Source organism: Lycorma delicatula, chromosome 6, assembly GCF_047948215.1.
Source record: "Lycorma delicatula isolate Av1 chromosome 6, ASM4794821v1, whole genome shotgun sequence".
In the NCBI taxonomy this organism is placed as follows: domain Eukaryota; kingdom Metazoa; phylum Arthropoda; class Insecta; order Hemiptera; family Fulgoridae; genus Lycorma; species Lycorma delicatula.
The window spans coordinates 162,412,157-162,988,872 of NC_134460.1; the positions used below are offsets into that span (position 1 = coordinate 162,412,157).

The following is a 576,716-nucleotide window of genomic DNA, read 5'->3' on the forward strand; positions in this document are numbered from 1 at the left end:
AATGTGTTGCCATTAATTTGTATATCTAATTTTTGTTTTATTTATTTATTTTGTTTACAATATTTAAGAGAAAGATCAAACATTTTTTATTATTTTAGTTATGAACTGTATTAAATGCATACATGTACAGTAAAACCTCTATCCCATTCAGACTTAAACTTACTTCAATAATGCATAATATTAACATTGCTTATTGGGAAATTTAACATTTTGTTTTTAATATGTTTACAGTTTTTTAATGGTTATTTAAAAATATTTTTGTACGTCCTTTTTAAAAATATTGTACTCGAACATAGAAGGTAAAATTTTTTACCTGACCGTATTCATCCAGTATTCAGTCCGTACCCTATTTTGTTTACCTCTTCAGTTTTGATTATAAGTTCATATAGTCCTTAATTCGAAGCTTACCTGATTTTGCTTTATATATATAAAAGCGATCTATCTGCCTAAAAAAAATAATAGTCCTTTATTAATAAATGAATATATGTAACATTTCCCTTCCTCATACCCATGAAATAATTTTATTTTATTTTCGTCTCTTTTTTTATATCAGAACTTGCGTAGTAAAATCTCAAGAGCCGTTGGAGTTCAGGTTGATGGTAATGATTTTAAAAAAATTAACTTGGAACTTAACTTGGAACAGTGATTTACTATCCTCTTTTTATAAATTTTTATTATGATTTTGTATGAATTTCAAAATTTTTACCGTATCTTAACTTGATACATTGTTTGAATAACTAGGATTGAAATTTTCGCATATAAGTATATGTTTGTGCACAAATGTATTATTTATATAAATTAGCTAAAAATTTAATAGAAAGAATAAGATTACTGTGCTACAGTATTACCACAAAGTTACAAACAGAAATGTATTATTCTCTTATGTATAACAAAACGACTGACTAAATTATTATAGCTTGAAACTATAACTTGTAATTGTTTTAATATTTTTGCTAGTCCATGTATAAGTGAGAATAGGACTGATTGCTAGTCATATACTGTTCAGGTTCTTTCGAATGTTGGATTTAAAGAGTTAACTGATAAAGTTTTTCGAAAGTATAATATATTTCATTTTCTTTTGTAAATTAATAAAATACTTTTTGTTTCAATCAAATAAGTGTTTTGGAAAACCATAAAAATAAAATTTTCTTTCTTTATTGAGTTATCGTTTTACATATGGTATCTTCCATGATCTTTGGCACGGATGAATTTTTTTCCTTTAGGGTTAGTTTTATCATTATAGTTTATATAGGTTTTACTGTATGTAATCTTAGCAAAAAAAGAAGTCTAGTGCTTTATGTGCATTAATTTGTTTTATGTTATAAATGTAAATATTTTGTCAATTGGAAAATGAATTTAACCCTGCAAGTGAAATTATAAAAACTTTTATAATTCGTGCTTTTCGTTCTTTTTATAATTCGTAACTTTTTTTTTTCGTGCAACAGAACAGCTTTATAAAACCTTTGTATGTTGCACAATATTACATAAAAACACATACATTAATTACAATTTCCTTACAACAGTTATAAGTCAACAATTCACATATAAATTAAAAATACAATATTTTAATACATAAATCTTGGAATACAATACTAATAAATTATAAATTCACAATAATAAAAATAATAATTAGAATTTCAAGTCACAATTCACAAAAAATACATAATTCAAGAAACGAACTTGTGGCAAGAAAATCAGACCACCGCCTTTACCTTCTTACAAATTTACATATATATAATAATAAATGCACATTATGAATTTGTGCATAATCATAAAAATAATATTAATAAAATAGTCCAAAACAATTTTAATAATTTATTTATTTTGTTTTATGTGCAACAGAACAGCTTTACAAAGCCTTCATATGTTGCACAGTATTACATAAAAATATATACAATAGTTACAATATCTTTAAAACAGTTATAAGTAACAATTTACATATAAATTGAAAATACAATATTTAAATACATAAATATCAAAATACAATACTAATAATAAATTATAAATTTACAACAATGGAAATAATAATTAAAGTCTAAGTCACTATTCACAAAAAGTTTACAAAAATACATTAATTTCGTTCAAGAAACGAACTTGCGGCAAGAAAATCAGACCATCACCTTTACCATTTTATAAAGAAATAGCAAATTTACATATATATGTTAACAAATGCAAGTTATGAGTCTGTGCATAATCATAAAATAATATTAATAAAATGGTCCAAAACAATTTTAATAATAACTGATATCTATCACATTATCCAGTAATAATAACTGCAATTACAAAGAATAACAATTTAGTATTTTACAGTTAAAAAACACAATTCAGAATTTATAATATACAAAATCAGAACATAATTTTATAATAATATATTTTAAAACAGTAAGAATTACAAAATAATAAAAAAGAATAAAACCAGAGTATTAATTAATTGTGATTATTATTAAGCAGTAAATAATTTCTATAAGCAGAAAAAAAATAATTCTGAATAAAACTATTTTAACTAATATAAAGTTAAAATAATATTATTTCAGAAGGTGAATTAAATGGAAAAGGTTAATAGTTAAGACACTGATATAAGAATGAAAATGGATACAAACATATATATATATATATATACATGCATATACACCATCTAGCATAACCTAGTTAGTGTCACTAACTATAGCTCGATGTATGTTATCAATAGATGGACGAGAAAAAAGATCTAATAGATCAGCGAAACTGTTTGCCAGACCAAAGCATCTAAATACTGGAGAACACTCAGAAACTCTTCTAATGAAGTTGGGCCTAAAGCTCCTGATGTTCTGAAATGGCACTCGCAGTTGTAATTCACGACATTCCGGCAAAGTACCATGGAGGAGATCTGCAGCAAACTTCAAATCGAAAGCAGTTCGCCGATCTTCCAGTTTCTTTAGCTTCAAATGTCCACATTGAGTGAGTAGTGTAGAAAGTGGTATCAAATTGACCAGGAAACCTGCATCTCAACGCCCAAAGCAGTTTCTTCTGGACGCTTTCAATCATATCATTAGTGAAACCACGATCCCTGTTCCAAATGACAGTACAATACTCAACAAGAGGACGAACAAGTTTTTTATACAGCAATAGCCATGTGCTTATCAATATAAAATGACGACAAAGCCATCTCACAACTCCCAAATTTCTTCTTGTCAATGAGGTGATGGCTTCAATATGACGTATAAAGGAAAGCTTTGTGTCAAAAAGAACCCCTAGGCCTTTATCTCCTCAACTCGCTCAATGCGAGAGTTGTCTAAGAAATAAACATGACGAGACCAATTTGTCTTTCTTGTGAAAGTCATCACCTTCGTCTTTTCAAGATTCAAAGGAAAACTATTCTCAACAGACCACAACCAAGCCTCGTTCAATGCTTTCTGCAGTAGCAGATGATCTGCATCCGAAGAAATCCTCCTATAGATCTTGATGTCATCAGCGAACATTAGAACAGAACAACTAATACGCTTCATAATGTCATTGATGAAAATCAAAAAAAGGAGTGGACCAAGGTTCGATCCTTGAGGAACATCAGAACCAATTTGAAATTCATCAGACATGGAGCCACCAAAACACACTCTGAAGCAACGGTCCATAAGGTAAGAATTGGTCCACTTAACCAGCGAAGAGGGAAAACCCATTTTTTCCATTTTATTTGATAGAGGATTATGTGGAACCATATCGAAAGCTTTCTGGAAGTCCAGGTATACTACATCTACCTGTCCCTGGCCTTCTACTGCTGGACCTACGGTATTCAGAAGGGTACAAAGGTTCGAGGTAGTTGACCTACCTAATAAAAATCCATGCTGCTCCACAGCAACATTAGGTTCGATGTATGATCGGAAGACCTCACAGAGTAAAATCTCAAATACCTTCGGCAACACTCCTAACACAGAAATGGGACGAAAGTTCTTGATATTGGAATCATTCTCCTTTTTAGGTATGGAGGTGACCCTAGCTTTTTTCCATGTTCTGGGAAAATACCCAATCCTCAAACTTAAATTGAATAAATCGCCCAGTATGGGAGACAAAATAACAGATAATCCTTTTATAATGAAAGGTGGTATGTTATCGATCCCAGCTGCTGATTTTCCATTAAGACGATTAATGGCTCTGGAGACGTCATCAGCCGAAAAAACAGGAATGGGTGGCTCCATCATATCAACATCTGAGATGACATATTGACCAGCAACAGCAGGTTGACAAACAGACTGGAAGTATTCACCAATCTTTTGAGTGATAAGTTGAGGATCAGTACATAAACGATCATCCACCATCACAGCCGCAACAGAATTCTCCGGTGCCCTATTGTTACAAACGTACTTCCAGAATCTTTTAGGTTGATACCTTAAATAACTTTCAGTCAAAATGCCGTGTCTTTGCCTGTCGTGTTTTAACAACCGTTTCGATTTGGCTCTCAACCTTTTAAATTCGTCATAATACATGGAAAGATCATATTTTTCGTGAGATGCATGAGCCTTTGGTTTCTCACGAAGCGTTGAGATTAAACCTCTAGAGAACCAAGTTGGGTAACCCCTCAACTTCGGTCGCCTTTGTGGAATATTATCTTGAATACACTTCATTGAAGTCTCATTTAGTCCATCAGCAGCATCGTCAATATTGTCGAAATTATCTGTTAAAATTCTCCGAATGGAACTGGTGGTAAAGACCCAAGTAATCCCCTGAAGGAAAATAAAAAACTTAACCTCTTGCCTACAATATGATATACCATCAATAGACAACGAGAATGGAGGGTGAAATCTATCTTTATTTAGTATCTCTAGACAATGTTCATCGAGGATACGGCACTGAAGATTCGTGATGACTAAGTCTAAAGTGTTACCATCACATTGTCGAATTTGCTCCAAATACATCAAATCTAAAAATTCAAATAGAACAGCAGTCTTTAGCTTCCCATAAAATGTGGTGTTGGAGGTGCACCTATCCAGCCAACTAACACCCGCCAAGTTGAAATCGCCAATCATTAAAAAGTTGTTAGATAATGCTTCAACCTTACTCTGAAGTTCCTCCAAGTAGGACCTAAACAAGATAGCAGGAAACTGGGGAGGAAAGTAGTGAATTCCTATTAACAGAGAAGGTCTACCTTTTTGATGTATTTCGACCCAAACACATTCGTTTGTTAATTCAAGGTCATATCTACGTACCACCTGGAAGGTACATTTTACTGCCAGTAACACTCCGCCGCTGCGCTCAACAATGCCAGGAAAATATTTCCTGTCTGCCCTGAAGACAAAGTATTCCTGTGGAAACAGGTCACTGTCCAGATGTGTATCTCCAAGTCAGGTCTCAGAAAAAGCAACGACGTCATAGTAATTATCTGCTACCGCCTCAAAACAATCCTCCATCTCGGTTCTAAGGCCACGAACATTCTGGTAGTATACCTTAAGCCTCATTTTTAATAGATGATGCACCATCCCCGGATGCTTTGTTGGTATCCAATAAGAGGTCATTCGGCGAACCATAGAACGGAGAAATAAGCACTCCATCGGGCCAAGAGTCTGCGGAGTTCACAGTGGCAAAGTCAATTTTATTGACCAGCACATAGAAGGAGTTGTAAGAAGTATGTTTCGTCTTTAGTTGCCTAACCTCAACCAATCTAAGACCAAGTCCTTCAACAATACCATGCACTACATCCAGCGTCACCGAGGTATGGAAGCAGGAAACGAACAATGCCTTCTTCTTTGCCGCAACAAGATCGGGTTTAGCCCCACTTTTGCCAAAGATAACCTTTTTGGCTGACTTCCTAGGCGCTGATGTTTCCGGTTTTATTCCATCGGGCTTGTCTTTATGAACCTTTGATCTTTTCCTGACAACCTTGCTCCAAGTCTCCTCATCGTCAACTTTGGAGGAGGCAACCACCTGTGGGAGAGGAACACTCACAGCCTCAACCAACTGCAAGACCTCAGGAACATTAACAATGTTCTGAGAAAGATTCTCCGTAACCACTGTAGGAACCCTGGGTACAACCGGCTCAGGCCCCTTTCCGCTACCGCCATGTTGTTGGCTACCTTGACGGCATTCACCATGACCAACTTTACTAGCAGAAAATGACAAAGAAACAGCTTAGTCAGGCGCTGTACCTCGTTCTTAGCCAACATTCTCCTCACAAACAGCGATCATCTCAGGGCAGCAACCTCACCAATTGAGTCTACAAAACTAGATAATCTTAATTGAAGGAGCTCATCAAATGCTATCAGCAACCTTGTCTTCTCCATCAAATACTTTATCATCAGAATTCTATGAGTTAATTACCTATGAACCTCTACCAAGAGTATTTTCATTCACAGTAGTTCTTCTTGACAAGCAATCCTGACATGTGTAGGCCTTATTATCCTGATAAAACTTAACATCTTCATTACACAGAGTCTTAGATGTCAATAAACATTTAACATGTTGCCTCTCATTACAATTTCTACACTTCAGATTACTTTGCCTGCCAAAGAATGGCTGATGACAAAAGCGGCAAATATCCTTACTGGATGGCATACTGAAGGGGTAACTAATCGTGTTGTTTTAGTAGTGATGATTATAGAAGAAATAAGTTTTAATTAAATTAATTATTAATAATAATAATAATAACAATACAGTTATCCTCTGATGATATCAAGGAAGAAAATAATTAATATTATTAATAATAATATGTAATGCTATAAAAAAGTAAGTTTATCGATTCACTAACGAGTCACACTAGCTTGCTGTCAAATCTGGCGGACGCACTTTTGTTAACCTGTACAATGTTTATCCACGTGGTAAGTTCCTACCTAAACTGGTGGAAGTTACAAGCCTAGATTAACCTATAATTTTATAACCACTGTATTTCACTATAAATGACTACTAATTAGTAAATAATAATGTCTAATAACTAATATTAAATTGGTTAATATAATGTAATTTGATCTAATAATTAATGATTACCATCATTAATAACATCTTCCAGTAAAGCAGTTTATAATTTACTTCTACCAGATTTTAATGTTGCCATGTGGTCTTCATCACAAACCTTAGTTTTGTTAAAAATGTTATTTTACAAAAGAATTTATTAAAATACTCACAGATATTATTAACATTTTCTTGTAACATACTAACACAAATTCATTGCAGATACATACAGAAAAACCACTTATACATAACTTAACAGTCACAGTTTAAAAATGGCATGACTTCTAGCCATAATAATAATAATAATTATTATTATATTACTACTATTTCTTGGGTTTTTGTTCTATTTTATTAATGTAAGATTAGTTTACTAATACTCTTTATTAATTTGTAGGATATTTTACCATAATTTTCTTTTATAGCAACATATAAACACTTACTGATTTTATAGTCTCAAAATATTCTTTAACATTAGTTCATTTGTATGTGTTTTATTCATCCTTATTTATTTTTATATATTAATTTATTATAATTAATTAATTTGTTATACTGAATCAAACTTGCAGTATTTGTAGTGTATCAAGTTTGTTATAAAATATTGTTGTATTCTATTACACACATAACAGTCCATCTTTATCCAGATCAGGAAGGCCAACATTAATCAGAAAAATCTGAAAAAAGACCTTGTGGATGGAATATTTATTTCACATCAGCAAAAAAAAATATATATATATATATTAAATAAAATGTAAACCATCAAAACACAGTAAATAGATAAGTTAAATTTACCATATTAATTCCAAGAATTGTATTTGTGGGATCCCACATCTTCAGCTGTTATTAAATTTTATAATTATATTAAAATTTATGATTTGTTAATTTGTCAAAAATGTTTTTAAAATTTTGAAATTTATTGTAGATGAATACACAAATTCTGGTGTCCAGTACTAGAATGATATAATATTTAAAACGTTGTATTTTCCTTTGTTCTAATTGTCATTATTGCCGATCATTAGATTGTATTTTTATTATGTTTTTAATTAAATCATCATCTTCAAATATGATTTGGATTATATTTTTGTTTATATCTATAAATCTAATATTTCTCAAGTATATTCATTCATTTTTTTATCGTTATTACAAACATCTAAAATCTCTAAATTATTTTTTAATCAGTAATAATATGTTTTTATTTTAAATATGGTCAGCTACATTAGATTTTACTTTTTTTCTTTTTGTAAGTTGTGTAATATTCTGCAATTTTTTTTAAATTATCTATTAGTTTTACTAATATAAATAATATTACATTCATTGCATTTAATTTTGTGTACTCCACTTTCTGTATTATTTTTATTGTTATTTTTTATATATTTTCTAATACTATTATTTAGTTTATATGCTTTTTTTATATTTATTTTTACCGCATACATCAGTAGCTTTTTTTTTATTATTTTATTTGTGTGACTGTATTTTAGGTAAAAACTATTATTAATCTTTTATTTATTAAATTAATAGGTGGTGTATTATAATATAATTTAACAGTACAGAGAAATAATGTGAATCTTAAAAAGATTAATTTCAATAAAAATAATATGCATCTCATATAAAAATTCAGTTATCGATATCCTATACTGAATTAAAGTAGATTAAATTAAAATAAATTTTACTGGATTAGATTTTTGTAGATTCTTTGTTTGGAATTTATAGAACTTTACAGATGTCATTCGTGTTTATGAAAAGTAGACGGTAAAGATTGCAAGAATCATAATTTAAAAATGACGATGTAGGAAGAGTTGATGGCGTTATGTAAAAAAGTGTATGATCAAGAAGATAAAAATTTTATTGGGAAAAATCCAGGTTAAACGCAGCAGTTTTTTAAAGGAATTTAAGAAAGAAATGAAATTTTAGAATAATTAATGTATGAAATGAATGTTCACATTGAGATTTCTTTTTTTAAATGAATCAACTTAATTTAATGAATTATCAAAGCATGTTCAGTCTGAAGTAATTTTTTAAATCTTCCTGTAATTCTTTTAGTCGGTTAATATGCATACAATTTGCTTGTTTGTTAACCATTTATCTTTCTTGATTTACAAGTCGTTGATGTTCACCATCTAACTGTAACATTTCCATAGCAAATGCTCTTTTATTTTTACCGCTTAATAAACTCATGGTATCACTTAACTTTATATATTACTATACAAAAAAACCTACTGAAGAAAGCTAAATACAGGTAATAAAAATACTGCACACAAAACATTTAATATTTTAAACCAGACAGATTCCTTAGTGTGTACTTGAATGTGTAAAGTGTAATATTTTCGTTTATTAACAAAGGAGCAAGTATTTCCAGTTCCAAGTGTACGAGTTTGGAATGTCTACTTTAAAACTATGTTTGTAGGTCATGATGTACTTAGAACATTACATTTCAAATCCGTGAGAAAGTATGTGGTGTTCCAAGAATGCGTTCCAAATGTCTGTGTTAGTGGCCGCTAATCTCTAATTGCTCATAGAAATTTATAAATAAATCCGAGTGTAAATCATTTTTTGCTTGTTTATTGTTGCTGTTTTTTATAAGGTTTTATATAACATATACTGTACACAGCTATTTACTGTAACAGTATCATTTATTTACAGCAACTGCTTCCTTTACTTAACATATATGAATTTTCTTTATTTACATTACCGTATTTATTTGTGTAATTTATGCACCTTAATTCTTTTATAATTATATAGAAAGTATATTTTAAAGTTTTATAAGGTTAAATATTTTAATATTCCTATGACAATTGAAATTCCAGAATCGGTACAGAACTAGTTTTTCTTAACCAAATATTTCAAGTAGTTGTACAGAATTTCAAGCTATATGTTACATCATTTTTATTATTATCAGCAATTTTGTCTTTTAGGTTATACTTAATAGGTTGTGTTTTCCTATATGATATTTGTAACCCTTTTTTGCAAGCAATTTCTTGTAAGAGTTCCAGTGTTTCTCATCCTTTCTGCCTATTGTTGCTGAGTACAGCCAGGTCAACTGCAAATGCTAGGCATCTGATGATTGTTTTGGTATTTTGTGTTCTTCCCAGAGGTATCTTCTTAACATATTTTTCCCACTGTTTGATAATTTTGTCCAAGACCATTTTGAATAACAGCGGTGAAAGTCCATCTTCTTGTCTGACTCCTGTTTGTATCTTGAATGGTGCTGAGATTTCCTCCGTGAATTTTATCTTGGAGGTGGTGCCCATTAGTGCCTTTGTTTTTCCATCTATTCTGTATTCTTCTAAAGTATCAAAGAGAGCCGCCTGTCCGTCTATGGAGTCATATGTTTTCCTAACATCCACAAAAGTTACCAGTGTTGTTTGTCTGTCTAACTTTCTAGGGTGTTCTCAAGTTCCAGATCTGTTCAACACATGATTTTCCTTTTCTGAAGCCTGCCTGTTATTCTCATAACTGTGAATCTACCTGTGGTTCTAGTCTATTGAGTTATGCCTTGGATAGAATTATTGGGGTCTGCCCTGTCACCCTTCTTCTGTGATCAATGCACACTTCCATTCCTGTGGAATTTCCTCGGTGACCCAAATCCTTGTGAGAAGTTTGTGAATTTTCTTTGTGATGTTTTTGTCTGAGTTTCCAGATTTCGGTGGTCTCTCTCACTGTGGTTGGCTTTGAGTCTGGATTCGATACGGTTTTTGTGACTGTTTCAGTTATATGGGCGCTATTCCAAAATTCTCATCCAATCAGCTGGTAAAAATAAAATTTAAAAAGATTTATTATTCGAATGATAATAAATATATGATATATATTTGTTATCCAGATGCCAGCAGTAGATTTTCATATAATTGCCATCTATGTTCGTGCATTTAAGTTACTACAATACCGACTTTTGCAATCATCAAAGAACTTTGTTGCCAGGACATCGAACTGGTCATTAACTGATTTGGTGATTTGATTTTAAAATTCCGGGTGCTATGTAACATCTTTGTCGCGGTAAAGAGATAAATTCACTTGTTAACTATTCAGCTCAGACTGTTGGGAGGGTGGTAAAAAATCACCCATTTAAACTGCTCAGTTTAAGCTTTGTGTAACCTGTGGAGTAGTCCAAACATTATCATCCAAAATGATACCCTTTGTTAGCATCTGACAGTGTTTAGGATTAACCTCTAATGCTTCATCAGCATTCACGATTAACTTCTAACCTTATTTGGGTTTCAAATAAAAATATACATGTATTTATTTGGGTTTCATGTTTGATGCCCATGATTTGTTAAAGATAAGTTCATTATTGTTATGATTGATTGTTGCCCTTTTTTCTCCTTATACAAATTTTTACACTTAAAATTTCTGAAACCGATCGCTTGTGATCTGTTATTTGTAATGTAATTATTATAAAATTAGCACAAATATGATGACCCTTAGCTGGACTTTATTGTTCTGCCTACAAAATTTTTCTTAATTTTTGGGAACAACCATAGTGAGTTCTGTATCTCATCAAAACCCCCTTTAGCAGCAGTGAACAATTTGGCATTCATTAATGGATGGCAGACTGACAACTGTTGACATACTAATTTGCATTTATTTATTTAATAGAACTATAGATTGATGTGGTAACTAGTTTATTGATAACATCTGGTCAAAAGTATATTATGGAATAGCCGTATCACATTAACATGATAGTTTTATATAGCATCTAAAACATATTTAAATATTGTTACTTCTAAGTTCTTTTCTTATATGCGATCACCTATCTTTTTTTTACGGTTAATTCACACTACATTTCCTCACAGTTTATGTTTAGGAGGTTTATATCATAGAATTTTTTTTAGTTTATGAAAAATAACAAACCTGACCAAGATTTAAACATTAGATCTTCTGGATAAAAGTCGGAGATGCTATTGCTCTGCCATAAAGGTTGACAATGTGATTCTCATTACTTTGTCTTTGGTATTGTACATCAGAATATAAAGTACTTTAAATTCCATCATTCATGTTGTTTGTTGCTTTTATTGTATTATTTGATTTTATAACAAAAAAATAAAATGTCTTTATTTATATCCAACCAAATGGAAACTGTATCCAAAATTGTTTAAATTTGGTGATATATTGGAGTTCATTAAATTTGAACTTGACTGTTCTTATTTGAAATTTTGTTAATTTTTTTTTGTAGCTATATAAGTTTCTTGTGTAGTATAATTGTAAATTTATTTTTTCTAGTGTACATTTTTATTTATTTTTTCCTGTACCGTTTGCATTAGTGGTTGTATATGTGAGTGTGGTTATGTAGAATCTTTATAAGTATAATAAAAGTAAAAAAATTGTTTAAATGAGATTTTAAGTAATTTTCTTAATCTGAGATGTAAGTTGAACTAATTAATTTAAAACCTTTTATCATATGATTTTTTCTGTATAATTATTTATTTTTTTGTTTAACGATCATTTTTTTTAGTGTTAACAAGGTATTTTTAAGTACTGAATTTTATATAATTTGTTCTTGATTTAAAACAAATTTAAGTTAATTCTGAATAGGGCACAAGAGTTAAGTTATTTTAAAAAGTAATCTTAAGTGTTATTATAAAAATACATTTTCATTAATGTTAATAATCAATAAAAAAAAGTTAGCATTACATTTTTGCGCTCTGTGTAAGTTTTCTTTGGATAGTTTTTTATTTATATTAGGTATTTTTAGTGCATTAGAAATCTACAGTCAATCAAAATTGGTAACAGTTTTTTCCTCGACTTCTTGATAGATATTTTTAATATTAATGATTTTTTCCCTGTTGAGTTTCTGAATTTTTAGTTACTGAAACCTTGTTCTTTTTTTTTATTTACCTTAATCGTTATAAAACATTAGTGTAAAAAGTAAATTGTTTCACCATTTCCATACTTGACAACATCGCTAAGTTGTTTGTCAGTAGTCCACAGCAACCAAAAATTTCAGTAGAGCGCTTAAAATGTTATTTTATTCATAGTTATAAAAATTAAGATACAATATATCTACTCGCCATAAGCTCTGAACGATGCGATCTTGTCGCATTGATAAATTAGACCTTTCAATGTTGTTAAAGATCAATTTGTTATTAGCTTATAGAAATTTATTCTGCAGACAAATTTTATTTATATTGTTATGATGTATTCTTACCGAAGTACATTTTTCACGTTTTTGCTACTATCATTATAATATAAAATGAAATGACTCGTGCTTGTAATGGATATGTAAATTAATTAGTAAAAACTAACAAAAGATTAACAGATTAATTATTGGCCTTATAGAAAATTGAATAATAACATTTATTTTTATATTTAGACATCTTTTCTACGGATAAAACAAATACGCGAATGAAAACAAAGTAATTTTAAAAACGTTTATAATGTTAAAGTAACTTATTCATTTTTTTTATTTCCTTAGACTTCCCATTAAACAATTTACTTTTCTTACTTTAGACATTTTCTTTCAATTATAGCAGGCCTAAAATAATAAATCTTATTTTAACAATAATGTTTTAGTAAAGAGTACTGTTAAATGTTGGTAAAAGCATACATTAAACAGATTCTTAAGTTCTATTTACACAAATAACTTTAAAAAAATTTAAGCGCTGTATGATATACTAACAGATACTAATAATAATTACATTTAAGAAATATATTCAACAATATGTTTTAATAAAACGATGAGCAAACATTCAATGTATAATTATACATTCCGTGAAAATAACTGTTACTTCAGCAATGAAATGAAGAAAGTAGGCAGGCCATAAATATTATACAGGTGTGATAGATATAACAAAATAATTGATTCTAAAAATAAACAAATGACTAATGAATCTGTAAGAGAAACGCGAGTAATTATGTTTTCTTTGTGTAATTGGTGTTCAATTAGTAGGGTGACAGGTGAAGAGCAGGGTTCCTTTAATATTGACTAACAGAACTCACGAGCTAATAGAGAATTTATATTGATTCTTAATTACATCTATCGTAAAGTAAATTTGCACTAAATAAATAATATGTTATATTAAGAAACATGCATTACAGCCATATGCATGGGCTTAAATTGTATCTTACCCAATTTTTGTTGTTATATGGTGTTCAAATATAATTTGCTTTTTAAAAATTTGAAATTATTTAATATAATTAAATTAAATATATATTTTATATTTATATTTTATTGAATAACAATTATAATATACTTTATTAGTATTTTACAATTTTTTGAATAACAAATCTAGATTATTTTGATATGTAATTTAAGGTACATTTAATAAAAATGTATATATATGTATATGTACATATATTACATGTTAATAAATTATAATGTGTTATAGAATTTTGTACTTATTTATTTATTATGCCAAGTGTTACACATGTAACCGTACCTAAACAAAAGTATCTGGATCTCAATCAATAAAATATGATTTAACTTGTTTTTTTATATTATTAGCAGGGAAACTAACAGCTGATTTCCATGTTTAATTGTTGACAATACGTTTTACTTCCATAACCACTGAAGTTCTTGTTTCCCCTTTAGTATCCAGTGTGTGACAATGGCTTGAATTGAAATTCACATTTATTTTAGTTGCAAATTTCTGTCGTGGTGGTGAGTACACAGAATATGTGAAGGGGATGTTTCATCAAAGTTTTCCAGATATTGATGTTCCAATGCTGTGCAAAACTTGATCGATAAGTTCCAAGAAACCGGTTCTGGCAAAGATACGCCTGAATCCAGAAGACCATCTATCCTGCTAAAGGAATGGTTGGATGATATTTCGCAGAAAGTCTTATCAGAAAATTGGCACAAGAAGCAGAAACCTCAACGAGTAATATGCATAGAGGACTGACTGAACATTTAAAACTACATCTGTACTAAATTACTGCACAATATAATATACAAAATACTGATTTTCCTAAACATGTTGAGTATTGCCAGTGGTTTTTTGATTTTATAAAAGAAAAAAGAGAAAATATTCTTGATGTAACATTTTTTTTTTCAGACGAATCTGAATTCATTTATTGAGCCGTGTCAACAGTCAGGTATGATCTGTGAATAATCCTCAGGACATGAGAATATGAAGAAAAAATTTGAATTTTGTTTGCTATTCATATATCTTGTTAGCGGATAAACATTCAGTTTTACCAGAACATGGTAACCTCAGAATATTATTGCGATGAAATCATTTACCCTTTTATTGCCCAATTGCATGAAGAAGAATGTTAGAGTGTACTTTCAACAAGATGGAGCGATGGGGCACTCCTCATATATTTCACCAAATTTTCTGTATGACGTTTTCAGGATAAGCTAATTTCAATCTAGTCACAGAGTTCCCTAGATCTTGGCGTACAGATTTTTATTTGTCAGAAGTGATGAAAGGATTTGTTTGCAAGTGCAGTCCTCAATTTCAAGTAAATTTCCCCTATTACTAATGAGAAAACAGTTAATAAAAAAAGTTTTTTTATTTTTACTTGTTTAGTATGCATTAGGTGATGTGTTTGAATGCAGAGTGTTGTCCTTCTGCTCTTAAGCCATGTAGCATTATAGTGGTAGAATTTCACCATGAAATTGTAAATTTATTTCCAATAAAGTCTTGTCCATTTTCGTAAAATCAACTTGTTTTTGATCAACAGATTGAGGTGATTCATATCGGTTGGATTTGTAATTTGGTGATTCCCCAAAATGAAAAATTGCAAGGTATTGAATGTAATAGTTATTTAATCGTTCCTCATCTTCTGATCAAGGTAATCTATTCTCAATATGCTTTGGAAGAGACGGTACCATTTTGCTGCCAAAGGTAGGGATGGTCGATGTCAAGCAAAGGGTTATTTAATAGCTCTGAAATAAATCTCAAGATATGAATCTTCTTCCAGTCACAAAAATAGTTTCCAACACCCTTTTCTTTGTGTTCCTACCCGAACTGATTTCCTTCCAGTTAGATTTAGTTCCTTCTACATAATTACGCAAGGATTTCTCATCACAGCAAAAAATGCAAAATGATATTTTCAGACCATTTAATTCAATTTTAAACTTGCTTATCAGACTGTATCGCTGAGCTAGAGAAATGAGGATCGGCTTCAGAGTAGTAAATTCCTAACAAAATTCCACCCTTCTACCAACAGCACTTCATTTTCATTAATGGTTGAAGTAATCGCCACTACTAACACTTACTTAAAATTTAAAGAAACAAATTCCTTTAGAATTTGGTGGTCATTTCCTCGAATGCTTTTATTATGTTGCCACCTGTATGTGCTCAAAGATTTAAATAATTTTTACACACCCAGTGCTTTATATAATTGAAAGTAAAAATATTGCACATTACATTGTGTAATGTTTTAAAATAAAAAATTAAATTCTCAGAACTCTTCCCCATAGGACATCATTAAGCAACTGATTTGTGTGTGTGGATCTCATCAAATAGGTTTTTTCCAGTCACCATCAGCCAGTCAATCGGTTTGATGCTATTCTCCACTTCCTTCTGTTCTGTGCTAAATTTTTAACTTCAACATATTTATTATTAACATCCTTGATTATATGTTTCCTGTATAACAATCTTTATCTTCCTCTGTAATTACCAAATTAATTAAACCCAGATGAATTAGTATACGACTCACCAACTTAATTGATCTCTACAAGATTGTGTCAAAATTTTCTCTCCTGCCCTACTAATATTTACGACCGCATTTCATTTTTTATCAAATGACCTAACTTTTAAGTCATCTTGTAATATACCACATTTTAAAGGGTCTGTTATTTTCTTTTCTGAATTTCCATAGTCTATATTTCACTACCGTAAAGCATTAAAATGCTGAAATATTTCTTTATAATTCCTAAGTATATATTTGACATTAGCAATTTTGTTTTTGCTTGAAGGTTTACCTTGCTTGAGCCGATCATTTTTGTTTTAAATTCTGCAGTACTTTGTATATCCTTCGTAATCTTACTTATTAGCAAAATTCTCCTGCTTCTGGTATATTATATTCTCTTTCATAGTATTTAATCCCTCATTACCATCCTGTTCCATCACAATTCATTATGTTTGTTCTACTATTACTACTTTCAAACTAAATGTTATTTGGAAAGGTAATTCCTCTTCTAACAAATACAGTACAGTAAGTCCTCAAGTTACACGATTAATTGGTTCCAAAGGTTTTCGCATAAGATGAAAAATCGCGTAAGTCAAGGATAGCACAAAATTTAGCATTTTGGGTAAAAAATATGTTTTAGTCTCAAAGGTCACTGCTTTTGTAACTTTCGCAGATCGTTCAGGATCAAGGGTCTTGAGCTTTGAGACCAGCTAATCCATCCCAGATTATATTTAAATATTCACCCATCTTCACAGTTTCAAACTGCTTGGGTTGTTCAATTAAGTCCTCTTCTTCTAAAAAAAAATGTTCTTTTTCACATGTTCCACAAGCTCCATCAATACATTGTTGCTCACTTCCGCTGAATGACTGTTAATCAAATTAATTAAATCCTCTTCCTCTAGATTTAAATTTAGTTCTTTGGTAATTTCAACAAGATCTTGAATAACTACGTCAACTTCTTCAGTCGGTGTACTATTCTCCTCAACCAATCGGGGGATGAGCTTATTCCGTACGTTACTCATGTTAGATATTGCAACTTCATTCCAGGTATCACCACTATTTTGAACAGCTTTATAAATGTTGTACTCTTTCCAAAATTGGGTTAGGAATTTTAACTGTCCATCAGTAACTCTAACTGCTTGCCTTGATGTATTTTGTAGGTAATACTTTTTAAATGTATGTATTACGCCTTGATCCATCGGTTGAATAATAGAGGTTATATTTGGAGGAAGAAATATTATTTTTATATTTTCATTATCACAAGGCGGATGTCCTGCTGGATTGTCAACTAACAGCAAAATTTTAAATGGTAGATTATTTACAAAGCAATATTTTTTTACGTCTTGAAAAAAATGATGCCCTCAAAAATTTCTCGAGTCACCCATGCTCTTTGGTTAGATTTCCAAATGACAGGTAATGATATTTTAGTAACATTCTTTAGGGCTCTTGGGATTTCACTGTGGTGTATTTGAAGTAATTTGATTTTGCAATCTCCAGAAGCATTTCCACCAAGTAAAAATGTTAACCTATCTTTAGAGACCTTAAACCCCGTCAAATATTTTTCTTGTTGGGATATGTATGACTTATCTGGCCTTTTTTTTCCAATATAGGCCTGTTTCATCCGTATTAAAAATTTGTTGTGGTAAGTAATTCTCACTCTTTATTATTTCTGTTACTCTTGATAATTTTTTTAGCTCCCTCTTTGTCTGCACTGGCAGCTTCACCCATTATTTTGATGTTGTGTAGTTCAGAATGGCCTTTAAACTTTTCAAACCATCTTTAGCTTGCAGTAAATGTATAGTTATCAGCGCTATCACCATTTTTACGCTTTAAATCCTGAAAAAGACTTAAGGCTTTCTCCTGTATGAGGATAAAGCTTATTGGAATTTGTTGTTGCTGCATATTTTCAATTCATATGTAATCAGCATTGTTTTTATTAATGTTCCTCATTTCTTTGTAATTATTGTAGACTGGATTGGTACTGAGTTTTTTACACGATTCATTATTCTAAACTCTGTAAATTATAATTGTTCTAACTGTAGAAACACTAATTTAAAAAAATCGAGCAATATTTGCTACCTTATCACCTTTTTCATAATTGTTTTATAATTTCAACTTTGGTCTCCATAATAATGGTAAGTCTTTATCATTTATTCGGGAATCACATTTACGTTTCTTCGACATGATTTGGGGTTTTATTTTTGTAATAAACACAAAATACAGCGCGAAACTACCAAGAAAGAAATTTTTTTCAGACTAAAGAAGAAAGTGGAATTGTAGCACGAGCAAGCGCACAACCCCCACCAGTATGGTGGTGGGGGGAGTAACTCAGTTGTGCGCATGCGTGGTAGTGTAAACGCCTTGTGTAAACTAAACGACTAAAATTTATTATTTTTCTCTAAAATCGCGTAAGTCGAGGACTGACTGCTTATGTATTTGATATTTCTTCTAATTCATTTCTAGTTTCTGGAAAAAGAATAATTTTATAATCGATCGTAATTTTTATTTTTTTATCTGGAATAGTTACCCTGCTACCAAAATTAGTCATTTTCTTTATATCTTCTACGTAGTTGTTTAAAAGCGGCGAAGGACTAATTACATCTTCGTCTCATCCCTTTCTGAATCGGAGCTTTATCTTATAATCTTGTAACAGCTACTTCTTATTCACAACTTTTCTGTCGCTATATTTAAATTAAAATTTTATTCTGATCTACTTTATCAAATGCTTTCAACAGATATAAAAACGCCACGAAAATGGCTTCAGCTTTTTTAAGCTTGCCTTAAAAAAAATATTTTGAAGACCAGAATGGTCTCTCTTGTACTGATGCTTTTTCTGAAACCAAAATGGTATTATCTTATATACTTTTACCGTATGTGCTATTTAAATGTTCCTAGATTTTTTTTTATTCTGAGTAGATTTATTTTACACCGCTCTTGTAATTCTTAAACCTACTATTCTAAAAACATTTTTTGTTAAAGAATCTATTTTTTTCTAATAAAAAAATTATAACTTATAGCGTTATTGAAATAGAAATTAAATAATATAACAACGTAAACAAATTACCAATTCTTGGTAAAATGTTTCATTTGACGTACCGTTTTGAAAATTCTTTTATTGAATGTAAGATAATATTTTAAAATTGTAATATTATTTTCATATAAAATAACATAAAAATTAATTAAAAAGTTGCAAAACTACCATTAAAATGTTATACATTTTGTGTAAAATTTTTAAGATGCAGGATCTTTGTTTTTTTTTTTTATTCCTTTGACTGTAACCAAAATTAAATAACATCAACGATTCAGAAGTCATTTAAAAAATTGGTTAATCCAGTCTGAATGACATAAAAAATTACGCTTACTATTCCACACTCCTGAATGTAATTGCCCGAATACATAGCCAAAGTTACATACGAACGTTATCGAATCATCTAATTAGTGGAAGAATGCGACTTGTAAGTCAAAAAATAAAAAAATGTTTTTTACCTACATCTCACTATGGGGTTTGATTAAGACGAAACATTAGATAGTATCTCGTCTACGTAAGGGGGTATTAAATTATCTAAAAAACTTACCTACCGTTTGAGTGTAATTGTGAGATGCGAAACCCATGAGATCCGTAGCTTTGTGTCCCTTTCCCGATCGTTATAAAAATTAATTAATTAATTAGTGGGAAAAATTCGTAAAACGTGCATTTAGAAAAGCTTCGTTTTTAAGGTTAAAATAAAGCCTTATTGAAAGTTTTTGACTTTAAGAATGTAATTAAACAGGTGCAATGACTGTTTTTGTAGTAATTTTTTAATTTTTGAGAAAATTATTGTAAAACTACCATATATAAAAATCAACACGTTAAATTTCTTTCAAACCGGTCCGTACAGACTGGAGATATCAACGAAAAAACACGTACATATATCCTTTAGAATTTTTTCAACGTTAAGATTTTTTTTTTTTTTTTAGAGAAAACTCATGAAACGTCAAGATCCTTAGAAATTTTGACTTATAAAATTCGAATGATTAGCGTAGTTTATCTTATATAGCGTATTGTATAACTACTTCGCCTGGAAAATTATTTTTTTTTACGCAAAAAAGTGTGCCTTAAGCCAAAGACTTAAAAAAAGTTCAACCGAGGACAGAACCCGAGCTGTGATTTCAGAGCGTGGGAAAAAAAGTTTTCTTCATGGCGCAGCCTTCTCTTACGATTATATAAAAATACTAAACCCTTGACGATTAAGCAAATCTAATAAATATAGAATTAAAACAACGGTATGTTTAAGACCGTATCAAAGATGCGATCGATTCCCGTGCTCTGTTATAAAAATCTTTAACGTAAATCTTTATTAAGATATTTTATGTATAAATACAATAGAATGCGATCAGACACCGCAGAATATCCTCGGTTTCGCTAGTAAATTGACCGATGAAAATATTTGTACGAGGTAGGTTATATAACCTTTTCGTCGTTAAAATTATGCGTCGAAGTCGTGTAGAAGAAAATAATTTGAAGCCCGATGGCTCAGGTCGGATAGATTACGATTTAGTAAACAACTCCTTTTCTTTTTCCTGTTTAGCCTCCGGTAATTACCGTTCAGAGGATGGTATGTATGAGTGTAAATGAAGTGTAGTCTTGTACATTCTCAGTTCGACCGTTCCTGAAATGTGTGGTTAATTGAAACCCGACCGCCAAAGAACACCGGTATCCACGATGTAGAATTCAAATCCGTGCAAAAATAACTGCACTTACTAGGACTTGAACGCTAGAACTCTCGAATTCCAAATCAGCTGATTTGGGAAGACGCGTTCACCACTAGACCAACCCGGCGGGTTATTAAACAACTCCTAGAATTATCTCCGGGTACTACTTCATTTTCGCGTTCTAATTAACAGTATATCTCGGCACGGACAAAGGTTGCGGCTGCCTGATCGATCCGAATGGACAAAGTTTTACTAGATATCCGGGAACTGCCGGAATATTATACCGATCAATCAATAGTTTCCGACTGTAAATGAGCTATAGAATTTTTTTTAAGACGGTAATTAAAGTTGCGTGTTTTTTTTTTAAATGATGAGCTGTACGTAAATTTTGCCGGATAACAGAGTTAAGAACTGAATTTTTTCATCTCAACTTTGATAGAAAAAGTACTTAATAGAAAGAAGTACTTTGGATTGACGGTAAGAAAATTATGGTTTTTTTTTATTATTTCGTGAACGCTGACCCGTATAATTATTTACGATGATTACAAAATTAATTTATGCGCTAAATTTTTTTTTTAAACCGGAAACTTGAATATTTAAACCGTATAAGTTGCGATTACTTCGCGATCTCTTAAATACGTAATATAATGAATAAACTAAAATATCAATACGTATTTGTTTTTAAGAATAAATCGATCCATTTTAAATTATGCTGTTCGAGAAATATTATATATATACAAAGTATATAACGAAGAAACGGAAAGAATTTTAGGACGTGTTTTTGAAGTGAAAAATTCATAAAACATGGATTTAGAAACGCTTTGTTTGTAAGGTTAAAATAAAGCTTTACTGAAAATTATATTAAGAGATAAATTTGATAGTTTTTGAGTTTAAAATGTAATAAAGCAGGTACAATGACTGTTTCTGTAGTAATTTTTTTAATTTTTGAGAAAATTATTGTAAAACAAAAAATCTTAGTCGACATCACATGACTTCGTTGTACGCCTATTAAATTACATATGCACATTTTTTGCTGCATTTCATTTAAACATATTTCATTTGAAATTTAGATACGATCCTCCAATTCTTTAATAAAGTGGACAGTTACACAATAGTTGAAATTTTAGTTTTTATTAATATCAAATATTAATTCAACAATCTTACCTTAAATATTAGAATAGAGTAAAAGTCCCTTTATTACTCGTATTACTAGATCAGTATTATTCGTATCTTCGTGAGTTGCTGTTAAAAAAAAATTTTGTTAGATTTCTGGTGTGTCGTATAAACAAAAGCTAATAATAATTAAATTATTCCGTTTAGAGAACTCATGTATACCGGTTACAAATGTTAATTTTGACCTTACGGTGTAAAATATTCAGTTTTTATTATGGGATTATTTGGTGAATAATGAAATATGAAAAAGAAACAGTCATATAGGAAAAAGTAAGATACATGATATCTCAAAAAACGACAAGAGTATGAATACGAAGGGGAAGATGTTAAGAACAAGGGAAGAATAAAAAAATTAAAAGATGATAAATATAAAGAGAAAAAAATGTTAAAACCAAAGAAAGAATAAAAACATTAACAGAAGATGATAAATATAAAGAAAAAGAAAACGTTAAGACCAAGGAAAGAATAAAAAGATTAACAGCGGATGATGAACAGAAAGAGAGAGAAAATTTGAAAACTAGAGAACGTGTACACAAATTAAGAACAGAAGAATTATATCAAACCAAAGAGTGATTAAATAATCGGCAACAAAAAACAAATGAAATGATGATCAACTCCGATTTAGAGAGAATATTGTTCGACAATATCAAAGGTGTAATGAACTAAAAGATAAGAATTTTTTGTAATTTATTAAAAATCGGGCATGTACGCCTCAGTGTATATGTTGTTCTTTTGAGGGTTTATTTTTAAATAACTCTGTAGTTAACTTTAATGTAGGACCTTTTTTTTGTTTTCACTCCTACTTGAAAATAATAATAACAAATACAAAAAATTTCATCCTGAAAGTTTCTTTATGACTTTTTTTTTTACTCCTGCAACGGTTATTTGATGAAATGTTTCACGGAAATTATGAAAGCTACATTGCGACGTGAAACATGATTTTGAAGAAAATCGATACCGTGTTTTTATTATAAAATATTTTATAACCGGGTATGTTTTGCCTTGAAGAGGTTAAAATAACCAGACAGGAGACAACCCGCTCCTGAAAATGGTATCGATCGATCATTCTCAAAAATAATAATAACCCGTGTAAGGCGTACTCGGGAAAGAGATAAATAAAGCGGTTTCTTGTGTTAGAAAGAATTTAATAAAACAAGAAATTTTTATAAAAATTTCGGGTAGAAATCTGTACAAATAAAAATGAAAAATTCGTTTGTTTAAAATCTTAAATCTCCGAAAGTTCTTCCCCGATTGCTTTGAAATTTTGACGCAACGTTGAATTCAAATAATCGCGTGTTTATATATAAATACCGACTATTTATATACTTAAGATGTCACACCGGTGACAGGTAAAAACATGATTTTTTTAAAAACAGCGATATCTGTTGGACGTAAAAGCAACAGACGCTATACTAAATATTTTACGGTTCAATTTCAGTGTTTCAGATTCGTGTGTCCGCTATAGACTAAAAAACTACTGGACCGATTTACAAGCGGGGAAAAAGAAAGAAAGGGAAAAATCGGAAAAGGGGAAAATGGGAATAAGAAAAAGGGGGTAAACCGGGAAAAGGAAATGGGGAAAGGAGAAAAAATAAAAGGGGAAAGAGGAAAAGAGAGAGAGAGAGGAAAATAAGGGAAAGAAAGAAAAATGGGGGAAATGGAAAGGGGATATGGTAAAAACGAAAATGGGAAAAGGAAAGGGGAAAGGGGAAAAATTAAATTTTGTCAAGTTCCGTAATGATCATTTTGATATATACTCAAATCTTGCAATACCGAAGCATTATTGGGTCTGCTAGCAACTAATAAATCTTAAAGTGAAATTTTCCATCCGTAGTTTCTTATTTTTCGAGATGAACTATAACGCTAGACTATAAGTTAATTTTAACTGTAATTATTTACCGGTCGACATGTTCATTAAAATTAAAGATTTATGTTTGCGTTGTTTAAAAAAAAATAATATCTACCTCTTATCAAACCAGATAACGGAACTCTAAACAATACTTAGGTTTACTAGAGAGGATCTTATTGCAAATATATTACCCAATCGTTTAGAAAATCTTCCTCCAATCCGTTTAAAATATAATTAAACATTTTTTTAGAAAAAAATATTTAATTTATTTTAAATAATACTAATTAAAAAATTAAAAAAGAACCCTGAATTTTCTGCATCACGTTGAACATGTCATAAATACGTGTTCCAGTATAACTACCTTTTTTATACTTACTACCTCTACGTATATTATTTCATACCTTTATAATTTAAATAATTAATATGGTATTTAATCGTATCTATTTTTTATTTTATAATTAATTGTTAATTTTTTGATGTCGATCCGTCCAGGTTAATCCTGGGCAGTTCCTTTTTTATCGGTGGAATAGGGTTATTCGTTCCTGACTCGATCTGTGCATTATTATTAACAACCAGAATAAATTATTTATATTATCGCTTGAACTTTCAAGTTATATTTTGTCCGATAGTAACTGAAAATATTTTTTTCCTTAAGAAATTATATTTTTCTCTCATATGAAATTAAAACCAAGGTAAGTAAAACCGAGTGAAGAATATTTAATTTGTCGGGGAGGGCGAGTACCGCCGTTTAATTATTTAATTGTAATTTTAAAAGATTAAAGCGATAAAATTAATAGACGAGTCCCTTTAATCGAACGCTATGAAATATATGAAAGACATTTTAGTCGCTCGCTATGTTAGACACTTAATGCTGCTGTATGTTGTAGCGGAGAGAGTGAGGTACGGAGTGACTGACAGTAACCGAAACGGGTCAGCTGATCGCCTGAAATAGACAAGATACATCGACTACCGGCCGATCCCGCACTCATTGCCGCATGCAGTTTAGTTGTGTGCAACGCGTCGCGCGTGTTAATCGTTTTGTTTTTCTTTACGGCGTGTTTATTTTTTACGGTGATCGGGTGAAGGTTCATATTTATACATTTTTTTGTTCGATAAATTTACGTATTCTATAATTAAAGTATTTTATGAATTATATTAATAATTTTTTGTAAATATATACATTAATTTTACGTATGAAAAATTATTTGTTTTGAAGTTTCACGTAGTATTTAATGGAATATGTAATGCGATACTTGGTAAAACATCTGTTCACGTAAAACGAGGTAAACCTGTTATAAATATTATCTAATATTATTCTTGTTGGTATGAATATTATTTTTATATTAGTTTTGGCCTATTTTAAGCTTTCCTTTGGTGTATCGTACTCGTATAAAAAAGCAAAGCGTTTTCTTAAATCGACGTTTAAAAAATACAGTATTTAATTTCAACATTTATTACTTACATTTTTTTCGTAGAAAAGATACCGAATTTTAAAGTAACGGATGATAAGTAGTACATACAGTTTTACGATAGAAAAGAAATATCAGCCGGTCGTGGATCGCATTTATATCAGGTATTGAAATTTACTATTCCTATTTGAATTAAATCGCATCGTTATATATCGCCGGCTTTCATCGGTGTTTTCTGTTCTCTGCTAATTTTTTAATCTCAATATATTTACTACACGCTCAGTTTAATATCTTCATCTTTTTACTTTATCTCTCGATAATTTGAGCGTCTTAACAAGTCTCTATTACTAAATTTGTAAACCTGAACGTGTCAATAAACGGGCTAGCGTTTGCGAGAGACCCACCGGCTTGGTCTAGCGGTAAACGCGTCTTCCCAAATCAGCTTATTTGAAAGTCGAAAGTTACAGCGTTCAAGTCCCAGTAAAGGCAGTTACTTTTGTACGGATTATAATATTAGGTCGAGGATACCGGTGTTTTTTGCCGGTTGGGTTTCAATTAATCACACATCTCAGGAATGGTCGAACTGAGACTGTACAAGACTACACTTCATTTACATTCATACATATCGTCTGAAGTAATACCTAAACTGTAATTCCCGGAAGCTAAACAGGAAAAAGCAAAGCGTTTGCGAGAAGCCTACGTCTTCTTTTCTACTAAACTTAAAATATATTAGTTTCGTACTTCGTCGACCCGTATAATTTTCAATAACCTTTTTTCTAGTCTGTATTCTTTTTTCTTTTCAATTTTTTTCCTTTTTCTATAATTTATTTCCTCTTCTTCCCTCGGATAAATTAAATGGAATAATTTTAAACGGCTGTAACTTATATTTTAGAACGTAAATTCCGATTAAAATACTTTTTTTTCGATAACGATTAACTACGAAAATGTTTTCGTAAATTTTTTGACGATTGTAATAAACTAACGGTATAAAGTGTATTACAGGATTTTCGTAACTTATTTATTTTTTTAAATATGCTGTTCAAGACTTGAACCTAGGACTCCATGAGCGATATATAATTATACCCGTATAAATATTATATTTTTATATATATTTATACTCCACGAGCGATACTGATTAAGTATCGCTCGTGTACTGATTAAGAATAATTATAAACTAGAATGAGTTATAATTTATTTTGAAACACATTTTTAATGTTGTAAATGTCTGTTTTTCGTAGAAAATTTATAAATATATTTCGTTACTTCCCGTTCTTTCCACCGGTAAAACATTTCTGTTTTTATACTCGTAAGAGTACTCTATTTTTCATTATTTTTTATTTTCCCGGATTTACAGTAACTAAAACTATAAGGAAAAGTATAATGATCGCTCAAAAATTTGGGTTTCGGGATTTTTCCAAGTCTCGACGTTTCATGACCTCCTCTAATCGAACATCACAAAATATAGGAAGTATGTATTTATGTACAAACTGTTGTAACGAGCAGTCACGCTCTCCCTCTTGCAGTAAGGCTATGAACTGTTGAGTTATGCTATGAACTGTTAGTAAGGCTATGAATTTCTTCGTATGATTTGGAAGTCGAGAGTTCCAGCGTTCAAGTGCTAGTAAAGTCAGTTATTTTTACACGGATTTGAATACTAGATCGTGGATACCGGTGTTCTTTGGCGGTCGGGTTTCAATTAACCACACATCTCAGGAACGGTCGAACTGAGACTGTACAAGACAATACTTCATTTACACTCATACATATCATCCTCATTCATTCTCTGGAGTATTACCTGAGAGGTAATTACCGGAGGCTAAACGGGAAAAAGAAAGAAGGATAATTTCTTCGTAGACGGCAGCATACACTGTTTTTGCAAAAAACAAGCTTCCTATTATTAGTTACCTTAAAACCTCACACCTATTTTTTGTGGGTGTAGGGGAAATTCAAAGAAAATTAACGGGTTTTTAGTAACCCAGGCCCGGTAGTTCTGACTATTAATATACTCGCCGATCGCTTTACGTCTGAAAAACACTCTTTCTAAAATGCCGATGTTGTCTCTAATGAGGTTCTAGAACCGCTGACAGTAGTGAACCTTTTTAGCACAATTAGCTCATAGGAAACCCGTACTCGATCCGGGTAACATTTCAGCGTTCTCCTCACTGCAGTGTGTGCTGAACTGGTAAAATGTTTTTTCCCTGCTTAGTCTCCGCTAACATTTATTAGGAGATACTGTAAATGTGACATTAGTGTCCTGTACGACGTACATCGTTATCCGATCTCTGTCGGGCGCGTTTCTGCTCTAATGCTGAACCTGTTTCAGAAATTTTTTAACTAACTTCTGAATAGCACTTTTCGCTGGCTTCCTTTTCAAATTTCTCCCTGAACTTTCGCCGATATACAGCTTGAAATTTCGTCTATAATTAAATTTCCATCACGAATACACGTTCTTCAAAAGTTAACCGCATTTTAATAAATAAGAATACGCGGTTACGGAACCTTGTTCAAAGGCCAATCGATTTCAGTCGTTAATTATTATTTTTAATTAAATTAAATTTATTTTTAACATTTTCATAAAATGGATTGTGTCCTTCACGCCCGATTCTGTATATAATTCTGTTTAACAATGAAACTGATAAATTCAGTAATCTGCTATATAATACTGAAATACCGCTGAATGAAAAGATTTACCCCATCAGTTTAGTATAGAAAATAATAAAGTGAAAATTCTTCTTCGGTATTTAACTTTTATAATCGTCTAGTTTACACCTGTTACAGAGACAGCGTTCTTTATGAAAAGTTACATCACTCGTCTGCAATAAAAACAACCGAAGGACCGACCGGATAATACAGGGTCATTCACGGGAACCGGATGCTTTTAAAATAATCATAAAAAATTGAATATTTACTTTAAAAAAGTTTTATCGGTACTGAAACACTTGTTAAATCAAAGCACTTGTTACTTACTCATGAACGAAAAATTATGTCCGGCAAGTGATGTCCATTTTGGGCAATACATTGTTGTAGCCTTTCACGGTAACCGGCCTCGATTCTTTGCAGCATGTCTACATCAATCTGAGTGACGTGATGACGAATTGCGATCTTAGGTCCTCCAATGTACGCGGTTTATTGCCGTACACACGCGATTTCAGAAACCCCCGCAGAAAAAAATCACAACTACTCAAGTCGGGGGACCGAGGGGGCCAAGGAATGTCGATCCGTCCCGGAAACAAGTTACGGAGAACAGCCATCGTTGCCCTCGCTGTGTGCGCTGTAGCTCCATCCTGCTAGAATAACACATTCTGAAAATCGATTCCCCGGTTTCGTAACTCAGGATGAAAAACGTATTCAACATCGCAATGTAACGATCAGCTGTTACAGTTACGGCAGCGTCATTTTCTTCAAAAAAATACGGTCCGATAACACCGACCTTTCCTATTGTACACCAGACAATCACCTTTGGGCTATGAAGTGGTCTCTCGTGAAGCCGATGCGGGTTTCTTTCTGCCCGATACCGGCAATTCTGTTTGTTGACGAAGCCATTCGGATGAAAATAGGCTTCGTCACTCATTAACAATAACAAATTTTCATTTTCTTCAAAAATCGTAAGCATTTGTCGACAAAATTGTAATCGCTGCGTGAAATCTTGCTCGTTTAACTGCTGCACGACGGCTATCTTGTAAGGATGGAAATGCAGGTCTGTATGCAGAATTCGTCTTACCGTACTTGTGCTCATTTGAAGCGCTGCTGAATGCCTCTGAATAGAGCGGCGTGGGCTTCTGACAATGGCTTCCCTTATTCGTTCGATGTTCTCCGGACTGCTAGCAGTTCGTCGGGGACCCGGTGGTTTTTTCTTCAATATTGAACCGCTTGTTCGAAGGTTGTTTACCCGTCGCAATATTGTGCTACAAGAAGGGACGCTTGCATTACGATGGATATTAAACTGACGGCGGAAATCTCGCTGAACAGCAGTTACGGATTTGTAATTTCGCACAAAACTGTCATACGCGTACAGGCGTTGGCCTAGCGTCCACGGCTCCATCTCAACGACTAAAATGTAATTGCTATGAACGAAGTAAACGTCAGACACCAGCCACGTGCCCCTCCCACCAAGAACGTCCGAGTACAACCCACTTCAAAAACATCCGGTTCCCGTGAATGACCCTGTATCAAAGTTCCGCCGATCTGAATTGATAAATAAGTTATTTTTCACATATAGCCACGCGCGCGCAAGTACGCATGTATAATGCTCCGGAAAAATAAACAAGCTTTTGTAAATCAACCGAAAGCAGCTTACTACTCGATCTGAAAACATCAACTATCGAAACATTAGCAATCCTACTTAGAAATAAAATAATAATACTAATCTTAGTAATATAATAACATGTGACGCTCATTTTAATTAATTATTTAAAAAAAAAAAAAACAATTTTATTTTAATTATCACAATTAACATTAAAACTATAATTTTTTTTAAAAAACCGTTGCAAGAGTCATTTTATACTACGTTTTTACTTCCAATATTGCGTAATCGCGCATTGTTGTTTGTTAAAATGCGGTTGATTGTTGAAGAACGTGTATTCGTGATGGAAACTTATTTGGAGACGAAATCTCATGTGTGTGGACCGAAGGTTGAGGGAGAAATTTGAAAGGAAGCACTAGTGAAAAGCGTTGTTTAGAAGTTAGCTAAAAATTATGTGAAACACGTTGGTTAGAGCAGAAAAGTGCCCCACACAGGTCGTGCAGGATAATCAAGCGGCGACAGTGGCGGCTCGCGTATAGGCACTGTGGAACTGCAGCACCCCTTATTTCCACTTGATGTTATCGATAACATTTAATATAATGAGACCTTTTTTCTTTAATTGTTTCTTTTTACTTGTATAATATATAATCCTTAAGCTTAATGCCATTAGCCATTCTCCAGTTTATGAAAAAGATAGGTAAAATATTTGTTAAGAACTGTACGCTTTCCAGTTCCAGCGGCGTGGTGTTTGGCAAATGCGCACATAGGAAGCTGCGCGCGAGGGAGAGAGAGCACTGACCGCAGTGCCCACCCGGGCGTGCTTGTGGAAAGTAGTTTTTCTTCTACTCCGCGTGTCTTGTGCTTACCATATTCTTAAATGTGATAAAGTGTAGATTTAGAATATTATCCTGCTTCCAGCTATTCTATTTGATTCCTTTTTTTCCGTTCTTATTTTACAGAAAACTTTAACCGTGGCCTTGAAAAGGCCCAGAAAAAACTTTTCCCCACTAATTTTAGCTACGAGCCGCCACTGAGCGGCAGTTACAAGATCTCTTCATAAATATTTGTGGAGACTAAACCAGGAAAAGAAGATTTCATTAGATTAGCTCACACTGCAGTGAGGAGAATGTTATCCGTATTGAAAGCAGGTTCTCCATGAGCTAATAAGACTTTACGGTAAAAGTGTTCACTAATGTCGACCGTGAAAGAACCATTACAGGCAACATAGGCATTTTAGATCAAGTTATTTCACAGATAAAACGTAGTTTCACCTTGTTGGGTATGTTAATATTCAGAATTACCGGACCAGAGTACTGAAAACCCGCATATTTTCTTTGAATCTCCTCTACAGTCACAAAATATAGACGTACGGTGTACGGTTTCAAGGCGACGAATAATAGGAGCCTTTTCTTTTGAAAAAACTGTGAATGCTGCTGCCTACAAAGAAATTATCCAACAGTTTATAGTCTTACTGCAAGAATATGAGCGTGATTGCCGCTTGCAACAGGATAGCGCCGCTTGTCATGCCGCTCGTTCTACTACGGAGATGCTAAGGGATTTTTTTCGGTAGAAAAATCATATCTAAAGAATTGTAGTCACCAAGATCCTGTGATCTGACTGGTCCAGACTTCTTTCTGTGGAGTTACTTAAAAGAAATTGTTTATAGGAGCGACACACCCTGCAGGAATTAAAGGCAATTTTACCATCGCCATCCAGGAAATAGACCGGATACATCTGACAAAAGCAGCCAGCAACATGATCAGACGTGTTGACAAGTGTCTAGACGTCGTTTTCAACTTTTTGTAAATTTTTGCCAATAAACTATTATTTATAACTAAGTGATGGGGCCTCTTTTAAGTTGAACGTTCTGTACCTTTTTTTTCTGTTTAGCCTCCGGAACCACCGTAAGGTATTACTTCAGAGGATGATATGTATGAATGTAAATGAAGTGTTTTCGTGTACAATCTCAGGTCGGCCATTCCTGAGATGTGTGGTTAATTGAAACCCAACCACCATAGAACACCGGTATCCACGATGTAGTATTCAAATCCGTATAAAAGTAACTGCCTTTACTAGGCTTTGAACCTTAGAATTCTCGACTTCGAAATCAGCTGATTTGCGATGTCGAGTTCACCGCTAGCGCAGCCCAGTGGGCTAGTTCTCTGTGCCTGCAATAGGTCTTTTATTCGTCGACTATAAAGATAAAATTTAATGTGTTGTGTATGTATGGTGCGCGCGCGCACACGCACTTGTGTGAACGTAGGAGAACAAACCGTGTTTATGAACTCGAATGAATATTTGTAATCTGCAGTGACTGATTTTAATGCATTGTTTTTTTTATAAATAATTATTAAACGAGTTATTTATTAGATTGAAATTATAATTAATGTAGCAGTGTTTATTTTATTAACTGCTAATCATAATATTATTTTATTATCAACCCGAGTACAATGCTCATATACATGCAAGCTTGCAATATTATCGGAATTTGTCATCACCTTATCATTAAATGATGCAAATAATTCTTCCTTTGAAAAAAGACTGGATAATAATTAAACGCTTTATAATAAACTATTTCATTACGCGTATTTTCTTTATGAAATAAAAATATATGTACACTATTAAATTGATAACATAACTATGCATATTCACTTAAGGTTACGAAAGAATTTCTGTAAATTAAAACGATTTATTTAAATTTTTAAATAATTAATTAATTATATCTCTAATTTAATTATAAATATTTAAAGTTAAAACCTTGAGATTTTGCACTTAATTATAAAATTTTATCGAACAATCTTTACAAATTTAGCTACCGATTAAATAGTGTACATACTGTAACTTGTATTTGTTTTCTTAAAAATGTATTTATTACAATATTTTTGTTCTACCAAGCAAATATGAAGCCAGAAATATATTAAGAATGAAATGTTACGTTATTACGTTATGCGAGGCAGTTTTATTGTCTTCGGGATTTCTGCCCGATTTGTGTTCTAGAAATGCTTTACTTGACTTTGGTTGAATCTCGTTTAAGATATGCAACTGAGTGTCAGGGTGGTGCATATTTTAATAAAATCCAACCTAAAGTGATTGGCCAGAAACATCTTATGCGTACAGTATATAGAACACCTGCTAGGACATATTCATTCCCTTTTTTTTTTGTATATCTTGAAACTCGCTCCCTTTGAGGCATTTATTCTTGTTTAAGGTATTTAAACTTTTCTTTCTTAGGACCGACATATGCGAAGAAAAGGTAATTTTGTACTTCCTAGACCTCGGAGGGACTGTTTTCGTAGATTTTTTTCTTATGTGGCACCAAAGGTTTATAATTTTTTGTCAAATTGTGTGAAACATAGTTTAAATTCGTTCAGAATTTCTCTTGATAGCCGGCTTATTCAGTATGAAAACGTTGAGTTATTTTTGATTTAATTATGACTAAAATTAAAAAGTTATCTTAGGGAAGCGTAAAGCTTCCCTAAGCTTATGGCTTTCGTGAATCACCTTTTGACTTCTAATGACTTCTAAAACAAAGAAATAGACGATAACGACAAAAAATAGTTAGACGATATATAACATAAATAGACGATAATAAAAAACGAGGTAATATAAATTTAATGAAAACCGCATAAATAAACATTAAAAAATTAAATATTAATATTTTGACGCATAAGGTTTCCCGATGATGTGATAATTCTAGATGATGGCAAACGCGTGCTTCAGAGATTGTTAACAGCTCTGGAGGAAGGAATAAAAGAGTACGGAATGAAAATAAATATACGAAAAACTAAAGTGAAATGGAAGTGAACAACAAAATGGATTTAGTAGTAAGTACAAGCGAAGGAAAAATATGGAAAGTAAAAAATTACACATACTTGGAGCAGTATGATGGCACAGGACTGGAAGAACGCAACGGAAGTAAAAGGTAAGCTTTCGGTAAAAAAAAGGAAATCGCTGTATAGTAAAAGTCTTGTTTTAGAGTTAAAGAAGAGGTTAGCCAAAAGCTGTACTGAATGTCTTTTATGAAAGAGAAGCGTGGACGACCAGGAAGACCGAGAGAAATCGAATTGAGACCTTTGAGATGCGGATATGGTGAAGACTGGTGAAAATAAGGCGGACACATAAAGCGATGAGGTAATAATGAACAGGATTAAAGAAGAAAGAGCACTTATGCGGCAAGAGTTAAGTACGTAGTTGTTTTGCTTGATGAGAAGTCGCTGTTTAGAAACCATGTTAAACAAGTAGCGGCGGACGCCGTCTCTGTGAAGCATAAGTTTAGGAGGATTATGCTTGGGAAGACTACGGGTTACCGTCAATTGTACATGGTGCACCGTGGTGTCTTCGAAAATATGACCACTTAACGCGGCGCTCATACGGACGCATAGGTTGGATAGACGTAGATCATTTATTCTAAATTTAAGAAGTGCCCAGCGCACAGCTCTGATCGTACGCACTGGTGTTTTTAAAACAACTTCCTACGAGGCTGCTACCGTATTCAGAAAGGCTCTCCCAATCGATTAAGCGGTGAAAGTTCGCGTTAAAGCCCAACAGGGCTAGGAATGCAGGGGGGGGGGGGTTAGTGTGGCGACCGGAACGTCACTAGGCTGGTGAAAGTTCGGACGGCCATGTGGAAGTCGCGAAGGAGATCGGGAGGCCTAGGTATTTGGGATGCGCTTTCGAACCGGCCAGTACCGGAACGGAACGGTGAGCACGATATACCGAATCCAAATTTCGAACAGTTGCCCCTGTCCAGCCTACGAAGAGGCTTCAGAGTCTCGCGATGGAAACGCGGCAGCAAGAACGGGATACCGCGACTAAGGGACGGTCTTTGTATAACTTTATACAAGACTTGGGGAGATGGTACGCCTCAAGTTCATTTTTAAGGGCAACGGTACTCACCAAACGTGTTAGTTTGACGCAATATCTGTACGGGTTCCGCCTGGCAACCGGTGAGCTTTGTGTCTGCGGGAAGGTCCAGTCGAAGGAGCATGTGTATGATGTTCGACTGCCCCGCTCTTGGGGGGGGGGGGGGCAGCCACCCTGAAACTTAGAGGTTAAGGGGAAAATTGGCCGCTTACTAACGGCAAGTCAGTGTGGCGTTAGCCGTATTATCGGACCGTGGGGAAGTTACTGGACGCAATTGCGATGTTCAACCGGCATCAGAAGTTTGTTAAGGAAAAAGAATTAGTGCCGTATGTGTAGCTACCCTTGAGAAACGGTCGGTTATCGGCCAACAGTTCCGAACGTTTATAAATGGTGATTAGGTACTTGCGGCATTCAGCGACCTAGGCGTGACAGCGAATTATTAATTGACGAGATAAATTTTATATTTACGATTGCCATATTGTAGTAAAGACGAGGTGCGCCTACCTAATTTAGTAAATATATACCAAACGAACGGCTGAACACAAAAGCAAATGTCTGTAATATATCTGCGTATTCCGATTACGCTGCTTCTTTACCTCTAGAAGCTATTTAGGAGTCCGGTCGAATAAACTGTTATGAGACTTAGTTGCTCTTCGTGGCACAGACATTCGGTCTTATGCTTTAGGGCGACCGAATGGGGCGGTGGCGGGAGAAATGCCGGTAAACCGACTCGTGCGGCAAGTAATAAAAGTAAAGGAAACCGGTTAGGACATGCGGTTAAAAGAAGCGGAATCCTGACTACGGTATCGGAAGGCTCAATAGAAGGAGTAAAGAAGCGAATATGAAGATAAAACTTAAGATAACAGACGACGTGAAGATCGGAAACAATAACGGGACGAAAGAGAAGGCTTGGATAGGGATGGGTGGATATAGAGCTGGGGTAAGGGACCTGTCGCCAGGCAAAACACCAGATGACGATCCGTGTTGAAGGCATACGGTAATAATAAAATTTTTTATATTTTTTAGTAATAATTATATAAAATAATTACGCTGAATATTTAATAAACGGCTGTTACAGTTCCTTGCAATCGTCCGCATGAAATGTTAACTCCGGTACGGTATACTTTATTCGACACGACATTCTTATAACGATCCCGTTTCCATTTTTAATAAAATAACTGAATGCGTATTTAAATTTCCTTTTTAAAAAACTATTTAAAATTAAATTTAAGGTTTTATATATAAAAACACTAATTTCTCTGTTAATAAGCGTATTAATAATAATACCATCATCCCCGTTAAATCCTATCCGCATTTTTTATTCTTTTGTGATTATTTAATTACTTCATAATTAAATAATTACATTTAATTATGAAGTAAATCATTATGCGTAATGATTGACCTAAAGAGTAGGGTGCAAACACGCGAAAGAAAAAATTGGCAAAAACATTAAATTTTTTATTTGAAGCTATGACTTTCAATCTTACTATCACCATCAAAATTTGTCAAATCCATTCTGAGATACCGTCCTGAAATTATTTTTTACCTTTTATCGCGTTTAATTTAAGAGTGGTGTTTTAAACACTTAAAAAAAATATTTTTTATTTAATCGGGATGTTTTTCTTCGTAAAATAATGAACTACATCCAAAAAGTAGGCACCGGAATGTACCGATCACTAGCGGAAAATCCCGATTCGTTAATATCAATTTCTAGAGTTAGATTTCTAATTTAACTTTCTTTATATAAAATTTCATCATTCAAACAAAATATTTTTACACTAGTGGTAATCAATTTTGGACGCCTAATAATCCTATTCCGAGACGCCACCCGCCCGGACAGCCTAGCTGCGGTGGCGTGCCGCAGGCACGCCCTGCAGCTAGTAATATTGAGAATCATTTTATATTGAAACGGTTTTGTATACTTTATTTGAAAAATGCAAAACATATGGTTAGATTTACTACGCAAATAAGAAACGTAATGTTAGTATATAATATTTTCATAATCCACATTTACACTTCGTATTCGCACGGTTACACTCCGATAAAAGTTATGAATTATTAGAAAGGTAGTCGTAGTTTTTTATTTCTCCCCGTAATATCTAAAACTTCATCAGGATTAACAGTAATATCTCGATGCGCCGACAAAGAAACTAACGAACTTAATCTTCCATACCCTGACTTGTTACGCGCAATCGTTTTGACTCTTCATTGTGGAGAACGAAGTTCATTAGTACATGTTACCGGAAGAGTCGCTAAAACTTGCAGAGATAATGGATATTCGACAGTTGCATCGATCCAATAGTCGCTTCTAGATCGCATTTTAAGTTTAACGACTTTATCTCATCGCACCGAGTAAGATACTCCGCTTGGAGGACAGATTCAGAACATTTATTATCATAATACATCGCTAAGATTTTTAGTTCATCCACTCTTCCAGGACTGCCTGAACCTAGTAAAAGAACTTGAAAACTTTTTTGAAGATTCTTGGAACGCCGTCGGGCTGCCTACGTATGTGTTTGAAATGTGATAAGCAAGTGTTGCATTTCTGGCTTTTGGGAAATCTCCAGTAATCAATTATTTTTATTAGTATTGCGTCAGAGTGAGCGCTCACATGTCGAGTACCGGCGGATTAAGATATATAGGAGGAAATTAATGACTAGGGAGATGATTATGTACCGATTTATCTCAAATTTTGTTTAAATACTTTTGAGATGTAATACATTACGAAAATTTTAAATGCCAAAAATGGATTTTTTGAACACGACTTACTAGATTTAACCCCTGAATGATAAAGTCTAATAATTGTCGGGTGACGGAGACTGCAGCCCCCCATCGTCCGACAATTTTGGCGGAGACCATAGCCCCCTTAGCACTCAACTCGCTACGTACGTATATTTACGTGTTATATTGTCAGTTATAAATTCGTTCTTCAGTCCAGAGTAGTTTTGATCTTTGTAATGAGGTTTTTCTAAAATTGCCTATTTTTTTTTTTTTTCCCCCCTACATTCCTGGGCCGGACATCCACTTAAGTATATACACGACCCAGGAACGTGTCCATGCGACTCTAAGGAGGCCTCCCCACCCACCGGTTTTACACCCGGCACGGCAGGTTGGCCCCCCCGGTTCCGGATCTTTTATTTTCGCCTGCCTCTAATCCCCCACGAGCGAGACGAGGTCCGGCTATGCCGTCCCCCGCCCCCCCGCAGGAAACCGGATCTCGGTCTTTACGCCTGCCTCTAACCAGTAGTGCCAGCCCCAGAAAGCGCCGTAGCGCCCCCGAGAATCGACACCACCGGCCGGGACTCGGTCTTTACGTTTTCCCCTTTCTGAAAAAATTTCCTATTTGATCGAGAAAAAGGTTGCTAAACCGGAAGCGTATTTACGTCCGGGATCCTTGTAAGAAACGCGTCAAATACTCGCGGAAAAATTTCCGAATGCCAGTATCCCGGCAAAGAGTAGGATACACGGTTTCAAACTGGTTTCAAACTGAAAACAAAATAGGAAACCTTCCGTTCCGACTCCAGAGCATTCAAAGAAGGATTTTTGCCGCTGTTCAAAGAATTATTGCGACAGGCTTCTGAAAACCATTTTCGATGAACAGGTAGACCCGATACCGTATTTCGTATATCGGATGAGACACGGTTTTATTTATCTCGTTAATTCGCACGCATCAAGTATCGAACGACTGAAAATTCTCAGCGGTTGTTTGAGCGTCCGCTTCACCGTTAGAAAATCGGAGTATGTTATGCCGTTTCTAGTAATCGTACAGCGGGGTCGATTTTTTTTTCCGATCGGACTGTTAATGAAGAAGTGTACCGTAAAAATTTCAAAGAATTCTATTCTCGGTTAACAGATCGTGAAAATGAGTACGGCTTATTCTGTACCACACATCGAACGAACTTTAGCACACGTTCGTGCGGCTTTTACAGAAGAACGCGTTGTAAGCAGAGAGAAACGGCCTCTAGTTTGTATAGTTGCGATTTTTCCTTTCGGGGCTATTTGAAGGATAGAGTTTACGAATCGAATCCTCATCCTATCGATGAGCTGAAGACGAACATTCAACGAGAAAGCGACGGCATGGACAACAACGTTTTGCGTCGGTATGATCCCTTAAGAATACCGCTTCATTTCTGCGCAGAGCGCTCACTTCGAACATCTTTTGTAAAAATATGATGGTAAATATGTAAAAAAATTTCTAATGTAACTGGTTTAAATGTAAGTTTCTATCGTGTAAGTTTTTTAATATAAGCGGTTTATAATTTAATATAATTTACGTTTTCATATTTTCATTTCATTCATAAATCGTTACATGTCGCAGATGCGCTTAGTCTGTATCGATTAGGATTTAAGTCGCTTTTCTGATGTATTCTTCATTTAAAACGTTTGATTCGCCTCCCCGACGAGGACCCCTGGGCGCTCGGGGTGTTTGGTGATATCATACCGAAAAGTAGATCGTTTTGAGGCAGGAGCATTCGTTAAATTTAATTTTTCTTCGTTTAATCGCCGAACAGTTGTTTTATTAAAATTTTTTGTTCGTAACATATTCGTAATTTAATAATATTGAAAATAATTAAACTATTTAATTTAGATAGTTTTACATTCAACAGATTCTTGTACGATTAAAACAATGTAAAATAATTTTTACTTGTGTCACGGTTTTAATCGTTTGATAATTTAAAAAAGAAAAAAGAAATGTAATGCATTCTTGTAATAAATTGTCTGCTACTTGACTCCGCAATTGACATCGCAAATGAACCACAATGACATTAGACGGAGTCGTATTACGTTCATAGATAAAATCCGTTCGACGACCGCTAACCTCGTTTCATAATTATTATATCTTTCTTACTATTATTATTATAAACTGACCGATCGGGTTAGTGAAAAATATAATCGTCGCATCGTACAGCTGTTCTACGATAGAATAGGATACGTTATCAAATTCTATTAAAAGTTAATTAATTTACATGAATTTGACTTTCCCGTGTTAATTGTTTATTTTTGCGGTCGGATTTGAGTTGGTCTCAGAACTGCTCCGCCTGATATTGACCGTACCGATCGTTTTAATATATTCGACCGCATAAACTGTTCTCCAGACGGTACAGATCGAGAACGAAATATATCTGCGATGTAACTATTAAATTCTAAAGAAAAAATTAATTTTTATATTACGTCTCTATTCGCTTATCCGTACCCCGTTTCTCTCATAAAACAATTATTTATATTATTCATTAAAAATTAATTAATTTCGAATTGTTAACAAAAATAATTAGGATAAAAATATAATCCTAAATAATTAGGATAAAATTTCATTCGTATAATTTATTTCCTAAAAGAATTCTTAACTAAAGTTTCACGGTTTTGAATTTTGATTCCCTCTCGTCGGCCTCGTATCGATGACCGTCTACGACTACTCGAACTTCGCGTACATAAAAACGTAATAAAGAGAAGCGATCGGAGAATTTATTAATAAAAAACCGATATTGGGCTCCGTTCAGCGGCAAAGTAAAAAATATTTAAAAAGGTCATAATATTAATGTTACTGTGACTACATCTAAGAAATTGGCCGCTATGCTGGGAAACACCGAAGACGAGAAACCGAACCCGGGCGTTTAAAAAATAAACAGAATAATAGCAAACGGCGAATCAGATTAAAGTAACATTGATTCGTTATAAATAATATATAAAACCGGGGTAATCTGCGGAAGCCCGAATATCACCGGAAATCCGGTTACAAAATTAGTTTATTGGATAAGATGTTTTTAAAAACCGTTCTGTAATAAACAGGATTGAGATAATCGGGGAACTTACTTTATATAGTATAGCGACACAGAAACTTTACCGTTGAACAAAGATAGGAGACCGATATCCGATAGCTAATTTGAAATTTACATTTTTAAAATCCTTCGGTAAAAGTTTTAAATTATAACATCATTAAGTAGTAAAAAATGTTAATAGGTGGAAGGGAGATATCTCTGTGGAGAAAATTTCTTTCCTAAGATAAGCCTCACCTTTCAATCCTGCGTAATATTCGTACACTAAATTGTGACGAATAGTCTGGAACGAAAGTTTAAACTGTTTATATTTTTACTTCCTCGTACGAAGTAAAGGAAGTATTGTAATTGTGAAAAATTTCGGTTTAGATTTCAACGGAAATATCCATTTTGACCACTCCTGATTCTATTTTAACTAGTTTTGGCGTGACGTCTGTTCGTACTTATGTATCTCGCATTACTCAAAAACGATTAGTCGTAGAATTTTGAAATTTTCGATTTAGAACTGTTGGAACATCTAGTCAAATATTCCCTTTTGATTGCAATCAACTGGACCAAAAGTGTCCAAAAAAGCTCAAAATCCATAAAAATTGGATTTTGGACTTTTCCTTAACTGCAGTAATAACCTTCATTGAGAGCTTTTCAACGATGTATCATAAGTGGTAATATTTTCATCGGTTCCAGAATTATAGTCATATAAAATTTTAATTAATGAAACGTTTGGATGTTACAAGTGGAAGCTACATCGGTTCCGATGAGACTTCATCTCCTTTTTTTAATTTACATATATCGATTTATTAATAATTATTAACCTCTGATTGTAAAAAAAATTACCATAAATAATATTTCAATAACAGCAGTAAAAGAAAAAAAAAGAGAAGTTATTAACGAAATAAAATATTAAGTACTTTTCATTTAAAAGAAGTGTGTATATGTAATTCAATAGGCGTACATGTGGTGTCCACGTCAGATTTTTTTTTTTAGATTATTATTCTTTATTAATTTTACTTTTATATTTTATTTTTTCCTATCTTTTTGGAGATAATATATACTATATATTATAATACATAAATATATTTTATAAGATAATATATAGTAAGATATATATACTTTCTTTTCTTTTTCCTGCTTAGCCTCCGGCAATTACCGTTCAGATAATACTTCAGAGGATGAATGAGGATGATATGTATGAGTGTAAATGAAGTGTAGTCTTGTACATTCTCAGTTCGTCCGTTCCTGAGATGTGTGGTTAATTGAAACCCAACCACCAAAGAACACCGGTATCCACGATCTAGTATTCAAATCCGTGTAAAAGTACTGCGTTTACTACGATTTGAACGCTGCAACTCTCGACTTTCAAATCAGCTGTGGGAAGACGCGTTCACCACTAGACCAACCCGGTGGGTTAATAAATATACATACTACTCCTATATATCAGTTTTTCTGAAGTGTTTACGGATAATGATTACTTAACAGTCGAAATTAGAATCTCGGTTAATGTTTTTGAGAGTAATATTGTTTTCAATTAAAATTATTCAAATTTTTATGGTGAAAGATACATTTTTTATCAAATGCCACAAAGAGATGAACTTAAAAGTATAAATAACACTTGTTATCTTTATTACAGAGGTTATAAAGATATCGAACAATTTTAAGAAGTTGTACAAAATAATAAAAATAAAAAATCGGGTTTTGGAAAAAAATAAAATGGAGTTCAAAAAAGTGAAGTAAAAATTAAAAATATAATACTTTGCAGATTTTGAACGTTAAAAGTCGAAGCCGAATTAAAAACAATCTCCGACAATTCTTAATTCGGCGTAGACTACAAAAGTCGTTAATGTGTACTTTTAGAAAAAGTCTTGTTTACCGACTTCAAATTGTTTATTTTAGTTTACTTAAATTGTTGATAAAGCTTACAAATATGTGTTTGTGTTGCGTTGCAGTTCTGAAAATAACTTTTTTTAAAACACATTTACACTCGATAAAGTAATTCAGAAAGTACCGTCTTATTTTATTTATTTTTTCCACCGTTATTAATCGCTTGCGTTTTCCCATCACAGTAGAAATAAAATTTCATGTTGTAGCAACCGTACTAGTTGAGATTTCTTTACCGAGTTAATTCTGTTTCCAGGAGGCCTACTATAAAACACTCAACATTGTTTATTTTTTTTATAATTCTTTTACTTTTTATTACTTTACAAATAGTTACAGACTCAAGTGAATATTATGCGTCTTTCCATAACTTTTTAATCCGAAATAAACAGGTTTCATCAAATAAAATTTTGCTAAACCGATTTATATAATAAGGTAAATAAAATTGAAATACCTCATTCTTTATCGTATCGTTCTAAACGAACCGACGAAGCTGAATATTTGGTAAAATCCATTTCCATGTCTCATTCATTGTACTCGTGGAAACACTGTAGATCTAATCATTTTGTCGAAAAAATGATTGTAGACGGGGTGTCGTTAAAGCCATTAATGAGAAGGTATCTGCATCCATTTAGATACGCGTTAACCGGTTGACGCTACTCAACAGAATGATAACTTTTACCCTTTCCACTTTCCACAACCAGATGTAATAAGCGTCTTGTTTCTAGGAATTAGTCTCACGATCGCGTAACCCACCGGGTTGGTCTATTGGTAAACGCATCTTCCCAAATCAGCTGATTTGGAAATCGGGAGTTCCAGCGTTCAAGTCCTAGTAAAGTCAGTCATTTTAATGGATTTGAATATTAATTCGTGGATACCGGTGTTCTTTGGTGGTTGGGTTCAATTAACCATACATCACGGTAATGGTCGAACTGAGAATGTACAAAGCTACACTTCATTTACACTCATACATATCATCCTCTGAAGTATTATCTGAAAGGTAATTACCGGAGGCTAAAGAGGAAAAAGAAAGTCTCACGATCGTGAAATATTTTGAAACAAACTTTCCAATTCGTCAACGTCAATGACTCGAGAGTTTTGTGTCCTCGCAACAGTTCGATTCCATTTTGTGTACACAGAATCTCAATATCTTCACGTAACGTCTAATAAATTCACGCACACAACTGTATATGTGAATTCTATTTCCGCGCGCATCAAACGGACGACATTTTGGAACGTGAGAGGTGAATTCCTCATCCAGCAAAGCTATGAAAGTATCGCAACTGAGATGCGAAGCCTCGCGTTTTACGCTGAATACAATAGTAATGAACGGAGTCTGCTCCGTGCTTATTGATTTACAGTTTTCTAAAATTTCTGGTTAAAATTATCAGTTGCCGATAAGTCATAACGTTTCTTTCGCTTCTTTTATTCTAATAGTGAGCTTTAAATTTTCTATTCGTAAGATTTTTTAATCGTGATCACAAACTATTCAGTTGTTATACGATCCAAGCACTCGTTCGATGTTTTACGTGTGCGTACGCAACGGTAATTGTAAAATAAATATTACCGGTATCTCATCAAACCTCTCGACTATTCCGCTTCAAAAAATACTTGTTAAACGGGTGAAAATTGTTCTGTTGAAAAGATTAAACCGACCGGAAAAAGAGAAATGATCCAAGTAGACACATCCAATCCTTAGAACTTCAACTTCACCGACGGCTCGTCCTCCCAATGCCCGTCAGTGATATTGATTTCCCCTACCACTCTTTCCTATGGATATCGCATCCGCTTAATAACCTTCGAAAAAACCTTATATTCCCGCTTCATCACATATCTGATAATATTCAAACGCTGTCTAACGGTTTTGTAGAATCATTTGTCTTAATCATCATTAACAGTATACTTCATGCACTCTCTTATATGAATCTCCTTCTCGTCTTCCGACAGAAGTTTATCGGTCGATTCAGGTGAAATGTATTCCCAATAACATAGCAGGTTTTCAAAGAGAGTTTTAAGTTTTGCCGCCATCTTCAGCAAAGAACAAAATAAGACTATACGTCACTTGAAAATCAATAAATCGGGCTTCGTTTATTACTGCTCCTACTGTTTTCTTAGGTAAATCAGTTGCAGCGTTGTTTGTGAAAACATTTAAGCCTTTCCTCTTTGAACTTTTTTTTTTTTTTTTTTTTTTCTTTCCTACTCTCCCCGACCGGATATCCAATTAAGTATACTCAGTCGGGGAGAGTGTCCTTTTACTCTCAAAGGAGGCGTCCCCCACCCGCCGGCTATACGTCCGGCACGGCAGGTTGGCGTCCCCGGTCTCGGATCTTTTGTTTTACATTGCCTGCCTCTAATCCCCCGCTTTAGAGCCAAGGTCCGGCTATGCCGTCCCCCAGCGCCTCAGCAGGGAACCGGGACTCGGTCTTTACGCCTTTGGCCTCTAATCGACAGCGCCGACCCCACAAAGAGCCTAGGCTCCCGCAGGGACGACCCCGCCGACCGGGACTTGGTCTTTTATTTTAACCCAAACTCAAACTCCCCTGGAGTTTACCCCCCGTCTCAGGTACCCGCACACCAAGGCGTACGGGCCCTCCATGGAGTGACTGTTCGCCCTACCCTACTGTTTATACTCCCATTCTTCTGTCTTCATCCTCTTTGGCCCGCAGGACCTCCCCGGCAAACCTGCGGAACCATTCCCAGTTCTCATTGTTGTACCCCAACCGGTTTATGAGATTTTCTGGTGTAAGACCATTAATTACTATTTGACCTCTGTTAACGGCCCATCTTGGACATATGAACAACGTATGTTCGGCATCGTCGTTCTCTGGACAATAGATGCACTGCGGGGTGGCTCTCTTCCCGATCCTATACAGATACTGACCGAAAGAGCCGTGCCCCGACAGTAACTGTGTCATGTAAAAATTGACATCTCCGAGTCTATTGTTATTCCAGGTTTTAATATTAGGGATTAGGCGTCTGGTCCATTCTCCCACTCTGGACCCTGCCCACTCTTCTTGCCATTCTTGTTCTATAATGTCTGAAGGTTCTGGCTTTTATCTGAAGGTCTATGGGTAGGACCCCGGTCAGTACGCACAGCGCGTAATACGATACCGTACAGTAACTAGCAGCTACACGCAGCAATGCCAGTCTATGGACACTTCTCAACTTCTTTTTATTTTGCTGTATGTTCATTGCCGCTCCCCATATGGGAGCCGCATACAGTACCGCCGAAGTGATAGCCGCGGTTATCAATCTTCGAATAACCATTTTAGGTGTGCCGTGGTTTTGAAATAATCCTCTTAATCCCTTTACAGCAGGAGTAACTCTCCCACAAATCATATCAATATGCTTGCTGAACCTTAAACTTTTGTCCAGAAGTACCCCCAAGTATATTGTTTCTTTTACTTCATCAATTCTCTGTCCTCTGATATTTAGATTCACACTTCTTAATGGTCTTCTACCCGAGAGGAGGGGACCAGGCAACAGGATTTATTAGGAGCTATTTCTAAATTGTTGTCCTCCATCCATTCATCTATTGTTCTAAGCGCCTGGTTTGCCTTGTTCTCCAGTTCATTAATATCTCTGTCTTCTACTAATATTGCGATATCATCCGCGTATCCTACTATCGATACCCCTTCGGGGTAGTTCAGCCTGAAGATTTTATCATAGAAAACATTCCATAAGGTTGGGCCAAGGACAGATCCCTGCGGCACCCCTCCGAATACCTGAAATATGGCTTTCCTTTCTAGGGTTTTGACCTCTATGAACCTATTTTGCAGATATTGATCTATCTGATTTACTAAGTATTTACTTATTTGCATGGCTTGAAGCGCCTCAATGATGGCTGTCCAGGGGACCGTACCAAATGCGTTTCTAACATCAAGCATTATGATCATGGGGATTTTTCTAGTCCTACATGTACCGCTTCTGCAATTTAATGCCCAGTTTTTTACCTTCTCGACTGCGGTCACCGTGGACCGTCCCTTTCTAAATCCGTATTGTTCCGGATGTAGACATTGTTTTTCCTCTATTTCCTCTCTAAGTCTATTTTCTAACAACCTTTCAACTACTTTTCCCATATTATTTATGAGCGTAATCGGTCTATACGCTTTGGGAGGAAGACTGTTCTTGCTTCCTTCCAGCATTCAGGGATTCCTCTTTGAACTGTTACCTTCTTGGTACACGTACGCCATTTTATATATTTATCTTCATCGAAATCAGAACGGATAATGTTAATAATATCATTAATTCGTTTTTTTTATGTTGCGATATTTGTTTTTAGCTTATTACTTAATACACTCGCGAAATTATTTTTCCACTCATTGTAATTTTAAGCGGGGTTTCCCCCGTCAACTGACAGTGTAAATAATACCTCCATCGTACAAGCATTTTGTTCACTTTTAACATTTTCTCTCTCAAAAATGTCACCGTACTTTGTTTTATTTAATTATTTGGCATAAAACATTCCCTTTATAACCTCACCTCTACTGTCTTTTAATCCGTTTGTAATAGATATTGCAGGCTTCAAGGCGTGTACGAAAACACTTCGTTAGTCCAGTTCTGCAAGTACCTTTTGAGAAACACCCTTTGATACTTACTTTTTCTTTACATTTTTCACGACTTAAAATTTTTTTGTATTTCTTCATTTATTCCGTAAAAAAAAGCATTATGTATGTCTTACCTCACCTTCGTTTTTTGTGACTATGATTGGCTTGAAACTATGATATAAGTTGTACGATATGGATTTTTGTACTCTCTGATCGGCTCAGTTAAAATATTAACCCGTCTTCAACCACTCCTTCAGTAAACTTACATCTTGTTCTTCAGTTTTATTAAAGGGTCCTTTAAAGTTTTTCTACGGCTACAAGTGGAATAGGAATTAATATTATAGTCGGTCAAAAGTGATTCAACCCTGAAATTGAACCGCTTCTTTCCATCATCGGTTTGAAAATGTTTCATGTTACTCGTTTTCAAAATTTCCTCAAGAGCTTTGACGATTTCTTTTACTTTTTAACGACTTTTTTTGACGACGTTTTACTTTTTAGCGGTTCGCAAAACTTGGTAAAATGATTTAATACTGTCATATATATGTATACTTATTTCCTTTATTAATATTTGCGTATGGTATCATCTCCTGTATATTGATGACACTGATACAAATCAACAAGCTCTTAGGTTCTAAATTTCGCGTCGGATAATTGCATGTGAAACCCACCGTCTTGATCTAATGATGAACCCGTCTTCTCAAATCAGCTGATTTGGAATTCGAGATTTCCAGCGTTCAAGTCCTAGTAAAGTCGGTTATTTTTACACGGATTTGAATACTAGATCGTGGGTACCGGTGTTCTTTGGTGGCCGGGTTTTAATTAACCACACATCTCAGGAATGGTCGACCTGAGATTGTACAAGACTACACTTTAATTACATTCATACTTGTCATCTTCATTCATCCTCTGAAGTAATACCTAAACGGTAATAACCGGAGGATAAACAGGAAAAAGAAAACCGTTTGCGAGAAGCCTATTTCTTCTTTTCTATTTAACTTAAAATATATTAGTTTCGTACTTCGTCGACCCGTATAATTTCCAATAACCTTTTTTCTAGTCTGTATTCTTTTTTCTTTTCGATTTTTTCCTTTTTCTGTAATTTATTTCCTCTTCTCCCCTCGAGTAAATTAAATGGAGTTATTTTAAACGGTTGTAACTGATATTTTAGAACGTAATTTCCGATTAAATTATTTTTTTTTCGATAAGGATTAACGAACGAAAATGTATTCGTAAATTTCTTGACGATTACAATAAATCATCGGTATAAAGTGGATTACAGAATTTCCGTAACGTATTTATTTTTTTAAATATGCTGTTCAAGACTTGAACCTAGGACTCCACGAGCGATATATATTTGTACTCGTATAAATATTATATTTTTATTTATATTTATACTCCACGAGCGATATATATTTCACTCGTGTACTGATTAAGAATAATTATAAACTAGAATGAGTATAAAACTATAATTTATTTTGAAACGCATTTTTAATATTGTAAATGTCTGTTTTTCGTAGAAAATTTACAAATTTTTCTCGTTACTTCCCTTACCTCCCACCGGTAAAACATTTCTGTTTTTATACTTGTAAGAGTACTGTATTTATTCATCATTTTTTATTTTCCCGGATTTACATGAGCTAAAACTATAAGGAAAAGTATGATGATAGGTCAAAATTTTCCTCAACCGTCCTCTGAAATATTATCTGAAAAGTAATTACCGCAGGCTAAACAGTAAAAAGGAAGAGGTTGCGTGTGAAGCTCACGGACTTTGCCCTTTTGTGTTACGCCCAACAGTTACCGTGGTATTACGTTGTGAAATTTCGTTTTTTAGTAGCGGCGGGCCGGAAACAGGATGGCGGTGGAGGGGGACGGCGTCACGTGACCAAAATATTGCAACGTATCAGTTCGCTTATTGGATTAACCTTGAAGTCACGGAATCAAAGGTCAAGGTTATGCTTGATTCCTCATTTCTACATTACCGCCATGTTTTCAGCTTCTTGTACGACAGTGACGGAGGGGTAGGATGGAAACCGGAATCTACTCCACATCAATCGACACTACACACACATCTTTATTTCATTATATCGGAGGTGAATGAGTAAAGTCTACGTAATAATTAGTAGCGGCAAAATCTACTTGCAGAATAATATTTATTTTTATTTAATTATTCCAAGCGGAGGGGAATATGTTTTTTCTGTACTCGTGTTATTTCAGAACGGCTGTACCGATTTTAACGAAATAGGTATCGATTGATTTTTTTAAAATAAACCGAAGGAGACGGTTTGAACAAAATAAAAATATGTACGTGTAGATAAGAGTTTTCCAAAGCCGAAAGTAAAGTTATTTTATTCCGATCGAGTCGGGTATTAAATAAATCTGCTTGAAAACCGGATAACAAAATTATTGAGAGGATTCCGTAACTGTATTACGCTACAGAAAAAAATTAAAAAAAATTTTTTAAATATAAAGAACCCAGAAGTATAAAAATTGTAAAAGTTTGACTCGCATCCGAGCGGCAGAGTAAAATTACTTTTCATTTACTTATTGGTTATTTTCCCTCTTTTTTCTATATCTGTTTTGAAATAAAACAAGGAAAAAAGATCCTTCGTGAAAATTAAAAAAAGTAGAATCTAAATTTCCATTTTATCACGTCTGAAATTATTGAAATTTTCTTAAAAGCGATTTACATTCGTTACTTTTTTTATCCTATAAATGAGACCGTAAAAATATTATTTGGTTTTGAAATACTTCTGTAGCTATAACAAAATATTTCTAATCTCTTCATAAGAAATCTTATGTTTTACTTTCAAAACAAAAAATAAAATATTTAATCTTTAGAAATATACCTTTATTTTTCTGTTTAGCCTCCGGAGCTACCGTAAGGTATTACTTCTGAGGATGATATGTATGAATCTAAGTGAAGTGTAGTCTTGTACTATCTCAGGTTGACCGTTCCCTGAATCCATTTTAATTAGTTTCGGCGTGACGTCTGTACGCACGTAAGTACGTATGTATCTCGCATAACTCGAAAACGATTAGCCGTAGGATGTTGACATTTTGGATGTACGACTGTTGTAACATCTAGTTGTATACCTCCACTTTTGACTGAATTGGACTGAACAGTCCAAAAAAAGGCCAAAATCCAACCAAAGAAATTTGGTTTCGCGAAAAATTTCGATTTTCAGATTTCAACGGAAATATCCATTTTGACTAGTTTCGGCGTGACGTCTGCATCTACGTATGTATCTCGCATAACTCAAAAACGATTAGCCGGAGCGTGCTGAATTTTTGGATTTAGGACTGTTGTAACATCTAGTTGTGCACCTTCCCTTTTCATTGCAACCGACTTGGCCAAAAAAGTCCAAAATAGCCCAAAATCTGGATTTTTGGACCTTTTCTTAACTGCAGTAATAAGCCTACATTGAGAGCTTTTCAACGATATATCATAAGTGGTACTTATTTTCATCGGTTCCACAGGTATAGCGAAATAAATTTTAATTAATGAAATATTTGAATCTTACAACGGGAAGGCACATCGGTTCGAATCAGATTTCATGTCTTCTTTTTTTTTTAATTAAATATATTGATTTATTAATAATTATTAACTTCTGATTGTAAAAAAAGTTTTACGATAAATAATAATTCAGTAATAACAAAAAAAAATATGAAAAAATATTAGAAGTTATTAATGAGATAAAATTTTCAGTATATTTCATTAAAAAAAAAAAAATGTATCTATGTAATTTAATAGGCGTACAAGGAAGTTATGTGGTGTCCACATCAGATTTTGTAGTTTTTTTTTCTCGTAAATGTTTTTCACTCATAAAGAGTTTAAGGTGTTTTTCATAAAAATTCACAGTTTTAATATAATACATTATTGTATCTTAATAAAAATATCATATTATAATACTTTTTAGTTTTTAACGTATAAATATTATTCTAATTTATTAAAAATAATTTTTATTAGTTTGTGTGTAGGGATTGCTGTATCACTGGAATGGAATTTATTGAGCAGAACTAAATTTAATTTTCATTTTAAGAAATTCATTATCGCTTATATTAAGAATATCTAATTTAAATTTTCCTTTTTAGGAAGTCAATAATTTATCTTAAAATATGAAAATAAATGCAAAGAAAACATAATTATATTGGTTCTTTCTTGAACGTTTTATTTTAAACGTTAAGCTTATTATTTTTTAATTTTAAGGAAAATTATCATTTTTACTTACAGAAAAAAATATAAGATAAAAAATTAATTTTTTAAATTTAATATTATGAAAAAAAACATTAATTGTTTTTACATTAAATAATAATTAAAGAAAAAAAATACATACACAATTTTTGTATAAATAATTGAACGATTAAAAATATAAACTATTTATAATTAGTTTATATAGACGATAAAAAATATTTTTTTAAATTATTATTCATAAAAAAATTTAACGACCGTGACAGGACTCGAACCTGCAATCTTCGGATCCGAAGTCCGACGCCTTGTCCATTAGGCCACACGGTCTACACGAGCGACCGGCAAAACATCTAAACTTAAGGAAAGTTTTATATGTAACCTGCAATAATATTTAATAAAATCTTTCCTATTAATAAATGCGACTATTTTTATTAAATATTATATGATAAGACTGTGTTAAATTATCGTGCAAAGTATAGTATTATTTTTAAAAAAAATCTCTTCTCGGCTACTTTAAAATAATTGTTTTATAAAGTTATAAAATTATGTTCTGTTTTGCAGAAAACATATATTTCGTTTTAAATACTGCTACACAAATTTAGGAAAAAGAACTATATAAAAAAAAAAAAAAATATTGTAAATAAATGTAAAATATCATAATTATGAAATTATTTATTTAATCGTAATTATTGATTTTAGATTTAATTGTATTAAAGATTACTAACGATTCTTTTTTATTATGGAATCGTATCGTCAATCCTGTAATCCGCTTAATGGTTAAATAAATTTAACCGACCGATTAATTAAAGGACTAAAACTCACTAAATGAAAATAATTAAATAAAAATTAATATGCCAAGGTCAAAAAAATATTTTTTTTCCTATCTATATGTTAAATTTTTCAAATGCGATCAATTTTAACTTTTGAACGCTGTGAGATTTTTTTACGTGAATTGTTAAAATTGAATGTTTGCTCTCATTTCGTGAGTATTAAATAATCAATCTCTACACTGAATACAATTTTTTTCCATAAATAAACATATATAAACTGAGAAAAATGTGTACGTAGGCATAAGGGGAGATAATCCTATACCCGGTTATATGTAGCTTAATTTTGGTGTTTTTATGAATGAGAAGATGAATTATTGCATGTGTTCTACTTGTGTGAGGATATAATGATAAAAAAAAATCCTGATGGTGGTATCCGTGTATGCGAGGTGTGTGTGTGTGTGTGTGTGTGTGTGTGTAGATGAGAGGATTGGTGACACTTGCGTGCAGAAAATGTAAAAGAGAAATATTAGACAAATTTTAGAAACATTCCGTAAACTGATAGTACAGAAGAAATGACAAAGCTACTAAATAAATTATTGTTTCAATTTCGATCACAAATATATCATTGTTTTTTTTGACTTGTTTTACTTTTACATGTTAACTTGTTACGTATGTTAAATAACGTAATCTATTGTAGGAAATCTGACGTAAGCACTAATTTTTCTCAAAATTAGCATATATATTTGTAGAAACAAAAGGTCCTTCATGCCAGGCTAGCTCATTTATGAAATTTATGATTCCGTTGTTTTCTTTAACGAATAGATTATACTGTTAAATATTAACATGCTAAGAGCTTAAAGTTACCCCTTCTCACTGCTCATTTAAGCAGTGTCTTTTATTCGTAATTAACATCATTACTTTCAGAGAAATCATATGTGACTTTTATAATTATATCTCAAAGTGTCTTTAATGTATCACAACTATAATAAAACCAGAGAGAGATAGTGAAAAATAAATTAATGTATCCCTTTTTATCGTAACCATTTTTTTTTTTTTTTTTTTTTTTTTGTTTTTTTTTTTTTTTACGCGGAAGCATAATTGGTCTTCTGTATACGTAGTAGGAGGGGGGAATCTTGCACAAATCATCCAGAGGCCATTATTGCCGGACGTATGGAGATTCCTACCCGTAAAACCCATATGTGAGGCTGCAACACAAATGCAGCTTCACATATCACCATCGGGATTTTTTCTTAAAGCTCCACGCAAGTAGCACCTATCTTCTCATCCACATGCTTAGAACCACACACACGCACATCTCACATACACACTTACCACCATCGGGATTTTTTTGTAATTATAGAATCACACAAGTAGAACCCATGTAACTATTCATCTTCTCAACCGTACACTTACCTCCAACTCCAAACCGACATTACCGGAGTCAGTAAATATTTCTTCTCGGAGTAGTTCAAACCTCATCAGCCATGGATGACCCACCAGGGGCCCCATACCTTTCAACATACAGGCTGTCCCAGCTCGCTACCGAAGCTCGCGCTTCCTTCTCTTTTCAGTCGATTCCAGACGGTCCATTACGAAATTCATTTATTGAGCGACAAAACTCCAATTAGCTTGCGACTCAAAAGTGTCGGCAAGCGACACTTTCCTGCCGACGTTTTCCGGTGTGAGTAAACGATCTCCTAGCTAATTCCTGAGAATGGACCGTTCGTCCCGAAATCTAGGACAGAAGAAAAGTACGTGGAACGCATCCTCTTCTTCGCCTGGACACCAGGGACAGCACGGGAAACTGTGAAGTCGATACTTATACAAATACGCTCTAATTTCGCCGTGCCCTGTCGGAAACCGAGCGAAGTAGTTATCAACCTCACCGTGGGTTCCGCTAAGCCGCGGTTCCAATTCCGAGATGATTCTATACATCCATCTGCCGTTTTTTAAAAGAACCTCCTACGAGGCTACCGCTGTGTTGAGAAAGGCTCTTCCAATCGATTTAGCGGTGAAAGTTCGAGCGGCCATGTGGAAATGCGAAGAGGCAGGGAGGCCGATGTATTTGGGATACGGTTTTGAGCCGGGCATGTACCGGAGCGGAACGGTGATCTCAACGCACCGGTTTTAATTTTCGAACGGTTGCCCGTCTCCCGCCTGCGGAGGAGGCTTTATAGCCTCGCGATGGAAGCACGGCAGCAAGAATGGCACGCCACGACTAAGGGAAGGTCCTTGTATAGATTTATACAGGAACTGGGGGAACGGTATGCTTCCTTCGTTTTTAAGGGCGACGGGAGCCCGAGTGCTCTCCAACTGTGTAAATTTAAACCAATCGGTTACATCTGGCAGCCGATGAGCTGTGCGTCTGCGGGAAGTTCCAATCGAACGAACACCTGATGTCAGTAGTTTTCCTAAGGGAAAAGACTTCTACCGCGCTACTGTAAGAAGCTAGCCGAGAGATGTGGCTGGCTACCAGCCAGATTAAGGCTCCAAGCGCTTTAATGGTGGACAGGTACTTTCCGGCATTCAGCGGCCTAGGCGTGGCAGCGAATTGCTGTCTTTGACGAAATAAATTGAATTGTTGATTGTCATGTATGTTTTAGTAGTTGACGGGGTGCGCCTACCCGTTTTAGTGATATATGACAAGTGGGCGGTGGGACACGCAAGCGAGTTGTGTACGGTTCCACGCTTATTCCCCTTACACGTTTAGGTTAGCTCTAGGAGCTAGTTAGGACGCTGGTAGTTAAACCGTTTCGAATCTCAGTAGCCGTTTGTGACACAGATATTTGGTCTTATGCTTTAGAGCGACCGAAGGGTGGTGGCGGGAGAAACGCCAAGCAAACCGATAAACCAATCCATCTGTCGTTCGAAGCCGCATCCCAGCTTTCTTGCCGGACTGCAATACTGGACCTCCTAACTTCGGCTCTTCCAGGAATGTCAACCGCGGGGTTCCTATTTGTCGTAACTGTTGCATTATATATATATATATCGATTTTCATTAAGAAGAGAATCTTTCTAGATTCTCATGTAAAAATTCCTTATTTTAATTAGTTCTTTATAAGTTTGCATGTGAAGATAAAAATGCATGTCAGAGAAAATTAAATAAAACTAAAAAAATAAAATTAATATTAAGCTAAATTTATTATTACAGTAAACACAATGAATTTATATACGGGATTATATATCAAACATTTTTAATAAATTGACTGGAAAAACTAAAGTCGAATTTCAAAATCATTATATAAATTTTTTTTCGGTTTTCCGAAAAGTACACCTTCAATAAACGTGAAAATTAATCAATCATTATCCTTATCGGGGAACTAATTTTTTTGAAATCAAATTTCTTTTAGAATTTTTTATTTACAAGAAAACCCTTTCGGATTTCTAATCTATCTCATCTGTCTGTCATCTGTTGTCGGTCCTATTTTTCATGCAATATAAATAAGCACATGAATTCTTTAAAAGATTTTGTAGAGAATTTCAAATCGAATTTGAATTTCTAAGTTTTTTTTGTACGTAGAGTTTTAAATTAATTTCGGACGATACACAGTATTTTTAAAACTCGAATTTCAGTATCATTTTTTCGTCACATCGGATAGAATAATATTTACGATCAGAATACCTTAAGTAGATAGATAATAGAGCATGAACCGTAAGAAAATTTGAATCGATAGGATTAAACAGAACTGATGGTTTAGAAACAAAAAAAATCATATTTAATTATGTTTATCCGTCATTCGCCCGGTTCAGTGGATTTCTTCATTCTCTCTGATATCCGGGAAAATCTAGGCTTCAAAATACAACCTACGTCATACGTTCTGAATTATATGTCTGTATATCATTATTAACTGTTTTTCCCTACTGCAGTTTTGAAAAAAAATTAATTAATTGACTGTGGAAACTTTTTGTTTCGCTTTAATAAAATACTAAGCTTATCGTCATTACTAAATAATATTTATTGCGATTACGTAAATCGCCGTCTGAAGTGTAATATTTTATCTATTCTCGCAAACAAAATTATTTGGCGCCAGTTCGTTTAAACCGATATTTAGAAATTAAAAATATTAACTTATTCTGTCGTTTATATTTATAAACGTACAATCTTAGCTAGAAAGTCACTTATTTAAAAAAAAATTAAGCATCCATCTCTATAAAACGAAACAACACAATTGTTTTTATGTAACTCAATATAATACTTCAGCTTTCCATAAAGGGCCTTATTAAACTTCAGTTGCCATTTTCAGTTAATTACACAATTGTTTTTTAAAAAAAATTCTCTAACCGATTAGTTTAAAATACAATTAAAAAATTTTCTTTTACAAAAACCAATAAATATTAATCAGGCAATGAATTTTTAAATAATTCTAATAAAGAAAACCCTTAATTTGTTGCATCCCGTTAAGAATGTACATAAATATGTGCTCAACCAATTTCTATTAGTCGCTTCCGCATTATGAATTATTTATTGCATCTATTAACCTGCCGGGTTTTGAGGGATGGAAACGATATTATTAGGGTTCTGACAGAACCCTAATTTTTAGATATTATTAGCGGACGTGCTGCAGAAATAATGTGTTTTTTAGGGTTGATGTTCAGAACTTACATCTATGTGTTGTAAGTTCTTATTTCCAGTATCGGGACCCTACTGAGAGTCATCTTGAGGTCTGGAAGAAAATTCTCCAGTTTTCAGAGTATAGTTCTATTGTTATTGGTACTGATGTTTAATGTTAAATCACTTATGCGGCAATATACCGATGACAATGGTGAAGCGGTGGAAAGATTTGTCGTCCAATGTGACTTAGAGGTTTTTAATGTTTCTGGTGAGCTGCCAACATAAGCTGTATGGTAGACAGTAGAAGTGAATTTCCGGCATCAATATTAAGTCACGGTTTGATGATTCATTCCCGCATGTGTCTGTGTTTAGAAGATCGTCGATGATTGCTCTAGCGACCGTCGAATTATTGTTTTCGAGATGACTGGTGGCCTAAGTGATGGTTATAGGTTTAATTTCCCAGTTCAGCAGGGCGTTTTCTGCACAGGAAAGCCGGTTGGCAAAGGTTTGTCACAGTTCTTTCGGCCAGGCTCCGTCTCTGGGACGAGGTCTGGATGGTCTTGATCTTGAGGACCTGGCAGATCGGTTATCAGCGGCTTTCATCGATGCCGCTGAGCGTTCTATTCCCCGCAGTTCGGGTCGGGAGAGGGTGGCATCTTAGTAGACGCGAAAATTTACTGAGCTGAAGTCATCTGTTCTCCCTTTACGGAGGTCCTCTCAAACTGAGTAAACCCGGCCGGCGAGCAGATTTGGCTTCGAGGTATAGGGAGCTCAGATGTTGTTATTATGCGAGACAAGGTAAGGCAGGCCAAACGTGATTCTTGGCGTTCCTTTGTTCAGAAACAAGGTAAGAAGGACCCGTGGGTTGTTTTTTATTGAGTGCTGGGGCTTAAACGAAAGAAGGTCATTCTTCTGTCCCCTCTCTCGACCAGGCAAGGAGTAATTCGGACAAAATTGAGATCCTACGTACTTTGTTAGATGATATTTTGCCGGACGATGATTTAGCTATAGAAAATGCTTATCATCGTCATGTTCGATACGACGATATTGCTTCTCATCGCGTGGAGTTTTGTCTTTAGAAGTTACTGAGGCGGAGGTGCGTGAGATAATCTGTAGCTTTGGCAGAAGTAAGGCTCCTCGCTTTGATGGAATAACGGTGGAGTTCCTTGTTCATTCACTAAACGTCAGTGTGGGAATGTTCACTAAAGTATTTAACAAAATGTTTTTGCGGGCTGTTTTATAATTTCTTGGAAAAAGGGAATGTTAAATGGTTGTTTAAGGGTGTCGGCAAGGATCCCACTGTTAGTTCCTCATATCGGCCTCCTACATTATTGTCGGTTATTGGTAAGATCTTCAAGAAGATACTATATCTGCGTATTAATGACAGGTTGACATCGTAACGGTTATTAATGGAGGATCAGTATGACTTTAGTACTGGCAAGGGGACGGAAGATGCTATTTTACGAGTTTGAAGCATTGCGAAATAGTAGTTCTGGGTATGTCGTGGGGATTTTCCTTGACATCTCCGGGGAATTTAACAATCTGTGGTAGCCTTCCGCTTTATTTCAATTACAGAGACGTTGGTGTACCAAAAATGAAATGCAAGTAATACATAGCGACTTTGGGCTACGAGACGTTTTACTTTGTGATGGTGGCCACGAAGTGGAGAAAACACTGTCTAAGGGTCGTGTCCTCAAGGCAGTGTGCTGTGTCCCTTATTGTGGGTTGTGGAGTTTGATTTACGGGCTATTTGCTATTATGCGGCTGAGGCTGGCCGACGGCTGTCGCGTTGTCGTTTACGCCGATGACAGGCTGCTGCTGATGAAAGAATGTTCGCGGAATGAAGTTGAACTCCGCACATCTCGGACAAGCATGATGCTTGAGCTGTGGGACCGTCAACATAAGATCGCATTCAGCCCGGACAAAACCAAGATGATGCTGTCGAATTCGATATGTTCAGCTTCAGAAGTACCTCGAGGTGCTCCTTGACAAAAATTTTCGTCTTAAGGAGCATTTACAGTATGTCCAAAGAAAGCCAGTAGTACCTTTTTTAATATTCGACGTATGGTTAATCCGGATTGGGGTCTGATTTTGAATATTCTTTATAAGGGTGTGTGCGAGGCAATTATGTTACATGCCGCACCTGTTTGGACGGATAGGCTAAAATTTAAAACTTCATAGGGGCATTTTGTTGAAGGCCTTGCGCCTTTTGTTGTTAACGGTGACAGGTGATTTACCGTACAATTTCTAGTCAGGCTGTCCCGGTGATTGCTGGAGTAAACCCTATTGACGTTCTTGTGCTTGAACGTCAACAACGCTATTTCGCAAAGAATTAGGATCAGTTAAAATCCAGAATTAGGGAGATTGAGAAGGATGGATTTCAAGTGTGGCCAACTAGGTGGGATGCGACGGCTCACGGGTATTTCTCTCATGGTCTTTTCCCTGATGTGAAGAGGCTGCATTTCGCCTCTTGGGTGTCTCCTAACAAGTATATAACTCAGTTTTTTCGGGCTATGGTGCTTTTAGGGATATGTTGGCTCGTTTCAGCCTAGCTGATTCGGGTCTGTCCGTGATGTGGAGTGTTAGATGATGCCTTTCATCTTTTATATGTTTCTTATCGGTGTGATGAAAGACGATTAGAGGTGGTGTGGCAACTCGGGGATATGAGGTCTATTTTAGATTAAATGATGACTGGAAAATCCGCGCCGAATGGTCAGTTGTGGAGGATTTCATGAAATATTTGGTTCTTCAGCGAGTCACGGAGGAAGAGTAGGATCAGGAGTTTGAGTTACCCGGGTGGTTAGGGACCTCTTGGGCGTTCTTTTGTCGCCAAGAGAGTCGTTGCGAGGTTTGTTCTGTTATTTCGTTGTTAGTGCTATACCGATCGAGGCATTTGCATCGGTAGCATCCAGACGGAGGCCAAGCTATTAACTGAGAGATGTTATTCGGTCGGTAGGTTCAGAAGATGACCTCCGGTAAAGCCCATCAGGGCTTTACCTCTCGTCACATGGCGGTATCTTCCCCTTCAGGGTCAGTTCTAGGCCATTCCATTTAAAACTTTTCAGTTGTTTCCCTATGGTGTCTCGAGAATTTGTTTTTTCAAACCAAAAAATTGACCTATGTATATATATATATATGTATGTATGTAGAGAGAGAGAGTGAGAGGAGAAATTGTTCTTGTACACGGTAAAATAAATCATTTATTGACATAATTTGAAGTAAATCATACAATTTTCAATTATAAATGTAATATAAGATATTTCAAATGCTTAAGTGAAGAAAGGAGAAAGCTTGGTAATAAAAAATGTTAACGGAATGAAATGTATAACAAAAGTTTTTAAAATGTTATTGATTTTTAGTCGAGTCGTATATAATTGTAGTGGTTGAAAGAAGCTTTTTATAGCATCAAGCGATTAATAACTTTCAAGATTCTTATACGATTACCATTTACCATTCATCTTTCGGTTACCGTTTAGTTTTTAGCATTTGGAGGAGTTAACTGATATAAATATTAAACATTTACATTATACATACGGTACGCTATATGTTTAGAAACGATTCAATACACGTCGTTAAATTTACAGGATCGTTAAACATTCGTAGAACATGCATATAAATAATTATTTATCCATTTGAAAGTAGTATAAACAATCCTCGCACGCGAACGCACGCTTAAGCTCCTGCACGTGTTTATGCACGAAAATAAAATTAGTTTTATAAAAGAATTTTTAACTTTCAATTGAAATTTATTTTATACAGTTCAGTAATTGAAAAAAAATGTATATATATATATATATATATATATATATATATATATATATGTGTGTGTGTGTGTGTGTGTGTGTGTGTGTGTGTGTGTGTGTGTGTGTGTGTGTGTGTGTGTGTGTGTGTGTGTGTGTGTGTGTGTGTGTGTGTGTGTGTGTGTGTGTGTGTGTGTGTGTGTGTGTTAGTGTGCATATCAATCAGATCCAGGATTTAATCATATATTTGTATCACACAACTGTTTAAGTACCAGTTTAATATTATGGTCTGTACTATATATATATTAGTTTATATATAATGGTTTTGTAGTGTATAGTTCTTATAATACGTGAAATTCCACCATGCCAGTAACAAAATATATTGTTAATTTGTTTTGAAAGTGGCATGTTTAAACTGAGCCGTGCCAATTCCGTACAATGGAACTCACTGACCAGACAGTGAAAATAAAATTAGTTGCCGACAATATTTTCCGATTTTTCTCTTAATAATCTATGCTGCCAGCCTCCGTGGCTCCACCCACCGGGTTGGTGTATTGGTGAACGCGTCTTCCCAAATCAGTTATTTTTGGAAGTCGGGAGTTCCAATGTTCAATTCCTAGTAAAGGCTTTTATACTAGATCGAGATCAGATTTGAATACTAGATCGTGGATACCGGTGTTCTTTGATGGTTGGGTTTCAATTAACCACACATCACAGGAATAGTTGAACTAATACTGTACAAGACTTCATTTACACACATACATATCATCCTCATTCATTCTCTTAAGTAATATCTGAACGGTAATTCCCGGAGGCTAAACAGGGAAAAGAAAAGCCTCGATGGCGCGATCGGTAGCATGTAGGCTTCTCATCCGGAGATCCCGGGTTCGATTCCTGGTCAGGCATGGCATTCTCACACGCTACCAAAATTGCCATTTTCATTTCATACTCTGAAGCAATACCTAACGGTAGTCCCAGAGGCTAGAAGAAAAAAATCTGATATGGACACTACATGACTTCCTTGAACACCTATTAAATTATATATACATATTTTTGCAGTACTTTTGTAGTACAGGCAGTTTGTCATCAAAATAGGCTGTATTTGAAAATCCTTACCTACCGATTGACCTTTTGTCCATGCGTTAGGGGTGATTAGGGAAGCTTAACTCCAGATTTTTAACATCCCCCTCCCATAGATTTTTGAAAAACTCAAAAAGTTTTTGAAATGCGTTTTTCTCTGAATCTATGCATTTTAGAGAAAGGGTTTTCAAACAAAAAATATAGAGGACATTCTTCTCTACAATTAATATCTTTGAGGTTATGCCGCATAATTTGAAATTGAAATACTAGGTGGCGCTGAAGTTGTAAAAAACGTTGTAAACGAAGGAGTAAAAGACTAGACCGGTTTCGAACACGTGCCCAATTCACAACATTTTCACACTTTCACAAGATACAGCTCCAAAACGGTAAGTCGTACAAGAAAATTGTTTGAATAAAAGTTGTCTGTTTTTTTTTTGCTGAGATTTACAACTTTTCCAAATGCAATACAGACGAAAAACAATTTTTTCCGGTGAAAAACACGTTTTTTGCAACTTCAGCGCCACCTAGTATTTCAATTTCAAATTATGCGGCATAACTTCAAAAACATTAATTGTAGAGGAGAATGTCCTCTACATTTTTTGTTTGAAAACCTTTTCTCTAAAATGCATAGATTCAGAGAAAAACGCATTTCAAAAACTTTTTGAGTTTTTCAAAAATCTATGGGAGGGGGATGTTAAAAATCTTGAGTTAACCTTCCCTTATCACCCCTAACATATGGAAAAAACATCAATCGGTAGGTAAGGATTTTCAAATAAAAATACAAATTGACTGTACTTCATTTAAACTTTCATTTGAAAGTGAGGTTCGATCTGCCAATTTTTTAATAAAAGTGGACAGTTACACAATTCATTAAATATTAGTTTTTATTAACATCTAATATTTATACAATTATTAATTCAGCAATCTTACCTGAAATATTAGGATAGAATAAAAGTCTGTTTATTACTCTTTAAATAAATGTAAGTGTTATAAGTATCTAATCCTAGGTTTTTTAAATTATTATGATGTAACCATCAAAAAATGAAAACAAAAACAAAACAGCAGAAGGCTACTTAATTTTATACAGATATTTATTATCAAGTAGACTGAAACAAATGCATAAATAAAAATAATACGATTCTAAATTGTAATTTTCAATTAATATTAAGTATCACCAAATTTGATGTGGACACCACATGACTTCCTAGTACGCCTATTAAATTACATATTCACATTTTTTAATAACTTCTGATTTTTTCATTTTTTTTTTTTTTTTATTGAATTATTATTTATTATAATTTTTTTTTTACAACAAAGGTTCGTAACGGTTAATAAATCAATATATTTAAATTTAAAAAAAAGTCCGAAATTAAGTCGGATTCGAACCGATGTGCCTTCCCCTTGTAAGACCAAATATTTCATTAATTAGAAATCATTTGGTTATAACTCTCGAACCGACGAAAATAAGTACCACTTATGATATATCGTTGAAAAGTTCTCAATGACGGCTTATTACTGTAGTTAAGAAAAAGTCCAAAATCCAATTTTTTTTTTTTTACTTTAGGCATTTTTGGACACTCTGGTCCAATAGATTGCAATCAAAAGGGGAAGTGCACAACTAGATGTTACAACAGTCCTAAATCCAAATTTTTACATATTTTGGCTAATCGTTTTTGAGTTATGCGAGATATATACATACGTACGCACGTACAGACGTTACGCCGAAACTAGTCAAAATGGATTCAGGGATGGTGAAAATGAATATTTCCATTGAAATGGAAAACCGAAATTTTTCGCGATCAAAATTCTTTCTTTACTTTGTACAAGGAGGTAAAAATTTATGCTAGCGTTTTTAATAAATTTTTTTCATAAAATGTGTACGTTTCTAAATAATATTATATTTTCTAAATTTTTTTATTATTAACGTTTACATTTATTATTTATAATATCTATTTACTACATTCAAAATATATATGATCGATTAATAGATGATTAAAAGTCCTGTAATTTATGTTTTAGGAAATGAAAAATACATGGATGTGAGTTATAAAGAGAAATTTTTTTTTCCGATAAATATTGGTACGATACGTTTGAAGCACCAAACGGTAAGCAAACAGTTTTATAACGATCCTATGGCGAGTTCAAACACCTATCCTGATTCGGGCAATTTTGTTTTAAAAGGTTATTTGAAGAGTACATGTCTTAATTTACATAAAAAAATACCTCGTCCTGTGAAGTGGAAATTTAAAGTTAATTGAGTATTTTATTTGCACTAAAAATTCAGTTTTTTTTGATAAAATTAAGGTAGTATTATATTTTTATGAATAAAATTCCTCATTTATTCTGTTGTGCTTATTGAAAATAATATTAAATAGTATTACCTATAAGAATAATATTTGATGCATTTATTATTGAGGAAACAGGGAGATAATTTTAAACGGTGGTTCAGTAAAAATATCAGTTCCTAAATTACGATTATGTGTATAAGATTCGTGCTCGCACAAACAAATTTAAAATTTCAACTTTGTAATTATGAATCCAATAAAATTACAATGAAATTGTAAACCGTACGGTAAGAGTCTCGCAAATATCATTTCTTCCGCTCAAAAAACAAAAATTTCTGTAATATAAATAAAACCTTTTTAACAAAACGATACTGATATCAAAAAAGGTGAGATACTACATTTCTGTTATAAAAATCTGCTATTAATTTAGAATTTTGTTTAAAAAAGAATACATGTTTAATTATGTAATAGATAATAGATATACGAGGTGCGACAATAAAGTAATGAGACTGATTTTTCTTTGCAAGATGTGGCAACCCTGCAGCTTGCGTAGGCACACCATCTTTGACCTTAGTCTATAAGCTACTTCTAGTCCAAGCGGCACATTGATGCAACTGCTCAGCCGTGAGTTGACGCGACGACAACTTATGGTAATGGTAACCTTCAGAAGGCTTTTGGAGAGGAGGTTATGTCATGGGCTCAAATTTTTTGGTGGCGTAAAATTTTTAGTGAAGGCAGAACGAATGTTGAAGATGAAGACCGCAGTGGACGACCATCAACCTCACGGACAGATGTCGACTTGACCGGGGTGCGTGAAATCTTACGATCTGATCGAAGATTATCCGTGAAAGTAATTGCAGAACAACTCAACATCGATCGAGAAACGGTTCCTCTAATATTAACTGAACTAATATTATCTTGGTATGAGAAAGATTTGTGCAAAAATGGTCCCCAAAAATCTCACAAAACAACAGCAAGAAACACGGAAAAATGTGGCAGCCGATCTGTTAGAGCAAACGGAAATCGATCCAGATTTGTTGAGCCGTGTTATCACAGGTGATGAAGGTCGGTTTTTCAATACGATCCAGAGACAAAACGCCAAAGTTCGCAATGGTGCTCAAAGGGATCATCCAGACCAAAAAAAGCTCGGATGTCAAAGTCAAAAGTGAAATGCATGCCTGTGTGCTTCTTCGATTCCAAGGGAATTGTTCGTAAAGAGTGGGTGCCTCCTGGACAAACAGTTAACCGATATTTCTACAAAGAAATTTTAGGAAGACTTCGAGTTCTTCATGTCCGTGCCAGCATTGTTGAGAATTGGATTCTGCATCACTATAATGCGCCATCCCATACTGCTCTGTCAGTACAGCAATTTTTAACCTCAAAACAAATTTCAGTACTATCACAGCCATCTTATTCACCAGATATCGCTCCGTGCGACTTTTTTCTATTTCCAAGAGTCAAAATGGCGGTCAAGAGACACCATTTTCAAACAACACAAGATCTCCAAAAAGCTGTGATGAGGGTCTTGGAGGATATTATAGAAGATAGGTTCCAGAAATGTTACCATCAATGGCAGAAGCGCTGGAATAAGTGTGTGCAATCAGAGGGGAACTACTTTGAAGGAGACAACACTAAACATGACTAAAACGGTAAGCAAAATTTTTTTCACATCAGTCTCATTACTTTATTGTCGCACCTCGTACAGTAATAGATAATAAACAATGTTTAAGCGTTCCATATAATAAGCAAAAAATAGAAAAATTTATTACAAAACCCTTACCTTTCATTTATTAAACAACGAATAATCATAAGAATTGTATTATTTTTGTAAATGTGATATGTATAGTACATATAAATGAAATCGGACCGGTAAGAGTTTTGTAACAATTTTTTTAATTTTTTTCTTATTGTATGGAACGATTAAACATTGTTTATTATCTATTATTGTATATCTATTTTTTGTTACATATATTTAATATTTCTTTTTAAAGGAAATTCTAAATTAATAACAGATTTTGATAATAGAAATGCAGTGTCTTACATTTTTTTTTTGTATCGGTATCGTTTTGTTAAATACAATTTTATTTATATTACAGAAATGTTTGCATTTTCAACGAAAGAAATGATATCTGCGTGACTCTTACCGCACGGTTTACAATTTCATTGTAATTTTACTGGATATCACAGCGTTTTGTTAGATTATTCTTTAATTTTCTTTTTTTGATTTATTTTTAAAATTGAATTCCTTAGAACAAACAAATTAAATTTTACGGCCAATTTTTTTGTTAATAGTCATACCATATTTTTCACTTCATACCATATTTTTCCCTTTTTAATAAAAGTAGTGTAATGGCCTTTACGAATCGAAAACCCGTGATGCACTTATTACGTTGAAAGTGTAACCCTTGATTTTTATTGTTAAATTCGACTTTACTAGTCGAATTTATTTCTGTTTTCATAAAACCAGTATACTCTCTTGTAAACTAATACTTTTATGTTTTTTTAAGAAGTGATGAGAATTAAAAAAATTGTTTTATCTTCAGTACTTTCATTCACATAACAGCATTTACTATTAAAACAAGCTGTAGTATATTTTCTTTTAAATTTTATTAATTCAAGTACATAACGAAGTTTTTGTACGGTATCTAGTACTACCAACTACTGCTATCTAGCGGCGCGATTCGTAAAGGTATATTAAAAAATGAATAAAATGACTTATGCCGAATCCCTGTGGTTCATCAAATGTAAAAAAAACGTTGTCTAACAAAATTTGAGGTATTTTTTGATAGTATTCATTATTACAAATCTAATGGAACTGAAATATAATGTTTTCACGCTTATTTTATTTTTTCCCCCGTTTTCATTTCACTGTTAAGTTAGGTCATGTTTAGAACTGTAAACGCTCGTTGACTTCGTCGCCTCTTGCCGTTGAACATCTAACGAACTCCGTGATATTCAAAAACATTAATCTCCCTTACCTTAAACAAACGCGGCTACCCGCTGCCTTTAGTGTTATCGCTAATATCCAGTAAGTATTTTTTTTTTTTTTGTTTTTAGATCAGGTTTTTTTTAGTCAGCATTAAGTTGAATGTATAATAAGTAATTTTAAAATATTTGAAAAATTTATCTTCCTCAACAGTAAATTTTACTTTCCCATCTAGCGCTATAGCTAAAAAAGGGAAAGTATTGTAATCGGTCCAATTTGGGCATATGCGGTTTTCACCGGATCTTGACGCGCTGAGGAACCCAAAAAACTCAAAAACCGGATGGAAATTTTCCGGATGTTCGTATGGTGTATGGTGTTCGATTCGCTTTTTAAATCACCTCCTTATGTTTCCAGAACTACTGGACCGATTTTGACCAAATTGGTAGATTATTTCTACGGGTGGGACAGTGACGTCATTAAATTTTCAATTTAAAAGGCCGCGGTGGTGAGGCTGTAGAGAAAAGTCACCCTCAGTATCTCGAGATTTCGTCGAATTAAGGTCTTATTTTTCTTACGCGTATTTGTTAACGACTAAAAAATAATATTTCCAAAAAACCTTTTTAAAAATCACCCGCCTCCCAAAAAATGCTCTAAATAAACTAGCGACTAAAAGTAAAATTAAATGAAAAATAAAAAACGAATTACGGTCACCTCGTGGCGGTGTTCGTCGGGTAACGATAAGAACCGGGGAAAAATACATTTTTACCGTACGAAGTGCGAGCCACCAGTTATATAACTGATATTTTTAAGATGGAGGCTGACTGTTTTGAAACCCATATTCATAGAACACCGACTTTCGTGTTCTGTACTGAACAAAATGTTGCTCTAAAGAAATTACAACGCACTGATTTTTATATAAATCGAACAGTCTTTCATTTTTAGTTATCGTTATTATTCTCACCGGCACGAGTTTAATGAACACAGCGGGTTCCAAGGGCCAGAGCTCTGTGGTTAGACGGGAAGGACGAGAGAAGCGATCCCTAACCTCTTAAATATTCCCTGACCGCGACGGGAAACGCAAATATGAAGCGCTCGTACGATAAATAAGTAATTAGTTATTAAAAAAATATCGCGTGGGAAGCCGCGACAAGAAAACGCTAATAATTAATAAAAATGAAAACCCCATTGATTCGGGAAGAACCAAAATTGTAAAATTTTCGGAACATTTTTTTATAAACGTTTATTATGAAATGAAAATAGGCTTTTAATCGTTCAATTGAAAAAAAAAACTGTGCAAGGTGTTGTATGACTTGACAGCGTAACCGTTAAATCACGGATTACTTTTCCAGGGTTTTTCTTATATTCTGTTATTTTTATTTTTTTTGTCTTTGATCTTAAAATAGTTGATACTTTAACGTTTAAGTCCTAAAATCTTTCTTAAAATTCGTCTTTCTTTTTTAATTATTATTTTTCCAATCTCCAATCAGTCGATTGTCGTCATAGTTTCTGCAGCATATAAGCGTTCCGGTTTGAGGATTGTATTGCAGCGTCTAAATTTTGCGTTAAAAGAAAGGAATTTTTTGTTATACATTTCTTTGTAAATATATTTATAAAGTGTAATTTTATACGGATATCGTATTATGTTTTCAATTTATAAATCCACGATTGTTACGTTTGTAGTCGGTTTGTTGCTTACTTTTTTAATTTTAAATGTAACATTAATAAATAGATAATCCTACTCTACTAAACGGCATTTATATGCGTGTCTGTGTGCGCGTTCCCCTTAGCTTAGCAAATGAATTTGCCGATCACTAGCGGAAAATCCCGATTTGTTAGTATATGACTCGTGGTGGTCAGGTGTATACTTGCTATATTATTATATATCGATATATATGCGAAATATATATCGAAGTTTTTGGAAAATTTAGTACTCCAACCAGATCCGAATTTTCGGACGAAAATCTCAAATATTTCAAAAACGGTTCTAGCGCTCTGAAAATTTTTTCGGCCTCTGAAGGAGTATCTCCACCCACTCCCAGCGGTACTCAACGGAAGATAATATTTTCAAGCGCTCCCGGGGCGCCGTTCGGAAATTGTAGAGGGGGTGTAATGGGGTATTACCGTAATATCTTGTAAACCGCTTGTCCGATTTTCACGCTTCAAACGGAGTATGTATCAGCAGGTCGAGCGCAAACTGTTTAACGCATCGGGTACACTCTTGATCGACCTGATCTTGGTTATCCGGAAATTAAATCGTTCAGCGCTATGTTTTGATTGCACTTTTCCGCCGTAAAACGTAACGATCGCTAAATACGCTTAAACCTGTGCGCTAACGCAGCTAAACTTATGAAGACTAAAAAGTAGAAAATAAAAAATATATAAAAAACGTTTTAAAAACCATTCTTATATTAAATGCACTAAAAAGTAGAAAATAAAAAATAATTAAAAAAATTTTTTCAAACACCACTCTTATTAAATGACCTAAAATTTAAAAAATAGTTTTAGGACTGTATCTCAGAAAGGATGTGACAACAAGCTTTGATGGTGATAGGTAAGATGTGAAAGTCATGGCTTCAAATTAAGAAAGGTGTTTTAAAATATTTTTTATTTACGTGACTTTTTTCTTGATAAAATGATGAACTATAACGCAAAAGTAGGTACCGAAATATACCGATCGCTAACGGAGAATTCCGATTCGTTAGTATCAAGTTTTAGCGTTATATTTCTAATTTAACTTTCGGGTATCGATTTTCATCGTTCAAAATATATACATTTTTACACAAAATGTAATCGATTTTGGACACCTAATAATCACATTCCGAGATGCCACCCGCCCGGAGGGCCTTAGCTACAGAGGCGTGCCATAGGCACAACCTGAAGCTGGTATATTTAGATAGGTTATTTTAGATTCGGTAAATGTCATTTCTCATCGATATACGTTTTTCAAGTATTTATTTGTTTAGAAAAAATATTAATTTATGAAAAACTGAAGTGAAAGACGGCGATGATTTTTGGATCGTTTAATTTTTTGTACGTCAGTCAGCCGGTCCAGTACTAGATCGGTGGGAGAACAAAGTGCGCGCTCCTCAGGCCATAGGTTGCTAAGTTTAGAGCAGATGGTGTGTACGCACGCACGCACGCATAAATATACATACAAGCGCACGCAAACAGAAACAGAAACGAACTTACAAGTAGATGGATATAAACGTAAGCGTTTTTGGTCGTTCTCTATCTTGAATGTTATCCAATTTTATTTCTAAACTAAAACAGTGCATTTACATTTAGACCGCGTAAAACTTGTAGACCAAATATATAGAAAGATGGAACACGTGTAGTTTTTTCGGATATTAACCTCTAGACAGGTACGATTCGTTTAACTTTCAACCTGGAAGTAATAAAAAGCAATTTAAAATTTTTTTTAGATTAAATATAAAAATTAATCCCTGATCTTGATATAAAACTTAACAAAAATTAACCTGATGAAATATATATATTTTTTCGACATTCGTTCGACCGCACCGTTTCATTCTATTTTCTATTAATATCTTAATTTTATGTCATTTATTATGTTTTAAATTATCTTATTCGTTTATTCTAGTTTTTATCCTCCGCTTAACTTTAGATCCTTTTGCCGTTCTATCCGACGTTTAATTGATTGACCCTGAATTATTTAATTTTCCAACCTAGCCGTTTCTATTAATACATCTTACCACCCCTATCTCTTATCCGATTATCGTATTACAAAATACTTTATGTTTTTACAAAAATCAAGCCGTATTGTTTTGCCGTGAAGCGCCTTAATAAAACGCTAAGTTTGTCATCGTTATTTATTTTGTATTCCCATATAAAGTAAAATGCGTCTCTTGTAATCGATTTATTAAATTTTTTATATAGAATCGATTTACAAAATCGTTTCCTATTTATAAAGTATTTCGTTAATTCATTTGAACGATTTTAAGTTAAAATAATAAAGCGATTAATATTTAAAAAATACGCAAATACGCAATGGCGTATTTGAAATAAAAGTGGTGTTTCAAGGGTGAAGCCGGGAAAATTATGCAACCCTTTGCCAGCTTTTTTTTATAAGTAATAATTATGTATTTTCTGAAGGTGCTTTGATTAATGTTTTACTTCAGTGTACATTGATCCATCCAAGTAAAAAGGTCGGTAAAAGAACATCCTATGGTGTTCTTTGGTGGTCGGGTTTCAATTAACCACACATCTCAGAAATGGTCGACCTGAGACTGTACAAGACTACACATCATCCTCTGAAGTAATAACTTACTGTGGTTCCGGAGGCTAAACAGAAAAAAAAGAGAAAGGTAAAAAGGTTAAAACAGTTCTTTTTTTCGGTGGAGTAGCGTATCTATTTCCGAAATGATGTTTAATTATATTCCTATAAAAATAAAAGGTTTATTTAATACTAGCTGACCCGGCAATGCTTCGCTATTGCTAGATTTGAATATATATATATATATATATATATATATATATATATATAGGAGATTAAATGAACACAATTGAAAGTTTGATAAAACATTAAAAACTGAACATCACGGAATTCACAAAATTTAACCTTTCACTTTACCCCTTTTCACCGTTTCTACTTTTCCTATTTCTTTCTCTTTTTATTCTTCCCCTTTTCAAATTTTCCCATTTCTGTTTCTCCCTTTTCCAGTTTTCCCTATTTCCATTTTCCGTATTTCCCATTTTTCTTTTTACCCCTTTCCCCCGCGCGTAAATCGGTTCAGTAGTTTTTTAGTCTATAGCGGACAGACATACGAACATTGCCTTTTGTATATATAAACATAAGCATTATAAAACTGTAGTTCAGCCAGAAGTCACCTACGGAAGCGAGACCCTTTTCAAAATCACTCAGAAAAACCGAATCGATAAAATTCTGAAAACAGAGAGGAGAATTGTCAGTACGTGTATCGATAAAAAACACCAAAAAGAAGGCCTATGGTGGATTGTGCCAAATGAGGTGGTGTATCGAGAAATAGAACCTGTTACTGATACTATGCGGAAAAAAAGAATCTCTTTCTTCGGTCATCTCATAAGGACACCGGAAACACAACTGTCAAGAAATATCGTTGAAAAGCTCTGGTTCCAAAAGCTAGAAATAGGATGGATCAAAGAAATTAGAGAAGATATGAAACAATCGGGAATTTCCTTAACCGACCTACAAAATAAAACTGGAAAAATTACAAAGCTTAAAGATAAAAACATTAGATTTACACAAAAGACAGACAAACGACAAAATACAACGAAGAGGGTGTTTACAGATGAAGAAAAGAAAGCAAGATCTGAACGGATGAAGAAATACTGGGCGGCTCGGAAGAGTAAAATAACACGCTTTTCTCAGAAAAGATCTAACTAAAATTGACTTAAGTGGTCCCATGTTGGCCGTAAAAGCATAATAATAATAAAATAGAAGAAGAAAGTCTGTCTCGTAAATATCTCAACACCGGCACCACTTAACGGGTATAGTTTTTTGCAAAAATCTTTCTTTTCACGTAACTTATATTCTGAATATGAACCAAACGGGTCGATAAATACAATTTTTCTAAATATCTCAACCACAGCGCCACCTAGCGGCTCCAATTTTCGCAAAAATATTTCTTATCGCTTACCTAATATGTATTCTGAATATGAGCCGAATCGGACCGCAATACAATTTTTTGAAATAGCTCGACTCCAGCGTTACCTAGCTTGTCCAAACTAATTCATAAATCGTGCGCACAACTCACCAAAGTTTCATCGCTATCGGATGAATAGGATCGCATATGGGACAAACAAACATTCATTTATACATAGATAAAATGGCTAAAGCAATTTATAATATAATGTTTCATTGTAAATTAAACAGTTTATAAATATAAAATATCTTTACTCCGTTGAAGAATGTTTTGAAGAAGATATCGGGTTAAAAATAAATTAAGAAAAATATTATAGTTTCGATCGACGGTTTACGTATAGATCACGTACAATGAATTTTTCAGAGCAGTAGTAAATTTTTCAAAATTAGTTTTTTTCAAAGTTAGTTATTTTTCAAAGTTTAGTAGTAATCAGCCTAAGAAGATTTTAAATAATTTTTCAAATATCATGATGATATTACAGTGAATTTTATCTTTTTACATCCGATTATACAATATATATATATAAATATAATGCGATAATTTTGATTATTATAATATATCTGTGAAGTGGGTGGCTAGACCACAGATAAATTCCTTTTTGTTCCTATTAACCGATAATTTTAGTGGTTTTAGATTTAGAATTATGTTAAAACAGTTCAACCTTTGAACGTTTTTGCTCACCCTATGTTTCGTATTAAGTCGCTAGGGGACGTTTACAAACAAAAAAGAATTAAAATATATTATCCCCGAGAGGGAACTTAAAAAAACGATTTAAAATGGCGATGAAGGATTATAGAATATTAAAAAAGTAGAATAAGAATAGGCCAATAAACATTCTTGACGGAGAAAACCGAGGGAGCTGGATGTGCCTCATTCAGTTTTATTGCTTTAGTGAAATTGAAACGGCAAAGGTCGGTTATCCGTGTTCCTTCACGCAAATATAATGCAAACAACAGCTGTTTTAGAAATCATCTATTTCCCTGTAGATCCTTGTTTATTCATATATAATTTTGAATAACCGAATTATACTCGTAAATGATAAAAATGATATGCTAAGATTATCAGAAAAATCACAGTTAAGATATTAATTTAAGGTTTTATAGAAAAATTAAGTGTAAAAATTATTATTATTATTATTTTTGAAATAATAATATATTTTAACAGCAAAATTTTAAACCCGACATTATTCGCTTTTACCTTCTCCAGGAAGATTACTCGGGAAACCGTCTGAAGACTGGACTCAATCGGGGTTTTTCACGAGGCAACAAAAGAAACTCGATTTTACTAGTATCGAATTCGAGTACTGAAATTACTTGGAGAAACCGAATTTAATAGACGACCTAAATGCCGTAAACGGTTCAAATCTTTCGTTCCAGGTTGTGTGAGTTTTTCGGATAATTTTTTTTTTTATTCAGGAAAAATGCGGTTCATCTTTCTAAATACATTGATGACGAAAAGCAGTAGACTCTGCGGCTCTAAGAATCATTACTTTTATCACGAAAGACCGTTTCATTTTCCAAAATATTGAAACCGATACGCGATTTCGCAACGAGGATCGGTCGGACGTTTTTATTCATACAAAACATTAGCTTCAGAACGTCATTCAAAATTATTATAAATTTTGCAATCATAAATAAATGTAATTTCTTTTACTCGTGGGTTACGTGATTATTAACATTCTGTAGTATAAGATTCTAGATAAATCCGTATAATAAAGATTACTTTTGGTCGATAGAGAGTAACAAAACGGAGCGAACAGATGTATCAAATCTGAATTACCGAGGTGATCGCGAGAACATTTGTTACAAGTATTACGGCATAAAATAGTGAGTACGTGTGCATCTGGTGTTCAATACCACGCGCGTTATTCTTTTGTTGACCGCATCTGCCTTTTTTGGGCAAACGGGTTTTTAAATTCATCCTATAATATTATATTTCTTTGTGTTTACACCCTTCTTTCATAACAGATATACCCTAGAGATGCGGCGAATGCACCCGGCACCCCCTCTGGTTATAAGGGATCGTACGCTGATGATGTTATTGTCGGCGTATAGATTTCGAGTGTTCGGTTCTCATAACCCCCTAAAATATAATGTAATAAAAGGACTTAAATCCTTTTAACAGTAGACCTAATTTAATATGCGCGATTGCATTTAAAAGTTAATCTTTGTTAAATATCAGATCAGATGGAACAAATAAGGCTCTTCATCAGACGATTGTTCTTCTCTTTTAGTCCTCGCTTAAAAGATTTTTTCTTGTACGTAGAAATTACAAAAATTAAATTCAAGATACCTGTAACTTTCAAAAAATATAATATTCATCGGTTTCAAATAATGACAAAGACAAACCCTTGACCGGTGTATTTATGTCGTACAGTTCCGAAGATAAAATGGTTTTACAAATTGAATAAGAGCTCGTAAACGGCTAAAGGTACAAATATAAAATGTAACGGTTTAGAAGTTAATAGAATGAGCGTCCTTCTTAAAAAAAATCGTGAGCGAAATCTGTTCAGAGTTAGCAAGCGACCAAAATCAAGCTATAAGATAATGAAACTCAAAAATGGAGTTCCAGAGTTCAAGTCCTAGTAAAGGCAGTTACTTTTTTTACACGGATTTGAGTACTAAATCGTGGATACCGGTGTTCTTTGCCGATCGGGTTTCAATTAACCACACTTAGGAATGGTCGAACTGAGACTGTACCGGACTACACTTCATTTACACTTTCATATCATTCTCTGAAGTAATACCTGAACGGTAATTCCCGGAGGCTAAACAGGAAAAAGAAAGGAAAAGGTTTTCAATTTGTCCTGTATTTATATTTTTATTTTTTTCGCTTGTATGATTAAGTCTTATTTTTCACCGTATTGTCCGATTTCTATGGTATTCTTTTTATATGTAAAGAAAATTCTACTAATGGTCCATTCCGCATAAATTTAATACAGGAATTGTTTTTAAAAGAAAATTTACATCTTGTACTACATTAAAGGTTCGAAATTATTTTTATTGTTATCGCTGTTCGTTATTCTATTTTTATTTAATAATATACGAAATATAATAAAATGAAGTATCTGATTATTAATTTTCGGATTCTACAAAATCCAAATTAACTAAAGATCTTCTGTGAAAAAATTATGATTTCCTCTTCATTTTTTTCTATCCGTCGTTTAATGTTTTTTTTGAAAGAAAAAGCCGTGAATGAATCGCAACATTCCCGGCTACACCGGCCAAGTTACGCGATTCACTTTTAAGCTCTGTTTGTATCATTTCTCTCCTTACGATTTGCGATGTTACATCAATCTGAGAAGCACAATGTAACAATTTAATCCATATTTAGTTAGAGAGGTTGTTAGCATCCGGCCAGCAAATTATCTTTTGAACCGGTAAGGTAAAAATTTCCAGTTCTTTTCAATAACTATCGATAGAATTATCTTTTCTTCGAAAAGGGTCACAACATAATTATTGTAAAATATATCTTAGAAATCGTAATACCCCTAGATATATATAGGGTGTCCTTTAACGGTGAAGCCAAACTCTAGGAACTGATTCTACTTTACATACTGAAGAAAAAATGTCCAGTGAACATAAGTTTGAAAACGCATATTTTTCTGTCTGTCCGCTATTTTGTGTTTTTAAGAAAAAAAATTATTCATCAAGATCGGTTGGGAATAACGCAATAAAATTTTGTACTTTATTTTAAACTAACATTTTTTAATAGGAAAAAAATAACGACGATACTCTTCGTCGTTGACAAATTTTAAAATGGCGGTCGTTTCAATTTTTCAATCTCAAATATCTTAGGAATTATTAAATTTATCAAATTATGTTGAATTATAAAAATTATGAAGCATTTTTTGTGAACAAAACGACCTTAGTTTTAAAAATCCGACGACAAACAGTTATTGCAAAAAGTAGGCCTAAACGACTTAGCAGCCATCTTGTTTTTTTACTGTTGCGACTCACTTGATAAGTAAATAAAATTTTCTGATACACATCGTCAGAAACCCACAATAATAAAAAAAAACAAAATGGCTGCCATATCGGTTTAGGTCTACTTTTTGCAATAACTGTGTTGTTTGTCGTCGAATTTTTACCAATAAGGTGTCGTTTTGTTCACAAAAAAATGCTTCATAATTTTTGTAAAACAACATAATTTGATAAATTTAATAATTCCTAAGATATTTGAGATTGAAAGATCGAAACGACCGCCATTTTGAAATTTGTCAACGAAGACTATCGTTGTTTTTTTTCCTATTAAAAAATGTTAGTTTAAAATGAAATACAAAATTTTATTGCGTTATCTCCAACCGTTCTTGAAAAATAATATTTTTCTTAAAATACACAAAATGGCGGACAGAATAAAAATATGCGTTTTTGGACTTATGTTCACTGGACATCTTTTCTTCAGTATGTAAAGTAGAATCAATTCCTAGAGTTTGGCCTCACCTTTAAAAGACGCTCTGTATATACGCTGTGGACTCATCGGTTCTAAGTGTGTACTACAGTTCTGACAGGCACAGAGCTTCGAAGAAAGCAAAAAACCCGTTCTCGGGAAACATTCGGAAATATCAAGTAAAAACGGTAAATCAACTGGAGTCAGGTGTGGCAAAATTAGATGATTTTGTCAAAGTGGAGAATTCTAAGGTTCAAATCTTATTAAAGGCAGTTACTTGTATACGGATTTGAATACTAGATCGTAGATACCGGTGTCCTTTGGCGGTTGGGTTTCAATTAGCCGTACATCTCAGGAACGGTCGACCCGAGAATGTACAAGACTATACTTCGTTTGCAATCATACATATCATCCTCTGAAATATTATCTGAAAGATAATTACTGGAAGCTAAACAGGAAAAAGAAAGTAAAGGTATCTGATGCGGATTAAGGTAGAGAGAGTGTTTTAAACGAGAGTAGGAGTGAAATATATAAAGAGTCCGTTTTAAGACATGTACAGGACGTTATACGCTAGTGCAATACTAGTATTCATCGCATTAACTACTCGACTGTATTTTTATTCTATCTAGAAATGAAAATCGACGGCACAGCCACCACACACGAGCAGAAAATAGATTCATCTGTTGTATTTCTCTCGTTATATATTTTTGTTCGGACGGTGTACTTTAACAACTTCTAATAAAAGATTTACTACCGCATATATACATAAAACTAATTTGTTTTACTTACGTAACGGTAATAATAATATAATTTACAGTTATATAAATTAATTTTTTTTGAGTGAGGGCCGACCTTAATCCTAATTAAATTTTATCATCTACTGTAATACAAAGCCGTGAAATTATTTTTTTTTCACGTAAGCGATAAAATCGGACGATGATTTTTGAATCGACCGAACAAACCTTGACACTAAGAAATTAAATCTTCACTATGAAACCAAGATATTTTTCAATAAAGATATTTTCAATAGTTCCATGTATATCTTTATATATATATTTCTTCTGTTCGTGTGTATGAAACTGAACTCCTCCTAAACGGCTGGACTGTTTTGATGAAATTTTGTGTGTGATTAAGTTGATTCGAGAATGGTTTAGATTCAGAATTTCATCCGATAGAAAATTTTTTTTTTTTTTTAATTAATTTATTTATTTATGTGTTGTTGTTGAACTTGGGATGGTTAAGGTTCACAATTGGATCCGGTAGGTAGCGCTGCGTATTTTAGATTTTTTAAAATTTTTGTCATATCAGTCAGAACCGGTAGTTGGTGCTGCGATCGGATTCTAGAAATTTTTTTCATTTTGTTGCTTTTTCGCATATCAATTACTTGCGTGGAAGCTTAATGTTTTATTACATTAAAATTCGTATTTTTAACGGTTTACTGTGTTTAGAGAATAGTTTGAATTAAATCCGATAGGTAGTGCTGTTGTGACAATTGGATTTATTTACATTCTGACTTTTATAAAGTGAAAGGTTAAATTTTATGAAGTTCCGTAATTTTTTGTAAGTTTCTTAATATTCAGTATTAATTGTAATGATTTTGCAGCCACAACCCTTTTCGTTAAAAAATTATTTTCCACCGAATACTGTGAATACTGAAAGCGGTGTGAATTTTATCCGATAGGTAGTGTTGTTGTTTTGCCATTTGGATTTATTTACATTCTGTGAAGTTCCTAATGTTCAGTTTTATTTAAGGTTTTATGAAACTTTCAATTGTGTTCATTTATTCTGTATGTATACTCAAATCTAGAAATAGCTAAGGATTGCCGAGGTGCTAGAATTGCGCGCTTATTGAGACTATTATATTATTATTTATTGAAATAACGTTTTAAATTAAAATTAAAAAATATACATTGTGCAAATTTGTAAGATACAGTATTGAAGTGAGTATTTTACATGATTTTTCATGAATTTTAATGATGTATACACGTGCATTCAATAACAATCAACTTAACCTACAAATTTAAATTGTCAGTTCTCATTTGATTCTTTGCAACTTATGAAGTATTGAACGGCTCTTTGAAAATAAAAATGTCAGTTTGTAAAATAAATATAGTTTAAAGTATATTTAAAAAATTGAAGTTATAATTTTTGTAGCCGATTAATTTTATAAAAAATTTTCTAAAATGGTTATTAATTTACAATTATCTAAAATTTGGTGAAATAGATGTTTAAAATAAAGAATGATAAAAATTTCTAAAAAATTTTTAACTACGTTGCTTTTTTACAGTGCTTTAATTTTTTGATTAATTGATTAATCAAGCTATCACATGGTTATGAAACTTCAAAATTATTAAATTAAAAAAAAATGCAGGAGGTACTTTTTTAAAATGATCTTAAATGAAAATTAGAAGTAACGTGGATGAAAATTTATTAATTACACTATTTATTAATTTTACGACGTTTCGATTTTTAATTCAATTTTCGTCAGACATTTCAATATTTAGTGAAAATAAATATTAACGTAGTACGGTTAATCAATAAATAAATATTAACATAATTAATCAATAAACCCTTTACAATAATACAACAATCCCAAACTGATAATAGTCATATTAATGAAATTTCGTCCAAATTCCTGCTAATTTTAACTTAAATAAGCTACTTATATTTATGTGTTGTGCATTTATTACAGAACAATGCCACGTCAGGGCAACGTCTATCGGGTCCTCTAGTAATATATATATAAAGTTTGTCTGTTTGTTTGTCGTATCATCACGTGAAAACCGACCGACCGATCGCTTTCATATTTGCAGAATACATTCCTGTTATCCCAGGGAATGTTTTAAGCCGTAGAATGAGGTCCTAGCTCCCTTGAAGGTTAAAATATTAAAAATATTCATTATTTTTTCACCGCAAAGGAGGGTGAAGTTGTGAATTAAAGATATTCATTAAGGAAATAAAGATTTAATCGTTTTACATCATCGCTATATTTCTGCCACCGTGGTAAAGAAATAAGTTATGAATTTTTCGTCGTTAAAGATATGTGGATTTTAGTTACCGTAGTGACTAATATTCTGTTATTTTGTAATTTAGTTTCTTTGTTAGGTTTCTGTAAGCCCAAATAATTGTTATTTATTTATCAGTATTATTATGACAACCATGAGGATAACGAACAGTGCGGGGGTTCAGGGAGCGAAGCTTTCTGGGTAGACGAGAACGGTGACTGTAGCGAATTCTGCGAGTATTCAGGGCGCCGGTCCTTCTGGCATCACGGAAATGGCTAGATTAGCGAGCTCTGCGGCCTTGGGGGGTGCCCTGTGGCCCCGGAAGGCCCCGAGGAGTCTCTGAGTCGGTTCCGGGATTCACTTGGGCCCCGAGGGTTGGTGTTCTGGTTAGACGGACCGGCTAGTTTCTTATTAAAACAGGAATAAGACAAATGAAATCGATTACAACTCTGAGGTCGCCAGAGAAGTAAGTATTATAAAATTGAGAGAACGAAGCCGGGTGGATTTATTTAAGGCGCTTTTGATTATTTAGGAAATATATTTCCCGGGTGGTCCTAAAGGCAACATTTTCACCCTGCTGAGCATCGGTACAGAAGTGGGCGCACATCTATTCCATCTGGATGGTACCTACACGGAGCTAAAGACGACTGATGTGATTCAAGATAGATGTTCGTCCGAGGATGAATAATTAGGAAATTTTGATCGGAGTAGATTAGGACGGATTAACTATCTTTTCCAGGATTATCCTACTACCGCTTCTCGGTTGTAATACGAGGAGGTAACGCTTATTACTCTTGATTAAAGAAAAGAGGGAGTAAAGTAATAAATTAAATTTTATATCGAATATTTTATAGAGCCGTTTGCTAATAGAATTAACGCGTATTTTTTTGTATTTTTCCGTAACGAATAAGATTACTGCCGAATGAGATAGATGAAGAGGAATATAAATTTGTTATTTTATTTTGTTTCTCTTAGTCTTGTTATGGCTGTAATTCATATAAAAAATCCGTCAAAGTTATACAAGAGCCCCACCGGTCGCACGTATAACTTTCTCTTATAATTCTCTAATTATGGACATTATTTTGAATTTATTTAGCGATAGAAATGAAAAAAGGCATACAATTTTAGGCTATTTAATTTTTGCGAGCCCTTAAAAACAGTTTCAGCTACATTTCAACAGTTTGTCAAACCGATCTGAACAACAGAGGTGTCATTTTCTTCACAATAAAAGATTTAACATTTTATTTAATAAAACATAATTCGAAGACAAACTAATATTTTCAAAGGAATATTTTAACGATTAAAAGGTTTAAATGGCCTTCGTTTTGGAATTTTTATAGGTAAAATTTTCAAACTGATTTTTTTTTTAAAGATGTTGTCCGATACATTTACACCGATTAAGATATCTTAATCCGTTTTAATATTTACATTTTTATTGAAAAAAGAAAACTAATTGCTGGATACATGGAAAATAAAAAGGTGAGATAATAGGGCGTCCTCCACATGAACTTTTATTTGTTTATTTTGATATCCTGAATTTGTACCGTAAGTTAGGTCGACACCTCTTGGGACACCACGTTCTCGTCTGATAACAGTTTTTACTTCCTTGTACGAAGTAAAGAAAGTATTGTGATCGCGAAAAATTTCGGTTTTCAGATTTTAACGGAAATATCCATTTTAACCATCCCCGAATCCATTTTGACTAGTTTTGGCGTGACGTATGTACGTACTTATGTACGTATCTCGCATAACTCAAAAACTATTAGTCGTAGGATGTTGAAATTATGGATTTAGGACTGTTGTAACATCTAGTTGTGCACCTCCTCTTTTGGTTGCAATTGACTAAACCAAAAAAGCCCAAAATCCAAAAAAATTGGATTTTGGACGTTTTCTTAACTGCAGTAATAAGCCCTCATTAAGAGTTTTTCGACGATATATCATAAGTGGTACTTATTTTCATCGGTTCCAGAGTTATAGCCACATAAAATTTCAATTAATGAATTTGTATCTTATAAGGGAAGGCACATCGGTTCGAATCAGACTTCATCACTTTTTGATTTTTTTTTTTTTTTTTTTAATATTAGCTCGCGGTTGAAAAAACTTTTTATGTACTTTTAAAAATGTGTATATGTAATTTAATAGGCATTATTACATATGTGTATATGTAACAGATATGGTGAAACATCTGATTATTTAATATTAATTGAAAATTATAATTTAGAATCGTATTATTTTTGGATTTTCTAGTTTAATTTTATTTAACTATTCTGGAATTTCTGTTTAATTTTATCTACATTAAAGTTAACTACAAAGTGCCTGAAAAAATGACCCTCACAAGAACATGTACACTGTGGCACACATGCGTGGTCTTTAATAAATTGTAAAAAATTCTTATCTTTTAGTTCATTATTCCTCTGATATTGTCGGACAATATTCTCTGTTAAGTCGAGGTTTGATCATCATTTCATTTATTTGTTTATTGTTGCCAATCATTTAATCGCTCTATAATTCTTCTGATCTTAATTTGTGTACACGTTTTCTAGTTTTCAAATATTTCTCTCTTTGTATTCATTAACTTCTCTTAATCTTTTATTCTTTGTTTGTTTGCTACAGTTTCTTCCTTTTTATTCATTCTTTGGTTTTGGTTTTAACATTTTCCCCATCTTCATATTCATCTTCTTGTCGTTTTTTTGAGATATATTACTTAATGTTATTTTTCTTCTTCCTGGATGATTGTTTCTTTTTCTTTTTTGATTAGTCACCAAATAATTTAATAATAAAAACTGAATATTTTACACCGTAACGTCAAAATTAACATTTGTAACCGGTATACAGGAGTTCACTAAACGGAATAGTTTAATTATTATTAACTTTTGTTTATACGACACACCAGAAATCTGAAACTTTTGTTAATCAGCTAGTCACAAAACTACAATTAGAACTGATCTAGTAATAAGATAATAAAGGAATGTTTACTCTATCCTAATATTTCATGCAAGATTGTTGAATTAATAATTGTATAAATATTTGATGCTAATAAAAACTAATATTTCAGCAGTTGTGAAACTGTCCACTTTATTAAAGAATTGGAGGATCGTATCTCACTTTAAATGAAATAAATTTAAATGAAGTGCAGCAAAAAATTATGTATATGCAATTTAATAGGCGTACAAAGAAGTCATGTGGTGTCCACATCAGATCTTTTTTCAATGATCCGCTCCTTCTATAGTAGAAAAAAGTGATCTCTTGTGATTAAATTGTATTTGGGGCCGAAATTCATCGAAGACTTTCGGTACGGTACGGTAATAATGTGTTGCCGCTAAGGAGTGTCTAGGAATGGAGTGAAAAATTCAAAAACGGTTGCACAAGTGTTACGCACGACGGAGCCGGATGACCGTTTACCGCCACAAATGAGGAAAACATAGAGCGTGCACGTGAGATGGGAAGAGTAACTATCGATGAAGCGGCACATCGTCTGCAAATTAATCACGGTTCTGCCTACGAAATTGTCCACAACAGACTTGGCTTTCATAAAGTCTGTGCAAGAGGGGTCCCAAAACAACTCACACAGTCGCATAAACGAACGCGTTTGGACATTTGCCAAAAACATTTGGATCGCTACGGTAACGAACGGGACATGTTTTTAGACAGGATCATCACCGGTGACGAAAAACGGATCCATCATTACGAGCCGGAGAGTAAACGGCAGATTATGGAGTGGTAATATCCAAATTTGCCCTGCAAAAAAAAGCTCAAGACCCAACCGTCCGCAGGAAAGCTGACGCTTACGTTTTTTTGGGACTCACAAGGCCCAGTACTGGAACATTATGAGGGAATGGGCGCGACAATAAACAGTGCGCGTACAGTGAGATGCTTACTGCTGAGCTGAAGCCTGCGATTCGAAGCAAACGCCGAGGACTGCTGTGGAAAGGTGTGTTGTTGCACGACAATGCCCGTCCACAAACTGCTGCCCGCACTGCTGAAACGCTCCAGAAACTCAACTTTGAAGTACCGGTTCGTCCTCCGTATAATCCTGATCTTGCCCCTTTTGACTACCACTTGTTTGGTCACTCAAAGAGGCATTAAGGGGGCGTCGCTTTACCTCGGACGAAACGGTGAAAGAAGCGGTGCATTCCTGGCTCGCAGCTCAACCGAAACCCTTATTTTATTAGGGCATCAGGAAGCTTGTTAAATGATGGACCAAGTGCGTTGAAATGCAAGGGGACTATGCTGAAAAATGAAGTAGATGTAAGTTTCCTATTTGTATTGCGATAAAATTTATAACTACATTGCGGATAATAATTGACTTACCCTCGTACGCGAGTCAAAACTTGGTGTGTTTTTGTATAAAATGAAACCTCAACCGAATCTGCAACTTATCTAAATAGATTTTTATAAATCTTTTAATGTGTTAAAGAGCTTTTGAATCACCCGGTATATTAAGTAACAGCAGCGATGTGTAAATAAAATTAATCTTTAATTTAACGAATACACACGCACATATAAGAACGTGATAAAACGTTGCCTGCAACATAATTTTATGATGAAAATACTTAGTACAGTTTCAAAATTAATAATTTTTTATTAGCGGTAAGAATAGCTGATATGATAGTGGTTTATGTGATTAACTGACGGGTAGTATTGATTTTTATTATGAACTAGAACGTTAAAATTTGAATACTTAATTGTCGGACCACCCAGGGACTAATATTTATTTCTTTACCGATTTGGTAAAGACAGCCGTAATGATGCTGAAGTGTATTATTATTGTCGTTAATGTTACTAGTGGTGATAGAATTACGTGGTTTATTATTCGAATATAAACATCTGTTTCACTTTTCGATAGTTACAGCTAATTCATGGGGAATTTTAATAGGAATTTTTGAAAAGTTAATTTCAACGGAAGAGTACTTATTTTCTTCTTTTTGTCTGATAATTAAATAATCACAAAAGTTTGAATCTTTTGTGCGAGAATATGGAATGGAAATTTTTTAGCCTACAAAAAATTCATGGCTGACTTGGATTCGAATCCGGTTTCTGACCTAAGACGTTACCTTTTAATCACGAAGATCTACAAAGAATTAATGTAGATTTTTTTTCATGTTTAGAATGTATAATATATAATGTTATACAGGTGAAAATAAAGAAAAAAATTCATATAAGTATGCATCCGAAACAGCTTTGTTTTCGAGTGGTACGTGCGAAAGATTCCACGCTAATTTCTGCTTTATTGATAAAATAAAGCTGTACTAAAATTTTTGAACTTAAAGGGTAAATATGATGATTTCAGATGGTTTTTCAGCAGAAAAATTTAATAAAACAGGTACATGAACTGTACCCCCCTGCAGTCTATACGTTTTCTACAAATTTTGTTGCAAAATTTGCAGAAAATGTAATTCTGAGAAAATCTGTAATTATCAACTAAGAATAAAGAAAATTTGAAAGATTTGATTTATATTGAACACACTCACACACACACACACACAGACAGAGAGAGAGAGAGAGAGAGATTGCATAATGTTACCGGAGTTACCTGAACTTATTCTACTAGCGAAAATAATGAAAAAATTTCATATAAACACGGATCTGGAAAAACGCTCCGTTAGCGAATTCCTGAGCAGAGTGAAAAAAAACATAAAACCATACTGAAATTCTAGGAACCCAAATTAAGAAGTAAGTTTGATGGTTCTTATGGTTTTTGACCTGATAAATGGAATAAAACAGGTTGCAGAACCATATCTCTTGTATTTTTTATAATCTGACGTAAGAATAGAAAATTGTTGTCTAAAAACACGGTTTTTTTTTACTTTTGTAATGCAAAAAGTTTGTTAAATGATTAATAAATGCGTAAAATTTATTATCAAAACTTGTAGATAATTTAATTCTAAGAAAATTGATATAAAATAGCTAAAAGAAATAGGAGTTAAAAAAATTTTAATTTTTAAAATTAAAAATGAAGTATTAGTATGAACTTATCAGTACTTAAAAGTACTGATATTTTCGTCTAGAAATACTGTTTAAGACAATGCTATAAAATAATAACCAGAATTTGAAGTTTTAACGTTCTGGAAGTCCAGATATATTTATAGAAATAAAATCAAATAATGTACATACATACTTCCGGAATTTTTCATGATGTTTCTCGGTTAGTTTCATCATGAAACGTCGTGATTTGCAAAAAATCTTATACCCAAAATTTCGACTTATCCACCATAATTTCCCTTACAGTTATTGCTGGGAAAGTAAAACTGATGATAAAAAAAAATTATTGACGATTAGGTGATATAAACTCAAAATTAAAAATTATTGCAGAATAGAAAGTAATAAACCGGTGTATAAGATCAGTTACGTGACTGATGTAAAAAAAAGTAATTCAATTTTAATTCCCTAATAAATAGTTACTCTGCACCGATTAAAATTCTTTTAATCAGTCACTTTGTTCTCTCTCCTCGCTCATCCTCTCTTTTTCTCACCGCAAAGTGATTTTACTTCCCATCAGCGATTTTAACTTTAAGGGTTGTGAAAACTATTAATTTTTAAATTTTACGATTAGAAGCAGGTAAAGGTGTTTGTAATTTATATATAAATGATATCGAAGCGGGTGTGTTGTATATGTATATGTCAGCATGCGATTGTGTGTATGTTTTGAAAGAGCACGTGTTCAGGCAGGTATAGCGGTGATGATATTAAACAACAGTGGTGGGGGGTCAATACGGTAGACGTTGTCAGCTATACTACGGGGAGCTGTTTCATCGTTCGGCTCGGCGGTCGTTTCAGTTGTATTGCATCTTTCATGGCGCGTAGTTTGTTCGAAAACGTGTACGCTTGTGTTGTAACATTACCGTTTTATTGTTTTTTTTTTTTTTAATTAACGGTAAAGATAATACTGATAAAGTGTAAATAATACTGCTTAAATTATAGTATATTTTTGTTCATGGGATTATTCCGTATGATCTGGAAACAGTAAAATCATGGGATTATTGGTATGTATATAATAATAATAATTTATTTTTTAAACTAAGAATACACTTTTTAAGATAAACAATACAATAGCATTTACAATATACAAAAGAGTTAGAAATTAGACGTAGATTATGAATTATATAAATACTTCTGTTGACCTGCAGCTGGCTCAGAAAGGTAACTATAGTTTTTGAGTTTAAATCTGTGATGCAGTAATTTACGATGAAATAATAATTTCTGTGATTTAATAATAGTTGGAAAATTAGGTACTCCTTCAGGACAAGAGTCCTGTTTTTGGAGTTACCATCAATTTATAATCAAAACATTGCAGAATATTAAAGATATATAAATTAGAACAGAAGTGGCCGGGTAGATATTTAACGATTACTAAAGATTATAGAAATATTAAAGAGAAGGAAAAATCATTCGCTTTGTGATTAGAAGTCAAAAGGTGATTCACGAAAGCCACAAGCTTTATCCTTCCCTAGAATAACTTGTCAATTTTAGTCGCAATTAAATCAGAAAAGAACTAGGTTTTCATACTGAATAAGCCGGCTCTCAAGAGAAATTCTGAACGAATTTAAACTATTTTTCGCACAATTGGGCGAAAAATTATAAACCTTTTGTGCCATATAAGTGAAAAATCTACGAAAGCACTCCTTCGGGGCCTAGGAAGTATAAAATTACACTTTCTTCGCACATCTGGGTTAGTTAGTCTGTACTTATCTCTACTCCTAAGAAAGAAAAGTTTAAGTACCTTAAACAAATATAAATGGCTCAAAGGGAGCGAGTTCAAGATACAAAAAAAAAACGGGAATGAATATGTCCTAGCAGGAGTTCTTTATGTTATACGTATAAGATGTTTCTGGCCTATCACTATAGGTCGGATTTTATTAAAATACGCACCATTATACCATAGTTGAACCGTATTAAAATATTGTTTTAAAATTTAATTAAAAAAATTTTTATTTTTTTATTTATAGTCACATCAACAATTGAAGCCATTAGCAACTTATCAGTGTAATGCAACTACAGGTACATTTGTAATCTTGAACAAACTTTTCTCTTTTATTATCATTATAAATACAATAACTTTAACAATGCTATCCAAATAACAATAATGTTTTCTATTATTTTTTTTATTGAAACTATAACACACACACACACACACACACACAACTTAATTTAGTTATCTAATTTTTTTATTTAAATATAATATTGTTTGCTTATTTAATTCAATGATTCTAACTAAAGCGCGCGCGAGCATATCGTATTTGATTCGCTTGTGTGTAGGGGTACTAGCGGCCACTTTAAATATTATTAATTTATTTAATTCTACCGCTTACTGTGACGTCACACATAGCAGACGACTACAGCGTTAAACTTGCGCTCCTTGTGGTGAGAAGAGATACTATTGACGCAGTATACCCACTTAGCCGTTAGTTTATTTAGAAAATTTTTGGGGTTGGCGCGCGATTTTGCAAATATTATTTTTTAATCGTTAACAAATGCGCCTAAGAAAAATAGCACCTTAATTAGGTGAAATCTCGAGATACTGAGGGTGATTTCGTCGTAAGCTTTACCACCAAGTTTTTTTAAATTGAAAATTCAAGGGCATCCTATGCCTCATATATAAAAGTAATCTGACCGAATTTGGTTAAGCTAGGTCCTATATTTCTGGAGATATAAGGTGATTTATAGGGCCACATCGAACATACACACGTACATAAGAATTTCTGGAAAATTTCCATCCGGTTTTTTGGTTTCTTAGCTGTAAGATCCGATGAAAACTGCATATGCCCAAATTAGACCGATTATAATACTTTTCCATCTAAAGTTATAGCGCTAGACAAGAAAGTAAAAATAGATGCGATTAAAGCTCATATAAGTTATTATTTAATATACCAAAAATCTGTTATTAATTCAGAATTTTGTTTAAAAAAATACATGTTAATATATGTAATGGACAATAGATATATAATAATAGATAATAAACAATGTTTAAGCGTTCAATGTAATAAGCAGAAAATAGAAAAATTTGTTACAAAACCCTTACCGGCCCGATTTCATTAATTAAACAACGAATAATCATAAGAATTGTATTGTTTCTGTAAATGTGAGATATGTATTACATACAAATGAAATCGGGCCGATAGGAGTTTTGGAACAAATTTTTCTCTTGTTATTTGGAACGCTTAAACATTGTTCATTATTTATTATTGTGTATCTATCGTCTGTTACATATATTTAACATGCATTTTTTTAAACAAAATTCTAAATTAATTTTTTTTTTTTTTTTTGGGCGAAATATCTAAATTAATTATTGATTTTTATAATTGAAATGTAGTGTCTTACCTTTTTTGATATCAGTATCGTTTTGTTAAAAACATTTTTATTTATATTACAGAAATGTTTGTATTTTCAACGGAAGAAATGATATCTGCGAAACTTACCGTACGGTTTATAATTTCATTGTAATTTTGTTGGATATCACTGCGTTATGTTAGATTATTCTTTTATTTTTTTATGAATTACTGATTGTTATCTAATGGATTTATTATTAAAATTAATTTCCTTTCTAGAACAAACAAATGTACAAGCTGTAGTATATTTTCTTCTAAATTTTATTATTTCAACTATATTATAAAGTTTTTGTACGCTCCCTAGTACTATCAAGTACAGAAGTACTTAAATCGCTCAGCTAGATAGCAACCTAGCGGCGCGGTTCGTAAAGTCACCTTTAAAAAGAGAAAAAGTGACATATATGCGAGCCCCACGGTTCATCAAATGGAAAAAAAAGTTGTCTAACAAAGTTCGAGGTATTTTTTGAAAATATTCTTTATTACTAATCTAATTGAACTGAAATATAATGTTTTTACGCTTATTTTTTCCCATTTGCATTTCACTGTTAGGTTAGGTCATGTTTAGAACTGTAACGAAGTTCGTTGACTTCGTCGCCTCTTACCGACGAAGTTCTAACGAACTTCGTGATTACTATGTGAAACAATATTAAGGTCGATACGTGAAGGTACTAAAATGAGAAGTAAGTAAAAAGTAAACAACAGTTCAGAAGGTGTTAATGAAAATTATTTAAGCACATATTTATGTGTACGTGATTAAGAAGAAAATTCAGGGGTTTTTAAAATTACTATTTAAAAATTATCGATAGAGTTATTAATATCGTTTTTAAAATAGAAATATTTTACTGTGTTTTTTAAATAAATCGGTGGAGAATCATTTAAATGGTTCAATAATTTATTAAAAAGAAATCTTTCTGATTTGCTGAAACTTGCCTTATTATTATTCGTAAATGTTCCCCCGCCAGGACTATGGAATTTGTAATATTTTAGGTGCTTTTTATACACAGTATATAAACGATTATTTCACGAAGATTTTTAGTATTTAGTATCGGATATCATATCACTTCTCTTAACTTTTTAGTAGTGTAACACAGATATGAATCTATTAAAAAATCGTTTTCCCCTAAATGAGGATATTTATCCCGATGGAAGTGTTTTTAATCTTTGAAATTCTTCTTTTTTAGGAGGGGTGTAAGAAGGATAATACATTCTAAACTTTAAAAAATTAAAGTTTTACTCAATTTTTAGACGGTTTACCATTTTAAAATATCGACTTCAGTTTTTTCCAATCATAATGTTCATCAGAATCAGCTCGGGGAGGGGAGAAAAAAAACTTCAGTTATTTACGAAAAAATAATTAATACTACGTGGAAATTTTTTGTAAGCGGTTTTGAACTTCTTTTACCAGTTTATTTCCCAAAATCTTTACTATAAATTTTTTTCATGTTGTTGTATACAACAGGGACTAAATAGAATCGATCGAGAAATTACCTGAGATAGAGTAACTTAGAAAAATTAAAATATATACAAGTATATTAATTATTATTTAATTAAGATTTTCAACTGTAATACTGGAGGAAAGGTTAGTTCAACATTTACGCAAATGTTGAAAAATTCAGAAAAACATTGTAACAACGTTTTGTAAATGTAAATTTAAATCAGAAGTTAACACTACGCACGCACTTATATTTAAAACTACGTCGTTATTCTCATAAAACAATATTACAAACCTACGATTGCAATTTTACAAATGTTCAAAGTGGCGCCCAGTTTGAACATAACTGTATCTTTATTTTTACAACGCACCTGTAGACTATAGTTCCTCGGTAAGCGATTGTTTACAAGCATTATACGGCTAGCATTATACAACACATTGTAATTAAGAGGGTATCCTACTGGAAAGATTTAGCCTGTTTTTGTAAAGAAAACCCGGAAAAACTGGAATAGAAGAAAAAATGAATGAACGAAATCGTATACGTTATCATACATATGAGGTCTGTTCAGTAAATTACCAAACATTTTTAATTACGCGCCAACGGAGATATTTAGTCACGTGCGGTTGGCAGAATTGTGTTCCGAATAACCTCCTGCGTAATAATTCGTTCTTGGATTGTTCATATCTCGTTTAGTTTTCGTCTTGTTATTTGAGTGCGACGCGTTTAAGTGTTATTAACGATTTTTGTAACGCGCAATTTTTTGACGATGAACTTTTGTCACGATGTCGTAGCCGTAAGCCCAGCTTTCGTCTACTGTTATGATCCTTTCCGTGAATGTTTCATTATCATCGGTTTGTTCAAGAATTTGTCGACAAATGCCCACTCGATGTTCATTCTGGTCATCAAACGAGGAACAAACTTTGCTGCGACATGATACACGTTCAAGTTTTCAGTCAAAATGTCACGGCATGATCCGATCGAGATGCTAACCTCTTCTGAAAATTCTCTGACATTCGATCGGCGATTTGCACGCACCAGTTCGTTGATTTTCTAAATGCGGGTCTCATCGGTGGAAGTCGAAGGCCTTCCTGGTCTAGGATCGTCTCCGATTGACTGACGATCACTTTTAAATCGTGAAAACCATTCGTAGAATTGTGTACGACCCAGACCATCATCTCCGTAAGCTTGTTTCAAAACTTGAAACGTTCCTGTGAAAATTTTCCCCGGTCTCACGCAAAATTTTACGTTGCATCGTCGCTCCTGAAAATCGCACATTACAAAAATCTATACTAAAACTTCAATCGTTGCCCTCAAATAAAAATAACACGAAATCTAAACGAGATGTCAACAATCCCAAGAATATACCGGTTTACTAGTAAACTTAAAAAACCTTTAGAGTTTGGAGGAGCTATGCGGAAAACAATGCTGCCAACCGCACGTCACTAAATATCTCCGTTGGCGTGTAATTAAAAATGTTTGGTTATTTTCTGAATAGACCTCGTACAAGTTACATCAGTTAACACGAATCATTTATTTTGCCATCTTAAAATCATGAACGCAAAACTTGTTACCTTTTGTTTAGTAATTCTTTTACCGCAAAATTCTTTCTTTTTGCAAAATTCTAATACGATTAGAAATTTTAACATTTAAAAAAAAATGTTCTTTAGCGTTCTGTTTGCTACTTTATTATTATGTTAAACACCAAGTAATAAAGTTCCGTAAACTTATGGTAATTGATCGCGGCCATTTTATACATAATTTATGTATATTATTACTGAACAATAGCTAATTAGTTACTATACAATTTTATTGTGAAGAAGTATTTAAAATAAAAATATTATCTCAACCCCAAACAAACTATCGGCATATACCGTATAGTAAGAAACATAATAAAAGAAAACGAATTAGGACGAAAAAAGTCGGTTCAAAATGGTGCTGAAAAGTCAGATTTTTATAAAGAAGTAAAACCGAATAAGATTAATAATAATAACACCCAGTTTAAAAAAAACAATAACAAAAATTTTAGCGGGAAATCAAGGTTACTCCTCATTGTGGCACCTGGCTTTATACGAGACGTATGTTTAAAGATAATGAATATTTCATTAGGTACCACATGTAAGGATATTACTCTTAAACTATTAATATTACAATTAAAAAATAAAAATGTCAAATTTCTTTTTTTTTAACTATAAAAACAATAAGAGATACAATAACATTATGTTGAACAATTACATAACTTACCTCCGTCGGTTGGAATATCATTAACATTGGCAAAACAATGTATTATTGCATTATAATTTAACGGATACAATTATATCAAGTTACTGTTTAATTGATTATAAAATCTTCAGCCGTATCATTTATTAATGATTTCTGACTCGTATATCATGTTAAATCAAATAATTACGTATAATTTTTATTAGTTTTAAGTATTATTATTGCGCTGGCCTCGAGTTTTGTGTGTGTGTGTGTGAGCGAGCGCGCGCGCTACATTTGGCGGGAAAATTATTAATGTATAGTCGCGTACAAAACGAAATATTTTCTCGATTTAATAAAAATGTCCTTCATACTTATTTTTATTACGACCGCATTACTGGTATCATATTTTTATCCTTTATATAATATTTACATTATTGGTTTGTAGAATATTCTTATGTACGTTTCACTAATGTTTTTAACTATGTTAAATTAATTAATAAATTATTTATCGTACAAACAATGAATTTATTTTAAGTATAAATTTATTTTATTTTTTTAAAGCTTTTAATTACTTTCATGTACGAAGTAAAGAAAGTATTGTGATCGCAAAAAATTTCGGCTTACAAATTTCAACGGAAATATCCATTTTGAGCATTCCTGTATCCATTTTAACTAGTTTCGGTGTGACGGCTGTACGTATGTTTCTCGCATAACTCAAATACGATTAGTCGTAGGATGTTGAAATTTTGGATTTCGGACTGTTGTAATTTCTAGTTGTGTACTTCTTCTTTTGATTGCAATCGTCCGATCCAAAAAAGCCGAAAATAAAAATAAAAAAAATAAATTTTGGATTTTTTCTTAACTGCAGTAATAAAACCTAATTGAGAGCTTTTCAACGATATATCATAAGCGGTATTTATTTTCATCGGTTCTAGAGTTATAGCCAAATGGAATTTTAAGTAATGAAATACTGTATTTGGAACTTATAAGAGGAAGGCACATCGGTTCGAATCAGACTTCATTTTTTTTTTTAATTTAAATATATTGCGCTGGCAATATAATTTTATTTTATTTATTTATTTTTTTTTTGTCTTTAGTCATTTGACTGGTTTGATGCAGCTCTCCAAGATTCCCTATCTAGTGCTAGTCGCTTCATTTCAGTATACCCTCTACATCCTACATCCCTAACAATTTGTTTTACACATTCCAAACGTGGCCTGCCTACACAATTTTTAACTTCTACCTGTCCTTCCAATATTAAAGCGACTATTCCAGGATATAATATTAATATAATATAATATTAATTAATTAATTATTCATTATAATTATTAACTTCTGATTGTAAAAATATTTTTACGATAAAAAATAATTCAATAATAACAATTGAAATATTGAATGTCATCCGACCTTAGTAACCTTAGCAAAATTTCATCAATAGGTAATGTCAGGAAGTATGTTAAATTAAGGATGCAAGATTTGAGGACAAACATTAAAAAAAAACATTGTGAGTTAAAGACAAGCAAGTAGTAATAAGGCTATTTAAGATTTTAACCCACCGGGTTGGTCTAGTGGTGAACGCGTCTTCCCAAATCAGCTGATTTGGAAGCCGAGAGTTCCAGCGTTCAAGTCCTAGTAAAGCCAGTTATTTTTACACGGATTTGAATAATAGATCGTGGATACCGGTGTTCTTTGGTGGTTGGGTTTCAATTAACCACACATCTCAGGAACGGTCGAACTGAGAATGTACAAGACTACACTTCATTTACACTCATACATATCATCCTCATTCATCCTCTGAAGAATTATCTAAACGGTAGTTACCGGAGGCTAAACGGGAAAAAGAAAGGAAAGTAGTAATAAGGCTAACAACGAACTAGTTTGTTGCGGTTGACTCTAGATTAAATTGTATAACGGGTAACGATGATTTTCATGAGAATAAGATTTATTTTCAGAACTCAAAGATGAGCGCGAATTTATAATATTTCTTTGCACGTGTAGCGGTCACTAATCCCTTTCTTTGCCTAGAATAGGTTTTACAGTACCTCTTTTAATTAATTTGCAACCGAGCTCGTTTTTAACTACAATAAATCAACCGGGAGATAAGGATCATCATTAAGATTTCAATGATGTACTAAAACAAAAATCAGAAAAACTTTCCGTTTTTCACTATCTATCTATTGCATTTCCACTTAACGGTACGATCCCGTACGGTTTTATCGTAAGAGGAGGGACAGTAGAAAGAGTATCACTGCGCCGTGGAGGTTGGCGTTGTGGGTATAAAATGCGGTCGCGAATAGATTTTTTCATAAACAATTTTTCTCTCGTAACCGTATTAATAAAAATAAGATAACGCTGTAAGGTGAATCTCTCATTCTAATCCGGTTGCTAACAATTTCATACAAGATACCTTACTCGTGGTTTATATACAATTATGTTATCCGAAGGTTAAATTTAAGTATTTATTGCCCTAACCGATGTCTTAGTGTGACATTGTTTTGAAGGATGGAGAGGGAGAGAGAGAATCGAGTTCTTATACGTCTCAATAATTTGTGTTTCAGGATAGTTTTATTCGTATAAATTATGTAAGTTCAGTTTTATATCGAATGTGAAATTTCTCAACGCATTTTTATCATTTGATTCAACACCAGTAAAAATATTATTTACGATTTTGTAAAAACATTTGAAAAACACAACTTACCGAGTGAAGTAAATAGATCGTTTTTCAAAAGAAGGAATAACATTAATTAATTTTTTTTAGTATTTATTACGGTTGTGGCACGTTTGAAAATACAGGAGGCACCGATCAGAGTAGCTTTCTGTGAGAGTAATGGTGTTCATTATACGACCAGTCCTTACAGTGAACAGAAGGAAATCGTCGATTTTATCTTCTGCGTTTCAGTTGAGTTAATTTACAGCTGTACAAAAAACGTTCGATACTCGCCTGGAAACCGATTAATTCTTAATATGTGTGTTATCGAATATTTTTTTTTCTAAGAAGGATTGTGCCGATTCAAAAGCGACTTGTATTTCATGAGTCGGCTTCACATAAATCATTTGTATTATAGTATCTAATTCACCTACACCCGTCAAGAATTTGTGATAAAAATAACAAATACTTTAATTTAATTAGATTATTTTATTTTTATTTACTTAGATTAAATTTTTAGCAAAAATATTAGTTTGTATTTCATATGATTAGTATTGATTTTTTTTTTTTTGTTTTAATTATCTGATTTTTGCTTTTCCGGCTTTTTAATTATGACATATAAAGGGAAATTACGCTAACCAGATCCAAAGTAACACTTCGGGTTTTTGCAGAGCTTGACGTTTCATGATCTCTTTTTACAAAAAATATATTTTAACTTTGAAAAATTCCGGAAGGATGTATGTAGTTGGCTTGTTTTTTTCTTATTATCTCTAGATTGAATTGCCCGATTTGGATGAAAATTATCGCTATGATTTCTATATATGGATGATTGATGCTTTTTAATTTTGGTCACGATCGGTCAAGCGGGCTTTCTTTTTCTTTTCTTTCTTTTTCCTGTTTAGCCTCCGGCAACTACCGTTTAGATAATTCTTCAGAGGATGAATGAGGATGATATGTATGAGTGTAAATGAAGTGTAGTCTTGTACATTCTCAGTTCGACCATTTCTGAGATGTGTAGTCGGTTGGTTGAAACCCAACCACCAAAGAACACCGGTATCCACGATCTAGAATTCAAATGCGTGTAAAAATAATTGACCTTACTGGGACTTGAACGCTGTCACTCTCGACTTCCAAATCAGCTGATTTGGGAAGACGCGTTAACCACTAGACCAACCCGGTGGGTCCGGTCAAGCGGGCTGGGATATATACATCTTACAGCTTCAGAATCTTTAAATTTTGTTCAAAAGATAATTAAATTTTTTGATCAAATTTAATACTCATTCAATACCCCCCCTCCCTTCCCCTAATAAAGGAATGGGAGAAAATGTTTTTATTTTGATTTTTTTCCAAAGAGCGAGCATCAACAGTTATGGTCGTTAGCCCAGTGGAAATTGGTAGCAAATGAATGAAAAGATGCCATGCCTGACTGGGATTCGAACTCGCGATCAACGCGCACAAAATTTCCGATACATTATTATGTCACTTTGATTATGTTTACTTATTCAAAGGTGGGGTATAATAAGGCTATTATTTTAATACGCTAGTTATGGTTTTAGTTGATTTCTATTTTCAATTCGGATTAATCGATTTTTATGAAATTTTGAACGGTGACTTCTGGAAAACGGTTTGTTGATGCCGTTTAATTTTAGTTACAACCGGTTAACGAGGTGCTTCTTTTATTTTACTCCGCCATCCATCGTAGTTCATAAATCGATCATAAGATCGATACATTTTTGTATTTCTCGATAATTCTTTAACATTTTTAATAATTTGTACGTGTATTGAATTCATAAGTTTTTTTTTAATAAAAAAAATCTGATGTGGACACCACGTGGTTTGCTTGTACGCCTATTAAATATCATATCCACATTTTTAAAAATACATAAAATGTTATTTCACTAACAACTTACGATTTTTTTTTGTTGTTATTATTAAATTATTATTTATTGTAATTTTTTTTTATAATCACAGGTTAATAATTATTAATAAATCAATATATTTAAATTTAAAAAAAATTAAAAAAAAGGAAATGAAGTCGAATTCAAACCGATGTGTCTTCCGCTTGTAAGATCAAAATATTTCATTAATTAACATTTTATTTGGCTATAACACTGGAACCGATGAAAGTAAGTGCCTTTTTTGATATATCGTTGAAAAGCTCTGAATGAAGGCTTATTACTGCAGAATTAAAAAGTTAAATAAAAAGTTGGATTTTGGGCATTTTTGGTCAAGTCGGTTGCAATCAAAAGGAGGGGAGGTGCACAACTAGATGTTACAACAGTCCTAAATCCAAAAATTCAGCACGCTCCGGATAATCGTTTTTGAGTTATGCGAGATACACACGTACATGCAGACGTTACGCCGAAACTAGTCAAAATGGATATTTCCGTTGAAATCTGAAAACCGAAATTTTTCGCGATCGCAATACTTCCTTTAGTTAGTACAACAAAAGTAAAAATTTAAATAAATGAAATAATACATTTTATCACGAGAAAAAGAGTCTAATTTCCACTGTATGCAAATTCGAGAGGAAAGTTCAATCAATCGCCTTTTTTATCATTCAATTAATAGGATAGAAGAGATATTTCCCATGATTAAAATTTACATAATTTTTGTTTTATTATTATTATTATTATTATTTTTTTTTTTTGTATTGCGATATAAAATATAGTAACATATAATTTGTAGCGCTTATGTAATATTACATAATAGTCTATGAAGTTACTAACATAGTCTGTGTATATAATAATTTTAAATAAATATATAAGTTAAGAGTGAATTTGATGGTTGAAAAGTTTTATAATTGCCGTGAATGCGCACAAAATTACACTTTCATAGGATATAGCATATATATCAACACTCGTTCGTAGCAGACTTCCTGAAAGCAAGGTTACCTGAAGGTCATATGTTTATTTCATTGAAATTTTCTATTTTTTCTCACTATTACACGTTCTATCAATACCCTTTACTAATGAAAAGGTTCTCATGGAATTTTTAGATTATTCTATCTCTTAGTCACTGTATGGCTATTTAAAAAAAAATTATGATTATTATTTTGTTATATAATAGGATTTCCCGATAATTTTTAATACGATATACCTTTTTCCCCCTATTTAGCCTCCGGTAATTACCTTTCAGATAATAATTCAGTAGATGATATGTATGAGTGTAAATGAAGTGTAGTCTTGTACAGTTTCAAGTCGACCATTCCTGAGAAGCGTGGTTAATTGAAACCCGACCGCCAAAGAACACCGGTATCCACGATCTAGTATTCAAATCCGTGTAAAAATAACTGACTTTTTATAGGACTTGAATGCTGGAACTTTTGAATTCCAAACCAGCTGATTTGGGAAGACGCGTTCACCACTAGACTAACCCAGTCGGTTAATACGATATACCTAGAATTTTAATAAAAAAATGAAACTTACAGAATTTTCTGTTTCCATTCGGAAAATATATCTGCAATAGCCTTCCACGTGCTTTCAAATATATTACAGGTTTATTTTATTTATTTGTTTTCTAATATTCGTTTTATATAACTATAACATCATTATTATGTTATATTTGTCATATATTCCCGTACAAAGTGTAATGGCATTTCTTGACACTCTCTCAAAAAGTCAAAACGAAGTTTTAAGATATAAAAATGACAATCAAATCGTTGTTTAACTCGCATAAGTAAGTATTGATCATGTTGACCGATATCTAGAAAATTAAAAATGTTAACTTAATCCGTTTATTTATATTTATGAATCTGCGATCTTTGTTTAAAGAAAATTCACTTGTTCTTAAAAAATTACAATTTTCAAATTTTACTATTGCGTACAACGGAACCGTTTTTTGTATAACTTTGCACAATATTTCGAATTTTGAAAAACAGCCTTACGCTTACGTATGGCTTACGCCATTTTCAATAAATTACTAAACCGTCTCAAAAATCTTCCCGTCGATTAATTTAAAATATAATTAAAATATTTTCTTTTATAGAAAAAATATTACTTTGACGATGAATTTTTAAATAATTCTAATTTAAAACGTGAATTTTCTGCATTCCGTCAACGCGTTCGTAAATATATATTCAAAAATTACGTTTGCAACAAAATCAGACCGTACTGATTAACTTTGAAGCCCCTTAATAAAATGCTAAACTTATAGTAAAAAAAAGTTTTTGTGTATTCCATCCGAAGTATATTATCTCTTACTGTTCCGCAAAAGTTCAGAACGATTCAAAAAACGGGTTGTCAGATCACTAGATCACTATTTACTGCAAATAAGTAACGATCTTGTAGAATGTTAAAAATGTTGACTTATCTACGGATGTCTATTAATGAATGCGTGTAACCTTTGTTAAAAAAAATACTAGTTATTAAAAAAATTATATCGGTCTGTATGAAGCCGGTAGACAACAGAAAGGTTTTTGAGTAAATCAACACAATAGTTCGGCTCATGAGAAGGGGCTGTCCTTCTGTTGCCATCTTTAATTAATTACTAAACGATTTGAAAAATCTTCCGACCGGATTATTTTAAATTCAATAAAAATATCTGACGTCTCCGTATAAGATTTTTTATATTTTTCATATATTGTGTTCATCAAAAGATATCTATAGGCTTGCTCTCTCTACCGTTTCTGGTAATAGTTTTATTTGTCCTGTTGTAATTTTGAACTCGTCTTATAAAATAATCGCATGATCTGCGAAGTCGAGACAGTCGATTACCCATGAGCGTCTTTCTACGCCGATTTCGAAGGAAGTACTATTCTGCTCTTCGCGTTTGTTTCCCCGTTCGTGAATAAATTTTCTTATATTGACACGATTGAAGATCCATCGGTTAGCGTCCATAACCCTATCTTTTATTCCTCCTGATTTTATAGGGAAAGGATTAGTAGAATTTTAACTTAAAAATATCAGTTTTGAAGGTGCGTTTGTTGTTAGTTTTTCTCGAATTATATTTCTGTTTTTATCATCCTTGTTCTAAGCTCTTATTTATTTTTTATCATGACATCATCTTTCTTATGAAATAATAATATCTTTTGTTATTGTTATTACTTTTACGATTAAAATGTGTCATAGTAGGTGGTATTTAAAAAAAATAATGAAATAATTGTGAATAGAATACAAAACGTTACGGTACAATATAATAAAACTAGCAATGCAATATTTTAATAGAACGACCGATATAATAGAGAGAGAGACGGATTCACTATTCTAAAAATGTTCCTTGAATCTTTTATTTTATTTTAATTTTTAACAACTTCCCACGTTTAACCGTATGTACTGTATGCATAATTAATTAACAGTGATTTTCTTTTTACTTTGAATTAATTTTTAAATAAAATATTGTATTCTTTTTCAATTTTATTATTTTGATATTACATTGTTACAAAATAATTATTTAATTGAAATGTCACGACAATTGAAGTACAACTTAAAAACATTTTTTATTTACCGTTAATTATCTGTCTTTTTATTCTTTACATAATTCTATTACATCTTTTTGTCTTGTTTTTTTTTTTTAATTTTCACTGAAAATGTTATTTTCCTTTTTCTCTACTGTTAACATTTTTACTTTTCCGGCTATAGTTCTATTGTTTCTGCTGCAGCACAGTTATAAACAGAGTATAGCGATCAGCCAAAATTTTGTGTATCGGTGTTTTTACGATTTCTATGTTTCATGATCCCTTACTCCAAAAAACACAATCAAGTTATAGAAATTTCCGAGTGTTGTATGTACTTACGCGTGTATGACTATATTTTCATTTATATCGCAAGAATTTTATTAAATTTTGGACAAAATTAAAAAAGGGGGAAGGGGTAGTTTTCGCCATTTTTTTATGTTTTACTTTCTGTATAGCGATCGTAGATATTGAGCTTTAACACATGAAAATATTTATTCAGTTATTTTTTAAAAATTCCAGAATTTTAAGTCGGGGTAACTCGTACGTTTAGTATCACGTCTTAAAAATACTTTTACTTCGTATCTTGAAAATCCGTTCACAAAAAAATTGAAATAATGGTTATACGCTCGCTAGCTTCAGTCTTCTTTTCAACCGCTTCGGACAAGAGAACACCGTATTTTTTTTTTAGTAATCTGTAGTTTTTTTAGCCTTCTTGAAATAAATAATTATTTCAATAAATAAACTTTTAAGCACCAGAAATGGGGGCAGAAGGGACCCGTATTTAAAATATCAGTTCCTTTTTTTAACTTTAATTTTCAAGATTGAAAATCCAACTTCATCTAAAGTATTAATGTAGATGACATGGAAAAATTTAAAAAATATATCCCACGGCATCCCACCTAAGAAGAATTTAAAAAATTTTAATTGCTTTTTTTTCAAGTCAGGCTGTTTTTAAAATGTTGTATAAGGAAACTGATTTTTTTGCGATTTTAATCTACACACAATATAATTTTGATGATTAAAAACTTCGTATGATCAAGGAAAGTTCAAATTGGGTCTAAATGTTTTTACTGAAAATTTTACCTCGTTTTAGCAATTATACTCTAAATTTTTCAGTAATTAACCAATTAATGTTTAAAAATGCTGTGGTATATTTGAAATAAAAATTTGTCGAGGCCAAAGTCAGGAATGTGATGCATCGCTTTGCCAGCTTTTTTCTAATATCTTTGGAAATTGAATTTGAAAAAAAGTTAATTATATGCAAAATAATAATCGGTTATGGTAGTCTTACTTCAACAAAATAAATAAGAATTCAAAGAATGTTGTCAAGATAATAAGTTAATAAAGATAAACGATGTTAGAAATACATTAAAATCAAATTAATTCAAGATTTAATGCGTAAAATGAATTTTTCTATTTAGTGTTAAACGTAGATTTAGGGTGTAAAAATAAATTTAAAAAATCTCATGTGATCACCACATGTACGCCTATTAAATTACATACACACATTTTTTTTTTTTAAATGAAAAGTACATAACGTTTTATTTCATTAATAACTTTTTATGGTTATTGAATTATTATTTATTGTAAATTTTTTTTTACAAATCAGAGGTTAATAATTATTAATAAATCAATATATTTAAATTAAAAAAAAGGAAATGAAGTCGAATTCAAACCGATGTGTCTTCCGCTTGTAAGATCAAAATATTTCATTAATTAACATTTTACTTGGCTATAACTTTGGAACCGATGAAAATAAGTACCACTCATGATATATCGTTGAAAAGCTCCCAATGATGGCTTATTATTGCAGTTAAGAAAAAGTCCAATTTTTTTGGATTTTGGAGTGTTTTGGACACTTTACATCCAGTCGATTGCAATCAAAAGGGGAGGTGGACACCTAGATTTTATAACAATCCTAAAACCAAGATTTCAACATCCTACGGCTAATCGTCTTTGAGTTATGCGAGATACATAGGTACGTACAGACATCACGCCGAAACTAGTCGAAATGGATTCAGGGATGGTCAAAATAGACATTTCCACTGAAATTTGAAAACCGAAATTTTTCGCGATCACAATATTTCCTTTACTTCGTACAAAAAAGTAATAAATTGAGACACGTAATTTTTGTGGATGAGTTTTTGTACCCACTTCATCAAAAAAAAAAAAAACTGTCACCTGGGTTTCAGCTGCACAGTGATACCTTTCTGGAACCCCGTCGTCGACATTAAACCGCTTAGTTGCCGTCCAGTTTTCCGTGTAAGGGAACAAATAATAAAAATTGATAATAAATGTGACAAAAACACAAATCAGAATTATAGGTCAAAAGGGTAAATTACTCACCGTGGATAGATGGCAACATCGCATTCAAAAAAAAATTATATATCTCTTGGAGTGGTTTTACGGCCGATGATTGTAATATATTGTAGGCGGAAAATCCCTGCTTATGTCCTCGTACCAATTTCTTTTGAGTTTTCATTCCACTATTAACTTTTACATACGAGTGTGTTTCAATTTGCAACTCTTACAAATGTTCAAGAACTTTATAAAAAAATGACACTTTTGAGTGGAATAATGATTTGAAATACCGATGAAATGTTTCAGCCTCATTTGTCGTTCTCGGCAACGCCTCATCAGGAAGTTCAGTGGCCCGAACATGAGGGGGATAAATTGGAGATGTCAATGCATCTGTCTACAGAGTAATAAGAGAAATCAGTAATGCATTTGTAATTTTGTGGAGCTATTCTAATTAGTTCCGTATAAAAGCATCCGCTAAAGAACGATTTCAATCAGTTACTCGTTTCATTATTGTGATTGTAATAAATATCGCGCAAATTTAAATATACAGTTTTTCTGTACCAAGATTGTCGAAAATGGATACTGCATCCCCAAACTTGGTATGTCGGAAAAAACAGATTTAACGATAAGATGCGCGCTGCACTCCAAATTTAAAATCACTGTGTTAGGTTTTAATTATTATCACAAATATTGTTTGTAAGTGACCAGCTATTTTCATAACTCTCGCGGGCATTAGACGGTAAAAGAACAGATATTACTTGAACATATCTTCCGCTTTTGTAAACGTGCACTGTATGTAATAGATGAATTAATCTTGAATGAACTAAAACGATACCGACGCCTAAAATCACTTGTTGATTGTTACGCGGAAGTTTACGTCAATATTTTATTTTAATCATTGCAATGTTAAATGATTTTAATCGTGTTGTACTTTAAGATAATATATTTTATTAACAGCGCAGCCAAATTTGAAACACTCTTTATCTTCCTTGTTTATCCCTGTTTAAACATGATCAAACGCCCAAATCATTTATGAATTTACCCTTAATGTCACATTACTGACAGAATTTGTGCTTATATCCGTCTCCGAGCCTTTTATTATGAACAAAATGATATATTATTTGTTCAAAGCGGGCGACAAACAGATGAAATATGATTGATATTGTTTAAATGGATCGCAAAAATTATCCATTTGACAAGTGATTACTAATAATAGCAATTATTTTTAATCCAGTTACTAAATGAAGTAAAAACGCACAAAATTTCGTCAGCTCCATAATTTTTATTGGCTCAAAAATAAAAATTAATCTCTAACATTATTCGGGCTGTATTTTATAGTTTTTTAAAATTATTTTTTTAATTTTTTTTTCATTATTGTGTGAAAGAGTTCATTTTCATTTTCGGATCTTTGAGCATATATTAGCGCCTTCATATATTTCCCACAGGAAGAGATTTAAAGAATTCAAATCTCTCACTAGCCGTAATTTGAAAACGGAGCGTTTCCAGACCTATATTTATGTGAGTTTTTTTAATTATTCTTATGAGATGATTACGTTTATTGAACGGGAGAAACTTCTTAAAACACGATATATATACAGGATGTCCCATATAAAACGCAACCCAACCTTATATTGGTAGGTATTGAAATAATAAAAAGGCATGTGTAAAGGTAAATGTAATTTTTATTATTACCATCCATTACATTACATTTAGAGTAAATGTTGGAAGTGGCCGCCATCTTCTTGAATACAAGCTTCAATCCTTTTTACAGCGTTTCTTACAACTTGTTTCAAAGTTTATGGCTGGATATTTAATACAATAAAATATCCTGATATCGTTCAGCATTAACGGTGTACTCGAAAAAAATAGGACTGATTATTTTCTTCCGCGATATCGCGCACCACACGCCCAACTTCTGCGGGTGTAATTCTTTTTCGTGATAAATGGGAATTTTCAGCGCTCCAAATTCTACTGCTTTGGCTGTTTACGTAGCCATCCGAATGAAACCGTGCTTCATCTGTGAAAAATAACGAATCCATAACATTAATTCCCTCACGCAGAAATCGACGGAACCGTTGACAATATTGTAGCCGTTTTTCTTTGTCGGACTCAAGAAGTCGATGAATCGTTTGAACGCGATAAGGCCGTAATTGTAATCGTTCGGTCGCCCGATGAACGGCTGATTTAGGTAAATTAATTTCAGCAGACAAAAGTCTGAACGATTTATTTGACGAGGCGAGTAATCGGTCTTTGATTTCAGTGATTGTATCTGTATTCAACACCGACGCAGATTTTTTGTGTTCCTTGTTATTAACAGAACCGGTCTCTCTAAATTTTGCGACTAACCTTAATACTGATGTTTTGTTAGGAGCTAGTTTATCCGGGTACTTATGGGGAAACAAATCTTGCACTGCAACCGCTGATTTCGTACTGAAGTACGACTCGACAATGAAAACACGTTCATCTAGCGAATAAATCTTGTCTCTAGCAATACACTGAACGTTATGATTGCATTGTTGTTACTATCGGTAGTGTTCTACTGCGTCGCCGCGATGTTCAGATTTTGGACGAGTCCATTTCAGTAACGAGTAGGGGAGTAATCTTGACTTTTGAAATTTCATGGATGAGTGATTGATGGGTTGCGTTTTATATGGGACACCCTGTATATATAGAATGAGAGAGAGAGAGCGAGAGAGGAAGTAAGAGAGATACTAGTGGCGAACAAATTAATCCGAACACAGTATTTTTAACAGAAAATTTTATTTTTAAAAGAAAGAATGTTTAATAGTCACTTACTCAAATTTAATATTTATGTGTCCTTTGTTTTTTATTATCTCATTAATCCTCTTTAGCATTGGTTCCACTAAGGTAGAACAATGATTCTTTATTTCTTCATTTTAAAACCAAATCTCTATCACTGAAGTAATGTCAGTTTCTGTGCTACAGTTCATTTTCTCAAGTCTTCTTTTCAGCACGGACCATAAATTTTCAACGGGATTCTGGTCGGGGGCACCAGGGGAATTCCCTGGCCACGAGAGCACTCGAATGTTTTGGTTTTTGAAGAACTCTTTTGCTTTCTTTGACGTGTGATATGCTGCAAGATCCTACTGGAAAATGAGTTCTGGGTTCTTCTGCATAAGTGGGACTATTTTTCTTCGGCAGATATTAATGTATCGGTCCGATTTCATCATCTCATCCACAGTCATAATTGCATCTGACCCTTCATATGTAAAACATCCCCAAAACATCTTTTTAGCTGGATGTTGGGGAACTTCTTACAGGTGTGCTGGCGTAGTAGTCTTCTCATCCGCTGACTTAACATGTAAGTAAGCAGATGAGTAGCCTACGAAGGTAGGCTACTCTCTCCTCTTGGACAAAGAAATGAGTTTTGTCTGAAAAAAAAAAAACTTGTATTCGCATCTCAATAGTCCATTCTTTGTTCCTTTGCCCACTGAAGTCTTTTTGTCTTCACAAGCTTTACCAGTAACTGCTTCTTTTTAGGTTTCCGAGCAATCCTTCCCGCTGCCAACAATCATCTACGAACTGTCGTATCAGAAACATTAGTCCCGCTAACTATCAAGTCCCTATTAAGATCAATACCCGGCGGTTTTCTTTTTCCATCCACATTTTCGTTTTCTTTTTGGAAATTCGGAACCTGTTTCCCTAAACGTTTTCACGATTTCATTTACAGTACCTAATTCCACACTACACTCGCTGGAAATCTGTCTTTTGAGTCATTTGTGTGTATGTTGGGACAGAGCAAAATCTTTTGACCGCTTTCGTGGAGTTTTATCCATTATATTAACTAGAAACGAATAACAGAAACTCACAAGGTCACCAAAAAATAATTAATAATGAGTTATATAAGCACAAAAACCACTAATTTTGTATCTATATGAACTAACAACATAACCTGAAACACCAGACAGCAAGCATTCTGCCGCAGAATGAAGATTCCATACAAGAGAACAAAAATTCCCTTTGTTCGGATTAATTTTTTCGCTATTATGTATATATATATATATATACACACACACACATAAATTCCTAGCTGGCAGGGGACTCTGCCCTTCGGACCCCCGTTGTGTTCGTTATCTTCATGGTTGTAAGAACAATATTGATAAATAACAGTTTTAGTATTTAGGCTTTATAGAAACATGAAAAAGAAACTAGATTGCAAAAGACAAAATAATTGTAATTAAATACACAGACTTTTGACAAGGAAAAATTCATAACTCCACCCCCAAGGGAGTGAAAAAGATCGGTCGGTTGGTTCTCACTTGATGCTGTTGCAAACGGACGGACAGAAGCCGCCAAAAACTTTCGCATTTATGTATTATATACATCGATCGATTGCTTTCAAATTTTCTGGATTCATACCTATTACTCCAAGGAAGATTTTACGGCGTAGATCGGGGCCCTAGCCCCTTTGAGGGTGAAATTATGAATTTTTTCTCTTCAAATGAATTGATTTTGATGATATTTACCGTATTGTGAGGCCGGTGTAGATATAACTGGACGATATAAAGGAATTCAATGAGGTACAACTTTAAAATAAATTATAAATTGAAAATAAATAAAAATAATAATTTATTGTTACTTCTTCCGTTTGTTAGTCATATATTATCAATTTATTTCATTGTATGTTTGCTTATCTGCTGTGTGATCTATTCTCCCACCTAGTATTTGTCGACGTGGGGCGCCGTACACGTATTGTACAAAATACATCAGGCTAAAGGCAGTGCGGTTAAGGCCTACAATATATATATATATATATATATATATATATATATATATACAGTGTATGGTTGTTTAGTTCAGAAGAATAATACCGGAACTTTAGTTTAACATGTGTTTTAAATTTCATTGTACCAGTCTGCAGGAGGTAGGCAATATCAGCATGTTTTGTTTTGTTTTTTTTTTTTTTGTTATTTAGTCGATTGGTTACATTCATGTCTCACCGTATTCTTCTAATTAAACTAAGCGTATTTTTATTTGATTTTCCTTTCATGTTAATAGCTGCTTATTACCTTGTTTTTAATAATGAATTATGTAATAGCGTGTAAAATTAACCTATTAACACGAAGACATACACTAAAATATTTTCTTATCTTTTCAGTTTAATTTACCTGAGTTATCGGTAAATATTTTGAGAAACGAACAATTTTTATCGTTTAAATTTTTACAATCCACTTAATAACCTAGACGTTCCACGTCTACACTATTAGGATTCAATTTAAATAACAAATATTTTGGTAAAAATAAAATGTACTTCAGTAATTTTTTGTAATAAAATTATTATACATTTTTAAAAATGATTGATTACTTTGAATTTTCCTAATGAAAAGTTCTTAAGCAAGACATTTTTATTTTTTGTGATTCTCTAAATCCAGAATACAAAAATACCGACGGTATAATTTCGTTATTTACGTGACGTGTATGTTGTGTTTTACTTGACTTATGTCTCGACAACCTTTTAACTTATCAGATTTTATTTTGTGGGCGATATATTCTATTACATTTTTACTTCCTTGTATGACGTAAAGGAAATATCCATTTTGACTATTCCTAAATTCATTTTTACTAGTTTCGACATGACGTCTGTATGTACGTACATATGTATCTCGCGTAACTCAAAAACGATTAGCCGTAGAATGTTGAAATTTTGGATTTAGGACTGTTGTAACATCTAATTGTACACCTTCCCGTTTGATTTCAATCGACTGGACCAAAAGTGTCTAAAAAAGCCCAAAATCTAAAAAAATTGGATTTTGGACTTTTTATTAAATGCAGTAATCAGCTCTCATCGAGAGATTTTCAACGATATGTTGAATATATTCTAACATATCATTGGTACTTATTTTCATTGATTCCAGAGTTGTAGCCAAATAAAATTTTAATTAATGAAATATTTTGATTATACAATGGGAAGGCACATCGGTTCCAATCCGACTTCATTTCCTTTTTTTTTTCTTTTTTTAATATATTGATTTATTAAATTATTAAACTCTAATTGTAAAAAAAAATGTGTATATGTAATTTAATAAGCATACAAGGAAGGAAGTCTTGTGGTGTCCACATCGGATTAAAAAAAAAAGAGTGATAAGAGATAATCTTTTTTTTTTTTGTCTTCAGTCATTTGACTGGTTTGATGCAGCTCTCCAAGATTCCCTATCTAGTGCTAGTCGTTTCATTTCAGTATACCCTCTACATCCTACATCCCTAACAATTTGTTTTACATATTCCAAACGTGGTTTGCCTACACAATTATTCCCTTCTACCTGTCCTTCCAATATTAAAGCGACTATTCCAGGATGCCTTAGTATGTGGCCTATAAGTCTGTCTCTTCTTTTAACTGTATTTTTCCAAACGCAGATACTCCGATTGTCCAAGTTTCACTTCCATATAAAGCGACACTCCAAACAAACACTTTCAAAAATCTTTTCCTGACATTTAAATTAATTTTTGATGTAAACAAATTATATTTCTTACTGAAGGCTCGTTTAGCTTGTGCTATTCGGCATTTTATATCGCTCCTGCTTCGTCCATCTTTAGTAATTCTACTTCCCAAATAACAAAATTCTTCTACCTCCGTAATCTTTTCTCCTATTTTCACATTCAGCGGTCAATCTTTGTTATTTCTACTACATTTCATTACTTTGGTTTTGTTCTTGTTTATTTTCATGCGATAGTTCTTGCGTAGGACTTCATCTATGCCGTTCATTGTTTCTTCTAAATCCTTTTTACTCTCGGCTAGAATTACTATATCATCAGCAAATCGTAGCATCTTTATCTTTTCACCTTGTACTGTTACTCCGAATCTAAATTGTTCTTTAACATCATTAACTGCTAGTTCCATGTAAAGATTAAAAAGTAACGGAGATAGGGAACATCCTTGTCGGACTCCCTTTCTTATTACGGCTTCTTTCTTATGTTCTTCAATTGTTACTGTTGCTGTTTGGTTCACATGTTAGCAATTGTTCTTCTATCTCTGTATTTGAACCCTAATTTTTTTTAAATGCTGAGCATTTTATTCCAGTCTACGTTATCGAATGCCTTTTCTAGGTCTATAAACGCCAAGTATGTTGGTTTGTTTTTCTTTAATCTTCCTTCTACTATTAATCTGAGGCCTAAAATTGCTTCCCTTGTCCCTATACTTTTCCTGAAACCAAATTAGTCTTCTCCTAACACTTCTTCCACTCTCCTCTCAATTCTTCTGTATAGAATTCTAGTTAAGATTTTTGATGCGTGACTAGTTAAACTAATTGTTCTGTATTCTTCACATTTATCTGCCCCTGCTTTCTTTGGTATCATGACTATAATACTTTTTTTGAAGTCTGACGGAAATTCCCCTTTTTCATAAATATTACACGCCAGTTTGTATAATCTATCAATCGCTCCTCACCTGCACTGCGCAGTAATTCTACAGGTATTCCGTCTATTCCAGGAGCCTTTCTGCCATTTAAATCTCTTTAAATCTCAGTATTGTTTCTCCCATTTCATCCTCCTCAACTTCCTCTTCTTCCTCTATAACACCATTTTCTAATTCATTTCCTCCGTATAACTCTTCAATATATTCCACCCATCTATCGACTTTACCTTTCGTATTATATATTGGTGTACCATCTTTGTTTAACACATTATTAGATTTTAATTTATGTACCCCAAAATTTTCCTTAACTTTCCTGTATGCTCCGTCTATTTTACCAATGTTCATTTCTCTTTCCACTTCTGAACACTTTTCTTTAATCTACCAGTTCTCTTTATTCCGCCTAAGTTTGCTTCTGCTGATTTAAGAATTTCCTTTTTAACATTCTCCCATTCTTCTTCTATATTTTCTACCTTATCTTTTTTACTCAGACCTCTTGCGATGTCCTCCTCAAAAATCTTCTTTACCTCCTCTTCCTCAAGCTTCTCTAAATTCCACCGATTCATCTGACACCTTTTCTTCAGGTTTTTAAACCCTAATCTACATTTCATTAACACCAAATTATGGTCGCTATCAATGTCTGCTCCAGGGTAAGTTTTGCAGTCAACGAGTTGATTTCTAAATCTTTGCTTAACCATGATATAATCTATCTGATACCTTGCAGTATCGCCTGGCTTTTTCCAAGTGTATATTCTTCTATTATGATTTTTAAATTGGGGCTCTATTTATCGAAATGGATATTGAACGTTTGAGAAATTTATTCGTGTTTTTTTTTTTTTGTTTGAATATGACAAGGAAATAATTTCTTGAAAATACCGTTAATAATAATTCAACTGAACGATTTTCATAAAATATTTCATAAAGACATATCTCATACATAAAAGTTAATATGCTTATAAATTTTCTAATTTTTACTTTATCGGGTATGTAGTTATATTGTACAGCTATGCAGTATTATGACCGCTGTTCAGAAAGTAATTTCTGGAAAGAAAAAACAGCTGTTGGGAAAAATATATATTTATGTATAAATAAAAATAAATAAATAAACTGAATACAATTTGAAAATGCATCCTTAAACTACTTTTCTACGTAATCGTCAAATAAATTGAGACGCTTGTCATATCTGTGGATGAGTTTTTGTACCCATTCATAAAAAAAAAAAACTGTTACCTGGATTTCAGCCGCTCAATAATACCTTCCTGAAACCGCTCGCCGTCATGAAAGCTCTTAGTTGCCGGCCAGTTTTTCATGTAAGGGAACAAATAATAATCGTTCGCTGCTGGATCTGGGCTGTTCGCAGGACGATACAAAAGTGATAGGGGATACCATATGCTGCGGTTTGTTTTGCTCTAAAAGAATTTTTGGAACCTATCGAGAGCAAAAAATATGTAATCCAAATTATTTTCACGTTTAAATAAAAAGAGCTACGTGAAATTTTCGGAAACTGAAATGAAAGCTCCATAATAGTAAGGCGCCGATCTGCTCAACATCGACTTTCGCTATCGGTTCGTCAGTCACAACGCTAAGTCGGCCATATCGTTTTTCATCGTAAACATTTAAGCGGCCATTTTTAAATGCTGTACACCACCGCCTAACTGCATCCTCAATACATCATAAATCTCAATAGGTCTGTAGTGTTTTGGCAAAAAAATCTAATAATCGATCTCACCTCACAACGTCTAGATTTTCTATACCGGCGTACTTATTAAACGCTTGTAAAAAATCAACAAGAAGCGTCGCATTCCCCCTCGCGTAGCGCAGCTCGATGCGTACCGAGTCAGGCTAGCGATCACAACTAACCCGCTGGGTTGGTGTAGCGGTGAACTGGTCATCGCAAATCAGCTGATTTGGAAGTCGAGAGTTCCAGCGTTCAAGTCCTAGTAAAGCCAGTTATTTTTACACGGATTTGAATACTAAATCGTGGATACCGGTGTTCTTTGGCGGTTGAGTTTCAATTAACCACACATCTCAGGTACGGTCGAACTGAGAATGTACTTGTCTACACTTCGTTCATACATATCATCCTCATTCATCCTCTGAAGTAATACCATACGGTGGTTCCGCCGGCTAAACAGAAAAAGAAAGCGATCACCACTAACATGGCGGTACTTCCACTCCTCCAACAACAGCGAAACGTAAACTACGTTTTGGACAACCTTTTAAAAGGAGAGTATGCTAATCGGGTTAAAGTTTGCTCCTAGGGGTGTTTTTTTTGCAAATCTTGATGTTTCATGACCCCGCTGTAATCAAGAAACAAGATTATAACATTGTAAAATTCCGTAACGATATACATATTCATAATTTATAATGGCCTGTTTTTTTTGCTTGATATCTCCAATTGAGATCACTCTCCCTGAAGACTTGGATTGTGGTGGTCTCGGGTCTCGTACCGAAAAATAGATCGTTTTAAATAGATAGATAGATAATAACATTTGCTAAATTTTATTAACTGTAGAAGAATTAGTTTTGGTGTTCTCATACATTATTAACACCTGTGCAAAACCATGAGCGAGCGCGCGTACACAAACACGCACTCACACACATTACTTTTGGGGGAGTAATATAAAAATAATTTTACAGTTTGCTTAAAAAATTGTGCAATTTATTTCAACTTCTCCGGTTTCGCTTAAAATATTCTTCCTTACTCTACAATTAATTTCAATTTTCCTATAAAAAATGTTGTTTTATTTTCTGTTCGGGAACAGTAAGGTACAATTTCAGTATTGACATTTTCAACCGGGATAAAACGAGGAATTTCCAATTTTCATTTATTTAAGTTGACAAAACTATAATAATAAACATAAGCAAATGTTTTATTCTATTTATGTATATTTAGATTAAATAATCATATTATCCATTACTACACAAAGCCTAGGCAGCTCTAAAGGAGCGTCCTCGTGTACACATATTATAATGAACACGATATACTGATAATGATAACCAAGTTCATTTCGGAAAATTCTTTTGAATTTATATTTATGAATGTACAATTCTTTGCTAATAAGATTAATCGCTTTAACTTAAAAAAAAAACCATCTTTATCAAACCGGATAACGAAACTGTTTTCGTTTAAATCAATACGATACTTCGGTTTACGAGAGAAGGCCTTATTATGATTCCGCTGTCTTTTTTTATTAAATTACCGAACGGTTTAAAGATCTTCCCGCAAAGTTATGTAAAATATAATTAAACGATTTTTTTTTTTACAGGATCGATATTTTTCTACCGGCGAAGTTTTAATTTAATATTTCAATATTATTAAAAAAAAATTGAAACCTCTGAAATTTACTGCGTTCCAGCTCAACGTGTACATAAATATGTGCTCAAATAGATTTCTTTAACGACTTCTGAATTATTATTAAGAAGGAGTTCATCTTTTTGGATTTTAAATAATTAAGACAGTCTTTAACCTCACTAAGTTAATTATAAAATAAAAAACTCCGCAGATAGGTCCTGCAGGCGGGTTGCCCTGGTGGGCGGCGTCTCGGAATGGGATTATTAAATGTTCATAATCCATTACTTCTTGTGTAAAAATATTTTTTTTTTAACGATCGAAAATTGATATTACGAAAGTTAAATTAGAAATTTAACTCTAGAAATTGATACTAACGAATCAGGATTTTTCGCTAGTGAGCGGTACATTCCGGTGTCTACTTTTTGATTATAGTTCTTATATTATGAAGAAAAGAATCATAAATAAATAAAAAATATGTAAAAAAGATTTTTAAAGCACCACTCTTAAATTAAACGCATTAAAAGGTAAAAAAAATTTTAGGACGGTATCTCAGAATGGATTTAACAATAAACTTTGATTGGTGATATGTAAGATTATGTGAAAGTCATAGCTTCAAATTAAAAATTTTATGTTTTTGCCAATTTTTTTTTATGCGTGTTTGCACCCAACTCCTTAAGCCATTCATCACGCATAATAAAAAATTGGCAAAAACATCAAGTATTTAATTTGAAGCTATGACTTTTACATAATCTTATATATCAACATCAAATCTATTCTGAGATATGTCCTAAAATTATTTTTTACATTTTAGTGCGTTTAATTTAAGAGTGGTGTCTTAAAACTTTTTTATTATCTATTATTTTTATTTTTTACGTCTTTTTAGTGCATTTAATATAAGAGTAGCTTTTAAAAAGGTTTTTTATGATATATTTTTTATTTTCTACTTTTTAGTTTTCATACGTTTATACTTTACAGCTGCGCTAGCGCATAGATTTGAGCGTATTTAGCGAAATATTGGATCGGTACGTTTTACGGTGGGCGAGTGCAATCAGAATATAGGACTAAACGATTTAATTTCCTGATAACCAAGATTCGGTCGATCAAGAGTGTATCTGATGCGTTAAAACAGTTAGCGTTCGACCTGCTGATACATCCGCCGTTTGAACCGTGAAAATCGGACGAGCGATTGCCGAGATATTACGGTGGCACCCTATCGCACCTTCTCAACAATTTCCGAACGGCGCCCCGGGGGCACTTAAAAACATTATCATCTGTCGGGTACCGCTGGAAGCGGATGGGGACGGGTCAGGGAATCTAAAAAAATTTTCAGAGCGCTAGGACCGACCGTTTTCGAAATATTTGAATTTTCGTCCGAAAATTCGGATCCGGTTAGAGTACTAAATTTTCCAAAAACTTGGATATTTATATATATATATATATACGGAGTATATCGACGTATAATAATATAACAAGTATATACCTGACCACCACGACACATCAAGTAAAGAATCGGGTTTTTACGTTAGAGAACGTACAATCCGGTGCTAAGCTAAGGGGGACGCACATACAAACACCATTTAGTAGGTTAGGATAATGTATTTTTTTTTATGTTACTCTGATCAAGATTTTATCATAGTTTCCCTTGATCCATCCAAGTAGTTATTGAGGCAGTTCCTTTTTTTATCCACGGAATAGCACATCTACTCATTCCTAACATTATATATATATATATATATATATATATATATATATATATATCATAATACATTGTACTTATTAGTAAATAAGATACGTTTATTTGAAGGATATTGAATGTTAATGTTCATTTATAGAAATTTAATTATTTTAAAACAATTCCTAACAAATTAAATAAAAAATTCAACGATCTATGTACTATTTAAAGTTAGACGTTCTAATTCTACTGAATTTTTAAAATTGTAGACGAGCTCGTATAATCTGAAAACCGGTTCGACGAACCGTATACTAAGAATAGAAATTGTAAATACTACTCCTAATTTACCGCTCGGCTTAGTTATGGAATTCAAACAGTACTAAAAGGTTTTAAAATAACCTTGTCAGGCCAATATTTTAGTAATGGTATTTATTTTGAAGGTTGTCATAATTTTAAATACGTTTTTTATTAATCGCTACGGGGAAGATAAACGGTTTATTTTAAAATTGTACGAAATGGATTTCATTTTTTTCAATAATAAAGTTTTATCGCTGGTCATTTATAGTTACCCGGCTGAATGACGGAGAGTTTAACGTAAATTAAATTACTAGTATAAATTGATGTAAATGTGTGAGTATATAAATGCGAAGGTTTGTCTGTTCATTTGCAACAGCATCACGCGAGAAGCGACCGTCCGATCGCTTTCAAATTTTCAAGATACATTCGTGTCATTCAAGGGAAGCTTTTAAGCCGTAGACTTAGACCCTAGTTCCCTTGGGAGTTATGATATTAGTTATTATCGTTATTAGTTATGATATTATTATCTCGTATAACTCAAAAACGATTTGCCATAGGATGTTGAAATTTTGGATTTAGAACTGTTGTAACATGTACTTGCGCACTTCCCCTTTTGATTGCAATCGACTGAACCAAAAAAGCCCAAAATCCTAAAAAAAAATAATTTTGGACTTTTTCTTAACTGCAGTAATAAGCCCTCATTGAGAACTTTTCAACGATATCTCATACGTGATACTTATTTTTGTTGGATCCAGAGTTATAGTCAAATAAAATTTTAATTAATGAATATTTAGACCTTGGGGCAAGGCACATCGGTTAGAATCATTTTTTTTTTAATTTAAATATATTGATTTATAAATTATTAATCTTATTATGTTAATTATATAAACGGTTTTTTAATTTTTTTATTTAGAAATTCGAATTGTCACAGGTCGATTAACAATTTTGTAATCTGTAAGGACTTTACAACATATTCTTGTTTTATATTCTTCGAAAAATTATTATAACTTTTTTACTTCCTAGTACAATGTAAAGGAAGTATTGACATGGCGAAAAATTTCGGTTTTCAGATTTCAATGGAAATATCCATTTTGACCATCCCTGTATCCTTTTTGACTAGTTACGGCGTGACGTCTGTACGTACGTATATATCTCGCATAACTCAAAAACGATTAGCTGTACAATATTGAAATTTGGGATTTTTTCCTAACTACAGTAATAAGCTCTCATTGAGAGATTTTCAATGATATATCATATGTGGTGCTTATTTTCATCGGTTCCAGAGTTAAGCTCAATAAAATTTTAATTAATGAAATATTTGGATCTTACAAGGGGAGGCACATCAATTCAAATCAACTTCTTTCTTTTCACTTTTTTTTTTTAATTTTAATATATTGATTTATTAATAATTATTAACCTGTGATTGTAAAATTTTTTACAGTAAATAATAATTCAATAGTAATAATAAAAATAAAAATCAAAATCAGAAGTTATTAATGAAATAAAATTTTATGTAATTTAATTTTTAAAAAAATGTGTATGTGTTTTAATAGGCGTACAAGGAAGTCATGTAGTGTCCACAACAGATTATTTTAACAATTATATTCCAAATTCAGTATAATTTGATGATACAGACATCACGTGATCAAGGGGTCGACTGGGACGCAGCATATCTTGCTAAAATTTTGATTTTTTGCGTGTTATACTGAATAATTTTTAAGGTAAAAACTTGATTTGATTAAGGGAAACAAATTGTACCCAAACGTTTTTACTAAACATTTTGATTTTTTTTTTGCATTGCACTCTAAATATTTCGTAATAAAGTCAAAGAACCTTCTAACGCATCAGGAATAAAAATATGTAAGCGAAAGTCTGAAAAGTTACGCAACCCTTTCCCCGTTTTTTTTTGTTTTTTTTTATTATTAATCTGATTAATTATTGATGCAATAACAGACATTTAGATAATATCTAGATATATTGATAAGATAATTCATAACTTAAAATTTTTATTTATTCAGTCTTCATTCTTTAGTCGGTTAACGTAAAACGAGTTGTTAAAAAAGAGGAAGAGTTGATTAAAATATGCGAGGAGAGTGGGAAAGATAATGAATTAATGAGCAAAACGAGGTACTACGTATATATAGTATAGCTACTACTGTGGATTAATTAATGTTAGAAGAGAAGCCGTTTGATTCCCGTGAGTGTGCTGCCGTGAGCTTAACATCTTATGTAACTTGCGATGCGCCACAGAATATATATTATACGCTTACTAATCGGTTATATATTAAAGGTGTGGTTTCCTGGACACCGCAGTTTACTCGTGTTTTATGTCCGAACCTATAATTTTTTTATTGTCACGTTTTTAATTAAAGGCCATCCTACGTCGTTTTAACGACATATGTACATTTCCTTTTATACTTAGGACCAAATCAAACTTATAAATAAATTAATCGCTTTGTTCTAATCGGTGTATCTTATTACTCGTACGTTATACAGATCGTGAAAGGAATTGTTAGATGTGATGTCACGGTTAAAAAGAGGAACTGCTCCGATATTTATCTGGATTAATCAAGGAAAACTGCGGTAAATCCTTGATCAGAGCGACAGAAAAAATTTCTTGATTAATTATAAAATTAACAAAATACCGGTTAAATTCTGTAGTTTATAATCAATCGAAAATATTATATTCTTAAATTAATTAAACACCTCCAAACGAACAATAATTCAAAAGGCGTGAATGAAAACTATTTAGCTCATATTTACGACCACGATTAACGGAATTAACAAAATAATACTAAATACTCTTTAAAGATTAAATTATGTGAACGTGTCAAGTGCAATGGTTCTACACGGGGTATTTGAAACGGTGTTTCATTGCTAATGGTACGGTAGAGGAAATAGTGTACCAACATAGAACAGCCGTCGAATCAGCAATCCATCTTCATTCTGCGCGTCAAATGAGCTTTCTAAATTTTGACGAGTAACGCATCTGTTTGTATGCCCTAACTTATTGCGAGTAAATCGATCAACCTAAAAAAATACTCCGTCGTCTAAGTATTTCGGTTCAAGAAGAAAGTGTAAATAAGTTTAATAAGGATGCGAAATCCCGTAATCTCCCTCCGGCACCTAGTAGATTCAAATTTAGAAAAATTGGAATATTATCGCCTTCAAGCCATCCTTTTTCGAAGCGAGTTGATCTTTTAGGTTGAATAAAAAGTCCTTTATCTCTACGGTATGGAATCGAAACCGGCCTCCTCCTCATACTCTCTCGAAGTCGTTAATCGGTTAACAAATTGATGTTAATATATTGATATTATATATTAAAATCGATAAAATGTATTGATATACTGTTTATGTATGTTATTTAAATGGTTTATATTCGTATACGGTATGGAAAGGAATGTTTATACCGTTTACATACCAGAAATTAATAAAATATGCTTGTATAGAAAATCTAACAGATTTTAAAAAATTCAAAAAGCTGATAACACAGTTATAGGACTTTCCCGTCACGCGGAATTTTTTTGATGCACGGCTTACACACACAACTTAATTTAAAATATTTATACATCTGTAAATTAGTAATACACTAGCGCTTCTTGTGGTAGAGAGTATTATTGACACAGAATACCCTCTTAGCCACTAGTTTAGAGTGGCTAAGTCTAGAGTTTTTTTGGGTGAGAGTGCGATTGTGAAAAAACCTTATTTTGCAGATATTATTATTTTTTAATTGTTAATAAATGTGTAAGAAAAATAAGCCCTTAATTAGGCGAAATCTTGGGATCCCGAGTGGGGAGGTAACCTTGCTCTACAGCCTTACCTCCTTGACCATTTAAGTTGAAAATTTAATGGCAACAGTGCCACATATATAGAAGTAATCTGACCAAGTTTAGTCAAAATCGGTCCAATAGTTTTGGAGATGTAAGGTGTTAGACACCGAACACACACACACACACACACACACGTATATACGAACATCCGGAAAATTTCCATTCGGTGTTTTTGATTCCCTACGTATCAAAAGTAAAGATCCGGTGAAAGCCGCAAATATTCAAATTGGACCGATTACAATACTTTCCCTACTACGGCTATAGCTCTGCTTTAGTTCTAAAAGGGAAAGTAAAAAAAATACAATACGTTTATAATTCTTTAAATTTCGAATTCTCGAAGTCAGTGCAGAAGTAACTAAGTAAATTTAATTAATAGCAGACAAATTTAACGAACCCACCGGGTTGGTCTAGTGGTTAACGCGTCTTCCCAAATCAGCTGATTTGGAAGTCGAGAGTTACAGCGTTCAAGTCCTAGTAAAGCCAGTTATTTTTACACGGATTTGAATACTAGATCGTGGATACCGGTGTTCTTTGGTGGTTGAAATCATCTCAGGAATGGTCGAACTGAGAATGTAGAAGACTACACTTCATTTACAATCATACCATCCTCGTTCATCCTCTGAAGAATTATGTAAACGGTAGTTACCGGAGGCTAAACAGGAAAAAGAAAGAAAAGACAAATTTAACGAGTCGAGTTTTAAATAATTATTGAAACAGGAAAATTCTAAACAAAATTGAAATATATTAAGTTTATACTTTATTTACTTCTAATGCAATTCTTTTTAAATGAATTTAATTACGAGAAGTAATTAATAATGTAAAGACCGTTTCATTGCAAAAAAAATATATTTTGAAAACATAATAAATATTTTATGTTTCTGTTAAACTAGATACATTATACTACTTCTCTATATATTCGCCACATGAATTAAGACATTTATCATAGCGATACACCAGCTTCAATATACCCTCGTCGTATTCTTCTGCCGCCAGTATATTTAGCCACTGATTAACAGCACTCAAAAATTCTTTCAATTTCCCAAACAAATGGTAATCAGAAGCAGCTAAGTCCGGACTATATGGTGGGTGATCGTAAATTTCCCATCCAAATGTTCACGGGTCGAACTCGCAACATGTGGACGTGCATTATCGTCCAGCCGCCCACGTCGCATTTTTAATGGCGCTTCGTAACTTACGTAACGTTTTGCAGTACGCTTCTGCATTTATAGTCGTTCCAAGCGGCACGAAATCGATCAGCAGTATGCCAAACCGATTCCTAAAGACTGTGGCCGTCAGTTTACGTCCAAATGGCTGCGGCTTGATCTTTGTCGGTCTGGTTGGTGATTGAGGATGACGCCATTCACTTGACTGCTGTTTTCTCTCTGGCGTGTTATACGAAATCCGTGTTTCAACTCCGGTAACAGTCGAATTAAGAAACTCATCCCTTTTTTCTGTGTAGCGAATCAAAAATTCCAAAGCAGTTCCCTTTCGGATCTGTTTGTGTTGTTCCGTTAAGACGTGCGACACCCAGCGTGCACAAACCTTTCTGAAGTCTAAACGGTCGTGAACAGTGCGACTGATAACAGCTCTTGAAACATCAGAAAGAAAAGCGCCAGGTAGAAAATCGTTGTGCGACGATCTTTTCTGATTTTATCATCGACGTTTTCAACAAGTCCTCGGTAATTATCGAGGGCCTCCTGGAACGTTCTTCATCATGCACACTAATTCTGTTATTTCTAAACCTGTCACACCATTTTCGGACATTTCTTTCATTCATTACATTATCACCTTACATAGCAACCGACTGCTTATGAATTTCAGCCGGCTTAACGTTTTGACGGTTTAAAAGACGTACGACCACATATTTCACATTCGACGGCAACATCGATTTTTCTATTCATTTTATAACGTAATAACTCACACGTAATCAAAGATACTACAGTACGACAACTTACGGACAATAATGCAGTGTGTACATTACTATCGTGGCCATCAACGATATAGATTGGCCAACCTTAAAGAGAGAAATTTCCCAGCGGACTTTAGAGATATTCCTCGTACATATAAAAAAAGTAGCTTTTATATTTATGTGAAATATGGCTGAATCTGCAAAAAACGCTGCCCGTACGAAAAAAAACAGTTGTTTATGCGATGCTGCATCGCAAAGACAACGGAGTGCTTACCATAAGTTTTAAATATAAATTTTTTAAATTTCGTAAATTGATATTTCGTACTTGAATAGCATCGGAGTATGCACGGCAGGTATTAAGGCAATACAGGAAAAAGGCACCCGACGGAGCTAACTCAACAATTTTAAATGGAAGGTTAGGATTGTGAGGAATATAAAAACTAAATCAGTATTGTAAGAAATATATAAACTGAAGGATTTTTTTTAAGAAATATGAATAAGTGTAGTATTTACCACAATTATTCCCCCCAGCAATAAATTTAAAAATAATATAGAATATAAGAAAATTTATTTATGTAATACCATTTGAGCAACAAGATGACGTGGTGTCAACAGTACTCTACAGAGATGCCAAGCCATCTGTTCGAAGTCTGGCATGCAAGTGTATAGGTATCGATAAATGTAATCTTGAACAGGCTCAGGCCGATACTCCTAAAGACCAAAGAACACCGGTATCACCATTCTAACATTCAAATCCAAATAAAAGCAATTAAAATAAAAATGGGATTACCAAATAAAATGTAATTGTAACGCGACGTATATAAGACAAAGAAGGTGAAAATTTAAAACAAAATTTAATGAACATGTAAGATCATATTAAAAAAAGGATTTTAATTATGCGATACGTTTGATAGAAAAAGGTCAACAAAAGAAATGAAATGAAATTCATTTCCAGTAAAATGATAAAATTTATGAAAATATTAAATTATGCAGAAAAAAGAAAACGTGTAGATATTCAAGCTTAAATTAATAGAGCAGGAGATAATTAATGCAAGTAAACACTTGCATCCGATGTAGTTTAAAATCTAAAATTGTTAAAATAAGGAATCAGAAGGATTAATTTCAATAAATTGTATAACCGTAAGAGCGGGAGGGAGGAGTCAAAGTAGAGAGGCCATCGCAGTAAGGGATTGTGAGTGGGAGGAGCTTAAAATCACTATTATTTTTTATTTGACTATCCCAAATTATGAAGACGCAGTGTTAACTATTTTTGAGAAAGGAGGTACTCCGAAACGCGTTAATTACCGATGTTAGACTGACAATACTAGGAAGGACAGAAAATAATACTCAAACCAATTGTGACATCATTTTAAAGAACAAAAATTTTGACGTAAAATTCTTCTGGATACGTGAGTCCTAACCAAAATTAGTTTCACCAAGTTTCAAAAGTAGTCTACAGTATATCTTAAATAACTGTTTAACGGTGAAATACTAAAAAAATTAGATTTAGCAAATTCTACGATCTCAGAAAGATTTATTTTTCGATATAAAACAATTACTTTGAGTGTACTGTAGTAACTTTTGAAACTACCTATGAAAAATAACAAATGCCGCCTCTTGGGTAGTTTTCTGATATTAAAAATATGATGTGGACACCACATGACTTCCTTGTACGCATATTAAATTTCGTATATTTTAAAAAATATTTTGTTATTGAATTATTTTTATTGTAAAAGATTATTACAATCATAAGTTAATATTTATTAATAAATCAATATATCTAAATTTAAAAAAAAAAGTAAAGAAATAAAAGGAAATGAAGTCTGATTCTTGCTGATGTGCCTTCCTCTTATAAGAACCAAATATTTCATTAATTAACCTTTTATTGGGCTATAACTCTGGAACCGATGAAAATAACTTCTACTTGTGAGATATCGTTGAAAAGCTCTCAATGAGGGCCTATTATTGCAGCTAAGATAAAGTCAAAAATCCAGTTTTTTTTTTTTTGATTTTGGGTTTTTTATAGACACTTTTGGTCCAATCAATTGTAATCAAAAGAGAAGGTGCACAATTAGATGTTACAACAATCCTAAATCCAAAATTTCAACATTCTACGGCTAATCGTTTTTGAATTATGCGAGATACGTATGTACAGACGACACGCCGAAACTAGTCAAAATGGATTCAGGGATGGTCAAAATGAATACTTCCATTGAAATCTGAAAATCGACATTTTTCACGATTACGTTACTTCCTTATACTTCGTACAAAGAAATAAAAATTTACCCCAAAAGTTTTGTACTTTTATTTCCTTGTACGAAGTAAAGGAAGTATTGTGATAGCGAAAAATTACGGTTTTCTGATTTCAACAGAAATAACCATTTTGACTACCCCTGAATCTATTTTGATTACTTTCGGCTTGAAGTTTGTACGTACGTACATACATACGTATGTGCGTATGTATCTCGTATAACTCAAAAACGATTAGCCGTAGGATGTTGAAATTTTGCATTTAGGAATGCTGTAATATCTAGTTGGGCACTCCCCTTTTGATTGCAAAGTTTCCAAAAAAAAACCAAAATCCAAAAGATTTGGATTTTAGATTTTTTTTTTTAATTGCCATAATAAGCCCTCTTTGAAAGCTTTTCAACGATATATCATAAGTGGTACTTATTTTCATCGGTTCCAGAGTTATATTCAAATGAAATTTTTGGATCTTACAAGGGGTAGGCACATCGGTTTAAATCCGACTTCGTCTCCTTTTTATAATTTAATTATATTTATTATATTAAAATTAGAAACTAGACCTTTATATTTTTCTCCATATGATTAATTTCGCTTGATATATGAATATTTTATCATATGGAAATCAATTTCCCGAATGTAATTCATTACGGATATTTATTGACGGGCCGTATGGATAGGTATTATCTACTCCACGTATTTTTATATTAGTTGTTTTCCATTCTAATTTGAAATTTTTTTTCACAGAGTTAATCTGTTTTACCGAAAAGTGTTTCAAAATACAATCGATCTACAACATTATTTTAATTACAAAAAGATAAGTAATATATTTTGAGTTTGTCGTACATTTTTTCGGTCAGTTCCCCACATAATTCAGAACGTGAAGCGTTTTTATATATAAAAAAATAATAATGGTAATCATAAATTAAATCCTAAAGTTTGTTTAAGCGGACGTTAAGATTTTTTTTTCTTAAAAGCGTCATGCTGTGTAAAATTTAACGTAAAAATTATAATTTAATAACAAGAATAACGGTCGATTTTATGCGTGAAAAAAGATCTGAAAATTCATCGTCCTGTGGTTCAGCGTACCAATAATATTTGAAGGACTTTCTAATCAATTTTCTGCTCGTTTTGTTTTCAAGGAAAAGGAAGAAAAAACGCTTTCACTTTTCTTACCGTTCGTTATTTAATACTCGTAAATTAGATAACTGTATCTTCCTCGAGTTTTTATTTTTTTTATTCTTTACGGAAGTTTTGTATTTAATTTGGGTGTTCCATCTGTTTTTTTCCTCTATTAATAAATTTCTTTCACAGTTTGTGTGTTTGTGCGCTCGCGTGTACGTATTTTCTGAAAGGATGGTCTATAAAAATTACTATTTACTAAATATAACTAATTTATATAATAAAATCAACTTTCAAACAAATAAAATTAAAAAAAATTTGCATAATTTTTCCTCCGACTACCAAGGCACTCCATGGATTACTTAGGAAATGATTTAAGGAATTAGTATTTTACACGCAAGTAAAGAATTATGTAAAAATTTATTGTATTCATAGAGTAACATTTTGAGATATAGGAACCACCGGGACCGTAATTTCCTGTTCTCTTGACCGATTGTAGCCAAGATTAAATGTCATTAATAAACTTTATTCAGAAGTTATAGAAATTTGTTAACCAGGTCCAGTGGCTAAAATTAGTGAGGGTGCAGCTCCAGAAATTTTTTTTTTTCTGGGCCTTTTCAAGGCCACGGTTAAAGTTTTCTGTAAAATAAAAGAACCGAAAAAAATGAATCGAATAGAACAGCTGGAAGCAGGATAATAATCTAATTCTATACTTTATGACATTCAAGAATACGGTACACGGTATTCAGTTTGACCGAATAAAAAATAAAATGTCAATACAGATAATATTTGTAAGTATTATTAGATAACTTAATAAAATGTCCGCTTAAAAATACTACACTCCAACGGTACTTAATTTAAATTTCTACGTACACAGAAACAAATACATAATTAGTTTTTACTAATTACTTTCTCTTTCGCCTTTCCAGCGTGTTTTTGGACAGATTTAGCGATCAAAGAGCCCTTGCTTTCCGCCAACTTCTGATCGCTACTGAAAAAAAACAACTAAACCGCTTTCATATTCCCCCCCCCCCCCCCCCCGACTAAACTAGAAAAGGGAACGAACAAGGAACGTTCCGTAAATACGCGGAGGAAAAAAACTACTTCCACCAGCACGGTCAGCACTGCGGAAGCGACAGTGCTGTCTCTTACTCGCAGCCTCGCGTGCAGTTTCCTATATATGCATGCACACAACAACCAAACACCACGCCGCTGGAACATACAAAGATTTTTTTATCTTTTTCATAAACCTAGTGGGTGGCTACTGACATTATGCTTAAGGATTATGAATTGTACAAGTATAAAGAAAGAATTAAAGAAAAAAGGAATCATTATATTAAATTTTATCGATAATATGAAGTGGAAATAGGGGGGGGGGGGTTGCTGCAATTCCACAGTGCCTTTACGCGAGCAGCTACTGACCAGATCTAATAATAACAAGCAAAATGATAACCGGCAAAAAAAATGGTTTATTCCCTCATCACCGAATGAAATCACGTAAATACATAATCAATGTGAGATACTAATGTAATCAAATCATCCAATCGATTTTTGAATTGAATCCAGAAACGCCAAAAGAAGAAACAAAAGGTTTTGCCCTTCTTCTTTATGAGAAATTTGAATGTGACCGAACACCATCAGAAAGTATCTTATCTACCTAAGGGCATCATCAATACGATTACGTAACTTGCTGTCTAAAGTAATATTATCATCTCTTTGGATTCCAACAATAAGTCACGAGTTTTCAGTACACAAAAATAGGCTCATTTTTGGGCGTCCATAAATATGAATCGTGTACACCAAATATTTAGAAAATTAAAAACGTTAACTTATAAATGAGCATTCTTTGCTAAAAGTCATTTTTATTCATAAAAAAAAAAAAATATTCACTTCTTACGAAACCAGATATCAGAAATATTTTCGTATAATTCTTATTATCCGTCCAAATTACCAAACCGTTTAAAAAATTTTCCGTTAATTTATTTAAAATACAGTTAAAACAATTATTTTTTTACGGAAACAATATTGGATGTGGATGAATTTTTAAATAATATTTAAAGAATTTAAAAATAAAACACTTAATTTTCTGCATCCCTGTTTATATACAGAGTGTTTCTAAAATGGTGGGCTGCGATACTTTTTTAGATTCTATTTGTAAAACTAAACAAAAAACATCCTTAGGAAAAAGGAAATTTCTCCTTCGTTCTTCCACTGTCCGCCATTTTGTTATTTTTATATACAAATTTATATCTAAAGTTCAGATATAGGGATCACATTAATATTTGATAAGCTTCTTGGTAATAAAGTTGTAAAATCAGGACATAATTACCTACGCAAATTATAAAATGGCGGCCATGTTGTTTTTTTTTCAATCCGTTATATCTCCATAAATACTAGTTTAATAAAAATATATGTTATCGATAAAATATTAAGCCTTTTATTTTGCACAAAATGACATTTTATTTTTTTAAATCGTTCAGCAAATAGTCGAGTTATGGGAGAAAATTGATGTTGTAATTTTGTGTCACAATTATTAGGTCTGTTGCTGTTAGAAAATTATTACTTAATTTTATACTAATTTACGATACTAGAATTAATAATAAATAAAAACAATTAATATTTAATTGAATTTAACGTAAAATGGAGGACATGAAAACAGATACAAAATTACATCAATTTTCTGCCGTAACTCGGTTATATGTTAACATATTTAAAAAAATAAAATTTCATTTTGTTCAAAATAAAAGGATTAGTATTTTAATAAATAACATTAATTTTGATAAAACTAATATTTATATATTATATAACGGATTGAGAAATAAAAATGGCCGCCATTTTGTAATTTGCGAGCGTATTTAAGTTCTGATTTTTTGCTAATTTTTTAAACTTTATTACCGAGAGGCTTACCAAATATTAATGTGATTCGACTCTCCGAACTTCAGATATAAATTATTACATAATAGTAACAAAATGGCGAACGGGAAGAACGAAGAAGAAATTGCTATTTTCCTAAGAATTTTTTTGTTTAGCTTTACAAGTAAAATCCGAAAAATTATAGCTAGCCAACCATTTTAGAAACACTGTATACGTGATAAAATAGTTTTCATAAACAACTTTAAATTGTTTTATTTTACAGTTAATTTTTTATATATTATACTTGGGATAGTCACATCATTCGTTGTTTACCACCCGTAAGTATTAATCGTGTAGAGTTACTTTTACAAAATGTTAAATCTTACTTTATCCGTGCGTTTATGAAGTAAAACCTTTGCCAATAAGAGTGACTTATTCTTAAGGAAAAAAATATCGACTTCTATCTAACCAGACAACAGAACTCTCTTTTCGTGTAAATTAACACAATACCTCGGCCTACGAGAATGAGTTTATTACGCTTCACTTGTCTTTTTCAGTTAATTACAGAATAATTAAAAAAATCTCATCGATCAATTTATAAAATACAGTGGTGTCTAAAAAAATTACTCACTGTTTGGTAGTAGTCCGTATCTCGTGACAAATTTGACTTGACGTGACAATTTTTGGCACTGAGAGAGGCTTATGGTATGTGTTCGAAATGACCACCAGCAGCTTTTATAGAACACCCATGGCGCCGAACTGCACACTGATCTTCGGCTGTTAGTGTATCCGGCAAAATGGCAGCACATCACTCTACGACTTTTTTCACGTTGCTCGACGATTTTTGCTGGTTTTTGTCGATACACGTCACTCTTGACGGTCCTCCAGAGGTGTCAAATCAGAAGACCGAGGTGGGTAGTCAACTGCACTTCTTTGACCCACCCAACATCCGAGTATAGTTTTATCGAGATACAACCTGACATATCGATGGTAGTGAGGCGGGGTCTTGTACGTATAAAACGTTCATCACCATATAAGTTTTGGATGGCAGGCGAAATCCTTGTCTGAAGCATTCCAAGATACGCCTCACCAGTTACGGTACCTTCAAAGAAAAAGGGACCAATCAAACCACGCACTGATAGACCACACACAGCACCCCCGATAAATTCAGTGACCTGTCCACATGAACGTGAGGATTTTCAGGAGCCCAGTAGACACAATTGTGGCGGTTCACAGTACCGTTAAGTTTGAATTGCCCCTCATCAGTCCACACAAACTTCCCTACAAATTCCTCTTCCTCGTCAACCATGTGCTGAAACCGTTCTTCATCCTTCTATCTGGGTCGTCCTCATTCATCGCGTGTAGCATTCTTGGAATGTACACTTTGCACTCTTCAGAATGCGTCTTACACTTGACCGGCTCATCCCACTTTCGCGGTTTTTTGCGGTGATCGGATGAAATGTTGCAACACCGCAACATTGAACGCCGGACGTGTAACTGTTCGTGGTCGGCCGGATCTTTCCTTGTTTGAGATTCTCTCTGCTAATACTTTGTACCTCGTTAAGGTTCTTGTACTTCCAGTACCGCTTCAGCACAGCCTTGCGTTTAACAAACGATAAGCGAACCTCAGCTGTTGTTGCTACTGGACTGTCTTCTGCTGCACTGGCTAACATCACTGGCTCGTTCCACCACCAACCATCCGCGTATGCGCGGCAATAATTCCCAGCTCCGCCTACCACGACAAATTTAATACCTTACATTACACTACGCACTAGATTAGTGAGTGTAAGTCATTTTGTTTAGAATTTTTTAATTACAAACAGGGAGTATATTTTTTGGACCTCTCTGTATATAACGAAAATATTTTCTTTTAAACGTTCAATATTAATCTGTTAATGAATTTTTATATAATACCGATTAAAAAAATGTTTTTAAACGCTGCATTTTCTGCATCTCTTCAATGCGCATAAATACGAGTAAGTGCTGAATAGTTTATAAATGCCTTCTAAATTGTAATTTATTCTGCATTTATTTTTTATATTTAGTAAGTTAATATATTTACCTTAAGATTAATTCAAAAATTTATATTTAAAATAATTAATATGGATTTTAATCACGACTATTTTTTCACTCTCCATAAAAAAAGGATGGTGCGTGAATTTTTTGTTTAATGTGCTCACATATCTAATTGCGCAGGGCGTACCAATGGTGGTGCTGCGCCGGGCGGCTGCGCGCAGCGCACTAACAATTTATTCGTTCGAACGATTTTTAACGTTTTTGACTTTTAACGATTTTTAATAGCAATAATACTTCTTGATACGAAAGATTTACCTAAAATTATATTTGTGTTTTGGGGATAAAAGAGGAAAACATTGGTGTTAGAGGTACGTTAAAAAATCACAACTTAAGAAACAGCTAAAAATGTTCAGGATTTTGAAACTTTTTGTTGTAAAAACATTTGTTGTTGTTAGTTATAATTGGCAGAAACATTAAAGATAATCATGTGTAATGAAATATATACCATGTAACATTTTTGTGGTGGACCGTAGACTCGCCTTTTTTTTAGTATCATATTATAGCATATAAAATGTATTATTACGTACCGATCAGAATAAAAGATTTATTTATTCATAAGTTCTCATTGTAATAGTTGCTTACAAGAGATTTTCGTTTATTAATGTCTTAACTGATTTTTAAAGTACACAAAAATAAATTAATTAAATACAACTTAATCGTTATTTAGTAACATCTGAATTACAGTGTTTTTACCTAACGATAAATGAATCGTTTAAAAGGGTAATCGCTTATTGATAATGTATATTAATTTAATGTACCTTTAAATTTTAAAAACACCTTTATGTAAAACACTGTCAATTTACTCGTGAATATCTGCAACGTCTTTTAATATTATATATTTTTTGCTTTATGGGTTATAGCGTTTAAAAAATGCCTCTACTTTCTCTAGTGTTTAAATTTGTAATAAAGATTAATCTTTTGTCTTGTTGTCTTTTAAGCTTAATTATAATTATTTTTATTGCTATTTATAATTACATTTTATTACCTACCTTAATTTTTAACTGTTAGAAAGTGAAATTACATAATGTATTATATCTATAATATCTTCAATCCTTTTAATATTTAAAAAGTTCATTACTTTCATTGTCATTATAAATGCTATTATTATTTTATTTATTAAAGAGTAAAAGCTGTGATGACATATGTATCCTGTTTTCCAAAATGATATTTCATCGATCAACCTATTTTTACAATCGGTTAATTATAAATAAATAAATGTTCATTCTGATTACAACATGACAACAGAGAAATACGTTATCTGTGTCTAGTTGTGATAAAGGTCTGTATTAATTATATTTAACTGCATACATAATTTTAAATTTATTAATTATAAAACATTACTAAAAAGTAATTCAAAATTAAGAAACCGCTAATGAAAACTATTTGAGCACAAATTTATGTATACGTTGAATGGAATGCAAATAAATCATGTTTTTTTAAAATTAGTATTAATAATTCATGAACAGAATAATTTTTTTCCTAAAAAAAGATCTTTTTAAATAGATTTAAAATAAATCAGGGAGGAGATTTTTCAAATGGTTCAGTAGTTTATTAAAAATGGCAACGGAAACGTAATAACTATACTTCGGCTTTCTCGTAAGCCGAAGTATAGTGTTGAGTTATAAGAAAACATGTATTTACGTGTAAATACTATTTTTATCTGATATGATAAAGATGAATGTAATTGTTATTTTTAAGTAAATAACCACTCTTTTTAGCATAGATTGCACATTCATAAACGTAAGCGAACGGATAAATTAACATATTTAACTTTCTATATATCGTCTATCCAGTTCATACTTGACTGGGGGTCAGATAATCTGACAGCCCATTTTTGTATCTTAAAAAAACTTCTTGAATTTTAGCAGAAATGACATTATACTCTATAGAAGACTATAAATATAACAAATGTTTAATAATAATTTTAAGCTTACAGTTTTATTAAGTCGCTTAAGATCAAAGCAGTACGGCTTTACTTTTGTCATAAACGAAATACATTTGATCATCCCAGAAGAACTTGTCACTTAATATAAAATATTCAAAAATTTCGTTTTACGGGCAACAGAAGTGCTATTTTTATCATTAATGGAAATTCTAACCGCTCGATCGGCAATTTTACGTCTATCTGAGAAGCTCAACGCAACAATTTTATCCGTGTTTTTAATTTTAGATTGTTACAATCCATCCGGTGAATAGTTTTGACGTGAAACGTCCTTAAAATCGCTCCGAAACATGCGGGTAACAGAACAGAAATTTCTAGCGTAACGAAAAGGTCTATATCGTCCTCCCTTAATAACTCCCTAACTATTAGTCTCGTGCGGGGTCATTTTATAAATTACACGGTCAGCTCGCCGATATGACTTTGAGTTTGTGTCGCTGTCGAGCGAGTTGAATGGGAGGGGACACAGCGCAGTCGGCCAAAACTGGCGCTCTCGCTCATTTCCATTCAATGTAGCTCACGACTTAGATGTGATATCGCGGTGATTCGTGTGTTTGTGTTTAGAGTTTGTCGAGATAAATCGATTTAATAAGTGTATTTAGGACAATATTTACGTGTAAAATATTAAAGTAAACGTGTAAAAAAAGATAAAAATTCAGTGTGACAACCTCAGTCCGCGCAAAAGCCTGCCGGAAATATATCGTTAGAAAGGAAAGGTTATGGGTCACGCATAGGTACCCCATTGTCCGGTGCTGAACGAGCGAGACTGTTTCAGGAGCGTCGCAAAGATGGCACGGCGCGCTCAGTGAACGACGTCGACGGCGCGAGCACCTCTACCGCTGCATATTATGCCTTATGTCTCTTACTTCTCATATCACAGACCGATCTTGAACAAAATTGTCGTCGAATACTAGTCGAAATAATTATCATGTACCATTTAGTGTCTGTTTTACGTTAAAATTAAATTTAGTACGCAGTCACTGTCTCGTTTTTATTTCGATCCGATACACTAAAAGTGATTGGTTGACATACAGACCGACCAATTTATCTTAACAGTTGGCCAAACGAAGGAACTAAAATTTTCTATTGGAGACTTTCAGTTTTGTTAAAAAAAAATACGATGGTGGTTCTCCAATTTAACTGTACAGATAAGTTGATCGGTCTGTAGCTCGGAGGAACTTCATCCAAGGGCTGTAACGTTTCAAGTTAAGCCAACGGCCGTCCGCTCCGACAGCCCCACCCGATTTTTTTGAGCTGTTATCGTACAATTTTTCAATTCTTTTTAAATAATTTTCTTCAAATGTTTACAACAAACGGTTCAAGTTTTTGTGACACGTCATCAATAAACAATAAAAAAACTACAACGAACCGAGAACACTTTCCTGAGACACTCCGAGTCTACATCTTGAACTTAGTCAATAATATTTATATTATTAATTAAAACTAATTACAGTATTCATTAATTCATCATTATTAATTAATTGAAATCGCTAATTGATATTAATTAATGACCAAATATTAATCTAAATTTTTCTATTTAAGTAAAATCTCTGTTCGAAAAATGAGATTATTTCGTTAAAAAAATGTTGGCTATAAAAAAAAATAATCTGTTAAATTTCATTTTCAGTTGTTATAACACACGTGCTTACGTATGTTTATACCTATAAATAGATTGCCTGTTTAGCTAGTCTATTTATAGGCATAAAGTTTATTTATATATTTATTTTATATAATTGTATATTTATTCACACACAAACACACACACACACACACACACACACACACACACACACCCCAACTTCGACATATATATATATAGAGCTGGATTTTTTGCCAAATATCAATTTTTCTGTTCAACAGGTTTTCGAGGTATGAAGTAAAAACTATTTAGAAATAATATTGAATATTCACCAACAGTTTTCCGATCGATTTAAAATTTGGGAAGTTAAGTAACTTATTAAAGAATTTCATCATAAAAAAACCGATTTTTCAACAACCGCTTTTTTTTATAATTGAATAATATACTACCTGTAAAAGGAGTGACAAGAATACTGCGTTGAAAAAGTGATAGTTTGCAGTGTCATTCCATAGAAAATAAAACAGTGTACACAAGTGGCTTTTTAGGAAAGTTGTATCTCTATATGTATAATACGCTATCTCTGCATTATTTATAAGACGCCATCAACACAAACCCTCATAAATGCGGTATTACTGGATAGGGAGTTCCCCCCCCCCCCGGATGTGCATCAGACAGATTTAAGACGAAAACGAATGCGCAAAAAGTTAGTTAAAATTCAAATTTGTTTCACTAGCCCATTGGTGTGTCCATTCGCCACCGACGCGCTACCGTCTGTCTGGTAGCTATCATACAAACAGAAGCTGTTTTGTAGCAGCTGTATTTTCATGATTTCTAATGTTCCGTAAATGTTTTAACTGTAGCATTTCGGTTATTCTACTTCCTTTCTTCTGTTTAGAAATAAATTATTACTACAGTTAACTGGATTTTTTTTTTATAAATGTTTAATCCATCTGTTGCATCAAACTCCAAATTACATAACTAGTCGGAAGCAATTTATCAAATTTTCGCGCGGGTCTGCTTTTTTCCATTAATGTACTAATCATAAAATTTCTCAACTCTGTCTTTTCTCTTTTCCGTTTGTCCTTCTTTTAATCTGCAACAATTTAATACATCTTTCATTTATTTTGTGTACTATCAAACATTTAAAAGAACAAATATTAAAGCCGGCACAATTTAGTTTATTAAATTTTAATACTTGTTATTTTTTGTAATATCTTGATTTCAGGGTCCGCCTTTTTTATAGTATAAAATTATTTTATTACTTTTTTTGGTTTATTTAATTCTATTAATCCGGCAGTACGCTTGCGCACCGTAATGCAAGCTGATAATTTTTTGCCTGTGTTTATTCTCTCCACTAACTAATAAAAATTATTAATTATAATAATAAATTAATAAAAACTGTCACCTTACATTGTGGTGCGCAAGTACCACAAGTACTTTCGGGTTAATAATCGGGTATCGTGGATACCGGTGTTCTTTGGTGGTTGGGTTTCAATTAACCACACATCTCAGGATTAGTTGAACTGAGACTACACTTCATTTACACTCATACATATCATCCATCCTCTGAAGTATTATCTGAACGGTAATTACTGGAGGCTAAACAGGAAAAAGAAAGGGTTAATAATCTGCAAAAACTCGATTGTTCGTCAACAGATGTTTACAAATCAGATGTCATTTTGTTTGAAATAAAATGCTTAATAAATTTTGTAACGAGTAATAATTTGATCAAACAAATAATTACAAAAATATTTACGATTAAAAAAATTAAGATGGTTGCCGTTTTGAAATTTTTGATATTGACGTATTAAAATTTTTTTGTTTTGTAGAATAAGACCCTGGTCTTAGATTTGCCAAATTTAATTAACATAACTTTACCCGTTCGTGAAAAATAATTTTTTTGTTGAAAATCACAAAATGGCATCTAGAAGGAAAACAAAGCAAAATAGGGCTTATGTCGATATGAACTTTTTTTGCTCATTTTGGTGTCCTGAATCAAAAGTTTGGGGAATACTTCCCGGAACACTCTGTATAAAATAATTCACCATTCAGTAGGCATTGATGAAAATCTTTTTCAACACATTTATGTGCACGTTGAATGGACTGAGAATAAACAGGTTTACTTAAAAACTTTAATTAGTATTTTGCCCCCCCCCCCCCCATGACGGGGTTGGTAGCGTCTCGGTCTTTCATTTGGAGGTCCCGGGTTTGAATCCCGATCAGGCATGGCATTTTTCACACGCTAAAAAATTTGTCTTCCATCTCATCCTCTGAAGCAATATCTGAACGGTGGTCCCAGAGGTAAAAAAGAACAAAAAAAACAGTATTATTTAAAAATTCATCGACAAAGTAATATTGTTTCTGTCAAAGGAAAATCTTTTAAACCTCATTTTAAGTAAATTGTTGGAAAGATTTTTTTATTATGTGGCGAGATAATTTTTTAAAAATGGCAATGGAAGTACAGGGCGTCCATAAATGTTTTCTATGATTACAAAAAAAAACTATTATAGTTATAGCTGTGCGGTTTGTGGTAAAAGAAAGAACAAATCAAGTTTTTTTTATACTGGTTTGTTGCAGGTAGAGGCAGAGTAGAGGGCACTGTGATCAATAATTTGTTTTTTATTAAATGAGGTCAATCCAGAGGAAAACAAAATGTGTGTTATGGTATCACCTCAAATCACCGATTACTGTGCAGCGAAATTTTAGAAGGGAATACGGGCGACCAGCACCTGATAGAAAGAGTATCGTTGTGTGGTACGCAAAGTTTAAGGAGAGCGGAAGTATAGTCGACCTTCCGCTAACAGGGCAGCCATCCGTTAGTGAAGATAAGGTTGAGGTTGTGCAGCAAACATTTCTACGTAGCCCTTCCAAATCTACCCGTTGTACACCTCCTGAACTACGGATTCCCCGATCAACAATGCATACAACATTACACAAGAAACTAAGATTGCTCGCGTATTAAGTTCAGAATTGCAACATCTACAGCCAGATGACGATCCTCGTTGTGCTGCCTTTGTGACCGGGATTTTGCAACGGATTGATAACGACAATGAGTACCTGCAGCGCAGCGCGTGTGTTTTTCAGATGAGGCTACTGTCCACACCTCAGGGAAAGTAAACAGGCATAATGTGAGAATATGGGGCCAGAAAATCCGTACTTAACCAAGGAAAAAATGAGAGATTCCTATAAAGTGAATGTGTGGTGCGGTTTGATGCACAACAGAATCATCGGTCCCTTCTTTCATTGAGCAATCGGTAACAACTCACATTTATCTGGATATGCTGCAACACTTTGCTATACCTGAACTAAATGTTTTACAACTAGGATGGTTTACCAGCAGGATGGAGCAACACCACATTGGGGATTACTAGTTCGAGATTTTCTGAATTTATCATTTCATGGCAGTTGGATTGGGCGCGACGGTACCATTCCTGACCACCACGATCACCGGACATAACTCCCTTGGATTTTTTCCTCTACGGTTATGTTAAGGAAGAGTCTATGCAACACTCGTACTTGATCTGGACACATTGAGACGGAGAATAACTGAAGCTGTTGCTAGTTTTACCGAAGAAATGTTGACCAACACGTGGCGTGAAATTTATTATCGGTTGGACATCCTAGGAGCGACTAAAGGACCAAAATGTTGAAGTTTATTGACACGGTAAAAAAACTTTATAATTTTTTCTTTCTTTTGCCACAAACCGCACAGCTGTAACTGTAATAGTCGTTTTTGTAATCATGGAAAGACTTTATGAACACTGTACAATAAAGCCTTTTCTCATATGCCGATGTAGTGTGTTTAGTTATATAAAAACGGTTCAGTTACCTGATTTTCATAAGTGGTAAATATTTTATCTTTTACGAATCAAAGTGACTATTAGCAAAGATTGCACATTCTTAAGTTAACATTTTTAATTTTCTCAATATTTGTGAACATGAGTCATACTTCCGGTCGCCAAACAATAAACCTGATAGCCCAGTTTTACGTGTTGAAAATTTTTTGTTAGCGTTTTATTAAGGCGCTTTAAAACAAAACGGGTATCGTTTGATTTTATCGCAAATAAAATCGGTTTAAACATCTCAAGAAAATGTTTCATTTAATAAAACATAAATAAATTTAATTTTACGGGAAACATTCGATCGGTCTAGTACAAAAAATAATTTAACAGGCGCTTATTTAATTTAATTGTTGTCTTTTAAGGAGATCGTGAAAATTATTTTTTTTTTCGTACGATTAAATTTTCGTTATGACTTTTATTACTCTTAAACCTGATCGTTTAGCTGAATAGTTGAAGGTTTCTGAAAGATCTATATACAAATGTTCCTGTTATTTATAGCATTTAAATTAATTAACATTTGTTTAGTAGAAATAAATTGTTTATTTGTTTTAATGTTTTTCATTTTAATTCTCGTTTAACATTTTTTTGTTTATTTACAGGTGAGTTACATCATTTATATTAATGTCAACATTACGATTTGTAAGTATTTTAGTTTTTTATTAATTTATTCTACACGGTTATAAAGAAAATTACTTTTTTTAACAATAAAAAAAATATATATTCTTGTATCAGAGTATATTATTTCTTATCTCAAGGTTGACATTTTAAAATTTGAAAATTTATCAGAAATGAACTGCATTATAATTTTAAACCGATAAAATTGTTTTTTTTTTTCTACGGCTGAGTTTCAATTACGCGGCTGGAACCTGTATTATAATGAGGGTAATTATGATGCGGTTCAACCGATCAAAAGCCTACCTTTCTCAACCACTGATTAACCGATCAGAAGAGGAGGGTATTGTTAAATGTTTAGGCTGTTTTTTTTTTTTAATCGGATTTAGTAGTTAGCAAGCAAAGGTTAATTTGAAAGTACACTGATATGCAAATAAGTATATTTATTTCTCTGTTTATCCTTTTGTTAATTATGTCGGATTCTGAGGAAGAAATGTTTTTAATACCGATTGATATTAAAGAAAAGACAAAACTTATGACAAATAACCTATTGCCACAGAAAAATATTGTTTAATGTATTTTTTTTGGAAAATTTAAAAAATATACCGCAAACAATGTATTCTACAATCGATTTAAATCAGTAATCCCAATAATTTCTCGGCCGTAGGAAAAATACGGTACGCAACTCTCTATAATGCCATTCATGCACTCTTGCAACGTTTACGAGCCAAGGCTCGTTTCGTAACTTACTTTGCACTCGTGCGTTATTGGCTATCATTATAGGCTAGCTGCATGAGGCACTATTATTTAATATTATGAAAAAAGCGGGCCTAGGCCCCGCCGCGAAAATGTTATACGGCTTTATGTTTCATTAAACGTAATTTTGTTAAACGTTTTTGACAATTTTAAATAAATAACGTTCATGAATTTAGTGTACTTACAACAACAAAAACATTTACAAAGAAAAACTTAAAAATCATGAATATTTTTAACTGTTTCTTGAGTTGTGATTTTTTAAAACACCTTTAATCCCAATGTTTTCGTTTTTTATCCCCAAAACACAAATATAATTTTAGAAATATAAATATAAATCGTTCGGTAGAATGATCGTTCGTGCGCTGCGCGCAGACGCCCGGCGCACCACCATTGGTTCGCTCTGCGCCAGTAGCAGCTAAAATAAAAATCTGATGTGGACACCAAATGACTTCCTTGTACGCCTATTAAATTACATATACACATTTAAAAAAATTAAAACTACATAAAATTTTATTTCATTAATAACTTCTGATATTTTTGATATTTTTTATGTTATTATTGAATTATTTATTGTAATTTTTATTTTTAAATGAGAGATTAATAATTATTAATAAATCGATATATTTAAATTAAAAAAAGGAGATGTGATTGAAATCGATGTGCCTTCCCCTTGTAAGATCCAAATATTTTATTAATTAAACTTTTATGTGGCTATAACTCTGGAACCAATGAAATTAAGTACCACTTATAATATATTGTTAAAAAGCTTTCATTGAGGACTTATTACTGCAGTTAACAAAAAGTCTAAAGTCCAAATTTTTTTGGATGGCCCCCTAGTCAAAAAAAAAATTCCGTACGTGCACATACATTGATGCACCTACGTGTGACGGTCTGTAGTTATTATTTCAGGAGTGGCTCAACACAAATTCTTACAACATGGCATAAAAATTTCTATATTTGCCTCATTAATGAAATTAAATTTTGAAAAAATAATAGTTTTCGCCCCATTTTTATAAAGTATTGTAGAAAATTGACCTTTAGTACGATATTAAATACAATGAAATTAATTATTAAAATTTCAGTTTTAATTGGAACGGATGTAGTGTTTGGGGGGATATTCAATAACATTTCTATACATTTTTTCCCTCGTACATCAAAAACTTTACACATCCCAACTTTTGCCTGATTTTTGACTTCATCGGAAGAGGGAAAAAAGAAGCACCACGGTACTCATATTTTTTTTAGAAAATTATAATCTTTTTACTTCCTTGTACGAAGTAAACGAAGTATTGTGATCGCGAAAAATTTCGGTTTTCAGATTTTAACGGAAATATCCATTTGGAACATCCCTGAAGTCCATTTTCACTATTTTCGGCGTGACGTCTGTACGTACGTATGTATCTTGATTTAGGACTGTTGTAACATCTAGTTCTGCACCGCCCTTTTCGGTTGCACTCGACTGAACCAAAATTGTCCAAAAAAGCCCAAAATACAAAAAAAAATTAACTGTAGTAATAAGCCCTCATTGAGAGCTTTTCAACGATATAAGTGGCACTTTTTTTCATTGATTCCAGAGTTATAGCCAAGTTAAATTTTAATTAATGAAATATTTGATTCTTACAAGGGGAAGGCACATCGGTTCGAATTCTACTTCATTTCCTTTTTATTATTACCTTTTTTTTAATTGAATATATTGATTTATTAACGTGTAGTTGTAAAGAAGTTTTACAATAAATAATAATTCAATAATAACAAAAAAAAAGAGAAAATCAGAAGTTATCAGTGAAATAAAAGTTTATTTACTTTTGAAAATGTGTATATGTAATTTAATTGGCGTAAAGGAAGTCATATGGTGTCCACATTAGTTTTTATTTTAAATAGCATTATATTAATTGGGCCAATTTATTAAAATTAATTATTAATTACTGGAATAAGAACTTAGATTTTTTTTACTCATTTATAGTTTTTATATTGCATAATTTTTAAGGTAAAAACATCATTTGAGCAAAGAGATTAAATCAGGCACAAATTTTGATATATTTGGTATTTATGAATCAAATTTTTTTGTTTCCTCTACCCGGTCAGTTAAACCAATAATTTCGCTGATAATAATAAGGCGTATAATTATTTACGATTTATATTTTATAATAATATTAACAATTTTTGTTTTATTTAATAAAATTATTAACTTAATGTACTAAATATTGTGTTGTTGCTTTCCTAAAAGCTGAATAATAATATTTACATTTTTATTTACAATTAAGTAAATTTTTCTTAATAAATTAATTTTTTTACCGTTTCCATTTCAAAATTTTTGATTATATTTATTTTTTGTTTTTATTATGAAAGAGCGGGCATCAACAGCTATGGTCATTATCCCGGTGGAAATTGGTAGCGTATAAAAAAATGCCACGCCTGACCGTGATTCGGACGCGGGACCTCCGCACGAAATGTGTAGACGCTACCTACTCGGCCAAGGTTGTCGGCTAGATTATGTTATGTCGATGATCAATCTGGTCGGTAATATTTTAAAACGTACCGTTTTAATTTACACATTCTTACTGTCGCTAATAAATTTTAAAACCTCAAATCCTTAGTTTATAGATGGAAAAGCAGTTTTATATTGAACCGTTGGTGTTTTTTTTTCATCAAAAATTATATCAATTTGTATAAATTATCGGTTATTTGGTTTCACACGTTTTCTTCAATGTCTTTTTTTACATTAATTAATTATAATAATGAAAATTAAATTTTAATTATACCTTTATTCTCACAAAATCATTTCTTCAGATTAAACAATTATTAATTTTGCGGATCGGAGTTCTAATGTGAGGAATTCATTATTCTTTTGAGAGAGAATCAGGTGTGTGATATGCTTATTACTTTTGGCACTAGTAATTGTATATAGTTAGACACTCTTTCTACCGAGCTGTTTACGAGACCATTGGCTTTCTCTCATACTTAATTCCCGAATGAAATTCATCTCTTGTGAACATTCACAAATCTATTACTATAAATCTGTTAAAATTGTTGTTATTAAAATAATAATTATTATTATCTTTTCCTGCTAAGATCACTATAGTTTTTATGTTTAGTACTGCTAACCTTTCTTAGCTTCATTCTTTTATCGCTTGTTGAGCGTTTCGGAACCACCACATCGTCAAAACTTATTGTACTAGTACTTTTTAATTTTTGTTAATCTTTAAATAGCATTTAATCAACGCTACTCCCTATATTTAACCTCGTGCCTTATCTGGCCTTCTTCTCGTTTATTTGCTATTAACGGTTAAACTTATCGCTTAATTTTATTTATCTCTTAATGTTTTCAATAAATTGAGTTCTTGAAAAGGACATCCGCTGATTGTTGATCTGTTTATTTATATTTTTTTTATTGTTACTTTTTAATTTAAAGATTTCTAGATTTTCTAAAATGTTCATTTTTTTTCTTTTAACACATTTGCGAAGTAATTTCATGGATTCTTACATTTTAATTCGGTTATGTTCTTTTACTAAATGCGTTGCTTAATTAGAAGCTTGTTTTTGATTTTTAAAAGATTCATGCATTCGCTATATCATAATTTTAACTTTCTTCCCGTTTGTCCGATGTATGTTTTATTGCATTTGAATTTTAAATTGAGTATACCATTACTATTGTATATATCTTTTTCTTTTATATTACTTTTAAATATGTTTTTTAGTGTGTTATTTGTATTTATAGCCATTTTTAAATTATATTTACTATAAACAGTTATTTATTAGGGTAATTTCTTTCCCGCTATATGTTAATTTATTCCATTTAAAGGTTTCTTTATAGTTTTTTTCTTTTAATTTGTTTCTATTTTAATTAATTTTTCTGATCATTTGGTTTTTATACCCGTTACTTCCTGCAATTTGAAAAATAGTGTTGAACTCTTTTTTATATGCTGGTTTCGTTAATGATAATTTATGTATTTTGTCATATATTTAAAAGCCGTTAATCGATGCTCCATTGGATGATTCGAATCGTAAGCTAAGATGTTATCTGTATAAATTTGTTTTTTGTATATCTCAAAATCTAGATTATTATTTCTCTTTTTTGTTAGGTTTAAAAATTTAATGGTTTAGTCTTTCTCTCTCTCTCTCTCTCTCTCTCTCTCTATACATATATAAATATATATATATATATATATATATATATATATATATAATATACATATGTTTGTATATACACATTACCACATATTTGTGCGTTTAAGAATTTGTTAATATTCATGAACAGGTGATAAATTACATTCACCTTTCTTTTTGTCTGTTCATGATAATAAATAAATGAGTAAACAGGCATTATTATTTATAAACAATGAATTAAATTCATTTATATTAACGTAAAAAATGAATTTTCACAAATTATAAGATAAATAATTACCGTTGTTAAATCGCACTGACTCTGGCATGTTTTTAATATTAAATCGTATACTAGATTTGTTTTACGAGTAAAAACCGGTTTGCGTAAAAGAAGAATTAGGTTATACGTGATTCACGCATCAGTGGTTGTTTTGCTCAAACCCCTTTCCCTTTGTTATGGTCTCTCTTTCTCCTACCCCGCTCTCTTTCGTTTTATTCACTCTCTTAACTTACTTTTTGCCGCGTTAGTTTTTATTAAAATGTCGTTAGTTAAACTGACCCTGACATTGTGAAACATGATTATAGGCTGTATTGAAAGATCATCATTTTATTTAGGATAATAGAATATTAATAGCGTGCTTTGATGTTCGGTTATTTATATTATAAGATTTTAATATAATACAAAAAGCTGGCGTGCAATGTCGTTTAACTTTCTATGTCTATATAGAACTTAAAATTTAATCCTTTCTCTATTTGTAAACATGAAAGTTATTATACGAACGAATGCCTTATCTTGCTTCTTTTTCTGTTTGTCTGCCATTTTGTGTTTTTAAATGAAGTTTTGTTTACACCTACCAGACATCTTCTACAAAATAAAAATATTTAAAAATTTTATCTCAGGAAATTATAAAATGACGGTTTTTTAAAATGTGTTAATCATTAACAGTTCCGTAAACATTAGTTTTATTGAATTAAATATTAATTATGAACTTCTGTGCTTTTTTTTTTTGCGAACAACAAATTATGAATAATTTGTTGAAATCTATTGACAAATAGTTGAGATATGGCTGAAATTGTTTTAACTGGAGCGCAAAGATTGTGCGTGAAAATAGACACAAAATTTAGACTGCAAAATTTCCAGTTTACATCCCTAGTGACAAGAGGGTAAGGTGTTACCCGATTTCACATTTTATTAATTTACTTCTATTATTAAACCGATTTTGTATTACTGCCCAAAATTTATTTAATCTGTAAATAACTTTTAAGGGAATCATTAACGGGTTATTAATACCTTTTGGATTTTTTTAATTTTTGTTTACTTTATCTGCTTTTCAAGTTGTGGCTGTTATTAACGATGTAGCTGCGAATTAAGGGGTTCAAATGGGATCCTAATCTTTTTTTACTAATTTCTTCCTGATTCGAAGTAAAGGAAGTATTATGATCGCGGTAGATTTCGGTTTTCAGATTTGAAGGGAAACATTCATTTTGCCCCTCCCTGAATCCATTTTAACTATTTTCGGCGTGACGTCTGTACGTACGTATCTCGTATAACTCAAAAATGATCAGCCATAGAATGTTGAAATTTTTGATTTAGGAATTTTGTAACATCTAGTTCTTCACTTCCCCTTTTGATTGCAATCGAGTGGACCAAATGCGTCCAAAACATCTGGATTTTGGACGTTTTCTTAGCTGCAGTAATAAGCCCTCATTGAAAGCTTTTCAACGATATATCGTAAGTGGTACTTATTTTCATTGATTCCAGAGTTATAGCCAAATAAAAATTTAATTAATCAAATATTTCGACCTTACAAACTTTTAAACTTTTTTAAATTTTAAACTTTTTTAAATTTTAAAAAAATAAAAATTAAATAATAAAATAAAATAATAAATTTATATTTAAATATACTGTTTATACGTATAAAATGAAATTCAATTTTACTAACACTTCGACACCGGTTTTTGTGATTTTAACATTTTTACATTCTACATATTTTAATTTTAATGATCTCAAATTGAAGAATAAATTTCCTGAGGATGGTCGAATGACCGAAAGTGCTAGAAAAGAGAACGCGGACGAATCGTTGGTAAGGTTGAATTTCATTTTATTTATATATAAATATTATATACCAATTGTGCCGTGCTTAAAAAACTTAACTTAAATATATAGGTTTATTAGTAATTATTAACCTGTGATTGTAAAGAAAAGTTTTACAATAATTAATAATTCAATAATAACAATAAAAAGAAAATTTAAAAAATATCAGAAGTTATTAATGAAAATAAATTTTATGTATTTTTCATTATAAAAAAATCTGATGTGGACAACACATGACTTCCTTGTACGCCTATTAAATTACATTTACACATTTTCGTAAAGTGAAAAGTACATAAAACTTTATTTCATTAAAAACTTCTGATATTTTTTCTTTTTTAATTATTGATTATTCATCGTAAAACATTTTCACAATGAGAGATTAATAATTTATAAATCAATATATTTAAATTAAAAATAAGTTAAAAAAAAAGGAGATGAAGTCTGATTCTAACCGATGTGCCTTCCCCAAGGTCTAAATATTCATTAATTAAAATTTTATTTGACTATAACTCTGGATCCAACGAAAATAAGTATCACATATGAGATATCGTTGAAAAGTTCTCAATAAAGGCTTATTACTGCAGTTAAGAAAAAGTCCAAAATTCAGATTTCTTTAAATTTTGGGCTTTTCTTAGACACCTTTGGATCAGTCGATTCCAATCAAAAGGGAAGGTGCAAAGCTAGATGTTACAACAGTCCTAAATCCAAAATTTCAATATCCTACGGGTAATCGTTTTCGAGTTATGCGAGATATACACGTACGTACGGGCGTCACGCTGAGACTAGTCAAAATGGATTCAAGGATCGTCAAAATGGATATTTCCGTAGAAATCTTAAACCGAAATTTTTCGCGATAACAATACTTCCTTTACTTCATACAAGGAAGTAAAAATGTGTATATGTAATTTAATAGGCGTACAAGGAAGTCATGTGGTGTCCGCATCAGATTTTTTTTGGCATTATAATATTAATGACCCAATATTTAAGGACCCAATGTTTTTTGCTTAGAGGTTTGTTTTTTCTCAATTATACGTATAATTCTGAATAATGTTTTTTTAGAGAAAAACGTCATTTGATAAAGGAGTTCAAATCGGAACAAAATTTTGTATTGAACATTTTGTTCTTTTTCGCAGTTGTACTTTAAATATAAATTAATTAACTAATTAATATTTAAAAACCCCAATGCCGTATTTGAAATAAAAATCAGTCAAGACAAAACCGGGAAAGTTAATTCTTGTGTTCGGGAGCATTTTGTTTTCTTATTTCATTTATTATATTTGATTTTTTCTTTAGTTAGACAAATTTTTTACCAGTTTTTAAACCTTTTGCCAGCTTTTTTTGATTACTTTTCTTCTTTATTTTTTATTATTTTTGGAAAAATATAAAAATTAAAATAGATGTTTTACCTTGTTGACTTATAAACAGGAAAATTAGTTTAAAAGTAATAACAATAAAAATAACTATGTGATCTACCTACAATATTCTTATCTAAATGGCAATCTATCCTCGGGTATCGTTTTGTTATATAAAGGAAAAATCATATTAAGCCTAGAAATCAGATTGACTTTAAAATCAAAATTAAAGGCTGGACTTCAACTATGTAAACAATCGATTTAAATATGTAAAGAAATAAAAAAATTAAAAATGTTTTAGTCGATAACGTGTTCCTATAAATGTATACATATTTTTTAAACGTATTTGTAGGTAAGGGAATGACTTTGAAATAATTTCATCAATGATGAGCACCAAAGGAATTTTACTCGTATATAATTGTATATAATTTTTAAATGAAAAATTAAGATATATTAATTTGAATTTAATTATTTGTATTAATTTTGGAAAATTAGGGGAAAATATTTCTCGAATAATTAAAAAAAAAAAAATTCTGTCTGAATCCTGTTTATATGAATAATATTTTATACGTGTGAAATTATTCTCGATAAATATTCAAAAAATAAAGAAGATTATAGGTTATGTTTGTATTTATTTTATGTTGTAATGCGGGTAAGGCTGGCGTTCGAAAGTTGAACATTATACAATGATATTCTCCAGAGACATATTGAGGTCACCTGTGTGTACGTTGTATATTTCTTGTTGATTTATCGAAACATAAAACGTGTGTGTTCCGGAAAATGTTTACTTTAAAACAAGCACGAATGATATACACACGCGCATACATACACAGAAGTAGCAGACGATGGGTAATATGAAACACCTTTCCTTTTATGATCGTTCAGTTCAGTTTAACTGTAATTTACTGCCGCATTTTTAAATGTTGTTACAGTTCATAACACTTTTAAGGCATTTGTAAGATTAAATTGCATTAGTAATAATATATATATATATATATATATATATATATATGTATGTTTGTATCGGAGGCTTATAATTACCTTTGTTTCTTCAATTAAGCTCCATTAAGTATTAAAACAAAACAAAACCGTTAAATAAATTTTCAACAGTTAAAACCATACAAAGATTAAATTTTTGCTCGCCTGCTTCTTCCTCAAGCGATCTATTTCATCGGCATGAAACCACCACAACCCAAGCCGTCATGGGGTGAAGCAACTGAAATATTTTAAATGGAAAATGTACACTTGTGATAGATTATTTAAAAGGATATTTAAAAACAAAAATTTTGACTTAAAAAACTTCGAGCCACGAAAACTCTAACCAAAATTGCGGTTGTTTAATATTTTTCACAACTAGTTTTAAAAATAGTATACATATTTCTTAAATAACTGTTCTCCAGCGGAAATTTAATATTAAAAAGTACAGCAAATTTGCCTATCTCCAAAAAAAACTATTTTCGATACGAGACTACACATACACCCCGATGAAATGAAATGCCTAATCGTTTCATATAATTTAAAGTTTCCCTGGCCTGTTTGGCGGAGTGTAGCATCTCCGTCTTTTATCCGGAGGTTCTGGGTTTGAATCCGGTTAGGCGTGGCGTTTTATCACACGCTAAAAAGTTAATTTATCATTATCATCAATTTACAGTTGGTTACAGCGTGGCGATAAAGAGTAAATTAGGCGAGCGGGACGACCCCCAAAAAATCGCTAAGAAACATGAAAAACCGATCAGCATCGTTCTAATCGGTAATTTCTATCTTAATTTATGACAGGCGTCGATAGCCCTGTGAGAAAACCTGTCAAAGCATGAACGGTTTTCCGCGAGGGCCATCTTTATTTTTCTGTTTAACTCCCGGAACCACCGTCAGGATTACTTCAGAGGATGATATGTTTGAGTGTAAATAAAGTGTAGTCTTATACAGTCTCAGGTCGACCATTTCTGAGATGTGTGATTAATTGATACCCGACCACCAAAGAACACCGATATCCACGATCTGGTATTGAAATCCGTAAAAAAGTAACTCCCTTTACTAGAATTTGAACTTTAGAACTCTCGACTTCGAAATCAGTTAATTTGTGATGACGAGTTAATCACTAGACTAGGTGGGTTATTTCCGCGAGGGACTATAAGTTATTAAATGCACGCGCCAGTCGGTTGAAGTTCAAAATTAAAAATTTAATTTCAATAAATGTTCTAAAAGAAAAGTCAAAACAAACTTTAAATAATTTATCGATACCGTTTATCCAAAAAAATACAAGTCCAAAAGCAGCTTCTTCAATTCAAAGTAATTTTCAAATATATCGGTTATATTTAGATATAATAATAATAATAATATATATATATATATATATATGTTGTTATTAAATAGTCTGATTAGGAATGAAAGTACATAAAAATGCACCTTCAAATTTAGTATTTAGTATTGTATATTTTTTGTAATCAGTCAGCACGCGTACGCAAATAACTGGTGCAACAGGCAGCTCGAGTGCCTGCCGCTCGCGCTGCGTATAGTGTAATTTAAATTTCCATAACTTTTTCTGAGGCATAACTTTGTGAAAAACTTCATAATGCCTTAAATTTTAATATTCTGAGTTAAAAGTGAAAATTCAAAAGTTCGTCATCGAATATGTATATATTCATTTTCGTAATTGAATATGTTAACTCGTGAAACTTCACGTATAATTTTCAAAAAAAAAACATAACTGGTGGAAAATGCTTTGGAAAATTCACTCTGGTCTTGTTTTTTTTTATGAATATCTTGAAGGTCATACCGTTAAAATTTCGTAAAGAAAAATTAATATCCGGCTGAGATACAACGGCTTAAAACATTAAAAAATCATGAAAAAATATTTTTCTAATTTTTTCATAAAATGTTAATTTTCACAATTTTCCCCCGATTTCGGGGGAAAATGCTGATATTATAAATACCGGGTATTCTTTGGTGGTTGGGTTTCAATTAACCGCATGTTTCAGGACTAGTCGACCTGAGTCTGTTCCAGACTAGATATTTACAAGTACATTTACACACACTGTAGTTACGTCAGGCCTGGCAAAGCCGGTAGTAGTAATTGCATTTGCCTATAAACACACACAGATCGGGCAGTAGCTGATAAACTGACCGGAAAAATACACGCGCGCGCACATGCTCGCACCTACTATGAATGTTATTTAAGGGTAAGAGAAACTTTAAATAACTTTACAACAGTTAAATATAAAATAATAACATTTAGCATATACGCCTACGTGGAAATTATCTTTTTTTTTGTATGAAACCAACCACACTCCCTCATGTTGAGACATATCAAAATTTTAAACAGAAACCGTTAAGGTGTAAAGTGGTGGCAAATAATTTTAAAGGGCCTTGAAAAATCAAATAAAATGACGTAAATTACTTCGGGACACAATAAATTTAATTAAGTAGTTCCAAAAGTGGTATGCAGTACTCCAAGTAGTTGTCTCATACTGAAGTATTGTTTTAAGTTAAGGGGATAGCTAAATTGTTTCCTGTTTCACTTTTGAGGAGCTACTTAAAAGGTACTGTAGACGATTTTTGAAATTAGATGTGAAAATATAACACGGCTACCATTTTGGTTAGAGTTGTCCAAGTTTGAAGTTTTTTAAACCAAAGATTTTGTTTTTAATTATTTTAAACAATCCGATCTTTTATATTTGATGATATTTTATTCATATTAAATTTTTGAGTTCATCCTCCTCCATAGTAGCTTGGAGGGTTTGGTGATCTTATATAAAGAAACAGATTGTTTTGAAGTAAAAGCATTTGCTAAATTTTATCTATCAGTGTTCAAAGGTTGCAAAATTATTTAAGAATTTTCATACTTGTTAATGTTCTGAATATATATATATATATTAGGTGGCCGGGAAGTCACCGTACCAGTAAAGTTAACGAAAAATTTGAGTTACGATATGTGTTTAGAACATACGGTATTTTCAGTTAGGGTCAGTTGGCAACAGTTTTTTACAACTTCCCACAATCTGAGTTAAAGAGTTGTGCTAAAATGGCTGACACGAGCAGTTACAGTGTCGAGGCGTCGTTAATGACAAGTAACTCGCCGGGTTGGTCTAGTAGTGAATGCGTCTTCACAAATCAGCTGATTTGGAAATCGAGGGTTCCAGCGTTCAAGTCCTACTAAAGTCAGTAATTTTTACACGGATTTGAATATTAGATCGTGGATACCGATGTTCTTTGGTGGTTGGGTTTCAATTAACCACACAACTCAGGAACGGTCGAACTGAGACTGTAAAAGACTATACTTCATTTGCACTCATACATATCGTCCTCTGAAGTATTATATGAACGGTAATTACCGGAGGCTAAACAGGAAAAAGAAAGTTTAGTGACAAGTGTACGGGTTCAGGAACGACAACATACGAATTAAGCATTGAAGCTAATTAGTGATAAGTTTCGGCAACGCTTTAGTAAGCCGCTGCCACTAAAAGCAACAATGTAGACTTGGGAAAAACACGCATTTGAATCAGGCATTGTTAAAGATAGGCCGCGGATGTTGCTCTATCGGATCATGATGGAACGAGTACGTTTGTAGCAGGATGAAGCACCTGTACATGTTGCTCTATCGGTACGCGCGTTTTTGAATAAAAAATTTCTAGGCCGTTGGATCGGTCTTGGTACTCCAGTGTCACTAGCTCCGTTATCATGGCCACCTCGAAGTCCTGATCTCACCGCGCCAGACAATTCATCGTGGAGAATTATCAAGGCACACGTATCTGCACGTCGGTACACCACAAATGAAGAATTGGGTGACGCTGTGAGGGACGCCTTCCGTAACATAACACCAGAAATGTTCCGTCGCATGTCACAGAGGAAGTGACGACGTGTAGAAATGTGTGTGCAATATGAGGGCGAACACACAGACCCACTGAACACTGGACCATTAAAATTAATACTATATATCGAGTGAGTAAATAAAATAAGTCGTCATTATTATATCGCATTTGTCATTTATAACTCATTACAAATTTTTAGTTCTAACTTCAGAGGATACCGTGACTTACCGGTCACTCTCTCTCTCACTCTCTCTCTCTCTCTGTATGTGTGAGAGAGAGAGAGAGCGAGAGAGAGAGAGAGAGAGAGAGAGAGAGAGAGCGTTAATAACTCCAGAACAACTACTTTTACCTCTTTATTTATACGGTGAATCTTATTATAAATTTAGAATTTCGCAGCGTACGTGCATAGTTGGTTGTCTATAATAAACTATTTGAGTTGCAGTTCTAGATATTTACGTATTTTATCAAGTTACATCTGGTTTTGTTTTAATACTTCCTGGCAGTAGCTTGCGGCCTGCTTGTCAGTTTAATTTATACGGTTGACTGCATGTCAACGATTTGCAGTAGCGGTGAGTACACAATAGTTATAGAATGTAATAATGTTAGGTACCGATGAGGCGACGACCCGCATTATTACGTAGTGTTTCTGATCACGAGTGTCGGTCAGCCGATTATCCGGCAGTGCTGTCTTATTATTTTAATTCTTTTTTTTAATATATTTTTTTTTTTTTTACAAAACTTTCACGAAGCAATCTATCGTTTCCCGCTTCTTTTCCTTTTCTTTAAACAATATAATAATTGACGATCGTTAAAAATGTCGACCGTTCCGCGTAGCGCGGACCACATCTTGTCTCTTCGTGATTTCTCTCCCACTTTCCCCAGTGACACCCGTTAATAATAATCGGTATATAAAAATGGTGTCGTTTATAATCTCGTGTTTTCTCCATTTTTTATTTTATCTTTTTCTCTAAGTCGGTAAACGCGTTTTATAAAATAATATTATTTTATAATAATAATAAAAATTCATCGACTTCAAAAACGTCTGTTAATTTTTTTATTTTGAACCAGATTGTTCTAAATATATTTCTTGTCACTGTCATTCTCGATAAGCGAGATGCAGGATGAGATCAAAGGATAGAAGTTGAGCGTAGAGAAAGGAGGTCTCGATGAAACTTCAATGTTTAGTTAGAAGACAACACGCACGCGCGCGGGCTTTATTAAGATAAAAATATTTCTGTGCGGATAACCTGTTTATCAATTGAAACATTAAGGTTCATATCCATCATACAGTTGCTGTCATTATTAATTAATATATACATTAATTTCAGTACAAATTATAACGTACGATCGATTCATAGACTTATTTTTCCTTCCCGTGACGTAACATAATAAGTAATTTATTATAGTCGTTAATATTTATGACCGTTGTAATACATTTCTACTATAAATTAATTTTAAAAAACTTCCATCTATTTTGTTTGTTTATTCTTTAAAAAATTTTAAGCGAGTAATTTATGGAAGCCTAAAATCTGTCTCTTTTAATTTAATGATCCCCTAGGAAGGAAAATGGTTAAAATTTCTCTTGGTTGACTTTATCTTGTTTATAATTTTGAAAAATCTTATTGGTTCAAATTTTCTTTTTATCCCTGTGAAATCCATTATCGCTAAATAAATCACGAAGATTGTTTGTAGCGAATAGAAGTAAAAAAAATCTTTGTTAAAAAAGAAAGGTAATTGTGAACCTTAACGTCCTGAACCTTAATCTTTTTTAAATTGAAGTTTGTTGAAAAATATGTTATATAATTAATAAAAATAAAAATAGCCTAGTTATCTTCCTCAGAATCTGTAATGGCAGTAGCGTTGTTGGAGAACTCTCATCATATAATCAGGATACAATGAACCACCTAAATAGGTAAAATATAAATATAATTCGTATATTTAACGTTAATTAGACGAAGTTAGCGAGCGTAGGTTATGTTTGTTTAGGTTATATTGATATAGTGCGCGATTTGTCATTACACGGAATCAACATAATCTAATCAAACATAACCTACGCTCGCTTTGCTCGCTAACCTCGTCTGAATAACGTTAAAAATAAAAATTATATACAAGTTATACGTACAGGTGATTTTATTTTTACATACGCAGACGATTGGATTTCAGTTGCAGTTAACAACGCTACTGTTATTACAGATTCTGATTAAGAATAATGAGGTAATTTCACCCTTCCGACTTTTAAAACTTGTATTTTTATTAATTATATAATATACTTCAATTTGAACAAGGTTAAGGTTGAGGATATTCAGCCATACAATTACCAAAAGAAATATTAAATACAAAAAATTTCAAAATTAAATTTACGAAATAAATTTTTTGGCAGAAAGGGTAACGTAACCAAATTTAGAATTAAAAAAAAAGTAAACCAAAAGTTATTTTAGGGAATATTTTATGAATTCTAATCTTTCCAAAATTAACATTTTTGTAATATACATCCAATGATACCGTAATTTTGCTCTACATAGTAGAAAATAACCGTATTTCTGGAGGGGTTCTACACAACAGCTTTATTTTAATTATGGCTTTAAATTAATACGGTTTGTTAATTATAAGATATATATAATAATTTAAGATATTTTGACTCTATCCTAACCTTAAGGATATTATATTCTCTTATTAAATGAAAGAACAGTAGCTTTACAAAGACTTTTTAAACCGGTATTATAAATTAACGTAAGCTCAATTTGAAGCTAACGTGGTCTAAATATTGTAGTATAAAGATACGACGACGGTGGTAAAAACACTTCAAAAGATTTTTAAACATTTTTACACAAGTTTTATTTCCAAACAAAGAATTGATAAGTCCTCGTTCATCTTTGGTGTAATGTTACGTCCTCTTCCAGCAGTTGATAGAAAAAGGCTCTGAAGGCGTGAGAATCTTTAAAATAGTTTCCAGTTGAACTCATTATTCCTCAATGATTTTTTGATGAAGTACGGATGGAAAAATTGTATTCGATATTCCTCCTCATTTTCATGTATTTTGACTTCAATCACCACCTCGTCATTGATGGTGATGGTAGTCGTCAGTGATGGTGGTGTATTTAGCCTAACCACCATCGTATATGCAACTGGCTTAATTTTTTACATTTTGGCTTTTACATTTTGGTAAACCTATAAAGCAATCAGAAACACTAACCTCCTTGTGTACCGATACTAAGGTAAATTTTTCTGATTCAGAGGTCGCCCGGACTTTCAGAATACATTTCTGACTTGTTGGAACATAACTGTTAAAGGTTCTTGTTTCTTGGACTGTTGTGATTACCTGATAATGAGAACTGAGGTATTTTTCAATCTCTTGAACATTTTTATTAGAGCAGAAAATAAATGTTACATTTTTAAAATTGTCTTTGGAATAATTGTGCATTTCAGAATGTGTAACAATTTGATTGTTGACTGGCCTTTGAAGGTTTGCTTTAGTCACAGTTCTTTTTACAGTTCCACCAATACCATCACATGGTCCTTTTCCATGGTATGAGGCAAAAAAATTCAGCTGCGATTTCAAAATATTCTTGGTGGTAGCACAAATTTATGATTTTTTTGTTGTTTTTATACTGAACCGAGGAGCCATCAGAAAAATAAAATATTGTTTAACTTGTGGTAACAGTGTTTTTACTTTATTTATGACTTGCTTTTGGAAGCAGAAGATGTAGTATTGTGCTTCAAGTACTCACTAATCACACGGTAACTTTGGCTTTGTAATTTTCCTTCTTTTTTAAAATATATGAGAAATGGATGTACTGTAGCATATGTTTTTGGCCAGTGATATAACTGGATTTTTTCCTGTATCACAAAAGGAAAATTTTGTGAGAAGTCTCCCATTACAATACATTCACCCTCCAACAAGTTTTTCTTTTTAATGTTGAGGAAATTAGCTTGTTTTTTTTGCAACAAAATGATGCCTTGTTAGATTACTTAAGTTTTCAGTAAGGTTATCTAAGTACTCTTGAAATGGAAGAATTTTGAGTAGCTACTTCACAACGGTGAAGAGAAACCCATTGTTTGAAGATAATTTCAGAATCAAAATCATCCCAGCTCTCTTGCAGTAATCTGAGCACTTCATTAGTGCCTGGACATTTTTCACGCTGTGACAGCATGCAGATTTCATATCTACATCACATAGCATGGTTGAAAGGAGAATTTTATAACCAAATTTCTTTTTTAGAGCAGAAAACATGAGTTTTACATTTTGGTGGGTGACACTCACAAATAGAGAGAGCAGCTGACCCACCAGCCTGAACACAAAATTTAGGTCTTAAATCAGCCAATCAAAAAAAATGTTTAAGTGTTTTTCTTTGAAGGCTGTGTTCAATTCTTTTAAGTTACATAAGATGAGCTTTTTAGAATTTTAATTTTCTTCCTGTCGGCTTGTCTTATGAAGACAAAATCCTTCTTGCCTGGCAGCATTCGGCGGTGCTCATCATTCAAGTAAAAATCTTGGACACATTTAATAACATTTTCATGAATTAAGTGACTGGTTTTCTTTTTGGCGATTTGTGGCAAAATTCCACTTGTTTTAACTAATTGTTTGGATTGACGGGCAAACACTGACTAACACTAAACTGATTTTGAATTTTTTGAATGCTCCAGATTTTTGTTAATAAAATTAAAATATTAATTTTTTTCGGAGTTGGTGTAACTGTTTTCATTTTATCTTTTATTTTAATCATTAATTCTTCATATCCCCTACCTAAATCAGCCTTTCTTTTTCCTGTTTAGCCTACGGTAACTATTTAGGGTAGCCTCCGGTTGATTTAGACAAATTAATTTCAGCAGACCAACGTCGGGAGTAAGCTTGACTTTTGAAATTTCATGGATGAGTGATTGATGGGTTGCGTTTTATATGGGACACTCTGTGTCTCTCCCTCGTAGCCTTGCGTGCAACTCCCTATATGCGCATGCGCACAACAGCCAAAGACCGCGCCGTTGGAACTGTGAAGAGCACAGTTCCATACAAAGATTTTTGTATCTTTTTCATAAACCTGGTGGGTGGCTACTGGCATTAAGCTTAAGGATTATATATTGTACAAGTATAAAGAAAAAATGACTCGTATTAAATGTTATCCGTAATATCAAATGGAAATAAGGGGGTGCTGCAGTTCCACAGCGCCTATACGCTTGGCGCCACTGATTAAATATTACACGTCGAAGCTTCTGCGACATGTAACGGCTCGGTTTTAAGTGGTTCAACCTACAGACGAGTACGTGTTTGTACAGATATCGGGGAATATAAAGTAATTTCAAATAATATTTAAAAACTCGAGTTATAGAAATTCGAATTATAAATTTATATTATATTTTAATATTATAATCCACAACGATCATTACTTCCAGTTTGTAGAGGTTTCTCCTTTCAGTTAATTATTTCATGTCAAACAATATGTCTCGCAAACAATTATAATAGCAGTAATACCAAGAAGGGTGCCAAAGTAATAAGAGTGATGCCAATCTTACATTGATTACATAGCGTAGCGCTTCGTAATTAAAGAAAGTTTTATACTGTTATGAGTGTTATGTAACTAGCAACTGACCTCTTCATTTTGCTGCACAATGATGTATATAATTAAACTTATTACTGTTCGTATTTTGAGATTTACTATAACTTTGTTGTCGTAAAACATATTAATATTTATTATTATGTAATTTAACTTTTATTCTACGAAATTCTTTCCAGTTTTGTTTGTTTTTCTAAAGTTACGAAAACAAATTTATTTTGTAATTCGTACTACTTATTATGTTAATTATATAAACAATTTTTTATTTTTTTTATTTTGAAATTTGTATTGTCACAGGTCGATTAACAATTTTGTAATTTGTAAGGACTTTACGACATATTCTTGTTCTATATTCGAAAAATTATTATAACTTTTTTACTTCCTTGTACAAAGTAAAGGAAGTACCGACATGGCGAAAAATTTCGGTTTTCAGATTTCAATGGAAATATTCTTTTTGACCATCCCTGAATCCCTTTTGACTAGTTACGGCGTGACGTCTGTACCTACATATATATCTCGTATAAAAAAAAAAACGATTAGCTGTAGAATATTGAAATTTTGGATTTAGGACTGTTGTAACATGTAGTTGTGCACCTCCCCCTTTGATTGCAATCGACTGGATCAAAAGTGTCCAAAAAAATACCAAAATCCAAAAAAACTGGATTTTGGACTTTTTTTTAACTACAGTAATAACCTTTCATTGAGAGATTTTCAACGATATATCATAAGTGGTGCTTATTTTCTTTGATTCCAGAGTTACAGCTAAATAAAATTTTAATTAATGAAATATTTGGATCTTACAGGGGGAAGGCACATCGGTTCGAATCCGGTTTCATTTCCTTTTTTTCTAAATTTAAATATATTGATTTATTAATAATTATTAACCTCTGATTGTAAAAAAAAATTACAATAAATAACGATTCAATAATTTTAAAAAAAATTAATAAAAAATATATGTAATTTAATAGGCATACAAGGAAGTCATGTGGTGTCTACATTAGATTATTTTTTTTATATCATTTGGTTTAGTAGAGATTTCTTACTATTATAAATCCTACAAGAAAGTTTTTATATTGAAACCAAAATTATTTTAATAACAGTAAACTCTTAAGGTTAATAGATTAGTAGTATAACATGAAGAAATAACAAAAAATATCGCCTTGTTAAATACGCGTATATTGCATATAATAAACTGAGTCTCTGGATTCGTATATCTTTTTACATATTAAACGGTCGTTGATTACGTACGAATCGTAATAATCCTTATCGTAGTTTCAAATTTTTACGGTAGTTTATTAGTTAACTTTCTTTCATACACTAAAGTAGTATTAAAAGTGAAAAAAAAGAAATACCGGTGAACCAGAACGAACGGTTAAATTTATAACAGCAAATATTAAAAACTGTTCCTTCTCGCATATATACGTTGTCGTATTAATGAACAACATTAATATTTCTAAATTTCACCCCGGTTAAATTAAATGAGGCGAATTCAAATCTGATTTCATCTATTTTATAATTGGTGCTCGGTAGTACTTTCACTATTCAAGAATTTTATTGGTTTAATGATAAACTTGAAAAAAAGGAGCGACTGCTGCTTCAGTATTAGACAACATATTAGCAGTAGTATTGATTAAATTTATTGTTTCTCAAATTAAAATTATATTTATTTTCTTTTTTTTGTGTTAATTATATCTTATACATTCGAAGGTGTGAGCGGTTAGATACAAATAAAATTAATGTTCATTTATGCTACATATATGAAAGAAAAAATGTCTGTATTATTAGTAATAATAATGATCTGGTCTACAAAAAAAAAAACTTTTGGCAACATCAATGAAATTATCTACTTGTAATGATTTTACAGCAAGAAATTTAAAAAAAAAAATGTATATTTTTTTGTGAACAATATTATACGACCACATTTCATAAAAATAATAATAATCAAGCATTGAGTTTATTAAGAATCTTTTTAATTTTTCACCACATACTTAGGCGATAATACATAGGCATAATATGTTATGATAAAAAAAGAAGATAATAAGATAGGGTCAAAATACCCTAAATAATCAGATTTTCTTTTTTTCCGTTTGTATGGAGTGAAATCTTTTTCTTTTATCTTTCAGCAGTAGTCGCCCGTCATTTCTGGGTCCCACCGGTCTTTGTATCGGATCTCTATGGTTCTAATGTCCTTCGGAATTCTCTCTCCTTCTTCTTTTTTCCTGTTTAGCCTCCGGTAAACCGTTTAGATAATACTTCAGAGGATGAATGAGGATGATATGTATGAGTGTGAATGAAGTGTAGTCTTGTACATTCTCAGTTCGACCATACCTGAGATGTGTGGTTAATTGAAACCCAACCACCAAAGAACACCGGTATCCACGATCTAGTATTCAAATCCGTACAAAAATAACTGACTTAGGATTAGAACGCTGGAACTCTCGACTTCCAAATCAGCTGATTCGGGAAGACGCGTTTACCACTAGACCGACCCGGTGGGTTGAATTCTCTCTCCTTCTTCATTGCTAACTTCACCAAGATTTTTCGGAAACAAATGATATGCGAATGTAGGATATGTATTTTTAGCGAAATTCGACACCCCATAGGTTGATAGAACATAAAAAACTCTTTTATTATCTTCTTCATTATCGCCTAAAAATTCTTTTCCCACCATCACAAACAATTTCCGTGCTACTAATTCCTTTTTATTTGCGATTTCCTTTGCGAATCGCTTTTTTAATATCAAACCTAAAAAAGGTTTGATTTTTAGCTGGGAAGAGTAGGAAGAATAATCTTCTTCAGGTAAAACAAAAAGGGACTTACAAAACATTTTGATCACGTGGTTTAAAAGAAGTTCTCTTAGGTCAGTATTTTATTACAAAATGTCTTGCTCTGGTATTCCGCAGCTATAAAAACAGCAATATTTTGCGAACTCGATTTTAGGGCACATTAATAGCTATGACTTTAAAATCCCTAAGAATTTGTATATTACACTAATTGCGTTAATCTCCACCGTTATAAAACGGTATAACAGTGGAAACATTCATAATGACAGGTCGTTAAGTCGACACAATTTTAAAAACATGACGACCGCTGTTATATTTTTATATACTGTACATAACAACGAAGTTTTAGTTTTATTAAGAATATAATATACATTTTTAAGTTCTTGATTGTGGAATTCTATTCTGGAAGCGTTTGAACGCATAAAATAATTGTTGGTAACTGGATTTTTAAAAATTATTTTTATATAATCATACCAACGGACCGTTTGATAAAATTATTATACATAATAATCTTGGTTGAAAAGTGGCTCACGTTACACGTTACAAAACAAATATGAGGAACCCAATCTTTATATTAATCCCTAATTATACAACTAAAATTCAGTAATATTACACTTCTTTCTTTGTAAAACTACTTTGTTACTTTAATACAAAACGTCCATAAATATAACAGAATTTATGCAGTGACTTTTTAAAAGATCTGAAATGGAAATTTAACATTTTAAAAGTAAACTGCACTTAAAAAGGTTTGTAAAAGGTTCTGTGAATTTCTTATTTTTCTTTGTTTGATTATTAACGAGCAGATTGTCACGTTTACGCCGTTCGGCACGGATATTGAGAGATTAGCACATTAAAAATTTCTTATAAATACAATTTATTACTCTCAGTTATATAAATTAAAATAAGAAATAATAGTAGTAATAACTATAATAAAAATAAATATATAAACAAAAAAATTGATTTGGGCACCACATGACTTCCTTGTACGTCTATTAAATTACAAATACACTTTTTTTTTTTAATGAAAAGTACATAAAATTTTATTTCATTAATAAACTCTGATATTTTTTCATACTTTTTTAAAAAATTATTATTGAATTATTATTATTTGCGTAAATTTCTTTTTACAGAGGTTAATAATTATTAACAAATCAATACATTTAAATTTAAAAAAAAGGAAATAAATTTGATGCGAACCGATGCACTTTCTCCTTGTAAGATCCAAATATTGAATTAATTAAAATTTCATTTGGCTATAACTCTGGAACCAATGAAAATAAGTACCACTTATATCGTTGAAAAGCTCTCAATGAGGACTGACGTTAAGAAAAAGTTCAAAATCCAATTTTTTTTTTGGATTGTGGGCTTTTTTGGACACTTTTGGTTCAGTCGATTGCAATAAAAAAGGGAGGTGCACGACTAGATGTTACAACAGTCCTAAATCCAAAATTTCAACATTCTACGGCTAATCTTTTTGAGTTATGCGAGATATATACGTACTTACAGACGTCACGCCGAAACTAGTCAAAATGGATATTTCTGTTGAAATCTGAATTTTTTCGCAGTCACACAATACTTCCTTTACCTCTTACATGGAAGTAATAATAATTCAAATGAAAAGACAAGATTGATTTAATGACAGTTTAACTACCAAAATACAGTCCAATTTACTAAAAAGGTTATGATTGATAGAAAAAACTAATATTATATTGACGATAAGATAACAAAAAAAAAAATTATTTCTTACAATTCGCTTTCTGCAAGATCTTTTGTAAACAGTAAAATTAGTAACTTGTACTGTTAACAGAACAACTACCCTACCCTTTATGATTGAATATAATTCTGTCACTTTCACTCCTTCTCCAAACGACTTCCATCAAACTTATTATTTTCAACCACTGTCCAAAATGTAATACTAGTGACCAGTGGCGGCTCGTAGCTAAAATTAGTGGAGGTGCTGCTCCAGAAAATGTTTTTCTGGGCTTTTTCAAGTCCATGGTTAACGATTTCTGTAAAATAAAAGAACCGAACAAAATAAATGAAATAGAATAGGTGCAAGCAGGATAATAATCTAATTCTACGCTTTATCACATTCAAGAATATGGTACACGATTTTTAAGCACATTGTGCTTTCCGTATGGAGTGAAAACGAATAAATTCTAAAATGTCAATACAGATAATATTTTTAAGTATTATTAGATAACTTAAAATGTCCACTTAAAAACACTGTAGTCCAATGCTGTTTAATTTAAATTTCTATGTACACAGAAACAAATACATAATTAGTTTTTACTAATTACCTTCTCTTTCGCCCTTCCAGCGTGTTTTTGGACAGATTTAGCAATCAAACAGCCCTTGTTTTCCACCATCTTTTGATTACTATTGAAAAACAAAAACCGCTTTCATATTCTTTCCACCGACTAAACTAGAAAAGGGACGGAACAAGAAATGTTCCATACACACGCGGAGTAAAATAAAAACTACCTTCCACTAGCACGCCAGGGTCGGCACTGCGAGAGCGATAGTGCTTTCTTTCCCTCGCAGTCTCGCTTGCAGCTTCCTATGTACGCATGCACACAACAGCCAAATACCACGCTGGTGGAACTGTGAAGCGCACAGTTCCTTACAAAGAATTTTGTATATTTTTCATAAACTGGGGAATGACTACTGACATAAGCTGAAGAATTATACATTGTACACGTCTAAAGAAAGAATTAAAAAAAGGACTCATTATATTAAGTGTTATCAATAATATCAAGTGGAAATAGGGATGCTGCAGGTCCATAGTGCCTATACGCGAGCCACCACTGTTCGCGACGCAGTGTTCATTTGTTGTTATCAACGGAACGGAACGCAAGGATAGCGGGAGAGTTTATTATCCCCCTACTAATCGCAGAGCCTGCACGAATTTCCCTTGCTGCTGTGTCTTTCGTTTATCGGGCGGGTCATTATTTATTTAATGGCGGTTATAGAGCTTTGTGTTTTATTTGAGGACGGAATTACCATTTGATTGCTATCAAACACTTACTCATCGCTTTTATCGGCCGCTGCTCCGAACTCGGACTTGCAACACTAATTGACTCTGTCTGCTGGTCCCCGGCCGTATTTATATTTTTTAGCTTTCAAAATCTGTACCCGTCCTGTCCTTTTGACTATTCAAGCGCAATAATTTTTATTGTCCGCATATTCTACGCTTTTCTATAAATCCTTTTTCCGGATCGATAATCTGTCTGGTCGAACAAGAGCTTTTGGAGGTGCCGTTGTCTATATTACAAAGAACAAATTGTTAAACGAACCCTTTATTTCTTCTTTATTCTTAATTTAAACTTCTTTATTCTTAATAAAGAATCCCTTTTAATTCTTCTAGATTCTTCATTTTTATCCCCCCCCCCCCCACTCGCTCACTGTCTGTCTGACTTCTGAATTGGAAGTAACTGGTTACATCGGCCTCGTCACATTATGCTCTTTATTTTTTTAGTCTTGAACGATTCATGCATCTAGTAACATGTTTCGTCTTTATTCTTTTATTTTATTTTATATACACTCTCCTGGAGCCTGACCCGCAATTAAGCATAACTGAACTCCGGGAGGTGTCGTCGCCAACTCAACCTAACCAAGAAGCACCCGCGTCTTGTTTGTAACAGTTGCCTGCCTCTAACCGGGTCCCCCGAGGGGGCCCCAGACGTCTCTCGATCTTAACAGCTCGAGGGCTACGGAGTCTTCGTGTCTCATCATCGTCGTTCATCCCGGCAATGTCCCGACGAACGACGACTCCACAGGAGGCTGTCCATAATCCCTTGGCTACCTCGTCGTCCCTGGCTTTGTGTTGTAGTATCGTTGTTGTATATTCTGACACGGCCCTAAATTTGTCGACTCCAGATAGCATGTTCTGTACAATCGTGTCTAAGTCGAGGGGTCCAGTTATTTGTTCGCAGATGCCCCTCTTTCAACCATCCACTGTCGACACTTGAACACAATATGTTCAGGGGAATCGGTCTCCGCAATATAGGCACTCGGAATTGAGAACCCTCCTCCTCCCGAAAAGATACGACCGGAAGACCCTGTGTCCCGTTAAGAACCGGGTTAGCCAGAAATTGAGTCGGCCAAATTTGCGGTCAATCCACGGCGGGTCCATGGTCTCGTCTTTATTAAGACCTTAAAAGTTAATAGCTAAAGTTTCAAACAATGTATCAAATCTTTACTAGTACGAATTTGTATCGTGCGCGGACTCGAAAATATGAAAATAAATGTTTTTCAATTTAAATAAATTACAGTCTAATCTATAATATTCTGTTCACTTCTTTTCTACACGATTCATCAGCTAAGCTTTAAAATGTATGACAATATTTTATAACGACCATATAGAACAACGACTACCTCTCCGATGGGAATAAACGTAAAGAAATACATTCCATTACCATCACCTCGTACTTGTAGAAATCCCTATTACGAGGTAGTGAAAAAATAAGTAAAACGTTACGGTAGAGGGTGGCAATTAATGATACGGTAAGTTAAAAATGTGATATGCTTAGACACTTTTTAACGGTTCATATTTAAATTATAGGCAAATAAATAACAAAAAATATAATTTGGTACATATTATCAATGTTAATCTAAGTATTGTGACATTTGAAACCTTTTTTTTTACAAATCATGTTCTATTAACAGGGTTGAGAAAAAAAAAATTATGATGAAGGCCGTTCTCGTTCAATTAAAAAAAATCTATACCAGATGAACGAAGTTATTTTCGAAATATGTTTCTTTACCGGAGACTAAACAAAAAAAAGGAAAAAAAAAACGGGTGTCGAAACTATCCAGATACCTTCAATCAACAAACATTTCAAAAACTGTGATGATGTTAATAATAAAAGGTTTTTTAATTTTGGCTATTGTACCTCAAAAATTTCTAAATTTAAACCAATTTAATAGTTTACTCCATAAAATGTGGCCAGTACTTGGCTACAGCAGTTAGCTTCAACAGTTTAAATTATTATTATTAGATGCTAGTAATTGTTATATACAACTTGTATTAATAGAAAAATATTCTAAATTAAAAAAAAAGCTTTTTATTTAAAAGTTCTACTTTTTAGTCCTTTTCCGTTATTATTATTTATTTTAACTTCCGGGTCTACCGTTAGGTATCGCTTCAGAGGATGAGATGAATGATTTGTAGCGTGTATGAAAATGCCATGCCTGACCGGGATTCGAACACGGGATCTCTGGATGAAAAACCGAGACGCTACCACTCGCGCCACGAAGGCCAATTTTTGTTATTGCTTGGTTTTCTTTAACTCGCAATGTTTTTTTTCATCTTTGTCCTCAAATTTTGCATCTTTAATTTAACAAACTTCCTGACATTGCCGACTGATGAAATCTCGCAGTTACGAAGGTCGAGTGACAATACAATATTCCACCATTACGTTCGCAAACATACGGGGGTAAATTATGGGTGCGGATGTAAAAATTGCAAAACGGCTGTGCGGGGTTTTGGAGTCGCAGATGAAAAATCCGATAGCCGTTTGAGAAATCGAATGAGAAATCTTGTATAAAAACGTTTGTCGAAAATTGTCATAGTCGTGAAATAAACACTTTACTATGCAAAAATTTTACTATTTTGTTACTTTGCATAGTAAATGTTTGATATTTTATAAATATATTAGAAATTTCAGTTTACGATGTTTTCTTTTGAAATTCAAATTAGCCTGCTAATTAAACCGTGCAAAGTATGGTAACAATTTGATTAAAATCTGACTAAAAAGTGTAAACCAAGTTTTTAGAAATTTCAAGAATTCTTGTAACATTATTACTTTCGGTTTTGTTTTTATTTTTACAACGGGTAGAAGTGTCACAATACGTATTCCGATTTTTATTGATTGAAAAGCGCTCGTTTTTTGGTAATACGAAATTAATTTGAGTTTTTTTTTAACAGATTCAAATACGATAAATATCTCAACTTATTGTTTAATGAAAAAAAAATCTATACTTATTTTTTTTGTTTTCCTAACGTGTACGTAGCAATCTGTTCAACTAGTGAAAAGTAAGCAATCCTCCCCAGGGTCCAATAAGATGAGAATGTTATGTATGACGTGTTAATAAGGTGTAGGCTTGTACAGACTCAGGCCGATCATTCCTGAGACTTGTGGTTAATTGAACCCCAATCGCCAAAGTGCATCAGTATCCACTGTCCAAGATTTAAATCGGTATAAAAGCGGCTAAGTTTTACTACGATTTGACCTGGCCATTCAAATCAGCTGTTGACTGATTTGCGACGACGAATAACCACTTGACCGGCCCGGTGGGAAAAAAATTAAAGGTACTTTACTGTCAACATAGAAGAATTGCATTTAGTAAATTCTACTCGTTAACGATCTAAATTTCAATATAAGATCATCACAATCCAAGCCCTCGATGGAAGGGACCCAAACATTTTATGACTAGAATTGTGACTGTTTTAAAGAGAATTGAAAAGAAAAAACTTTTTTATAAAAATTCAGTGTACAACCCTAAACAAAATAGCCGCCATTTAATAGTCTTCACAACATGTTTCAAAAGTCACCTACTCTACATGTTAAATAACCGCTCAATAATGAAACATTAAAAAAAATTCTAGCAAATTCTCTTACCCGAAATTATCGATAAAAGTACCACGCTCCCACGAGGGGCCTGGGGTGGGGTCGTTTTAAATTTTTAAACTCAGAAATTTCAAAACGAAAAAGGTACGGTTGTGACACATCTAGTATGTCGCATCTGGTTATTAAGGTATAACAGATTACATTTTATTAAAGTCTACATTGCAGTAGACTTTTTAAAGTTGTAAATTGACTGCTATTTCGTCATACCCTTTTGTTTTAGGTAGATTTCATAAGATTACCATACCTATTGTAATTGGTACTATGATTCGACTTCCGGAAAATTTCGACAGATCTTCGCGTTTCACATCCCCAAGACCCCAAAACCATCTTCAGTTCAAAAGTTAATATAACAACCCAAAATCTCGGTCGAGTTCGTTAATGGGAAAAATCGGTCACGGTGGTGAACAAAATATCGCTATACTTTTCTTATTAAGTAAAATACCGAATTCGTTTAAAGTTCCTACTATTCTTCGGATAAGGTCCTAAAACTTATATAAGTAAATTTTTTTTATATTACCAACCGTTAGCCCAGGGAATTGAAAAAATGGGGTTTCGAAGACAAAAAGTATCGAATCGGTTTAAAATGGTTATTAGTCTTCTAAACGTTACCGAAATATTTATTCTGAAACAATTTTTGATATGACCAACCCTTACGGCAAGAGATGACCAAATCGTTACTGGAATTGTAAGAAGATGTGGCTTGTCGTATGTTAAACATGTGAAACTTTTTTCACATGCAACCGTTGTTGGATTGACTAAATTTGAAGTTTTTCTTAATTTTAAGGTGGAAATCTTTTTTATCCCCTACTTATCACCGGTGAAATCTACCTCCACCTTCCGGCGTGCCGAAAGAGATTTTTTTTCAATTCCCTTTAAAATGTTATAACTTTACTTATTCCATTAAAATTTTTGAGATTCTTCCCACTGGGCCCTCTAAGTCAATAAGCGGGGTTCTTAAGGGAATTAGGTCTAAATTTCGCTGTGTTAAACTTTTAGTGGGAAAGTTTTGCTAAAGTGGTAGTTTAGCTCGGATCTGAGACATTCGATAAATTGGCTCTTTAAAGTTAGTGCTAGGCGCGGGGTCTTCATTCCGCGGTTAGGCTTCTAGCTTAGTTCCTGAGGGCGACGTGGTAGCTGCAGGTGTCCGTCGTCTTCATTCTGAAGGCATAAACACGTAAAACTATCTGGGGGTGAATTTTACCGATGCAGATGTCCCTCGGGGCATCTACATCGGTGGCATCTCTGCGGGGCCTGGACTGAAAGCTGTGGTGCGCAATCAGTTTGAGGGCGAGAAGATGTCCTCCGTTAAAGCCACTATTGGCTAGGAACGGAGTGGTTGGTGTAGCGACCGGACACGCTACGAGGTGGGATCTTCTCCCCTCGGGGGGGAATCGAGATGGGCCCTCTAAGTGCTGGTTTTTACCGTAAAATAATTCTTAATTCGTTTCGAGGTAGGAGTGTTTGCTAAATATAATTTTCCTCTGAAAAAAAATTGAAAAGTTATTTAACACGTTGACTGCCGAAGCCGCTCAGTTATTTTACCACTTTTCAGTTAAAATGATCTTACATTATAAGGGAGGAGCTTTAAAAATGTCATTTTCATTATTTATTTAAAAATTATTAAAATTTATTTAACTCCGATCGTAGTGGTCGGCATCCTTTACCGATTTTTTTTTTTTAATTGGTGCCAAAAACTCCGATCGGAATGTATGAATTTTAGGCAATGAAATAAGAAAATTCATTCTTGTAATGAAATAAAAGTTTAATTAATAAATCGTAAGTTCAAAAAATTAAAAAGAAATCAAGTTAAATTTTTAAAAAAATACAATAATAAAATAATCTGATCTAATCTGATAATGAAAACGTGTCTTGATTATGACATTTTAAGTTTAAAAAGGAAAAAGAATTAAATTGAGTACAATAAAATGAAAATAGATAAAATGAAATAATTACTCATCAATTTTTGCTTAACATTTTGTGATATTCATCAAAACAGTTTATGCATAAACCTGGATTTCCAAAACACATCTTGCACTCGTAAATGATTTTCTTTCTAACGTTTTTCTTTCTGCACAACTTGCATTCCTTTCTGCCGACTCGCTTCGATTCTTTCAATCCTTTTTGTTCTTTAGCCGTTTTTTCGATTTTGCTAATCCGGGGGTACTCTTTTCTGTAAGATTCAGTTTTCTGTTACGTTGTACCGGTATCGATGTACGAGATGACAACAACCCTCTGATTATTTCCAAACGAAACTCGTACAATCGTCCAGGCTTAATATACCGGTTGTGAAGATAATATGCATTTATAACACCTAATTGCAATACATGTATAAAAAGTTTATTGTACCATCATAAGGTTTTACGACTACACGGATAATATGCTATCATTTGGTCCTGCCTATCTATCCCAGACATGAATTTATTATTGCAATTGGCTTCTCAGTTTCTACTCCTCTTTTGTTTGTGATCATTTTCATTTCATTCCCAAATTCAGTAGAAATGTATGTTACATTTCTTTTTTCCTGCCGTTTACCGACATGAACGCCATTACAAAACATGGATTTATTTTCCCCCCCGTTTCACGTTTAAAGTGATGACTTCTTTCGGGTTATTCTTTCTATCTGCTCGAAGGGTTCCGGTACAGTATGTATTGTGTTCTAATAATTTCATAGCCAAACCCACACTATTATAAAAATTATCGGTGTACACTGCATGCCCATTTCGTAACTTCTCATCCATTAAATGCAACACTACTTTGTCTGTGTGACCAGCACCACTATGAACATCAGAGAGACCCTTGATAAACGTGAAATTTAAGAACTAAACCGTTTGGTTCTGTCAGCATATACAATCTAATGCCGTATTTGTGGCGTTTATTTTTTATATATTGGCGAAATTGTAATCTGCCACGCCAGAGAACCATAGCTTCGTGTTGAGACAATTGGTTGCCTGGGTAGTAAATTTCGTTAATTATTTTATTAAAAAAATCAATTACTGATCTAATTTTTCCTAAACGATCATGATCATAATGATTAGACGTAAAATGCAGACATCTTAACATTTAAAAGAAATCTGTTTCGTGACATGTAATTTCGAAAAACGGGAATATCGAAAAGGGGATCGGTCTTCCAATAGTCATTCAGTCGGGACAATGAAATAGTGCATGTGTGAAGCAGCAAACCTAGGAAAACTTCTTCTAATGTTAACTCCTTCCAATCCGTTATACGAGATCTTCCCTTTATCCCTGGTCGGCGAAAAACGTCCACAGCGTTTTAATTTATCTCATGGACAACAGTTTGCAAAAAATTATCGTGAAAGATTAAATCGAAAAAATTTAGGGGTTTGCCGTGGCCTGGAATTGGAACCAATAAATTCTGTTGTTTCGTACATGTAAATTTTTTCAACATACCTGTATCACTCCATACACTATTTGAATTTAAATTGATATCGATCGGTGAAACCATATCGGGTGAGACATCGTGTGTAACCTCATCTTCGTTTTCAGTGCTGGAACTTGATAGATCAATGTCACTATCAGGAAAACTATCGTCGCTTATATCACTGTTTTCCAAATAATGAATTAGTTGATCGTTAGATAACCGATTACGTTTTTTAAAATCTCCAGATATTTTTAAGAACAGTCCTGAAGGTCCTGGTTTATCCGCTTTTTGTATGACGTTGTCAAAAAAAAATGCGGAACCGGTACGCGTACCTTATAAAAATACTGTTTTTAAAGGACGCCAAGACAATAACACACAACTTTCGCTAATGCCGAACTCAAAATGAAGCTGTAAAGTGAACTAATTACTCCCACTCCGATCGGAGTGGGCGGCACTCCCGAAGGAAGCCGAAATACTCCGATCTGAGTGGTCGGCAGTTAACGTGTTACATTATTTTCATACATTATTAACAAACTATATAGTAAAATTTCATGTTCCTGTACATTTCTTTTCTACGTATTTTCTCTTTCTTTATAGTTTTTATCCTTTATACATTCCTTATTACCGAATTAACTAAACAGGAATGTAGTAATATACGACCTACAAATCTGTTTTGTCTTTTTGTTAGATTCTGTTGATAATTTATTTTATCGTTCATCTCAACTTCTTAATTTCAAATTTTATTTATCCAGTTCAAGATATTTTAAAGGCGTTTGTTCTTTAAGAAAAATAACAAAGTTTTTCCTATTTTCTGTGTTTCAGTACCATAAAGCGACCTCACACAACATTCTTTCTCTTACACACGCATACACTTTGTCATCAAAAATATTTTCAAGATCTTTTTATAATTCTTAGATTTATAATCGATATGAGAAAAATCTTTTCCGTGAAGAACCGATGCTAGCGTTTCGCTTTTGTTCTCTAACTTTCTTCGCTCGACTATAATAATGTTATTCCGTAGCAGAATTTAGTAACTACATTCCCCTATATTATTATTTTATTTCTAATTATTGTAATTTTTATTATTACATCCTTTCATTATCTTTTTTTAGTCTTCATTCTTTTTTTAAATTATGTTTCTATTAGTAAATATCCTTTACGTATACGTATATTAAAATACAAATAATATTTGTGACTAAAACCGTTAATTATGTAAATTAAAAAAATTATGTAATTGAAAATAATGAGTAAACCATGTATATAAACTCCGTAATCAAGGTAAGGAATTTTAGTTAACTTTACCGTTAACTACAATTACAATATTTATACACGATTACGATTTACGGAATTTCAAACGGGTATAATTATCACAATAAAATACTTAAATTATCAGTGTAATTAACAGTATACATTAATACGAATAGAATATTTACTGAATTGTACACAAAGTACTTGGGTATAAAAATCATTACACCAACAGCACGTTACACCCTAGATAAGGAATTTTATAACAGTCGAACTCCGCATCATTTTCGGAGATAAATAAATAAATAATAATTTCTCTGACGTTGTAATAATATGAAAATACTATTTAAAAAATGATATTTATATACTAAATTATAAGAATGCAAATAATACATTAAAATTATATTATTTTACTTATAAAATTTACGATTCAAATTTACGTCATACCTTTAAAATTATTGTTTACCTCAAAACATTTCACACGCTGTAGTCACCCGTTTTATGATATTTACATATTTTGTTTTGTAAGAAGTCATTTCGACGCCTGGTTGTAGGATCTTTAGGATTTCAGGTTTAAAAAAAATTTTCTTCAGATAAAGTATAAATATTTTTCTGGTAATAAAGAGTTAATGACCACTGGTAGGCTTGGTGCGCTATTCGCATTGCCCCCGCAGGAGGTAAAACAGGATTAAGCGACTGCGCAATTCGTGAACGCCCATATTTATTTCCTGTCAGAATTCAAAATGTTTAATTTTATATATTTAATTGATCTGATTTAATTCCATTAATTCACAACACACATTTTAGGTAGATTTCATATGAAAGCTACCTATTGTAACGGGTACCATGATTCGACTTCCGGAAAATTTCGACATATCTTCGCGTTTCACACCCCCCCAGACACCAAAACCACCGTCAGTTCAAAAGTTTATTTATACATATATATATATTTCACTTTCTGGTGGACACGATAACTGCCGTAATTTTGCGCCAGTCACTTTCAAATTGATACATAGAATATAATGACTCAAAATCTTTGTCGAGTTCGTTAATGGGTAAAATCGGACCATGGGGGTGGAAAAGGGGAGCGCGTTTTAGAAAAAATAAAATATCGCTGTAACTTTCTTATTAAGTAAAATATCGAATTTGTTTAAATTTTCTACTATTCTTTGGATAAGAGCCTAAAACTTATTTAAGTACAGTTTTTTGGTATCACTAACCGTTGGCCCAGGGGGTGGGAAAAATGGTGTTTCGAAAACAAAAAATCGCACCTCCCTTAATAGGCACAGTATCGAAACGTTTTAAAGTAGTCGTCAGTCCTCTAAATATTATTTAAAAAGTTTATCTGAAACAAGTTTTGATATGACAAACCCTTATGGCAAGGGATGACCAAAATATTGTCGGAATTGTAACAAGATGGGGCTTGTCACATTGAAACAAGATGGGGCATTAAAACATTTTTCCACACGCAACCGTTGTCGTATCGAGTAAATTTGAAGTTTTTCTTAACTTTAAGGTGGAAATCTTTTTTATCTCCCCTACTTAGCACCGGTGAAATCTACCTCCGCCTTCCGGCGTGCCGAAAGGGTTTTTTTGTTTTTAAATTATACTTTGCTATAATTTAAGTAAATACTAATAAATACTGATGGATCTAATGTATGTCACTAAATCGCTACTTTAAAAAAGACGTTGAATACCGCTTGGTTAATTGTGATTCATTGAGCGTAGAAAAATATTTCCTTCGATATTCGTTTTTATTTATTCAACATGTACAGAAATAAATCGAAATAAAACAATTTTTTTTATAATGATGTGATGCGGTAAAGACTGACATACTTTAGCTGTGAATCGAAACAAAAACTATGTAAATCAAAAGTTAAACGGTTTGTTTAAAAGTTATATGATTACATATGTGGTTATGTGGTTACATTCTATTATGCCAAGTCCTTTCGTACCTTAGTAATATATATATATATTAGACACGTGTGCAATATGTGGATAAAAATACACGTATAACGTATAAATTTATCTCTGATGAGGTTTTCGCTGAGTGATGTTTTCTTATAAAAGTTTTTTTTTTTTTAAAGCGGAAAGTAAAATAAGAGTCACGTGTCAAAATTGCCTGTCTGGAATTTAGAGTGGAAAATAATTAAGGATGACTGTTGTCGACAGTAGCAGCTGCCTGTTCTTAACTTCTTCATCTATTCTGCCCTTCCTTTAGTTATTCTTAAAGGTACTCTTTAAAGGATGTGTTTGTAACGAACAACTTATGTGACTGTTATTACTTAGGACCCACCTCAGGTTAAAAGTAAAAAAAAAATCCACTCGCACACTCATGTACAGGTAACAACGAAGAAGAGAAGAAAGAAGCTAACTAAAAATAAATTAGATAAAAAAAAAGCCAGAAGAGGACGACGACGTAGGTTATGTCTGTAGGTGTGTCTTATATATTCCCTTAAGAAAAACTAATTTATTGTACATTGTTATTCTTTTCTAAGAGAATTTCTCTTAGTACGCTAATGAAAGTTAAAACGGAAACAAAAAAAGCTTTTTATTTATTATTCCGTTTACAACTTAAGCTATTGTTTATCTTGTTAGTGTTACAAATAAATAAAAATACACACACACATATTTGTATACGTGTATATAAAATCTAGATAATTATAAATTATTAAAAAAGAAAATAGTTTTTCATTTATTTTTGACAGAATTAATATTAAGCGCCTGTTAAGTGATCAGTAGCTGTACAAAGTGTAAGTACTACTAGAGAGGTGTAATAGGTTTAGATACTTTCCTTGTAATCTTATAGGGATAAACCTTTTTTCTTTTATAAATATCCCAAAAACGTTTCTAGCTCTTAACGGGAAGACTATATTTTACTTTCCCGTCTAGCGCTATAGCTAGCTACAGAACGGAAAGTATTGTAATCGGTCCAATTTGGACGTAAGCGGTTTTCACCGGATCTTGACGTTTTCACACCTAAAACCCAAACAACCGGATGGAAATTTTCCGGATGTTCGTATGTTAAGTGTGTGTGTGTTCGGTGTCTCACACCTTATATCTCCAGAATTACTCGACCGATTTTCACCAAACTTGGTCAGATTATTTTTGTTTATGGGACATTGATACCGTTAAATTTTCAATTTAAAAGGTCAAGAGGGTGAGGCTGTAGAACAAGATCACCCTCAGTATCTCGAGATTTTTCCTTAATAAGATCATATTTTTCTTAGGCACACTTGTTAACGATTAAAATGTATTTGTAAAATTTTTTTTTTTTAAATAACACCTCCTCCCCAAAAAATGTTCTAAACTAGTGGCTAAATAGGTATACTGCGTTAATAGTACCACCTGTCCCTACAAGGAGCACTAGTGTTGCATTGATGTACAGCTGTAAAAAAATATTATATTTAAATAAAATTATACATATTTTAAATTAAGTTTTGTGTGTAAGCCGTGCGTCAGGAAAAAATCCAAGTGACGGGAAAAACCTGCAACTCAGCTGTTCGGGCAGGTCGCCCTGTTGGGCGGTATCTCGGAATGGGATTATTAGGTGGCCAAAATTGATTATCTCTTGTGTAAAGTTTTTTTCTTTGAATGATGAAAATTGTTATAACGAAAGTTAAATTAGAAATTTAACTCTAGAAATTGATGCTAACAATTCGGGATTTTCCGATAGTGATCGGTACATTCCGTTGCCTACTTTTTGGTTTTAGTTCAATATTTTATGAAGAAAAACAATCGCATAAATAAAGAAATATATTATTGATAAATATATATTTCGCATATATATAGATATATAAAAATATAACAAGTATACATCTGACCACCACCAGACATGTACTAACGAATCGGGATTTTCCGTTAGCGATCGCTACATTCCGGTACTAAGCTAAGGGGGGCGGACACACATACAAATGCCCTTCAGTAGGGTAAAGATTATATATTAATATAATATTTCAAGGGCCACCGCTATATCTTATACAAGATTTTTATAATTCATCCTCACCCTTTTTAAACACAATTAACAATTAAAACACGACACTTCTACAAATCTTAGTTATTTTTACTTTCCCGATTATAACGGTGTATGCTGATATAACAGCTGTAGTTATAACGGGAAAGTACATAGAAACTAAAAAAAATTATCTTTTTGTACGTTTTGTGCCTTAAGGTTATGTTTAAAACAATTTATTTTAACACAAAAATAGATTTAAATAAAACGTATAGAAACTTTGAAAAAGGTTTTTTATTTCAACGATCCCAAGTTCAAAAAACCTATTTTTGTCAGACAGATGTTTGTACGGGTATGTTTCATACAAAATAAGTCTGTTATAATTGTTAAAATTTAACCTATAATTTCCTCCTTGTTATGACCACGCCAAAATAATTCGTTTAAATTAATCTTTATTTAAACTTATATAAATGAGACGTGATTATTTTTCAACCTCATCCCCTTCTACTTTTATAAATTTAGTCTATCGTTAAAAGAGATTCTTAATTTCTTTCTTTTAAAAAATATTTCTTTCTATTTCCCTGTTAATCTTGCACCGGTTGACTCCTTCGCAGCTCTTCTTTCATAAGACTAAATTGATAAAAATCGCTTGAAGCCAGGTCAGGTCAGGACGGTAGACTGGTGTTATTCCAAAAAATGGAAAAACAAATCGATAAGATAAACAAATCTATCCGATTGTGAAGGAAAACGATTTTTTTGTTGGACAAATGAAGTATCCTGAAGTAAAATCACATCTTTTGAACGCGATTTTAGCCTGAAAACGGTAAAAAATTTGGTGAATATTTTATATTTTTGAAAAATTTTGTTCCATTTATAACTGTTTGAAACGATATCATTGTTTCACAAATACACTGTATTTTATTTATTTAGTGGCGCGCTATAACGTTTGATTTTATACTAGTTGCTACCTACGGCTTCGCTCGGTTACTTGAAGCGTATCTTCAGCCCTTCGACGCTCATTTTTTTAATCTTCAGTCACAGCAACTTTAGATGCTGCCTGAAGATCAAATTGTGGTTTTTAAAATAGCCTGCATGTTTCTTTGTAAAAAAAGAAACAATTTTTAAAATTTCACCTAATCTGTGCAATAGTACTCGCTGAATAAATAAATTTAGATCTTGTACAAACTGATAATTTTTTTCAATCGCATAATTTCTTAATTTTTTCGAAAACTTAACGCGTGATATCGTTTTTTTTTTGTAGCGTACTTGTTTCTTTAGAAAAAATATTAATCGAAAACATTGCAATAGTTTTTGCTTGATCTAGTAACAAACAGGCAAACTTTCAGATTTAAACGCGTTGATTGCAACATATCTTTAGTTCGCATTTTAATTTCAGTTTTGTAAATATTTTTCTTTTTTTAAAGTACAGCCTTAAAACAAAATTTGATGTAACAGTAAATTAGTTAAAAAGTAATCCTACCCTACTAAAGGGCATTTGTATGTGTATCTGTCTGTGTGGTGCGTCCCCTTAGCAGAGAAAATGCTTACATTATCGAACGTACTGCTCGTCAAAAAATCATAAGAGTTTTTCTTAAATGTTTATAAACAGTAAATAGCAACGGTAATAATAATTATAAAATAAATTAATAAATTTTACTACCGCAATTCATTCGTTCAATACCGTAGCAGATCTTAAAACACAACTATTTTCGATAAAAATAAATCGATACTGAAAATGCCGATTATCTATTTAGAATCCATTGATATTTTGTCGGAAGGTTAGTTTCGTAATTTGCTTCCAGATAAACGAGTGAAAAATATTTTTTGCGTTACTTTGCAAACTTTTGAATAGGTCGGTATTTAATTGAGAAGAGCAGTTTTTGGGCGTAGACAGGTTGTATATTGTGTTATCAAGATTAAAATCATGGAGTGGAGTGAATGTAAAGTTGTCTCCAGAGCATACAGATAAATTAGTGAAAAAATTTACTTTTAGAGAAATTTTTGATGATCTACATTGATAAGTGGAACAGTGATTTTTGTTTATAGAAGAGAACAGTTTAAAACTTCAAGCAGATATTTTGTTTTGAAGTTATTTTGGTTTTAGAAAGCGCGATGATGCTGCTAACCCACTCCAAAAATTATTTCCTAATGAGGAACGGTGCTTAACTGAACGACGACGAACCCTTTTTTCGCTTTTCCTTGATCAATTTTCATAATGAAAAAAAATAAATAAATAAATTAAACTGAAATAAAAAATTTTTAAACTAGAGGTAATAAATTTTGGACACCTAATAATAGCATTCCGAGACGTCGCCCGCCAGAAGGGCCAAGCTGCGGAGGACTGCCGTAGGCACGCTTTGCAACTAGTATAATAATAATAAATAAATATGTATAAGTAATAATAAATTTATTATTTAATTGTATATTTAACGGTAACAAGGTGAAAGATTAAATTTGTTGTGAAAGTGTTAATAAAATTTAGTTGTTATTCCAGTTCGTAGTTGAGATACCTTTAATGTTTTCTATAAATGATATATTCAGGTTATTAATTCGTATTTTTATAGAATATTATTTTTACACTTTCCAACGTTTATCGTCTTTATTTTTTTGTTATAATAATAAAAGTGTAAACAATCTACTTTAATGAGTCCGAGATTTAATGGTCTGTAACAATATTATTACTTCAATATACAATTAAACTAAAATTATCTGATACACAAAAAAAATTGCAACAATTATAGTACGAATAATAATAAAGAAGAAGAAAAAGGTACAACTACGACAACGGGAAGTGAACAGAAATGGAAACGAGAAGAGGAAAACGTTCAGGACGAAAAGGAAAAAGAATGAGAAGGTGATTAAGAGGAGGAAAGGAGAACGAGGTGGAAGTCCGTATAAAAGCAACTGCCTTTACTAGGATTTGAACCTTAGAACTCTCGACTTAGAAATCAGCTGATTTGCGATGACGATTTAACCCACTAGACCGATCCGGTGGGTTAAAATTATCAGACTGCATAATTTTTGCGAACCACTTTAATTTCAGTCGTGTCTCAGCTGTTTGTCAACCGTTTAAACAAATGACGTGTCATTTTTTTTTGGTTAACGTTGGTAACGTTTTAACTAATAACATTTTTAATTCGGTAAAAGTAATATTTACAGAACTATTAATGATTAAAAAATTTAAATCACCGTTATTTTGGAATTTTTAACGGTAAAAGATTTCAAAATTATCTTTTTGTGTGAAAAATGTTGTCGGGTATATATATATATATATACAACCGAAAGTTGGTGTGTTTTGTTTATTCTCGGATTGCGCGTAAACCAACCACCCGCTGATCCCTTTCAAATTTGCAAAGTATATCACATTATCCCAGGGAAGGTTTTAAGCTACAAAACTGAGACCCTAGCCCTCTTGGGAGTGAAGTTTTCAATTAAAAATTTTCATTAAAGAATCACGACTTTTGTATTCATATATTGACACGGTCGTGAGATGAGAACACATACAAATGTCTGGATTAACGTATGCAAAAAGAAAAACAAGAAACCTTACATTAACTCTACCCCGTTCTCGTATATACACGCTCAAACACATTTACAATTATTTGTTATAATTTAGTCGACAGATACGGCTTTTTGTATTTTAATCTTTAGCTTATTACTTCATTGTAATTGTACGATATATCTGTCTAGCCAGATTTTTCTTGGAGCCGAGGGGTGGTTCACAATCGTAGAACCTTAGTCGATTATAAATAGCTTTGGCTTAAACTGAAATATATACGGTAGACTGTATAGTGTATAAGTATAAATTTATACGGGCGAGTTGTAAATGAAACGATTCTAATGTATAGACTTCTTAACAAGTTTAGTGACCTGTCTTTTTCTCTTATAATCCTGTTAACTATCCCGTACTACCACTTCCTTTTTTTTTAAGTTTAAAATTTTTATTTTGGAGACGTACGAGTACATAAATTTATGTCGATGTATGTTAGTATAAAACATAGGCTTCATTAATTCACATTTTCAGAGATCTAAATTCATAAACTCTTAACACATTAACTGCGCTTCGCTGTGGTTATTTAAAACGCTAAGCTTGTCATTATTATTAAATATTTACTATTATTTATAATCCCTCCCGTATAAGTATAATAACATCTCTTGCAGCTTTATCAAAAAGTCAGAACAAGTTTTCAACATACAAAAATTGATTTTATATATATATATATATATATACACGCGCACACACACACCCACACAAACACACACACACACAAACACACACACACACACATACACACACACCCCAACTTCGACATATATATATATATATATATATATATATATATATATATATATATATAGAGCTGGATTTTTTGCCAAATATCAATTATTCTGTTCAGCAGGTTTTCGAGGTATGAAGTAAAAACTATTTAGAAATAATATTGAATATTCACCAACAGTTTTCCGATCGATTTAAAATTTGGGAAGTTAAGTAACTTATTAAGGAATTTCATCATAAAAAAACCGATTTTTCAACAACCGCTATATGAAAAGTGGAACATTTTAAATAAAGAAAAATACCTTCTTATTCCTCTTATTTTGTTCAATATTTAAAGCAATTAATCTTCCATATAAACAATATTTTGAGCAATTTTGAAGAATTTATATCGAGCCAGTTCGGTAATAATAAAAATACTTGCTAACACTCTTCGTACGTACATCTCCGGAAATTTTTTGTAATTTTTTTAGTCTAAGGGAGTTTTAAGACGTCGACATTTGCTAAAACCCCGATAACCAAAATTTTAGACGATCGTTATATTTTACCTTTATAGGTAAAGCTGTTGCATTTTGAGTTCCAGCGTTCAAGTCCTAGTAAAGCCAGTTATTTTTACACGGATTTGAATATTAGATCGTTCATACCGGTGTTCTTTGGTGGTTGGGTTTCAATTAACCGCACATCTCAGGTACGGTCGAACTGAGAATGTACAAGACTACACTTCATTTACATTCATACATATCATCCTTTGAAGTATTATCTGAAAGGTAATTACCGGAGATTAAATAGGAAAAAGAAAAAAAGAAGGTAAGCTGTTGCAGCAGTAGTAGGTATACAGCTGGGAAATTGGTTCTTTTTCATTTCTCTCTCCCCAAAGGTTTGCGACTTTTTCACCTGGAAATAATTCAAAATATCAGGAAATATTGATATTAACAATAACCAGGTTGGATAATAACACCCTAACACCCTAGCATGTTCTTTTATACCGGTCATTTTAAACATTTTACATATTAAAAATACCGTATAAGAATTATTGCTTATAATTATAGATATAAATTACAAATATAATCTTTTTTTTCTTCTGTTAAGCATTCGCAACCGCCGTCAGGATTCAAATCCGTATAAAAGTAACTGCACTTACTAGGACTTGAACGCTCGAACTCTCGACTTCTAAATCAGCTGATTTGGGAAGACGCGTTCACCACTAGACCAACCCGGTGGCTGTATAAATATAATCTAACCAGACTTAACGTACACTCCCTAACCTCGAGTAATTAACAGTAATGTTTTGATCGTTTAAATAATAAATAATTGCAGTTATTAATGAATTTATTATTTAAATACTCAAAACATTACTGTTAATTAGTCGAGGTTAACGAGGGTAGGTTAAGTTTAGTTAGATTATAATTGTAAAATAAATAAATATAAATGGTTTTAAAAACGGTAACCTGGTTATTGTTAATATCAATATTTGGAGTTATTTTCAGGTGAAAAACTTGTAAACTTTTAGAGGGAAAGAAACGAAAAAGTATCGGGAAATGAAATATTTTTATGTTACCGTAATGATAAATTTATTAACTGCGGAACCGAAGCAAAGCTCGCCGGTCAAGCCGTACGTTAGCTTAACGTTTATTTAATCTTATTTGTAATCGTAATCTAAACCGCTGTTGTCATTGTTTGGACTTTTAAAATGTACAGAAGAAAGTAGAGACTTTTTAAGCGACGGAAGATGTTTTTTTTTACGTTGAACAAGCGTCTTAACATTCAAATATATATAGTCGCCTCAGGTATTATGACGTGATGTGTTTATAAACGAAATGGTATCTAACTGCGTTCTAAGAATGAGAACACAATTTCATTCTGTACGCTTTACAGAGAGACAGTAATAGCTTTAGAACTTCATATTACTAAAAATAATTTTAAATGATTTAGAAGATATTTTATTTTCTATTAAAATGTTTAATATTGAAAATAAATTTAATTGAACTCGTACTTAACGAAAGTGTTTTATTTATTTATTTCTAATATAATAGTTACTGGTCTCAATTTTTTTTTACACATCTTGACCGTTTCATGACCCCGTCTCACCAAAATAAAATATAATTTTATTATTGAAATATTTCGAAACGCGTATGTTGGCCGTTTTTTTCTTGATATTTCCAGGTTGATTTTGACAGATTTGGAAGAAATTTGGCATAACGATTTCTGTATACGGGGCAAATGCCTCACAATCGGTGAAGGGAATATGAATATATGGACGTTATGGGACCAGTACAATTGTTGCCTCGTATTTACTTGCTCAGCTAATTCCTTGTTCTATATGGTACCCGTTAATTACAAAAAAAAAGTAAACGAATGTTTAAATATTAAATTCCACTTTATTACAATATTATATTTAATATTGTTTTTTAGTTGTTCTTGATTGTTGTATAATTAGCATTCGAATCGTTTTATATTTATTATAAAACGAAAACAAAATTTGTTATAACATTATAACAACTGTGTTAAGTTCATTTTTAAGTCTACATAATTTTGATTTATAGTTTAACGTTTACTATTTTGTTAAGACAAAACAATTTTATTTCCTAATGTGTACGTTGCTATCCGTTCAACTACTGAAAAATAACTAACCTCCTCTTGGTCCAATGAGGTGAAGGTATGTACGTCTTGTTAATGAGGTGTAGTCTTGTATAGACTCAGGCCGATCGTTCCTGAGACGTGAAGTTAATCGAAATCCAACCACCAAAGTACATCCCAACCCCGTAGGGGAAGACACCCGTCTTGTAAAGTTTCCGGTTGCGGCCACCCCTCCCCCGATTACTAGTCGTGATGAGCTTAACGGGAGTCGTCTTTCGCCCTCTGACGTTTTACATCTCATAGTAATAAGCCAGGCCTCGTTGTGATGCCGCTGGTGTAAATGCCTCGGTAGACATTAGTGATTTATAAACTCGGCTTTTGCCTTCGCTACAGGCATCATCCCACCAAAGTACAGCGGTATGCACTGTCTAGTATTCAATTCCGTGTAAACGTAACTGACTGTTAGTAGGATTTGAACATTGTGACTTCGAACATCAGCTGTTAAATAAGTAATTTACAACGACGTATTAAAACACTAGACCGGTCCGGTGAGCTACAGAACAATATGTTCTTAAATAATTGGCTTCAAGTAGAATAAGCAGTGACGGATTTACCATAAAGCAAAACAAGCAGCTGCTTGAGGCCTCACTTTGACAGGGGCTTCGAAGAAAAAAATTTGCTTCACGAAATGAACTTTGATGATGTCATTCAAGATTTTGCAGCAGAAAAAAGTGTAAATGTACTGTACATAAAACTGTAAATAAAATAAATATTTATTTGAACTTTTTTTATTACAAAAAAAGGAGAGAGAAGACAAAAGGTTTATATAGGGAGGAGGGGGGCCTCAAAAATATCGATTTGCTTGGGGCCTCGTCCAAGATAAATCCGGCTCTGAGAATAAGAAGTGGCTGCGGGTTTTCTAAAACTATTTTTATAAAAAAGAAGTCCATATAATATCGTAATTGAACAGGACCCGTACCACAAAAAGACTTAAAGCATATGTCAATCTTTTCACGTAAATAATGTCTGTTAGGCACCTAAGATACGTTATATCGGTTTACGATCTTATCCGAGCCCTCACGAAATGGTACGGATAAAAAGTACTTTTTATTTGTCAAAGCTCTTTTTACTTGATCGGTTTGTCTGGCATTTCTCCCACCACCACCCCGTTCGGTCGCCCTAAATCCTATGATCGAATGTCCGTACCACAAACGACTACTGTTCCTCAAAACGGTTTAGCGACCGGATTAGCTCCTAGAGCTTACCTAACTGCGCGAGAGGAATAAGCGTGGTGCCCTACACCACTCGCTTGCGTGTCCCAACGCTCACTTGTCATATATTGGGTAACACCATATATTGTCACTAAACATATTATATATATATATTGTCACAATATATTGTCACACTAAAATGGGTACGCGCACCCCGTCCACATATTAAAATATATGACCTGTCAATAAATTAAAATTTATTCTGTCAAGGACAGCAATTTGCTGCCACACCTAGGTCGCTGAATGTCAGCAAGTACCTGTCCACCATATTATAGCGCTTGGAGCTATATTTGACCGATGGCCAGCCATTTCTCGAGGGTAGCTTCCTACGCCTAGCGGTAGGAGTCTTATATCCCTTATCTTTTTACTTGATTCAAAATCACGTTGTAGAATTAATTTTTTCCCCCTAATGTGTACGTTGAAATCTGTTCAACTACTGAACAATAATCAACCCCCCCCGCACGATCCAGGAGATGTGGATGTTCGTCTCAGGACGAACATTCCTGAGACGTGGGGTTAATTGAACTCCAACCACTAAATTTAACCTGTATTCATTGATATTAACGATGTTCAAATCCGTATAAAAGCAACTAACTTTTACTAGGATTTGAACCTCAGAACCTTGGTCTTCGAAAATCAGCCGCTAAACAACTGATTTGCGATGATGAGTTAACCAGTAGATTAACCCGATGGGCTAGTATTATGTATTTGAGTAATTTAACGAAGGAATGGGGATAATAAATCTAATATTTTTGTGTCTGTTATTTCATTTATCGTTTTGCTTGATATCTTCAGATTGTATTAACAGATTTTTATGACTTTTTTACGGTGACTTCTGAATACGGGTCGTTGATTCGTCTTACAACTGGTCAAGGGAATATCAAACTTTTGCTCAGAGTACGATACATTTTTACATAACTCAATATCTTTTTTACTTATTTGGCTTATTCACTTTTGGCTCGTGTTGTGTTCCATAGGAGTCTAAACTGAAAGGGATCATTTCCCCTAAGTAGTAATCTGTCAAGGATGAAGCATCTTCTCTCGCTCTTTCTCTTTTACTTTTTAATTTTTCAAAATATTCGAAAATAATATTACTTTTGCGAAATTGCAAAAAACATGAATATTATCAAAGCGATGTAGCTCCCACTCCCTAACTTTTTTTCAGTCGATAAAAATAAAAATTTTTATTTTTTCAGAAAAAAGTACAAAAGGAAGGAAAATGATCCCCATATCAAAATTTTTAACTTACGAAATCAAAAATACGAGGACTACGATTTCAAAATCATACGTACATTAATGGAGACCGCGTAAAAATTATTCATTCGATTTCAAAATGCTGTAACTCCGCAACCGTTTAGCACTAACGAATGAATCATATACTGTAGTATGTAACAGAGGAGATTCTGGAATTTCACTTGATTGTCAGCAGTTGTCTCCCTTATGACGTCCTCTCTTCAGTCTGGGTCAAGATGCCAACTTCACAACAGAAAGCATTCTGCGTACTCTACTTCAAAAATTGCGACAGACGAAGACGTATCCGACAGAGTTTTATACGTAGTCAAGGAAAGTCCACTTGTCGTGCCAGCAGAGAGTTAGCCGTTTCTCTTATGACTGACCGACTCTCTGGCGTATTTTGCGGCAAGGTTTCTTACTCAAACCGTGAAGGATTCAATCGTTACAAGACCTCCACTGAGGTAATAAGCGGCATTTTTCTTTCACGCTTAGTGTTCAGTGACGAGGCCGCCGTCATCTAAGCGGAAAGGTGCATCGCTTCAGGGTAAGGATGTTGGGATCAGAGTCACCCCTGCTCTCAGAGCCTCTCATGCTCGTTCCTTGCACGTGAAACAGTCGAGCGTGAGAGAGGTCTGCCCGATCTGATTATCTGTGTTTTTTGTATGGATTTTTGAAAGACATCGCTTATGAGCTCCTCCAATCAGTGTGATCGAACTGCGAAACCGCATAACAACAGCAGTGGCTGCAGAAAGCCGCACACATGATCGCTCGAATATGGGACTTTTTGGACCGGGGTTGTGTAAGGACAGGCAGCCTTGCTCGGGAAAACGTCTTGCTAACGCTCACCTGGTCTCGGGTTAGGTGATAGATGGCATCGTAGTACCTGGCGGTGCAGTCACACCTACCCTCTCGTGAAAAGGTGGGCCTACACAAAAATCCTGTGAAAGACTGCATAAAACCGTGTGGGGAAAACGGTAGTTGGAACCGTGCAGAGCAAGCACGGGGCTGGCGGACGAAACAAGTTCGAAGGGCGCCCCTTTGCGAAGTCGGGATTGACTGAGAATAGCGGTGCAGTGGTCGGTTCTGAACCGGAGGTTTCCGGGGTGAAGCCGTCTTTAGGGAAATCTAGCTTCGGGTCTGAAGGTTCGGGGCGGATAGAGGAAATGAGAACCGCTTGGGCTAAAATCTTCTCAAAAACGGAGTCGCGGATTTCGGTCGAGTTCCGACAACCGGTGAACTCGTACCTTTCTGATGTAGTTTGTCGGTCGCGGATCTGGCGTTAAAATGTGAGAGCCTCCAGGGCGCAAAACCAAGCCCTTGATTCAGTCGTAGCACGACTATCGAGTAAGGTGGACCAAATTGAGGAAGGAGTCAAGGACTTCAAACCGGCAACGGGAAGAGTTCTTGGTGAGATCCACACCTCTTTAAAAAGAATGTAGGAGAAGGTGAAGCCAGCCGCAAAAACCTTTGAAATCTGATGAATCTTTTTGAAACACGTTGAATATTGTGTCCGGCGGATGGGATTTATTTGGCTTTGCATCTGAGGAACGCTTTATGAGAATAGACTGCTTAATAATGATGATAATAATAACAATAACAACCAAATATCGCACGATGGTAGCTTCAAGCCGTATGATCTTACTCTAGCAAATTTTAAAGATGAAGTGAAGTTTAATATATATTTTTTTAATATTAACTCAGTTATACTGATGAATATATAATTATTATCCGATGAAGATTAAATGAAAATTTGTTGAAAGTAATATTAAAAAATGTTACATGTTTTGCAAAGAAACACATTAAATAATACACAGGATTTATTTAAATGTATTAAAATTAAGAAAACATATAATGTTCGATATTAATGTTATCGAACCTCGTTAATCCGTACTGTAATATTGTCCCTACTCTTAAATTATTATCATGTAAATTTTATTAAATAGCTTTTATATAAGGGGGATTGATACGATTCGATTTCAAGAAAACTCAAATGAAGGATAGAGAGATATCCATGGGATACTAAAGCGTGAAGGAGGATGAATATTTAATTTATCTTTAGCATTAAACAGTGAATATATTAAGGGTTATTATTATAATAGTATTAATTTCTTAAAAATTTTATGCAGATTTTTGTTTTAAATAAAATTTTTTCTATATAAAAATGTTTACTAATATTTATTTCAGAAAACAACTTCTTTGTAAATAAATTTAAAAGAAAATAACTAAAATAACTTTCTCCTTTATAATACATCAGTCAATCTACACTATTCACTATTTTTATTTTAAAAGAAAATTGGAAAGATCATATGTAAATAATTTTAAATTTTATATCTAGGAAAAGAATAAATTGTAAGTTCTATGACGATTCAGTGAAGTTTAGTCTCTTTTGCAGTTCATTACTATCAAAGCGGTGAAAAATACCTCCATAGCCCGTACCCGTTCAATTAAATATACTTTGAAGAGCCTTCCATTATAATATATGCATGTAAATTAATATTTAAGTATCTGGGAACACTTATTTCTGAGGATGGAAGGTGTGAGGTTGATATCAGAGCCGGGATCGGTTAGGGAAAAGTGGCGATTCGGAAATCGAATAACTTCTGGTTATTAAAGGTAACAGTCAGAACCAAACAGATGTTGTATAACGTGATATAATAGGTTAAACCTATTGTAACTTATGTTTCGGTGCAGGCAGGTGAGCAAAAGGAACAGGGAGCGTTTGGTGGCTTTGGAAATGAATTTTTTCCCTAGAGCGTGCCGAATTTCAAAACCGGACAGAATAACGGATGAGGTAGTTGAGGTAGGGTAAAAAGGACAACTTCCATAACTAAAAGAATCGAAGAAAAACAGTTAGTTTGGTCTGGACGTGTTCTACGGATGAGCGGGGAGCGGGGAGAGGTCACCTAAAAGGGGGTTAGATTATTGTCCGGGAGCAAAAAGGAAGAGAGGTAGACCCACAATGTCGTGGAGAGAAGGGGTGCAGAGGGCGATGGAAGAGAGAGGAATGGTAGAGGATGACTGGATGGACAAGAAAGTGTAGAGATAGAGATGAAGGATGCAGAGAATTATTAGGAATCCCATTTAAAGAAAGAAATTAATATTTAATAAAATGGAATGATTTGTTTTATATTCTGAAACTTCTGCATCTTTCATAGCCTTGTAGAAAAATTAATGAGTATTAACAAAGTACGGCAAATCATTAATAATTTTTCACCCGTTAAATATAGAAAAATGAATTTAGTAAATCCTCCTATCTTAACACGATCTATTTCTCAGTATGAGACTATTATTTTGGGTATATTGTAGACCAATTTTGAAAGTAGCTGTGAAATATATTAAATGGCAGCCATTTTGGTTATAATTACCGTACCTGAAATTTTTAATGTCCTTAAAAGTGATGTATCAGAAATCTACTCTATCCATTTAAAAGGATTTTTTAGTTAACATTCGATATTGGTGTGGAAGTGTGAGGGTTCTTATCGAAAAATTCATCGTTTTATTATTATTAAACTTTTTTTGCGATTCTTTTGAACAGTAATTAAAAATCTGACGTGGACAAAACATGACTTTCTTGTAAGTTTACTAAATTACATTTACACATTTTTTTAAAATGAAAATTAGATAAAATTTTCTTTCGTTAAAAACTTATAATATTTTTTCATATTTTCTTATTTTTTAAAATACTTTAGAAAATACTGAGGGGCTCAATTATTCGTGCCGCAATTTTAACGAAGTTGCATTGAACATGAAGAAACGAGCTGCTGTCTCCATCAGCGCTCAAAGTGGACTTTATGAACAGTTAATGTTTTTATGTAGAAATATAATTAAAAAAATAATTCCATCAACGACTTAATTTTCAAGTCGGATATTAACAAAGTTTATTTAGATAAGAAAATAATTAATATTTTGTAGTCGTTAAAGGTACCTGGCTTAGGAGGTTAAGGGATACAAACTAAAAAATAATGTGATGTGGATACCATATGACTTCCTTGTACGCCTATTAAATTACATTTACACATTTTTTTAAAATGAAAAGTACATAAAATTTTCTTTCATTAAAAACTTATAATATTTTTTTATATTTTCTTTTTTTTTGTTATTGAATTATTATTCACCGTAATTTTTTTTTATAATGAGAGGTTAATAATAGAAATTAATAAATCAATACATTTAAATTAAAAATAAGTTAAAAAAATAAAGGAGATAAAGTCTGATTCAAACCGATGCGCCTTCCCCTAAGATCCAAATTTCCATTAATTAAACTCTGGAACCGATGAAAATAAGTACGACTTATGATATATCGGTGAAAAGCTCTCAATGAGGGCTTATCACTACAGTTAAGAAAAAGTCCAAAATCCATTTTTTTGGATTTTGGGCTTTTTTGGACGCTGTCGGTGTTTAGTCGATTGCAATCAAAAAGGGAGGTGCAGACTAGATGTTACGACAGTTCTAAATCCAAAATTTCAACATCCTACGGCTAATCGTTTTTGAGTTATGCGAAATACATATATACGTACGTACAGACGTCACGCCGAAACTGGTCAAAATGGATATTTCCGTTGAAATTTGGAAACCGAAATTTTTTGCGATCACAATACTTCCTTTACTTCGTACACGGAAGTAAAAAGATATGTAGACCTCTTTTGAAACTAGCGGCGAAATAGATTAAATTTCGGTTATTTTGGTTTGGATTATCGTAGCCTGAAGTTGTTTACACCAAAATGTTTTTTTTTCAATTCGTTTAAATGTTTGTCACAATCTTCCATTTAAAAATCTTTTTGTTACCTCTCCTTGAGGTGTGGTAGTCTCATACCGAAAACAATAGATCGTTTTTTGGTATGAATTGTTATATCTACTCTTATCTATGTTTACTGAAAACTTATTTAAGAGTCGTCATAATTTATAAATACTGTAAATTTTGTATTTTTACCACTATGCATTTCGTGCATTTTTACGCAAAAAGTAGTAAAATCAAAAAAATCAAAATAAAATCCCGTCTCGTTCCAGGAATTTAAGTCAGGATAATTAATATATTTGTGTAAATATTAGCACTTATATTGTCATCAAATATTGCATGTTGAACGTGCGAATACAAAGAATGAAATAATTTGAGGCAGACTGCAATTAAGTTGTTTAAAATAAAAGTAATACTACAATCGACGAGCTTGTTGAAGGCTGTTGCTGGTTAATTAAATATATTTTTATTATTACAGCAAAGTTGTAAGTTCTTTTTTGTTGTTGGCAACGTCGTTTAGAAGTACTAAGACATCCAAGTCCCACGTTAACTTGACCTCGGATCATAGATCGGACGGTGTTATGTATTTAATAGAAAACCTTGACTTTTATGAAAAGAATAAAACAATAAAAATAGAATTTTTAATATATAAATTATTCTTTTATTTATTAATTCGTTTATATTCTCTAATTCTTTTACCTCTAAGAATATCTAAATAAATAAATTTAGATCTTGTCAGTATATTTATAACTGCATCGTACGAAGAAATAGTATATACGGAAATTTTAATTAATTAATTAAAATTATGAATAGACGATATGACACGTGTAAAATAAAACGATTTATAAATTGGAGAATAAAAATTATATATATAAAAGTAAACCGGTTAATATATTTCACAAAAATAAACATATAAAAATTTATGATGGACAGTTTTTTAATAGTATGACGTCAAATGACGTCTAGTAAAATCATATAATAAAACTAAATATTCAGTACAGGTATGTATAAAAACAGTTACAGACATTTCAGAAAGATATATGTACAATTATATGTATGTATATATTTACGTTGGCCCAGATTTTTCATGAAAATTTCGAACTGTCCCAAAATAATCTCTTGTAAAAATGTTCAAAATTATACACGGGGCATGTACAATGGTGGCATTAGATTTTGGAAAAAATTAAAAAAACAGGGAGCTCTAGTTTTTTGCTTTTTTTAATTTTTGTATAGCGTCGTAGAAAAGTGATCTCAGAACGATTAAAATATATTTATGATTTAATTTAAAATTCCAAAGTTATAAGTAAATAAAATTTAGGGGTGGGGATATTCATCATCATTTCCATAATTTTTTGCTCGTATCAGAAAACCCCGTTGACCTAAAAGAAATTGTCTTTTTGTTCAATGCATGGAGAAATTTTTCTCAAATATTTTGCAGTATATATATATATATATATATATATATATATTCAAACTTCGACCCCAGAGGACAAGCGACATTACGGTGCCCTTTTTTTTAAAATAAATAATTTTTTATTCTAGTTGAATAACATTGTATCAAATAGGGTCGACTTATTGAAGTAAACAGTTACTACAATAAATAATCTTTTAAAAAAAATCAAGTGTGATGAATGTAACCCGTACTTAAAATATCAATTTAAACATTTTTTTTCAAGGTTCAACTGCGTCTAGTAGTTATGTACCCGAAGCTTTTTACCGGCTTTTCGGAGAAAAGGATTACTTTCGGGCGCATGGTTTTAGTGGAAGAGCGAAAATGAATTTTCGTATATGTTTTGAGGAATGAGGAGTACGAAAATACTATTCACTTAAATCGGGATTCCGTTATATATAGATAGGTCTGTATATAAAATTTTATGGCTCGAAAGCCTCCAAAACTGTTCGATCAATTTCATTGAAATTTAGGTATTCTGCACTAATGTAACTGAAATTTTGCTTGTGAAAATTTGAAGAAGATCGATCAAGTCGTTCTTGAGTTACGCTCAATCTAATGTCGAAAAAAAATTGAGGTTATGTTGACTGTGTAGTGGTGTGTTTTTCATACCTATTATGCGGCGAGTCGCAGTGATGAGCGAGTTAAAACGTGATGCTTGTGTGCAGAGTCTATTAGTTAATCGAATGTATATGTGCATTGTATTTTGAAAATCAGCGCGTTTCTGACTGTGAAATAGTGAGAGTATCGGAAACGAAAAATCGGTCTCCTTGTGCAGAACTGCGCAAAAGTTTTTTTTAAATATCGGGATCCCAGGAGACCTGACTTAAACATTTTTTATAATTTCTGATTTTTTATATGGGTTTTTGAGGTCCCACCTGTTATTAAATATGTTATATGAGGCGTACGGTGTAAAGTCGCAGGGTTATTTAAACGAGGTATTTAACTGAGGAACTTTAAATTTTATTTAAAGGATTTTTTAAAGTTTTTCGGACTGCTGCACACAGCTCCGTATGGCTCACACACCTCCCGGCGGCTCACTCGACACTCGACTCCATCTACGCTAAAAGCAAAACTTTAATTTACGCTGGCTCCTACTAAAATAGTCAGTCTTCACAGACTCAACGTGTATTTAACAGTCGTGTATAATTAATTTATAACGTTACACATATGAAGCCTAAGTTTGAATATTATAAGAAAAATAGTTTGAGGTACAATCGATACAAAGACTTTTATTTATTTCAGTGAACCGGGGAATAAAATAATACTTAAAATAATTTTAACTCGACCGAGGTGTTAAACCAAGGCGGCAAATTATTCGACATATGGTATATGAGGTCCATCAAAGGGGTTAAATGGGATTCAAATACATTGCTGAAAATTTGATTTTTGTTCTAGCAATTATACTCGATATAATTTTGATGATGAAAACCTCGATGCCGTTTTCCTCCCCAAAGTTTTGCAAGTTTTTCACCTGGAAATTACTCAAAGTAGCAGGAAATATAGATTAACAGTAACCAGGTTGGAGAAATAACCAGATAACTCACTGACATGCTGTTTTATACCGTCATTTTAAATATTATCTATATTAACATATTTTACATATTAAAAATATATTGCTTATAATTATAAATACATACTTACCAAACTTAACCTACGCTCGCTTCGCTCACTAAACTCGACTGATTAACAGTAATGTTTTATTTAAATAATAAATAATCGCAATAATTACTGAAATTATTATTTAAATATTCAAAACATTTCTGTTAATTAGTCAAGGTTAGCGAGCGTAGATTTTATTTATAAACCTACCGGGTTAGTCTAGTGTGAATGCGTCTTCGCAAATCAGCTGATTTTGAAGTCGACGGTTCCAACGTTCAAATCCTAATAAAGGCAGTTACTTTTATACGGATTTGAATACGGATCTTTGATACCTGTGTTCTTTGGTGGTCGGATTTTAATTAACCACACATCTCAGAAACGGTCGACCTGAAACTGCACAAAACGACATTTCACTTACACTCATACATATCATCCTCTGAAGTAATACCTGATGGTGACTACCGGAGGCTAAACAGGAAAAAAAATTATTTTTATAAAATAAATAAATATAAATGGTTATATCGGGTTATTTCTCCAACCTTATTATTATTAATAGCGATATTTCCTACTATTTTGAGATATTCCAGGTGAAAACTTGCAAACTTTTGGTGCGAGAAATGAAAAAGTATCAAAATCTCATTTCCTTGACGTGATCAAATAGCACCCAGAATTTTTTTAATGAAGATTTATATTTTTTTCGCAATTTTAACTGAATGTTTTGTCATTAATATTTAAAAGTCTTATGTATAATTGAAATAAAATTTGCCAAAATCCCTGGAAAGTTATGCCATCTTTTGCCGGTTTTTATATTTATTGTAGTATTTATTCGGTTATTTTTTCTTTCTTTTAGCCTCCGGGATAACCGTTAGGTATTTCTTCAGAGGATAGATGAAGTGGCAATTTTGTAGCGTGTGAGAATGCCATGCCTCATCGGGATTCGAACCCGAAACCTCCGGATAAAAGGCCAAGACGCTACCACTCGCACCACGGATGTCGGCAATATTTATTCAGTTTAAACTTTACTTATAATAAACTCGAAATTTTAATTAAACTTAATTATTTTTATTGTCATTATTTTAATTGTTGTTGCGTAGATGATATGGATGGAAGTTAAATTTTGATGCAAACATTTACCGGGGAAAAAAAACATAGTTTAAACAAAGTTCAAACAAGATATTTTATTATTTGAAATTTTTATTGAATTTAAAATGCAGTATTTTTATGCGATCAATGGAAAAAAATTAGTTATATAAAAGGAATCGTGTTTGTAGAATAATATTACAGTAAACAATATTGTAATTATCATAATGAAAATCAGAAGAATTTGTTTCCAGTTTGAAAGGTTTAGAAGGTTTAAACCTGTTTTCTGATAAAGATTTAAAAAAAATAATATTAAGTTAAAATAACACTAGTTAATGTTTAATAAATTTTCCTATTTCGTAATATCCTCGAAATTGTTATGATTAATTAACTGAATTACAGTAGGAATTCCACGCAATCATTTCGCATTTATTATTTATTTATTGTAAACGCGTAACATTTTTCTATTATTTTCTATTATTACTTTAAAATATGCTTGATCGTTGATGTGATTTTTTTTTATGTTATAGTTACAAAAAGAAAATTAATGCAATTTTCCTGCCGTAAAAATAAAATTATATAATTTGTACATTCTATGTAGGTTCTGTATTTATACTTGTATTTCCTTTGTACAATACTTTAATCTAAGAAAATTGTAGTAAATATGTATACATACTTGGGTGTTCAAAAGGTATGGGAATTTAAAAAAAAATATTTTAGCAGTTAAACATAAAAAAATGAAATTAGCAGATCTTCCTACCTCAAAATAATCTGCTTTTTTCCTTCATTTTTACTTCCTTGTGCTTCGTACAAGGAAGTAAAAATTAATTATGATCGTAAAAATTTCGGTTTTCAGCGGAAATATCCATTTTGATCATACCTGAATCCATTTTAACTAGTTTCGGTGTGACGGCTGTACGTATGTTTCTCGCATAACTCAAAAAAGATTAGTCGTATGTTGAAATTTTGGATTTAGGACTGTTGTAACATCTAGTTGTCCACCCGCCTTTTGATTGCAATCTACTGGATCAAAAGTGTCCAAAAAAGGCCAAAATAAAAAAAAAACTTTGAACTTTTTCTTAACTCCAGTAATAAAACCTCATTGAGAGCTTTTCAGATATATATATATATATAAGTATACATAATAGTAGTATATTATTATACATATACATAAGTAGTACTTATTTTTATCGGTTCTTCAGTTATAGCCAAATAAAATTTTAATTAATGAAATATTTGGATCTTACAAGAGAAAGGCACCTCGGTTCGAATCCGACTTCATCTTTTTTTTTATTTAAATATATTGATTTATTAATAATTATTAACCTTCGTTGTAAAAAGTTTTTTTTTAAATAGATAATAATTCAATCATAACAAAAAAAAATATAAGAAGTTATTAAATAAATAAAATTTTATGTAAGTTTCGGTTTAAAAAACATTGTATACATGTAATTTAATAAGCGTACAAGTAAGTCATGTGGTGTCCACATCAGATTTAGTGAAACAACCGATTATTCGTTTTTGTTTTCGGTTACATCATAATAATGCAAAAAACGTGGTATTGGTACATATAACACTTACATTTATTTAAAGAGTAATAAAGGGACTTTTACCCTATCCTAATATTTCAGTTAAGATTGTTGGGTTAATAATTGTATAAATATTTGATGTTAATAAATACTAATATTTTAACAATCGTGTAACTGTTCACTTTATTAAGGAATTAGAGGATCGTATCTCACTTTCAACGAAAGAAGTTTAAATGAAGAGCAGGAAAAATGTATATATGTAATTTAATAGGCGTACAAGGTCATGTGATGTTCACATCAGATTATTTTGGTATGAGACTACTACACTCCAAACATACACATGGCGAGGATAACTAAAAAAATTTAAATGGAAAGAGTTGGGTTGTAACATATTATTTCAAGGGCATTAAAAAAATCCTCGATACAGTACTTCAGCTTAGAAAAAGACGGTCGTTATAATTCCGTTGCGAATTTTTACAATATACTTAATTTCTTTTAAAATTATCCACCAATTTATTTAACTTAAAATTAATCGATTTTTTTTTGGGGGAAAAATATTACGCTGATGTATTTTTAAAAAATATTAAATTTTTTCGTCGGAAGAGGGCAAAGCTCTACCAGCCGTTGTCTGCCCGCACAGAACAGTGTGTCGGGCTCTCACCGACTAAAGCCCCTCCTCCACGTCAACACGCGAAGACCGGATCCACCAAAAAGCATATCTCAATCTCCGGTGCGAATTGCAGGAATTTATAAAATAATCCTATTTAAATGATAAAAAAAAAATCATGAACTTTTCAATCCATTTCAACGTACATAAATATGTGGTCAAATAACTTTCATTAACGCTTTCTGAATTGTAATTATTCGTACGTTGATATTTTAAATAATTAATATGAACTTTTATCACACCTATCTTTTATCCTATATTTAATTGTGAATTTTCTAATGCTCTTCTGATGAATGTTTTACCGTGGTTTTCCTTGATCTATCTAGGCAAATAATTTCCAGTTCATTTTTTTATCCTTGAATAATATACCTGACGTCATCTATATAATATATTATATATCGAATAGAATAAAAAAGTCATTTATTTATTTATTAATAGTAAAATAATAAATTTCAAAAATAAATTTAAATTATAAAATACAGTCTTAATAAAATAATGGTGGGGTTTCTGTAATTCAGATCAAGACAGTACAACCCGCCGGGTTGGTCTGTTGGTGAACTCGTCGTTGCAAATTAACTGATTTCGAAGTCGAGAGTTCTGAGGTTCAAATCCTAGTAAAGGCAGTTACTTTTACACAGATTTGAATACTAGATCGTGGATGCCGGTGTTCTCTGATGGTTGGAGTAACCATTAACCACACATCTCAGAATGGTCGACCTGAGACTGTACAAGACGTACATATACTTCATTTGCATTCATACATATCATTCTCTGAATTAATACCTTTCGGTGGTTCCGGAGACTATACAGAAAAAGAAAGATCAAGACGGTACGCATATTTTGAGAATTTATATCCGTAGCTCTGATCTAAAATTTTTTGTAACAGCATTTCAAACCATCACACGATTTTTGTTTTGCTGCTCAGGTGTTCGTTACTATGTTCACTGTTCAAAAAAGGAAAGTGTGTTGTGTGGCAAGCTGAATTAACGTTGTAATTTTAGTTTAATGTGTGGTTTCGACGTGAATATGAAAAAGAGCCACTACATGGAAATAATATACGACATTGGTTAAAACAATTCGAAGAAACTGGATCTGTTATCAACGAAAAATCAACTGGCAGACCACGAGTATTAGCCGAAACTTTTGAAGGAATTAGCCAAACTGCGATCAAAAGTGCTAACAAATCCATCTTTCGTCGATGCCTCGAGTTAGATATTCCGAAAACAATTCATAAAGTTTTACACAAAATATTGAAATTACACGCGTATAAAATTCCCAGCTACTGCAGGAGTTGAAATCTGATAATGGAGAAAAACGTTTCAATTTCGCTGTTGAAATTTTTCACAAAATTAATCAAAACAAATCATTTTAGACGATATAATTTTTACGATTGGGCGCGTTAACAGACACGATTCACGAATACGGGGATCTGAAAACCCTCATGTAATCTTTGAGAAACAACGTGACACGCCTTAAAGTTAATGTTTGGTGTGGTGTGATGAAAAATCCTGTAATCGGGCCTTTTTTCTTCGTCGAAAAGATTATTAATGGAAATGTTTATATCGATATGTTAAAAAATTACTGCTTTCCTCAACTGGATGAACTGGAAAACATAAATTTCCAACGAAGTGGCGCACTCCCGCACTTTAATGCATTCGTCAGCCAAGCTTTGAACGGATAATTTGGACTCCAGACTTGACACGTTGCCATTTTTTCTTTTAGGGGTATATAAAAAACGTTATTTATTCACAAAAATACGCGATCTACGTCACTTAAATGAAAAGATTAATGAAGCAATTACAACCGTAATAAGAGATATGCTAATTCGGGTACGGGCAGAAATTGAGTATCGATTGGACATTTGCCGATTGAGTAATGTACACATATTAAAATTTATTAAGTATGTAAAAAAATTTGAGATGGCAAATTCGATAAATAAACATCATCAACTGTAAGTATTTTTATTACTTGCTTTTCTTAACTAACAATGATTTTTTTTCATGTTTGTTCTCAAATCTTGCATCCTTAATTTATCATACTTCCTGATATTGCCGATCGATAAAAATTTACACAGTTATTAAGGGCGGGTGACAAAACAATATTCCATCATTACTTTTGCAAACATCTCACCGTTCAGGAGTAAATTAAGGGTCGAGATTAGGGGTGCGGGTGTAATAATTTAACGTACTTCCTGACATTGCCTGTTGATGAAACTTTTCACAGTTACTAAAGTCGGGTGACAATACAATATTCCACCATTGCTTTTGGAAACATCCCCTTGTACGGGGTAAAATAAAGATGCGGGTGTAAAAAGTTGCAAAATCTGCAATACGGCTATGCGGGATTTCTGAGGTCGCAGATGACAAAACTAATAGCTGTTTGACATAAAAAAGTGACAAAAACTTGTTACAGGAGTTTTTGTGGTTTCGAATTTGACAACATTTCGTCATCATTCGTATGTATATATTTATATATACAGTTGATTATTGGCGGGCAGTATTTTGAGACAGCTCCTGATGATTCACTCGGCTCCGTATGATTCACACAGCTCCTGGAAGTTTCATGTTTGTCCTAAAATTTTGCATCCTTAATTTAACATACTTCCTGTCATTGCCGATTGATGAAATTTTGCACAGTTGCTTAGGTCGGGTGACAGTTCAATATTCCACCATTACTTTTGCAAACATCCCCTTCCTTTTTCCTGTTTATCTTCCGGGAATACCGTCAAGCATTACTTCAGAGGATGAATGAGGAGGATACGTATGAGTTTACGTGACGTGTAGTCTTGTACAGTGTCAGTTCGACCATTTCTGAGATGTGTGGTTAATTGAAATCCAACCATCAAAGAACACCGGTAACCACGATCTAGTATTTGAATCCGTGTAAAATTAACTGCCTTTACTAGGACTTGAAAGCTGGAACTCTCGAATTCTAAATCAATTGATTTGGGAAGACGCATTCACCACTAGACCAACCCGATGATAAACGTCCCCGCTATGGAAGAACTTCACTATTTCGTTACTTTGTATAGTAAATGTTTGATTGAAAATTTGTTTGATATTTTATAAATTTCAATATATGATGTTATCTTTTGAAATCCAAATTAACCTACTAATTAAACTCATGCAATGTTTGATAATAATTTGATTAAAGTATCACTAAAAAGTATAAAGCAAGTTTTTTATAAGATTTTAGAACATTGTTGTTTTCATTTAATCCATGTTCAAAACCTCACCATTCTTTTATGAAGACTCTGTATATATACCAGCAGTAATGAAAACATCGAGTAAGAAATGGATCGACAATAAACTAAACAAAATTTGTTTAAATCGAATCATTTGTTATTTATTTTCAAGGAACAGAACTTATTTAATTAATAAAAACAAAAACACCAGTTATGTTTGTTTCATTACATATTTTTGTTTTTCATTCATCAGGTTTTTTTTTAGTACTTGTTATTAATTAATTATATTGTTTACAGTGAGTTTAATGATTTGAAAATACAAATGTCGTAATTATACTTAACAAGAACGTTTTTCTTTTCAATTTCTTTAAGCACATCAATAAGATGATACATATTAAGGATCACCCGTGTCGAACGATTCACACGAATTACTGTAGTTCTTTCGACGGGATTAATACAGTCAGTTCAGTAGAATTTCCTTCGGTAGATTACTTCAAAGATAATTTACATGAATTTTCAGTACATCATCACCGTTTCACATTTTTCTTATTATAATTTTGCAAATTGATAATCGAGGAAAAATAAAGATGCCAATTTTTGGAAAAACGGTTTTTCATTTTTCAACACAATTATTTAAATTTCTTAAATTGGAACGCAAGGGTATCGGGAAATATCTGATCCCCAAAGCCGGATCATCGGTCCTTTTCTGCTGCTGGTTCTGTCTTATTTTCGGGCAGGTATCTAATTTTTAATGGCGATTATATATTTGTTTTTAATTTAAGATGGACGATGTTGGGGATTGCGTTCCGGTCCTTAATAAATCGCGTTTTGAATTTTATTTTAACTTTAGTTATTAACAAAATATTTGCATCTTTCTCCCGACGGGATTCCCCTTAAGTCCGTCCAGTGAAGGCCTTTCGGTTTAGTAGGAATGCGCCTGACGGGGCCCTCGTTTTTGGAGGTTGCAATGCACTTCCTTCGAGGACGGAGTCATCCGTGTTATCTGAAGGCCAATAATTCGGAGATGAAGGAAGGAAGGATGGTAAATCTAGTCTTTGTAGATTTTTCTTCATCATCTTCTTACAGCATCTAAATCGGGGCTGGACCGAGTTCGCTGCCGCGGGGCGTCCTTCATGTTTCTTTTTTTCTTTTTGGCCGACTCTCCGTGTTTGTTGGTTGTAAACATTTACAATCGTAACCTTAGAAAAACTTGTGAGCTTAGAGAAGAGCATCACAGTGAAGAGTAGAAGCCTCCTTGTTCTCTCCGTTGGCTGCTGGATTTCTTCTTCGTTTTTCGTCGCTGTCTTCCGGCGGTCTTCGATATCTTCTTCTTTCATAGGATAAAGAATTTCGGGGAGGACTTAAAATTAGTATAAGTAAGTAAGTATATGTAAGATTATTTTCGTGTACGCCTAAGTGAGGGGTTATTTAAAGCGCAAGCTGTGTTTCACTAAGGGAACTAGGACTAAATTTCGTTGTTGCGATCAACATGTTTGGTGGTATGTTGTGTTGTTTTGCTTCGAATTACGAGACATTCACGAAATCGGCTCATAATAAGTAGAATTAGGCGCGGGGTTCGCGCTTCCGCGAGCTCGGTTAGCTAGTTAAGAGGGTGACGATGAAGGACATTAAAGATATACGGACGAGCGTGATCGATTTTAAACGATTGCCAAAAATAAATTATGATTGTATCCTATTGATGTATGCTCGTAGCAGATGCAGGAAACAATGAATGACCTCAATAATGTTATTACTAGTGCAATCTGTTGACTTAACAGATAATAAATAAAATATCCCTGTATTTTTTCAATTTATTTTTATTGTTATTGTTTAATTATTATTTATCGTAAAAGTTTTTTTTTTATAATCAGAGGTTAATAATCATTAATAAACCAATATATTTAAATTATGAAACCGAAAAGTTAAAAAAAAGGAGATGAAGTCTGATTCGAATGTACCTTCCTCTTTTTAAGATCCAAATATGTCAACAATTAAGAATTCATTTGACTGTAAGTCTGGAACCAATGATATGCCGCTTATGATATATGATTGAAAAGCTCTCAATGAGAGCTTATTACTGCAGTTAGGAAAAAGTCCAAAATCCAAATGTTATGGGATTTTGGGCTTTTTTGGACACTTTTCAGTCGATTGCAATCAAACGGGGAGGGGCACATTTAGATGTAACAACAGTCCTAAATCCAAAACTTCAACATCCTACAGCTAATCGTTTTTGAGTTATACGAGATACACACGAACTTACGTACGTTAAGACGTCACGCCGAAACTAATGAAAGTGGATTCAGGGATGGTAAAAAGTGGATATTTCCGTTGAAATCTGAAAACCGAAATTTTTCTCGATCACAATACTTCCTTTCGTTCGTACAAGGAAGTAAAAAAGGAATAAAAATCAGTAGATTTAGTCCTTTCTTGAATTGTTTAAAATTTGCAAATGTATATTTCATTACAAAAGTTTTTCTTGGTAGTGCTCGATCTGAAAATTAGTCGGTAGCAGTTTTACGTGTAAGTTACTCTTTCTAACAGCTTTTCCTTCAGTTTCTTATATCAACCGCAGCTCGTATTTTTAATAACTTGTAAATATGTTCGTCACGGTTTCCATCTAGATCTGTCATCTATATGGGCTTTACATTATTAGTTGACTGTACTATCATGTTTCAGAGTATGTGCGATTAATTCATTTCTCCTCTTTGTTAAACTTTTTCGAGATTTATTTGTTTTTTACTCCTTTATTTTTCTCAGAATTTCTTCATTAGACACTTTATCACACCCTTTATTATTTTACCCTGCAAGTCATTCGTGCTTTATTTTTCCTTCTTTCCTTATTTCCCGGCGTTTGCTAGTGAATTCAAGGCTATACTTCAGACATAAATTGGTAATAATCTCTTCCGAGTCTCTGATAAAGCCCGAGTTAAAAACTCAGTTGGTTTTTTTAAATTTTTAAGTTCGTAAATAATAAATGTCATTTCAGAATTCGGTTCTTTATATTTGCTTTTCTTTAAAAACATGAAAATAATATTGTTATTATTATTTTTATTATTACTATTAGTAGTAGTTGTGAGTAGTATTATGAGGGAAATTGTTAGTTGAATCGTGACGTAACAATGGAACATGTTCATGCAGAATGAACAGTAATATTAATGTACCCTGCCAAGTCATGTATTATTTAACATGTTACGTGTTATGTCATTTTATATTGCGGTATTCTGTTACATATTATTGAGCAGACAGCCGTTATGTCCTACTCAACTTCGTATATACAGGACGGTGTTTAAACATTACTACGCATGCCAATGAGTTATGAACTGCAAAAAAACATATACACATACATAAATGTACGTGTATATAATTTAGAATATATATATCTTTTTTCTTAACTAATAAATATAGCAAAATTAAAATTAACAAATGTTGGTACCTCTTAACGAATTATTTTTTCAGTATAAGATCACAAAATCTAAGTACGTAGGAGGCCCCGTTGTGGCAACTAAAAACTTTAAATGGAAAAAGCAAAGATGTGATTTCAAAGATTATTGAAAAGCAATAATTTTGACTTAAAACACAACGGGCTACGACAAACCCAAATCAAAATGATAGACGTTTAATATTTTTCACAACTAGTTTCAAAAAAGTGGCCTTCAGTACGCTCAAAATAGTGAACGAAAATCGAAAAATTATCATTTTAAGGTAGAAACATTTGATAAAGTTCACTTTTTTAGTGCCTCAATTTTTGGGCAATTAAAAGTCAGGTTGGGCTGTGTCGGGACGCACGGCCGTTGGTTTAATGTGAAACGTTACAGACATTGGATGAAGTTCCTCCCAGCTACAGACCGACCAACTTATCTGTAAAGTTAAGTGGAACAGCCAGGGGTAAATAACCTATTGATGTTAGAACGAAAGCAGGAGATTGAAGACCGGGGCCTTGCGTCTTGGCAGGTCAGGCGGGACGAATCCCCTACAGGTCGCTACACGCACGGTATATTTCCTATAGTGTCTAATTTAGGCGCGATTAAATGGGTCTCCCTCAATCGGTATATCACACAGTTTCTCTCCGGGCATAGTGCCTTTCGGGCGAGTTTGGCTAGATTTCGTTCGGTGGATTCGAGTCAATGCCCGGATAGCGAGATTGATGATACAGTGGACCACGTCCTGTACGTCTGTCCCCGATACGAGGTCGAACGTTCACAATCTGTTAGGGAACTTGAGAGAATACACTCCTTTCTAATCTCCGTACCAACTGGATGATCCGAGAGGAATTGTCTATAGTGACTGGTTTTCTTCGCACCCTTGCGGCGTGTAGGTCTGCAAAGGCAGTTTGATCGAGGTACTGGAACGTGGTAGGATCCCGGGTGTCTAGTGTTCCGGCTTAGGCATTGTATTGGTTGGAGGTAGGCGCATTGTCATCGTGCCACGGTTATATTTGTATTTTTGTGATTCGATTTGGGGCTCCTGCTGGTGGAGGTGGCTGCGCTGCCGGGGTATGGTAGCCCTTGCGACCAGGGGCGTGGCTTCTTTCTGCCGGTGGTCGTCCTGATCGTCACTTGGTAATGTCACGCGAGATACTATGATGGGATCGGGTGGTGGTGCGGTGTTTGTCCCCGGCTCCTGCGCGGACCGGAATGAGGTTACATTCTCCTTCTTAGCTGACCGAAACCGGTCGACTTAAGATATATTTACTGATACAAATGTCTGTAGAGGCATTTACATCGGTGGCATCCCGACCGAGGCCTGGCTGATGACTGTGAGATATAATCAGTTAGAGGGTCTAAAGACGACCTGCGGTATAGCCCCTCAGCGCTTGGAACGGAGGGGGTGGTATGGCAACCAGTACGTCACAAGGTGGGTCACCATCATATTTTTTTTTTTTTAAATTAAACTGAAAGTATCTTATCGAAAATTTTAGTTCCTTCATTTGGCCAACTCTACAGATAAACTAATCGGTCTGTATGTCAGCGAGTCAATTTAGTGTAGCGAATTGAAATAAAAACGAGACATTGGGTACTAAATTTAATTTTAACATAAATCAAACACTAAATGATACATGATATCTATTCAGACTAATATTCGACGATAATTTTGTACGATATCGGTCTGCGATATGATAAGTAACAGACATAAGGCATAATAATCAGCGGTAGAGGTGCTCGCGCCGTCGGCGTCGTTCACTGAGCGCGCCGTGCCATCTTTGCGACGGTCCTGAAACAGTCTCGCTCCCTCGGTACCGGACATTGGGGTATGCGTTGCCCATAACCTTCCCTTTCCAGTTATATGCGTAATTTATATTTCCGGCTGGCTTTTGCGCTGGCTGAGGTTGACATATTGAATTTTTATACTTTTTTACACGTTTACTTTAATTTTTTACACGTATATGTTGTTCAAAATACACTTATTATTACTTAAATCGATCTATCTCGATAAAATTTATACACAAACACAGAATCACCGCGCTATCACGTCTAAGTCGTGAGCTACACTGAATGGAAATGAGCGAGACCGCCAGTTTTGGCCGATCTGCGCTGTTGGAAGAACGGAGGTATTCTTCCAACTCGCTCGCAAATGACGTAAACTCAAAGTCGTATCGGCGAGCTGACCGTGTAAGTTATAAAATGACACCGCATGAGACTAATAGTTAGGAAGTTATTAAGGCAGGACGATATAAACCTTTTCGTTACGCTACAAATTTCTGTTCTTGTACCCGTATGTTCTGGTGTGATTTGAAACACGTTTCCCGTCAAAAGAGGTTCTGTAGACCATTTCTGATAGCTGTGATAAACATTAAGCGGTCAATGTTTTTGTTCGGATTTTTAAAGCCCGAGGTTTTTTAAGTTAAATTTTTTGATTTCCAATCCCTTTAAAAATTATTTCTTTCTGTTATTTCCATTAAACCGTTTAAGTTGTTCTTTCTGAACACTTGAAATATTTTTTTTGCTGCCGTAGGCAAACCCAAAAATGCCATCCTCAAGATTAAAAAAACTTAGAATTATAAAAGAACCATGTTAACCAGAAAAATGACTTTTAATTGAATTAAGACAGTAATACTAATATAGATTTACGGAAAATTGTTTTATGGAAAACAAAATTTACATTTTTAACGGGCTAACGACAACGAATTAACAAACTAAAAGTAGGACCACCTATTTCCAGACCTAATAATATACGTTAAAACGATAAACAAAACTACTAATAAATAGTAAATAATATTATTTTCTAGATTCAAGTAATGGAATTATAAATTTGTTGGTCGTGTTTTTTTTTTGTGCGCTCAAGTTACGGCGGTTTTGCCACTTCTAAATTTAGTCGCCGTATACAGTCGCCTACCTTGCCTACAGCCTAGGGCCGGCCTTGTAGGAATACGGTGGAAAAATACATCCTTTTGACGTAGGAAACGGTGAAAAAATATTGAATGGCCGCTAGTTTGTTTAGGGTTGTCGTAGCCCGATGGTTTTTACTTTAAAGTTTTTGTTTTCAATACCCTTTAAAATTACCTTTCACAACCTTACCCTTTCAATTTAAAAGTTTTGAGTTTTCCCCCCGCGAGGACGTTGGTGTTTGATACCGAATAATAGATCGTTTAGAGTTAGGAGCATTTGCTAAATTATATCTTTACGCGTTTTACAGTTGAAAAGTAATGTAAGGGTTGCCATACTTTGCTATCATCCAGTATACTATATATATATATATGTATTCTTAATCAATTATACATAATTTAGTCGGATGACGTAATTATTAAATTTAATAAGGTTACAAATTCAGATGTAATATTGACCCAAATTTCTAGATTATAAAACTTGCGAGTTGCCTGTTTATTTCTATAATGCTTTTGTTAATAGGAAGTTCTGAAAATTGTTTGTTTATTTGTTTTGCAAACATTCTGTAACAACAGTTTTCTTATCGATTCGATTGTTAAGTGACCGTAACCGAATATTTTAATTTTTTTTTTTTTTAATTTTGATTTCATTGTTAAATGCGCATATTTCTTTATAAATTATTATCAATTTATAAGTATACTTTTTCCGTGCATACAAGGACTTCAATTTTTTTATCTTACATTTTACAACCTTGGTCTACTACTACGGGTAACATTTAAAAAAAAAATTTACCGAAATTCTATTCTTTTTCCTAAAATGTTCTTCCAATCTTTTTATTTACGTACTAGCTGCAGGGCGTGCCTGTGGCACGCCTTCGCAGTTAGGCCCTCCGGGCGGGCGGCGCGGCGTCTCGAAATGGGATTATTAGGTGTCCAAAATTGATTACCTCTTGTATAAAGATATTTTTTTTTGAATGATGAAAATTGATATAAAGAAAGTTAAATTAGAAATTTAACTCTAGAAATTGATACTAATGAATGGAGATTTTCCGCTAGCGAACGGTTCATTCCGATGCCTACGTTTTGGTTATACTTCATTATTTTATGAAGAAAAACAATCACATAAATAAATAAAAAATATTTTAAAAATGTAAAACACCACTGTTAAATTAAACGCACTAAAATGTAAAAAAATAATTTTAGGACGGTATCTCAGAATGGATTTGACAACAAGTGTTGATGGTGATAAGTAAGATTATATGCAGCAACCCCCTTAAAGAGTGGGGTGCTGGAGTCACCCCCCTCTTTAGGCTATTCGTCAAGCATATGAAAAAATTGGCAAAAATATCAAATTATTAATTTGAAACAATGACTTTCACATAATCTTACATATCACCATCAAAGCTTGTTGTCAAATCCATTCTGAGATACCGTCCTAAAATTATTTTTTTACATTATAGTGCGTTTAATTTAACAATGGTGTTTTAAAACTTTTTTACCTATTTTTTACTTTTTTGTCTTCATAAGTTTTATACTTTACAGCTGCGCTAGCGCACAGGTTTGAGCGTATTTAACGAAAGATCGGATCGGTACGTTTTACGGTGGGTGAGTGCAATCAAAACATAGGGCTAAACGATTTAATTTCCGGATAACCAAGATCCGGTCGATCAAGAGTGTGCTCGATATGTAATACAGCTAGCAGTCGACCTCCTGATACATACGCCGTTTGAATCGTGAAAATCTCTAATTATTTCTCTTTATTAAATAAGATTTTTAACGAAAAGTTACGTTTCCTTCAAACAAAATTAAAAAATATTTTTTTTTTCATCGTCTTTGCTTAGTATTGGATTATTCAAATTTAATATTTACCCGGATCCCATTCTGATATACTTTTTGTAGTATTTTCGTTCAAAGATTCAGGAAAATAGCTTTTTATAAAATGCTAAAAAATTTAACTTAAAAAAAACATACATTCACATTCAAAATAATCGTAATTTACTCTCCGTTTTAGTATTTACTTTATTTTTATACAACTGCCCAAAAAGGAGTGAAATGTATTTACGGTGTATGTATGTAAGTTTGTTCCACTGTAGCAGCTCAACGGCTGAACCGATTTAGATGTATGACCCCGCTTGGAATCCTTACGTTATCGGAAGTGTCATAGGCTATATCTATTTATATAAAAATGAATGTTTATTTGTTTGTCCGGTACGGGTTCCTATAACATTAATGAAACTTTGGTGAGTTGTGCGCACGTTCGCGAAGGTTTCTGAATTAGTTTGGAACCGCTAAGTTGCGCTGAGGTCGAGATATTACGAAAAATTGTATTTATGGTCCGGTTTGTTTCATATTCTGAATGGAAAGAGATAACTCTGCAAAAAATAGACCCGCTAGATGGCGCTGGGGTTGAGATATTTACGAAAAAAACAAATATACAAACAGACTTTCTTCTTATTATGTTCGTATGTGTGTTCTCTATAGACTAATAAACCACTGGACCGCTTTACGCGCGGGTATTTTCAAAATGATCCGCGTTTTCCAGAAAAGGTTTAAAACTATTGAAATCTTCGATCTGACAAGTAGGAAGAAAGTTAGGGATATTTGAACCGACTACTATGTTTAGAGAATAGTTTGAATTAAATCCCATAGGTAGTGCTGTTTTGACAATTGGATTTATTTACATTCTGACTTTTATAAAGTCAAAGATTAAATTTTGTGAATTTCCGTAATGTTCAGTTTTTTTCGCTTTATCAAATTTTCAATTGTGTTCATTTAATCTATATATATATATATATATATATATATACTCAAATCTAGCAATAGCGACGCATTGTCGGGTCTGCTAGTAAATATATGTGTGTTTAAATAAATTTAAAAAATTTGGGGGAGAAATATACTGCACACACATACACACATACACACACACACACACACACACACACACACACACACACACACACACACACACACACACGCACACAGCAATTAATATAATTAAATGAATAATTAAAACAAATACAAGAATTTGCATAACAAGCTGCTCTAAAAGGTTGATTGTAAATTGTTGATCACGTGGCACAACCAATAGAATAACTGATGATCGTATGTCCACGTGATTATTGAATAGTGATTACACGTAATGCAACTAGGTTTTTGCTATTAATAGACTTTAATTACATTTAAGAATCCATCAGACTGACTCACTCATACTACCTCTGTCTACCATCCAATTTTAAATATGTATAAAACCGGTGTATTGTGCTTCTCAGGTTGACGTAACGTTGCTGATGGTGCGGATAAAATTCCCATTAATTATTTTTATTGTTCACTAAGCGAAATTTTTAGATATTTTAATAAATGACGAATTCTCTTAGGATAGTACGTCTTTGTTACTGAAATCGCATCCGATATGCAAGATCGCAGCAGTCGTATTCTTGCCTACATGATAGGGTTGCTAACATATTTTACTTTCTTTTTTATTTTTCTGTTTAGACTCTGGAACCACCGTAAGGTATATTACTTCAGAGGATGATATGTAGTCTTGTACAGTTTCAGGTCAACCGTTCCTGAGACGTGTGGTTAATTGAAACCCGACCGCCAAAGAACACCCGTACCACAGTCTAGTATTCAGATTCGTATTAAAGTAATCGCCTTTACTAGGATTTGAACCTTAGAACTATCGATTTCAAATAACATATTTTACTTTAAACATCGGGTTACTGTGACTTAATCTGCACTAGATTGTGTATTTCAAAAGAGACCGAAATCAAACGATCGGAATCAAAAGAGGCCGTCTCGTATACAAGTAAATATGATGCAAATACGAATAATCTATAAGTTACTATGATGGAACTGATGTAACCTATAACATCAGGAAAAATTTTAATAATTTAATTCGATATATATTAACTCTAAGATAATATTTATGAATTCATGAATACGATGTTGCTTAACAGACTTATTAGGCAAAACTTTCTGATTATCGGTAAAAATATTGTGGTTGGAAAAAAGTAATTTCGGTTTTCATAAATAGTTAGCTATATGTTTGTTTTGAGGGAAATCTGTCTGTGTTATGATTTTTTACTTTTGGCATGTGATAACTGTCACTTTAAAATACTTCAGAAAAAATTGCGTTAATATATTTTTATTTTTTTTCACCTGTTGCTTTATAATCAATTTTAACATGGAATGGAAAAACGTAAATTTTCGATATATTTTACTTTTTTTATCCGTAAAGGCAAAAACGCTGCAGGGGCTTACAAAGAGATACGTGAATTTTATGGCGTTGTATTGTACGAACAGATGAAGTTCGGCAATGATTCTTAAATTGATGTTATTATCGATTCTTTATTACATTTTTAAATGCTTTTGTATTTATTTAATATACTTTAAATGTTAAATGAATTACTTATATATTATAATTGAATTATAATATTGAGCTGTTACTTAATGCGATTGCCATTTGTAGACGACGGCTGGAACTAAACAAGTGTGATGACTGAAGAATGACTAATGAATGACAACAATGACGATAGACATGCTTAAATAATGCTGCTGGAGCCGCTGCTTCGTCAGGAATGTATCCGAAAGGAGCCGAGTGATGTCGTTAGGAGTCGAGTGCATCCGAAAGGAGACTAGTGACGTTAAGGAGCCGCTGAATCGTCAGCAGCCGAATTTATACGAAAGGAGCCGAGTGTATCGTAAATATCCAAATGAATCCGACCGAAGTCGGATTTAAATTTAAATTTAAAAATCCTATAAAATACATTAAAGCTCAAACATTTAAACGATAATAAATAAATATAAATTTGTAAAGAGTATTTAAAAATTAAAGAAACCTAAGTCCGAACAGTATACTATAATTGAGCAGTGTACTGTAGTTTTAATACTTTTAAAACTGGGAAATCATTATTTCAGAACTTATACTATTATTCGTCCAAAGAAACGTCTTGGTCTCTCATAGCGGGTTATAATGCGTAGCTTAGTGTAGTGTGGTAACTGAAGTCTGGAATTGAAATTAGATGTGTGAAACCTTCGATGTTAGAGGAAGGTGCGGGTATCGCGCTTCTGCGAATCGGTTAATTTGATAGTTGAGGGTTGTAAGTGACGGAAGGTGATCGTGATTGGAAGAGGTCATACGAAGGCGACAGTAGTGTGTAAATATATTGATGGAAATGTCTGTCGAGGGATTTGTATCGGTGGCATCTTGTCAGAGGCCAAACCGATGGCTGTGTTCTGTTATCAAGTTTAGAGGGTCTAAAAGACACCTCCGGGAGAGCCCATTAGCACTAGGAACGGTGGTGGTGTTATGGCGACCGGGATCGTCCCAAGGCGGGTATCTTCCCTTATAGGGGTCAGGATGATACCGCAGTGTTTTGTTATTGTCTTCCACTTATACGTTTATAACAACGAAATACTCCACTGTTGTTTAGAGCCTCTAAATTTACGTTTGGTCGGTGTTTCCCTAAGTTTTTCAAAAGGTTTCCGGTTTTTTCTAATTAAAGTAGGTTTGCACTTGTGGCAAGGAAAAGCATGATCGTAATTAGAACATGAAGCCACGGCTAACATCAAAATAATAACTGTAATGTAAAAGTCGTAGCGAAAAATTGCTCTGCATAACGTATTATATATATCGATAAGATAATGGTACACAATCGAACCGTAGGAAAAATGTTATTTCACCTTTCCTAACTACGTATAAATATTTTCATCTGAAATATAATAGAAAATAAGAAAAATCAAGTAATTAAAAATTCACAAAATATTAGAAAAATAGAAGGTGGCATTCTTATAGTAAATAATTAAGGTAGTACTGTTTACCTATATCATTAATTGTTACAAGTTTTTACAGACTCAGATTTAAAGCTATTAACAAAAGTGAAGGAAAAATTATAAAAAAATAAAAGCCATTACAGAATTTACTAAATTAAAAAAAACTTGACTGTATATCATCGAGCGAATTGTTCATCTCACCGTGTGAAAATACATATAACGGATAGAATAGTTGATGATACTACCCATGTACATAATTACTTATAAGAATAGTTTGATTACATCCATTTCAAGAATATTTAAAACAGACATTAATATAAGTCCATTAAAACCGGTTGGTCTGATTTCGCTTGATGAACGTAAAGAGAAATTAAGATAGTGGGTTAATTTGTTTTAAAGTACATTTTTTTATTTGTAAGCAAAGTTATTTAAATATATATATAGCAGTTACATAGATATTATTATCTTCTATTTGTGAATATATATTGATGTGATATACATCTTATATTACTTCCCAAGTTGTTTTGTTTTTTTATATAATGCTATGGAAGTTGTAAGTATGAGTATGTAAGAAGGTATTTAAGAAATAAAGAACCTCTCTATTATCTGCAGTACATACTTTCACATACAATATATATCTTTTAAGATGGTACGTTGTTTCGTACGCTGTGATAATGATTTGAACATATCTCGCATAAAAATTCATTGTTTGTATTACGTTATGCAACATAAATGACACGATTTTATTGTTATTGTTGTTATTTTTAAGCTATCATTTATGTGAAATTTCATTATATATAGTTTCGTTAAGTTACATATAATTATATTAAATTATAGGGGGCGTTTTTATACCTTATATATTGTCTATATCAAAAGTGAATTGCGATATCCTTATATCGCAACATATATATGTAGATTAAATATGGAGTAATTTATAAGAATATTCGCATTTTTTGTTTGTTGTAAATTTAACATGTTACTTAAATTTTTCTTTTTCTTTTTCATTTCTACTACTTTTTCCAGCTACGGTTAATCAAAATATTGCGTAATTTTATTTTTAAATTTACAATTCTTTAATTCTTAATTTTGGTTAGTTGTAAACATTATTTTTTTTTAGATTTTAACATTTTTACACCGTCTTGGTCAATTTATGTTTTTACTTGCATAATTTTTTATCGGGATGGAAGTTAAAAATTGAAGTTAATTTTTATTAACTCCTTCTGAATTAGGGATTTTTAAACAATATTCGGTATCTTAGTGCCGTTGCTTCGTACAGTTACATATAATTATTTTACCTAACATTAAGTTAACCTTAACAGTATTTCATATGTTTATATTTTTAAAAATTGAGAGGAACTTAAATCTCATCTCTTTTGCATGAGTTCTGTGAATTTAATGATTTTTATTTCCTTGTACGAAATAAAGGAAGTATTATGATGGCGAAATAATTCGGTTTTCAGATTTCAACGGAAATATCCATTTTAACCAACCGTAAATCCATTCTGACCAGTTTCGAAGTGACGTCTGTACGTACGTACGTATGTATCTCGCATAACTCAAAAACGATTAGCCGTAGGATGATGAAATTTTTGATTTAGTACTGCTGTAACATATAGTTGTGCAACCTCCCCTTTTGATTGCCATCCACTGGACCGAAAGTATCCAAAAATGCCCAAAATAAAAAAAAATTGGATTTGGACTTTTTTTAACTGCAGTAATAAGCCCTCATTTAGAGCTTTTCAACGATAGAAGTGGTACTTATATTCATTGGTTCCATAGGTATAGCCAAATGAAATTTTAATTAATGAAATATTTTATCTTACAAGGGGGAGGTACATCGGTTCGAATTCGACTTCATTCATTTTTTAACTTTTTTTTAAAATTAAATATATTGTTTTATTAATAATTATTAACCTTTGATTGTAAAAAAGGTTTTACAATATATAATAATTATAAAAATAATATACGAAAAAAATCGGAAGTTATTAATGAAATAAAACTTTATGCACTTTCAATTTTTGTTAAATGTGTATATATAATTTAATAGGCGTTAAAGGAAGTCATGTGGTGTCCACATCAGATTCTTTTCATTTAGCATTTGATTGATAGGTGTCATACTTTAAAAATAAATTATACGTAATTTTTGTTTCACCTGTTAACTTATGGTCGATTTTAACATAAACAAACATATTCGACATATTTTACTTTTTTATTTCCGTAACGGCAAGAAAGTTCCTGAGGCTCCCAAAGAGAAATGTGAAATTATGTTATTGGTCGTCTAATAGATCGCACATGTCAAAATATTTTAAAAAATTCCCTTCTGGGGATTTTTCACTGAAAAATGACCGACTTTCTGGTCGACCTACTGAATTCGATGAAGACCAAATGAAAACAATAATTGAATCGGATAATTATATAACTGTGCAAGAAATTGCAGAAAGGTAAAGAGTATCACACACAATAATTGAAAATCACATCGAATGTCTTGGACTCGTTATTAAGCTCGGTCATGAATTGAAAGAGATTCTCTTAACACAACGAATCGATAATTGCGATATGCATCTCATAAGCGATGAAATCGATTTTTTTTGAAACGAATCACTGATTATGAAAAAAAGTTAAACATAACATCAATAGAAATGGTTCCAGCGTGATTAATTAGATAAACCCACATCGAAAAAAGAATTGCATCAAAAAAGATCATGCTGTTAATTCAGTGGGATTACAAGAATTTGTAAGAATTTGAACTGCTTTCAAGGAACTTAACCATTCGTTCTCAAAGTGGGCGATAACGCCCCTTTGTGGGCGCTGAAGGCCTTTAGGGGGGGCGGTAGAAGAGTCCCAAAAAATTGGGGGCGTTCAGGCGGTCTAGGAATCCGTTGGGTGATTAAAAAAAAAGGCAAAAATGATGTTTTCCTGATATTTCAAACTTAAATTACATACCTACTAAACCAGCACAAAAAATTAAGGGACACCTATATTTTATGATAAAAATTGTTGTATTCAAATTACTTTAACTTTGCAACCAAGAGGCTTAGAGAGACAAATAAAAAAAAAATATTAAATCTTGAATACTCTACTTTTTGATAGTACACTTCAGATTTCAAAAATCATCAAATTAAAAAAAAATCAGTGAGAAGAAAAGTTTTAAAAATTTGAAAGTTTTTCTTCGCGTTTGGTCAAGCGCATGGGGGAAACGATTTTTTTTCAGTAAACTGAATTAAAATCTTTTAAAAGTAAGACTTTACCTTTAATTTCTTTTTTTATGTCTCCACGATTTTTCTCAACCGAAATATTCCGCTTCAAAGAGAAAAGGCCACTTTTGTCTTTAATGCTGCACATCTCCCGATCTAATGCCAAGCTATTGATACCTTGCTTAGATTGGTAAGTTTCAAAATTGCGGGGATGCTAGAAATTTTTGATTCTCAATGTTCGGCGGTAGGCGAAAAAGTTTGTGAATCGATGAACTAAACGATCAGTTCGGATGTTTACTATCAACAACTAATGAGACTGGATGAAGCAATCAAAGAAAAACCGCCTGATTTGGCAAATAGGAAAGGACTCGTGTTCCAAAAACATGATGCAAGCCCTCACATATCTTTGGCAACTAACTTATCTGTGGAAAATTATTGAAGGTCGGTCGAGAACCAGATTATCATTTTTTCGAAGTTTGCAAAACTCTTTGACTGATAAAACTTTCACTGATGTTGACGACGATGACCTGAATGAAATCACACCCTGTTCAGCTTTTTGCTGTTAAGGCCCAGAAGATGATATAATCATGTTAATGGTAAAACGTTATCGGACAAAGTGGAAAATATATAATCGATTAAAGTTCATTCGTTGTATAAAAAAAAGAAAATTTTATTTCACAATACAAAACCGAAATTACTTTCTTGCCGTAGAAAATCGAGCTTTAATTCGATTAAAGTATTAAGTTATTCAAAATTCCAAAGTTTTAGGTCTATAAAACTTATATTTTATTTACGATTTAGGGGTGGCAGGATATCAAAATTATTTGTAAGAGGTTTTCGTGTCATATCTCGAAAACCCAGAAGTAGGGAATGTGTTATGTACACATTTGCCCGCTTTTTAACAATTTTTTGATTAATACATTAAAAAATTGGTTGATAGAGTGATATTGTTTCCGTATAACAATATTTATCATTTGTATTTTAAATTAATTCACCAGAAAATCTTGTAAATCGGTTCAGTAATTTATTAAAAATTGAAAACATATGAATTAATATTGTCCCGTTCATTAAACCAAAATTTACGGGTTAATTTAAACGAAATTCGTTATTAAACCAAAACTTAAATTTATTTTTTTCGTATTTTGTTATACATTATTTTAGTACAGTAATTTAACGATAAGGTCACCCACTGTACTGGTATTTACATCTAGGAAACCTACAATAGTCTTATCGTTTCAAAATATACCTGTCCCGTTCAAACGATTGGTAACTATATTCAATTAACCAGATTAAATTCCTCAGCGGCTGTTGTACTCGTTTGTTTTAAAAATTCAGTACACTAGTTATAATTTAATTGGGTGTTAATAAAATACAGCAACCCTTTTATAGGGTTGGCCCTATAGGGTCGGCCCTTGGTTTATCGTGAAACGTTACAGATCTTGAATGAAGTTCCTCCGAGCTACAGATCGACTAACTTATCTGAACAGTTAAATAGGAGAGCCACCTTCGTATCTTTTGAAGAAAACTGAAAGTCTGCAATGGAAAATTTTAGTTCCTTCATTTAGTCAACAGTACAGATAAACTGTTCGGTCTGTATGTCAGCGAGTCACTTTTAGTGTATCTCTTTGTATCACAATTTTTTTTTAGTGTAATTGAAATAAAAACAAGGCATTGACTTCGTACTAAATTTAATTTTAACATTAAAAAACATACATTGCCGTGGTGCCGTGGAACGTGATATTTATTTATTTCGACAAATATTCGAGGGCAATTTTGTTCAACATCGATCTGTGATATGAGAAGGTAGAAACGTAAGGCATAATAAGTAGAGGTAGAGGTGCTCGCGCGGTCGGCGTCGTTCACTGAGCGCGCCGTGCCAGCTTTGCGAAGCTTTTGAAACAGCCTCGCTCGCTCGGCACCGGACATCGGAATACCTGTGCGTGGCCTATAACCTCCCCTTTCCAACGGTATTCGTAATTAATATTTCCGGCTGACTTTTGTGCGTGCTGAAGCTGACATATTGAATTTTTATACTTTTTTACATATTTACTTTAACTTTTACACGGTAATATTGTCCAAAATACACTTATATTACTTAAATCGGTCTTTCTCGACAAACTCTAAACACAAACACACGAATCACCGCGCTATCACTTCTAAGTCGTGAGCTACACTGGATGGAAATGAGCGAGAGCGCCAGTTTTGGCCGATCTGCGCATTCCAACTCGCTCGCAAATGACGTAAAGTCAAAGTCGTATCGGCGAGCTGACCGTGAAAGTTATAAAATGAAACCGCGTGAGACTAATAGTTAGGGAGTTATTAATGCAGCACAATATAGACCTTTTCATTACGCTACAATTTTTTGTTCTGTACCCGTATGTTTTAGTGTGATTTTAAAGACGTCTCACGTCTACAATACTTAAGTTTTTTCATATATTTTTACTGAGAAATGGTTGATGATTTTAATCGTATAATTAATTTTTTTTATCAAAGATTTTTCTGACGGCATAGTAACCCGCCAAATTTATTTGGCGGTTAGTACATCTCTGGGTGTTAGCAAGAAAAACCTACATAATTTTACTTTTTTATTATTATATTATCCTGATTATTACGTTTATTAAATTCTGTAAAACAAAAAACCTCCGAAATATACTTTAAAAAAAAGCAATGGAATGCAGCGATACGAATGGATGGCTACCGTTTTTTTTATTAATTAAAAAAACAAATACCGTGTCTTTTAAATATGTATACCAGTCAAGGTATTATTTTTACTACTAATTTAGTTTTTTGGTTTTATAATGATTCTTAATTCTCTTTTTGTTTTACGCAAATTAATAGAATATAATTCAAGGTTAGAAAAAAAAAATATAAATACATCAGTCAGTCGTTATGTACTCATATGTTGTAAAAAATATGTATGTAAATACTAATCCAGAGTAAAATTTCTATCAGGTAACTGTTATTAAAGTTAATTTTTACGTAAAGTTTTATTAAATTTAAATCGAATTGAATTTCAGATAGCCGTTTTCCTTTTCATTTCTTTTTATTAAATTATTATTGTAAAAGAGTTTGTAGTTGACCATGAATAAATTGTTTTTTTTTTTGTTTGTTAATAAATTACATTCTTTTTAGTAATATACGATAGTAGAGGGGATATAAAAACAGGCTACTATTCTGGAATTATACTAGTTCAACGCTTCGTTCTTTTGTCTGGATATTTCTCAGAATATTTCCTTACAATTGTTTGTTATCTTAAAATTCATTTTAATTTTCACAATATTTAATATTTTCATTAGGATTATCATAATTGATTTCAGAGTTATTTTCTACCGTTATCATTGTCACAGCATTCGTAGTTGACGCGTTTCGTACCTCCTTTCTCAAAACTAATTAACATTGAGTCTTCCTAATTTGTAATCGTGAAATAACTAGCGATGTTTATTTATTTAGTGTTTTCTTACTTGTTGTAGTATTTTTTTAATTTTAGCTTAGGACAGGAAGTAATAAACGAACAAGTAAACAATCGATCTAACATTTAAAAAATTTAAATTGTTAAAATAAAGAATCAGAAAGATTAGTTTCAAGAAATCGTATAACCAACCGTTAGAGCGGGAGGGACAAAGCAAAAGAGGCCATGACAGTAGGTATGGTGATTGGGAAGAGCTTAACATCGCTATTTATTCGACGTTTCCAACACACGAAGACTCAGTGATAAATGTAGCTTTTAAAATTTATGTACTCTGAAACGCGTCAACTAGAATAATAATAATAATTAAAAACAGTTCGATATTTAGTCATGGTGATAACTAGTTTTATTCAATTTGAACAGCTGTGTAACAATACTTTTTTGAATCATTTTTTATCAGCTATTTTGTAATTACTAAAATATGTAGTTTATCTGAAATTGATGTTTTTATTTGAAAGCCGCTATTTTGTTTCTATAAATACAAGAAGGTTGAAATTTTCACAGAACATTTTTAGAACCTTCGTTAAATGATCTGTAAATTTTCAATAGAATCGGTGGAAGAATGGGCGAGTAATACTAAATCAAAAAAAATGTGGGACATTCTGTATGTTGGCCTGTATTTGGCTTTACAATTCTTTTTTAGTCGTTTTAGCCGAAATAAAATTACAAACCTTTGTCGGGTCAGTTTAAAAAAAGGGTTTTTCTTACAAAAGTTTAAGTTTTTTATCGAGATATAAATTAACAAAAATTGTTATATAATATTCAACCCTTCCCAGACAATTATTTTATATATTTTTCTTTTTTTAACTATAACTTGCTTCAGAAAAGAAGTTAACGGAAGATTTTTATATTTATATTTTTTTGCATCAATAGGTCTTCGAACTACCACGGGTAACGAATAATATTTTTTAAATTAATTTTTCCTTTTTAATTTAAATGCATCTCGCACCCATCGCATTTAGAATGTAAAAATCTTAATTTCTTTTCATAGTCCTTGCTCTTTAGTATTTTTTGAAAATAAAATTAACCGAGAATTTCATTCCTTTCTAGAAAATTACAACGTTGTTTATTTAGAATCACGGATGTATCTTTGCATTCTTTAAAACAATTATAAAATGTTCTTTTTTTACATTTATTATCAGCATTTAGGAACCATTTTCTTAAAAATTAATTTTACTCTAATTCTTCCCCTTGAGTACGGGAGCATCAAATGAAAAAAAAATTCGTTATATCAAATTTGTAATGTTCAAAACTTATTTTATTAAACAGTAAAGTCACTAGAATAAATTAACACTCCTTCCCTAATGGGTTAGCTCCCAAATTAAAAAAAAAAGTCGAAAAACTTTTTTTTTAATTTCGATTTTAATTTATTTAAGATATATTTCAGCAAATATTTTCATTAAACAAGTATCCTGATGTATGAGCTCCAAAATCTGCAAAAAGTTGAAAAAACTTTTCGAAATTGTGATGCTAATATACTAACTAATATTAAAAATGTTTATTATTGTTCTATTTTGTTGAGCATCTTGGCTTCAAAAATTAAAAGATTTCAATATAATAAAACGTAATTTTGTATTTAACAAGTATAGAAATAAACAGTTTTTAGTTAAATTTCATAAGAAAGCTACCTATTGTAACGGGTACCATGATTCAACTTTCGTAAAATTTTGACATATCTTCGTGTTTCACATCCCCCAGACCTCAAAACCACCGTCACTTCAAAAGTTTATATATGCATTTATAAATATATTTAACTTTCTTCTGACGTAATTTTGCGCCAATCAATTTCAAATTGATGCATATAATATAACGACCCAAAATCTCGATCGAGTTCGATAATGGTGGATGGGGGTGGAAATGGGTGGGAGGGGTTTTCGAAAAAACAAAATATCGCCTTAACTTTCTTAAGTTATTAACTTTACTTATTATTAAAAAAAAACCGTCTCCTGACCTACATATACAACCCTTTCTTTATTATCACTTACAGAACATGTCCTGAAATGTTCTGTTTCTTTGTGCATACAAATTGGCTCATAATTAAGAATATGGCTAATAACCAATTCTCAACTTTAAAATAGAAAAATTCCTCTGACTGAGTTGAGGAAGTACATATTTATAAATTACGCATGTAAATAGGTACATTGAAATAACATGAAAATTAGAGACACATACGGTCACTTAAACACGCGCGCGCGCGCGTACACACACACACACACACAAACACAAAGCCTCTTTCTATTTGGAGAGAAATTCTATTTCAAGTTGACAAATCCTTTTATTGAAATAGTAAAATATTCAGCCCTTGAAAATAATAAATCTGAAAGATAGTTTTGTATTTTTGTAGAAAAGTTAAAAATAACGTAGTGGTATAACAAACATGAACAATCTTGCATTTTATTTAGCATTAAAAATTGGAAGTGAAATTACACAAGAAAAACAAACTTATTAATAAGATTTTTGGAAAACTTGAAATATTTTTTTTTTTTCTATAAAAAGATTTAATCAGCTTAATAAAAGGTTTAAATACAAATATAAACACCTCTCCGTTACATTTTTTTTAATCCATGTCCTTGATCTTTAAAGTTTAAAATAAGATTACGTAATTCTAATGTTTAACAAACGTGACTTATTAAAATTCCTTTATTATAGGTCTTTATAGATTATTTAAAAAGCCAGGTTTGCGGTATAATATCCCATTTCTGGTGTTGGCTGAAGATAAATATATTAGTGTGAAATAATCTGTAAGGCAATAATTTTTTTCCGTATTTTAAACGATAATAAATTGTAATCTGATCATGAGCTAAAGAGAATCACTTTTTTATCTTTAAACCTGATTTTAAATAATTTTTTTTTACCATTACTCATTATTAGATAATTTATTTGAGTGTTATTTTCTACCCTTCCCAGTATCTTAGCCTTTCTTTTCTCCGACAAGAAAAGCTAACTCAGTAAGCCCAAATTTAAAGTTTTTGAAAAAATGCCCAAATTTGGAGTTTTTGAGCAAGGGCGGCTCAAAAGTTTTAAATGGAATATGTGATCATGTGATATTTGTTTTAAAGATATTTGACAGACAAGCAAAACAGTATCAAAAAATTAGTATTTGAAAAATTTTAATAATTAACTTTTTCAATTTTTAATTAACGGAATGACATTTGTAGTCGCCATTTTGGTTTAACAGTCAGAACTTAATTCTATATATATATATATATATATATATATATATATATATATATATATATATATATATACTAGCCGGCCCTTCTAGCCAGAACCTGGAACCTCAGGGCCTATGTCGGTGCAGGCGAACCCCGAAGCCGACTCAGGGGATCCTAGGGGGCCACGGGGCTTACCCCAGGGTCTCAGAGCTCGCTTCGCTCGCCATTCTCGTGTTCCCAGGAAGACCGGCGACTTGGATACCGGCAGAGCTCGTTTCGTTCGCCATTCCTGTCTAGCCAGAGGGCTCTGCCCCCTGGGTCCCCACACTGTTTGTTATCATTATGATTGTGAGAAAAATACTGATAAACAACAATTAAAGTATTCAGGCTTTATAGAAACCTAAAAACAAAACTTAATTACAAAAGACAGAATAATAATAATAATTGTGATAACTAAAAGAAACTAACGAAGTAAAAGGATTAATCTTTTATTTCTTTAATGAATATCTTTAATTCACATCTTCATCCTTCTTGGGACCGAAGAAATAATTAATATCTTAATCTTCAACGGAGCTAGGGCCTCGGTCTCTGGATTAAAACCTTCGTATAATACGAATACGAACCCAGTGCGATTTCAGGTCATCGTCATTTTCATCGGTGAAAGTTTTATCAGTCAGAGTTTCGCAAACTTTGAAATAAATTATAATCTGATGGCGCTAGATACGGGCTATATTGGGGATAAGACATCACTTGCCGACTGAGCTCCAATAATTTTCCACAGTTGAGTTAGTTACCAAATATATATGAGGCCTTGCATCATGTTCTTGGAACACGATTCCTTTCCTATTTGCCGATTCTGCCCGTTTTTTATTGCTACCACCAGTTTCATTAGTTGTTGACATTAAACATCTGAATCGATCGTTTAGTTCCCTGAAAGTAGCTCAAAATACATAAACCCACCGGGTCGGTTTAGTGGTGAACGCGTCTTTCCAAATCAGCTGATTTGGAAGTCGAGAGTTCTAGCGTTCAAGTCCTAGTAAAGTCAGTTATTTTTACACGGATTTGAATACTAGATCGTGGGTACCGGTGTTCTTTGGTGGTTGAGTTTCAATTAACCACACATTTCAGGAATGGTCGAACTGAGACTGTACAAGACTATACTTTTCATCTATACATCATCCTCCATTCATCCTCTGAAGTATTATCTATAAGGTAATTACCGGTGGCTAAACAGGAAAAAAAAAGCTCAAAATACAAAAATTCTTGTAATCCCACTTATTTGACCGCATGATCTGATTTTGATGCGATTCCGCTTTCGTTGTGGCTTTATCTAATTTCTCATGCTGGGACTATGATCTTTTTCGATTGATGTTATTGTAAACTAATTATTTTTATTATCAGTGATGATTCGTTTCAAAAAAGGTTCGCCTTCATCGCGTATGAAATGCATATCGAAAATATCGATTCGTTGTGTCAAGAGAATCTTTCAATTCATGAGGAACCCGAATATATCGAGCTTCTTAATGAATCCAAGACATTCAGTGTGATTTTCAATCATTGTGTACGATTTATTTAACCTCTCGCTGAGTTATATGACGATCCGATTCGATTATAGCTTTGATTTGGTCTTCATCGATTTCAGAAAGTAGACCAGAACTTCGGTCATCTTAGAGTGAAAAATCTCCAGAACGGAATTTTTTAAACCTATTCTGACGCGTGCGTTCTATTAAACGATCAACACTGTAAACTTCACATATTTTTAAGCTTTAGTAGGTTTCTTTCCTTTACTGAAATAAAGAAATAAAATATGTTGAAAATTTTCGTTTTTGAACTGCATGTTAAAATCGACCGTAAACCAAGAAGGGCAAACAAAATTACGCGCAATTTGCTTTTAAAGTACGGTAAAAGTGACAAATGATAATGGCAAAAGAAAAAAATCATGACATTTATAGAACTTCTTCAAAACAAATATAAATGATCTATTTGTGAAAATCGAAATTATTTTCTTGCCAACCCCAATAAAACGCACAGTTTATTACTTATTTAAAAATAGAAATAAATTTCGATCTCATCTCAGTAGTGACATTCGTCCTATTACAAGTAGTTCTTATATAATTTCAAACATTTTTTAACGTTCGCTAGAAAACAAAAAGTAGGTCTTAAATAGGAATACAATATTTTTTTAAAAATTTTTGATTAATGAAAACAAATATTATTGTGAAGTGGATTACGGACAATTTACTTCTCTTAAAATTGGATTATCGTACCTTTTCTTTCTTTCTTTCTTTTTCCTGTTTAGCCTCCGGTAACTACCGTTTAGATAATTCTTCAGAGGATGAATGAGGATGATATGTATGAGTGTAAATGCAGTGTGTACACTTGTACATTCTCAGTTCGACCATTCCTGAGATGTGTGGTTAATTAAAACCCAACCGCCAAAGAACACCGGTATCCACGATCTAATATTCAAATCCGTGTAAAAATAACTGGCTTTACTAGGATTTGCACGCTGTAACTCTCGACTTCCAAATCTGCTGAATTGGGAAGACGCGTTAACCACTAGACCAACCCGGTGGGTTTGGATTATTGTACCTAGTAATTTATTTATTTTAATAAAATAAAAAAAAACTGGCCACACAGTTGTAGGACTTTCCCGCCACACGGCTTTTTTCTGTTGCATGGCTGTTATGTCACATAACTTAATTTAAAATATACGTATATCATTTTATTTAAATATAATATTTTTTGTTTATTTAATTCAATTATTCTAACTAAAGCGCTTGCGCATACCTGTTTCATTCGCGCGTGTGTGGCTACTAGTAACCACTTTAAATACTTTTTTACACTAAATATTATTCATTTATTTAATTTTACCGCTCATTTGTGACGTTACAACGTAGATGACGACTACAGCAGCTGTAAGTCAGTCCTACGCTAGCGCTCCTTTGGTGAGAGGTGGTACTAATGACACACTGTATTCACTTAGCCACTAGTTTATTTAGAACATGTTTTAGAGTGGCTGGGAAATTTTTCAAAAACTTTTTGGAAATATTATTTTTTATCGTTAACAAATGCGCCTAAGAAAAATAAGACGATTAGGCGAAACCTTAAAGATACTGAGGATGACCTTGCTCTACCAGCCTCCTCTCCTTGGCCGTTTTAGTTGAAAATTTATTGGCATCATTGCTCCATATATAGAAGTAATCTGACCGAGTTTGGTCAAAATCGGTAATTCTGGAGATGTAAGGTGATTTAGAGGCCAACACCAAAAACCGAACATATACAAGTACATTCGAAGATCCGGAAAATTTCCTTGCGGTTTTTGGGTTCCTTAAGTGTCAAAATGTAAACTTCCGATGAAAACCGCATATGTCCAAACTGGATCGTTTACCATACTTTCCCTTCTGTAGCACTGGTATAACGTTAGGCGGGAAAGTAATATATATATTACGAGAGCTAACCATTTTTGGATGATTCTACTCTTTTTACTTTATTTTTTCATTTTTTTACTTTCTCTGTCTTATCTGTGTATGTTCTGAGTTTCTTTTTTATTACGTTTTTCTGACTTAGCTATGCTGCTAGCGCAAGAGCTGGTTTTTTCCTAGTAGTGTTTTAATAAATAAAACGAGACACTTTTTAAAGTTGAATTAGATTTTATGTTATACCGATTTAGAAGATTAGTTTTTTCACTCATTAATGTATTTTGAAAAACAAAGATTAGTAAACTAAAAAAAAGGTTAATCAAAGGAAAAAGGTTTGTTTCATTAATTCGGGACCTGGAACATCTGAAAATAAATTAAATTAATGTATAGTTTAAATTTAGTTAAGAGAGAAAAATTTATCTTTCTTCTTCAGTTAAAGTCGGTTCAAACTTTGCGTTCCGTGATGTGAAAACAGATAAAACAGATGTGAATCGAGATATGAACTCTTTTCTTTAAGTTTATATAACATTAAAAACAACATTATGAACAACGTCTAGACAAATTATAGATATGATAGAAATTAATAAAAAGCCTCGTAAATTATAAAAAAATCATTATTGTATTTTTATTTTTATTTAATATTCAACGAATGAATCACAATTAATGATCCATCGTTAAATTTATCAGATCTTAGATATTATATCATTTTTGTACTTATTACAATGTGAATGTGTAGACAGATCGTAAGCAGTTCTCACACACACCATTTACAAAGCGTACCCAAGTTAGAAAAAAGTAAAAAAATATTGTTTCTTTTTTACATTATAGTAATGAAATCCCCGTAGAAGATTGAACGTATAACAGTTTTTTTTTATTTGCATAATCTCAGTAAAATCACTGTTCTCTCGCGGCGCAAGTGGTAACGTCTCGGCCTTTTACCCGGAGGTCCCGGGTTCGAATCCCGGTCAGTCATGGCATTTTTACACACGCTACAAATCACTCATCTCATCTACTGAAAAAAAAACACGCTACTGTAAATATTTATTTAGTGTAAAAAAGTACTGTAGGAATTTACCTTAATTACTGTTATCAGTGCTCGAGTTTACGACATCCGTAGAATTACAGTTATCTAGGTAATTACTTAACCAGAAATAATCATACAATTTTGTGCCATTTCTGACCGGGATTCCTATCCGGGGCCTCCAGATGAAAAGGTATGTCGCTACTACATCCCCGTGGGAAATCAACGTGTTTACTGTACGTACTCGTTTAATTATTAGTACTTACATCAAAGTGAACACTCGTGGCAGCACCTAACAATGGAATTACACATTTTTTCAGATGAACTTTTATCCCGATTTACGTAATCGAATAAATTTTCTATCGATAGCTTGAAGCGATTCAGGTCGTTTGGATTAACCCACCGGGTTGGTCTAGTGGTGAACGCGTCTTCCCAAATCAGTTGATTTGGAAGTTGAGTTCCAGCGTTCAAGTCCTAGTAAAGCCAGATATTTTTACGTGGATTTGAATACTAGAACGTGGATACCGGTGCTCTTTGGTGGTTGCGTTTCAATTAACCATACATCTCAGTAATGGTCGACCTAAGACTATACAAGACTACACTTCACTTACATTCATACATATCATCCTCTGAAGTAATACCTGAACGGTAATTTCCGGAGGATAAACAGAAAAAAGAAAGAAAAGATTATATTTATACATCCGTCGGGTTGTTCTAGTGGTGAACGCGTCTTCGCAAATCAGCTGATTTCGAATTCAAGAGTTCTAAGGTTCAAATCCTAGTAAATTCAGTTACTTTTATACGGATTTGAATACTAGATCGTGGATATCGATGTTCTTTGGTGGTCGGGTTTCAATTAAAAACACATCTCAGAAACGGTCGACCTGAGACTGAAGAAGAACACTTCATTTACACTCATACATATCATCCTCTGAAGTAATACCTTACGGTGGTTCCGGAGGCTAAACAGAAAAAGAACGATCGTTTGGATTAGAAAAAATAATACCAAGTCTTTGAGGATTCCTCAAAACGAAATATTATATTAAAGTGAGGGCCATTCAGTTGTCTGTGGCTTTCTATGCGTTCAGAAAAAAATTGATGAAATAGTTTCTAACTTTAATAGCACAGTCAGGTGGTGCTGCTATCTTCTTGCCGAAAATACGGACGGTCGATGTTAAACTTATGATCGTCCAGTATCTCAGAAATAACATCTCAAGATATGAATCGACCGTTACATTTTGTTGAAGATATAAGATTCAATCACTCCTTTTTTTCTCACCTCACACCAAATATAAATTCCAGGTACATTAAGTCTTTTCTTCCTTATTACACGAAAATTTACATCAAACCGATAAATACAATCGTGACGATTTACTAAACCGTTCAATTCTTTATTACACCGTATCGCTGAGCATGAAAAATAAGGATCAGCTTTAAAACGAATGATAATTTCTCAAAAAATTCCATCCTTCTTTCAAAATTATCTTCGTGAAGTATTCTTAGCCGGTAATAATAACCTCGATTCCTTTACAATATTTTGTAAACTTACCATATTTTAGGTTTTTGAAGGTTAATGGAAGATTATCTGATCGACGTTTGAAGTCTGTTTACGAATGTCTCCGCAACAAATCGTTTGTTTTTTAAAGAATATTTAGTTCTATGTCTACCCGATTGCGAAACGTATAGAAAAATGAACTGAAATGGAAATAAATAACAGTTATATCGGATAATTTCTAACAAGTACAAAATTAAAACTTACCGCCTGTTACGAATGTTACAAAATATAAATCTGCGTGCAGATAAATATTCGTTTTGTAACAGTCAGAATATTCAGCTACGTGATTTTCAGAAATGGGATGTCGAGTTGCCATCAGCTGTAAGTTTATGATACATAAAAACAAAACGGCTTAACTTCGTACACCATACATACTAATAAATAAATTTAATGTAATAAATCAGAAAATTTAATGACATCCGTAAAAATGTATCCAAAAAAATTACAATTAAATAGTAAACCGTACGGTAAGAGTCTCGCAGATATCATTTCTTCCGCTGAAAAAACAAAAATTTCTGTAATATAAATAAAACTAATTTTAACAAAACGATATTGATATCAAAAATGGTAAGACACTACATTTTTATTATCAAAATCTGTTATTAATTTAGAATTTTTCTTTAAAAGAATATATATATATATATATATAATAGAGATATACAATAATAAATATTTATTAAACAACGAATAATCGTAAGAATTGTCTGTAAATATGATACGTATTACATATAAAAGAAATCGGGCCGGTAAAGAGTTTTGTAACTAATTTTTTTTTCTTATATGGAATGCTGAACCATTGTTTATTATCTATTATTGTATATCTATTGTGTATTACATATATTTAACATATTTTTTTTTAAAGAAAATTCTAAATTAACAACACATTTTGATAATAGAAATGTATTGTCTTACCTTTTTTGATATCACTATCGTTTTGTGAAAAACATTTTTATTTATATTACAGAAATTTTTGTTTTTTGAGCGGAAAAAATGATATCTGCTAGACTCTAATCGTACGGTTTACAATTTCATTGTAAGTTTTTTTTATATCACTGCGTTTTGTTAGATTCTTCTTTTACTTTCTTTATTGAATTACTGATTTGTTATCTTCTGGATTTTTTATTAAAATTTATTGCCTTTCTAGAACAAACAAATTGAATTGCACGGCCAATTTTGTTTGTTGATACTCGTATTTCATTTTTTGTTGATATTCATTCACTTCATACCATATTTTTCATTTTTTTATAAAACTAGTATAATGCCTTTACGAATCGAAGATCCGTGATGTAATATTACTTTGCAAGTGTAACCCTCGAATTTTATCGTTAAATTCGATTTTACCAATCGCATTTATTTCCGTTTTATTTATTACTATTTTAATGAAACTAGTATATCTCGTGTAAACTAATATATATATATATATATATTTTTTTTTTTTTTAAAAAGAAGTGATGGGAATTAAAAGCATTGTTTCATCTTCAGTACTTTACTTTTATTTACATAACAGCATTTACTATTAAAACAAGCTGTAATATATTTCTTTTAAATTTTATTATTTCAAGTACATATCAAGTTTTTGTACGCTACCTAGTATTACCAAGTACTGCCATCTACCGGCGCGATTCGTAAAGGTATATTAAAAAATTAATAAAATTACATATTCGAGTCCCGTTGTTCATCAAATGGAAAATAAACGTTTTCTAACAAAATTCGAGGTATTTTTTGAAAGTATTATTTATTAAAATTCTAATTGAACTGAAATAAAATGTTTTCACGCTTATTTTATTTTTCCCCCGTTTTCATTTCACTGTTAGGTTAGGTAATGTCTATAAACGTTCATCGACGAAAAACTCCGTGATTATGTGTAACCTATATATATTAACGTATATTTTCTTATTGTATCAATTAACCGATTTAACAATATAACATAATTATACATGAATATTTTATATTTGTTTATTTATTTATTTTTTTTGTTTGTAGGTAAGTTACATGAGACTTTGGATAAAAAAAACCTGGAAAGTGTTGTATAAATTTCACAGAAAAACCGGTGCAAAGATATGCAACTCGAAAATTGAAGACTTAATCCTAGACAAGCTATAATTAGGAGAAAAATTAAGCGAAATATGTATGTAAGTAAAGAGATATGCAAAAAATTATTATATTCTGAGTAAAATTTTGAATTACTTTACTTATGGTGACCGTATTTCCTGATCCTTTTCAGCGGTCGTAGTAATCAAAATTGATTGGCTTCAGTGAATCTTATATAGAAGTCAACGTACAAAATTTAATATAAAATTAGTTAATCCAGTCTGAAGATATAAGTTAAAACAAAAAAGCAAACAAATTACGAGTATTCTTCCCCTCTCACCGATGAATGACTACCTAAAATATATATCCTAAGTGACATAAAAATGTATTGGAATCATCTAATTAGTAAAAGAATGTATCTTTGAATCCGTAAAAGGTAAAAAAAAGAAAAAAAATTTTTTTTAAATTATTACCATAAGAAAGTATGTTAGCTACTTAAGGGGTGTTAAAATTATGTGAAAAAAATTATTTACCGTTTGAGTATTAATGAATTAATTTTGAGATAATTCCGATGGATATACATTCTAAGATATGGAAAACCCCCTAGACGCAAATTATTTTAGATTAGTATGTGTCTATATAATATAAAAAAAAAACAAGCTAAAAAAAACAACTTTTAATCATGTGTACAAGAGATATAATAAATTTAAAAAAATGATAAACATAGTTTAAACATAATGTAAAATCTGTATATTAGTTGTACTATTTTATACACATTATATATATGAGGTATAATTTATAAAGGACGTTTTTTTTAAAACAAGGTTACACTTGTGATGCTTGTTAAATGCATTAATACGATTTGTAAAATAATCCTGACGATAATTTTACTCGCTTTTATTGTTATTTATTTATTTTATTATTACAATACATAAACTTGTTTCTTATCTTTTTATTATGTTCATTTTTTGTAATAAAAATGAACAGGCAAGATTATTCGCAGAATTCAAGTTGTAAATCGAAGGTTATTATGCAACCGTGTGTCGTGTGTGTCGATTACTATGTCATGGTGAACAACATCGTATTATTTATATTCTGTAATAATCTTAATTTATGCTCGGCTATAAGTTTACAATTGCAGGTGTTCTATATAGATTTTATTTATAATTAAAATACGGCGAATGTTACCATTTATGACTCTCATTAATTTTACTGGATTTTATTTAATTTCATCCGGAGTAAGTAACATACATTTAATGACTTTCAAATATAGAATTATATTAATAACGTCTATATATACTCGTATTTTTCCTTATATAGGCATTTATATTACATTTTATTTATATATATATTATTATCTATAAGCAGACCCGTCGCGGCTTCGTCCGTCTAGCCAGACTGGACCCCCTGTGTTTATTAAACTCCTGCTTGTGAGAATATTAATGATAATTAAAAATTAAAGCTTGCTCAATTATAAAAAAATCACTACGTTGTAATTTGATCCTCTACTAACCAAATACACCAATTTGGTCAGTACAGGGTCCGAACTTTGAACGATCTAAGAATGTCAGTTTAAGAACAGTCGGCCTCCATCTTTAAAAACAATAGTTGGAACTGGATACCCGTACTTCGTACGGATAAAAATATATTTTGCTCGGATCTTATCGATACCCGACAAACACAACACTACTAGGCTAATGTCACCGTACTTCATTTCTCTTTTTTTAATTATATTTATTTTATGTTTTTTAGTCGTGTAACTGGAAGCGATGCAGCCAGTCGCGTCGTACATACAAGAACAGTGGCTGTGTCGTTGATCTGCCGCGCCGTACACCGTCGCACTCATTAAAAAATCGAAATACAAAGAAAACCGAAAATGGTTTTTAGTTAGTTATCTGAAGAGTATTTGTAATCCAAAATGTAGTGAATATCTCATTTAGTAGAGTTGGAAATGGAGAAAATTTGCAAGCATTTTTCAAATTTTTGTTATTTTTCTTCACCCTGTTCAAGCTCGAATTTCGATAAAGCTTGAAATTTGGGTTTAGATATTTATATGAAAATTACACACACGTAAAATCAACTTTATATTTTTTCCAATTGTCCGGAAAATAAAAAAAAATAGCCGAGTTTCATAAAAAATTCCAAATACATTTTAACATTTTAGACTCGGAATTGGAAAAAAATCAAGGAATTAGTTTTTAGATATTCATATGAAGATACGCACCAAGAATGAAGCTAATATTGATTTCATTTGTTACCGAAAAATTTAAAAATATTAAATTTTATTGCTACTTCATTATAACCCTTTAAACTCGTAATTTTTAAAACCCCTTTCTTAGTGTGCATTTAAATTATAAGAACATGTGTATAAATTATCATCAGTTTATCTTCAGTAGTTTTCGCTGGACGTTGTTAAGTCGTGTTTCTATATGGGTACAGATATAGGTTACGTATTACATTCGCATGAAGATTTGAGGATCGATAACGTGTTTCTTTGTTTGCGGGAATATTATTTTAATTTTTACTTTCCCGGTTATAGCTCTATGCTCTGCTGCAACATAATCATAAAGAGAGAGCATAACGATCGGTAAAAAATGTTGGGTTTAGGTTTTTTTGTGCAAATGTTGACGTTTCAAGACTTCTTTAGTCTTGCCGGCGTGCCGGCTGTAAGTACGTTAGTGACGGGGAGGGTAGCTCCATAGCGGAGGAGGGAGTTAGCTGTCCGGAAGAGGTGGTTGGCTCGCTTCGATGAGGCTTTGGGGACCCCGGTGGGAGATCCTCCGGAAGGACGCAGCTAGGGTGGGCAGAGACTGCTGCCACGGCACTGCAAGGCGACCATGCTATGTCTTCACAGGCGGAGGCTGGTTTCCTTGGGGTGCTTAACAAGTTAAAAAAAAAAAAAAGTCTGATTAAAGTTAGATGTGAGAATAGTTTGTATGAAACCTTTGGTGTTAGAGGAAAACGCGGGTAATTTCCGTGTCTTCTTGGAAATGTCTGCCGAGGCATTTACAGTGGTGGCATCCTGACAGAGCCCAAACTGATGATTATATGTGGTATCAGCCGTGGTATCCCGTGTCTTTAAGGGTCTAAAAGACGACCTCCGGTAATGCCCATTAGGATTACGGAATCCCACCCTATTATGACTGCGATCGTAACAAGACGGATATCTTCTCCTACGGGGTCAGGTATTAAATTTTAGTTAATAAAAAATGGAAACGAAATAGTGTTGCCATTTTAAAATGTTTAGTTTTTGTGTGCTGTAGGTAAAGTGAGCTTTTTTATGATGAATGTACTTAATAAATTATATAATATTCCAAAGCTTTCAGTCGATCGGATTTAGAGGAGATGTTCAACATTATTTCTTAAAACAGTTTTTGCCCCACATCTCGAACTTGTATTTTCAAAAAAAAATGAAATTCGGTACAAATATTTGGGTATATATATATATATATATATATATATAAATAGAGAGAGAGAGAGAGAGAGAGAGAGAGAGAGAGAGAGGAGACCCAAATATTTGTACAGAATTTCAAATTTCACGAGATGTTCTTTAAAGTACTAATTTAAAATTACTACTTGAAAAAGTTTAAAAAGAATTAATTACGCGTAACTCCTTTTACCTTTTCCACCGAACTGAATATAATGTCATACACCGTGCAAAACCTACTGGAATGCACACGATACTCGCTTATCATTTGTCTACAAGTGACACTTTGAATTTGTTCACCTCAGAGATTGAATGTGTAATCATTACTCTCAATGAAAGCAATTGACTCTGTTCTCTGCCCATTAGTAGCTTTATACGTATCACAGCTTTATGAAAAACTGGAACAGATATTATAAAAAACAACAATTAACAACATTAATACCCCCATTTCCAGCATTGGCTTTGCTCATTAATGGAATTATGTCACAAATAAATTAATAAATATATTTTGTATATTGTTTTACATAGTAATTAACACTTTGTATGAGTGTGTGTATCTCTCTCTCTCTCTATCTCTATCTCTCTCTCTCTCTGTGTGTGTGTGTGTGTGTGTGTGTGTGTGTGTGTGTGTGTGTGTGTGTGTGTGTGTGTGTGTGTGTGTGTGTGTGTGTGTGTGTGTGTGTGTGTTTACATTCAGTGCTCCGAATATCTCTCGGAGGGAGTGATAGTGACTGCCTTTCATTCGGGGATTCTGGGTTTTAGTCCCGGTCAGAAATGGCACTTATTACTTACTACAAAATTCATTTCTATATACTATAACATAATTTTGTAATATATATATATGTATGGGGTTTTACTCTTCTTTTCTTTCGTAGTAGATTATATTTGATTATACTTTTTAGAGATATGTTTTAAAATAATTTAGTAAAATTTGATTATACTGTAAGTTTTTCTTTCATAGTTGAGAATTATGATAATGTTTTACATCCTGCTCGTTTAATGCAGTAGTGTTTTTTATTAAACATAATTGTCATTTCCTCAATTTCTGGCACGCGCAAAAAAGAACTACTTCATTTCATAGAAAGTTTAACAAATGTATGCGTGATATGCTGATTTTGAAACAGAAAGAAAAAAATCACATCTTGAATCTTTTTCAACTAATACCTAAAAATTGATTGGAATTTCAATAATTAAAAAAAAATCAGTCGAGTTTAGGATAAATATTGTATTGAGAATATATTTTTAATTGCAGAAGTCATATAAGAAGTTTTCTTTTAAAGAAAATTGAGGGAATCGGCAACATAGGTTTATATGCTGGATTAATATAATTATTTTATACTAAAGAAATGCAGGAAAAGGATGGAAAAACTTTCCCGAGCTATTTCTGAAGTTGAACAAATTTTAAAATGGAAATTGCAAATAACCTCGACCAAATAATTTTTTTATAATCAAAATTATTCTGAATTTAGAGTACAGTTGCTGAAAAAAAAGAAATTGGTAATAAAAAAATTCCATTTGACTACCTTGCTAGACAGCTACGTCTTATAACATTTTTAATAACAACCTTTACTTGAAAAACCATTAAATTTTGGGAAATTATATAAAAAAAAAAAAAACTAAAAAAAAGAATGTTTAATTTTTATATCGGGTTCCCCGGAACCCTCTATTTTTAAAGATTTTCCCAATCTTCGTTAATACTACAGAATGGGCCACGAAAAAGTAGCCCCGACAACGTCTACAGTAGGTCGGAGAATGGAAGGGAAGGGATGGAGGAACGATTACGTGAGTCACGGGCATAAGTTCTTATGTAGAATGTACGTCCCTTTCCTTTGTTCCAATTTTCTATATTAATGTCCTGTGCGCGAACTTACGATGTTAACGTTCTATTCAATATTCCATATTCTGGCAGGGCTAATTTTTCGTGAAACACTATGTAGACACCTAGATCTTCAATCGTGAAAATTAAAGTTTAAAAAAATTGATATTTTATGCTTCCATTCAGCTCCTTGTTATTTCAGACTTAAAAGCTTATTTATTAGAGTAATTATTTATTTCAAGTCAACCCGATTCGGTACACTGTTATCCAGTCTTGTTTACAAAGAATATAGTTTATAAAAGAATTATGGATACTGTGATGTTTCATTGTTCTACGGTAAAAAATCAGACCGAAGCTTGGCCTATATATTTATAGGTTATCATTTTAATCGTCCCAGGCGGCAAATTTCTCTTAAGCATAATAATAATAATTTAAAAAAAAAAATTGGCCTAAGCAAAAGTCACTCAGATTGAAGGAAGACACCTCATGGTGACCTTGGGTTTAACCTTGAACTTGACGTTGATCTTATTTTTGGGGTAACACATTTTTCAAATGGAATGATCTATTTTTGACCTTACCACTGAAAGAAAAGAGCAGATACTTTTATTTTGCAATATGTGGTTACAGATAGAATTTGAAACTTTTTTGAATATCATATAGCTAACCTTCAGAGATAGTGCTATACGAATTTTTGAAGGTCATACAAAATTCCTGGACTATTTATATTACCGGCCATTTATCTCGTAAAGTATAAAATTCGAAAAACATAAAATTGACTTTACAGAAGTTATGTGGATAGGAGGGAGATATCCGACGGTGACCTTGAGGTCCACTTTGGAGGTCGTGCCATGGTCATTGAGGTTTTTTCAAATGGATTTACCTTTTTCGATAGCACCAATGGAAAGAGCGAAAAATTCCACGTCGACATACTTGAATTTATGACGTTTTACGATTATGTTTCATTTTTTCCAACTTTTTGAAGTTCATGGTTTAGGAGTTAATCACAAACGGTATCCGATTAACACAATTTAATGATTCAAGATAGTACCAGATAGCAATTCACTTCTTACTACTTAGAAACCGGTGACTGTAAATGTTTGTGAAAAGAATCCAGCACTCGTATAACACTATCCCTAGTGGTTAGCCGTATGATATTCAAAAAAGATCCAAGATCATATGCGTAAACATATATTTCAATATACAATTTTCTGCTCTTTTCATTTACGGGGTCAAAAATAGGTCATTCCATTTGAAAAAAAAATCGTTTCTCTCTAATCTGAGTTATTTTTGTTTAGGTCTTTTTTTTTGTATTGTGCGTAGTTTACGAGAAAATCGCCTGGGGCATTTGACAAAAGATATATGGGACAGCCAAATTTCAACTTCTTTGGTCGACGGGTTTTCGAGATATGAGGAAAAACTGTTTAGAAATAATGTTGAACGCCCTCATCCCTAAATAGATCAATAATTATATATATATATATATATATATATATATATATATATATATATATGTTCATAATTAGATGTGTACCAATCTATTCTGATCGGTACATAATAATACATTGTATAAATCACATGTAGAATAAATACGAGGTCTGTTCAAAAAATAACCGAACTCTTTTAATTACGCGCCAACGGAGATATTTAGTGACGTGCGGTTGGTAGCACTGTGTTTCCCATAACCTCCTCTGTAACTACATGTTCTTGGATTGTAGATATTTCATTGAGTTTTCTTGTTATTTTTATATGAGTGAAGCGTGTTTAAGTGTTAGTAGCGATTTTTGTAATGTGCGTTTTTCGGGAAAAACGATACACCGTAAAAGTTTTCGTGAAACTGGGGAAAACTTTCACAGAAACTTTTCAGGTTTTGAAACAAGCTTACGGAGATGATGCTGCGGGTCGTACGCAATTTTGCGAATGGTTTTCACGATTCTGGAACAGCGGTCGTCAGTTAATTGAAGATGACCCTCGACCAAGAAGACCTTCGACTTCAACTGACGACACACACGTTCTGAAGATCAACGATTTGGTGCGTGCCAATCTCCGATTGACTGTCAGAGAACTTGCAGAAAAGGTTAACATCTCGATCGGATCGTGCCATGACATTTTGACTGAAACATTGAACATCAAGTCGCAGCAAAGTTGTTCCTCGTTAGATGACCAGAATGAACATCGAGTGGACATTTGTAGACAAATTCTTGAACAAGCCGATGATAGTGAAACATTCATGCAAAGGATCGTAACGGGAGATGAAAGCTGGGCTTACGGCTACGACATCGTGACAAAAGTTGATCGTCAAAAAATTGTGCGTTACAAAAATCGTTTAATAACACTTAAACGCGTCGCACTCAAATAACAACAAGAAAACTAAACGAGATATGACCAATCCAAGAACGTATGGTTACATAGGAGGTTATTCGGAACACAATTCTGCCAACCGCACGTGACTAAATATTTCCGTTGGCGCGTAATTAAAAACGTTCGGTTACTTTTTGAACAGACTTAGTACATATGACACTCCATTGATTAAAAAATGAACTTTCGTAACATTTACTTTCTTTTTTTTTTTCTGTTTAGCCTCCGGTAACTACCGTTTAGATAATTCTTCAGAGGATGAATGAGGATGATATGTGGCTTTACTAGGACTTGAACGCTGTAACTCTCGACTTCCAAATCAGCTGATTTGGGAAGACGCGTTAACCACTAGACCAACCCGATGGGTTTCCTAACATTTACTAAATAGATCATTTGTTACCCTGGAAAACACTTGTTTAGAGCAGCATTACAAAGTACAGTTTTAATTATAAAATAAATCTCTACAAGTAATTTGCAATTGAGAAGCGATAATGAAAATTATTTATGTATACGTTGAACAAGATGCAGAATATTTAGGATTTAAAAAACCTTTTAATTTGGATTATTTAAAAATTCATTGACAAAGTAATATTTTTGTTAAAGTAAATTTTTTAGATAAATTGGTAGGAAATTTTTTTTTTCTGTTAATTATTCGCTAATTTAATAAAAATGGCAACGGAAGTATAAGCCGAAGTATTGTGTTGAGTTATACGAAGACATTTCTATTGTCTAGTTTGATGGATGTGGATATTGTTATTTTTAGTGACAATTTTTTTTTCACGAATTGTCTTTTCTTTACATGTTACAGAAACTTAAAATATACGTGACTGATGAATCAATAAGAATGGTCTTTTTCCGTCTTTCATTCAGTTTTGGGAAGGAATGTGCATTCTTAATTCATAAGAAAACTCTAAGCATTATTAACGGTATCTATTCTTATATCACTTGTACAACTTTATCTCAGTTTCATAAAATCATGCGTGACCCTTTGTTTTCTAATACATAGTGTCTTATAAATAAACGAAGAGAATATCAGGATGTCTATTATAAGTGAAAATAAAGTGAAAAGTTCATAAGAAACGTGGTTCGAAATCGCTTATTTTTCAAGTTATAACTTACGCAAAAATGTTGTCTTAATTAACGCTGCAAAGGAATAATGAAGCCGTACCGACATTTTTTGTATTTAAATTAAGGAGTAAATTTGATGGTTTCATACGACTTTTGATTTGAACAGTTGAATAAAATCAGCTTTGAGAACTGTATCTATAAGTAATTTAAAAAAATTATTGCAAGATAAAAAAATTCGTGTCGGAAAACACATTCTTTAGGTTTGACGAACAGTAACTTCGTTAAATTGCATAACAACAAAATTTGTCAAAAAAAAATTTATAGAAACCGTAATTCTGAGATCTTACTAAGCAACGTCGACTGAACGGGAAGAATAGTCGTCAAAAATACTGTATTATAACTTTAAACCAAAACAAGAATCGTTTCAATATTAGATGCACAATTGAAAATGTTTATATAATTTCAATTTATTGGTGTAAAAACATAAGTAAAACTAGACAAACCAATAATAATAATAGTAAACGACAGTAATAAAAATAGTAATCACAATCATAATACTAATGATGACAACAACAAACAATAATAATAAGTTTCAATAATAATAATAATAAATGTCAATAAACAGTAATTATATACAAAAAGAATTTAAAGTATCGTCAGGATTTATTCACAGGTAGATAAATAATATTGGAAACCAGAATTCAGTCCCACTGACAAAAGACATTAATATGAGTCTAAACAGCTAGTCTTAACACTTTTAACCACTAGTCTTGTATTAACAACTATAGTACAACAGATAAGACAAGTATACAGTTCTTTTACTGGAAATACCTTTGGTGTTCCCAAATAAAACTACCCTAACGGTTTATGAATGAAATTTAGTACATTATCTCTTTCACTTATTGTCTTACAGAAACTCACCGAATCGTTTCTTCTTTTCGTATACTGTCCACACTGGAATTACTTGTGACGTCACCTTAATCGCGTCGAACTCGCATAACTTCTCTATCGTAGCACTCTCGCAGACTCACGTAGCGTCTCGCTTAGTCTGATCTCGCAGACTCTTATTTTTTTTTTGTATTGCTTCAGAGGATGAGAAGAATGATTTTTAGCGTGTAAAAATGCTATGCCTGATCGGGATTCGAACCCGGAACTTCCGGATGGAAGACCGAGACGCTACCACTCGCGCCACCGAGGCCGGCAGACTCATCTTGCAGACTGATAACATAACGGCTCGCTTAGATTGATTTTCCTTGGAGTATTTATACTCCTATCTTCTCCGCCTGCCGGACGGACCCAGATCGAAGCGTGAAAATGCGCGTCCGCCCTCGCACATTCCCATGAAATTCTTGTCCTGGTCCGGTAAATCTCACGGAACAACATGTATAAGTATGTCAGCGGGCAGTATTACAAAAGAAGATTGGTAAACGGACCTGTTACCTTTACTAAAAGGGTTTCTTTCAGCCCCTTTCTGGATTCCTCCCGTTATTATATTTTCTACTACTTTCTTCTTAATTGGTAGGAATCCGTAACTCAGGTCCGTTATATCGCTCTTGTTACAATATAGTTCCGAAAACCGGTTTTGTCCTCTGGTTAGTGTGCGAAAACTTTTACACTGATTTTGCTTAATGAAATAAAAATTCCTTAATAAAAAATGAAAGCTTAACTGAAATATTTTTGGGTTTAAAGCGAAAGAGTAAATTGATTGTCTTCATATGGTTTATGATCTGAAAAATTGATTAAAACATGTCTCACAACTGAATATATAGCCATTTTTTCATTAAAATATCTTAAAATAAAATATCATTCTTAAAATTAAAATAAGGTCATTAAATTGTCAATTAACAAATAATATTTTGCAACAAAATTTATAAGGAATTTAATTCTGAGAAAATCTATCTAAGAACTTCAACTAAACGTGTAAAAAAATTTAAGAAATTTGACTTTTTCCTAATTTAAAAAAGAACGAAACGTGGCGGAAAAATTTAATTAACGTTAAAAATAACATCGGTATCTAGCTAAATCGTAAGTCGGATATCTAGAGTCAATACGAAAAATAAATTGAATTTCTTAATGGCCTATATTATTTTTTTTATTTTTAACATCCGGGACCGCCGTTAGGTATTACTGCAGAGGATGAGAGGAATGATTTGTAGCGTGTGTGAAAATGCCATGCCTCACCGGGGTTCGAACCCGGGACCTCCGGATGAAAGGCCGAGACCCTACCACTCGCGCTACGGAGGGCAGCTTTACCTCCGGATTTATTTTATTTATTTTTTTTTTTTACCCTCCGGGACCACCGTTAGGTATTGCTTCAGACCAATCCGGACCTCCAGATTTATAAATAATAATTATTATGCATAATCAGGTGTTTTAGTAAACCATCAGAAGGGATAAAAAATGTTAATTTACCTTCCTTTAAAAGAATTATACGCATTTGTTTAATATTTAAAGCCTTCTTGATACAAATGATTTTTTTCTGCTTCTTTGTTTTGCTTTAGTATTATTTTATTTGAGTTATGTGTATTAAATATTGTTAATTAACCTTATTTGACATACGTGCAATTTTGTTTAGAATAATATTTTTTTTTTTTGTCTTCAGTCATTTGACTGGTTTGATGCAGCTCTCCAAGATTCCCTATCTAGTGCTAGTCGTTTCATTTCAGTATACCCTCTACATCCTACATCCCTAACAATTTGTTTTACATATTCCAAACGTGGCCTGCCTTCACAATTTTTCCCTTCTACCTGTCCTTCCAATATTAAAGCGACTATTCCAGGATGCCTTAGTATGTGGCCTTAGAATAATATATGAAATGATGATGTAATTTGTAAATTATAATCATTTTTCGTTCATCAGTTTTGTAATATTGACAAAATAATAATTATAAACGATTTTCTAATATAATAATTGCATATTCCCCAGATAAAATGTATTTTTTTAAATAAAAATAAATAAATAATAATCACTTATAAAAAAGCTAAAATTTACAACAAAAATAATGAAAATCAATGAACCTCAGTAGTTTAAAAAGACCCTAAAAAAACTACAACATCTGAAGAAATAGTTCAAGATAAAAAACTACGTTATACGAAATTTCAAGGACTTCCAAGAGAAGGAGAAAAGAGAAACAAATAACCTTTTATCAAGGGAAAAAAGGCAAAAACAAAGAGAAATAATGAAGAATTATTGGAAGATTACGAAAGAAAACGCTCAGAAAAAAGAGAAATGAATGTAAAACGTGGTCTTCAGACGGCAAAACTCGAAAAAACTAATTTAACACTTGTATTGATTATACATAAACTATAAAATTTGTATAAATACCCGTAGGATAATCTGTATTTGAGATTGATTACTTTCATATCTTAATATTAATAAGAATATTAAATTTTCTGTTGCGAATAACAATAATTACATTACAAACCTTAGTAATCATCATGAGAATTTTACCAAAACAAAGCGTATATCATAATTTCAATGTATCGTAGAAAAGAAAATTCAGTAATTTCCGGTTAATAGGACCACCGGTTATTCTGGGTAGCCGTTTAATCAGGGCGGTTTTGTAAAACAGGAACATATTGGTATTATTCATATAAAATTACGCCGGTTTAAAAGCCCAAAATGCCGCTTTTAAGGTCTATAAGTTCGTATATTTCTTTATTTTCTCATAAAAACCAAATTTTATTAGCGATGTAAATCATTTTAACCTTGTTTAAACGCCGTAGAAAGGAAGAGAGTGATAACATTCAAATCGAGTTTTTGCCACCAAATACGAAATTTAATACAGTCACTGACGTGGGAATAATAATAATTAAAAAATCGGGTGGGGCTGTGTCGAGGCGCACGACAGTTGGTTTAACGTGAAACGTTACAGACGTTCTTGGATGAAATTTCTCCGAGCTACAAACCGGCCAACTTATGTGTAGAGTTAAATGGTGGAGCCACCATCGTATTTTTTTTTAACAAAACTGAAAGTCTCCAGTGGGACATTTTAGTTCCTTCATTTGGTCAACTCTAAATATAAACCGGTCGGTCTGTATGTCAGCAAGTCGCTTTTAGTGTATCGGATTGAAATAAAAAGAGACATTGACTGCGTACTAAATTTAATTTTAACATAAAACAGACACTAAATGGTACATGATATTTTTTCGACTAATATTCGACGACAATTTTGTTCAACATCGGTCTGTGATACATGAAGAAAGAGAAATGAGACATAATAAGCAGCAGTAGAAGTGCTAGTGCCATCGGCGTCGTTCACTCAGCGCGCCGTGCCATCTTTGCGACGCTCCTGAAACAGTCTCACTTGCACGGCACCAGACAATGAGGTACCTGTGCGTGGCCCATAACCTACCCTTTCCAACGATATGCGCAATTTATATTTCCGGCTAGCTTTTGCCCACACTGAGGCTGCATATTGACTTTTTATACTTTTTTATACGTTTACTTTAATTTTTTACACGTAAATATTATCCAAAATACACTTATTATTACTTAAATCGATCTATCTCGACAAACTATAAACACAGACACACGAATCACCGCGCTGTCACGTCTAAGTCGTCAGCTAAACTTAATGGAAATGAGCGAGAGCGCCAGTTTTGGCTGATTTGCGGTGTGCCCCCTCTCTGCCAACCCGCTTGTCAGTAATGCAAACTCAAAGCCGTATCGGCGAGCTGACCGTGTAAGTTATAAAATGACACCGCGTTTACGTTTCTGAGTCTAATAGTAAGGGAGTTATTAAAGCAGGACGATATAGACCTTTTCGTTACGCTACAAGTTTCTGTTCTGGTACCTGTATGTTTTGGTGTGATTTTAAAAACGTTTTGTCAAAAAATTAAAATTTTTTAATTGAATTAAACTAGAAAGCTACGTTTTACAAAACAATTGAAGGAAGTATGTTAACTTCTTCCGCTAAGTTTAAAGATATTAGAACACGTCTCAGTTTGTTGCAGGAATTCAATCTGAAAACCAAAATTTTCTGCGATCGCTTTCTTTACTTCGTACAAGGAAGTAAAAATAAAATTAAAAATTTCAAAAAAGCCTTCGACGAAAAACCTTAAATAAAGATAAATAATTAAATAACTGTATTTTTAGCTTACAATCCTCTGTGACATTGTAATATTGTTTTTAAGACAAGAAAATGTTAGATTTTGATTAACCGTCGTGCGGCACTGTAATGATAACTAAAGCTTTTCTATACAGCGTAAGGGTCACGCATAACGGTCCACCAAAATCTTCAATTTTATTATCTTAAAAACAATATCACAATGTCACAGAAAATTATAAGGTAACAATACAGTTATTTCACGTTTTTTAAGATTTTTTCGTCGTAAGTTTTTTTATTATTTTTAATTTAATTTTTTATTTATTACTATTTAAAGATTAGTAGGTCTGTGCCCAACGGTGAGACTTTTATAGGCTGATGATGAAAGTTTAGTTTATTTGACCGGCGCGAATTATTTAAAAATCAACGCAATAATGTAGCCTTGTTCGAGTTACACTTAGAAACAATCAAAAGCCGTTTTGAAGAAACATATCTACTGCAGCACCCTCTGGCGGCTTATAACTAAAACGAATCTAAGAACCTGCTCTGAGGTGATACCTTTATAATGTAAAAAACCGTATCGAAATCGGTCCGGTAGTTTTTGAGAAAAATAGTAATAGACACGCACACAACCTCTTACTCCAAACGCATATACCGTCTCCGTTCCGTCGTGGGTAAAAGTACTCTGTATCAGTAGCGGCTCGTATATAGGCCTGTGGAACTGCAGCACTTTGTATTTCCACTTAATATTATCGATAAAATTTAATATAATGAATCATTTTTACTTTAATTATTTCTTTATACTTGTACAATATATAATCCTTAAGCTTAATTTCAGTAGCCATCCCCCAGTTTTTGAAAAAGATACCAAAATTGTTGTATGGAACTGTGCGCTTCACAGTTCCAGCGGCGTGGTGTTTGGCTGTTGTACGCATGCGCACATAGGAAGCTACATACGAGTCTGCGAGGGAGAGAGCCCTGTCGCTCCCGCAATGCCGACTCTGGTCTGCCGGTGAAAGATAGTTTTTTTACTACGCGTGTGTACGGAAGGTTCCTTGTTCGTTCCCTTTTCTAGTTTGTCGGTGGAAGAAATATGAAAGCGGTTTAGTTGTTTTTTCAGTTGCGATCAGAAGATCGCGGAAAGCAAGGGCTGTTTGATTACCAAATCTGTCCAAAACTCGCTGGAAAGGTGAAACAGAAAGTTATTAATAAAAACTAATTGTGTATTTGTTTCTGTGTGCATACAAATTTAAATTAAGCACCGTGTGTCTATAGTGTTTTTAAGCGAACATTTTATTAACTTATTATCTAATAATACTAAAAAATATCTGTATAGACATTTTATTATTTACTCGGTTTAAGCACGGTTCGGTTTTTATGCTTAAAAACCGTGTACTGTATTCTTCAATGTGATAAAGTGTAGAATTAGATTATTATCCTGGTTCCAGCTGTTCTATTTGATTCCTTTTTCCGGTTCTTTTATTTTGCAGAAAACTGTAACCACGGCCTTGAAAAGGCCCAGAAAAAACAATTTTCTGGAGCAGCACCCCCACTAATTTTAGCTCCGAGCCGCCATTGATTCGTATACATTTATTTTTTTAAGATTATTTATATGATTTTAACGATATAAATTATCTTCAATAATCTTATTTATAAAAATAATGGTTTTAAATTTAATACGTGGTATTTAATTATTTCAAATTAAAATATCGCGTATAAAAAATAGAAATTAATTTTTATGCGTAGGTATTTTTTTTTATAAACTGATTGATTGTTTAGTAACATAAATAATTTTGTCAAATGATACGCATCTTGTTTTAGATTGGAATATATATACGATTATTCAATTTAACCGATAATAATAATGAAAGAATATGACTTACAATGACATCGTTACCGTTATTTAAAAATTAAAAGAAATTTGATTGAGAAAGTGAATTGAAACAAACATTTAATAAACCGGGCTAGACAGAGATTATGTTATTATTTTTATGTATGTAAGAGAGAAACGGATCACGCACTGGATGTATCGTTTCGTGAGTGCGAGTCTGTAAGGAGGGAAGTATTGTGTCGACCTTGTGGTCAGCTGACAACAGTAGTAGTAGAGCGAACAGCTGAGTGTTTTCTATGTGTACATATATATATATTTGGAGGTGGGGATACAGACATGAATAGAGAATAGAATCCAACGCCGCAGTCGAACTTTAAGTTTTACGGTGTACTGTTCATCCTGTTGTGTACTGTGAACTACGTTTTACTCACGTTAGGTTTTATTTATATAGATTACTATTGTGTTTCTTTATGAAGTGATAAAAAAATAGGTAAATATATTTATCTATATAAAATGATAAGTTATCTGTGTGTTGTGTTTTATTTTAAATAATCGATCGTTTACGTACTTTTTGTGTTGTATCATATCGGATATGCCTTTAAATTATAATATTGCTTCGTTTAAAATACGGTAAGGTAAATAGAATTAATTAATATACGTAAATTATAATAATTGCAAGTAATTTTAAATTTAATTATTCATTGATTATACATATATATAACGTATTAATATTTTGTAGGCTCTATTTCATCTTGAAAATATTATCTTTTATTCAGTTCTCCTTGCTCGTCTAATATTTTCTTCTTTTTTCGTTATAGTTTGACAAAAGACAACGAAATGTATTAATATAGTTCAATAAATATCATCCCCGGTTGGAATTTATAGTTTTCGGCGTTTAAAAATACTAAATTCTACGTTAAAAAATTCAGCATATGGTAAAAATTGACCTTATAAAGATCAGCCTCCGATTGCCTTTATATATAAAAATGTATTACCATTGATGTGTATTCTATAATCGTGAAATTGTGCGGAAAGTTGCGTATTAGGAGGGAGGAAGACTGTATTTTTTTCGTTATTCTTATATCGATGATAGGTTAAGTGTCGAGCGGGTGGTACGTTTTGAAAAGAGTTGAACTATTCATTTGCTAAAACGAAATATTTCTTTTTTTTTTAAATAATGTTAATTTCGATCAAACCAAACGGCAGAACTGTTTTTCGTTTTAACGGCTAATAAAAGAGGATATTTTGATGCTTCCAAATTACTGAACCGTTTAAAAAGGTTTTCCACTAAAACTATTTGATTTTATTTTAAAATTCAATTAAAAGATTGTCGTTACAAAAACAAAATTATGTCGATAAATTTTAATGAAAAAAGTTGATTTTAAATCGTGAATTTCCTAATTCTTTTCAACTTGTACAAAAAAATTTGCTCAAAACGTTTTTCATGAACGGTCTCTTATTTATAAATTATTGCGTATTAATTTTTTATATATAGTATTTTCACGTATTTTCCCTTTTTTATTCGTGGAATAGAATATATGTCCAGTACAACAAATAAAAGAATCTATTTAATCTAAATATTTTTTTCCATAATTTTCAGGCTGTAAACAATAATTTTTTTTTTCTTTATGAGAGGGTTAGGAGATAATCGGTGTATTATTCACGTCCCATCCCTTCGAAAGGGTAGGAGAATGCTAACGCCCTCATAAAAAACACTAATATCTTGTAACGTTAAAAACATAATCGTAAAATTTTGTCATTTCATCCTTGTCGATAACCGAAATTACAATACTTCCTAGGAAGTATTGTAATCGCGAAAAATTTCGGTTTTCAGTTTTCGATGGAAATATCCATTTTGACCATACCTGAATCCATTTTGATTAGTTACGCGTGATGTCTACTTACTGTACGTATGTCTCTCGCATAACTCAAAAACGATTAGCCCTAGGAAGTTGAAATTCTGTATTTAGGATTGTTGTAACATCTAGTTGTGCACCTTCCCTTTTGGTTGCAATCGACTGGGTCAAAAATGTATATACAGTCAGATCTCCAAATAAATTTCGATTTTGGACTTATTCTTAACTGCAGTAATAAGCCCTCGTTGAAAACTTTTCAATGATCTATCATAAGCGGTAGTTATTTTCATCGCTTCCAGAGTTATAGCCAAATAAATATTTAATTAATGAAATATTTGGATCTTACAAGGGGAAGGCACATCGGTTCGAATCCGACTTTATATACATATATTTTTTTAAACTTTTTTTTTAAATTTAAATATATTGATTTACTAATAATTATTAAACTCTGATTTAGTAATGAAATAATAATTCAATAGTAACAATTAAAAAAAATCAGAAGTTATTAGTGAAATAAAATTTTTCATTTTAATTCAAAAACATTTTACAATCAGAAGTTAATAATTAATTATTAATAAATCAATATATTTAGATTAAAAAAAAAGTTAAAAATAAATATATGTCTATGGAGTCGGATTCGAACCGATATGTGCATACGGATCTGACACATTTTCACTTAAACCACATATCTACTTGATCGATATGAAACAAAATTAATGTGTAAACTAATATAAAATGTTAAGGACATTTTTAAGACCAATTTTTCTCGGGTGTAATTGAATATTGCGTGTCAGTATTTTGTGATAAAGACATGTAAACAATGTAATATTCACACGCGCAGTAAGGTGGAAATCGGTGTCCCGAAGCGCGTGCCCTCTCCCTTGTTAGCTACAGTAATATGGATCTTTGGTGGGTGCCTTATACCGATTTAAATTTTTATAGAAAAAGGTCACTATAGTTATTTTCTTTCAGAAATAGAAATAATTTGCTTACGAAAAACAATTTTTTTTAACATTATGTATGATCTTAGTATATTGGAATAATTTTATTTCCAAAGCCTGTCTTGTTTTACCTTTTACGCATTCTCAAAAAGGATTAGCCGTAGAGTATTGAAATTTTGTATATAGGACTCTTGTAACATCTAGTTGTACACCTCCCTTTTAATTGCAATCGACATTTAGAATAATTGGATGTTATGTTGGTAATAACCATGTATATTATATCTGATTATTTAATATTAATTGAAAATTATAATTTAAAATCGTATTATTTTTAGATTTTCCCAGCTAAATTTTCTAAAAATAGTATATTTTTAACAAAATCATTTTAATTAATTATTTGACAGAACAATAAAATACAATGTTATGTTGTTACTAACTGTACATTTTTAATCGTATTCAATTTAAAGTGATTGTTAAAAATTATTTTATTATTTACCTTTGACATTCAATTCAAATAATATTTTCTTTTCTTTTTTTTTAAATATTTGTATTTACTAGAAAAATGATTTTCATTTATGATACTAATGATTTATAGATGGATGATTAATTTCAAAATACAGTATCCTTTAAATTTATATTTCTATTTATTAAAAATATAAGTATCTTTCAAACGACATCTTTTTTTTTTTGCTATGGGGAAGTGACTCTGGTCGTAGAAAAAGTATAGTACATAACTCGAATTGTAATACATATTACGCATTCGTGAAAATACGTAAGTTTTTTCACTTGTGCGTAATATGCTCCTTACACCTATTGTTACGTAATATACTATTCAAGATCAGTATTATTCCTATCTTCGTAAGTTGCTGATTAACAAGTTTCAAATTTCTGCTGTGTCGTATAAATAAAAGTTAATAATAATTAAACTATTTCATCTGGTGAACTCCTGTATACTTCCTTTGTTTTTCCTGTTTAGCATCCGGGAATCACCGTTAGGTACTACTTCAGAGGATGATATGTGTGAATGTAAGTGAAATGTAGTCTTGTACAGTCTCAGGTCGACCGTTTCTGAGATCTGTTGTTAATTGAAACCCAACCATCAAAGAACACCGGTATCCACGATCTAGTATTCAAATCCGTATAAAAGTAACTTCCATTACTAGGACTTGAACGCTGTAACTCTCGACATCTAAATCAGCTGATTTGGTAAACTCTTGTATACTGGTTAAATAAAGTTTAACCGGTATAAGTTTAAATGAAGTGCAGCAAAAAGTGTGTATTTGTAATTTAATAGGCGTACAAGGAAGTCATGTGGTGTACATATTGATTTTTTTAATTGCATTTTTCTGTACTTTAAGACAAAGTACCGTTGAACAAAATCTGTTTTACGTTAATTTTACAGAAGTAACTATTTTAACATTAAATTTTTTTTTTGTAAATAAATTTTAGTTTCTGATCGGTGACTAAATAAAATTAATAAAACAAGTTGAGAAAATAATTTAAAAGGTTTTCTGTTTCTAATTGTTTACATTTTGTAATAATTTTATTTATAATAATAGCAGTTTTATAATAATTTATTTCTAATTTTTTAATCGACTGAAAAAAAATTTAAAAACCGATCCATATGTTTTTTGCTAGTTGATTCATGTTTTTATTATTTACATTGGAAATTAAACTCCTGTGGTTGTCAAACGTTTTTCTCATGTGAATGATGTGAAAAATTTGTTTTTTTTAAGAAAGTTTTAAATTTTTTCCTTTGTATAAAAATATTTTATATATAGTTTATACGGTATAATAAAAAATTATTACATAATGCTGAATTAAGAGTCTATCTCATGCTCGATAGTAATCTCTCTCTGCTTTGGCTCTCTGAATTTCTTTTCTTTTTTATCAAGATAAAAGTCTTTAGCTTTGTATTTTTTTTATCAGCGGTATTTTTCGTGTGATTATCCGCATTTTTAATAAAAATTTAAAAAATAAATACTGTGCGTTCAGAAGGTTGCTGTGCATTGGAATTGTAGAAGTAACGACGAAACTCTCTTAATTATTATTTTGAATTTTTATTTCATTATTTTATAGAAACTGATATTGCAATAACCGGAATAGTTTATAAAAGGTGTTGAAAATGCATGTTTCAACTTGTTTTCAAACTTTAACCGGCTGATTTATTTGAATGTTTTACGTATGCCGTTAATGCGGTTTTTAGTTCGTCAACGGTCAGTGGTTTGTTGCGATATCACTGCTTGTTTCGCTGTACTCCATAGAAGGTAATCTGGGGGAGTCAGATCGGGCGTTCGTGCAGGACACAAACCCCCTCGAAATGATACGTTTAACAAGAAAATTTCGTAAAAAGTCATCGACTTGTTAGCTGGGTGCGCCGATAACGTTTTGTTAACACAGCACAATAACGTTGACTATTAACTGTCGCTTTAAAAAATATTGGACTCACAAAGCGCGTTCTTCTCATACCGACCAAAACTCCAGTTTTTGTTTCGTGATTCATGGAATTTAGTTCTCGACCACAGTCGTGTATTTTGTTAATTATATTCCCTCTCAAATGAAACCACCCTTCAACTGTTAAAAAACCTAAAGTCGAGGATAACTACGGAAGTTTGGTCGATAAAACCGTTGACAGTAATTTAGTCTTTTGGCATGATCTGTAGGTTTAAGTTCTTGAACACATCCTACTTTTTTGGGGAAAAGTTTCAGTTTTTTTCGTATAGCTTTTTATGCGGTAGCAAGTCCGATATCTTGCTCTTATAACGAACCCGCAGGGCGACCGATCTATCGCCGAAAGAACAGAATGCACCACATAATTTTAAATCGTACTGCACAGACACTTTCCGAAAGTACTGTATTAAATAAACATAAATCCAGATTCAAAAACAATTAAAAACTAGAAAATTGTAATTTTTAATACCTTTTTGAAGTGGCTCCAAATTAAAAAACAAAATTCCTTTCGGCACGCCGGAAGGTGAAGGTAGATTTCACCGTTGCTAAATAGGGGATAAAACAGATTTCCATCATAAAATTAAGAAAAACTTCAAATTTACTCAATACGACAATGGTTGCCAGTGAAAAAAGTTTCACATGTTTAGCATACGACAAGCCCCATCTTCTACAATTCCAGAAAAATTTTGGTCAATCCTTGCCGTAAGGGTTGGTCGTATCAAAAATTGTTTCAGACAAGACTTTTAGGTAATATTTAGAGGACTAACGATTTAAACCGATTCGATACTGCGGCTATTAAGGGAGGTATGATTTTTTTTGTCTTGTAAACCCCATTTTTTCCACCCCTTGTGCCAATGGTTGATGATATCAAAAAACTTTACTTGCAAATGTTTTAGGCCGTTATCCAAAAAATAGTAGGAACTTTAAACGAATTCGATATTTTAATTAATAACACAGTTACAGCTGTATTATGTTTTTCGTAAACCCCCCTTCCATTTCCATCATCATGGTCCGATATTTGCCGTTAACGAACTCAACCGAGATTTTGGAACGAGTTATTTTTAAGAAAAAATTTGAAAGAGATTGACGCAACGGCAGTTGTCGTGTCCACAAGAAAGTGAAATATAAATATATATATTAACTATTGAGCTTACGGTGGTTTTGGGGTCTGGGTAATGTGAAACGGGAAGATATTTCGAAATTTTCTAGATGTCGAATCACGGTACCCGTTACAATAAGGTAGAGCTTTCTTATGAAATATACCTAAATTACTAACTTAATTCAACTGAGACTTCGAAAAGCTAAAATTAAAATTTAATTTTAATCTGGTATTTAATTTTTAATTGTGTTTTAATGTTTGCGGCTTTTTTCAAATTTAATTTTATTACTTAAGTATCTTTTAATTTATTTCGTCACGACTCTTATTTGTTATACGATTACCACTTCAAGTCGATATGTCATGAATATACAGAATTAGCTTTTTTTTTTTTTTTGTTTTTGTTTTTAAAGATGAAAAAAAATTATTACGTATAAATTTATTAAAAAATATTTAAAAAAATTTAAATGTATTTGAAAATTATTAAGAATATGAAATTAAGTTTCATATTTAAATTTAAATATATTCCTTACAAGGAAACAATATTTAAGTTAGAAATTATACCGATACTTTTCATGCCCAAAAAATTTATAATGTCCTCAATAAAATTGTAATATAAATTCAAACAGCAACCGTAAGTGTAAGAATGTGCAAAAGATTGTAACATCCAATAATAATAAAACATAAACAACAAAAGAGAAAGTGAAGTGAACTCGATCGGTCGCAAAATGCACGAGCATAAAATGCGGTCGTACATACGACCCATCTTCGCTATTAAATATAAGTGAAATTAGTAAACATAATTTTTGTGTAATCAGAGCTAATTTTTTTCGATTTGGTGAATATGAGTCGCGTTATTTTGTTTTTTTTTTTCAATATTCCTTCATCATTTCATTCTCCATTTCTTTTTTTCTTCCGACGTACGAATCTTAATTCGTAATTTTTTTAATTTCCTTTGGAAACCTTTCGAATTTTTTGATCGTTTACCTAAAAGTTTCCTTATATTGATTTTTTTCTTCAAAGAGAAAATCCAGTATAGGAAAATATAACACTTGTAGGACGATATTGCATTTTTTAAATGTTTGTGATGATTCTAGTTTTTTTTTTAATGGAGATTTATAATCTGGGTTTTCCGTTATTTCTTTGAGAAGATTAACTTGAATTTCAGTCGATTCGATGTTTTGAGTTAAAATTACCAAATCTTCCGTGAAAACTAAACGGTCGATTTTGAGTCGTTTTATTTTCGTTCCCAGAATTATAGGACGGATTTCTAATTATTGCAATTGAATATTCCAAAGTCTAATTATTCTTTCTAAAACAACGTCCAAAAGAAAAGAATTGGTCCGATTTGTAGATATTGTTTTCCCTTCCGTATTACCTAATAGTTTTAAATTAACATTAATACCTTTTAACACACGGCCAAGCAATATAGGTTTTCTTTTTACAGGATTAAACAATCGCTTTTTCTTAGCGGATTCGGGTTAAAACTTCAACGTTTTGACTTTTATTTATTTTTGTTATTAATTTTTTTCAAGGAAATTCTGTAATGTAAAATTTTAAAACTTTATTATAATTTATTTTTGCGTAAATCTATCCGTTTCATTTCCAAATAATTTTTAAATACGTAAATAAATAGTTATTTAAATTCCTTCCCGGCACCTAAATTTATGTTTAATGCCGATCGATTTCGTTTACGATTGAAAAACCCATTTTTCTATTTATGCTAATCGCTTTTTATATTTCACCAGTATTTTTATTGGTACTTTTTCGTTTTACGAAAAAACAGCATGTAGTATATTTTCTCTAATGTATTATTCATCAATTATTGTAAAACATGCTATATTAAATAATTATTATGCGAAAAAAGTGGGAAGGCGTAAAACGAAAAAGTACATTTTTATTTAATATTATTTTACTTTAATTTCTTATTCCGTTGTTATATTTTTCAGAAAATATGGGTTAAGTAGATTAAAATTCTTTAAGTATTTTTTCCTTTTCCTATTACGATTTATAAATAGATACATATTTTAACTAAAATAAAATGAGATGAATGAAACACTAGTTAAGAAAAAACGCAAGACGTTTGCCAGAAATTAAACCCCAAGGCCGAACGGTGTACCCACTCAGGTCGTATTTAACTGATGAAGTAATTCTATTTTTTATTTTGTCGTTTTTTTTTTTTTTTTATAATAAATTTTCTTTTTTTCTTTGTTATCTATTATTAGTATTCTCCAATGGAAAATTAAGTAGATTCGTACATATGAAAAGTAATATTAAAAGAAAACTCTCATTAGAGTAACCCCGATTGGAAAAATTTAAATTTAATCAAACGCAATGTGATCTTCATCATTAAAATTAATTTTTGAAATATTATTCGGATTAGGCCGTTAAATTCTTACATTTTAATCTTCTTATTTGTTTTTCCGCTGTCTAATAAATTTATTGCAAAGTTATTTTCGTAAGATTCCACTCTCTTTTTTCGTATTTACAGCTGAATTATGAAATCTATTATTTTATGATAGTGTACGTGTAGATGTGTACGAATTATTATTTTTTTAAATAATTTACCATCTTTCGCAAAGATTTTTCCTAGAAACGCTGAGCTATTTCTACTTTTAAATTTGACGAAACGCTCCAAACTTTAAAGATCTGTATCGCAGTTTTAGGAATGAATTATATATAAATATTTTATTGTATAATAATAGTGATAATTTAGAATGTCGTCAAAAAAACCGAAAGAATTATTTGAATTTTGCGTCTAGTTACTTGCGTTTATATTGAATGTGTTTTTTTCAAGTTGTCATATAAGTGATATATTGATGTGGAAATTGTAAATCGTTGAAAAATATATTAGGCCGGATATCGTGAGAGAAAGAAAAGTAAAAGTAACTTGATATTCTTTCTTTCATCGGTTCCGAAAAGTCAATTTTTTTTTTTTACAATCTTTAATAAGATTTAAATCTTTATGTAAGTGACTGGACCTTCGTGTACCGCGACAATGGCAGTGTCATTTGCAATAGTCGCTATCGTTGTTTCACGGGTTTGCGAAAGATCAGAAGTAAATAAGAGTATATAGACTATGTAGAGACGCTTCATCTAGTATTGACTGTAAAATTAAATGGTCGATCAGAAATTTAACAATATATGAGTAACTGACGTAAAATTTCAAAGCGTTAGGCAACTTTTTTTCGATTTTGTAAAAACCAGTATGCCGGACCTTGTTAAATTATTTCAAAACATCAGTTAAAGTTGTAGAGCGCAGTGATCTACGAATGTGTTAAATTTTTTTAATTAATAGGTAATTATATACAATTATGGACTCGTCTCAAATTTTAATGAAATTTTAAGTATAGCTTATTTAAGACCTAAGTTATTCGATACGATTAAAATTATTTGTTGGAAACGCTTTTCACCCGAGTTACGTCTCATTCTCACCAAATATTTTGTAATTCAGCAATGTTTAACTGTAATGTACATTATTTTTTGACTCTATAATCGGTTATTGTATTCACTTACGGACTCGGCATAGCAATCGGCCAATTTAATATTTAAGGTAATTTGAGGAGGTTAGCGAGCGAAGCAAACCTTATTTTATGTTTGGTGGTATCGTACGAAGTTCATTACATGAGATCATTAGTTACTTCACCTAACGTAACCTTAACCTAACTTTTTTTTTTTAACCTTCGGGACCACCATTAGTTATTACTTCAGAGGATGAGATGAATGACAATTTTTGTAGCGTGTGAAAATGCAATGCCTAACCGGGATTCGAACCCGGGACCTCCGGATGAAAGGCCGAGACGCTACCACTCGCGCCACGGAGGCCTTTCCTTTTTCTTTTTCCTGTTTAGCGTTCGGTAATTACCGTTTAGATAATACTTCAGAGGATAAATGAGGATATGTGCGAGTGTAAATGAAGTGTAGTCTTGTACATTGTCAGGTCGACTATTCCTGAGATGTGTGGTTAACTGAAACCCGACCACCAAAGAACACCGGTATCCACAATCTAGCCGCCACGGAGGCCGGCTATCTTAAACATAACTTAACTCGATTAAATTTCACTTAAACCAAGCTAATTTACTCCGTAAATAATAATGTAGGGTGTCCATAAAGTCTTTCAATTATTACAAAAAAAACTATTATAGTTACAGCTGGGCGGTTTGTGACAAAAAAAAACAAAAAAATTGTCAAGTTTTTTTTACCATTTCAATAAACTTCAACATTTCGTCCTTTAGTCGCTCGTAGAATGTCCAACCGATAATAAATTTCACGCCACGTGTTGGTCAACATTTCTTCGGTAAAACTAGCAACAGCTTCAGTTATTCTCCGTCTTAATGCATCAGTTACGGGTATTGCATAGACGCAGTCCTTAACATAACCCCAGAGATAAAAGTCTAAGGGAGTTATGTCTGGTGATCGTGGTAGCCAGGGACTGTGACCATCGCGCCCAATCTATTTGCCGTGAAATGACTAATTCAGAAAATCTGAAACTAGTAATCCCCAATTTGGTGGTGCGCCATCCTGCTGGAAAACTGCCCTAGGTTGCAAGTCATTTAGTTGAGGTATAACAAAGTGTTGCAACATATCCGGGTAAATGTCAGCTTTTATTAATTTCTCAATGAAAAAGAAGGGATCAATGATTCTGCTGTGCATCAAACCGCACCAAACATCCACTTTAGGGGAAACTCTAATTTTTTCCCTGCTTAAGTACGGATTTTCTGAGCCCCATATTCTCATATTACCCCTGTTTACTTTCTCTGAGGTGTGGACAGTAGCCTCATCTGAAAAACACGCGCGCGGCAGGTACTCATTATGTTATCAATCCGTTCCAAAATCTCGGTCGTAAAGGTAGCACGACGAGGGCCGTAGACGGTTGTAGATGTTGAAATATCTAAACTTTATACGCGTACAGCCTTAGTTTTTTGTGTTAAATTCTGTGCACTGTTGACCGGGTAATCCCTAGTTCACGAGATGCACGACGGGTAGTTTTGGAAGGGCTACGTATAAATGCTTGCTGCACAACCTCAACCTTTCTTCACTGACGGATGGCCGCCCTGTTCGCGGAAGGTCGACTATACTTCCAATCTCCTTAAACTTTGCTTACCGCGCAACGATACTCTTGCTATCAGGTGCTGGTCGTCTGTATTCCCTTCTAAAATTTCACTGCAAATTAATCGGTGATTTCGACTCGTGATACCACAACTTACACTGCTCTTTCTCTTGGATTTACGCCATTTTATAAAAAATTGAACACAGTGCCCTCTACTCTGTCTCTACCTGAAACAAACCGATATAAATAAAACTTAATAATTTTTCTTTCTTTTGCCGCAAACCGCACAACTGTAACCGTAATAGTTTTTTTGTAATAAATGTCTTTAATCATGGAAAGACTTAACGTACATCCTGTATGGTATTACCACAGAACTTACCAAAACTCACACATTAAGCTTAATCTGACTAATTTAATGTGAATCTAGTCTCACCTTATCTTAATTTCACTGAGAACAAATGTTTTAGTCCGAAAATAATTTATATTATATTGTTGAATTACGACATTTTTGTTGAGGGTATTGTGTAACTTACGAAGGACGTTAGCTCGAGTGAAAGGCATTTCCGACGAATAATTTCTGTTGTAACGAATAACTTAGGTCCTAAATAAAGTGTATTCCAAATTTCATCAAAATCTGAAGCGAGTTCATAATTGTATATAATTTCCAATTAATTTATAATTTTTTTTCTTTTATGTCACTTTTCATCAATTCTGATAAATATTTTTAACTTTTCGTTACGCTAACATATGCTATTAAACATCAACAGTGTTTTTGGTATTTACTTGTGTGTATGCGTGTGCGTGCGTATGTATGTGTGGGCAGGAAATAAATTGCATACTTATATGTATATTGTTACAGATATGTGATGAAAATTTAATGATTCCCCTATTTCTACTGTGTATCTTATCAGTTTGTTAATTAAAAATCATCCTACACTTACAAATAATCTTTTAACAACATTATTTTTTTTAAATCTTTTTATTTCAATGACAATATAAGTTAAGTATTAAATTACGCTGATGATTTATAACGATAACAGGAAATGATTGTCCACGTGTTTTAATATTTTTTTTTTCTATCACAATTCGTTTATTTACATTTGGTTCGAAAATGGAACCGTAAGTAAACAGAATTACATTTAGCTCTTGATGAGGTCAGTGAATCCCCGTAATAAAATATATACATAAATACATATACATTTGTTATAAAAAAAGTATATGCTTTTTTTTCTTAATTAAAAAATAATTATAAATAAATATATACTGTGCTACAAACTAAATCGCTAAAACGAATTTTTATTGGGATTTTCTTCGTTAGCTAAATTATTCAACTTTATTTTGTTTCGTTCATTGTAATGTCGATTACAAATTCCGGGTTTCATAATACAGGTAACGATTAATTAATGACCGCATTTATATTTAATGTAATTTAATTCGTGTTAAACTTGTAAATAATTCAGTTATGTTTTTGTTCCCGTAGGAAAACGATTTATCAGTTACAAAAATAAATGGTTATATGTCGTTGTCCGTTAGAGAATAACAATTTCAATGATAAACTATCCGATGCAAAGCTTTATCAAACTAATAGGACGCAATCTTATCGGATCTGAAGGAATCAACAGCATTTTGATATCTTTCTAGATCATCATAATAGTAACTGTAGTTCGATGTGTAGCGATGTAAACAGTATATCCGAAAATTCTAAATATATTTCTTTATTAGGTATTTTTAAAAGGTTCGTCTGCCAATATTTGTTACTGTTGGCGTCAAGTATCGTAAATCAGAGATAAAAAAAGAAGCATTCGTTTTCTGCCTGCCGATATAATTATCGGCGTTCAATGGTTTAGAAATGTCCGCATGTCGTTTAAAAAGTAATTTATTCTTGACGAAATTCATAAGTAACTTTATTAGTAAAGGAAAAATTTTGAGTTAGAATTTCATGTATTGAGTTCTAGACCGGTAATTTCTAAGTAAGATAGTTTATAACCGTTCACTATAAAGTTATATATTTTTATCCCGCATTAAATACCCATCATAATATGATTTTTAAAGCCTTTATTGCTTCATTCTATTGATTTTCATTTTTTACCGGTGGCGGTCGTAGCTACTATTAGTGGGGGTGCTACTCCAGAAAATTTTTTTCTAGGCCTTTTAAAGGCCACGGTTAAAGTTTTCTGTTTTTGATTTCAGAACTTGTTAAACATAAGATTTAAACGTTAATTTATTTTTTATGCTCCAATGGTACTAAAAAAATAATCGCTTTTCTCCTTGAGCACTATACACTACGGGTAGACCTTTAAAAGTTTATTTGTTTAAGTGACGGTTTCTTTCAAAAATTTCTTACCTAAATCTAAATTAAAATTACGTTTTACAAGTACGTAAGCAAAAATAATTTACCTGACAGGCCTATGTATTTAAAGAAGAAATATCATATCGAGAATTCTAAGGTTTGAGTCCTTCTAAAGGTAGTTGCTTTTATAAGGATTTGAATGCTAGATTGTAGATACCGGTGTTCTTTGGCGATTGGGTTTCAGTTAACCGCAAATTTTAGGAACGGTCGACCTGAGTCTATTCCAGATTACATGTATACATTTTTTATTATATACAGATACATTTTTTATTATATCGCCCTACATCTGCAGCTACATCAGGCCTGGCAAGCCAGTAACAGTAAATTGAATTTGCCTATACACTTAGGCACTGTATGTGCCTAACATACTCGCACACACCCAGCAGTAGCTAGAAAACTGGTTGGGCCGGCCTCCCTGGCGAGAGTGGTAGCGTCTCGGCTTTTCATCCGGAGGTTCCGGGTTCGAATCCCGGTCAGGCGTGGCATTTTCACACACGATACAAATCATTCATACAATACCGAACGGTGGTCCCGGAGGTTAAAAAAGTTAATAAAAATATACACACCAGTCCTTAAGTAAATATTTGTGTAAAATACTAACAAGATTTAATATAAATATATTTTTTTAGTATTATTATTTAGCTACTATAATTCTACAATTAATTACAAATTTTGTTGTAATATGTACTCATATAACAAATCTAAAGGGTAGAGCAGAGGAAACGTATGTTTTTCACTACTGAATAATTTCGGTTATTTTAATTTAATTTAATTTAAAGTTATTTTAATTCCGTCTTGTCGGACGCAAATTCGGAGCCTCTCCTCAAAACTCTGTACGGCTTTCCCTTACAATTCATTCGACAACTTCAATTTCTTAACGAATGAAAATTTTCAGGTCTTCGATTGCGTGTGGCTTGTTCACGTACATTCTTTATTTCAGGTAGCCCCAGAAAAAGAATTCACAGATCGATAGATCGGCAGAGCGTGGGGAGCTAAGAAACATCACCGAATCGTGAAATGACATGTCCAGGAAACATTTGTCGAACCACTTCAATCGATGCTCTGACCGTGTGAGCTGTGGCACAACCCTATTGGAACCGCATTTCTCTCGTGTTCATCCGATTCCTTTCCATTTCCGGACTTAGGAAGTTGTCGTTACATGTCGCTGTAACACGCTGACGTCATTCTAACGGCGGTTTCCCCCCTGTTAAAATAAGTAAGGACCGACAATCCTTATATTTTTTCCCCTGATTAGCCTCTGGGATCAGGTATTACTTCAAAGGATGAGTGAGGATAATATGTATGAATGTAAGTGAAGTGTAGTCTTGTACAGTCTCAGGTCGACCGTTTTTGAGATATGTGGTTAATTCAGACTGGGCCGGCACAGAATACCGGTATCCACGATCTAGTATTCAAATCCGTATAAAAGTAACTGCCTTTACTAGGCTTTGAACTTCGGGACTCTCGACATCGAAATCTGCTGATTTGGGAAGACGCTTTCACCACTAGACCAACCCGGTGGGTTAACAATGTCTTGGAGACACTCTGCTCCACTTTGTATAATATAAATATAAATTACATTAATTATATGTAATTTATAATGAATATTATTTAAAATTCTAGTTGGAGTTAAAAAAAAAATAAAATAAAAATAATTATGAATGCCACCGCATAAATGCTATGTTTCAAGTTAATAGATCAGCTAATCTAGATCAACTTCCATTTAAATTAGTTCTGAAATAACTATTTGCATTTTTGTTATTAAAAAAAACTTCCAATTAAAGAGCATAACGCTAAGTAACGATAAAACAAATTAATAAATTATAGCAGAATTAATCTGAAATATTACAGATGACACTCCCAACAAAGAATTCTTTTAATAATATAATTTCAAAGATTCTAATAATAAATAAAAAAATGTCAAGTTCATGAAAGTCGCTCTGTAAAAATAGCAGTAAAGTAAAAATATCTTGAACGATATTTTATAGGACGAAACAAGGTAATTAAAACGGCTTGTGTCATGTTATAAATATTAATTATCTGCAATCAATTTGATAATAAACCGCTAATAAAAAATACCAAGCCATTATCAAATACTTAATCGGAAAAAATATTATCTACGTAAAATTTAGTCGACGATAATTAAATAGAATAAGTGATGTTTATGTAACTTCATTTAAGTAGCGACGAGAAAATAATTCCGTAAAGTCATTGTTCACGTAATCTGCAATTTCAGTGTTAAAATAAATAAAATCATTTTATTAAATTAAATAAACGAAATATTTAACAGATACTTGCCGTGCGATACAAAAATATATCAACATTAAAACAATTTTATTGTTTTAAAAACAATAAAAAATCCATTAAAAAAAGATTATGAATTTGCGGCCGTGGTTAATTTTGTCTGTAGAGTATTACAACAGATAGAAAATGATGATAACAAGTGAATCGAATACGCTACGGAATCCCGGCAGCCGGGTCGGGTGTCGCAAGGGGGTAAAGACAAACCCTCGTGGAGTTGCCGCTCGTTTGTGTTTACATGGATAGATAGTAGTGATGAAGCGAGGGGACTCCGGTAGCCTCTGAGCAAGTAGCGAGTGATACCAATGTCCAAAAGGAAGGTAAATAGCAACGTAGGGTGTGAATATTAAACAGTGAGTACAGTCGGTAAGTCATTATCTTATATAGATTATCGATTAAACTATAGTTAATTAGTCGAAGCAGTGAACTAAAACAGTCCGAGAAGAAACAGTCGGAATAATGTAGCTGTCAGAAGCAGCATCAAGAGTCGGAAGGTGAGGGACAACCTTCAGTGAAGTCTGTCCGTGCTTGCGCGGGTGGGCGGCGGCGATGAAGCTGTGGGACTCCTAAGCCTCCCCTGCCTTGTTCCCCCCCGGGGTCGGGATATACTTAATTGCAAAACCGGCCCCGGGAGGAGAGGAACGGTGAAACCGAAGTTTTAGTCGGTAGGGTGCGGGCACACATAGGCTCTATAATAACATCTAGCCGAACCCGTGGGAGTCCGACACTCCTCCATCTTATGGAGGATACGTAAACGGTATTTTTCCGCAACATCGATAACAAAAAAAAATAATAAAAATAACCCTCGCGCTACCTTAACCCACCGGGTTGGTCTATTGGTGAACGCGTCTTTGCAAATCAGCTGATTTCGAAGTAGAGAGTTCAAACTTTCAAATGTTAGTAAAGGCAGTTACTTTTATACGGTTTGAATGCTAGATCGTGGATACCGGTGTTCTTTGTTGGTTGCGTTTTAATTAACCACACGTCTCAGAAACGGTCGACCTGAGACTACAAGATAACACTTCACTTACACTCATACATATCATCCCCATTCATCCTCTGAAGTAATACCTGACGGGATTCCCGGAGGCTAAACAGGAAAAAAGTCCTGTAATGTTGTTATTTTTAACAATTATTTTTGTGGTATTATCCAACTCTCACCCGGCTATAGAAAAATCGTGATTTTCGCTTAAATATGTTTTCATTTCTATTTTATTAGATATCCCTGTAAAATCCTGGGAAATTTCTAAGCCCAAAAGAAAATAATTTTCTCTTCTTTTATTTGAACTAGTGCAAGTTCCACTTTGTAAGTAATTATTATAAATTCTCTCGTATTTGTTAAAAACAACATCCATTTCTGCTTTTTTACAATCTGTTTTAATCTTATAAGTTCTTGATTACACAGTAAAATGTAGGATTTTTAGCTTTAACCGCATGTCCTTCTAATTTGTACTTGGAAAATTGTCTACATAATTAAATGTTAAAAAATTCACGATCTGGTTTTTAACCTCTACTGATCCGTCTCTGGCATCTAAATTTTTTTAAATCATTATGTTGTCGCAAAAAGGATTTGTTAACGGCTTAAGCAATCCTTCTTGTTTACGGTAGTTGATAGTATAGTTTATATCCGGTTATCTGTAACGAGATGTCCAATATTTTCTGTAAAAAGTCTCTTAATTATTCCATCATCGGTTATTCTTTTTAAATCCATTCCTAATACATTTTTTGTAAAGTTGGAACCGTATGTGTTACTACTGTGTTTTTTGATCCTTTATATTTTTGTTTCTTAAACACCCCTTCTCATTTTCCAAGTATTTTTTATTTTCCAACTGCTTTTGCTTGTTTCCTCTTACTTTATTTTCTAATTACTTTTGTTTCCGTCCTATTCCTACTTCCTTGTACCACAAGGAAGTATTGTAATCACGAGAAATTTCGGTTTTCAGATTTGAACTGAAATATCCATTTTGATAATCCCTGAATTCATTTTGATTAGTTTCGGCGTTACGTCTCTACGTATGTATGTATCTCGCGTAAGTCAAAAACGATTAGCCGTAGGATGTTGAAATTTTGGATTTAGGGCTGTTGTAACATCTAATTGTTTACCTTCCCTATTGATTGCAATTGCCTTGACCAAAAGTGCCCAAAAAAGCCAAAAATCCAAAACATTTGGATTTTGGAGTTTTTCTTAACTGCGGTAATAAACCCTTATTGAGAGCTTTTCAACGACATATCATAAGCGGTACTTATTTTCGTCGGTTCCAGAGTTATAGCCAAATAAAATTTTAATTAAAGACCTATTTGGATCTTACAAGGGGAAGGCACATCGGTACGAATCACACTTAATTTCCTTTTTTTAATTTAAATGTGTTGATTTATTAATAATTATTGACCGGTGATTGTTAAAACCTTTACCATGAATAATAATTCAGTAATAACAAAAAAAAAAAGAATGAAATAAATATCAGAAGCTATTAATGAAATAAAATGTTATGTACTTTTCATTTTAAAAAAAAAAGTGTATATATAATTTAATAGGTGTACAAGGAAGTCATGTGGTGTTCCACGTCTGATTATTTTTATTGTTTTTTTTAGATTTTTGTGGGGGTTCTGTGTAAGTATTTAAGTAGTTGAAAAAGACAGTTCATGTCAAAGGTAATGCTAATTTTTTTACTTAAATTAAAATCCACAGCTATAGACGCAGTGTGATCTTGAGGAGTGGTGTCCTTGCCAAAGAGTAGTCGAGTTTATAAATACGCGTATTATGACATAGAATAGGACTTGATTAAAATTGTTTTCGTCTATCCTATTCCAAAAATTTTCTTTTGTATAATAAAATGGAAAAAAATTAATAATGTTATTAACAACTTTACCGTGAAATTTACGAAGTTGAAAACAACACATTGTTTTACGGATCGCTAATGATCGAATTGATTTTGATGTTGATCGGCGGACTGAATTTTATAAGCTTATTGATATTAAGTATCGATATATCGATATTTAAGGTAAACGATAAGGTTGTAATAGGCTGCGGTTCATTAAAACCAAAGTGGAGATTATTTTAAGGGAATACAAAATGAGAATAATTTTAAGAGAAAATTCAGTAGAAAATATTATACGAGAATTCAAAGCGGAAATTATTTTAAGAGAAAGTAAACCGGAAAGTATTTTGACTCGATTTTCGCTTGTTGCTTCAAATCGTCAACCTTGCCAGTTTATGTGTACATGTATATGCATTTATTATTCTTGAGAGGTATCAATGGAAACCTTTTTTTGGATGTTTGTTTATTGTAATGAAATTTACTTACGGTTCCGGTTGGTTGCGACTGATTGTAAATAAAAATATCTTTACCGGCAAAAAAAAAATCAATTTTATGAAACGCATCGTAATCTATAAAAGCAAAATCGATACAGAAATATTAAATTTATTTATTATTGCTACATAAGCAGTACGATAAGTTTCGTTGATCTTTGTATTTTAACGCGTACTCGTAAAATTTTAAATTAACTATATTAATTTGACCTTGTAATTCTTATATAACAAAAATACAATTTTTTTCAGTGGCCTAAATAACCATTTTAAAATATAAGTACGTTTTAAAAAGTTGAGGAAAATTATTTTCTTCTTTTCATTTTCGCTTTTACGTTTTATTTTATTAAAAAAAGATAGAGTGCTATTCTTAGTTCGTTCGTGACTAATAAAACAATAATTTTTTTTGTATAGCGTATAACATATTAACACTTACATTATACCATTAATGGAAAAGAATACACTACCGTATGTCTGTTTTGGTTTTGCGTATACTCAGCCTTGAAAAACTTATGTTGACGTGGCCTAGACTAGAACATTATTATTTTATATATACAAAATTGCGAAATCTTCATTTTGCATAATTTATATTTTTAATTTTAAATATTATTATTTATCTATATGTATCGAATTGTTTTACGAAAAGCCTGTTATTGTTTTATTTAATAATTAAATTACGGTTTTTGTATTCATAAATTACAATTCGTCCTTGAAATTTGCTATTTGTTCAAAGAATTTGTAAAAGTAACTTGTTACCGCATAATAAATTTAGTAAGGAAATAAATTTATTTATTCTATATTTCACGAAGATTCGTGCAAAATAATTGTAGATTTCTATTTTACTGTAATCTAATGTGGTTTTTTATTATCGTTTTTTATTATTTATTATCGGAATTTTATTTCTTTAATTCTTAAAATTATTGCTGTTTTATTCATAATTATAAATTTTCTTAAACGACACAATAAAATAATTTTATGTAATGCAGTAGAAAAAAATAAAATAAAAATTTACGGATCACTTGTTTGGCGTTTGCAGATGATTTATTGATTTTTTTTTCAGAAAATTTATAAACAGCCACAGAACAAATAAACTTATTAAAATAGATAGCAGGAAAGTTTGGGTTGCAAATATTCTCTGAAAAAACCAAATCTTTGTACGATGTAAAAAAACTTATCAAAAGTTTTTTGATATGGAAATATTAATAGAGGAGAAAAATTGTATTATTCCTGAAATAATTAAAAAAATTGATCGGAAAAAGAAAACAAAACCAGGGCTAAAAAAATGGAACTTAGCATTTCAACTCCTAAAAGATATGCGCCGTGAAAAAACATTGTCTGTAAAAACAAAAATTAGATATTACAATAAAGTTATTAAGCCTATGTACCTAAATGCAGCGGAACGTTTATACTTAAGAGGAAAATAGGAATTTTGGGCAAAGAAAAAGGAAAATCCTGAGAAAGCTTTTTGGAACGTAAAAAAGGACAGAAAAAAGTAACGAAGAAATATATTTATTTTCTTTTCCCGTTTAGCCTCTGGTAATTACGTTTCAGGTAATACGTCAGAGGATGAATGAGGTTGATATGTATAAGTGTAAATGAATGCAGTCTTGTACAGTCTCAGTTCTGAGAGGTGTGTGGTTAATTGAAACCCAACCGCCAAAGAACATCGGTATCCACCAACTAGTATTCAAATCCGTGTAAAAATAACTAACTTTACTAGGACTTGAACGCTTGGACTTCCTTGTACGCCTGTTAAATTACATATACGCATTTTTAAAAGTACATAAACTTTTATTTCGCTAATAACGTCTGATTTTTTTTATTATTGAATTAGTTATTGTAATTTTTTTTACATCACAGGTTAATACCGTTTTCTAATACAGTACATACTCTAGTGAGTTTCTAAATCTAACAGTTCGGTAAGTGCTTACGAATAAATTAGGAAATATATTTGTTAAATATTTTTGTATAACCGGTGCTTATAATTAATGTTGCCGTTTGTATTTCATTAATAAAATCGCCATAAGAAAGTAGGCGTGATTGTTTTTCCATTTTACATAGAACCTAACCGTTCTTCCTTAAATGGGTATTAGTTCTGTTCTATATTCGTCGTTTTCTGTGTTCGTGGCATTTTTACGGTATTACAGTAATCACAGAAAACCTCATGAAAATCACGGGAAGAAAGGATATACTGACAAATTTAAAACGAGAACTACGATAGAACTGCGTTCGAGAATAAATAGAAGGTAGTTGTGGCTGTGACATCAAAGCCACTAATACTCGTATTTCTGAAGTATTCGAACCTCGTACCGGAATCAGATTCCGACTTCTGCAATTTTTAACGATCTCTCGTCTGTTTTTACTCGCACTTTTCCGCACAAGTGCTCTTTCTTCTTTAAGCCTTCTTCATTACTTCCTCATTTTTTCAATCCATCTTACTTTTTCCTTCCTTCTCCATATCTACATCTCAAAATCCCCAATTCAGTCCTTCTCCCTCTTCGTCAATGCTTCACTTCCGTACAACGACACGTTCCATACATTGCATTTGGCTAACCTCTTTCTTAACTAAGGCCAAACTTTTACTACTTACTAGTTATTCTTACTGAAGGCTTCCTTTACCGTCAGTGTTCTTTTATTTTTATTTTTTTTTGCACTCTTCCAGTCCTATTTGTCCACAGTCGGGGACCATGGTGAAAGAGGAAAACTTAACGTTTTCTATTCTTTCTTCGCTTGTCCCTACTTTGTTGTTTACACTTCCGTTATTTTAGTTTTCCCTATATTTATTAATCATTTATTTTCAGAGCGCTGTAGAGCTATAGAGTTCGGTAACGAGCTGCTCGGAATCTGTTGATATCAATTCATTTCTTAATGTAGTCTTCGTCTCGTACATTACTGTATCGTACACCTTTGTTCGTCATTTTTTGCCTTATTCCTGGTTTACTTCACCGTGTCTGTCGATGAGCAGAGCTACTTTTGAGTTGTATCGACTACTTTTTGTGTCGTTGTAGTTATCCCTGTATAAACAAAACGAAATGAAAATAAAAACAAATTTCCTAAATTTTTGCAGAAAAATACTAATTACTTCTTTTTTTGTGTCGATCTTATAATTTCATTATGTACTCTATTTACATCATAAATATTTATTTATTTAATTTATCGTTTAATATTTGGTTTTCCCTCGCGTTTTTTACGTTCTTAGTTTTCTTCTACGACGAAATTAAGTAACATAAGATACGGTTTAAAGTATACATTTTTATTCGTTGTTTTGTCTTTTAACAATTTCATTTCTTACTCGTTTTTAATCCGCCTAATTTTTTGTTGGTTTTTAGCATTTCTTTGTAAAACTTCCTCTTAAAGGCTTATTATTTTTTAAGTGGTTTTCCTGTTTCATTCTACACTCCGTACTTTGGTTAATACATGCCTTTACGTATATTTTAACGAGTAACATGAGACGGATGAAATATGCTGTTTTAGAAATATATTTGTATATAAAACCGTATTACGCATAAGACCGTATTTGTATAAGACGGTCTTAGGTATTCGTACCTAAGACCGGCTGATCTAGAAACCAGCGTTTTAACCGTTATACCAATCGGCCGGCGAATTGAACTTATTTTTAATTCTTGGATCAAAAAGCATTTATATCGCACATTATTTTACCGTCGAAAATAGGATTGAGTTTTGCCGCTCGATTGATTTGTGAGAAATACTTAGTGCGAATCAAAAAATACGAACGTAAATAAATGTATATCGGCAACTTAAAGGCGTTCAATACCTATCTATATCTTTCATTCGAATCAGAATTGTGGATAAAACATTTTTTCCCAGTAATTAGAATTTATAATGTCTCGAATATTTGCTGAAAAGATTCACTTAAAATTTAACTTTTATTTTTATTTATTATTTATTCATATTATTAGATACACTTTACCAGCCATTAGTTTATATTTAAATTCTGGGCGTGAGAATAAACGGTTAGCGGTTATTTCTGTAGGCCGTATATGTCTATTTTGTTAAAGCGGATATTATTTTCAACTAATTGTTGTATAATTTACTGAATCACGTTTAATTATTTTCATAAACCGCTAAATTAAATATTTACTTTTATTATACGTCCCGCCACCAAAATTTCGTATCTTATTTTATTTCAAGTTTTTTTTATAATTAGAAGGTAACAGAAACCATTTGTGTTATTCTTTTCCGGAACTTATATTTAAAAGCGTGGCTATACGTTTATTATTTTTTTTTAATCTATTCTTTTTTATCATAAAAATGATAAATTACTAGGAAATTAGTTGTGCTGTCATTAGGAGGGAATGTAACTATAATTTTTACAATTATTTACAATTTCCTGAAAATTAACAAAAAAAAAATCTGATGACACCACATGAGTTCCTTGTACGTCTATTAAGTTACATATACACATTTTTTGCTGCACTTCATTTAATCTTATTTCATTTCAAACTGAGATACGATCCTCCAATTATTTAATAAAAGTTACACAATCGCTAAATTATTAATTTTTATTAACATCAAATATTTATAGATTAGTAATTTATAATTTTAAATAATCTTACCTGAAATATTAGAGTAAAAGTCGCTTTATTACATTTTAAATAAATTTAATTCTTATTATCTAATACTATGTTTTTTAAATTATTATGATGTAACAATCATCAAAATGAAAACAAAAACGAATAATCAGATCTTTCACCAAATCTGATGTGGACACCGCATGACTTCCTTGTATGCCTATTAAATATACACATTTTTAAAAGTACATAAAATTTTATCTCGCTAATAACTTTGATGTATTTTTTTATTGAATTATTATTTATTGCAAAACTTTTTAAATCGGAGGTTAATTATTAATAAATCAATATATTTAAATTAAAAAAAGAAAACTTGAAAATAAAGTCGGATTCGAACCGATGTGCCTTCCCCTTGTAAGATCCAAATATTTCATTAATTAAAATTTTATTTAGTTATAACTTTAGAACCGATGAAAATAAGTACCACGATATATCGTTGAAAAGCTGTCGATGAGGGCTGATTACTGCAGTTAAGAAAAAGTCCAAAATCCAATTTTTTTTTTGATTTTGGGCTTTTTTGGACACTTTTGGCCCAGTCGATTGCAATCAAAAGGGGAGATGCACAATTAGATGTTACAACAGTCCTAAATACAAGATTTCAACATTTTCGGCTAATCTTTTTTTATTTATGCGAGATACGTACGTACGTACGTATAGACGTCACTTCGATACTGGTTAAAATGGATTTGGGAGTGGTCCGAATGGATATTTCTATAGAAATCTGATAACCGAAATCTTTCGCGATTATAATACTTCCTTTACTTTGTACAAGGAAAAAAATTAAAACATAGATTTTTACCTGAAAAGTACCGCTCAAAAGAGATTTACAAATAAATGAAGTATACTAGTTAAGGTAAAATCAATTGAAAGAAGAAAATATTACCAGCTAGTGTTAATTTAATATCTTAGGAAATATTCCTTGTAATTTTAAAAAGAAAAGTCACACAGTATGCTAGTGAAACCAGACGTAAATAATATTTATTTTAAATCGTTAAATTTTTTTTATCATTTACGTGTGTAATGAAATTGCAAGTATAAAGTTTGTTTTATTAAACAAAAGCGATTAGGTTCTAAATAAACACTAAGCTTACGTTACTATATAATTACTAATTGAAAATGAAATGAAATGTTTAAAAGTAGATTTATAAATAAAAACAAATATTTTAATTATCTTTCTCATAAAAATTATCTAGGAATAAATCAATCTTGTTATTATTTTACGATAAACATATTTTTTCCTATCTTTTAACAAATTAATAAAGCGTGAAATGTTTAAAATAATATAATATAACAATTAGCGATAAAGATAAATAGATAAACAAATAGGCGTACGGCCAGAATCATCCTTACTGCTATATAATTTTGGCCGCAATGGTTATTTGTGGATTTAAATAGAGCAAATAAATACGGAATCGTCCCTGACTAGTTATTTAAAGTAAGTATCGATTTTAGTTCCACCCCGAATCTATAGATAATATTTTCCGACACGCGATACTGTTACACTATTATTATCTATGTTATCAAACAAATCAAGAATATTATGATTTTTTTTTTTATAAAAATCATCTGCTGCTCCGAATTTATGAGCTCAATTTTACAGTTTTGCATTCCATTAGAGGTGATTTAAATTTTACTTTTAACGATTTATAAAATCAAAAAAATATTATTGAATATCTACTTTTTCTACTTTCGACTTTATTTAAAAAAAAAAAATTATTATAAATTAGGCGTTATCAGGCTTTAAAGAGTTGTAAAATCTTATCTGACAATTAAAATGTGTGACAATTAAACTAAGATAATAAATATCTCCACTTTAAACAAAATTATGAACGATAAAAAATTTTATAATTTTTTTTTTGTACTGTTTGAAACTAATAAATTGAAATGTTATTCAATTTTTCTGAATGGATTTTTTTTTCTATGATTTTCAACCATTTTAACACACGTATAAAATATATTACTCCTGGCGATTATAGCTAGTATAGATATATTAAATGGGAAATTACGGTGATCTTTCCAAAAATCGGGTATCGTATTTTTTGCACAATTTTTACATTTTAGGGTCCAAGTAGTTCATCTAGACAAAAAAAACATATTTATTTATGTTTGTACGTATATATGTCATACTGCCTTTAGCCTTATACCTCACGATTGACCGTACCGATTTATTCAAATTTGGCTGAAATATTTCTATACGTGTGACATTGATCGTATTATTTTTTTTCAAAATTCGTTAAGGTGATGGGGGATATCGAGAAAACACCGATTTATATTTTCTTCAGAGACATTTTAGGGAAATTTTATTAAAGCACATTTGTTACCTACATAACAATGCATATTATGCATATGTATTAATAATTCAAAAGATCTAGCCCGCCTCTCAAAATAGAAATTATGTTTGTTGATCTTTGCTTTGATCGCCCTTCGGATTAAATATTTTTCAAAACCTTTTTGAAAGTTTATATTTTACATACAGATGTATGAAGAACTGTATATAATTTTTTTTAAATTATAGACCCGGGATCTAAAACGCAGAAAAATAATTTATGAAAAGGCTATACGAGGTATTGTAGACTTAACCGGCGTAGCTGAGAAAGACATGCAACACTTTGCCAGCCTTTTTTTTTTAATTTTACATGCAGATTATTTTTTTTAAAAAATTGAGGTCACCTGTATCAGCGGTATATCCGTAAATATTAACTAGAATACGTTTTCTAAAACCGATGCTTAGGTGTTTATGAAGTAAAACAAAAGTCTTTACTATTGATTTTCTTACAAAACCGAGCTAGTTTCATCATAAGAAATTAAATTCATTCTGATATTTACGTCGAAAGGAACATCATAATCCAATCGTTAACGCAATTGCTTTACCATGTTGTTCACATCTATTGACACATTTATAATTTGATCGACTACACCATTCGTTCTCAAAGTGGACGGTAACGCCCCCTTCTGGGAGGTAGAAGACCCACAGAAAATTGGGGCGTTAAGGCAGTCTAGGAAGGGATGGCTGATTAAAACAAAGGTAAAAATTATGTTTTCCTGATATTTCAAACTAAAATTAATTACCTACTACACTAGTACATAAATTTAAAGGGACAAAATATAATCAAACTAGTATAACTCACTATACTCGACATATTCAACCTATATTCAAACTAGTTTAATTTTGCAACCAAGAGGCTTAGAAACACGAATAAAAAAAGATCCCTTTCGGCACGCCGGAAGGCGGCGGTAGATTTCACCGGTGCTAGGTAGGTGATAAAAGATTTTCACCTTAAACTTAAGAAAAACTTCAAATGCACTCGATACGACTATGGCTGCATGTGAAAAAAAGTTTAACATGTTTAGCATACAAGCCTCATCTTCTTACAATTCCAGCAACATTTTCGTTATCCCTTGCCGTAAGGGTTGGTCATATCAAAAATTGTTTCAGACAAACTTTTTAGGTAATGCTTAGAGGACTAGTGACCACTTTAAACCGATTTGATACTTTGCATATTAAGGAAGATATGTTTGTTTGTCATCGAAACCCCATTTTTTCACCTTCTGGGCCAGTGGTTGGTGATATCAAAAAACTTTATTTACATAAGTTTTAGGTCCTTATCCAAAGAATAGTAGGAACGTTAACAAATTCGATGTTTTACTTAATAAGAAAGTTATAGCGATATTTTTTCCGAAAAAGCCCCCCTCATTTCCACCCCCTGGTCCAATTTTGCCCACAAGTTTTTTATCGTGTCCACAAGAAAGTGAAATATATATATGTATATATAAACTTTTAAACTGAAGTTGTTTTGGGGTCTGGGGGATGTGAAACGCGAAGATATGTCGAAATTTTGCGGAATTCGAATCATGGTACCCATTACAATAGGTAGCTTCTAGATTTAGGTTAGATTAAAGCTTGAAAACCGTAATTTTTGACAGTATACTTCAGATTTCTAATATTATGAAATTAAAAAAAGAAAATCAGTGAGAAAAAGTTTTAAAATTTTTAAAGTTTGAGAAAAAATTTTTAAAAATTTGAAAGTTTTTCTTCGTGATAATTATGGTCGTTTGCTCAAGGATATCTGATGTATTAGGATTTGTTGAAGGATTTCGTCATATATGTCTGAACGTGGATTTATTTCTGTAGCAAAGTTTCTAACCAAAACGAGAAATCGGCTCCATGTTACCGAAGGCGGGGATTTACGGCTGTTTTTAAGTAAATTCGAGGGTGATATTTTTTAATTCGTTAAAGCACATCAGATTCATCCTTCACATTAATGTAGGTGTTATATTGAATATTAAATCCAGCTTTGGTAATCCTTTTGGTTTTGGTCGTATTGAAATCCACTTATCTTTGACAAGAGGAGAATTTTCTTATTATTTAACGTCCGTGTACAGGTTGAACGTATTCCTTACATCTTAATCTGGAAATACTTCTGCTAAAATCAATGCAAACGAGTTTGTCATCTTTTTTACGTATTTGAAAAACCATAAACGATCACAAATACGTATCGTGTGCCTATCGAATTCATCTCTCAAAAACATGTTTTCAATACTTTATTATTATAGAGTTATTTAATATTAAATATTCATGTTCTTGATCGATTATCATCTCGTGTACATAAATCTAACATTTCTTTATAACCGTCAACTATGACATCGAAGACAACGGTGCGAGATCATCGTGAGAAGTACTCGGATGCTCGGTGGCGCGAGGTTTTTTCCTGTTTAGAATCCGGGAATCACCGTCAGGTACGACTTCAGAGGATGAATGAAGATGATATGTCTGAGTGTTAGTGAAGTATAATCTTGTACAGTCTCAGGTCGACCATTTCTGGGATGTGTGGTTAATTGAAACCCTACCGCCAAAGAACACCGGTATCCACGATCTAGTAGTATTCAAATCCGTATAAAAGTAACTGCCTTTACCAGGATTTGAACGTTGGAATTCTCGACTTCCAAATCAGTTTGGAAGACGCGTTCACCACTACACCAACCCGGTAGGTTTGCCCATTCGGCCTGGCTCCTCCAGTTTACACGGAGATCCTACGCCGAACCGATAAGATCAAGTCGACAGACGGTCTCCGTACGCATTTACCCGTACTTCAAGCACTCATAAAGAACACTGTAGGTGTCGTCCAATTGCCCACACTGAGAACACATTCCAGACACATCTACCAGGTCGAATTTCTGCAGTACGACCCTAAAACCACCACCGCAGTGTAATTCAACTTCTCGCTGCATTATAGTTTTACATAAATCAATCGGTTTTTTTTAATAGTAATTAATCTAGCCACTGTACAGATAATATTCATATAACAACTCCAAGACACTTATTCGTAAAAGTCGAGTTCTTATTTTTTTTTTAGAAAAATATTGAGGAAGGATTTTATCCTATTGCCATACAGGATATTTCTTGACAACAGCCTTACATATTTATTAACTTTACTTATTAAAAAAAAAACAAAACAAAAACGTAGTTTTATTTTACTGTAAGTGCATTCATAGATAAATCGTTTATTACAACGATTAACTTATCATTATTCTTCACGTCGCCTACAAAAGACGTCAACATATTTACTTATTCACTTTTTTTTTTACTAGCTATTGTTTCCGGCTTCGCGTGGCTGTACTACGTATTTACATTGAACTGCATTTACACGTGACTTCTCATGACGAGTAAATACTGCTCCGACAAAAAATATTTTATTTTTTCTCACAAAATAGATTTACGTCCAGTTATAATAAATAGATTTTGTTGCATGAATAATTTTCTAGCCTGAGCGGGATTCGAATCGAAAACCTTTCAGAAAAGCAAGAGATTCTCTAAAAAGCAAGTGAGTTCGTTAACGGCCAAAATTGAACCATGGGAATGGAAAAGGGGTGAATATTTCGAAAAAAACAAAATATTGCTATAACATTTTCATTAAGTAAAATATCGAATTCGTTTAAAGTCTTGACGATTCTTTGGATAAGAGCATAAAACTTATATATGAAACTTATATATGTAAAGTTTTTTGATATCATCAACCGTTAGCTCAGAAGGAAAAAAATGGGGTTTTGAAGACAAACAAAATAATATCACCCTTAATAGGTACAGTATCGAATCGGTTTTAAGTGGTCGGTGCTTCTCTAAACATTACCTAAAACTTTTATCTGGAACAATTTTTGATATGATCAACCCTTACGACAAGGGATGACCAAAATGTTGCTGGAATTGCAAGATGGGGCTTGTCGTATGCTAAACATTTTAAAGTCTTTATTCACATGCAACCATTGTCGTATTGATTGAGTAAATTTGAAGTTTTTGTTAACTTTAAAGTGAAAATTTTTTATCCCCTCCCCTCCTTAGAACCGGTGAAATCTTTTTTTAACTTTTTTTTTTTAAATTTAATTATATAGATATATTAATAATTATTAACCTCTGTTTGTAAAAAAAAAACGTTTTACTATAAATAATAATTCAATAATTACATTAAAAAATATATATGAAAAAAAAATTCAGAAGTTATTAATAAAATAAAATTTTATGTATTTTTCATTTAAAAAGAAAGAAAATGAAATCGGATTTGAACATGTACTTTCCCTTGTAAGAGCCAAATATTTAATTAATTAAAATTTTATTTGGCTATAACTCTGGAACCAATGAAAATAAGTACCGCTTATAATACATCGTTGAAAAGCTCTCAATAAGGGTTTATTACCGCAGTTAAGAAAAACTCCAAAATCCAAATGTTTTGGATTTTTGTCTTTTTTGGACACTTTTGGTCAAGTCAATTGCAATCAATAGGGAAGGTGCACAATTAAATGTTACAACAGTCCTAAATTCAGAATTTCATAATTCTCCTAATCGTTTTTGAGTTGTGCGAGATACATACACACATACGTACGTACAGACGTCACGCCGAAAATAGTCAAAATGGATTCAGGATTTGTCCTGAAAATGGAAATTCCCGTTGAAATTCGAAAACCGAAATATTTTGCGATCACAATACTTCCTTTACTTCGTACAAGAAAGTAATAATCGATATTTATAGATAACAGTTAATTATTTTATTTGATCCCAAATTATTTTTACTGGCAACTGGTCTCTGGTTATTGAATTCACTGCTGTAACAATTCGTTACTAATTAAGCAGGCTTAATTGGTAAACCCCCCGGGATGGTCTAGTGGTTAACTTGTCATTGAAAATTAGCTGATTTGGAAATCGGGAGTTCTAAGGTTCAAATCCTAGTATTCAAATCCTTTTTACGGATTTGAATATTAGATAGTGGATACGGTGTTCTTTGGTGATTGTATTTCATTTAACCACACATATCAGGAATGTTCGACCGGAGACTGTACAAGACTACACTTCATTTACATTCATACATATCCTCTGAAGTAATACTTACCGTAGTTTGGAGGCTAAACAGAAAAAATAACCATGAAGTAAAAGGTTACATACATATATTTATTTGTTTATATTCTAATGTCGACGTATTATAAAATAGAATTATAAACCGGTCTAAAGTAATAAAAAATATTATTACATTTGCTATTTAAAAATTAAATTATCTATTTAAAAATTAAAGAGATAAAACATTTCATTTAATAGAACTTAATATTAAAAATGCTTATCTTATAAAAACAAAATTTATTAAAAAAAAACCGATAATACACGTGTAATGGACACCCTTATAATAAGTTATAATAAGAAAAACAAGTTTAAATTTAATATTACGTTATATTATAATAAAATACGAATAGGATAGGACAGCTTACACTTTAATATCAACGCATCACTTTGTATTTAAATGACTTGAAAATAATAACGTGATATTTAGTAATTAAAGGTCCGATGTTTACTCAAATATAATCGAGGTGATGGTTTTGAATGTACTTTTATTCAAAATCGGTAAAAGATCTTTAATAATTAAAAATAAATTATTGTTTTTATTTTTATGTAAAACATCTACGAGTATTTTTGAAACAGAATGAATTATGCAATTTTAAGGGGTTGTAAATGGGTAACCTCCCCCCCAAATTACAAAATAGTTTATTTCATTATATTTTTGGTCAATCTAATGTTTTAGGTAGATTTCATAAGAAAGCTACCTGTTTTAATGGGTCTCATGATTCGAATTCCGGAAAATTTCAACATATCTTCGCGTTTCACAACCCCAGATCCCAAAACCGCCGTCAGTTCAAAAGTTTATATATACATTTATATATATTTTTTACTTTAATGTGGACACAATAACTGCCGTAATTTTGCGCCAATCACTTTCAAATTGATACATAAAATGTAACGACCCAAAATCTTGGTCGTGTTCGTTAACGGGCAAAATTGGAAATGGGGGGGGAGCCTTTTCGAAAAAAACAAAATATCGCTATAACTTTCTTATTAAGTAAAATATCGAATTCATTTAAAGTATCTACGATTCTTTGGATAAGGTCTAAAACATACTAAGTAAATTTTTTTTTATATCACCAAACATTGGCCCAGGGAGTGGAAAAAATATGGTTTCGAAGATAAGAAAAACATACCGCCCTTAATAGCCGCAGTATAGAATCGGTTTAAAGTGAAAAACAATTTTTGATATAACCAACCCTTACGGCAAGGGATGATCAAAAGTTTGCTCGAATTGTACGTAAGAAGATGGGCTTGTCGTATGCTAAACATGTGAAACTTCTTTTCACTTGCAACAATTGTCGTATCTACCGCTCACCTGTGTCGTCACAACATAGCAGGCGATTACAACAGCTGTACGTCAGTGTTACACTAGCGCTCGTTTTGGTGAGAGGGTGTACTAATGACGCTACACCATTTTAGCCGCTGGTTTATTTTGATCTTTTTTTAGGGGTGGGGATGCGATTTTGCAAAAATTATTTTTTAATTGTTAACAAATGCGCCTAAGAAAAATACCCTTAATTAGGCGAAATCTTGAGATACTAAGAGTGTCCTTGCTGTACAGCCTCATACCCTCGACCTTTTAAGTGGAAAATTAAATGGCGTCAATGTCTCATGTATAGAAGTCAAGTTTGGTCAAAATCGTTTCTGTAATTCTAAAGATAGGAGTGCAAAATCGTACACACACAAGTACGTACGAACATCCAGAAAATTTCCATCCGGGTTTTTTCGGTTCCTTAGGTGTCTAAACGTCAATATCCGGTGAAAACCGCGTATCTCCAAATTGGACCGATTACAGTACTTTCCCTTCTAAAGCTGTAGCTCTGCTATAGCGCTGGACGGGAAAGTAAGAAACGGATAAACTATCAGAAATTATAAAAAATTAAAACAATTTAAAAAATCTTTAACTCGGGTTCATAGAGGGGTCTCGAGAGATTTAAAAATAAAATTTTGTCAATTACTTGTTCCCATGTCATTTGCATTACTACACAATACACTTGGATTTTCAGTCTTGAAAATTGAAGTTTAAAAATTGATATCTTATATACGGGACCCATTCAACTCCCGTTTTTTTTGTTTTTTTTTTTTGAGGGGCTTGAAACATTTTTTATTAGAAAATTTATTTCCTTCAGTAAGCTCAAACTGTTACACTGTTAATACAAAAACATTATTGTTTACTCAAACAAAATATATGGATGTGGCTGCCCTGTCCGTTGGGATTGGGATGGTTACTTTTTTATTTTATTTTTTTTGTCTTCAGTCATTTGACTGGTTTGATGCAGCTCTCCAAAATTCCCTATCTAGTGCCTACATCCTACCCCCCCTCCCCCATACATCCTAAATCCCTAACAATTTGTTTTACATATTCCAAACGTTGCCTGACTGCACAAGTTTTTCCTTCTACCTATCCCTCCAATATTAAAGCGACTATTCCAGGATGCCTTAGTATGTAGCCTATAAGTCTGTCTCTTCTTTTAACTATATTTTTCCAAATGCTTCTTTCTTCATCTATTTGCCGCAACACCTCTTCATTTGTCACTTTATCCACCCATCTGATTTTTAACATTCTCCTGTAGCACCGCATTTCAAAAGCTTCTGACTGAAGGCTTGTTTCGCCTGTGCTATTCGTCATTTTATATCGCTCCTGCTTCGTCCATCTTTAGTAATTCTATTTTCCAAATAACAAAATTCTTCTACCCCCATAATCTTTTCTCTTCCTATTTTCACATTCCTGGTCCATCTTCATTATTTCTACTACATTTCATTACTTTCGTTTTGTTCTTGTTTATTTACACGAGGTAGTTCTTGCGTATATATTTTTTTATATATATAGTTAAATATTTGTGCAAAATTTTAACTTTTTTGTTCAATAAATTTTCGAAATATGAGGCAGAAATTGTTTTCAATTAATGTTGAATATTCACCCATCCCTAAACATAATCGACCTAAAATTCTGAAATTTTTAAAATCTTGTTACCTTCATTACGTATATACATCTTTCGAATTTTTTTTTTTTGTTTTCTCGACTAAGGGATTCTTTAAACGTCGACATATGCAAAAACCCCGGTACCCATGATTTTGGCCGATAAACAATTTTTCATTCTGAATAAGATGGAATCTCTTGCATCTTATATTAATTAAATCGGGACTAAATTTTTAACAAGGTATTTCTTTCTCAAGCTTCATTAAATTAATCTATCCTGTTTTTTCAACTAAAATGGACAGACATATTGTATAAAAATGGTTTAAATAACAAGTATATAAAAAAAAGTCTAGATATTAATGAATAAAATATTTAATGCGATATGTAGATTGAATGGTTTCAGTTGTAGGAGATATGACTGCGCTGCGGTCTGTAAAATTGATACCTAACATATCAGTTGACTCTTGTCCCTCTATATCACATTCCGTAACGAAATATTGATTTTTTTTCACCCTAAAATATATTATAATATGTTTCTTTAACGATACCGATATCCCTCGATTGTTTTTATAATCCTTGAGTTGTAATTATCATGTATAATTTATGTGAAATTTCTCTTCCTAGTTCATTAATAAAAAAGTCGTTAAAATTTACTTTTTAAATCTTTTATTTTTATAATACGAAAAAATTTGGTACACGTTTAATTTTAAGTATAACCTTCAGGTTTATGCGTAGGAATACGGAATACAAATTTTGAAACGCGTCAAACCTCACCCGAAGATGCGAACTCGAGACCTAATGAATAAAGAGTTAAAATTCTGCCGCTCCATTAGAAGATTGACGTATAAAATCAACGAAGACGTTAAAAAATAAAGGGTCTATATTCTATTTACATGATGTTTGTAAAGAATTGTAGCTGTTCACTTACTTGAGCAAAGTCGCTACATTCATTAAAAGGATTAGCTGAATAATAAATATCATTACTTTCAGAGAAAACAATTCTTGGCTGGTTAAACCTCGGCTAGTTTACGTGTAAGCTTATCAGAAAGTCTAAGACAAATTGTCTAAAGCGATAGATATTATACTGAGTGTTCTGAGACGTATTAGCCGAACTTCAGGAACCGATTCAGGACTCCAAAATGAGCCAAAACGTTCATATCGACTTTAAGTATTTTCCTTCTGGACGCCATTTGGTGATTTTTAACAAAAAAATTATTTCTCGTGAACGGGTAAACCTAATTTAATTAAATTTGTCAGAGCTAAAACAAGCGTCTCGTTCTACAAAATCAAATATTTCAAAATGGCGTCTTAATTTTTAATCTTCAATATCTTTGTAATTATTTGTTTGATGAAATTTTTACTTTTACTAAATTTATTAAGCATTTTATTTTGAGTAAGATGACACTTCATTTGTAAAAATTCGGTAACAATCTAGTTATTGGAGACAAATAACCCGGCAGTACGCTTGCGCGCTGTAATGCAAGCTGATAATTTTTTGCCTGTTTTTATCTCCTCTACTAAATTTAATAAAAAAATATTAATAAATAGTTATAGTAAATTAATAAAAATATCACTTTTCTTTACTTTACTACTTTTTTAACTTGGAAAGAGAATGAAGAGATTTATGAATTTTGAACTGGTTGTCAAAGATATAAAATAAGATTTACTCTTTTACATAAAACTTGTATCTAATAAAATATTTTATTTGGTGATGTTTATATTTAGTTTAAGAACGTTTTCTGTTATATAAAACGAATCTTTGTTTACTTTACATTTTATCGAAAGAATTTTTTAAGTGATAAACTTTGCACTTTTTGTACTTATAGATTATTATAATCCTGTATATATATATATATATATATATATATATATATATATATATATATATTTACAAAATTACAACCACTGTATCAAATAATTATTATAAAATAATATTTTTATACCACCGCTTAAAAAATAAGAACACTTAACTCTTTGTTTGAAGCATTTTCAGAGCATCAGATTCATCGTCAGCAGACTTATTTTATAAAACAATATTAATACGCATAACTAAAATATGAAAATAAAATTATTATTTTTAAAATTATACTATAATTTTAATATTTCTCACTGTATGTAGTCTTACTTTGAAAGTTCTTATTTTTTATGAACTGTTTTTGGTAGTATATACTCGACTATTTGTTAACAGATTTAAAAAAAAAAAAAGTTATTTAGTTCAACATAAAAGGCTTAATATTTTAGCAAATAACATATTAACGGATTGAAAAATAAACATGGCCGCCATTTTGTAATTTACGAAGGTATTTAAGTCCTGATTTTTTTCTAATTTTAAAACTTTATTACCAAGACGCCTAGCAAATATTAATGTGATTCATCTATCCGAACTTGAAATATAAATTTTTATACAAAGATAACAAAATTGCAGACAGAGGGAGAACGAAGGGGAGTTGCCATTTTTGCTAAGAATAAATATTTTTTGTTTTGTGTGTTTGTGTGAAATAATTATACTACCAGAAATAGTTCATAAAATATAAGAACTTTTAAAGTAAGACTATATACAGTCAAGATATATTAAAATTATAGCATAATTTTAAAATTAATATTTTTGTTTTCAATATATATATATATATATATATATATGTATATATATAATTTCCCTATAATAAAATAAATATCTAGTTTGGAATGAACTATCAATTCTATTCAAAAATAAGACGCATTAAATTATTTAACGGCAATTTTATTAACTGATATTATTCATAAATATTATTTTATATCGCATAAAGTATTTCATAAATACAGTATTATAATGGTTTATTAGAAAACAGATTTCTATTCATGTCAAGTTGTGAAAAATAATTCGAGCCATCATACCTACTTACTTATCATTTGCTAAAAAAAAAAAAAAAAAAAAAAATGAAAGCTTCATGTAGAAGTGTTATTACTGAATTTGACAAAAGAATATTCTAAGAGAATTTTTCCTTAAGTGTTTGACAGTAACTAACAATAATTGTTTTCTTTTGTTGAACCGAATTAAAAAAAATTTTATCTTTCTTTTTTTATATTTTAGCTTTATTCTATATTTTTTCCTGTAAATCACTCATACATATCTTTAATTTGAATATTTCTGGCTATTTATTTGTTTTTTAATGTAAACATACGGTAATGAAACCTTGTGTATCACCGAAGAGGGCGTTGTTTCCATCATAGTAAAAATCAACAAAAACAAATGATCCCACATTTTTTTTTATCGTAATATTTATTTGTCGAGCAAAAAACCGGAAAAAAATCGGCAATAATGTGGCTAAACGTTCTCGGCAAAGAATAAGTAAAATAATATTAAAACAAAAAACAAATCAGGAGGAAGTTTTTTGATATATCTTAACCTTCCATCTCTTTAAGACCACGATTCTAAACTTTAACGACATCTGCGCCCAAATTATAGAAGTTACGAACCAAATTTTAAATTTAAATTTTAGTAGATGCTGACGAGTTATCTGTCCACCCAAACTGATACTGGGTTACATATAGGTGTTAACAAAGTTTGGCGACCCTTAAATCTTTTTCTATCGATTAAAAATAAAAAAAATTAAAATTTTACATGCTTCTTTCGGTACCTGATCACCACACCCATCAAGGTCCCTTGGAGAAGCAACTCAAAACTTTTTAATAAAAATAATAGGATTTTGATATTTTATAAAGCATTGAGAAAATTTAACGTAAAAGTCATCGGATTATGGTGACCCTAACTAAAATGGTTGTGTTTTTCACAGCTATTATACCTAAAAGTCTATCGTCTTGAGATATTAGCGCTTGCTTTTCTTTTTTTCCACTGTTGTGTACAGTAGTTATGTAAAAGGGAGAGAGGTAATGTGGAAAACTTATAAATCTAACTATAAAAGTATGCTCAGCATTTAAGTGTTCGTAGCCCGAAGTTCTTTGTATTTAAGGTTTTATTTTTCAATTCTTTATAAAATAATGTATCACAACCCGAACCTTTCACGGTTAAAATTTTACTTTCCCGTCTAGCGCTATAGCAGAGCTATAGCTTTAGAACGGAAAGTATTGTAATCGGTCCAATTTGGGCATATGCGGGATTTATTGGATCTTAATGTGATGACAGCTAAAGAATCCAAAAAAATCCCAAAACCCGCATGGAAATTTTCCGGATACTCGTGTGTATGTTCGGTGTCGCCCTCTAAATCATCTTATATCTTCAGAACTATTGGACCGATTTTGACCAAACTCGGTCAGATTACTTCTATATATGGGGCATTGATGCCGTTAAATTTTCAACTTAAAAGGTTAAGTATAGCAAGGTCACCCTCAGTATTTCGAGATTTCGCCTAATTAAGGTCTTATTTTTCTTAGGCGCATTTGTTAACGATTAAAAAATATAACATTTGCAAAAATGTTTTTTTGCAAAATCGCACCCCCACCCCAAAAATTATCTAAATAAACTAGCGACCAAGTGGGTATACTGCGTCAATAGTACCACCTCTCACCACAAGGAGCGCTGGTGTAGCACTGACGTACAGCTGCTGTAGTCGCTGTTATATTATTACGTTACAGGTGAGCGGTACAATTAAAGTGTAAAAAATGTATTTAAAGTGGCCGCTAGTACCGCTACACCCGCGCGAAAGAAATACGGTATACGCTTTAGTTAGAACCATTAAATTAAATAAACAAAAAAATATTGTATTTAAATAAAATGATAAATATTTTAAATTAAGTTACGTGTGTGTAAGCCGTCCATCAGAAAAAAGCAGCGTACGAGAAAGTCCTACAACTGTGTTGTCAGCTTTTTTGAATTGCTCCCTCAACAGGTGCTCAGGCAGTAGTGGTCCCATAATGGTAAAAATAGATTTTTTTTTTTAAGATAGGAATATTTTATGAAATTAATTTTTTTATGTTTAACAAGTGAAAAGTTATTTAAGGGTTCTTATACATTATTAACCCTTTGTACAATGGAAAAAACTAATTTTAATTGCAAAAGTTACTTCATTAAAGTTTCAATAATTTATTCGGTTTAACTTTGATGAATTTATTTTGCTTAATCAGCACGGCAGAAGTGGTAATACTTCTAAAAATGATAAGTCACAACTCTATCCTTCCTATTTAAAATTGTGGTGCATGGGGATCTATTTAAGGTGTGGGAATGTGGTGGTCTCATACCGAAATATAAATTGTTTTGTGGTTGAAGCTATGTAAATTTAATTTTTCTATTTTTGATTGTTGAAAAATTATTATTTAATTTTTCCCGTATTTGGTTAACACCGGTATATAAATTTGTAAGGGTTAACGATATTACATAATATATTAATACTGTCTTCATGAAGCAGTATTTTCATAACTACATCTTTTCACAAAGCCACCTTTTAAACTTATCACTTGTCCTCATTTCGAATTATTTTACGATAAAAATATTGTTTAACTTTTAACATAGATAATTTTATTTTTTATTATCGAATTTTAGTGTTCTTAGTTGAACTTTTTGCGTTTATATATATTTACGTTGCAGCATTTAACCCAATTTATTATCGATTCTAAGAAATTACTTCGTTAGTGTAATAGCTATTTTAAAAATACAACTTTAAAGAGGTTTATACAATTTTTAGATAATAAAGTTTTATATTATCCGATATTCGTAGCCCGGCTTCGAATCCCGGTCAGACATGACCGTTATTCGTATGCTACAAATTTCATTTCATATTCCCATGCACAAGCTTCGAAGCTTATATGATGAATTTAAATAAAAGCTATAGATTTACGAGGGATATTTTTAAAGTAAAGACCGCTGGGAAATTTCTCTCCCGGTTGGCGAACCTGTGTCGTTCATAGCCACGCTTGTAATGTACTGCGTTGTTGTCTGTAAGTTGTCGCGTGGTATTATTTTTAATTACGTTGAGTTATTACGTGAATAAGGTGAATAGGAAAATCGATGTTGCCTCCGACTGTGAAATACGTGGAGTCGTACGTTTTATAAACCATCAAAACGTTAAGCCGACTGAAATTCATAGGCGGCGGTTGGTTGCTGTGTACGGTGATAATGTAATGAATGAAAGAAACGGTCCGAAAACGGTGTCATCCTCAATCACCAACCAGATCGACAAAGGTCAAGCTACAGCCATTTGGACGCAAACCGAATTCCACAGTCTTTTGAGATCTGTTTGAGATACTGCTGATAGATTTCATGTCACGTGTAGCGACTATAAATAAAGAAGCCTACTGCGAAACTCTTACATAAGTTACGGCGCGCCTTCAAAATCGGCGACGTGGGCGGCTGACCGACTGCGGCGTCCTGCACCACCATAATGCAGGTCCACATATTGCGGGTCCGACACAAGATTTACTGAGAACATTTGAATGGGAAATTTACGATCACCCTGCATATAGTTCGGACTTAGCTCCTTTTGATTACCGTTTGTTTGGGAAATTAAATGAATATTTGAGTGGTAGCGATTCACTGATGACGATAAACTTAAAATTGCTGTTAATCAGTGGCTAAATGGACTGGCGGCAGAAGAATACGATGAGGGTATATTGAAGATAGTGTATCGCTAGGATAAATGTCTTAATTCATGTGGCGATTATATAACTAGTGTAAGGTATGCAGTTTAAGAGAAATAAAAAATATTTATAAAGTTTGCAGAATATTTTTTTTTACAATGAAACTGTCTTTACTTTATAGAGATAACCTCTCGTGTATATTACTCATCAGATTTAATTGAAAGTTTTAATATCATTAGCTTAATAATTTTATTACTGTATAGTGAAGTTAAGATAATTCTCATTGCTGCTATTGCTTTTCAATCGCTGCATATGTAATTTTTTTTATGAAAGTGTATTACATACGAGTATACAGAGTGTCCCATATAAAACGCAACCCAACCTTATATTGGTAGGTATTGAAATAATAAAAAGGCATGTGTAAATGTAAATGTAATTTTTATTATTACCATCCATTACATTACATTTAGAGTAAATGTTGGAAGTGGCCGCCATCTTCTTGAATACAAGCTTCAATTCTTTTTACAGCGTTTCTTGCAACTTTTTTCAAAGTTTGTGGCCGGATATTTAATACAGCTTGTTCAATATTGACTTTCAATTAAAGTGTTCGTGGTTTGTTGCTATAGGCTTTTCTTTGAGGTAACCCCGTAGAAAAAAATCCGCCGCAGTCAAATCTGGAGATCTTGGTGGCCACAAGCCTTGACCGATAACAGAATTACCAAAGAATTCGTCAACGAAATCAGAAGTTGAACCTGCGTAGTGCGATGTCGCACCGTCATGTTGTAGCCGGCAGTGTCTTTCTTCCTCTTCCAAGAGAACCAAAATAAAATATCCTGATATCGTTCTGCATTAATGGTGTACTCGAAAAAAATAGGACCGATTATTTTCTTCCACGATATCGCTCACCACACGCCCGACTTCTGCGGGTGTAATTGTTTTTCGTGATAAACGTGGAGATTTTCAGCGCTCCAAATTCTACTGTTTTGGCTGTTTACGTAGCCATCCGAATGAATCCGTGCTTCATGTGTGAAAAATAACGAATCCATAACGTTAATTCCCTCACGCAGAATTCGACGGAACCGTTGACAATATTGTAGCCGTTTTTCTTTGTCGGGCTCAAGAACTCGATGAACAGTTTGAATGCGATTAGGTCGTACTTGTAATCGTTTGGTAGCCCGATGAACAGTCGATTTAGACAAATTAATTTCAGCAGACAAACGTCTGATCGATTTATTTGGCGAGGCGAGTAATCGGTCTTCGATTTCAGCGACTGTATCTGTATTCAACACCGACGCAGATCTTTTGTGTTCCTTGTAATTAACAGAACCGGTCTCTCTAAATTTTGCGACTAACCTTAATACTGATGTTTTGTTAGGAGCCGGTTTATCCAGGTACTTATGGCGAAACAAATCTTGCACTGCAACCGCTGATTTCGTACTGAAGTACGACTCGACAATAAAAACACGTTCTTCTAGCGAAAACAACATCTTGTCTCTAGCGATACACTGAACGTTATGATTGCATTGTTGTTACTGTCGGTAGTGTTCTACTGCGTCGCCGCGATGTTCAGATGTTGGACGAGTCCATTTCAGTAACGAGTAGCGGAGTAAGCTTGACATTTGAAATTTCATGGATGAGTGATTGATGGGGTGCGTTTTATATGGGACATCCTGTATTTGTTTATTTAATATTACTTACGTGTGATATCCGCAGTTGGCTACGTTTTTTTTTTAATTTAATGCCAACTCTGAAGTCAAAATTATGGTGAAATTTGTTGTTGATTTTAAATATAACTTTGTATTAAATTTGACATTTAATATTAAAATATTAATAAAATAACTATTTTAAAATTTGCAAAAATAAAAATTTATTAGGTATATTTTAATGATTTTGTAAACACTAATATCATCATAGTTTTAATATAATTTCGTACAAAAAATTACAGAAATAGTTAGTAGTCGTTTATAATGAAAACATTAACTGTTTTTTTATTTTAATACACTTTGAATGATAATTTATAAATATTTATATCAAAAAGTGATAGTCCAACCGTGATTTTCTTCGTAACATAAACATTCAACGAATTTCGTCCCGGCCTCTTAATAGGTAGCATGATTACCGTTTTACATCGTATTCAGAATTTAGAAAAAAGAGATGAATCAATCTTTCTCCAAAACAGATGGGTAAGAATAGGAATTCTTACCCATCTGAAGAAAGAAGACAGGAGCCTTCTTTCTTCTTATAATATATATTATGTATATATAAATATGCCATATGTCATTCAACTTCCTTATTCAGACTTCATGCAATTGACCGCTATATGTCATGTTTTAATTCGTCGTCTTCGGTTATTATCAGTTAATAATAACCGAAGAAATTCATTTTATCCTTCATCTTAATATCTTCAAAACTAACAAAAAATTGAGATGGGGGCCCACCTCCCCACCTCACTTAATCCCACCCCACCATTATAGTTATGGTTCAACCATGTTTACTCTTATTATTTTTTAAGTTATCTACCTTTTTTATAAATACCTTTTATTATTATTCGTTATTCTATTTCTTTGTTGTTATTTTTAACGATGCTTGTTTTTCTTGAGTTTATTTAATTTCGATTACGATTTCCTTTTGTTGATGGTGTATTCCTCTTTCCTTCAAATTTCAGCAGTTTTTTTGTTGTTATTTGTTAATTCTCTCTTTATTTGTGGACTTCTACTTTTGCAATTCTTTTTTTTCTTTTATATATTTCTTTTGATGTATTATTTAAATGTTCTCAATCGGAACTGAATTAAAAATTAAATAACAGTTGCTTAGAAACTGTCTAAACAATGCATAAATATAAATTATCTATATAAATAAAATAAAAATGTAAATGTTCGTTTGTTCAGAATCTTAAATCTCCGAAAGTTCTTCACCGATCGCTTTGAACTTTTTTTAACACAACGTTGTATTCTAATACGCGCGTATTTTTATATACCTAAGATGTCACACCTGTGATAGATAAAAACAAGCTTTTTTTGAAAAACAGCGCTATCTGTTGGACGTAAAAGTAACACTCGCTGTACTAAATATTTTACGGCTCCATTTTAGTGTTACCGATTTTTGTATCTGCTATAGACTAAATAACTACTGAACCGATTTACGCGCGGGGGGAAAAGGGAGAAAGGAAAAAATCGGAAAAGGTAAAAGGGAAGAAGGGGAAAATAGAAAAAGGGGAAAACGGGAAATAAAAAAGGATAAAAAAGAAAAGGGGAAACGGCGAAAGAGGAATGGAAAAAGGAAAATAAGAGAAAGAGAAGTGGGGAAGGGAAAGGGGAAATGGGGGGAAAAGAATAGGAAATATGGTAAAAAGGAAAGTGGGAAAAATGGGAAAGGAATAAGGAAAGGGGAAAAGGGAAAGATTAAATTTCGTGAAGTTCCGTAATGTTAATTTTGTTAATGTTTTATCAAACTTTCAATTGTGTTCATTTAATCTATATATATATATATATATATATATAAATACTCAAATCTAGCAATAGCGAAGCATTGCCGGGTCTGCTAGTTATTAATATAATTTGGAAAATAAAATTACTTTCATCACACGGAAGAGCGGGTAGTAAAGTACTACTCTTTTGGTGTTTTTTCCTGCTTGGCTGAAAGTAGAGTAGCAGAAACTTGAAGATGTTTTACAAATAGTTCTACGTTTTTCTCCAGATGAGTAATTAATGGTTTTATGATTAGCGCCGTCTAGGTATGTTTGGATTTAATTTAATTTTAAAAAAAGGGTCGAACCGTGGCGACGTGTACCGCCAGGTAAGTAGTCTTTTTGCTTAGGGTGTTCGGGTCCGCTCACATTCAAGAGTGGGGGTGGGGGTCGGGACTCCCCGATGATGGCATAAAGAACCCTCAAGGCATGAGTGGGTGAAGTATGTGCGAAGCGCACATCTGGAACTGTTAGACTAGGGACGGGATGGGTAGCTCCTTAGCGGAAGGGAACATCGGCTATATCGAAGAGGAAGTCGGTGTGTCCTAAAGTTGGGGAGACCCCGGTAGGGGGATATCTAGGGTGAGCAGAGACTGCTGCCACGGCACTCCGAGGTGACTGTGTTTTGCTTTACGGCGAGACCTTAGGGGTGTTTAAAGAAAAAAAAAGTATGTTTGGGCTTTTTGGCCATGTGTATGATATTAATTTTATCAGGATCAACATAGCTATTGCTTATCCGATGCAGTTAAAAAATTACCTTCTAAAATCATTTTTAAATATTTAACTTATATTCTAAAACTAAATGCTCGTTTTGATTGATGAAAAATATTAATTATCAGTAGACACCGAGGAAAACATATGCAAAAATAAATAAAGAGATGAAAAAAAGAAATAATGTATAACTCTTTTTCTTAACCGTAGTAATAAGTCCTCATTGAGAACTTTTCAACGATATATTATAAGTGTACTTATTTTCATTGGTTCCAGAGTTATAGCCTAATGAAATATTTGGATCTTTTAAGAGGAAGGCACATCGATTCGAATCAGACTTCATCTCATTTTTTTAATTTAAATAGATTGATTTATTAGTAATTATTAACCTGTGTTTGTAAAACAACTTTTACGATAAATAATTATTCAATAATAACATTACAAAAAATTATGGAAAATATCAGAAGTTATTAGTGAAATAAAATTGTATGTACTTTTATAAAATGTGTATATGTAATTTAACAGGCGTACAAGAAGTCATGTAGTGTCCACATCCGATTTTAAAAAATGCAATTCGATGATTTTATTTTTTTTAACAGGTCGGATATACAGTGAAGTTTTCTTTATTTATAACAAAAAATTAATTATTGCCTCCTCTTAATCGTAAATACGAGTATATATATTCAATTTTCGATTACAGTATCTGTTTAAAAATTTATTTTTATAAATAAAAATAATGTCAGTTTTTCCGGACATTTGCTATCTATGAATATAGTAGTACTGTTTGATCGAAATATCAGGACAGCGTCCTCACTACTTTCGCCAGATTTGCTGAATGTGCAATGAGCATATAAAATCAGTGTTGGTAATATGTTATCCTACGATTCCCTCTAAAATACAACATACTTGTATTCATTACTCAATCGCTACACTACAACTCGATCGCTACACCCGGCGTTCTGTGAATTCAGTAAATGTTTAAAAGGGCTATAATAAATAATATTAGCTTACAAAATATTGATCTTATAAGTTAAATTTCATAAATTTAAATAAAATTTTATATTCGGAATAGATTTATACAGTAAATTTAGTTTCCAATGCAGGTCAAATAAATTAACGCTGCAGTCAACGTCGCATGTACACTCATTTTAAATAAACTCTAGACTTCATTAAAAAAAAAAAAAAAACTACTCGCATGTTTCTTGCCGTGCTTTCTTTTATTTGCAAGTTCAACTAATATTATTATTTTTTAACGAAGCGCTAATTCTTTTTAACTTAGGAAGAATACAATTTTAGACATGCATGCGATTTTTCATATCTACACGCAGGCGCTTGTGTATGAAAACTATTTGCAGCGTGTCAACTTGAGCATTTAACGGTGTTGCTATGTAAATAATGATTATAGCGTAAGCGGATTAAAAAATTATTCCCCCTATGGATGTTAATGTTCGGTTACAGTTGCTAAATTTATACAATTAGAGTTATATACATATATTGTGTGTGTGCGCGCGCGTACGTGTGGGTCGTAGGGAGCGCCCACTTAATTTCCTGATAAAAACCAGTCTACACTCTGAACTCACTTAAAACTCGAATTTTACTTTCTTTTTCTGTTAGCCTTCGGAACTACCGGAAGGTATTACTTCAGAGGATGGGTAGAGGCTCGGCTGATAAATTTTGCACATATATGTGCAGTGTGAGAATGAAAAGAGATACTGGAATGAAATAAAAAAAGAATAACAGTATAATACCTTAGCTACAAAATGCAGCATTAATTTTTCAATATAATCCCCTTTTACACCGATACACTTTTCTCAACGTGTGACAAGTGTTTGCATTCCCTCATTGAAAAATTTTGGCGGTCTTTCTCAGATCCAAGTGGCCACAGCTTCCTTTACCTTATCGTAGGTGGTGAAATGATTACCTCTGTGATCCCTCTTGAAATAAAGGAAGAAGTGGAAGTCGCACGGAGCCAAATCCGGCGAGTATGGCGGATGCGAAATAGGCTCAGACTTCAGCTTGTGGAGAGCCGATCTAATGGCGTGCGATATGCGAGGCCGCGCATTGTCATATTGCAAGATGTCTCTTACGACTCGATGTGTTTACACACATCGTCTCAGTGTACCGTTCGGAGTTCACAATCGTCCCGTGTTCTAGATACTCAGTCGCATAAAGTTTTTTGGGTTTCCAAAACTTCGCCAAAAGAAATTTCTTCGCCGAGCCTTGAGTTTTGAATTTTTTGGGTTTTGGCGATTCGTAATTTCTGTATTCCGTACTTCGCCTTTTTTCTTCTGGATCGTAATGATGTACCTAACTCTCATCCCCGGTCACAATATTGAAAAGGAAGTCGTTTCCTTCGGTACGATAACGCTGTAAAAGTTCTTTGCAACATTCGACACGACGCTGCTCGAGTTCGTCAGTTTGAAAGGTACCCATCGTGTGCATATTTTGCGGTAACCCAATCGCTCGATAATACGGCTTACTCGTTCATTAGATGTGCCTAACTGAATAGCGATGCGTTGCCGGGTGATTCTCCAGTCTCTTTGATGCAAATCGTGTCCACCTCCTTTCGATGTTTCTCGTCAGTCACAGAAACTGGTCGTCCGCTGCGAGGTGCATCCTCAATTGTCGCTTTACCAGCTTCACATTCGCAAAAATTCAACGCCCACCTATTTGCAGTACTCCTGTTAATAGTTTCACTAGCGTAAACCGCTTTCGAAAAATGTTCGTAGGATTCACATTTTCTGCTGTTAAAAATTCGATCACTGCTTTAACCGTGTTGACATATTGGACGTACTCGAATCCATTTTAACAGCTGCTGAAAACAAAGCGGTAAACGGATTTCAACGCATCGCAGGTTTATGGAGGAGGAATTTAGCTATCCTGTGCAGCCACGCCCATCTCGATAGTACCTTTTGTCTCCGTGTAGCACGCTAGTGTACACGTTTATCAGCCGAGCCTCTTATGAATGTACGTAAATGAAGTGTTGTCTTGTACAGTCTCAGGTCGACCATTCCTGACATGTGTGGTTAATTGAAACCCAACCGCCAATGAACACGTATCAACGATCTAGTATTCAAATCCGTATTTGAAACTTAGAACTCTTGACTTAGAAATCGGCTAATTTCCGATGTCGAGTTGATCATTAGAACAACCCGGTGGGTACTCGAATTTTACTATGCTTTCTGATAATTTGTAATCGCTACTTTGAATTCTCTTAAAATATCTTTTACTTTGAATTCGCTTTAAAGTAATTTTGATTAGCCCTAACCCGTTAAAGCATTAAACCGTTCTAATGACTAACATACGTATTCAATTTTAGTACCCCCAAAGTAAGCTATCAATTATTCAATTTTTCTCTTCCATGATCATCCGTTTATCGTAATCAATCTGAAACTTCTTAATTACAGGTTTATTAACTAACTTCTTAGTTTTAATATCTCTAACTACTCGAGTGTATTCAGCATCTATCTTTTGTTAATCGCATTCCAACAACCGTTTAATAGTTTTCAAGTCCAATTTCTTTGCGTACTTATAGTGAAGAGTGAATCCTTTAATCTTACAATTACCATTAAAAGTTGTATAAGCACAACCTTTTGGTACAAAATAATTTATATAATCATCCTTAGAAAGCTATCGTTCCACTCGCTCAGCATACAACTTTTTTCTAGAGTATTTACACTATTATTAATATGCTTTAGAGTCGGTATCATAGTAAACTACACTATTTATCTAACATATCATATAATCTCATCGTAGCATTAGCAGTATTGAAAATAGACGCAAATATATTGGTAATACTAGAAGCATCTGCAAAATGGTAATTTCTTTTTGTACGGTTCTGTATATTGTCATTTAAAAGTGTCAAATTATTCTTATTTCAACTATCCTCCGATAGTATCTTGTAAAAGTCACAAGCATCAGTAACATATACAGTTTGTGTCGTATTTGACCTCTGGCCAAACTTGCTTCATAAAGTATTCAAACGTATTTTTGTAACGGCTCTCTTACCAGGGTTATCTTCAATCTTATCTTTATCTAACAGGTTGTGCCATTTCTATGTTTAACTGTATCTATATACTCAACAGACTCAAAATCTTCTTGCCACGGTGATATCTCAAGCCTAATCTTCATAAAATTTCTAATATATCCTTTAAATAACTTATTTGATCTTTCTTTAAATACCGCAAAACCTCTTACACTTCCAACACCTTATATCCCTTCTCAATAGATTTGTTCAATTCAGCAGGGAATTGGACTACTTCCTACTCGCTGTTATAACTCTCTGTTCAACAGTGCGATTAGAAACGGTTGTCTTATTATCAGCACATATAAGACGCAGCGGGAAAGTTAACTTATTATTCTTAACGGGGAGTAAGAGTGATACATTTCTCTCAGAGAAGTACTTTACATAATAAGCCCAAACCGTTGACCGACTGGGTTTATAAGTCTTTACGTTTTTGATCTTATCTGGACGACCGACTAGATAATTATCATAAAACATAACAGCAGGTGACAAACTTACTACATCTCTATATCTCGACTTATTTCCACTAACTATCAGTTTACTAGTATTAGTTCTACCATCGCAGAAAGCTTCTTTCTGTAGGTTCATGAGGTTCTACAAATTTAATTTTAGAGTTTTCATCCATCTTATTATATAGATGTCCATCCGATCATGTTCCCACATTTATATAACGCTATATCCAGCCTTTATTAACCGTACCGTTGTTTCTTTAGTATTGTTATTTAAATCATTCATACGCTCGTTATTAACATCATTTACAATATAAGGTCGTAACACCTCAAACAACCATGCCAAAAACACAATGTTGATATACAGTGCTTTTTTTTTATCACAATAACCGTCTATTTTGAACCGCGTATAAGAGCACCATTAAGAGCATGTCTCACATCTGTAAAACCATGTTAACTCTGTTAACATGTTAAGCCATGTTAATGACCGGTTAGTATACCTATCGCACTTTCCTAAATTTACAGCAATAGTTTTAGGCTGCAAATAGTTATATGTACAATTCCCATATAAACGCTAGATGTTATCAAGTAACATTTTCTATTTCTAAAAACTGCTTTCTCAATTCTAAACCACCTCTCCTCAAAATATCAAAATCTGATTCTCGGTATTCTGTAATTAGTTCTTAAAATCAATTTTATTTTACTCTCGCCAAATATCATCTTTTTAAATTCTTTTCTAGCCGATGGTTTTATATTATCTACACCGTAATACTTTTGATCTAGAATGGGACCTGCATAATTCTGATTCGGTTCTATATTGAAAAAAGTGAAAATAGGAAGAGAAAAGATTGTGGAGGTAGAAGAATTTTGTTATTTGGGAAGTAGAATTACTGAAGATGGACTAAGTAGGAGCGATATAAAATGTCGAATAGCACAGGCGAAACGAACTTTCGGTCAAAAATATGATTTTTTTACATCAAAAATTAATTTAAACGTCAGGAAAAGTTTTTTGAAAGTATATGTTTGGAGCGTCGCTTTATATGGAAGTGAAACTTGGACGATCGGAGTACCCGACAAGAAATTAGAAGCTTTTGAAATGCGGTGCTATAGGAAAATGTTAAAAATCAGACTGGTGGATAAATGAAGTGGTGTTACGGCAAATCGATGAAGAAAGAAGCGTTTGGAAAAATATAGTTAAAAGAAGAGACAGACTTATACGCCACATATTAAGGAATCCTGGAATAGTCGCTTTAATTTTAGAGGGTCAGGTAGAAGCAAAAAATTGTGTAGGCAGGCCACGTTTGGAATATGTAAAACAAATTGTTAGGGATGTAGGATGTAGAGGGTATACTGAAATGAAACGACTAGCACTAGATAGGGAATCTTGGAGAGCTGCATCAAACCGGTCAAATGACTGAAGACAAAAAAAAAATTGAAAAAGTGTGGGAAATGATTTTTCTATTTTTTTTAAGTCCGAAAGTCTTTGGGAATATATCAAGCGGTTGAGATACAAAATTCATGTTCTCAGTTATAATTATACCGACCGGTTCAAGATGTAACATTATAAGTTTAGTACCCGAATAAGTAGTAAAAGGTATTTTCCACGTAATATTGCGATATAAAGTGAGCGTCGTAACCTTTAGCGTAATCAGTTATACAAGTGTAATTACTGTGTTCCTTAGATATCAAAAACTTTCATTACGAAATAGGTGACTTTTACCGTATCTCGCAACCTTCGACTATTAAATATTTTTAACAGAAAACATTACTATTTTCTATTTCTATTTAAACCGGAATATTCATCTACCTTTTTTTAATAATAAAATAATGCTCCTAAACATAAATTTGAAAAAGTAAAATAAAAAAAATAAAAATGATGTAGCTAAAAATGATTATATCGTGGTTGTTAAAAAGATATATAATATATAATAATATAAGATGACAAAAATAAAAATTAAAACCACTGAAATCATTATTCCAGCACAAGAAATAAGAGCGGTTATAAGTCAAGAGTTATTGGAAAGAAGAAAGAGAGAGAGAGAGAGAGAGAGTGAGTGAGTGAAGCAAGAGAAGGAAGCCAAACTAAAATTAAAAGCTCTTAAAAAAAAAACATGAAAAAATAGAACAAGACGAAATAGAGCAACAGGAAGAAATAGAACTATTGTCAAATAAGATAGTTAAAGAATTATTTCGAAAGAACGTTAAAAACTTTACCGCAGATTCTCTTTAAATAAATTTTTTACGGAGATTATTGGCAAAATAAATTATACAAAACATTACGAAGAAAATATAATGTTTTATTAATAAAGGTAGTTGGAGTAGAAGTTACAGAAAAAGTAGGAGATAAAACCTTAGTTAAAAAATTACTTAGTTTAAGAGGAAAAACATACGGAATAATATGATTAGAGGCAACAATTTATAATCATTCTACTTTCGACGATAATTTTTGTAAAGATCCAATAAAAGATTGTGCTAACGTAATTAAATTTTCTAAATATTTTAACGATGCGATTTTTTCTTTTTCTGCGCAATGGAAAAAAACGTTGTAATTTATTAAAATATAGTTGCTTCTTAGTTTATAATGATTTTTTGTATTTTGTTTACGGGCAGATGCAATTAAAATAACAGAAACGTTAACAGGATATCGTATTACTTTGCCGACAAAAATTAACGAAAGGAAAAATTAATACGTTTTGTAATTAATACATTTAGTTTTAATCGTCTTCCATAGCACGAGTGGTAGCGCCTCGGCCTTTCATCTGGAGATCCCGGGGTTCGAATCCCAGTCAGGCATGGTGTTTTCGCACGCTTAAAATGGTCATGCCATCTCATCCACCTAACGGTGGTCCCGGAGGCTAAAAAAAATGATTTAGTTTTAATATTTTGCCTATAAATTATGTGGAAATTATCGAAGAAAAATCTAATAAACTTAATATACAAGTTTTACACAAACACAACTCTTCCTTTTTCTTGTTTAGCCTCCGGGAATTACCGTTCAGGTATTACTTCAGAGGATAAATAATAATGACATGTATAAGTGTAAATGAAGTATAGTCTTGTAAGGTCGACCGTTCCTGAGATATGTGGTTAATTGAAACCCAACCGCCAGAAAACATCGGTATCCATACAAACACAACTCCACTCACAATACTGCACTGACACGTAACCATCTGACAAACCGCGGCAACAATCGTTAGTAAAGTATATATCCACTAGTCGCGCTAGTTGTGTGAGAGTCTTTCATTATGGGTTGGGTATTTTGTTGCTCACCGTGTATTTTAATATGTATGGAATTAAAAATATTTAGCGACAAAAAAGATCTTTTTTTTTATGTTTGATGGTTTAAAAGATTTTACTGTATTTCCAGTTTTTATACGGAAAAAAACAGAAGAAAGAATCAGTAAATTAGAATTAGATTTAAAGATAAATTTAAAATTAAAGTAGACAAAATTAAAACTACAAAAAATAAGGGAAGGGAAAGATTAGTTTTTGTGACGCAACGAAATCGAAAACAAAAAAAGCGATTGCAAAGTATCAGGAAGCAGAGTACAATTAAAAACTTCCCTAGGCTATCCTAATTAACCGATTTAAAATTTTCAAAATGCATTTGAAAGATCGAGTACTTTTTTATATGCGATTAAATTTTTAAGTATCTAGAGACGTTATTTCAGGCTCTACGAATTTGGAAAAATAGCATTTTTTTTTTTAAATTGAATTTCAAAGTTATTGTACAAAAACTGTCCGATGTAGTTGAACTTTGGCGTGTTGCTCTATCATTATAAAGTTCTTTGAGGCAAAATCTTTGAGTCATAATATAAGTACATAATATAAGTAGATTCCCAAAAAATGTTGACTTTTTTTTCAGTTATTGTTATTTTTGCATCAATAATAACGTATTTCTCGATTAGCAACCGATGATATTGTGTTACAAATTTAATAACAAAACTTTTTTCTCCCTCGATCTTTTCTCTAAAATGAACACAGTTATCTAAGAAATAAGGAGAAAAATGGATATTTATGCGATTTTTTTTACATTTTGTTTAACTTTAAACACACCTTTTTAAACTAGCGCATGATATTCCGTAGGCATTAAAGCAATAATTAGTGATCATATAGAAAAAGTCCAAATATGTCTATTTTAAAACAGATACCGTCTGGAATGTGATTACAGAGAGGAGATTGGTTTTTATCAGGAAATAATTGGACGCTCCTACGTACCCATATTCTATTTTTGTGTGTACACGCGCACGCGCGTGTATATTTTTTCCTAAAACTTGAAATCCATTAATATCAGTCGTTAGGTCATTACACTATCGATTTTTGTTTTCATTTTAATTTTATTAGACGTTGATTGATTTTTTCTTTATTACTTTTTATATTTCTAACGTCAAGATTAACACGTAATTAATTCTAATTGCTGATAAATCAGCATTTAAAAATTCTTAGAAATGAATAAAAGATCCAACTTAAATTTATTTTATTTGCTTGACGATTAACTCGCCACAGAACCTAACAAATATCCTTGTGCGCGGGGGAATATGGAAATGTAATTTTGTTGCGTATGAATTATGCCAAGTGTGACCGAGATTCGAACCCGTGATCCTGGATGAAAGACCGAGAGGATACCTCTCCGCTAGCAGATCGGCGAAGTGTTATTTAAACATTGGTTTAACGATTCAAGACGTCAGTTTATCATAAATCTGTAATGAATTAACTGTATTGTTTTTCTATTTACCAGTCTTATTTTTCGTCGTTTCATTTTACTTTCTCTACAGCTCTGTTGTTGCTACTGCAGTACCATAGCTATAAAGGGAAAGTATGGAGACGGCCAAAATTATGAGTTCAAAGTTTTTGCAAATGTTGACGTTTTCAAGAACTCTGTTCAAAAAACGTTTAAAAACATTTAAAAAACGTTTAAATTTCCGGTACATCTATTTACGTACTTGTATTTTTCTCCTAATTGGTTCAACATAAATTCTTCGAAAACGGCTCAAAAAATGTCTACATATGGGACTTATTGACTCATTGGTAGCATTAAAATCTGGACAAAATTAAAAAAGGAAAGGGGAGGTTTTTACCAGTTATATATGTTTTTTATAGCGATCCCAGAAAATTCAACAAGTACGATGAATGTACATATTGAATTATTTAAAATTCGAAAAGTGTTAAGTCGATCAGATTTAGAAATGATGCGATATTCAAAATTATTTTTTAAAGTTTTTACCTTTTATCTCGAAAACCTGTTGCCCAAACTAGTTGAAATTAAGAACAAATAAATATATATATCCCGTGTTTGATTTTAATCGCCCCAGACGATTTTCTAGCAAACTACGCACAATACAAAAAAATGATATAAACAAAAGTTACTCAGATTGGAGGGGGGCACCTCATGGTGACCTTGGATTTGACTATAATCTTATTTCAAGGCTAACGCGACTAAAGATGGAATGACCTATTTTTGACCCCACCAATTAAAAGAGCAGAAAATTTTACGTTTGAATATCTGGTCATACATATGACCTTGGACCTTTTTCTGTATTATACGGATGATTGTGTTATACGGAGATAGTGTTATACAAGTTACACGTTTTTGAAGGTCATACAATAGTCCTGGAATATTCTATTCCAGGCCATTTATCTCGTAAACTGTATGAAAGAGCAACTTTCTGACTTTACAGAAGTTACGTGAATAGGAGGGGGATATCCGAAGGTGATTCTCACCATCACCTTGAGGTCCCCTTTGGAGGTCGTCCCAAGGTCATCGAGGTTTTCAAATAGAATTACGTTTTTGGATAGCACCGATGGAATGATCGAAAAATGTTACCTCGACGTACTTGAATATAATCATGACGTTTTACGGTTACTTTTAATTTTTCCGGTTTCTTGAAGTTCACGGTTTACGAGTTAAATCACATACGGTATTCGATTGATTCAAGACAGTACCAGATAGCAATCCTGTTGTCGCAACTTAGAAACCAGTAACTGTAGACATCTGCGAAGAAAATCCAACAATCGTATACGCCATCTCTGATGGTTAGCCGTATGACCTTCAAAAACGTTCCAAGGTCATATGTTTGACCGCATATTAAAATGTAAAATTTTCCGCTCTTTTTATTGGTGGAGTCAAAAATAGGTCATTCCTTTGAAAAGATCGTGTTAACCTTGAGATAAGGTCAAGGTAAAATTCAAGTCACCATGAGGGTTTCCCCTTCCAATCTGAGTAACTTTTGTTTGTTATATTTTTTTATTACGCGTAGTTTACGAGAAAATCGTTTTGGGCGATTAAAATGAAGCGCCCGGTATAGAAACCTTGATCCATTTTTTCATCTCCATTGAAAAAGGGGCATCACGTTTTTTTTTTATAGCAAAATTATAAATTTTTTTTGGCCTTGTTGAATAATATTGGACACTCTTAAAGGGAATAATTACACCAATAAATAAATTTTTAAGCCCCAAAAAGTAAGTGGACTGAATGAAACCCGTACTTAAAATTCAGTTCTTTTTAACTTTAATTTTTAAGTTTGAAAATCAAACTATATCTAGTTTTAATGTAAATGTCATTGAAACTTTAAAAACAAGGATCCTTGGAGCGGATTTAAAATCTTTTTGTAAATTAAACAAAAATTGTTGCGCTTTTATTTATTTTTATATTTATTCCTGTTTTTATAAATGTTAAATCTAGAAGCTGATATTTTAGCAATTGTAGTAATACATTATAATCTTGTTAATAAAATTCCTTTTTTTAAAAAAAAAAAACCAAAACAAAAAGGCATTTTATCATGGTAGTCAAACCAATACCATTTTGATGTTTTCGTTAATTGTAATCTAAATATTATTTATATAATTGAGAGTTTAATGTATCTAAAAACACGGCTCTTTTGAAATAAAAATTTGTGAAGGGCAAAGCCGAGAAAGTTATACAACCCTTTGCCTGCTTTTTTCCTAATAATTTGTTACAGGCTTAAATTTTTTATTAATGTCGAGTGATAGTCGTTCATTATATTTCAATGTTTCCTGTCCGTTGTTTAATTGATTTAAGACGGCCATAGTTGAGCAAATTACATGGTACACTGTTGCAATCATAAATCAATTAAAGAAACCGTTTTGCTTACATAATAAAAAAAAATAAAATAAAACGCTTTTAAATGATGACATTACTTATTATGTTGTTTATGAAACTTATTTATCAACTCTTCGCGCAAATAACAATTCGAAAAAACAGTTTTAAGAAGCCCGTGACTGTTTCTTTAATAGGACCGCATTCCGGCATCTGTCGGGCGTTTTTACGATTTATTTGATATCGTTGGAACCTACACTCCAACACAGTTTCGATTAAAACAATTTGAAAAGTAGACGCGAGATAGATGAAGACTTGAACTGTTATTGAATTATGAGGAGGCGGGCGTGGAACGGCAGTTCTGTCCTTCAAGTGCAGTTTGTTTGCAATGCATTATTTAGCTGTAATATACCACTAACTAGTACCCAGATTTGCCACTATGTTCAACTGAAATTGTTAGAAATGATTAAATTCTTTCTAAAAAAAAAAATTATTAAAAAGTTTAACTTTATCTCTGTTTTGCTTTATCCCTATTTTTTTTTTCAAAAAATATTTATTATTCAGGATATCGTGAGAACGTTGAAATGATGTACGTTTGTATTTTGACCATACATTTTTGTGTTTTTATTGATAAACTTAAAAAAAAGCTGTTTAGAATTGTTATTAACTTTTTTATTTTGATTCTTTACCTAATAAAGGTGGCAGTGAATGTTTCTACATAATTAAAAACTCTAGTGTTACGTTAATCGTTCGGCTTGTAATGTCTCAGCTTTTCAGCTAGAAGCTTTTAACTTTAAGTTTAATCCCGTTCAGATTTATATTTCGTCCCCATCATAAAAAGGAAAATTGGAGGAATATCGTATCAGTGGTACATCCTTAAGTATTTATGTAAACACGTCTTATATGACCGATGTTCAGATGCATGAAAGTTGAAAAATTATCTTAACACGAAAGTTATTATTGCAATTATGATAGTTTAGATTCCGAATGCCTATTAATGTGATACCGTTTAACAGATTCATTTTCTGCATCGATTATCCTATTTTTACTTTTTTCCTGTTTAGCCTCCGGGAATCACCGTAAGGTATTACTTCAGAGGATGATATGTATGAGTGTAAGTGGTAAAGCATAGTCTTGTACAGTCTCAGGTCGACCGTTTCTGAGATGTGTGGTTAATTGAAACCCGACCACGAAAGAACACCGGTATCCACGATCTAGTATTCAAATCTGTAATAATGTTACTGCCTTTACTAGGATTTGAACGTTGGAACTCTCGACTTCGAAATCAGCTGATTTGCGAAGACGCGTTCACCACTATGATTATCCTAACCTTTCCTAGACAAATCTAACATTTCTACTTAATTTTTATTACGTTACGTCAACAGACATCGGTGTGAGGCCATCGCGTGACGTACTCGGCCCGGCGATCGTATTCGCGTATGCAGTTCTTTCGTTATCTGAACGCTGTAACTCGTTCGGTTGATGGGAGCGGCATCTTCCTCGTTTTGGCATGCCTTGTTCTATTCTTTTGAACCCGTTTTCTTGATTTCTGGAAGTATTTATTGTATCGCATCGTTCTGAAAAACAAGATTTTTTTTAAAACGTTACAAAAATCTCACAAAACTTTTTCTCTTGCCACTAGTTTTGGTTTTTATAATACCTTCAGAATTTTTCTATCGTTTGACGCTGAATTTATTGAAATCGGACAAAGTTTCTTCTTAAAGTGACTGTATGATGAAATCCTAGCGAAATTTACGGGGCGGTGGGAAAATAGAAATTACTAAATTGGTTTCACGCAAATTTGACATTCTTAATATTTAAAACGATGTACCATGTGTTTTGCGTAATTTTAAAATTTTCTTGTTAAGGTGTGAAATTCAAGTCTTATTCTGATTTCGTTTGTCGAAATTTCGTTTTTACACCTCTACCTTTGTAACAATTCTTGAGGCGTATTAAAGTGATTATAATTGTTTATAAATCATTATTCACTAAGATAATGAATGAATAAATAAATAAATAAAATCATAACGTTTGAATTCTTCACAAAACCAAAGTATATAAAAAAAGGAATCTGCGTTATAATCGACTTCTTTTTCTGTTTACCCTCCGGAACCACCGTAAAGTATTACATCACAGGATGAATGATATATATGAATATAAATGAAGTGTAATCTTGTACTGTCTCAGGACGACCGTCCCTGACTTGTATGGTTAACTGAAACCCATACAAGTCTTTTTTGCCAAAGAACACCGGTATCCACGATCTAGTATTCAAAACCGTATAAAATTAACTCTCTTTACTAGGCTTTGAACCTTAGAACTTTCGACTTTGAAATCAGCTGATTTGCGATGACGAGTTCAACGCTAGACCAATTCGGCGGGCTGTGTTATTTCAACTGGATTTTATAAAAATGTTTATACTCTATTATTTTATTTCTTATGCTGTCATTTTTTTAATATTAGTTTGTTTTATCTTTGGGAGGAGAAAATGTTTCTATCTATAATAATTTAAAAAATATGTTGAGGAAGCTACATTATATAATTATATTTATTTTATTACGTACTGTTAAAGCGCATCGGGTGTAGAAAGTTTGATAAATTATAAGTACGTTAAATTGCTATCGCACTTTCTTCTGTACAAGTAAATTCAATTAGCACTGTTTGGAAACAATTCGCGTTTATATATTATTTTATTATAGTGTTATTTGTGCGTTCACTGTCGTTTCAATACCATTATGTAATGTAAGAATGGATAATTTTCTGCTAAACATTTCCAGTTCTCATATTTTTCTTTTTTTTCTAAAAATATATCCGAATAATTTTCTCATTTAAGATTTCAAAACGGCACGTTAAGTTCGTTCTTTGATTAATGCTATTAATTGAATCGTTATTTTGTGTCTTTTATTTCAGAAAGTCTAATAAATTAAACAATCCGATAATTTTCATGAAATTTTAACAAAATAACATTCTGTAACTCGACGTCGATTTTGATAGTTTGAAATCTCTTTCATAGAATAGTTGTGCCGAGTTATTACAAGATCTCCCCTAATTAAATTCAATTAAATATTTAATAATTTGACTTAAAAGGTAATTTATAATTAATCAGTCGATTTAAGAGTGAAGATCAGCTCTGAACTATAATATATAATCGTTTTCCGGCGATGCAATCTTTAATTATAGAAAAGTTCTTAAATTTGACAACTACGATGATTTCATCATAATTTATGGAATTTAAAAATTTATCTTAAGACAAACAGAATAGTAAAAATCTGATGTGGACACCAGATGACTTCCTAGTACGCCTATTAAATTACATAAACACATTTTTTTTTTAAATAATAGTACATAAAATTTTATTTCATTAATAACTTCTGATATTTTTTCATATTTTTTATTTTGTTATTGAATTAATATTTACTGTAAAACTTTTTTTACAATCAGAGTCCAATAATTAATTAACAAATCAATATGTTTAAATTAAAAAAAAAGGAGATGATGTCTAATTCGAACCTATGTGCCTTCCCCTTGTAAGATCCAAATATTTCATTAATTAAAATTTTATTTGGCTATAACTCTGGAACCGATGAAAATAAATACCATATATGATATATCGTTTAAAAGTTTTAAAAATGAGGGCGTATTTCTGCAGTTAAGAAAAAGTCCAAAATGTAAATCTATTTACAGGTCTGACTGTATACACATTTTTGGCCCGATCGATTGCAATCAAAAAGGGAGGTTCACAACTAGATGTTACAACAGTCCTAAATCCAAAATTTCATCATCCTACGGCTAATCGTGTTTGAGTTATGCGAGATACATACGTACGTAGAGACATCACGGCGAAACTAGTCAAAATGGAGTCAGGGATGGTCAAAATGGATATTTCCGTTGAAATCTGAAAACCGAAATTTTTTCGCGATCACAATATTTCATTTACTTCTTACAAGGAGGTAAAAAAAGAAGGTCTGAAAAACGGAGGAAGTTATTGTGTCTGATATATTTGCAGGACGTTCTTAAAGTGCGGCAACTGTTAAATAAATTTCCTACTATTGAACATAAAAAATTAAATTTAACAAATGTTTCTGATTCAAAATGATTTATCGTTCGATATATGTTCACACTACTTTAGATGTACTGTATTCTACTTTTGCAACTAACTGTAATAATATTAAATGTTCGCTATTTTGTTTACTGCCGTCTTATCTCGATGTTTTTTATTTTTTTTTTCAATCGAAATGTTTACTTTTCCAATGTCCGTTAAAATAAAGCGTCGCTTAGTTGCCATTATAATTTCTTCTATACAAGTAAATTCGATTAGCTTTTTATTCCTTTTATTTTATTTATAAAGATGTTTGAGTTTTCCTCCCGGCTGTTTAGTGGGAAGTATGCGATATACTAGATTGTTTCGTGGTAGGAGCGTAGGCTAAATTTAATTTTTCCATGTTTAACGGTTGAAATACGTGCTATTTGAGGTTTGCCGTACATCAATACCGTCCCGAATATATTTAAAATCTAAAAAATTTTCAATAGTCAAATAACGATCACCAGTAGAACTTAGAGAAAATAATAAATTAAAAAAAATAATAAATACATAATAAAAAATTAGACGATAATAATTTTTTTTGTTCACTAATTATTATGGAAAACTGTTATCTTTGTTTTGTGGGCAATCCCGTTTAAAAATGTAAATGATGGGTTTAAAAATACTCTTAACGATTGACTCTTCCAACCTGGATAGCCCACAACGACTAGCCACTCGTATACGACTGATAGAATAAAAATTAATGTCAAGAAAGACGGAGCTAACGTGAAACTTAAACCAGTCGATGAAATATACGAGTATATCCTTCTTTTCAAGCAAATTGTTTATGGAGAGGATAATCGTTTATTATTCTTATTTTATAACAATTTCCAAAAAAAATATTTTTAATAAATTTAAAATACTAAAAGGTTTTTACATATTGGTCCCGTTTTTTGTTTTAAAATGTAAAATTTTTCTAGTCGACCTCCGTGGTGCGAGCGGTAGCATCTCGGCCTTTCCTCCGGAGCTCCCGGGTTTGAATCCCGGTCATTTTCACACACGTTACAAATCATTAATTTCATCGTCTGAAGCGGCACCTAACGGTGGTCCTGGAGGTTTAAACAAAAAATTAATTCCAGTTTATTATCGGCAATGTTTTTGTTTAATACTTTGATTGTTATTAATAAAATGATTTTGTGACCGGTTTCCGGACGATGCTGCGCTACCACGTAGCATTTCTCTCGTGCCTGTGATAGAATAATATTAAATTAATGAGTCAAACGCTCCTTTGTTTAATTTTTCAAGTCCGTTTACCGTTTAGTATCTCAGAAACCATTTATGAAGCTCTTTTTTATATAATACATGGTTAAAACCACTTTGTAAACAGTATGCATATATATTTCTCCAATCAATATTCCAGCTAGACGGGTTTGAGAGAGTGTGTGTGTGTGTGTGTGTGCGTGTGCGCGCGTGCGCGTATAATAAAATAATTGTTTTCTTCTTTTTGGTTAATTTTTTATTAGGTTTTTTTTGTTACTGCGGTAATTGCAATTGTCGACGGCTTGCCAGGCCTGACGTAACTGTAGTATATGTGTAAATGTTCCGGTAAACATGTAGTCTGGAGCAGACTCAGGTCTACCACTCCTGAGACGTGAGTTAATTTAAACCCAACCGCTAAAGAACACCGGAATCCACATAAAAGCAACTACCTTTACGAGGACTCGAACTTTAGAATTCTCATCAGGGAAGGGATATTATTTTATTGTTTATCATAATACGTTTTGAAAATTAAAAATTGGAAACTTGAAAATTTCCTTTTTTCGTTTTTCGGGCTCCCATACTTAAGTGGAAACATTCGGGTAAAGTTAATTTTCAATAAAATACGAGTAATAAACCCTAAGTGGTGATAATTAATTTTAAAAAACTTTTTAGAATCGTTTAAAAAAATAAAGCCATAATTATAAATAAATAAAGCTGTAATATTCTAGGAAGGAGGTGAAAATAATTTTTTTTTTTCAAGAAATATTAAAGAGTAAGGACTATCAAAAAATTAGATTTTTACATTTTAAATGTAACGGGTAACTTGAGATCTACTTTAATTAAAAATTAAAAAAATTGTTTTTGTTAGCATAGATCATTACTGTGGGATGGGCGAAAAAATTGTTGATCGATTTGAAGGCCTGCTGAAGTAGAAAATATAGATGAAAAACCTCCTATTAACTCATTTTCTGAAGCAAGATATAGCTAAAATATATTTTATTTATATATATATATATACACACACACACACACAGGATCATTCACGGGACCCGGATTCTTTTAAAATAATCATAAAAAATTTGAATATTTACTTTAAAAAAGTTTTATCGCTACTGAAACACTTGTTAAATCAAAGCACTTGTTACTTACTCGTGAACGAAAAATTATGTCCGGCAAGTGATGTCCATTTTGGGCAATACATTGTTGTAGCCTTTCACGGTAACCGGCCTCAATTCTTTGCAGCATGTCTGGGTGACGTGATGACGAATTGCGATCTTTAGGTCCTCCAATGTACGCGATTTATCGCCGTACACACGCGATTTCAGAAACCCCCGCAGAAAAAAATCACAACTACTCAAGTCGGGGGACCGAGGGGGCCAAGGAATGTCGATCCGTTCCGGAAACAAGTTACGGAGAACAGCCATCGTTGCCCTCGCTGTGTGCGCTGTAGCACCATCCTGCTGGAATAACACATTTTGAAAATCGATTCCCCGGTTTCGTAACTGTCGTAACTCAGGATGAAAAACGTATTCAACATCGCAATGTAACGATCAGCTGTTACAGTTACGGCAGCGTCATTTACTTCAAAAAAATACGGTCCGATAACACCGACCTTTCCTATTGTACACCAGACGCTCACCTTTGGGCTATGAAGTGGTCTGTCGTGAAGCCGATGCGGGTTTCTTTCTGCCCGATACCGGCAATTCTGTTTGTTTACGAAGCCATTCGGATGAAAATAGGCTTCGTCACTCATTAACAATAACAAATTTTCATTTTCTTCAAAAACGGTGAGCATTTGTCGACAAAATTGTAATCGCTGCGTGAAATCTTGCTCGTTTAACTGCTGCACGACGGCTATCTTGTAAGGATGGAAATGCAGGTCTGTATGCAGAATTCGTCTTACCGTACTTGTGCTCATTTGAAGCGCTGTTGAATGCCTCTGAATAGAGCGGCGTGGGCTTCTGACAACGGCTTCCCTTACTCGTTCGATGTTATCCGGAGTGCTAGCGGTTCGTCGGGGACCCGGTGGTTTTTTCTTCAATATTGAACCGCTTGTTCGAAGGTTGTTTACCCGTTGCAATATTGTGTTACGAGAAGGGAAGCTTGCATTACGATGGATATTAAACTGACGGCGGAAATCTCGCTGAACAACAGTTACGGATTCGTCATTTCGCACAAAACTGTCATTCGCGTACAGGCGTTGGTCTAGCGTCCACGGCTCCATCTCAACGACTAAAATGTAAATGCTATGTACAAAGGAAACGTCAGACACCAGCCACATAACGCTGCATTTACAAAAAAAGGGCATTTTAAAGGCAATAGAGTATTAAAAAACTGTAAACGGAAAGATTTATAATATTGTAATTTTAACAGGCTAGGAGATGATTTAGCCGTTTTAGAACTACGGAAAGTATTTCCTATCCTGTTATACCTCATTCGTAAAAAAATAAAAATCTGGTTGATAGTTTATATACTTGTGTTTATAAAAATTACTTGATAAGTCAAACTCAAAAGTTTTTTTCCCCAAATTTCATGATTGTAAATTTAACTGTTTGTGATGTGTAAAACCAAAATAAAAGACTACATGTTCTTTAGTATAAATGAAAAAATTGTAAAATTTTACTAGGGACGTCAAGAAATATAAAATATTGGTGACGATTATAAATTTTTAACAATTCACCTCTACTAGTTGCGTTAGGAAAATAACATTTTTTTTACACAGCATTTTTAAACAGAAATAGTTGATTTAAAATAAACACTTTCATTCCGCGTACACTAGATTATATTGTTTTCATTGGATACTATAATTGTGTATTCATTAATATTTTAACGGTGAATCAGTATACCGAGCTAATGTTTGTTGTTATAACTATTATATTTATTATTCCCAGCACACTTTTAAAGTAATTTATTTGTTATTTATTTATTTATTTAAGAAAATCTCATTTTATGTTATAATATTTGACGTAACTTAAAATTACATTTGGCTAAAAGTTTGTATGGCTATCGAGCCAATTTCTGAATCACCATTAAACCAGACCTTTATGTTGTTATTCTTTTTGTATGTAAAAAAGAACGAAATTATAAAATTAAATTAAATTACGTCATTATAAATACAAAGTGTTAACGATTAAGGGATCCCTTAAATAACTTTTCAACGTTTTTCCTTAGTTACATGAAATTTAACAAACATTCTTAACTATGTAAACAAAAAGTAGAAACTTTCTGTTTACATTCTTAAATATGTAAACAAAAAGTAGAAACTTTCTGTTTGTTTCGATATGAGACCACCACATTCCAATCCGCTAAGGGGGAAATGCTATTCAAAAAATAAACGAAAAGGACATAGTTATGATTCTTTATTCTAAAAGGCCATTAATAAACAAAGTTTTTGACGTGAACATGTTTTAAGGTGGTTAATCTAACTAAAATGGCTGCAATCTAATTTTTTTTCACAGTTAATTTTGAGAGTGGTTTCCAAGACTTCTTAATAACAATAGTAAAACACTAAAAAAAATCTGATTGGACACTACATGACTTCTTTGTACGCCTATTAAATTACATATACACATTTTTCCGCACTTCTTATTTCATTTGAAAATGAGATACTATCTTCCAATTCTTTAATAAAGTGGACAGTTACTCGGTTGCTGAAATATTACTTTTTATTAACATCAAATATTTATAAATGATTAATTCAACAATCTTGCATGAAATATTGGATAGAATAAAATTACCCTTATCACTAGATCAGTATTATTCGTATCTTCGTAAGTTGCTAATTAACAAAAGTTTCAGATTTCCGGTTTGTAGTACAAATAAAAGTTAATAATTAAACTATTCCGTTTAGTGAACTCCAGTATACCGGTTACAAATGTAAATTTCGACCTTACGGGGTAAAATATCCAGTTATTGGATTATTTGGTGAATAATCAAAAATGAAAAAGAAACATAACGTGAAGAAATATATCTCGAAGATGAGTATGAAGAGGAAGAAATTGTTAAGAACAATGGGTTAATAATTATTAATAAATCAATATATTTAGATCAAATAAAAAAAGTTAAAAAAATAAAATTTAAAAAAAAGGAGATGAAGTCTGATTCGAAGCGATGTGCCTACCCTTGAAGATCCTAATATTTGATTAATTAAAATTTTAGTTAACTATAACTCTAGAACCGATGAAAATAAGTTCCGCTTTTGATATATCGTTGAAAAGCTTTCAATACAGGCTAAAGTCCAAAATTCAATTTTTTTTTTAATTTGTTTTTTTTTTGGTTGATATTTTAGGTTTAGTTTATTGCAATCAAAAGGAGAGGTGACAACTACATGTTACAACAGTCCTGAACCTTAATTTCAACATGCTATGGCCAATTGTTTTTGAGTTATGCGAGACTCATACGTACGCACGTACAAACGTCACGCCTAAACTAGTCAAAATGGATTCAGGGATGGTCAAATGGATATTTCCGTTGAAATCTGAAAACCGAAATTTTTCGCGATCACAATACTTCCTTTACTTCGTACAAGGAAGTAAAAAGCAAATGCTCCTGTCTTAAAACTATATTTTTTTTAAAAGATTTCTAATCGAGGAGTACTATAGGATACCTTTGAGTTCGGTGCGGAAAAATTCCTCGTCATTGCAACTCGGACGTTGGAGCGTGCAAGAAAACTCCATAACCCGAAATTTCATCCTTACAAGCTTCAGATCGTCCAAAAACTGAAACCTAACGATGGTGTATTGCGTTTGCAATTTTGAGAAAAACCGTCGTCTAAAATCGATGAGAATTTTATTGAAAATCTTTAGATGTCTGATGAAGCTCATCATTACTTAAGCTTTATTTACGTGAATAAGCAGAACTAACGTCACTGGCACAATCAATCCCTGCTCAGCTTTACAAGCGTCCGTTACACAGTGCTAAACTTACTGTACGGTGTGCAGTTTCGTGTCGTGGGGTGATAGGCCCTTACTTCTTTGAAGATGAAGGGGGCTCTGCTGCCATTGCGACGTCTCAACGTTATGGCGACATTTTTTTTGTTCCTAGGCTCTATTCTCTTCCAAATCCTGACCTTCAGTATACCTGGTTTCGATTGGTAGAGCAACCTCGCACACTGCCCGACAATCTATGGCAATAGTGAGACTTTTTTTGGGATCGCATAATTTCAAGGACTGCTAACATCGCTCCGGTCTCCAGTCCTTTCAGTCTGCGACTTCATTTTACGAGAACATCTGAAGAGCGTTGTGTACCAAACTAGACCAAAAAACCTTGCTCAGCTCAAAACACAAATTGAAGAGGAATTCGCCAACATTCCGGAGAACACATTGCGACGTGCTATGTAAAATTTTCAGAATCGTCTTACTAAATGTTTACGTAAAAATGGACAGCACTTAAGTGAAGTAATTTAAAAAAAGTATTGTATATTGAAATTTCCACTCTTGTAGAATATATTTTCAACATCAAATAAAGGTTGGTAACTTTACTTAATTTTTTCTAATTATTTAAAATTTTCCCGTTTCTGTGCGCCACTGTGGTTTATCGCTATTCCATTACATATTTAGAAGAATCTTTTTTACTTCCTTGTACGAAGCAAAGGAAGTATAGTGATCGCGAAAAATTTCAGTTTTCAGATTTCAACGGAAATATCCATTTGACCATCCCTGAATCCATTTTGACTAATTTCAGTGTGATGCCTGTACGTACGTATGTATCTCGCATAACTCAAAAACGATTAGCCGTAGAATGTTGAAATTCTGTATTTAGGACTGTTATAACATCTAGTTGTGCACCTCCCCTTTTGATTGTAATCGACTGGACCCTAAAGTGTCCAAAATCCAAAAACCTTGGATTTTGAACTTTTTCTTAACTTCAGTAATAGCCCTCATCGAGAGCTTTTTAACAATATATCGTAAGCGGTACTTATTTTCATTTATTTCATAGTTATAGCCAAATAACTTAATGAAATATTTGGATCTTACAAGGGGAAAACATATCAGTTCGAATCAGACTTCATTTTTTTTTAACTTTTTTTTTTAATTTAGATATTTTGATTTATTACAAAAAAATTACGATAAATAATAATTATTCAATAATAATAAAAAAATTGAAAACATATCAAAAGTTATTAATGAAATAAAATTTAATGTTCTTTTCATTTAAAAAAAAAAATGTGTATATGTAATTTAACAGGCATACAAGGAAGGCATGTAGTGTCCAGATCAGATTTTTTCATTCATTATTGTGATTAAATTTATCTAACTTTTTTGCGAAATGTTCACTATGGTCTCCGTTAGAACTTTTATACAATATTCCTTCATCATTTTACTTTGTTCTTTTCTTCCTTTTTCATCAGATAATTACATCTTAATTCGAGGATTTTTTTATATTGAGCTTGGAAACCATCTAATTTTCGGAAGTTTTTATAGAAATTTTCCTACATTCTCTTCAAAGATTTGTTTTTCTTTTTAAATCTTCTAACTTCCGAGAAACAAGTAAAATTAACTTTTCTGTTTTTAAGAATTTAAATGAATGTTTTCTTTGTTGTACTATTTTTGTTTATTCTTGAAAGAAACATTAATCTTTTTTTCCTTTCTTATCGGTAAGGAAAGTTTTCTTTTTTTTTTCGATATTATTTTTTATTCTTCCAGTTTTCTTCAGTTTTGCGAGTCATAGAATTTTTCATTCTTTTTTTCTAGTTTCCTTTTATTGTTTACATTTAAACATTCCCTTGTGTAAAAACTTTCGGATTTAAAATTACTGTTATTTTGATTTACTTTTATGTATTTGGAGACACTTTTATTAATTTCTTTAATTATTACGTATGCTTTTTCCTGATTCTCGATTCTTTCGTGTTTCGTCGTCTCATTTTCGAAGTCATTTTGTTGAATCGCTTCTTTTAAATATTTGAATTTTTTTACTCTTAGTTGTGAAAAGAGTTTGAATTCAACGAATTTGGTGCGTTTTCTAAATATCTGTCGCGAATTTAATATAACGATATAATTATTCTCAAAAATTGATTATGACGACGCTATTTGATCTTTGTGCTTTTCATTCATTGTAAACTAATTTTATTCTGTACTTTAATTAAATTAAACTGTACAACGAGATATGATTCTTCTTATTTTCCGGTTCTTTTACATACTATGAACCAAAAGAGATACAAGTTTTGAATTTTTAATATTTAGAACTTAAATTTCATAATCCAAAAATATAATTTTTTCCGGGATTCTGATATCGTGTTAAAATTATTTAAGTCTAGAGCCAGTGAGACATGTTAACTTCAATTAAATCTGCATCCGATGCCCGTACAAAGTGAATGAAAAATCAATAAGTTTTTTTAAAAACTAATTCGGTAATATGTGTATGCTGGCAAAACTTATTGAGATTAAACAACATTACCTAAAGTGAAATTTACATAAATTATTTTTCTTTATTTTTTTTTAATTACACAAAATTGTCTTATTTCGATATTAACTGTGTCAAAGAAGGCTGAGGCCGTTGAAAATAATTAGTTATAATTAAAATTAATTATACTATTTAAAAATTTACGTAAATTCAATTCACCAACATTAGTATTTTGTTACCGCCCATTTGCTCTATTTTATTTTTATTTTGTTTAATTTTACTATCTTAAAAAAAATCACAAGAAAATTTATAAAACATTTTATTTAATTGTATCAGGTGTTCCAAATTAAACTACACCGATGTTTACAGCTATTTAATTAATTAAATTACAAAAAAACCATGATAGAAACAGAAATAATACTACAATGAATTGAATTTAAAGGAAATCCTTTCAATATGGCCATCATTCGCATCCAAACATGCTTGAACACCAAAAACACATGCTGAAGCACCAAAGGAATAATCGCATTTATAAATTCATTAATGCTATTTTAGGGTATGAAAATTTCCTTTGTAAATAGAACTTTTTATCGCTTCCCGTAAATAAAGGACTGTAGGTGGTAAAATCTGTGGATAACTATTATAAAATGCCTATATAGATACCACAAAAAAATTTTAAGCAATGTAGTGTCCAAATTATTTTCCTGTTTAGCATGTGGTAATTACCGTTCAGGTATTACTTCATAGGATGATGTGTATGAGTGCAAATGAATTGTGGTTTTGTGCAGTACCAATTCGACCATTCCTGAGATGTGTGGTTAATTGAAACCCAACCACCAAAGAACACCGGCATCCACGATCTAGTATTCAAATCCGTGAAAAAATAACTGAGTTTACTAGGACTTGAACGCTGTAACTCTCGATTTCCAAATCAGCTGATTAATTAGTATTACCAGAATTTAAAAACTGAACGGCAGAGTAGTATTGTTTCTAAAAAAAAAATGTTTTAATTATATTTAAATAAATTAATGGAATAATTTTTTAAATGGTCAGGTAATTTATTAAAAATGACAACATTTTTATTAAAATAATTATTGTTACAGAAATTTTTATATGCGATCATTTTTTATTTGTAACCATGTCCTGTGACAGGCGGAGAAGAGAAAACTATTTGCCAAGTGTTATAATACAATTTAATATCGTTATATAGAATCAAAACGCTTCTTATAGAGAAAATTACTTCCATTCAAATTTTATTATGATTTCTAGTCACGTATTGTAATTTAAAACAAATTTATGTTTATGGACACATGGAGTATAATAAATAATTCATTAAGTCATTTTTACATGATGATATTAGTTTACGTTCGTAATTCCTAATGAAGAGGGAAGTGGTGCAAGCGGTGATAATTTATTATAATATTTTCAATAATAGACTAATATTATACTGACCTATATTTAAATAATATTTATTAATAGTAATAAATAATAGAACGTATGTTAACGTGGGCAACAATTCATCCTACATCTAGTACTACGCCGTATTGTATTCATTTAAATTTTAAGTTGGCGGCGATGTTCTTACGTCATTTATTTCATTGGATAATTTACTATTATTGCAGTATTCATCTTTAATGTATTAATTTTATTTATCCTGTTTATTCATGTTCATTTTTAGATGATTATTTATGCAACTGATTACCATAATTAATGCTGAAATTAATTATGGTAATCGGTTGATTTTACAACTACTTTTATTAAAAATATAAATATTTCATTAAAAAAAAAATAATAATAAATTTAAGTAAAGAAAATCTTGAAAAATAATTAAGCTAATTATATCGTCATCCCTAACTCCTATCGATTTCAAGATCCTATAGGATGCCTTCACAAAAGCTGAAATTTCTAATTTAAATGAAATGAATGCGAGGCAGTAAATGCCCTACTGCCTTGTCTGATTGAGTTCAAAAATTAATAGCGTCAATGCCCCACATGTAAAAATATTCAATTTGTCATGTTCAGGCAGTCTGCAGTACAGCCCTACATATATATATACATCCTCCCTTAATTTTCCATGATTTTTTTGTGGTTTTCGGTTAAAGGTAAGACATGAAATATCGAGATTTACACTAAGAAACCCCACATCCAAAATATTTCACGATCACCGTACTTTATGTTACGGTTATTTTTGGAAAAGTAAAAATTAATTTTGAGCTAAATAGTTAGGAATTATTTCCTCCTCGTTTTTAATATAATACAGATGATATAACGTCTCTCTTTTTCCTTTTTAGCTTCCTGGAATTACCGTCCAGATATTACTTCAGAGGATGATATGAATGATGAGTTTAAATGAAGTGTAGTCTTGTGAGGTCTCAGTTCGACCGTTCCTGAGTTGTGTGGTTAATTGAAACCCAACCACCAAAGAACACCGGTATCCGGTCTAGTATTCAAATCCGTGTAAAAATAACTACTAGGACTTGAACGCTGGAACTCTCGACTTCCAAATCAGCTGATTTGGGAAGGCGCGTTCACAACTAGACCAACCCGGTGGGCTAGATGAAATAACCTAATTAGATGTATTTTAACCCACCGGGTTCGTCTAATGATGAACTCGTCATCGCAAATCAACTAATTTTGAAGTCAAAGAGTTCTAAGGTTAAAATCCTAGTAAAGGCAGTTACTTTTATACGGATTTGAATACTAGATCGTGGATACGGGTGTTCTTTGATGGCTGGGTTTCAATTAACCACACGTGTTAGGAAGTGTCAACCTGAGACCGTACTAGATTACACTTTATTTACATTCATATATATCATCCTCTGAAGTAATACCTTACGGTGGTTTCGGAAGCTAAACAGAAAAAAAAGTGTGTATTTTGACCGATAGAGTTTAGTTAACAATTTAATTGTAATTTCGGTTTAAAACTGGAACCGATTTATTTCCGTACAATAACAGGACCATGGATTTTTATTGAGAAGAAGCTTAATCAGCACTTACAACTTGTGTAACAGTATTGATTTATCTTTTTTACATAACGTTTTTAGCCGTTTAAATAAATAATTTTTTCATATATATGTAAAATATAATAAACGATCTTTTCTAATATCGTTTCAGACTAGGTGAAGTAACTTTACAACATTAATTTTTCTCACTAAGAAAGTGCTACCTGAGAGAAAATTAGTAATTTTGAAAATATTTATATGTTCCTTCTACAATTGAAGGAACTGATATTTCTGGAAAATGCAAAAAAAATTGATCAACTCGGAGGCGCGCTCTAGCTTTTATCAACTTCCGGTTTCGACCGGAAGTTATTATTTTTTAAATGGGTAACATGTTTTAACCGCGAATATGAATTCTAGGAACAGAGATATGTAAGTCTTGTCCAAAACATTTTTCCATAAATATCAATCTTTAACTTCTAAATGACTTTTGAAGTTTACCTAGTCCTAATTTCTTTTCAAAAACTCTTATAAGCACCAAAAACTTGAGCGTTAAGCACCATAGAGTACGGCTTGTTTTGAAAGACTGTCATACAATTTAAAAAAAAAAACCTTTTTCGAATGTTTGATTCAATTGCTTAATAGGAGTGTTGTCTGACCAGTTCTAACAAAACATTAAAACTTCTTATTTATTAAAATTATAACTTTTTATCTACGTCTTTCTCTCTTTGACCAATAAAAAAAATTAAAAAATGGATTACTCAGTGAACATTAATAGAAGATAATTTTGTTTTTAACAAAATAATATTATAAAGGTGTCTATTTTTCTATTAGGTAGATTTCATAAGAAAGTTCTTTCTTCTGGGATCTCCGGAAGAAAGGTAAAGACGCTGCCAGTCGGCATTTTCGAGGTAAATTAAATAAAATTACGAGGGATATCTCTAAATAAAAAATCGCTGGGAAATTTCTCTCGTTAAGGTTGGCGAACCTGTATCGTTCATGACCACGCTAGTCATGTACACACTGCTTTGTTACCTGTAAGTTGTCGCATTGTAGTAACTTTGATTACGTGAGAGTTATTACGTTATAAAATGAATAGGAACATCGATGTTGGCGCCGACTGTGAAACGCGTGGTATCATACGATTTTTAAACCGTCAAAACGTCAGACCGGCTGAAATTCATAGGCAGTTGGTTGCTGTGTACGGTGACAACGTAATGTAAGAAACATCCGAAAATTGTGTAAAAGGTTTAGAAATAACAGAATTAATGTCCACGATAAAGAACGTTCGGAGAAGCCCTCGATAATCACCCAGGACTTGTTGAAACGCGTCGATGATCAAACAGAAAAGATCGCCGCTCAACGACGAAAAAAATGTACTCAAATTCGCACGTCTTAATGGAGCCTCACAAAAAATCCGAATAGGATCTACTTTAGAATTTTTGATGCGCTACGCCGAAAAAGGTGATGAGTTCCTTAATTCAATCGTTACCGGCGATGAAACATGGATTTCGTATTACACGCCAGAGAGAAAACGACAGTCAAGAGAATGGCGTTATCCTCAATCACCAACCAGACCGACATAGGTCCAAGCCACAGCCGTTTGGACGCAAAGTGATGGCGACAGTGTTTTGGGATCGATTTGGCATACCGGAGTTTATTTCATGCCTCGTAGGACAACTATAAATGAAGAAGCCTACTGCGAAACTCTACGTAAGTTACGGCGCGCCATTCAAAATCGGCGACGCGGGCGGCTGACCGACGGCGCCATCCTGCTGCGCGATAACGCAGGTCCACATGTTGCGGGTCCGACACGTGATTTACTAAGAATATTTGGATGGGAAATTTACGATCACCCATCATATAGTCCCGGACTTAGCTCCTGATTACCATTTGTTTGGGAAATTGAAAGAATTTTTTGAGCGGTAAGCTATTCGTAGGTGACGAACTTAAAAATGCTGTTAATCAGTGGCTAAATTGACTGGCGGCAGAAAAATACGACGGGGTTATATTGAAGCTGGTCTATCGCTACGGTAAATGTCTTAATTCTTGAGGCGAATATACAGAGAAATAGTGTAAGGTATCTGAGAAATAAAAAATATTTATAAAGTTTTTCACAATGAAACGGTCTTTACGTTAGAGATGATCTCTCGTATACTCCTCTCACGTAATAGAAGGAGAGTTCTTTACCCCGTTAATCGGTTAGAGTAATCATTTATCGCTAAGCGATTTTCCTCTACTGAAAACTACTCTCCTAAAAAGTACAACTAAATTTTATTCATATAAAGATTTTTCTATATGTGATCGATGTATAATGTTATATATTAAAACTTTTCTATTTAAATCGATTCGATGTATTCAATTTATCAATTGATAAATGTTAGTTAGACACCAATAGCAAAATAGAAATTAGAAAACCGTTTCACCAAACTAAATTAATTACTCGAACCTAATTTTATTATATTATAAAAATTAATAACGTTAATAAACATGTAGTAATTTATACAGGATACTCGTATTAACTACTGATTCGACTGCTTTTTAAACTACAAAGGTCACACACAGGTTCTAGAACTTCTTTCTTGGAGAAAATGTACTTTTTTATACATTTGTATTCCAGTAAATTGTAATATATAAATATTCGTCAACATTATAAATGACAAAACATGAGTAAACGAACAACCTAAAGAATTTAATTTTTGTTTTTATTTTCGCAGATGTTTAAAGTTGTCTATAAAAAGGGAAATTATTGCTGTCAGTCAAAAAAAGTGTTATCGTTTGATTTTTTTGAAGTCCCTACTTCAACTGTATATCTATATATATAAAAATGTTAAGTTCATTTATATATATAAATGAAACGACTAGCACTAGATAGGGAATTTTAGAGAGCTGCATCAAACTAGTCAAATGACTGAAGACAAAAAAAAAAGTAAAATATATGAAATTAACAAGGTATATTGTATTTTTACCCGTCATATATTATTATTTACCCGTTATTTTGTATTTTACGTCGATGTGGAAATTACACAATTTTAGTGACGTCAGCAAATGAGTTTAATTAAGATTGAAAGATTTGAAGACACGGCTGAATTATTGTCTGTTAAAGAAAAGCACGTAAAAACGGATAATGACACGTAGCATTGTGTATACATTTTACGCTGAAAATATTGATGACTAATGATTAAAAAAAAATCTTTTGTACAATTTTTTTTAATGACAGTAACACGGCAAAATAACCCACCAAGTTATATAGCTCAGTATACTTTATAGTATTTGGCGACAAAGGGATATATGTAGAGTAAAACATTAGAGAAAGACAAAGATCGGAATTAATATTGCAGATAACGAAGGAGGTAAGATGTACTTGTTATCCTACTTCTAAAGGGCATTTGCATGTGTCTGTCTGTCTGTCTGGGAGTGTGTCCGTCCCCTTAGCTTAGCACCTGAATGTACCGATCACTAGCGGAAAATCCCCATTCGTTAGTTTACGTCTCGTGATGGCTAGGTATATACGTGTTACATTATATATTTATTATTTGTACTTGTAATATATATTTATTTCTTTAATCGATATATATGGGAGGTATATATTAATAATATATTTTTTATCCGATTGTTTTTCTTCATAAAATAATGAACTATAACCAAAAAGTAATTACTCAAATTAACCGTGATACAACTGCAAATCCGTTTCTTCTGACTCTCCTTCATCGTCCTTTTCTGATCTCATTTAATTTTCATATTCATTCTAATTTAAAGAAAGGAACTGCTAACGCTTGTGTTATTCATGTTAACACCTTATCGATTCATGTTTTCCATTATTATTTAATATTGAAGTTTTATTAATTTTAAATTCTATTTAGAAACCACCTGGCTGGTCTAGTGGTGAACGCGTCTTCCCAAATCAACTGATTTGGAAGTCTCGAGAGTTTCAGCGTTCAAGTCCTAGTAAGGTCAGTTACTTTCTTACGGTTTTGAATACCAGATCGTGGATACCGTTGTTCTTTGGCGGTTGAGTTTCAATTAACCGCATATTTCAGGAACGGTCGACCTGAGATTGTACAAGAATACACTTCATTTACACTCGTACATATCATTCTCATTTATCCTCTGAAGTATTATCTGAACGGTAATTACCGGAGGCTAAACAGGAAAAAGAAAGAAGTATCGAATCGGTTTAAAGTGGTCGTTAGTCCTCACAAACACATCATCCTCTGAAGTAATACTTGAACGGTAAATCCCGGAGCCTAAACAGGAAAAGTAAGTATGTTCTATTTAGAGCCCGTTATAGAGTATCTGACTGAATTAAATGTAGCTTTTCTTTTAAGGGAATTCTTATTCTAATATCGTTAAATATCATCTTTTCTTTAAGAAGTAATAATGTTTTTTACTAAGCGTGTATGAAATCAGAAATTTTGTTCAGGCCCTGAACAAAAAAGAATGAAGAATAACATTAAACCAGTCAATTGAGTGATGTTTCCGAAAAAATATTTTTTTAAATAATAAATTAGTTAAAATCATGAGGTTGTTGTTAGTAGTTATTAATATCACCGAATGAAGGATTACATTTTCCGTTCATCACAAGTTCCGGATAAAATTCAAAAATATCATCGCTGTCATTATTTTTTTTTATAGTTACTTTATAAATGAGATACAGCTTTTAATTTGTTTATACTTGAATGTATAATTAAACCTCTCAATGATAATGATAAATAATGATTACTCTATATAATTTAACCTAAATAGTGCTAGATACATTTCAATTTAAACTTGTTATAGTAATAATAATACGACCTTTAAGAAAAAAAAACAACTAATTGTTCGTTAATATAGAAGACATTACATTTTCTTTTTTTTTGTTTAAGAATTATGTTGTTTATTATTTTTCTGATCATAGTAAAATGAATAGTCGTTATTCAATGCTAAATTAAGTATTTGCTTATTGCGTGATATACTCGTATATTTAAGAATTTTATTAAAAAATGGCGACATCGCAGAATCGGTATAAGTATTTCATTGCGTCGTAGGCCTGGTTGAGTTAATTGTGGAGTGATGATCGGCCTAATATTTTTCATATATCGTTAGGGTAATTATATTGTTTGGGTTCAATTAACGGTATTTTTTTTTATTAACAGTGTTTTGGACGGATTAAGCCGATTATTAAATTGTACTCTCTCTTTTTTCCTGTTTAGCCTCTGGGAATTACCGTTCAGGTCTTACTTCAGAGGATGAATGAAGTGTAGTCTTGTACAGTCTTAGTTCGACCGTTCCTGAGATGCGTGGTAAATTGAAACCCAACCGCCAAAGAACACCGGTATCCACGATATAGTATTAAATTGTGCTAAAATGCTTGAAGCTTATCTTTCTGTAATGTAATTAGAAAATAAAATTAAAAATTATAAAATCCTTTTAAATTACTGACGGAATTGAAAACTACTAAATTTTCATATATTTCTTTACATTAGGCTTTTATATATATATATATATATATATATACATGGTTCTATATATGAAAACCGATCATAAGTACAAAGTGATCGATAAAAATGTTTTCATCTGAATTAAAAAAAAAACCCTATGCATGAGAAAGATACAGAGGACAGCTTCCTATAAGTCTGGGGCCTCATCATAAGAATTTAAAATAGTGTGTATATATACATATATACACTATGCTATTTTAATCTCCTTAGACGGAAATAAGTTGTACACAACTTATTTCCGTCTTTAAGTCTAAGTAGCTTTGATATGCTACTTAGACTTAAAAAAAACTAAATATTATTAAATCGCGTTGAATAACGATTATTTATTTTAAGTGTGTCACATCGGAATCTCTTAACTAGAAACGCTATGAAGAACTTTAAACGGGGAACATTCCCTCGATTTTCACCCGTATTTAATGTTAACCTAATTAATTAATAAGTGTATTTACCCGTTCATCGTTTCTTAACTAATAAACAGAAAAAAAAACTTATGAAATTTATGGAAAATATTTCTTTATTGCATACAGTTTCTATAAAATATATCTATATTTTTTTTGTAATAAATGTAATGTATTTTTACCGCTTTTATTTATTTATCACTCTTACATTAACTCGCTCTTGGATTATGTATGTGACATTCATGGTACGGAACCAAGCAGTCGAATGTTGAAGCACTTCCGGTTGTCCATTCGCTCTGAAATTTTGCATACAGGTTTGCTCCTGACGGCAACACATTTTAGCAACATTTTTCAAGTTGCTAAGTTGCCCCTAAGTTGTAAGTGAAAAAAATGCCTCTTGAACTTATACAACCTCGTTTACATACGTATTTTCTTAGTGAAAGTATTCTGTTTCGGTTAATTTGAATCAAAAATTCGCACGCGTTTGAAATACATAATTTTACCAAAACGTACGGCTCTATTTACTATAACAACCGTCTGGAACTAATGATAACACGCTATTAGTTTTATAAACAAGTGAGAAATATATTATGCTCGCGCCGGTCTCCGTGGCGCGAGTGGTAGCATCTCGGCCTTTCATCCGGAGGTCCTGGGTTCGAATCCCGGTCAGACATGGGATTTTTCATACGCTACATTTCCATATCCCACGTACAAGCTACAAGCTTATGTGACGATATCATCAAGCTAAATTAAATTAGTAAATAAATTAAATTAGTAAATTTGGGTATACAGTTGCTGCTAGAAATTCTTTTTCAGTAGGGACCGAAGTTTTGGGAAAATTTAGTACTCTTTAGCCGGATCCGAATTTTCTGACGAAAATCGCAAATATCTCGAAAATGGTCTGTGCTACCGCTCTTAAAGATTTTTTCGACTCAGTCGCCTATATACCATCCGCTCCCAGCGATATCCGTCGGATAATATTTTCAAGTGTCCGTTCGGAAATTGTGGAGGGGATGCGATGGAGTGTCACCATAATATCTCGGCAACCGCTCGTCCGATTTTCACGATTCAAACGGCTTATGTATCAACAGGTCCAACGCTAACTTTTTAATGCATCAGGTACACTCTCGATCGACTGGATCTTGGTTATCCGGAAATTAAATTTTACTCGATTAAATTGGACTCATCCGTCGTAAAACGTACCCATCTGATCTTTCGCTAAATACGCTCAAACCTGTACGCTAGCGCAGCTGTAAAGTATAAACTTATAAAGACTAAAAAGTAGAAAATAAAAAATACTTTTTTAAAAAACCATTCTTATATTAAATGCACTAAAAAGTAAAAAATAAGAAATATGTAAAAAAATATTTAAACAGCACTCTTAAATTAAACGCATTAAAAGGTAACAAATTATTTTAACATTTTTAATTTGAAGCTATGACTTTCATATGCTTACATATCACCATCAAAGCTTGTTGTCAAATCCATTCTGAGGTACCGTCCTAAAATTATCTTTTACCTTTTAGTGCGTTTAATTTAAGAGTGGTACTTTAATTTTTTTATGTATTTTTTTCTTTTATTATCGTACAAGAATTTACGATGATTAAATTTTTCTATGTTAAAAACTCGATAAAGTTTTCTATAATTGGTAAAATCATAATACGAATCGTGAAACAATAATGTTCGTTAAATATTCCTGTGCATTATAATACACAATACTGTCTATATAAGTAATGTTAAGTAATAATATGCCATGTATACACTCATCGAAAGTCCTTGACCTCATTGGTACTCGGTTATTCTTTTCTAACCTTGAAATTAATTTAAACCTTCCACGTCAGTAATAAATATTATTTTATGTTGAACACATTAAAAAACAGCTTAAATAATAATTTTGCTGAACTTTATGTAAAGAAAAATTTGTATTAATATGCTACACGTACTGTGTTATCAGTATACCAGGCATAGCCGTGTAAGACGTGCACCCAGGTTTGGAAAATTAAAAAAAGTAAAAAAAAGTTTTACGTTACTTTTTTGCATTTTGTTAAGAAAATCACCGTTGAAGATTGAACTTATAATTGCGTTTGTTCTTTGCATAATGTCAGTATATCAGCCTGTACTGAAAATATTTAATTAAAAGCATAGAAATTGTAGTAGCTGTTTACCTCAATTATTGTCATCACCGCTCTAGTTTCCGTCATCCGTAGAATTGATTTCTTCGTAATCGATTAACTACAAATAATTATTCTTACTTTCGAGGGGGTTTGAAATACAAAATTTCTTGATCGGGTTTTTTTATTTTTGTTAAATCATCTGGTATCAGCTGCAGTATTCAACGCGGAAATCTGTGTCAGAGACGGTTTTTTTAATTTTACCGGGTGATGTAGAGGTTAAAGAATAGATGTCATTCCGCCAGGAAAACTGATCACACTTTCCAGCAATCGGTCTCTGATTAATGTCGAAAGTCCCCTAAAACTGTCCGTTACAAGTAAAGAAGGGGTTTGTAATCAAGCGCCTGGTCGACGCTCCCAGACGCATTTTAATTCGGTCCAATAATAATTCATTATTCATCCGTTGCTTTTCTTGTGCTTGTACGAAAATATCGGTTATTAATTTGACAACTTTCGGTAGATTTTATTTTTTAAATTACATACGGTGAGGGGGGTAATTTTTCTCGTTGGGAAGTATTTTTGAGATTATCCTAACCGTTGTTTTTCGTAACCGGCGATTCGTTACTCTTTGCACATCCACTTTAAATTGTTGTTGATAAGATTTCGAAAGCTATCTGTGTCCGTTCTGCATTCCCTATTTGATCTAGGGAATAATTGTTACTTTGTCCTAAATTTACATCTTTGAAACTTTGTCAGTGTATCTTCGTATGTTTCTGGTACCCGCTGTGCTATCCTCGTCCTTCTACGAATAACTATTACCTCTACGAAAAAACTATTATGGCAAAAAATATCTGTGTACCCGGTTAAGACTAGCTTTAAATTCATCCCTAACGATATTTAATTCACCGGTGATGTCCAGGACCCTTCCCCTTTTTGATAGTTGTAACCAAAATTAAATAGCGTTAATGACCGATATTCAGAAGTATTTTAATATAGCTTATTTCATATAAATCGATTAATCCAGTCTGAAGAGTTAAAAGATAACCGACCAAAAAAAAGAAACAAATAGGTTTATTTTCCCACGTAATGAAATTTCTTAAATACATAATTAAAAGTACATACTAATTTAACGGAATTATCTACGTAGTACAACAATTTGACTACGAGTCCAGAAATGAAAAAAGAATTAACCTTTATATTTGTCGTTCCCCTTCCCTTTATGGTGGAGATTTGAGTAAGCCTGATACCATCAAAAAGTGTCTTTTTAGCCGTAAATTATGTAACAAAACATTACCTACCTTTAGAGTAAATTTTGAGATACGGGATCCGTGAAGTCTTTATTTCTTCGCCAAACTTCACCGATCGTGATTAGGTATTCGTACCAAATTTCATCCAAATCGGTCCATCCATTGTTGAGATATAAAGCCAACATTCACTCATACGTATTGAATTCATCTCAAACCTACTCGAATATTGGCTGATTCCATTCCGATTAGGTTAAGTTAAATCTAAGAAATTAAATGTTAAAATAGCGATAGAAATTATGTAACTGTGCGATATTTTAAATTTTAAAGGATTTTTATCAAGGAGATAGGAAAAGTTATATATAGTGACCTTAAAATCGCGCTCAGTTTACTATTTGACCTCGTAATAATACGCGATCTGTTTGTAGTTATTTAAATTACCTTGCGCCCATTTTAGATAACATCCGATTTAGTCGATAAGGTAGAATTTTTTTTCAGTAAATTCAATGTAAATAACTTTTATCGCATCATTTGGAATTTTGGCCGGAGTTACCATTTATTGAAAGTAGAAAAAACTGAGAAGCGATGGAAAACCAGTTAATTTAATCGGTTAAGATAAATTGAGATATAATTTTCAAAGTGAAAATATAATTTCACTTTGAATATTTTGAAATTATAATAAAAAAAAAAATCCAAAACAAACTATTTTTTTTTCTTAACTTATCGTAACAGATTTTTATCATATTTAAAAAAAATCTATATTGTTTTTTTCCTGGTTGAATTTATTATGTAAGCTCAAAGCTTATTCACGATAATAAAAAATATAATCTTTTTATCGTGTGAAAAATGCCAAGCCAGAACAAAATTCAAACCTAGAACATTACGATTGAAATATAAAGATGCTACCATTCCGCCGCAGCGGCGGCGGAATGATATCGTAACAATTCTGACTATAAGATCGAAATGCCGGCCTCCGTGATGCGAATGGTAGCGTCTTGGCCTTACATCCGGATGTCCCGGGTTCGAATCCCGGTCAGGCATGGCATTTTCAACACTACAAATCAATCATTCATCTCATTCTCTAAAGCAATACCTAACGGTGGTTCCGAAGGTTAAACAAAAACAATAAAATAAGATAGAATTAAAAATCTTTATTTTCTTTATAACTGAAGAAAGTACTAAATTTTAAGCTCTACGGAAACGTTAGAAAGATCAAAAATACTTTTTTGATGTTTTTAAGGAACGATTACACTCAAAAGTTTAGAACTCAAACATATTTGAATGAAATTAGACAATATAAATTAAGGGATTTAAAAATAAATCGTTATAAAAATTATGATTATTAAAGTATTTTTTCCTTACAGGAAAAACAAAAGAGAAAGTTAAAAATAAAAGTACACTAAACTCATTACTACTTTTTTTTTTTTCATTTACTCCGTCTATTTAAGTAACACTTTAAAAGGTCGTTGCATCCATCTCACTCACACAAGCGCACGCGTACTTTATTAGATATACACAAGCGTTTGCGTAGACAGAGTTCAGAGTTCTTTTCTTTTATTTATGGTATTTACTTCTGGGAATTATTTATTTAATTTTCGTTAGAAGTGTTTTCTGTATCTTGGTTGATCGAGATAATACTTTTTTTTAATTTAAGGTTTATTCTTAAATTTTTTGGGCTCATAAAAATTTGATGTGGACACTACATGACTTCCTTGTACGCCTACTAAATTAAACATACACATTCTTTTAAAATGAAAGTACAGAAAAAATTATTTTATTAATTTCTTCTGATTTTTTTTATTTTTTATTTTTTTTTTATTGTAAAACGTTTTTACAATTACGGGTTAATAATTATAAAATCAATATATTTAAATAAAAAAAAGTTAAAAAAGGAGATGAAGTTGGATTCGAACCGATTTGCTTTCCGCTTGTAAGATCCAAATATTTCATTAATTAAAATTTCATTCGGCTATAACTCTGGAACCGATGAAAATAAGTACCACTTAAAATATATTGTTGAAAAGCTCTCGATGAAGGCTTATTGCTGCAGTTAAGAAAAAGTCCAAAATTGAATTTGTTTTGGGTTTTGGACGCTTTTGGTCCAGTCGATTGCAATCAAAAGGGAAGGTGCACAACTAGATGTTACAATAGTCCTAAATCCAAAATTTCAACATCCTATGCTAATCGTTTTTGAGTTATGCGAGATACATACCTACAGATGTCACGCTGAAACTAGTCAAAATGAATATTTCCTTTGAAATCCGTAAACCGAAATTTTTTGCGATCACAATACATCCTTTACTTCGTGAAAGGAAGTAAAAATACATTTTAATTAGAAGAATACACTTTAATTAGCTTTTTTTTTTAAATATATAAAAAGGAGAAAAATGAACGAAAAACAGTATTATTTTTTCGAAAATAAAAAACCAAGATTTATAATTCACCGATTAAAACTTTGATTTAAAATAACAAGAAGAAACCCCTCCTTTTTTTCCATTTTACTTCATCAGTCTTCCTGTGATATGAAGTGTCATGTGATATGTTCAATATAATCATGTACTTTATGGGATAAAAGGAGGTAGGGAATAAAAATTAAATTATTTCACATTAAGGTCAATCTGTTTTTATTCCGCAATGTGATAGAGTTACGGTTTCTCGGGTTTCTCCTTGATCGTCGGTTGACATGGAAAAACCACGTGAATGAGAAGAGAAAACAGCTAAACATCAGATTCTCAAGGAGCTTTATCGGTTACTAATCAGGAATTCACATTTGTCGCTATCCCACAAACTTTTAATGTACAAGTTCGTTCTGAAACTCGTTTGGACGTACGGAATACAGAAATGGGGTATGAGAAACAAAAGCGACATTCAGGTTATAAAGATTTGCAGAATAAGTTGGCGAGAATCATTACAGATACGGTTTGCACGGAACGAAGAAATCCATAACTATCTGGATTCGCCTTATGTCCGCAAGGAAATCAAACGATTCAGTTCAGATTAAAAGCAACGGCTCGGTAATTATGTGAACTGCCGCCCTGAATCTCCTAGCCACAGTCAGGATATTTGGCGACTTAAAAGTCTTCAAGCGCTGGACCTGAAGGAGTCTTAGGCTGCGACGACATCCCTTAAGTGTTGAGGGTCTGCTCTATGCCTTGATGAAAGCCCTAAATTCCTTTCATAAGCAAATTATGTTACTGTTCTGTTTTTCATTTCCTTTGTCTTGTAATATTATCTGTTTTTTGTTATTTTTACGAAATTTTACTTTTTATTGAGTGAATCTGTGCAAGTGCATTTATACTAAATGAACTACTGTCTTATGTATATCTATGTTTTATTAGGGGGATTCCATTGAAACCTCTCTTCAAGTGCTTATTGTAATTTTACTTACGGTTCCTTCTTGGAACCGATTGCAAATAAACGAATTGCGATACAAAAAAAAAAAATAGCTTATCGTTTTCCCGTGCTAGGTACAGTCTTTGGTTACGATAAAAATATTAAAAAATACTTATCAGTATACGCTAATGATGTGTTTTAGAGAATCTAAGCTCCACGTTACTGATGTCACTATGTATAGGCATACTGTACTCTTTACCGCACATTAACAAATCTCAGAATGTATAAAAATATAAGCTTATCTCCTGTTTCGTTTCATTTAAGCAAAACTTAATACAGGTGTATCGGTCATTCCTATTAGAAGGGTCGCTTATTGATGTACATACCTACTATAAGGTACGTCTATTGTTTCATATCTTTCAAAGTCAAGAAATGGCGTTTGTAATACATTGTTGAGATAATTCTTAGTTTTCTAGATCTCTGCTAGGAGTATACACAAAGTTTCAATGAGATTCATTCGTAATTCTGTTTTTAACAGTCGTTTCCATTCAAGAATTGTGATTTGTGAAAAATAGACCGAACAGAATTTCGGATGTTATTTAAACATTTTTTCTGATAGCCAAAACTGTACAGGAGTCTAAAGCGAATCCGGATAAATATTATGGCAAGCGGTTCCATAGATTAGAATATTTTGTTAACGGTTTGATTATTTTCGGAGCGATCATACGAGTAGAAACGACGCTGAACTTTCCAGGTAATCTGTTGCGATTGCAACCGAAGATTGCAGTATCACTGAAAAATCGATTATATTGGTGATAAAAGATAGAAAGACCGCATCTAAATAAAAATCTGATGTGGACATCACATGACTTCCTTGTACGCCTGTTAAATAACATATACACATTGTTTTTAAAATGAAAAGTACAGTATGTATGTCATTAATAACTTCTGAGATTATTTGTAATTTTTTTTTATTGTTTTTTAATTATTATTTATCATAAGCGCGCGCGCGCACAGTGGTTAATAATTATTAATAAATCATTATATTTAAATTAGAAAAAAAGTTGAAAAAGGAGATGAAGCCTGATTCGAACCGATGTGCCTTCCCCTTTTAAGATCCAAATAATTCATTAATTAAAATTTCATTTGGCTGTAACCTCAGGAACCGATGAAATTAAGTACCGCTTATGATATACGGTAAAAAAGCTCTCGGTGAGGGCTTATTACTGCAGTTAAGAAAAATACCTAAATCCAAATCGATTGCAATAGACCGGATCAAAAGTATCCAAAAAACCTAAATCCAAAATATTTGGGTTGTGTACTTTTTCTTAATTGCAGTAATAAGCCCTCGTTGAGAGCTTTTCAACGATACGAGAGTTTTTCATAAGCGGTACTTATTTTCATTGGTTCCGGAGTTATAACCAAATAAAGTGTTAATTAATGAAATATTTGGATCTTACAAGATGAAGGCACATCGCTTCGAATTCGACTTCATCTCTTTTTTTTAAAAATATATTCATTTATTAATATATTAACCTCTGATTGTAAAAAAGTTTTACAATAAATAATAATTCAATAATAACAATAAAAAAATATATAGATAAATAAGGAAAAATATCAGAAGATATTAATAAAATAAAATTTCATGTACGTACTTTTCATTTTAAAAAAGGCGTACAAGAAAGTCATATGGTGTCCACATTAGATTTTTTTTTTTACAGACACGATGCACCGAGTTACTATATGTTTGTAAATATGAAGTAGTAGTGGCTTGCTGGAAAGAGGTTTACACGAAATTATGAAGTTACTGGTGAAACATTTGTCTTTTTGCAGTCAAATAAATGATACTGTAAGATTGGGATCGAAATACATGAGCTTCATTAATTGATAAACTTGTAAGAAAGTTATGTTGAGAAGTAAAAAAGTTTTTTTACTTTTGGAAATTCCCTCCCCCCCCCCCGAAAAAAAAATTGTTTCTTTTTATATGGCCCCAATCAGTTGTTTTAGAAAAAAATTTATAAACATTCTTAAAGAAAAAAAAAACAATGATTATATTCCATTTTATCGATTATTTAATGTTCCCAGTTCCTAAGCTAATTAATTAATTTATTAATTTTTAATTAAAAATAGTAATAAAATACACCGATGTAATTATTATTTGTTTCTGTAATAAATATATTATAATTATTAATCGTTATATTAGCGATGCTAATAAAATTAATTAATTGTAATTTATAAATTAATTTCAGTTCTTATTTAATAATAATATAATAATAATCAGTTTAAATAATTATCTTTAACGTAACTGTTCATTTGTTAGTTTACTTCCTTAACAATTAATGGACCGAATCATCTTGTCTTGAATATTTTCACAATCTAACCGTTTACTATAATACGAGAAATCATCGATTCAATTGACAACAGGAAAAGCCTTGTCTTCCTTTTATATATTTATATACTGAGCGTTAACAAAGTATGGCGATCTATAAATAACTTTTAAACATTTTAACGTAGACAAATTAAATTTAGTTAACATTTTTTTTTTTTTTTTAATTTTTAAAGAGGTGGAGGAACCCCATTTACGGGAGCTTAAGCAGTGTCGGGCTCGCTAACAGGTTCCGCCAGTTATAACCTAGGTCGTGTGTATACCTGCGCACTACCGACTAAACCTCCACCCCCGGCTTCACACCTTCCTAGGACTGCTTATAAAAACATTTCATTAGAAGAAGGGGGGAATCGCCCGCACACACAGTCATAACAAATCAACAAATGTAACACATCACACAAACTACACCACTGGAAGCAACACATACAGCACTTCAAATACAAAAACCGACAACAACATCGCACAAGAACCCTGCAGTAAACAGGACAAAGCTTCTAACATCAACGACACCCACGCGATACACACCCGTACAGCAGTAAGACAGAAATCTCAAATAGTCACACCGCTTACCAGTGGCTACAATCAGACGCACGAGCAGAGTGTCCCCGGCCTCATCGCACCCAGGCGACCTCCACACGTACCGGGGACCTTCTAGGCACTCAGCCGAGAATCTGTCCGCCCCCGCGCCCTCTGGCGCCATTCTCCTCTACGGGACTCCTCATATAAATGCAGCTGCCTCATGACCATCCTGACGAATCTTTCCACAGTCTTCCACTGTGCCTCGCCTTGTAATAGGACTTGTAGGGTATCTTCAGGGCGAAACATGTGCTCACGTCTCAGGTTACCGAGTATTTCTCTACAGTCTACGGTGAATCGCGGGGACAGAAAGAATACATGTTGGCAGGTCTCTTCCACCTTGCACTGCGGACAATTTTCAGTTAGGTCGAGCCCGAATCTATACAAATAAGACCTGAATCCCCCATGACCCGCCAGGAATTGTGCTAACTCAAAACTCAGCGCGCCGTGGGTCCTCCGGCAGCACCCCCTAATGACCCCAATAAGGCGGTGGGTCCACCTATCCTTCGTGGCCCGGTCCCACCGCTCCTGCCGTGTTTGTGCGATCTCTTCTTCTAGTTCTTGAGCAGAACGCTTCCTTTCCTCTAATGGGACCTAACGGGAGTGTTCTTAATTCCCTAGTTCTGCTACGCCGCATTATCATCAAGTCTACAGACGGGAATCCAGCAATCACCTCAACCGCCTTCCTGGACACCGTCCTATAGGCGGCCGCTACTGTGATGCAACACCTCCTGTGGATGGATTCCAGTTTACTCCTGTACTTGGCAAATCTAACAACGCCCGCCCACAACTCGTCGCCATATAGCGGGGCTGAATAGACACCAGTAAGTAGTTTCCTCCTATGTTGGGTGGGCCCTTTTGTATTCGGGAGTAGGCTAGCAATAAGCCTCCTCGTTTTCTCCGCCTTCAAGCCGGAGTACGTGAGCGCTAAATCTTAGTCTGAAGTCAACCCAAGTATTTTATGGCCACCTAAGACACAATTTCTCTGCTATCAAGGATCAGATGTAAAGTTGGCCTCCTCCTCCTGGCGGCAGAGATCACCACCATCTCCGTCTTTTCAGGAGCCAACTTCAGTCCTACCCCAGCCATCCACTCGCTAATCCTTGTATAGGACTCGGTTATCTTGCTTACAGACTCATACCTTTTATCTTCAACGCTCTTACCTTGAAACGATCCTTTTTTGATATGAGATCACCACATACGCGACCCCCCATTAAGGACAAAAATTTTAAGCGGAAAGAACAGGAATGTGGCATATTATTTTAAAGGACATTGAAAAACAAAATTTTAAATTAACTACGACGTACGACAAACGACGGCTGGTTAATATGCTTCACAATTAGTTTCAAAAATTGGCTAACAGTACTCCGAAAAGTAGAGAACACAATATATGTAGGAAACAGGAGTGATAGGCACCGTACATTCCTTATCAAAAATTATGTAAATTTCATAAGAAAGCTACCTATTTTAACGGGTTCCGTGATTAGACTTCCGGAAAATTTCGACATTATTCGCGTATCATATCCCCCAAACCCCAAAACCACCGTCAGCTCAAAAGTTTATTTGTACATCTATGTTCGGACTTAAATTTCTTTAATTTTTAAATATTCTTTACATTTTTATATTTTGTTATCGTTTAAATGTTGGAGCTTTAATGTGTTAAATAGGATTTTTAAATTTACATATCTTCGGCTTCGGTCGGATTCATTCGGATATTTACAGTACACTCGGCTCCTTTCGGATGCACTCGACTCCTGACGACATCACTCGGCTCCTGACAGTTCACACGGCCCAAATGGCTCAAATTAAAGGTAGAACTAGGCGCGGGGTTCGTGCTTCCGCGAACTCGGTTACCTAGTTCAGAGGGCAACGATGTAGGGCATTCAAGATATCCGAATGAGGCTTACAGCAAAGGCAAAAGCCGAGTTTGAAAATCACCGATGTAAATGTCTACCGAGGCATTTACATCGGTGGCATCCCAACCAGGCTTGGGTGATTACTATGAGATGTAAAAACTTAGAGGACGAAAGACGACTCCCGTTTAAGCCCATCAAGGCTAGGAACTGGGGGTTGTGGCGACCGAAAGCGTCTCAAGGTGGTTGTCTTCCCCTACAGAGTTGGGATGAGTTCACACGGCCCCTTTCGGATATACTCGGCTCCTGACGAAGGAGCGGCTCCAGCAACATTATTTAAGCAAGTCCATCGTCAGTCTTGTGGGCATTCATTATTCATTTTTCACTCGTCACTCTTGTTCAGTTACAGCCAGTCGCCTACAAATGGCAATCGCATTATTTTTGCACAAATCGTATTCAGTAACAGTTCCAGTTCATAATTCAGTTATAATATATAAATAATTCATTTAATATTTTAAGTATATTAAACATTCACTTTATACATACAAACGTATTTTTAAATATAATAAAGAATTGATAATAACATCATCTTATGACTTTAACTATTAAAAATCAGTGCCAAACTTCATTGTTCATACATATATATATATATATATATATATATATATATATATATATATACAGGGTGTCCTATATAATACGCAACCCATCAATCACTCATCCATGCAATTTCAAAAGTCAAGCTTACTCCGCTACTCGTTACTGAAATGGACTCGTCCAACATCTGAACATCGCGGCGACGCAGTAGAACACTACCGATAGTAACAACAATGCAATCATAACGTTCAGTGTATCGCTAGAGACAAGATGGTGTTTTCGCTAGAAGAACGTGTTTTTATTGTCGAGTCGTACTTCAGTACGAAATCAGCGGTCGCAGTGCAAAATTTGTTTCGCCATAACTACCCGGATAAACCGGCTCCTAACAAAACATCAGTATTAAGGTTAGTCGCAAAATTTAGAGAGACCGGTTCTGTTAATAACAAGGAACACAAAAGATCTGCGTCGGTGTTGAATACAGATACAGTCGCTGAAATCAAACACCGATTACTCGCCTCGTCAAATAAATCGTTCAGACTTTTGTCTGCTGAAATTAATTTACCTAAATCAGCCGTTCATCGGGCGACCGAACGATTACAATTACGACCTTATCGCGTTCAAACGATTCATCGACTTCTTGAGTCCGACAAAGAAAAACGGCTACAATATTGTCAACGGTTCCGTCGATTTCTGCGTGAGGGATTAACGTTACGGATTCGTTATTTTTCACAGATGAAGCACGGTTTCATTCGGATGGCTACGTAAACAGCCAAAACAGTAGAATTTGGAGCGCTGAAAATCTCCACGTTTATCACGAAAAACAATTACACCCGCAGAAGTCGGCCGTGTGGTGCGCGATATCGCGGAAGAAAATAATCGGTCCTATTTTTTCGAGTACACCTTTAATGCAGAACGATATCAGGATATTTTATTTCGGTTCATCGCACTCTTGGAAGAGGAAGATAGACACTGCCGGCTACAACATGACGGTGCGACATCGCACTACGCAGGTTCAACTTCTGATTTCGTCGATGAATTCTTTGGTAATCGTGTTATCGGTCGAGGCTTGTGGCCAACAAGATCTCCAGATTTGACTGCGGCGGATTTTTTTCTACGGGGTTACCTCAAAGAAAAAGTCTACAGGGACAAACCACGAACACTTGAACGATTGAAAGTCAATATTGAACAAGCTGTATTAAATATCCGGCCACAAACTTTGAAAAAAGTTGCAAGAAACGCTGTAAAAAGAATTGAAACTTGTATTCAAGAAGATGGAGGCCACTTCCAACATTTACTCTAAATGTAATGTAATGGATGGTAATAATAAAAATTACATTTACATTTACACATGCCTTTTTATTATTTCAGTACCTACCAATATAAGGTTGGGTTGCGTTTTATATGGGACATTCTGTATATATATATATATATTTTACTTTCTTGTGGACACGATTTCTGCCGTAATTTTGCGCCATTCCCTTTCAAATTGATACGTAATATATACCGACCCAAAATCTCGATCGAGTCCTATAATGGGCAAAATCAGATCATGGGGGTGGAAATTGGAGCTTTTTCGAAAAAAATATCGTTATAACTTTCTTATTAAATAAAACATCGAATTTGTTTAACGTTCTTACTATTCTTTGGATAAGGGCCTAAAACTTATCTTAGTACGGTTTTTTTATATCACCAACCGTTGTCCCAGGGGGTGGAAAAAATGGGGTTTTGAAGACAAAAATCACACCTCCCTTAATAGGCACAGTATCAAATCGGTTTAAAGTAGTCGTTAGTCCTCTAAACATTACCCTAAAACTTTTGTCTAAAACAACCTTTGATGTGACCAACCCTTACGGCAAAGGATAAGAAAACGTTGCTGGAATTCTAAGAAGATGCGGCTTGTATGCTAAACATCTGAAACTCTTTCCACATAACCGTTGTCGTATTGAGTAAATTTAAAGTTTTTTTTTAACTTTAAGGTGGATATTCTTTTTATGTCCTACTTAGCACCGATGAAATCTACCTCCGCCTTCCATCGTGCCAAAAGGATTTTTTTTTACTCTAAGTGTTAAATAACTATCTTTTTACATAATTATTTAATTACGTATTTAAATATTCCACTCAATTATCTTTAATATTCAACTCAATTTTTCACCTAAATAGTAGTGTGTCGAGGGCGGAGCTGTTGGTCTATGAATGGAATAAAACTTTATTTTGTTGTAATGTAAGTTTTATTAAAAGAATAACGATAACATTAATAACGTATTTTTTAAGGTATAATTTAATTTGATTTAAAAGAATATTAATGGGATAACGATGAATGATTGAATTGAAATAGCTTTCTTTTAATAAAAACCGGTTTTTATTTTCTATTTTAAATAGAAAGAAAGCTTCGTAAAAGGTAAATAACCTTTTACATTAGTTATAATCACGTAAATATTGACCGTGAAATATTTAGAACAAAAATATTTTTCTGAAATGCGGAATAATTGACCGGAAACAATACTTTTTCAGCACCTTAGTAATGAAGCCTTAGATTCAATTTTTATTCAACCGCTTTCAGAAATATATTATTTGAAATTTTATTTGCATTAATTTTTACTTCCAGCTACGAAGTAAAGGAAATATTGTAATCGTGAAATATTCGGTTTCCAGATTTCAACGGAAATATCCATTTTGACCATCGCTGACACCATTTTGACTAGTTTCGGGGTGACTTCTGTACGTTCATATGTATCTCGCATAACTCAAAAACGATTAGCCGTAGAATGTTGAAATTTTGGATTTAGGACTGTTGTAACATCTAATTGATTGCGATCGACTGAACCGGTGTTCATTTTGGATTTTTTACTTTTCCTTAAATGTAGTAAGCCCTCGTCGAGAGCTTTTCAGCGAAATATCATAAGTAGTACTTATTTTCGTTGGTTTCTTGATTATAGTCGAATAAAATTTTAATTAATGAAATTTTGGATCTTACAAGGGATGGTACATCGGTTCGAATCAGACTTCATCTCCTTTTTTTTAACTTTTTTTTTTAATTTAAATATATTTATTCATGAATAATTATAATTTATTACATCGTAACAAAATTACGATGAATAATAATAATTCAGTAACAAAAAAGAAAAATAAATATGAAAAAATATCCAGAAGTTTTTACGAAATAAACTTTTATATGCTTTTAAAAATTTGTAAATGTAATTTAATAGGCGTACAAAGAAGTCATGAGTTGTCCGCATCAGATTTATTTCATAACTATACTTGTGAAATCTTATTTACTAACCGTTATAAAATTATTCAAATCGAATCGATGGTTCTTAAATTATAGGAAAAATAACAGACGGAAATTCTAATATTTGTAAAAACTGTTTTAATTTATAGACGGACGGACAATTCAGTTAAATTAATATTAATTACCGTTACCATTAAATTCAGGAAGTCTAGGGTCGAGGCGTGGCGACATGTAGGGCGAGGGAGATAGCCTCTATACCTAGGGTGTTTTTGGCCCGCCCACACGGTAGAGCGGTGGGGGGGGGGGTTTGCGTTCGGAGCTTCCGGATGATGGTGTAGAAGACTCTCAAGGTGTGAGAGGGTTGCGGACAGCAAAGGACGGGTGCAACGCACGTCTAGAGCTTATAGAGTAGAGCCGGGGTGCGTAGCTCTCCAGCGGAGGGGCGTGTCGGGCTGCCCAGAAGAGGAAGCCGACATGTTCCTCTGAGGCTAGAGAGACCCCGTTGGAAAAGCTCCATGAAGGAAAGGGGTAAGTCATAGAGGGCACAGACTGCTGCCACGACAGCCTGAGATGACTGTGTTGTGCGTAACGACGGTAACTGGTTACATTGGGGGTGTTTAAAAAAAAAGATTAATTACCAGATTCATGACCCAAACACCCTGCTATTAATTTTTGATTCGCTATTAGCCAAAATGTGAATTCTTCCAAATGAGAGCATTATGATTTACTGCAGGGTTTTTTTTGAAGATAAAACATTACTGTTTTATATATGAATAAAAAAAAAAAATTGGAAAGTATTCACTTAAATTTGAAGATATATATGTATTTTAATTTTAACACAAATGTGTGTGTGTGTGTGTGTGTGTGTGTGTGTGTGTGTGTGTGTGTGTGTGTGTGTGTGTGTGTGTGTGTGTGTGTGTGTGTGTGTGTGTGTGTGTGTGTGTGTGTGTGTGTGTGTGTGTGTGTGTGTGTGTGTGTGTGTGTGTGTGTGTGTGTGTGTGTGTGTGTGTGTGTGTGTGTGTGTGTGTGTGTGTGTGTGTGTGTGTGTGTGTGTGTGTGTGTGTGTGTGTGTGTGTGTGTGTGTGTGTGTGTGTGTGTGTGTGTGTGTGTGTGTGTGTGTGTGTGTGTGTGTGTGTGTGTGTGTGTGTGTGTGTGTGTGTGTGTGTGTGTGTGAATTCGAAGAAGCGTTACTTCATCTTTATCAAAAGTCACTTATGTCGTCTTGTTACATTCTCGTAAAGCGAAAGTTTGTCGCCATTTTTTTAAATAGATTTTTTATAAACGTATCCATATATTAAATAAAAATAAAATTTAAAAAAATATAAAATAAATAAAAGATTTCAAAAGTAAAACTGCAGTAAAAAAAGTTTTTTTAAAGTTTTTTCTTGAATTTTGATGTCTTTAAAGTCGATACAAAATTAAAAATAACTGTCAATTTTAACTTATGTTAAAAAAAATTGAATGTACGGTTTGATTTTTATTTCAGTGACGAAATGTTCGAATATTGATTGATATTTCTCGCTTGTGTGTGTATTCGTATTTGTGTACGTGTTTGCGCGCACTGTTAAAAATAATACAACTAACCTTCAGTTCTAATTTTGACGATCCATTTTAATCTTCTTTATTTCATAATTTTAACACAAACACAATACATATACACATAACATGTATTTATTGAAAGGTCTAATAAACAACAGTTCGATATAGTTTCGATCTAAACAAACAATCAATGTTACTTTTCTTTACCAGAATAGACCGGCCAGTCGATCTTTATCTTTCTTTTCACTTATAAACCTTTTTTCTTTTTTTTAATTTTATTTAAGGTTCGTTAATGTTATACGTAGATAATATAAATCCATGTATACTTTTAACTATAAATAAAGACTACAGACTTTATTACAAAGTTAAAATCCATTCGTCATACTTCCTTTCTGTCTGGCTTAGAATTTCCAATCTTTATTTAAATATACGTATAATAAAGTTCTAATTTTACATCGCTAATTTTTTACTTTCTTGTACGAAGTAAAGGAAGATCGCGAAAAATTTCGGTTTTCAGATTTAAACTGAAATATCCATTTTGACCATCCCTGAATTTATTTTGACCGGTTTTGCGTGACGTACGTATCCTGTAGCTCAAAAACGATTAGTCGTAGGATGTGAAAATTTTGGATTTAGGACTGTTGTAACATTTAGTTGTGCACCTCCCTTTTTTGATTGCAATCGACTGAATCAGACGGGTTCTAAAAAGCCCAATATCCCCAAAAATTTGGATTTTGGATTTTTTTTTACTGCAGTAACAAACCCTCGGAGAGTTTTTCAACAGTATATCATAAATAGGACTTATTTTCATCGGTTCCATAGTTATAGCCAAATGAAATTTTAATTAATGAAATATTTGGATCTTAGAAGAAAAAGACACGTAGGTTCGAATCAGACTTAATCTCCTTTTTTTATTTAAGTATATTGATTTATAAATAAATATTAACCTCTGATTGTAAAAAGATTTTTACGATAAATAACAATTCAATAACAACAATTAAAAAAATATATGAAAAAACATAAGTTATTAATGAAATAAAGTTTTATGTATTTTTCATTTTGATAAAATGTGTACGTGTAATTTAATAGGCGTACAAAGAAGTTATGTGGTGCCCGCATCAGATTTTTCTTTAAATAAGATAATGAGAAGTGAATTTATATCAGAAAGGAGGTGAGATTAGACGTAAATTCAAATAAAAATTTTCTGGAAAGTTAAATGAAAACCGTTATTAGTTGTTTAGTAATTTTACTGAAAGAGAACCTTTCGCTTTTCTTTACTTTACGTTGACTGTTACTGTATTTTAAGGACTGAAGTTTTTATACAGTGACAATCAATTATTATGATACAAAACATTTAAACATCTTTAAACTTAATCAAGTCCGTATTCCTGATGATGGACGAAGGTCCGAAAGCGCTTGAAGAGATTTAACATTTTATAATTGTTGGCAAGTTGTATTTTCATTATTTATATTTTATATATAAAATACCATCGGTGCCATGTTGCTAAAATTTAACAGAACCTTCCCTCAAGTCCCTTTCTATATTCATTTCCGAGTTAAAAAAGATATAATACTTTCATTTGAAGGTTAAAGTTCAACGCTCTCTTATACCCAAGTATCTTCTTTTTTTACGTAATACGTAATACGTACATAACATGAGGATGTGCCCTGATATTCATTTTGTGTGTGTGTTTATATATACATTTATTATATTTATGGCATATGAGTTATCTGCGTAATGAAAAATGTTATTGTGTGTGTGTGTGTGCGCGCGCGCATGTGATGATACAGCGTTTAGGTATTTTTACCTAAACGTGATTCAGTGATTCAGTAGCCAAGAAAAAAAATAGTAATACTGATTGGGGGCGTTGAATAATAATAATAATAACAGTATATTATACGGGCGGAACTCTAGAGCTAAATTTAAACACTATTACTTGCTTCCAACCAACCCTCTTCAGTTATACCCTCTCACCAACACCATCTTTATCATCTTACCACAAGCTGCCGTAATATCTTCTATTCCTCTACCCGACACTGTTTGACCCTTCTATAAATCATAGATTAACTTTAAGAAGTCTAATGATGCCAGATTTCTATGTTCTTAGCTATTATTAAATTGTTTGTATTTAAAAAGTAGTTAAAAAAAAGTTTTAAAAAACATTTATTTAAAAAAATAGATTTAGTATGTGTGTGTATTACTTTTTTTTATATAAATTATTTTATAAAGAAAGTATTTTTAATATCTAGAATGTATACGTATTGATGGAGAATCATTTATTACAATTTATCTTATATTTCAAAAGTAATATTATTTAATTTAATTTCAGTATAAACAAGAAACTGTTATTAAGAGTACAAATTTGATAAAAAATGATTACACCAGGAATTTTCATCACATTATTTTATTTAATGCGATGAATTTTTTATTAATCTACTCTTATAATCAATTTAAAATTAGGTAAGATTACTTTTGGAATAATCAGTATCGGGTAAGAGAAGAATTTTTTTTTAATAAAACCTTAAAAATAATTTATCATTGCAAATTATTTTAAAAATTGAACTATAAATTTAATTTTTTTTTATCACGGAGTTCGTTAGAACTTCGTCGGTAAGAGGCGACGAAGTCAACGAACTTCGTTACAGTTCTAAACATGACCTAACCTAACAGTGAAATGAAAATGGGGAAAAAATAAAATAAGCGTGAAAACATTATAGTTCAGTTCAATTAGATTAGTAATAAAGAATACTTTCAAAAAGTACCTCGAATTTTGTTAAACGATTTTTTTTCAATTTGATGAACGTTGGGACTTCAATATGTCATTTTTATTAAATTTTTTTAATGAACCATTACAAATTGTGCAGCTAGGTAGCAGTACTTGATAGTACTAGGTAGCGTACAAAAACTTGATAATGTACTTCAAAGAAGAAAATTTACTACAGCTTGTTTTAATAGTAGCTGTTACGTAAATGAAAGTACTGTAGATGCAACACTTTTTTTAATCCCCATCACTTCTTTAAAACAAAAGTATTAGTTTACAAGAGATTATAGTAGTTTTATTTAAAAAAATGAATAAATAAAACATAAATAAATTCGACTGGTAAAATCGAATTTAACGATGAAAATCGATGGTTACAGTTACAAAGTAATAAGTGCAATATTACATTACGAATTTTAGATTCGTAAAGGAAAAACATGGTACGAAGTGCCATGTTTTGCCAAAATCAATATATGACTATCAGCAAAAATATTTGGCCGTGAAATTCAATTTGTTTGTTCTAGAAAGGCAATAAATTTCAATTTTAAATCCGTAAGATAACAATCAGTAATTCATAAAAAAAAATAAAAGAATAATCTAACAAAACGCAGTGGTATCCAGTAAAATTACAATGAAATTGTAAACCGTACGGTAAGAGTCTCGCATATATCATTTCTTCCACTCAAAAAACAAAACTTTCTGTAATATAAATAAAACTGTTTTTAACAAAACGATACCGATATCAGAAAAGGTAAGCCACTACATTTCTGTTATCAAACTGTTATTAATTTAGAATTTTGTTTAAAAAAAATACATGTTAAGTATATGTAATAGACAGTAAATAAACAATAATAGATAATAAACAATGTTTAAGCGTTCCTTGTAATGAGCAAAAAAAAAAAAAATTGTTACAAAACTGTTAGATTTCATTTGTATGTAATACACATCACATTTACAGAAAGAGTACAATACTTATGATTATTTGTTGTTTATCGGGCCGGTAAGAGTTTTGTAACAAATGTTTTTTTTTTTGCTTATTAATACATACTTTTTTGCTTATATAAATACATACAAAAAGAGATGACGTCTACTTTCTTCCCCCTTCCATTTTCGACAATAAAAAGTAGACTGCTGAATTTAAACGTAGTCGTTCATCTATTGAAGATGATACATTCGGTACATCCTAAAACCTATACGATTGACAAAATCGTTACAAAAATCCAAAATTCCATATTAAACGGTGTCGACTGAAGGTATGCGAGCTTTCTGTCGTTGTAAATATATCGTAAGACCGTGTTCAGTAAATTTTACTGCATGTTTTGGGTATGAGAAAGCTTCGGTCGATGGTAGCCGCTTTTGTTAAAATGTAGATCGTAAACGCGTTTGACTGATTACTTCTCGAAGATGTTGACATTTATTTAAACGCGATTCCGAACAGTTTCTTCGACGTTTTATAAAATTAAATGAAACACGGATTCTCCGTTATACACCGGAGACTGAACAGCAGGCCAAGAACTGGATGGGAATGTGAAAATGCGCTAAAGAAAACGAAAACGTTTCCATATGAAAGAAAACTCATGGCTATGGTTTTTTTAGGGGAATCTCGTAGTCTGGTGCTCGTAAATGATCCGAAAGAAAGGCTTCACTACTAGATCGATATAAGGATGCTATACAGGCTAATTGTCTGGTGCGCTTTCGTCACTGTAATGTTTCTGCACACGTCTTATCGCTGCACATATCGTATTGATTTTATCTCTCGGGGGCTGCAAAAGTTCATGACCTATGCTTCGGATCGCTTTCAGATGCTCTGTATTCGATGAATTTGGCTCAAATTACATCTCAAACAATGAGATGTAAGCTAAAACAACCCCTTACCTTTTGCAGAGTTGGACAAATCGCATCGTACTGAGGATATTAAAAAGTTGGACAGTCATTTCTTCTAAATGCGATGAAGTGAAAGATGACTACGTTGAAAAATTTTCTGTTTTCTTTGTCAGGCGGAGAACTTTCCAAACGACCCTCATTGACAGGTAAGGCGAGCAGACGATCGTTCCAACCCAGGTAGGCCGCGTCAATTTAGTTTGAAATGGCCCGCAGCCTAGTAATTGTTTTAATTGCTTCTGTATTTTGACGTGAAACGTCTTTAAAATCACACCGAAACATACCGGCCCCAGAACAGAAATTTGTAGAGTAAAGAAAAGGTCTATATCGTTTTGCCTTAATAACTCCCTAACTATTAGTCTCAGAGTCGTAAATGCGGTATCATCTTATAACTTACCCGGTCAGCTCGCCGATACGACTTAGCTTTTGCGTCAAATAGCGAGCGGGTTGTTGGGGAGGGGGGACATAGGACAGATCGGACAAAACTGGCGCTCTCGCTCATTTCCATTCAGTGTATCACAACTTAGACGTGATAGCGCGGTGATTCGTGTGTTTGTGTTAACAGTTTTTCGACATAGATCGATTTAAGTAATAATAAATGTATTTTGGACAATATTTATGTGAAAAAAATTAAAATATATACGTAAGAATGTATACAAATTCAATGTCAGCCTCAGCACGCGCAAAAGCAAGCCGGAAATATAAATTACGCATATCGTTGGAAAGGGGAGGTTATGTGCCACGCCCAGGTACCCCAGTGTCCGGTGCCGAACGAGCGAGATTGTTTCGGGAGCGTCGCAAAGCTGGCACGCGGCGCTTAGTGAACGACGCTGAGGGCGTGAGCACCCCTACCGCTGCTGTACGCGCACTAATGATCATAATAAGTGAAGAAAACACTCGTAAATCTGTCAAAGACGTCCCCGGGCCGATGGATATCAACATCAGTCGAATTGATGCGATGCAGGACCGTTGGCGCGTAGCGGACAACCGATTCAAAACGGTATTTGAAAACAATCCGTTTGGTCTATCTTGCAGCGTTTGTGATCGATTTTGGTTCGACACAGATTTAAAGCGGGCGAAAGCTCGCAACATTCCTCTTCTTCACGTTAAATTCCCCGGCGAAAATGTAGCGGCATTTCGTTTACGCAGTACCTGTAACAAGTCGGCAGATACCGATAAAATCCCGACGCTGTCGCGCTCAAACGGATTTCGATATCCTCGACGCCGACCAATTTATCTGTAGAATTGGTCAAATGAAGGAACTAAAATTTTCCATCGGAGACTTTCAGTTTTGTTTTTAAAAAAATACGATGGTGGCTCTCCCATTGGTCGGTCTGTAGCTCGGAGGACCTTCGTTCAAGGTCTGTAACGTTTCACGTTAAACCAACGGTCGTGCACTCCGACAGCCCCACCCGATTTTTTTAAACATTTCAAGCAGTTATTCAAAGAAGTTTTTTTGCAGATTATAAATACTCGATTCATTATTATATATGGTATTTATCGATCGGTTTTTTAATTTTTTTTTTTTTAATTATAATTGTTTGTGTAAAAATTACTGAAATCCATTAATTTATTCTAGACGTCACATTCCTATTATTTTAAAGTATGTTGTAATTCATTTGCATAAAGAGACTCTGTGACCTTGAAATCTAAATCGTATATTTTCTTTACGGTAACATAAAAATCAATCGATATGTATTAGCATTTTAATTCGTTATTTCTTTTTTTCAGCAGATAATAATACAATTCATATCGTTACGCATTTTAGTGTGGATAGAATTAATAATGAATTTTTGGGTTTTATTTAATTTGTTTTAAACTTGTCATTATTATCGATACTAAGATTAAACAAGTCTCTCGCGAATAAACTAAAAAGATTTCAGGATATGTTCTATAAGTAAAAATAAAAAATCCGACAGAAGGTGTTACATAACTCTGTCAACTTTAACTTTAATCCTTGTCAGATTTTTATTTCAAATATGCCATAGAATTTTTAAATATTAATGTCTAAATTTTGCAGTGTTTAAAGTACACTTACAAAAAATAACAAATGTCGAATAAAAGAATTTGGGTCTGATTTGACCCCTTTATAAATTATATTTTTACTTTAAAAATTATCCATTATGTAAAGTATAATTATGAAAAAAAAATCAAAATTTCTAGTAAAATCTTTTGGGTTTCAGTTAAGAACTCTTGACCAAATGACTTTTCTATCATCAAAATTATACAGTATTTCAAAATATGATTATCCCCCCCCCCCCAAAAAAAATAACAAAGGATTAAAATTTTAGTCCTATTTGAGATCCTTGTTCGGCAATTACTTCATTTAAAACAGTCACGATTTGAAAATCAGCGAAAAGTTCTGAAAATTAAAAAAAAAAATTCTTTTTAAGACGAGTCCTTGGGGGAAAAAAGTTCCCGTTTCGTTTACATTAATACTAGATACAACTTGATTTTCAATCTTTAGAATTAAAGTTAAAAAATTTGTACGGGTCCCACTAAGCTCCCTTGTTTATTGGGGTTTAAAATGCTTAGTTGAATATTCATACTTTAATAAGTCGGCCCGATTTGTGCACTGTTATTTAAAAAGGGTAAAAAAAAGATTATTAAAAAAATTTATAGGTACCGTGATGCCTCTTTAAGCGGTTTACTCGAAAGCCAGGCGTAAGCTGAAATCGAAATATGTAATGTACAAGATTCAAAATTAGCAGGTAAAGTAAGCACGGTAGTTTTAGCGTGTTAAAACAAACATTTAAAGTTTTATATATATATTCACACACATACTCAAATATTTGTGCCAAATTTCAACATTTTTATCAACGCGTTTTCAAGATACCTTCATAAGCATTCCTTTAATCTGGTAGATTGTCTCGTTTGTGAGTACTCTAATCTGTAATTAATCTTCATCCTTTTTCCTTATCTTTTGTGCTTTCTTCCTGGACGATGTTTATCGGGTTTTACCTAGATGCCTGTTCTAAGGATGCAGCTTTCTAAGGTTTTTTTTTATTTCGCTTGGAGCGGGCTACTTTATATACTTTATCCAGTACATGTTATTTTATCCGTTAATTGTATTAAAAAAAAAACCCTGGCTTTATGCGAGGTGTCTATCAGGTAAAAACAAGCTCATTTAACGTACGTAATTACTTGTTTAGAAACCGGCTTGTTTAACTTTTAGCGATACTTAAATAATAAGTTCCTTTATGAAGAATAAATTTCAGTCAAACAATTGTTGCTGGATAGTGATCGGTTTCTTTCTTATAACAAGCAGAATTGTTAGCTAATGAGTGATGTACAAGACCGATAAAAATGTACTCTACGAAGTAAATACGAAAGTTGTTTGAAACTGTTGTTTGAAGTTCCTTAAAAAGTCAACAGATGGTGCTGGTAGCGCATCGATGAGGACTGTCCAGGAGCGTACAGACAGATATATTCATAATTCCGTCGTAGGCAGTCCTTTGAATCGATCGAGTACTATGATTTATAAAATAATGAACAAAAACAAATTTTGTGTGGCGATCAAACATTATTTTTTAAAAGACAAAACCCCTCAGAAAACTAAAGCCAAACCGGATAAGCGTTACGGTAACTCGTATTCATAGATTAAAACAGTTTACAAGCGATTTGGTTATTTTCGAAGCGATCATATGTGCACAAACGACGTCGAACGTTCCGGACGATCTGTTGAGATTACGACTGCAGGGAATACTGAAATTATTCGTGATAGTATTATGATTGATAAAAGATTTAAAATGATGTAGTGCGTCAGATCGCTGAAACAATAGGCATCTAAATCAACGGATACATCATATTTTATATATCCGAAAATTGTCCGCAAGATGGATGCCGCGTTTACTCACAATCTATGAAATACGCGTACGAAAAAACATTTCAAAGCACGATTCGGAACGGTTTTTACATAATCGAGAGGATTTTTTACGCATTTTCATAACAACTGATGAAACTCGGATACATCACTACCTGAAACCAAGCGAGTCAAAACAGCAAGTTCCAGTCTAGGATTTCGCTCTAAAGAATGCAAAACCGTTCCATCGTCAGCAAGGTAATGGTCACAATCTTTTGGGAAGCTCGTGGCATAATTTTCATCGAGTTTATCGAGAAGGTAAAACGATAACCAGGTAATAATCCGTTTTTATTGGATGGATCTAAATGAGGAGATAAAGAAAAAATGACCGCGTATGATGAAAAATAAAATTTTCTTTCATCGAAACGATGCATAACCTCGATCTTCTGCGATTACGACAACAAAATTTCTCGAATTACGTTATGTAATTCTTCCGCAATGCTCATCAGATTTAGCTCATTTGAACTACTATCTGTTTCAAAATATGAAGAAGTGGCATTCTGGAGGAGATTTACGCGAAATAATAAAGTTATTAGATATTTTTAAAGACTTGGATGAATCGTAATGTAACGATGGAATCGAAAAAGTTGTTAATGATTGGAGTAAATTTTATGATTTGAAAGGAGATTATGTCGATAAATAACAAAAGAGGTTTCCCGAAAAAATATGATTTTTTTTATTTTTACACGAACTAATCAAACATCCTTAGTATAGCTGAACAATTATAGCAAAGGATTTTGTAAAGGGGAGTAGTTGTGAAACGGAACGCAAGGGTAGCGGGAGTCTTTTTATCTCCCAACTAATCGCAGAACCTGGACAAATGTCTCTTGCCGCTGTGTCTTTCTTTTATCTGTCGGGTCATTATTTATTTAATGGCGGTTATAGATTTTTATGTTTTATTTACGGACGGAGTTGGTTTTTGCGTTGTGGTCCTTTAGATCGATGCGAAATAATTAACCGGGGCTGATCGTGGGAGACTAGGCTCTTACGAGCCTGGTACTCCCGGCGTAATTGCCCTTCAGTCTGTCCGCTGAAGTACTTTCGGTGCTAGCACCTTTCGGACTAACAGGAATACGCCTTCCGGGGCTCAAGTATTTGGTGAAAACCCGTCTCCGGAGGGAGTCGTATGGGCTGACTGAAATAAAATTGTCAGTTAGGAAAGGAAGAGGGTAATCGGTAAGAAAGTTAGCGGATTTCTTCATTCTGGCTTCCAGTCGTGCTGCATCTCGGCTGGACTCCAGTCCATGGTGGTGAGTCGCTTTGTAATTCTTTGTTCTTCCTTTTCTTCTTCTTCTACGGTCTGCCTTTCCGGAGTAGATTTACGGCTGTAAGTAGAGGAAAATGCGCCTTGCTGGAACGGCTCTGCTGTACCTCTTTTCCGTATTTTTAACGGGCAACTATTTATTATTCGCGGTTTTATTCGATACAAAAATAAATCTAATTTTACTACATAGCGGTTTATATTTAAGAAAAAAACGTTCCTTGTATTTTAAGTATTATTTATATATTTTTAGAGTAAATTTACGTGCTGCTAAAGCCTTTTTTATTTCTTATTTGCGTGTATATTTACTATTAAAAAAATAAAGCGTATTTAATATTATAAAAACCGATCTCTAAAATAAAATTAACAATAAAAAAAGAGCGAAACAGTATTTCGTTGCGGTAATGTAACTTAATAAAAAAAGTTCTACTGATAACGTTATTGCGGTAATTTATATAATTTGAGGTAACAATTTACTAGAATTAAACGTAGCGTCGACTTTAATGAACTTGTTTAGGTTATTGGGAGTGACTGTTCCGATTTCCTTTATTCATGTGCAAAAATCGTGTTAGTCAAGTAGGTTACTAATTTACACCATATGCTTATGTGATATCTTCATTATCCCTCTTTCTTTCTCTTTTTTCCCTCCTTTTTCTTTTCGCTGACACTTTATTCACTCTCCCGCTCAAACATATACGTACGTGTATGTATGTGGTTTGAGTACCGTGTTATATCGGTACAAATTGATTGCCGGATTTTAAAACCGGTTATTAATCTCATAAAGACCGCTAAATATTATCCCAGTTATTATCTGCTGTGATTTTTATTTTAAAGATATTAATCTAAATTAAGAATTTTTTAAATTAATAATTATTTTGTTTCGATTTAGTATAACGTTTATACAGAACCATATATGTTGACCGGATTTTAATTTGATGTAATCTCTCAAGTAGGTTAATATGAAAGTTAGGTGTCTCGATCCCCCCAAGGACATTATTTTGCATAAACGGAACTAATATTCTAGTATCATTAAAATTGCAGTTAATTTGATTTTTTATGTCTGGTAAAATTAACATAGGCATAAAGTTGACAAACGTGTTAATATATAAAAGTATACAGAATATCCCGGAATATGATGTCTACTTATTTTTCTCCTTAAGGAAACCGATTCAAGACATTAAAAAAAGGGTACTTACGTATTAACGCCACCGCAGCTACAGCTTTATTTAAAAACAAAGTAGTCGATCGGATTTCGGTGGAAAATGGGCTGATATAGAGTTTAACGTAAATAAATAAATTTATTTTATAATTATAATTTAACCAAACTTAATCTACGCTCTTATCTTTTGCAATAATTACTGAATTTATTAAATAAATACTCAAAAAATTACGGTGTTAATTAGTCAAGGTTAGCGAGCGTAGGTTAAGTTTGGTTAAATTATAAATAAATATAAATAACCATTTATATTCTGTTTTGAATCTGTTTCGGCCCATTTTCCACCGAAATCCGATCGACTACTTTGTTTTTAAATAAAGCTGTAGCTGCGGTGGCGTTAATACGTAAGTACCAAAAAAAGCAACAAGCTTCATATCAACGAATGCCTTATGTCGCTTCGCTTTCTCTCTCACAACCATTCTGTATCTTTTTACTTCCATGTACGAAGTAAAGGAAGTATTGCGATCTCGAAAAATTTCGGTTTTCAGATTTCAACGGAAATATCCATTTTGATCTTCCCTGACTCCATTTTGACTAGTTTCGCCGTGATGTCTCTACGTACGTATGTATCTCGCATAACTCAAAAACGATTAGTCGTAGGATGTTGAAATTTTGGATTTAGCACTGTTGTAACATCTAGTTGTGCACCTCCCTTTTGATTACAATCGACTTAACCAAAAGTGTCCAAAAAAGGCCAAAATCCAAAGAAATTTGGATTTTGGACTTTTTCTTAGCTGCAGTAATAAGCCCTCGTTGAGAACTTTTCAACAATATATCATAAGTGGTACTTATTTTCATCGGTTCCACAGTTATAGTAAAATGGAATTTTAGTTAATGAAATATTTGAATCTTAGAAGGTGGACACATCGGTTCAAATCAGACTTCATCTCCTTTTTTTAACTTTTTTTAATTTAAATATATTGATTTATGAAAGCCATTAACTTCTGACTGTAAAAAAATTTTACGATAAATAATAATTCAATTACAAAAAGAAATGAAAAATCAGATAATGAAATAAAATTTTATCTACTTTTAATTTTTTTTAAATGTGTATATGTAATTTTATAGGCGTACAAGGAAGTCATATGGTTCCCACATCAGGTTTTTTCAATACAAATGGATATTTTAAATAAAAAACGGATTGAGTTATTTTAATGAAATTTAGTGTTCATATACCCAACAATATCGTCTACAAAATAAATGCGCTTGAAGATTAAAATATGCGGCACCCTTTTTCATTTTTTAATCATTAATAAATCTGTAAACATAAGTTTTATCAATTAGTAGTTAACTTTATTAATTTTTGACAATGATCACAATGTCAGACTGGATCATTTTTGTTATCCACTTTTAACATATATCTTGTCTCATAATAAAAATGTAACTTTTTGTTTATTTTGATCTTCTGAATCGGTCCCTTAAGTTTCATCAACATCTCCCATGATAGTGTTAGAACCTTAACTTTTTAACAGTTAAACATAAAAAAATTAAATTTAGCAAACGTTTCTATCTCTAAACTACTTAATTTTCTATATGCTATCGCTACATTTGTAGTAATATTTTTCACAGCTAGTTTTAAAAGTGGCCTTTTTACTTTTGACCAAAAAAATTCAGTTACTATTTAAGACTCCCCCAAATAGTGGCCACATACTGCAAAACAGATCATTTTGAGTTACAAGCATTTGCTAAATTTTATTTTTCTAATGAGCGTACGAAATAGACTACCTTTGAAATTAGTTGTGGAATACATTAAGTGGCTGTCATTTTGGTTAGAGTTGTAGCACAATAATTTTTATATAATTTTTTTTTTTTATCAGTGACCATTAAAATGCGGCAACCCTAACGTTTCCATTTAAAATATTTGAGTTTAGTACTCCTCCAATGGAGGCTCCCTCATTGCTTGAAGGGTGGTGATCTCATACTGAAGAAAAGGTTTTTTCAACATAGGGATATCTGCTAAATTTCATTTTTCTATATTTAATAGTTGAAAACCTATTTAAAGTGTTACCATATTTCATTAACACTGTGTGTGTGTATGTGTGCACGCGCGCATCTTAATGGAATTTGAATGAATATAAAAGTTAAAAATGTATGTGTAATTATTCACCATAAAATATTTGGTACACCATTTTCGACATAAAGGAAAAATATTGGATATCATGGAGCTATATTATCCATTCTGGGAAATCAACTTTTGGTCATAGGTACAAAAAAAACAATAAATAAAAATAAAGAGCAAAAAATTACTCATTTTTCTTCTGATCTAAGAAATGTAATAGAAATTACTAACTCTAACAGTATTAAAAGATGAATGATTTTAATTGGCCAGAAATTGGAAAATTGATGAATATTTCACATGGTATATCATAACTCAAGAGGAAATGTCCAAATAGAATAAGTGCAAGTGTAATGAAATTGGAAAATTTTGATAATCCAACCAAATGTGTTCTTTGATTTTCAAAATACATAAAGATTATAGAAAAAAATATTCGGAATTCTGAAGCCATTAATAAAAATCGAGTATGTATTTATGTATATTTAATGAAGCTACAGAAAATTCAGGGCTTTTTATTTTTAATTTATATTATTTAAAAATTCATCAACAGAGTCATTTTGTTTGTATAAAAGAAAATCTTTTAATTATACTTTAAATAAATTGGCGATAATTGTATTTTAAATCGTTCAATAGAAGTAATTTATTAAAAATTATCTACTCATCATTGATGAAGTTAAAAAAGAACTGAAATTTCCTTTTTTACTTTTTTAATTTAAATAAGGAACTGTTAATAAAAACAATAATTTTTCACATCTTAACTGTCAAGGTGTACAGAAAAATGGAAGAGTTAATCTAAGATATGTAATAGTAGCATTTTATTCTTTATTTTTATTTATTTATCCATTTTCATTTGATAAAAAAAGAATAATAAAATATAAATAAAAATATATATGTATATATATTGAAACTGTTTTTTCTACCACTGTCTGTATATATTTACAGATGTGTGTGTGTATGTATGTGAAGCACCTTGAATTCAGCTCGTATTCATGCCTGCCCACATTCCGTTACAGTTATTTTAACTTAATTTTAGCTTAAAAAATATATATTAATACGTTTGATACTATGTAAATGTATTCGTGTGTTTTTATTTTAAAAGTAAGTCGAACCGCAATCACCTGCCAACAGCATTACCTTTTGCCAAAAATACTTCCTGTATTAGATTCCTTGATCTCTCATCTCATACTTCTAACAATAATTATATTTCTTTCATGTTGTATTTCTTCATCTAGAATATACTTGATTTTTTACTTCTGTATGAATGTAAATATAGTATTTTTTTTCTTTGTTTTTAAGTGCAAGTATTAATTACATCATTATTTTCATTGTTTTATTTTTTTGGAGGTGCAGCTTACCACAATAATTAATAAATTCATATACAGTTCAGTAATTGATATTATACAGTGTAAAATTGACTGCTACTCCTGAATTAATATGTTAATTAAAGTGTAATGACCCAAATACTTTGGTAATTAAAAGTTTCAATTCCTCTTGAAAGTGAAAACCTTTAGATATTAGTTGGAATAGAAAGCTCAGCTTTACCTGGCAACAAAGCGATTAGTTTCAATTTTTGTACAACCCCTGGCAGGAAAAATTATCTCCAGACAATCCTGTATATAAAACCACCCGCCTATTGAGCCCAAACAAAGAAGTAGCCACCCTGTTGCTTACTAAAACGTTAAATATATCTTTTATTCTGATTGATACATTATATTTATTATATAAATCATGTCAGGAATAGGTGTAGGTATGCTACATATAAAGAAATCTGATGTGGACATCACATGACTTCCTTGGACAAATACTTACACGTTTTTAAAAGACAAAATTTTATTTCATTAATAACTTCTGATATTTTTTCATACTTTTTTTTTGTTATTGAATTATTATTAATCGTAATTTTTACAACAAGAGGTTAATAAATCAATATATTTAAATTAAAAAAAAAAAAATAGTTTAAAAAAGGAGATGCAGTCTGAAATATTTGAATCTTAGGGGAAAACCGATGTGTTTTCCCCTAACATTCAAATATTTCATTAATTAAACTTTTATTTGGCTATAACTCTGGAACCAATGAAAATAATTACCACTTATGACATTTCGTTGAAAATCTCTCAATAAGGGCTTATTATTACAGTTAAGAAAAAGTTGGATTTTGGACATTTTTGGTTCAATTAATTGCAATTAAAAGGGGAGGTGCACAACTAGATGTTACAACAGTCCTAAATCCATAATTTCAACATCTTATGGCTAATCGTTTTTGAGTTATGCAAGATACAGACATCTCATCAAAACTAGTCAAAATGAATTCAGAAATGGTCAAAATGTCCATGTCAACTGAAATGGATATTTCAGTTGAAATCTGAAAACTGAAATTTTTCGCGATTACAATGCTTCCTTTACTTCGTACAAGGAAGTAAAAAAGAAAGTGTTCCAATGTGATAGAAATCCTCATTAATTATTTAAAAATATTAAGGTAAATAAATGAAGATAATATTTTTTTAAATATTCATAATTCAGAAGGCATTAATGAAAGCCATTTGAACACATGTTGGACAGTTTTCTTTTTTAATTAGTATAAAATTCTTTAAATTAAGAATTATGATTCATAAGTACAAATTATGTAAAGTAATATTTAGAAAATGAAAAATTGTAACTTATCCTTATGTTTATGAATGTACAATAGTTATTTATTCTTAAAAAATAACAATATCCATCTCTAACGCACTAGATTACAGAACTGTGTTAGTATACCTCAACACAATATTTTGGCTTAAGAGAAACAGCTTTATTATGCTTCCACTGCTATTTTTAATAAATTACAAAACCATTTAAAAGATTTTTCCACCAAATTTATTTTAAAATACACTTAAAAAGATTTTTTACAGAAATTTTTGTCAGTGGATTGTTAATAATACTAATAAATTTTTATTTAAGTATCCTGAATTTTCTACATCCCATTCAACATGTACATAAATGTGCTCAAATAATTTTCATAATGTTTTCTTAATTGTGAATTATTTTTTAGTTATTTTATGTATCTCTTCATGTTTTTACTTCAGTATTATTTAATGTATTTTTTACACATATATCATACATAACTAATAATCACATGTATTTTTTAAATTTATAATTAATTGTGTATTATGTGATACTGTTCTAATCAAGGTTTAGTATGATTTCCTGTGATACAACCAGGTAAATGTTGAAGTAGGACTTTTATCCATGAAATAGTATATCCACCCATTCCTGACTTAATCTATACAATTTATTGTAATGTACCAATCAAAATAAAATATTTATTTAATATTTTGTTTATCAAACTATTTAATATTTTTAAATTAATTCATACTAAATTTTGAACTTGTTTTTAATCTATAAGGTTAGGTTACATTAAAATGTGTTTGTGTTGGCTGTTGGCTTATATTGTGCTATACTGGTTTATTATATATTGCAGTCATTTACAAAATCTTTTTTTTATAAACAGTGATAAAAATGTTTATTTTGACATCACACTTGCATAAACTCATGTGTATAAAACTATTCACTTATCTATGAATGTATAGCGAGATATAAATTTAACACCTTCATTCTTATGTCGTGCTTATTTCTGTGTCGTTGTGACAAGTTATGAATTTACAATATTTTTTTATCTTTATGACCGGAATAGTTTTACTTAAACATTTTTTTGTAATATATCATACCGCATAACAGAAACAATTGCGCAGTTGTATACAAAATGTATTTTTTAATGAATATACATAATAATAAAATATATATTTCTCTTTTATATCAGCCATGATTGATGTCTTGTCAGAAATTATACATTTTATTGATTTTGAGTATTAAATTTTTTGTTTTATTCAAGTATTGAATTTTATCAGGGGGAACATTAATTAAAACAAATAAGTGGTACTGTATGTTTGCTTTGGTCGTAAAGTATCATTTGGTGTAAAATAAATTAATGTGAAATATTAAACATGTTATATTAAACTGTAGGAAAAATCTTGAAAGTAGGTTGAAAATAATAATAACTTATGTATAGGTAACAGATTGTTTTTTTGTCTTCAGTCATATGACTGGTTTGATGCAGCTCTCCAAGATTCCCTATCTACTGCGAGTCGTTACTTTTTGGTATACTCCCTACATTCTACATCTCTTATAAATTGTTTTACATATTCTAAACATTGCCTGCCTGTACAATTTTTTCCATCCACCTGTCCCTCCAATATCAGTGCGACTATTCCAAGATGCCTTAAGATGTGGGCTATAACTCTGTCTCTTCTTTTAACTATATTTTCCAAATGCTATTTCTTCATCAATTTGCTGCAATACTTCTTCATTTGTCACTTTATGTACCCATCTGATTTTTAACATTCTCCTATAGATTTCAAAATCTTCTAATCTTTTCTTGTCAGGTACTCTGATCATCCAAGTTTCACTTCCGTATAAAGCTACACTCCGAACATATACTTTCAAAAATGTTCTGACGTTTAAATTAATTTTTAATCTAAGCTAATTATATTTGTAACTGAAAGCTCATTTTGCCTGTGCTATTCGACATTTTATATTGCTCCTGCTTCGTCCATCTTTAGTAATTCTACTTCGCAAATAACAAAATGTTTTTACCTCCATAATCTTTTCTCTTCCTATTTTTATATTCAGTGGTCCATCTACTACATTTCATTACTTTTGTTTTTTTCTTGTTTATTTTCAAGCGGTAGTTCTTGCGTAGGACTTCATCCTTGCCATTCATTGTTGCTTCTAAATCTTTTTTTACTCATGGCTAGAATTACTATATCATCAGCAAATCTTAGCATCTTTATCTTTTCACCTTGCACTGTTACTCCAGACCTAAATTGTTCTTTAACATCAGTAACTGCTAGTTCTATGTAAAGATTAAAAAGTAATGGGGATAGGAACATCTTTGTCTGTTTCCCTTTTTTATTATGGTATCTTTTTTATGTTTGCCGATTATTACTGTTGCAGTTTGGTTCCTGTAAATATTAGCAATTGTTCTTCTATCTGTATACTTGGACCCTAATTTTTTTAAAATGCTGAACATTTTATTGCAGTCTTCATTATCAAATTCCTTTTCTAAGTCTATAAATGCCATGTATGTTGGTTTGTTTTTCTTTAAACTTACTTCTACTATTAATCTGAGTCCTAAAATTGCCCCCCTTGTCCTTATACTTTTCCTGAAACCAAATTGGTCTTCTCCTAACACTTCTTCCATTCTCCTGTCAGTTCTCTTGTACAGAACTGTAGTTAAGATTTTTGATGCATCAGTAGTTAAGCTAATTGTTCTGTATTCTTCACATTTATCTGCTCTTGCTTTCTTTGGTGTCATGACAATAACACTCTTTTTGAAGTCTGACAGAACTTTCCCTTTTTTTTGTAAATATTACACACCAGTTTGTATAATCTATCTATTGCTTCCTTACCTGCATTGCACAGTAATTCTGCAGGTATCCTGTCTATCCCAGGAGCTTTTCTGCCATTCAAATCTTTTAATGCTCTATTAAATTCAGATCTCAGTATTGTATCTCCCTTTTCATCCTCTTCGACATCCTCTTCTTCCCCTATAACACTAGTTTCTAATTCATTTCCTCCGTATAACTCTTCAATACATTCCACCCACCTATCGACCTTTTCTTTTGTATTATAAATCGGTGTATCATCTTTATTTTACACGTTATTAGATTTTAATTTATGTACCACAAAACTCCCTTTAACTTCCTGTATGCTCCATCTGTTTTATCAATGAACATTTCTCTTTCCACTTCTGAAATTTCTAATCCACTCTTCTTTCGCTAATTTGCACTTCCTGTTTATAGTTTTTCTTAATTGTTGATAGTTCCTTTTACCTTCTTCATCACTAGCATTCTTATACTTTCTATGTTCATCCATCACCTGCAATATATCGTCCGAAATCCAAGGTTTTCTATCAATTCTCTTTGTTCTACTTAATTCTTAAGTTTGCTTCTGCTGATTTAAGAATTTCCTTTTTAACATTCTCCTATTCTTTTTCTATATTTTCTACCTTATTGTTTGTACTCAAACCTCTTGCGATGCCTTTTCAATAATCTTCTTCATCTCCTATTTCTCAAGCTTTTCTAAATTCCACCAATTCATCTGACATCTTTTCTTCTGGTTTTTAAACCCCAATCTACATTTGATTATCACTAAATTAGTCGCTGTCAATGTCTGCTTCAGGATATATTTTTGCAGTCGAGTTGATTTCTAAATTTTTGTTTAACTGTGATATAATCTTTCTGATATCTTGCAGTATAAAGATAACAGATAACTGAATATATTTTGTTCAACTCATCACAGTATTTTGGCTTATGAGAAAGGGCCTTATTATTATGCTTCCATTGCCATTTTTAATAGATTATTGAATCATTTCAAAAATTTTTCAGCCCATTATTTAAAATATAAATTAAAAGATTTCTTTTTCAAAAAATATATTATTATTCTGTTGGTAGATTTTTAAATAATATTAATTTTTTTAAATCCTCAATTATCTGCATCCCATTCACCATTCACTTATATGTTCAAACAATTGTCATCTTTTCTGAATTGAAATTTGTTTTGTTGTTTTATATATTTATTATTCTCATGTATGAGATGAAATATGGTAAGATTATTCAGAGAAATGAGACACCCATTTAAAATTATTTCTGGAAAATTAGATTGGTAGTTTAGTTATTAAGAATTAATAAAATTTACTAATGAAAGAAAATCTAGATCAAATATTTCATGCTATATTATTAAGTATGGTCCCAGAATGAAATTTGTAATAATTTTTCTATAGATTATGAATTATTAACAAAAAAGGAATTTTAACTGTACCCAAGTAATAAATAAATCTTTTATTCTAATTGTTAGTCAGTCAATGGGTAGGTATTCTACCTTCACGAATAAAAAAAAAGGGAACTGCCTCAACATTTGCCTGGGTGGGTCAAGGGAAAGTGTGGTAAAACTATTGTTCCAAACTTGGTCACATCAGCATCACGCAGTTAAGTTTAGGCAAGATAAGAGCACTGAAGATGCCTAGTTTAAATTTACAACAATTTTCTCAACTAAACTTTCTGAAATAAGAGTCATGGGTATATTGTTTATTGAATAAGTAAAGCATTTTACACCCCTCACTCCAGGGGTTTTTACCCCTGACTTGGGGGTTTTTTTTAATAGGGGAGGTATTCAAGATATTCCCTACAACTGCTTCAAGAGGACAGATTTCAGAAGGTTAGGTTAGTAACCTGAAGTCAATTGCTTGGAGTTTCACATGGTCAATGATGGGTCCAATCTTGTTCCTTATCTATATAAACAATGTATGACTTAGTTCATTTGAAAGATCTCTTGTAGCATTTGCTGATAATATTGCTTTCTGTTATGAGGCAAGCTCCCTGGTGTTCTTTTGAATTAAGATTCAAAATGACCTGGGTAGATTAAAACACTTGTTCAATTTTAATTGCTTAATTTTGTGCTCCAAGACTAAATTTTTAGTTTTAGCAAAGGTAAGCTGGTCATACTTTTGGATGGATTGTGTCTTAGATGATGATTGAGAATAGTATTGAATTTTTTAATAATTGTATAATGTTAGAGCACATAGAAAAACTATAAATATTTGGGTTAATTAGTTATCAAATAAATTAATATTATTAATTGTCCTAAATTGGATTTTTATATTAATAAAAAAAAATTGAATTGCGTAACAGATTAAGAAAGTTCTATTTTCTACATTCTTATTTTCCAAAGTCTGTTCTGAAATTGATCTACTGTTCATCAGTCCATTATAGGTTATAATATGGAATTTCTTGTTGAAGTAACAGTCACTAAATACCATTCATAAAAGATTATTTGTTTTAATTACTAATAGTAAGTGCTTAGAACATAATTTCCTTTATTTTGTGAATTAAATATGTTATCTTGGGCATTTGTTTGTAAAGTTTTAAACTCTTTTTTATTAGAAGTGGAAATTTCAATAATGGAAAGTTTTATAGAAGCAGACTAAATTTAAGATCAGCGAATAATTATCCTTTACCCAAACTCAGAAATGAATTGTTTAAAAATAATTTTTATTATTTAGGTTCTGAGATCTATATCAGGTTGCCACAGTTTATTATTATTCAAAATGTTTTTATTCAAACTAAAGTTTTTTTTTTGGTAATGTAATATTTTTTTATAAAGCAAATATAAATTCAACCATATAAGTTGTTATTAAAAGCCAACAAACACTGGATTTTAAAGCTTGCAGCATCAGCCACAATCTTTTTTCTTTTTTGTAAATCGATGTTAACTTCAGCTCTGGTTTTTTCCTCTTTGAGGTATCTAATTTTATAAAATAGAGATATTTTTTGCTGATTGTGTAACACATTCTTATTATGTAATCTTCACTGTATATTTATTTTGTAATGAATTAATTCATTAATTCATCACAGAAGCTTTTGAAGCTTGTACGTGGGAATATGGAAATGGAATTTTGTAGCGAATGAAATATACTATGCCTGACCATGATTTGAACCTGGGACCCCTTGCATGAAAGGCCAAGATGCTATCCTTCTGCCTCAGAGTGGTATAAATTAATAAAGTAAAAAAGAGATCTGATTATCTTACATATTAATTATTTAAAATATTAAAAAAATATAGTTTGTGAAATATACAAAATATTTCAAAATTCAGAAGAAATTAATGAAATTAATTTTAGTTCATATTTATGTACATGTAGATTTTAACACAGAAAATTCAGGGTTTAGAAAAATTGACTTAATATTATTTTAACATTCATTTGCTGAAAAATATTGTTTCTGTAAAAGAAAATAGTTTAAATAAATCTGTAGATAATGTTTTCAATTGTTCAATAGTTTATGAAAAATTGCTATGGAAGCGTGAAGCGTAAAAAAGCCCTTTCTGATAAGCCCTAGGTATTGTGTTAAACTGGTAGTTAAGAAATCTTATCTGTTAGTAATTCAAAAGCGCTGTCTTCAAATAAGAAAAATTCATAATCTCATTTTAAAATTTTATTCAGATGAATGTTTTGTTTACTTAAAATAAATACTTAAATATTTATTTTAAATAAATTTAAATGTATTAAAATAAATAAATTATACATTCATACATATATATATATATATATATATATATATATATATATATATATATATATAATTTGTGTGCATAAATTACATTTGTTTACAGTATTGAGTGTATTTTTTAATCTTATTTGCTTACACTTGGAGTGGTGACCTTGTTTTATAATTTAAAACATAAATTGTTATTAAAGTATGAGTTATCTTATCTTGAATAGTATGTTATAGAAATATTTTTATCAATTTATATTGATTATTAGGATACTTTTTAATAATAATAATAATAACTATTATTATTAGTAAATAGTGCATATCAATGGGTTAAATATTTTTATATTGAATTTTTGTTAATATCTTATAAGTAAGTAAACAGATAATGTCATGTGTTTATTATTAACTAATTTTAACTACAAGAAGGCGGCAGAAATATTAACAAAGGAAAACAGTTTTAACTGGTATTATGTATTATCTTAGCAAAAGTGGTTTTATTTTTTTCACATTAAACCAATGAAAAAAGTATATTCATTAATCAGCATTTGAAACAAGTTTTTTTTTTCTTTTAGAACATTATAAAATAGCATTTATGCTATTTGCAGCATTATATGTTTAGTTATTTTTGTAAATATTCTAAGTGAAAACAGTTTTTACCATTTCAGTTTACAGACAGTTGTTCAATATTAGCTCCTTTACTGCTAATACATTGCGTTTACTAAAGTTAACTATATCACAATCAAATTATAACTTTGAAAGAAACGTAGCATTTTTTATAAAAAAGTTTTCTTTCACATTTTTAACAGAGGTGCTAACTTCATATATTTTTATGTGAGCCATGATTGCATATGCTGTTAAATAATAAGACCGACAAAATAACTTACCTGTAATTATATGTATTACAATTCCAATGATTGCCCTCTTCAAAATAATCTTAATTCACTCTTCGTCTGTAATGCAGTCTTGTTTACTACTGGTCAAAGACTTAGAGCAGATCAGTTTCTGTTAGCTGTTTTAACATATCTGACAGTTTCTTCTTTATTATATCAACTGAATCTAAACATGTTCCTTCAGGGAAAGATTTCCACTTTATAGAAGAGAAACAGGTCCAAAATTCTGAGAACATGATCCAAAATTTTATGGTTATGAGGAATGTTAGAGTTTAGTGTTTTTCAGCTAAAATTACTGTATTAGCACACGTTTTCCTGATGAAGAATGAAACCATTTTTATATGGTATCGGTAGTTTTTTCTGACTCTTTCTCTCTCAACTTTGCCAAAAGTTCCTTAAAATAATGAATAAATTAAATAATTCTAAACAAACTATATTCTATTCAAAGATCAATGAATATCAAAGATACCTGACAAGAGATTTTGGCTTCCTTATGGAAAACATTTGGCCGTTGTACAGTTCTTATAAGTATGTGACTATAATTTATAATTATAAAACATTTAGATTTCCATTAGAAAGTAAATCAGTTTTGTATGATTATTTGTATCTGTAGAGAATTATAGCAAGGGATTCTGATAACATGATAAACTAAAAAAAACTGAAGCAACTACAGCTGCTTATAATCAAGTTTCACATTAATATTCCACCTGAAATATTGCATAAAATAGCAACTTGTAAATAAAAAAGTATGAATTAATATCAACACTACTATTATGAACCACATTTGTGAATGTCAAGCTTTACTTTGATCTTATTAATTACTTTAGATAATGCTAGTTGCAGTTTTCATTTGATTAGATAGATTCTGTTTACATCTTATTCCTTATGAAAAAAAATAATGTATATTAAAGTATATGATTAAAATAATTTGTTTTCATACAAATATTTTGAATAAGTTTTTTGAACTATATTTTCTGTTAACTGTTAAGTCCGAAACAAGTACGATGTAAGAATATAAAACCAATATTTAATTTTAGTAATTTATTTTATAAAAATTGTTTAAAATTTAAAATATTATAATGAATTTAAATAATTTAGAAATTTTAAATAATTTAAGAAATTATTTTCAAAACGGGAAAAGTTTAACCTTGTTTGATTCATTTTCATTTATATAATAAATAAAATTTTCATTTATAATTTAAAAATAAATTAATGTGAGGTAAATATAGCAGTTAAAATTAATATGAAAATATTTACCATTTTTTTAATGTAAAATATTGTTTTGTTATTATAGCAATAATAAAAACGTATTCAATTTTATTTGTTTCAGACAGTGACAAGAGGCTCTCGTACAAGGTCACTAGATTGGACCATATGCAGGATGCCTCAGTCAATGGGAGAATTAGAATACGAACAGCAACAACAACCCCCAAGAAATAGTGAAAGAACTCGAAAGAAAAAAGAAAAAAGATGGACTCTTGGTAGTTTATTTCGTAGAAAAAAGGTAAAAGATAGTGATACAGATAGTAGTGATTCAGATGCAGCTGAGGACACCAAAAAAGGAGGCTTTTTAGCAAGAAGAAGAAGAAGGAGAAGAAGTGCAAATAGAGGGAGTAAGGACGTCTCGCAGTCATTTGAACACGTTATTTTAAGACCAAGTAGTATCGTGAGTGGTGGACCTGGAAATGCGGTAAATATTGATGGAAAGAAGTCATTGAAGGCGAGAGTAGAAGCCAGTAGAGATAGTTTATTAAAAGATTCCAGTTCAGAAGATGAATGTTCTCCGAGACCTCGAGCTCCACGTTCAAAACGATCATCCAGAGATTTGTCAGATAGTAATATGAAAGTATTGGAATTAGATTCTAGCCCGAGATCATCTAGATGGACCGCAAAAGTGGTATACTGTGAATCCAGCGATTACGAGGCGCGTTTTACTGCTCATACTCGTTCGGCAACTTCTAGTCCTGCTCAGAGCCCGATTGCTAAAGTAAAACATTTAAAACGACCTCCAATACCGCAGTCAAATAATCCACGTCCTTTACATTGTCAGAAGAGTGCTTCTTTTGATCTTTTACCGAGACACACATTACAACAACAACAACAACAACAGCAACATCATCATTCTCGAATTCCTCCTCCGCCACCACCACGAGATCCTCAGAGAAAAATCATTCCTCCTTTAGGTTACCAACAAGAAAGACCTTCATCGTATGCGTTCGAAAGTAACCAGCCGATATCTAAAGTGATGATGGATCATAATTCAAATCATATTACCGCTTATAAAGTTAACAGTAATTGTTCACTGGATCAACCGGTTTATAAGATGAGTAGTAGTGGTTCTTTAGACCAGCGCAGAAATTATCAATATTATACTGACCAGCAGCCTCGTAGTCGTCGTCCTATTCATATAGCAAGAATCGATCAACCTTATCTTAGTGACTCACAAATAAGTCGGATGAGAACAAACGATTGGAGGATACCAAGGGATTCAAATAGTTCACTTTGTGACAGTAGTGATTCTAGGGAAGGAGCTCCGGTAGATGTTAGGCCGTTATCTATGGTAATGGAGGCTACTGAACAGCCTCAACAAGATTCACCAGTCATTAAGAAAGATCAAAAACGTAAATCCGGTAATCTTGAAGACGCATTAAATGAATTAGAAGCTATTTACAAAAGTTTGCAGTTGAGAGATGAAGAGCCACCTTCACGCGGTTTTGAATCAGATTCAGGATATAATTATAGAGTAGTCGATGACATGGCGTACAGACGACTTCATAGAAAAGAAAGCGGAGAATCTCCTGATTTTAGAAGAGTTATGTCTCAAGCTGGTAGTTACCTTTTGGTCTCTCCTACCCTTTCACCTCCGCCTTTCGCTAACGCTCCACCAGTTCCTCCTCCACAGAACGAACCGGATATCACACTGGATGATGTAGTTTACCGTAATATTCGTCATACAAATAATTCATTGAAAGTTGCTGATCCTCAGCCTCCGTTTGGAATTCCAATAGGACTTGTAACGCCTGCACCAAACAGTGATTACCTTCATGCCACGCCAAAACAACTTTATCGACCGACATTTAAACCTCGTAAAACACCAGATATCGTCAAAGATGATTTAGCTTATCGTAATCTACGAAAAGACGGTCAACGTGATTCATTATTAACTGCTGAAGATAATATACACAGTGATAATTTATCTCCATCGATACTTAAGAAAAAGAGAGCGGTTCGTTCTTTATCCGCTAATCTTTTAAGTATTATACAGAAAGAACATATTGCAACAGAAAATCAAAATAATAAAAACTACAATTACGATGGCGACTATTTCGAGAAAACTCAAAGTTATTCCTATTTACCAGACGTTATTACTTCCAGGTATAAAAGATCACAATCGAGTGAAATATCTGATGCCAGTCCCCAAGTGTCAAAATTTTATTCAGATTTACCTATAAGCACGACAAGTACTGAAACATTAACTGACAGTAGAGCAAATATAATGAACGGCTCGAACCAAGAATCTTGCTCAAACCGATTTCAGTATGTAGTCACCGATAAACCGTTACCAAAGACTGATTTTATAAAACTCAGGTTACCAAGTCCTCATCAAATTTCTCAACCAAAGATATACCCTAATAATGTAGATACAAATATTTCAGGAGATTATTACTCTGAAAGATATAACAAACAACTTAAACCCAATTATATTAATCAGATAAATTACTGTTCTTCTAGTCCAAATAATTCTTTAAAAACAAGAAAATCATTAAATTCAGTTGAAAGGAGTCATTCAAGATCACCAAGTGTTAATTATAATGATGCTTTACTCGCATCAAATGGAAGTAAATCACCGTCAACTTACGGTTCTATAGAAAAAAAATTTAATGAAAAAAATAATGTAACTTCTGTTAGCTTCCCTATCGGTAGGGTAGTACTTCCAGAAAAAAATGAAGCATCTACAAATTTTCCTGGAAAAAATTTACATGAATCTTCGCAGAAAAATAAAAGTGGAAGATTAACTTCTGAAATTAGCCCTTCTTATTGTTCTGATTATGATTATTACTGTAACAATAAACATAATAATTTTAATTTCAGTCATTCTTCAGATAATTCTCTCTGGAAACAAGCAACGATGTCAAATGAGAGTGCTGACTGTGATGAACAGAATCCAAGAATTCAAGAGCAACATGCTAAGGATCGCAGTTTATACCATACTGATCTGTCTAGTCCATATATTGGTAAACCAAATAAAAATTTGAATGAAATAGAGAAATGCAGATCACAAAGTAGATCTCCTCTTCCACAAGCTTCTGTGTCAAGAAATGATAACAATAAATCTTCACTGAATAAACATGATACCATATTTACTATTTCCTCTTCACTTCCAACAGAGAATAATACTAATCAAAATTCTATGTCACCAGAAACATCAGTTATGGAAAAGATTACCGGTAAAGTTCCACAAAGTACTGTATTATCACAAATTGTTTTGACATCTGCATCAAATATTACAGGAAATTCAAATAATCATTCGAATTTAGACAATCAGAGTGATAGATTAATAAAAGAAATTAAACCATCATCTTCGCAGGAAATGAAAGCATCTTTTGTTTTGGATACTAGTAATACAAAATCGTCAGTATCTGAATCAAGAGTTCCCAGTCCTCGGTTGCATGTTTACCAGGAGAAACTGCATCAGAAAAATGAACCACAAGTTAAAGAAATTTCTTCAGATCAATGTATCGTATCGGGAACATCTGAAACTAATAAAGATGACAAACCTATTATGCCTCGCCCTCGATCATTTATGAACTTAAATAAAAATAATTCACTGACCGATAAAAGTAAAGTTTGTATATCAAATTCTACATTATCTGTTACGTCGGATAACATAAATGAAAGTACTAATTGCAAAATTAGAATACCTAGTCCTAATTCAGCGTTTAATTTAAATAGTAAAATTTTATCAGAAAATAGAAATAAATCGAAATCTTCCAGCCCTTGTACATCAATTAAATCTTCATCTAATGAAATTACAGTACCGACACCTAGTCCACGTCTTTCTCTTACGCCAGAAAGGTCACCGCTTAACAAAAGACGAATCGAACCACTAGATACTAATAATCTATTAAGTTCTAATGAAAAAATGCCATTTAGCGATTCAAAAAATAATAAAAATGTTAATTTTATTTTACAATCCACTGAAAAATCAGTTAAAACAGCCGATCTTAATCAACAATTTATACAAGAAGAAGTACATAATTTTTATACAAATGTAAAAAATAATACTATAGAATTAAATAAAGATATTTTAGTCGGTGAATCGAATGTTTATGATAATGAATTGTCACAAAATACTACTGATGACTTGATGAATAATACAAAAATATGTAAGTCTGATGATTCTATTGACACAGCTGTTGATTATGGAGAAGATGAAAGTTTTAAGAGTAAAGATTATGAAGTTGATACAAAATCTAGTCTAAATACAGATTCTATGAATACTGATAAATTACCGCTAAGTAAATTAAATCTGCAAAAGAAAAAAGACGATCCTGTAATAAAAACAACTGTTAGCAGCGGTTATAAAACTGAAAAGGATTTAAATGAATTAATATCAGAAATAAATCATAAACAAGGTGAAATTCTAACAGGAAGAAGTACAAATGTATTAGCAGAAACACCATCTACATCATCATTAACTTCAGATAAAAAAGATAATTTAATATTAGGTAAAATTACACCGCATAAACCTGTAAAATTAACAACATTTTCTATAAATGAGAACAATATTATAGAAAATAATGAAACGATAATAGTTCCAAATGAAGAAAATGATATTATTGGCACGAGTGAAAGTATGACAGATCTATTAAGGGAATTAACAAGAAGTTTAGATCAAGATTTTGGTTGTTTGAATGTAACAAAAAGTAGCAACGATGAAGGTGATGACGAACGAACGACTTTATTAAAATCGAATGAAAATACTGATAATTTAAATGAGATTCCAAGTGTTATTATTAAAGATGAACAAGAAATAAGTATCGATGATGATCCTGATGATAAAGAAGTTATGGAAATAAATAGAGTAGTTTTATCTGAAATTGAGGAAAATGTAGAATTTGGGGTTAACAATATTACTGATCAGAACAACCGTTCAGGTATAGTACATGAAGAAGTAAAGTGTAAAGAAGAAAAACAAGAAACTATAACTGATACGACTAAATGTAAAAATGGCTTATTGAATAACACATTGACAAATTCATCAGAAACATCCGAGGATGTAAAAGCATTTACCTGTACATCAAAACAAAGTGACGATGTTAATATTTGTGATGTTAAACAGAGTTGTAATACAGATGATTCAGATGCTGAATTTGTTGAAGCGATTTGTAAAACTGCATCAGAGCTGTCCGCTTTATCATCAACTTCCTCATCGTTACCGACTACAAGCAGTGCAATGTCATCCCATCAGAGTATACAATGTGATAATTCCTTGATGATGACAGCGACAACGGCAACAACAGAAAAATCACAGTGGAAAAGACATCAGCCATGTGATCTGGACCGAAATGAAGGTACCTGCAGTAGTAGTAAAATGGATTGCTCACCTTTGATATTTCACCCTAGCGGCCTAATAATGATTTGCACATATTGCATGGCCTATTTACAACAGTTTGTTGAGTTAGATTTTGTAACTGTTCTGGGCCTTTTAATTGCAATCGTTTCACTTATATTACTATTAGTTTTGTAGCCATTATAATATTTTGGTTGTTTTTTTATATTAACTGCAATTTTCATAAACAAGTAAACTGAATATAATACAGTATTTTCTTAATCGGTAAAATAATTTATATAATTCAAAACTGAGATAATTATAGAGAAAATTTTTAAGTCGATAAATACAAAAGTAAGCCTTTTGTTTAATAGTTACAATCTGACATTAAAATAAAATAAATTTAGTTAATAAATTTATATTTTTTATTATTTAATAATAATAATAATGTAAAATTTCAACATTAAATAGTTTTTCAGTTGTAGTGTTTAGACTGCTCAGTTGATATTTTCATCAAAAAAATCAGCTGGAATCCCTGAAAAGAACCAGCTCATAAATAAAAACAAACTAGCCTACTGACTAATAGAATATATATATATATATATATATATATCTTTTTCTTTTATTGTAAAATTTAGATACAACCATGAAACCAGAATGTCTATACACTGCAGAAACAATGATGACAGTCAGAAGAATGAAGAGTAGAAAAAATAAAGGAAAATTTTAGGTTCTAAATTTAAAAATAATCAGAATATCTTAAGATCAAATGATGAAATTTACCAGAAGTTTGAAAAAAATAATGAACTCTACAGAAAAAGAAGATTAGATTTTTACAGACACTTAAAAAGAATGTTGGTCAACAGAGCAACAAAAAGAATCGAATCTTTAATTACCATTCAAACTAAAAGTAACTAGATTCAAGAAACTGAAAAAGATCTGAAGAAATCAAATATTAAAGAGTAGGAAATTTTAAACAAAAATATTTTCAGAAATAAAATAAAAAAATTGCAAGACTTTTCAAGAAAAACCAGAAGGAAAAGGAAAAAGAAAATTTTTCTAAAAAGCGAGAGACAAAGTCAGTCAAAGAATGGAACAGTACTGGTAGAAAGGAAACTAATATAAATTAAAGTTATTTTTTAATGCAATCCATAAATGGTCTGAACAAAATAGAAATAGAAGATTCTTTCTTACTTAGTGTGTATAAATGTTTCATACCGATAAGACATTACTGTCTTGATTAAGTGTCAAGCATTGATTACTGGTTTAACATTTTCTTCCTTTATTTTGCAAAAGTAGAATAATAATGGTTGTCATCGTAATGGGTTAATTGATTGAACAACTGCTTCTCTTTATTTTACAAGTTAATTAAATTTTTATTAATGTTCAATGTTATGTTACACTTTCATTAACTAACTGCATTATCAGCGACTTTACTGGTAGTAAAATTATTCATTCGCTAGATATTTTGGTTTTTTGACAAATATAGTTACACACATTAAATGTTGTATAAAAGTTATTTTTTTGTATTTATAAACCCAAGTCTTGCTACTATTTTTTTTTCTGTTGTCCAAAAGAAAATTTACACTTGTACAATTACCCCTACACAGTAAGGGTAACATTTTGCTACGTACACCATAGTATTCTGAGCAAAGGTTTATCTTATGGGGAAACCTGAGCCTACTCTCAGGTAGCTCTTTACTATCTGGAAGAAAAGCAATTTGTTAAATCATATATTTTAACTAGTCTGCAAAAGTCATTGATCTGTAATATGCTGCCACCATTCTAGGTGAAGTAGACTTGCTCTCGTGAGGATTTATTATAAGATTCATCAACTTCTATGGGCTCTTGAAGCGCTGCTTCAGGTAGGATAATTTATTTCACTTCTGTCAGAATTAGAATTGGTTACAGATAAACATGTGCTTCCTTGTCATTCCATACATATTTAATTAAATTGGTAACTCTTTTCTGGCATAAAATTTGGTATTTATAAAATTTAATTTAGCTTTTTTAAGCTCCTTTTGAATATATTTCTGACATGTTTAATAAATTTATCTCATTGTTTTCATATATAACAAGGGTTTTATTACTGTCAAATAATTTAAGACAAGAAATCTTTTCCAAATAAAATTTTACTACACTATCATTATTTCTATATCACTGTCATTGTTGGACATTTTTCTATAAATTTAAAAATAATCTTTCTAAGAGACTATTTATATCATGATGTGTTATTTGGAAAAAGTCAACAATATTCTTTATATTTTATTAAAAATAAAATGTTTCATACTTTAAAAAAATTAACTGTTTAAAGCATTTTAATGATTAAATTTTGGGGATTTCTGATATTTTTTTTTGTTGTAATTTTGAGAATAAACAGAAAAGATCAGAAATAGATTTTTTATAAGATTACGCCTTCTCTTGACAAATTATAAAACTGGAAAATTTGACAACACTAATAGGAGCTACAAGAAATTCTGTAAGAGCAAAAAAATTTCTTCTAATCTAAAAACAATAGAAATGAAAATAAAGAGCAAAAAAATTATTTAAAACAGTTTTCTTCAGTTTAAAAAAAAATAGATGCAAACATTACTGACTAGTGATACTGAAACATATAGGATTTTAATTAACGAGAAATTGGGAAGTTGATGAATATTTGAATTGATATGATGAAACTCAAAGAGTAAATGTCTAAATAGAATAAGTGCAAGTGTAAAGAAATTGGAAAATTTTGATAATTGAAGAAGAACGTATTTCTGTTGGATTATCAAAATTTCCCAATTTCTTTGCTTTTGCACTTATTCTACTTAGAGATTTAATCTTTGAGTTTCAAAAACCATCTGAAATATTCATCAATATCTCAATTTCTCACCAATTAAAATCCTTTATGTTTCAGTATCGCTAGAATTACTAATTCTTATTTTTTTTTTAATGTGTAGATAATTTTTTAAGGTAATTTTTTAATTGGGTAACTATAATAAAATCAGTTAGTAGAAGTAACAGTGTGTCCTTTAATAACAAAAATACAAAGCAAAAATATAAAAATATATCAAGTTATTTTGTATTTAATAACTTTTAATTTGTCAATCATCTACATCTGTTACAAAACTGATGATATTGGTGTTTACCCTTGTTTCAAGCTTCCTTTTTTTGTACCAACAAGATTTACAGAAGGGACTTCAGTTAATGTATTATGTGCTATTTATCAAAAGTCCATTATTATTTGTCTTCTTCAAATTCAATACTTTTTAAACCATTTATTTACATTAAAAAGTAACGTACTTTCATATAATCTTCAATTTTAGTAATCATGTGATCGGTAAAAACTGTACTCCAGTGATCGAAACTGATCTGGTGTTCACTTTACCTTGACTGGAATCAAGGTACTTGTTGTTACTATCACAAAATTAAGCTGCAATACAAGTATCCTACAGTTTTATTAAATATAGCCATTAATAATGATTACTAATCTAAAATATATATTATTATTGATGACGCCTGCAATAAATTTACACCATTCTGCAGATGATGCAGTGTGTATGTTTCATAGTCAATGTTTATACCGTCAGTAATTAATGTTTTTTTCTTATTGCTGTTCTTTTTGTTAACATTTTTGAAATGTAACTGGTAGTAAATTAATTTGCTGATGATGTAGTTAATATTTGAAAGCTGTAATATATATCAGAGAAATAAAGTTTTAACGCTGTAAGAGAGTACAGTTAATAACTTAATATCTTATACAAGAATTTAAGCTGATTTTTTTTTCATAAAATTATTGTCGGGTTAATTATTAATTTTTTGGAAAATGTTTGATATTTTTATGGAAAAAAAGCTGTTTTCAAGTAGTAGATGTCCATTTAATTTATATTTCTTGCCAGTTCAGTTTTTTATATTATATATATGTAATTAAGTACATATGTCCACGTGCATGTATGTGTAAATATTTGCATATACAATAAAATTTATTAATAATAAAAAATGTATTAAGTATATTGTGTCGCTTAAACAAAATCATATGAAGTATTAGTGATTAATTATATATATTGCAAAGATACGCACTGCATTTTTATTTATTCATATACATAAAATTATGAAGCACAGTGTTTGAGGCGCATCTTGTATATTTTTTCTTATACATTGTCAGAAGGTTGTAGCAAAGTAAAATGTATTAGTGCTAACTTGAAAGAAAAATGCTCAACTGAAACAAATAATTATATATTTAAAAACGTTTATGTTGAAATTTAAAATGGTCAGATCAACTTAAATTAATGAGTTGTTTGATTTAAAAAAGGAAAAATTATCTCCTGTATTAGTGTTTTTAAATGGATCTCAGATTTTTTTTGTGATTAACACTGAATGTATGTTGTTTTTTTTTTCAATTTTAGTAACAAAAGCATGTTCTCAGTAATATTTTATGTGTCCTTTTTTGAGTGTTTGTTTAGTTTTTGCACAGTAGTACATAAACAAATAGAGAATGAATGAAAGTTTGTTGTAAAATATTAAAAAATGATCGGTGGCAAAATTCTGATGTTTTATTGCAAATTGCATCGCATGGCTATTATTATATTATTATAATATCTTATTCCTGTATGTTTTTGTTAATTTAAAAAAAAAATATGATTAATTTGATAAAAAAAAAGTTTTGTTTGTTTAAAAACGTATATGTATTATCAATTAACATTAACTTTGATTGGATGTTTAAAAAAAAAACATGCTTTGTTTCATTACATATGAATGCAAGTATATCATTCTGATAAAATGATGTGGCTGGTTTCAAATGATTAACTTTAAGATTTTTTTTTTGTAATTGAAGGCTGTTTAGCCTTACCATATTTAATTTCATTTACAGAATTTTTTAGATAGTGGGGTATATGCTGACAAACCAGAATTATTTTTCAAGTAGTACGTGATTATAAATCGATTTATAATTTAGAGTCAAATACGATAAATTACATCTTATTTAGATTTATGAGAAAACTCTTAATTTGAGTCTCTGATTTCCATCAATTAAGAAAATTATTAAATTTTCAGTTACATGTAAGAAATTTTGAAGGAATGAACTCAAAAAGAAGTTACGCAATATTAATGTTTTCATCTACCTGATGTTTACAGCTATTATTGCATTTCCAGTTTCATTTGATATTTTCAATGCTATTAATACAGATATGAAAAGAGATTATCTTTCAGGGATAATTCAGTAACAACTTATCTTTAGTACCTTGCAATTGTCTCTGTATATCCTGGCTTCAGTATTTAATTGTTTTAAATTATATCCTGTAACATAATTTGATAAATTTTTGATATTCAATATCATGTCATGTTATCAGGTAATGTTGCTCTGATTTTCATCTTGGAGTGCTGTTAATGATGATTTGTGTTGAAGATTATACAAAACTATTAATTTTTTATTACAGATCAATCCAAATTCACCATTAATAGATGTCTTCTTTTTTGGGGGGGCTTGATGATATCACTACATAAGCTTGAAGCTTGTGTGCGGGGTATGATATGAAATTGGAATTTTTTAGTATATGAAAAATGCTGTGTCTGACCGAGATTCAAACCTGGGACCTCCAAATGAAAGGTCGAGCGGCTACCATGCTGTCTCGGGGATCAGCATTCCTTAAATAGTAAAATTTTCGTAAATCATACAAACTTTCTCAATTGTGTACGATAAATAATAAATTTGGTTTCATTTATCATTAAAAACTGATGGTTTTGAACAACAATATTTCAGTTTTTAATTTGCAAGCTTTTTAAAATTGAAGTTTTAAGGGTAGTTTTAATTGAAGTTTTAAAGGTAGGTATATTTATATACCTACCAGACATTTGGTGTATGTGTGGGCTTAATACAGCTTGTGAACTCCAAGAGCAGCAATTAATAATTCATAAATATTTATTAAGAAAATACTCCACTTATCCACTGAACATTAATCCCTCACTAAACACTTAACCATATTCCTAACATGCAATACAGCCCAACTGTGCAACATGTAATACCAATCGTGGAATTGAGTGACCAATATCTCACCATTGTTTTGGATTAGTAAATAACACTACTGCATCCTGTCTTTATGGTAATTTTTTTTGTAGCGTTCTTAATGTAATGTGAGAAAAGGATAACTAAACATCTACTTATGAAGGACGTTTTATACAAAATCAAGAATTAAACCAATGTAAAGTCTCATGAGTTTTGTAATGTGATTACTATTCTCAAATAGTGATAAATGTACTGTTAGTTTAAATTACATTTTGCAAAAAGAGATATGATTAAAAGAAATTCACTTTCCTTTTACAACAAAAGAAGCAACGTCAAAGTTTATTTTTCACTTATAACACCAGTTTAACATCCACAAGATCACTTCCACTGCGGTTGGTATGAGCTCCCTCAGTAGTTTATATCAATCCAGTGGTTGTATTAGTACCAGCTTCTAACACAGTATAATAAAATAACTGATAACTTTAAGTAAATTAAATAAAATTAAAATCAAATATTAAGTGCCATTTTATAATATATTTTTGCAAATAGGATCCCCATCTTTACATCGTAATTATCACAAACATTAGGCTTATTGTGCGGCCATCAGATAGGAAGGCCTGATAGGACCACAGGTGGGGCTTGATCAAAATAGATCAATTTGTGTGTCGGTTAGGATGTATCCTAGCCTACAGAACCTTTGTCAGAAAGTAAAGAAAAGGAATGGACAATGACAGATACAATTTACCTGAAGAAGAATCGTCAGTAAAAGATGTAGAGTATTAATTTAAAGGCTACCTCCGAGAAGTTGAAGTACCAATTTTCTTTAGGAGATCAAAACATTTTGATCTTAAATGGAAGTTGATCAATAGTTTTTTAAGCTAATTATTATTTATGCTGCTAAAAATGTTTCTTTTAATCTTGAAAACTAAAGAGATCCTGCAATAGGATCAGGCTTCTGAAAGAACACCCTTATCCATTCCTAAAAATTATATAGCACAAAGAATTACCTGACTAATTATTTTTGTTAATAAACATATATAATTAATTGATAAAAAATCTACAACTAAAAAATTTCCTGGGTGACTCTTTGGATTAATAAATATTAATTCATAAATGAATGTCAATCCTTTGAGGAAAGTTATTTTTTCTTTAGTTACGAAATTTGAAAAAATAATTAGTATTTTACTAAAAATAATACCTGTAATGTGGATGTTCAAATTAAATTAAAAGATTATTCTTTTATCTGAATTTTAATCGCAGTTCTACAACATCAATAAAGATTCCTTTGGAGAGATGTAAATCATTTTATAAACAGCTAATTCTCTATTGGAATGTACTAAAGACTATGATTTTTTAATGATACTTGAAGTATATTTAAATGATCTGTTTTCCATTTTTGATTTTAATAATGAGATTAATTAATAATGATGAATAGATTATATTTTTGTATTTTTGTTTTTCAAAAGTGTAGAAAATGAGATAGAATTTGTAGCAGACATGAAATAGAGAAAATTTTAGTTCATCTTTGACGAGCAATTTATATCACTTTCTACAATTAGTCATTCATATTAATACTAATAATAATTATGTCGTAATATATCTAAAATGGTGGTTACATTTTTTATAATATAAACTTTTTTAATTAAAACAACTTAATTAATTATTAAATAAATATAAATATTTGCGACTTATTCTCAGAAGAACATTTCATAGCTAGAAAGAATATATTACTTTGATTAACTTCATTGGATCAAGCTTTAGTATTCATTTATCAATCGATAAGAAATTAATGGTAAGACCTGGATTGACCCCTTGGAGGTTAACAGAGGTCACATTCTACCAACCTCTGAAGCATATTTGTTGTAGCATTTCCGTCTTACATAAGCAGTTTTTTCAAGGATCAAATCACGGTCAGATGTTTCACAGTATGAAAATTCCATGTTACATTCCTGAAATGCACATGAATCAAGCTTATTGGTGAATTAAATCATTAATTATTTATTATATGTACTGTTGATATGTTAATTTTAAAAATAAAGTTTCCATTCTTGTCTGATATAATATATATGTAAGCATTTTTATGCTCTGAAAAAGTACGGGTGAGTTGAAAAAAGAATTTTAATCTTGTTTTAAGTTATCAGTCTTTAGTACATCTACTTTATTCCGTAACATTCACGTTACAGTTTTTACATAAGTTCATAGTTCTATAATCAATAATGTTACCGTCAGTGCCATGTAATTAATTAAGAAATTTATTTAATGAATTTTTATCTTTTAAATGTGATCCATTATTATCTTAAATAATTATTATTAAACATTTAAATTAGAATATAAAATGATGACATCTTACTGAAACTAATATATCTTTTTAAATATTACTAAATATTCTTTTCATTTAGTTTATTTCCAAATTTAAACTTATCATAATTTTAAATATCAGTGTCTGATATGATCTTATCCAGTAAATGTAGACATTTCAAAATTAAAATTAAAAAAAAAAATTTTTCATTGGTTTTATACTTTACTAAAATTATCATGTGTTTTATAATTTCTTCCAGAATTGGTTTTGTAATTCAAGAATCACAAATATAAATCCAGCTTCAGTTGTTTAAAATTTTTAGATTTTTAAATTTTTAGCTTTGTAAGTCATTACCTGCAACAGGTGCTCATTTTTACTGATAAAATTATTAAAAAATGATCATTTTATTTGTGCCACATCTACCCCTTATACATCTTCATTAAGGCGGTAGATATATCTTCTGTATGGGTGCAGTAACTTTTCTTTAGGAGCATAGCATTTACGTAAAAAAAATTTCAATGGTTAATTTTTAAATATTCATAAATTTCAGAGTAGTTAATTTTCTGAAAAACCATTGTGTTTACATCTACTTACATAATTAATTCTATAAAAAGTATTAGTTAACTCTTTTTGCGTTTTTAATTTTACAACGCATAAAAAATAAATATAAACTGGTGTAAACTACATGTGTAATTATTATAGAAATAAAAATTATTTACAGCTCTTTTGTATAAAAAGAAACTGTTTTGGAGATATATACAATGTAATACAACCATAATATGATTGTAATTATAATACGGTTGTAATATAAATGTAATACAATTACACTGAATTGTTATTACATATTACCTAGTCATTTAATTAAAAATTTTATTGTGTAATTACGTTATGTATAGTAAAAATGTATATATAATAATTAAGATAAAAGAAAAGTGTGTTACTTAAGCTTTTTTTAATACTTATGCTGTATATTTTCTGAAATAAGTATATAAAATATTTTCTTCTGTATATGTATTATATAATTTAAGTTTGCTTAAAATATCCAGATTGCTTTTTTTTGCTTGATATGAAGGTTTGTACTTGGTATTTCAAGAATGAAAGTTATAAATGATGAATAACCAACGTGTGTTTTGCATTCCTTTCATTTATTCAAATAATTTTTTCCAATGTTTCTGTACTGCAGCAAATGAATACGTACTTTTCTTTCCTATAAGTTACTGATAAAAATCACATATAGATATAGCAAGAATATTTTTAACAATTTTGCTTCTCCTCCCGTAGTTTATGACACAAAATATTAAATTTCCACCAAAATCAAACCATTTTTTTTTAATTGGCCTTTTTATTCAAATACTGGTAAAAAAACATCACTACATTTTTATGGCAAGGAAAAATTTCTGTTGAATTAAAAAATTATGATCGGTTATAGTTCATATACTAAAACCCAGTTCTTGCTCTCTTTTTCACATTCAGTCAAAACACATGTTGATTATTTTTTAGTTTAATGTGCACCTTGATTTTTCTTACATTCGTTTCTTAATAATAAAACAAACACTATGATATTTTAACCTTCATTAAAGAATCTTTGTGTATTTATGATTACCAATTTACATTAAATATGGGAATAATTACCATTAAAAAATCAATGTTTAATACATCAGTATTTTTCTTAAAGCGTTAAAAAAAAATTATTGTTTAGGTGTAATTAGTTTTATCATCACTCATATAATATATGTATACAAATAAAAGCATACTTGTATTTATCATTGCTTTCCCATAAATTTAATTGTTGTTGCTTCATAGTAATCTCCTGGAATATAATCCGTTGTAAGATTTTGCTGAAAAGCATTTAGTATTACATAACATTTTCTATTATATAAAGAATATCATGTTTTTTTTTATTATTCTACTTATAAATGCAGCCTTTTGAACAGCCTTTGGAACATCCAAACAGAAATCCAATTAAAATGAATTTACTATTTTCATTTTAGTGCAATCAAAAAATTATGTCACAGGAATTGGCTATTGGTATTAAATTTTGTTTATTTCAAATTTAATAAATTTTTATATAAAGTTTTTCAGTACTTTCTAATATTCCAGGGAGTAGATTTTTGCAGGAAAATTTAAATATGGCTACTTTCAACATCGAAGAAATTCAAAAAGGAAGGTTTTACAAGAGTATTCCATCATATTTTTAGATAGAAAGAACAAGAATGAATAAAATTTCAGTTTTCTCACATATTTGTAAATTAAGTCTTGCGATAACCTCTTCGTTCTACATAAATTTTTTTGTAAGGTAGATGTTAAATATCTTCAAACAAGAAATTAAAAAAGAGAAAATTGAATTACCATTTTTTTTTTATCTTCCTCTTTTTAAGTACTCCTTCCTATTGAGGAGTTAAAAATTTTGTGCATCATAATCAGACTAAAATATTGTAACATTATTCTTTATTTCTAGTTACTTTCTCACTCCTCTCTGTCCATTAGCAGACAAAATATTTTTATCAACAATGTTTTTTCTTGTCCAGATGACTGACTGCCTTTCTCGTGTTCATTGGCTGTAATTCATGTATTCATCTAATTTATTTATCTTTTTATATTAAATTATTATTTGTATACCGTGTCCCTCATATCATTTAATTGTTACTTCCTTTTTCACACTGACAGTGATGTTCACTGTTTTAAAACTACCATTTTATATTATAACTTCCTATTTAAACTTTAAGCTACTGTACTTAAGCCTACTTTCCATATAGGATATAAATATTGTATAAATGCAGTATGTGGATAAATATTATTATTCTGTATTTAAGTAAATGCATGTATATATGTTATTATTATTATTTTGAATATTTATTTTTAAGTTAGTAAGTCTGCTAAGTAAAAAAGAATGTAGTATAGAGTATAAGTATACAGTTTTGTGTGCTTGTAACGTTAAGCATGTAATGCTTAATGCTTCTTGCTTTGTTTATCCTTAATAAAATAAATCAGTGCTTTAAAATATGTTTTGTTTTTATTTTTTATTTATTTTTTAATGCTTTTATTTACAGTCGCTTCAACAATTATAGTCATTAGTGACAGTAACACTATCCTGTAGTATTAAATAAAACAACAAAAATAAACAGTAAAGAAACAGGAACAATAAAGAATAAACATAGACAAGTGACAACAAAAAATACAAAATAAAATTCATAAATCAAACAAAAATCACTAAATCGTATTCTTCATTCCACTGTAGGAGAGGAACCGCAACAGACGTTTTATACCTTCGTTCTGGTTTAATAGAAATTTCATATCTGAACCCAGGTCTGAGTTTTGTCGGATGGTTCCAAAGATTGGCAATCAAAGAGCAGCTGGGACACGGACCATTTGACCTTGCAAGCCTCACAGATCTTCTGAGGAGACCCAAGTAGGTGAGTGGGTGAGCCTGGTGTTTCCAATCCTTAGCCGAGTTAAGATGACTTGGTCTCTTCTGTTGCTCGGGGAAAGAGGTTTGTCGAGCACATTCTCCCGGATGTTATATAATGCTGTGGGAGGACTCAACAGTCAGAATCTATTCCACTGAGCAATTTTACATGGACTGATCTCATGAAGTCCCACACATGTCGATTGTACTCAGATGCCATTTATTGCAGCTTTCTTGGCAGCCTCATCGGCCCGTTCGTTCCTGAGGATGCCACAATGGCCAGGGACCCGTACCAGTACTGCAGTCTTATTTATCCTTGAAAGGATATCATGAATAATCTGGACGATGGATTCAGAACGTTTGCAGCTCAAGCTCTCAAGTACACTCCTAGAGTCTGTAATTACTAGGAAGCTATTTTTATTTTGGTTTTATTTACTTATTTATTTTACATTATCCTAACTCATTTTGTTTGTTATTCTTTCGCAATTATTAAATAACATGATCGTTTTTATTTTTTTATTTTTTAGAACATGGATAGTAACATGCTTTAATCACTTATTTTTATTATTTCTTATTATGTTTCACATATTTCTAATAACTATGAATTAGCATCGATTTAAAAAAAAATGCTAGAATAATTGATTATCTGTTCATTAATTTTTTAGTTTGCTTCAAAATTCTTTGTTTTTTTTTTCATATATAAAAAGCTATATTTTCTTGCAAGTTTTTTTAACTGGAATGTAAATTAGTTTTAATTATAATTTATTTAATTATTACTTTATTTGTAAAACATATTTTTGGAACTTTGTTGTTATCTTTAACTGCATGAATATTTTGGCTAAATTATAGATGGTAATCATTTTACTGAATAATAAATTATAAAAAAAAAATGATTTAAATCTAATTAAAAATAAATAATTAAATAATTTATTAATCAATGACATTAATATTTATAAGGTCAAGACAGTTACTTCATTTTTTAAATTTTTTTCCAAACTTATTACTAAAGTGAAGCAAAATTTTCATTTTAACTTCATTTTTTTGTATTGCAGTAATGACCAGATTCATTTTCTGAATTTTATAACATTTTACAGTAATGTTCTTTGCTTATTACACTGTAATAACTATGTATTTGTAATAAATTTCATACTATTTTTCATTACAAAAAAAAAACCATCTTTCTTAGACAGGAGGTGATTAATAATGAGATGCAGTAGGAGGGAAAGTATCCACTACCAAAACCCATCGTTTTTGTCAGACTTAACATGGGATCTCCCATCTACTCCTTCGGCTGTCAACTCCAGATACCTTGAATAATTTCCAATCTGTCGTTTAATGGCTCCATATAAGATATTTCAATCTTTTATAGTTTACTTACAACATACTATAGTTTACTTACAACATTCATCTGTAAGCTGAATGTTGTTTGTCTCTGAGACCGTTCTCCTACTACCATACAGCATTGCTTCTTGCAGTTCATTATTAAATATTTAATCTTACATTGGTTTTTACACACAATTTTTACCAACTTCTCCTTGGATTTCTTATTTACAAAAACTGGGAAAAATAAAAGAAGAACATGGGAATATTGTTATAATTATTTCATCAATAATCATTAATCAGTGCTCAATGCACTAAATTTAGTATATTATGAACAAATTCTACTGTTCTAAGAACAAGATAACTAGTGGTTCTAAGAAGTAGTAGTTATCTTGTTTTGAATTATGTATAAACAACAGGATTGTTCCATGATTTTAAAATTGCTTAATGATATCTAAACATTTAATAATGATTTAAAATAATTATTTAATAATATTCTTTAATCACTAGCTGTTCAGAAATCGATTCAGTCAGGTGACCAATTGTTCTTTTATTTATCTATTCTGAGATTGTAATATTATACAACAGACACTTTGTACAGTTCAATAGTTGGTCTTTTTCGACCTCAAGCATTATTGGGCACATAAGAGTGTCCTTAACTGAATCTCAGTGATATGGTAACACGGATATAAAAGCCAGCTGAAGTAACTAAAGCTCAAATGAGATAACTTGTGATATTAGATGTAATGTTACTATAGTTATGTCAATGTGTACTTATTTGTATCAATTCAAACTTCATTAAAAAGCTACAATGTGTCTTTTATAAGGTTAATAAGTGAATGTCCAAGTGTTAAATCTTTTTTAATCAATTGATAGTTTATTTGGCCTTAAATAATATAATTATAGACAGATGTGTATTTATCAGGTTGCTTACAACAGTTTGGTTAAAACACCTAAAAAAAAAAAAAAGTTAAAAGCGATTGAGATTTATTTGTATAAGAAAATATGAAACTACATTCCAACAAAAAATTTATTGTTAATATTTATTAAATGATTACATTTAAAATTTAATATATGTAAAGTACATTTCAAATTTATAAACATACATTTGCCACAAAAAACATAAAAGTTGCTCATATCCAAATACGTACATTAAAAACACCAGTAAAGTAATCAATAATATTGTAAATTGCCAAACTCCATGATGGAGTACTTTCACTTTTCATCTGGAAGGTTCAAGAATTGAATGCAGTTAGCTAGGTATTTATCATACAGATCAAACAAGCTTTTAACGACATTATGAATTACGCAAATTCAAAAGAAGAAAAACATAATTAGTCTAAACACTGTTAAGAAAAAGAGCTGTATCTATGATAATTTGGAAGTCTCCAAGATTATATACACGGTGTATCATTATTTAGTAGGAAATTATAGGCACTATAATGCTTTGTTCATGAAATGATTATATATATATAACACTGTTGAATTCTTAGTTATTAGATCAGAAATGTTAATTAAAATTCAACAGTATCATACGGCAAGCAGATAGAATGAGAGACTTAAAATTTTAGAATTTAACAGATCCAGATAAGCCTCAACCATCCACCTATCCTCATACAAAATTTAGTTCATAATGCAAATCTTTTCTTTCATTCAATGTACAAATATATTACTAAAATATATTTATACTACTTTGTTCTTTTTTTTGTGTGTAATTTTTGAGCTCTATTCCACAAGACATTTTACTGTAAATTGTTGTGAACCTGTTGTAAAATGTTAATTTTCATCTTTACCATCATAAGATTTCACATCTGGTGATTAATTAAGTTGTAGAAGACCTTGATTAAAATAATAAAGGTCTAAAAAAACTTCCAGGATTGACTGGAATGTAATGCACACACCAAAACTGGCAAATGAAAAAAAATAATCAAATAAAGCATAAAGGTACATTATATTTATAACAAAAACTTACATTTTTTTTCAACATAGTCACCATTTATAACTACACATTTTACCCAACATTTAGTTGGTCTTCTCATTCTGTCAATCAGGAGTGCTGGAAATTTCTTTCATCCACAACCTTACTGTATTGTTCAGTTCATCATTCATGGCAAAATGATCACCTTTAATATCCTTCTTTAATTGCGGAAATTGAAAATTGCAGGGGGCTAAATCTATTGAGTATGGAGGATGAGGAATAGGTTCAAATTTCGACTTCACAAGAGCCTCAGCAATTGCACATAATGTGGGCAGCTAAGTATAATTGTGTTCCAGAATAATCAACTGCTTGGATTGTTAAACACAACACAAATACATATCTTCTAAGATGTTTAGCATGTGCGTTAGAAACACCAAAAGAAAGTGGAAACATTTCCTTTGGTGATTCTCATCAGTCACAGAAATTACTGCAAGGTTTATCCTCATTATTTGCTTTACCAGCTGGTAAGCTTCTGATGCTTAAAATTTTATTGCCTACCTACTACAGTACATTGATCAACAATTTTGTCATCAAAAATAGCTTTTATATTACATGAATGTCATCAGCATTCATTTTTCCACTTTCAAAATTTCTGCACATTGTTTTAGATTTGTTGATGTAGTAGATGCATACTAGACTCCATAACAATGACAACTGGCAGAAAATGAGAGTGTGTGAGTTCATGAGTTTTTGAATATTATTTAGTAGAGGAATGAAACTACAAGATGGCAGCACCAGTCACTTTGTGCAACATTTCATTCTTCTGTTACATTCTAGTTCACATTACATTTCAGCCAACCCTCATATATCTTTATTTTGAGTTACAGTTTCGATCTTTAATTTTTAAACAAGTGTACCGTGTTTTTTTTGTTGTTTTTTTGCAACTATTAGTTACAAAATTATGGCAGCTTAGACTCCCAGATGTCTTCTTTCAACAGTCAGACTATTACAGTTGTATATAAAAAGAACATATTAAAAAACTAGAGTGTAATAGACTAGTCAAAATCAGACAAGTTAGAATATACAATCGTTTAACTATTTCAAATAAATGAATAATACTTATAAATAAAGAGGACGACTGATATTTTCTATAGTACGTGTAATAATAAATACCTTTACTAGGAACTAGGATCCTACAGTATCCCAGTTAATCAGCCATAAAACTAGATGAGTGGTTTACTTTTCTAAAGGATGGTTTCAATAAATTATTTTCAGTCGGTTCATTAGTTGTGAAATTTTTTATGCAAGCAGTTCATCTATGATATAGCAATCAGTTTTGCTTTAACTGTATTTCAGAGTATGTGGTGGGAAGTACTTTTATGGCGGATTGGTTTGGAAAAAAGCTTAAAGAATAAAATAATCTAGTAAATGTTTTTGTAAATAATGATTAAAAGACAGTATATATCTTTGTTGATAATATATAAGTTTTTCCTTTTATGAGGTCAGTTTTTCCAGTACATTTTGGACTTTAGTGATTAGTTTTTTGATGAATGCTTTTCATTACACCTACATTGGTGACATGAAAAGATGATGATAGTGAATGGTTACCTATCAGTTTTCTTACAGTGATATAATTGTTGCATGGAAGTTCTACCTAAAGAGCAGCTTCTCCTACATCCTTTTTTTTATTCAACTTTCTAAGTAATATTTAATTTCAACAAATAGGTCCAAGCGCAGAAAAAACCTCTGGAAAAAAAATGCCTTGGTAGTAAGATACCATTTTTGAAAATGGTGATGCAGTATTTTCAACAGCACCTCTTCACAGTAAATATATTGTCAGTTTGTTCTTCATTAGCCATCAAATTTGTGTTGCGAGTAAACAGTTCAATTTTTCATATAGCAAACAGTTTTGTTTTACCTGTACTTCAAAGCATGCTGTGGGAAGTACTTTTAGGCCAGATAGGTGTGGAAAAAAGCTTAAAGAATGAAGCCTATGTGAAATGAAGTAATTTTGTATATATTTATGTAAATAGTGGTTGAAAGACAGTGTACAATATATTTTTATTGATAGTGGTTTTTTCTTTTATGCGTTCAGTTTTCCAGGACATTCTAGATGTTTAAGACTTCAGTCTTACTAGACTTTGATGGATGATTTTCATTACATCTAAATGGAGTCATGAAGCTATAGTACATGCTGCTAATGAATAGTCACCTATAAATTTACTTAGAGTGATATAATTGTTGTGTTGATGTTATAAATAAAGAGCAATTGTCTAATTAATATTTAATTTCAACAGATAGTTTCTTAAGTGTTGGAAAAAACCAGTGGAAAGAAAAGTGCTGTGGTATTAAGCTACCATTTTTATAAATGGTGATCCGGTTCTTCCGTCGCCCTTCAGTTATTTACAGAACTTTCTTTTCCATTCATATTACTGGTCTCATAGCAGATGATGCCACCTTTGCCTTCTTTCATGTAGAAAATGTTGGGTTCATTTCTCAGTAGATCATATCAGTGGGTTCATATCCCACTGGGTGTGCCATTTTTCACATGCTGTAAAATCTACCTCTCAAAAAAAAAAAAAGTTAAAGTAAATCAAATCAGGAATAAGTCTCTACTTGCTAGGAATAAATGAAGGAAGAAATATACTGCTTTAAAAACTGAAGTTAACTTACTTTTTAACACAAATAATATTGATTTTACAAAAATTAAAAAAATAAATCTTATTTATTTTCAGGTTTTTTTGGTTCAGGGATTAATCCTGATCTAGAAAAATCCTAATTAATCCTAATCAGGTCTAGAATAAATTTCAAGAAAGTAGATTCTTTTTGGTCATAAAGTCAAATGAAAAATATATATGTCCTATGTATATACTATTTTAAAATCTGCTATGTTTTCCTGTTTTTTTTACCAAACTGCTTATTTTTTATCTCCTTGTGTTTTCTTTCTTTTGTTTGGAGGTTACAGTGGTCTTAATCATTCCTTGTGGGGAGAGTTACAACACCTGCTTTTCAAGTAGGTGTTGTAACTATATACTTTTCCAAGTATATATATATATTTATTTAATTGTAATCTCCTGTTACTTTTTTTAAACCCAATATTTTAATTAAAATATTAAAACTTTTCTTTTAATTATTTAAAAATAAAATTGAATACTTTTCTGTGTACTTACGTTAAATTTTATCTGGTAAATGATAACTATAAAAATGTTCATAAAAGAAAAAAAATTAGATGTACAAAACTTAGCTCGCAGCTCATAATACTCCTTCAATAGCCAATTACAAGGTCTGTAAATGAAGTAATGAAACTGGTTCAGAAAAACCTTTTTATTTACAATGCAATTATACATGGACACTATCACCTTTGAAATAGTTCCATTAGGAAGCCAAGCGATGCTTCAAATGGTTTTCTCACTCTTCATAGCAGTGTTGGAACTCAGAAATCAGAGTATCCTTCAGATGATCGGTTACATTTTTTTTCTACTGTTCCAAAATGGTGTCCTTTGCAAGTATATATATATATTTATATATATATATAATATAATAATTATATATATATATAATATATATATTGTTTGCAAGTATATATATATATTTATATATATATATAATATAATATTTATATATATATATAATATATATATTGTCCAAGTATATATATATATTTATTTAATTGTAATCTCCTGTTACTTTTTTTAAACCCAATATTTTAATTAAAATATTAAAACTTTTCTTTTAATTATTTAAAAATAAAATTGAATACTTTTCTGTGTACTTACGTTAAATTTTATCTGGTAAATGATAACTATAAAAATGTTCATAAAAGAAAAAAAATTCAAAAAAGAAAAGATTATTAAAAGAAAATTAAAAGATTATTAAAAGAAAAGAAATCAGAGTATCCTTCAGATGATCGGTTACATTTTTTTTCTACTGTTCCAAAATGGTGTCCTTTGCAAGTATATATATATATTTATATATATATATATAATATAATAATTATATATATATATAATATATATATTGTTTGCAAGTATATATATATATTTATATATATATATATAATATAATATTTATATATATATATATAATATATATATTGTCCAAGTATATATATATATTTATTTAATTGTAATCTCCTGTTACTTTTTTTAAACCCAATATTTTAATTAAAATATTAAAACTTTTCTTTTAATTATTTAAAAATAAAATTGAATACTTTTCTGTGTACTTACGTTAAATTTTATCTGGTAAATGATAACTATAAAAATGTTCATAAAAGAAAAAAAATTAGATGTACAAAACTTAGCTCGCAGCTCATAATACTCCTTCAATAGCCAATTACAAGGTCTGTAAATGAAGTAATGAAACTGGTTCAGAAAAACCTTTTTATTTACAATGCAATTATACATGGACACTATCACCTTTGAAATAGTTCCATTAGGAAGCCAAGCGATGCTTCAAATGGTTTTCTAACTCTTCATAGCAGTGTTGGAACTCAGAAATCAGAGTATCCTTCAGATGATCGGTTACATTTTTTTTCTACTGTTCCAAAATGGTGTCCTTTGCAGTTGCTAAAAAATTTGTCTGGGATATCTACTTTTTGTCCAATCACTGTGTTTCCTGCCCTGCACTGTCCAGTAAGCTTACTGGTTTAAGTGCCAACCAGGTAAACTTCCTAAAACAAATTATTTAATTAGTATTAAATATAAATTAATTAAATTTTTAAATATTCATTTTTAATTAATATTTTTTTAAATATATTTTATTTCCAACTTAGTGAAATAATGTTTTGTTATAATTTAGTACCAGTTGCCAATAAAAGACATGAAAAGTAATGCTGCATCATATAAGTTTATAAATTTTCTTTGCCCTGTTGGCAATGGTATGTAGGTTTTTTTTTACAAAATGTTATTATAACCTTACAGAGAATTAAGTCTATTTTTTTTATGAACAAATTTCATTGAAGTTGTGAAAATTTTTTCATCTCGATTAACTGATAATGATGTATATTTTTGCCTATCTCTTTGATATCACTTTGAGGCCTTTTATTCTTAATTCAACCTCTTATGCCATTAAAAAAAAATTCTAAAAAGCAATATTTTATTTGAAACATCAATTTATCTCAATTATTATTTATAAATTAGTGTTATATTAAATAATATGTCCTTGTAATTTGTAATTTTAAAGGATATTTTTGTATTCATCATAATTTTATTGTGTTATAAAAAAAAACCCAAGTAATATATTTAAATGTTAAAAATATCTCTTTGAAACAAGAGAAGTTAAATTAAAAAAAAAAATTTTGGCAAAATTCCATAACAGCTTTCTCTTCTCTACTTTAAGCTAATTGCCCAATAATTCAAATGATAATTTTTTTTACTAAATGCTGAAAAGAAAATTTTATGTTTTTTTCATTTTTTAGGTATTTAATTTGCCACTGCTGGAATTTTTTATAAGTTTTTTATGGTAATATTTATATACCTTATTCAGATTAATGACATATTAAAACAAATATTATTTTGAAAAATAAGGTGGTTGGGGTTTATTAATTAAAAATTAACAAAGAAAACTTAAATATCTTAAAATTTTAAACGATTTTGTATGTTCATATTTTTGTGTTTGAATTTTATTATTTCACGTTACATTAACTTATCAATTTAAATGAAACTTTCTTTTAATAATAGATCTTGAAGAAATATTTCAGATAAAGTATACATAAAACTGGTATTTGATTTATATATTTGAATTATTTCAAATTTATATTTTGTGACTGGTACATACTAGGAATACAAACTACTGCAGTAAAATGTGTGGCCATGCAGTCACGGGCTCCATTCCCAGTTTAGATACAGTGAAATAGGTTTTTTGTAGTATTCTAATTTTCTCAAGGCAAATACTCTGTTCTATTATTAGATAGATGTAGTCAGTACCATTTGAGATCCCTCAGGATGTTCTAATTCAAAACATTAAATCAATTTTCATAAAAAATCAAACATGTTTATCTTTGATTTAAAAATGGAAATTGATTATATTTAAAATTAAAATTGATCACTTTATGTTTACACATTCTATGATTTCAATAAACTAAATTAGTATTTTAAACCTAGCTAAATAAAATCAAATCTAAGGAAACAATTAGAAGGTACAGAAAAAAACAAGGAATTTTTTATTATGATATTTTCTAATTAGTTTTTTATTTTAGTAGTATCTGTATAAATTACATTTTTTTGTACACTGGTCAGATTAAATATATTTTTCAATGATACAAGTTTCATAAAAAACTGAAGCAAATTAATCCATTAAATTGAATTATATCTCTGTTGGTTTGCTTTATTCAAGCACTACATATGAATAGCTGAACTGATTTTAATGAAATGTGTTATATGCGCTTATCTTAACTCTTAATGAATTCTTAGCTGTATCTTATTTAAAATATATTCATTAAGTACAAGCAGAGAGGCCAACCCTCTTCATGAAAAGTTTTTTTTAATAATTTATTCCCTTAGGATGTACTTAATAAAACCCAGTAAACTACTCCAGTCATTATTTTACTCAAAATTACATCATTTAAGACTACATGAACTACCATAGTTTTTTTTTTCATTGTTCCATTCAGTACTTTTCCACAACCATTCTATATATTTTGTATACATATATGTTTCTGAATCACCGTAATTAAAGCAATTTTTACTCTTGAAAAAGCAAGAAAAACCTTCTACTTCAAGCATTGACGTTCGATATATTCATAACAATTTGAAAAATAAATTAGAAATGTAAGTAAATATTACTTCCATTTCGCTGAGCTTAACTTATTTGGTTGGTGAAGATGGCGATGAAAAACCACTTTCTTTGGTAAACCTGACACAGATGGTTATTATTTTTCAAAATGGTTGTAATTTTTGGGAATGGTTGTGATTCATGTCAGTTCACTTATAATCATTACAGTTAACAAATAAACAGAAAAAAATTTTTTTTAGCAATTTTGTGTAGCCCAATGATCAGTTTACTTACTCCAGCAAATAAACCTACAAAATCTCACAGTTAGTATCCAGTTTAAAATTATTTTCATTATAGGTTATAGACACTGAATGTTGGTGTGTATTAAATGAGAAATTGTATACTATATTACTTGTACAAGCATTGACTGCTTTTAAAAATATTTTGAATTATAGATTTTCCCTAAGTGACTGCCAAATCTAAAAATTATTTTAGCTTAGACTTAAAAATGACCAATTTTTTATATTAATGAGACATATAAATCACGAATATATTCATTTTTATTTGCTTAAAGTTAACTAAACAAATTATAAGTAATGTTCTATTCAATTTTTTTCACAAATTAAAAAATTTGTAGCTAAATTGTACAACTAGATGAAGCACTTTTTGCATTACTTATTTTATTCTATAATAATCGCTTTGGTTAGAAAGTATAATTAAATGTATTTAAATAATACTATATAAAAGAGTAAAGAAAAATTACACTTGTAAACTTATGAATTGAGAAGGCAGTAATATTACTGGTGATTAAATATAAATAAATATTCTATCATGAGTATTAGATGATACATTATATAAATTACATCAGGAATGAGTAAATATGGTACTTTACACACAAAAAAAGGAACTGCTCTAGCATTTGCCTGGATGGATTAAGAAAACCTTGAATCAGAGCAGCTTCACAAAATGTGATTAACATCCATAATAATTATTAAAATATAAAATATGAAATTATGCTAAAATAAATATACATGAAATTATAAAAAATAACTACAAAATAATTTGCAATTCAGCACATAGATTATTAATAAGCACATAAAAAAATTGAGTGTATTTATATTCGCATTAATGGAATCCTTTTCAAAATTTGCATTTGTTGATTAGTATTACTTAAAAATTCATTATCAGAGTAACATTTTTTAAGAAAAAAAAACTTTAATTGCATTTATTAATTAACTTTAATTGCTAATTTATTAAAAATGGCAACATTAGCAAGCATAACAAGGCCCTTTCTTATAAATTAAATTAAGTTACATGAAAACACTAATGTCCAATTTGAGCGAGGATATTATTTTTTTAATAACAATTAACAATTTTTTTGTCAAGTATTGCATATTCATAAAAATATAAACGCATGGATAAATTAATATTTTTCATTTTGTAATGAAAATAACAGCTAATAAGAAATAAGTCAAACTTGCATTTATTTTTTATATGAAAAATATACTTAAAACAGATTTATTCAGAAAAATTATTTGAAGTGTTTCTTCATTACCATAATGTACAGTTTGCATGTTTTGTTTAAAATATTTATGTGTATGAGATATTAATAAAACACAACTAGTATATTAACTTCACTCTGTTACGGTTAACACATAACCTCTTTTTGTGGATTTTAATTTACATCAACATTCATAGTCTAGAACACATAGAGCAGAAGTAAATTTTTTCCTACGTTTTGAGCAATAAATATCTATTCAAATACATTTAACTCTCTGATTTAATATCTCTTTAGATTAGCATTTAATATCTTTCTTTAAATGACTCCACATCAGTTGATATCACTGAATTCGTTCTATCTATGATAAACAAAACTAAACTTATATATGTAGATCATTTTAGGTGATTGTCATTGCCATGCTATCATACATTCACACTCAGCTTCTCTCGCAGGATATATGGATATTAAGTAAATCTCTGAAAATACCCAAAATTGGACCTGCACTATCAACAGGGATTGTTATATTTCCTGAGAATTGATTTGGTTAATCCAATTTATTTACTACCGTAATAATTACTCTCATCTTCTACACATTTTGTTGCATCCCAGGAGTGATAAAATGGTATAAATCATAACAAAAGAAAATATGATAATCATCTCAAAAAATCGTTCAACTTTTTCAGACACAGGGTAATAATGAAGCATAAGAATGCCATAAAGGTAGGAAGAATAAATTCTATTCTTTTGTGCAACAATATGAGTGTTAATACACAATTTTGAGTTGATAACCAGAGACAATTTGAACAAAAATCTTAAAATCTGGATCTGTGACCTCTATATATCAATCAATGATGCTTTTAAAGTTTGGCGACAGGATGTCAAAAGGGGTGAGGAGATAAGAGGGAGGTCCTATATCTAGATGGGAGGTGGAATGAAAATTTAGTCATATGAGTATTGTGTTCTTTTAAAATAACTCCCTAATGTATCCTAATATGATTCCAAAGTTCAAAAATTATGTTAGTCTAAATTCTCAATGTCCTCCACAATTGTTGTCTTTTGTACAACAAACTTGTTTGGTTTTTTGTTTGCAGGGTGAGTCATAGGAACCTGATGATTTTAAAAATGAAATAAAAGATTCAAAATATAATTTTCTTAAATAAATCTTAAAATGTAATTTTTTTACATTGGAGGAGGAGAAAGCTCTGCCAGCCACTGTCCTCCCATACGGACTGTAGTGTCAGCTTTTACAGAGTGAAACCCTCCCCCCTTAATTCAGCATGCCCCAATAACTACCTTTCGGCTTTACTCAGGGGGGCATGTTACATTCCCCAAAAGACTTCAGACTAGCTCAGGTACTCAACAGTAGCTGACTACCCCCTGAGAGCACCCAACTATCTCCTTATCCAAGTTATCCCATCTCTACTACTTAAGCAAGAGCGGTTACTTTTCCATTCCTTCTCCACACCTTACTCTTTTAGCATCTTTGCTTGTAGGATTGTTCTGAATCAGTTAGTACATAACCCCCATCCGATCTTGCTGCATAATATAATGCATCAATGTCTCTGAATTACCATATTCCTCCAGGCTAGCCTATCTACCTGCCACCTTTGACACACAAAAAAAATATATATTGAAATTCTGACCCCATGGAAGTTTCTTTATTGCCCATAATGATAATTTTTTTAAAGTTACAATCCATAACTTATTAATTGTGACTATAAAAGCAAGTTTCCTGATATATTTCTTTCTTGTACAATTTTTGTGCTCAAATTTACAATTTCACTTTACAATTTGAATGCATCCAATATTTTATACATTAATCTGTTATAATTATAAGGTTTTATAGTTAACAAAACTGGATGCTGATCAGGTGGATTATGATTTTCTTTGCAAATTATGTCTACAAAGTATTAAATTCCATTAGAGTATGTACAATGCGTTGTTTTTGTCCCCCTGAATAATTTATATTTCTCTTATTCTGTCTCTAGAATGTTGAGCCCATTATTGTACCTCAAGTCATTTTCAAAAATAACAATATTTTATATATAGTTTTTATATTGTATGTAAAGTAGCAATTTTCACAGTCACACTTTATTTGTTTATTTTGAAACTAAAAAGAAACTTCAATGCGTAATTGTTAATATCCATAATACTGGTATAAAAAAGTACAAACTGCCATTTAAGTTTATTTTCTGCAAATTTTTTTTTCATGACCAAAAAATTCACGTTATTATTTTTTTTGCATGATAAATTAAAATAGTTTTTTATCAAACACTTATAAAGCCAAAATTACTAAAAAAAAAATTTACAAAATGTTATTTTATTACAAGAGTTGTATTTGCTATTGATTATGTAGAAGAATCAGGTGAGCAACAGAGATATTTAAACATCTGTTCCAACTTTAAAATAGCCAGCTGTGTTAAATACAGCCAGTTGTCTTTAAAACAAGACATAATTTTTTATTTATTTTTTTAATCTGTTTTTGTACTTCTGTTTACTATAGATAAGTATGCAGAATTTCTGTTTTCTAGGTTCTTTAGTTTTCTACAACAGGATGTTCAACAAAAAAAAATCTTGGAATGTATTTATTAATAAGAGTGCAGAATGTTTTAATAGATTGTACAAAGAAAAATTGTATGAGAAATAAATAATTAAGAGCTGTTTATTCATAATAAGTAACAGTATACTGTACTAGTACCTATAATGCACCTTTTTATTTGATTCAGATACATTCATATTACAAAACTGTTTTTTGTTTTCAATTCCTTTTTAAAATGTTATATGGTTATATTATTCATCTCACTTTAAAGAACATGTAAGTGAATAAATTATAAAGTTTTCTTTGTTTACTCATACATACTGTAGCTATGTACTTGATTTTTCTTTTGTTAAGTTTGCAATAGAGGTTTTAACTCTGTTCACCATATATCTGTTATTCTTCACAATGTGATTATTCCACTTATGTCTGGACAGTATCTTGGAAGTATTACCTCAAAATATATATATATATATATATATAAAATAAATAAATATAAAATGTCAATGGAAGAAGCTATGCTTCATAAATTGGTTAAACACCATAGTGAGTTGTGGTAAAACTTTAAAATTTTAAATTATTAAATGATTGTTAAAAATTCAAGAAAATTTATTATTTAATATTTTCTTCTGGTAAACATTAATGAATTTTAGTTTTCCTCTGAATCGGTTTATTGACTGCCTGCTGTTGACATTAAATACTATGGGAGTTACTTCAATTACTTACCAAAGCACAACAAAAAAAATATGAGTCCAAAAAGGATAATCTGTGTATGAACTAAAATAATATAAGACTCAGTAAATTGCATATGACTAAGTCTACATTAACAAGAAAAAATTCATATTAAGTATATTATATAGTTATACTCATAAAATTTGTAGGTTAAATTGTCAGCCTTACCAGAATATGTGTTGCAGTTTCATATAATAATAATTAAATTGATTTACTGAGGTACTTAGTTAAGTTATATTGAGTTGATACAACCCTTACTGCATTTTTGTAATTCTGATCATCTTGCTTTAACTGCTGGAGTTGCAGCCTTCCCGTTTGGAATAGGCAGGTGTCGCTACAGCCGTAGGCTTTATACTGTTGTTACTCACTAAAACTGTTTAATTTTTTCCATGAAAAATAGTAAATCTCCTACTACAGCAACTAAGGGCGCTATTATAATTTCTGTAATAATAGTAAAATTTTTATTTGCAGAAAATGCTATATTTGAAAAGCAGCAAAATAAAAATTAAATTGGTCTGAAAATAATGGTTGAAATTAGAGAAGCAGAAAATTATGATGAACTGACTTTTTCAACAGGTTGAACCCAAGAGCTATATTTTCTACAGATCTTTCTCAAACTGAAGATTCAAACACAAATAGGATACTAGAGGAGGATTTATTGTAAGCATAAGTGAATTAAAAAACACAGATTACTATTATAATCCAATCTCAGATGCAAATACAGAATCATCCTCTGACAGAAATGGTAACAGAACGGGAAAAGAGGAGATTATATAATAAGACAAAAATTTTATAGCCAGGTAGAAAACATCAAAAACATACTGAAAAATGGTTATGCAACATTAAGCGTTTGTTAGGAGATCTATCTGTTAACAAGAGAAGGAGAATTTACTGGCAAGAGAACTTAAGCGTCTTATTCATGTAGACTGAAATGCTCAGATAAATGATACGAGATATTTTTAATTCATACTGGGATTTCAAAAAAATCACATGATGTTAAACAACAGTATATTAGTCTTGTCTAGAAGTAATATCAGTTGAAAAATCTCAAAGTAGGATGAAAATAAGTACAAGGAAAATGAAATGTATAACTTTAAGGTTGGTGGTAATCTCATAGAGTGTGTGAAACAATGTTTTTCAATTCCTTATAAACACAAAGTACCAAGCTGTTTTAAAAAACCTGATAGAACAGGAACACACACTGCTATCACTAAATACCTGATGAGGTAATAGAAAATGTTATACAGCATATTGCATTTTTCCCAGCATGTGGAGCGTACTATAGATGTGAAAAAACTTTGAGAAAATATTTGAACTCTGCTATGAATTTAGAAAAAATTTGTGCTTATATTTGTAATACTGTTGAAATAACAAGATAGAAGCAAATCGCATAGCCAAGAAATGGATATACAGAGATAAAGTTAAAAAATTTCATCTGTCTTCTAAAATCCTCTCTGCAGAAACGAGTGATGTGACACATATGACTCATACATGGCAAAAGTTAAGGTGCTATATTTTCAGAGAAAAACCACTCCAAAGTGAACACAATTTGCACCATGAAGTACAAGAAGTAACACTGAGGTATGACATGAAATCAAGGAAAAGAACTGCAGCCAAACTTAATAAGAATCACAATACTGACAGTAGATTTGCAGAAATGTCTGACAACTAATGTTATAAAAAATCAGTTTTACAATAGAAAGCTATGGACTTGCAACTATGTAGTATATAATAGGATGAATCTGCATCCTGCATTATGTTGGATAAATCTAAAGCAGGCCTAGAAGGTGACTAACAGACATTAATGATTTTATTTTTATTTTTCTCATAAGTTGTTTCAATTAAAATTCTACTTTTTATTATTGTAATTGTTACTTTGGGGGGGGGGGACAATTCTCACTTTGGAGTGTTTTAATGAGCAGTAGTATTATAATCTTTATTGTCTGTTGTGTTATCAATATAGTAGTAGTATTCTGAATTATAATTAAATGCATGCAGTAGTCTGAATCAAAGTCAACATTTTGTATTTCTTCAAAACATTCTATAATTTTCTTAGTGTTATGTGTAATATTATGTTGATTCACTTAAAAGATCATTATCAATGAAATAAACTACCTTAATCATGTAATATAATTAATGAACAACGTTTTTTAATTTAAAAACATTTAATTATTTTAAATTACCTACTTAAATCTACCAAGTAATGACATAATGTCTTAAGCATGTAACATATCATATAGGGAGGACAAAACTGTAGATTATTTTTACTTATAAACATATTACATTAAAACAACAATTAAAATACAAATACTAAATGTATTTATTAAACAAATTTCAGTTAAATAACTTTTCTGAATTTGAAAAACTGAAAATATTGTTGAAATAGACTTTATCTTGCTTTTCTAAAAAAAAAAGTAAAAATGGACATAGTGTTCTATACCTCTGGGTGCTGAAATATGAACACAAAGGTAAATTAACATATTTTGTTTTCTAAATATTAGTCTACATGACATGATTCATACTTAGGGCACCAAAAAAATGATCTGACAGCCCAATCTTTTGTATCATGAAATCTTGTTCTGACTTTTTGATGAAGCCCAAAGAAATTCATTTTATGTTTTTTTTTCTTATATCATTTTGAGATTATCTGATAAAATTTTAATTTTATGATTTTACAGATAAGAATTATTTGTCTAATGTTACATACAAATATTTAACGTGTATCCTTTGTGCTTGCGAATTGTAACAAATAAATATCATTGCTGCTTCATATACAGAGATAAATTGAAAAACACTTCACTGAAATCAAATATAGATCATACAATATTATTGTACATTGTGAATTACTTAGGGATAACATATTTAAACAAGGTTAACCTGTAATTAAGAAAAAAAAATTATGTAAGTACTGTAACTAAAAACGTCTAGTGGCATCTGGATGGGTTAGAGGTTTTTTTATCTTTCTTTTTATAAATTCATTTTTTTTCTATTAGTTATGTTAGTCAAACTAGAATGTGTATTTATTTTTTCACATAAATAAATTACTTCAAATAGTTGATCAATTTCCAACTAACAATTGATATGATTTGAATAAAAAAATTACAAAAACCATTAACTTATGCTTGTATGTATATTACTATATAAACAACACCGAAAATATATGTATGTACGTATTACTTAGAATAAATAATACAAAATTATAGTAATTAGAATTGAAAAGGTCAAGAAAGTACTTTAAGAAACTAAAAAATAAATAGATGCATTCGAATTTACTTTTTACGAATAAAATTTTACTTTATTAATATCAAAATCAAGTAATTTAGGTAGTTTTTGGTCTTAATAATTATACATCATTGTTTTTATAGATTTATATTCCAGACTTGTCCTTGTAAGGATTAACTTTATAATTCAATGCAATAATTCACCATTATTTATTGTAATTTTTTTTTTTGATCCAGATTTCTGTTGATAAGGTTATCTCATTTATACAACCCGCTTATCTTGCCTCTGGTCTTCCTGTTTTTTCAACGTTTTAAAGTCAGTTCTTCAACTATCTGACCTTACTTTTTTATCAAAAATGGCTACAATGAGAGACAGGATTTAGCTCAGGTCTGTAGTTAAGATTGCTGTACATTTTCAAGTTTTTTTGATAGATAGAGTAACCGTTTTACATTCTTCAGATATAATTACTCTAAACCTCTAAACACTTGTTTGATTTAGTAATCATCCTCTCAAGTAGTGTACCTCCTAGCAGTAGGTCCCTTACATCACCACTGTACCCATTCATTTCTGTCCCACATCTTCTCCTTTGTCACTTTGTATTTTCTAGTCTTCTCCTCATTTATTAATTCATTCTTCTTTTTCCTTGCTTCCTTTCACATTCTGCTGATCCTTCCGATGCAGTTGTCAATGATTTCACCATCTCTTTCTAACCGGTTTCCTTCTCTTTTGTTTATAAACATTCTACCCGATGACAAAACATGATGTTTTAATTAAATATTAACAATCCAAAATGTTGATATTATAGAAAAACACGGTATATTGTACATTATGACTATACTGTATAAGGTCAAATATGTAATATTATTATTAACTATAATAATGGATCAAAACTGTGGAAATCAATTGAATAGAAACTGCATCATGGTGTTATCCTCATTCATTCTTTACACTTAGTTATAAATATGAAATTCTTCAGGTTTATTAAGCACATTATTCACCAGATATTAATCCTCATACATTTTCTTATGCTCAAAGTTGAAAATGCCATTTAAAGTATTGTAGTTTGAAAATCAATAGGATATTATGACAAATTTGATAACTGTTAACTATTGTTTTAACATACGAAGAGTAAAGAAATGTTTAGAAGAACATTTGAGCTAAATGTAAATTTATTTAGTTACAAAGATCATGCTTTGAAAGTGTTTAAAACTAGAAACAAATATATGACATTGTTTTAGCATTATTTAATAACACTGGACAATATTTTTTGAACAGAACTTACCTCAATTTCTTTATTTATGTTATTGTTCTGTTCTAATGTATTTTATCATTTGTATCCGCAAATGTTTGGCTTTGTAGGTAAGGTAAAGAAATAATATTCAGAACTGTCAACTTGAACAAAATTCACAACAAAAAAGAAAAAGAATTAAAAAAAAATTAATTTCCATTATCGGCTTATTCATGATTACATAAACCACTTAGTTCCTTCTACCATTCATCCTTTACAACTTTAATACTACATTTACTACTTGTACATAGTTATTATACCGTTACAAAATTTGTAAATATATTTTTATAGTAGGAATATAATTAAAAATACATATGTATTTAAAAAATAGACTAAATAAATAGAATAAAATATATGTATTTAAGAATTGCTTTTACACAAAAGACAATTACAAGTGAGTTACTTTCTATGTCCCCAGGTGAGCGTTCAAAGATATAGACACTGTGTACAACAATACCAGTCGGCGATCTTTTGTTTTACTTCATCTACAACAGGTTATTATGTACAACTCTTATTGCGACAATTATTGAATATATACTGTATGTAAATATAAATATATATATACATAAAAATAATGTATTTTATACTTTATTATAATGTAACTTACCAAAGACATCTGTGATTCTACATTATTATTTTTGTTATTATTTGCTAGTAGCTTACAATTATTTTGTTATCAGTAGTAAGATTTAATTATTATTAATTACTACATTATCATAATTAATAATTTTTATCAGTTATTGTACTAATAATAGATAATAATGTAAATAAAATTAAATAAATAAATTGCACATTTATCGATTTAACAGTTTTGTTTAAATAAATATACTTTAATGATTTGTTTTTTTTATTAATATGTTGTTTATTTTTTTCATAAAAATTTAATTGAGTTTCCATAACATAATCTTATTTATTTATCTTCTCTAAATTATGATTTTTATTTGTAAGAAATCAAAATGGTATCCTATGATAGTACATTTTTAGTACTGTAAAATTATCAATTTATATGTATGTGGAAATGATAAATATTTTCTAGTATTAGCTTAAAAGATATTAAGTACAGTTGTTAAATTTGTTATATTTACATGTAGAGAATAACCTGTTTATATAATATCAGTATTTTTTGGTTTTAATTTTAAACTGTATAACTACTTCATTAGGATTTAAATTTCCCTGTAAGAATAATTATTTCCCTTTAAGATAAATTATTGTATAGCGGTAAGAAAATTCTTCAAAAGTTTTTATTAATTTAAGGACTTTTTTAATGAATGATTACAGCATAAAAGTTATACCATATGTGTATCCATAATAATAAAGTATACATTTAAAGATACAGAACAAAACAACAAGATAATATTCTCCATCCTTTAATATCTGTTGGATCCAATGGCAATGTTTTTGGGAGAAGCGGTCTAAAGAATAAAAGGATATGAAGTAAGAATGTTTGCCAAAGACAAGTATAACAAGTCATGTTTTAAAGAACCAAGAAGTTTTTTTTTATATATTTTGTTTCATAAATTACTGGAATTTTTCTTTTTACTCATTCATTTATATATATATATATTTTAATAATCTGTCTTTGGTACTTGGTCTTAACAATGTTTAGGAATCCATGACTTTTTCAACAGTTATAGAAAAATTGTTATAATATAGAAAAATGAAAATCGGCAAATATGCCTACATCAAAATGATTATTTTTCAGTAAGATAACACACCCAAAAACCCATGGAGAAGCGACTAAAAATTATTAAATGGAACAGTAGGGATTGTGGCTCCATTTTAAAGGGAATTGAAAACATCCCTTTTGGTGCAAAAAACTCCATTTTATGAAACCCCGACCTAAATGGTGGCTATTTTTTTTTCACAGTTGAGTTTCATAACTGGCCAAAAATACAACCCAATTGTATTTCTCATACCTCATAATAGACCATTTTGAGCTGGAAGCATTTGCTAATTTTTTTTGACTGTCAAGCAGCTGTTTGAGGTATTGCTGGACACAAAGAAGTTATAAAAACAATAATCGGTTAAGTTCTCATTGATTTGTTAAGTTGTCAAAAGTCTGTTGTAGAGACTCGTGTAAAAGACTAACTGGATTTCTTTTATGCCGAGTCCGTACAACAGTCTCTTTCATTGTATCGAAAATATTGTTAAATTGGAGTTTGTTGTGAAAAAAATGTCACTGTCTATAAACACACAGTGTATCATGAAGTTCTCCGTGGACTTTCATATCCTATTCTACTTTTGAAAATAATATAAAGACTTCATATAAACGTATACCTAATACGCTTCATTTAAAAATTATGGCCAGTAACTCGTTACTAGCGGATGTAGAGGAACATTTTCAAGCATCTTACGGCAATACTTCTGAAGAAAGTGTAAATAGACCTCAGCATTTAAGCGGCCAGGTAATATGAACGGTCCGAACAGCTGATTGTGAAAAAGACCGCATTGACGTTAAATTGGTGGTAAAAATTGCCTTCCATAGTTTCATGAGGATTTACTTCTCCCCATGTACGTTCATCGCGTAAGTTGTTGACGCCATCTCGAGTGAAATTTTCCTCGTCGGTAAATAAAACGTACTTGTAGAGTTGTCGATTTGTTTGTATTTCACCAAAGCGGACCGTCTCCTGATCGTAGATGTTGAACCGGCTTCTTATGATAAAAGTAAAACTTGTTTCATTTAAGTGTCCTCCAAACCATCGAATGCGAAACTCCGATCCTCTTAGAAAGACGTCTGGACTGCGCTGAACTGCACCTTTCATCAATAACAGCGTGGTGTTGGATGGATTGCTAACAGCCGGTATGTATAATAGGTAGTGAACATGTTCCCGAAGATTGTGAAAAGTCACGTTAATTGTTTCCTGCGAATCGGAAAACGTATTTTATTCTACTGCACCAGCTGAAGCATTACACCGTTACACGTACCCGTAATGAATACTACATTAGCGTATTCCTATGTTGTAAATAAATACGGCATTACTTCATCGGTAAACCGATCACGTACAAACTAAAATTCCCAGAAAACCTCCGCAACGATAGCATAATTCACAGTATTCGATATAATTAAAGTATCTTACTCTATGATTTAAATACTAATACAATATTACTCATTGTTTTCAGATGTTATTTTATAGCCAACTTTGAAATAATTTTTCTAATAATTTATTGTACTCTCTTATTTCTGCCGTTAATAAAATAATATTATTTAAGTAATTTTTAGGTTAAATTTTCTTAACACGGCACCGTTGTTATTTTATATATACAATATAAATAATGAAGGTTCAGCTCACCAACAAAAAATAAAATGTTAAAATTGATCCAAGCGCTTTTGGATCTTCATCCATCCTCATATCCATATGATTAAATATAAAATTTTTTTTTTATATACTAACAACATTTTTTTTTATAAAATAGCTAAAATTTTATATTCATAACAATCGATCGTCGTTTGTTAAAAGTATAGTAGTTTTAGCGCTAACAGTCATAGGTAAAAGTAAAGACATGTCTTGTCCGTAAATGAATTTCAGTTGTGGTTATTTTATTTTATTTATTTCATTTTAAATGTATGTTGTAAAAAAATATTTTTATTATTAATCATACAGATATCTCTGAGGATGGATGAAGATCCCAAAGCGCTTGGATAAGTTTTAACATTTTATATTGTTGGTGATCTGAACCTTCATTATAAGTCATTTTTATTTATTTTTATTTTACAGCTGTTATGTAATTTCCAGTTATTCATTTTTTTAAATTTTTTAACAGTAAATTTTGTTTTTACAAATTTACAAAAAAAGAATTTGGTTTTCGTTTACATGAAATAAATAGTTTTCTGACAAATATAGTAACATACTGCTTTTAAATAAAATTTTTTTTTCGAACTTTTCTTTGTTAATCAACTTATCTTGCACTATTTTGTTCAGAATTAAATTCTGTACAAATTTCGTTTAAAAGTCTTACGTGTTTATTACCTATTTAACAAAGTTATTGTACATCAAACGTAATTTATTGGTCTTCATTCCAGGTTTCTCAAAAACTACAGCAGTTACGGTTGTGCGACCTATTTTGTTTGATTTTTCAGGTAAAAGAACCATAAGAAATAACTAATTATGCATCTTAATTAACGTCCTAAAAATGTTAGTACGACCTCATTTTACCGAGGTAGCTGAAATCCGAACGAGATCTTTCAGTACCGTAACTCGCAAACGAAGCATTTTAGGACATATCATCCCCACCATGCTAAAGTAATGAATTTGAAAAACTCGACTTTTCAGGAGAGCAAAATAACAGTTTCAATATTACATTTTAAATAGGCCCGTCGTTTTTATGGTTTTAAAATAAAGTTGATCTATAAAGTGTAGTTTTATGGAAGTTTACAGCACGCAAATACATTGCACTAAAATTGTAATTCTTATATTGACCACAACTGTCGGACATCATTTTGACATCGACAATATCAGGTTTCGACATATATATCTGAAAACGCATGAAGCAATTTCTCGTTACTGCCTCAATTTCCTTCAGTTTCATCCCAAGTGTAACAGTGTTTACAGTTTTCTAAATTGTAAATCGTTAAATTATACACTGCCAGCTTTCGAACGTAAACCCACTGGGTTGGTCTAGTGGTTAACGCGTCTTCCCAAATCAGCTGATTTGGAAGTCGAAAGTTACAGCGTTCAAGTCCTAGTAAAGCCAGATATTTTTACATGGATTTGAATACTAGATCGTGGATACCGGTGTTCTTTGGTGGTTGGGTTTCAATTAACCACACATCTCAGGAATGGTCGAACTGAGAATGTACAAGACTAACACTTCATTTACACTCATACATATCATCCTCATTCATCCTCTGAAGAATTATCTAAACGGTAGTTACCGGAGGCTAAACAGGAAAAAGAAGAAGAAGAAGCTTTCGAACGTAAAAGAATGGCACAGCAGCACCTTTTGGTGTGTACAATATAATCTGAAAGTCAAAATTGAATGCCAGAAAATCACTATTTTTTTCTGCTGCCGCTGCCTTGTCTTCATCCCTTCGATTCCTGGCACCTTCTTTTCTATTTATATACTCTTCGTAGGGTTTTGTTTCTTTTTTTTCAGACTCGCTGCTTTCATTGAATTTTAAGGTTATTTGCATAAGTATTTTTAGGCTTATGAAATTTGAGTTTGAAAGTTCTGAAAAAATTAACGGTAAGTTCAAACGACAAACCCTTTTTCCTTACATTTATCTGTATATATATTATACATCAATCTTATGTTAAGCTATGCATCTAAATACAAAGATTCACTTTTTAGCCGATAATAGTGTGATTATAGGGCTGGAAAAGAAAGAATGTATTCTTTAATAAAATGTATATCATCATCACTTTAAAGAGAGGTTTGTATCCCGTTTTCACAGGTTCTAAAACTCCTGTACGAAACAAATTTTTAAATGCCCCTCTTATTGCTCCTTCATGAATTGCTCCTTCATGATCCTCAATGTGCTCAAAAAGAATTCCCTGCACACGGTGTGTTTTTCATTTTGATGCAGAAAAAAGTATTTTTATCAATGATTTTCTACAATTACTAGTGACAACTTTTCAATTCGGCCTATCTACTTCAATATGACGAATGAAAAACTTACGCTGGGTTTGTACTGTCTCTAATGTGGAAATGTTTGTGTATTTCTTGTCTCTCTTCTTCCGAAATAGAATCAGATGGATACGTGAGAAAATATAAGTATTTATGAATACTGTTATACTTTGAACTATTGAAATTTTCTTTGTCTTCAGTCATTTGACTGGTTTGATGCAACTCTTCAAGATTCCCTATCTAATGCTAGTCGTTTCATTTCAGTATATCCTCTACATCCTACATCCCTAACAATTTGTTTTACATATTCCAAACGTGGCCTGCCTACACAATTTTTCCCTTCTACCTGTACTTCCAATATTAAAGCGACTATTCCAGGATGCCTTAGTATGTGGCCTATAAGTCTGTCTCTTCTTTTAACTATATTTTTCCAAATGCTTCTTTCTTCATCTATTTGCCATTTGTCACTTTATCCACCCACCTGATTTTTATCATTCTCCTATAGCACCGCGTTTCTAAAATTTTTAATCTTTTCTTCTCAGGTACTCCGATCGTCCAGGTTTCACTTCCATATAAAGCGACGCTCCAAACATATACTTTCAAAACTCTTTTCCTGACGTTTAAATTAAGTTTTGATGTAAACAAATTATATTTCTGACTGAAAGCTCGTTTCGCCTGTGCTATTCGGCATCTTATATCGCTCCTGTTTCGTTCATCTTTAGTAATTCTACTTTCCAAATAGCAAAATTCTTCTATCTCTGTAATCTTTTCACTTCCTATTCTTAAATTCAGTGGTCAATCTACATTATCTCTACTACATTTCATTACTTTCATTTTCTTCTTGTTTATTTTCCTGCAGTAGTTCTTACGTAGGACTTCATCTATGCCGTTCATTGTTTCTTCTAAATCCTGTTTACTCTTGGCTAGAATTACTATATTATCAGTAGTAAATCGTAGCATCTTTATCTTTTCACCTTGTACTGTTACTCCGAATCTAAATTGTTCTTTAACATCATTAACCGCTAGTTCCATGTAAAGATTAAAAAGTAACAGGGATAGGGAACATCCTTGTCGGACTCCCTTTTTTATTACGGCTTCTTTCTTATGTTCTTCAATTATTACTGTTGCTGTTCGATTCCTGTAAATGTTAGCAATCGTTCTATCTGTGTATTTGAACACTAATTTTTTTTAAATGCTGAACATTTTATTCCAGTCTACGTTATCAAATGCATTTTCTAGGTCTATAAATGCCAAGCATATTGATTTGTTTTTCTTTAATCTTCCTTCTACTATTAATCTGAGGCCTGAAATTGCTTCCCTTGTCCCTATACTTTTTCTGAAACCAAATTGGTCTTCTCCTAACACTTAAATATTATTATCTCCTAACACTTAAATATTATTATCTCCTAACACTTAACACTGAAATATTATAGTTTTACGTTTACTGTACGAACCGCAACACGTACCTTTGAAAAGATATTTGTGGCACATTTGTGAATCTGCGAATAGTTACATACAAGAAGAATATAAAATAAGTAGTGTAAATTCACGAATGCGAGTTATTCGTTAAAATACAGTGTAAAGATTGTGTCGAGGGGATTTTTGTGATAGTGTAAACAATCTAATAATTTATTCGTTAGTCAACATTATTAATGTCACAAAATATGCATATTCGTATTTAAACTAGCCTTCCTAAAAGAGATACGCACTGGATAATTTGCCACAAGATGCAGGACGTTCAGCTTAGTGTAAAATATGAGTCTGAAAAATGCGATTTTTCATATTCGTTACTTTAGCACGGTGGTGACGATACATTTATCAGTACTTTTTCCTTTATTTTCACGAGTAGAATAGGTTACGAAAGTCCCAGGGCAATAGAAATCTTTATTCCTCTTAAAATGAGAAAAAAAATCAAGGAACTTTACATAATTTTTTTTCGCACAAAAAGTTCTACTCCGGGAAATGGAAATATAGAAAAATCAAGTGAAACAGAAAATGAATGTCCACCAAACAAGAAATCTGCTTTCGCTAGGAAATACAATAATGTTTGAATTCTTGAAATACGGTTTTATACGTCGGCCGGATTCTACGGAAGACGATGTACAACCAGTGTGCATAATATGTAAGAAATAATTTAAATAATGTAATAAGACATTTAAAATCAAGACATCTCCAACTAGAACAGAAACCATTGAAATATTTTGAACGACAAAAACAAGAATTTAATTTCCAAAAGAAACATTTATTCAAAACAAATCGCAATTGAAATGTTCATATTTGTTGCACTACGTATAGCCAAAACAAAAAATTATTCACAACTGAAGAAAATCTAATTAGACCGGTGTTAATTGATGTTTGCAGCAATGAAATGTTTAAATCCTCAGCAGCAGATCAGATCAGATTAATTCCTCTTTCAAATGATACGATTAGTCGTCGAATTGAAACTATCTGAAAATATTATTATTAAAGAATAATCACTGTTAGATGAATCATGTGATTTTTCTAAAAAAAGTTATTTTGCTCTGCTATGTAAGGTACATTAACTATTCTTCTGAAGAAATTAAAGTAACATTATTTTGCAAACATTTAGATTCCCGCATGACCAGTTCTGAAATTTTTGATTCATTGAATTCATACATTAATAACCAACCATTACTTAAACTGAAAACCGGTATTGGTCTGTGTACTGACGGAGAAACATTGGTGAGTAACAAAAAGGATCTAAGAAATCTTTTTTCCTGACAGTTTATTAACACATTAACCAGCACTTAGCAGCCAGAAATATGTCATCTGAATTAATCGATGTTCTCCTGATTTTGGTGACCGATTCATACTTACGATTAAGAAATAATTCATTGAATGTTTGATTACATTTAACACGTTTTTTATTGTAATGAATAATACATTTATCAATATAAATAGGTTAGTAATAATGTTAATATAGTATTGTTGAACGTCGATTCAAGACTCTGTGGAATCTGAACTAGCATTAAACAATATAAGAAATTAATAAAAGTAAAATAAATGTCAGCCGATGAGTGACTTTTAACAACTTTTCTTATATTATGGAGTGACAAAAACAAAATTAATAAATGCATTAATTATTATTAATTAAATGAAATTTAATTAATAAAAAAGAAATGATATTAATTGAAAATGAATGCATTATACAAAATCAATGAATATAATGTAATATAAAATGCTGTATAGATTTTGCATTAATGTAGAACAATGAATAAATGTACATATTTAAATATAATAATTATGATATGAAAATAATAGTACTCGCTTCAATCTGCATACGTAAATCAGGAAGTCCACATACAATTGTAATGAATGATACTAGTCATGTTTATGTATACATTATATGTATGTATAAACATGATGCAAGGTGCAACTACATAGTATAGTAACTGTTCATATATGCTGTCCAAGAGTGTAAGTAACATGACTGTAAACAAATATTATATGAATATACAAATTTATTATAAACAATGGTACAGTGGTTATGGAAACATTAATAATCATGAAATACAAATTAAATGAATTTGTAATAAAATATGCAAATAATAAACTCAAATCATTAGAGAATGGTAATAAGCAATTTATGCACAGGTCTTCCCTTTTCAGATACCATATGTGTTTATGCTTCGATTGAGGAATATTCGCATGAGATAAACTTGCGTGATCTATTTTGATAAATACTATTACCTCGTTGCAACACATAGTTATGATTATCATTGATATTTGAACGATCTAAGAGTGTTTATTCTTAGAATATTGTAAATGTTGTTGTTTATTATTATTGTAAAATTGTTTGATCGGTTACTCTAGGTAGTGGTTTCTCAATAACAAAATGTCTTTCAAAGTTGAACCTTTGTTGTCTCATCTGGATTTGTTGATGCCCAGAATAGCATGAATCATCATGTTATTTTAACTTTCCTTCAATTATGTTTTTCATCATTACATTGCAAACGCATGATACGAATGAACTCTGCCAATTTTCCTCTGCGATTAATTTTTAGATAAACAATACGTATTAATTTCAGAGTTATTACTTTGTGATTTAGAATCGTTAAATTTGTCCATATGGATGAGTGTATTGTGTTTCTTAGCGCAAATCTTACATCAATTTTTTGAATAACATTGATTAGTGGTATGGCCTTTACATAGACAATTAATATAACGATTATTATTTTCCAAAAAGGCTATATGATCATCGATGGACAAGTTTAAAAACTCCTTACACTAGTATAAATAATGATTTGAGTTACAGAATGAACACAGATTAAAAGTTAAATTTAGCATAACGATTAACATTGTTTATTATGATTTAAATTAAAGTGTTTGGTTAAAGGATTGGTTGGATTTTTATAACATTGATCTCTGGTTTTGTTTTCTGTATTTATTTGCTTGTTTGAAGCGAATGAATTAATATTTTTTTAAAGTTGTCGTCTGGAATTAAGAAACTCGATAAAGTACGTAAAGAACCCTTTCATTTGATAATTTCTCATTCCATAATCTTAGCGTTGTATTCCAACTTGGATGTTAGAAATTGGATGACAATAAATTCATATGTGTTGACAGGAAGTTGCATTGATTCGAGCGAATTGAAACATGAGGAAATCTCGATAAATTTTGATAAATTATCTACTGATTTTCTTTTTATAGAATCTGACTTTATGATGCGATTAGCATTTTGATATTCAGTTAAATATTTGTTGTCAAATTGTGATCCTAACAATTCTAGAGCTATAACATAATTTTTGTTTGTTATTGGGAGATCTTTAATGATAGCTAAGGTTTCATTTTTTAAAGAAGAATGTAGATAATGTAATTTTTGGATGTTAGGTAAATCATCTCTGTTATGTTCTAAATAAATGTATTAAAATAATGCTGCTGTTCTAACATTTTACCTGAAGGTAACATGTTAGAATATAGGTAAATTTATAGGCTGTAATTGTGTTTAATTGGTATAATTGAACTAACTTCTTGATTAACTGTTTTTTGGCTATTATCTATAAAATTTTGTAACTTAGATCCCATAGCACACATAATCTTCTTTGACCCGCATATGATCAGATTCTAAAACTGTAACGTATTCCAGTTCAAGTTGAGATTGAATGTTGTATATTTATCTTGCCTTAATTTAATCCGTAAAGTGGTGTCACCTTGTGTAGGATCATAATTATGAATAAATGTTCCAATTCTCGTTATTGTGACCTTTATTAAACGTCATTGTTTAATTAATTGCTTCATTAATGTTAATTAAATAATATTACAAAAATGATGGTAATGTTAATAAAGATAAATATGATTAAATTAGAATGATAATAATATGAATTGTTACAAACCAAATTCCAGTGATGAATAATATCTGAACCTTCATTATCCTTTCTCTGGTATTAATTATGAATTGATATATTAAATTGTAGAACTTCAATATTCGTGGTCGAAAGACCAAAAAATATGATGAACTGTTTCTTGATTTTGGTCACAGATTCATATTTATGATTAAGAAAGTAATTCATTGAATATTTGATTACGTTTAACACTTTTTTTATTGTAATGAATAATACATTGATAAATATAAAAGGTTAGTAATAATCTTATTATAGTATTGTTGAACATTGATTCAAGACTCTGTGGAATCTGAACTAGCATTAAACAATATAAGAAATTGATAAAAGTAAAATAAATGTTAGCTGGTGATTGACTTGTAAAAACTTCATTTATTAAGGAGTAATAAGAAGGCAGTTCATTTAATTAATAAAGAAGAAATGATTTGAATCTGAACACCTGGAATCGACAAAAATTGTTAAATTTGCAAAGAAAAGCGATGTTAACTGTTGATATTTGCCGTTCTTTGTCAAAAGGTAGGAGCAGAACACCAACATTCTCTTATTTTATGCAGAAGTAATATGGCTCTTGCAAGTAAAAGTGCTTACCAGTCTTTACGAATTAAGGACGGAAGTGGAGATATCTTTGGTAGATATTTTTGGACAATATTTATAGATAAATATTGTCTATTTTATATATTTAACATGTATTTTTTTAAACAAAATTCTAAATTAATAACAGATTTTGATAATAGAAATGTGGCGTCTTACCTTTTTTGATATCAGTACCGTTATGTTAAAACAGTTTTATTTATATTACAGAAATTTTTGTTTTTTGACCGGAAGAAATTATGTCTGCGAGACTCTTACCGTACGGTTTACAATTTCATTGTAATTTTTTGGTTATCACTGCATTTTGTTGGATCATTCGTTTATTTTTTTTATGAATTACTGGTTCTTATGTTATGGATTTATTATTCTAGAACTAACAAATTGAATTTTATGGCCAATTTTTTTTGTTGATAATCATATCATTTATTTCATACCATATATTTCCTTTTTTTAATAAAACTAGTATAACAATCTTTACGATTGGAAGGTCCGTGATATAATATTGCACTTACTATTTTGTAGTATACACCTCGATTTTTATCGTTAAATTCGATTTTACCAATCAAATTTTTTTCTGTTTTATTTATTCCTTTTTAATAGAACTAGTATAATTTATTGTTAATTAATATTAAAGAAGTGATGGAAAATTGTTTCATCTTCCGTATTTTTATTTACAGAAGAGCATTTACTACTAAAACAAGCTGTAGTAAATTTTCTTATAAATTTTATTGTTTCAAATACATCAAGTTTTTGTACGCTTCCTAGTGCTATCAAGTACTGCTATCTAGCGGTGCGATTCGTAAAGATATATTAAAAAACGAATAAAATTACATATTCAAGTCCCGCGATTCATCAAATGGAAAAAAAAGTCTAACAAAATTCGAGGTATTTTTTGAAAGCATTCTTTGTTACAAATCTAATTGAACTGAAATATAATGTTTTCACGGTTAATTAATTTTTTTCCCGTTCTCATTTCACTGTTAGGTTTGGTCATGTTTAGAACTGTAACGTAGTCGTTGACTTCGTCGCATCTTACCGTCGAAATTCTAACGAACTCCGTGATTTCGCATACATATTGATATTTAATAATATAACAAATGTACACACCTGACCAACACGAGATATGTACTAACGAATCGGGATTTTCTGCTAGTGATGGTACATACCGGTGCTAAGCTAAGGGGGACGCACACAGACACACATAAAAATGCCGTTTAGTAAGGCAGGAGGATTTTCTTCATCATTCGTTTTTTTTAAAAATATGATTAAAATGTCTTGCACATATATTTTCTATAGTATGATATGATGTTTCTTAATTATCGTAGGTAAAATTATTTATAAAAATGTCTGCCATGATTGCCAAAAGTGGTGATCCCATGTCAAGACCTTTCTCTTGTTGGTAAAATTTATTATCGAGTTTAAAATAATTATATTTAAGGCATAATTGTAATAAGTTAATTATTTCATATATCAGATTTGTTTGTAATTCAAATAAAGTATTATTAATTACAGATGCCCAAGCGAATCTACAAGCTTGTGATGTCACGTGCTGACATCTCATTGTATTATTGTTTTCCAGAACATTATTTTTGTACGTAATTATTATTTTTATTTCATTTTTCGACTTATTAACAATACAGGCGCCCAAGCAATACATTTATGTTGTGTGTTCAATTATTTCCACTTGAGGTGATTACATGTATAAAAATGCTTATGACTCAATCTTGTACACAATAATTATTCCTTAACGAATGACTAATGCTCTGATTGGTATTATGCACAGGCCTATAAAAATTTATACATGCAGTTAGAAATGATGTCTTCGTCACGATTATATTTAGAGCTGTCAATCGTAGTACGCAATGTGTGTGTATAATTAAATAAAATTTAGTCCAGTTTATATCGTGTTCAGTGAAGGCATTTGGATAGCGTTTTTGTGCGGTCATACTATTTTATAATTACTCATTGTTTTACGAAAATTTTTTTGTAGTGTATTATTTTCTGTTTTATTTTTGTTCGTCTGTTTTTAGTGCGGTTTGTTATGGCAGAATTTAAATCCGTAGTGTTTATGATTATCAATAATGTTTATGATTTTATGAAAAAAGAAGCTATAAAAGTAGGTAATTTAACTGACTACGAACATATAATTGGCATTCAGAAATGGAAAGAAAGAACTGCTGCTGCTTGTGGGATATCAAGAACACGGGGTTCAAAAACTCAGAAGAGGAAAAAAGACACGGTTCTTCAATCAACATCCCAATCGTGTTCTTTCAATACGCCGAAAAAGTTTAAAGGGCGTTCAAAACCTGTCAGTGGACTGGACAGTTTTGATTTAGGTGCGGTTAAAAGAACAGTTAATGAATTTCATTCAAAGAAGAATAAATTACTTACTTTTAAAAAAATAAGGCAAGAACTTCAGTCATCTATTCATTTTAAAGGCAGTGAATCAAATTTAGCTGTTATTTTGAAAGGTTTCAAACGGCGTAAAACTGAAAATAACAGATAACGTTTTATTGAAAAATCCAATATTAGGTGAAAGAGAATTGAATATTTTCCGGCAATGGCTAAGTGCAGACAAATCAATGCTACAATTGTTTATTTGGATGAAACGTACGTTTTAAATTTGCATTGTTCGACAAAGTCGTGATCTGATGGTATTGTCGAGGGTCTTCATATGTCGATTAATAAAGTTGACCGTTGAATAGTAATTCATGCTAGAGAAGAATCGGTTTTATTCCGAACCCATTACTAACTTGGAAAGACAGTTCGGAAAGTGGCGACTACCGTGACAGCATGAATGCAGACAATTTCATGAAATGGGCGCGTGAAATATTGATTCCAAATCTCTTCCGCCAATGTCAGTAGTAGTTGTCGATAACGCTCCTTATCACAACACAAGTATTGTGACAAAGCGCCAAATTCTAACTCCAGAAGAAAAGATATGAGCGATTGACTGGAGAAAACCCATATTCCGTACAGTTCAAAAATGCTGTAATCACAGTTATATGAATTAGTAAAGTTACATAAAACTGAAGTACGAATATCACTTGGATGAATTTTTGAAATAACATGGGCATCGTGTTCTTAGACTCCTACCGTACCGTCCTGATTTGAATCCGATCGAGACGGATTAGACTTGTGGCGAATCATAAGACGACATTTTCTTTCACTAATGTTGAAAAATTAACTACGAAGAAAATTAATTCCACAAATGAAGTTGACTGGAAACCCTATGTGAAAAAGAAAAAAAAAATTGAAAAAGAGTATGAAAAACTGGAACCACTGATAGATGAAATGAAAGAACATTATATTGTGTAGACTCTGATAGTGAAAGTGACAGCGATTTGTTTATCGAGGATGGTGAATTTCCTAGAAATTTGAATTAGATGCGTGAAGAAACCCACCGGGTTGGTCTAGTGGTGAACGCGTCTTCCCAAATCAGCTGATTTGGAAGCCGAGAGTTCCAGCGTTCAAGTCCTAGTAAAGCCAGTTATTTTTACACGGATTTGAATACTAGATCGTGGATACCGGTGTTCTTTGGCGGTTGGGTTTCAATTAACCGCACATCTCAGGAATAGTCGAACTGAGAATGTACAAGACTACACTTCATTTACACTCATACATATCATCCTCATTCATCCTCGGAAGTATTATCTAAACGGTAGTTACCGTAGGCTAAACAGGAAAAGAGAGAGATGCGTGAAGAAAATTCAGGTAAGCTTTTGTTTATTATTAAAAATTAATAATTTAGTACAAATAAAATTATAAAAGAATTAATTACGTATTGTTTATAATTAGTAAATGTAAATGTGATAGTTATTACCGCGTACAATACGATAATAAGTAATACTTCGATTTGATACGCGGAGTTGATGTTTATAGGTCGAGTAATACGCAGTCTGCTCGTGACGTCACAAGCTCGCGTACATTGGCTGCATCTAGTACCCGTATATGTTTATGGTTTTAACTATCTCAAAGTGTCACAAGTTTATTATGATTGTTTATATTGATATTATCAAGAATACGTATTAATTCATAACTGTTTTTTAAATTATATTTATTTTCTATTTAATATGTTCTTTAAATGTATTTGATAGAAATTTACTTAATTAGTTTGCGGGTGAATTTAATGTAATTTATGAGGGGACGTATAATCATATCGGTCCTATGAATTTTTGATAATGCTTTTAATGTACGGGCTCCAGTGTTAGTGAATTTAAAATTTTGTTTTGTGTAATTGTCTTTGAAAATATTTTTACATTTTTAAATCGTTAGAGCAGTGTTTGTTGTATTTTATTTGTAGGGTCTTTTATTTCTTTAAGGTTTATTATCTTTTATAAATTTATTAGTTTTTTCTATATAGGTGTTGTTATTATTGTATTAGTTTTATCTGATTTAACGATAAATGGATTATAATATTTAAATATTATATTTAATATTTATAATAATATTAATATTTCTTGTTTTTAATTATGTCGATAACATTAACGAACTGATTTCTCAGTTTATTTTTTTTTAGCTTTATTATTAATTTTAATGATATTATTTTCTACGTCTATAATAGTATTTTTAGTAATTTTATTTTTGTTTAAAAAATTTGTAAGTTAAATTTCTAAGAATGTTTTATAATCTTTGATTTATATTGTGTAATGCTGCTTTATCATTATTCGGTTTTACTTATTAAACTATAAAGTCTGTTCATATCGGTGTATTTAATCGCTATTAAATTATTAATGTTGAAATTAATTAATTTAAATAATTTGCATTAAATTAAATCCGCGTGTAATATATATAGTTCTATATTTAAATATAGTTTTTTATTATATAAGATTTTAATTTAGTTTTTTATCAATTGACATTTATTTTTGGATATATATATATATTAAAGGTTCTCTGTGTAGATGAACTAGACCCGATTCCATTCTTTTTATGACATATTTGTTAGTTATTTTATTACATCTGTTGAAAAAATATCTTGTCGATGTACAAATTTTTTACGGATATAATTTTATTTTCATTTAAAGGTTGGATCTTTCTTGTAGCACTGTTATACCGATAACGCTACATTTAAATGCACGAAGGCATCAAAATAATGCTGAAGAAGTCGGACTCAAGGAGAGTCCAACTCCTTCAGATTGGCGGTTGAGTCATCAAAATAGTGACACCGCATCCCCGATTTCAGGTGAGGGGAAAAAAGTCATCCAGAGAAAGATATGAAGGGGGTGACCCGCATTAAATGTTTTATTGAGCGACAATGTTGACCCAAAAAATGGATCCGACTCAGGGCATTTTCATTAGATACGTTCAACCTGAGACTGTATAAGACTACACTTCATGTACATTCATACATTTCATCCTCATTCATCCTCTGAAGTAATTCTTACAGCGGTTCCGGAGGATAAATATAAAAAAGAGAGGGTCTTTAAAACTGAACACAATACTGCCAGTAACTATTTTATTCGGGAGGAAGGCATTTCACGATGGTAAATCATTCCACAATAGTTGAAGAAGGAAAACATCAGTATTTTTTGGTGGCCAAACAACTTTAGCCTTGTTTGGATAAAAAAGCAGCTGATATTCATACTGTGCTTGTCTGTTTACTTTTGGGATCGTAGGTGAAGCCAATCCTCACTATCGGTAATGATGGAATTGAGGTAGGCTTCTCAAACAATGGAGGCAGTTTAGTTAATCGTGATTTCATTTTCCCTACAGTGGCTGCTTCACCCGAAACAAAAAAATGTGGGTTTATTTTGTCGAAATTAAGCCCTACTATTTTCGGCAAAATTCTGGAACTGTTCTCCTCCTGAAACTATTTAATTTATTGCGATGCAGTCAATTGTGAAAGAACATTTTCATCTTATGCCTACAACAACATTTTATTTGCTTCTTAGATGGATGCAAAATTTCAAAGTATTGCTCATTACGAACCGACTCAGTCTGTTCATTATTTGATCATTCATTCATTTCAGCGTGCTGCTGTTACATGCAGTGCCTATTAGGACTCTCGTGGATCTCACTAGAACCAGTATTCTCATCAGTTTTCGTACTCTACCGGCATATATATAGATGTAATAACATACGGGAAGAGAACCTGAATTAAAACGTTCGAAATAGGAATGGAATGGAATGGAAAGTTGGCAGGAGTCTATTACTCCCTACTTTATCGCAGAACCTGGACAGAGTCCCTTGCTGCTGGATCATTCCAATCGGGCTTGTTTTTTTTTAAAGGGTTATTTTTTTTTAATCTCGGATCTAATTTTTCAAGTTTTGTCTATTATTATTTTAGTGAATTTAAGACGGATTTAATTGCATTCCAATCCGTTGTTAAACCAGCGTTATCGAACCCATTTCATGGGCCGACCGCGGAAGGCTAGGCTTATAAAGCCTGTCCTCCCGACGTAATTCCCCTTCAGACCGTCCACTGAAGTCCTTTCGGTGCTAACGCTTAATAGGCTAGCAGGAATACGCCACAACGGGGCACTAGCTATAAGGAGGGAGCAATGCGTCCCCTTTTCCGGAGCAGTCGCAATTGCTGGGATATTTTGTCTTACTGTAAGTTTTTTTTAAATTTAGACCGCGTTTTTGTTTTATGCGCGACTTACCGTGTTTGACGTCTTCAAACTATATAACTCGCGAAAACTTTTCACTCGCGACCCCGGAAACGCGTCTGACGCACTATTCCGTTTATGGCTCATGCGATATGGAGGCCCCTAAGCCTGGTTTGTCGATTTTCGGCTACCGCACCGCACCATCACGGTGGTTTGTCCAGTACGGCGTGAGGCCGCTTCCTTACAACTGTCGGAGTTGGGTCCTCTCGGCAGATGTCCCGAAGATGACTGTGTTCGGACACAGTCGCTCTCCCGAACAGTCTGCGCGCCTGCGCCACCCCCACCTCGGACACGGATTGAAATCTCGCATCACATCGGAGAGTGGCGTTCCTGACGAACCACGGAGCTCCAAAGATCGTCCGCAACGCGATGTTTTGGACGGCCTCGATCTTCTTTTGAAGCGAGGAGCTCAACACTGCCCCCCATGCCGGGTAAGCATATGTTAGAATCGGCAGTACGTACAGCCGAAAAATGAGGAGCTTAGTTGCCAGTGGGTACGGGCTGGCACTGTTCAGCACTGGGTATAGCGAGGCTCTGGCGGCCTTAGCCCTCCGGGTCGCATAATTTACATGTTCGCCGAAGGTAAGCCGCCTGTCCAACACCACCCCCAGGTACTTAACTGTTTTCTCAAAAGGGATTTTCTCCCCTGAGATTTCCAGCTCTCTGGTCGGTTTTCGTGTCTTGCATGTGAACATCACGGCCACCGATTTTTCACCGTTGACCCTGATTCTCCACATGTCGAGCCACGGTTCCACTAAGTCCAGCTGCCTTTGGAGCCTCCGGACCGCGTAATCCACATTTGCGGATTCGTAGAAATATGCCGTGTCGTCTGCGTAAAGGGCCGTTTTGACCCCTTCCGACAGCGGCATATCGTTCACGTACAAAGTGTACAAGAACGGGGAAAGTACTGCTCCTTGGGGAACCCCAGCGGCTATTTCTCTGGTAGAGGAAATCGTTTCCCCTACGCGCACGACAAAATGTCGGTCTAGCAGATATGACCGCATCAGTCTGACATAGCGGTACGGGATCGCCGATCGCGCTAGCTTATAAAGCAGCCCGCTATGCCAAACTTTGTCAAAGGCCTTGGCCACATCCAGAAAAACGGCTGCAGTCACCCGTTTCCTGTTCAGGCCTCCGACAAGGTCGTCTATTATTTTTACCAGTTGGAGGGTGGTTGAGTGACCCTCCCTGAACCCAAATTGCTCGGGCCGCACTTCTCCCTCCATGTATCGCCTCAGTTTTTCGAGAAAAATCCTCTCGAACAACTTAGACAATACCGGTAACAGGGAGATTGGCCTATAATTCCGTGGGAAAAGTAAACTTTTCCCCGGTTTGGGTAAACATACGACTTTGGCCGTTTTCCAACAATTCGGGAAATATCCAACGTACAAAATGGACGTGAATATCACCGAAATTGCTGTAATCACGGAGGCCGGTATGTTCCGGAATGCACGGGCGCTGATCCCGTCGACACCCGGGGCCTTGTCGGGGCTTGTGGCCTTAATGGCTGCGGAAACTTCCGCTTCAGTGACTTGGTCAATCTCTAGAGGGGCGTCCTCCACCTGTGAGAAATAATCTACAAGAAAGGATTCCACCTCGGTTGTGTGCTCGTCGTTCGGGGAGGGAGGGGGGTTTGGAGTGAACTGCTCCTCCAAGGTATCGGCGAATACCTCGGCCCTCTCCGCCTCCGAGTATGCAAGAAAACCTCGCTGCCCCACAACCGGATGGCGAGGCTTCTTCCCTTCTCGCAGTCTCCTGTTCAACCTGAACACCGAGGAGATGTCGTCAGAGACCGCGGCGAGGTATTCGTTCCACGAATCCTCTCGATGGCTTGTCAGCAGTTGTTTTACCCTGTCCGTTTGATTATAAAAGGCCCGGTTATCAGCGGGGGACAGGGTGATTCGATATCTACTCCTCAGTCGTCGTTTCTCCGTTATGGCTTCGGAGATATGAGGAGGGAGGTCGTTTCGAACAACTGCTCGAGTTTTGGCCGATGAGCTGCCTGCCAGGGCCTCGGTCATTGACGACGTGACACGCCCGACAGTGTCGTCGATTTCCTCCGGGGTGTTCAGGAGCTCAGGATTTACCGGCCTGTACTCCCGCTGGAGGGTCTCGTAGAACCTTTTCCAGTTGACTGACCTTCGGGGTATAGGCGGGGGATCTCGGCCACCCCCTGCCTGACCTAGTTCCAACAGGACAGGGGAATGGTCCGAGCTGAGGTCTTCTATCGTTTCAATCATGAATGGGAGGGTACCCCCCTTCATGACTGCGATATCCAGCACGTCAGGCCTAGATCTGCCTGAGCGATGCACGAACGTGGGCACCTCAGGGCCTACGACGACCAAGCGGCGGGCTCTCGCCCTTTCGTACAGCAATCTGCCATTCGGATTTGTCAGAATGCTGTTCCATGACACGTGTTTGGCATTGAGGTCGCCCATGAGTATCACGGGCCCATCCCAATTTTCCAGCACGGCATCCAGATCTGCGCCGGTTACCGCGTCGTTCGGCTTGCTATAAGCCGAAACCAGCCGATACACCGTGCCCAGATGCTCCACATGCACACACGTTTGTTCCATCACGTTTGTATGAAGAACAACGCGCGTATGCATGTAGCGTCTGTGGACTAAAACCGCAGTTCCACCAGAGGTGCGAGATCCGGGTCGAACTGGCCTATCCGTCCTATATGTAAAATAGTTCCGAAGGGTCAGTTGCTTGTTTGGGTTCAAGCACGTCTCAGACAACAGTATCACGTCTATCAGTAGATCCTCGGCCAGACGGCATAGTTCCTCCGTCCGGCCTACTACTGAGTTGGCGTTCCACTGCAAGAGTCTGAGGGTGGGCCTAACCATACCTGGACAGTACAGCCATGAGGCACTCTATTAAGGACTGAATACAGTCCTTGAGAGATTTTGCCTGGAGCAGGCGTGGCAAAACCATCATGATATCTGGCAGGATATCCTTCACTGTCATCTGCGACAGGAAGTCCATGCCAGTGGTCTCCAACGGGGTAGCCGGTTTCGGATTGCCGCTGGGGGTGCCTTTTGGCGCGGCCGCCCTTTTGGTGGGGTGCGGGGCCACAGGGGCCGCGGTGTTTTTAACAGCCTGCTTGGCCTTCCCAGCCGGAGCAGGCTTTGCCTTTCCCGTCGAGGAAGGCTTGGCCTTCTTCGCCGGGGCCGGCTTTGCCTTTCCCGTCGAGGAAGGCTTGGCCTTCTTCGCCGGGGCCGGCTTTGTCGCCGCCTTTTGTTTCACCACCTTCTTGGTGGTTGCCGCCGGTTTTGGCTTGGCGGGTGTTGGGGAGGGTACCTCCCCTTTTTTCACGACCGCTTTGGCCACGGGTGCCGGCACCTCCGGTTTGGGGACTGTTTTTCCCCCACCGGCAACACGGGCCCAGCTGCGGCCGTCCAAAGTCGCGGGCTTTTTAAGTCCCTTGACTTTGTTTGTCTGCTCCTTATAATAGGCGTTCGAAATACTAGTGAAACTTATGAGGAGTAATTACTTTCTTAATTTTAAAATGCGTGTGTTTTCTGATTCAAAGAAGTCAATTGATAAACCTAAATATTTTACAGAATATACTTGTTCATTCATCTTACATGAAGATGAGTACATATAAAGGCATACAGATGTAAGTTTCTTTTTGTAGTCCGATAATTTATTATTCAACATTTATGATTAATGTATCGAGACTAAACCGGAGGATAATTTATTTAAATTATTCCCTTACATTTTTATGTATGCATGATGGTCATTCGGTCAGAATTTGAGACCGATTCAAACATAATACATTCTCCTTTAAAATTTTCACAGAAAAAAATTATTAATAAAAAATAAAATAGCAGAGAGTGTTTACTTGTGCAATATCACAAGACAATAATTATTTCCTGCTTACAGCAGTAGATTAAAAGATAGGTCCTGGATCTATTATTATTGGAGGATAATACTATAATTACAATATCTTCCTCCTCTGGACTAAGGACGAATAACTTGTGTTATATTTAATAGACTTTGTTTGTTAAAATTAATGTTACCGCACTAATACAATTCTTTTTATTGTTATTAATATAAAATGCCGGTATTGGAGTTACAGTGCAGTTAGTTTACTTAATAGTTTTTGTAAAGAGAGAAATAACTAGTTTAATTAAAATTATAATTTACATGAATAAACCTATTATTTATGAAATAAATGGTATAATACGACCTTGAAATTATAAATCATCTGTAGAATAGATTAGCATTTCATTATTTTGCATATATATGTACACATTTTAATGAACTTATGAATTTCAGGTGTGAATATTTAATTATTGATATCGCTATATCAGAAGTTTTAGAACAGCGGTAGTATATTATTATGTGATAATGAACTTATCGCATCTTATAATAAAAGTTTTGGTTAAATTACCTTGTTTTAAAACAGTAAGTACAATTATATTTTTTTAATTAATTTAATTCTTGTAATAATTATAAACATTTATGAAAGAGGAATTATTTAAAATAATTGTACGGTAATTTTAATATTAATTTAAAATTATGCGGTTGAAAGCCGCATAATAATTAGTTAAGATGTACAAAGAGTTTTTGTTAGCAAACTTGTGTAAAATATTTATGTTGTTTGTTTATCGACAGACATCACTGCCAGTTATAAATTTTCACTTAAATGTTACTCTCATTAAGTAAATTATTTATGAAATTTTAAATATATTAAGGAGTAAGTTACCATTGACATTACTTTTGAAAAATAAATTATTGTTATTGAGATCATTTCATACCAAATGTTTTATTACTCGGTCAGCAACGTACTTTATAATTTTTTAAAAACTAGGATATTAATTTCATTTAGACCATTTTGTACTCTATAAGATATTTTTGTATTTTAAATATTGATGCGCATTAAACAATCTTTTTTTTTCTTAGTGGTTCGATTATATTTCAAAACCCCAATAACATTTCCAAGTAAGGTATATCATGTTATTTATATATATATATATATACAAACACATTAGCAAACAAATTAATCTGAACAAAGGGAATTTTTGTTATGTTGTAGAAAATTTTCATTCTGTGGCAGACTGCTTGCTGTTTGTTGTTTCAGGTTATGTTGTTAGTTCATATACAAACAAAATTAGTGGTTTTTGTGCTTTTATATTCATTATCAATTAGTTTTTGGTGACTTTGTGAGTTCTGAAGCAATACCCAAAGGTTAAAAAAAAAAAATAAATAAAAATAGGGTTAGGTACTGTAAATGCATGTGAAAATGCTTAAGGAAACAGGTTCAGTCTTTCCAAAGAGAAAAGGAAAATGTGGATGGAAAAGGAAAACCACGCCTACACAGCATCGATTACTAATAAGCAAAATTAATCCACGATTGTCAGCTGTTGACATTAATAGGGGCTTGAGAACCAGTGGGACTAATGTTTCTGATATGACAGTTAGCAGAAGATTTTTGGCAGAGGGAAGTATTGCTTGGAAACCTATAAAGAGGCGGTTACTGACACAGGTTATAAAGACAAAACGAATTCAATGGACAAAGGAACATAAAGAATGGACTATTGAGATGTAGGAAAAAGTTATTTTTTAAGATGAGACTCATTTCTTTGCCCATGAGAGAGAGAAGCCTACATTCGTAAGTCAGCAAATGAGAAGGCAGCACGCCTGCAACAAACTCCCAATCATCCTGGCAAAAAGATGTTTTGGGGATGTTTTACACATGAAGGGCTGGAAGCACTTATGATTGTGGATGGGGTGATGAAATTGGACCGATACATTAACATATGCCAAAGAAAAGTAGTCCTGCTTATGCAGAACCCAGAACTCATTTTCCAACAGGACCTTGCACCATGTTATATGTCAAAGAAAGCAAAAGAGTTCTTCAAAAACAAACATATTTGAGTGCTCTCACGGCCAGGTAACTCCCCTGACCTGAATCCTATTGAAAATTTATAGGCTATACTTAGAAGAAGACTTGGGAAAATGAATTGTAGTACAAAAACTGATCTTTTTAGTTCAGCGATAGAGGTTTGGTTTTGAGATGAAGAAATCAAAAATCATTGTTCTACCTTAGTGGAATCAATGCCAAAGAGGATTAATGAGATAATCAATAACAAAGGAGGACACAAACTATTGAACTTGAGTAAATTTAACTATTAAACATTTTTTCTTTTAAAATGTTTCTGTTAAAAATACTGTGTTCGGATTAATTTGTTTGCCACTGAATATATATAAAATATAATATTATACTATATATTATATTTTATATATATATATATATATATATATATATATATATATATATATTAAAAATGTAAAGGTAAGAATGTTCTTTAATTTTGTTCTTTGTGGAGTGGCTGAATAAAATATTTGACCAGAAAATTCATCAACATACTGACTTCTGTGCAAAAATAACAACAAAATAATAGCCAAACACAGAAACAAAACCTAAAAACAGCTTTAAAGCTAACAGTGTACTATATAAGGGAAAATATACTAATGGGATTTTTTTTGCAGATCTTGATGTTTCATGACAGGTTCTAAGAAAAAAACATAATTTATCACTAAAAAATTCCAAAAGGATGTTGGCCTGTTTTTTGCTTATTATCTTCAGACTGAAGAGATATTCCAGTTCTGTGATTACTTTGAACAAAATGTGTAACATATTATCTACTTTAATGTATAATTTCAGGTGATTTGTGAAGTTGTTACTTTAAAAAAAAGGAAAAACTTGAAGTTTGACTAGTAAAAGAAAAGTTTGAGCTGTTATAATTTTGTAAAACCACATATTATTTATCAAATAAAAGCCTTTTATTTTCTCATTTAGTCTGTTAAGCATTCAATAAAGAATAGAATTTTAAAGTTTTTTTTTCTAAAAAAAACACAGTTTTATCTGTGTTGGAACATGTAAGTTCCAAAATTTTACTGAAAGAGTAATTTTTTAGTCTCTTAATTACATACTTTATTATAATACGTAATTTTCCTCTTAAGAGGAGATTGTGAAGGGCGAAGCCCTAGGGATAACTTTTCCAAGAAAATTGTGCAACTTTTAATGGCTTTATTTTTTAAAAATAATTCTACTGAATTTTTTATGTATGTTGATGAGTGCTTTTGTAATGATTATTACTTCATTGAATGATTTATTTGTTTATTAAAAAAAAAAGTATGTTTATAGAAAATCTTTTTATAAAAAAGTTGTTTGTTTTAAAATACATAAATGTATCTGTTTCCTACAGTCATTTAACTGAACAGTTGTAAAACTGAATTATCTATTGTTACCATTGAAACCATTTGTGAAGATTTATAACTAATATTTAAGGAAATTTGGTAGTTTATTTAAATGTGATTTACATGAAGGGTTTACATAACCGGGTCAAAGAAATTATATATTTATTGATTATTTTTTTATTCTATGTGTAAATCACATTTAAATGAACCACCAAATTTCCTTAAATAATAGTTATGAATTATTCTTTCTCTGAAATTAATGATGTCAATTATATAGCATATTCCTGAGATGAATATTGTGAATGTGTAACATCTTGAGTAAAAATATCACATCTATATTTTGTAAGGTTTTGCTTGCTGACAAGCCCATAAGCCTTACATTTAGCCTTACTTCCCTAAATAAGATTGATGCAGGATGCTTATTATTTTTGGAGTGGTCGGGGGTAGCTGACAAATTGGCTTGTGTCTTATATCAGATTACCTGTAACCATGACATTGTGGCAGCTGTGACGTATTTAACATACATCAGTACTAATATATTATTATTTATTAGTACTTCTGAAATCAATTAGTGGGTGAAGGGCATGCTTCACATCACCTCTTCTCACATCAAGGGCTTCTCACATCACCTATCACAGCAATTCTAGTTATTTCCCTTACCAACACACTTACAATGGATTTTGAATAACTCTTTATTATAAATTATTTTACTTTACTTTTCTAAAATTTTAATCACAACATATGAATAAATAACCTTAATTTTCCATCACATATTGCATAAATCTACTATGCATAGTTTTAATGTTACATCATTTTCAGTGTTATCAGGCATTAATAATATTTACTAATAATAATAACATTTATTAATACTAATTATAATAATAATATTTTACGTTGTTCTTTATAATTAATACTCTGTACATTTTTGGTTGGTTTCCTCTCTCTTTGAAAAGCAAAACCATACAAGCAACTAAAGTCGAGGTGGATTATTATTACAGTGAATCAGCTCCTTCGATTATAACAGTTTGTGATGGTTTATTTTGAGAGAGGTCTTATGAACACAAATGACTGTGAACATTCCAGCCGGTTGAGGTAGCCATAGCCGATAATATAAGAAAAACCCATTATATATGTCTGGCCAATAAAAGATTGAAAATGCGAGAGATCATACTGGTAATAGATGTCTGAATTGAATGGGTGAATATTATTTTATACATATATTTACAAATGTTAAAGCTGTCCAGAATTTACCTATGTGGTCCTGCATTTGCTCATAATTGATTGAAAGTGTGAATGAATAAACATTTTTAAGCAAAATTCAGGCTATTTTAATGTAACTGAGAGGAATTTTGCACCAATCCAAAAAATTGACAAAGCCTGATTCATCATTACCGACCTGACACCAAGGAACAGTAAAAACAGCAAACAGCTACACAGCAAATGGCATGAGTAACAAATCCCCGAAGGGGAGTCTTATTCTTTAAGACTTTGGGGGTTGGCGTCCCCACGGGCCTAGCCTCTGCAGCTTTTCTTCCCACTACACACTTAGCTGCAGAATACTTTTCACTGTACATGTATACTACACCAGGTACACTACATGAATTACAACATATACATTTACTCGACTACACAACAACATCCAACACAGTTTTCTCTTTCAGTTTCACTTGGTGGTGTTGCGACATCGTAGAAAATGCAACCGTAACCCAAGGTGGGAACTATCGTACCGATGGATGAATGGCTGTACGTAGTGAGTCTCGAACTATGTCCTCTGGGCACCAGAGCAAACCCAGTTGTTTTTAGCTCTAGCTCCAGTACGCGTGCGCTCTGCTGGAGTGTTCTATTGTATCGCCGGTTCTCATGGGGCCAAAATTTCTGTTCCTACAGCTAATTCTATGATGGTTGGTGGTCCATCTGAAAAAAACCAATTTAAGTCTGGTGATAAGGCCTCGGTCAGCTTCGTCTGACGAGGATAATTTTGCTACAGCCGATGAAGATGGTGTTAGGTGCAAGAATGTTCGCTTTGTTGTTGTTAGGAATAATCAGGAAGGTGGCTCCCTTCAAAAGGTCTCACCTTTCTTGATTAGTAAATGCATCACAGGGTGTATTGGTTCTCCGAGGAACATAAAAAAATTACGTGATGGGACAATTCTGATGGAGACATATAACGATGAGCAGAATCGGTCTTTGTTACGTCTGACCAATATGGGTGGCATAATCGTAAGTACGGCGTGTCACAAGACCCTATATACCAGTCGAGGAGTGATTTTTTGTCGTGACTTTCTAGAAATGAATTTGAGGGAAATTGTTGATGAACTTAGTACTCAAGGTGTTGTAGAGGTGAAACGTATGATGAGACGGCAGAACGGGACAGAAGAACCGACGCCGTCCCTTATACTGACGTTCAGTCTTCCTGTTCCTCCAGAGGGGATTAGAGTGGGATATCTCTCCGTCCGAGTACGCCAGTTCATTCCCAACCCACGGCGGTGTCATTCCCAACCCACGGCGGTGTTTCAGGTGCCAAAGGTACGGTCACACTACAACATCTTGCTGGAGGTCGGAGATCTCTGCTCGAAGTGCTACCAAAGGCCACAGTGACGCTAACTGCGAGGAAAGAGAAAGATGTGCGAACTGCAATGGTTCACATACGGCTCGCTCCCGGGATTGCCCAACCTTTAAGGAAGAGAAGGCGATTCTCAAGATCTGTACTGAGCAGAAACTATCTTTCCCGGCTACACGCAGGGGGTACAGGAGGATAGTTAACTCACGTAATCTCGTTCAACCTGATGTGTCCTTCGCCGCTGCTGCGTCAAAACAGACTGCTACACCTGTTCATTCTCCACAGTGTGGATCCTGCACGGAACTTAAGAAGCTCGTTCAGATGCTTTCTGATCAGGTTACTTCGCTTATGGCCACTATTTCCGGGTTGACAAGGATGAGTGAAAAGTCCTGCGTCGCAATAACTGAATCCAGCATTGTGGTCCGTACAAAAGTTCCTACTCCCAAAGTGCCGCCGACAGCCACTATTTCCGGGCTGACAAGGGTGAGTGAAAAGTCCTGTGTCGCAATAACTGAATCCAATAGTGTGGTCTATAGAAAAGTTCCTGCTCCCAACGTGCTGCCGGTACGGGCAGAAGCTACCACAGACGGCGGTAAGCCAACTTACAAGGTCCCCACGAAAGTGACCCGCATGACCACCCCATCTGGGATGTCAGTAGCGACATCCCGTTTTCTCATAAATCTCCTCCGCCGTCACCCCATATACTGAAGGATATAGTTGAGGAACCTCCCGACCCAAAGGCATCGGAGTTATCAAAGTTGAAGAACACAAAAAAGAAAAGTAGAATCACGTACAACTGAATTCTATATGGTTTCCTGGGTATACTTATTATTTATTATATTTATATTTTTTACTTTATTTTAATTTTATGAACATTATTCAGTGGAATTTTTGGGGTCTACAGTCCCGCATTGCAGATGTTGGAGTATTGGCGCAGCTGCATGATCTGATTGTCATGTGTTTCCAGGAGACTCATCTTCTGCGACATGACCCGATCGCACTCAGGGGATACTTTTGTGAGAGATTCGACTGTGTAGTGGACGGTAGAGAGAGTGGTGGAGTGGCTATTTTCATGAGGGATGAGGTATCAGCTACAAGGATTTGACTGACCACTCTCGTTCCTGCTGTTGCAGTGAAGATCTCTGTCCCCTTCAAGTTGCATATCTGCAATCTATATCTCTCGCCGAACACTGAGTTCAGTGCTATGGATATCTCAGACCTCCTCGCACAAATACCATCTCCATCGTTAATAGTAGAGGAGACTTCAATGCCCACCATGTTTCTTGGGGCTCGACTTTCTGCTCCACTCGGGGAATTATAGTACACGATGTGAGACAGGACTTGGACCTTTGTTTGCTGAATGATGGGTTTCATACATTCATGTCTTTATCATCTGGTACTGTGTCTAATATCGATCTCTCCATGTGCTCGCCGGCTTTACTCCCTCGTTTTGATTGGTGATGATTTTCATGGCAGCGACCATAAACCAATTGTTCTTCGTTTCTGTGTGGACCACGAGATTCGGAGAAGGCCACGGAGGTGGATTGTTGAAAAGGCGAATTGGGATGGATATCGTATGGCCTTCCAATCGCAGTGTGACGTCGGTGCGGACATCCTTGAGCAACTTTCCTCTCTTACGTCCAAAATACTTGAAACTGCCAGCAGATATGTCCCACAAACATCGGGTAATCCTAAACGTCCTTCCGTTCCGTGGTGGAATGATGATGGCAAGTTTGCTACTCGGGATCGACGTTGAGCACTACGCAAATTCAATAATAGACCTACAATTGAACATCTAGATATGTACCGCAGGGCTAGGGCAGTGTGCCGTCGGGTCTTCTTGACAACTAAGAGGAATTCATGGACGAAGTATGTGAACTCCATCTCACGTACTACTCCCACGTCTACTGTGTGGAGAAAAATCCATGCAATTTTCAGATCGCCAGGGCAATCTATTCTCGGTCTCGTCGATGAGGGAGAACTCCTTACGTCATCTTCGGCTGTAGCAAATACTTTAGCGAAATCCTTCCGCTCGGTGTCTCTCACTTCGTCATATAGTAACGACTTTCAGAGGTACAAAGCACGGATGGAAGTATTGGCGTTGAATATTGGTGTTTCGGTTGGTGAATTGAACACTCCATTCTTACTTAACGAATTGTTGCACGCACTTGGGAATTCACGTGACACTTCCCCTGGACCAGACAACGTTCGCCTTTGTATGCTTTCGCGCCTTCTTGGCTCAGCACTACAACATCTTTTGAGTATTTACAATGGTTTACTCTCTGGACAAGTCTTTCTTCGGAATAGTGTGGTTTCCGACAGGGGAGATCTTCCATTAACCATTTGGTGTCGATGGAGACAGCCATACAAAACGCCTTCCTGAACCGCCAACACCTCGTTGCTATCGTCTTCGATATAAAAAAGGTGTACGACACGGCCTGGCGACGTGGCATTCTTAACACTCTTAGGAGGTGGGGGATCACTGGCAATATGCTTGCTTTTTCGTGTTCGTGTAGACGATTCCCTTTCAGACAGTGTCGTCTCAGAAAATGAGGTACCTCAAGGTAGTGTATTAAGTGCCACCTTGTTTTCTGTGGCCATAAACAGCATTACCAACTGTGTACAGGCTCCTGTCTCTTGTTGTCTTTTCGTTGATGATTTTATTATTTACGTTGCGAGCCGCTCTACACCCACTGCGGAGCGACTGATACAGAACACTATATTTTGCCTTGAGGCTTGGTCAGGGACTACTAGTTTCACATTTTCACCCGACAAGACGAAATGTGTAGTTTTTCTCGGCTACGGAACCCTTCAAATCCGCGCGTTTTTTTGAACAGAGAGCTTATTGCTGTCTCTACTTACGTCAGGTTTCTGGGTTTGCTTTTTGATAGCCGTCTTACTTGGGTCACACATATAAGGGAATTGAGGACAAAGTGTTCCAAACTTTTGGATATGATGCGGGTCCTTAGTAACACCAACTGGGGGGGGGCCGATCGGTCATGTATGTTACGTTTTTACTACTCCCTTGTTCGTTCCCGTTTGGATTATGGTTGTGCCGCCTATTCTTCAGCTCGTCAAACCGTACTTAAGATGCTGGACGGTGTGCATCATTCTTTTCTTCGGCTTGCCACGCGTGTGTTTAGATCGAGCCCCATCGCAAGCTTACTTGTAGACAGTAGCGAGCCATCATTTTGGGATAGGCGAGACCAGCTTTTGTTGTCTTATTTTGCCCGTCCCAGCGGACAGCCGAATCACCCAGCTTCTTAATATTAATAATTTTTTTGTTTGAAATTATTTTTTAATACCTTAGATTCATTCATAAAAAAATTGCTTCTTAATCTACATTTCATATAGTATTCCTTAGCTTTAAGCATTTTGATTAATTCACTATAATCAAACAGGATAAATCCTTTTGTGGTATTTTGAGAGATACAGTAATATTGAAAACATCTATTTTACAGTAAAATCAGTTAAGTGGTTACAGCTGCCTGTTTTCAAGACTAGGATAAAGCATAATATAAAAATAGGATCAAAAAACTTGAATATCAATAGACCAAGTCTATAGATTGAAAGGAAATTATATTTAGAAATAACAAAGATTTTTCCTCCAAAAAATTGCGTCTTCTTTATTTTTGTCTTAACTTTAGACATCACTGTTATAAACTCTTAAAACATGGTTTATCGTAATTTTAAAAATCATTATTCATTTCTTTATAAAATAAGTTGGAGGTAAATCTGAAATCACATAAAATAAAAATGTATTGTTAAGAAAAGAAATTTATTCCTGAAATTTTTGCTGTTATGGTAAATTCTTTAATTTATATAATATTAAACAAAAAATAATGGCATTTATTAATACATTTTCAACAAAATCATTTGTACTAATTATTTCATTCATTATTATTAATTTCATAATTTTTGTTCATTATAAGAAATTTAAAACCACATAACAAGGTAATTGTTATTGTGCATTTTTATACTTAATTGGGAAAACTTCTTTCATTGAATTCTACATAGCATTTATAATAATTTTCTTGTCTATGAAGTCTTTTCCAATTATACTAATTACTTTAATACTGCCAAATACATTTAAAAATAAATTTTGATATTCACTCATTTTATAGTCATCAATTCAGTTACTTAAGTCACTTGGTTTGAACTAAATATTATAAAATAGGCATAGATTTTTATAAATTTCATTTTTATTTCATTTAAAATTATTAGAGGAAATAATATATGAAAAATTATGTAGTTTTTATGATATTTTGTGTTCCTTATAAGAGAGATTGTTTACTTATTGGTAATTAATTATTATTTTAGTAAACATGGAAAATAAATTGGTGATAACAATAATATATTTAATTTTTCTGAATCATAAAATGATTGTAAAATGTATGGAAAATGAAATTAATAAACGGGTAGAAATTGAATTTGTTAAAGACTATTTTAATGAGAAAAATATTAAAGCTGCTGTTGTGTGTGCATGTTCAATTCAAGGTGAGTTAATGAAACATATCCTTTCTTTCACTCCATTTATTTTATTTGGCGATTTGATGAATTTAATTGCCAGAACCGGGTGAAATATGAAATATGGTTAAACAAAAAATATCCTAATTTGGTATGTTTAAAAGTTTTTTTATAGTAAAGCAATAAAAGATTTTTGATTCCAGAAATTTACGTATATGTCGAAATATACATTGTAAATACAATTTTTAGCAATAAACTAAGATATGAAGAACCATTTTTATGATCTATGTCATGAAATACCAATATGTTTCTCTTTCTTTCGGAAGGTTCTGGATTCAAATCCCAGATAGGGTTGACTTTATTTACACTAAAAAAATCCATTTCTCATCTCAAATAAATGGTTAAAAGAGAGTAATTAAATTTTGAAGTCTACCTGCACTTTCCAGAGTAAATAAATAAGTTTCAAATTAGTGGTGTATGTTGATTACTTGTCTATTTGGTTTAATCTTTGAACACTGATTTCCCACTTATGCTTATCATTCTCTAAGATTATTTAACAAGGATATGCTGCATTTCCTGACATAATTGTCAAAAGTATAAAAATAATGATGCACCATGTATACATATATTATACTACCTCAAATCCAAAACAAGGGATGTAATTAAAACATATTTTGAAATGCGACTATAGTGAAACCAATTTACAACCATCCGGCTAACTAATTTCTAGATAAGCTGATCTTATGTTTATTTCTAACATCTGACATCTTTCCTCAGACCTGATGAAATGAGCTATGATTTCATCTTCCTTAATAAATGCGTGTAACATGTTTGAAGCTATAGTAGAAATAAATTAAAATGAAATTTTGTATTTTATGCTGCGTACCTATTTGTTATAATGTTTAAGGGAAATTATTCTATTCTGATTAAATTCCGATGTCAGAGGTTTTGCAGATTTTTACATTTCATGATCCCTCTAACAAAAAAAATTTAGCATTGAAAAATTGCAGAAGGGTTTATGTAGTTAGCCTGTGTTTTGCTTTACATCTGAAGAATGATGTTCCAATTAATTTTCCTCCTAAGTAGTAGCCTGACAAGGGCAGAGCCCTCGGTAACTAGACTTGCATAACTTTTTCAACTAAGCCAGGAAAGGTATGTAACTTTTCCGTTTTTTTTGCATTTCATTTATTTTTGTACAATTATTTATTTAATATTTTTAGTATTTTTAAAAGTAAGTGATTTGAATAAGTAACTGATTTAATAGTTGCTTGATACCGACTTCTGATTTGATGAAATTATTTATTTAATATAATTTAATAAAGTTTTCTTATATCTTTCTTGTTGATTATATTATACTGTTTATTTAACTGAAGACTGAGCTATCATGTATCTATAGAATATTAACAATTAAACAACTCAAATCAGTATTCTATACCAAGATACAGGCAACCACCTGGGACTGTTTTCTTTATATCATATCAAAACAATAAAAAAACTTAAAAATTACATTTTTTAATACTGATAATAATTGAATAGAGTCTACAATGTTACAATGAAAAGATCTTCTGGAAGAATGATTTCCACCTATAAAACCATTAGTAATTTGAATATTCATAAAATACTTTAGTCTCTACTGTTCAACAAATTAACTATTTTAATTCCTAAATGTTGATTTTTATTATTGACTAGTGGGGAGTATCTGGTTGTATCCTGGTGGTGGTCATCTATTACCATCACTTTATCATGATGAAATTAATTTTGTTAAATGGGAGAATATGATTTAAAAAAATGTTATGTTTAAAATAGAATATTATTGTTTTGTGTAATTACCTTTTGTTTTTTTGTTAATCACTTTTTTTATTTGCACACATTTTATAAACATTAAAAAACCTGGCTTTTGTTTAAAAATATTTAAGTGTTGTGTTGCTCATTATCTATTGTTTTTCCAATGTCTTCTAATTTTTGTTCTTTGATCCCTAGCTGACGACTAGAGGGGGCAGCTGGCCAAGCAACCAATACGCTGCTGTGGGATTCCAAACTTTGGTCGCAATGGTTTTCCATGCTTTATAGTCTATAGCGTGATCCTGGCCTGGTTGAGGTCAATTCGCTGATTCCTCAGGTCATCTGCAACTTGTTTTATCCAAGTTTTCTTTGACACAGATCTTTGAATCTTCCACTGAGTAGGACGTCGCCCCTGCAGAGGAGTCTGTGTAGCAAGCGATCCAGGTTAATCTGGAACTCATGACTAAACCATCTCAGCCCCTGCGTTTGGATCGCTTTTCAACTGTTGGTTGCTGCCCGCATCTGGATCTGATGACTTCATTTCAGATAAGGTCATAAAGTGAAACTTGTATGACGTGGCGCAGGCATTGCATTTGGACAACCTCTAGCCAGTTCAAGTCTGTTTGGAGGAAGGTCCAAATTTCTAGAGAAGAATTGGGATGATAAGTGTGTGGAAGGGGTGGTTTTTGCCTGGAAGGTAATGTTTGCTCGCTTTCCTAGGCATGTTTTTAGTGAGGTGAAAGCTGAAGCTGCCTGCCTAATCCTTGCATAGATTTCAAATGTAGATGCCACTTTTTTTCTTGGACCAGTGATCCAAGATGTTTGAATTCTTGGACTTGTTCAATCTGAGTTCCTCCGAGGTAAACAATGGACTGTGAGCCGTCAGTTATTAGTATCTTTATTTTATCTACATTGATATGCAGTCCAAAGGACTCTGCTGTACTAGAGATCTCTTATAAAATATATGTGGCCTTGGCATCACTGTTAAAAAGTATGGGGCTGTCATCTGCAAACATAAGGTCGGTTAGGTAGTAATCCTTATCACATTGTACTCCACGCCTTCCTGCAAGCGCTCTCCTCATTATAGCGTCAATTACAATGTTGAACAACAGTGGAGAGATGACATCTCCCTGGCGAACTCCTGTTTGAATGGAAAATGCATCGGATAATTCGTTTTGGATTCGCACACAGCTGGTTGACCCATTGTATGATGCCTGGAAAAGACGAATGGTTTCCTGGGTCTACATGTTCGGCTTTCAGTGCATTCCATACTGCAGGCCGTGGGTGCAGTCGATGAACACAATAACTTCATATTTGTCACTTGATTCTTTTTTCCATCAGCAGGCGGAAGCCAGTATCACAGCAGCCACGATATGGCCGAAATCCAGCTTGCTCTTTATGGCTCGTCTGTTCACGATGTTTCTGCAGTCACAGTCGAATGACTTTCATGAACACTTTACCAATGATTGAAAAGAGGCTGATGCCGCGCTAGTTTCTGCAATCTTGATCGTCCCCCTTTTTATGAATTTCTATGATTATAGCTTTCTTCCAGGTGGAAGGTAGATACTCGTAGAGCTAGATCAACTGAAATAGTGTGTGGAGTCGGTGAAGCAGAATGTCTCCTCCAGCTTTGATCGCCTCCGCTGTGATCTCATCCACTCCAGGTGCTTTACCATTCTTCAACGACCTTATTGCTGCTGCTTTAACTTCTTCAATCGTTGGTTGGTCATGGTTTAATGGCATTGCTGGTGCATCAATTTGTGGCGGGGCTGCGGGAGGTACTTGTGGAGGATCGTGGTTGTGATTGTGGTAGTGGCTTGGCACAATCCATGATGGCTTTAGATGCCTGGTTTCCTCATCATCAACATCAACTGTTGTTGCCAATTCGATACGAAAGTGCAATCTGAAATTCCTGCCTACGAATCGGATCAAACAGGTGTGATCAGTTCAGTCTGGCTGTTGGTGGTGACTTGCGCATGAATAATTGTGAACTAGAATAATGTCATTGTCTCATTGGTACTGCAGGTTGTACTGTCATAGATTCAGATCCAGTGTGCTGTAGTTCAGACAAAGCTGCAATTTATATCTTTCATTTGGTTAGTTTCTTTGCTATGATCTTTGGCCAACACGATGTCCGGTTCGTACATTTTATGTGGCTAGTCGAATTTCTTCTTTCGGACTGATAATTTATTTATTTATTTATTTCTTTGGCCGATAGTCCATTTCTCACCACACCCTGGGTTCCCATTGTTGGTGCATCGGCTGCTCCGTATGTGGTAGCATGAGCGGTGTAGTTTGATTAAATTTCCACAGTTTCTTGCTTGGTTTTCTCCCAGTTTCCTGGGTTCTAGTCATCTGGGCGGAATGAACACCCTCTTTCTTTTGCAGCCAGGCTTGGGATCACCATTGTAATATTGTTTTTCCAATGTAAAACATTTTTTTCTAGCACAGTCTAACCTATAATGCTATTATGTATAAAATAATGATGATAAACCTGTAACATTACTAAGGAAATTATTATGCCTTCAAATAATTATACCTAAAATATTATTATATATTTGCTAACAGTAGGTTTTTTTAAATAATTTAAGCTTCCGTAACAACAATTTAAACTAAATTATATCATAAAATGTATTTTTTTTAACTTTTCAGATATAGTATACTAGTTGTGGTCAAAAATAGCAAGAGTTTTATTTTTTATGAAAAATAATTTAATTATTGCTTTACACTGATTTTATCTTTTTCAAAGCAGTCTTTCAAAGATGCAAGAATTTCTTCCGTAATAATCATGAATTAATATCTGAATTTGACAACAATTACGTGCAGGCATATGTCAATAGGTATTAGAATATTAGTCTTTCCTATGATTAATCGGAAATGTAATGTATTTTTGGAAGGTTGTAATTTGTCGACAATGTAGTAAGCAAATATTTAATGTTTATATATTTTCACGACAAAAAATTTATGGTAAATCAATTTCCTTGATTATCGAATTTAATAATCAATTTGAAAATTCATTTTGAAGTAATTTGAAAATTACTTCAGAAATTTGAAATAAGAAAGCTATCTATTGTAATGGGTACCATGATTCGACTTCCAGAAAATTTCGACATATCTTCGCGTTTCACATCTCCCAAACCCCAAAACCACCGTCAGCTCAAGAGTTTATATATATATATATATATAATCACTTTCTTGTGGACACGATAACTGCCGTAATTTTGCACCAATCACTTTCAAATTGTTCCTTAAAAATAACTCGTTCTAAACTCTTGGTCGTTCGTTAACGGCAAAATCAGACCATGGGTTGGAAATGGGGGCTTTATCGAGAAAACAAATATCGCTATAATTTTCTTATTAAGTAAAATATCGAACTCGTTTAAAGTTCCTACTATTCTTTGGATAAGAGCCTAAAACTTATCTAAGTAAAGTCTTTTGATATCACAAACCATCAGCTCGGGGGGTGGAAAAAATGGCGTCCGAAAAAAAACATACATCCCTTAATAAACACAGTATCAAATCGGTTTAAAGTGGTCGTTAGTCCTCTAAACATTACCTAAATCTTTTGTCTGAAACAACTTTTGATATGACCAACCCTTACGGCAAGGGATGACCAAAACTTTTCTGGAATTGAAGAAGATGGGGCTTGCCGTACGGTAAAAATGTGAAACTCTTTTTCACATGCAACATTCTCGTATTGAGTAAATTCGAAGTTTTTCTTAAATTTAAGGTGAAAATATTTTTTATCCCCTACAAAGCACCGGTGAAATCTACCTCCGCCTTCCGGCGTCCTGAAAAAGATTTTATTAATCCGAAAATATCATGCTGTCAATTTAACATTCATTTTTTTAATTGTCTACTGCATCCTAATTAGACCAGAAATCTGAATAATTTAATGGCTAAACTCATCAGAAAGGTTCTAGTGCTGGATTTCTTGAAACAATTAGTTAAATCGCAGAAGATTTAAGCCAAAATCTTTGTTGTATTCATTTAAAGAAAAGCATATTTGTACGAAGTAAAGGATCGCGAATAATTTCGGTTTTCAGATTTCAACGGAAGTATCCATTTTGACCATTCCTGAATCCATTTTGACTAGTTTCAGCGTGACGTCTGTACGTACGTATGTATCTCGCATAACTCAAAAACGATTAGTCGTAGGGTGTTGAAATTTTGAACTTAGGACTGTTGTAACATCTAGTTGCGCAGCTCCTCTTTTGATTGCAATTGACTGAACCAAAAATTGTCAAAAAAGCCCAAAATCCAAAACAATATTTTGGATTTTGGATTTTCATACAAAAATATGTATGAGAAGTCGAATTCGAACCGATGTGTTGCTGGTTACAGATCCAACATGTTCTTACTTACACCACATATCTACTTGTGCGACGTGAAACAAAATTTATATATAAACTAATATAAAATGCTGATACGGTGACACCACAAAAAAATGTGATGCAATGTGGGGTCCACCACATTGCCACAGTGGCCAGTTGAGTAACTGTCCACTTTATTAAAGAATTGGAGGATCGTATCTCACTTTCAAATGAAATAAGTTTAAAAGAAGTTCGCAAAAAATGTGTATATGTAATTTAATAAGCGTGCAAGGAAGTCATGTGGTGTCCACGTCAGATTTCTTTTATTTTTATATTAATTCGGATTAATACTATTGTTTTATTAACATACAGCTCTTTTTAAATACAGAAACAGTACCTCGTAAATTTCTATTTAAAAACAAAAAAATATACTTTATAATAAAATAAATTTGTATTTAATATTTTAATAAAAATTTTGCAAATTAATTAAATTCCAAAGTAAAGTTTCAATCCATTTAAAATTTCCAAACAGGTAACTTTTCACGATAAGTTATATTATTCTTCAAATGCAAGAATAAATTAACGGGTAATAATAAAACCACATGCGTACGAAATTAATCATTTTTGTATGAAATTTTATAATGTAAAATTTCATACAAAGTTCCCCCGCAGATTACTTCAGTAACCAACCAATCAGAATACCGTTATTTTCCTACCCAATCAAAGTACAAACACGATTGACCAATCAAAAAGTCGCTGTTTTATATATATATATATATATATAAATTGTGTACTTTACAATGCTGCTCTGATAAATATTTTATCACAGTTTCCCTTGATTGGTCCAGGCAGATACTACGGAAGTCCCTTTTTTTATCCCCTTTTTTAGATATGGCAGCATATCTACCCCTTCCTGATATCATTTATGTAACGTATCTATTGTTTAGAAAAAAGGTTTATTTATTTATTGTTTTTGATCGATCTAAAATTTTTCGAATTAAAACTTTTTTTTTCAAAGTAATCTCTTGAAAAGTACATAATTATTGTGTCGATTAGTTTCTAAATAATATCAATTACATAAATCTGAAATTTTTCATAATCATATATGTAAATATTTACTTAAAGTATTTTTCAGTTAGCATCTCAAAAGTGTTACTTCACTCTATACCGATTTACTTTTTAATAAATTAATACAGAGTAAAGTTTTTTAACTTTATTTATTATTTTAATATTTAGTAACATTGCTCTAGATTTTCTCATGGTTTTTCTTCTTGATTCTTTCAATCAGTTGCTCGAGCAGTTCCTCTGGAGCTATTCCTGGATTCACACTACTTCATTATTGACGGGATGCATATAATACTATATTCTGTACCTGACACCATAGAGAAAGACACCCTCCATGTGACGGTTTCAGTTGCCACTCCACCTCCTCCATAGCTAGCCCTTATGGAGATCATCTTCAGCCATGACATCTTTCGGTCAAGCCTCAGCCAGAATGCCACTGATGCGAATGCCACAAAAAAAATTCCCTTCGGTGTACTACTAACTAAGATAAACTCCAAACAAAACACATCTAGCCAAGTCTCAAACAAGACTGAATAACTTTCTAAGAATAAAGGAACTGAACTCTACCTACCTGAAAGGTAAAAATGAGTTCGACACACAATAAATCATAAAATGCAACACAAAAACACTAAAAAAACATAACATGTGTATCGGTACATTCTGTACCGATTTGATTAAAGTATAAATTAATTTATTTGAAAATAGAATTTATTCTGAAAGAGAACAGTTCAATACTTGTTAATTTAAGGAGGCCAGGGGATTTAGAATCCCTGGAAGTGTAAGGGATTTGAACTCTATGATGCATTTAGTTTCTTACTCTTGGAAAGAAAACATAATTTTAACTATGTATGTATATATATACACACACATATCATAATATTTAAGATCATAATATTTCATTTTAGTTGACTGAGAAAAGAAGAGGAACTGGGGACAATGAACCTGAATCTCCTTGGTGTCATTACATTTTTTAATTGCCTGTAAGTAAGCTACATTTTAAAAAAAATGATGCAGCTATAGTATTTCATTTTTCCTCAAGTAAACCTTGAAGGATATTATGGAAATTTGTCCCACTGGCAAACCTGGTGTTAGATGAAAACAACCAGAAGAGCTCAAAATTTGTGCACGTGTGATAAACAATTTTCTCACAGCCAAACTTTATTATTTATTTATATTATAAAATAAATTATCACAAAATGATAACATAGGAGATGAATTTAGGTGATGGTAGAGACAGGGGTGATATAAATTATACATTCTGTATAATTTTCATTTACACTCGTACATATCATCCTCATTCATCCTCTGAAGTATTATTTAAACAGTAATTACTGGAGGCTAAATAGGAAAAAGAAAGAAAGGGCATCACCCTGTTGTTTCTGTATAGGTAAACAAATATTTTAGATTGATTCTGTTGTTCTTGAGATTATCCTTGAAAAAAAACTGCTATGTTTCGTGACAATATAGCTTATGAAAAAGTATTTAATTTAGTAAGTAGATAAGTATGATAGTACCTTATAATAATTAGATAGAGTATTGTCGAGTATTAATAACAATATTATTTTAAATTAATCATTTTAATTTTTTAAATTTTAAGCAGAGATCATACTCAATGTCATAATTAAAAAAAGCTATATTTTTTTTTAAAGTCAGAAGTTTGGTAAATTTTCCAACGGTACTGGAAGAGAATAACTAAATGTACTGATTTTTAATTGAAAGAAAGGTAATTAAAAAAAAAAGAATATGTAATTAAACTAAAATTATTAAATAATTTTTATCATTCCAGAATCTGTAGATGTACTAAGAATATTGATGAATAACCGTACAGTAATTTCAAAATATGAATACTCTTCTATGAATGAAATATTTGAGCGTGCTATGTCATTACCGTACACTAAAATTGGAGTTTATGTTAACTATTCGTGTGAACTTGGGAAATATTTTTTATCTAAGGTATTTTATTATTAACTTACCTATTAATTTTTTAATACTCTACTTCAGAACAAATTGTATTCTAAGCAAAGTTTTGCACAGTCTTATCTAGTATTATATCAACAATTACTGAATTGGTGCTCTTAATTGAAGCCCAGCAATTACTGTGTACCAATAATGTTAGCATTTAAAAAAAATATATTTATATCTTTAAGTGGACTTGAACCAGGATCATGTAAAATCATAAAACAGCCAGTGATTGATGGATTTTTAAGATATTCCAGAATCTTCTTCTTTATTGATCGTAACTGCTTGTCATAGCTCAGGAAACATACATATCTGGAAGACAGAATCAAGTGTTGACAAAATTAAAATGCAATCAGTCTGCTTTTGTGTTGATTATTGATCTGAATAAAAGGTCAATAATTGAGAATTATGCATTGTTCAAACAGAACACAGTTAAAAAAAGAAAAGATACAATAATTGCATAAAAGCCCTTCAGCAACATAGAGTCAAATTTGCTAGTCACCTCACTGACACATGTAATCGCAAACTCACTCAAACTTGATATTCTAACACATACACAAGTGCCATTTATTAACTAACACCAAACTGTATAAATATCTCAGCCAAGTATTAATCATATGATTTTTTGTTATGATTAATTCACCACATAAGCTCAAAATTTATGCATAGGAATATAGTTTTGTAGCATATGATAAATTCAGTGCCTGATCAGGATTTAAACCCATGATCTTCCACATGAAACTGTAAGTTATGGCCACCCTACCGTATCATATTTAAATTCTGAATAAGATTTTCCAGATTATTATAATGTGATTTTTAAAACAATTCCTTTATTTTCAAATTTTGATAAATCTTAGCAGAAATTATTATACAAGGATATTAAAGGAGTTCTCTTACTGCAATGAATGTGTATTATACAGAGTAGTTTTGTACTTACTTAAATGTTATTTTTCTTTTCCTTATGTATTATAATCTATACTGATTCTTTTACTGAAGCCCAGTCAAAAATAATTGTATTTAATTTATTGAGATTTTGCAGCAAACAAGCTACTAGCACCCACTAACATTTACTTTTCTTGTATTTCAGTAAATGGTAAACACCTCCTAATTTTTATAAGTATTAATTTTAAACTATGTAATATCATTGATAAAAAAAACTTTTGGCTGAGAGGTAGTCCTTTGTCTGCTTCTTTTCTTTACTATTATCAATACTACTTGATTATTGTATATAGTCTAATAATTTTTTTTTAAATCATGATATTAAATTTTATTTTCTTGTTTTAGAGTTCGTATTTACATATGTTTAATGAAAGTTATATTTGGATAATAATGAGCGATTATAAGTATGATGGAGGTGTAAAAATTATAACTGATGAATTAAGATACCATAATTTACGACTAGATACGGACATGACTTTAGCCATTAAAAATGATAAAATTCTTGGTAATGGTAAAAATCAAAGTAGTAATTTTATTGAAATAGTTCTGTATGATTTGTACAGAATACATACAGATCAAACAGTTATTGTTACTGATGCTGGTTACTGGAATAATGAAACAAAACTAAATGTTACTCTTAGAGGTACTAAACTTTATCATCGACATAACTTACATGGAGTAATTATCAATAGCACTGGGGTGGTAAGGATTTCTTTTTATAAGTAAATTGACTGAACTGCACTTTTTGATTCTTTTCTAAACCACTTATCACAAAATGTGTACCTTAACTTTGTTGCATGCTACATGTTTAGTCATATCTGATTTAGTTATTTAAAAATCCAGAATCCTGTGTAGTTTCTAACTACCACTTCCAAACCTAATCATGAATGATACTTTTATCTTGAAAATAGTCATTTCATTTATTTTCTTAAATAGTGCTTAAAAAACAATTCTGCCTTTCTATAAGTCTCCTTACAGAAACAAAATTGTGTATATTATGGTCAATATTATCAGTCAATTTTAATTACAGACAGTTCTTATTATAGTTAACAGTCATTTCTTATTTATCATCAATTTTGAATTGAAGGAAAATCTCTACTAAAATATTTATAAAACTTGTAATTTTTATTAGAATCCATTTGTGATTGTGTACATTAAATAAAACTATTTTCTTTTTTTTTTCTAGCCAGAGTATGATGCCATTGAAAATTTAATGGGCTATTATATGGACAAAATATGAAAAAGAAAATGTTGTCAAAAAAAAGGCTTTGAATCCCCAATTAATAATTTAAATTAAGACCCAGAAAATATAGCAATCAGTGATGCTAATTTATCTTACTCGTGTTTCTTTTTTATTTCTTTGGTCTTCTTACTTGACATGCAGACAGAATTAAAAAATTCATGAGTGATGGATTGAGTTAACCGATCATTCTTTTTTAGTTTTTTTTTCATGCAGATATTTTGAGTATATAAACAGTACACTATGGAATTTAAAACAAAAATTAATATATATAGGTGTTTTTCTACTAACAGTTGTAGTAGAAGTAAATAGAAAGTTTAATAACTGTTGGGTATAAATTAATTTATTGTTTTTAACTACCTATTCCAGACTTTTGTATTACAAATTATATGTAGTAGAAGAGGAGCCAGTGACAGTTCATACATTTAGGTTCATCTTGCGCAAAATAGTACATCAAAGGAACACCAAGCCATCTGTACCTGTTCCATTAAGATTTATCATTTCTTGTGCCATATGCTACTTGATATTACGTATTTCAGGAGAGGTTAAAAGTACTGACTATACCTAACTGACATCGCTTCTTGGTCTCTTGGCTAAGATCAAAGTGTAACTAACTGACACCAATTATTAGGCTTATTGTGCAACTGTTATACAGGAAACTCTCATCCCATTGATACATCCACTGTTATATAGAACCAAGTATTTTACAGTTATTATTGACCCCCAATGGTCGAGTGTATACCCTATGCCGGGATTGGATTCTTTGCTGTTCTAAAATACAGTTACAAGTCAGTTTTTTTATAAATTCAGTTCAGAATTTCAAATTCTGTGCATTACATTCTTACATTAGTAGAGTTTCTTCAGATATAGCTTTCATAAAGAAGGTTTGCATCACACTAATTCTGCATGACAAAGCTCATAACAAAGAAGTGTCAACAACTGCTGATCATAAGCAATCTGTAACAAGCAAGAGGTTTCCCTCGCCATTACACTATATGTTGCACTTCTCTGGGCTCAAAGTAAGCAATCTAAAGAATGATATTTTGTTGAGAACCCTGTTCTTCTTCTGTTGTCAGTCACTGGTGATTAGAGAAATGTACCGCAAGTGCCAGTCTCTGTTATAGTAGGAATAAATCACTTTGATTTTCTCCTCCAGGCGTATGTTGTGCTACATTTCCAAAAAGGAAGTTCATCTCATCCAAGGGTGCAGTTGTGAGATTCAAAACCAAGCTTTTGAAACTTGGCAAACAAGGTAGGATGAATCATGGAGGTGTTACATGATAATACCCAATTTTTCCTCATCTGAAAGGTTTGTTAACGGCTGGTTGGGTATTTCCCAATCTTATAGTACACAATTTCTAACCAGACAAGTGAATTTAAGGAAAAAATTACTTTAAGCTAGGTTTAGATTGATTGATTCAGGTGTTTACCCTTTTTCTTTTCCTGTTTAACCTCTGAAACCACAGTAGGGTATTAGTTCAAAGGATGATGTGTATGAATGTGAATGAAGTATAGTTTTGTACAGACCCAGGTTGACCGTTCCTGAAAAGTGTGTTTAATTGAAACCCAACCACCAAAGAACATCGGTATCTATGATCTAGTATTCAAATCCATATAAAAATAACTGTCTTAACTAGGATTTGAACCTTAGAATTGTTGACTTCAAAATCAGCTGATTTGTGATGACAAGTTCACCACTAGACCGATCTGGTGGGTTGAAAAAGAAAAAAATATTTACCCTAAAGTGAAAAGTTGAAAGATACAGAGAACCATGTATGTTTTGCAAACAGTACATATCTGGTTCTCTTAATCTCTTATTAGGTCACCTACAGTTATTCAGTTGTGGTACCTAACAGAATGGCAGTCTTTGTAAATTCCTTGCAAATTGCATCATACCATGGTAATGTTTTTGTATTTAAGTGGAGGTTTTATTTTAGTGTTACTCTTTTATTTAGCATTACAATTAGAAGAATTCTGAAAGTTACTTTGATGTTAGATATTGTGATTTTAAGCTGAATTTAACATTTCCACTTGTATGTATGACACTAGTGGTCTGATCCATTTTGATCAATCAGATTGTTACAAACCTTCTCTCCCTTTAACTTACCATATCTACTTTCATTTCAATTTTCATTTCTTCCTCAATATCTTGATGTTTCTATCATTTTATTATGTGCCATCCAATGATGATAATACACTTACCTATTACTCATTAGTGTTACACCTCATGTCAGGCCTAGTGTTACACCTCATTCCGCCTAAATCAACACTGGTAATCCCCAGAAATCTCCTCCAGCTAGGATATCATTCTATAAACAATAATCTTAGCAAGCACTTTATATACTATATTCAACAAAGTTGTCCCCCTATAATTTGAGCAATCAGTTTTCTCTCTTTCTTATTCACTGGACACACAACTACAGAGATCTAATCACCTGACATTTTTTCTTTCTTCCACATTTGCACCATCAACTGATGCAAAAACTTAGCTAGTTCACAACCACCAGCCTTAATCAGCTCAGCAGTAATTTTATCCTCCCTATGATTTTTAAATGTACAATAACTGCCTCCACTTCATTAAGCCGAGGATGTTCCTGGAAGGGTTGCAAGCTAATAAAATTTATTTCCTCCTCTTCTTCGATTCCTTCAACATTCCTATTTAGCAGGGCAAAAATTCTCCCTCCATCTTCCAACTACCTGCTCCATCCTTCCTATCAAATTCCCTTTTTTATCCTTACAAAAGTTGTTCAAGACTGAAATCTAGCTTTCTCTTTCCGTATTCTCAAAAATTTCTGTGCATTTCCTAGCAAAAACCATAATTTCCTCTATCCACGGCTTTTCAAATGCTCTTTCTGTGACACAGTTTACTGGCATATGACCTCTTCTCCTTGTAGGTACCAAAACTCACTCTTGTTTCATGACTCAGCAACCTGGCACTGGCTAGATTTCTTTTCTTCAATGCTCTTAAACACTTCGCATCTATCCAACAACCTCTGTCCTCTACCTAACAGTTTCCTCTGCTGCCTTGACAACAATCTCCTTGAATTCATTCCATTTCTCTTCAACTATTATCCTTTCTACACTGTTCCTGCCCCTTTACAATCCTTCTTCCACCCTTAACTGATACTCCCTCCTGACCACATCATCTGTAATTAGCTTTTTGCTGCCAAATTTCTTTTGTTTCACTCCCCTAAATTTCCCCTCATTACTCATTCTCTGCCAGCATTTTCCTCTAACCAAGTAATGGTCAATATCAAAATCTGCACCTCGGCAACTGTAATCATCCATTATATCTGATCCACCATGACTATCAATTACAAAATGTTTGTCCAGCAAACATAACCAAAGTAATTTTCTGAATACCTTTATGATCAAAATACGTGCTACTAATAATCATCTTTCCCACTAGCAAAATCAACCCATCTCCTATCGTTTTCATTGCACTCTTCATGCAAACTCTGAGATAGAATAACCGGTCTATATCATTACTACCTTCCCAACTTAGCATTAAAGTCTTCCAGGATAATTTTCACATCGTGCTTAAGAACCTTGTTGTAAACTTCTACCAATTTCTTATAAAAGTAGTCAGAACTATCAGCATCATTTATAGAGTCGTGTACATATATAATACTTATGTTAAAGAATCTCTCCTTAAATCTCAACACATACAATCTTTCATTCACTGGTCCGTATCCTTTACGTGCATTTCCAACCACAAAACCAATCCCAACAGTTCTGTGCTCACACCCAACAGTGCTGTGCTCACATCTACTATAGAAGGTAGTATAATTTGTCAGTTTCATAATTCCATTTAGTCTCCATTTGATCTCCTGCAGTGCTAGTATCCTTATTCCATTCTTCCCAGCTCACTTAACAGATCGGCAGTGGCACCAGGCCTGTTCATACTAGTTACATTCCATGAACCCACTCGTAAATCCATATTTCTACATCAGCGTTTTCTGATTTTCTCTTACTTCATTATTCATATCCAGTTTATTCTTGCGAGAATTCCTATCCTATTCCAAGGCAACTTTTGGTTTAGTAACAGTCAATCTTTATAGGGCTGTGTTGTTAACCCTACACTCAATCCCCAACCTGGAGAACTAGAATTTTTCTGTCAAGGATTTCCTTCCCTCAACCTAGAGGTTCCAGCTTTAAGGAGCTGGAAACTCGCCCTCACCCACCCCCTACAAAGGCAGGATTTGTTGGTTACATAGAGATTAAATCTTAACTCAAGCGTTTCTTCATATTTAATGATTGTTAAAGAACATACCTACTAGACATCTGTGCGCCTACTAAGAGTCAAAACCGGTCATTTACCCTCCTCATTTTTCAAAAACCGGCTTTGGCAGAGTTCCAGTGATGATAATACCACTGTTATTATCACTACTGGAGAGGTTTACGCCTCTTTATTTAATTGCTTTCTCTCAAGTCTTATATTTATGAATACTTATTTGTATTTTATAACAATAAATTACGATATTGTTCATTGCTAAAACTGCAGATAATCTTTGATAACATCTGAATTCAAATAATCTTACAATTCAACAGACTTCATGACTTCTGTAAGACGTCGATAGTAAATAAACTCTCTGATAATATCTGAATCCTTTAAAGATTACATTTATTTTTATTTATGCTCTTAAAACTAACTCTTTATGTATTAAGATACTAATTATATTTATTTAATTACTAATTTCTGGCTAATTATATTTATTAGATATTAATATAATATTAGCATATTACTGAACACCAGCCCTTTAATGTTACTGGAATTTTCAAAACATCCTATGTACTCCTCTCTTGTAATATTAATTAGAACTGATAAACCAAAATTTCCCATGACCTTACAAGAATATTTTTGGTACCCTAGGTTTATTTAAAGAAATTCATTTGAAATGAAAACATTTAATGGTGCTGTGGTCAGGAGTGTGAAGAGATGATTTAAATATTCTGAATATAATGATAAGTAATGTGTGATTTGAGTCGACTGAAGCGTAGCTTTGTATGAGTTTATTCTTTAACTAATTTTTTTTATGCATAATAGACAATAAGATTGTGTGTTTGTGCATGTATGTTGGTCATTGTAGTCACTACTCCTTAAAAAAAAAATATGTGCGTGCAACTGTGTATTTCAGATTACTCCATTAAAAACTAATGGCAGTAAACCATCATTGGCACTGATCATGGATGTATCATACCAAAATGCTTCTGATATTGCTACTAGATACGTCATTATCTTGTTCATGACTTTAGCCCAGATGTATAATTTCAAGTGAGTAAATTAAACAATAATACTTTTAAGCACGATTTATTGTAAACACCATAAGCTATTTTAAATAATTTAGAGAAGAGAATTTAAGATTTTTTCTCTTGCATACTCTCCAGTGAAAATGATCTCATTAGTTTATTGTTTGGCTACATATTTCTATAAAAGATAAAAGTTGGCAGATGAGCAAGGATTTTCCTTTAGGAAGCCTAAACGTGTCGTAAGATTGATCTTTAGTATCTGGAGGTAAAGTTATTTGTTGCAGCATGTATATGACCTGGCCTTGAAAAATTGAAAAATTAGTGGATGCCGGGTTTTATTATGCAGGCGAGACGGACTTCGTTCGTTGAATCGAATGTTGTATTGAACTCTATAATTGGGAAAAAGAAGACGAACCGATAGATATTCATCGTTGTTATTCGCCCACTTGTCGTTATGTATTGAGATATTTGTGTATAATTTCTTCACAATTAAAGTTTGAATGTAATATATATATATATATATATATATATATATCACATAAATATACATATTTATTTTCATTTTTTCCTTTTTTTATATAAGCACATTAAAATTATTTTACTCATTCATTATATTTACGGATGAGCGTGAGAGAAGGTGTTGCCCGCGAGCTTCACAAGCAAGCTAGGCGGAATTATCCAACACGCAATGTAAAGCTGAATCTTAAGACAATTTGGATAGTGATATAAATGCTGGGACCCACTGGGTGTGCTACCATAAAAACAAAAGTAAGATCGAATGTTTTTATGGTATCGGAAATCTAAGACTACCAACGGAACTGGTAAGATGTTTTAAAACCTCCAAAGAAACACCTTTAAACATCTTCTACAATTCCGAACGCAAACAGACTTGACTCATTTAATTGTGGTTACTTTTGCTCAGAGTTTCTTCTTGAAAAATTATGTTTTGTTTATCGAGAAAAACTTCGTCGTTTAGCACCGATTTCTTTCCTCCCATTGAACTAGAAGAAGAAGGAGAATGGAAATTATATATAGAAAAAATTATTAACAAATATATATATATATATATAATTTTAATATATTTATATTAAATTTTTTATATACATAAATTTCATTATTCTAAAAGACAAAATTGTTATTTAAACCAAAAAAACTAGCAATAAATATTCGTTATATTATTTACTTCAAAAACGTTTGTATTAAATTTTTTTTTACTAAAACTTTTAGCAATTAAAATAATTTTTTTTATTTGTTAACATTTGAATAGAAAAAAATATTCTAATTATTTCGTTAATAGCGAAATATATATATATATATAAGTTTATGCGTAAAAGAAAATTGTCAGTAACAAAAAAATACTCACCAAATTTTATTGATGTATAATGACAGTGACTGACGACGACGACACGCACACAGAGTAATTTCAGACAAAGTACGCAATAAATGACGCTTGCATTGCGTTACTATATATATATACATGTACTAATAAAAAAATTTAATTTAAAAAAAGAAATGTTTTTAACAAAGATAGTTGTCATAAAAAAAATTAACATTCTCGATAATTGTGCAAGTAAACGAAATGAGAAAACAATTATGATACATACAGGTGTCACATCCGGTGAGAGAATAACAAAATGCTCATAGAATTAATTTTAGCTCTCCCGAAGATAACAAAAAAACACTCGTAATATAGTTGTGCAATTAATTGAAATGAAATGAAAAAAATTATGATTAATATAAACATGCGCATCTATGACATCCGGTGATAATTGAAAGAGAGAGAAAATAATAAAATGTTCATAGAGTTTAGTTTTTTTTTATCTCACAAAGATAAAAAAATTTATTTATCGATTTGAAAAAAAACTTTCTTATTAATATTATTCTTAACATTACAAACGGATTCCTTTTGTTTTCCTGATGACGTACAATTTTGATTTATCGCTTTAACCTCACTTGTACGAATTTTTCAATTTACGCGCTGCGGGCAAGCGCGACAAAAATAAAAACGCCTAAGATCGATCCACTCCACCGCCATGATGACGTAGCATTTGAATTTGCCAAATCCCCCCACGTGTATTTTGTAAAAATAACTTCCAAAAGGGGGCGGGGCGCAACCAAAACCAATCAGAACGGTCAGCCCTGTAGCGTGACGTAGCACTTTGAATTTTCAAAATCCCCGCCCACCCGTTCCTGAAATATAGCGTTTCTTGGAAACGAACGTCTTAAGACAATTTTCTTATCTTTTAAGACACTTTTCTTAAGACGCTCAGGTAAACGCCTTAATACGTTAATTAAAACCTGAACGTTTTAAACACTCCTTAAAGACATTTAAATACACCTTAAAGACGTTTGTTCTAGAATTTCCAGTTGTCTTACGACGTTAATTAACACCTGAACGTCTTGAAACACACCTGAAGACGTTTTGTCCTAAATTCCCAGTTTTAAACTACCTTTTTGCATATTCCGAACAAACATTTAAAGGAAAAATCATGATTACGGGCACAAATTTAAATAAGTAAAACCTTCTAATCTAAAAGCATTTTAAATTAGTTTTGTTCGGAACCAACAAATGACATTCATGTAAAGTAAATCACATCAATTATTTTCAGAAATAATATTTAATTAATTGTTAATTTAATTAAAAAGAAAATTTATAATTAACTTACTTGCGAAAGTACTGATGCAGAAAGACTTTATTTATCAGTCGCTATCTTGAAATAAAGTACAATGAACCGATTTCAACATATCATATACTAACTACGAGAGGTTATCTCTAAAGAAAAGACCGTTTCATTCTAATAACATTTATTCTGAAAACTTTATAAATATTTTTTATTTCTCTTAAACTACACATCTTATACTACTTCTCTATATAATCGCCATATGAATTAAGACACTTATCGTAGCGACACACCAGCTTCAATGTACCCTCGTCGTATTCTTCTGCCGCCAGTCCATTTAGCCACTGATTAGTTCATCGTCACTCGCGAATTTCTTACCGCTCAAAAATTCTTTCAATTTTCCCCAAAAAATGGTAATCAGAAGGAACTAAGTCCGGACTATATGGTGGGTGATCGGAAATTTCCCATCCAAATGTTCTCAGTAAATCACATGTCGGACCCGCAACATCTGGACATGCATTATCTTGCAGCACGAGGACGCCGATTTTGAATGGCGCGCCGAACTTACGTAGAGTCTCGCAGTAGGCTTCTGCATTTATAGTCGTTCGACGTGGCGTGAAATCGATCAGCAGTGTGCTAAACCAATCCCAAAAGACTGGCTATTAATTTGGGTCTAAATGGCTGTGGCTTGACCTTTGCTGGTCTAGTTGGTGATCGAAGATGACGCCATTCACTTGACTACCTTTTTCTTTCTGGCATATTATACGAAATCGATATTTCATCGCCGGTAACAATCGAATTAAGGAACTCATCACCGTTTTCTGTGTAGCGCATCAGAAATTCCAAAGCAGATCCCATTCGGATTTTTTTTGTGACGTTCCGTTAAGACGTGCGGCACCCAACGTGCATAAACTTTTCTGAAGCCTAAATAGACATGAAAAATGCGACCGATAACAGCTCTTGAAACATCAGGAAAAAAAATGTCCAGGTCGAAAATCGTTGAGCGACGATCTTTTCTGATTTTATCATGGACGCGTTTGAACAAGTCCTCGTTGATTATCGAGGGCCTCCCCGAACGTATAATTCTATATAATGAATTGTCTGGTGTAGTGTGATCAGGAGTTCGTGGTGGCCACGATAACGGAGCTGGTGACGCTGGAGTACCGCGGCCGATCCAACGTCCTGCAAATGTTTCATTGAGAAACGCGTAGAATGATAGAGCGAAACGTGCAGGTGCTCCATTCTGCTGCAACCCTACTCGTTCCTACAATATCTCTAAAGAAATTTATGCGCTCAACTGTCATTCCAGCCCATATCATGACGTGCGGTAGATTTCTTTCCGAATCTGTCGCGTAATAACGATTTTCTTTAGCCAAAAATAACACGTTTCTGGCTCGCGAACTGTGATAGATGACATTTGTCAATAAAAAGCACCTTGCGCTTGCATCCTGCTCTGAAGCAGGGAATTTTTTTTAATAAAGCCCGACAGGATGCAGCGCGATGTTACATGTCTGCATCTGACAGTTCATTGATGAACATTAGACGAAATGGCCTCTCAAATGAAACGGCTTTTTTCATACGGTCTTGCATTGTCGTCCGCGGTGTACAAAGTTCAACCGACCGTTTACTAATCGATTACGTTGATGATTGTTCAATGGAAACTGCAAAAGCAGCACGTTTCTAACCGCGTTAACTTTCGTCCTATCTTTAACACTCTCTTTTTCTGTTCAGCCTCCGAAACCACCGTAAGGTATTATTACTTCAGAGGAAGAATGAGGATAATATGTATGAATGTAAATAAAGTATACTCTTGTACAATCTCAGATCGACCGTTCCTGAGATGTGCGGTTAATTGAAACCCGACCACAAAGGAACACCGGTATCCACGATGTAGAATTCAAATACGTATAAAAGTAAACTACCTTTACCAGGATCTGAACCTTAGAACTCTCGACTTCGAAATCAACGGATTTGCGACGACGAGTTTACCGCTAGACCGACCCGGTTGATTCCAACTGCCTGATTCAAACGCACGTTTTCCCGATCCAACATTGCTGCTTTTCGTGGTGGCGACTTATTAAAGCGTTGTCGAAACATTTCACTAATTAGCTTCATCGCTTGATTCGTATGTTGTCGTTCATGAACCCATACACTTGTCACTAACCGCTTCTCGACGCTGTAACTACTTGTGTCAGCCATTTTAGCACAACTTTCTTTTACTCAGAGTGTGAGACGTTGTAAAAAACTGTTGCCAACCGACCCCAACGAAAGTACCGATTGTTCTAAACACGTATTCGTAACTCATATGTTTCGTTTACTTTAGGGGTACGGTAACTTTCCAACCGCTGTGTAGATTACGATTTTTTCTTGTACAGTCCACAATAATATTTAACCTGAATATATAAATTGTGCAGAATTAATAGTATTTACCTCACTCGTTGTAATGACAATTTAAGAATACATTTCTTTTTCGGTAAACCTTTTTATGAAATAATTTCTTATTAATAGTTAAATGCTGTGTTATTCTTTCAGGTAGAAATTATAATATTTGTTTTGATATATTATTTCTTTAATAGGATAGATATGACATTTATTGATAGTTGGGGAATCGTACGAGAAGATGGAAAACATGATGGTATGGCTGGAGAAATTGAAAGGGGAAGATCTGAATTTGGTTTAAGTACTTTCACAATGAATACTACACGATTTGACGCCGTAGATTTCAGTTTTCCAGTCTGGAAATATAGGTTAGTATAAACGGTAATTTCCTGAAACGAAATAAACCTTAAAGTTTCCATCCTAATCGAAAGGCTGACCTGAAAATAATTTGTGGGATCTGAAATTATGAATATTTAATAGAAGGAAAACTAATCGGTGGTAATAAGCTTATGGGAAATTGCAAACTTTCACATCGATCAGAAATGTTATATGACTTCAAAAAAAAAAACTGTTGCAAAATAATATGACGCGGGAGTATTCAAGTACGTCAGCTAATAAAATAACTGATAGTGGAATAAAATACCGAACATTGGAAGTAAAACGAACCAAGTAATAAATATGTAATTTTACAGAACTAAATTGTTGATAGTGAAGAATCTAGTACATTATTTAGCGGTTTTTTTAAAAGAGTTGTGCATATTTTAAACCTCTTTAACATGCAATTCTCAAATTTTGATTTTTTTTTCGGTTTTTAAATACTGGATTGTCAAATCCAGTCTTTTACTACTGCGATAAAATTGTTAAAAAATGAAACACATTTAAAACAGAGTAATCTGACAAAGCATGATTTGACATGATAAAATAGTTAAAAAAAAACGAAACGTTAGTAATTAAAAGAATGCAGTCATTCCTTTTATCTTTTTACTTCCTTGTACGAAGTAAACAAGTATTGTGATCGCGAAAAAATTCGGTTTCCAGATTTCAACGGAAATATCCATTTTGACCATCCCTGAATCCATTTTGACTAGTTTCGGCCTGACGTCTGTACGCACGTTTGTATCTCGCGTAACTAAAAACGATTAGCAGTAGGATGTTGAAATTTTAGATTTAGGACTGTTATAACATCTAGTTGTGCACCTCTCCTTTTCATTGCAATCGATTGAACCAAAAGTGTCCAAAAATCCCAAAATTCAAAAGCTTTGGATTTTGGACTTTTTCTTAACTGCAGTAATAAGCTTTCATTGAGAGCTTTTCAATGATATATGAGAACTGTTACTTATTTTCATCGGTTCCAGTTATAGCCAAATAAATTGCAATTAATGAAATATTTGGATCTTATGGGAAGACACATCCGTTCGAATCAGACTTCATCTCCTTTTTTTTTATCTTTTCTTTTTAATTTAAATATATTGATTTATTAATAATTATTAACCTCTCATTGTAAAAGAATTTTTACGATGAATAATAATTAAATAATAACAAAAAAAGATATGAAAAAAATATCATAAGTTTTTTAAAGAAATAAAATTTTATGTACTTTTCATTTTAAAAAATGTGTAAATGTAATTTAATAGGCGTACAAGGAAGTCATTATTGTCCACATCAATTGTCCGCGCACGCTTGTACGCAGGACATTCATCCGATCGGCAGTCGTGCCCGGCCGGTTTCCCGACACGGGAACAGTTAGGATACGTGGGTGAGCCTCTTCCTTTTTTGCCGAGCATTCTTTAACATGATGGCCCTCTTCCCGCAAAAGGAGCACAACTCCTTTTCTTTGCATGTCTTTGCCGCGTGCCCCAACCCAAAACAACGACAACACCGACTCACTTTATTATAATCTTTGACCCTACATGATGTGAAATCCACAAAAACTCGACCTTTCCCGACAAATAACCTCCGAAATTCCTTGGCACATTCAATAACGTAGTGAACATCAGCACTACTTCTCCTTCCAGCGCAAAATATGATCTTAAAAAAGGCTTTTGAATTTATCAGACGTATATTTCGTGTTCTGAACACATCATCATCCATAACTTACCTAACTCAACTCTCGCGAAACTCATATACTATCACACGAGGCCGCAGTGAGTAAACAGCAACAGACTTAATATTACACCGATTCACCACCTCATTCTGCTGAATATTCCTTTCTGTCTCGCTATCGTTCACCACGATCCTTACACCCTTTGTTGTTTCTGTTGACGCGACAATCCTTAAAGCTTGTTTCCTCGCCTTCAACTTCTTAACAACATCACCTTTAAATGCTGCAGGGGTTACACCAACCGGCTTATCGATGAACAGTACTTTCGGTTTCAAAGAGGCCCGAACAAAATCGGAAACCAGCTTCCTTCTAGTCGACAACGGTGTCGGCGGAGAATCAACTCTCCCTGGCTCACTCATTCGGTCCATCACTGAAGCGTAATATTGCCAGTGATGGTCTTATCTTTTTCCAGGTAGCCTATGAGCACCACACCATGAAAATCCAAAAAAATAAGCAGTCATGACTTTTCCTCACAGATGGAACAGTTTTCGTTTTTTTTTTTGCGCACGTCCACCCACTGTTTGAACTGTTATTTCATCTCTGGTGTATAATGTAAGTCCATCTTTCATCTACTGTTACGAAATGTCTAAGAAACTCAATGAAATCGCGTTTAAATAAGTTTGTATATCGTTGAAAATTATTTTGTCAAAATTTTTTTGGTCTACTGTTATCAAACGTAGTACCCATCGGGCGGAAAGCTTTTTCATATCCAAAAATAGTTTGTAAAATATAGTTGGGTACAGTCTGCCATGATGCTTGCAATGTCAGCAAGTTCTAGTTACCTTCAGTAGGCGATTCACGGTGGATTTTTTGTTACGATTTCTCGGTCGTTGCAGTTTTTTATGGACGTCTCGAGCGTTCATCTTTAATAGATATACTATCATATTTAAATTCAGGAGCCCATTTTTTTTTACCGTCGAAAACGAAACTATGTCCGTCGGGGTTAAACCTTTTAAAATAAAGTACTTTATAAAACTCGAACTTCAGTTTTATCAAATTTTCAGAAAATGTCAAAACTTGTGTCTTTTAATCTACGGCCGCTTACAAGAAACTAAACGCAAGCGTCTGAAATTTTCGCAGCACGCCATCTGAAGGATCATTGTTGGTAAATACCATAGTTATTTGGACGTACTTGGTCCATCTCTGTGTCAGGCCGAGGACTTTCCGAACGAACAACCCTGGTAATATAATCAGAGAATGACATAATTCGTAAAATTTGACTTTAAAAAAAAGTTACACTATTTTTAAATACTCAGAAGTGATAAAAACTACTGACCTACATAAATGAAAATATCTACTTATATCTAAAATATTAATAAATCGTTTTAAAAATTGTCATGTAGAAATGAAATTTAGTAAAAAAATCCCTAAAATAACAATAAAACATCCCAAAGTTATTTATTATAAACTAAAACTCAAGGGATTCATATCGACATATAAAAATCTGCACATTTATGAATAAAAAATAAAATATGTAACATTGTGCTAACATTATGTGCTATAGAAGTATCTATACCCTATATCTTACAGCATATAACGATTTACGAAATGATTTTGTTTAAGATGGCCCGTTGGTATATTATAGAATTATAATAAATATATAAACCGCTTACCAACATATAACGGGTTATATTATATAACGGATATATACTGTATATATACCCGTTATATAACGTGTTACGCATGTAACACGTCCAACCGCCTTCAGAAAGTAATTTCCATCATTAGGAACATACTAAGTTATTATGTACATAATAATAAATAAAACTTCACATATTAATTATATAATTTTTTTTTATACATAACAATTGATCGTCATGTATGTTAAAATTATGTCAACGTATTAGCTCTTGTTCGTATCGTGGTCTCATTTGTTATGTATAATTGTGGGAGGGGATCAGTTTGGCCAACCTAAAAGTTAACAATTATTATTCAATATTTGTTTGAATAAAATGTTATCAAATTAGTTATGTCGAAGGGTCTAGGTCAATTAGAGTAAATAGGAAAATATAAATAATTAAGAACCGGTAAATATCTACAAAAGAAAACTGAAAGTATTACAATATTATATTAAAAAAAACTAAAGATTAATTGAGAAGTTTATGTTCTACGGTAATATTAAAAAATATATATATATTAAAAATAGATTAAGGAAGAAGCTAGTGGATTATTTTGTTTTTTGTAAAATAAAAAACAGCAAACCGTTTTAAAAAAATTAAGGAAAATATCAAAATTGAAGATGTAAGGAATAAGAGGGTTTATAGAGATATGATAAAAGGAATAAAGAACTCTCAGGTTGAAGAGAGAATAAAATCCTAGTTTAAAATAGAATGAAAGAAAAAAAGAAAGGAGTCGAAACCCAAATTCGAACCGATGTGCCTTTCCCTTGTAAGATCCAAATATTTCATCAATAAAAATTTTATTTGGCTATAATTCTGGAACCGATGAAAATAAGTACCATTTATGACATATATGGTATATAAATAGTATTTTCGTTGAAAAGGTCTGAGTGAGGGCTTATTACTGCAGTTAAGAAAAAGCCCAAATCCATATTGTTTTGGATTTTTTGGACACTATCGGTTCAGTCGACTGCAATCAAAAGGGGAGGTGAACAACTAGGTATACGTATATATCTCACAACAAAAAATTTTGGCAAAATGGATTCAGAGATGATCAAAATGGATACTTCCGTTGAAATCTGAAAACCGAAATTTTTCGCGATTACAATACTTCCTTTACTTCGTACAAGGAAGTAAAAATAAATCTCTTACACTTGAAAAAATAGACACGATGAGAAGAAGTAACGTAAATATAATTTTTTTAAAGTAATATTAATGTTAACGTCACTTATTCTTTAAAAAAATAACAACGTCCACCTTAACCAAACTAGACAACGGAACTGTTTTTGTAGAACTCGACAGAAAACTTAAGCTCACAAGAAAGACCCCGTTGATTCCATTGTCATTTTTAATAAATTACTAACTATTTTTTTAAAAAACGTCTCCCCACCAATTTATTTTAAATTCAATTGTAAGATTTTACTTTATGTGAAAAAATAAAACTCCACTGATGAATTTTTAAATAATATTTATTAATTTTTTTTGTAACTGGAATCTTCTGTATCTCCATTCAATGAGTATACAAAAATTATGTCGTCAAATAATTTTCATTAACACCTAACAACTTGTGATTTATTTCTAGGTATTTGTTATATTTAGTATCTTTATAATTTACCTTAATATGATTTCACGTGCCGCTTACCGGGAAAGTCCGTGCAACTGGGTTGTTTCTGATGCAAGGGTTACACACACACACACCTTAATGTAAAATACGTATCATTTTATATAAGTATAACATTTTTTCATTTATTTAATTCAATGATTCTAGCTAAAACGCGCGCCCATACCGTATTTAATTCGCGCGGGTGTGGCGGTACTATCAGCGACGATCAACACTAACTAAACTAATGTAATCTCACAACTTACATAGAACAAATTTTGCTTGTGCGTTAAACAGAAAGGTGTAGCCGCAAGGCTTAATGCACCAGGTACAGAGTCAACCGGGCGATCGAGTTCGAGACCCGGCCGTACGAGTTACTGTTTTACACTTGAAATATTATTCGTTTATTTAATTCTGCTGCTCACCTGTGACGTCACAAAGTAGCAGAAGACTACAACATCTGTACGTCAGTGCTATGCTAGCATTCCTTGTGGTGACAAGGAGTACTAATGACGAAATCCTAACTTAGCCGCTAGTTGAGCATTTTTTAGGATGGAGGTGCGATTTTGTAAAATTGTTTTTTTTTTACAAATATTATTTTTTAATTGTAAAAAAATGCGCCTAAGAAAAATTAGACCTAAATTAGATGAAATCTCGAGATGCTGAAGGTGACCGTGCTCTAAAGCCTCATCTCCCCGTGACCTATCAATGCCACATATATAGAAGTAATCTCACCAAATTAAGTCAAAATCTGTCCAGTAGTTCTGGAGATATTAAGTGATTTAGAGAGCAACATCAAACACACACACACGTATATACGAACATTAATATCTAGAAAATTTCCATCCTGTTTTTTGGGTTCCTTAGTTGTCAAAAATCAAGATCTGGTGAAAATCGCATATGCCAAACTGGACCGATTACAATACTTTACACCTTCTAGAGCTATAGCGCTAGACGGGAAAGTAATTTACTAATGAAAAATTAAAATCGGGCATGATGATTGTATTTAAGAAATAATATATTTAATTTAAATTACACAAAAAAAAAAAAAATATTTTTATTTATAAATAAATTAAAGTACGGACCAAATCAATAGTTTCATTACCTACCAACTGATTGTAACAACAACAGAACAATTCAGTTTATTTTACTTCAGATTATTTAAATCCATAAATTTATTAAACTTGTATGTACTTTTAATTCTTAAATTATTTTCTAATCGCCTAAAAAATCAGAATGATTAATCAGAGATTTCTGTAAAAAATTATTAATAAACATAATTTAAAAAAATAATAATTTATTGCTAAGATTCAATTTTTCTAAATTTTTTATTTAACTAAAAAGTGAGTAAACAATTATTCTTTTTTATAAAAGATTTTTCAGTCTAAATATTTTTGAAGCTTTTACGTGAAGATAGAACACCTATTATTTGAAGTGCTTATGAAAAATAGTAAGTGTATAATCCAATAAGAATTATTCTGTAAATGATGTCCTGTGTTTTTTGTTTTACAGGCCTATTTTTATATTTCTTAATCCAAAGACATTTGGTACTTATGAAGCATTATTACTGCCGTTTCCATCTAACGTATGGTTGTGTGTTTTATTTATAACTGTATTTATCATTATTTTGTTAAAATTAGTAAAGAAATTTTATCTAAATTATTTGGGTACCGGTGACATAAATGATAATACATGGAGTGGAAACAGTGTTATTATAATCGGTGTGATCTCATTTCAAGGTAATTTGTAATTGTATTAATAATTTTTACATTCACTAGCGACTGAAGAAGGTGCGGTTGCAATTTGCAATGCTGTGTTGATGTTCATGTTTGTACACGCTTCTTATCTCTTTATATGTCCCAAAGCTCATTTAAGTTTATAAAAAATACATATATTTTTAATTCTGTTACAGCGAGAACTAACATACAGCAGTGTGTAAATTAATCTGACACAAGGAATCTTTTTTTTTAATTCTATGTTATGTCTGTCTACACTGCTTGACCGCACCCATTCTCTATGTCTATATAGTGTGAGGTTATTGTTCTTTGGTTATTTACCGATTATGTTATAAATAGTGTTTTGTAATGTTTATTTAATTTTTTATTACAAAATCATATTTTTTGTTCTGCATGTGTCTTGAATATATAATAATAGATATAACTCCAAGAAAGCGTTCAAAAATTGTTTCTCTTTCTGAGCATACCGGTATGACACAATGACAAATAGCTTATAAGCGTGTGTTGGATTAGGGACAGTGAATATTACTTCAAAATAATTACTTAAAGAAATCGGTTCCTTTTCACCTCATAGGATAGGCAAATTTGGCCACAAAAGAAAACTACTCCAACACAGAATCAGTTATTTGTTAGAAAATGTAAACTTGATCCAAACTTATCTGCTGTGGATTTAAATGAGAATTAGCAGCCGGTGGAACAAATTTACACTTGACAACTGTAAGATGCTGACTTCTTACAGCTGGACAGAAAGCTCAGCTAAAAAGCAGTTTTTAAAATTACCATTGTGCAAAAAAAAGGAGTCTTGTGGCTAACTGGACCAAAGAAGACTGGAAAAATATTGTTTCCCGACAAGTCACGTTTTTATGTTTAGGGGCAAAAAGTCTCAACATTAGAAAAGCATCAGATGAAAATACATCATCAGCTCATATCCAACAATCAGCTAAACATTCCCGGAAGAAAAATGTTTTAGAGTAGTTTCACATTTGAAGGGTCTTGTTCATTATTTCCAGTATATGGTATATAACACCATATATACATGTATAATATTTTTTTTGTTGAAGAAACAAAACATTAAAGTACTTCCGTGGCTAGGCAATTCCCCCAACTTAAACTCGAATGAAAATCTTTGGGCAATAGTCAGACTTATTGATTTAATCTGTTTTGACAATTAATTCTACCACAAAAATTGACCTCATTAAAGCAGTAATGTCAGTATAGTTTCATGATGAAGAAATCAAAAAATGTGTACTACACTTGTTGAATCGATGCCAAATAGTGTACTGAAGTGATTAAGAATAAAGGACATATTAATTAGTAGATATTCACAAATTATACAGGTATGATTTTTTTCTATATAACATTACCTTTTATTAAATAACAGCTGTGTTCAGATTAATTTGCATGCTACTGATATAATTGTGATTATCTGTTTTTATACTGGTCATTTTAATATAGGCATTTACATTGTCTTTCATTCTTATTGATCCTCTCACATCTTTACCTGAACCAAATTATCAAAGGGTTGAAATTACATGATTAGGTCGATGGCAATCGCTCAAAAAATTTATACAATCCTATGGAGACAATGATCAAAGGACTATCGGCACTATCTTCAACAACATAACAAATGGCGTTTTCCCACATGTAACCTTTCAGTTGGAAATCAACTTCTGATCACCAATGAATATATTTCATCCACGCGTTGGAAGCGTGGAGTTGTAACCCAAGTTTATCTGGGTTCTGGCAATTTAGTCAGAGTTGTAGATATACATACATACAGCTAATGGTTCACTGAAGAGACCTATACATAAATTATGTTATTTACCAACTTTTAAAGATTAATATAAATTTTATTATTTAAATAAATAATTAGATAATTTAAATGATAATATTTTCAAGCTATGCTGTTTGATTTAATACATTATGTTATTATTGTGATTTCATGTTATAATTGTAATCTCATGTTATGATTTAATCTGTTAGAGTTAATAAAAGTTATTATTGTTACAAGCTAGATGGATATCAATGTAACTATTACATCATGTTCATATTGGTGCACATTTTTAAACGATTTACAGACTGGCTGTTATACTACGTACATGTACAAACATGCATACATTCATACAACACAAACATGTATGTACATACAACATATACATATGCTCATTGTAGCGGATTATCGATCCCAATCAGAGTATATTCCAATATTTATGTATTATTTATTTTAATGGATTGTTGATCCCAATCAGAATTGATTTCTGATATTTATGCATTATTTACAACAAATCTTCACTGGAGTGATGCTTGCCAATGAATACAGCTGGACGTCATAAGGACTCATGAACAACACTTTTTAAGAAATCGTAATAAAAATGATTATTAAGATATATATGCACTTACTTGTTGCAAAGGAATATTGCTGATAAACAACTTATTATATATCCGAGCTCTATGATTATTCATTACTATTTATTATTGTTTATGTACAACCGATGTGAACATAATTTGAAACTATTGATTCAATAATTTAACTATTAGCGATAAGTGTAATTAATTTTTTTTCTCTGATATTTACAATGTATTGTATAATATATATAGGCATTGATAATTCCTCAAAATAAGTTATCAGGTATGTAAGGTCAGGGCTTTGTAATGGCTATTCCAATTGGGCTGGTGATGCTTATGTCGTTTCAGAAGTCTAATAATTGTTCATTTTGAAAATTGAAGAGTAAAATGAGCCATAGCCTCATCTTGTTTCCAGACACATCCGTGAAATTCTTCTCTTGAAGTTGTGCACTGGTTGCAAAAATACTTTTATATAGAGAGGCACACTTCAATGCACCTGGTGCCTATCAGGTTAATGAGTGGATTCCACACAACTGATGGAACACCAGTATATTTAAAAGACCACTGTTATGTTTATTATGCACAATTCATACTTTACACAAAAGCTCAAGCTTGCTTTTGTTTAGTTTTTACAGTAAGTTTAATGAATTTATAACTTATAAATTGTGTAATTTTATTTTCATTTGTTTTGTTATTCTTCATTCATTTCTGTTCTGTGCGAATATATATACCCTAACATATTTATAATAATCTACATTCTAAATTACCAATTGCATGTATTCCAATCTTTGTCTTCTGCTACAGTTTTTACTTTTTACATGTCCTTGCATCAACAAATCATCTAAACCTGGAATCTTAATATACAATCTAACAATATATTTATCTCTTTACAAGATTATGCTACAGGAATTTTCTTCTCGTTGATTCTAAGCCTCTTCATTTAAAATTTTATTGATAGTAACACTTTAAAGGCCTTAAAAAGTCTTTTTCATTCTATTTTTCCTACTTTCCATAAAGAACTACATTCCACACATATATTTTTAGAAATTTCTTTCTAATTTTTAGATTTATACAAGCGTAAAGATAATAGTAAATTTATTTTCTACACAAAACTCACTTAATTTTTTCAAATCTGAAAAACTTGCATGATACTTTTTCATTTGTACTTTATCTAGAAAAAAAGACAATCATCTTAAATTGATCAAGTAAATAGTTTAATCTTTTGTTTAAAAGTTATTTTAAAGTGCTTAAGTTATCTGGAAAAATGTTACAGTGAGGCTATAAAAGGAAATTCCTCTACAAAATATAAAATAAAAAAATCCGTCCATTTGGTAAAGAGCAAGGCTTGATCATACTTAAAAAAAAAATAATAATAATAAAAATATGTGTAGATTGAATTGAAACCACCCAGCTATTACTGAAGTTGTTTAAAATTAAACTTATATCCCAGTTAATTAAGAACATTTTTAGTTTTATATTCCCTTTTGAATTCTGTATTTCTCCTTTATTGTTATATGGATTTACTTTGCAGGTTTTCTAAATTGTTCCAACAGATTACCAGAAAGAATAATACTTTACAGTACATTAATATTTGGCATGCTGGTTGGCATCTTTTATAATGCAATGTTGGTATCATCCTTGCTACAACCTTTACCATCAAGTATACAAAATTGTCAACAATTGATTGAAAGTAATATGAAAATTGGTATTGAGAATTTAACATATTACAGGGTTTATTTCCAGGTATTTATTTATTATTAAATAATATTCAGTGTGATTACACAAATTTAAGTTGTTTATCGCTGGTTCATTGCAGTAATGATTGTAATAGTAGTCGTACATATGTCATTAATAAATGCAAATATCATACAGATAAAAGTAAACAGAGTTGCATTACTTTTCCCAACTTTGTTAGGGTAACCTTAGTTATCTCTATGCAACCCTGGCTAGCAAAGGGCTTCACCCTCAAAAACTAATACTTAAGAAAAAATTAAGTGAAACATTAAAGAATATAAGTATGCAAATAAAGAATTATTCTATTCTATAAGTAAAATTTTAAGAAACAAGACCAATGGTGACCATATATCTCCACCCCTACTTGCTGTAACATACTTGCTGTAACCAAAATTAGATGGTGGCACCTAAATTCAAAAGTTATTGTACAAGATATCATGAAAATTGGTTGATCCAGTCAGAAGATATCAAACAAAACTATAATTAACAAAAAGTTAAAATAATTAGGATTATTATTTCCACCCCTGAATGAGCCATCAGGAGGGGTACTGCAGTAGATATGTTTCTTCAAAACAGCTTCGTGCGTTTTAAAATTTTTTAATTTCATCACTTGTTTAAATGCTATAATTGTATTTCCACAAAAAATTAGGCTTATTATCCCTCTCTGAATTAAATTGCTCAAAAGCACAATCAATGTGACATAGTTTCACTAACGACAGTATCAAAAAAAATGTTAATCATATTTTACTGATGGAATTGCAGATTTTTTTTAGGTACAAAGTTGTATTTGGGACATCTGGTAGGTATAATTAATGCTAGAAAGAGAATTTTTTTTTTATTTACACAGTTCAAGCATAGATGTGAACATTACAAAATTAATTGTTAATTTTCATTAATTTGAGGTGTGTGCTTAAACATTTCAGACAACGAAACATAATTTAGCAAAAGAAGTTTATCTTAAAAAAATAAAAACTGGTGATGGTGGATTTTATAGTTTGCAAGAAGGTATAAATTTAGTGAGAAATTCTGAATTTGCATATTATTCTGAAGAACCTGATTTATACCACATAATGTCTGAATCTTTTACCAATAATGATATATGTAGATTAGTTGAAATAGAATTAATAACTCCTGTCGATGATACATGTCCAATCAAAAAACATAGCCAATTGAAGGAACTAATTAATCTTGGGTAAGTACATTTTAAATACAGTTCTAATATTTTTCATTGTTATTTGCAATATTTGAAATAATGTATTTCACAAAAATAAACAAACATTTTTTTTTCTGTATTTAACATATCCTCAGGAAAGTTAGACTTGTATTGTTGTCTTAAGCGGTCATCAAAATATTGTATGATAAAATTATAAGCTTCATAACAAAATTGATGTACTCATACTGTACATCAATTTTGGAACTGTTCCCACATTTCTAACAATAAGTGCATTATTAGCGGTTTTGGTAACCATGGATACACATGAAAGTGGTTGTTTTAAATTGTGTGTAGAATGCAGATCCTTGTTTTGATCAGTCTTGTTTAAAACTTCAGTTATTGTTTTTATTTATTTAGTCTTGTTTAAGGCCTTTTACGGTTTTGTTTTTGTTTGTTTACATAGTACTATACCGATGAGAATGTCACGAGTGGCATTCCCGTCGATGGCATCTTGACTGAGGCAAGAACAAAATCATGAGATACCTTTTGCCGATATTCTGAAGATGACCTCCGGTAAAGCCCCTTACGGCTAGGTACGGAAGGGGTTGTGTGGCTACCGTCACTGCCACGTGTAGGATTTCTTCCCTACAAGGTCAGGATGCTACATACAAATTTTGAGAATTGTCTTTTCTTCTTTAAAAGTTGGGCAATCTCGGGAGCGAGCTGTATGTAATCTACTGCAGTTCGCACAGTGTCATTGCGGCCTTCCTTAGCACATCTTGCACATATCTCGATTTTCGGGCAAGATGTTGCAGTGTAGCCATGTGCTTGACATTTGAAACATCGCCGTGAATTAGGAATGAAAGGTCGTATTTGAACTGACAAGTAACCGACTTTTATTTTTTTTATTTTTTTCTGGAAGGTTGAATGTCAATATATGAGAAGGTTCTTCCATTCCGCTCTGCCGTTTCATTATTTGTTTAACATCAACAACTTCTTGGGACGAAGCTCATCAGAAATTTCAGTAACGTCTATATCCAGAAGGTCACGGCAAAAAATTACCCTTCGGTTTGTATCCAATGTTTTGTGGTACAACGCACTAACATTTGTACCGCTCATATTAGTCGTAAAAGAGATCGACTCTGTTCATCATTATAATTTCAGTCAGAATCGATCCTTCTCGAAATTTCCTGATGTTCGGGGAGCCGCTTGAATCCGTTACAACTTTATTAATCAGGAAAGGCGAGACCTTACGGGAGCCTTCCTGTTTATTGACAATGTGAGACCATATACGTAAGGACTTGAAAGTTAACTATTTTCGTCCGGCTACAATTGACGAGTTGAGTGAAGATGATCTTGATCGACGTGTTCATGCATTTCAGTTATTGCCTGAATGTGTTCCGAGGACAAACGATAAAAATAACGTCATGTTCTCAGATTTATTGAAACTCTTGTAACCGAAATTTTTTTTGGGGTGAAAGACAATCCTTACTTTTTTGAAGAAATCGTACACCATCAACCTCAGGTTATGATTTGAGCTGGGATGACAGCTGAACATAAATTTAGTCCTTATTTTTTCAAAGGCTTAAACAACACAGTTATCTGAGGATGATTGACGAGTGGTTGCTTCCAGAAATAACGGCAAAAGAGATCGCTGACATCATTACGTTTCAGCAAGGCAGTGCTCCAGCGCATTTTACTTTGATTGTCAGCAGACGCCTAGATAAAATTTTTCCGAACCGCTGGATCGGTTTTGAGTCAGAAGAGTTACCGGCTCCGTTGCCTTGACCTCACCACACCTGGCGATGCACTTTGGAGTTTTGTAAAAGAACAGATCCAAAAACGCAGATGTGTCAACAACGAGCAGTTTCAAGACACTAACCAGCCAGTCTGAAATGATCACCCCTTATATGCTGATGCAGCTGAACAACTGTACATATAGGGGCATGCAAATGTGCTTTGAACATGGTGGAACGTACACAGACGTTTTAGATCCATAGAAGGTAAGCTGCACCCACCCTAATAATTTCATATCTAGTGGAAAGGGACCTCTCCCACCCACCCGAACTATCTCCATAGTAGAGCAAGCTGTCAGGTTGCAACCAGAAGTCACACTCATTCTCTTGCAGTAAGGGTATGAACTATTAGATGATTTCTTGGTAGACAGCAGCATCCACAGTTTTTTTTTTTTAAAACACAAGGGTCCTATTATTCATTGCCTTGAAACTGTAAACCAGATGCCTATTTTTTGTGGGTGTTGGGCAGGTTCAAATAAAATGTGCGGGTTTTCAGTACCCCAGGTCCAGTAGTTCTGACTGTTAACACCCACCAAGGTGAAACCATCCTTCATCTGTGAAAAACACTTGATTTAAAATACCGATGTTGCCTCTAATGAAGTTCTTAAACCGATGATAGTAGTGAACTCTTTCAACATAATCAGCAACATTAGCTCATGGAAGACCAGGACTTGATACGAATAACATTTCAGCATTCTCCTCACTGCAATGTGGGGTTGGCTGAACATAGTGAAACATCTTTTTTCCAGCTTAGTCTCTGCAAAGATTTACGAACAGATCTTGTAACTGCCACTTTAATATGCAGTGCTAAAACTGATCTGTGTTGGCACATTTCTGGTCAACACCAAACCCGTTTCACAAAACTTTTTAACTAACTTCTGAGTTACACTTTTCTCTGGTGTTTCCTTTTCATATTTCTCCCTGAAATTTCATCAACACACAACATGAGATTTCGTCTCTAAATAAGTATCCATCACAAATACACATTCTTCAACATTTACACACGTTAACAAACAACATACAATAACGCAACCTTGTACAAAAGTCAACACTTGACGTAGACCAGCAATACTCAAATGAGAAGTTATTAAATACTGCTCCCCACTCCAGCTCCAGTCATACCAACATCTTCATTATTTTATCCATCTCTGAGCAAATAAGCACAGAAATTTTTAAGCGAGATTTTTTATACAGTTTTTGGATTAGGGAACATCAAAATATTAAGAAACAAGAATTTTGGGAGAAAGGTCCATTTTTCATCTAATATACTACCTTGTTCTATAAATATTACAGTTGGGAAAATACTTTGAAGAAAATGATTGTATGAATTGCAATACGTTACAAGATAAAAAATTGTATAAACTAGACACAAAAAAATTATATTGATAAACTTCATAAGTTTTTTTCTAAATCATTAAGAACCAACATATTAGCAATAATGCTCTCTGATCTCTAACTCAGCTGTTCAGTGTAAGCCAATGTTGCCTCAAGAAGTTTTGCTTCTTCTCTTCGATTCATGTTATCTAATTCTACTCATTCTACTGTTAACCTTTCATCGATAAATCATCATAGTCGCTGACATGTAATTTTTTTAATAATTCACTTATGTCTCTTAAATTATTCTTAACTTTAAAAGGAGGCTAGTCTCTTGGTTAACTATAAGTACAACAAAGAAATATTTTTGTACGATTGATTTCAAGTTACAATAATATATATTTCATCACTTTAAAAATATGATGAAACAGATCATCAAAAACTCCCAGTAGCATCAAATTAAAAAGTCTCTTATAGGTAACATAATTAATTTATTAGAATACTCAAATATAAAAACAGTTCATTAATAAATGAATACAACTTGTAAACAGACAATATTGTTTTTATGGTTACAGATTTATGTCTTTGAAAGAAAATGGAGTAATGGCAAAGGAGATTAGACAGTGGCGCAAACTACTACCGCTATGTCAAAAAAACAAGGATGTACAAACTATAAAATTACAAACATTGATAATCCCTTACACCATATTAATTTGCGGTATTAATTTATCATTGGTCATTTTAATTATTGAAATATTAATTTGTAAGAAATGTAATAAAATTAAAGTATCCGACAGAAAAACAAAAAATAATAACTAATCCGACACAAGACATCTTAGTAAGATCTACTATGATAGACTGATCTGCAGTGTGTCTCAAAATAGCTCATTGTAGTTCTGTGTTTGCTAAGTTAAAAATTTTGATATTTCTCACTATTTGTGTATTAAAAATTACTAATCTTTTCAAAACTAATAATGAACACAATCATTTTACAAAAAAATAAGATTAAGCTTAAAACAAATCAATCTGAATATTCTAAGACAAATAAGTATTTTGTATTAAGCCTATCCAATAAATTGCCTGTCAAAAAAGATTTGCCATTAGACCAACCCGGTGGGGGTTTATATAACATATAAATTTATATATTACATTACCTAAAGATAGTTTATTTGGTTTTATATGTATAAAACTTACATTTATAATCTAACCATGTACTTGACACACATCCACTTAAAGTAATTATACTTTGTACATTTTCAGTATGCATATGTATAGTCAAAATAATTAATTTCATTTTGATATGTTTATAAAATTTTTATATGTATTTTGCTTGTTTATAAAATTTCATATACATTAAGGAAATTATTCAACTCTGCCACTCAGAAATAATAAACATAACAGAAACAAAATAGTATTTCAACGCCGAGTCTGAATAAGTATATGATGAAAATTTACCACTTACAACTGTATTAAATAATATCTTATCTCCAGTGAAAAAGATAGTAATAACATAAGCACGACTAGAAAATAATACTTTCTAGTAGTGCTTTGACTAGAAAGTAATACTTTCTAGTCAAATCTTTAGGATGAACAATAATAAACTTATAAAACAAATATTTAAATTCTTCAAAAATAATAAAACTAAGACATATGGTTATTAAGTCCAAGAAAACTTAAATTAATTAAATATTATAGATGAAATAATCCCTCCTATGAATTTTGTCTTTCATCTTTTAATATTTCTCTGAGATAGGTTCTATTTTCAATCTCGGAGAAATATTAAAAGATGACTAGCAAAATCCCAAGGAGGGGCGAACGTTTCAAAAGAAAGTAAAAACGTAACCTAGGAAAGAATAAAGTAATATTGGATAAAACAGAAAGCAGCCAAAATCATAAAAAGTAATTAATCCATTGTACCCAGAAGTGGGTAATTAAAAAAAAAGGCTGACAACACAGTTGTAGGACTTTCCCGTTACATGGCTTTTTTCTGATGCACAGCTTACACACACAATTTAAGATATTTATCATTTTATTTAAATACCAGCTGCAGGGCGTGCCTACGCACGCCCTAGCCTCCGCAGCTAGGTCCTCCGAGCGGATTGCGTCTCAGAATGGGATTATTAGGCGTCCAAAATTGATTATCTCTTGTGTAAAACTTTTTTTTTTTGAATTTTGAAAATTGATATAACGAAATTAAAATTATAAATTTAATTCTAGAAACTGATACTAACGAATCCGGATTTTCCGCTAGTGATCGGTACATTCCGGTCCCTGATGAATGGCCTAAAGAATAGGGTGCAAACAGTGATAAGAAAAAATTGGCAAAAACATCAAATTTTTAATTTGAAACTATGACTTTCACATACTGCCATCAAAGCTTGTTGTCAAATCCATTCTGAGATACCGTCCTAAAATTATTTTTTACCTTTTAGTGCGTTTAATTTAAGAGTGGTGTTTTAAAAATCTTTTTTACATATTTTTTTTATTTTCTACTTTTTAGTGCATTTATTATAACGGTGATTTTAATAAGTTTTTTAATATATTTTTTATTTTTTAGTCTTCATAAATTTATACTTTACAGCTGCGCTAGCGTACAGGTTTGGGCGTATTTAGAGAAAGATGGGATCGATATGTTTTGCGGTAAGTGAGTACAATCAAAACATAGGGCTAAACAATTTAATTTCTGATCAAGAGTGCACCCGATGCGTTAAACAGTTAGCGCTCGACCTGCTGATACATACGTCGTATGAATCCTGAAATTCGGACTAACGGTTGCCAAGATATTGTGGTGGTACCCCCTCCCTAATCTCCGAACGGCGCAACTTGAAAATATTATCGTCCGTCGGGTACCACTGGGAGCGGATGGTATATGATGAATGGGTGGTCGAAAAAATTTTTCAGAGCGCTAGGAACGACCGTTTTCGAGATATTTACGATTTTCGTCCGAAAATTTGGATGCGGTTAAAACGTTCCAAATTTTCCCAAAACTTCGATATATATTTCGCATATATAATACATATATTTCGGTATATAATAATATACTAAGTATACACCTGATCACCACTAGACGTGTACTGACGAATCGGGATTTTCCGCTAGTGATCTTACATTCCGGTGGTAAGCTAAGGGGGGAACGCACACATAGACAAATGCCGTTTAGTAGGGAAGGATATTTTTTGTTTATTTAATTCAATGTTGCTAACTAAAGCGCATGCGCAAACCGTATTTCATTCACGCGGGTGTGGTGGTACTAGCGGCCACTTAAAATACTTTTTTACACTTAAATATTATTCATTTATTTAATTCTACTGCTCACCTATGACGTCAAAACATAGCTCAACAGTTACGTCAGTGCTACACTAGCGCATCTTGTGGTGAGAATCGGTACTATTGATGCAGTGTACCCATTACTTAGAGAAATTTTTGGGGTGGGGGTGCAATTTTGCAAATATTATTTTTTAATTGCCTAAGAAAATAAGACCTTAATTAGGTGAAATCTCAAGATGATAATTAGCAGTATCATCTGATACCTTGCTGTAAAGCCTCACCTCCCTTGACCTTTTAAGTTGAAAATTTAAAGGCATTAATGCCTCATATATAAGGAGTGTGACATACCGAATACACACACGTACATCCGTTAAATTTCCATCCGGTTTTTTAGATTTCTTAGGTGGCAAAACATCAAGATCCAGTGAAAACCGCATATGCCCAAATTGGACCGATTACAATACTTTCCCTTCTAAAGCTAAAGTTCTGATATAGCGCTAGATGATAAAGTAAAAATACTCATGAACAGTGTGGAAAACACAACAGAGTTGAAAATGATAATGAAGAGAGTAAAATGGGATGTAACCATATATTATATAATTTATTCCAAATTCAAGAATGATTTGTTAGCTTTGGTCTATATTTAAATACATATTGTAAATTTAAATTATCTGTATTTTGTTTATTTATATAAACAAATATGTTTATGTATATGTATGATTGTTATATATTATAGTAATGTTTGTGAAAATAAATTACATTCTATTCAGTTCCCGTTAATTTTATAATTAAATTTTCTACCGGTTGTGAATTTCAGAGCATTCTGTATTTCTTATAAATTAATTTTAATTTCCATCCAAATAAATATAAATCATCATCGGTAAAATGTTACTTTCAACTTGAAAATAATTACTTTGTCAAAAATTGAAAAATGATGAGAGTAGAGTCGACTCTCATCTTTGAAAATAAATTAATGTGTAGCCCTATCTCACTGAGGTACTCCTGTAAGAATCTGGTTGAATCATTTATAATTCAGTAGATACTTCTGAAAATCACACAAAACTTGGGAATCTTGGAAAGCCTTAGCCTGTTTTTAGATGCCTCTTTAGTAACAAATAGAAAATAAATTTATTCCTGTACGTATAAAAGCTGATCAATACAAAATCATTGATTAATAATATACCGCTCCCATTGGCTAAATCGCTCATCTCACATAAATATTGTGGTCAAAACATATATCAAATTCTTCTAACATCTCATAGGTCGATTTATTTTCTCTTTTCACAGTCCCTCTGTAAATTGAACATCCTTTTCTTACTCTGCACACTTTTCCCTTTTCTTCATTCATTCCTTTTGCGTTTATTGTGGATGCGAGGACTTTTACAAGTATCCTTGGTATTTGTATACAGTATAGTAGTTCTGCATATTACTTATTTAAGGGCTCTGTTTATTTTAAAACTGACTGTACAAAACATCCAACACAGTCCTGAGGTACTTACTAGACAAAACTAAGCCATCTTACATCTCCTTTCTAAAGCATTATTCCTTTCTCTACTGAAGCTTGCCTTTTTCCTCTTCACTTATCTCAGCTACTGATTCTGAAATAAATAATGACTCTTCGCTTTCTATATAATATTTCAACTCTGTTGTTTGTTTTTTTTTTTTAAATTGTGTTGATCAGATAATGATGACCTTTCTGGATATTCACCCTAAAATAAAATTAAACGTTTTACACAAAGACCGTCTGGCATTGGGAAAATTTCTACTTATATTTCCAAAATTAAAAACCTATAATTTGGCATAATGAAAATTCAGACGGAAGCTTTTAATAGTAAGTTATCAAAGTAGCACTACACAGCAAGGTGACAAAAAAATGAGTACATTTTTCATTTTTGCTAAAGTAACATATTTTAGAAAAATTGTAAAAAGATTTGTTACGCTAATAAAATGGAAAAATAAACAGGCTAAAATTTTATGACTTATTAAAATCTACATTGTTTTTTTTTTTTAATATAAAGCTTCTACCTGATCATCTGAACAGACACTACCAAAGAAATTAAGTGATACTAATTAAAATGTATATGAAATAATTTTTAAAGGTTAAGGCAAGAAGGGATCCTAATTATTTAAATAGTAAAAAATTACATATTACCTTTTTTAAAGAAGTAATAGTTAGACCTAACAATAAAAAGAAATAAAAATTATCTGGATTTTGAAATACGGAGAAAAGGCTCACATACATAACATCATAGCTTATGATTCAAATCATCCAATGTAACATAAATTAGCAGCTTTTAGATACACGATAGATAGACTATATAAATTACCTTTAAAGAAACCAGCATATAAAAAAGAATTAAAACACTATTTTTCATATAGCAGAAAATAACAGGTGTAAAAAAGAAATAATCAGAAAAATTAATAAAAATAGGAATAAAAGAAATGAAATTAAAAAATAATCTATAAAGGAATCTTTAAATGGAGTAAATTAACATTTATGGGAAATGAAATCTACCCAATTAAACAATTCTTTAGTAAATATAATATAAAAATGACTACAAATACAAATAATACACTAAAAAACAAAGTTTAATAGTAATATAGAACAAAAGGATATTTGTAACAGTAATGGTATAAACAAAATAAAATGTAAAAAAAATGCAACATACACTGAAGAAATGGAAAGAAAATTAAAATTAAGATATAACAAACACATGAGATCTTTTAAAAATAAAAAAAAGATTCTAATTATCCAGTGCATTTAACAAAAGAAGGACATACCCCGATGAAAATGAAAGAATCAATGAAATTAATTCAAAATTGTATTAAAAGAAGAAGATTGAACATTTTAGAAAATTTTTAAATCTTCAGATTAAAAAGAAACAATAAAACGATCATAAATGAAAAGATCAACAATCAAGAGGATGCCCTTTTCAGGAACCTCAATTTACTGAAAACAGATAATAGATAAATAAAATTAAAAGATAAATATAACAATTAATAACAAATAAAAAAGAAGTCTAAATAAGGCATGACGTCAAATAAAGGGAGGGCATTGACTAAAAGTTAAATAAAGACTAATAGAAATTTAAAAGCACTAGTACAATAAGTTTTGACAATGGAATTGTTCTGAAACGCATCAAAGAATGATGCTAAGTAAAGTTAAATAGTACTCAACATGAAAATCATAGTATTCTTAGCAGAAAATATAATAATAATTACAGTAAAAAATTATAAAATAATTTATATAATTAAAAACAAAAATTTTAATTTTTTAACTATTTTTAATGTGTGATTTGAGAAAAAAAGTAAAAGTTTAGCTAATGATGAGGGAAAACCTCAAATGCTATTAAAAAATAACACTAATAGAAAAAAAAATTTAATGTTTCTCAAGTGTGATACCATTTCTTGAATTGCTTTTTTGCGTACATTACAGATACATAAAAACAATTTTTCTATCGCCCTTAGTTTTAAATAAATAAAAAAAAATTAAGGAAAAATATAGTTAAAATCTGTAACATTTATAATTTTGCACGGCCATACCTGTGTTAGAATGATTTCACTGATGCTTTTCTTTTATAAATAGCCTCAGGCACATCCCGAATTAATGTCCAACACTAATCGGCTAGCATGTTAGTATACCAGTTCCCTTTATAACGGCTTTCCATCACCGAAATGTCATGGTGGAAATGTTCACTGTGTTTGTCACTTACATCTCCAAGGTTGTCCAGGAAAAAATCCAGATGCGAGTGCAGGAAATGTATTTTCAAACAAATTATATCCCATAGCTCTGAATGAAGTAAGAAGTTGATTAATAATTAATTAATTAATAAATATTGTGATAATTGTTGAATTTTTGTTTGCCGAAAAAATTTTTGCAAACATCTTTAAATGAAGCCCAAGCTGCACTTTCTACATTATTTAATGTAGAGTTAAATATATCATACTTGGTAAATATTCCTTCTTTAATTTTTCCTTCACTTACATTTGGAAATTTCTGCCTGATGTACAAAAATCCGAGACTATCCTTCTTTATTGTTTTTACAACATTTTTCATTAGTCCTGGCTTGATATGGTGAGGGGGTAAAAATATTTTTTTGGATTCAACTAAGGGCTCATGAATGATATTTTTTCGATTTTGAGTTAAGTTGTCTTGTTTCTTCCACTCTTTGGTAACATAATGTTTATCCCTAGCTCTGCTGTCCCATTTACAAAGAAAACACATGTACTTAGTATAGCCTAACTGCATGCCCAACAAAATAGCTATAACTCTCAAATCACCACATATGTTTCAGTTATGTTTATTATAATTTATTTTTTTAAGACATCTTTCATCACATTGTAAGTCTCTTTCAAATTAATATCATAAGTGATTGGTGTAGAAGGATATTTGTTACAGTTATGTAGTAGAACCACTTTTCAACTATACTTGGATGAATCTATGAAAAGGTGCCAGTCATCAGGTTTATGAACTTGTCCTACGTGCAACATAAGCTCATCAATATTTGTGCAATAAACCAAATTATTTTCATCAATAAAGTACTGGAAAGTTCTTTTTGTTGGCTTCAAAAGCCCAACATTTTTGTATTTTTTTAAAGTAAATTCTAACCTTGAAGTCTTGATCCTAACGGTTCAGCTTGATTTTTTGATAAATTTAAATCCCTAACCTAGTCATTTAATTCACCTTATGATATAAGATGTGGCTTATTGTAAGATAATTAAAAATCAAATTCATTGTTGTCTTCTTCAGTACTACCGGATTCTTCATTGCTGCTTTTGAAACATACACTCACAGGAGCCACCTGAGGTGGCTCAGGAACTGGAATAATTTCACTGTGAGGTACAGGCCTGATTGAAAATTGCAATGAAGGATATTTTACAGTATGTTTAGATTTTTTAGAAATTCCAGACACACTTGTTAAACAAAAGTAACAATCGGTTACATAATCCTTTGGTTCACGCCAAATCGTAGGTACACCAAATGCTAAAGCCTTCTGTGTACTTTTCAGACATCCTCTTAAATATACAGAACAATTAGTGCATACTATATGAGGAGCCCACGTCTTATAATGATCACAAATTTTGCACTGAAAGTACAAATGATATGCTTTTTTAATTAAAGGTGCAACGTTTTTTCTATTTGATTTTACGCTAAACTCACTACATACATAACAAAAGGCATCCACATCATTTACATAATTTCGAGGCATTATGACACTGCACTGTAAACAAACTTAAGACAGCAATAAGACTGAACAAAATTAATTCATTTCTAAATCCAGTGCTTAATACAAACAACACAGCTGTGTTTTCAGCTATATGTTTTGACCTGCACAGACATGATTAATCTTGTCCATGAAGCCTCACTCTTCAGTATTAGATATGATGTCACAATAAGTGACTATATTATGATTTAATTCTTTGTCCAGTATTGTTTATTTATAGCTTACAAATTATGTTAACAAAGTTAAACAATAAAAAATGAGCTAACAAAATACAATATAGCAGCTTAAAATGCTAACTATACATTGAAAAATGAAAAAATCCTTTAAATAAAATTTAAAAATGATAGAAAGATTCTCAGTTCATATTTGTTTTCAGCTTCAAAAAACAGATTAAAATCATGTATTGCACGTTAGAAAACAAAAATTATGTTTATCAGTGTAATAAGCGTAAGGTAAGAAGAATTATTAAATTCTGTACTATTGGTGGTAAATGGTTTTTATACTTTTGTCTTTAAGATATTAGTACAGAGGGGAATATGGGCAAAAAAGACAAGTACAAACATGTTTCAAGTGATTAATAGAAAGATGTACAAAGAACATATTATATAAGCTGAGTTATTCTGATTAATGATTGCAACTAAACCAGATTATATGAATTTAGTTGAATACTTAAAATTTTCTGGACCTCTACTATCCTGATATGTACCAGACTGAAAAAAGTGAGAAATAAGAAAAAATCATTTGTCTGCCAAAAATATTACTTGCAGAACAACTAATATTATGAAATATGTTGAAGTCAATTCAATAATTGTTGAGAAGAGTTAATATCCAAATATAATTAAACATATAGTAGTTATTGGAATAAAAATACATAAGTGGATCAGTCAATTATTTCAATTAGACGCCTGCAGAGAGTGATGAGAGAAGAAATAGTGTGCTTCCACACACTGGTTTGTCAAGCATTGAGGAAACTGAGTTGGAAAAATTAATTTATAGTTCAGGAAAATTATTCTTTTTATTTTTCATTAATTTTTATGATTTAAAAAAAATAATTAGGTAAGTAGTTTATTCATTGCAGTACTTAAGTACTAATTATTATTTCCCATTTCACCCAGTTTATAAAAATAATATGTATTCTGTTATTCATGAAAATGAACTAAAATTGTTATCAACAATAATTGTAAATCATTTATTTATTACTTTACTCTCTTGAAAAAACCAAGAAAAATCTAAAAATAATTTTTTTTAAATTGGTGAAGAGTTGCATAATTTTCCAAGCTTTGCTGGGACAATTCTAGCTATCTCAATCCAGTTCTAGGAACCAACCTGACAGACTACTATTTACAAGGTAAATGGAATAGAATATTAAAGTATGTAGAATCCAAGTAAAGAATTATGAAAAAGATGATACAAATATACAAAGTTCCAGTTTCTGAAACTTCAGAATTCAGAATCTGTAAATAGGTCTAAATATTTAGTGGAATTAGTTTTCCTTATACATTCACATACGCAAATATTATTATACGAGCAAGAGTATTTGTTATACTTTACAGAGACGGTTACTTCCTCCCTATCCAAGAAATGAACAAAATTAGATTTACTTGTGCTAAGAACTAATTTATTATTGTAGTACCCAATCTCTGATAATAATAAGAACTTCTTCCATCTGTACTTTTATATTTTCCCACTTATCACAACTATATTCTACAGCAGTATCGTCTGCAAAGAAGACAATTCCCTTTGAAATTTTCATTTCATAAGTCACTAATGAATATCAAAAACAGAACAACGGAGAGGACAGTACTCTGCGGAGTACCACATGACGCTACACTCCAGTCACTTAAATTGTCCCCCATTCTGAAATATTGTAGATGATTTGACAGATAAGATTCAAACCTGGTTAACACAGCACTACCTACTCTATAATTTTAGTTAGTAGGATTTTGTGATTAACTGTATCAAATACTTTTTGTATATCTAAAAGCAAAACTGAGAATTTTTTCCCTATGTTTATGCTTCTGTATACGTCTTTAAATTTTTCACTTGGTACCATTTCAGCACTTTTATTTTTTATGAATCCAAATGACTCCTACTAAAAAAAATCTTTTTTACATAGAAAATTAATTAATCTTTCTTTCATGACTTGTTCTACTATTCTGGTTAGGACAGGGACCAAAGATATTGGTTGGTAGTTTTCCACCTCTCTTGAATCACCTTTTTTGAAAATTGGGATGACTATAGACCTTTTGGGTACTTGAGGGAAACTTTTATTAATGATAAATTCCAATATACATACAATATTTTTGACGAATTTTTTATAGAACTGAATGGATATATTATCATGTCCTCTTGATTTTTTATTTGTCAAGGATTGAATAACCCTTTCAATCTCCTCTTTACTGATTGTTAACTATATAATTATCTATCTCTAACTATATAAATTATCCTATTGTTAACTATATAATTATGACTTATGTTGCCGTAAATTTAGATATTAATTTACCTGGTATTCCCACAAAATATTCACTAAATACATTAGCTATTTAATTTCCCCTCTGTCCTCGTTAAAGACAAATTGAATTTTCTGTTTTTTTACCTTCATTCCTATAATATTAGTTATGGCTTTCCATGTGCTCTTAATATTACCTCTGTTGGCCCAAAATGCCCTTACAATAAACATCAATTCAATGACTTATTGCAGTGTAAAAATTCACAGATAATTTGTTATAGTATTTTTTTAATTTAATATCAAATGGTCTACTTCATAATTTATTTAACATTTTAATTTTATTTTTTGAAATGCTAATAATTTCATTTGTTAACCGGTTGTAGTAATCTATTTTTTTGTATGTTTGGCATTTCTGTTTTTTTTTTTTTTTTTTAATTTTACATTTATCAATTATTATTATACTTACAGTAGTAATAAATCTTTCAAAGACCTTATCAATATCTTGAATATTATAGAAAGAACTCCAGTCAAATATCTTTAGTTGTTCATTAACTTTTATTATAATCAATATATTCTAAGTATTTATAAAGTTTACTATCTAAACTGTTTATGTAATTAGTTATCTGAAACTTAACGGCACACAAAACTATGATCAGTAATATTTTAGTGGAAAGCACCTGCTCTATATTTCTCTATATGTAAGATGAATATATGTGAAGGTGTAATAAATATTTAATAATGTTGACAAGCTTAATATTTTACTAATGTACTTTAAAACAAAGCAGCACAGTTTGTTTTGTTATAAACAAGTTCAATTTGATCATCCTGCGTAAATCATTTAACAAAATAACCAGAAATTTTGCACTATGGGCAATAGAAATGGTGTCATATGTTGTCATTATTAGTGGGAATTATGTGTGTATGTGTGTACATACATACATACATGTTTTTAATTTTCCTTTTTTTTTTCTTTGTCTTCAGTCATTTGACTGGTTTGATGCAGCTCTCCAAGATTCCCTATCTAGTGCTAGTCGTTTCATTTCGGTATACCCCCCACATCCTACATCCCTAACAATTTGTTTTACATATTCCAAACATGGCCTGCCTACACAATTTTTTCCTTCTACCTGTCCTTCCAATATTAAAGCGACTATTCCAGGATGCCATAGTATGTGGCCTATAAGTCTGTCTCTTCTTTTAACTATATTTTTCCAAATGCTTCTTTCTTCATCTATTTGCCGCAATACCTCTTCATTTGTCACTTTATCCACCCATCTGATTTTTAACATTCTCCTATACCACCACATTTCAAAAGCTTCTAATCTTTTCTTCTCAGATACTCCGATTGTCCAAGTTTCACTTCCATATAAAGCGACACTCCAAACATACTTTCAAAAATCTTTTCCTCACATTTAAATTAATTTTTGATGTAAACAAATTATATTTCTTACTGAAGGCTCGTTTCGCTTGTGCTATTCGGCATTATATATTGCTCCTGCTTCGTCCATCTTTAGTAATTCTACTTCCCAAATAACAAAATTCTTCTACTTCCATAATCTTTTCTCCTCCTATTTTCACATTCAGTGGTCCATCTTTGTTATTTCTACTACATTTGATTACTTTTGTTTTGTTCTTGTTTATTTTCATGCGATAGTTCTTGCGTAGGACTTCATCTATGCCGTTCATTGTTTCTTCTAAATCCTTTTTACTCTCGGGTAGAATTACTATATCATCGGCAAATCGTAGCATCTTTATCTTTTCACCTTGTACTGTTACTCCGAATCTAAATTGTTCTTTAACATCATTAACTGCTAGTTCCATGTAAAGATTAAAAAGTAACGGAGATAGGGAACGTCCTTGTCGGACTCTCTTTCTTATTACGGCTTCTTTCTTATGTTCTTCAATTGTTACTGTTGCTGTTTGGTTCCTGTTCATGTTAGCAATTGTTCTTCTATCTCTGTATTTGAACCCTAATTTTTTTAAAATGCTGAACATTTTATTCCAGTCTACATTATCGAATGCCTTTTCTAGGTCTATAAACGCCAAGTAAGTTGGTTTGTTTTTCTTTAATCTACCTTCTACTATTAATCTGAGGCCTAAAATTGCTTCCCTTGTCCCTACACTTTTCCTGAAACCAAATCGGTCTTCTCCTAACACTTCTTGCATTCTCCTCTCAATTCTTCTGTATAGAATTCTAGTTAAGATTTTTGATGCATGACTAGTTAAACTAATTGTTATAATATTCTTCACATTTATCTGCCGCTGCTTTCTTTGGTATCATGACTATAACACTTTTTTTGAAGTCTGACGGAAATTCCCCTTTTTCATAAATATTACACACCAGTTTGTATAATCTATCAATCGCTTCCTCACCTGCACTGCGCAGTAATTCTACAGGTATTCCGTCTATTCCAGGAGCCTTTCTGCCATTTAAATCTTTTAATGCTCTCTTAAATTCAGATCTCAGTATTGTTTCTCCCATTTCATCCCCTATAACACCATTTTCTAATTCATTTCCTCCGTATAATTCTTCAATATATTCCACCCACCTATCGACTTTACCTTTCATATTATAAATCAGTGTACCATTTTTGTTTAACACATTATTAGATTTTAATTTATGTACCCAAAATTTTCCTTAACTTTCCTGTATACTACGTCTATTTTACCAATGTTCATTTCTCTTTAAACCACTCTTCTTTCGCTAGTTTGCACTTCCTGTTAATAGTATTTCTTAATTGTCGATAGTTCCTTTTACTTTCTTCATCACTAGCATTCTTATATTTTCTACGTTCATCCATCAGCTGCAATATATCGTCTGAAACCCAAGGTTTTCTACCAGTTCTCTTTGTTACGCCTAAGTTCGCTTCTGCTGATTTAAGAATTTCCTTTTTAACATTTTCCCATTCTTCTTCTACACTTTCTACCTTTCTATCTTTTTTACTCAGACCTCTTGCAATGTCCTCCTCAAAAAACTTCTTTACCTCCTCTTCCTCAAGCTTCTCCAAATTCCACAGATTCATCTGACACCTTTTCTTCAGGTTTTTAAACCCCAATCTACATTTCATTATCACCAAATCATGGTCGCTATCAATGTCTGCTCCAGGGTAAGTTTTGCAGTCAACGAGTTGATTTCTAAATCTTTGCTTAACCATGATATAATCTATCTGATACCTTGCAGTATCGCCTGGCTTTTCCAAGTGTATATTCTTCTATTATGATTTTTAAATTGGGTGTTGGCAATTACTTAATTATACTTCGTGCAAAACTCTATAAGTCTGTCCCCCTCTTTCATTCCTTTTGCCCAGCCCATATTCACCCACTACATTTCCTTCCTTGCCTTTTCCAATGCTTGCATTCCAATCTCCAACTATTATTAAATTTTCATCTCCTTTTACGTGTTTAATTGCTTCATCAATCTCTTCGTATACACACTCTACCTCATCATCATCATCATGGGCGCTTGTAGGCATATAGATGTAAACAATCGTTGTCGGTTTAGGTTTTGATTTTATCCTTATTACAATGATTCTATTGCTATGCGTTTTGAAATACTCTATTCTCTTCCCTATCTTCTTGTTCATTATGAAACCTACTCCTGCCTGCCCATTATTTGAAGCTGAGTTAATTATTCTAAAATCACCTGACCAAAAGTCGCCTTCCTCTTCCCATCGAACCTCACTAATTCCTACTACATCCACATTTATCCTATTCATTTCCCTTTTTAAATTTTCTAGCCTACCAACCTTTTTTTAACTTCTAACATTCCACGCTCCGACTCGTAGAATGTTATTTTTTAATTTTCTGGTGACCCTTTCCTTAGTAGTCCCCACCCGGAGATCCGAACGGGGGACTAGTTTACCTCCGGAATATTTTACCAAGGAAGGCGCCTACATCATTGCTATATGAAAATGCAGAGAGCTACATTTTCTTGGAAAAAAGCAGCTGTAGTTTTCCATTGCTTTCAGCTGCGCAGTACTCAGAGGACTGAATGATGTTGATATGGCCGTTTAGGTCATCCTGACTCACGCACCTAACAAGTACTGAAAGAGCTGCTGCCCTCTTTCAGGAATCATTCCTTAGTCCGGCTCTCAATAGATACCTCTCAGATATGGTTGCACCTTCGGTCCAGCTACTCTGTATCACTGAGCACTCAAGCCCCCTCACCAACGGCAAGATCTCAAGATTCATAGAGGAGGAATTTTTAATTCTAATTTTAATTTATTTGTCTATAGACATCACACTGTGCATGTGTAAAAAATTGGGACATTTTATTTTTTTAACTTAATTTTAATTAATTATCTTTATAATTTATAAACAGTTTTTTTATATATTACATCTTGTTTTGATTTAAAATTGTTAATGTTTAATTTAAGAGATTCTAATAAAATATACTTAGTTTAAAACATTTTTAACATAAATAAGTGATGCCACATATATTGCAAGTTTATTATGCTTTTTGAAATATATATATAGGCCGAGATGCTACCCACTTGCTCTATGGTGCGAGTGGTAGCATCTCGGCCTTTCTTCCAGAGGTCCTGGGTTCAAATCCCAGTCAGGCACAGCATTTTTCATACGCTACATTTCCATATCCCACGCACAAGTTTCAAGCTTATGTGGCGATATCAGGAACTCTGGAATAAACTCCGGAACCAATGAAAATAAGTAGTACTTATGATATATCGTTGAAAAGCTCTCAATGAGGGCTTATTACTGGAGTTAAGAAAGTCCTAAATGCAAATTTCTTTAGATGTTTGACTGTATACAAATTTTTGGCCCGATCGATTTCAATCAAAAGGAAAGGTGCACAACTAGATGTTACAACAGTCCTAAATCCAAAATTTTAACATCCTACGGCTAATTGTTTTTGAGTTATGCGAGATACATACATACAGACATCACACTGAAACTAGTCAAAATGGATTTCCGTTGGAATCTGAAAACTGAAATTTTTCAATAATAATACTTCCTTTACTTCATACAAGTAAGTAACAAGGCGTATTTGAAATAATAGAGAGAAATTTAATATTTAGAGAAGTGTAAAGAATAGATTATTTTAGTCATTAAGTTTAGTTTAGTTTATTATAAGTAATTTAATTTAAAGTTTTTTTTTGTATTGGTTGTTAGTTTTTTCCAGGCTACGTACAGATTCTTTAAGCATCTCTGCAATATTCAATGTAGTTGTGTAATGATTTATGTAATTATAAATTGTACCTGATTCTGTAACTTTGTAATGGGCAATAAATAAATACATTTTCTTAAACTTTTGCTCTACAAGATAAAAAAAAAAAACATTACATGAAAATTTCAACCTTATGTTTGTTTGTACTAGATCACCTCATAGAACAGTAAAAACTAATTAAAATCATACAGAGTACTTTTAACAGTAATTTCAAATATATATATATAAAAACTAGTAATGAACTTCTTTTATAATTACTTAAATTTTACATGAATCAAGCTATTAAAAATAAGATTATATGCTAATATTTAAACTTTTATAAATTTTAACACGTTTGAAAAAATTCAGATTTTGTTTTTACACTATTTTTTCAAATTCTTCGAACGGACAATTGTCATTTATTTATTTTATGAGTCATTTCCGTACACGGGTCATTTATTTATTGTACTGAGATTTCAAGATTTTCTGAAAACAAAGAGTAATAGTTTATTTGCTACCTAATTTGATTTTTAAAGATGATTTTAAAGACTAGTATTAAAACCTTTATTCTAATTACAACTTTAACATCTTGAAATGGCAAACTACAAGCAACAAATGATTCAAGAGGGTGGCCCAGAGTAAAAAAAAAACTATCAATAAACAATTTAAAGAAAAAGAATGAAAATCACAACTGATTATTCCATAGTCGATAAAAGCAAATATCAAGGGCTATAATGGAACTATGAGTATTTAAATGAGAAATTAAAAAAGCTGGCAAAGCATCGCATAACTTTCCTGGCTATGCCAGTCAGTCATACAATACCTTATTTGAAATTGTTTTTATTTTTTATTATTTATATATGCATTATATACAACAAATTTGCTTTAATAAAGTTTTCTCTAAATGTCTCTGAAACTGGGTTTTTCACGATATATCCCCACTCCTTCAACAAATTTTGAAAACAAACCTTATGCTGTCAATACCTCATAGATAGAAAAATCTGAAAAAATCAGTTTAGTTAACCCTGAGGTTAAAGGCCAAAAACAGTGCAACACACATACATACACTCATGCATAGGTACATACATACGTTTTTTGGTCTAGATGAACCCTAAAACATAATTTGCAAAAAACCCGATACCCCATTTTTGAAATGGATCACCACACTTTCCCCTTTAATAAAGCTATTCTAACTGTATTTCCCAGGAAATTAAAAATAAACTTAGAATAAGTAAATATGAAAATAGTGAAAAACAGTAAAATAAAGATCAGATTGAATAGCTTCAACTAAGTTATGAACATGTCGAGCAAGAAAATATAAAAAAATAAACAGTACATTAAAGTGGTTAAGATCTCGAGTTCAAAAGCTTAGAAAAAACACTAACTACATGGAAGTGCAGAAGCCAAAAACAAGAGGTCGAGTTAAAAATCTTATCGAAAATACTGCCTATATGGAAATGGAGAAATTAAACACAAGAAATAATTGTACAAATTTTCATAAAAATCACTTAGTTTTTTCAGTTTGAAGATATCAAGCAAAGAAAACAATTTAAGCTTATTTTTATCCCTCCTCTGAATGACATAAAATAATAACAGAACATAACCTATAATACAACCCACATCCAAATTGACATAATAGTGCAATTACATCATCTAATTAATCCTTGTCTCATAAAAGCATGCAGCAGATAAAAATATGAATTCAGTATGTATGAGTAATACTCAGTAGTTTAAGCTGAATCATTCTGTCACATGCAAGGGCAATTATTGCTCTATGCATACATGCAATAATGTACTGCAAGCTATCACTTGTCTGGTGCCATGGCATGCTGATAAGCATTTAATGATTTCGTTGAGCGTTTGTTATTGATATTTAATAAAAATAACATCATTTGTAATGCTTCACACAATTACTCAGTTCAGTGAAAGAAAATACTTAAGTCTGTGTTATTGTGTTACTGGTACAAAACTATTTCAAGTTTATTTTTTTAACTGTTTAAAAATTAGTGTTATTTTCATTAATTTTAATTTACCAAGTTTTTCTTCCATTTGGATTTTAACAATGAGTGATACTGCTGTAAAATATAAACTGAGAAAACTTTTAAGTAGCCACAGAAAAAAAATAATCAGCAACATATATGTAACCTTAAAACAAGTTAACCCTGAAACTGCAGTTATTTTTTTTTTAGAGACATTACTTGAAATGGAAGTAGTGCCACTAACGAAACAACAATTTTTAATATAATAAAAAAAGACAAAATTGATGGTAAACATGTTAGTCCTAAAAAGATTTGAAAACAATTGAAAAGTTGGACTATTTTACTACAACTGCTGCCAGGAAAAGGTTCATTCATTTTATTTCAATAACAAGTTTTCTACTTGAATAAAATATTAAATGCTGTGAATACTGATTCTAAAAGTGCTTATACAGCACTTTTCATCATATATTGAAAATCAATAAATTTTTGTTTCATATCCAGAAAAAATAATTTTTTATCGATTGAATGCAAAGATATTATTTCAGGGCATAGGGAATATTTAATAGAGATTAAGCAATTTTGTAAACAGGGTAAGACAATTTACTATCTAGATGAAACTTACATTAATGCATGCAGGACATGAATGGGAAAATGCATGGATGGATAAAGAAATAAAGAGTGCAAAAGACGCTTTTATGAAAAGCTTGTCATCTAGGGTGAAAACCCTTGCTGGAAAAGGTAAATAAGTTATAGTAACGCACTTAGGAAGTGAAAATGAGTTTTTGAACAGTGGATTATGGGATTTGAATCCAGATCTTCCCAAGAGTATCATGATGAAATGAATGTAACAATTTTATGCAGCGGTTAAAAAAATTGTTGAAAAATGATAAAATCCAAATGCTTTAACCCCAAAAATCAGAAATTTCCGAATGGTTGAAGAAAAAAGTAGTACTTTTAAAAATAGTAAAATCAGTTAAACAAAAATATATTCATTGTAAAGTAGAAGAAATCGCAAAATCAAAAAATTGTGTCATGTCTGAAACCATATCATTACAATTTTAATCAGGCACAAGTAAAAGGCTAAATTGGGAGTAATAACGCAAAATTTCAGTAGATGAAAAAATCTACTGACAGAAGATGTTACAATAGATGCAAATGATTGGAAAAATTATATTCAACATGTAATTAAAGAAGAAAAAAGCATGGGAAGTAGAGAGTTTGTGTGAAAATAATATTGAAGAAATTGGGATAAATTTTGGGAACGATGACAATAGTTAAACAGACTGCAGCTTGTCAGATATTGAAGAAATACATTGTGAAAAAAAAATTTTTTTTTTCAGTTTTACTTATGAAATTTTATATAGCGGTAAGGTACTCTTAAAAATTTTATTTTTAAGCCAAATGTATTAACACAATTTTCTAATTTTTGTATTAGACATTATTTTTAATTCATTTTTATGTTATAAGTAAAGAAGAGGAGTGTTTTTTTCTTCGATGGAATGTGCTAAATTAAATTAAAAATCATCATTAAGTTAAGTTTTGCCGCACAGTTTCATAAGACAAATTATAGTAAAATATGACAGAATTTAGAAATTGACAGAAATCATAATGCAATATTTCAACTAAATCAGTCCAATCAGTCTGGAGATATCAAGAAAAAATTAAGCCAACATCATACACAAACATACATACATTACATAAATACATCTAGATTTTTCAATCTAAAGTTGTGTTTTTTTATTACAGAGTTGTTAGGAAACACCACGATCTGCAAAACAGCACACTAAATTTGACACGATTAACATTCTTTTTCTTATTTAGTATAAGCTAACAGTATAACAATACAGTCAGGAAAGTAATAAAAATGATTTTGTTTACACATATTTACTTTTATCTATTACCTTGTTATGATATTAAGAAAAAATATTAAATGCAAATGGTGCATTTATTTTTCTTACTTTAAAATTAAAAAATATTGTCATAAATTTACTCAACAATACAGATATTCTTGAAAAAAAAGTTTTCTATACTATATGACCTCAGACATGTTTTTGATGTATTTTAACGAAGTTGAGAAGAATGAAATAATAGGTGAAGAAAAAGTGACAGACTCTTGCAGAATCCTAACCCATGATCAAATGATTTAGCAGTCAGCATCTGATTTAGCCACCACCGCCATCTGGCTAACCTTATTTTTAAGAAACAGCTATTTTGTCCATAACTTAATTTTTAAAATATATTAAAGTAAGAAAACAAATTGTATAAGAATAATGTTACTAAAACTTCTTTATTTTTTTTTTAGATCCTTAGTTTAATCTGAAAAATTAACAATAAATACTTTCAAAATAAGTCTGAAAAAGCAAAAACATTTAAAACAACTTTATTTATTTTTTTAGGTAAAATCAATAATTTTCAATATATTTGTAAAAAACATCATTTCTCCCTCACAAAATTACAAACTAATCTGTTCAGTACGATTCTCCAAAATCTTAATAAGCAGGCACAACTACAAAGCCAAACAAAAAGTCAACAGTCTCCCTAATTTCATATTGTACTCATATATATAACCTTTAAAAAATTCAAACAATTCATCAATGTATTGACCAATGGTTATAAAATTACAAAAAAAAAACTTAACCAGAAACAGAGTAACAAAAAAACCCTAAAAAACTAATAACAATATTTAACTTGCAGGATCCCACATCATTAGTCTGTACAAAATTCTATAATTACATCAACAAATAACAAAAAAGAAATAAAAATTTAGAAAACAAACACTAAAAACCACAAAATTTATAAACATGACTCCACTGCCATTACTGGAAACTACGGCAGTAGAGTTGTATTATTACAAATTTTATGATCTTTCGTATTTGTTTTCTAAATTTTTATTTGTTGATGTAATTATAGAATTATGTACTGACTGATGATGCGGGATCCCGCAACAGTCGAGTACTGGTATTAGTTTCTTTGTTAGTGAGTTTGGTATCGAGTTTTTTGTTTATCCCTTAAACTTCTTTCAACATAAAAAAAAAACTGAATTTCGTATTCTGTGGTTTAGCATGTTTTTAAAAAATTTTTTAAGAAAAATATTTAACTGCAAACAGAATCTAACATTTCAAATGCTTTTACTTTATAATCTTCACTTATAAAACGGCTGACTATTCACTGATAAGCTCTATCCGGCTACAATTATAAGAGGTCATATCAGTCGTCATTGAAGATACTATTAGCTTTCACATAAGTGGCAATATATTTTTATACATGAAAATATAATTTTTGTGTTACAATTACATGTAATTGTAATATATCATGTATGTAATATATCAAGAAACCACTTCACTCCTCACTTTCCACATTAAGCCTGGCATAGGGTGGTGTTATTCTTAGAGATGTCTAAGCTATTTTGTGAGTAACTGAATAGCTTATATCAAATTCCCTACAACCATTAGTTATGGCACTTTACATATGCCAATCGACCAACCTAAAACACTACTTCCTCATTAATGTACCTATCATCATTTAAAACCTATCGATATTTAAAACAAGTCAGAGCGTTATCTTTTTATAAACCGATGCTATAGAACGTCAATTAATTCATAAATTTAAAAAAATATTTATTTTGCTTGATCTTAAAACATTTACAACAATAATAATATTAAAATATTACTGTACAATGACGTAATATTTTGTAATAAGAACATATATTAATCTACAAATATATTATAAGAAATTTAAATTTCTTTGAAATAGATTTTTATATAATAAATTTGTTTATTACATATTCCACCAACATTTAAAATAAATAAAGCAAATGGTCAAATTGAACTGTTTTAATAAATATGAATAATTAACGATTAAATTTGGGCTATTCTAATGAAGGTTTTATATATTTATATATGGATAAAAAATATTTTTGTATTTTATTTAATTTTTATTCAACAATACTACTTTAGATTGTTAAAAATTCTAATTTACCATTAAAGAAATTTAATGTGATTTATATCCGATTAAAATTACGAGTATACTCTGTTAGTAAAGTAGAAAATATTTTAATATTTTAAAAAAAAGGTAATGAACTACATTAGTGACAGATTAATTTTGAACTGACCATTTAATATTTAAATACAAATATAGTTAACTTAGAATAAGGATGTTTTGGTCAGCATCTAATAAAAAAAAAATAATAAAACAGATTACAAAAAGGTGAACTAAAATGAAAAAAATAACACTATTTAATTCTTTAAATATCTCTTTCTACATCTAGAAAAAATGTGGAAGATATGAAAAAGTAAATGGCTTTCACACTGGTAGATCTTGCCATAAAACATTCTCATAGAGGCAATTCATTTATGGAATGAAGCTTTGGTGTTTGTAAACTTGGAAAAAGCTTGAATGGTACCTTAAAAATTGTTTGAGCATTTAAACAGCAGTAATATTAACAGTTGGTTCTTATGTGATGCTGTTGCAAACAGAAAGAACTGCCACACACTATTTATGTTTACATAAAACGTGTTTTATGTATACATAAATATATGGCTATATGAAGGTAAAATTGAAGGAATGATTGGATATGCAAGAATGGATACTGAGGTCAGAGAAAACTCTATCCACTTTTTACTTGCTGATAACCAAGTACTTATGGCCAATGATGGAGAGGTATTGTGTACACGGTATAAGGTGAAGAGCAGTTTGAAAAGTTAAGACTGAAAATAAATTTGGGAAAGTCAGAATACTTTATGGTGAAGAGCCAACTGAGGATCTGGTTATTGATGGAGAGGTGAGCACGAGTACAGGCGCCCTGTAATTCTTATTATGATGATGGGAAGTTTTGTCAGGAAAATTCAACAGAAGAGTAGCACCAACCAATGGTTCAGTTGGAGGGCATGCATCTATGAAAATGGTACAAAATAAATCGTTATAAAAGATGATAGTGGAACTGATATTCACATATGGATCCAAATGTTTGCAGATTACTAGAACAGTAAGAGAACGTTGGAAGCTCTAAAGGTAGATTATTTAAGATGCTCTGGTGGAGTTTCATGGTTACAGCAAGTCAGGAATGCAAGCTAGAGAAAAAATTGGGATTTTTAGACTCGGTTGTTCACAGAATGAAATGCACCAACCGTATTAGAAAAATGAAGGAGATAACAAGAACCATTTTTAAATAGTAATATGAAAAAGAAATTAGAATCAAAATCAAACTTCCACAAAACACATCAAATCATAGTTCTAAAAAAGTTTGCAGGGGATAAAAAAAATGAAATTATACCTATAAAAAAAATTAATCAAAAGAGGTCTTCCGATTGATCAGTGAATTCTGAAAGAGAAATTAGACCAATTTCAAATTTCATAAAGTACTAGTCCAATCTAAAATAAAACCTCTTTTGTTAAGACGCCAAAGAAGAGGTTATCCCAGGAAGACGCCAAAGGTGTGATGTAAAATAATGCAGAATAGGGAATTAGAGGATGACAATTGGGACTATACATAGTTGTGGTGTTAAGATGCATGATATAGAGGATTCCAGAGGATCCCTACAAAAAGTAAAGCAAGTAATTCTTTAAATTTCAACTTTTCAAGTTAAATATCCAAATTAAAAATGAACTATCAACAAATTAGTAATGAACGATTAATCCATTATTAATTAAAGATTACCAAGTTAATGTTAAATTCATAGTTGTTTTTCAAACTACAAAAGAACAAAAAATTTAAAAGTACAATGCAATTTTTTATTTTCATTGCACATTTTTGGGATCAGTTTTACTTATGAAACTTGTCAAATATAGTAAAAAACACCACACTTGAATCCATAAGAAATGCAACAAGCAAGAAACCTACATATTGATAAAAATAGGAGATATAATACACAGAAAAATAATGTCAACTACTAATGAGCATAAGCTAATGCTATCTAAAATGCAATATGTATTCAATTACCTCAATATTGCAATCAATTTTCTTTAAAAATATTTCAACAGTATAATGACTTCAGCTTGTATATTGATACATTACAAAAATCTAGTACTAAACAATGCTGATGAATAACTAATACAGAATACGTTCATTTCATCAATATAATTAAAAAGCTTTTCTATATACATTAGGAAGAAACATACTTATATAATCATCAGAAAAATGTTTTTCTAAAAAATAAATAAAGAATCAATGAAATAAAAGTCATTTAGCGATAAGTAACATGACGATAATGTTACAGCTAAGAACGTACAAAAGAATAAATAAATATAACATGAAAGAGGGAAACATCCAAATTGGTCCAAATAGAGAAGTTATTAAAAGATAAAACATATGATGATCTATGTGTGGAAGAAAAAATTAAAACTATAATAAATAGAAATGATTTAAAAGTTACTGTTAAAATTATTTTCACTAGTTATCACTGGCAATGATTTAAATATTTAATTTGATTTTTTTTTTTATATCTTTATTGATAAACTAAAAGCAAACAAGTAAGTGTTATATAATAAGCGATTAAATATTTTAAAACAGTGGTTTTTATTTAAAATTAATTAACTAACACTTAAACATTTTCAATTTATCCTGGATACAAATAAATTTAAAAACAAATAATTACCTAATCTAATTTTTTCTCAGATTTGAACAAAAGTAATGCGTAATTATTGTAATTAATTCCATATATGATAAATAATCATGTTTAATTATTATTGAATTCTTGTTAATATTTTATTTAAAAGAAAGTTTATAATTTAATTCCTTTTAATTTAAATCACTTAAATTTTAATAAAAAATCACTATAAATGAAAAAAAAAGTATATTTAAAGTCAATGCAGTCCTTTAAATAATCTTTGTGAAGAGTAAAATTGCAAAAACCACCTGCAAATAAAATGTAATTGCTTAGCATCACTTTTACATGAAAAAATTTTCAAAATATAAACTTTTTGGTTCAATTTTTACAATCTAAAGTTTATTTAAAGTCTCCAAACAAATACACTTTAAAAAGCAGGTTTAAAGAAGTCAGTTTTTTGTTTTATAAAGTTTTTAATCTTCAGTTTTTAATCTCTTTATTTACATTTTACTCTTTCTGTCTTTATTTTTTCCATGAATATATTAAAATTTTAATAATAAAAAATATAGGTAGGCATCTAAACACCCTTCTCATTTGGAAAAATGCTGTTCCTACGATATAGAAATTGATAAGGAAGAGCATCTAGAAAAATGTTTAATGTAGGAAAGAAAATGTTAAGCCAATACTGGCTAAGAATTGGCCCAGAATCTATCCTAATGGCCTAGTGCAGGGCCACCCTGAACATAAAAATAAATAAATAGAATTTAAAAAAATCAAACTCTGTGCATCTGATTCTGAATTGTGCACATATAAAGAAGAAAATTATGACAAGTATGATTATTTATAAGTACCGACTCTGTACTAATTACTTACTTAAATTAATTAAGTTCATTTAAGTACTTGGTTCAGAATCATGAAATCTGTTAAGTCATTTCTGACTAATGTGGAAGTGTAGGTAAAAACAAAAAATAATTTTTTCGTATTTGTCCAGTATTGACCGAATCCCAACAAAACTTTTACAGGATCTATATGGAATCAACCGCATGGTACCAAAAATCATTAACCACACAGAAAAAATTTATGTGGACGTAAATAAAAAAATCAACGTAAGGATTTCGTAAGAAATCAACTTTAATTTAGATTTAAACTAATATGCATTTTAAAACAATTATTAGTTTAATAAATTGTGTTTGGTTTGTCAAAAAGTATTAATTTTGTTTGCATAATTTTTACTGTCGACTATCTTGGGGAAAAACGTAAAATATTGTAAATGCTTTATATGCATATGACAGATATAAGAAATAAAAAAAGGCTATTATAATTTTACAATTTTTCAGAAGAATATTTTTAAATTCTGAAATATAATTTTTTTTCATGCAACTTTAATGAACATTACTTTAAAATACTTCTGATTTATTTAATTATAATTTACAAAAATACAACTAATAAAAAATGTGAATTAAATTTTTGGAACAGGAGCCAAATATAGATATTTAGCAGAATGAAGGGGCTATCATATGGATTTATCCTACATTTTTCACAGTTTTAATAATAAAGCTGACATACTCTGACTTTAATGCTATCTAATTAAAATAGCATAAACTCAATCATTTACAAAAAGTGAATTTTTTCTATTTATTTATGACTTAGATTTTGAATAAGTCTGCCCCCACAAGACTAGGTAAGAATTTGTAGGTCAGTATATTTGACCAAAGTAGTGCACGTGAAATAGTTACGCCAAACCCTGAGACACCCCATTTTTGAAATTGGATTATTATAGGATTCTAGTTTTATACAGTGCCTATACTTTTCTAATGTATTAATAAAGATGTCTTAATTCTTTTATTTAAGAAAATCTAATTTTATAATATAAGAACAAACATGCCTTTTATAAAAGAAACATTTCCATCATCTGACTGCGTTAAATTCCAATGCTGGATATAAAAGATATGATTTAGCTACATCTTTTTAATATAAAAATCCACAAATCTGCATAAAAAATATTTCAGAAGAATGGAGAAAAATTTAGTTTGATTTTGGAACATATCTCTTTAGAATCCAGTTCCAAAATTCTTTCTTAAATAAACCGCAAACTGTTTTCATTAAAGAAAGAGGACCAAAAGCTCTCATAAATCATTTAAACTACCAGATACATTAAAATTTCAATAACGGCAAAATTGTGAAATATTAACATTATAACAAGCGGGCGATTGTTACATCAAACACTACCGACAAGCAAAAACAACTATTATTAAGGTAACAGATTTAATTAATTTGACAGCTGGTTATGAAAAAAAATTATCAAAAAGATAACAGATCAGATATTAAGCTGGTAGGTAATCATAAAATATGTGATAAAGCCATCAAAATGGTAGTATAACAGGAATGATGAGACATGCAATCTGTTGAAAAAGAGGCATGAATCAAATTTCAATACCCAATACAGAGGTTAAAAAAATGTAATGAAAAAGACAAACCAGTATGTTATCTGTGGTTTACAGGATGCTGAGCTAGTCTTTCCCACTGTACCATATTACAGTGATAACTAATGTAAAATTGATCACGTTCAATTCAGTTAACTACTGGACTTATCTCTTTTAACATCTTGGTATATTTAATTTTTAATATGCTAATCTCTTTCACTGCCAAACTAACAGAACACCTTCATAATACCACATTTCATTGAATATTATAATACCAGGCCAAAAAAGAATTTTTGAAAATGTACTAATCCTTATATCCTTCATATGTTGCTACACAACTTTTTTTTTTAATTCACCACATAAGTGGAAGTACGGAATGGAAATTTTATATGTATGAAAAATGACACGTTGGATGTTCCAGATGAAAGGCTGAAATGGCTAAATTATTGTTAAGATAATAATTATTATATTTTCTGCAAAGAACACTACGATTTCTATGTTAAGTACTGTTTACCTTTCTTAGCTTCATTCTTTTTTTATTACCTTTATAACTCCATTGTCAGAACTTATTGTATGCATTTTTACACCCATTATTTTCTGGTAAATGAAAAATAGTGTTTAACTCTTTTTTATATGCAGTTTCTCGAAAGGTAATTTATATAGTATATCTATTATGTATCAACAAACTGATAATTTATGCTTCAATGGGTGGTTTGAATCATAAGCTATGATGTTATCTGTACAAGTTTCTTATCAGCATATTTCAAAATCCAGGTTATTTTTATTTATTTCTATTGTTAAGTCTATTATTTTTTTAAAAATATAAATGATCAGAAAAAAAGAATAAAAATAACAAATTAAATTAAAACAATAAAGAAATCTTTAAATGAAGTAAATTAACAATTATGGGAAAAGAAATTTACCCAATTAACAATATGTCAGTAAATATAATATAAAAATGGCTACACAAGTACACAAATAATACACTAAAAAAGACTTTTAATAGTAATATAGAAGAAAAAGATATTTATAACAGTAATGGCATACACAAAATAAAATGTAAATGCGATGCAACGTACATTGGACAAGCGGAAAGAAAGTTAAAATTAAAATATAGTGAACACATGAGATCTTTTAAAAATCAAAATTCTAATTATGCAATGTATTTAATAAAAGGGCATACACCAATGAAAATTGGTAGAATCAATGAAATCATTTCACAATTGCATTAAAGAAAGAAGAATGAGCATTATTGAAAATTTAGAAATTAAAAAGTAACGATCGTAAATAAACAGATCAACAATCAAGTGGATGCCCTTTTCAAGAACCTCAATTTATTGAAAATACATAAATAAACTTAAAAGATAAGTATAACGGTTAACAAATAAATAAGAAGGCCAGATAAGGCATGACATCAAATAAAGAGAGTTGACTAAACATTATATAAAGACCAACAAAAATTTAAAAGTACCAGTATAACAAGTTTTGACAATGGAGTTGTTCCGAATCACATAAACATATAGTAAAAGAATGGAGCTAAGTAAAAGTAAACAGTAACTATTTATGTAATTATAGTCTAACACAAAAAAACATTAATAATTCCAGGTTACATCTATTAATGAAAATAAAGAAAAAAGTTCATATAAAAACATCTAGGGAAAAATTTCACTCTGACTACTGCACTAACAGTAAAATAAGGCCATATGAAAATTTTGGAATAAATAATGGAGTAAAATTCATGATTTTATTTTCTCTAATAAAAAAAAAATCTTAAAATAATTTTTTGAATTATCTCTAGCAGTTTGAACAAAAAAAAAGTAATGTAAATGATTAGTTTTGATATAAATTTACTAGTTTTTAAATTTAAAAAAAAATTTGCAACAAAATTAATTCAGAGAAAACTGATATAAACAGATTCAACTGAAAACCAATATAAGTTTAAGAATAAAACTTGTTTAGAACATGGGAGAAAATATAATTTTAAACAAAATTAAACATTTTTTTGACAACATAAAAATTTTATAAACAAAATTAACACCCACAAAAAATATATATGCAAAATTACAAATTATAACCAAAAATTAAATAAATCGTTAAATTGTCGTCCACTTTCACAGTTTGTTCAAAGTTCTACTCAATTTCAAATTTCTTGGATGGCTTCCTGAATTGTATCAAGGTTGTTTCATACAACTTTTCATATACTAAGCTTTAATGCATCAGACTAAAAGTAATAATCCAGTGGTCAGTGACCATCGGATGACCACCAGCGAGAGGCAATTAACTGATCTGTAATGTCTAATTCAAATATTTAAATAAGATACTCATACATTCTAGCACAATTCGTAGCTTCTTCATAAAAATAAAAAGGTACCTTGTAATGTTGAAAAATCATTTGCCTTTTTTTTCTCATGCAATTCATAACTCACACACTTCTTATAAAGCACTCATTAAAAATAAATGGGTTTAATAATAACACACAACTATACTGTAAATAGTTGCTCTTACAGCATCATGTGTAGTTTCGAAACCCCACCGATGATTTCATGAATTTTAAACACCATTTCTTGTAAAAAAGATAATCTATTCAATAAAAATACAGAATGTCCTAAAGTTTCCATACACAGAATAAAACATAATAGTAATATTAATTAATAAATAATAATGAATAAAAATGGTTTTCATAAAAAAATGCTTATTTATAATATTTATGGAAACATAAGGGATACCTGTAGAATAACTTTATGTTGGTTTTATTGAATACAATTAACATATATATTTAATTGTAATTCAAGACTTCCAAGCACTAAATTTTGAATTTTCATAAATGGAAATTTTTTTTATGAAGTATTTGTCAAAATATATTCCACAACAAACTAGTTCAATGGGAAATTTTGATTACTATGCCCCAGGCTATAATATATATTGAAAGTTTTGAATCACATTTTCTTCCTCAGCATCACACTGCTAATGTTTAACATAATATGAAGATGAATCGTGTAACTGTAAATATTCAAATACCAAAACAAGGGTTTTTGGGTTTGAAATCTTTCTGTTAAGAAATATTTCTTAACAATCAGCTGCCAGTAAGTAATCATAAAATCCATAAACAAAGATTACGTTCATTTCCAAATAGTCTTCATTAAAAAACTGAAACTTTTTCAACTTTTTTTGCACTTTATAACAATTTTTTCAAACACTACTAAAGACTGAGATTGGGATTCCTGTTTGGTCAAAAACATATAAGACCAGCCATTTTACTCCATAATTTGTATCCTAAGAATCTCAATACAATAAATTCATTTTAACTTTTGAGCAGAAATCAGGGCAAATTTTTTTCACTAACTATAATTAAAAAACAAAGCATTTCCATTCTTACATTATATCAAAATTTTTCCTTATTTTCATCAGTAGAAGAAATACTGAAATTATTTCCATTTTTTCACGAGATGCTCTGTAAAGACAAAAGAAAAGAGCATTTCTATGAAATCTTTACAATAAATAAATCTATAATCTTATTATTTAAATCTTTAAAAAAAATTCTCATCAGATAAAAAGCCTAACAAATTTATAGCTAATATTACAGTATTTAAGACAGTTCATAAAATGAAATTTTCAATCTGCATGCTTTTATTTATAAATTCCCAATAACCATGAAAAATTTAATATTAGAACATAAATGAAGGTTACAGGGTAAAATCATGTTTTCAATTAACAGAAATTTTAAATAACATATGTTGAATCGATGAGATTCCACTATATTTTGGACAAATCAAAAGAATTACTTTGCTAACAGTAAAACTGTTACAAGTAGTTCCAAGATAGGGTGTCATGGGTAGGTTATCCTCCTATATATTTCACAACCTTAATCTTACATTCTTTGCAACTGGATCTTTCTGTTCAGGCAGTTTAAAATAGCAAATTGTAAACCTGTGAAAAATTAATACAATTAGGTGATTAAAATTATTAAATTATTCTTAGGGCTAATCTTATATTTTTCAGAATATTTTAAGCCAACATGTTTTTTTAATCTATCAAAGAAAAAGAAGTTAATCTAATTTTAAATAAACACAATTAGAAAAATAGGAGTACATTTAACATGAACAAACTCCTACATAAAATTTAATAACAGACATTTTTTCTGAGATAACAACTACACCCCAATATTAAATAATATAATGATAAAGGATAATCTACTATCATCTTTTGATATTTTGTTGACCCTGAGCCAACAACACAATTTATTGTTTCTAAACAACTATTTGTTGGAGTTCTATCCTCTCAAAATTATTACAGAAAAACTGGTTATTGGTCATTATCTTTCTAAAATTGTAATTGAAATACTGCAGACAAAGCTTGTTCATATAATTTACACAGCCATAACAAGCAAAAAAAAATTTCATGTTAACAGTCAGAATAATTCAGCAATATTAATTTTACTACAAGATTTTTCTTAAAATAAACAACAATCTTACCCATTCAAAACTCAATGATATGAAAGCAGACAACAGTACAACTTTGGCTTATCCTAATTATGATTTAATTTCTTCAAAATGTGCTGCAGTGATGTATCATATCATATCTGCCCTTACGTAGGTCCCGTGCACTGTGCCCATTTCCATTCTCTTCTATTTCCATGTAAAGTTTTGAATTCTGTTAGTACCCTTTTCCTTTTCAAACATCTACCATTTTTTTAACCTTTTTTATTTGCATGTTTTAATAATCTTTTAGCTCTGTTTCCATCTATCTGAGATTACCAATCGCACCAGTTTAAAAGATGACCAATAAGAATAATTAAAACTTCAGTTTTGCTGTCAATCTGAACAATTAATCTAAACCTGAAAAAAAGCACTGCTGTAATGTTTACAGCTTCTCTTTGTTGTCAATCTGAACAATTAATCTAAACCTGAAAAAAGCACTGCTGTAATGTTTACAGCTTCTCTTTATAAAGGATATTTTATATTAAATTTCATATACAGATTAAAATGAAATATTAAATACTTACTAGTATAACATCTATAAATATAATTACACAGTAGCATTTAACTTCCTCTTTAGATTGCACATTAAGTGACATCATGTCCATTTCCACTTTATACCAGCCATCTCACAAATGGCACTTAAATTACAACAGATAAAAAAATTTATTTTTTCACAAAGAAATTAAAAATCCATTTTAATTTTATTTTCTAATATTTTTCCATTAACTATACCAGCACATATTCTACTTAAATTACCTGAAATTTGTAGGAATTTAAGTCATTATGCAAGTTTGCAATTTTATGTAGCTGCTCAGTAATGTAATGCAATGCAATTAATTACCCGTCTGGTATCAGATTGAAATTAATAAAGCTGGCTCACAGCTCTTGTACTCATAACACATAAAAAAGTATACTTTCAAATTAGATTCGATGTGAGATTCATTAGCTTCATTTACCGATGAACAACAACCTATGCAAAATAGCTTAATGCCTAAGAACTTATACAAAATTCAGGTAATTGAAATAAAATAACAAGCAATATATCAAAATTATACGCAAAATCATTTTATATTAAAATTTACTGTGAATTAGATAATGCAGAAGTACCTAGAAGTATTATGGTTTAGTTAATGGTTAAAATTTCTTTCTCTAACAGTTAAAAAAAATACCCGCATTTATTTAAAAGCATTTAATAAAAAGTTTTCTCGTACAAATAATTATGTTTTCAATATCTTTGCATCGAACAATCAAATAATTTTAATTATTCATGGTTTATCAGCCACAATTACTCACAAAAACCTGATCGTGCTGCTTCAATTTATAACAGCAAAATACTGCTGTGTAAAAACTACACATAAAATTAGCTAGAAGAGAGACCTTTCTACATTTTGTAAAAAAAGAATAAATTAACAAACATATATGGTTAAAACAACAAAATGAAATTAAAATAATTATTTAATAACAATATCATTAAAATACCCTGTTTAAACTAATTAGTTAATCGTAAATAAAGCAAAAAAAATCAAGTATCCTACCCATTTCCCAGCCATGAAAAATTATTATAAAAAAAATGATGTGTAAAAATTAAAATTTAAGTTTTATTATAAAAATATTATTTTTTTCATTTTTAAAAAAGATTTTTTGTCATTTTATATAAAAATGTATAAAATAAATAACCTATATAAATATAAATAAATAAATTAACAACCGTGTATAATTGGAGAGTTTATAAAATTAAGTGTGAATAATGAAAATAGTAGTATCACACCGATTAAATGAGATCTTTCATCACCAAAATGAAGCACACACCGGAAACGCGTAGCATTTCCAATTATTTATAATATCACATTTAAAAGTTCAATCTCCTAAAACTAAAATTTTATGAATAAATCAGTCTGTATCGGATGACCACTATAATCATCTAAATAGCAGTTAATAAAAAAAATAAAACATACATCACAAGAAAATTAAAAAAAGTCCTTGATAAATTAATTTTTTCTCCTTTCTAAGATTGTTAAAAATGATCGTCACGTAAATAAGATTTAATATTTTCTCTTTATAATAATGACAAAGTAGTACTGGCATTTTAACAGTCCTTAAAACATAAATAAATAAGATGGCAAAGTAAAATTATTGACCTACCAGACCGACCGATTCACTAAAATATTTAGTCCTTAAGAAAAAAGAAAGAGAAAAACTGTTATCACTAAAACTTCAAAACCAAGACTAGATAAGCATATGCTTAAGTCCCATGTATTAAACATATAATAACATCCTATCGATAATCAGTCCCCATTATTCTGTAGATAGAATAAAAATATATTTTGTATTTGTACTTTAATCAATTTGCATTATAGTTCATTTATTTACCTATATATATATATGTATAATTTATATAGGTAACAATTTATAATCGATAATAATTTATCGTTGTAAAACCAACGAAACTGAATATATATTCTATACTATACAATATATCACATTTGAAGAGGAATCAAGGTAAATCCTGGACAAATGTCCACCAACATAAATATGTTGTACAAACATTTTTAAAACTGCTACACACATTTTTTTTAAATATTTAATGTCTCTTTTAATTAATAAACACTGGAATGAACAAAAACACATTTTTTCAATATACAAATTGTAATATCATTGATGACCACTTTAAAAAAATCTACACAACAAAAAAATATCAAATTGAATATTTTACTATGATTAGCAATTTATCTGCGATCTCTGTATCTGTGATGATCTCTATCACGATCCCGATCACGATCTCTATCGCGATCACGCTCTCTATCACGATCCCTGTCACGGTCACGTTCCCGATCCCGATCTCTTCTTTCACTCGTTCTCCAAAGAAATTCATCGACAGAACGATCATACGATCTCTTATCTGAATACCCGTTACTTCTAGGCGGCAACGGATACTCAGGGGGCAGTGGAAGCCCTTCATAATATCTAGGTGGAGGAGGTAATCCTTCATACGGTGAAGAAGATGAGAAAACAACACCTGGAGGCGGAGCATAAGGCATCGGAGGGAGTTGATGTTGTAGGTTACGCATGTAATCGGCAACATATGCTTCAGCCGCAGCTGCTGCACCACCAAATGGCCTACCTCCATCTCTTGAACTATTGAACCACATCGATAACCGCTCTCTTGAACGTGTAGTCGGTTTATATATGCCACCGGTCGATGATAATCTACTACGACCGCTAAACATAAACTTCCCTCTGGAACTACGATTAAATGAACCTCTTCCACGCCACGCGAAGGAAGGAGTTCTGAGCGAGAAACGTGGACCGCTGAGATTACGGCCAAAACCATCACGACGATACCTTGAACTTCTTGGACGTACAGTTTTTGCAGCTTCTTTTGATCTTCTAAGGATTGTACTTAATTCTATGCCTTCATCTTCAGGAAATAATCTACATAATTCTTCTGCTACTCTTGGCTCAATTTCCTGCCCATCTCTGCCAATTTTAACAGGTTTCCCTTCGTTCCAAGGATTATACAAATGCATAGTACTATTAAATGCTAATTCTTTCCGACAAATCCAGTCTACTTTAAATACACCACCAAGAGCTTTGGCATTCAGTCCTGGTGGCAGAACCCAGTTAATAGGTGGGACATCACGCCGAGATTCACCATAAAGTCTCGCAAAACCAGCAAATTTCCCACTCTCTTTAACAGAAAATATTAAAAGTACGTTCCTTGATTCTTTAAAAGCCTGATTTAATTTAGTTTCATTCTGAGGCAATGTAGACCAGACACCTTTAGCTTTTGAAAGCGTTACATTTTCTGCATTATTACTCTTTATTACAAAAAACCTTGCATCACGAAATAAATAATTCAATTTCGTGAAGTAATCATATGATTTACTTTTCTCTCTAGATTTTGGTCTTTTAGGTTCTGGAGTAGGGCTTTTTTTATCTCTAGAATTTCTTTTATGCCTTGATCCTCTTCCTTTATGGCCAAAAGATGACTCTGAACTCACTGAACTGATCACTGCTTGGCTTGAATCACTATCCGATGAGGATGATGTCACTTCACTCCGCGTATCATACTCTTGCATTTCATCCAATTTCAATTCATCTCCCACATCATCTCCATAATTCAAACTGAGGTTTTCATTTTCGTTTGTTTCCATCGCTTCCATTTTTTAATAATTATTTATATTTCCACTTATCAGGATTTCGCAGTCGGCCAGCAAAAAAATCTGCAAAACAGAAACAAACCAATGTAATTAAAATGAAAATCAGTTATTTTAATTTTGTTAATACTAGAAAAGTAGACACGTACTTAATACAAAGAGCTTAAAAATCATGAAATAAATATGCAGAAGCAGCAAAGATGACAGTAACAAAAATAAATTTGGGAACTATATCTTCTAAAAATATAAGAATTAGCTAAGATTATATGATGTAACGTGTTAATAAAGTTATGGTTTCTCTCCAATGGGAATCACTCAGTCCCATTGTTGTTTGATGTCTACATAATTCTGGGGATGGATGAACATCTTCCTTAAGGAAGCCAAGCCTGCTCTTGGGTGGCTTTATATCTGAAGGAAAAGCAACTGGTTGCATCATACATTTGGTTTGTCAAAGAAAAACTTTTGATAAGCAGTAAGCTGTTCCTACCTTTGGATAAGATATCATAGCCTCCAATGCACTAGAAACAGGATGGTATTCATGACAAAAAGGGTCATAAACTACTTATGATCACAATTATTGTTCCCAAATGAGTAAAAATGCCTTCGATCCAATGAGTGTTAATGGCAGAGTTGAACTCATTTCCTTTGGGTAAGATTGTTTGCTTTTTCATTTCTCAGCCCCTTTGTGACTAAAATATCCCTTTCCCACCACCCACAACTTCCTCTTATTACTTAATGCACCATTCCATGGTTTCAGCTAAATAATCACTGGAAACGAACTTAGGTTTTGGGATCCTGAGGAGTTACTAAATCCTTGGCATTATTTAATTACTGAAGGAAACGTATTTTTTTTGTAGCATATTTAGGTTATTGAATGCAAAACCTCTGAAAACACACTGGGCAAGATGACACTACCTGAAAAGACCCTGGGGCTTTCCTTTTGATACAGTTCATTTTATACAAGTTTCTGTGTAATTTTTACCCTTCTTTGCCATTTTCAATTTGCAGGTGTAAATCTCCCACGCTACAAGCTGGGATCTCTGCTGAAAATTTAGCCGGTTTGTTGCTGTGATTTGGTTAATAGCTGGCAATGGACTGATTAGGAGGCTTTGTTCTTGTCTGATGACTACAAAGTTTAACAACTTAAGTTTTATCAGATAAAGGTAGACTATCAAATCACTCTAAAAATACAAAACCTTTCCTGGGTATTTGTGTAGCTTTGGCAGAGGCAGCTCTGCCTATGAGCCTCTCTAAAGACTCTGTTTCCTATCCAGTAGCTAAAAAACATTGGTCCAAGTCAGTTGTTGGTTACAGTCCTAATGTATGTGAGCGCACACACACAGACACCGAACCTTGTAGAATTTCTATTGTTAGTATAAACAGTTAAATAAATTTTTTTTAAACTTAAAGAAAATAATTCAGAGTATCACAACTGCCCAAATTAACACATTATTCTTTACTAATTTGGAATATCAATCATTTTTTGAGATATTAATTTTTTGGACTTATTCTTACTATTAAAATTTCATTTTTTGTATGCTTTTTTTTGTACTCTAAAACCTTTCTCTACTAGAAAGTAATAAATAAATTTATCTATATTTTTTTAATCTTAAATTATTATACTTTTGAGCTGAATTTGAAAAAAATAATATAGGGAAAAATAATTTAATTTACAGCTATTTGACTATTTCTATCTAAATTAATAACCATTAAATATCATAGAAACTCTTTATAATCAAAGAAATAATACAAATTAGTATGATGTGAAGTATGATTATAATAAAATACCTGAAAAACCTAAAGAATTATAAAACAAGACATACATCCATATGCTGATAAGGATATATATCACTTTTTGAATGGAAGGTTAGTTTACAATAGTATTCAAATTTATAAATTATTAGAATTTAATTACATTTACTCAATCAGATTTACAATAATACTGATTAAAAAAGAATTGCTGCAACTTTATTAATTTGTAATTTTGTAAATGTTTAAGTGTTAGTTTTTTTAAAATTAAAACATTTAATTTTTAAAGGGCATTTAACTTTTTAATGTCTTTTAATTCTAAAAACATTTAACTAACTTTTTTGAATTTTTTTTAAATATGTTTTTATTTGTTATATGATTATTATTACGGAATATTTTGTTAATTATTACCTTATTTGCACAGAATAAGGTTATGCATCTTCATATATTGTAATTGCTATTACTTCATATAATTACTTCTGTACTTAAGTAAAACGGCAAAAATTAAAACAAAACTTTTAACTACTTATATGTAATTCAAAATATGGAAACTGAAAGGCTTAAATGTCAAACAAGGATTATCTGGGTAGTTTTTAATCAAGCGGTTAAATAAATAAATCTTTATTCTGATTAATACATGATAATAAATGTTATATATCATGTCATTTTAATCTAGCAGACTGTTTTTCAATGGAAAGGGTATATAAATTAATTTCTTGTTTTTTTATTATCTGTGCTAGTTATTAACAAACTGCATAATTGTGATATGCAAAAAGAACCTCAGGAACAAGAAGCAGTACTCATTTTTCACCGAGAGTAAGGATGTAAAATACCAGTGCCTGTGGTGAACTGAGCGACAGTGTCACTAGTACAGATATACATGATAGGGTCAAGTTAATGTTAAAATATCAAGTACCAATACAGATAATAAATTATTATAAAAATTCATAATAATCAAAGAAACAACAATTATTTAACTGACAAATTGATAATTAAAGTAAATGCTTAACTTTTTAAATAATCGTTAAATGTTAAATTTTACAGTAAATGATAAAAATAACAATTACATATGCAAACCAGGCCAACATTTTGACCTATTCTGTTTAAAAACCCTCACTATTTTAGGATTTACTTGCTCCAGATACATCAGTTTTCACAGAAAACGTGCAATACATCAGGCTGAACCAGATCTGCTATAACTGTTATTACAATTAAATTTTTAAAAGCAATTTCAGTAATGTAAAACCTGTTCATACCTCTTTTTCATCAAGGTACATTCAATATAATTGAATGTACCTTGATGTACATTCAATTAATGTTGTAATCGTTTTAATTTAACCACCGATAGAAGCAGAATATACATTCAACGGCGTATTAGCAAGATAATACAAAAATAATAAACATTCAAAACACTTGCACAACTAACTGTTACATCCATTCCAGTACCAGTTGTTTTGATAAACACTGGCTAGCAATGTAAATCTCAAAATAAATTACAAAACAAAGTTAAAATTTATAAAATTAAGGCACTAACATAAATAAATTTCCAAGGCCTAATATCAATCAAAATCAGTAATTTAAGGAAAGAGCAAATAAAATGAATGAGGAAACACAGAGCAACCTTTTAAATTTGAATATTATTATCAAAATAACTCTTTAAAAAAAAAACAAAATATCATATTGTTTACCCACCTGAATTAGGTCTCTGATAAAATAATATTTACATACACATATACACAACTACTAATACTGTTGGCTTTTACTCTACAGCATAACAAAACACAACAATCTAATCGGCTTGGCAAGGCCACTACTATCTACAAACTTCGACGACACTATAACGATTCGTCAGAAATGCCTTAAAAAGAAGCTAAACATGACACAAAACTTCACGTTTGAGTTAACATCATGACAGAAATATATTTAAAAAAATGAAGACGGCAGAATTAAGTTTTCAGTTAAATTTAACAATATTGTAATTTAAAGCATCAAGCTCTGAATTTCAGAATGTTATTATAGTCTCACATTTTTAAATCATTATTAATGATATAATCTTAATTTCATTCTAACATAAAATAAATTCAATATAAATAATTATGAAGCACATTATTGAATCGATGATTAATTTGATTTTTTTCTTTCTCACAAAATAAAATTATATATAAATATTTAGGATTTTATTAAGCTTAAATTTATTTTTTTTGATGATTCAATTAAATTTATGTAAATAATTACTATATATAAATTACTCATCGTTCCTACTCCATATTATAACTTTCTGTTGGCTACAGTTTGTTAGTAAAATGGCTGCTAGCATCTGTGGTGTGTTAGGAAACGATCTTCAAGAATCCGTTAATGGATCAAAAGTTTTGGTTGTTGGTGCGGGAGGAATTGGATGTGAACTTCTGAAAAATCTTGTACTTACTGGCTTTAAAGATATTGAAGTTGTAAGTTGCTTACTATTGGTTTATTTTTAATATTGGCGGGATGTAGTTGTTTCAGGCTAAATGTTAGGTTAGCGAAACTATATTTTGAATTGGAAAATAATATTCACAATTCTTACTATTAAATTGCATAATGAATTTTGCTGTTCTATTCATTTTTACTATACTCGTGATTAGTATTGCACAAATATTTCTTAATGTACGGAGTTTTTATTGATTTGCAATAGGCATGGTATGGTTTAATGATTAAGATTGATAGAAAATTTTTTTATTTTATTTTTTTTTAAATTGATAATATATTCAATTTTATTTTAAAACTGAACTAGACCAAAAACTAATCCATGTATTTTTTAATTTTAAATTCAATTTTATTAAAAAAAAATGAACTTCTGCAGTCAACCTGCACAGTATGTGCTGTAGTTTACCTTGGAATCCAGTCTACAAAAAACCACTTTTTTTTGTCTTCAGTCATTTAACTAGTTTGATGCAGCTCTCCAAGATTCCCTATCTAGTGCTAGTCGTTTCATTTCGGTATACCCCCTACATCTTACATCCCTAACAATTTGTTTTACATATTCCAAATGTGGCCTGCCTACACAATTTTTTCCTTCTACCTGTCCTTCCAATATTAAAGTGACTATTCCAGGATGCCTTAGTATGTGGCCTATAAGTCTGTCTCTTCTTTTAACTATATTTTTCCAAATGCTTCATCTATTTTCCGCAATACCTCTTCATTTGTCACTTTATCCACCCATCTGATTTTTAACATTCTCCTATACCACCAAATTTCAAAAGCTTCTAATCTTTTCTTCTCAGATACTCCGATTGTTCAAGTTTCACTTCCATATAAAGCGACACTCCAAACATATACTTTCAAAAATCTTTTCCTTACATTTAAATTAATTTTTGATGTAAACAAATTATATTTCTTACTGAAGGCTCGTTTCGCTTGCGCTATTCGGCATTTTATATCGCTCCTTTTTACTCTCGGCTAGAATTACTATATCATCAGCAAATTGTAGCATCTGTATCTTTTCACCTTGTACTGTTACTCCGAATCTAAATTGTTCTTTAACATCATTAACTGCTAGTTCCATGTAAAGATTAAAAAGTAACGGAGATAGGGAACATCCTTGTCAGACTCCCTTTCTTATTACGGCTTCTTTCTTATGTTCTTCAATTATTACTGTTGCTGTTTGGTTCCTGTACATGTTAGCAATTGTTCTTCTATCTCTGTATTTGAACCCTAATTTTTTTTAAATGCTGAACATTTTATTCCAGTCTACATTATCGAATGCCTTTTCTAGGTCTATAAACGCCAAGTATGTCGGTTTGTTTTTCTTTAATCTTCCTTCTACTATTAATCTGAGGCCTAAAATTGCTTCCCTTGTCCCTATACTTTTCCTGAAACCAAATTGGTCATCTCCTAACACTTCTTCCACTCTCCTCTCAATTCTTATATATAGAATTCTAGTTAAGATTTTTGATGCATGACTAGTTAAACTAATTGTTCTGTATTCTTCACATTTATCTGCCCCTGCTTTCTTTGGTATCGACTATAACACTTTTTTTTAAGTCTGATGGAAATTCCCCTTTTTCATAAATATTACACACCAGTTTGTATAATCTATCAATCGCTTCCTTACCTGTACTGCGCAGTAATTCTACAGGTATTCCGTCTATTCCAGGAGCCTTTCTGCCATTTTAATCTTTCAATGCTCTCTTAAATTCAGATCTCAGTATTGTTTTTCCCATTTCATCCTCCTCAACTTCCTCTTCTCCCTCTATAACACCATTTTCTAATTCATTTACTCCGTATAACTCTTCAATATATTCCACCCATCTATCGACTTAACCTTTCGTATTATATATTGGTGTACCATCTTTGTTTAACACATTATTAGATTTTAATTTATGTACCCCAATATTTTCCTTAACTTTCCTGTATGCTCTGTCTATTTTACCAATGTTCATTTCTCTTTCCACTTCTGAACACTTTTCTTTAATCCACTCTTCTTTCGCCAGTTTGCACTTCCTGTTTATAGCATTTCTTAATTGCCGATAGTTCCTTTTACTTTCTTCATCACTATCATTTTTATATTTTCTACGTTCATCCATTAGCTGCAATATATCGTCTGAAACCCAAGGTTTTCTACCAATTCTCTTTATTCTGCCTAAGTTTGCTTCTGCTGATTTAAGAATTTCCTTTTTAACATTCTCCCATTCTTCTTCTACATTTTCTGCCTTATCTTTTTTACTCAGACCTCTTGCGATGTTCTCCTCAAAAATCTTCTTTACCCCCTCTTCCTCAAGCTTCTCTAAATTCTACAGATTCATCTGACACCTTTTCTTCAGGTTTTTAAACCCCAATCTACATTTCATTATCACCAAATTATGGTCGCTATCAATGTCTGCTCCAGGGTAAATTTTGCAGTCAACGAGTTGATTTCTAAATCTTTGCTTAACTATGATATAATTTATCTGATACCTTGCAGTATCAGATATAAATATCTCAATATAATTGAGTAAACATCTAAATACTGAAATAGTCTCTAAGTATTCATCAGTGCAAAAAAGCCTTCATTCAAGCTTATTCGTCTTATAGCTTTTTAACAATTTTTTGATATAGACTTAGTTTCATGAAACAGTTTATCAAAACAAAAAATACTAAAATAAATATTTATAATTCTTTCTGCCAATTTGTTATATATATTCTCAATAATTGAATGGATTTATATATCTTATAGAAATTGTGAGTATTTATATAGTTTAGGGTTACTTCTCTGTAATGATGACTCAAAGATTCTAATTCGTATTTTTCAAATAAATTAAGTGACAATTTGATGTTTTTATTAGCTGACCCCCTTCCATTATACTATAGCTAACAGTACTATAATAAATTTTATACGTAATCGTAATTAAATTCTAAACTGTAAGAACTCTGCCAAGTCTGGATTATAAAAAAATGGTATATTTTATTTGGTACTTGTGCGTTAACCAGCACCATACATATTACTTTTCTTAATTTTCTTAATATGAAGTATTTTTTATTTATCGCTGTGAAATATCACTGTTCTTATTAATAAGTTGTTTTAATTTGTATATTTAATGTTAATTAGATAAGGTTAGTGAGCAAAGTGAGTGCAGGTTATGTTGATATACATACAATTTGTCAGTGCATGGAATCAAAATAATCTAACCAAACATAACCACATCTAATTTTAATGTTAATTAGATGAGATTAGCAAGTGTAGGTACACATAACCTAAATTATATGCGTGCTGGTTAATGGCCAAGTATATTTGAAATTATTTTATTTGAAATTTCACAATCACTTATGAAATGTTAATCGATGATAATTTTTTTTTCTGGGTGAAAAACACTTCGGTATTATCATCTCCCGAACACTATTTGTTTTAAAAAACTAAATATTAAAAATTAACAATTAAAAACAAAAATCTTAAATAGTTTGAATAACACTCTCTTTGAATAAATCCCTTGCCAATTACAACATTAAAATCAGTTTGTATGTACTAAAAATTAAACAGATTATCTTACTTACATTTAGAACTAACTTATTGGAATCTAATCATTCTTTTAATCATGTAAGTTGCTTTATCAATTTATAGATTTAATTTAAATTATTAATTAATTAAATTACTAATTCTAACTAAGGGTGGTTTCTTGACCATTTCAAAAAAAATTCTGACTTGTTTCCTATATGTTTCAGAACTTAAAAACTATTTTTTTTTTTTTTTTTTTTTTTTTTTTTATTTAAGCTATTTACTTCTGATGGCCATTTTTGTTACACTGTGCACACCTATTTTTATGATTGGGATTTAAGGAAAAAATCATAAATAAAAAACTATTGCTCCTGGAAGGATGAACAAAAGTAATTTATTGATATTTTCTTAAGGTAAAAGTTTGTCCAGTGGTTTATTTACCTCTCTCTTCTTTCTATGAGAAAATTATCAATAAAGTTAAACATGAAAAACTGAAATTTCACTTTTGGTCATTTTTTTCAAGAGGCAGGGATTGCATACACAGTTTAATTTTTTTATATTTTGGTATATGTTAGTAGTTATACCATAAATAATATTAATGGTGGTATACTTATTCCTAAAGTTTTATGAAATTTTGAAAACTAACTTTTTTAAAAAATTGTAATTTTGGCTTCAAATAACTCTGATCAGGCTGTTGATAAAAATCTCAAATTTGCATAACTTACAGTGTTTTTGTAGATGTTTATGGCAAATAAAAAAGTTTCTTCTGTATTGTACTACTAAAAAAGTTATAAGCTCTCAAAAATCATGAAAAACCTGTTAAAAGCAATACACCATTTTGACTCGCTAAATAACTGTTCCAAGGGGGTTTCTTTTCTTCTTGGCACTAATATTTTTACACTTATTACTACAGTTGGAAGTAGAGTTGTTTCATTCAGTAGTTTCAACTGTAGTGTTCATGTTATAACATGAAGTAATTTCCAGTCGCCAGGAAAATTTGTTATAACATACTCATTTATGCTTGTTGCAGCTACAGACTGGACATTCTAACATTAGTCAGTGACCTGTTCATATCTTTACAGTGTGTCTCAAATTTCATTCTGTATTTGGAAGTGTTTATTAAATAAATATTTATTTAATATTTACTTAATAATATTATATTTGCAAATTATAAAATCAGTTAAATTTTTACATTATTTTCAAGTAATTTCGTATAAAACAATGGAAGAACAATGTTCCATAGGAATTTATGTGAATGAAGAGTATATAGTACAGTGCCAAAAGAACTCATTAAAATTTGTGAATTTAGTGATTAAAACCACCAACTTATTTTTTACGTGTTAATTTCGATATGACTAGTGTTTGTAAATATCATGAAAAACATTTTTGTCAAAATTAAGTCACCTGTAAGGACAGTTCTGTTGTGTGACCCTTTGAGAACTCATAAAAAACAGTTAAGAAAAACTTAAGACAGATAACAGAGCAAGCTCTTAAAGAACACATTTTTCCAAATTTAAATTTAGTTCCTTGAAAATCTCTTTATGTTAACTGTTTCAAAAGAATTTTTTCTTAGCAGAACAAAGAACCATATGAATGCAAAGACCAAGAGCAATACATTACCCCACATCACAATATTGAACAATTGGATGCTGCTTGTAACATTTTGGGTATATCATCTCCATCAAAATTGAAAAAATTAAGCACCAATCAAAGGCCAACAGCATTAAACTTCAAAATAAATAAGATATCTTAATAATTGATGTAGACCCCACATGACTTCCTTGTACGCCTATTAAATTACACATACACATTTTTTTTTAATGAAAAGTGCATAAAATTTTATTTCATTAATCAGGGGTGCAGGAAATGTTATATTCACACCAAATTTCCCCATAACACATGTTTTTTCACTAAAAATTTCTCTAATCACATGTTGTGATATTATCCGCATTCATACAGCTAATATTGTAACTTCCCATTCAACATGTTCTTAAGAAGCCTTCATGTTAGATGTTGATTTGAAAGAAGAACCTTAATAATCAAAAACAATCCAAACACAGATCTTGGCACTGAGCTGTACAACTGAACTTTGTCAGTTCTTCATGAACATCAATTGTTCCAAGAAGTTGATAAAAAAAGTCAGCATTTGAAAATTGGTTTAAATTCCTTGAATATTCTATTGCTTCAGTGCTGTTACCATTTTTTTATATTCTCCGTTTTCTTTTGAAGGTTGTAAAAAATAAGACAAAATCCCTTTCAAAGGTCTTATACATTCTTAATTCACTTTCGCCTAATCTAGTTGGCTGAAATGATTTTGGATTCATGAATCCAATGCCTAATTCTTCGGCTGTGTTTATTAGTTTTTCAAACTCAATCCCCCAATTGTAACTTTCATCAGGTTACGTTAATACCTGTACCTGATTGCTCAGCCAATTACATCCTTTTTCTTTCCTGACATTTATTACACACTCCAATCTGTGAGCTATGTCTCAAGTAGGTATTAAAAAATCTAAATCAATGGTTTTGACATAATAAAGTAATTTTCTTAAGGACTCCCAGGTCAAAATACTGGCCATATCGTTCAGTTGTTTGTCAATGTTAATTTTAAACTTATCCAAAGCTAATTTAATTTTTTCTACAAGAGGGTCAATCTGCAAAGTCCTGCGAAAATGGACATCACTTCAACCTACTACAGTGACAGGTCGTTCTCACACAGTTTCAAGATAATAATCAGAAGAGATATCACAGCTATTTGTAAATAATAAAATAAAATTACATTGCTACAAACACAGGCAATTTCATTGAAGAAAAATTAAAATTTTGCTACAATTTATTTTTTCTTCTATAGTGTTTACAAAAATAAACCATTATAAAAACAAAAATGAATTCTTGAAAAAAGCTGTAGGCTACTCATTGAGATCTCAGTTTGGGTAAGTTTGATAAGCATTTTTGAATCAAAATTGGTATTGGTTAAGTTATTAAATTACAACATATTATTAATAATTAAAAAAATATATATTTAAAATATTGAAAATTTCAACAACATATGGGCGAAATACAAAAAATGTAAAGTTCAAAGAAGACAAGAAACCACCTTGGAGCACTTATTTAGTCAAAATGGTATCATTTTTAACAGATTTTGCCGATTTTTGAGAGGTTATAAATTTTTTATTAGTACAACACATAAGAAACCTTTGTTATTGGCCATAAACATGTACAAAAACAATGCAAGTTATGCAAATTTGAGATTTTTATAATCAGAATTATTTTAAGTCAAAATTTGAATTTTTTTAAAAAAGTTAGTTTTCAAAAATTCATTAAAATTTAGGGGTAAGTATATCACTGTTAATATTATTTATTGTAAAACTACTAACATATACCAACATAAAAAAATAATTCAAACTGTGTATGCCATCCCTGCCTCTTGAAAAAAATTCAACTTTATTGGTAATTTTCTCATAGAAAGAATAGAGATAGGTAAATAAACCATTGGATCAATATTTTACCTTGAGAAAATATGATTAAATTGCTTTATGTTTTATTCTTCCTGGACCAATAATTTTTTAGTTAAGATTTTTTCATAAACCCTTACAATCACAAAAATAGGTGTGTGCATCATAACAAAAATGGCCGCCACAGGTAAACTGCTTAAATAAAAAATAAATAGTTTTAAGGTCCTGAAAAAATTGGGTAAGTTAAATTTTTTTTTTAATTTGTCAAGCAACCAGCTTATGTTTTTCTAGTACGTTTTGAATGGATTGACCCAACAGTGTCATTAGGATAACATAATACTTACAGATCAGGATTTAGTAGTTCAATTATATCATTAAATAATATCATATAAATAATTATAGCTGAAGAATGATTCCCTGAGGAACAATCATGATTATTTTTGTTGTAAGTTCTTTCAAATATTTACCCTAATATTATTTCATATATTTATATTTTAAATAAATAATATGGTCTTCAATCACATTTATTTTATTATTGCATCCTTTATAATCAAGTTTTTACATAAGTTTCCTTTAATCAAGCCATGTAAATGCTGGGACAGTTACTCTTTTTTTATTTGGAGGAGCATGTTTATGCAATCCGACATGATCTATATGGTTTATTATTACATGTTGTTAACTTTCATAATATTTTAGTGGTAATCATATTTTCGAAATATTAAATTACATATTTATTATCTGGTTTTTATTTTTTGTATATATATGTATCTTAAAAAAAACTCATTTAGTACTAAGTTTCCTTACCAATAAGTTCATGGAATATAACATCCATTCACTGGAATAATGTATTTGATTTTAAATTGTATTCTTAACAGCCCCCACAATTCAAATCAAAGAACTTGACTGCGTTTACTAATTCAATATGTTAGTAATTTTTTGAAAGAGTTCTGTGTTAAATTATATGTTTTTGTTCATTATTGGAAATTATTTAAAATTAGTATTATTTTACCATGTATATTTTTCTTTTATGGTGTGTAGTTTAGTTTTTTTAAGCATATTGTTAAGCTCTGCAGTTTATTCATTGTTTTGAATATCAGTCATGTACTCTTATTATTCTGTATTCAAATAATATTACTTCTCAAAGTTTAGAAACCATAAATGGATAGATATGGAGTAGTTCTACCTGGGGTGTTTGAAGTACTGCTAGTACCCGTTACTGTAACAAGAGTTTTAGGTAACAAGAAGCAAATTATTGGTTCATCCTCGTTCTCCTGCATGTTGATTGAGCTTTAATAAGTAATACTTCATTATAAACATACACAACATTCAGATTTAAAATCATTTGTGACGGAACAGCTACAATAAACATGATAGCATTTCAGAAATAGTTATTATTCTGGCTGTACCAGGGACAATATTCATTAAAATTTCTTGGTATTTCAGTTTTAAGTACCTTCCTACTTTTACAACCTGTTAATAGTATGCTCATCAGTTTTTAAATGAATTTTTTATTAATTTAAGTTCAGTAACACCAGTTTACTTATTAAAATTAAGAAGCATTGTCACTTTGTAAATGAATCTTGGTTACTTGTCAAGATATTTTTTTAACTGAAATATTAACTTGAATTTTAGTTGATACATTGATTAATAATATTAAAAATAGAAATTTTTAAAATTAAATGTAAAACTATAAACCATCTGAAGTAAACTAAATTAAAATTTTTTGTGTAAAAAAAATCTGAAGTAAACTAAACCATTATCTTAACTGTTTGTTATACATCTAAAAAATGGGGTCATTCTATGTCAAGTGGTCCAGTTTTGAAAATCATCCCCAGTTGACCATCTCAAAGTATCAAATTTTTGGTGGAGGTTCCCCATGTTCTGAAATGTAATTTTATCAAATTGCAGCTCTTTATCCGCTATGGCTGATTTTTTGTGGCCTCTTGAAAAAGACGTAGTTACTTATTGTTTGTGGAGGCATGTAAAAATTGTTATCTTTGACTAACAATTTTGATGGCAGTTACAAAGATACAGATTCAAATTCTGGTAGTGATGGTTAACTTTTTATGCTATATCTGAATATGTTAGTCACAAGTTTCTTTCGGAACCGGGTTTTGAGATATAGTAGTTGAATTTCAGCCAAAAATTTGTCACAACATTTTGGAAGTCAGTTTGAGCTTATACAAGGTGCTACCCAAAAGTTTGGGGAATTTTACCATAAAAATGAAATAGTTTACCATAACTTATAATTTCCGCTGTCTCCTTCAAAGTAAGCCCCTTTGGCATTGATACAGTGATCCCAGTGTTTTTCCCATCATTCCATGCATACCCTGGAAGTCTGCAGGTGTAAGTGTTCGACGGCCTTTCGATTGAAATTTTATTTTCGGAAAGAGAAAAAAGTCGCACGGGGCAAGGTCTGGCGAGTAGGGTGGGTGGGAAATCACTACCGTCTTTTTGGAAGCCAGGAAATTCCAAATGGCTAGAATTTCCAAATGATGTGTGCGCAGGCGCGTTGTCATGCTGCAGAAACCAGTTGTTACCCCACAGATCTGAACATTTGCACCTAATGCTTTCACATAACCGCTTCTAAACTTCACAATAGAAAATCCCATTGACAGTTTGACCAAGACAAACACATTCCTTATGGATAATGGCTTTGATGTCGAAAAAACAATCTTCATTGACTTCATGTTGCTGCCAACTTGGTGTGCTTTTTTTGGCCGCAGTGAGCTTGGCGACTTCCACTGCGACGACTGCTGCTTAGTTTCAGGGTCATACCTGTACACCAATGTCTCATCTTCAGTTATGATGTTGGAGATGAAGTTAGGATCATTTCTTGCTGAATTTTTCAATTCACTACAAACAGCTACGCGATTTTGTTTCTGGTCGCGGTTCAATTTTCTCGGTACGAATTTTGCAGCAATCCGTCTCATGTTCAAATTGTCCGACAAGATGCATTGCACGGACCCATATTACATTTGTACGATTGCACAAACATCATGGATTGTTTGTCTACGATCTGGATCAATAGCCTCTCGCATTTTCCAGTGTTGCGCTTGTTGATGGTCTTCCTGAACGCTCATCGTCATCGAACTTTGTTCATCCATCTTTGAATCGTTTGTGCTACAAAAAAGCTTTACTTTTACTCATAGCATTGTCACCAAATGCTTCCACAAGCATGCGATGGGTTTCTGCACCGGTTTTTTTAAGCATGAAGCAAAATTTGATGCAGGTTCTTTGCTCTTTAAAATTTGCCATTTAGAACTTCACCTAAGCAGTAAACACAACATTACACAACCGCACGAAAGTCAACAATGCAGCCTCTCACCGTCACAGCTGTTGGAATACTGATTCACAAAGAGTACTGTTAGCCACATCTACAGGCAGCAGATCGTACCAGCAATGGTTTGCGCGCGAAATTCAAATTCCCTGAACTTTTGGGTAACACCTCGTATATTTCCTTATCTAATTCTTTAATTGGAATGAGACTTTGCAATTTGAAAAAGGAAATAATTATGAGTAGGATCCTGCAGTTTAAAAGCAGTTGGAATCTTATGCCAGGAGAACTCCATCGCCAAATTTGGTCAAAAAATTTTTATCATAATTTTTGGCCTATTTTCGAAGGCTTATATCAGGTATACTTTATCAGATTTTGTTAGTTTTTTAATAGGTTGGAAGGGCAGCTTTTAAACAACAATCCATGCATTTTGTTTTTTGACCCCCAGATTATAGTAGGTAAGAAAGCTTTTCATAGATATTTAATATTTTGCATGTGACAGATTTTTAATCTGTGGGCATTTGTAATTAATTAAAATAGCTGAAGGTGGAAAAACATTCAATGCTTCAGAATATTATTAGATTTTTAAAGCATGTTCTAAAATTTACAATATAAAAAAAAAAATTGCAGTCTATGGGAAAATTTTGGACTATTGTCGAACTATAGGCTGATCTGCAAAATCCTTTTTCTAGAATGTTCTGGAAAATTACATTTCTTCTAGATTTTATTTCTTCTTTATTTTAAAGAAAGGGATGAGCATCAACTTTTTGTGAATTAGCATAGTTGTTTGTGAATAACTTCTATAATCATTTGTGATATTTATTGTTATCTCCAAATGTGTTTTGAATTGTTTAAAAATGAGTGAAATTCTTGTCCCCTGCCATTTTGGCAAGCCTGATGGCTCTGAATGCCACAAGTCATTAACGTTTAATTATGGAAAAGCTTTTTTGTTGTCTGTGAAAGAACTATCAGCCATGGACAAAGACTTTTACAGCAGCGATCTGGAATTAGCTTTAATGAAGATGCTGACATATGTTCCTACCATAAATCTGTTTTTCTGTTAAGTTTGAATTCCTGCAGAAGGACTGCTATAATCCATTTGGAAATGAGTTGCACAAAGCTAGAAAAGGATTGTGGCCCATTGATATTGATTCTTCCGACTGATTTAAAAGCTTTAACAAATTATGACTTCAAGCCAGGCCAAAAGTTACGCCCATGAAATAGGAAGTAATTGCCTCAAAGAGAGATTCAGCAAAAGGATAATCAACCAGAACCAGAATCTAGTGATGTGGAAATGCTAGAGGCTTCTGGAAGAATGGATGGCTTACTGTCACTACTTGAAATCTCTCCAAGCTTAAATATGTCAGCAGATGGGATTCAAAAAGCTACCTGAAACGGAGGGTAAGAAGAGCACAAGATGTTATTGCAGCAACTGCTGCTGGTTTGAGTGTTACTGATGTAATGCAAACATTAAAAAGTAAGCAGAGTCAAAGACGTAAAGATCTGGTTATCCTAATTGAAGAGTTCAAAGCCAAACTTTTGATCTCAAATCGCCCACAAGTTCAGATTTTGATATGGACAACCAGTTGCTGGTGTATTGAGAAAACAGTTGATGAATTCCAGGTTTCAATGCAAATGGTGAAGCAGGCCAGGAAGGTCAAATCTAAAGTTGGTATTTTGGTGATGCCAGAAAAAAAGGAGCTAAAAAATTGAAGGATGATATTTGACAGTGGGTCCTCAAAATTTTTGAAGATGATGAATTTTCCCAAATCAATTCAGGAAAGAAACATTTTGTTTCAGTTAGGATCAATGGTGAAAGATTATGATTTGTGGAACTAATAGAAATAATCAGTGGATCCATACATATAGGTTCAGCCTTGGTCACACAGATGCCTGCCCTGTATGTGGAGATTGCTTACCACATTTATTTTCAGTGCTCTTGATTCACAGACATACGCAGGGGGATGCTGGACATCCTAGGCCGCAAGTACATGTTTCACCCAGAGGAGGTGCAGGAGATCATCCTGAGCACAGAGAACTCTTGGAAGGCGGTAGCATGTTACACCAGGAAGTGATGAAGGAGCTAAGAGCATGGGAGGAGGCCCATATGGGAAGGAGATGCCAGAGGGTGCCGTGTCAGACAGGCCCACGGCTGTGTGCGTAGGGACCCTCCTGAGAATGTGGCGATCGTCTTGGTGCAGTGAGGCTGTGGGCACTCTTGCTTCCCTGGGCCTGCTGGCATTGCATCCCCCTTTCTGAAGTAATGCTACATAGCAGTTCCAGAAAGGGGGAGGAAAATCAAGGGTGGAGGTTTAGTCGGTAGGGCGCAGCCACACATTTGCATTCTAATAACATCTTGCGGAACCTGTTAGTGAGCCCAACACTTATATGGTCGGTAAATGGGATTTCACCTCTGTAAAAAATAATCTACTTAAGGCATATCACTTACTAGCTTGTAACCAGGCTAATATGTGGCTTTTTGCATGTATGACAATACTTGGTGGATTGGAAATATATGTGATATATGAAGAACATGATGCACTCTCATGGTGCACTCATTCTTATCATTTGCCCCCTAGAAAAGGACACTTACTGGATTCCAGAACAGCACATTTTTGCTATTCATGAAGTACCATCAACGACATGACATCATCAGGATGACAATATATGTATCCAGAATACATACATCCAGTCTATGATTGAGAAACAATTTAAGCTGAAGTGGAATTAAATGTATTTTGTCAAAGTGTTTCTGACTACTTTATATATTTTTATTTTATTTTGAAGCCGCTGTTATTAAACTCTGTTATTACTGCTACGACTTTATTTCATTTTGTTTATGATTTTTAGTATTTTTGTGCATGCGTAATAAATATTTTAAAATGTTGTGCTTGCTCTAACAGATATAATTAGTTGAAACTGCCTCAGCTCTGCATTTAATAGGAGGCAAGGTACAACCTAATACAGTTGACAACTTCGTTTTAACAGGCAGAAAAATGGATGATATTATTTTATAAAAATTACTTTCTGCTAGAGAGTATTCATTTAGTCCATAAACATTACAGAAAACTTGCTGCCTTTGTGAAAGATGCATTATTTATCAACTGTTTTTCTGCCACTTATAAACTACAGGTCAAAAAACAAACTGCTTGAATTTTGTAGTTTAAAAGTTGCTCTTTCTAACTATTATAAAACTAACAAAATCTAATAAGGTATACCTGAGATATAAGCTTCAAAGTTAGGTCAGAAATCGAGCTAAAACATTTTTGATCAAATTTGATGATTAATATTAACTGACATAAGCCTCCAGTTGCTCTGAAACTTAGGATGTTACACACAATTATGCCCTTTTTTAGGTTACAAAGTCTTGTTCCGATTTAAGTACTAGGTAAGTAATTAAATAAGTTGAAACTTTAAGTTACAAAATGTCGCAGCTGAATTTCAGGTGCTATATCTCAAAACCAGGTGCTAAAAGTAACTTGTGAACAACATATTTGAATTCAGCATAAATTGTTCAGAAATTATTAAAACTCAAACCTATAGCTTTATTACTGCCTTCAAAATTATAGGTCAAAGTTAGAATTTTGTTGCATATATGAGAACTATGAGTAAGTACCCTTTTTTTAAGAGATCACAGAGAATCAGCAATAACAGATATAGAGCTACAGTTTGGTAAAATGACATTTTAAACAGCGAATGTCTGCGCAAATCTTGGAGGTGGTTGACTGGGGACCCCTCATTCACTTGACATGGAATGACCCAAATATGAAATTTTTTTTAAGAGTCATTCTCATATTAGTATTATATTAAAGATGGAAAACCACTATTAGAATTATACCATTTAAGACATGTTGAAGCTTCGGTAATTATATGCTGTTATGGACTCGCATCTGATTTTGATGAAATTTATAATATATCTTATTTACGACTAACTTATTCAATACAATTAAAATTATTAGTTGGAAAAACCTTTCACCTGACTTACGTCCCTTATAAGTTGCACAGTATCAACAAAAACTTTGTTATTCAGCCCTGCTCAAGTGTAATATTCATTATTTTTTAATTAAATAATTTGGTTATGGTGAAATTGAGCATAAAGTATGGATTTTGTTAAATATGCAGTATACATTATTTATTTGAATTTTTTATTAATAGTATGTTGGTATTTACACAACCACCAAAGAACACCGGTATCCACAATCTGGATTTGAGTACTAGATTGTGGATACCTTTGTTCTTTCGTAGTTGGGTTTCAATTAACCACACATCTCAGAAATGGTCGACCTGAGACTGTACAAGAGTACACTTCATTTACATTCATACATATCATCCTCATTTATCCTCCTAGTAATACCTTATGGTTGTTCCAGAGGCTAAACAGAAAAAGAAAAAAATACCTTGGTTTAAGTGAAATTTAATGGTTAATGTCAGATTATGTAAGGTAAAGTAACTAATGACTTTGTGTACTGAACTTTGTAAAATAGCAAACATAACCTATAGCTTGCTAACCTCGTCTAATAATCTTGAATATTAAAATGGCCAATTGTTAGGCTGAGCCCATACTTGTACACAATAACCAGTTATTTTGTTTGAAAATAACTTGTATTAAACATGTAGAGTGCTGAATTAACAAAATTTTTGTTGAGGGTACCAGGTAACTTATGGACATAACTCAGGTGAAAGGCATTTCTGATGATAATTTCAACTGTAAGTAACTTAGGATCCAAATAAGATATATTACAATTTTCTTCAAAATCAGAGGCGAGTCCATAATTATATATAACTATCAAGCTTTCATTTGAATGCTTCTATATAATTTAGGATATTAAACAATCTCCAACAATCATTTCTACTTGGAAATTTTTGCCAGTGAAATAAAATGGAATGGAATGCAAAGTTGGCGGGAGTTTATAGATTCTCCCTTCGGATCGCAGAACCTGGACAGAGTCCCTTGCTGCTGGATGATTCTAAATCGGGCGTGTTTTTAAAAGGTTTATTTTAAGTGACGGGTCTAATTTTTCAAGTTTTGTCTTATTTAATATTTAGTATTTTTAAGGACGGATTTAATGTAAATAGTATTGAATATATTTAGAAAATGATAATTGTGTCTAAACACAGTTTAATGCAGGTAAAGGATTATTTTTAGAACGTTCCTCTAACTGCTTTTTTTCCATTATTACAGAAGTCACAGTGTCTTACAGTAAATTGTTACTATAAGTCTGTAAGTGTTTGCTTAAAACTTCTATAAGTTAGGCAAATTTTTTCTAAAAGAAAACCGTTTAATTTTTTTTTTTTATTTATGTTTGTTTGCTTATTTAAATTCAATATACTTTTATTATTTTCAGATTGATTTGGATACAATTGATGTAAGCAATTTGAACCGTCAATTTTTATTCCATAAACAACATGTTGGAAAATCAAAAGCTGAAGTCGCAAGACTAAGTGCATTGAAATTTAATCCAAATGTAAAAATTAAAGCATATCATGATAGTATTATCAGGTAATTCAGATAATTGATTTTTTGTTTTAGAGCTTTAATTTAAATTTAATAATAACTAATAAAATTACTAGTTATATTTTTATGAGATATGTTTACGTATTAGTAGATACTTGTTAATGATTGTAACATGTTCTAAATTACATTTGATTGTAAAGTATAGTCTATGATAATATACAACTGGTGAATAATTATGGTTTATCAGTGATAATTTATTCTCTATATATTATTAACTGTGTTCAGTCAGCAGTGTTGATTATTGGTGGCCAGAATTTTAATGATTAATTGGAAAGGGTTGCTGTTTCAATATGATCTAGCTCAGATTCAAAGAAATAGAAATGTAAAATAATTCTATTAGTGTGCTTCAATGTTTATAATTTTATCTTATCTCGTATAATTTATCAAATTTAAGTAATCAAATAATATCAGCAACATTAGAATAACAAATCAAACTCACATTTTGAAAAAATATGACAATCATTCAGAAATTTCTTGCCTGGTACAGAGATGGCGCAAGTATGACCAAGCGATTATATTTAACAAGTACGATCCTTTAGATGGCACAAAAGAGTTTAAAGGTTTAACCCTGATAGATACAAAGAAAGGGTCCTGTTAAAGGATTCTTCCCCTTTTCAACAGTAAAAAAGTGGGAGGCTGAATTTATATATGGTCTTACATCCATTCAAGATGAATGCTCAGAATACCCAAAAATTGCTATGACCGATGAAATTGTAAAAAATCTATGGTTCCTTATTGATCGTCAATTAAAGGGATGTGAGCTTTCTGACTTTGCAAACATCTTGATTGACCATGTCCACTAAATTTTATGTAAAGTTTTGGTTTTATACTTGACGGGTACCGTGTTTGTCAAGTCAGTGAAAAATGTATTTGACCAATTTCTCTCAACAGTGTTTATATTTATTTAAATAAGATTCTGGTGATTTTCTTCAATATTTTATAACAGTAGATGAAACATGAATTCATCATTACACCCCAGAAATCAATCATTGCTCAGTGCACCTGAGAAATCGGTTTCATTTGCAGGAAGAGTCATGGGTTTAGTTTATCGGAATTCTTGTGATGCGGTGCTGATTGACTAACCGGCTAAAGACATTGGGAAATATTATGTTTCACTAGAACTGATTGAAGGATGCTTGTTCAGTTTTTCCTTTTGTGTAAACCTTTTTTGTTTTAGTAATTCTGATTATATTCAGTAAAGTAATTAGTATTGAAATAATAACTGAACTAATAAAACTTCTACATTTAAAAAAAGAACATGAGAACCTCACATTGTTTAGTCTTTAGCTACACTTTTATGTTAAGAAGTGCCATTGCATTATTTTCACTATTATCTTACTATACATCACATTCATAGTACATGTTCGAGATTGAACATTGCATGAATCTGTATCAATATGACTATTTTGATACCTTTTTTGAGTCCATCTGCACAGTATGTCAATGGAAGTCTTTGTATTTGTTTGCTGTGAGGATTATTATGTATTATTCTCCTTAAAAAATTTAATATATATATTATATTATATTTTATATATATATATATATATATATATATATATATATATATATATATATATATATATATTATCTTAATTTTTTTAGATGATCTTTAATTGGTTATTTGCATTAGACCAAAATATTGTTTTGGTTAATGATTAATTTTCCCATAAATGGGAACCTGCCTAACCAAATTTTCATATCCATCTATCCCTTTTTTTATATTTAAATAATTTAACTGATAATTTTATCTTCATAGTTTTAAGATTCTAAAATTAGGTTATCAATAATTTTGCTCTCAGTTAATACACTAAAGACAATTGCTTGTAACTTCGCATTTCCTGTGAATCATACCATAATTGACTTTGACTTTTGTTTTACTTACAGTGTGCAACATATTAAAGTTAACATGTGTTTATTTTACCCTTTCCATTATATTGCTAACTAATTTTATTATTTATTTTTGCAAGGTAAATTAGAGCGTTAAGAGTTTATCTATGTAGTCGATCAAACTATTGTACTATTTTCTCGCAATTTTAATCCAGTAAAAAACTTCTACACCAGCCCAAACTATCTTAAATGCTTCAAAAGTTGACCTCATTTATTATTTTTGCTGTTTTTAAGGAAGTAATTTCTGTTGTAGTAAACATTTCTAATTCCTGTTTCTGGAAACTAAAATTAACCTTTTTATCTACCTGTTTAAATTTTCTTTTATAGATGTATGGAATGCACATTTATTTTTATTTTTTTCAGCATCTTGTGTGTGACATATTTGGTATTATGAATTTTTCCCTTAAGTAATTTTTTTTTATATATTTATTTTAGTTGTAACCAAGTTGTATTGTAACTGCAATAAATCATTACTAATGTTTCTTCTTTTGAATACTTTACTTTCTACACTACTATTATTCATAATTTTACCGTGCTTTTGCAGCTAATTTAGAGATATCAGATATGTGATTTTCATTAACAAATAAAAAAATGTTTAAATAAGCTAATGCTCCTTACATATCGTTGTCAACCTAATAGGATGACCTACGACTAAAGAACTGCTTAATTCTAAAGCTAGATTTTTTCATTAGTTGTATGTGGTACGATTTGTAGTTTGTAAAAATTTCAAACTGTCATACACATTTTCTTGTTACTTATTAAAAGGTAATTAGTGAAGAATATCAGTTAGAAAGTTGAAACTGAGATCCATGTAGTGCATAATGATTATAAACTAATGATTTTAAACTGTGTAGAAAAATCAACTACTTGGCGGTGAAGTTATGAATTGTTTTTCATAAATGATTTGTTCTTATCTAGATTTCAGTTCTTTCAATATACTTGTTATTTTGGTAAAACTTTTTTCTCAGATATTCCATGACACATATGTTATATATCTATTTGAAACATAAATTTTTATATTTCATTAATTTATTTTTTCAGCAAAGATTATGGGTTGAACTTTTTTAAGCAGTTTTCAGTAGTGTTGAATGCACTAGATAATCGTGCAGCAAGGAATCATGTGAATCGTATGTGCCTTGCGTCTGGTGTGCCATTGGTTGAAAGCGGTACAGCCGGTTATGAAGGTCAGGTAGAATTAATAGTTAAAGGGAGAACAAAGTGTTATGAGTGCTATCCTAAAGCACCTCAAAAAACATTTCCTGGTTGTACAATTCGTAATACTCCTTCAGAGCCTATTCATTGCATCGTATGGGCCAAACATTTATTCAAGTAAGTATAAAGATATATTAGATTATATATTTATTAATTATTATATGTTCATTTCATCTCTTAACTGCAAAGGTTGCAAGTATTTATTTTGATTTCTTAAATAAAAATCTTAATTTTTTAAAAATTTGTATATATTGTCACCGTGTTTGCAACTCGATCAGGATATTGAGAGAGATTAACAATTTAAGAATTTTTATATAATTACAACAGTAGTAATAATAATAATAAAAGACGGTAATAAACAAATAATAAAAGGAATCAAAACCACAATAACAATAATGAAACAATGATTAATACAAAGTAGAACTTCAAGTAAGGACCAGATTTATATACAGGCAGTTAAACATAAAAACCAGAATTCAGTCCCACTGATAAAAGACATTATAATGACTGCTAACATTTACAGCTAAAACAACTGGTATTGTATTATTACAAAGATGAGATCAGTCTAGAGTTCTTTTATTGCAAATACCTTTCTTTTTTAACAAATAAAACTACCCTATAGTTTATGAATGCATTAATACTTTATCCTTTTTTCTAGTTGTCAATCAGTAATCACCAAACAATTTTATAGTCTAACACTGCATTTTTATATACATTAGAGATTTGCTCCTTCACTGACTCGCCAACCTCCTTGCAGAATACTCTCACTTCAAACTTGCTTAATAACTCCTCGCTTAGAACTGATTTCAACTCGTCTTCCCTGGAGTATTTATACTCCTATCCTCTTGACCTGCAGGACCCGACCCAAGTGGAAGCGTGAGAAACATTGTCTGAGCCTTTACATTTTGCCATGCATTCTTACTCTGGTCTAGTAATTTTTCTCATGAAACAACTGTTTGTAGGTGTGTTGTTGGGCAGTATTATAAAGAACGATTGTTACAGATATATAAGCTTTACTAAAAGGGTTCCTATTAGCTCCTTTCTGGATTCCTCCCATTATTATATTTTCTACTACTTTCTTAATTGGTAAGACTCCATTATTCAGGTCTGTTTTACCAATCTTGTTACTATATATACCAAATATATACACAAAGTAAAATAAAAAAAATTGAGATAGTATTTAATTAGAATACTATTTATATATTGATTGGTAATTTATTGGATTGATTATAATGTAATGTACATTGACTTATTACAAAGTTATTACAAACATCTTATGTTTTGTCTATAAAACATGTTTACAACTCGGAACACTGTCAGGGAGTCCCAGAAAGTGTTGTCCATTCTTAAGGGACTGATTCAGGACATGTGTTTTATATGGAAAAATGCCCTTCTCATTTAATTTTCCCTATGTCCAACATCCTTGGTTTTTTTCCAGTAACAATAAACTAATAAAGATGTTTTAATAACTGAGATATGTTAATTAAATTTGTTGTACATCTGCAAAATAAATGAGTTCTTTATTTTAAAAAAATTTTACCTCTGAAAACTCCAAAATCGGGGTAGCCATTAAAATTGTTTAATCATTAACAGATTTGTAAATACTTATTAAACAAAAATGTTAAGCCTTTTGTTTTGAGTAAAATGATACTTCATTTATTCTAATCAGCTGATATATGGCTGAAATGGTTAAAGTATGCAGTCTGACAATTTTGTTCCTGTTTTCACTCATAATCTTTGTGATCTACTTTAAACAATATTACCCATATCTCAGCTGTTTATCAACTAATCTAAACAAATAAAGAGTTTTTAGTCTTTTATTATGGACTTAAATGCCATAATAAAAGACTTAGTATTTTATTTAATAAAGCTAATATTTACGAAGGTTTTATTAATGAGTAAACAATTTTAATGGCTGCAATTGTGGGATTTTCAAAGGTGAAATTTTTCAAACTCATTTATTTTATAATGTTATTGAATACATGTACGCAAAGTTTAAGTAAAATGTCTCAATTCATTCTTAAGACATATTTTTTATTGAAAAAACTAAGATTGTTGGACAGAGGGTAAATTTTAAGCGAGACAGGGTGTTAATCTACTTAAACATTTTTATTTATTTTGATGCTTTGAATCAGTCCCTTAAGTTTGACCAGCACCTCTTGGGGCACTCTGTTGTATAAATACAAAAAAACATCAAATTTATAATTAATTTGCTGTAAAAAGCTAAATATAAATACGGTTCAATGCATTATGTAGATTGGTAAAACAGCTCCACGTTTTAATATTTCATTCTTGTTACTAAGTGAACAAATTTTATAAAAGTAGCTTTGGTTAACATGTACACTTTCAAAAAAAGAAGCAATAAGTAATTCAGTGTAAAATAATAAAGAAACAAAAAAATATAATTTTTTAGTAGTGTTTTAATTACAAATATAAGAATATATAATTAATTAGTTTTTTAAATGGGTTTATTTCTTGATTTTGCTGCAAAATACTGGACTATTTCATTATATTTATTCTCCTATTCATTTTACTTCACTACTTACTGAAGAAAATTTTGCAAATTATTTCTAAAAGAAACTTACTGAATTTCTCTCTCATTTTTTAAGAAAGGCTATCATTGAAATTCTAACATTTAGTGTTAACTAAATTCATTGATTGCTGTATCATCTTTCATAAATATTTTAAATTGTTAACAAATCACTTTCAGGTTAAATGAAAACTATTTTATTACAAAATCTTTCCAGATCTGTAGTGCCTTCAACAATATAGCTATCCTAGCAGCAGTGTTTATAATCCCACCTCATTAACATGAATTTACATAATTTAATTATTAAATGTGCTTATTATTATTTATTTATTTTTATTTTTTTAATTGAAAACAAAGTAATATTCCAGTTAATGTGTTCTGTTAAAAAAAAACCTAATTTTATTAACTCATAAAATGAGGTTTACATATATTCATAATCATCATTCTTATATCTTTGTATTGGAATTCTTCATTATTAATTTACTTTTTGATCTAAATATTACAAACATTATTTTAATTGCTTATTTTTTATTATTTACATAGCTACAGGTAGTGAATGAGAGTGACTGAATACCAAATTATTAAAAATTATGAAATAATTGGATTATTGTGCTTGCTTAGAATTAGTGATCTATTTGCCTGTTATTTTTTTTTTTAAATCATATTTGTTAAATAGCATCTAACTTTTAAAAAAAAAGATAGATAATTATTTAATATTTGAGTTCGTAACATTGGAAATAAAAGTGTAATTCAGAAAGTTCTCAGCCTAATAATCACAAATAGCTGATCTTGAAGACAAGAGTTCTAAGGTTCAAATCCTAATAAAAGACATTTACTTTTATACAGATTTGAATACTAGATCGTGGATACCGGTGTTCTTTGGTGGTTGGGTTTCAATTAATCACACAACTCAGGAATGGTTGACCTGTGACTGTACAAGATTACGCTTCGTTTACATTCATACATATCATCCTCATTCATCCTCTGTATACCTTATGGTGGTTCCGGAGACTAAACAGAAAAAAGAGCCTGTTAAAACACAAGATTTTGTATGAAATTTTATTTTTATTTTTCAACATAATCACCTTGCAGTTCAATGACCAATGACTTTCCAACTTTTTAATACTCTCATATAATGTGATTTAACTCTAATTAAGCAGTTATCTCAGCTTTGACCTCATCATTTGAAGTAAATCATCCTCCAACAAACTATGTTCAATCTCAGAAAACAGATTCCTTTGCCCTGCCTAATTGGTGATTTCAAAACCCATCATTATTCATGGGTCTCATCATCATGTTCTTCTTGAGGTACTATAGTTGATTGATCAAGGCAGAACTTGGATCTTTGCGTATTGAACAATGGGTCTTAACATGTTTGTCATCTTCATCAAGTACATTTCCATTCATCGATCTGTCCTTGTGTTCTGCATCCCTATGTCTATGTCTTAACCTGGTGGGTGTCCAAAAACTTGTTTGGAAGCAATTACTAACCAGTTATTATCTCAGTCAATACTAGTGATTTCCATCAGTCACCCATGCAGATGGATGGTTGGGAAAGTATATTGGATCTGTTACAAAGATTCCTTTGGCCAGTACAACAGAATGGTAGCACAATCCACCAACTGTCAGTTTACAAATCTGATACTCGATAGTGCAAGTGAATTTACCCGCTGACATCTGGAAAATCAAGGCGAATTTTTGACCTTTGGTAGGATGAAGATTGCAGGAGTGCAATAAGGGATCAATCGAAGGCCTACAACAGAATTGCTCTGAAATGCAAGTGATGTATGCCGTCGAGTGTTTCAGTGTGCTAAACAGAAATTGTGGCTGAATTTTGTCGATACCATTTCTCGAATAACATTCAAGTAATGTGATAAAGACAATCTCTTTTATTGATTGGACTGGAAAACAACAGCATCCCCATCACCTCAACAATTGATATGGTGAATACTTTCTGGAAATACATTTATGTCAGTTTCCCTTGCATCATCATATTGTCCTGAGTTTATGAGGTATAAGTTGCATGTAGAAAGTATCCCATTTGTTATTGGAGACTCACAAAAGGAATTAAATGTTCCCTTTTTCTTCTGATGCTAAAGTATGCCTTGAATAATTGAGACACTTCCCCTGGTGTTATGTTATCTCACCTCCTGGATACCGCATTATCTTTTGTCTATTTATATTAAAGTATTTTCTGATCAGGTTATACCAGTTCTTGGGTCAGAAGCATTATTGGTGATTCCTGTACTGAAACATGATAAAAGATAAATCATGCTGTTCAAGATATTCCTATCTTAACCAGTATTCGTACAAGTTGATGGAATGAATGGTCAACCATTGTCTAGTGTGGTACTTTGAGAGAAATGCCCTGATTCCCCCCAAGCAAGGCAGTTTCTTCCAAAGTAGATGATCTATCAATCATGTAGTTGCCCTGGAGTGTTATCCAAAACACCTTTCTATTTTGCCAACATGGGGTTGCTGTATTTTTAGATATACAAAAGATATATGACATGGCCTGATTGAGAGGGATCCTAAATGTACTCAAGAATGGGGTATACAAGGGAATCATCTTGCTTTCATCAAAGGAACAACAGTATCTAAAAAGATCCCATTAGAATGCTGAATATCACGGGGAAGTATCCTAAGAGTTACCTTGTTTACTATAGCCATAAATACTATAAAAATACTACAAATGAAAACGTATTATATGTTCGTTATTTGTGATGAATTTTCAATTTATATTTCGTCTAGAATCGTGATGTAAAATGACTGGATTCATCTTTTCTCTGAGAAAAGAAATGCATTTGCTTTTTCCAGCTGATTGAAGATGTTGACTCTCAACTGTTTTTGTATGATGAACCATTTGAACCATGCACCAGGTTAGAATTTTAGGATTGTGGTTTGACCTACCTCTGATATAGGTAACACAGTTAAAGTAGCTGAAGGTAAAATGTTCTATCATACACTCGCTGGGGAACCGATCAAGTATGTATGTTGTGCTTCTACGGAGCTCTGGTCTTTTCCTGCTTGGATGAAGACAGTATGGCTTATTCGTCCGCATGAGCCACTGCCTTTAAAATGCTTTATGTAGTCAATCATTCATTTGTCTGTCTTGCTACAGTTTCATTTTGTTTAAGCCCCGTGGTAAGTCCTCTAGTGGGCAGTGATGAGTGCCATCTCTTTGGTATAGACAAAACAAACTGATCTGCTCCTGTGTAGCTCACATTAAAGCACAATCAAATCATCTGACCTTCAATTCCGTGTTCTCCAACATGCATCTTAATCGATATCAGGAACAGCTGAGATGTACTGCCCTGCTAGGCAACAGAGGTTATTGCCTAGCAGGCAATAAGGTTATTTGAGGTTATTTTTCTTGTCTCTACATACGCAATTAGCTCTAGTCCTTACTGTTACGCATGTTATTCTCCCTTGGCGGCCTTCTCTTGTAAGTGATGGCTTTAGTCTTTGTTGATATCTTAAAGAGGTATCAACGAATCTAACCAGATTCGTGTATCATCTTAGAAGATAACCATCTTAGAAGAAAATAATATTGTAAATATTATGAATCCTGATGCTGTAGTTTAACACAATAATTCTGTCGGTTGTACTTTAGTGGTTGGCAGTAGGACGTTTACATTTGGCCTTCTAGCATCATTAGTGTTTTCATCTGAAATGATTCGGCGTAACACAATTTATGAGCTTCTGTTGGATTTCCAACCGTATTGGAATTTCAGGCAATGATTATGCAACAAAAGAGGCTTGTTTGCAGCCTCGTTTCAGTAATCACATTATTTTGGACAATCTTGTCTGTTTTCTGAAGAGTGTAGATCTTGATAAGTGGCAAACTGAATGAAATGCTACCACCAACAAAAAAAAATGTCTAGTTAAGAACACTGTGTCACCATGGAGCTCTTCATACAGGAATAACAATTAAAAGAGTGTTATAATTTACCGTTTGTGTATAGGTACGTTAAACTCACTCATGGACACCTCATGAATCAGACTGATGCACCCATTTGTGTTTGCAGCAACTGCCAACTAACTTACACTATATCCTTGTGGATTGTGTCTGTTATATGGCATTGCATTAGAAATTTGGGGCTAAATTCCAAATTATGAGACATTCTGGAATGTCTTACTATTTCTTAAGACCGTACTTCTGTATTCAAATATTTAATATTACTATAATATCTTTCATTTATTTACTCCAGATTGTAATTTTGTTGTATTAAGTAAGATTTTTAATATCGCATTTCATTGTGGTTTTATTTCATCTCTTAGCATACAGCATAGGCAAAGTGCCTATCCTATACTGCATATGCATCTATGCTTTACTGTATGAAGAAAATTTTCATTGTGATATTGCGCATTTTAATTGTTAATTTTATTTGTTTTATATTAGTTCTTTAAGTTTTATGTTGTTAATTTAAATTGTTTTTTTGTAGTAATACTGTGTCCAGGCACTGATTGTGGGCCCAAGAAAACAGACGTTTCTTCAGGTTTTGTATGAGAAAAAAAGAGAATCACTGAGAGCCAAATTTGGTGAATAACAGCACATGTGGAAGCACTTTGAACACATGTCATGGGAGTTTTGCAGCAAACCCCCCCCCCCCATTACTGTAGTGTAAAAGCACTTTACTATTGACCAGATATGGACATTTTAAGTCTGAGTAATCTGAATAACCTCAATCTATGAGCACCGTACAATGAGAATCCCAAAAACCATAGCCATGATTTTTCTACCAGGTGAAACCATGTAATTTTGTTTGGTGCACTTTCATCTCTTTCCAACCACTGATTGGACTGCTGTTTGGTCTCTGACTTGTAATGGTGAATGTATGTTTCATTTACTACTATAAAACCTCTGAGAAATCCACCTGAATTGCATTTAAATAAATTCAAACATCCTTGAGAAGCGTTTGCTTTTGATGATTGACTGTTAACAGATATGGCATCCATTAAGTGAAAAGCTTTTTTATATCCAAAACATCATGTAAAATGTATTGAACGTGGTTTGTTGAGATGTTTGCAGTGTCAGCATGCTTTCATACCTTGAGGCAGCGATCATTTAAAATGCAGTGTGGACTTTTGTGATGATCACTATTATTATTTTAATACTTCATAACAGCTAGAACATCAATTTTTATTCATTTTTCAGGAAATGTCAAAACTTGTTTGCTTTGCTTGGTCACCATAAACTAGCAACTGAACACATGTATGTGAAACTTTTAGCATACCGTCTAAAGGATCATACTTGACAATATCATAGTCACTTGCATCATTTCTGAGTAAGACCAAGAACTTTCCGATGACCCTATAGTTTTTAACTTTCAGTTATATTTTATAAAATAATAATGCTTTATTTTTTCTTTTATGTAGTCAATTGTTCGGTGAAGAAGATTCAGATCAGGAAGTGTCACCAGATACAGCTGATCCAGAGGCCACAGGTTTGTCTATAAATATTTAATTTTCATATATTTATTATGAATGGTTTTTAAGTTATACTTTCTGGACATGTGAGGAATTTTTATATTCTTCAATCTTTAATGTTAAAGTAGCATTCTAGTTTTGGGGTTTTTACAATCATTAGTCGTTTGAACGTTTTGATGCTATTCTTCATTCCTTTCCATTCTATGCTAATCTGCTTGATTTATTGATTATTACATCTTAGGTATTCAATCCGGTTTATTTTAATTTTCACCTTCATGTACAATTTTTATTTTATACAGATTCTTCTATCATCAGATTAACTAAAGGAATATTGCTGAATCTATGATATCACACGTCTGTAAATATGTCTGTCATTGATTGCCGTTCTTTGGTGTTTTGCGATTTTAGAACTATTATTATAATAACAAGTGATATTGTGATATTTTACGATTTCTATATTACATTTTTGTATTCTATCCGATTATGGAGAGAAACTTCATGAAAGCAGATAGCAGAAACCTGCCTAAAGTTGATGCCTTATGGTTGGAGTTTTCTTTAAAAATAACTACAATTTTTATGCTGCTGAGCTTAGAAATGTGAAAACAGCAATGTTACTTAGCAATGTGAAAACCTTGCCACCTTACTTAGTAACCTACCATGAACCTGTAAAGTGAAATAATATGTATCTATAGCTTAAATATGGGGTTGTTATGATGTAAAATATCGCAGGTTATTTTAAGTTACGCGGCAATTTCATGTTTATAATGGTTAATTTTTTTTGTGATTTTTGTGATTTTAATAGTTAATATTATATCTTTACTATGAAATACTCATTAATAATAATAATAATGATGGTGGTGGTGATGGTGATGATGATAATAATGTTTACTTACATCAAAGTGGTCTTCACAGAAGAAAACAGTTGAATTATACACTATATTATCGGGATTTCTGTGAGCAAGTTGCAACTACTTTTTGTGCATTTTGGATTTTTTGGAACATATACAGAAAGTTCTTTCGGTATCATTATTGACGTATTTGTGCACACTGGCACTACACGCCTTTGTAACTCATTTTCTTAGGTAAATCACAGTAAAAAATAACACACAGCAGAATGCTAACTCAACTTGTGACTTTTGATGTTTATATACTGACATGTGACGTCATTGAAGCCAGTGCGACGCCATATTGTTCAAGATAGTGTTTTGGCAGCTTATTTAAATAGTGCATTTTGTTTGCTATTTTTTGAAGACATACATAAAAGAATTAAAAGTAACCACTTTTTGTGAGCTTGATAAACACCACTAAATAATCTGCAGTCTATAAAACTCTGCAAACATCCCTCAATCTTCAGTCACCTCCCCAATTCCATGCGTATCCATAATACTTTCATTACAGTCATTCCTGATGCCCAGTTAAAATTGCCCATTACAATCAAAATATTCCTGGGCACAATATTATCAACTATCATCTGTAGCTGTTTATAAAATTCTTTGCTTCTGCCTCACTTTCACTTGTAGGGGTATACACATTAATGTATAGAGACATTTTTAAATTTTGATTTTAACTTCACTTAACAATTCTTTCATACACTAGTTTCCAATTTATCACTATAGCTCCCACCCTCTCTGTCATGAAAGCAACTGTATACATATGCTCTGCATTCTCATCAGTTCTTCCAGAGTACACTATAGTTTACCAGAAGATAATCTGATCCTTCCACAGCCACTCCAGTCTTGTTTCATTCACTCCAAGCAAGACTATCCTACATACCATCATCCCCGGTGCATACAATGTCCAATGTTCCAGCATGCCATTCTTTTCTCTCTCTTGGTTTTTAGTAAGAACTCAGTTGGATTTTGCATCGGCCATCCAAGCGTCATTTTTTTACCAACTTCATCCCTGCTAAGGAAAGCCTATGTAATCAAATGCCGAGCTCCATTGCCAATCAAGGCATGATCTCCTTGAATAGTGGTGGTTTTGGTAAAGGTTTCAAAACAAGTTTGTTATTAGCTAGCCGCACCTGTAGTATGTGATGGGGCTGCCATCATGTCCTCCAAACTCGCCCCTTTTCTTTGGGGTCTATTCCCCTAGGCTTTGAAGTTCCCTCTTCATTCCGCAAGGCATCAATGCTAGTTTTGGTCCTCCCCAGGTATTTTATTTCCCCACTACCCACCATATCTGGTGAGCATTCCCTTATCTGCCACCTAGGAATATCTTCCAATTACGGAGGTGCCAAATGGGTGACTAGGCCCCTTGTGCTCTGCAAATTTACTAGCCAAACAGAATTCCCCAATTTTGACATATGTTCCCTAGAACTAATTCCTTTATAGTAATAAATTCATTTCATTCACTATTTCTCACGCGTCATGGGTTTATACCGATAGATAATTGTCATTTGCAAATGTTATCATAATTTTTCCCCTGTTAATAGTCAACTTCATTTTTAAATTTATCCTTCAATTCCTGTATTGCTTTTTTATGAAAGTTGAAAAAACAACAGAAACAGGTAGAGTGGCTTGTCTCACTCCTTCCTGAATCAGAGCCTTTTCATGTTTACTCCTATAACTACCTGATTCTAATGCAGATTATCAATAATTCTTCTTTACCTATATTGAAGTTTGAATTCTCTTAACAATTATAACATTTTCTGTGTTATAAAATATTTTCTTTATATGTACAAGTGCTGTATAGGATTATCTTTATTCTTCTTAAGCTTCTCTTATAAGAACTTATATGAAGGCCAGAATGGTCTCCCTTAATGAAGTCAATCACCCTGTCGACTGTTGAATGCAGTCAGTTCTCTTTTTTTTTTAAATCAAACAATCATAAGTGATGAAATGACAAGGAAATTGGTCCAGCAATTGAAGTAAAGAAATGAGAATATACATACGCCCTCTGATATGGATAGCAGCATACACACACATGTGCTCTCATATGAACTCTAATCAGCGATGATTTTGTGCATGTTGTAGACCCAAAACTTTGTAAATAGAGGGATCCCTTGCTTTGTCTTTGGCTGAAATTTCAACAATTGCTTCTCTATTAATCAATTTGGAGGTAAAAAGTGCTTGTGGCTAAACACTACTGCTTTTGCTCAACGATTCATTTTGTCACTCGCTTCAGAAGTAGATGATTATTCCAGTTTTAACTTCATTTATTTCTACATTTGGAATGGTTTCTTTTTACTTGCCTTAAACACTTTCACAAAGAGAAAATAAAATTGGCTATTACAGGCAGCTTTTTCTCGTACAAAAGAAAACAAAAATTGATACCCTTATTGATAAATATTGTTGTAGTGAAGGAAGCTATGTAATAAAATAGTTTTGTGATATGAATGATAGGATGAAAATAAATGTTTTCATACAGCCTAACAGTACTTACTTTTCAAACATATCTACTGTTTTTCTAATCCAACATTATTTTTAACTAAATAAAGTATTTTTAAATTGTTTTCTTTATTTGTCATTTTGAGTTATGTATTTTGTGGTACTGCTTGAGAAATCTGTGTTCAGAGAAGCTGTGTTTGAATTAACATTAATTTATTATTCTTGACTTAAGTTATATTAAATATTTTATATTTTTTTATGAAACACCTGAAATTTTTATACTTTTATTATTAAAATAAAAATTTATCATTAAGATAAGTGTATATTAAATTTTTATTCCTCTGGAGAGTTCATTCATTTGGATTATATTATCAAATAAAAAGCACTGATATTAATTAGAAAGTGTTGAACAGAATTTCTCTTTTTCTGTTCCATTGAAATTTAAATCTATAGAAATGGAAACATGTTTTTAAATCAGAGAATGAGCCATCTACCAAATTTATATTAAAAGTAATACTTATTTATCGTTTCATTTAGTACTAATTTTTTTATTATTATTTAGTTTGCTTATATTGAATTGTTTTTTAATCAGGCGGAGCAGGTGATACTGCTATGGAAACAGAAGCAAATCAGTCAGGCAATGTTGATAGAGTTTCTACTAGAACATGGGCTCATTCATCCAATTACGATCCTCAGAAGCTGTTTACAAAGCTGTTTTATGATGATATTAAATATCTGTTGTCTATGCACGACCTTTGGAAACAAAGACAAAAACCGACACCTCTTGATTGGTCTAAAATAGCTGATGCCGGTAAATCGCATTTTGATTTCATTTAAATTATTAAGAATACGTTATTATTAAGTGTGCTTGAAATTAATTTATACCTATCTTTTATAAATAAAACTTCATGATTCTTGTACCAAATGTTGGATAGTGGAGCTCTGTTAAATATTTGTAACGTATCTAAAGGTACTTTATTATACATGCTGGTTGGCAATGTGCTTTCCTCTTTTGCTGTCTCTGCCATCATATTTCCACTTTGATGTAAATTATTACAAGTTAAAATTAATTATATATTCTATTAAGAGTTTCCTTTAAAAATAGATTTGGTGATTTCATTGTGTCTACGCAGCATGAATTCAGTAAGATACATGTTTTGATTGGTATCAATCAAGAGAGCTTGCCTATTCAGTTATTTACTGCTAGAATTTTTTCCATTCACATAAGCTCACATTAAATATAGATGTCTCTACCACATTCTTGCATGCTGTGATACATTTCAAAATCAAGATCTTTACTTGGTTGAATGTTATTAATTTTGTTAAAAAAAAAAATAAGTATGACATTGTCTGTTCATTGTCCTCATTGTACTGTTCAGAAATTCATGTGCTACTGACAGTTGTTTTGGGAAAACAACTGGCCTTTGGCCTTTATGTTATTCAGTTGCTTATTTAAGTGGTTTCCTGATATTTTTAGGATGGAAGCTATTATTAATAATAGAGCTACCAATAACTTTACTGTCAAAGGTAGTGCTAAATACAAAAAGAGAATTCTCGGTGCTGTACACATTTGGAAAAGGTACATATATTTAACCGTACAGATTTACCAACAAGTAAATTTGCTATCGCTGTCCACGCTTTTTACACTTCATTGCATGTGTTAACCTCAGAAGAAATCTGGATTGTCATCAAGCATCACCAGCCTCACTGGTTGCAAATTTACATTCAATCATTCTTTGTATCATCAGCATGTACACATTGAGCAGACGTATCGCATGTTCAAGTGGATGGTCAGAATACAACAGCTATACATTTTTGGAATGTTGAATCAATTCAAGCTGTCAAATGATCATCACTATTGTCTTGAATAATCACCATGGTTAACGTGGTGTTAACATTTACCTCAGCAATTGTCATTAACAGCCAGCTGCCATGCAAGATTAGCACAGTTGACTCACAACCTTCAACAAGTGCTTTATGCCAATGAAATATTGTCCTCTCTTTTAAACATTCTTCTTCATAGTTGTCCTTTTGTTTCATACATCTCGGGCCAATACATGACATCAAACACAATATCAAATTGCAAAATGCGGCCTAATTTTTATATCTATACTCTCACCACAAAGAGAATCTGAAGTGTAAAATCAACACATGTACTTCATACTACTACTGAGTATAGACAAGTGAACGAAAACATCTAGCATATTGTTTTGGTTACACAATAAATTGAACTACATGTCACAGTGGTGCCAATTTGCCTTGTCGCACTGTATGGGAATATGAGCTCTACTATAGTTGTTTTAGGGCAACCTATGTATTATACAGTTGCATACTTAAGAAATTTCCAGATATTTTAAAGACAGGGCTATTATTAACAACAGAGGTGACAGTGATTTCACTGAGTTAGGTAGTGCTAATTAGTTATGTAAGAATATATTCCATTATTTTGAAAGAGATATTTAATAATTTTTATAATGATATCATGAAACTATATCAAAAGAAAACAAATTAGATTGTAGCGGAAGGGATGTGTTTCCCATGTAATGTGTTTGAAATGTTGAAAAGATTTTTCATTTTATTACTTTAGTTACTCAAATCAGACAAATTCAATGTTTTTATATAATAGTTTAGATTTTTTTTTAAGATGCTGGCAGCAGTAAGAGTAACACGCCTGAGGAATCTGGATTAAAAGACCAACGTACATGGTCTTTATGTGAATGTGTTGATGTTTTTACTACAAGTTGCAAGAATCTCAGCAACCAATTAAAGGTATTCAGTTAAACTATATTTCATATTATATTGAATGAGTAAATAATTACTTAATTTTTTTTCAAATATACTCCTTATCTATTTGAAAAAAAGTATTCATGCCGGTAAAGTTGCCTAAATACTAATTATTAGAAAAATGGCAAAATAAGTGTATAAAAGGAAATACATGATATAAATTAAATAAAACTAACCCTACCAAAACTTTTATTTAATTTTCAATAATATAATTTCAGTTTATGTAGTTTTGATGTTATTTGTTTACATAAAGGCAAAAGAATCTAATCTTTTTTATCTAGTCAAAATTAGAACTATGTTTTTAAAATTACAATAAATTTATGGTATAAGCTGTGTCATGAGAATATTCTAAATCACTGATATGTGTAAATCATCCTGTTTTTTCTATGTTTCTTTAAAATTAATCAGAAAAATATTCTTAATATTGCTAAGTAGGAAAATAATGCATTTATTAAAAGAAAAGCAAGATAAAAACCAAACGTTGAGTGTTTTATGATTTGGATGTGTTGAGAATTTTAATTAAATTTTCAAATGGGATTAGTTTATGCTGTCTACTTAATGGAAAAGTTTTGATTATTGCCATTCCCTTGGTCAGTTGGCGGTGTAACCATCGTAATTTTTCTACAGTCTCTTGTATAACCATGCACTCTTATGCCCCTTTTCAATTTTGTAAACTGTCTGAATTCTCCTTTTTTTAACCTTTTGATCGAAAAGAATTCAAAAGTATTAAAAAAGAGATTGTAATAAGGAATATAATATAAAACATATTTGTACAATAATTTTATTGTACAAATGAATCTTCTTATGAATCGTAAACATTACAGTGAAAATATTCACATTTTTTTACTCCTTCATCATTTTTTTACAGTTATCTTCATCAGTAAAATAACAGTACGTGTTCAAGAACCATTTAAACTAAAAATAAAGAATTATATACTCAGTTTTCATTAAGTCCTTTAACATTTTCTGTGCAAATTTATAGGATTACTAATTACTTTAGTATTGTAAATTAATTTAAATGTAGGTTGTAATAAAAAAAAAAAACATGAGGTTAGACAAACGTAGTTAATTAATAGTTTAGTAGGTAATACTATCACATTCATACATATCATTCTCATTCATCCTCTAAAGTGATACTTGCAGTAGTTCCGGAAGCTAAACAGAAAAAGAAAGAAGGCATACTATCGGCAAATCTTTCTTTTAAAAAGTCAGAAGATGATTGGAAAACTTTCCTACTTTCACCCTTGGCAGATTTTTATTTTTAATATGTATTTTTAAATATTAATGGCTTAATCTTGCAATATTAACAATTTCAAAAAAAAAAAAAAATCAGTGTTTAGTAAAAAAAAATTTGCATTCAATTTGATCTCTGTAAATGATGTTTTTAATATAACAATGTACTGTATTACTTGAAGTATAATTTAAAACAAAAATGAAAATTTTCAATAAAAAATGTTGGGTCCAATTTGACCTTCTTGCTTCTCGCTCATATTATATTTTTAATAACAGTCCTTTTTTAATTTTGTAAGTTACTCTTTTTTAAAAATTCATCTAAAATTTAATGCCATTAATCCCCCATTTATATAAAATAATTTTGAAACTTTTCAAAAAATTTATCTAGACTCAGTCCAGACCAATTAATTGATATAGAAAAAAAGTAGTACATTTATTTTATGAAAATTTATGTATATAAATATTTATACACAAAGTTTTGGCTGATCTGTATACTTTATAGCTTTGCTACTGTAGCAGCAATAGAACTATGACCAGGAATGTAAAATAGAATTTTTGCACTAAACTGCTTGGCATTTTTTTCTTTGCAAGTTGTCTTTTTTCTTGTATCTCTACTTTATTATTTGAATGTGCTGAGAGGTGAGTTGTATGTTACCAATCATTTCAGTCACAGATATAAAATTTTATTTTTTATACTTTGTAATTATACTATTTTAGATTATATTTTATAATTAAATTTCATAAATATATATTTTGATGAAACAGATTCCTGCAAAAGTAATAAACTTAAGAGAAAAACCAAAGAAATTAGTGTAAATATTAATATATTATATAGGCACGTGTACTGTATATGCATAGATTAGTTTGATAAAGTAAGAGATAATTGTGACTGACTTTAAATAGATAGGAAATTTATATTTGCAGTTAAGAAAAAGCACACTTTTTGCAGTAAGACTGTTGCATACGTGTTTTTGCAAATAACAAAACATTTTTGTGTTAATCAGTATTTCTCAGATAAAACATTTGTGTATATTTATAAATTATAAGCATAAAATAACAGAACTAGTATTTACCAACAGATGCAGTATCAGACCTGAACAATATTTCATGTTTTCTTTACATATTAAATGTTTCCATTGTACTTTGTTTAATGTAGCTAAAAATTAAATGCATGAAAATGAAGAATTTTATTTGATACAATGATCAGTAATTTAAAGCACGTTTAAATATTCTGATTTGTTAGTAACAGTAAACTTTTAGTTAATAATTTTAAAAATAAATTTCTTTTCATAATCAGTCATTATTATTAAAAAGCACTGTTAATATTGTTTCAGAAATTGTCTGTTGATGATCATTTAGTGTGGGATAAAGATGACCAAGATGCGATGGATTTTGTTGCTGCTTGTGCCAATATAAGAGCGCATATATTCAAAATACCACAAAAGAGTAGATTTGAAATAAAATGTAAGTGGAATCTCTTCTTTTTTTGATTTACATGGACTGATTGAATTGTATTTTAGTTCTTTTCCTTTTTTCATCTCTTAAAAATTGCATATTTAAATAATATATGGGAATAGAATTTTTTTTTTTTTTTATATTTCAGGCATCAACTGCTTTGGTCATTTTGCCCGATGAGAATTGAAATCTGTAGTATATAAAAATTGCCATCTCTGACTGGGATTTAAACCCAGGACCTCCAGATGAAAGGTTGGGATGTTAGCACTCCACCACGGAGATTAGGAAAGGGTTTTTTGCAAGCCTTTTTGGTATTTTGAAATGTTAAATTTTTTTTTCTTTTAACATGCACAACTCCATTCCTATTCTTATTCTACATGTTTCCTCCATATATATTTACACTTGGTCAAAATCAATAAAATGAACTGTTTAATTTAGAACTATTTTGTTGTATTTCTTATTTGTTGTTTACTTACAGTTTTGCATATTTTCTGCTGATTGTAAGCTTCTAACCAAAAAAGGTCCCTGTTCAGGTGCCATTTTATATTATAAGCTTCCAACCAAAAAAGGTCCCTGTTCGGGCGCCATTTTGTAAGCTTCTATACTACACCAAATTTAATTTTTTTACAAAAATAAAAATTTTTAAAGAATTAAAAAAAAAAATGAATTTACTATTGTTGGTATTTGCGAAACAATGTACTAAGACTATGCTGCTGGAGAAGTTTATATCCTGAGATAACATAAAACCAGTTACAGTAACTCAACACATCAAAAAATGTTACTAACAGCAATGAATAGTTATACATTATTTATTCATTATGAAACAAATTATTTATATACAAAAAATAAATAAATAATAAATACATAAAAAGAATGTGTAAAACAAACTTGTTTAGTGGATGTTTGACTCAGCTCTACTTGAAACTCATAGAACCCTTATTACTTATTTACTTGAACTTTGATATTTGCATATCAGAATTTCACAAATCATCTTATTAATACTTATACTAATACAGAATTGGCCAATCCGAAATTAATTCTAGTTATAATTTTGAATATAATTTATCATTACAAGTATCATTTTTATAGTTATTTATTAAATAGTTGATGGATTAGTACGTTTGTAATGGATCCATTGAAGTATTTTTGCGGAGAGGTCTTAATAGTTTCTCATACCTGTATCCAGAATAAAAGATAAATTGCAAACCTCCCTAAACAGTTTTCCGAACAAAGTCGCTGCACTCAAGCTCACATCGATGAATCTGAACATAAACTGCATCTTTCCGACTGTCTGCCAGTCTAACCCCACCACCATTCCTGAGCATTACTCGGTCTATGTGAATGCATGTACACACACTAACATAACGCTTTCTGTGGGAAAAGTTTGTTCCCATTGTGAGCATGATGTCATATCATGATAAATTTTATTTTAGCAGGAATGTACGATAAGAATTCAATCATTAAAAAATAGTTTATTCTTATCTAATTACGCTGTGATTATCCACAATCAGTGTTCTCTGAATAAATCCATTTAACCTTGTATTTTTAAAATCATCCGTCAACGTAATACAAAATTTATAAAATAAAAAGTATATAATACAAACAAGGTAACCAATTTAATTAAGCCCTATGAGCCTATTTTAGTCAAAATTTATAATGATTACATGACCCTCACTATCGACATCAGTATTATTTGTTTAATAAGCAATATCTTCTAGATTAATCACAAAATGTTTTTAACACGTGGTTTCTTACCACTTCTTTATTAAAATCTTCTGTTAACACTTCAGAGTGCACTTCATAAGTGCATCTGTTATGCCAGTTGTGTATAATTACAGGATCTGTAGCTACTATTAAAGCACATCTTTGATTTTAAAAATGTTATTTTTGTGGAGCAACTTCTCTTTCTGTATGAGATCAGATCAATTAAATGAGATCATACTGGCTGTGTTATGGCAGTAAACAAATCACTCTTCTTCTTTTAAGTTTTATTATCAATTTAATGTTTATCTCATTTACTAAACACAAAATACCGTTCAAGTCCATCTGATTTATTTTATGCTTTTTTCAAAAAATTTTCTAAGTGGCTTATTAATTTAATTTTAGCTGAATGGTAATTAGTGTCCACCATGAAAGTAGTTGATAACTCTTCCAGTAAATTTAGAAATTTATTTTTACCGAATATTTTAAAAGGAAATCATTCATTTCAAAACCTAAGTCTGCTGACTTATACATTGCATATAAATGCCCATTTTTGTTCTTTCTAAAATACTTTTGCTTTTTAAAACTTTCATGTGCTATTATTTTCTCTCTAGGTTGCCTTCCATTCACAAACGGGAACCAGTATATTTAATTTCACTGAATTCTGAGGTAACCTACATCCTGCTTACATCCAAACTGAAGAACTGTCTGATTTCAGTTTTAAATGCTTACAGTTTTCTTAAATAATATTGAGACAAGTGCGATGTCTTTTCTTTCATGAAGAAATATTTTATTGTAGATTTTCTTAAAAGATAAACTTCTATTTAAAATACTCATAAATTCTATTTGCCGATAAATTAAATACATATTTTTATTTCAAACCAGATTTTCTCGATGGTTCCAAGACACTTCATAAAAATTCTTCTTGTGATATCTATGGCAGTCAGATAATTTTTTTAGTGATTTACTGTTTTGTTGTCTTTTTGTAAGCGAATTAAAATGATAAATTGTGTTATTTGTAAATTTGTGGGATCAGTGAATTATTGAAACTGCGAAACGTATTAATGTATTAACTTCGTAAAATTTTTCTGATTGTGGTTTGGATAATTAAAAGATTGCCAGGTTGTATTGATTACCATGAGTTTTTTTAAATTTTTAAAGAAGCATTGCTCGTTGTAAACCACCTTTTCACTTTAATTTTGAATAACATGACTGTTTTTATTGGATTTTAAACGGCCAGATTGTGGTTTGTCTATTTCCAAATCTGTGTTAGTATCTTTGTTATTACAGAAATGGAATATTCATTGTAATTAAAAAAGTGTTAAATACACCCACACATTCATAATTACTGCATAATAATTTAACCGAAAAATGTAAGATAGACCTTAATAACATAGCTTGTTCATGAGCTTATCCTTACGCTGATGTCTGTGCAACAATACATAGTCAATATTTGCAATTCATCATAAAGCCCTTGAGTCACTATTCATGTGACAAATAGGACACTGTAGCAATTCTATCAAAGCTTCTATATTTGTGACTCCCTTGATCGTTTGACATCAGTTAATTTTATATTTATAATCTGCCGTTGTGTAAAGTGCAATCCATTGTTTGGGTTGTATTTATTTAATAACATTTTTATTGCTGTTTACATTAGGTCGGTTGTTGTGTTGTATTATCTTATTTGCTTCAAAGAAGTTATCAAAAAATTTATTCCTTATTTTAATTTCGGTTAATGAATCTGAACTCAATACGTCAGTAGGTTACAGCTGCTTTAATTATTTATTAAATTTGTCCGCTTTATCGGTATCAGTTTTGATAACAAATTTTCAAATAATAATTAATGCTCGAATTATATTCTAGCATTTTTAATAATATTTACTTATTAAAAGAATATTCACTTTTATAGAATGTAAAAAAATGTTAAACTAAGTATATTTCAAAATAGATTGTAGACTTGGCAGGTGTAAGAAAATCAGACAACCACAATTAAGTTCAAAATTTTGAAAAGCTAAATTTACTCTGCTATATTTACATATTGTAATTATTTTTTTTTTTAGTTTACCTTTTATTGTTTTTTGTCAGTTTGAAGATTTAAAAATTAAATTTAAAAAACCTTTGTAACATGCATTTTAGTAATAAATAACTGCTTGTTTTGCCCAATTGGTTTTGTTAGTTGATAGCCAAACAGTATTTTTAACATGTTCTTTTTTATTTCAGCGATGGCAGGAAATATAATTCCAGCTATTGCCACAACAAATGCAATTGTGGCTGGCCTAGTTGTATTATTTGCTTTAAATGTTTTACGTAATAAATTGGAATCTTGTCAGTGTGTATATGTGCGTGGTAAACCTAACCATCGGAATCAGCAAATTGTGCCAGAAAAGTTCCTTAATCCACCAAACAGCAAATGTTATGTTTGCTCATCAAAACCTGAGGTATGTAATTCAAAATTCTAATATTCTTTTTTACTATTGTTAGGTTCTGATTAATTATTTACTTGTAATTTCATTTGTTAATAATTAATAAATGTAACCCTGTTGTATAATATGAATTTTTTAACTCTGTTACATTTGTATTGGGGTTGAGATAAACATTGTTATTATCCTGGTAAATGGCATTAGGATCGCATAGCTCTGGTAATATTAATCAAAACTGGCAACACTTGTGTGCTTTCGAAAAGTGACATCACTGAGTATTTTTAGATGGGTTATATATAATGTATTTATTTAAAATCTATTGCTTCTTGAAAATTTTCAATCCAGTCTGTTGAAAAATACTTATGTTTACAGATACAGTGCGCTATCAGTATGTGTGGCACAAAGTTTTCATCAATGATGCAACTCACTGTAGTTGGCAGATGACTGAAAAAGTCTATGAAATCATAGAAAAAATTGAGCAAGAGTGCTGCATTAGCACCTGTGATATCAGTAATCGACTAAACATTGACCAAAAAACTGTTTTCAATGTTTTGAGGGAGACTGAATAAAGAAACTATGTTTGGATGTCACATGATTTAACTATGAAAAGTTTAGCGGATCAAATTTCCATCTTCAAATCGCTACTAAAATGGAATGAAAACAAACCATTCTTAAAACAGTTCATTACGCGCGATGAAAAATAATCAAAACAGAAAAGATTATGCTCAAAGCAAGGTGAAGCTCCACAAATAGTGGCAAAGCCAGCAGTGATTCTAAGAAAAGCCATGCTGTGTGTAATAGACTAGAAAAGAATTGTTTGCTATGAGCTGCTGCCGCTTGATCAAACAATTGATTACTAACCTTTACTGTGTGATAGAAATATACCAAGCAATCGAGATAAAGTGACCAGAATTAATCGATAGGAAAGGTGTTATTCTCCATCATAACGATGCTAGACCCTACATATTTTTGGTAACCCATCGAAAATTAAGAGATTGATTGGAAAGTTTTCACACATCTACCTTATAGTCCTAGCCTTGCACCATAAGTCAAACTACCATTTGTTGATTTGTTTTGTCTCTGTATAACATCCTTAAATTTAGCTTCAAAAGAGGCCGGTGAAAATCATTTATAACATTTATTCGTCCAGAAAACATAGAAGTTCTACAGCGATGGGATTATGGTATTACCTCAAAAATGGCAGATGATGGGTCTGATTATTTCCTGTAAACAGCGTCCAACTCTGTTTTAATTTGCATAGATTTATTACCTTTCAATTGCAAGTATTTAATCACGGCACAATATTCAATTTTTTTCCATTTTCACAAAAGATTGAGTATGAAGTTAAATAAATTGATAAAACTAACAGGTTGTAAAGATTTTCAGAATATTTGAAAGTGTACAAAAATAAAAGAGAATTTTTCAAGTATTGCCAGCCACCTCATTATACATAAGCACACAATAACTAATGTAGATAGTAGTTTAGAAATAAATAATTAATAATATGAATATTTAGAAAAATATTACATTTACAAATAGAAACAGAAACACTCCTTAAATGATCAGGTAAAATTTTAAAATGATACATACTTGATAGCATACTATGATAGCATACTTGTCCTTGATAACTGATTTAATTATCACCAATTTTATTTCAGTTAATCATGAGTTCCATAATTTTTAATATATGTTGAAGATAATAATGCATTCCCTTTGATAGTAAGATAGTATTTTAAATAACTAATGATCAATCCCTGGATTCAGAAAGTGTGCTTTATGTAAATCTGTAAGTTTCCACCTTGAGCTTACTTGTTGTGGGTTGTTTATGGGTAATTTTTGTAAGCATTTAACTGTAGTAATATGTGTCAGATTACTTATACTTATTGGACACACACACACATATATATATATATACACACGTATACACATGAATGAATCTGTTTTCATAGAAACCAGCTCATTTTCATTTCTAATAATATAGTGTAATATAATAGAGGTGCGCTGATGTTCTGTTTGTTCACATTTTTCATCACATCAGTATCCTAGTGTGGAATTTTTAAAACTACCTATTAAACTGGAGTGTAACAAATCAACTAAGCCTGGCTCATTATTGCTTTTTAACTACAACCAGCTATTGATTGTATTATTTTATCGGCAATGCTGAAGCTTGAATTAAACAATATTGGAACTACTTTTACTGTTTAGTATTAGGTACGTGGGTGAATCAAATTTAAAAAGTAAATTTTTTTTTATAAATTCAATGATTAATAATATATACAATTCATACCTTTAACATTTCTCTATATAGTCTCCTGCATGATCTACACACTTTTGCCAATGATTTGGAAGCTTGAATATTCCTTGTTCATAAAAAGTTCAAGGACTAGTCGTCAACCAAACCAATCGCATACATGCTCCTCAGCACCTTCATTGTTTTTGAATCATTCCCTTCCAAACAATTCTTTAAGAGTGCAAACAAAAAATAGTCACAGGAGGACAAATCTGGACTGTAGGGAGGGTGGTTGATGGTTTTGCAGTGTGTTTTTCCAATTTATCCCTTGTTAAAATCGCAGTGTGCAACCTGACGTCATGGAGAAGAATGACATCCTTTATGGGCTACCTTGTCTTTGGTTTCGGTAGACTGCTTTTGTTGACTGTAGCAGTTGGCAATAGTAAGCCGCATTCATCGTTCATCGATTGTAGAGAAAATCAATGAGTTAAACTCCCCATGAGTCAAAAAAAATTGTTGCGAGAACTTTTCCGACTGACCAATGGGTTTTGGCCTTCACTGGGCAGCCCTCTTATCCTTCCTTCACCACTCCTTACTTGCCATTTTTGACTCTGGAGTGTAATGATGGACCCATGTCTCATCACATGTAATAATGCGGCTCAAAAAATCGTCCCCTTGATGCCAAAAATGATTCAGAAGTCTCACAGATCCCCAACCTGACCTGTTTTTTGATTTTCGATCAACAACCTTGGAACCCACCAAGCACTAATTTTTCTAAAGCCAAGATGATCAGTGATAATAGATTGAGCACTCCCATAGCTGATACCCACTTCTGATGTGATTTCTTCAACAGTAAACTGGCAATCACCTTTGATAAGCTCTTGAACAGCACGGATGTTGTTAGCTGTAAGACTTGACCTTGTGTGTCGATCATGACTTATTTTCTACACTTTTTCACCCGCCCTTAAATTGTTTGGCCCATGCATACATTCAGTTCTGGGACATTGTCCCCAAATGAGTTAAAATTTCTGCGGGTTTAACACCTTCATTAGTTTAAAACTTTGTGATTATATGTTGTGCAACAGACAATAGAACCTCTTGTTCACTCATAGCTGTACTGATGACAGAACAGAGCGGAGGAGAAGCTAACCAAGCTGGTTATCCCTCTTTAACACACCAAACATTAATCCTCCACTCTGTTATCCAGATTGGAACTGCTTGCTGCATAGAATAGCAAAAATACCATTCAAATTTGATTTACCCTATGTTCTGACTATCTGTGCCTACAGCTTCCATATTTTATTAAACTCAGTTGTTTTATTTACATTTTATTGTTCTTGAAGATAAACAGTATAGTACAGTTATAAGAATTACAATGGAGTTCTATTGAATATTTCAGTTCCTATATTCTGTTAACTACAAAATATTTTTAAGACAGATATATTTTTATTTAATATTATTGTAATATAAACTGTAGTATCAGTTTGTTCTAGCAAAAGAAATTAAAATCATCATCATGATTATTGAATCAAAATCAGTCGTGAAGCAAAAAAAAAGCTGCAAAAAAATATATCTTTATCTATCATCACTATATATCTTAAGAAAAGGAAGGAAATTGAAAAAGTTACACTGACGAAAAAAATTGGTGTTGCTGTGATTTATAATACAGAGATTAGTTTCAACGATTAAAATGTTTATTGTTATGTGAAACAGTAATAGCAATGGATGGATGCTTTACTCATTTTTATGGTGAATACAGCAATAATCCGGGTTGCATATTGTTCCCTAACACATACACATACACACACACACACTCTCTCTCTCTCTCTCTCTCTCTCTCTCTCTCTCTCTCTCTCTCTCTCTCTCTCTCTCTCTCTCTCTCTCTCTCTCTCTCTCTCTCTCTCTCTCTCTCTCTCTCTCTCTCTCTCTCTCTCTCTCTCTCTCTCTCTCTCTCTCTCTCTCTCTCTCTCTCTCTCTCTCTCTCTCTCTCTCTCTCTCTCTCTCTCTCTCTCTCTCTCTCTCTCTCTCTCTCTCTCTCTCTCTCTCTCTCTCTCTCTCTCTCTCTCTCTCTCTCTCTCTCTCTCTCTCTCTCTCTCTCTCTCTCTCTCTCTCTCTCTCTCTCTCTCTCTCTCTCTCTCTCTCTCTCTCTCTGTGTGTGTGTGTGTGTGTGTGTGTGTGTGTGTGTGTGTGTGTGTGTGTGTGTGTGTGTGTGTGTGTGTGTGTGTAAACAAAACAAGATCAGATGTAAATATCTTTATTTAAAAAAAATAGTTGAAAAATAAATGAAAAATATTTACAGTTCATAAGTATTTTGTTATAATCTGATTGGTACAGCCATGGTAAATTTATTATATATGATAATGCATAATGCTTACATAAATACAAAATATAGAAATGACTTAAATAGTCCATGTATATACTTAAAAGTCAAGTAATACATTAACATATCAACCCTGTGCTAATAAAATTTATTATTAAGTGAAATATAAACCTCCAAAACACATTAAATAGAAAAGCTAAACTTACCATATCAATTGCAAAAAATTGATTTTCACTTAAGTTAAGAAAATTGTCAAGCTGCGTTTGAAGGATGAATTATTAAATTAATAATCTTCTTATTCTGTGTAGCTTTTGCAGAATGTTTTAGGTGAAGCACGACTTATAATTAGTCTCACAATTGCAGATTATATTTGTATTTATTTACTTTTTTAGGTTTCAGTCTGTATAGATGTTAACAAGATGACTGTTGAAGAGTTGGTAGAATTGGTGTTAAAAAAGAGTCTAAATATGGTAGCTCCTGATGTCGTACTGGTATCTACTGGTGCTATTATAATTTCAAGTGAAGAGGGTGAAATGGAAAATGCTTCTAAAAAATTAACGGTAATATATATATTATATATTTAACGTGGGATGTATGTCATCCATGACATGTGAATATTATAAATTTTTTGTTCAATATTTTGTGAGGTTAATTCATCATGCATAAATCTTTTTTGTAGAAAAATATTTTTGTGAAACAGGTCTACCAAAAGAGGATACTTTTTGTTAAAATTTATGAAACTTAATCAGAATTTGAATGAACCCCAGAAATGCATTGTTATAATATCTCTTTCAATGAGTTTTATTTCAAAATTTCCTGAAATTTGGATAATTTTTCTGGAAAAATGTAATTATAGTTAAATATGAGGGTCGCAATTCATTTAGGCCTGCAGTCATACATTAGGGGCTGCTGCTGCAGTTGGATCTTTAGAGGTCTTTCTCCCAGCATCAGAATCGAATAACAAAAGTAAATTTTTACTGAACAATAGAAATGGGATAAAATGTTTTGAAACTCTTATATATTTTAGCACTTTAATTCTAGAACAGCTGTTTCAATATTCTTGAAACCTGTGACAAACAATTCATCTATCCAAATGACACTGCAGGCATATGGTAAGAAGAAAAAAGTGTTTTGAACCTAATCATCTAATTTAACAAAGTGAAAATTAATCACTGGAGGTTCTTTAACAAATCATAGTTAGTAATGAGTTGAATAAATCTAAATAAGAAAACATATAGTTTGATATAAAAAATGAACAAATGTGGACAAGATGAATGTAAATTTTTTTTCAAAATTTTAATTATATGCATTGGTTGATTTAATTATATTATTGTCTTAGGTCATTAATTATTGGTAACATGTATTCCAACTTTTTTCTTGACCTGTAATTTTTACCTTCTAATATTAAATCAATTTACAAGCCTAATTCTTCAAGTAACAAATTACCATAAATAAGTTATGGAAATCTTTTCTCTGTACTTACAATAAATGTAAATTTTTAAGGAAACTGTATTCTGGGTTTTATTTAACAAATTATTTAGTTACAAAATATTGTAACCTGAATGATTTGATGTTAATTATTACGAGGGTTATTTTTTTTCAAGGTACGATCGGTTGCAAAATAAAAACCCGCGCAAAAATCGGTTGAACCTTTGTGCATATATGTTGCGCAGCGTCTCTAGTATGGCCTTCAATCACGCCACGTCACTTCGTTTAGTTCTGAACACGCAGCTAGCACGTAAACATGTCTACAATAGCATCTCCCACCAAGTGTGAACTGCGTGCAGTAATTCGATTTCTTCAGGCTGAGGGGTGTAATGCACTGAAATTCATCGACGAATAAGTAATGTGTACGGTGAAACTTCAATGAGTGACAGCAAAGTGCGAAAATAGTGCAGGAACTTTAAAGCAGGACATACCGATGTTCATGATGTAGGCGGTCAGGGAAGGAAGCGACTGTCAACCGATAGATGATCTCATTGAGCGAGTGAATGAGGCAATTCGAGAAAATCGTCGGTTCACAATTTCTGTATTGAGTGATCCATTTCCTGAAATTTCAAGGTCAGCTCTCTACACCATTGTGAGTCAGAGACTTCAGAACCGCAAACTGTGTATCAGATGGGTTCCCAAGATGCTGTCCGACCATCACAAAACAATGAGAATGGATGCCTCCGTAACATTTCTCCAACGCTACCACAATGAAGTTGAAGCTGAGTTCTCTTAGTGGAATTCATGGAACGTGGTACGACCATCACAGCAGCCTCATACTGCGTGAATCTTCAACATCTATGAAGTGCGATTCAGAATAAGCAGAGAGGAATGTTGTCATCAGGCATTGTCTTTCTACGTGATAATGCTCGGCCGCACACTGCAGCTGTAACAAAGAAGCTCCTGCAGCGTTTTCGTTGGGATGTGTTTGATCACCCACCATACAGCCCGGACTTGGCTCCATCCGATTTTCACCTTTGCTCACATGAAACGCTGGCTAGAAGGAAAACATTTTGGCACAGACATCGAGCTGTAGACCAGTGTAGAAACATGGCTGAAAACACCGGCGGCTCTGTTCTATGACGAGGGTATTGGAAAGTTGGTACCACGCTACGACAAATGTCTAAATCGGAGTGGCGACTATGTAGAGAAATAGCGTAACTATGTAAGTACTTATTAAAAATAAAACAATTTTTATTTTCACTGTGGTTTTAATTTTGTGACCAATCGGACCTTGAAAAAAAAATAACCCTCTTATATTAGTGTTAGGTTGTTTTGTTTTATTTATTAAAATAAGTGAGATTGTAGATGTTTGATTGCTGAGTTTAGTTAGAAATTATTTTTATCCACTGCTGTAGATATTAAACATCAATTGCTAACAACAGGCTCCTATTATCTACTCATATGATCTAAAACTACATTAGTTTTATTCAAAATGGTGATGTACCTAAATCTATTTATCTTGTGTGACCTTTATCATTACAGTATTAACTTGACATACTGTTATCAAAGGTGCTACTGCCTGATTGTCTGATATCCCAGGTTGTGAAACCATCAAGTTGGAAGATGCAGCAGTTAGATGTTTGATTTTGGTTAGGATTTACGTTTTAGCCTAATTCGCAGCAGTGATAGATTATTTCTACAGTTATTGGTTGTACTATTAATTTTATAGTCCTTTTTTTTTTCATTTTTAAGCTATGTCCATAATTTTTTGCTCCTTTATAATTTTACATTTAATTCTTCATTGTCTTCCTTTGTCAAATTTCTGAATTTCTCTCTTTGAAGAGTAAAATCTGTACCATTAGTATTTTTGTTAAATAAATTTTTTTATTTATATTAAAAAAGCAATTAATAGGTAATCTGCAAACTATTTTTACTTTCATTTATTGAATTAAAACTCTTCTGAAATTTTTCTCTAATTCCTCTACTACTTCTATGTACAATACATCCTTGTTTCACTTTTTTCTAAATTATTGCTTGGTTCTTTGTCTTCTCCATTCGTAAAACTGCCAGATTCTGGTACAGACTGATAAATCTTTATTTCTCTATATTTCAACCCATTTTTATTTTGTTTTGCAGGCTACATTGCTACATGGGAATTGTCAGTTTATCAAATTATGAACTGAAGATTATGAACTGAATTCTCTGTTGAGAGCTGATAAACCAAAGAAAGTCTAAGGAAATTTTATATATAGCAATTCCTCAACTTGCATGAGTAATGCATTCCACAATATTCTATAAATTCAATTTTGCATAAAAAAAATATCAGTTTGAGGTTAATAAATCTGAAAGAGTATATATATATATATATATATATATATATATATATATATATGTACATAATTTTAGTGTAATTCATATTATCCTTCATTACTTACTGGGTAACTAAATAAATAAGAGTGGAATGTTAAAACTTATTCAATGAACATGTAGCATGTATAAATTATTTCTATTGTTATAAAATACAAAACCTAATTGTAATATTTTTTCATGGTTTATTGTTTATTGACTAATGTGGAAGAATATATCAGAACTTTATTACTTACACGAATATCAGTTGTAATCTAAATCTTGTTTGATGAACTTAAAAATTTGCTTCTTTTGTTAATTTGGAAACTGTAGCGCTTCTTGGTCTACTGGAATAACTTTCAGGCATTACAGTTGTGTAAATTCTCAAATTCCAGAGACGTTTTTCTTTTTTCATGCATTTATCTTCCTCTTGCTTATTTAATTGAATAAATTGTTCGCTTGTTATCTCTCAAGTCACGGTATGCTAACAAATTATTTACATTTTTTTCATTGACTTCCATTATATCAAATATATTTCAGTGTTAGTAAGTTCATTAATATATTGAATTCGCCAATTACTGGTAAAATATTAGAAAGTTGATGTACATAGGATTAAAACTTTTTTACTGATTTTTTCAAACTATTCTGTGATACTTCTTTTCATGATTCTGCATTTATGTCTACCAGTTTGTTAAATTTTTTTTCAAAATTTGTAGTTTTATTTTTAGTTATTATTTTTAACTGAAATAATTATATGCTAGGCACCAAGAATGTGATGTTTTAATTTATGAAATTTTCACTAAAGTTATGCAGTAAACAGTAAAAGTAAATGAATTTTTGTGGTTTTGCTTTTTTTATAATTTCATCAAGTTACTTGTACAATATTATCTTACAATAATAATAAATATTATCTAAATGGATGTTAAAAAAAATCATTCAATAGTTGAGAAGATCACATGATTTTAAAAGTAACAAAAACAAGAAAACAAGACAATATAATTCAATGACGTTAATACATACATATTGGAAATTGATGACTTGTCCCTAAGTAAAGTAGTTCATTTAAATTTTTTAGTCGTATATGATTACAGATTAATACAGTGGCAGAACTATTAAAAACCTTGTATATGAAACTATAAAGGTCTATTTACGTTATTTACTGTCTTATACTCCTTTACTGCACACTTACATCCAGAATAAAAAATCATCAATTAAAAATAATGCATCACATTTACATTTGTATCTTTTTCTTTTTATACACATAAGATTTTTTGTTCTTTCAGATACAGGAACAAAAATCAACTATCATATTTTCAACATTATCTTGTAATTTTTTTTTAATTTTAAGCTGTCTCCATCTAGTTCTTGATAAACATTTGTTTTTTTTTTTTAGTATTCCTTGCTCTTATTCTTTCAGAATTTGGAAAAAAATTAACCTGTCTGCTATTCGCTGACAATGCAGATAAAATTTATTTATTTACATAGTAAGAACAGGTTACGCTTTCTTACAGTTGATGATAATGAATTTTGTAGCGTTGTAAAATGCCAGCCTGACTGGAATTTGAACCCAGAACCGCCATATGAAAGGCCAAGGCATTACCCACTTTGCTGTGGAGATTAGTAACAGTATATCAAACGAATAAATCTTTTATTATTTCTTTCAATTAAGTAACATCTGTTTTTTATTACCTGGTTATAAAAGACAAATGTATAAATCAATTTTAATATAATTAAATTTTTCATTGTATTAAAAAATAGATTTTTCTGAAACTTACTTATATAACAGTTCTCAATAAGGACATTAGGTTACCGGCCTCCATGGCGCGAGTGGTAGCGTCTCAGCATGCACCCGGAGATCCTGGGTTCGGATCCCGGTCAAGCATGGCATTTTTCACAAGCACTATAAAGAATTCATCTTATCCTCTGCAGAAAAAAATTGCTTAACTGCAGACCCAGAGGTTAAAAAAAAAGAAATTCATTTAAGTTAATACAGGGGCCAGTCACTTGTATAACTTTATTTTATTTTTTTTTTGTACAGGAATGCGGTATTGTTGATGGGACAATTCTAGAAGTAGATGACTTTTTACAGGATTATAAGTTAACAGTTCATATTTCCCAAAGGTAAGAAAATTCATTTGTTTGCATGCGAGTACATGAACTTTTCAGTTAGTTTTAATATTAAGTTTTCATTAGTATTTAACATCTGAAATTATATATTAATTAATGTCAAGTGTCATTTAAAACGACATCCTAAGTGTACTGGAACAGGTTTCTGATTTACAAATATCCAATTTATAAGTGGACAACATAGTTAAGTTTTTTGAGGTTGAGATGGCTTTTATTTTTATTTGGTAATTGGAAAATTCCGTAGTTAGTGGTACAGTCTATTTTCTTGTTTTGTACTATTTAGAATTGTACTTATGTCGTTTCATGTGATCGTGCATTTACATCTGTCATTTACAATATTGCAAACTGTCAAATTTATACATGATGCTAATATCACATCAGCTACTACAATGTTTTTTTTTTCTTAGTAGCTGTATATCTGCTGCCATAGCTTTAGCTACGTAGCTGCTATAAGACAGTATTCCCAAACTTTTTCTTTTTTCGGCATCGTTGCTGAATCCAGATTTTCCAAAGACACCTGATGTCAAATTCTAACAAATATCCGTTTTTGAAATAGCCAGTCACTTTTTGCAAGGGTTAGGTAAAAATAAATTAAAACACATTTTAGATTACAAAAAAAAAATATTGTAATTGAACAAACATCCTACGGCATTGAATTGAAAATGGAAATAAAATTATTAAAATTGTGTAATATTTTACAGCACCCCTGTGAGGAATTTGCGGCTCCCCAAGACATTTGAGGCTCACACTTTGGGAACCACTGGGTAAAGTAAAAGTAAAGAGCCTCAAGGGAAAGAATGGTGATTAATCAAAATTTTAGGTGTGGGAGTTTCTGTAACCTTAACCCCCTCTAACTGAAAAACACCAAAATTCCAGAAGGATGGTCATGTGTAGGTCTGTAATTTAATAATTATCTCCAGACAACCTGAATATTAAAACTTGAAATATATGGGGCATTGATGCCATTAAATTTTGAACTTAATGAGAGAAGGAAGCAGGGTATTTGCTGCCATTTTTTAAATTTCAGCTTTTGTGGTGGCATTGTAGAAACTTAATAGTTATTATTAAATTATGTAATATAAGAAACAGATTTTTAATTTAACTTTGTTTTTTGGAGTCATCAGTCATTTAATAGGTTTGTTGCAGTTTTCCATTCTTTCCAATTTTATGCTAATCTTGTCGTAACCTTAACATAATTACTACTACATCCTGCATCCTCAGTTATCTGTTTTATAAATCATATTTGTTAGATTACTAGCCTACCACCCTTATTTAAGCTTGTCACTTTGATTCACAAAAACAAAGTTTTTCACAGCTGAAAAACATTTCCTCGGAAAATATCTGTAATTTTTTATTGCTTTAGCTAAGCTGTTTGTCTACAAACAGCTTATGTACTAACATAAAGAATAAAATATGTTAGCTTCAAGTCTGTTGTTGAGATTGTATCAACCATCAGTTGCTTTTAACAATCGCCAAAAAAAAAGTGATGCCTGTGAAATACCCCTTATGGTATCATTTGTGGTGTGGCCATCTACTTCTCCAGGGCACTCTTTGATCTTGTGCTAGAGGATATCTACTTATTAGCAAGCTAATGTTCTTATCACAATGTTCTTATCTGCTTGGTGGAATTTTTTAAATGTACTATACTGTCGTCTTCCTTACCCAGTACTCCCAACACACTTGATACGTTCTACTCCCTGACCAAAAATACTTATTTGGGTTACATTTATTCATACTTGACTGACTAATGGAATTTCCTTGTATGCATTGTATTCCATGCATTTCCCTGAGTATGCATCCTCTTGCCAACAGCTAATCTCTTAATCCACAGGAAAGGGAATTACAAGTTAACCTAACAAAATTAAATTATTGTAGCTATTCTTACTTAGACTTTCTCTTTCTCTACCTAATATTAAATTTTGGGGTATTCAATTTTAATTCAACAAATGATCAGTGCATAACTACTTTTGATTTTGATGATATTTGGTATATAACTACCCACCATGTTGTGGCCAAAAAATATTTTTTATATTTAAAAAAAAATTTTTCATTAGTAATAGACTTTTCTAACTCGCTAACAGGTAAAAACAGTCATTTTTGTCACTTTTTCCATGAGCTGTAACATTCTTATTTTACATCGTAGAGAGGATTAGAAAGGTCTTCCTGGAAAGAGTAAAAATGGAACTTTATTATAGTGTACTCATTTTGTTACGTAACCAAATCTTATAATATTTACTGAAAATATTTTGGGCCCAAAATAAATAATGAAGGGCTTAGGGTAACAGGCCTGTTTTTTACCTTTTAACTCTTAGGTACTAATAGTAATTATAAAAAAAATTTGACTATTACAAAAATTGTCATCATTCAAAAAATGGCCGTCAAATCGTAAGATTTTGAAAATGTCTCATTTTTGGGGCCTAAAACCAACATGTGGGACAGCTGGCAAAAATATGAAATGCTTACAGAAGTAAGTACTTTTTATGTACTTTAAAACCATATAAAATTTATTTTGTTACTCAAAGCGGTTGACGAGTAATGAAGCCAACAAAACTACTAAAAATACTGTTCCTTCTAACCATAAACAACCTATCCAAAAATACTGATGTTATGTATTTTTCCAGATTATAAAAATTACAACTAAACTTATTAGTAGAATGATTAAATTGTTAATTAATAAATAGTCAATTACAGAATGATAAACAATTCAAATATATTAACAAGTTGTTAAATTCACTTTTGCCTTAATTTACTCCTATTAATGGAAGTTATGAACAAATTTTGCACTTTTTGATAACAAATTTAATATAACTTAGTGCTCCTGTCATTTTTTATTGAATAGAAATGATAAGTCCTCATTCAACTTTGGTGTAATATTGTTTCCTCTTCCAGTAGTTGATAGAAAAAGCTCTGAAGACATGAGAATCTAAAATACTTTCCAGTTGAACCCATGTTCAATTATCCCTAAATGATTTCTTGAATGAAGTACTAGGATCCTACAGATAGAAGAAGTGTGTTCGATATTCCTCTTTATTTTCATGTATTTTGACTTAAATGACTTCGCCTAACCACCACTTGCCATCGTATATGCGGTAGACATAATTTTTACATTTTGGCTGTGGTAAACTTATAAAGCAATCGGAAACACTAATGTCCTTATGTACCAATAGTAACGTAAGTGTTTCTGATTCAGAGGTCGCCCAGACTTTCAGAATACATTTCTGACTTGTTGGAACGTAACTGTGAAAGGTTCTTGTTTCTAGGACTGTTGTGATTACCTGATAACAAAAACTGAGGTATTCTTCAGTCTCTTGAACATCTTTATTAGAGCAGGTAATAAATTTTTTTATTATTAAAATTGTCTTTGCAATAATTTTACATTTCTGATTGTGCAATTTGATTGTTGACTGTCCTTTGAAGGCTTCCTTTAGTCACAGTTCTTTTTACAGTTCCACCAATACCATCTCATGGTTCTTTTCCATGGTATGAGACAAAAAAATGCCATTCAGCTGCGATTTCAAAATCTTCTTGATGGTAGCACAAATTTATGAAATTTTTTGATTTTATACTGGGCCGAGGAGCCATCAGAAAAATAAAATATTGTTTAACTTGTGGTAACAGTGTTTTTACTTTATTTATGACTTGCTTTTGGAAGCAGAAGATTATTGTAGTATTGTCCTTCAAGTACTCACTAATCACACGGTAACTTTGGCTTTGTAATTTTCCTTCTTTTTTTAAAATATATGAGAAATAGATGTACTGTGGCATAAGTTTTTGACTAGTGATATAACTGGATTTGATTCTGTATCACAAAAGGAAAATTTTGAGAGAAGTCTCCCATTACAATACATTCACCCTCCAGCAAGCTTTCCTTTGTAATGTTGAGGAAATTAACTTTAACTTATTTCTTTGCAGCAAAATGATGCCTTGTTAGATTTACTTAAGTTTTCAGTAAGGTTATCTAAGTACTCTTAAAATGGAAGAATTTTGAGTAGTTAGTTCACAACGGTCAACCCAATTGTTTGAAGATAATTTCAGAATCAAAATCATCCCAGCTCTCTTGCAGTAATCTGAGCACTTCATTAGTGCATGAACATTTTTCACACTGTGACAGCATACACGTTTTATTTTCTATATCACATCATGGTTGAAATGAGAATTTTATAAACAAATATCATTTTTAGAGCAGATAACATGAGTATTACATTTTGGTGGGTAATTAACACACACACAAACAGATTGAGTACCTGACCCACCAGCCAGAACACAAAATTAAGGTCTTAAATCAGCAAATTTTTAAATTATATTTTTCTTTGAAGGCTGTGTACAATTTTTTTTTGTTATTAAGATAAGCCTTTTTTTAATATTAATTTTATTCCAATCAGCTTGTCTTACAGAGACACAATTCTTCTTGCCTGGCATCATTCGGCTGTGCTCATCATTCTGATAAAAATCTTGGACACATTTAATAACATTTTTACCAATTACATGACTGGGTTTCTGTTTGCCAATTTATGGTAAATTTCCATTTGTTTTTACTAATTGTTTGGATTGATGGGCTAAATACTTACTAATACCAAACTCATTTTGAATTTTTTGAATGCTCCAGCTGCTTGGTAATAAACTTAAAATTTTAATTTTTTCCTGGGTTGATGTAACTGTTTTCATTTTATCCTTTATTTTAATGATTAATTCTTCACGTTCATATTTGGGCCCAAAATTTGAAAAAACAAAAATTTGTAAACGTTACTTCAGTAAACATTACAAGATTTGGTTGTTTAACAAAATGAATTTTGAGTTCACTAAGATGAAATTTAGCTTTACTATTTCCAAAAAGCCCTTTTTGACCTCTTTATGATAAGAATGGTTCATGGAAAAAGTGATGAAAATGGCTGTTTTTCCTGTTGGAAAGTTAGAAAATAGCCTATTACTCAAGAAAAAATATTTTTTGGCCATTACAAGGTGGGTTAGTTAGATACCAAATATCATCAAAATCAAAAATAGTGATGCGATAAAATTTTTGAAAATTTGTTGAATTAAAATGGAATACCCCTTTTGGATTATTTAAACACTATTTTTTAAAAACGTATAACAAAATAATTTTTATTCCAAAATAGGATCTTTTTATACCAAAATAAAACCATCAATAAAGTACAGTGTAGCTTAACACATTGACTTAGTATTTTTTTTTAATTCGTGTAATTTTTGAGTATTAAAAGTTCCCATTGTCCAGTATTTGCATTGCAGGACACTCGTATCTTGTAAGCTTTCACCTATTGTAACATTATCTGTCAGCCATTGATAGAACTGTTTGTGTGTTTACTTAACAGTGTTATAAGGTTTTTTTTTTTTTCCGGCCATATAGGACTTGTTCTGCACAGGAGAACAAGTCTGGAAATTGAAGAGCCATTAATAGTCAAAAAATTATTTCTTTAGAAAGTACGTTTTATAGATGCATGACTGAGCTTGCTGCAAAAACTAATTAGATTAAAAATATGAAGTTAGTTTTACTTTTAAATTTCAAAAAAGTGTAAATACTCAAAGATTTGAGACAAAAAACAAAATATTTAAAAACACAGTTTTCTAATGCGTTTAGAAAAAAATGAAACACAGCTCACTTACATGTAATAATGTGTTCTGATTGATTATTATTAGAGTATAGTATTTGTCCAAAGATGTTACAAAATTAAAAATAAGATAAAATTTTTTAGATGGTGTGTAGGGGACATTCTGTGACAATCCTGCTCTTCAGGTTGGTGTCGCAGGATATTCCACGATGTCTATTGTCATTGAATGTGTTAATTATGAACGCACCCCTCTGTATACTTTCATTTAAAAGTTTCTAGTCTATAACAGCTAACATAAGAAAAGCTAAGTAATCCATTAAAAGCTTGTATTGCTAATAAATGTTGCAGAGAGATACCAAGAGATGGTCCTGATTTTGTTGTTGTTGCCGATCCAGAGCAATTAAAACCAAAAGAAGAAGGAGAAAAAAATAAAGCAGATTCAAAGAATGGTAAGTTTCTTTAACTACTTTATTTATATTTTTAAAATATCTAATGTTAGTTTTATTATGATAATCTGATTACGGCTAGTTTTTATAACCATTAGGTAATTTACTTGTCAAGAAAATAGTTGTCTAAACATACAGATGTAGAATTTTCGAGAGAAATTGTTCAAGAACTGTTTGCAAAAGATTAAAATCTATAACTTTGATTATGCATTATTTTGTGTATCTAATTTTATTGTAATTATCTCCATGAATAAAAAACAAAACTGTGATGTATAAAAATTAACCTGTAAAATTTTACATTTGTTGGTTGGCTTCAAAAATTTCAGACCTGGAATTTATTTTGTAAATCAAGAAAAAGAACCTTTTTATAGAGCTCTGATTCTGATTCAAGCTTCTCAGCAATAACATTTGTCACTTCAACTTATCCGTAATGTTTTTAATTGTTCTTTAAATATGGTGATGGTTATAATATGGCTTTCATTAGTATAATTTTTCAGCTTTTAGTATTACACACTTTTTTGATGTTTTAATGTTTCAACTGGTTTAAGCAGTTTTTTTTTTCATTCTTTATTAAGACATTCAGGGTGGGGATAGTTTTTAACCTTTATCATATAGCTGGGAATTGGTCTATTTCTTATTTTGAAACAGCATAATTACACAGGAATAAAATATGTGATCCTAATAGAATTTTCACAAGAAATTCAAATATGTAAAAGGTTTCTCAATCACCCATTGTTTTTTCTTGTACTTTGGTAAACTTTTTTATATACTTTTTTTATAAAAAAGTAGCACTCCAATATCACTGGTATCTGTTTTCCATGACAGAACCGCTTCCCATGCTTGTCAATGTTGGTGCCGAAATTGTGCAGAAAGAAATTTTGGTGTAAGTCCTAGAAATAATTTCTTAGGGACATATTTTACCCCCCCCCCCGCATCTTTGTATGATTTAATAATTTCCCCACATTGTCACAGTAATTGGTGATTTATGATTTCCTAGAAAGTTTTACATAACATTTAAATGACCTTCACGCTGACGTTTTAACTTTGCTTAATAGTTCTTCAAATTGTCCACCTGTAATCAAGGTTATTTGGGGATCCACAAAAATTTTTTCCTTGGTTTTAACATTGCTAACGCAAGGAAATTTTTCTTTAAATTTTTGAAATCCAACTTCGTTTTTATCCACCCGCATTTTCAGGGTTCCCTCAGACCTGGAAATTGAATTAGGTTAGGTTCACAACCTGAGCTTGGAAAGAAACAAATGAACAATCTTCTTCTCTATGAAAAAAATAGAATCTCAGAAGGTAGGGCTGAAAAAACTAAAATTCAGTATGACTAACTCTGTAATGAATCAAAGAATGGTCTCAAAAGAAATTTGGTACTTTTTTAGATGCTCTTCATGATGGAGATAAAGAAGAAATAACTTGATGATTTTTGTGTATCCATGTCGTGTAAGAACAAGACATATTTATGAATATCTAGAATTAAACAGCAGATTGAAGAAGAGGCATTTAGCTTAAAAATTCAAAAGTTAGAGGATTCTTTGAAGCAACCTCTAGATGTATTGCATATAAAAAAAAATATTTCTGATTTTTGCCTAATCCTAAGTTCAAATAATTTGTGTTTTCTTTGTAAGTGTTGTTATCAAAAAGAGTCATTTTGTTCCTTTATTTTTTACTAAATGTCAGGCTGTTAGTTTCTATTATCGTTTAGTTCCTATGCAAAGTCAACTAAAGTTAATTTGGTTTGTCCTTAAGTTCCTATTTAAAGTGTATTTGGTTACCTTTTTACATATACTATTTATTTTAAAGTACATGTACTGTGTTAGTTGTACATTGACCTAGTCAACATATTGGTTTCTAAAGAAACCAATATATCCATGTAATATCTTAATTTAATCTATATTATTATTTGTAAGTATCTTTCATTCAAAGTTAATTTATTTTATTTTTTTAGTTTCTGAGTGCAATTATTTCATTTAAATGTGGTCATTTAGTTCCCTCACATATTAAGTGCAAACAATCAGAAATTATGTCCTTCATGTTATAGCGTGTACATATTACTTATATCCTTTTTTTTTTATTTAACTCTCTCTGATTTCTTAGTTTTGTACCTAATTAATTTTGTATTAATAATAAGGAGATATGCAGAGTCTACAAGGATGGTGGGGGCCTTATTAAATAATGAAAATTTGTTCATTTCCCTTTCTGTGATCCGATAAAATGTACTGCAAGATAGAGTTATGATTTGCTCGATATCTCAGGGAATTTGAAAGTGAAATTTCCATGGGACCCTTCTTTTTTTTTAAAGCTCTAATTTTATATGAATGGAGGTAGAATCATTTCAAGGTTAACTAGTAGAGGATGTACAACATTTTTCTATCCAGTTTGATTGCTTTATGCTTTCGCCATTCCTTCCTCATACAATGATTCATATTGTTCTTGGCTGTCCTGCTTGCATAAAAAGCAACAAATTTTAATTTAGCCAAGCTGCAAGACCATTAATAACGCAATAACTTGTAAATTGCAACATATAGGCTAACAGTCCTTTTGCTGAATTTTTTCTACAGGATTTTCATATGTTTCTTTCATTTAAGTAGCATAAGTAAATGGCACAGAAGGAATTTATTGCCATTGCACTAAAGAAAACCTTTAAACTAGTTTTCAAAGGCTCTGTGAACACTCTCTATTCTGTAGTTCTGTTCACAATAAAGTGCATCCATTACAGCACAAATATTGTTACTGTACACTAAACTAGTTTTGAAACTCTTTCAGTTGATTATGAAAGAAACACTTTAGTATCAGTATGGATTAGATTCTGGCTTTTCAGCCTAGATCTCAAAAGCTCAACTTGTTTCTCAGATAAGTTTGAATAAGGACATTTAATTCTCCTTTAGTTATCAGATAAGGTTCACCAGAAGAGGATTCTACTTCAAAAGAAAAATTATCATGCTCTTCATTTCAAACTTCAGTGGCTACCTTACATTCCAATTCATCTTCTAAACTTAGATGTGTTGGATGTGATACACTTAAGTCCATGCCATGAGGCGCTGGTCTTATAATGCCAGTACCTCATGTCTGCAGATTACCATCTGCTATAACAGACTGTAAACAAATAAAAGTTAAAAATGTAAGACAAATGGTCTTATGATTCACACCATAACATCTGTATGACAAAACTGATAGGCCAATTTCCCCTAGTCCAGTCTTTCAGATGTTTCATTAGGTCAAACTGCAGATTTGAGGACTCCAGTTCTTATCTTGATCTCCAACTTTACAGCCAAAATATAGTTCATAACATTTTTTAACAAGTGGAGTCAAATGTTTTCCTTGTTCTTTAAACATCAAATTCCCATGCACATAACATAAAGTAACCGGATCATTTACATACTTCTCGGCATATTTATTCGCTAACACAACACACATGATGCAGTAACTGAAAATCACAAAATAAAATGAAACCACAGTATGTGCATGCACAGCAAACATTCAAACGATACTGGTGTGTTAATTGTATGACTGCTCTATACTGACATTTCAAAACCTACAGTAAACAAATCATCACGTATACAGCTTCATAATGTTATGTTATCACACAAAAACTATGGGTGATGGAAAAATTCTGATTGCATTTTTGAATTCAGTGTAAAAAGTTACATTAGGAACACAATAAAAATGTAGGAAAATTAAGAATTTTTATAAATAAAATGAGGAACTCATACGCTATTTTAGTGAATTTGAATTTTTATAGATCTCAGTTCTTAATAAAGGCCCTGATGTAATGAAGCCCATAATATGTTTTCATTGCATTCAAATGTGCGTTTGATAAATATTTCTCTTTTCCAGGTAATCACAAGGATGAGAAAGGAAGTGGTGGTGAAGATGGTGATGATAGTGATGATGATATCATTATGACATTTGGTGATGAAGAAGTGATTGTACAAGGTACATCTGATAAAAAGCGCAAAGCAAGTGAAATCAGTGTACCGGTTAAAAAGAGGAAAACTGATGATTCTTCTGAAGGTGCAGCTATAGTTGATGATGAGATTACAATTATAGGGTCAGTGTTAGATTAAATTAAAATGTTTTGTTACTTTCATTTTTAATAATGGTTGCCAAAAGCACCCGGTGTTGTTTTTCTTCGGTAATCTATGTATTTATAAAATATGGCTGGGAATATTGGAATATTATTTTTATTTTGTACCCTTCAGTTTCCCTATGATGATTTCTCAGAAGCGTTCTAGAACCATCAGGTTGTGAGGTATGCAATTTACTGTCTAACCCGGCATTAAGTAAATACTATGTTAAGTGTTAGAATATTAAAACACTTAATACAGTTAAATTGACTTTCGATGCTTATTGCATTGTATTGACTGATAGGCATCCATTCTTTTCAATTGATCATGGTATCAGCTCTGTGATACTGTCTACGAGCTACCAATCTATTATTGAGTTCTAATTAATACTTTCTTACTTACTAGCCAATGCCCACTCTGTTGAGCCATTTTATGACTCGCTGACCAGTATAGACGGGCTTCTGTGTAAACAGGGCCTTCATCATCCCTCTGCGAATGATCCAAGCTCTGCAGATCCTCAGATGGTCTGCATCCATAGTTTCGTAGCTGCAGAATCGGCATGCTGGAGAGATCAGAACCCATATCCGATGTAGGTGCAAGGTCAGATAGTCATGTCTGGTTTTTAATCTAAATGCAGCAATGCTGACTGCTCGAGGGAGCTAAAGCTTATAAGACCACGTGTGACAAGGCTTTCCCACTTGTTGCCTGCTGCTGATTCTTTGCGGTTTTTGTCAATCCATTTGTTGACTGCAGAGTTTATTTGCGCTTTGGCTGAGTCAAGAGAAGTAGTGCTGGATGGCTGAGGGAGAGAGGTTCTCAGCTTTGCCAATTTGTTAGCCATTTTATTACCATATATGTTAACATGGCTGGTAACCCATTGGAATTTCAACTGCCAGCCTTGACATCCCAGTTCGTTTAAGGTCTTCCTGCACTCCAAAGTTCTTGTGCAATCGTTTATAGTGCTACATGACAAGTTCCAGACGGCTGCTTGCGAATCAACAAAGAAAACTGCCTTCCATGTGGAAAGGATTTCAAGCTGGGTGGTGGCTGCTACAGTTCTAATTAACAGCACATGCTCTTTTGGCTCCACAGATATAACAAGTTATAGATTAGGGATGATTGATTTAAATTTTTAAAATAGAGATTAAAAAAATGATTTTTTAACAATTTTTTTAATCTCCATTTAGTTCAGTATACTTATTTCAGTGATTCTACTTGCTTGATACTATCAGAAATATTTCAGTTTGTCAAATCCTGCAAAATATGCATTTGTTCATCAGTTATTTCAGCGAGCCATTTTTTTCCATGAGGAAAATGTCGCTCAAAGCTAAAATCAGAGAATATCCCAATTAGAATTCAAAGTATTAACTTTTATGATTATTTTAATCTAATCTTGGCTTAAGTAGTACAATTTTATAACAAGTTGATTAAGTACTTTTACATTCTTTTAGTTTATTAAGCTGCATGAGATATTTGTATTGGACTGTAAATTGAAATTTACAGTCTTGAGTTAAAGACTCACAAGATAATTTATTATATATTTTTATTCTAAAATCATTCCTTCATGCTAATTCTTGGTTTTTTTCTCAGTGAATGAATGCCATTTTTACTATTCTAATTATTTAATTATTTGATTGCAGGTAATGATAATGAGAGAATGAATGAGAGCTGATATAATAATGAAATTATATGAAAATGAAATAATAATTTTTCAATTCTCTGTTTGATTTTTCTTCATTATAAAAACAATGGAATTACAGGAAGAGAGAGAAAAAATATATATGATAAAGAACAGAACTTCACTTAATGTTGAACTTTTGCATACAAATGTATATAATACATATTTTTTAAATTAAATAATTTTTTTAATTTAATTATATTTTTGTGCAGTGTTTCAGTAGTTAGCTAATTATAGATTTTTTTCTGGCTGAAAGTCAGATTTGTTAATCTGACTGTTACATACATATTATCCTTTTTTTTAAATTTTAATTTTATATATAAAACTAAAAGGTCTTATTAAATCAGGTGAACTTTGTTAAATTATAACATAGGAAATAGTATTTCCTATGTTTCGTATGTTATTAGAATTTTAAGTTTTTCTTTACATTACTGATGAAAGTTAATGGATTAATAAGAATTATTGTACATTCTTTTTCTTTTATATATATCCATGCTTATGTTGTTTATAAATAAAAGAAAGATTTTTTTTTGTATAAATCGTTTGTAAATAACTTTATTTTATTGCTGCTATTTCATGTTCAGTTTATTTACAACAATCGCTTGATATTCTGAACTGTTATAGGAAAAAATAAAACCATTGTATTAAGCGTCTCTCTTCCACCCAGAAGTTCAGATCCTTCAAAATTCATACTAATAAACCCAGAGAATACTGATATGTTTTAAACTTTCTATTTTTATTCCAATTAAAATGTACAAACCCAAAAAATGTTTCAGAATTGTTGAATTTTAGACCCCTGAATTTTACTTTTAATGGATTTTTGCAATAAGAACTTGATATTTCATTGGTATGAAGTCACTTTGATCAGGGTTTGTAGTATGGCATCTGATAATGTGAAAGTAATTAAAACTTTTCACTAGTAATAATTGAAATTAAAGTGTTGAATAATTTTTTGAAAACTGCCTACAATTACATAACATGAATAGAAATGACGTATACTTCATAGCGGTTAATATTTAAAAATATAATGAAGTCCAGTAAACTTTGCATTCAGTGATTCCAGCATATATAACCCTCACCGTCTCACTGTATGAGCTTCACTCAGCAACATTTGAAAGGTTTTGATAGTTTTGCCATGACTGTTTTTTAAATTAGTAGAACAGTTTTTCAGAAAGTATGGTAAAAGTTTTGAAAAATATGTTATTGTAAAGAACTGTGTAGAAAAAGACAAAATTATTGATGAATAGATGATGGTCTGCCATTCAAATCCTTTAAAACAAATTCAAATTGTTCTTTCAAATAATATGATGATTCTCTCCTCAAAAAAAAATATATCACTATTGCAATCGGCAACTAGTACAGCATTACAGAAGTGATGAATCTTCATAATGAATAATTTAAAAATGGTACACGCTCTAAAAGCAAGTGGGCATTCAAACTTTATTTTGAAGGGAATTCACGTTCTATTGAATTATTGTCACAAACTTTCAGTAAAAATGACAAAATATTTATTGAATTCTGAAAAAAGAAATTTGTGGTTGGATATGATTTCTCTAGTTTACTCTTTTTTTTTTTTTTCTTGTATTTATGAAAGACATTGAGTAAATCTTATATTCTTTTAGTTAATGAATTAAATGGATGATCAGCTCTGACTATTTTAAGCCTTTTTCCCCATTTGAATTACTAAATATGAGGGATGGTTTAATAATGTACCAATTTTTCAGATAAAATCTTTTTTATTTCTCAACATTCAGACCTTTCAAGTCCATCTATGCTCAAGTTTTTTCAATCCCATCTTTACAGTATGCTTTATTCAAGTCTTCCAAAATAGACTGATGTTTAGGCAACTTCATCATTTCATATAAATCTCTTTCCTGGAAATTGGAAAGTGATTAGTCCAAAAGTGCTAAGTCTAGTGAGTAAGGGAATATGGAAGAATTTCACAGTGTAATTCAAACAATTATACTGTCGCAATTGCAAAAGAGTTAGCTGATTGATGTATTGTTTTTGTGAAAAAAAAGCTTATTTTTCATCAAATGTAGTTTTTTTCTTTTTAGACAGTCCAGCAAAAATGCCCCAGTTATTGTTTTACCCTTCTCCAGAAAGTCAGTGAGAATTATGCCTTGAACATTCCAAAAGACGATGGCGATCACGTTTCCTGTTGATGGAATGGTTTTTCACCTTCGTTGGAACAACTAACCCGATTGCATCCCGTTGTTTTGATTGATATTAAGCAGCACATTAACTCTTCTTGATTATGTTACAATAGCCTTAAAACCTGCTTAGAAATGTTTACTAATTTACACGTTTAAACAATTTTGAGCCAATGCTGTACCCATCTTACGAACAGTTTTCACATATGTTCACGCAAAGGAATGATTCACCCATTCTTATGAAATGCCTGTAGTAATTTTCTGTAGTTGTAACCTCAACAGGTAACTAAAACATTTTGTGTCATTTGTACTCATAAAAATATTTATTTTGGCCAACACTGTAATGAAGAAATTATTACTCTAAAGGTATTGCTAAATCTTCACCATTGAAATCATCTTCACTTGTAGATGAATTCTGATTGTTAAAAATTGCTTGTAGATTAATCATTATCTTCATCACTAATTTTTCATAATTGATAACAAATTCTTCTTCAACATCAACTAAATTTTCTTTTTCCAGATATTCATCTTCTAGTTTTTTCACATTCTTGCATATTTGTGACCGTTCTCTGTTGTATTAGAAATTCTTTCTTCACATAGCGTATAGCGTAATCACAGCATTTAACTTGAACATGACCATTTCTTTGGGCCACATATCCTTTTATATTTTAAATTTTCTTTTTCCAGATATTCATCTTCTAGTTTTTTCACATTCTTGCATATTTGTGACCGTTCTCTGTTGTATTAGAAATTCTTTCTTCACATAGCGTATAGCGTAATCACAGCATTTAACTTGAACATGACCATTTCTTTGGGCCACATATCCTTTTATATTTCCCCATATCATTTCAATGGGATTTATATCCTGGTGGTACGATGGCAAGCAAATGGCTGTATGACCATGAGCTTCCAGAAGATAATCCAAAATATGTCTTACACCTTGGTTTGTGCAGCTTAACCATCTTGTAAAGTTTTGGTGTAAGCATTTTAGGGCTACTCTGGTCTCCTTGAGTGTGTAGCCAGAGTGCTGTGTATAGACAACTGATCGTTGGTGATTTTTTACTGTTCGGTCGAGTGTGTACCTTCCGACAGTATCAGAGTTAGCTGGTTTTCAGTCTGTGGCCACAGTGTGCACTGTTCTATTTTAAACTCATATATTTGCTGAATTTTGCGGCTGTGACTGGAGAAATTTTTGTGCGACGTGTACCCGCCTCATTGCGGCTGAAAGGTGGCAACGACTACTGGTCGTTAGTCCCCGTGACAAGAAAAAGGTTCTGCCTTTTAGTCCGCTTGCACTCTTCTCAGAGCGAGGGCAGTAATCTGCGGTTTTTTGCCGTACGAGTGGTATTGCAATCAATCAATCCAGCAGCGGCCAAGAGGTACAAAGTGTGACAGGAGAACATAAGGGTCTCCGGCTGCCCTTCTCACTGTGGGCAGTTGTCACGTTTGTGGGCTTGCCCAAAACCAGAGTAGTAAGTAGACAGCAACAGTAGTTAGTCTGTTAGGTCAGCTAGTTAGGGAATCTTCAGTCATGGAAAGTTTCCAGGAGGTCCGCAAGTCCAGGTGGAAGCACATGCCGGAGCCTGTGCCATCAACCTCCTCTGATGACGAGTCGAGCATGATGGACATGGGCACTCCCACCCGGGCAAAAGCACCGCCGGCTGTGGAGGAGTTTCGAAAGGCCAAGGGCAGACCTGGTAGTTCTGCCCAGTTTGCAAAAGTAATCCAGGAGGATCCTGGAGGACCTTGGTTGAGTTTCTATTTCTTCCCAGTGGCGTCAGTCCTGGGGTCAAGAAGACGATGTTGCCACGGATACTCAAGGTGAAAGAGGTGGTAGCAGCTGTAAGTGGTTATCAGATGGTTTTGAGTCCCTGGCTTCCAAGCCCAAGGAAGTCAAGGCTGTGCCCAAAGTTGTCCGGCCCCAGCGCAGCCCAGGCGCTACGCCGATGTTCTTAAAAACAAGCGGGAAGCCAGCAAGGTTACTAAGAAGCCAGAAGTCATCTTTGTTAACGAGGCTGAGGGCTCGAAGACCACGAGCAAGTACCTTAAACGCGACTTTCAGGTTGCTCTTCGCGGTAACCGAAAGGAGCTTCACATTAGGGACATTAAGGAGACCAGCAAAGGGCTAGTAGTGGTTGCTGATAATAAGGAGACTGTCCGAGTCGTCATGGAGTCTCTGGCTGTAAAAAAGCTTGAGATCAAGGTTGATCCCATGCGGTTGAGAAGGCCCTGTGTCATAGTGTATGACATTGAGCGTAGTCTGTCTGAGGAGGAGAGCAAAACACTGAGTTGGACGAGGATTCGTTCAAAAATAAGTGTAGGCTGGTCTTCAAGACTGGTAAATGTGATGCACCGCGGTATCTCAGAGTTTTCAAACTGGGTGCTGGTCTCCACCAGAAATTCGTGTTGGAGGGACGAATCTGTCCAGGATGTGACAGGATCCTGGACTTCACATCCTGTCACATTAAGGAATACCTTGACGTGCAGCGGTGCTTCAAGTGTTGTCGTTTCGGCCATAGGGCCAAGTTCTGTAGATATGCCTTGCGTCAACTGTATAAGGTTGTGCAAAAATCATAGGCACCCTGTGAATAGTAAGGAGTGAGGTTGTTACTTAAGAGTGGTTGAAATTTATTTTAACTCTCTTGATGGTTAGGTTCGGTCAACTCAATGCCCAGGGTGCCTATGCAGTCCAAGTAGAGTTAGGTGAGGTTGTTGAAAAATGGAGCCTCGATGTTCTCCTTCTTCAACACCCGTATGTGGTCAAGGGTGATCTGCCAGGTTTTTCAGGCTGGAATAAGTTCTACATTGGTGAAAGCAAATCCGCCGTTCTGTGCAGGAAGTCTGTTGATATTGTCTTTACACGGCAGGCCACCGACATGCATCACGTCGTTGTTAAGCTTGCCATGGATGATCTTGACCTGGTTGTTGGTAGTTCATACTTTCATTATAGGGATCCCACTGAACTTCATTTGGAAAGATGGGATAGAATTATTAGGCTCGTAGCAGGTCGTCCTATTCTCATAGGTGTTGATGCGAACGCCAAATTGCTTCTGTGGCACAGTGGGATCTCGGATGACAGTGGTGAATTCATCGAACGTTTCATTGCACAGCATCATTTCGATGTTTTTAAGGTAGCTGGCAAGTTGTCAACCTTCACCGGTGCAGTTGGTTTGCGGGGGGGGGGCCTTTGGTGACATCAACATTGTTGTCACCATGGGTAAGGTCATTTCTGGTAGGATTCTTAATTGGTCAATAGTCGATGACTGCGAAAGCGGTCATCGGCTAATTGTTTTTGATTGGCTAGGTGGGCTGCATAATGTCTTTAAGACGGACGTTCCTGTTCAGCAGGGATGCTTCCTGCACAGGCGGGCGGATTGGCCCTAGTTTTCTAACATCCTTTTGGCTAGGTTGCAGGTTTTTCGCTCGCACCCTGGATGAAGTCCCATTAGATGACCTGGCAGAGAATTTCTCTTCTGCAGTGATTGAAGTAGCTGAACGCTCTATCCCTCGAAGTATGGGTCGAGAGAGAGTAGGTGGATGGTGGACTCGGAAATTGACTGATAAAGCAGACTGTGGGCCGTCTCAGGAGAGCTGCATGGCGTGCGAACAATCCTGATCGGCGTGCAGTCTTATTTGCGGAGTATTTGCGAAGAGGACCGAGTATTTTCATAGAATTAGGTCTTTGAAGTATGATTCCTGGCGCTCTTTTGTTCAAGAGCAAGGGAATAAGGATCCATGGGGTGTTGTCTATAGAGTTCTTGGTTATAAGCAGAGAAAGGATATTCGTCTGTCGACTCTCTCGACCCGAGATGGTGTTATTGTTGATGAAGATCGTGTCCTTACTCATCTGATGGACAATCTTCTTCCAGATAATACCGAAGTTGGTGAGACCTCGTATCATTGACGAGTCCGAGAAGCAGTTGCTGGTTTTCATTCTGACATTGTACCTGCTGAAATTAATAAAGCAGAAATCTACCAAGTAATTTGCAGCCTGGCTAGGAATAAAGCCCCCGGATATGATGGGTTCACAGTGCAACTCCTTGTTCGCACTCTGCCTGTTATTCTTGGCGTATCGACTTGGGTTTTCAATAGGTTGCGGTTTGCTGGGCACTTCCCAGCGTATTGGAAATGAGGTGTTTGGAAGCTGGTTTTCAAGGGTGGTGACAAGGAGCCCACTGTCAGTTCTTCATACCGTCCTCTGACGCTCTTGCCTGTATAAGGTAAGGTTTTCAAGAAGGTCCTGTACCTTCGCATCAATAGTAGGTTAACTTCTAACCACATGCTGATGGACGATCAGTATGGGTTCCGTCCCAGTAAGGGCACTGACGCACTTCTTAGAGTTATGGATTTTGTTACAGTTGCACGCGAGACGAGATTAGAACTCTCTCAAGCTACTTCAGCAATAGAACTATCGTACTTCATGACGGCAGTTCTGAGGTAGAAAAGACCCTATCTAAAGGTTGTCCACAGGGCAGTGTTCTAGGTCCACTCATTTGAGTCATTGAGTTCGACTCTCTCATGCGATTGCAGATGCCCAGCGACTGTCGCATCTTGGCTTATGCCGATGATGGGCTGCTGCTGGTCAAGGGCAGTTTGCGCGCCGAGATAGAGCTCAGAGCAACAGAAGCATGTTGGGTGCTAAGGTTGTGGAGTCTTCAGCATAAGATGGTTTTCAGTGCGGAGAAAACAACTATGATGTTTCTGAAGGGCCTGCTAGCCGCAACCTGCCATTCGCGGGTTGTGATTGATGGCCTTCCAATTAGGTATGTCACCGTTCAGAAGTATCTGGGTGTTATCCTGGATAAGAGGCTTCTCTTCAAGGAGCACCTCCAGTTTGTGGTGAAGAAGGCGATTTATGCTTTCTTCGGCGTTCATAGAATTATCCATCCCGATTGGGGGTTGAATTACCACAACATGCTTATTCTTTACAAGGTGTCTGTGAGGCCATTATGTTGTGCGCTGCGCCCGTCTGGGCTTACAGTTTGCAATTCCAAAGTTATAGGGACATTCTTTTACGAGCCCAGTG

At 32.0% G+C, this 576,716-nt stretch overlaps 4 protein-coding genes, 2 long non-coding RNA genes and 1 other non-coding gene across 25 annotated transcripts; 4 read left to right on the plus strand and 3 right to left on the minus strand.

Moving 5' to 3' along the window:
* The first annotated feature begins 25,232 nt into the window (after positions 1-25,232).
* Positions 25,233-399,215, plus strand: LOC142326441 (uncharacterized). 16 transcript variants are annotated; one of them, XM_075368959.1, is made up of 6 exons: positions 25,397-25,476; positions 63,252-63,271; positions 362,266-367,510; positions 393,158-393,441; positions 397,353-397,503; positions 398,823-399,215. In XM_075368959.1, exons 2-4 carry the CDS (start codon positions 63,266-63,268, stop codon positions 393,271-393,273), a joined length of 5,367 nt encoding a protein of 1,788 aa, XP_075225074.1. In that variant the 5' UTR covers positions 25,397-25,476; positions 63,252-63,265; the 3' UTR covers positions 393,274-393,441; positions 397,353-397,503; positions 398,823-399,215. The 16 variants fall into 16 exon arrangements, with proteins under 16 accessions (XP_075225068.1, XP_075225074.1, XP_075225059.1 ...); XM_075368953.1 differs by lacking the exon at positions 63,252-63,271 and having other exon boundaries at positions 25,233-25,476; positions 398,823-399,214; XM_075368944.1 differs by lacking the exons at positions 25,397-25,476; positions 63,252-63,271 and adding an exon at positions 86,264-86,459 and having other exon boundaries at positions 398,823-399,214.
* TRNAR-UCG (transfer RNA arginine (anticodon UCG)) lies at positions 51,345-51,417 on the minus strand. Its single transcript has one exon. It is a non-coding gene; the product is annotated as a tRNA-Arg (tRNA).
* Positions 399,216-412,568: 13,353 nt separating the features above from the next.
* Positions 412,569-423,804, plus strand: LOC142327058 (uncharacterized). Its single transcript, XR_012756900.1, has 3 exons — positions 412,569-413,634; positions 420,813-420,941; positions 423,030-423,804. It is a non-coding gene; the product is annotated as an uncharacterized LOC142327058 (long non-coding RNA).
* Positions 423,805-429,916: 6,112 nt separating this feature from the next.
* Positions 429,917-449,002, minus strand: LOC142326444 (uncharacterized). 4 transcript variants are annotated; one of them, XR_012756783.1, is made up of 4 exons: positions 448,679-449,002; positions 448,168-448,316; positions 439,901-440,198; positions 429,917-430,035 (listed from the first exon to the last, which is right to left on the minus strand). It is a non-coding gene; the product is annotated as an uncharacterized LOC142326444 (long non-coding RNA). The 4 variants fall into 4 exon arrangements; XR_012756785.1 differs by lacking the exon at positions 448,168-448,316 and adding an exon at positions 438,235-438,498 and having other exon boundaries at positions 429,926-430,035; XR_012756782.1 differs by lacking the exon at positions 448,168-448,316.
* LOC142326443 (ionotropic receptor 75a-like) lies at positions 447,224-468,807 on the plus strand. Its single transcript, XM_075368960.1, has 6 exons — positions 447,224-447,340; positions 452,513-452,683; positions 459,148-459,374; positions 463,249-463,460; positions 464,375-464,643; positions 468,290-468,807. Exons 1-6 carry the CDS (start codon positions 447,252-447,254, stop codon positions 468,531-468,533), a joined length of 1,212 nt encoding a protein of 403 aa, XP_075225075.1. The 5' UTR covers positions 447,224-447,251; the 3' UTR covers positions 468,534-468,807.
* Positions 468,808-501,811: 33,004 nt separating this feature from the next.
* Ythdc1 (YTH domain containing 1) lies at positions 501,812-506,999 on the minus strand. Its single transcript, XM_075368962.1, has 2 exons — positions 506,843-506,999; positions 501,812-503,467 (listed from the first exon to the last, which is right to left on the minus strand). Exon 2 carries the CDS (start codon positions 503,405-503,407, stop codon positions 501,971-501,973), a length of 1,437 nt encoding a protein of 478 aa, XP_075225077.1. The 5' UTR covers positions 503,408-503,467; positions 506,843-506,999; the 3' UTR covers positions 501,812-501,970.
* A 447-nt stretch (positions 507,000-507,446) lies between these two features.
* Uba2 (Ubiquitin-like activating enzyme 2) lies at positions 507,447-570,076 on the plus strand. The gene is made up of 13 exons (XM_075368963.1): positions 507,447-507,597; positions 523,172-523,326; positions 526,270-526,557; positions 534,350-534,417; positions 538,322-538,540; positions 540,374-540,498; positions 543,081-543,210; positions 547,123-547,340; positions 552,265-552,432; positions 557,688-557,770; positions 563,689-563,789; positions 567,630-567,843; positions 569,500-570,076. Exons 1-13 carry the CDS (start codon positions 507,454-507,456, stop codon positions 569,501-569,503), a joined length of 1,917 nt encoding a protein of 638 aa, XP_075225078.1. The 5' UTR covers positions 507,447-507,453; the 3' UTR covers positions 569,504-570,076.
* The last annotated feature ends 6,640 nt before the right edge of the window (positions 570,077-576,716 follow it).

Bases quoted from the DNA above. Each gene is read 5' to 3' on its own strand.
- Ythdc1 (XM_075368962.1), bottom strand. From the start codon at position 503,407: ATGGAAGCGATGGAAACAAACGAAAATGAAAACCTCAGTTTGAATTAT.
- Uba2 (XM_075368963.1), top strand. From the start codon at position 507,454: ATGGCTGCTAGCATCTGTGGTGTGTTAGGAAACGATCTTCAAGAATCC. The intron at 540,499-543,080 runs GTATTCAGTTAA...ATATTGTTTCAG, and splicing joins ATCTCAGCAACCAATTAAAG to AAATTGTCTGTTGATGATCA. The intron at 543,211-547,122 runs GTAAGTGGAATC...TTTTTATTTCAG, and splicing joins GAGTAGATTTGAAATAAAAT to CGATGGCAGGAAATATAATT.
- LOC142326443 (XM_075368960.1), top strand. From the start codon at position 447,252: ATGGATGTATCATACCAAAATGCTTCTGATATTGCTACTAGATACGTC. The intron at 459,375-463,248 runs GTAATTTGTAAT...TTTACTTTGCAG, and splicing joins CGGTGTGATCTCATTTCAAG to GTTTTCTAAATTGTTCCAAC. The intron at 463,461-464,374 runs GTATTTATTTAT...TAAACATTTCAG, and splicing joins ATTACAGGGTTTATTTCCAG to ACAACGAAACATAATTTAGC.
- LOC142326441 (XM_075368942.1), top strand. From the start codon at position 320,454: ATGCGTGGTAAATTGAAACCCAACCGCCAAAGAACACCG. The intron at 320,493-362,265 runs GTATCCACGATA...TATTTGTTTCAG, and splicing joins CCAACCGCCAAAGAACACCG to ACAGTGACAAGAGGCTCTCG. The intron at 367,511-393,157 runs GTACCTGCAGTA...TCTGTTTTCTAG, and splicing joins TGATCTGGACCGAAATGAAG to GTTCTTTAGTTTTCTACAAC.